Source organism: Dasypus novemcinctus, chromosome 5 (assembly GCF_030445035.2).
Source record: "Dasypus novemcinctus isolate mDasNov1 chromosome 5, mDasNov1.1.hap2, whole genome shotgun sequence".
NCBI classification, from domain to species: domain Eukaryota; kingdom Metazoa; phylum Chordata; class Mammalia; order Cingulata; family Dasypodidae; genus Dasypus; species Dasypus novemcinctus.
Window position 1 is genome coordinate 162483892 of NC_080677.1, and position 556883 is coordinate 163040774.

Here is a 556883-nt window from a genome sequence, read left to right on the forward strand (position 1 = left end):
GTTGACCAGGCCACTTCAGTTAAGGGGTGACCCACTTCGTTCATGATAGACTTTAATCCTGCTACCGGGGTCCTTTTTTTTTTTTTCTTTTTTTTTTTTCCTTTTTTTTTTTTTTAATATTTATTTATTATTATTATTATTTTTTAATTACATTAAAAAAAATATATGAGGTCCCATTCAACCCCACCGCCCCCGCCCCCCACTCCCTCCACAGCAACACTCTCTCCCATCATCGTGATACATCCATTGCACCTGGTAAGTTCATCTCTGAACATCACTGCACCCCATAGTCAATGGTCCACATCATAGCCCAGACTCTCTCACGTTCCATCCAGTGGGCCCTGGGGGGATCTACAGTGTCCCGTAATTGTCCATGAAGCACTATCCAGGACAACTCCACGTCCCGAAAACGCCTCCACATCTCATCTCTTCCTCCCGTTCCCCACACCCAGCAGCCCCCATGGCTACCGTTCCCACACCCATTCCACATTTTCTCTGTGGACATTGGATTGGTTGTGTCCATTGCACACCTATGTCAAGTGAGGGCTTAGATTCCACATGGGTACTGGATGCACTCTTCCCGCTTCTAGTTGTAGACACTCTAGGCTCCATGTTGTGGTGGTTGACCTTCTTCAACTCCATGTTAGCTGAGTGGAGTAAGTCCAATAAGTCAAAGTGTAGGAGCTGAAGTCTGTTGAGGCTCTGGGCCTGGGTGTCATATTATCAGTCCAGAGATTCAAATCCCCTACATATATCTTAAACCCAGCACCAACTACAATTCCAATAAAGTAGCATGCAAGTCTTGTGAAAAGAGATCCCCTCTGAGTCCATTTCCATCACGCAGAAACACCAGCTCCAAAGAAGGGCCATCTGTCATGGCAGTGAACCCCTTCTGCCATGACCATAGAACCCGTGGGTCTCTTTATCCCTCAAAAGAACCAATACCTGGGTTGTATCTACCTTATCTGTCTCTTAGACTCTGTTCAGTTGTACATAGGGGTATTCCTTCTGACAACCTCCAGACTCTTTTTTAGAGACTCACAGCCTTATAATCTCATTTCTCTTTTCCATTTCCCCCTTACATTAGGTCAAACCGCTTCCCGAAGTCATGTTATTATATGTAGATAGGTATATTCTGCTGTTCCGCATTGAATCTTTAATTCAAGGTCATTTTCTAGTTGCTTCTTCAGCTGGTATGTGGTAGTGATCCCTCGGTGCCAGGGAGGCTCATCCCCGGGTGTCGTGTCCCACGCTGGGGGGAATGCATCACATCTACACGCTGAGTTTGGCTGTGAGAGTGGCCACATTTGAGTAACATGAAGGCTGTCAGGAGGAAACCCCCAGGCACAATGCTACTCTAGGCCTTGTTCTTATTGCAGGTGCATAGGCTCAAAAGTATAGCCATTAGTATCAAGAGCCCACTGTTGGGCCCTCCTTCCTTCCTGGTTCTTGCCGTTGCACCTGGAGGATTGCCGCTGCTCTCCCAGGGCCCACAACAGTGACCCCCCGGCCAGGAGCCCAGTACCCCCCCAGCTGTTGTTTTTAATTGTTTCCACTATGAGTATATATAGATATTACCATATACCCTGGGCATATGCCCTGTATAACTCCCTGTCAACCATATATATCCTGTCAATAACATCCCATATCAGTATTCCTCCGCTGCCATTGTTGAACCACTCTGTGATCCAAAACTTCCCGTAAAGTGAATCCCAACATAATGTCAGCTTCAGAAGAGTCTTAGATCACCAAAATTCATATATACAATATACAGTATTTCCCCAGATCCACCATAAAACCTTTTCCCTTCCACAGCAATAATCTTTTAACTTATTCATATCATATTTCCTGAAACTGATGTACAGATTCCGAAACTATAGTTTTCAAACAAGGTAACATTTGTGCTTACTATGTGGTCCATACTTTAGGTTGTACAGTTTTCTAAATTTTTTAGTTATCCTATGTTTTGTCTTATGGTTTTCATTATTAGTCTGTCATCCCCTATATGTTTTTGGTGTAATATTAGCTGTTTTATATTCATCCTCGTGTACTCTCACATAACTCCTCTTTTGCCCCCTTATTTACCTTTGTTCCATCCATTGCACGTCCATTTTCCCCTCCCCTTAGGGCCCACAACGCCTGCCAATCTAATGCCCTGGGAGCCGTCCTTTCTCACGAGAGATACAGTTCTCTCTATTCGACGGCATTAGTCTTCCCCAGGATATGGGTCCACCCCACCCAATGGTAGAACCCACCTTGGCAAAATGAGCCTTCAGCTATTCCCTCCGGAGTCCTCCCGCATCAGACCATACCCCCTGAGCGTCCTAACCAGGTAACCCTCCTACTTATACTTTGATACGTTTTACTCAACATTTAGTTCTCAATGAACTTCTGGCACTCTCCCATGTTTGTATGTTGCCCCTCCCTCCCACCTATTTCTTGGACCATATTTCCCCTCTTCCCATCCCCAGCCCCCCTCAAACCCAGAAAACCCCACCCGAAGGTAACCCCTTGCCCCCATTTTGTCCCTTCTTTGTGCTCATACTTACCCCCAGCTCATCACAGATTCCACCCCTACAGACATTAACTCACATCCTTCCTCCACCCCCCGATTTCCAGTAAGCCACTTTTCCAGACTCTAGCTCTCTGAGGCAGTTAACTTATTTCATATCATTGAGGTCATATAGTATTTGTCCTTCAATGCCTGGGTTGCTTCACTCAACATAAGATTCTCAAGGTTCATCCATGTTATCACGTGCAATTGTAGTGTATTGGTTCTTACAGCTGAGTAGTATTCCATTGTGTGTATATACCACATTTTATTGATCCACTCATCTGTTGATGGACTTTTGGATTGATTCCAACTTTTGGTGATGGTGAACAATGCTGCTATGAACATTGGTGTACATATATCGGTTTGTGTCCTTGTTTTCAGATCTGATGGGTATATACCCAGCAGTGGTATTGCTGGGTCATATGGCAAATCTATGGATAATTTTTTGAGAAACTGCCAAACTGTCCTCCAGAATGGTTGGATCCTTCTGCATTCCCACCAGCAATAGATGAGTGTTCCCCTTTCTTCACATCCTCTCCAGCATTTGTATTCTACTGTTTTTTTCATGGCTGCCAATCTTATGGGAGTAAGATGGTATCTCATTGTAGTTTTGATTTGCATTTCCCTGATAGCTAGGGATTTGGAGCATTTTTTCATGTGCTTTTTAGCCATTTGTATTTCTTCTTTGGAGAAGTGTCTGTTTAAATCTTTTTCCCATTTTTTAAATGGGTTGTTTATCTTTTTGTTTTCGAGATCTATGAGTTCTTTATATATGCAAGTTATAAGTCTCTTATCAGATATATGGTTGCCAAATATTTTCTCCCATTGTGTGGGTTCCCTTTTTACTTTCTTGACAAACTCCTTTGAGGTGCAGAAGGCTTTAATTTTGAGGTAGTCCCATTTATCTATTTGTTCTTTTGCTGCTCGTGCTTTTGGTGTGATATTCATGAAGCCATTTCCTATTACAAGGTCCTGTAGATGTTTCCCTACACTGCTTTCCAAGGTCTTTATGGTCTTGGCTCTTATATTTAGGTCTTTGATCCATCTTGAGTTGATCTTTGTATAAGGTGTGAGATGGTAATCCTCTTTCATTCTTCTACATATAGCTATCCAGTTCTCCAGGCACCATTTGTTGAATAGGCCATTCTCTCCCAGTTGAGAGGGTTTGGTGGCTTTATCGAATATTATATGGCTATATACATGAGGTTCTATATCTGAACTTTCAATTTGATTCCATTGGTCTGTGTGTCTCTCCTTATGCCAGTACCATGCTGTTTTCACTACTGTAGCTTTGTAGTATGTTTTGAAGTCAGGAAGTGTGATTCCTCCTATTTCGTTTTTCTTTTTCAATGTCTTTGGCTATTCGGGGCCTCTTTTTATTCCAAATAAATTTCATAGTTAGTTTTTCTAGTTCCTTAAAGAAGGCTGTGTTGATTTTTATTGGGATTGCATTGAATGTGTAGATCAGTTTTGGTAGGATAGACATCTTAATAATATTCAGTCTTCCTATCCATGAACAGGGAATATTCTTCCATTTATTTAGGTCTTCTTTGATTTCCTTGAACAATCTTGTATAGTTCTCGATGTATAAGTTTTTTACATCTTTAGTTAAATTTATTCCTAAGTATTTGATTTTTTTATTTACTATTGTGAATGGTATTTGTTTCTTGATTTCCTCCTGATCTTGCTCATTATTGGTGTATAGAAATGCTACTGATTTTTGCGCATTGATCTTATAACCTGCGACTTTGCTAAACTCATTTATGAGTTCTAGGAGCTTTGTTGTAGATCTCTCAGGGTTTTCTATATATAGGATCATGTCATCTGCAAATAATGAAATTTTGACTTCTTCCCTTCCAATTTGAATGCCTTTTATATCTGGTTCTTGTCTCAGTGCTCGAGCCAGTACTTCCAAGACAATGTTAAATAGGAGCGGAGACAATGGGCATCCTTGTCTTGTTCCTGAGTTTAGAGGGAAGGATTTCAGGATTTCGCCATTGTAAACAATGTTGGCTTTAGGTTTTTCATATATACTCTTTATCATGTTCAAAAAGTTTCCTTGTATTCCGATCTTTTGGAGTGTTTTTATCAGGAAGGGGTGCTGTATTTTGTCAAATGCCTTTTCTGCATCTATAGATATAATCATGTGGTTTTTTTCTCTCAATCTGTTTATATGGTGTATTACATTGATTGATTTTCTTATGTTGAACCATCCTTGCATACCTGGAATAAATCCCACTTGGTCATGGTGTATAATTCGTTTAATGTGTTGTTGAATACGATTAGCAAGTATTTTGTTAAGTATTTTTGCGTCTAGGTTCATTAGAGAAATTGGTCTGTAATTTTCCTTTCTTGTGGTGTCTTTGTTTGGCTTTGGTACTAGGGTAATGTTGGCATCATAGAAGGAATTAGGCAGTGTTCCTTCTGTTTCGATTTTTTGGAATAGTTTCAACAGGATTGGTGTTAGTTCTTTCCGGAATGTTTTGTAGAATTCACCTGTGAAGCCGTCTGGCCCTGGGCTCTTCTTAGTTGGGAGATTTTTAATGACTGATTCTATCTCTTTGCTTGTGATTGGTTTGTTAAGATCATCAATTTCTTCTTTTGTCAGTATGGGCTGCTTATGTATTTCTAGGAATTTGTCCATTTCCTCTAAATTGTCATTTTTGTTGGAATATAGTTTTTCAAAGTATCCTCTTATGATAGTCTTTATTTCTGTGGGGTCAGTGGTGATTTCACCTTTCTCATTTCTTATTTTGTGTATTTGCATCTTTTCTCTTTTTTTCTTTGTTAGTCTCGCTAAAGGTTTGTCAATTTTGTTGATCTTCTCAAAAAACCAGCTCTTGGTCTTGTTTATTTTTTCAAGTGCTTTCTTATTTTCTATTTCATTTAGTTCTGCTCTTATCTTTGTTATTTCCTTCCTTCTTCTTCCTGTTGGGTTACTTTGTTGTTGTTTTTCTAATTCCTTCAAATGTGCAGTTAATTCTTCAATTTCTGCTCTTTCTTCTTTTTTGATATATGAATTTATGGCTATAAATTTCCCTCTCAGTACCGCTTTTGCTGCGTCCCATAAATTTTGGTATGTTGTGTTATCATTATCATTTGTTTCAAGGTAGTCATTGATTTCTTTTGAGATTTCCTCTTTGACCCACTGTTTTTCTAAGAGTGTGCTGTTTAATTTCCAAATTGTCGTGTGAAGTCTGGGTCTCTGTCCCTTGCAAATTTCCAGCTTGACTCCACTGTGGTCAGAGATATTGTTTTGTATGATTTCAATCTTTCTGAATTCATTAAGCCTTTCTTTGTGGCCTAGCATATGGTCAATCTTGGAGAATGTCCCATGTGCGCTTGAGAAAAATGTATATCCTGCTGTGTTTGGGTGTAATGATCTATATATGTCTATTAGATCCAGCTCTTCTAATATACTGTTCAAATGTTTTGTTTCTTTAGTGATTCTCTTTTGAGATGTTCTGTCCAGAGTTGATAGTGCTGTATTAAAATCCCCCACTATAATTGTAGATGCATCTATTCTTTCACTTAGTTTTTCCAGCATTTGCCTCACATATTTAGAGGCGCCCTTGTTAGGAGCATAAATATTTATGATTGTTCGATCTTCTTGACAAATTGTCCCTTTCACTAAAATATAGTATCCTTCTTTGTCTCTCACAATTGTTTCGCATTTAAAGTCTATTTTGTCTGATATTAATATAGCTACTCCTGCCTTTTTTGGTTGTTGTTTGCTTGTATGATTGTTTTCCAGCCATTCACTTTCAACCTCCATGAGTCTCTGGGTCTAAGATGTGTCTCTTGTAGGCAGCATATAGATGGGTCGTATTTCCTTATCCAGTGTCCCAGTCTGAATCTTTTGATAGGTGAGTTTAATCCATTGACATTCAGTGTTATTACGTTTAGAGAGTTATTTATGGTAGCCATATTTTGGTTGGATTTGTGTTTGTTATATTTTGTTTGTATTATTTTATTTTCCCCTTCTATTTTTGTCTTTCTTGTTGCTTTTACACTCTCCTCCATCTCTGACTGTCCTGTTTTTTCCTTTCTTCCTGCAGAATTCCCTTAAGAATTTCTTGAAGGGGAGGTTTCTTGTTGATATACTCTTTCAGTTTCTGTTTATCTGTGAATATTTTGAACTCTCCATCATTTTTGAATGCTAGTTTAGCTGGATAGAGTATTCTTGGTTGGAAATTTTTTTCCTTTAGTACCTTGACTATATCATACCACTGCCTTCTTGCCTCCATCGTTTCAGATGAGAAATCAGCACTTAATCTTATGGAGTTTCCCTTGTATGTGATGGTTTTCTTTTCTCTTGCTGCTTTTAGAATTTTTTCTTTGTCTTGAGCATTGGATAATTTGACAAGTATATGTCTTGGGGTGGGCCTGTTGGGGTTTATGACCAGTGGAGTGCGCTGTGCTTCTTGGATATGTACATCTGTCTCTTTCAGTAGATTTGGGAAGTTTTCATTCATTATTTCCTGCAACACTCCTTCTGACCCCTTTCCCTTCTCTTCTCCTTCTGGAATGCCTATAATACGTATGTTTGAGCGTTTTGCGTTATCATTCAGGTCCCGAAGTCCTATCTGGATTTTTTCTACCTTTTTATTGACCACTTCTACTATCTGTTTGATTTCCAATGCACTGTCTTCCACATCACTAATTCTCTGCTCTGCCTCTTCTAGTCTGCTGATATTTGCTGCAAGTGTATTTTTTATTTCTTGAATTGTGGTGTTCATTTCCATCATATCTGTTATTTTTTTGCGCATGTCTGCAATTTCCCCTCCGAGTGTTGTCTTCACGCTGTTAACCTCTTTCATTACTTCATCAAATTTGTCGGTGATAAATGTTCTGAGATCTTTCATTGCTTGTGCGAAGTCCTGCCCCCCTTCCTGATTTTCAGTTTGTTGATTGGATTCAGCCATGTTTTCCTGATTACTGGTTTGGTTTGTAGATTTTTGTTGCTGTCTTGTCAACATTTTTTCTTGACGGGTTTAATCAGTTCCTTAGCTTCTTTGTCTAGTCTTGGAGATTAATTAGCTGTTGTTTTTGCGTAAGTGTTATATCTTCTCTTTGTCACTTTGTTCTTCTTATTCCAATTTCTTATTGCTAGTTAAGCTCACTTTAAAGGAAAGTATTAGTGCTGGCGAAAGTCAATTGTGTAAGGAAGGAAAAAGTGTGAAGTAGTATTGGTGATATATGTTTACAAAGCAACAATATGAGTTCTGGGAGGATGGAGGTTAGATCATGTAAATTGTGTAGAGTTATAGTAGTAGGAAAGTACCTATAATGAGGTAGACGACTGAATATGGGAGGAATGTGGTACGTACTAAGAGGCTATTGTTTTCGTGAGAGAGGGAAAGAGAAAAGAAAGGTAATAGTTTCAGGAACGAATACCAGATGGAAAACTAAACAAAGGTATTAGAAATTAAGAGTTAGACACTTTGTGGATCAAAGAAAGGGAGATGGAATATAGGAGAGATAGCAGATGGTGGAGGATATCAAGTTGTAGGGGAAAGGGGATAGTGTAGATAGGCTAAATCTATTCACAGAGAAATGAGGCAGTGGAGGGTGAGGAAACCCAGCAAATGTGAGGTATTTCCTGTAGGACCTATTGTATTGTTAAGGTAAAATAGTATAAGAAGAATATTGGGGACAAGAAAGAGAGGATTGAAAAAAAAAAAAAAAGAACAACAACAACAACAAAAAAAAAAAAAAATAAAAAATAAAAAAAACCCAAAGAACAGAAACCCCGCCGCCAGGCTCGGCTGGGCTCAGCTGGGCTCCGGTCCCCCGCCCGCCGCCCGCCGCGGCTCGGCTGGGCTCGGCTGGGCTCGGCCGGGCTCGGCTTTCCCGCCCGCCGCCCGGCGCGGCACAGCGCGGCTCGGCTCTCCCGCTCGCGGCGCGGCGCGGCTCTCCCGCTCGCCGCCCGGCGTGGCGTGGCTGGGCTCGGCCGAGCTCAGCCGGGCTCCGCCCCCCCCGCCCGCCGCGGCTCAGCCGGGCTCGGCCGGAATCGGCTACCCTGGCCGCCGCCCGCCGGGGCTCCGCGCGGTGCTAGCTGCCTCGGCTCCGCCTACCCAAGGAGGGAATCCTCCACACGTAGCTGGGATCTCCGTGTATATTTCACAGATGGATCCTCTCTGTTACCTTCCCTCCAAATCGATGTCCAGACACCTCCGGACCAGGAAAAATCCCGAAACAGCCAGTCCCAAAGAGTCTCCGACGCCTCCCAACCAATTCCCCCCAGGAGCTAGTAACCGGGAAGTTCACTCAGCCGCCATCTTGCCTCCCCCTCCTGAAAAGTCCCAATTTATATCTTATAGACCAGTCCTTTCCGTTACCTTCCCACCAAATCGATGTCCAGACACTTCCTGCCCTGAAAAAATCCTGAAAAAGCCTGGTCCCGGAGAACCTCCAGCGGTGCCCAGCTGCCTCTTCCCAGGAGAGACGGCAAGGCAAGCTCACTCAGCCACCATCTTGCCGGAAGTCTCTTAATTGACTTTTAATGAGCGTGCCAATTCAATGGGGGAAAGATTAATCTTTTTTAACAAATTGTTTTGGGACAACTAGATAGCCACATGCAAAAGAATTGTTAGACTCCTACCTCACACCATATACAAAATGAACTTAAAATGAATTGAAGACCTAATAAGAGCTAAAACCATAAAACTCTTAGAAGAAAACTTAGGGGTAAATTTTTATGACCTTGAATTTGGCAAAGGAATCCTAGATATAAAACCAAAGACATGTGCAGCAAAAGAAAACATAGATAAATTGGACTCTGTCAATTTTTTTAAAGTTTTGTGCTTCAGAGGACACCAATAGAAAGTAAAAAAACAATCCAGAGAATGGGAGAAAATACTTGCAAATATTTAAATTTACAAATAAGGAACTTGGATCTAGAACATCAAAAGAACTCTTACAATTCAACAACAAAAAGACAAATAGCTCATTTTAAAAATGAGAAAAGGATTTAAACAGATGTTTCTCTAAAAAACATTTCCAAAGGCCAAGAAGTACATGAAAAGATGATCAACATCAATGACCATTAGGGAAATACAAGTCAAAACCACAGTACATTACCATTTCATACCCACTAGGATGGCTATAATAAAAAAGATAATAACAAACTCTGGTGAAGATGTGGAGAAATTTGAACCCTCATATACTGCTGGTGAGAAGGTGAAATGATACAACCACTTTGGAAAACAGTCTGGAAGTTCTTTAAAAATTTGAACACTGACTTATCATGTGACCTAGCAATTCCACTCCTTCTTATCTACCCAAGAGAAATGAGAGCATTTTGTCACCAAAACTTGTACACAAGTGTTCTTCATAGCAGCATTATGTGTAGTAGCCAAAAGGCAGAAACAACCCAAATGTTCCTCAATGGATAAATGAATAAACAAAATGTGGTATATCCATACATGAAGTATTATTAGGCCATAAAAAGGAATGAAGTACTGATTCATAGTACAATATGGATGAGCTTTGAAAACAATATGCTAAGTGTAAAAAGCCTGTCATGAAGGACCACATATTGGTCGTATTGTGAAATGTCCAGAATAGGCAAATCGATAGAGACAGACGTAGATTAGTGGTAGCCTAGGGTTGGGGGTGAGCTGGGGAATGGGTTGGGGGGTTGGAAAATGATGGTAAATGGTACAGTTTCTCTGGGGAAATGAAACTGTTCTAAAATTGAGTGTGGTGATGATTGCACAACTCTGTGAATAACTGTAAATCATTGACTTGTACACTTTACATGAGTGAATTTCCAGTTTGAGAATTATATCTCAGTAATGTTGTTGCCAAAAAGAAAGAGCTAAAACTAGAAAACTCTAAGAAGAAAACATAAGCATAAATCTTCACGGCTTTGGATTAGGCTATGGTTTCTTAGATATGACACCAAAAGAACAATGACAGAAAAAAATAGTTAAACCCTACTTCATGAAAATTAAGAACTTTTGCTTCATAGGGCACTATCAAGAAAGTGAAAAGAGAATGCATCATATGGGGGGAAATAATTATGAATAAGTTTTGGTGAGGATGTAGAGAAACTGGAACCTCACAGATTGCTGGTGGGAAGGTAGAGTGAGGCAGTCGCTGTGGAAAACAGTTTGGCAGTGGTGAGGTGAGCTGAGAGGGGACAGTGGGTGCCACCTGGACGGCACTCAGCGCTGATGGACACCCTGAGTACAAGCCTCCATGAGGCTCCTTTGCTCCCCATGATGGCTGTGGGTCCTGGGCGGCCATTTCTCCCAGAGGAGTGGTGGGGTTGTAGCAGGAGCTCAAGACACATGATGTAAACGTGAATTCTTGACTCAGTGAACTGCTTCCTATTATTCAGAACATGTTTGTTGAGCACATGCCATGTACCCATTAGCGCCATACAAGGTGCTGGAGATACGAAGGCGAACGGACGGACATATGAGCTCCACCTGTCGGTGTGGGATGGGGAGCTACCTGCACCCCGATGATGAGCGTGGAGACTGTCCTTCCCCTCACACCTCACGTACCTGGGACCTGGAGAAGGGGAGTCCTCCTTGCTTCCCAGATGCCACTGCCAGCCCGTTCTCCCATTCTCCTTCCAAAATCAAAGTCCACATCACCTAACCCTCCCCTCCTCTGTTGCCGATCTCCACTGCCCTCACTGCTGGACCTGCCGCTGACGACTCCGCACATGGCTTGCTCTCGCTCACCCTCTGCTCCTGTCTTCATTACTTGAAGAGTGCTTCAACATTCTCATGGATAAACCTCCTGAGATGAGGTGGACCCCCAATTTCTGGTGTGTTCTGTGTACTTCTTCCCTCTTTGCCCTCTCTAGAACCCTGAAGACTGTTTCTCCCCTCTACACACACTGAAGAAGAAACAGAGAAGCCTCTGCTGCAAATCTGAGACAAAGGTTCAGCCACAGGTGAACCTGGCTCCAAAAAAAGGAAAGGGAAGGTCAAGGCGTGCTTCACAAGGAAGAGGAAAGCCCGCAAAGAGCAGAGATCTTGAAAGGGGAAGACAAGGAGGACCCTCTGATGGGCACTGGAGTGGATGGGGCTGGGGGCTGAGTGAGAAGTGCCACCCGCAGTGGGGGCAAGGGCTGTTGAGCTGGGCCTGGACATGGAGCCCTAGGCCTGTTGGTGGGGGGCTCGGCCAGCTTGCAGGGGTGGGGCATGGAGGGGAAATCACACTTGCTTTCCGTGGACACAGCCCACTGCTGCCGTGCACACCTGACCTCCCAGTGCCTTGGCCCCTCTCCTCCCAGGATCTTCTCCTCACCCCACTTGGGATGCCTGTTTGTGGTCGCCCTTCTGAGCCATCCTTAGCAGTGGTCGACCCAAACCAACCCTAACCTCTCCCCTTCCCACCCACATTGGCAAGCCCACCGACATCCTCGTCCTCTCCCCCCACCCCTCCTCTGTTGTTCTCCCTGGCAGAACCCGGGGCCTGATCAGCACCCATCTCTCAGTTCTGTCCTGGTGCCGAGTGGCCGAGGGACGCCCGGGAAGAGTGCACTGCACATGGCTCAGTCTCATTTGAGAACCCAGGATCTCATCTCAAGGGGACCCTCCATTCTGCCCAGCATCCTGTGCTCCCTTCCTGGTGTGCTTGTGTTCCCAACCCCAGAAGCGTCAAATTTCCTGAATGCACTTTCTCTCCCCACCTCCCCCCTCTCTTCATCAGACTGGAGCCCTCCATCCTTCCTGTCCAAAGCCACCAGCCACCCCCTCACCCACCCCTCTCTCTGAACCCCACCACTTTCTTGTTTCAAGGACTGGGATTGAACAGCTCCCCCACTTCCACTAGAGATGACCTGCCAACACCCTAAAATCCAAACACTTCTTCATTGCTGGTGGGAATATGAAATGGTTCTGCAGCTGTGGGAGACAGTTTGGTGGTTCCTCCGAAAGTTAGGTATAGAATTATGACCAGGCAATCCCACACCTAGGTATATCCTCAAAAGAATTGAAAGCAAGGACTTGAACAGATGCTAGCACACCGATGTGCTAAAAGATGGAAGCAACCTCTGCCCATCACCACATGAAGCTGGGTGGACTCAGGAGACCATGTGCTTAGAGCTAATCCATTCCTGTGGGTGTGAACCTATTGTGAACCTTTGATTACATTAGCTCCAGTAAAGCGCCATTTGATTCCATTACACCAGGAAGGCATAGCCCAGGGCGGGTCTTAATCCTTTTACTGGAGACCTTTATCTCAGGAAAGAGGAAACCCCAGAAACAGAGAGAAATGCCCAGAAGCTGAGAGAGGAGCCTTCCACAGAACTCAGGAGCTGAGAAGAACCACTGAAGCCAGAGGCTGAAAGCAACGAGGCCCTGTGCAGAGGGGACAGACGAGCCAAAGCCACGATGTGCTTGAGCGCCCATGGCCAGCTAGGGGAGAAAGTATCTCCTGATGACGCCTTGGTTTGGACACTTTCATGGCCTCAAAATTGTCAGCTCCTAAATTAATAAATCCCCATTATAAAAACCAACCCATTTCTGGCATATTGCCTCGGCAGCATTTAGCAAACTAAAACAAATGGGTAAACAAAATGTGCTATATACATACAATGGAGTATTATTCAGCTGTCAAAAGGAGTGACGTTCTGATACATGCTACAGTATGGATGAACCCTGAAGACATCATGTTGAGTGAAATAAGCCAGAAACAAAATGACAGATACTATGATCTCACCAAAATGAAATAGAATAAGCAAATTCATCGAGTCAGAAACTAGAATACAGGTTGCCAGGGTCCAGGGTGGGGGTAGGGAGTAGAGAGTTAGTGCTTAAATTATTACAGAATTTCTGTTTGGGGGGATGGAAAAGGTTTGGTAACGGGTAGTGGTGATGGTAGCACAACATCATGAATGCAATTAACAGCACTGTATTACATATTTGAATGTGGTTAAAAAGGGGAAAGTTTAGGTTGTATAAATGTTACTAGAATAAAACTTAAGAAAATAACCCATGGGACTGTACAACACAGTGAACCCTAATGTAAACTATGGACTGCAGTTAATAGTACTAATTTTTAAAAAAGATTTATTTATTTATTTATACCCCCACCCCCACCCCATTGTCTGCTCTTTGTGTCAGTTCACTGTGCATTCTTATGTGTCTGCTTTTCTTCTCTTTAGGCAGCACTGGGAACCGATCCTGGGACCTTACAGAGTGGTAGAGAGGTGCTCAATCTCTTGCACCACCTCAGCTCCCTGGTCTGTGTCTCCCATTATTGTCTCTCCTCTGTGTCTCTTTTTGTTGTGTCATCTTGCTGCATCGGCTCTCCACTTGGGCCAGCCTGCTGTGCATGCTGGCACTCCTGCATAGGCCAGGACTCTGCTCAGGCCAGCTTGCTGCCTGGGCCAGCACTCCACGTGGGCCAGCTCTTCGCACAGGCCAGCTCACTGTGCAGGCCAGCTGGCCTTCACCAGAAGGCCCCAGGAATCAAACCCTCGACCTCCCATATGGTAGACAGCAGCCCAATAGCTTGAGCCACATCCACTTCCCAATAGTACAATTGTAATAATATTCTTTCATCAGTTGTAACAAAGGTAACCCACTAATACACGGTGTTAATCATAGGGGGTAAATGTGAACTCTGAACTTTTTGCATGATTTTTCTGTAAACCTACAACTTCTGTAATAATAATAAAAACGGACACAGAGGGAAGTGGTCTTGGCCCAGTGGTTAGGGCGTCCATCTACCACCTGGGAGGTCCACGGTTCAAACCCCGGGCCTCCTTGACCCGTGTGGAGCTGGCCCACGCGCAGTGCTGATGTGCGCAAGGAGTGCCGTGCCACGCAGGGGTATCCCCCACGTAGGGGAGCCCCACGCGCAAGGAGTGTGCCCCATAAGGAGAGCTGTCCAGCGCAAAAGAAAGTCCAGCCTGCCCAGGAATGGTGCCGCACAACGGAGAGCTGACACAACAAGATGACGCAACAAAAAGAAAGAGATTCCCGAGCCACTGACAACAACAGAAGCGGACAAAGAAGAAGATGCAGCAAAACAGACATAGAGAACAGACAACTGGGGCGGGGGGAAGAGGAGAAAAATAAATAAATAAATCTTAAAAAAAAAAAAGGACACAGAAATGAGCTTGAAGGAAGCTCACATTGGCCAAATCAGGGAATGTTTGAGCACCAAAATAAATAATGAGATTATAACACATTAAATAACCAGGAAACCATGAGTCCATAGTGATATAAATAAATAACTAGAAAGTTTAATGAGGAACAGGATATTTACGTAGATTTATGGCACCTCCCCACAAATATTTATAAAACACAAAGGGGGAATGAGTAACTGTACCATGGAGAAGCGGGGCAGACACCGTCTCAATCAAGTGCTACGAGTAAGGCATCACGGGTAATGGGACAATTCAAGATCACATGCTGCCTGATAGGAGAAAATGAGAGGCAAACAGCATTACTTCTGTCATATTCCTGCTGACAATGCTTTGGCCTGAATCTAATCATGAGGAAACAAGCTTAAAATGAAGGACATTCTACAGAGAAACTGCCTGTAATCTTAACATATGTCAAGGTCATGAAAGTCAAGGAAATACTGAGGACTGAAGAAGATTAAGAAACACATAATTCTGAACTGGATTCTTTTGTTGTAAAGGATGTTATTTGGGACAATTGGTAAAGTCTGATGATTAGATAGCAGCAGTGGTTCAATTACTAATTTCTGGAATTTGAGGGTTTTGTAGTGATTATGTAGGAGAATGTCCTTGTTGGCAAGAAAATACTCAAGTTCTTGGGTGATGGAGCATAGTGTTAACAACTCTTAAGTGGGTTGAGAGAGAAAAAGGTTTTGTAAAAGCAAGCTTTTTGTAAGTCTGACAATGTTTTCAAAATTTAATAAAAAACATTAAAAAGTAAATAGACATCAAATGCAATGAATGTGCCACTCTGATGAAAGAGGTTGTTGATGTGGGAGGAGTGGGGGGGGTGGGGAGTGGGATATATGGGAACCTCTTATGTTTTTTATTGTAACATTATGTGTGATCTATGTATCTTTTTTAAAAAGGACAACAAAAAATTTGCTAAAAAATAAAAACAATTGTGAGGAAAATAAAAAGTAAATAGATATATAAAACTCCCTCAATTTTTTTTGTTTTAAGAGGTACCGGGGATTGAACCCAGGACCTTATACATGGAAGCAGTTGCTCAACCACTGAGCTACATCCGCTCTCCAATGAGAGTTGGTTTTTTTGTTTGTTTCATTCTCAGGAGGTACTGGGGATCGAATCTGGGACCTCATACATGGGAAGCAGGTTCTCAACCACTTAAGCTACACCTGCTTCCCGCCCCTCAATTTTTAAATAAGTTTGTAAGGACAATGATTTGACATCAGGGAGAATGGAAATCCACTGAGCTAAATTTTAACAGAAACCTTTGCCTAACAGCTGGGGGGGAGGGGAGCTTAGGACTTAGCGGCAGGGCACCCACCCACTTCTTTCCTTTGGACCGACTTCTCTTTGTGAGGAGCCTTTCTCACTGCCGAGTGCCACCAAAGCTAAGTATCTATCACAGAATGTTAACATCAGATCTCAAACTTGAAGGCATCACCTTTACCCATAATACTCTCGATAAGATGGATATTCTTCATTTTGGAGGGAAATCTTGGTTTAATAAATACTTCATGACGCACTAATTAGAAGTTCTCATGTTAAGAATAGTTTATTAAAGTACTTTATCCACTGCTTAATTTTTTAAAACGGTTTACTTTTCCCTCATTGTGCTGGCATCATCTTCATCCTGAAGGAGGACGTTAAGCCTGCTTATGTCATCTTTAATGGAGACGTCCCCGGGGTCCCAGCACGCTCAGAAGGAAGTCCGGCTCGACGAGGCTTCTGCCTGAGCCCGCGGCGCCAGCCCACCCCATCCTTCTCTTCCCTCAGAGCCCCCCAAGCTCATCCCGCCCTGGGGCTGGCTCCTCCCTCTGCTCCGGAGGCGCTCCACCTGGCTGGCTCCCCTTCCACTCAGGCCTGCACCCCAACCCACCCCATCCGACAGAGCACCCCGGCACCCTCTCACGGCACCACCGTTCACTTCTCGCCACCCTCGCTCCTTCTGCTTCCTTCCTTACTGGTCTCTTGTCTGCCTCTACAACGGGGGGCAGGGACTCGCTGTCCTGCTCACGCCTCCAAACGTGCTGACCCCGTGGCAGGCTGTCGATGAACACTGCGTAAGGAAGTCAGAGAGCCCCTCTCCCATCTGGGGCTAAGAGCCCGCGGTGCCTGTTGTCATCAGGGGCATCAGACAAGCCCACCGAGGGAAGGGGCCGCGTTCAGGCCACGGGAGAGGGCCTGGCTCTCGGGCAGTAAGGACTGTTTCTGTGACGTCCTCCCTGTTTCATCTGCACAACCAAGTGGTCCATGATGAAGGACTTGATACAAATTATGGGTGGCATTCTTGGGTTGCCTGAGAAGTCCTGCGACCCCAGGAACACTGTTTGTAGTTCCTCTGACTCACTGTGGTCAGTAGAAAGGAAACTCTTCATGCCTTTTCAAAGTAAACTGGATTCTAATACAGGGCCAGAATGAATCCTGTGTCCGAAATGTCTTCAGTCACGTAAAAATTATCAGACATCTTGAACAAAGAGAGCTGAGAGATATGCTTTATATTCATGTGCTTGGTTGCAATAGGGAATGCTACAGATAATTACATTATTCTGAAAATTTACCTGGTAAGTTCTAAGCCACTACTTCAACACAGAGTGATGGAAGCTCCAGTAAGACTGAAATATGCAAATGCTACTGTAACTTCTCACACTCACTAGAAAAGGTTTGAAACCAAACCGATTCTTCCATTTAGCACAGGATCGCATCTCACAAATATCACTTTGTTCCATTTGTATTCAAAAGCAAATCTGGTTGGCGGCAGACTTGGCCCAGTGGCTAGGGTGTCCGTCTACCACATGGGAGGTCCACGGTTCAAAGCCCGGGCCTCCTTGACCCGTGTGGAGCTGGCCCATGCGCAGTGCTGATGTGTGCAAGGAGTGCCCTGCCATGCAGGGGTGTCCCCCGCGTAGGGGAGCCCCACGCGCAAGGAGTGCACCCCGTAAGGAGAGCCGCCCAGCGCAAAAGAAAGTGCAGCCTGCCCAGGAATGGCACCGCACACACGGAGAGCTGACACAACAAGATGACGCAACAGAAAGAAACAGATTCCCGTGCCGCTGACAACAACAGAAGCGGACAAAGAAGATGCAGCAAATACACACAGAGAACAGACAACCGGGGTGGGGGGGAAGGGGAGAGAAATAAATAAATAAATAAATAAATCTTTAAAAAAAAAAGCAAACCTAGTTGAGGGTGAATGTGGCTCAAGCAGTTGAATGCCCACCTCCCACATAGGAAGTCCTGGGTTCGGTTCCTGTTGCCTCCTAAAAGAACAAAAATAAAATGAACAGTAAGCAGAAGAAACGAAAAACCAAGTCAGGGAAGCCGATGTGGCTCAGTGGTTGGGCATCAGCTTCCCACGAATGAGGTCCCAGGTTCAATCCCCAGGCCCCTGGTAACTCAAAAAAAAAAAAAGAAAGAAAGAAAGAAAGAAAAGCAAACCTTGTCGGCACCCCAGTCAGTGATACCCTTCATTAGTAATACACTTTCTTCCAGCATGCATCGTTTCACCTGCCAACTCAAAAAGCTGACTAGGAAGCTTGTCTGACTTGGTCTTGGTGCCCACTAGAGTTCAAACGTAAATAAGCATAGAGACATTTTCCAAATACCTTACCTTTATTCAAGCTGCAACAAAATTGGGAACAATCACGTGATTGTGGAAAGTGAAACTATCCAAGTATTTCTATGTCGAAATAATACAGCTTGGGAAGTGGATGTGGCTCAACTGATAGAGCTTCCGCCTACCATATGGGAGGACCTGGGTTCGATTTCTGGGCCTCCTGGAGAAAAAGAAGAGAAAGTGTGCCTGCGCGGCAAGCCAGTACCCACACGAGTGCCCGTGTGGTGAGCCAGTGCCTGCATGAGTGCCCGTGTGAATCCCCACGCAGTAAGTCAGTGCCCCACACAAGTGAGTCACGCAGCAAGATGATGACTCACCAAGAGAAGGACAATGGGAAAGTCAAGGTGAAGCGCAGCAGAAACCAGGAACTGACGTGGTACAATTGACAGGGAACCTCTCTCCCAATCAGAGGTCTCCAGGATCAAATCCTGGTGAATCCTAGAGCAGAGAAAATGAGAAGAAAAGACAACACAGACAGCAAAAACAGCGGGGCAGGAGGAGGGGGAGGAGGGAAAACAAATAAAATAGATCTTTAAAAAAATACATACATATATAGCTTGAGACATCATTATGTCAATACAGCTACAACCTGACATAGAAAAGACACATGCATTTTTTTATACAAATTGTTACTCTGGCTTTCTCCGCTGGCATCTCCACAATCTGCTCAGTCAGTTTGATACCATTGCCTTCCTCTCTTCAGAAACTTCTTTAGACTAGTTAGTTCACCAATGGCACAGTGCCTCTCTTCCCACGATACATGTTTCCTTTTCTTTTTTATTTCCATCATTTCAGTTGGGTTTTGAGATGGAGAAGAGATAAGTGGAATGTTTTAGTTTGTCATCTTGACCTGGATTACGCTGGTTACTTCTCAGTGTAGACTCAATTCTCAAAACAACTCTGTGTGGGAGGAGGACCCAGATCCTTTGGATGCTCTCTCTAAAACATAACCTTCGAGTTATGTTCATTAATAGATCCATTCTACCTACATTAGCCCGTGTTTCCCTCAGTAGCTCAAGGGAAACCTCTTGGGAGCTGTTTTAGTTTGCTAAAAGCTGATGGGGGCAATATACCTGAAATGGGTTGACTTTATAATAGGAATTTATTAGGTTAAAAGCTTACAGTTCTGGGAAGCGGACGTGGCTCAATTGATAGAGCATCTGCCTACCATACGGAGGGTCCAGGGTTCAGTCCCCAGGGCCTCCTGACCTGTGTGGTGAGCTGGCCTACACACAGTGCTGGCACACACAAGGACTGCTGTGCCACATAGAGGCGTCCCCGCATAAGGGAGCTCCATGCACAAGGAGTGTGCCCCACAAGGAGAGCCGCCTCGTGTGAAAAAAATGCAGCCTGCCCAGGAGTGGTGCTGCACACATGGAGAGTTGACGCAGCAAGATGATGCAACAAAAAGAGACACAGATTCCCAGTGCCACCTGTTAATGCAAGCGAACACAGAAGAACACAGGGAATAGACACAGGGAGCAGACAACGGGGGGAAGGGGAGAGAAATAAATAAAATAAATCTTTTTAAAAAAAAAGGTCAGTTCTGAGGCTGTGAAAGTGTCCAGATAAAGGCATCATCAAGCTGCAGCTGTGGGCGATCGGGCACATGGCGGCATCATGTAAAGAGGCTTCCTCTCCAAGCTCAGCTGTGGGCCATCAGGCACGTCAGGGCACACTGCCTGTCCACGTGGCTCTGTCCTCTTCTCCACCCTGTTGCTAGTTCTGCTTCCAGCTGCTCTGTCTGTGGCTTTTCTCTCTCCAGGCTTCCTTCTTTCCATCTCTCTTTTCATGCATCTTTCACTCTTTTAGAAGGACTCCAGTAAGAGGATTATGTCCCACTCTGAGTCATGCCCTACTGAAGTGATCTAACCAAAGGGAAGGGTCCTTAACTGAATCTAACCAAAAGGTCCCATCTGCAGTAGGGTCACAGGCACAGGAATGGACTAACTCTGAGGACATGATCTTCTGGGGTCCAACAGCTTCAACTGTCACGGTAGCCCAGGTGTGTTTCTTAGTCTAACCCTCTTCCCTGACCCAGCGCTGTAGGGTTTTGGTCCACCCAGTCCAGCTCCACACCAAAGTACAGCAGACTGGGGCAGGCCTCCTTGACCGGCTCTATCCGCTTCAGTCCCCGGTTTCCAGATTCCTCCTCCCTCCGGGGCTGAACGTCTGTCAAAAGCTGCGCTGAGAGAGCCGAGCTGTCAGGTGTCAGCGCAGGGGAATAAAATGAGCCAGAATGAAAGTACTGGTCACGCTTTTAGTCACCTACTGCAGGTGCGCAGGAGGCTGAAGTGGAGAAAGTGCCACCGCCCCCGTTTCATTTCCCGCTGGGAGCCACCCCAGCAGCACAGATGGTCATGGGGGTTGTCTCATTGCCAAGGGATCCCCAAACCAAAGGCTCCTGCAGTGTTATGGCCTGGGGGCTGGAGGGAGGGGAGGGAGGCCTAGGGGTGGCAAAGCCCTGAGCACTGAGTCAGAGTGGAGAGCTGTCTTCAGGGCTCCTCCCCGCCCCCTAGCAGGGGAGGGCCTCGGCTAGGCTGCAGGTCTGCCTGAGAGCACCACCGGCCAGGAGAGTCTGGGACCTTGCTGGAACCCCACTGGCTGTCACCGAGTCTGTGTGGGGAGAGTGGCTTCCACCGCCGGGAGAAGCCTTTGTAATCGCCTGTGGCTGGAACTAAAAAACGGCCCCTGGGATGTTGGCCGAGTGCCGGACTTCGCAGCTTCTTGATTTCTCCCAGGACTGCTTTGCAAAGGCGTCCCCGGATTTGTCAACCACTTTGTCTTTCCTCTGTCTTTTCAACTTTTGATCTCCTCTTGCCCTAATCTTTACTGATGCCATTGCCCCGATTTAGACTGAGCCCCTTGTCTTTCTGGTTGCACAGTAGTGGAGGGCACCAGCAGGCTCGTGTGGCTTGTAAGCGTTGATGGTTAAATTTTCAGGAATGGTGAGCTGGTTGTTAAATATACCCATCACTAAAAATTAAGTTATATACAACTTACAATTAAATAAATCATATTGAGGATGAAAGTAATAAATACAGAAAATGCATTATTTTCTCTCTCTTTTTACTGTAACTTATTTTGCTAATTGTATCTATTACCTACAACCTCGAGGCTATTTACATCTGTTTACTTGCACGGTGAAAATATTATGGAATAGCAGGCTTCTGGGCATCAGCTCCCAACTTCTATCATGACATCACATCAGTAACTTGGAATTAGCCATGCTGGGAATATTCACACAGGAACACCGGTAAATGCTACAAATTAGGGCTTTTTATTCTGAAGAGGCAGTTAAATATTTACCATCTGTATCCATCAGGGTTCTCCAGGAAAACAGAACCAACAGGAGACATACATAAAATAGATTTATTATATAAAGAATTGGCTCATGTGCTCACAGGGGTTGACAAGTGCAAACTGCGAACTTTGGGAAGCGCGATGTCAAAGACTTTCGTCCAAATTTTTCCGGGGAATCTGGCTGGCAATTCTGGCAAGAACCAGTACTGAGGTTTGAGTCCAAGCTCCTCTTCTGACCTCTGAAATGCTCAACACTGGCTTTTCAGACCTCAAACTGACTGTAGGTGCAATCAACTGATTATATATGCAATCAATTGGTTGTTAATGCAAGTCCATTAAGAAATACCCTCCCAGTAACAAGCAGTCCAAACAAATGGACACAATAATCTAGCTAAATTGACACACGAAATTCACCACCACACTACACTATCAGATCACTGATCTGATTGCAGAGTACATTTGCTTTCACAAGTACATGCTGTTTCTTTTTTCTCCTAGGGTCAGTGGAAGACAAATATCCTTAAACTATGACTCAGCCTGTGATTCCTTAAAAGCGGCGTGGAGTGATTTAGTCGGGCAGGAGATTCCAAGGTGAGGACTGGAGCAATGCAACAAAGAATGACCAATGCCCGTTCCAGGATGTGTGATGGCCTCGGTTCCCTGGGTGGCTGATCAGCGGCTCCACCGCGGTGGTCCCGTGGTTGTCGGACCATCTGCAGGAGGGCAGAGGGGAGCGTTTCTCCGTCCTGCTCCAGGGCTGCCTCCAGCGCGTGAGGCCTCCCGCCCTCCCGAACTGTGCTTGCTGAGTGCCTAGAATATTTGTCCCCACAGGCCCCCGCGCCCCGGGTGGGAAGCGTGGGGATCGGGGCGGGCGCGGGCCAGGGCTGGCTGAGCGCCTGGAGACGCACACGTGGCCCGGCGGCCTGGCTGCGGCGGGAGCGGCGGGGCGGCGGCGCTGGGGCGCACGCGCCGGGGCGCCTCCCACAGGAGCGCGGCGGGGCTCGTCTTGGAGCCGTCAGGGGTCGGGGGCGGCTCACGGAGGAAGCGGCAGCCGGTTCTGTCCCTTTCCACGGGAACGCATGGGGAGAAAAAGGCAAAGCAGCAAGAGAAACGTAATTTAGGCCTAAATGTCCCTCCCTCCCTAAATGGGGTGGGGCACAAATGTCCCTTAGCACGCCTGCGCGTAAGCCCTCTCCGCTGCCCCTTGGCAACTTCTTTTTCTCCTTCACTGTACTGGCAATATTTTAGTAGGACTTTATCCGGCTAAGAACGCTCTTTAGGTGAACCCGCGGTGGCACCGGGAGCGGCTCCGCTTCCCCGGGCTGCCCGCGGGGCTGGTGGCCGCGGGTCGGGAGGAGGAAGGAAGCAGGTCAGAGGGCGCCAGCGCCGCGGGCGGCTTCGCTCGCTGCAGCCTGTCGTGAGGCTGCGGCGCCTGTATCGGCGATCCTGGGAGACGTGGCCCAGCAGGTGCTCAGGAGCAGGCGGAGGGCAAAGAAAACAAGTCAGGAAGAACCAAATGAGGTTGTTTTCCTATGCCACCTGGTTTTAAAAATTTTGTTTTGCTTTCATTTCCAAAATTCTTACAAATTACAAGTCAAAAATCATCAAATATACAGAAACTTCAGAATACAGGACTCCAGAATGTGGGGCCAAAATTTTGGCCAAATTTTTGGCCAAAGTGATTTTCATTGCCTCTTATTGATAATTTAGTGTATGGCTAATGTTGTGTATTGATTATTTTCACCTGTCACTTCACAAGTGATGGCAAGATCAAAAACACCGTTTGTTAATATCTTTTACTGTTTATAAAATTAACAAATGGCAAGGCATTAATAAAAAAACAGGAGTTAAATCTGATTTTAGTACAAGAATTAATCACACAAAGTTACCAAAAAAAGCAGAGCTGAAGTGCATGCTTAGGAAACTATTGGTCAAAAGACACTCTGTACTAAAAGCAATTTAAATGTCAACCGTAGAGAAAGTCTAGATTAGCATTTCAAAGGTTCAATTCTATGTTTTCTTCCTCGTGTGCAAATAGAAAAAAGAAAAAGAAGGGGTGGGGAATAAAGTTCCTTTAAAGCATCCAAAATTATAGCAAATGGGAGGGCATCTGGTTAATGGTGCCTTGCACGATTTTCTCTAAATAAACATGATTTTTCCTTAATTTTTATTTGTTTAGAATCAGTATCTCTCCCTTTGAAGGTACTGAAATTCTAACTAAAAACAAAAACAAAAAAAACTATGTTCATACGAGATAATTCTTTTAGAACGTTAAAAATATGCATTTCCTATAAAAATGTTCTTTGCCCCCTGGTGGTGAAATTACTATTATTTAAGTTTTTAAAACTTAGAAGGACTTTAATGATGGCATTTTGGCACAAAAGACCTGCGGTAAACACACACACATAGACACAAAACAGAGCATTATAAATCGCAAGACTGCAGGGCGGGGTTGGGGCTGCATAGCTCAGTAAAATGTGGTACCACGTTAATATTTAGGACAAATTTTAAATTTCCCATTTCTTTTCATTTGTAGCTACATTTTCCTTAATCTATCACTATTTATTTCCATGTTGGTCATACTGCTAATTCCATTTTCTGAGAAATGTTGCTTCCTTTTAATAAATTTAATTATAGGTATTTCTGAGGCCTGCAATAGCTACATACCCGAATGGTTTAGTAATGGCCTGTTGATTGGGTGAGCAGCAATGTTATACTGTTTTTCTTTGTATTCCAATTTGGCATCACAAACAAGATTAGGGCTCGCAGCCAAAACCAAGCTGTTCAGCCCGGAAGAAGAGATGATGAAGAGATCTGTTAAATTTTCCTTTCGCAGACTAATTGGCGCCGTTGTATATAAGGAAAATACAACGATTGCTGTGCTCCAGCTGAACTGCAGAGTCGGTAGGAGAGAGTATCTGGCGGGTGAACGAAAATATAATTTTCAAATTATAAAAAGTGATTCAAATGAGTTCCTAGAAACTTTTGAAAAATGAATGATGACCTTGGATCTGTGGAACATGTTAGAATAAATATTAGCATGGATTTTATTGTGAACCTCTAAAGTCTACATAAGCTTTAGAAATGTCATTATTTGAAAACAGCGACTTCATGATAAGACGTGATCAAAGAGTCTAGGGATTAAATAGTTGCATGTGAATACTTTCTCTTCCCTTCGTTCAGCTGGAGAGCATATTCTTAATCAGTATCTGTTGTTTACCCTTATACTGAATTTAGCAGGAAAACCACGAATAATATGTTTTTATGGAGTTGGGATAAGAAAGCAGCCTACCTAGCTTTTGGAACCATGCATCATTCTGTAAGGACAAGATAGTCTCCCACCGTTCTGGACAAGCAGGTGACTGGATCAATTTCTGGTGAAGTTGGCAAGCATAGCCCAAGTTTAAAAACAAATGCCTTCAAAGACAACATCCAAACATTTAAAAATAGGATAGATTTATTTATGGAACCATTAGTAAAATGAAGTTGAAGACTGTACAAAATGGTAAGTTCCACGTTTCAGTATCAATTACTATATACCAGACTTCAGTGATCTCAATCCCCAAAACAACCTTATGATTTTGGTAGAATTACCAAAATCAACAGGGGAGGAAACGAAGACATAGAGATCACCCAGCTAGTGAAATGTAGAGCCAGGATTCAAACCTAGTCAGCCTGGCTCTGGAATCTGTGCTGTTATCCACCATGAAATTATTTGAGTAAATAGAACCTTATGCAGAGAAGTGTCAGTGTGTTCGAAATATGTTTATTGTTTGTAATATGAAGAACATTTGAACTTATTTGAGGAAAATCGAAGTGCTTAAAAATCGCTACTGCAATGCAAAAAGGATTATTTACCAAACACGTTCTTCCCAAACCAGTATTTTTCTAACCTTTGTCAACTGCGTAACTTTGTTGAATGGGTGTTTGGATGAATAAATCACTGAGTGCCAAGCATGTTCCATGAAGGAACAATAGTACTGTCGAATTTCAAGTCCACATATTGGAGAAACACCCCTAAAAGGCTAAAGAGGACATATCAAGCTTTAACAAGAACCAGACATTTCTAAATCATGAGATGAATGGGTCACTAATGCCGATTTTAAGAGAGGTTCAGATTTTAGCTATCAGTTATTAAAGTCAATCCTGTTTGATGTAGTTCATTTTGTTTGACTTTCATGAAAGCGAGGTATAGGCTACCTGATGGCTTAGTGTCTTCATTTCTTGGGGCTGCAGTAACGAAATAACACAAACTAGGTGGTTCCAAATAAAGACATCTCTTGTCATGCTCTGGAGGCCAGAAGTAAGTGTCAGCAGGGCCACACCCTCTCTGAAGTCTGCAGAGAAGAATCCGCTCCACTCTCCTGGCTCCTGGAGGTGGCTGCAATCTTTGGCATCCCTTGGGTTGAAGGCTTAACAATCTTTGCTGCTGTCATCACATAGCCATCTTCTATCTGTCACTCTTCTCTCCTTCTTATTAGGGCACCTGCCTGGTTGGATTGAGGGCCCATTCTACTCCAGGATGACCATCCAAATGAGGTAATGGGGACTGGGGCTTCAACACATCTTTCTGGGGGACACAGTTCAATCCACAACACTTATTTACACCTTAAACCTCGTTATCACCAGACCTGACAAGTTGATGTAATTCTTAAAAAATCCGCTAACTCTATGTGAGCTGATATGGTTTCAGTTCACCTGCTTAAGCACCACATTGAAAACAATTACTTGTTTTCCTTGAGGCCTTCACTCTGGGTTTATTCTGTTGTTATTTGTGTAACTCTTTATGTTGTTTGCATTCAGTACAATAATATTCCACCTTCCTTGTTTAGATATTTAAGGCTACAAATGCTCTTTGAAGTTACAGCTGTCACTACATCCCATGAGCTTTTCTACAATTTGACTGTGATATGCTTAGGTATGATTTCTTTGCATTTATCTAACTTGGGGTTCACTGAGCTTATTGCATCTGGGAGTTTTTCCCCTTTTTTAAAAAACAGCCTTACTGAGATATAATTGATTGGCATGCCTCTTAGTATGTACATACAGGGTTATGCAACATTACCACATTCAAATTTTAGAACATTTTCACACTCACCATAAGACCCCAATATCCATTAGTAATCAATCCCTAATCTCCTTTACTTCTAGTCCTAAACATCACTCATCTAGTCCTAAAAATCACTCATCTATTTTCTCTCTAAAAACCATCTCTTCTGTAAATTTCATATAAATGTAATCATACAATATGTGATTTTTTGTGTGACTGGCTTCTTTTGCTTGGCACAATGTTTTCAAGGTGCATCTATGATGTAGAATGGATCAGTACTTCATTTCTTTTTTTCCATATGTACTAGTCAGCCAAAGGGGTGCTGATACAAAATACCAGAAATTGTTTGACTTTTATAAAGGTATTTATTTGGGGTAGGAGCTTACAGATACCAGGTCATAAAGCGTAAGTTACTTCCTTCACCAAAGTCTATTTGGAGCAAGATGGCTGCCTACACCTGCGAGAGTTCAGGCTCCTGGGTTCCTATGTTCCTGGGGCTTGCTTTTCTCTGGGTTCAAGGTTCCTTTCTTCCTGGGGCTGGCTTCTCTTTCCTCTGCATGCTGCCTTCCTGGGGCTCCAGCTTATGTCTTTGGCATCAAATTCCGACATGAAAACTCCAACATCAGAAACCCCCAACTCTGTCCTTTGCCATGTGTTTTATCTGTGAGTCCCCACCCACCAAAGGGTGTGGACTCAATGCCCTACTGGCACAAGAGGCTTTTATAGTTACTTAATCAAGTAAACTTATGAAACGAATATAATCTAATATGCCCAGAAGAAAAGATCAGTTTACAAACATAATCCAGTATTTCTTTTTGGAATTTATCAATAATATGAAACTGCTACACCATATATTATTTTTATTGAATTTGTTAATGTTACAGAGTTCCTGCACTTCCAAAATCATGACTGAGAAGTTGTAGCAGTTTGATATTATTGATGAATTCCAAAAAGAAATAGTGGATTATGTTTGTAAACTGGTCTTTTCCACTGGGCATATGAGATTATACTGGATATAATTAATCAAGTAAACCTCTTGCGTCAGTAGGGTGTTGAGTCCCTGCCCCTTGGTGGGTGGGGACTCGCAGATAAAAGGCATGGCAAAAACAAAGTTGAAGGTTTTTGATGTTGGAGTTTGATGCTGAAGCCTTAAGCTGGAGTCCCAGGAAGTTAGTTTACAGAGGAAAGAGAAGCAAGCCCCAGGAAGGGAGGAACCTGAGCCTGGAGAGAAGCAAGGCCTGGGAAGGGAGTAACGCAGGAAGCCTGAACCCTCGCAGATGTCGGCAGCCATCTTACTCCAACACGTGGAAATAGGCTTTGGTAAGGGAAGTAACTTATGCTTTATGGCCTGGTATCTGTAAGCTCCTACCCCAAGTAAATGCCCTTTATAAAAACCAACCAGTTCTGGTATTTTGCATCAGCGCCCTTTTAGCTGACTAATACAGAAGTCAAAGAAAGAAATGGTACAAAGGACAGCCTCATCTACTCAACATACGATATATTTAAATTTGATTTGTGTGCATTTTGATAATTTCACCATCTTTTAAAAAGTTGTAACAAGAGTTGGAACACTAAATCTGCTTCAGGGCTTCAGATTTCTAGTACAGTATGCCATTAAATAACATTTCCGCATTCTGTATTCATCTAAGTTCATTCATCAAAAATAACATGCCCAAAAAGATTTTGCTAGAAAAGATGGATACTTTTCAGGGAAAAAAATGTGGCTCAATGTCCAAGAGATTATTTGTTAAAGTTTTTCGTTCCCAAATGAAGTTTTCATTTTAACCAAGAATCCCTTGTGTCTCTTTTAATCATCCCACCTCTCCTTGGTTCAGCTACTCGCCCAAAAAGATCAGAAGGCAGGCATCCTTCTTGCTACCTCAAATTATGACATTTCTTTTTATTGCCAAATAATATTTCATTGTATGGACATGCCACATTTTGTTTACCCATTTATTAGTTGATGGGTATTTGGGTTATTTCATTTTTTTAGTTATTATGAATAATGCTGCTTTGAATATTCATGTACAAGTTTTTTTTTTGTGTGTGTGGGCATAAAATTTCATTTCTTTTGACTACATACCAAGGAGTAGAATTGTTGGGTCAATGGTAACTCTATAATTAACTTTTGGAGGAACTGCCAAACTGTTTTCCAAAGCAGCTATACATTTTACATTCCCACTAAGCAATGTATGAAGGTTCCAGTTTCTCTACATCCTCATTGACACTTGTAAATTTTAAAAAAATAACAGCCATCCAAATGGGTGTGAAATGGTATCTCATAATTTTTATTTGCATTTCCCTAATGACATTGAACATCTTTTCATGTGCTTAATAGCCCTTTGTATATCTTTTTGGAGACATGTCTATTCAAATCATTCGCCCATTTTAAAAAATGGATGATTTGTCTTTTGTTATTGAACTGTAAGAGTTCCTTACATACTCTGGACACAAGTCCCTTATCTGAGATATGATTTTGTAGCAGTTTGATATTATTGATGAATGCCAAAAAGAAATATTGGGTTGTATTTTTAAATGGATATTCTCCTCTGGGCATATTAGATTATATTGGATTCATAGATTTACTTGATTAAAGATTTATGTAAACCTCTTGTGCCAGTAGAGCGTTGAGTCCCTACCCTTTGGTAGGTGGGGACTCACAGATAAAAGACATGGCAAAGGACAGAGTTATGGGTTTTTGATGTTGGAGTTTTGATGTTGGAGTTTGATGCTGAAGCCTTAAGCTGGAGCCCCAGGAAGTAAAGCCCACAGAGGAAAGAGAAGCAAGACTCTAGAAGGGAGGAACCCAGGAAGTCTGAACCCTCGCAGATGTTGGCAGCCATCTTGCTCCAATATGTGAAAATAGACTTTGGTGAGGGAAGTAACTTATGCTTTATGGTCTGGTATCTGTAAGTTCCTACCCTAAATACATACCCTTTATAAAAACCAACCAATTTCTGATATTTTGCATCAGCACCCCTTTGGCTAACTAATACAGACTTTTAAGTATTTTCTCCATTTTTGTCAATTATCTTTTCACTTTCTTGATGGTGTCATTTGTATCATGAAGACTTTAAATTTTGATGAAGTCTAATTTATACATTTTTTGTCACTTATGTTTTTGGTGTTATATCTAAGGAACTACTGGTTAACTCAAGGTCACAAAGATTTACTCTTACTTTTTTAATATAAGGATTTTATAGTTTTGGCTCTTAAGCTGTAGTCTATGATCATTTTGAGTTAAAATTTCACATCTGTGCTTTTATGTCTTTCATTTGTTTTATAAATTCTTTGCTATTATCTCCTCAAATATTGCTTCTGCCTTATTCTCTCTACTCCTTTTCTCAGACTCCAATCACACATATGCTAGATTTATTTACTGTGTCCCACATCCCTTTAAAGCTCTGTTCTGCCCTTCCCAATCTTTTTACTTTCTGTGCTTCAGTTTGGGTATTTTTTTCTTGGCCTGTCCTCAGATTTACTAATCTCTCTTTTTCTGTGTCCAGTCTGCTGTTAAACCCATCTAGTGAGTCTTCATTTCAGATACTGTATTTTTCAGTACTGGATTGTCCATTTGATTCTTTTTTTCTGCATTCCCAGAAATTCTTTTGTTGATTGTTAAAATTCTGTGTCTTTTCATCCATTTTGTCCTTTTTTTCTCCTTAATTTTATGTTAAAGTTCTTTTCTGATTCCAACATCTGGCTTATCTGTGGGTCTGCTATTACCTATTTTCCCTCTTTATTGGTCAAATTTTCCTGCCTCCTCTTATGTCTTATCATTTTTTTTTAATCGCATGCCAGACATTTTAAATTTAAAAGACCATAGTCAATGTAGAGTATGTTATTTTCCTGTAGAGAAGAAAATAGGCAAATAGGGTAAGGTCCTGATTATCTCAGTCCAGTCAGGGATTGAGCTGGGATTGGATTAGGTGGCAGTTTTAGTAAGACTCAGTCCACTTCTGGTTCCTTTCTGTCCCTTGGGTGTGATTCTCCTGGGCTTTTGATTGAGAGCCTGGAAGGTCCCTCTCTCCTCAGCTCTCACAGAATTTGGGAGACTCAGTTCTGCCATTGAGAGGTTTTAAATTTAGAACTTTAGCTTCCTACTCATGCAACTTCAGAGATCTTGTAAAAGTCTTGAGGGGAGAGACTGTCTTGGTGCTTAAGGGAGACTCCTCCTTCCAGGGAGAGTTAGTTTCCTTTGTACTGGTAGAATGTGAGGAGATTTTACTCAGGGAAGTATACTAGGGATGACAACAGCTGGTGATTGTCAGCTCATTTAGTTTAGGCCTCAGCAAAAGAACATTCATTCATTACATCTTCCTTTCAGGAATAGTGACTGACACGTGAATTTGCCAAACCAGAAGTCTAAATATGAACATCATGGTGATTCGCAGGGACCCGGACCAGCAAGAACACCTCAGAGTGGACAAGTGTCATCAGAACTGGGTAGGATGGAGCTTCAAGAGCAATACCTTAACACCTTACCGCGAGAGGCAACAGCAGCGTGGCACTGAATAAACTCCAATTCTGTTTCAGCTTGGTCTCTGAAAGAGAACTGACTCCCTTCAGAACAGGGGTTCTTAACAAAGGGTCTGTGAGCTTGAATTGAAATTCAAAAACACATTCCTGTGGGGACGTATTGGTGAGGGTGTGATATATTCAATAAAATGAAACACCGTATAATGTGGACTTAGTAAAGGGTTCATGGTTTTCACCAGACTGGCAAAGGGGTCTGTGGAACAAAAAGGATTAAGAACCCTTGCTTTACATGGATTAAGTCCCTGGGTTTCCTGGACAGTGTAAGAGTAGAGCTCAAAAGGGAAGTACTAGACTATCTACTAATAGCGCAGGGTAAAATTCCTTGATTTGTAGCAATAGGACACCAGTTTCAAATGTTATATTACCCTTAATCCAATTAACAAGTTAGGAGAAAAATTTAAGATAAAGATGGGAGATTATGTAAAAGTAATGCTTAAATTTATTACTTTCCATATATTTTGATGTTTTACTTATTGAATAAACATTAACCTGATTTAGAGCAAAGCTTCGTACCCATTTTCTGGACATGTTAACAAATAAACTATAGATTGTGGTGGTGGAAAGGCAGGACTGTGGTGGGTGTTTACCTGGGGTTCAATTCAACTAACTGAGTGCTGTCATGTTCCAATGCATTGCCTCAGCATGGGGACACACAGAAAAGGTAATGCTTTTCTTTTGTATCTTTGAAAGGTGAGCTTCATGATGAATTAAAAATGGGATTCATTCAAGCATATATAAAAAGCAAAATATACTTGCATTCATTTATGTCTTTATTTAAAAATATTAAAAAGCATGTCTGTAACACTGGCAGGATTGCTTCAGTAACATTTTCTTCCAAGTGGTTTTCTAATCTTTATCAAGCATAATATATTCTTACTTTGAGAGCAAAAGTAGCTTTATCATTACCTTGTTGAGCTTAATTCAGCTGGCAGGATGCAAGATGAGAAAAGCGCAGGGTTAAACTTTCAAAACTGGGATAGAACCCCGAGTCGTGCAAACACCTTTTGCTCCTTCCTACCTCTTCAAAAAGAGTGGGGAATCAAGGACGACAAATGTGAGAGGGCTAAGAATATAAGGTCACACAGGAGAAAGCAATTGTGGTGGAGGAAAAAAAATTAAAGAAACTGCACCGAAGTCATGTAAAACTAGGCAGTGAGATATTGGCGGGAAGGAGAGAGGTTTTCAGCGTATATGTCTATTAAAACAGACGTTAATTGGGAAAGAAAAGGAACACCAACTGGGGGCTAAGTGGACGATTACACTTCCTGTAAGATTGAGTCACCGTTGTTAATTCTACCAGGGTGGCCTTTTCTTTTTTTAAGCCTTAAAGCTTAATTAAGAACTAGTAGTATACTTTTTGTCTTGGTTCCAATTTCCTTTCCGCTTCACCTCTCCCGAAAAGATTCCCTGGACTTGTGCCTAGATCTGCTCCTTTTAAGCCCTGCGCTCAACTCCTCCTCCGTCTCAGCTGATGGATTAGCGAAACGGAAGGACACAGACAGGACGGACGGCCACCACCAGCAGGTCCGACTCCGGCGGCCGCCAGCTCCGCGCACCCGGGGAGCGCCAGCGGGGCGCCGGGGCACACGTGTCCCGCCCTGCGCGCTCTGCGCCCAGCCGCCCCACTTCCGGCCCGGCCCCCGCCGCGCGTTGCTGGGCGACGTGACGTCAGCGGAAGCGAGGCCCGGGATAGGCTGAGCGGAGGGAAGCTTCCGCCCGTGCAGCGTCGGCGCCGGGCGCGGGCCCAGCTGGTGGCAGGCCCGGGGCCGGGAGGGTCTGCGGAGGCCCGCGGCCGCGCCACCCCGTCCGGCCGCCCGCTGCGAGGCCACGGCCCTTCGGATGTCGGCCCCCTGCCCGCCGCGGCCCCCGCTGCCGCCCGCCCGGCCCGCGCCGGCCCTGGTGCTGGTGCTGGTGCTGGCGGCCGCGGGCCAGGTGCGCGCCTGGGACAGCGGGGACCTGGAGATGTTCGACCTGGTGGAGGAGGTGCAGCTCAACTTCTACCAGTTCCTCGGGGTGCAGCAGGTGAGGCCGCGGCGGGGCGGGCGCCGACTCCGCCACCAGGGCTCCCCTCACCCCGGACCCCACCACCAGGGCTCCCCTCACCCCGGACCCCACCACCAGGGCTCCCCTCACCCCGGACCCCACAACAGGGCTCCCCTCGCTCCGGACCCCACAACAGGGCTCCCCTCACCCCGGACCCCACAACAGGGCTCCCCTCACCCCGGACCCCACAACAGGGCTCCCCTCGCCCCGGACCCCACAACAGGGCTCCCCTCACCCCGGACCCCACAACAGGGCTCCCCTCACCCCGGACCCCACCACCAGGGCTCCCCTCACCCCGGACCCCACAACAGGGCTCCCCTCACCCCCCTCACCCCGGACCCCACAACAGGGCTCCCCTCGCTCCGGACCCCACAACAGGGCTCCCCGGACCCCGGACCCCACAACAGGGCTCCCCTCACCCCGGACCCCACAACAGGGCTCCCCTCGCTCCGGACCCCACAACAGGGCTCCCCTCACTCCCGACCCCACAACAGGGCTCCCCGGACCCCACCACCAGGGCTCCCCGGACCCCGGACCCCACAACAGGGCTCCCCTCACCCCGGACCCCACAACAGGGCTCCCCTCACCCCGGACCCCACAACAGGGCTCCCCTCACCCCGGACCCCACAACAGGGCTCCCCTCACCCCGGACCCCACAACAGGGCTCCCCTCACCCCGGACCCCACAACAGGGCTCCCCTCACCCCGGACCCCACAACAGGGCTCCCCTCGCCCCGGACCCCACAACAGGGCTCCCCTCACCCCGGACCCCACCACCAGGGCTCCCCTCACCCCGGACCCCACAACAGGGCTCCCCTCACCCCGGACCCCACAACAGGGCTCCCCTCGCTCCGGACCCCACAACAGGGCTCCCCGGACCCCACCACCAGGGCTCCCCGGACCCCGGACCCCACAACAGGGCTCCCCTCACCCCGGACCCCACAACAGGGCTCCCCTCACCCCGGACCCCACCACCAGGGCTCCCCTCACCCCGGACCCCACAACAGGGCTCCCCTCACCCCGGACCCCACAACAGGGCTCCTCACACCCCCTACCCCAGACCAGGGCTCCCCTCACTCCGGACCCCACAACAGGGCTCCCCGGACCCCGGACCCCACCACCAGGGCTCCCCGGACCCCGGACCCCACAACAGGGCTCCCCGGACCCCGGACCCCACCACCAGGGCTCCCCGGACCCCGGACCCCACAACAGGCTCCCCTCACCCCGGACCCCACAACAGGGCTCCCCTCACGCCAGGCCCCAGACCCCACCACCAGGGCTCCCCTCACCCCGGACCCCACAACAGCGCTCCCCACACCCCGGACCCCAGACCAGGGCATCCCTCACCCCGGACTCTGGACCCTGGACCCCACCACCAGGGCTCTCCTCTCTCCACACCCCGCACCCCAGACCCCACCACCAGGGCTCCCCGGACCCCACACCTGGGCTTCCCTTACCGTGGACCCCGGGCCCCACCACCAGGGCTCCCTGGACCTCTACCAAGGCTCCCGGGGACCCGGCCCCGCAACCGTTGCTCCCCGCACTCGGCTCCGGTACGCCCCGCCTCCCGGAGCCCGGCTGTGGCTCCCCGAACCCCGGACCCGGATCCTCTTACTTGGGCCCCCCGACCCCGGCCTCCCACCCTGCCGCACCGTCCGGCTGGTTTTCCGAGGGCGCCCCCCCGGGCTGTGCTGGAGGAAGGAGGAAGGAGGAAGGGTGGTGCGGGGAGACCTTTCACACCCTCCCTGGCTTCCCGCCTCCGGAAAGAGTGGCCGGTTTTCACGCTCAGATTTCCAACTCCGGGGGACGCTTTTCCTTGTTTGCGGTGCCCTTTCCCCTCCGGGAGCGCGGCTGCGTTTTGGCCGGTGTCCGCGTGGCCCGTCGTTGGTCCCGGCCTTGGGTAGAGGTTCCGAGCCCGGGCTGGGACGCGAGCGTGCGAAGCCTCTGCGGGTGGTCCTGGCAGAGGGGAACTGCAGGGCGAGCGCCGAGGAGCGGGTTCGTCGTTCTCCTCCCCGCCCGCTTCCTTTCTTTGCTGTCCTTTTTTAGCTTGAGACAACGTGTGGACTCCTTTGCTTTCTTTTTACTTCCAACGGTGCAAGTGGGACGTCCGTATCCGAGTCTCTCTGAAGCCTAGAGCCGAGTTCAGCATTATGGGGGCAAGGCTTACTGTTTCACACCGTCTGATTGAGCTCTTCATAAAACGCTTTGAGTAGTTAAGGGGGTTAAAAAAAAGTTAGGGCTTACTAGCAATTGTCCTAAAGGCATAGTCCACATGCCTGGGTATGAAATGGGCTTTTGGGAAAAAAATCATTATTTGCATGAACTCTTGAACCTGCAGTAAATGGAAATTTAATTTTCAGACGTTACATTTTCATTCCATTATTGCCTATAACATTGCTGTGTTGCCATGGTGCCATGAGTTTAACAGTTTTCATTTTGTTATAAAGTATATGCATTTCACACCTCAGATTCTTATGTGCAATTATGTAATTACTCTATGATCTGTCTCCCAGTGCTGCTTCCTGCTCATACAAGCAAAATATACCTCATTTTCCAAGGAAATGCTTATGCAGTATGTGTAAAAAATAATTAGTGCAACTATGAGTCTAAAGACTACCTTTCAAGAGCCTTTAATATCAGGAATAATTGTTTAGAATTTATTAGTGATCAAATCCTATAGCTAAATAAAGTTATATATAACCTACTTAAAGATATATATATATTTTTAAGATTTATTTATTTACCTATCACCCCATCTCCTCTCTGTGTCCATTCGCTGTGTGTTCTTCTGTGACCGCTTTTATCCTTATCAGTGGCACTGGGAATCTGTATTTCTCTTTGTTGCATCATCTTGTTGTGTCTGCTTTCCATGTGTGCACATTTTCTTTTGCGCTGGGTGGCTCTCCTTACGGGGCGCACTCCTTGCACGTGGGGCTCCCCTACGCGGGGGACACCCTTGCGTGGCACGGCACTCCTTGTGCACATCAGCACTGCGCGGGGGCCAGCTCCACACGGGTCAAGGAGGCCTGGGGTTTGAACCTTGGCCCTCCCATGTGGTAGACGGACGCCCTATCCATTGGGCCAAGACCACTTCCCTACTCAAAGATCTTGAAGATGCTTTCTAAGTTATTCTTGGAAAATTTAAGCCCCTTTAAGAGAATACAGAAATTTAGTAAGTGCAATCATTTAAGTATGTGGGCCTGCAGTAGTTTAAAATTTAGATTATGTCACCTAGCTTTACATGTTAACTCTTGCAGTATTTTCATTTATGATTTTGTGAACTTCATTTGCAGAGTTCACTGGGTAGTGTGGACAAGCAGAGCATTTAAATGTGTGGGCTGTGATGGGAAAATAAAGAAACATAGATAATTGAGAAGATTCTTCGTCAAGGTAGAATTTGAAAAGAAGGATCCAGAAAAATAGTTTTTATCTGTGTTTCTCTACCTGAAAAAGAAAAAAAATCTTTTATCTAACAGAAATAAACAAAAAAAAACCCCAAAAACTAAAAAAAACAAACCCCAAATAAACAGATTAATGGATTATAACTAGTCCTTTACATTGCATTGAATCTTCTTAGAAGACTTTCAGGGGACCAGAGATTCGGTAGAGACAATGCAGCCAGTTTGAGGTCCTTAATGTATGATTTTCAAGCCAGAGCTTCACAGCCCCCTGGTGACTCGCTAGACTCATGAGGGCAGGGCCAAGTAGGTGACCTGGCTCTGTGCTGTAATCACTTTGTTCATTCAGCAGACATTTATGTGGTTCCTACTAGATTTTTAAGCACTGGACAGTATATAGAACAGTGTCTCTAGCCTCGTGGAACTTACATTCCAGTAGTGGGTAAGCTGACTGTAAACAGCCAGACAGTAACTGTAAATGCCAGAAGGTCAGAGAAGGCCTCTGAGGAACCTGAGGGGGTGAACTACGTGAGAACGGGTGGAGGAGCATTCAAGCCCGAGTAGACCCTGACCGCACAGCAGGGGCTTACTCGGTGTTTGAGGAACAGCAAGGCCACAGAGTGGCTCAGCGGAGTGAGCGCAGAGGACTGCAGTTGGTCACAAGGATGTCAGGGACAGATCATATTGGGCATTGTGGACCATTTTAAGGACTTGGACTTTTATTTTTAAGTTGGGAATCCAGTGGGGGGTTCTGAACAGAAGCGGGGAGTGATTTGACTGAAATTTCAAAACCCACTTTGTTGTGTTGAGGATAGTCTGTAACTCATTGGGCTTGGGCCTGGGCGGTAGCAATGGAGATGATACTAAGTAGTTAGGTTTTGGATTTAATTTGAACATGTAGCAGAGAGGATTTGACTGATGGTTTGAATGTGGAATGCAAGAGAAAAAGAGTTGAGGATAATTCTGAAGATTTTGGCCTCTACAGTTGCCCCTTACTGAGCTGGGGAATCCTGGAAGAGGAGCGGATTTGGTGGGAGTAAGTCAGGAACTGAGCTTTGACCATGCTGAATTTGCAGTGGCTTTTAAACATTCAGGTGGAGCTGGCACATGGGCCGTTGGTTATGCAAGTCAGGAGTTACAGGGAGAAAGGTGCAGGCTTGGGCTGTAGGTGTAAATTTGGGAGTCCTTGGTGCTTAGAAGGTCATTGGAAGCCCCCAGACTGGATGAGTTCACCAAGGGAGTGAATGTAAATGGAGACAACACAAGGCCTAGGGACTGGGGACTGGGGACTCCAAACTTAAGAGGTCGAGGAGATAAGGACGAGGTAGGGAAGGGATTGGAGAAGCAGTGGCCAGTGAGGCAGGAGGCAGGCCGAGGAAGAATGGTCTCCTGTAAGTCAAGAGGAGAAGGTATTTCCAAGAGGAGAATGCTGATGATGATTCAGATGAGGTGAGTTCTGAGAAGTGACTGTTAGCCACTTCAGCAAGAGCTGTTTCATCCAAGTGGGGAGATCAATAGTCTGGTTTTAGTGGGTTCAGGGCAGAACAAAGAATTGGAGACTATTAATTTAGAACATTCTTTTGAGATGTCATACCCCAAACTAGAAACCAGGGATGGCAGAGGCTGACTGTGGCATCTCTCTCATACCCTTATTTGACTCTATCGTCAGAAGAAGAGATGACTTTTACAACTTGGATCAGGCTACTTCCTGGCTTTATGAACTTGGGTACCTTAGTGGTCTCAATTCAGGGTCAGATGGCTTCTTCCTTATTTATCTACTTCATCGTTAGGGACATAGTGGACACTCAGATATTTTTGAATGAAAAAATATAACCATTGTATCTAAAATTTAATTGTAATTCCCCAAATGAGTAGTTGCTTAATAACTTTTACTCAGTAGGAAATCTCTCTTTCTCTCTCTCTCTCTCCCCACCCCTTCATAGCCTGCATACAATAAAGGAACTCATTTTCATGTATTCCTGGATTTCAGTGAGTTCTCTTCTAGAATTCTAGGAGGGCATCCCTGAAGGCCCTGGGCAAGGGCATACGGAGTTGCCATGTTGGAGGTTGAGCTTATTTTTAGAATGACTTTAATGGTTCATAGTGCCGTTTGGATATTGCATCTTCTCAGAAGTGATGGGTTGAAAGAGAATGAGCGTGTAGGAAAAAAAGATGTTTTATCAAAATATCTTTCCTTAGTAACAAATTCTAGGATCCTGTGCATTTTCTATTTTACCTAACAGCGCCTTGGACATTTATATTTCTTTTGGGGCAGTGGCAATTCTGTATTCTTTTAATGGTCTTTTGGGCCATGACTTTCCTTATACTTTGTCCAGTATTCTAGCCAATAATAAATAATAATTATTTATTATTAAATAAATAAGTGAATAATTTAATACATTAGAAGGCCTTTGATTATCCACGAGTATCATTAGGAATTAATTAGAAATATAATCTAGAATTTGTGTCCCATCTCCACCCTCCTTAATACTAAACTAAATTAAATAACGAGAGGATTCATTTACTTCTTCAGTATTTCTGCTTACCACCACCCGATACCTGGAACCTGGTACATACTCAGACATGTTACTAAAGCAAGGGCTTGCCACATTCCACATTTCTGATTAAAAAATATATGCTTCATTATTAGACGGATGCCCATGTTATTGGTGAGGCGGTAGGTATAAAGCTCTCTGAAGCTAAATCATCAGCTAATAGAACTTGAGTTGTTAATAGGAAAGTAAGAGTCCAAGAGCAGGGATTAAACAAAAGACATGTAGTATAGGCAGCAGTATTAAAGTGGAAAAGAAGCAGTATTAAAATGCTGCTAAGAGCAAACTCTAGAATTCTAAACGAGATTAATTTCCTTATTAAACAAATTATAGAATTCATGTAACTCCTGGTTATAGAAAGTAGAAGAATTTTTATAAGCAGCATGAGACCCCACTGTGGCATGTATATTTATGAGCGGTGATCAAAATGAGTTAAAACTAGAAGGAAGAAAATTGTTGTTGTCATTTACTGGAAAGATCTGAACAAGAAATAAAGAAATCTTAGGATACATATATATGCCTGCTAAGGAAGGTAGAGACTTCTTATTTCTAGCCAATCCTTAAAGACTTTACTTGTACATAAAAGTGGGAGAGGTTAAGGAAGCTATCCCATGACCAACTGAATTTATACATTACCAAGAAGCCTCTGACTTTGGAGTTTTTTTCCAAAAAGCCAATTTTATTAGCAGTTCTTTTCAGTTACCACACTTTTATGTAATGGATAAAAGATGAGTAGATTCTTTTCTGACTTTAAATGGTGTTTTGTGTATTAGTAAATTTTATTTACAGAAGTTAATAATACATGTATTATATTGTAAGATGACTGGAAATAGTGTCTTTACTTGTTAATTTTACCATATCTTATAGTATGTAAGATCTTTTATCTATGGTCGGAAGTAGATTTCCTTTGTTTAAATAAAGCATTTTAATTTAGACATTTGGTAAAGTTCAAATGACTGCCATCCTGTGCTGTTCTTTATTAGTTATGGTCTTAGTTTGCCAGTGCTGCTATAACAAAAACCACAGACTGGCTGACTTAACAAAAGGAATTTGTTATCTCAAGTTTTGGAGGCTAGAAGTCCAAAATCAACTTGTTGGCAGGACCAGGCTTTCTCCAGAGGCTTTCGCGTCCTGGTGGTGACTTGCTGGCAATCTGTAACTCAGGCTCTGCCTCAGTCTCATGGCCATCTCCCCAATCTGTCTTCTTGTCCCTGGGCCCAAATTTCCTCTGCTTCTGAGTACTTCAGCCGATTGGGCTAAGGCCCACCCTGGTTTAGATTTTCCTCTTCTTGGCTAATAATGTCTTCACATATCCTGTTTACAAATGGGATCATATCCACAGGAACAAGAGTTAGAACTTGACCGCATCTTTGTAGGAGATATGATTCAATCTATGACAGTTATACAAAATTAATGTGTGACTTTGCATGTATCACCCCTTTGGAAGTATAAAGGACTTAAAGTCAATTAGATGGATCTTGAAAGTAGTTATCATGGAAGGCTTCACACTTTTTCAGAATGCTGCCACCACTCTATCATTGGAGCTTCTTGTTTTGAATTGCCTTCAATGCCTGTGGCTTACCCTTATTGATAGCAGCTCTTTAAGGCGGATTGATTTTTGGCTCTAGCTAATATTCATGTGGAGCTCAATTTAGTGGCTAAGGTGGGTTAATAACCTTGGGTAAATATAGTCTGGATCGATAAAGAGATCTGAATATAAATTTTCATATAAGGCACAAAAACTGGCTCTTAATGTTTCTCCAAAAGAAGAGTTTCAGAGAAGTTTTGAGTGATGTCAATGTGAAGTAAAAAATAACCTTTTAACTTTGAGGTTGCTCAGAATTTTGGGTAAAATTATTGAGTAAAATTATTCAACTAAATGACTGTTAGATTACTTGTTACTTCGTAGGTAACAAATTGGTTATTTAAAATGTTTGCTTACAGGAGAAAAAACTAAAAACAGAAAAATTATCTTAATTTTAGAGAGGTGGGAAAATACTGAATCTGAAGAGAACATTCCAATTATCTGCCTGCTTTTTAAATATTAAACACAGTGATCATAAAATATCTATTATATAATATTCCCATATCAAAGCTAGTTGAAGCAAAGTGCAGGGGAACAGAATAAATATTAGGGATTGAGAGTACCACTGAAGGAGAAAGCAAGAAATACACAGGGAGAGGGAAACGTTCACAGAAAAATGCACACTACAATAACAGTGGCAATACAGTAATATCCCCATCTTGTGTCCTTCCTTGGTTATTGCCATTAAGAAATGTTGAGGGGTTGTATTTTCACAACTGTAGGCATAAGTAAGAATAAAATATGGGGAAGTGGATTTGGCTCAATGGATAGAGCATCCACCTACCACATGGGAGGTCCAGGGTTCAAACCCAGGGCCTCCTGACCCGTTTGGTGAGCTGGCCCACGCACAGCGCTGATGCGCACAAGGAGTGCCGTGCCACACAGGGGTGTCCCCCGCATAGGGGAGCTCCATGCTCAAGGAGAGCTGCCTAGTGTGAAAAAAAGCACAGCCTGCCCAGGAGTGGTGCCGCACACACAGAGAGTTCATGCAGCAAGATGACGTAACAAAAAGAGACACACATTCCCGGCGCCGCTGACAAGAATCCAAAGCGTACACAGAAGAACACACACAACAAATAGACACAGAAAGCAGACAACTGGGGAGTTGGGTGGGGGGAGAGAATAAATAAAAATCTTAAAAAAAAAAAATTATGGGTCAGGTGAAAATAAAATTGGGCCAGAGATTTCTTGAAACATTATGCAGGGACCTTTAGATGGAGCTTTGCAGGTGGCACCCTGCAAGCAGGTGTGCTGAGCTGGTGGTGCCCTCCCTGAGCAGCCTGCCAGGTGGATGACGCTGTGCCGGACAAATAGGGATTGCTGTGAGATGCTGTGGCGTGAAAGAGGTTGCAAAGGCTCTGCAAAGGCATGCAGTTCTGATGTTTTCTTCCGGTGGAGATTTGTAAGCTTATATGTATGTAAACATAAAATTGCCCTGTAATGTTAGCCTTATCAAAATCTCTACTAAAGATCCATTTAGCTCTCATAGAAGCACAAGCTTTCTTTAAGGAATCAAGAAGCCTTGAGGAGTCAGCATATTCAGTGACTTGCCTACTTATCTCAGGTTAGAGGGAAGACTGGTACACTTTGCTGGAGATGGCAGTAACTCAGCCTACTTTCATGGGTTCTAACAATCCTCTGTGTGGAGAGTAAACAAATGGTTTTGGAATGTATAAATATATAAATTCTGGGTTGGCTAATGGCATATTTGTGATACTAGGAGATAAGATGATATTGTACTTGCCATTTCTTAACTGATGGGTATTTTGGATTTTTGATGTATGTTTTAGTTTGCTAAAGTTTGCCTACATACCAGAAAGAGCTGGCTTTAGCAGTGGGCTTTGTTAGGTTAAAACTTGACAGTTCTGAGGCTGTGAAAGTGTCTAAGTCAAAGCATCATCAGGAGATGCTTTGGAACCAGGCGGCGGGAGAACACGCGGAGGCCGTGGGTGCGGAAGGTGATGTGGCTGGGGCATCGCCAGCCTCCCTGTGTCTGCTCTTGTCACCTCGTTGGGAATATTTTGGAAGTGTGCCAGAATAGGTGAAGGAAAGATTCCTTCTGTTGCCGTGTGCTGTATAGTGATGGCCTTCAAAGTTTTTTCTTTTAATTTTTAATTTTTGAAATTTTGAGTTTTTGAAGATTTTTTTTTCTACCTTCTCGAACCCAAAGGGCCGTATGGTAGTCTTAAACCCATAGAATATTTAAATATTTCTCCTGTGGTCTTTGTGTTGTGGTGGGGTGCAAAAGAGGGTTAAAGATGACCCTAAGCATCGGACGCACTGCCTCTGTCACGTAGTCCTGTTGCAGAACCGGGCAGTGCCGGGGATTGAACCCAAGACCTTGTGCTTGCAGGGCCCACGCTGAACCCCGGAGCCACACGTGCTCCGTGAGGAGCACTGCTACTTGAGGCTTTGGCAGTTGGTGAAGTCTTCCTGAGTCCTGCATAAGCATAGCCTCTGCACTGACCTTCCAACTCACTTTGAAATTTCTTAGCCATAAAAACTCTGTTTTATTTAGTATGCCTCTCTTTTGATCGAGGTCTTTCTCCAGATACATTGCTGATTCATGCTTGATGGTGGTCCCTTGCTGCCAAGGTTGGGGGTCATCTCTGGGGATTGTGCCCCAAGTTGGGGGAAGGAAGTAAGTTTGTTGCAGAGTTTAGCTTGAGGCCACACTGGATTGGGGGGTGGTGGTTTCAGGGGATAACTCTTAGGCATTAATTGTAATTAGGCTTAGTTTAGTTATTACAGGAATAGGGCTTATAATTGCAAACACTGAGAGCAAGGACTGGGCTTATTAGCCTGTTCCTTTTTATTAGGCAAAGCCAGAGCCTTAGGAAATCTTTGAAAAAGTAGCAGGACTTCCCCAGGAGGGAAGTGTAATATTTTGCTAGCTGCTGTGAGGGCCTCTGTCTATCCAGAAAACATACCTATGGTAACAAGGACACGTTTATATCCTATAGAAGTGTGCAGCTACCCAGCGTTCAAGATATTGAAGAGGCCCTGTCTGTCGAGACCCCTGACCGTGTCCCCCACATTTCCCTTCTTACCAGGGTTATGTTAATTGACAGGAAGAACATAATTTGTACAGCAGCATTCCCATAAAATCACCCCCCATTGTTCACATTTAACATGGGTGTGGTTTCTCCTGTGATTTTTAAGAGTACAGAAAATCATCCTAATTTCTGATTAGTTTCCATGTCTATGGTGTGTAATAAAATAAAATAAAAATTTTTTTAAAAAGATGCTTTCTTCCAGAGCTCCATCTCTGGCCGTGAGGGGGTCCACTCATCCCTCCCCTCTCCTCTGGGCCTTGTTGCTGTTAGCTTCTTGCTCTTGTGGTGGTCTCTCTGTTTAGTGGCTTCCTCTCTGTCTCTGCAGCTTTCTTCTGTGTCTGCACCTTTTTATTCCTCTGTTTATAAAAGATTCCAGAAGGAGGAGTAAGACATCCTGGATCACACAATCTCATCAAAGGCCCTTAACTGAAGTAATTTAGCCAAAAGATCCCACCTACAAAAGGTTTACATGCACAGGAATGGATTTGCTTTAAGAACAGCATTTTCTCATATCCACCCAGCTTCAAATTGTCACAACATATGATGTTTTCAAGCCATTGATTCCTTAGAGTAGCATTTGCAATAGATATTTAATGCAAACAGAGGTAATTTAAAAATTTCTAGAAACCCCATTTAAAAAGTAAAAAAGAAACAGGTAAAATTAATTTTAACAATGTTTTATTTGATCCAGTATTTCAAAAATACTATTTCAACATGTAATCAAATTTAATAAGATATTTTACATTCTAGCTTTTTGTTCTAGTTCTTCAATATTTGGTATGTATTTTATATTTATACATCTGCCACATTTCAATTTGGATGCTGAATTTGGATTAAAAATGCTTGATAGGTATTTAGATTTCATAAAGTATACAGTTCAAAAGTGCATTAACATATCCAAATTGTTCCAGATACACTTAAATGTTTTGCAGTAATCTGAATAGAGTATCAGCTTTTAAGTTTAAACATATACTAATTTAAAAAGTGAGTTTCTTAGTTGTACTAGCTCATTTACTGGACAGCCTAACCTTAGTAAATTAACATTTCTGTGTTGTCTACACAAGAAATTTCATTGAAGTCAGAGAAGTTAAAACTTCTCTATTGAAGGAATAAGCAAGAACAAAAATGAACTCTAATGAACCTATCATGGACCCCTACAGTTGGAAAAGACCTCCCTGGTATCTAACTTACCCCGTGTGCTTCGAGCCGACCCAGCTTGTTGACCTCTGAAACAGCTGGTAAGTTTCTGGATAGCAGTATTCTGTGGGAATTCTGTTCTTAGGTAAAGCTGAGGTCAGAATTCTTAACACCAAACTTCAGCCTCACTGGCAAACTTCCTTCTGGTGGACCCCTAGATATCTCTTCCCTCTAAATTAAATATTTTCCTAAGATACCTTTAAATAAAGCACATAAGGGAAATAATTCTGTGTTTCTTCTTACAGCAGTAGGATTGTTAGGGAAAAAATACAAGCTTTTAGAAGTTTGGCTTATATGACCCCTTATTTAGGACATTTTAGTATAAAAATCCTTGCCACTTCTTTTTCTTTTTTTCTTCCATAAAATGTCAGTGGATATGTTCTTTATATTTATAGATTTGAATATATCAAAATAAGCAGCCCCAAGAGTCGTTGCGTTTTGCTTCTGCCAAGGCACTTGAGAAAGATGATTCTTCTGGGTGTCGGTAGTGAGACAAGCCAAGGGTCCGCCCCAGAGCAGCCCCCATCAGTGCTTAGAGCTGTCTAGGAGCCTCCCAGGGCGTGGGGGAAGGTTCCAGCACTGCTTTCCCTGGGCCCATCCGAGCAGGCAACAGAACATGTCTGGAAGTTGGAGAAACAAAGCAATCTGGGACCTGCAGATTTGATAATGTGCCCTGCTGTGAAAGAAATAGTTTTTCCTTTTAGAATTAAGATATTCTCTTTCTGTATGTGTAGTTTTAATTTGGAGGCCCATCCTGAGTGGGAGTTCCTCTGTGGCCCTTGGCAGTCACCCCTCTCTCCTGACTTTACAGTGGCTTTTGCTCCCTGGCCTTCTGTAGGCAGCTTAGGGCGCCCTCCTGAGGCCGCGCTGGGGCCACTGCAGGCCCCGTCTTGGCAGCGTGGCCGAAACTCACCTCTTCCATGCCATCGGTGGTATTTTATAGGCCGCATCCTCGGCCTTCTCACTCAGTACCCTTTTTCCCCCAGGGTGGAGTCCCACCCCAAGCTCCGGGTCAGGCGTGGAGCCTGCCTCTGACGCCAACTCTTGGAGAGTACCTAGTCCCCACTGCTCCTGGTTTCCCCGCTTGCTTCTGGTCCTGGGTCCCTCTCCACGGCTACAAGTTTCTACTTCTTTTGTGTACGGAGAAAAGTAACTGGTTTTTGATCATGGCATATATTACTAATTTTCTCTCTTTAAATTTTATTATTGCATATTTGGAGCAGGGTTTAAGGAGGAAGTTTCTAGAGTACTTGCTGGGCTACCCTGACCTGTAACATACTCAAAAGCTGCATATCTTTAATAATTACTATTTTTAACACTGGTTTTCCTATTCTCTAAGAACCGTTTTTCGCTTCCCATCCAGAAGCATTAGTTAGGCCAGCTGTTCACACCAATGTGCAGCCGTTACTTCGGCCTTAAAAGGCACAGCCCCTTTCTGCCACTATTCCCAGACTTCATCCAGTTTAACAATGGCAGAACGCTGCTGAGTGTTAAAACTGGAATGTAAAGTTTCTAGAAAAATCTGATCCTACAAGGTTTTAAATATGGTAAAGAATGGTAGGTCCCATTTCCTGGGCTGTGAGTGACTTGCAGTGGCATTTATGGCCATTCACAAATCTCTTAAAAATATTCTTTTTCTGGCCATAAATAATGTTTTGTTCTCTTACATGCAGCCTTCAGAGATTCACAAACAAAACAAAGGACAGCAAGGATTAACCTCACTGAAGCAGTTTTAAGAACTTGATGGACAGTCCTAGAATTATAGGATTTCAATGGCTATTGTCTTCTTACAAATTCAGAGTGATACTTAATTGCAACTTTAAGCAGTTTATGTAATGGCACATTTGGAATGTACTTTAAATGATTTAAGAAAAAGTGTACAGTTCAAATTTATAATAAAAGATAAAGGGCAGTTTCATTTGAATTCATAGGATTTAAAATATGATCCATTTACATACAATTTAAGGAACACGTTCATTTTGTGATTATTATATACTTTTAAAATTGAGTTGTTAATCTAGGAGAAGGTATTAAAATAACATGGAAGAGAACAGTGGTGTAGTGATCTTTTAAAATATTTTTGTGGGGTGGGAATAGGGGATGGGAATCTATGTTAAAAATGTGCAAGATTCTTATTTGGAATGATGGAATGTTTTGGTAATGGATGGTGGTGAAGGTAGCACAGCATTATGAATGTAATCACCAGCATTGATATACATATCTGAATGTGGTTAAAAAGGGAAATGTTAGGTTGCATAATAAAATTTTAAAAAAATCCATGGAACTGCACTACATAAACAGCAAACCCTAAGTTAAACCGTGGACTATAGTTAATAGTACGGTTATAAAGATATGCTGTCATCAGTTGTAACAAATAGCCCACGCCAATGCAGGTGTTACTAATAGGGTGGTAAATGGAAATCTGGTATTTTATGCATGATAGGTAAACCCATAACTTCTCTAATAAAAAAAAATATATAAAACACATTTTTGCTCATAGAGCATCACTGCTGCCTTTTCCCCCATGAGTAACAGCACTGTCTCTTGGTAGGAGCCCTCTTCAGTGAGGTTTCTAACCTTTGTATTTGTGACAAAATAGTATATGTAGTTATCTAGATTACACTGTGAAATTCTGAAACCAAAGCCTCCTTTTCATATATGTTAATTCATTGGCTCTTTTTACAGCATTGCTAATAATAGTAAAGAGTTGGAAATAATACATTTCTAATAGAGAATATCTGAGTAAATTATGCATATTCTCGGTGTGAAATACAATCATGAATAATAAGTGAAAACTACATAGCAACGTGGAAAAATACTTATAAGGGGAAAAAAGCCAAATATCAAATTGTAGTCACATTTGACTACTGCTTTGTAGAAATTACATATGTGTACAGGACTTGATAGATGCACAGGCTTATGAGGGAAGTTTGAGTTGTGTGGTTGGTGCAATCATTTTGTTTAGGACTGACTTATATCAAAGTTCTCTTAATATTACTAATAGTACCATGTAAATTCTATTACTTTTAGAAGAAGGGTGTTATAGATTAAATCACAATTGGACTTCACAAACTAACTACAAGATAAGTTGTTTGATATTTTTAAGTTGCCTTTAACCGATAACCTATTGGAAATTGTATGTGGGAGATTAAATAAAACAAACAACTTTAGACTAAAAAAAACGTATTTCACCTTTACAAGTCATGATATAGAAATATGTTTATTTTGTTACTTAAAATATATTACCAGATAATGTCTAATGATTATGTCAAGGAGTTAGAAAAATCTCATCATAATTTCAGATTCTAGTTACTTGAAAAATTGATAGCCTGGGGCACATGAAGTTCATGGTCTTTGTTGAATACAAGTGGTTGTGAATATATACTTTGTACAAGCTATGTATATAGTTCTACATTCTGGTAAACAAACACAAATGCATCCTGGCCAAGAAAGCCCTGTTAATGAGGTCATAAGGTTGAGACCACAGTCCATTTCTCTAATCTTTGTTACCCTCTGAATGCTTTTTTATGTAGTATAGCTCCTTAATTCAATATCAAACAACCAGTTATGGTATGTGCTATTTATAATCCTTTTTTTTTTTTTTAACAGATTTACTTTATTTTTCTCCCCTTCGCCCCCCATTGTCTGCTCTCTGTATACATTTGCTATGTTCTTCTGTGTCTGCTTGCATTCTTATTATGTGGCACTGGGAAACTGTCACTTTTTGTTGTTGTTGTTGTTGTTGTGTCTTCTTGCTGCATCAGCTCTTTGTGTGCAGTGCCACTCCTGGGAGGGCTGCACTTTTTTCACGCAGGGCAGCTCTCCTTGCGGGGCATACTCCTTGAGCATGAGGCATGCCTACACAGGAGATACCCCTGCGTGGCACGGCACTCCTTGCTCGTAGCAGCATTGCACGTGGGCCAGCTCACCACACAGGTCAGGAGGCCCTGGGTACTGAACCCTGGACCTCCTATATGGTAGGTGGATGCTCTATCAGTTGAGCCACAACCACTTCCCTATTTATAATCTTTTAAATCCTCATAGTGCTTAGAGTTTAAAGTGGCACTGTCCAATGTTCACTAGCCACTTATAACTATGGAGCCCTTGAAACCAGTTTGACTAAGAGCGTGAATTTTAAATTTCATTTAATTTTAATTAATTTAAAAAAGAAGTTGAGCAGTATAAAATATTTTTCTATTAAACACTTTATTGTTCAGGTGGACTGTGCTTCACTTTAACCATCAAAACTTTAGTTTATGAATTGAGATATTCTTTAAGTATAAAATATACACTAGATTTTTGAAGACTTAGTATGAAAAAATAATGTAAAATATCTCAGTATTTTTCAATATTGATTACATGTTGAAAAGATAATATTTTGGATATATTGGTTTAAATTAAATTAATTTATTAAAATTAATTTCACCTGTTTCTTTTTAGTATTTTTTAATATGGCAACTAGAAAATGGAAAACTACACATGTGGCTTGCATTATATTTCTATTAGACAGCATTGATTTAGAGCAGGAGCCGGCAAACTACAACCTGCTTCTGGCTGAGACCCCTGGTTTAGAAGATTGAACTCCAAAAGTGGAGAGCAGGTGCTCATATTGCTCAGGGGTTCAAAGGTAATTGTTGGGTTCAGGAAGAAAATGTTAAAAGTGCTATTCATTTGTATTTTCATCTAATACTTTAAATTTTATATTTTCATACAAATTGTATAATATGGTATATATTAGAACACTAATAAGCTACATCTAAATCAATGAATAAATATATATGTAATATTCAAGTATGAGTTTAAAATTTTTTAAATTATTTTTTTTCCTTATGGGGAGGCATATGACCAAAAAATAATTAGAGGCCACAGGTTAGACGATATTGTGAAAAATAAGAGACAGTACAGTGCAGCAAATTATGTTCCCTAAAAGTAATGTTAAAACTTGATAGAATTGTCAAAAACAAGCATTTCAGGACTCTGGAAATCAATCAAAGGCATACAGGAATTCTCAAAGGAATGTTAAAATTGAGAAGTATTGTGAAAAGAAACTAGGAAAGTTTGAGTAAGATGGGTAGTGGTGGTGGGTGGGGTCTGTGAAGTTTTAGCAGGGACTGCTCCCCTCCTGCTTTGGAGCTCTGTCTGTGAAGGAGCTCCATCAAGGTGGAACAAACTGTAAAACCTGAAAGGGCTGACTTGACTTGATTTTGAGTGAAATGTAGAAAAATCTCATCCCTCTATGTGTGGTAAGGAGTAATATTTATTTCAGTGGCAAGCAAATGGGAAGAGCCAAGATTGCAGCTTGCCTGAGATTTTGATTCTGGATGGGGCAAGCAATAGCCTGGCAAACTAGGCAGAAAATGGAGAGATATCCAGGAAATGAGGTAGTCATAATATGTCCTAATAACATCCCACGTATCTGTAACAATCTGGAAGACTGTGCACATGCTCAAAATTGCAAACAGACTCAGGAGGGACCAGAGAAGGCCCTAGCTCTTCACAGATTCATGGCTGAACTTGACGTCTTACGTACATATGAATGAGACACAAGAGAGTCCTGCAGAAAGTAAAAACCTGGGAAGACTGGCTGTGTTCCCCAACTGATACTCAGAGCCGTCAGTGAAAAGTGGGAGCCTTACTGACTCAAGGTGTTTGAGTACAAGTCTGATGAACAATTGGCCAATCTCTAAGTTTTGCTGACACAGCAGCAATAACCAGAAAGCCAGGCTTAGAAATAAAAACAGGAAAACAAACAAACAAACTGAACAGAAATGCCAGTGGACTCATACACAAGGACAACAGACACCACAGATTAGTCTCACTAAGCAAACAGAAAACCAGCCGAAATCACCCAAAGGAAAGAACCAGAATCTAGAATTCTCCAGTGTAGTATCAAAACATCCAGTTTTCAACAAAAATTATAAAACGTGGAAAGAAACAAAAAAGTGTAAGCTGTAACTTAGGAAAAAAGGTGTCATCAATAGATGGGTCCAAATATTGTGTTTTGTAGGCAAAAACTTCAAAGCTGCTTTTATCAATATGTTCAAAGAAATAAAGGAATCCATGTTTAAAGAAAAAGAAAAGCAATGAAATGACTTGGCAAATAGAGATAGAAAAAAAGAAATAAGAAAAATCTGAATTGAAAAATACAGTAACAGGAATAAGCAATTTACTAGATCAACAATAGATTTTAGATGATAGAAGAATCAGAACTTAAATATATATTAGTGGAAATAATTTGTAACACAAAAAGAAAATGAAGAAGAAAATTAAACAGATTTAAAGACCAGTGGGACATAATCAGACATATGTTTATATGTGTAATGGGTATTCCAGAAGGAAAGGAGAGAAAGAAAAGGGGCATAAAAAATTATTGAAGAAATAACAGCCAAAAATTTTTCAAATTTGATGGAAAAAAATTAATCTTCACATCAAAGAAACTCAACAAACTCCAACTAGGATAAATGCAAAGATAATCACACCTAAACACATCATAGTCAAACTTCAGAAAATCAAAAAGAGAAAATACTGAAAGCAGCAAAAGAAAAATCTCACATAGGGTAACACAATATGATTAATAACTAATGTCTCATTAAAAATAGTGGAGGCCAGAAAACCCTTTCAATCCAAATTCTATATCCTTCAAAATTATCTTTCAAAAATGAAGGTAAAGTAAGACACTCAAATAAACAAGGATTGAGAGAATTCATTGCTAGCAGACCTGACTTACAAGCAATACTATAGGGAGTCCTTCAGCCCAAAAGGAAATGAAACTAGACAGTAATGCAAATCCACATGAAGAAAAAAAGAATAGAAAATAAGTATGTAGATAAATGTAATGGATTTCTATAAATATATTTCCTTTTCTTAAATGATTCAAAGATTAATTATATAAAACAATAACCATAAAACAGTGTTCTTTATAAGGATAACATTTATGCTGATAATAGTACAAAGGAGGGGGAAAGAAATGAAAGGTACTAGAATAGTGTTTCTATATTTTGCCAGAATTAGGTTAGTATTAATCTGAAATGGATCATAATAAATTAGAATACATATTGTAATTCTTAGAGTATCCACTAAGAAAATAATTCAAAAGTTCATATAGTAAAAAAACTAACAAAACAGAACACTAGAAGATAGCTACATAATTCAAAAGAAGGCAGTAAAGGTGGAACCAAAGGGAAAAAAGAATACAAATAGCAAAATGGCAGATATAAATACGACCATATCAATAATTAAATATGAATGGATTAAACACTCCAGTAAAAAGGCACAGAATGTCAAACTGGATAAAAAAACAAGCTCTAATATATGCTTTCTAGAAGAGACACAGATAAGTTGAACACAAAAAGATGTAAAATTAAATACCATATAAACAGTAACCAAAAGAGAGCATATACAATCCTATACATTTAACCACAGAATGCTAAGATACATGAAGCAAAAACTGGCAGAATTGAAAGGAGAAATAGACAGTTGACCCTAATAATTTAATACCTCACTCTTAATAATTAATAGATTATCTAGGCAGGAAATAAGCAAGGATTTAGAAGAAGTGAACAATAGTATCAACCAACTTTACCTGACTGACACTACCCAACAACATTCCACCTAACAATAGCAGAATACACATTTTTTTCCAAGCTCACATAGAACATTCTCAGGATAATCCATATGCTAGGCCATAAAACAGGCCCCAACAAAAAAGGATTGAAATTACACAAAGTATGTTCTACAACCACAATGGAATTAAATTAGAAATCACCAACAGAAACATATTTGGGGAAACTCTAGGCATTTAACAGCACATTTCTAAATAACTCATGAATCAAAGTAAAAAAGTCACAGGGAAAATTAGAAAATATTTTGAACTGAATAAAAAGATAAAGAGAACATATAAATATTTATGGAATGCAGCTAAAGCACTCTTTAGATGGAATTTATGGCTTTAATTACTTCTATTAGAAAAGAAGAAAGATTTCAAATCAGTAATATAAGCTTTCTGCCTTAAGACATTAGGGAGAAAATAAAGGAGAGCATACTAAACCCAAAGCAAGCAAAAGGAAGGAAATAGTAAAGACTAGAGCAGAAACCAATGATATATAGAACATATATCACAATAGGAAAATCAGTGAAACCAAAGTTTGCTCTTTGGAAAGATCAGCAAAATTGACAAACTGTTAGCTAGACTAACTGATCAAGAAAAAGAGCCAGGAAAACATAAATTACCAGTCTCAGGAATGAAAAGGGGTGCATCATTACAGACCCTATAGAGATTAAAAGAATTAAAGAGAAACAACTTTGACCACAAATTACACAATTAAATGGATGAACTTCATTTGTCAAAACGGTCTCAAAAAGTAGAGAATCTATTTAGACCTGTAATATATGTAATGAAATTAAATTAGTTATTAAAAATATTACCATAAAGAAAAGCCTAGGCCCAGAATGGCTTAATTGATGAATTCTATCAAATATTTAAAGGAATAATTATAATCTTTCACAAACTTTTCCAGATAATAAAGGAGGAAGTAATATTTTTTTTTTTTTCGGATTGATTTATTTATTTCTCTCTCCTTACCCGCCCCCCTTCCCGGTTGTCTGTTCTCTGTGTCTATTCACTGCGTGTTCTTCTTTGTCCGCTTCTGTTGTTGTCAGTAGCACGGGAATCTGTGTTTCTTTTTTGTTGCGTCATTTTGCTGTCAGCTCTCTGTGTATGCGGCACCATTCCTGGGCAGGCTGCACTTTTTTTCGCACTGGGTGGCTCTCCTTACAGGGTGCACTCCTTGCGTGTAGGGCTCCCCTGCTCAGGGGACACCCCTGCGTGGCACGGCACTCCTTGCGCGTATTAGCACTGCGCATGGGCCAGCTTCACACGGGTCAAGGAGGCCCTGGGGTTTGAACCGCGGACCTCCCATGTGTTGATGGATACTCTAACCACTGGGCCAAGTCCGCTGCCTGGGAATACTTCTTAGCTCATGCTCTGAGGTCATGCATTACCCTGATATCAAAGCCAGACATAGATGCCATAGAAAAAGAAAACTAAAGACCAATAAACCTCATGATACTTGCAAAAATCTTCAGCAAAAAATATTAGGAAATTGAATCTAGAAATATATAAAAATTGGTTAATCACTATGGTCAAGTGAGATTTATTTCAGGAATCCAAGGTTGGTTTAACATCTGAGAATCAGATAATGACAAAACCACTTGATCATCTCAGTTACAGAAAAATACATTTGAAAGACTCCAACACCTGTTCATGATACAAACTCCAACAAACTAAGAAGATAAGGTAATTTCCTCAAAGGACATCTAAAACATTATCTGAGTACATATCTCACCCAAGAGTATATCCAGATGGCTAATAAGCATATGAAAAGATGTTCAGCATTATTAGTTATTAGGGGAATGAAAATTAAAACCATGAGAAAATACCACTTCATATCTACTTAGAATGGGTATCATCAAAATGACAGAAAATAAAAAGCATTTGTGATGGTGTGGAGAAACTGCAACCCTTATTTATTTATGGTGGGAAAAATAAAATGGTACAGTCACTTTGGAAAAGCATCTACAGGACTTGTGTTAGGAAGTGGTTTCTTAGACTTTACACCCAAAGCACAAACAACAAAAGGAAAATTGGATAAATGGAACCACATCAAAACTCAAAAACAGAACTTTCGAAAATGACATCACAAAATGACTGCCTACACAATAGGAGAAATGATTTGGAAACCACATATTTGATAAAGATTTAATAGCCACAGTATATAAAGAAATGCTTCAACTTAACAACAAAAAGACCAACAACCCAATAAAGATGGGCAAAAGATTTCTCCAAAAGAAGATATACAAATGGTCAGAAGGCATATGAAAAGATTCTCAACTTCATTAGCCATGGAGGGAATGAAAAGCAAAACCACAATGAAATATCATTGAGATACCCATTGTTAAACAAGGAAAAGAACAAGTGTTGGAGAGGATATGGAGAAATAGTAACACTCATCCATTGCTGGTGGCAATGTAAAATGGTGCCATCTCTGAGGCAGACAGTTTGGCAGTTCCTTAGAAAGTAAAGTATAGAGCTACCATGTGACCTGGCAATCTCACTACTAGCGATATACCCCAATGAATTAAAAGCAGGGAATGGAACAGATAATTTGCAAAACAGTGTTTATGGTAGCATTATTTACAATTTCCAAAAGGTGGAAGCCACCCAAGTGTCAGTCAGCTGATGAATGGATAAATGAAATGTGGTATATACATGCAGAGGAAAATTATTCAGCCATAAAAAGATTAAAGTCCTGATAGATGCTAAGACATGGGTGAACCTTGAAGACATTATGTTGAGTGAAGTAAGCCACACACAAAAAGACAAATCTTGTATGTTCTCACTGGTTTGAAACACTTAGAATAAGCAAACTCATGAGAGAATCTAGAATATACAGGGGACAGGGTTGGGATAGGGAATGGGAAGTTGAGACTTAAAATGATGAAAGAATGGGAATGTTTTAGTAGTAGATAGTGGTTATGTAGTACAACATTGTGAATGCAATTAACAGCATTGAAATGTATATATAAATATATCTGTATATGATTAAAAGAGATTGATTGTATATATGGTAATAGAATAAAAATTTAAAAATCCATGGAACTGCATTGTACAAACAGTGGATCCTAAGTTAAAACATAGGCTTTAATTAATAGTACAATTATAAAAAAGTGCTATCATCAATTGTAACAAGTGTTCCACATCAGTGCCAGTTGTTGGTGGGGTGGTATATGAGCATCCTGTATTTTGTGCGTTGTTCTGTAAACCCCCAAATTCTCTAATAAAGGAAAAAGAAAAGAAAGGTTTAGGGACTGACTGATTATATGATCACTGATTTCAAATATTAGAATTAATAAAGATTATTTAAACTACTCAGTAATTTTACATTTTAAAATAATTTTAGACTTAAAAAGTGGCAAAAATAATACAAAGAGTTCCTGTATTCCCCTCACTTAGCTGTCCGAGTGTATTACATAACCATAGTAAGACGACCAACCCAGGAAATTTACACTGACACAATACTGGTAACTAATCTGCAGACCTTACTCAAATTGTGCCAGCTGACCCACTACCATCCTTTTATAAGGCCAGGACCACACATTGCATTTTGTTGCCTTATCTCATTAATTGACATTTCCTTAGTCTTTCTTTGTCGTTCTTGACCTTGAGATGTCCCTGCTTACTACTTAGTATTTATCGCGATTTGGACTCATGGATATTTACTTTATTCTATCTTTTTTTTTTTTTTTTTGCTTATACCGACCAGATTTGGCCATTGGGAACTTCTTCACGTTGGTTCCTGTTTCCTTTCAACTTGCGCCTGTGATTTTTAAGGACTTTTTCGTGCTTTCTAGTATGACAGGATGTTCCAGGCTCATCTTATACTTCACAAGGAGCTGTTGTTCTTTGTATTAGAGCATAATGTTTAGAAACCACAATACAGGCACTAAGTGTGTATGGTGCTTCTACTGTGTGGTTGCAGCTAATCTCTCTCAATGGATGGAGCAGGGAAATATATGAATGTATACTCATATATCTTTATTTCTGTGTCTGTGTATTTATATTAAAAACTAATGTTCTGCTACTCCTTAAAAGTACTTGATACTAGACAGAAGAATTTGAGATGGGCATATATTCAGCCTGTATTTATTGAGTTCTATTCTGTGTCACATACTTTAACTCATGTTATAAGTCATTTAATTATTTAATAATCATTTCAACCTGGTAAGATAAATATTATATTCCCAGATTTTAAATGAGGAAACTGAAGCTTAAGGTTATAAAGCTGTTAAGTATTGAAATCTGGGTATAAATCCAGGTCTCCTGAATTCAAAGCCCTTAGTCAAAAAAGGTGTGCTACATAGCTTCTACATAAAACTCTGAAGATTGTGCAACTCATAGTAACTAAATCCATCATGACTTTAATTCACCCACAATACGTATTTATATTTAAATCATATCCACTCTCATATAACTAAAGAGATATACTGTTTTTAGTCTATATTGATGTGATTCACTCATATTCCGTAATAATTCTCTGGATTTCTTCTGGTTTTATGATGTCTTTCTGGAGATGCAATAGAAAAGTTTGGTTTAAAAAACAAAAACAAAAACTAATGTTCTGGTTCCAAGATACTTTCTTAAAAATTTAAAAACAGACAAATTCAGTTTAGTTTTGGAATGCCAGATTAGAATCTCGCATTATTAAGGAGAACTTGCTGCCCTGGATGATAATTAATTGCCCCTCAACTAGAGATGCTTAAGCAAAAACTTTCCTCTTCATTTATTAACTTAACCCATAATGGGCTTTGTTCAGTTTCTTGAACTCACCATATTCTTTTCTGCCTTAATTAAAACTTACATAGATGCTATTTTCTCTGCCTCGAAATAACTTTTCCCTTCCCTTTCTATTTATCTCCTTCCCTTCCTCTTTCCTTTTTCTCCTTCCTTCCTTATTCTTCTACTTGTTTTTACCTGTTCATGCCTACTCATACTTCAGATTTCCACTTAAAAGTCCCTTTTTCAGTTTCTGATTCTCTATACCTGAATTAGATTGTGTTGTGTATTTCCTTAACATTCTTTTATTTTGTGATCATTTGCATATTTATTATCACATGATTGCATGTAACAGTTTATTTAGTATCTGGATTTTGTGTTTTGTTTATTGCCTTTTCTTAATATCTGACACAGTATTAGCAGTGTGGTCAGTAGATAGTCCTAACTAGTGATAGGAAAGGGATTCCTCACTTAGTGTAAGGTTAGATGAGAGAACCTAGGGACTAAGGACATTCCAATCCTGTAAGTCTCTTATGTTCTGATTCTGAGAAAGAGAAGCTAGGGAACTAGACAAAAAGTGAGCTCTGATAAAGGTACAGAGTAAGAAAATTGCAAAAGCCATGGGGAAAAAAGTTTTGGTTATTATTTAAAAAACAGTACGGAAGTTGAAAGGCCAGAATGAACTTGCTGAGAGTAGGTGAGACATCTAAGTAAGGAGTCAAGAGGCTCCCACTCCAGCGCCGCCCGCTCCAGGTGAGCTGAGCCTTCCAGAGCTCGACTTCCCTACCTAAAAGAGGAGGCTGACAATTGGTCTTTTTTCTCTCTTGGGAAGCTCTGCGATTGTCAGTATGGAAGTTCTTTGAAAAGTCTACGGAAAGATAATAAACACATGAAGAAATTTCTTTCCAAAGTGATAAGGGACCAAAAAACTATGCCAGGGCTATTTTTCTATGTTCTGTCAACTATGTTCTGTCAAACCAACATTTAGAGGATATTTAACTGAAGTTCTTTTTTTTTTTTTTTTTTAATGTTCATGAGGATGTCTACATGTCTACTTTCTATTTAGGAGCATTAGACTTATTTTGTAACTTACGTAAGCTTCCACTGTTTTCTTTCTAAAATTCTTTCTGCACTTCAAAAGTTCTTTAATCTTTTTCTTTCCCCATCAACCAGATATAAATGGATAGAGATAGGTTTTCCAAACAGGTATTAGAATATTCAATAATTATTGAAGAATATAAAATAGAAAAGTTCTCTAGCCATCAGCCAACCAGAGAAGCATATTTCCACTGAGAAATATTAAGAGAGAAAGCATGCAAATTCTATAGGAATTTCCATTACTTCTTGAAGCAAGATTTCATTCAAGAAATATACTGTTCTGAATATATTGATAAAGTAATTTAGAGAATTCAGAAAGCCTTGAACAGCCTGGCTCTGAACCGGGTGAGGCAGGGCTCAGCAGCTGCAGCTTCCGGTTTCTGGGGCAGGGGCAGGGGCAGGAGGAGCAGGCAATGCTGGGGCGCACGGGCAGGCAGCGCATGCACTGTCAGTTGATGACATTTTATATTTTGGCTTGCAGTGCACCCAAAGAACTTCCTGCCTGTAAAGGGCAGGAATAATATCATATACTACTTTTAAGGATTCCGTAAAATCTCCCACAGTGCTGGGGATAATAAAATAGTTGAGGAAACAGAATGAGGAAGAGCTCCATCAGCTCACCTGGAGGGGGCAGCGCTGGAGTGGGAGCCTCCTTACTCCTTACCTAGGTGTCCCATCGGATGGATTCAGATATTATTTTTGTTTTATTTAATGTGAAAAAAAATGGTGGTTGTTGATTATTGACTCCTCTGTGTGTGTGTGTGTTCTGTTTTATTTTATTTTATTTTTTGGTCTTCTGTACTGGGGAGTCTAAACTCAATTCCAAAATGGACTCCAGGGAATATAACTTTTAGAAAAGCCTCTAAGTCAGAATACTTGAGTAGTAATCAATTTATGGTTTAATAAAGGACATGTGTAGTTTGAGTTTCTGGATCACCTCTCTTCATTCGAAAGTGTTCCTTAATTAAAACCAGATGAGTGTAGCAAAGAAGGCATTCAGAACACTAAATAAAATGGATGTACTTTGGAGTTTGCAGAACCTCTCAGTACACCCAGCAGGGATTGACAGTTGCCTTGGACCCCCACCCATCAGGGAGGTGCAGGGGCTGCGAAGGCTGCTTCAGGATGCTGAGGTGAGGGGGTTAATGGGCCCTGGCTCACTCGCTCCCAGCACGTGCTGCCGCCTGAGTCAGCAGTTGCTGAGCAGCTCCCCTCCCAGCTGCCCTCGTACTTACATGCAGGGCTGCCAGGGAGCTTACCAGTGCTTAGGCCTTGTCTTCCTGCCTTCTCAGCCCCCTTCGTGCTACGTCCCCAGCTGTTGCTGCATACTTCCGTATCTTCCTTAAGACTTTGGTCTTCTTTTGCGGCTTCTTTTTTCTCTCTTATTCATTGATTCAAGTGTGATTGGTCTTTATAGTTTCTACTCACCTATACCTCATCCTTTCTCATCTCTACATGCATTTTACCAATTCTTTTATAAAAACTTGCTGCAACCCTTCCAAATAATTTATTAAAAATAGTATTTAAGCATTCTTTAAACATTAAACATTACCTATATATAAAGGCTTCTTTAACCAGTCTTCTCTTCTGAGTATCCCTACCCTGCTGTGAGCTAATATATTAAGATATACATATTCCAGGCCATTTCCATAGTTTTATATATGTACAAATGCATGTATATTCATAAACCTGGTATGGTATTGTTATAAATTTACAGAAATGATAATGTTCTGGAAATTCTGTTTTCCACATTATTATAGTTTTAAGATGTATACGTATTACATAGATTAATTCAAACTTTTAACTGCTTCATAATATTACATTCTTTTACATTTCATTTATTTCCCTATTGATGGACATTTAAGTTATACCCAGTTTTTGCTCTATTTTAAACAGTACCATAGTGAACACTTGTATATACAACATACACACAGCTGTTTTCTTGTACGTATATTGCTACAGTTTTTTAGGGTGGTGGTTCTAAACAGCAGGAAGTGGAATCAATTTAGTAGGTTAGTACCTGCACATAAATAGAATGTAATACAATAAATGCAATAGAAATTGTCAAAGTGCATTGCATGGGACAAGAATACTTATTGTTTCATGAAACACATTCAGTGATGTTCTGAGTTGTGATATAAGATGTATTTCCTACTGTAGGTCTCCAATGGAATGTATATAATGTACTATAAAGTATATTTTTAACTCTATATCTTGTCTCTTCTGGAGTATATACCCAAAAGTGGACTAACTGGGTCATAGGCTACATAATACTGAATCTTCCTAGACACTGCCAAATTACTTTCCAAAGTGGCTAAGCTAATTTACATTCCCAGCACCATAATCAGAATTTAGTATTCTACTCAGACTTTTACATTTTCTGTTCTTGAAGGTGAAGAATATCATCTCATTTTAATTTTCATTTTATTGGTGACTAGTGAGGTTGTGCAGAATTTCCTTATACTAAAAAGAAAAGTGTTAGGGTCTAACTGTTGGTAGGCTGCTATTCTTAAAATCATATTTCAAGTCAGAGAAACATGTGTATCCACAATCATGTTTTTTTTAAGTAGTGACCATAAAACTATTGTGGTCTTAGCAAGTAATTCTAAAAATATATTTTTAACCTTGCCATATTATGTCATATTCAGATTTATCTCAAATTTGTTTTGAAACAGATTTTTTTTCACCCAATATGAGTAAGCTCATATATAATAGTATATTTGAGGAATACTGATATACCTCAGTATATGGAATTAGGTTCATTTGAGCAAAATTTCATAAACTGTGTTCATTTCTTCTGTTGTAGAAGAGAAGCTGGGTCCTGGCCAAGTGTTAGGAAATATTTCATCCCTTTGTTAGTATCATTATAGAATAGTGGAATCTTAGGGTTGAACGGAACGTGAGAAATCATTTTGGTCTGCTTGTTGTCAGTCACCTAGCCTCTGCTTGATTTTCTCTGTGGATAGAGAGAAAAGTTAACCTGATCCCTGATACCTCAGGGTTTAATTCATTGGTGCTATATTTGCCTTCAGGAGTCACATAGAAAAGGCTATGCCACTTTAATTATGACACTTCAAATATTGGAAGCAACAAGATTTCTTCGTTATGGGAATTCTGAGTTTTTCAGAATTGAGAAGTCAGAACAGATGACCAAAAATAGATAACCCTGTTATTTAGGTAATGTATGTCTATACTAATTTCACTCCTGGATTTATTACTTCCTTAAGACCTTTATTCCACAAATTGTCAATTTTTAAGTATTACTCCACTAAGTTAATGATGCAGTTTACGAGTTGTAAACAAATTTGGAAGCTGATTAAAAACACAGTGTCGTATTTTGAAGGGTCTTTCAGCTTGCTTGCTTTTTTTTTTTTTTTTTTTTTTTTTAAGAAAAGACTTTTTAATGGGAATAAATAATGGTATTTAGGTTTCTGGTTCTGTTTTCTGTTTTCAGCATGAAGTTACCTATTTCTAGTTTCTTGTTCCAGAACTTGAAATAGGCCCGATACTTTTCTCCAGTAGAAGTAGGGCAGAAGAGGTTCTGGATGAAAACCAGTGAGAGAGCATCAGGCCACTGGATTCTGATGAAGACAGTAGCCTCCAGACCAGGCATCTAGAAAAACCTGTGTTTTCTCCAGGATGTGCGGGAGTGATTGATAGGACTGCCATGCTTTTTCGAGGGAAAACAGGCAGCATAGCTGGATGGATTTAACTTGTGTCTTTTATTTGCAAGGCCCAATTTTTTTCTCATTTAAATTAATTGCATGCTCAAACATATTTCAGGCTCTGCCCTTGCTTTCAAATGTGATAAAGCTGCTCCTTAATTTTAAAGAGAAAGTTATATTTTAATGCATTTGTTGCAGATTTAAGTTTACACTCTTAGATAGCAAACTAACAATATTTAGCATTTGAATAAAGCTGTAGTCACTAATTGCTATTAATATTTTTTCTGTAATGTTCTTTCCTGCTCTCTAGCTAAGGTAATGCTACACAGAGGATTAGGGACTTTAGACAGGTACTGTGTTGTCTATGGACTCGTTTGCAATGAGTTAACAGAAATTGAGAGTAAGTATTAGGTATTTTTATAGCTATTTGATGGTCATTTTATGTCAGTGAATCTAATAACAAAATTTGGAGTTACATTTTATATGGCTTTGTTTTTTTTTTAAATTTTATTTTTCCCCAGTAACTCAATTATTAATATTTTATAGCTTATAAAAGTATCGGTCCTTGTTGAACTGATAATTTTAAAAACTTTGGTCTTATCACTGCAGCTGGACTGGCCATTTTTTTTAGGTATTGGTCTTTAGGTGTCTTCAGATAGCAAAACTGATTACTAAGGCCTTTATTCAGTCAGAAAAGTGTAGAGCTAATTATAAAGGAAATTACTTTCATTACTAAATTTTAGCACCTAACGACTTTGGAAAACAAATTTATAAGCCTTCCATAGATCATCTTGTACTTTTGTTCCTTAAAAACTGGAGGTTTTCCTGTACCTGAGGGTTTCAAACCAATTTCATATATTCATATGGAATATGGAGATAATTAAGCATTTCTAGGATCCATTGGATATTCTTTTAGAATTATGTATACTTTGTAACAGGTAATTATGACAATTTAAAAATTCTTACACTTCTTTACAAGCTAAATTTTTAAGCAATTGTCAAGTTTGAGAAGGCACTTATTCCTTTTGGTACAGGTGAGATGCAGAGAAAAAGATGAATTTCTTTTTTTCAAATTAGGGTGTTGAGCTATTCTTTTCAAATGGGAAGAAAACAGTAGGACCATTCTAAAACTCAGTCACATGGGAGCGGATGTGACTCAAGCAGTTGGGCGTCCGCCTCCCACATGGGAGGTCCGGGGATTGGTTCCTGCTGCCTCCTAAAGAAGACGAGCAGACAACGAGCAGACAACGAGCTGATCGATGAGGGAGCCATCTGGGGGTGGGGGCGCAATAAAAAAAATCCTTAAAAAAAAAACCCACTAAATCACAAAGTCTCCTGAAAGCAAGACCAAGATGATGTCACACTCCATACCAGTAGACAACTACATACAGCACGGAGAGTACTTAATTGGATGCAGATGTGTATAAAAATAAAGAAGATAAAGGAAAAATGGGGAGAGGGTAGGCTTACATTGTTCTGAGAACAGCAGATTTTTTATATTTGAAATCTTCTGTTTACATAACATAGTCACATTTTCTTGTTCTCTCTTGTTTAATGCCATCCAGTTATTTTCTGCAGTTATAATACTATCCAGGTTGCTGTATAATTTTAAAGTTTAAGAAATGATTGCGGTATCTTTTATGTCATGTGGTTATATTTATGCCATTTGCTTTTTAGTTTTATTGATTAATCTGTGGAAGTAATTTGAATTACAATTTAAGACGCTCAGTTTAGGATATTCTCCAAATAAGTTATTGAAGAATTTCTGACATAAGCAGAAATCAGTTATGTCAAGTTATTTAGAAAAATGTTTATCTTTTGTATCTCAAAGTAAGTAGCTTAAAAAAGTCTATGTTTTTCCTTTATCAGATTTTCTAAGCTCATATTTCTTATTTGAAAGATCCTTCAAATTCCATTTTCAGGTGTTCTTTTCATTTCTCATAAGACTTAAAAACTGCAGTGTGTGTGTTGATCATTATAAATACATAGTTTAAAAAAGACAAGATATTACTCTCAGATGATTTTTGCTTCTAAAGCTGAAATATGTTGTTGTCAAGATAAACAGTTTATTTTTTGACATAAAAGATATCCAAAAAAATTCTTTCACTGTTGTTGTTATTACGTATTTATTTATTTAGTGCTATACATTCTCCTTTGACCCTCACAACAACCCTGTGAGGTAGGCAGCTCAGATATTCTCCTCATTTAACAAATGAGGAAAGTGAGGCTTAGAGCAGTTACCTGATACACCAAGATACTACAATTAGTGTATGGTTTTAATATGTTTTTGTCCTAAAAATTTAGTACCCAGCCTCCCCTTACATGTGTCTACCTAATTCACAGGGATAGTGAAGAGAAAATGAATTCAAGGCTAGAAAAATATTTTGAAGGAGAAAGCACTATGTAATTATTACCCACAAACTATGATCTTCCATGATAAATGGCTCATTCCCCTTCTCATCAGCTAGTGTGTGAATCTGAAATTTTATACTGCCTCTTTTCAGTGCTCAGCTAAGCAGTTTTCAGAAGAGGAAGGCAGGGAGCAGTGTGATCCTGTTTTAAAGTTATATAAATTACAACCAGGGTAACTGCTGTTAGAGCAATTTGAAAAACAACCCAGAAAGGCCAGCGAGCAACTAGGACCCACCGAAGCCCAGAGCAGAGCAAGGTGAGGGTACCGGATGGGGCGTGATTGCCTGGAAGGGAAACGTGTGTCAGGGTCCAGCTGGCCCCACAGCTACCTGAGACAGTGCGGTGGCAGAGAAGAGTTACTCGTTCTGCCCTCTATATAGGAGCAGAGCGTTCGTGGGAACCTGTGCAGAGCGTCTCATGTCACACAGATCTCTCCAGCTGCCTCAGGGAATAGAAACAGCAAAGAATGACCTACCTGTGCACCTATCCTGACTAAACCAAGGAACAGCTCCGTGCTAAACTTTCTTGGCTAAAACACAGCCAGTATCATCATTACTAATCAGATGTCTTTTAAGGTAATGAAAACTATTTAGATGGCTGTTTAGATTTTTTCAGGATTTACTTTGAATTCTCCTGTTTTAAGACCCAAAGAAAGTTATATTGTTTTTATTGGCAATTCTATGTGTTTATAACAATTAAGTTATGATAACTTAACATACTAAGAGTTCTATAGCATCTGTTCAGAAAAAATTATATACTATACAAACTATTCAAATCATACAAAGCCATTTTCAGTGTCTTTTCAACTGAGAAGAATCCTATTCAGCATGTTTCTCCTGAGGTGGTTTATACTGAGAAAGCTTTGTTTTCCATTTTTTTATTTTCTTCTACTATAGCTTCATATTTCTCTTTCATTTCTGCCAATTCCAGGGGAAGTAGTTCTATATATTTCTGGATTTTCTGTGGTAGCAGCTCCTAAGAGATGCTTTAAAAAATCCAAAGCACTATTAGGTGTCTCTGGTTCTTCATAGAAGGCTGTTAACACCCAGCACCGCCGACTTCTCCAAGCACTGCCAAAGCTGCGCACGCCTCGAGTGGCGGCTGTGTAATGGGCCAGAGCGACGACGGCTGCGGGCTAGCTGGTGCCAGAGCCCATGCAGTCGGCCCTCTCTTAGTTATGATTAAATGGATCTGATCTACAATGGGGAACATGCACTGGTAGTGATTGCTTTCCAAGTATCTCTAAGTAAATTAATTAAATGGTATTATGCCACACATATGTTTAAATAGATATTATGTTTTTCTGTGGCCACAGTCATCCCAGGATAAACTAAAATATTTATCCTAATTGGTATGAAATAAAAGCTTAAAAGCTTTATTTCAAAATTTTAATCTGATATAAAAATGTATGTGTGAGATTAGGGATATAGAAAAATTAGGATTTTGTGTTAGGGTTCTCTAGAGAAACAGAATCAACAAGAGGTATCTGTTAATAGTATGCAATTCTGTAAGAGTCTCTCATGCAGCCATGGGGATGCACAAGTCCAGGTTCTGCAGGCAGGCTGCAACCAGGAGCTGCAATGAAAGTCCAGTGAAGGTTCTTGATGAGTTCAGGGAGATGTTGACTGTCCAAAGACAAGCTGAGAAATTCTCCCTCAATGCTGGAATCACTTCCCCTTTTTTAAGGCACTCAATTGATTGGGTTAAGCAGTCACTCACTGCTGATGGCAATCTCCCTAACTGATGTAATTATAACCAGCTATCTATGATTTACCATTACAGTAAAGTCAATGGTGACTAAAGTCCATAAATGCCCTTGTATTACAATTAGCCCAGTGCTTCCTTGACCAAACAACTGGGCATCATTACCTGGCCGAGCTGACAGAATAGCCTAACCATCGCAGATATGATTTGGGAAAAATCGCTAAAAATGTTTAGGATAAGATTCCAAACACTTTGGATGATAATTTTCTCTTTTCTTCCTACCTTAATCAATGTGTATACCTAGCCTGAGCAAATAATTTAAGGTGTACTTTTATGGAAGTAACAGCAGAAATCCAGTCATCTCCATATTCCAGTGTGGTCCATGTTTGAAAATAAATCCTTGGTTGGTCAGTTGAAGATGGACATGCTGATAGTGGGAGTCTGTCAGGGTCTCGTGGGAAAATATTTCCTGATGGGAGGACAGAAAAAGATACTTGACAAGGATTGCAAGTACTTTCTCCTCCTTGAAAAACTTCAAATCTTCTGTTTAACAATGTTTATTAGTCTTTTTGTAACTGAGAATTTCCTGCTTCTGTTTGCTTTCTGATTCCAGTGCCATTTTTAAAAAAATTCTTATATTTTAACATCCGTTGAGAAATGTTGAATTGTGTTAGTTTTTTCTACTGCTCTCCTTTAAACAATTTTAATAAACAGTATTTAAATTTGGAGGGCTACTAAGAAAAGCAAAAATTTGCCTGATTCATCGTGCTCATTCCATTTTTAATTGATAGTAAAAATTACATTAATATAATTTTGAATTACCTTATTTTTCACTTTGTATTTATAATAAAGCTGCACAATCAAGAAAACTCAGAAACAACAAAATGCTGAGTAACAAGACTGCTAATAGAAATCAATGATGGGAAGTGGATGTGGCTCAAGCCACATCCATATAGGAGGTAGGTCCAGGGCCTCCTGATGAAGGCAAGCTGGCCCACACGGTGAAGTGGCCCGTGGGGAGTGCTGCCCGGTGGTCCAGGGGTGCTGGCCCACGCAGGAGTGCTGGCCCACGCAGGAGTGCTGGCCTACATGGAGAGCTGGCCCACGCAGGAGTGCTGGCCCACGCAGGAGTGCTGGCCTACATGGAGAGCTGGCCCACGCAGGAGTGCTGGCCCACGCAGGAGTGCTGGCCCACGCAGGAGTGCTGGCCTACATGGAGAGCTGGCCCACGCAGGAGTGCTGGCCCACGCAGGAGTGCTGGCCTACATGGAGAGCTGGCCCACGCAGGAGTGCTGGCCCACGCAGGAGTGCTGGCCTACATGGAGAGCTGGCCCACGCAGGAGTGCTGGCCTACATGGAGAGCTGGCCCACGCAGGAGTGCTGGCCCACGCAGGAGTGCTGGCCTACATGGAGAGCTGGCCCACGCAGGAGTGCTGGCCCACGCAGGAGTGCTGGCCTACATGGAGTGCTGGCCCACGCAGGAGTGCTGGCCTACATGGAGAGCTGGCCCACGCAGGAGTGCTGGCCCACGCAGGAGTGCTGGCCTACATGGAGAGCTGGCCCACGCAGGAGTGCTGGCCCACGCAGGAGTGCTGGCCTACATGGAGAGCTGGCGCAGCAAGATGATGCAACAAAAAAGAGACATAGATGAGAGATAATAAGAGACACAGAAGACCAGGGAGCTGGCAAGAGAATAATCACTTCTTTCCCACTCCAGAAGGTCACAGGATCAGTTCTTAGAGCCGCTTAATGAGAATATAAACAGGCACAGAACAACACACAGTGAATGGATACAGAGAACAGACAATGGAGGGAGTGGGGAGAGAAATAAATAAATAAATCTTTAAAAAAAGAAATCATTGAAATTGTTAAAAATATTCCTGACGGCAATGACAATTTAAGAAAGTAACCTAAATGCCTGAAATATTTTTGGTTGTTTCCTCCATCCCAGCAAATGATATGTAAGTTCAGGCATAAAGAAATCAGGAACTGAGTAAATTATAAATTCAGCAGAAAAACAGATTCTATGAATCTGGAAAAAAAAAAAAGAGAGAGAGAAAGAGCCTATATGATATGGGTTACACATGAAATTTTGTCCTACATAATACATAAATAAACTCCTGGTCTGGGGGTGGTGTGTTGGAGGGAGGGGATGTGTGTGATTTCATTGATGCCATATCTGAAGCTCAATAATAAGGTGTCCTATAGTAAATTACAGAGTAAGCACTGTTTTTACTGTAATAGCAAGCTACATCATTATTTTATATGCTACTTAAAAGGAAAACATGCTGCCAAAGCTTTTTATCAATTAGAATTTTAATTTTATATTTATCAAAGAGCTCTCAGAATTCATGATATTAATTTCATTATTTATAATGTTTGTACATACCTGACAAGGAAAATATATGGAAAATATATTGGTTAAGTTTTGCGAAAGTTCTTTTACATCCAGAGTCCAACTTTTTTGAATCATTTTTTGGCTCAGTCGTGTTGTGTCTTTCCACATGGAGTCTTTCTCTGTGCAGCGTTTCTAAAAAGAACCAAGAACTGCTGGGAGTGAGTTGTTAATCCAGCTTTGCAATGAGGAGCTAATCTACTTTGTATATCTACTTTGGAAATATTACTAAGTGTTCTGATTTCGCCCACTCTCACCCTCTCCTCACCATTGTTTCGTTCTTAAGAGTTAAAAGAGGGAAACGGATTTGGACCAGTGGTTAGGGCGTCCGCCTACCACATGGGAGGTCTGCGGTTCAAACCCCGGGCCTCCTTGACCCGTGTGGAGCTGGCCCATGCGCAGTGCTGATGCGCGCAAGGAGTGCCCTGCCACGCAGGGGTGTCCCCGGCGTAGGGGAGCCCCACGCGCAAAGAGTGCGCCCATAAGGAGAGCCGCCTGGCCCCAAAGAAAGTGCAGCCTGCCCAGGAATGGCACTGCCCACACTTCCCGTGCCACTGATGACAACAGAAGCGGACAAAAAAGAAACAAGACGCAGCAAATAGACACAGAGAACAGACAACCGGGGGACGGGGGGAATTAAATAAATAAATAAATATTTAAAAAAAAAAAAAAAAGAGTTAAAAGAGTGTTCCAGCATTGCCTCTGGGATTTTCAACCCAAATTGTGCAAGTATTGGTGTTAGTGCTTTGGAGCTGTGGGCATACACAAGAAATGGCAATCACCTCCTCACTGTTAGGAGAGCAGCAGTTGTAAAATGCCAGCAATTTAAAGATGCATCCTGAATTTAGAGAGCTGAAAATGTGTGGGGGTGGGATGTGCAGTTTTTGAAGCACAGTGACTGAGTTGGTTGCTCTACTGTGTACTGATTTGTATGGTCTTGGCGGAGCTGGTATGCTCTCTAGGCCTTGGTTTTTCTCCTGAGTTAGGCAACCCTTACCTAACCAGGTGGTAGTGGGGTTTCAGCTACATAAGGTATGTAAAATATATGCTTAATAAGTGTTAACTGTACTTTATCTTAGTTTTTATGGGGATGTTTACTTTTATTGAGCTACTCGTGTATCCTTTTACTTTAAGTTTGAAGGAAGTAGTAGCATGTAGAGAGAAAATGATGTTGGTAAATTTAAGTAGCAGATGGCTGGGTGAAAATTCTGGGAAATTTTTCTAATTGAACTTTGTTAATGTACCATAAAAATCTTCAAATGCACATTTATAACTTAAGGATGGTGTTATTTATAATAGGTTGTTTAAGAAACTTAATTTTAACCTTTGTTTTAGAAGATAATAAACTATTTTGAAATAATATATTGTGTAACCGTTATGAAAGTGTAAAAGTATTGACATGTTTGGTAACCTGTGTTTAGGGTTTTGATCTGTGACCATGCAGCGAATCATTGTCACCTTACACATTTTTAAAAAGCAGGTAGTGCATATGCTTCAGTGTGGTGGAGTGATGCTGAATAATCCTCCTGATTGAAACAATTAAAATACAGAATGAAATATAAAGAAAAACGACATGTACTGCTGACTTGGCATACAAGTAAACATTCCACAGAATGCCAGAACTTGCCTGTCTGAACCTGGGTGCTTGGTAGAAAGGCAAAAAAATATCTCCCTTGAGATTAAGTAACCGTCAGTGAAGCTTCATGCAAGTTTGTGGTCCTAAATTGTGTTACCTTTATGGAACAAAAACTCAGGTGGGGAATTTAATTTAAGGAGGTCCCAAATTGGTACAAGAGTCTCTTCTCCTAATTATCTGCTAATATATATTCTCACCTTCTCTAATAAAAGAATTCCTGTGTTGTAGCTGGATACATGGCTGCCAAGCTGGCAGTTACATTTACCTGTTTCCCTTGAAGTTTGGCCTCTGATAAGATTTCGACAGTGGATTCTGAGCAAGAGTAATGTGTGCACTTCTGTGGGTTGCCTTAAGTAGGAATGCCTGTGGATTCCTCCCTGCTTTTTCCCTTCTAGCTTACAAGTGGTTGATGAAAACTCAAGTTAGGAGAATATGGACAAAGAGGTTGAAGTATGTGTTGAGCAGCCAGCTCTGGACTGCTTAGTCTGTCACAGGAGAAGGAAATACTCTTCTATTTTATTTAAGCCACTGCAGTTTAGAATCTTTTTGTTATTACAGGTATTTAGAATGTATTCTAAGAAATAGCCTTTAAAGAATAACCAAACAGATTTGAAAAAATACCAATTAATACTTCTAGAAATGAAAAAGGAACTTGAAATAAAAAATCAGTAAATCCAAAGAAATAGGACTACCTGGTGAAATGGTTGACTCCAGGGGTGGGTTGGGATAGAGAAAATAGAAGTTAGTCCTGGAACAACTTGTGGTGCAGGAAAGTGAGGAAGTGTTGAAAAAATGATGAGGCTGGGATACTGCTTAGCAATAAAAGAATTGAGCTTCTGATCCATGTAACAGCATGGATAGACCTCAAAAGCATTATGCCAAAAAAAAAAAAAAAAAAAAAGCATTATGCTAAGTGGAAGAAGCCAGACACTCAAGACATCATATTTGCCTTTCAGCCAGAACCACCATCTTGCAGTAGTTCGCCAAAGTGATGAACAGAAGGGGAAAGAGGAGAGGAACCCACTATATGTTTCCTAGGCCTTTTAGAAAGCATGGAGTTGTTCCTTTGGCCACATATATAAGCATATCTACAAGAGGTGATATCATAGACATAAAGGGAATGGGCACTGTTCAAAAAGGAATGCCCCGTAATGTTACCATGGCAGAACTGGAGGAGTCTGTAGTGTTGCCCAGCATGTTGTTGGTATAGTGGTAAACAAACAGGGTAAGGGCAAGATTTCTGCCGGGAGAACTAATGTGCGTGTTGAGGATATTAAGCACTCTAAGAGCTGAGCTAGCTTTCTGAAACATGAAAGAAAATCATCAGAAAAAGAAGGAAGCCAAAGGAAAAGGTCCCTGGGTCCAGCTGAAGCCTACTCCACCCGGAGAAGCACACTTTGTGAGAACCAATGGGAAAGAGCCTGAGCTACTGGAAGCAACTCCCTATGAATTCATGGCAGAAGAGGTGTAAATAAAAAACCACTGCATTTATGATCCCATTTATATGACCATTCTGGAAAGGGGAAAATAAAGTAAATCAGTGTTTTCCTGGGGCTGGGGATTGGAGCGGGGACTGCCTGCAAATGGACATGAGGGAACTTTTGGGGTAATGGAAATATTCTAAAACTAGATTCTAGTGGGAATTGCTTACCTGAATAAATGTATTAATGAGTCATTAAACTATACATAAAATGGGTGAATTGTAAGGAATGTAAGTTTTGCTTTAATGAGGCTGTTAAAAATATTGGAAAGATACTCTAAAAAAGTAATTATTACAGAAAAGAATTATCATTGAATGCTAAAATTAGTTGGCAAAAGTTTGCTACAAAAGTATCTTTCTATAAGATTCTTATTAAGTAGGGAAAAATGGTAACTTTGTAGTGGAGAAAGCTGGCATATACTATTTTAAACAGGTGATCAGTGTCAGCATCCCCAGAAAGATGACTTATTAACATTCATTTATCCCCTGGTGTGATGCTCAGAGAATGGCAAAATATTACTTACGTGGGATTCTTTCCAAAAAAATGCATACCCCCAATTTAGTCATGAGAAAACATCAGGCAAACCCAAACTGAAGGACGTTCTAACAAAACAGTTCACCAATATTCTTTCAAAGTGTCAAGGTCAAGAAAGACCAAGGAATTGTCATGAATTGGAGGTCTCTACAGTGACGTGAAAACTGAATGTAAGTGTGATCCTGTAACAGAAAAAGTCTGCTAGTGGGATAGTTGGAAAATTTTGTAATAAAGTCTATAGACAATGGTATTTCACCAGTGTTAATTTTCTGCTCTCAATAATTGTACTATTATTAGGCCCCAAAGCTGGGCCTTTGGGGATAACCAGAGAAAAAAACTTTTAACACAACAGTTAGGCAGAACTTATATTTATTATGCCTGCAGATAGGAGCCAAGGTCGGTCTAAAGTGACTCAGACCTGATTCTCCATGCTGTGGATTTATTATTGCTTAAATACCTAAGTTACTACTTAGCATTTGCTTTGATTATGCTGATGAACACACATAGCTAGTTATATATGTATGATTAGTATGTTCAGGAAATCACACTTGCACATACATTGCATTATAAAAAAAAGGGGTGGATAATTCTACCCCTGGGTGGGAATTTTATTATGTTAATTAAGCAAGTTGAAGTGAGGACAGCAAGGGACTTCTGTGCAGGTCTGGCCAACCAATTGAAGCTGGTTTTCATACTTCATTGCTTCAACAGGATATTCTTGACCACCAAAAGTGGAATTTGGCACCTATAGAGGGTTGCAGTCTGATTCATTAATACATATAATTCATTCCTTTGTAGCAGCAGGGAGAGAAGCAAATCACTTTCAGGTATTTGTCATCCTACATCCATCACTAAGATTATGCAAAAAATTAACTGTAGGGAAAGCTGGGCAGGAGTTTATGGGGACTCTAATATTTTTGGAAACTTTCTCTAAATATAAAGTTATTTCAAAATAAAAAGTTGAAAAATAACTCAAAGGATAGAATAGCTGAAGAGAGAATTAATGAAGTGGAAGAGAGAGAAAAGAAAATTCCCTAGAACCCTTCCCAGAGAGACAAAGAGATGGAATCATGAGTGATTGAGACATGGAAAATGTGCAAATTGGAGTTCTAAAAGGTTCTGACTGAGAGAATGAAGAAAAGGCAATATCTAGAGATATTGACTGAGGGTTTTTTGTTTTTTTAGAATTGTTGAAAAATACCAATAATTCCAGGAAGCTCAATGAACTATCAGTAGAAAATTCATAGTGAAAATGCAGGAGAGAGAGAGAAATGTATGAAAGCAGCCAAAAAAAGAAGACACATCAGGAATTACAGTCTGACAAAAGACTTCTCAATAGCATCAATGGAAAAAAGAGTGAAATATTTTAAGAGCACTGAGGAAAATAACAAACTATTGAATTCTATACCTGGTGGTATTATTTTTAGGAAAGATGGCAAAATAAGGAATTTCCTGATAACAAAAACAGTTAAAAAAAAAACACCGTCTGTGAAGGAAATACTAAAGGATATACTTCAGAGATAACAAAAAAGAATATCAGATGGAGGATCCTTAAGATGCAAGATGGAATAGTGAGCAAATGTATTGATAAGTCCTGACAAACATTGACTATATAAGAAAAATATCTAATTTTTGGAGAGGGTAAACAATATAGAACTAATATATTGGGTAACAGCAGTATATAAATTTGAAAGAAGTGATCAGAGTTCAAATGTTCTAAGGGTCTTGTATTTTTCAGGAGGGGAATAAAGATAATTAACTTTAAACCATCCAGTTTAATATGCATTTAAATGAACAAGAGTATCCCCTAAAAGAATAGACAGCATATGAAAACAACTACCACCACTCATTCCAAAAAGACACGATAAATAGGTAGAAATAAATTCAAATGTATCCTTATTATGTTTGTAACAAGGAGTCTGACAGCTGACAGCTTGTAGGTGTCAGCTCCTCGTGCCCCACTTCTGCACAGGCTGGTAAGGACACCTGGGTGTGCCCTCCTCCGTGCTGGTGGGAGGTCCAGTCCAGACAAGCCCCACCCCTAACCAAAACAGAGACCCCGGCCAGTCTCCTTTCCTTGCTTTCTCAAGCCATTTAGGACCTGCTTGAGAGGCCTACCCTGCTCTCCCCAAGACCTTAGTTTTGTATTTTTTCATACCCTCTTGATGTGTGGGGACATCATCAGTTTGGATGTCTTGACCAGCCCTGGGACAGGGGTGTCCTTGCCTCTGCAGGTGACTGTAACAACATTGAATGTCAGCAGGTAACACTCCTTAGTTCTGACTGAAGAAAGTAAATGACAAACCCAGGTATGTATCTCTTTACAAGAAACACACCCAAAATACAAAAACTCAGAAAGACTGGACGTCAAAAGGGGAAGTAAATTAAGGTGATTGGGCGCACAGGGCATTTAAGGTGCAGACGGTGCTGCATAGCAGCCCTTCCTCTCCCAGGGGTGTTGGCAGCTGGAGTTGATGGAGTCTGCGTTTCCACATGCTTCTTGTAAAGCTTATTTGATCGCATGCACGTCTGCCGGTCTCTGTGATGTTTTCTGCCCTCTTTCTCTACGGTAATCAGGAGGAACCAGGAAGAAATGCATTCTCGGGAGCAAGTAGGATGTAGTTTGGATACTTGAACAACACCGAATTGTCTTCCAACTAACTCGTGGTGGTTCTTCATGAAAAACAGTATTAAATTAGGGAACCACTGGTTCTGATTTCCTACAGAGTTTAAGCCCATATTATTTTAGAACAAGAAACCTAAGGAAAAGTTTGACTTTTACTGGGGAGAAAATTGTATTAGAAATTAGAAGTCTTGTTTTACTATTAATCATTATATGATCTTTATCGTTATCTTCGTATTCTCATAGGGAAAATAATTTTATCATGTGTAGGAACAATAAGAATGATTTTTCAATACCTAATTTAACGTAGCAAAAATTGTTCAGTAATAAAGTTATAGGCTTTAATTGCATCTCAGATTAATAGAATAGACTTTAGAATAGAAATTAGTGTCCTCTTCAGTGTTGGGAAGGTTTAAATAAGTCAAGTTTTAATAATTGAGCAGTTCTCTTATATTGGTGTTTAGAAGAGTTTTGTGTAGTTTTACCTTTCGTTTATTCAGCAAATATTTATTGAGTGCTTATTGTGTGCATGGCACTATTTTAAGGATGCAACATTGAACAAAACACAAAATTCCTTCTCTTATAATGTTTACAGTGTAGTGGAAGAGATAGGCAGTAAATAAGTGAAACGTGTATTATACTATATAGCTAAAGTGGTGTGGAGGAAAAGAAAGCAGTGAAGGGAGATAGGCCGTGTTGGGGGAGGGATTTGCAGTCTTGGATAGGGCACTCCAGGAGCCTTCCCTGAGAGGATGTTTGAGCGAGACCTGAGGGAGGAAGCGAGTCCTGCAGGTGCCGGGTGGCTGTTCCGGCAGAGGGGCCAGCAGGTGCACAGCGGCAGAGTTTCCGCAGGTGGAGGTGTGCCGGTGGGGAAGTGATGGTCGCTAGTGACCAGGGGCCAGCAGATGCAAGGCTGGAGTGTCTGTGGGGGGCATGGCCAGACATCAGACCCCAGGCCATTTTAAGGACTTGGGAGGTTTTGAGGAGATTTTGAAGGACTTTTGTGTTTCCATCTGGGTACCCTGAAAAGCTGTTGGAGCTGCTCTGGCCTTCTGGCAGCTGCCTTGGAGGTGGACTGTGCCTGAAGGGCAGCAGGGCTGAATGGGAGACGTGCTGGGGGTGGTGCCGTGGGTTCTGGAGGTGCCTCTAGGATTTGCTAATGAATTGCAAGGGGCCTCTGAGAGGGAGGGAAATCAAGGGAGACCCCAAAACTTTTTGAAGGCTGGAATCCCATGTGGAGATGAAATTCCAAATTTTTGGAGGCCTGTATTAAATGAATTCTTCATCAATACTTTTAAACATATTCTAGAAACTAAAACCTCCCAGCCTGTCCTATGTTCATATGTCAGCTTTATAGTTTTTTTTTTCATTAAACTGTCAGGACAGTTAATGGAGTCATTCTATTTATTTATTATTTTTTGGTAGAGTCAATTTAAATAGGCCCTTTCCTCATGCCTTCTGTCTTGGTTTGCCAAAGGGCTGCCCAGGCAAAGTACCAGAAATGATTTGGCTTTTATAAAGGAGATTTATTTGGGGTAAAACCTTACAGTTCCGAGGCTGTGAAATGTCCAAATCAAGGCATCAGCAGAGATGCTTTCTCATGGTTCTGCCTTGTGGTGAAGGTGGCCGCCGACCTGGCGGAGGCCCCTGCCTTCCCTTCCAGAACCTACCGTGTCCTGGAGCTCGGCTGTGGGCAGCCAGGCACAGGGCTCGACTCTCTCCGTCTCTGGGGGGCATCTGCCCTTTCGCAGCTGTAGGCGATGGAGTCCTTTCTCACATGGTGGGATCAAGACTGTGGCTTCCTGCCGTGTGTGTCTCTCTGTGTCCCCCTTTATGTCAGACCCACCAGGAGGGCAGAGACTCCCCCTGGGTCACGCCCCCCGATGTGGTCCAGTCAAGGGGGCTCACACCCACAGGAATGGATTAGTTCAAGAGCATCATCTTTCTCTTCTGAGGACTCATAAAAAACCTTCAAGCTGTACACCTTCTGTGGAGTATTGTAGTCTGTTGAGAATGGTTGTTAGGCACTCCAGGAGTGCAAACCGTCAGAAAAAGAGAGCAGACGAGGAAGGGAAAGAAAGAAAAAAAAAGAAAAGACACTCACTTATATTCAGACTTCCCTTACCAAATGGGCAAAGCATATTAATAATAATTAGAAATTCAACAGCAAAACCTTTCTGGAAAAAATTTTTTGCTGCTAAATCTGACATTTAATTATATCAGGGAAAAAGCCTCCCTGCTTCCATTTATATGAAATGTCCAGAAAAGGCAACTCTATTTATAGAGAATGCAGATTAGAAGTTTCTTGGGTTGAGGAGTGGGAAAGGGCATTGAATTGAACTGCAAATGGGGAAGAGGGGTCTTTTGGGGTGATAGAAATGCTTTAAAACTGGGCTGTGGTGATGGTTGCACAGCTATTTAAATTTACTAAAAATTGGGAAACGGACTTTGGCCCAGTGGTTAGGGCGTCTGTCTACCACATGGGAGGCCCGCGGTTCAAGCCCCGGGCCTCCTTGACCCGTGTGGAGCTGGCCATGCGCAGTGCTAATGCGCGCAAGGTGTGCCGTGCCACACAGGGGTGTCCCCCGTGTAGGGCAGCCCCATGCGCAAGGAGTGCGCCCATAAGGAGAGCCGCCCAGCGTGAAGGAGGGAGCAGCCTGCCCAGGAATGGCACCGCACACACTTCCCGTGCCGCTGCCGACAACAGAAGTGGACAAAGAAACAAGACGCAGCAAAAAGACACAGAAAACAGACAACCGGGGGAGGGGAGGGGAATTAAATAAATAAAAAATAAATCTTAAAAAAAAAAATTTACTAAAAATCATGGAATTATACACTTAAATCAGGTGATGTTTATGATGTGTAAATTATACTTCATTAAAGCTGTTTAAAAATAAATGTACCAGAAATTTTTTAAAACCGAAAAACCTCAGTTTTCAATCATTCCAGTTACTATTTTAAGTAGTTATATGGAGAATTTTTGAAGACTTTAAAACCCAATTATAACTTTAGGTGTTGTCCCTAATTACATACTTACATGTCAAAATAGTTGTATATTTTTCACAACGGCGTTCTCAATTATTTAGATTTCCAATAATAAGCCAAGTTCTTGGTAAAACTAATGGTAAGCAGGATATCTTGTATAGAATGAATATCACAATAAAGTCCAGCAAAGAAATAACATGAATGGGTGGAAGCATGCAATAGTTATGTGTTTTTTTTTCAGTACAAGGAAACTGCTTTCCTTAATGATAGCATATTATAAAATGGATCATTTCCACCTGTACACATATATGAAAGCATATGCATTAAAATGGAAAGATCTGGAAGTATATGCACCAGACTAACGAGAGTAATTTCCACAGGGGAAGTAGGAGCTGGGGGGGAATGGCTAAAGAGGATATATTATTTAAATTTTATAAGTAGAAGATAGGCATTTATTTATTCATGTATTATTTACCGAATTCATTGAAAGCAAGGGTATGAACAGACTAAACAACGAAAAAGAGAAAGAAAGATTAGAGCATAAATTAAGTCATTGGGTAAAAATGTGAAAAATATTTAGCTGCCAAGTTGATACAGTACAAAACCATCTCCGAGATGAACAAGGAATACTTAAATAGACCAGCTGAAATTAACTCAGTGGAATGTGAGCCTATAAACATTACTTTATTCAATTTATGAAGCAAAATAGAAAATGTTTACATTTATTGACTAAAAGAAGAGGACACAATATAATATGTATAATTTAGTTTATGGTAGTAAAAACAGGAATAGAGGAAAAGAAAGGTTAACAATAAGAGTATGATAAAGTTAATTGAATAGAGGAGTTCTTGTAACTCTACTTTCTTTAGAGAAGTCTGACTAATCAGAAGTAATTGAAAAGGAAACCTTGCTGTAATGGGTATTGGGAAAATGTATATTAAAGTAATTGCGAAGAATTCTAGAAATAAGAATTGTTTGAAGAGTAAAACATCCACTTTTTTATGCATTTTTCAGCTGCACTCTTGTGTCCTGTGATTTATTATTCCATTTGCTGGCTTCCAAACCCGTATGTTGCTGTTTAATTAATGCTTTTAGTCTAATTAGGCACAGTGATTTTTATAATGAATTTATTTTCCTTCATTTTCCTATGCTAGCATGTAAGATAGACCATAACAGGGAAATATAGGTGAGAACCAGTAAAAACAGCTTACTTAATAAGCATAACTGAGATTCTCATGTGAAAACAAAAAAGGTTTTCTCTAAAATTTGATTTAAAAACTTAGTAAAAACAATCTATTGCTTGAAAAATTTTAATACTATAAAAAAATATGTAATGTAAAAGCTGATACTCCCAGAATTTGTCCTGTAGTCTCATTTTCAGAGATAAGAATAAAATGTATGTATCTCCATTATTTTCATGCTTGCCTCTTGTATTATGAGGTTTACCTCTCGTATTATAATTTTAATTATATAATTTGTCACCCCGTAAATAGTAAGACTAAGCACATTGCTATTTTAAACCATCTGTAGGTTTAAGCTTTTCTGGGTTAAGGGTAAATAATTTAGAATTAGAGAAAACTAATTTCAGATAATTTGATCATCATTTGTTTCTGCAGATTAAATTATTTTATTGATGATCCTCACCTGCAGGCGATTTTCTTCCCCACCCTGCACCCAGACATGTAGCAGTCTCAGATATCTTGGGTTCTCAAAACTGGAGGGCGCTACTGGCATCTGGTGGCCGAGGCCAGGGATGCTCAGCGCCCTAGGATGCACAGGACAGCCCCCACAGGGAGAAGGGTCCTGCCCGTGACCCCAAGGCGGAGGCGGGAAACCTGCCTTCTGGGAGGGTGGCGAGGGGCGAGGGTGGGGAAGGCTGTTTGGGGCCACATGCCCGCCCTCCACTGCCTGCATGGCTGCCGGCAGCTGCTGCACCTCTGTGCCTCCGTTTCTTCACCTATGTTATTATGATAATGCCTCTCTCATAGGTTGTTGAGAGGGTATTTAATACAATTAATACATGTGAAAAACTTAGAATAGTGCCTGCCAAAGTAGGAACTCAGTAAATGCCGTCTTCTTTTGTTTTGTTGTTACTAATCTAACATGAAAATTCATACCTACAATCAAAGATACAAATTTTTTTTTTCACTTTTCCTGTGGTTTATAAACACATTTCTCAGTAAAAAATTAATTTTTAGTATTTTAAAACCTAATCAAAAGAATAAAACCACAGCATTCTGAAAATTGGCAAGTTATTATGTATCAGCAGTTTGGGAGAAATTTTGAAACACGATTATGAGACTTACTGTGTTAACTGTATCTCTACGTACTATTACATACGTGAATTATTTCAAAAATAGTTTTAAAATTATGTCGTGAGTGATGGTGCATCTGACTTGTGCATTGTCTCTTGATCTGAGACCTTATTTTGTTGGCCTTTCCCCTAGACCCTGTAGCTGTTGTTTTTGTTTCTTTGAATTTCTAATTCCATTAATGTAACTCAGGAAGTTATGTGTTGATTTTTTTTTAAAAGGAAAGATTTTAAATAATTTTGATTTGACTTCCTGACTTTTGCTCCCTCAGTGTTAAATTCTTTTCTTTTGCTTCCCTCAGTACAGTACGAAATTGTAATTTAATTTTGACCTTTTTCCATTCACAGTTTACATAATAGTCATTTTTGGGAATCAATGTTATGACTTTATCATGAAGCTACAATGAAGGTGTTCAATTTCTTAAAGTCTAGATAATTTTTAGAGATAATAGAAAATCCTTAGTTTAGTCACTTCACTGTTTGATTTCCTCTTTTAAATCCTGCTGTAATGTAGTGTAAAACTCATTAGTCTGAATTCTTTGTTTTTGACTGCTATTCCTATCAGTGAAGGCAACTTTTGAACTGTACATACATTAAAACATATCATTAAGCTAAATAAAGATTTAATTCAAAATATTTTTATGTACCTTTCAAGTATAAAATTCTCATAAAAATTTCAGATTTACAATGTATAGTGCTATTATCTATAAACAAGTGACAATTTTATTTTCTCCATAATTTGACTAAGATAACAAATGAATAGGAGAAAAACGCATACCCATTTCTTGAACAATAACAACAAAAAAAGGTGTGCAATTGGTATAGAATACATACATTAATTTTCTTGCTTTTCCTTGGCTTTATTTCTTTTTTTTTTTAACTTCAGTTTTAGTTTGTTACCACTTGATGGCAGTGATAAAGCTAGAGCTACCTTATGAAGGTTAGGGCAAGAACTCATTATGAATAACAAAAGGGTAGGTCTAAAGGATATTTCTGACATTTTAATATTATTCACATTTCTAGGTGATTTTACTTATATTGCAAGTGACAGTAATAGGGGGAAAAGCCTCTAGATGGAGCTTCAGTACTTTCTAAGGGGGAACATTTTCTGTACCTTTCCAAATGCATGCTTTATATTGTTTCACATAGTATATTGAAATCAGGATGGGTTTTAAAAATAGTATTTATGGATGAATATATGCCATTTCTAATTAGAGAAATTAATTCATCAAGTCGAGTAATGTTTTGAAAAATGGTTAAGCATCTTAAATGTCTATAATTATATTTGTTGAAAAAAGTATATTTAAAAGTATTAGTTAAAACTTTTATCTAGTATTAGAGTGAACTTGCATAGCTACCAAGTTAAAATTAGGAAGACATTTTATTAATAAAAAACTAGGTGCTTAAAATTGATATTACCCACAGATTAAACACTATCATCTATGTTGTTAATTGTTTTGCTTATTTTCATTCAACATTTGATTCCTTAAGAGAACATAAATATTTTTCCAATTTCTGGTAGGATCATAGACTATATTTAGTTAGTAAATATATTATATTTTAACTAGATTCAAATTAAAAATGACAAATCTGTATAAGACCAGTCTTTTAGTTAATACTCTCTAAGGCAATTGGCAGAGGAAAATATTTTATTTAGTGTTATACTAGTTTAGAGGAGTTTTAATTTAGGTTTCAGAAATGACATCTTAACTGTAATAGAATATTGAATAATTACAGCTAAAATAAAAATATTTTTCACATTGACACCATGTAAATATTATGTAGGTTCTGGATATCTACATAGAGTTTTTTCATCAAAGTAAATGCTATGATTTTTCTCATTAGAATTTCTTAGGCATTTCTTTGCACATAGGATTCTTTAAGGTTTTAGAATTTATATAAATATCTAACAAACTAGCCCTTTGTTAAATAAGAGCTATTACTCTAATCTTGTGTCTGTAGCCTTTAAACTGGAAAATCGGGTATTATTAAATCCATTCAAAGTACTTCTATCTAATTTTAGAATGAGCTTGCCTATCTAACACATTAGTAAAAGGTATTTTATTAATAAGAAATTGGGTGCTTAAAATCAGTATTACAACATAGTTAAACAGAACTATCTATGCTGTTAATTGTTATGCTTGTAAATACGTACTTTCCCCATTCAACTCTCCAATTTTAAAAAATATTAACTAAAACCTTTAGGGATTTAATATAAAGTGTATTCTTTTTAAGACCATACATGCTCTTTAAATAGTAAATATTCTTAACTCTCATCAGAAATGTTTTCCTTTTATAGTCAAATGAAGATCCCATTATCACTACATATTGAAGTGAGGATGTCATTTTTATTAGGAGAAAGAGCAGATGTGAATTGTCTCAGTACACTGGTGATTTTATTATCTACTCCTGGGAGTAAAGAAAATGCAAAACAAAAATAATAATAATCTTACCTTTTCACTAGCATACTATTACCTTGGTTAATATTGATGCTGATAAAGCATTTCAACAAGAGTGTGCTATGGTTTATAATTGGTATATTAGGATTCATAATAGTAGAGGGAAACCTTAGGTAATATTTGGTTTGAATTTGACATGAGAATTGTTTTATTTTGGAAGAGATGTGTAACTGGAAAATAAATAATCATGAAAAGTGGTTTTGATTTTTTTCAGTTTCTTGAGTGAAATTCTTATTTATTCTCTATTGAGACACAATGCTTACTGAAATAGTAGTTGCTACTAACTCTTAATAATTACATTTAATAGTAGTGTTCATAGAAATTTATTTTCATTTTGGCTAAGCAAATGTGGCACAAATTTATTTCATGGTATATAAAATTGACTAAACTTGCTGCATAGTTGGCTTGTTAATCACCTCAGTAGTAGAAATCTCTAGAAAGTCATGTGTTGCCTTTTCCTTCCTTGTCTGATTAAGTTTTGTTGACTTTAGTAAGAAGGAAACACTTTTCAGAAACATCTCATAAATTTTCAAGTGTTCATCTTTTAGTATTAATACCGTCTAAAATAGGTTAATTGCATTAAGTTAGTTTTCAATCCTGTAATGAAATTAACTTGAAAAGATATACTTTAGTATTCTCAGGGGTACTGAAAACCCCAAAGCAAGAAACTGTTATACTTCTACAAAGATCTATAATTGGTAACCTTGTAATACTAGTTACTAAGGAAATAAATTAACTTAAAGTGGTTATGGTTAAGTTTCAACTTAAATTGTAACTTGAAGAATCTCCCTTAAACAAAGGAAAACTGAAACATTCTCCATTTCTCTGAAAAACTTGCCCTATGAGGTAGATTATGTATCAAGCTAATTTACATTGTTAAGCCTTTTTTTTTTTTTAATTTAAGGGAAAAGAATACAGCATGTGGTTGTCATTTGCTTCAATTACACAAGTTTAAAATTGTCCTTAATTTGATGGCGCTTCTTGGGTTGCATTTTCTCCTTTTAGCCTTAAAGTTATATTGGCATTACCGAGTATCACCTCTAGTATTTAAAGCTCATTTAGACATCTTTGTTATCTTACTGGCACTGCAAGTAGTGCTAAAACCTGCAGTGATGTATTGCCACTAATACTTCTTGTTATACTAAGCTCATTATACTCATTTTCAGTATTAGTACTACAAACATCATTAACTGTAGACTTTCATTAGTATCAATAAGAAAAATAAATTAGCTAAGTGAAAAGAACAATTAAACTTCTTATATTTCTTATAAACTGAGTTTTAAAATGAATTTTCCTAAAATGTAGTCTAATAAACAGATTTTTAGTAAACTGTATCTTGAAAGTATAATGATAAACAAAAAGGCAATCTGTATAGCAGTTGTTATCATGCTTAATAAAATCTCTCTTGATTTGTCAGAACATTCTGTTACTACAAATATAAAAAGCTACTCATGTAGTTGCTTGAGCAATGCAGGGGATGCTTCCCAATTGTTAAAATGTATCTGGACAGCTCTGCATCTGTTTGTTATAAACATGCTGCAGTGTTGCTTGCCTTTTTACTTTGTGTTTAAGTTGGGATTTTACACTATTATTGTGTAGCTTTCCCTTGGTAACCCTGCACTTTGCTTTCTATTTCTAGAAATTTGCATATTCTAATTATTTCATGTAAGTGGAATCATGCACTATCTGTCCTTTTGTGTCTGACTTATTTCACACAGCGTATGTCTTCAAGGTTCATCCGTGTTGCTGTCTGTATTGGAACTTTGTTTCTTTTCCCAGGTGAACAATGTTCCATTGTGTGTATGTGTGAATGTGTGTGTATCACATTAGGCTTATCCATTCATCTGCTAATGGACAGTGAATAATGCTGCTATGAAAGTGGTGCACAAATATCTGCACAAATTCCTGCTTTCAGTTCTTTGGGGTATATACCTAGAAGAAGAATTGCTGAGTCATATGGTAGTTTAACTTTTAAGTAAATGCTAAACTGTTTTCCACAACAACTGCACCATTTTGCATTTCCACCAACAATGTAGGAAGGTTCCTATTTCATTGCATCCTCACCAGATTTGTTATTTTCTGTTCTTTTGATAATAGCAAGTGTCATGGGTGTGTGGTGATTTCTCATTGTGGCTTTGATTTGTATTTCCTTAATGTCTGATGGTATTAAGCATCTTTTCATGTGGTTATTGGCCATTTGTGTGTCTTCATTGGAGAAATGTCTGTTTATATCATTTGCCCATTTTTAAATTGGGTTGTCTTTGTATATTCTGGATATTAAGTGTTTATCAGATATAGGTTTCTTAATCTTTTCTCCCATTCTGTAGGTTGTCTTCATTTTCTTGATAAAGTCTTTGATGAACAAACATTTAAAATTTTTATGAAGTGTGATTTATTTTTTATTCTTTTGTTGCTCTGCTTTTGGTTTAAAGTCTAATAGTCCATGTCTAATATAGATCCTGAAGATATTTCTCCATTTTCTTATAAGAATTTTATAGTTTTAGTTTTTATATTTAGGTGTTGATCATTTTGAGTTAACTTTGAGGTGGGGGTCCACCTTAATTCTTTTGCATGTGGATATCCAGTTGTCTCAGCACCATTTTTCCATTACTCCGTGACTTTTTAAACTAAAAAAAAAACAAAACACACCAACAAACACTTTGAATTTAGTCTCTTCTGTGTCCTTTTATTTTATTTTATTTTTTGAGGTACCAGGAGCCAGGGATTGAACCCAGGACCGCGTATGTGGGAGCTGGAGCTCAGCCACTGAGCCACATCGCCTTCCCTGTGTTGGTTTTTCCATTTGTTTTGCTTGTTGTTCATTTTAGATATTTTCAGGAGACACCAGGAGCTGAGCCAGGGACCTCCCATATGGGAGGGCAGAGCTCAACTGCTTGAGCCACTTCTGCTCCTTAATTTTTATGAAGGTAAATAACATTAAGTGAAAGGCCATGTAAGTAGTAAATATAGGGTTTTTATAGTTAAAGTATTATTTTATATACTTTTTGATATGAATTTTATGTTTACACTCTTAAGTGGAATAACCTGGATTTATAAAACAAGTTTAATTGGATTCCAGAACAGGCCTAGTAATCAGCACAAATTATAGTTGTGTGTATATATATATTGCAATTCATTGATACTTGAAAAGTTAGCTGATATCAAAGAAAGAAATTTCAACATGAGTTAGTAGTTTATTAATGTAGTTAACTAAATAGTAAAGTCATGTCATTTGATACAAAGTATGTAAAAATGTAGAGTGAATTATACATTATATAAATATAATATGTAGGTCTATAATATATATATTGAGAAAATGCATTGAAAATAATGAAATAAGTTGTATTATGAATAAGAGATAATAGTAATTGTAATTATTAAGAACTATGTTGAAAATGTTCAACTTTAGTATCTATTTCTATAAATGTCAGCTAGGTAATTTTTAAAATTATTATTTAATATTTTGGTAATACTTTTAAGAATCTATCTGATCTCTCTACTTGCAAACATATTAATTGTTTAAATAGTATAAAAGGATAATTAACAAGTAAATCCAGTCAATTTAGGATAATCTAGAAATAGAACATTTCAATATATATAGTGCTATATATATGTTAAACTTCTATATTGTGGACATGTAGACATATGAATTAAATCAACTAATTCTGGATCTTTTAACTATACTTTATGGTTTAAAACTTTGATGCCAAACCTGAAAGATGTCCTAGTTTAACAAAATATTGAAATTGATCTACTTAATTTGTACTTTGAGTGTTCATCTTAGAGTTTATATTTTAGAAAATTGAATTGATAATAGATTTTTTTATGTCTCTTTTAATCCTCTCATATCCTTTTGTTTGTGGTACTCAATTTATTGAGAATGTAGCTTTGTATGTAAAATTTCTACGTTCACTTTGAATGTCATCTATTTCAAAATTAAAAATGTTTATTTTTAAAACTTTCATAGATGTACTTATATTTGCTTAGGATATTTTCTCAATTCTGAAAATATAATTCATGAAGAGGAGGAGTAACACTGTACAGTGTTGAAAGGACATGTCGTATTATGTGTACATGGAGAAACTATGAAATCACTCCTGATCTTAATTTAAAACTAAAACTATGGTTTTTAATGGGAATGAGAGGGTGAGGCTGGTAAATTATGATTAAAAACTGTAAATTGCTCTCTCTGCGAGGCAGATACCAGCACCCATCCCCCACCCCCATTGCAGGCCACAGTGGGGTCCAGTCCCTGGCTAACTGCTGCTGATAGAAAGAGACTTAAAAATCCTCTTCCCCGAGAACAGCGGTGTGCACGGCTGATCTCTGATCACAGCTTTTGATTAGAGAATTTGGATTGCTGGGTCCTGGCTCTGAGGGCAGCTGTTGTTTCATCCCATCCTGTACAAGGGGGTGGCACCCTGGATAGGGTGGAGGGGATGGCGATCTAAAGATGCAGGCATCACTCAGAAATGCAGGGGAAAGTAGCTGAAGCGCTGCATTTGCTGGGTAGGCCTGGAAAGCTAAGCTTGGGGAGCCAACAAAGAAGATTTGGACACCCTTCTGACCCCTTCTCAGGGCATTTTGGAGTTGGTCTGCTCCCGCTTCATGGGTCCCTGGCCCTGTTTTGGCAGGAAAGTTCTCCCCAGGGCGACCCTCCTCCTAGACTTTGCCCTCCACTCAAAAGCAGCAGGAGACAACAAAAGGAGTGTTAAAAACTATAGAGGTGCACAGTCTGGGAAAAGGGTCTGCCAGCTTCAAATACCCAGGAAAGGGAGGTTTGTCCCTTGGGAAACGGGGGACAATCAAACTCTTGTAAATAGGTGAACTCCAAAACAACTAACCAGCAAAAGCCCAGGACACAGCTGAGGCCCAGTAAGACAGAGAAAACCCTGCACAGTGCGTTCACCTTGGGCAGACCTTCCAGAGAGGAGGCTGAAGTTCAAGAAAACCTGTCTTATCACCAGCTGGTTACAAAACCAGGAAACAGATATAGCAGGGCGTAAATACCAGAGTTAACATTTTAAAATATTAAAAAGTACAGTGTGCAACAAAAGAGTAAAAGACAAACAGGAAACAATTTCCCATACAAAGGAAGAGGGCAAAAATCCAGAAAACACCTTTGAAAAAGACCAGAGCGTGTGTATGCTGAGCAAAGCTGTTACAAAATGATCTTAAAAATGCTTACGTAGATAAAGGAAAATACAGAGAAAGAAGTACAGGATAGCAGGAAAACAATGAATGGACAATATGAGAGTATAAGTAAAGAGACAGAAGTTTTTAAAAGGAACCAAACAAATTTCTATAAGGAACCAAATTTTAAAAGGAGTTGAGGACCACAGTAAGTGCAATTAGAAGTTCCCAGAAGGGTTTCAAGAGCAGAATGGTGCATGCAGAAGAAAGAATCAGTGAACTTGGAAATGGGACACTTAAAATGAGACAGGAGCACAAAGCAAAAAGAAATTTGAAAAGCTCAAATAGTCTCAGACAGCTATGGGGCACAGCAGCTGCACCACTGCACTGATGTATGCATTATGGGAGTCCCAAAAGGAGAAGAAAGAAAGGGAAGAAGGAATAGTGTAAGAAATAGTGACAGGAAATTTCCCAAACTTAGCGAAAGGTGTGAATATGCATATTTGAGAAGCTCAGAGAACACCAAATGCATAAACATGAAGCAAAATACACCCCATCATATGGTTTACACTATCAGTTGCAAAGGACATGAAGAGAGTTCTGAAATCTGCAAAAGAAAAGCAATGTGTTACATACAAGGAGCTCCGATTAGATGGAGTGCAGATTTCTCATCAGAAATCATGGAGGCAAGAAGGCATTGAGTTGAAATAAAATGCTGAAGGAAAACAATGGCCAGCCAGAAATTTTTTATCTGGTGAGACTCTTTTTCAAAACTGAGGGGGAGATGAAGACATTCTCAGATAAACAAAACCCGACGGAGTACATCACCACTAGATCTGCTCTACCAGCAATGCTAAAGGGAGTTCTTTCAGACTGAAATGAAAGGACACTAGACACTGGTTCAAAGCAGCATAAAGAAATAAAATCCGGGCTAAAAGTAAACATTCGGGTAATTATAAATGCCAGTATTATTGTAGTGTATTGTTTGGTATGTAACTGCACTTATTACTTCCTACAATTGCTAAAATGCAAATGCATAAAAAGCAATGATAAATCTAGGTTTTTGGATGTAAAAAGAACAAAGATATAACCAGTAAAAAGTACAAAAAAATGATGAGGGTATAGAGGGGTGTAGTAAAAGTCTAGCTGCATGCTAGTTAAGTAGTTTAGGGTGTTAAATTTTAACCCAGTGGTAACCACAAGGAAAACAGATGAAAAATATAGCCAGGTAGGAAACACAGGACACTCACTATGGTACAACACAAGAAAACAAATAAGTATAAAAGTAAGCTTTAAAAGAAGCAAGGTACCAAAAAGTTATAAGGCATACAAGGGCTAAATGGCAAAAGAAAGACCTGTATTATCAGTAGTGACTTTAAATGTAAATGGATTAAATTCCCTAGTCAAAAGGTACAGATGGGCAGAATTGATTTAAAAAGGCATGACCCAACTATATGCTCTCTGCAAGAGACTCACCTTAAAGTCAGAGTTACACATAAGTTGATGGTGAAAAGATGGAAAAAAAGCTACACCACGCAAGTAGTAACCGAAGGAAAGCTCGGTTGGCTATACTAATATCCAATAAAACAGACTTTAAGTTAAAAACAATTATGAGGGACAAATATGGTCATTATATTTGGTAAAGGGGACGATTCAACAGGAAGATTTAGCAGTTAGAAATATAAATGCATCTAACAGCACAGCCCCAAAATATATGAAGCATATATTGACAGATTTGAAGGGAGAAATTGATGGTTCTACATTAGTAGTAGGAAATGTTAACACACCACTCTCAATATTAAGTAGAACAGAACACCTTGTAAGCAAATCAATAAGGAAGTACAGAACTTGAATGATATACTAGACCAACTAGACCTAACAGACATATATAGAATCCTACACCCAATGAAAATAATACACATTCTTCTCAAGTGCACATGGATCATTCTCTAGGATAGGCCATATGCTTGGTTACAAAACAAGTCTCAATAAATTCAAAAATATTGAAATCATACTATATATATTTTTGTATGATTTCATATAATGAAGCTAGAAATCAATAATGGAGTTAGGGGAAATTCACAAATATGTGGAAATTGAACAACAGACTCTTAAACAACCAATGGATTAAAGAGGAAATCAGGGGAAGCGGACATGGCTCAACTGATAAGGCATCTGCCTACCATATGGAGGGTCCAGGGTTCAATCCCCTGCAAGGAGAGCCACCCCATGTGAAAAAAGCACAGCCTGCCCAGGAGTGGCGCCGCACACAGGGAGAGCTGGTGCAGCAAGGTGATGCAACAAAAAAGAGGCGCAGTTTCCCAGTGCCATCTGGTAATGCAAGCAGACACAGAAGAACACACAGTGAATGGACACAGAGAGCAGACAATGAGAGGGGTGGGAGGGGGAAGGGGAGAGAGATAAAAAATAAAATCTTTTAAAAAAGAGGAAATCAGAAGCAAAATTAAGAAATATGTTGAACTGAGTGAAAATGTAGTATACCAAAACTTAGGGATACAGCAGAGACAGGGCTAAGAGGGAAAGTTATAGCTCTAAATGTTTACATTAAAAAAGAAGAAAAGGGAAGCAGATGTGACTCAGCAGATTGAGCTCCCACTTACCACGTGGGAGATCCTGGGTTCAGTTCCCAGTGCTGCCTAAAGAAGATGCGCAAGACAGTGAGCTGATAGCGATGGGCTGAGGTGGCTGAGGTGGCGAGCTGATGTAACAAAATGACACAACAAGAGACACAGCAAGAAAGAAGAGCAAACTAAACCCAAAGCAAGCAGAAGGAAGTGGAGATAAATGAAATAGAAAACAAACAAAAACAATAGAATCAACAAAACCAGAACTTGGTTCCTTGAAAAGATTATAAACCTTTTTGAAAAGTTGACAGACCTTTAGCTAGACTGACAAAGGAAATAAAAATGAAAAAGAGGATGGAAATAATAATGAAGATCAGAAATGAAAGGGGGAACATTACTACCAACTCCACTGAAGTCAAAAGGATTATGAGTGGATACTATAAACAGTTCTTTGCCAGTGAATTAGATAACCTAGAGGAAATGGACAAACTCTTAGGAACACACAAACGACCTACACTGACTCAAGAAGAAATGGATCTCCACAAACCAATTACTAGTAAAGAGATTGAATAAAAAGCCTCCCAACAAAGAAAAGCCATGACCAGATGGTTTCACAGGGGAATTCTACCAAACATTTTAAGAAGAGTTAACTACTCCAGCTCTGCTCAAACTCTTCCAAAAATTTTAAGAGGAAGGCATACTCCCTAACTCAATTAACAAGGCCAAAATCACCTTCATTCCAAGGTCAGATAAAGATTACAAAAAAACAAAACAAAACAAAACAAAAAACACAACACAACAACTACAGACCAATATCTTTTATGACTATAAATGCAAAAACCCTAAATAAAATACTAGCAAACAGAACCCAGCAGCATGTTGAAAGATTGATGCACCATGATCAGGTGGGGTTTATTCCTAGTATGCTAAATGGGTTCAACATTAAGAAAATCAATTAATAAAATATACCATATTGACAAAATTAAGGGAACCACATGATTATCTCAATGCAGAATAGGCATTTTACAAAATCCAGCACCCCTTCTTGAACAAAAACACTTAGGACACTAGGAATAGCAGGACACTTCCTTAACATGATAAAGGGCATATATGAAAAGCCCACAGCTAACATCATACTAAATAGTGAAAAACTGAAAGCTTTCCCTTTAAGATCAGGACAAGAGAAGGATGCTCACTGTCACCACTTTATTATTCAACATTGTACTGGAATTTCTTGCCAGAGGAGTTAGGCGAGAAAAAGAAATAAAAAGGCATCCAAATTGGAAAGGAAGAAGTAAAACTTGCCCTATTTGCAGAGGATATGATCCTATATACTGAAGCTCCTGAAATATTACGACAAAGCTTCTAGAGCTAATAAATGAATTCAGAAAAGTGGCAGGGTACAAGATAAACACTCAAAAGTCAGTATTGCTACTACACATAAGCAATGAACAACTGGAAGAAGAAATCAGGAAAAAAATTCCGTTCACAATAGCAACTAAAAGAATAAAATAGGAATAAATCTAACCAAGGATATAGAGGGCTTGTACACAGATAAGTACAAAACATTGCAAAAAGAAATGAAAGAAAACCTAAAATGATGGAATTATTGAAATGTTTTCATAATGGATGGTAGTGATGGTAGCACAACATTGTGAATGCCATTAACAGCATTGATATGTATATATATATGAATACAATTAAATGAGGAAATGTCAGATTGTATATATGGTAACAGAATATATATTTTTACAAACTTCTGTGAAACTGTTCTACATAGTGAGCCTTACATTAAACCATGAACTCTAACTAATAGGACAATATAAAAATGTGCTGTCATCAGTTGTAACAAATGATGTTTCATACCAATGCAAATAGTTGTTGGTGGGGTGGTATAGGGGAATCCTGTATTTTGTACATAAAACTTATGTTCTTTGATAAAGGAAAAATATAAATTTTATCCTAATGGGTAGGATATTTTGGTATTAAAAATTATAACTTAGTGGAAAGCAGATGTGGCTCAAGTGATAGGGCCTCCACCTACCATATGGGAGGATCTGGGTTCAATCCTTGGTGCCTCCTGGTGAAAAAGAAGGAGAGAAGGCATGCCTGTGCAGCAAGCCATTGCCCGTGTGGAGAGTCGAGTGCCCACGCGGCGGGCTGAGTGCCTGTGCAGTGAGCCGAGTGCCCACGCAAATGCACTCTTATTGAGCCAAGTGCCTGCGCAGTGAGCCAGTGCCCGTGCAAGTGAGTCTCACAGCGAGATGATGATGCAACAAAAGAGATACGAAGGGGAGAGTCAGGGTGAAGCACAGCAGAGACCAGGAACTGAGGTAGCACAATTGACAGGGAACCCCTCTCCACATCAGAGGTCCCCAGGATCAAATACCTGTGAATCCTAGAGGAGAAAGATGAGAATACAAAAAAGAGAAGTAGATATAAAAGATCACACAGCGAATGGACACAGCAAAAACAGCAGGGGGGTGGGGGAATCTGTTTTAAAAAAATAAAAGTCATAACTTAGGGAAGTGGATGTGGCTCAAGCAGTTGAGCACCTGCCTACTACATGGTGGGCACTCAGGTTCAGTTCCTGGTGCCTCCTAAAGAATACAAGCAAGACAGCAAGCTGATGTGACAGGTGGCATAGCGAGCTGATGCAACAAGGTGACTCAGAGAGATGACACAACAAAATGATCAGCAAGGAAACAAGGAGAATCATAGCAGAGAGTGGACATGGCTCAGGGGATTGAGCACCTCCCTCCCACATGGAAGGTCCTGGGTTCAGTTCCCATGCCTCCTAAAAAGGAAGACGAGCAGAGAGCGAGTACAAACAACGAGGATGGAGGACAGTAGTAAATAAATTGAATAAATCTTTTTAAAAAAGTGATAAATCTTTTTATACCTGAAATCTTAATATGTCAGTTTTATCTATGAATTATTAAGGATACTTAAGTGATTACTTGAATATTTCACAACAACCCATAATATATGGTTTTGAACAATAAGAATTTAAACACATAACAGAATTGAAATTGACTAACAAATCTAAGAGTTTGTGCTACTTTGTCTACGATTTAGGACCCTAAGGTTTTGTTCATGGGCTTAAGTGTTGAGGGGGAGGGATCACTTAAATTTGATATCATTGCATTTAATATAGACTAGAAGCCAAATCTTATTGAAACTAAATATATGTAAAGAAAATATTTAATTAAAATATTAAAAAGAAAGCTTGCCTGGTATGCTTTTCTGCATATAAAGTAGTCATGATTGTTAAAAGGCTTTGTAGAGGATTAAGAAAACCTTCTGATTGAAATTCCTTCTTGGTCATGGATACCTTTCTTTGTGTGTGTTATTCTTTTTCTCATTGATTGTATACAAATAATATTCAATACTATCTTGACAGTTTTGAAGGACAGTGTTTTTGTTATGTTACGATTTAACATTTAACTATGATAATTAAAGTTTAATTTGGTTTATTCATTTGGTTCACTTGTAAAATTTTTTATCAAGTTATCCTAATAAAATTCTCTACTAAGCCATGTAGCCTCACAAAATTGCATGCATTAAAATTAGCAAAATAAGACTACATTAATCAGATAAGGAACTGCAAATGTAATTAGAGAATCCTTCACTAATAGTTTTACCAGCTTATAAATGACAGATAATTTTATTTTCATCAATAATAATATCCAAAAGTTTAAGCTGTTCTGTTTTACTCTTAAGCACAAATTTAAGAGTGGTTCTGTGTTTGGATGGATGGAAGAGTTGTCATAACTTTTGAAGACTAGTTTGATTTCCCAGATATCTCTTAATAGCATGGAAATGGGATAAAATAAAATATTAACACTAATTGGTCCTTATTTCCTCACAAACTTCAGTCTTTAATGGTCATGTGTCTGTCAACTATGAACACTTGAAGTTCTGCGTATTAACCATTCTTCAAGGGTGTCAGAAATCATTATACAAAATAATTCTAGGAACAAAACAAATGGCAAAATACTGACTCTAAGAAGCTCTTAGATGTAATATCACAATGATCAGTACTGTTGCAATCAGTGTGGACAATTTTAAATTTCAGGCAGGATGTGTTTAGCAAGTTCAAGTAAAAGAAGCTTAGGTCATGGGAAGAGTGTGCCTTCTTTTTCTTTTTTTAAAGATATATTTATTTCTCTCCTCCACCCCCGTCCCCGCCTCCCCCCCCCCCCCCGGCCCCCCGCTTGTCTGTTCTCTGTGTCTGTTTTGCTGTGTCATCCTCTTTGTCCGCTTCTGTTGTCTGCAGTACGGGAATCTGCGTTTCTCTTTGTTGCGTGATCTTGTTGTGTCAGCTCTCCGTGTGTGCGGCACCATTCCTGGGCAGGCTGCACTCTCTTTCGCGCTGGGTGGCTCTCCTTACGGGGCACACTCCTTGCGCATGGGGCTCCCCCACGCAGGGACACTCCTTGCGTGCATCAGCACTGCGCATGGGCCAGCTCCACACGGGTCAAGGAGGCCCGGGGTTTGAACCTTGGACCTCCCATGTGGTAGGCGGACGCCCTATCTGTTTTTAAATCATTTCCAAGTTTAAAACTCTTATGACCTATTCTTTTATAATATTTTGACGTTTCCATGTTTTAATAGATGATCGGTTTCTAGTGCCTGACTAAGTCAATCCTGTAGACCTTTGGAGGCTACCTTGATAATTAAGGAGATTTAAGGAGAAATGCCATTTTATGGGGTATCTGTAGCATACTCTTAATTTATTTGCATATTTGCATGTTATTTTGAATGACGACCAGTGTTTATAACTGGGTTGATTTTACTTCAATTTCCTTTAGTTTTTGCTTGAAAGAAATATTCCCTGCTGTCAGTGTTCTCGGTACAACTTTCCATATCATATAGTTTTGTCCTTTGGTAGTCTACAAAGGAAAAATTATATATTGATCTACAAGAATAGCTTTTAATTGAGCTTCAGATTTAGTAATTTCTATTGCATACTCTTTATTATAAAGTTACTTTTACTTGAGAACATTGAATTCAGATGATTGCTTATTCTTTAGGTAGAATGGTAGTAAAATTATACTAATTTAACTATTTTGTTAACGTCCGGGTATTGATTTATAATCTCATAGATAAGATAATAACCTACATAACCTCTTTAGGAATTTTCCTGAAACCAGCTGTGTACCAAAATGTATATTTGTATGGTTGTACTAATATATTATTTATAAATAAATATACACATATTGGTAGTACATATTGGTTTAGTTTGCTGAAAGCTGCTGAAAGCAGTACTCTGGAAGGGGGTTGACTTTTACAATGGGGATTTATTAATTTATAAGCTTACTGTTCCAAGGCTGAGTAAAAGGTCCAAATCGAGGCATCAGGCAGCACCCTCCCTGAAGGCCAGCTGCGGGTGATCCTGGCTCCTCGGTCGAATGGGAGGCATATGTCGGCATCTCCCTTCTCCTCCTGGTCTCCTGTGTCTTTCTCTCTCGGCTTCCATAGGTTTCTTTCTGTCTCTGTCTCTCGGTATTCATACTGTTTATAAAGAACTCCAGTAAGAGGATTGAAACCCGCCTCGGGCCACACCCTTCTGAAGTCATCTCAGCAAAAGGTCCCACCTACAATAGGTTCACACCCACAGGAATGAATTAGCTCTAAGAATAGGATCTTCTGGTGTCAGCCCACCTTCATATTGTCATATCTGTTTTAAAATATTTGCTGACCATGGCATTACATCATCTTTGTAAGACTTGGTATACTGACTCCCTACATTGTTCATTGCAACAGCCTTTTTTTTTTAAAGCACTTATTCTCCCCGCCTAGGAATCAGCATTACTAAAGTCTTCAATCTTGGGGCCACTTCTAGTATATGGTTATTTTCCCCTTGTTTCCAGGTCACATCAGACTTCTACTTAAGCCCTTTCTATCTGCTTACTACTGAGGCACTGCCATAATGCATCAAAGGCAACCTACAGAATAGAGAAAGTATTTGGAAAACAAATCTGAGAAGTTTAATACTAAGAATATATAAAGAACTCCTATAACCCAACAACAAGACAGACTACCTAATTAAAAATGGGCAAAAGACTGAATAGATACTTCTCCAAAGATAAACAAATGGCCAATAAGCACATGAAAAGATATACAACATCATTAGCCATTAGGGAAATTCAAATGAATCAAATTCAATTCAACTCTTAGGTCTAGACCTCAAAGAATTGAAAGCAGGGACTTGAACAGATACCTGTACATAACCGTTCATAGCAGAATTATTCACAATAGCCAGAAGATTGAAATAGCCCAGGTGTCCATTGGCAGATGAATGGGTGGAATTCTGATACATGCTGTATAATATGGATAGACCTTAGAAACATTATGCTGAGTGAAGTAAGTCAGACACAAAAGGACAAATATTATATGATTCCGTTACATGAAATATCTAGAATAGGCAAATTTATAGAAACAGAAAATAGATTAGAGGTTGCCAAAGGGAAAGGGAAATGGGGAGTTATTGCTTACCAGTGATAGAGTTTCAGTTTTGAGCAATGAAAACTGTTTGGGTAATGGATGTTGGTTTTGGTAGCATGACATTGTCAATGTAATTGTACACTTTGATCAGTGTTGAAAATGGCCAGTTTTATCTTACCGCAAGAAAATACACGAAAAAAGCAACTAACGTAGTAGAGAAAACAAGTTAAAATGTAAAATTAATTATACTACAGGTATAGAATAGGTAGTTAAAAGAGTACATATGATTTACCAACTCTCTCTCCCTTCTGTCTACATGTCCATTTTTTTCCACCTCTGGTGGAGTCCACAACCACAAGACTTTATTAACTGCGGGCTTGTACCTTCCTTCCTGCGGATTCAAACCAGGAATTCCACTCCCAACTTTTATTAACCATCCCTTTTATATACTGTCAGATTTATACTATTTATACTCAGGGAAGAATGCTTTTGAGTCCTCATGACCAACCGACAGAACTATGCCTGCATCTCCTCTCCGTCCTCCTGCTGGAAGTGTCTCCTCTTTGAAGGGCAGTTTCCCCCCGTACTTTGGATCCTCTCCCTCACTCTGCCCCCACCTGCACAGGAGAACTGTAATGCTGGTGTATTGGTCAGGCAAAGGGGTGCTGATGCAAAGTACCAAAAACCTGTTGACATTTATAAAGGATATTTATTTGGGGTATAAACTTACTGTTACCAGGCCATAAAGAGTAAGTTACTTCTCTCACCAAAGTCTGTTGCCACTTGTTGGAGCAAGATGGCTGCTGATGTCTGCAAAGATTCAGCTTTCCTCTTCCTTCTAAATGTCTTTCTTTCTCTCCAGGGCTCATTTCTTTCCTGGTTCAGCTGCTGCTCTGTTCTCTCCACAAGGTCAGCTATAGACTCTCTGTCTTCCTGAGGCCTCTGCCATGCCTTTGGAGCCATCTCTGTTCGTTCTTCTCCTGTGTGTTTACTTCCCAGGGCTCCAGCTCTTCTCTCTGCCCTGTTGTTTTCTCTGTGAGTCTCCACCCACCAACGGCTGAATCAAAGCCTTAATCATAACTTAAGTAAAAGTGAAACTTCTGAATCTAATACAATCTGATATTAGATCAGACCAGTTTGCAAACATAATCCAATATCTATTTTTGGAATTCATAGGTAATACCTAACTGCTATAGCTGATGATCCTGTCTTTTGCCTGTATATAAATTCTTCCTCTCAGCTGGATCCCTATTATTGATATTTAAATAGCTGTGTGTCTTTAGTAAGAAAATAAAACTCTCAACCCTACATCTCTTCTAGATTTCTTGAAAATCTGTCTCTTTCCTTTCTCCCCGCTTGTGCCTTATGTCCCCCGCCCAGTTCGGTCCTTCTCCCGTTCTCTAACCAAAAGAGCTCCTGCCAAGACCACCACTGGCTTTCTTGATACCACATCCAGCTGGGATAGCTCAGTGCTCAGTTGCTCCTCCTTAGCAGCATCAACAGTGCTAACCATTCCTTTCTTCTTGGAATAAAGCCACATTCTTCTCATTTTCCTACCTCTTTGGTTTAGTCTCAGTTGTCTGTGCCAGCTGAGCTGTTCGCTACCATTCAGTATTGCCATTCTTCAAAGCTGATGCAGGCCTTCGTAGATTACCTCTCTTACCAACCTCTTTAAGAAATCTCATTCATTCCTGTGGTTTGCTTTTCTCCCTGGACCAGTGGCTCCTTAATTTATATGTCTCGCACAAACTGCTGCTTTGAGTGGCGGGCCTGCAGATCCAGGTGCTTAATTGACATATCCACCTGAAAGTTTCAACGGCACCTCCTCATCAGCAAGCTCATAATCTCTGCCCTTGTAACCCTTTTCTGCATTCCTTGTTTTTTTTGAATGGTCCGTGTTTCCTCACTTGTGCAAGTCTAACATGTATAAGTTATCTGCCATTGACAACTTGCCCCAAATCTTATTCATTTACGGTTCTCCTAATAACAATTTTCAGGAAGTCTGGATCTGACTCCTCCACAGATGATCCCTGGGCTGCAATTCTGTGATGGTGTCTCTCCTATGATTACCCTGGACTTATTATCTCTTGCCTGTACCATACTGTGATGGTTACAGTTAGGAGCCTCGTGGCTGGGAACCTGCCGTGCTCAGCAAGCCGCTCCAGCTGCTGCTCCCAGAACCACACTTGCCCGCTGCAGGAGTGCCAGCCCCCACGAAGCCCGTGGGCGGAGCCCAGGTCCTCTGGAACACTGCCAGTGGCCTTGGCTTATTGACGCATTCTATAATTAAAGTGCTTCTGAGTGGCCAGACCTAAATCAATTCTGACTTTTTGCTTTCTAACCTCTGTAGCACTGGAAGGCACTGTAGAAATGCACTGTCCAATATGATAATTAATTAAAATTAAATAGACTCTAAATTCAGCTCCTCTGTTGTTCTAGCCACATCTCAAGTGCTCAGGAGCCGCCTGTAGCCAGTGGTCACTGAGCTAGAGGGCACGCATCCAGAACGTTTCTGTCACTGTACCAAGCTGTCAGTACTGGGTAGGAGGGAGGGGCTGTAAGAGCTGTGACATGGAAAGCAGAGTACACTTTGCAGAAGAATCCCTCGTGTGGGGTGGGCAAGAGTAGGTGGCCTGGACTACAGTCATGGGAGTATTTGGACTGCTGGTGGCAGATGGAAAGGAAATAATTGAGGTTGACTGCTATAATTTTAACCTAGTCTACGGAGTAGATAGTTTACCAAGGGAATACTGGTAAGTTCAAATTTAGAATTTTAAAAAAAATGGAACATTGAAAGAATTGTTCTTAGTTTTCAAGGGATTTATAATCTGTGCTATGAATAATTTAGGAATTTGCTCTGGCAGTCCATGAAGAGAAAGGGAAAATGCAGTAGAATATTATTTTCTTGTCAATTTATATGGTGAGAGAGATTTCACTCTTACAAAGTGAGTTAATTCCAGGGATCAGAAAAGGATGCAATAGCATTCCGTTACACTTCCCGATAAGCACTTTTGGTTTGCACATTTTTCACTCTCTTAGACTGCCATAAAAGTTTGTTTATTAAGACTGGAGGATAATAAGAAAAAACAGACCTTCCACATTGCAAAGACAGTGAGTTGGCTTCAACCTGTGCCCCTTCCTTCTGGTGCACTTTCCTATACTGCAGTGTGGAAAGCTGGTAGCTGACGCGCAGGCGCCTTTGCAGCAAGTATTCGTGTGGTGTAGCTTGGGCCGCTCCTTTGAGCTTCTGCAAGTTTTGGAGGGTGGAGGTGAGGCGACACCGCTGTTGTGCGGCTTTCACTCTTGCTCTTTGCAGGCATGGGTGCCTGTCCCTCGTTTGTTGGAATAGTGTGAGTTGGAAACCGTCCCTGCAGTGACTGTCCACCTTGCCCCTTCCACACCAGGGGGAGGTGGCCACGCGGCGCGAGTGGTTGCAGTCTGAGCGGTTGCAGTCTGAGCGGCCGGCTGTGGTGGTATTCAGGGCGGCTGGTGTGGCCGCCAGGAGCCACAGCAGAGCGGCGTTAGGTGAACGACAGGTTTCACACGTTGCCTGTCGCGCATCTAGAACCTTAGGGGGTTTTCAGATGAGATCCCTTGACCCCGCCCTTGGAAGGAAGGGACCGCAGAAGCGGGCCCTGTTCCAGATAAGGAAACTGAGCGTTCAGTGACTGCGGCGTGTTCCCTGTCCAGTATACATGTTTTTTTTCCCTAATCTTGTTTGCTAAGGTTATTATCTATTTTGTTAAGATTTTCAAAGAACAAGCTTGTTTCCTTTCCTGTTCCATTAATTTCAGCTTTTGTGTTTATCAGTTCATTTTTTCTTCTTTCTTTTGGTATATTTTTTAAAACTTTTAAATTTGAAATAATTTCAAACTTACAGAACTGTTGCAAAAATAATACAAACTGCGTATGGGAAACCCCAGAATACCCCCAAACTCCCAGGTACCTTAATCCACCAGTTTTAATATTTTGCCACCCTTACCGTATTTCCTTCTTCCCTCCTTCCCTCCTCACTCTGCACATTGCTCACGTCATGCTCTTTATTTTTTTTTTTAAGGCTTATTTTATTTATTTCCCTCCCCTTCCCCCCCCCCCGCCCCCCAGTTGTCTCTTCTCTGGGTCCATTTGCTGCGTCGTCTTTGTCCACTTCTGTTGTTGTCAGCGGCATGGGAATCTGTGTTTCTTTTTGTTGTGTCATCTTGCTGCGTCAGCTCTCCGTGTGTACGGCACCATTCCTGGGCAGGCTGCACTTTCCTTGGCCCTGGGTGGCTCTCCTTATGGGGAGCACTCCTTGCATGTGGGGTTCCCCTGCGTGGCACGGCACTCCTTGCACTCATCAGCACTGCGCATGGGCCAGCTCCACACGGGTCAAGGAGGCCCGGGCTTTGAACCGCGGACCTCCCATGTGGTAGACGGACGCCCTAACCACTGGGCCAAGTCCGCTTCCGTCATGCTCTTTAAACACATCTTCCCTGTGAACAAGGATGTTCAGTTGTGTCATCACTGGAAGTGCAATTATCAACTTCAAGAAATTTAACATTGATATGAAGTTTACGTTCTATGATCCTGTTTTCCTTGTGTTCCAGTAATGTCCTTTTGAACCTTTTCTCCTCCATTCTTAGATCCCATTCAGTATCATGTATTACATTTAACTGGCATTGTCTCTTTAGTTTTCCTGTTCTTCTTTGTTTTCAAATTTTAGAAACACATGTACAATGGAAATACTCCCATCCCAACTCCTCCCAAGAATAGCATTCAGTGAGATCAGTCACATTCACTGTGTTGCAGTGCCCCCCCATCATCCTAGACTCCTCCCTTCACCCCAAACAGAAACCCTACGCTCTGATTGTGCTAATGCCCCTCCCCCATGCTCCCTAGTCCTGTGGAAGCTGCACTCGACTTTCTGTCTCTATGAGCTTGCATATGCTTGATATTGTCTTTGTAGTTACCATGGGCTTAAATTTAATATCCTAAATCAATAAACATTTCGTTTGTTTTGATACTAACTTAACTAAATACCATATATAAACAAACTGCTCCTATACCTGTCCAACCCCCACCTTTATGTATTTCTTGTCACAAATTACATATTTATAAATTATAATCTACCATTAAATTTTATACATATGCCTTTTAGAACTCTTAGGATGTAGAAAGTGGAATTACAAATAAAAAATACAGTAGTGCTGGTATTTGTGTTTACGTGTGTCATCGTTGCTGGAGATCTTTATTTCTTCCTGTGGCTTCAGACTATTGCCTAGTGTTCTTTTCTTTCAGTCCGCAGAACTCCCGTTCCCATTTCCTGTAGGGCCAGTCTAGTGGTGACGAAGCCCCTCAGCTTTTGTTTATCTGGGAATGCCTTAGACTTCCCTCATTTTTGAGATAGTTTGCTGGATACAGAATTCTTGGTTGGCCATTTTTTTGTTTTCAGCATTTTAACTATGTCTTCCCACTGGCCTCTTGTCTCCATGGTTTCCAGTGAGAAAATTGGCATTTAATCTTACTGAGGCTCCCTTGCAGCTTTTCTCTTGGAGCTTTCAGAATTTTCCCTTTTGTCTTTGGCCTTTGAGAGTTTGATTATAACGTGGTGTGGTATGGGTCTGTTTGGGTTTATCCTGTTTGTAGTTTGTTGAGCAGCTTCGATGTGTATATTTATGTCTTTTGTTAAATTTGGGGAGTTTTCAGCTGTTATTTCTTTGAATCTTCTTTCTGTTCCTTTCTCTCTCTCTCTCCCTTCTGGGATTCCCACAGTACATATGTAGGTTCACTTGACGCTGTCCCACAGGTACCTCAGGCTCTGTTCATGTCTCCTCATCTTTTAATTCTTTTGCTCCTCAGCCTGGATGATTTCAGTTGTCATATCTTTAAATTCACTGATTCTTTCTTCTGCCAGTGTAATCTGCTGCTGAACCCCTCTAGGGAATTTTAAATTTCTGTTACTATGGTCTTCAGCTCTGTTTAGTTCCTTTTCATAATTTCCATTTTTCTGTTGATAATTCTCTTTGTGCTCATCTATCATTTTTCTAATTTTCTTTAGTTCTTTGTCCATGTTTTTCTTTAGCTTAGTGCTATTTTTAAGTCTTTCTGGGATATCCCAGGTCTGATCCTCATCATTCATGTTTCGTTTTGCTTTTTGTTTGTTTTTTAAACGGTAGAAAATATAATTTTCAAAACAGCACAAAAAAGTGAATGCACTTAATGACACTCATTTGACTCATAGCAGAGCATGTTTCAAGAACCAGTAACAGAGAAAGCCAGTAGAAGGAGGGCAGAGAAACTTTCTTTTCAGGACGAGAACCCAGGGCCTCCATGATAGCTGGCATCCATGCGATATTGTGCCTTTGGTTAGAAATGACATGATAGGAACCCCAGTGATCTTTCGGTTCCAAGTGTCCCTGCTTCCCTAGGAAACTGTTTCCTTTTGGTCTCCAGCACTGCTCTGTATGTCCTCCAGCCAGCAGTCCCTTGTCCTGGGCAGCTCGTTATGACTGCTCCGCACAGCGTTCGGTAGAAGAGCTCGGTGGCCCAGCAAGCCTGGACACAGGCCAGCGTACGTGCTCTCTCGGGAGCTGGGGCCAGGGGTCCACACTGGCAGCACGACTGGCCCCTTGCCAAGCCACGAGGGGTGCACAAGGTCCAGCCAGGACCAGGATGTCTTACAGCTTTTAATTGGCCTTTCTACTGCAGCCCTTCACCTGTTCCCTGGAGCTTTGAGAAAGATGTTTCTGCCAGTTCTTGCTGTGTTTAAAGCTTCTGAGGGGCACAGAGCCCTGATGTGTCTCACTCTGATATCTTGCTCTGGGCCAGCCTCCTCTTTTGTTGTATTTTGTTATTGATTTCCTAGTTTCTTAGGCTGGGCACTTGGTTCATTTATTACAGTTTATCTTAATAATAGCATTTAAAGCAGGGATCCTTAACAAGGGGTCCGTGGGCTTGAGTTGAAATTCACAAAAAACATTATTCTTGTGGGGACATGTTGGTGCGGTGTGAAATATTTATTAAATTAACACACAGTATAGTGTGAACTTAGTACAGTGGTTTTCGCCTGACTGGCTAAGGGGTCCATGGAACAAAAAAGATTAAGAACCCCTGATTTAAAGCTACATTTAAGGAAGCAGATTTGGCTCAACTGATAGAGCATCTGCCTACCATATGGGAAGTCCAGGGTTCAAACCCAGGGCCTCCTGACCCATGTGGTGAGCTGGCCCAGGCACTGTGTTGATGTGCCAAGGAGTGCCATGCCATGGAGGGGTGTCCGCTGTGTAAGGGAGCCCCATGTGCAAGGAGAGCCACCCCATGCGAAAAGCACAGCCTGCCCAGGAGTGGCGCCGCACACTCGGAGAGCTGATGCAGCAAGATGACACAATAAAAAAGAGACACAGATTCCCAGTGCCACTAACAAGAATGCAAGTGGATGCAGAAGAACACACAGCGAATGGACATAGATAACAGACGACCTGGGGGGCGGGAAGGGGAGAGAAATAAATAAAAAATCAATCTAAAAAAAAAAAAAAAAGCTACATATATTTTCCTCTAAGTAGAACTTTATTGCTCATAAATTTTGATATGAAGTATTTTCCTTTTCCTTAATTTCTAGGCAGTTTGTTATTTCAAATTTATTTCTCCTTGGAAATTTAAAAAAAAATTTTGTAAATAGGTGTGATAACTGATAGTTATTTTATTTGATTATTATTTTTAAGTGTATTGACAGAACATACCAGCCTCCCTCTCTCCCTCTCTTGCTTGCTCTCTCACACACACGTGGACACACACACACATTTTTTTGGTATGTTTGTATTTTTAGCTATATAAATATATCATCCCAACATTGTTTTTATAACTGTCCTTATTTTTGGTTTACTTGGTATGTCAAATTCTAAAAAAGTATATTAAAATCTTCTACCATGATCATTTGTATGAAGTGTTGTTATTTTTAGGATTTTTTGCTGTTCTGTACATGGATTTTGGATTGTTTGGAGCACAAAAATTTATGACTTTTAACTTTTCAATGGATGATACCGTTTATCATTGTTTTATTTTCCCTGTTTGTCATATTATTTGCTTTTGACCTGATTTTTCCCTTTTCTGATATTATTATGAACACTCCTGCTTTTATTTTATTTGCATTTGTCTTTGTTCATCTCTTTGTTTTCAGTCTTTTGGGTTTTATTCTTTTTTAACTCGTATTTTGAGACAGGTATTGATTACATGTTTATATTTCTTGAGAAAACTAATATGCTTGTTTTTTCCTTATTTGTAGTATTCATTATACTTTTTTGTTGTTTTCCTTTGTTATTACTTTTGTTGGGTTTAGTAAAATTTCCTATAATTTGGAAATTCTCAAGGGCTTTTCTGTTACACAGAAATGACCTCCTTACCCTTGAAGGTAATAATACAATCTGTATTCTCTGCTAAAGTATCAAAATCAAACAATAACCTTTGCTTCACCACTTATCTTTCCTTGTCTTCTACTTCAAATTTTGTGTTTTTTAAAATTCTTGACTACTGGTAGGTTTTCTCTTATGACATATCTCTTGAACTTCAAGAACACTGACTAAACGTGTTTTACAATTTATCACTCAAGTTACATTTAGATTGGACTTTATATTGCATGATTGATTGTTCACCAACGTTTATTCTTTTTTGGCTTTTTATTATGAAAAATTTAGGGATACACAAAAGTAGAGAATAGTTTAATGAACTCCCTCAAACTTGTGACTCAGATTTAACAGTTATCAACATTTTGCCAGGCTGTCCTTTTTATCTGAAGTATTTAAAAATGATTATTAGACATTATGACATTTTACTCCTGAGTGCTTTACTATTTATCTCTTAGGTAAAGATATTTTCTTAAATAACACTGTTAGCATTATTCCACCCAATGAAATTAGTAATTCCTTACTGTCATCTGGTATGCAAGCCTTACTTGGATGTTCCTAATCATCTCAACAAATGTCATTTATGGTGGTTCTATTTGACTTAGGGACCAAACAAGGTCCATACATTCCATTTGGTTGTACTATCTCTTAAATCCCTTTTCTCCTCCTTTTTACCCCTGCCACTGATATGTTAAAGGTGCCTCCTTTTCAAAATAAGTTAGTTGCAAAATCTAATCTAAAATAATTAACCTGGTCACCAGAAATGGTGATTTTGTTTTGTGAAAAGTATATCCAATGTTCCTGCCAACCAGCCCAGCGTAATTAGATAGCAGAAGCAGCTGTCTCTTGAGACTGCAGTCTTTTGCTATCTACATTTTGGAGAATGCTTACCTTTTTATCTATGGGGAGGGAGGAGGCATATCCAATTCAAATAAATAGGTTATTAATTTAAATTCATTTAGGTAGAAGATAAAAGAGGGCAGAATACATTCCTCTTCTATCCACGGGAATTATTTCATTTGTCAAGAAATCATTCTTACTGACCTTGACTCTTATTTTAGTCTGCCAAAAGTACCAGAAATGTGTTAGCTCTTATAAAGGATATTTATTTAATGTAAAGGCTTATAGTTCCAAATTCATGAAAAGTCCAACTTAAGGCACCATAAGAGGTACCTTTGTACACAGCTACCATGTGTTGAAGCAAGATGGCCGGTGATCTTTGCCTGGTCTCTGCCTTCCCCTCTGGGCTGTGCTGTCTCCTGAAGCTCAGCTAAGGTCAACCAGCTGAAGGACTTGTCTCTCACTGGACCTCTCAGGTTCGGCTACTTTGTTTTCTACCTGATTTGAGCTGCAACCGATCAGGCGATTCGTTCATCTCTCCCCAGAGCCTCATCTCCTTGAGCCTCTCCTTTCTGTCACATGGCAACATCAAATATGGTGGCTTCCTTTTTCTGTATTTGTGTCTCTCTTTGTGTTTCCATTTATATCAGTCCTAGCAAGGGGGTGGATACTCAACCTGAGCCCTAAAGTGATCTTATCAAGTAATCTAACCAAAGGTCCCTCAATTGAATTTAATGCCATCAAAATAGATTAGTTTGCAAACCTAATATTTCTCTTTTTGGGATTCATAAAATAATTTCAAATTGCTACAACTCTCAAAAAGTATTAATAATATGATAAATGTTCTATATGAGGATCAACAACCAGGATTCTGATGTAGCCTAACCTATTGTTGATTCCTATATATAGTTTAAGGCTAAGAGAAGTCAATCAAAACTATAATCTTACATAATTTTCAACAAGTTTCTCCAAAGGCAGTTGACTTTACCAGTGATCTGTGGAGGAACTCAAAGCCCCTGCATGCTTTTTTTTTGTAGCATAGTGGCCTTAGATGTCTAGACTTTAAATTTATCTCAGAATAAACTACTTTATTCTTTTTATTTGCCATGGAAAATTGTTTGTTTTTAAAATTAATTTATAAATTTTATGTTGTAAATTACAAATAAGTTATAAAATTATAGAACTTTTTATTTTCAGTTTAATTTTTTCAAATTTTTTATGTACCTGATCAAAATGCCCTACCTTCTGGTCTATTGACTAGAGGCAACTTCCTTTAAATGTCTCTATTATTTAGCTCTTCTAGTAGTAAATTCCATAAAACGATTTCTTTCTTTAACTTGCATAATGGCTACAAACTCTTCTCCAATATTTGCTATTCACAGTTGGTTTTATTTCTTACATTAATTGCTTTTATAACTTTAAATAATATATACACTCATCTATTTATTGTTTCATAGACTTTGGGCAATCTTTCTGTACTCTACTTGGTAAAATGAGGATATCAGCTCTGCTTCCATCCTTATTCCTTCTAGGTCTAGTTGGTTTTTAGTGTTGTGCCAGTCTTATATTTCCTTGCTGATTTTCTGTCCAGTTCTGTCCATTATTGAAAGTGGAGTGTTGATGTCTTCAGCAACTGTTTATCTCCATTATATTGTCAGTTTTTGCTTTATATAATTTGGAGCTCTGTTAGGTACTTACGTATTTAGAATTATGTCTTCTTGATGGATCAGTTCTTTTTTCATTGTATTAATGTTCTTTTTTGTCTCTTGTAACAATTTTTGTTTTAAAACCTATTTTGTCTGTTAGTATAACCAAGCCTGGTCCCCTTTGGTTACTATTTGCATGATATATCTTTTTCCATCCTTTCGCTTTCAACCTTTTTGTGTGTTTGATTCTAAAGTGAGTCTCTTGTAGATAGCATATAGTTTTATCCATTAATTGGAGGGTTTACTGTGTTTACATTTAGTAGTTACGTGTACTTCTGTCCTATTGCTATTTTCTATACATCTTATATCTCTTTTGTTCCTCATTACCTCCATCACTGTCTTATTTTGTGTTAAATAGATTTTTTTCTTGTGTACTTTTTTATTCCATTTTCATTTCTAAGTTTCATTCTTTTCATGCTTATTTTTAAGATTTTTAAAAATAATTGTGTGCCCTGGGGTTTACAAATATCTTAATTTACAAAATTCTAGTTGGTATAATACACAATTAATTTCCTTCTATATATTTCTGTCCCCCACTCCTGTAAAATTTCTTATCATTCAACTAGGAATGAACTCTTCAGTTTTTGTTAATCTAGATATGTTGTGATTACTCTTTCATTTTTGAAAAATAGCTTTGCCAAGTGTAAAATTCTTAGTTAAAGATTTATTCCTTTCATCACTTTGAGTATTTTATTCCACTGCCTTCCGGACTTCGTGGTTTCTGATGAGAAATTAGCTGATAATCTTATTGAGAGTCCATTGTATGTGATGAGTCATTTCTCTCTTGCTGCTTTCAGAATTCTCTCTTTGTCTCTGACAGTTTGATCATATGAATCTAGGGTATAGATCTCTTTGAGTGTATCCTACTTACAGTTTGTTGCACTTCCCAAATGTGAAGATTCATTTTCCATCAAATTTGGGAAGTTTTCAGCCATTATTTCCTCGCACATCCATATCCTCTAGGACATTTTTAAAAATTCCAGTTACTGTACTTTTGAGCTCCAGTATTCTGTTTGGTACCTTTTAATAATTTCTACCTTTATTGAAATTCATGTTTTGCTCATATTTCAGCTTCCTGAGTTCCTATAGTTCTTTGAGCTTTTATGGACTGTTTTTAAATGTCTAGTATATTCAGTGTCTGGGCTTTCTCAGGGTCAGTTTCCATTAATTTCTTTTTTCCTACATATGGGCCATGCTCTCTTGTTTATTTGTATTCCTAAGTTTTGGTTGCAAACTGCACATTTTGCATTAAGTAATGTGCAGCTCTAGAAACCTGACTCTTCCCTTTTTCTAGGGTTTGTTGAGGTTACTTGTTATGGTGGTGGTGGTTTGGTGACTTTTGTGAACTAATTTTGTTAAGTTTGTGTTCTTTGTTGTGTCTGGCCATTGAAGACTCTCTTTAGTTTACATAGTGGTCATCTAGTGATTCAACAGATTTCCTTAAATGCTTGAACCAAAACAAAAAGCTAAAATGAAAACTCCCAGTGTTTGCCAGTGGTGCTCTATGTATGTGCTGGGGCACGCCTTCAACACTCATCCTTCAGCTTCCTGCCTTTGCAGAGCATGAAGGTTAGTTAGCCAGAGGTGAGGGCTTGGGGCTTTCTTAGGTCTTTTCTGAGATTGTGCCCACCCTGGGCATATATGCGGCCTTCTAGATTTATGGGAATACGTGTGAACTTTCCAAAGCTCTTTGTCTTCAAAGTATCTCACTTCCCAGCCCTTTCTCCCAGGGTTTTCAGTGTGTTTCTTGTTTGCCCCAACTTATTCTATTACTGAACTACCACCAACTAATACATTTGCCTTTAGATGTTTTCCCAAAATATCTCAGGCAGGGGTCTTTTACCTGGGAGAGTTCTAACAGATGAAATAAAGGCGGTCCCTTTGTGCCTTTCCATAAGGGAGCTACCAGACAGTCAAAACAAACAACTGTAGTTCTTTAGGACAAGGGTCCATCCACTCTGCTCATGTGGGCACCAAGAACCCAGCCCTGGAATATGGGTTGCTGTCTTCAAGACTGAGCTGTGAAGTGGACGGTGGGACCAGGATAAACTAAAGCACCCTAAAGCTTTCCTACTGAGACAGCCATCTTTTTCTTGATTAAGCAATCACTTGATTAAGCAAGGGTTAATCTGGTTTTCCAGAGTTCAGATAAAGTTTATTACGACAGTGTTTGCCAGATTATTCATTGTTTCTGTGGGTAGATGAGCCCTTGTAGTTCTCAACTCCACCAGTTTTGCTGACATCTGATCGCATTGCTTTCATTTTGACAAGCTTATTTTACTTTCACAGTTTTTGTTTTTATTTGTTTTAAGGAATGAGCATATGTCTCTTCTTTACAGAATCGCTTCTCTCTTGCCACTTTCAAGATTCTAATAGTGTTCAGATAAAATCACATTCAACTTGCCAAAGAGGACAAGAACCCTGTCAAATGAACCCAGTAGACCTTCTCATGCTGATATTGTTAACATGGCCAGTTCACCCATATCTCTATCAAAAAATTTCCCTACAGATCAGAGAGGTGAAAGGTCTAATCTGCTCAGTATGGGAGACAGAGGATCTAACGTTCAGGTCTCTAGTGGTAAGATGTGCTGGAAAAGCCAACCTGTGCATGCCATCAGGGCAGCCGCCTTTCCCGCTCCGGTGGGCCATGTTCCCTGGGGTTGCCAGCCTGTCCACACAGTGCAGCCTGTCAGGAAATTGGGAGTGGTGGTCGCGGCCTTCCCAAAGCTGAGCTCCTTGTGACCTGGCTCAGCCCAGACCCACTGACTGGAGCTAAAGGGACAGCAGAGAGTGCTCTGGTTCTGAAGCAACACTTTCTGGGCTTGGATCCCATTTTTGTTACTTAACCAGAACTTGAGCCAGTTATTGACCCTCTATCTGTTTCAGTTCCCGGCTAAATAAAATGCACCTGTGTTCACCTCATAGGGCTGTTATGAGGATAAAATAAGTAATGACTCATAAAGTACATAAGTTAAATAAAGAAATCAGCTAGTTTGAGGTAGTGCTTGTCTAGAGCATATCTGATTAAAAGGGAAACCTCCAGGATTTTTCAGCTTTATTCAGTTGGACTGGAGCTTGTTGGAGAAAGAGCCCTACTCCCTGGGAGGATTCTCCAGAGGCAAGGGTCAGGCTGAGTTGGTGTGTGACTGAGAGGCCAGCCCCGTGGTCAGGAGAGAGCTGTCTGTAGCTGGGCACAGCAACAGCAGAGCTGGGGAAGTGTACACTGAGCCTAATGGGGCGGACAGGATGGTGGGAATTTGGGCTGAGAAGTTGGAAAGTACAGATGATGAAGGCAATTGGCAGATACTGGGTGTGGGGGGGTCCTGAAACGGGGAGCTATCTATTCTGTTTACCTGTGGAGTTAATACTCTATCAGAAAAATGAAGAATTGGAGTCAGGATGGCAAGACTGGAAGCAGGCACATGTGTTAGGTGACGTGGTTATTTTTATTTTTCATTGGGTCATGGATGGATGTTCCATAATGAGCATGTTCTCATTTTATAGCAGAAGAAAATACATAAGCCTTATTTTGTAGGAAATCTTTTGGAATAGTTCCTCTATGATGTAGTCCCAATTTAATAAAATCTAAAATGAAAAATCCCAATTAGAGAATGATGATTCATTTGACACTTGACCTCTTTGCTTAACAAAAAAATTCATCGCAGATTTCCATTAAATAACCATCCTTTCTACCACTTGTTACACTTTAATGCCCCAAAATATATCTTACATGCAATTTTTAGGGAACACATCAATTCCGTTAAGCACATTAGAATGAAAATTATAACCATATTGCCTGCCAAACTTAGTCCCCTAATTTTATAGCTCCTCAACCCTCCATAAGTCACAAAAATGTTCACACCAGGTTTGAAACTTGTAAGCAGGGTAATAGCCTGGAGAAATAGGACTCCAGAAAACTGGTCATGACAACAATGGTTTCTAAAGGAAAGACTGGCAGACTAATTAGCGTCCCAGTGGCTCTCAACATTTCCTTAACAGCTATTTAGTCCCAGGGACATAGGGTTTTGTTTCGATTTTTTTCTTTAGTCATTTGAACCTTTTCGTCAAGTAGTTTTAGGAAATTCACTGGACAAATATTCAGCTATAAGACAAGAAATAAAATTTAATAAAGCATTTTGCCACAGCATGAATATGTTAGTTATTGGAATATCTTTTAAATTGAATGGAGATAAAATTTTAAACTCCAACTCAACACTGTGCTGTTATTGTTGTGTATTTTATATTGGCCATGTAAAATGATGTTCTCTCATTTTACCTGTACACACAGATTGCATAAAATGTAATTTTAACATCCACTTAACCTGAAAGTACTCTTACTGAACCATAGTGACCTTTTAAATAGTGGGCAAATTTGTATCTGCAGACTAGACCAGGGAAACTGGACAATGTTCAAAACACCCTTAAGGGAACTAAAAGAATGTTAAGTACAATATGTGCAACTACTTCTGATTGTAATTACTTTGGATAAATGCTGTTGTAACTGCTTTCAAATAGGCATACTTTTTGATGTTTGAAACTGAGATTCTATAGGTTGTTGTCAGATAGAAAATTCAATATAAATAATAATAAAGCACATATGGTAAGCCTGGGATTAAGAAATTGGCTTTAAGATTCTTAAATAAAGACCTTCTTTGAAGGCACACAGATGTATTAATTTTTAATTTGTTTCGTTTTGATCTCTTAAGTACTGAAAAAGATTTATTGGTTAATTTTTGGAAGGCAAGTGTTTGAAAAGTTTTGGCAAATACTGCCTTCTTTAAATGACTGTATGTTACTGAAAGGTTAAGAGGAGAGCCAAATTAGAGTGAATAATTGTTCAGTCATGTGGGTCAGGCTGTTGCACAGCCAGGCTGTTAGACTGATTGCTCAAATTACACTGCCGCAGGTCCTGCCCCGGGTTGGCTGTCTTCTCAGATCCTAACGAGGTTCTGGGAATCTCTTTCTCTGACAAAGTTTGCTTTGTGTTTCCTCCCCCTCCCCCATCTCCAGGATGCTTCCTCTGCAGACATCAGAAAAGCATACCGCAAGCTTTCACTAACCTTACATCCAGACAAGAGTAAAGATGAAAACGCAGAAACTCAATTTAGACAAGTAAGTGAAATATGCTCTTTTTATATATGTCTCATGACAGATACATAAATAAATGCTTATGATAAAATATGAACTTATACATAGACTATATCCAGTTGAAAAGGAGGTAATATTTTTAAAAATATATTGCATGTATACTTTTATTCAGTCTCTCATCAAATAACTTTTCACCAAAACTTTTTGTAGAATATCTAAGTTCTCCAAGAGTCATAATTGCCATAACAATTCTAAATTGTTAATTTTGCTTTTTCAAAAGCACATTTTAAAGTAACTATTCCTTTTGCATCTTTCACAAATATTTATTTTGATATGAAGCATTTTTAACCTCAAGTTACTACTGAAAAAATAAAGTATTATTTATAATCATGATTTTATGTATGCATTGTATAAATGAGCACCTGGGTTTTCTGCATGTATACCACAGTACCGTCACCTTCCTAAGTGATTTCTTGTAGTTGAGAGTATTTTTATTTTAAAGCAATGCTTCTATTTTAGTTGGTGGCCATTTATGAAGTTTTAAAGGATGATGAACGAAGGCAGCGGTGAGTGTTCCCTTTCTGCTTTTGAATTAAGGTGCTATAGTTTCATGCATCAGCTTTTAAAGTCAAGAATTAAGTCTTATTAAATATTGTATTTATTATGTTAGTATGTTATTTCTCATCCTTCCAAGAAATGTAATGTTTTTAAAATCTGCGTTTAGAGCAGAATTAATTCCTATTGAAAATTTCCTCTTGGTTGATTCATTACATACGGGCTTCAGCATCACGAGTCCTGCAGTTAGGAAGTCACAGCTTAATCCCTAAGATTTGCCACCGCATCTTTGCCCTGGGAAGTACAAATGCCATCTGACTTCAAATGGATGCCCCCTCGTTTTCCACTTGCCAGTGAAAGCTTGAAACAGGATAGCCATCTTTTTCTCCCCTCTTCCTTTACTGTTTTGGAATTAGCCCCTTAGTGATACTTAAGTTAGTTACTTTTCTTGATGTTTCTTTAGTTTCAAAATAATAAACCCATTTTGTGAGGGAGAGAATGGACTAGGGTCAGTTTATACAAGACGGGAATGGAAAAATATGCCGGCCTCTTTCTCTAACTTCTTTTGCCCTCCTCCGTTCCCTTCCTCTGCTCCAATGAGTCTGCATTTAGGGTTAAACCTTAGAGTGGTGGCAGCCTGACTCTCAGACCGCCCCGAGCCTCTTCCAAAGAGAGCCTGCGACTCTGCCCCTGCGCAGGCTATACCGCAGATCCACGGCAGAAATAGACTTCACGTCGTGCCGGAGGAGGCATGCACACACGCACATGCATGCACACCCCACACAGTGCACACCCAAACATGCATGCACACATGCAACCCCCACATGTGTGCACCCGTGTGTACACTCACACACATGCACATGTGCACACGTGTGCACACCACACGCACGCATGCATGTGCCATACACATAACTGAAACAGGCTTCACTAAACAGTTCTGTGTTTGAAAGAGGCTGATATTTCTGTTTGCAGTTAGTCTGGTCTACACACACACACACACACACACACACACACCCATCTCTGGTTGTGATCCACTAAATTGACTTCATGAGATACTAGGAGACCACAAACTGCAGTATATCCAAAAAGAACCTTTTAAAAATAATTAGGAATTTGAGATTTTAGGCTAAAGTTCACCTCAATACCTGGCTGCAGGGGCTAAGACATCTTAAAGACAGCCCCCCAAAATGATGCCAGGTGACCTTCTGAATCTTTCTTCAGAAGTATTATCTGGAATTGTTTCATCCTTAGACGTTAGCTCCCACTCCTGGTTCTCATCCTGACTCTTTAATTTGAATACCTCGGTTTGTCAGAATGCCTCTGCATTCTGAAGATGTGAGATGTTCCCTTGAAGTGGCCCTTGCTTTACGCCCAGGGCTGGCGCTGGCCCAGAAGACGCAGCAGACATTCCTGGGGTCTGAGGTAATGAGCGGAGCCTGCGGCTGTGTTGAAAGAGGTGCCGGCCGCTTGCCCGCTCCCCGTCAGCCCCTGGTTTCGTTTCACACGTCAAGAATGTGTCTTTAAAGAGAGCTTCATTCAGGCTCCAGTATCTTTGGTATCAGATTTGTTGTTGTTCTTATCTTGAAAGTCACTAAACTTTGTAACAATTTCTTTTGCTGGTTTCTGTCCTTTCAGAACACATCATTTCTCATGTGTAAAATGTTTCTTCATTAGCATAGACTCATCTAACATACCTTTTCAGGATTAGTGCCCTTTGCATTATATTTGAGAGTCTTGGTAGAAAAACGGATCTGACAGTTACACAGGCCGCTGTGGTGTGTGAAACTGGGTTTCATGAAGCCACAGTCTTACTGATCAAGCTGGGTACCCTCCTCCAAGTTTGTGCCTGCAGCCAAGTGACCTCTGAGTATTTGAACAAGTAGGAGAAAATCACCTCTGCAGACAATTACCTGATGTTTGTAATTCCTTTAGGGGCAAAAATGAGCATAGTCAGTTTTATCTTGTAAAAAAAGACTGTCTCCTGCTGGAACTAAAAATTGCTCTTTGGTATCATAATTATTTAATTGTTGCAAATATTCATTAAATAAATGCTTTTAGATGTGTAACCTTCCAGGTATTTACAGTTTGGAAAATTGCCATGGACAAATTTTCCTGTTTGTTTTCCTTACAGATGGTTGTGTTTTCAGTGAAATTCAGGTGCATTCTTTAAATTTTGGTGGAAAAGGGAATAGCAAGTGAAACAGGTAAAACATAAAATTGGACTTTTTTTAAATAGGCAAAGGCAAGTTTAATTTTTTAAAAATAGCCTATTTAATATCACTTGCATACTATAAAAATCTACTTTTTAAGTGTGCAATTCAATGATTTTTTTTTTTTTTTTGGTAAATTTTCTGAATTGTAGAACCATTACCCCAACCCAGTCTTAGAACATTTCCGTCACTTCAGAAAATTCCCTTGTGCCTATCTGCAGGCAGCCTTTGCGCCAACCTCTGCCCGAGGCCATCACTGACCCATGCCTGTCTCTACGGATGTCTTGTCTGGATTTTTCATGGAAATGGTGTCATGCACTATGTAGGCTTTTGCATCTGGCTTCCTCCTCTTAGCATAAGGCTTTGGGGCTTCATCCATGTTGTAGCATGTACTAGTCTTTTGTTCTCTTTTATTGCTGAATAATACTCCAGTGTTTGGAATTTGTTGTTTCCGCTTTTTGACTGTGATGCACAATGCTGCAGTGAACATGTATGTATGTCCTCATGGGGACATATCTTTTCATTTCTCTTCGGTGGATTCCAAGCAGTGCAATTGTGAATAGACTTTTAAACCTTTTTACTCCTAAAAGGCTAGGCTGTAGCAGGAAAACAAATCGTGTTTTTCTGGTAAGCGTAAGGAAGCCCAGCGTAGTAGCCTTTTTAGAACGCCTGAGCTAACTTGCTTATTTAGGGGAACAGCAGCCCAGCTATGTTTTGACTTAAATTCTGTACCAAGTGCCCTGAGTATTAGCTGAAATAAAGCACTGAGTAGATACCAAACATTGTATATTATGTGTTAGATAGTGGTTTATTAATATTAGCTTATTTTTTCATAAGGTAAAACTTATCTCAGCCTTTGTCTGCTAAACTTCTGCAAATCTATCACCTGGTTATTGTAAATTTCATTTCATGCTTGTTTGAATCAAAATAAATACTGCTCTGCAAATAAGAAATGGCTAGTATCTTCTCTTCCCTAATTAGGATATTTAATATATCCTTTATATACTAGGTATAAATTGCTCTGATCATAATTTTTTGGCATGTTTGTATTTTTTTCTTTTTGAAAGGAGAGTGAGTTCAGTTAACTTAGATTTATATAGTTAATTTTTTTTCTCAAAATATGGCCTAAATGGAAGTTATGTTGTTGTTTGAAATGAAAAATTCGTTTTGTATGATGGGAAATTCACAATTTTAGTAAATGCCTGAATTATTTAAATCTTCATTTTCACAACATACTTTTGATTATATAATAGCTATTTTATATTTCTACATATGCTAATATTTTAATTTTCCATAAACTTTTTCTGCAGGTAAAGAATTTTTCATTTTATTTCTTTTCCAGCATTTATATTCGGCTAGATATATTTGTGGAACTCTCCACTGACTAACCATTATTTTACGTTTGTTGTATACATTTCAATGAAATGCAATGAAGTGAGTACACAGTAGGCTGTATGTTGGCTGTGTGGAGTTGATTGATTAATGCTGCAGTTCCCAAGAGAATGCCTTTACATGTCTCTGTTATTTTTTGTATTAGTGATATTTTATCATAGAGATTTGCTTATGTATGTTCTTACAGCACATTCTTAAAGATTTTCATCTGGTATTAATAAATGCTTAAGAGCAGTTTGACTCAATTACAGAGAATTTGAGCAATATTATGTATTTAAAGAACATCATACAGTGTTTTAAATATTGTGTGGCAGTGCAAAATTTTTTCTTAAGCAACTTATGAAAGTAGTGTTTGTGTGTATTTTAAGAATGTCTTTCTTTTTTTCATTGTTTTATCAGGAAAGCAGTGATTTATCTTTTTACAGCTTATATTCTGGAAAGTGAGCTACAATAGAAGCTATCGTCCCCCTAAAATGGCCAGTCGTGTGAGCCATAATATTCATTGATAGTAAAATCAATAGAGCATTGATTCTTGGCTTAATCCTGGAAGACTGTTGTTTAGAGTAGCAGTCATTGCCTAGCAAATATCTAGTTCTGTTTAATGTGTTCAGTGCATGAGGTTTTGCTATCCTGAATTTGGTTGTGCACTAAATACAATTTTATATTGTGTGGAGTAGAAAATAGTAGCTATTAACAGACATAGCATTTACACCAGTGATTTTGATAAAAATAGTTGATCTGAGATTCTTAGCTATGAATGCAGCTGTGTTTTCTTCTAATACAGATCTACAACAAATTTAATGCTTAGGAATACTATTAGGTAACTGTCACCACTTTCTTAGATGTTCCTTATTAATAGCCATACCTTTTACATGAAGTTATTTCATGGGTTAGACTTGCTAAAAATAATGGTTTTTGTATTTGCCCTTTTCACCCTCAACAAATCTGAAGTAGAATATGGATTTAGAATAAAATCAGGTCTTAACTTTCATTGGACTCTATCCAAATGTTGTAATCTTGTATTATATCACTTGAAACCTTTTTAGCAGTCCATTTCTAGTTTAAAATTAGTTGGTTTTTACTATATAGATTTAAACAAAATTTTTGAGGATAGGAGTGATAGTTTTGATAAATCATATTACTATCTGTTGATAGTAATGTTAAAGACTTGCTATAAATATTGAAAAAGGAGAATGTTTAACATCAAATTTTGTCTGATCCATCTCCTCCTACACAGCCATATTTTAATTTGTTGACTCTTGTAAATGACACAATTTGCCTTTTAGACTCTAGTACTAACTAATGTCCTTTGCTTTGAACATTGCTTATTCCGATCTGATCTATTATTAATAATAGCCTAAGTTGATCTAAAAGCCAGATTTTCTAGACTTGCTAATAAAATATATTTTGTATCTAAAACCATTGTTTTTCTACTGAAAACAAAAAGTTGCCTGTTATAAATCCTCTGCTTTATTTTTTTTAGCATATCTCCAAGGTATCAATTTAATAACTATCAAAGTAGCTACTGCAGTTGTTGCATTTAAATTGATTTACATGTCAAGACTGGCAGTTTAGCAGCTGCGCTATTATTCCTAGATCGGTCAATTTACTTGAGAAAAACCTACTACTGAGTTCTGCTGACCTGCCTGACAATATAGGCCCTATTTCTATTCCTGTAATTAGGCCTGCGACTAACTCAGAATATTTTTAATTAAAATATTTTGGTCAATGTGTTGCACCAAATTAGGCCTTTCAGGGCAGATTTAATTCTGGAAATAGTGTGATTAGAATATTTAATGAGTTGTGTTCAATTGAGATTAACAGGTTGTGTGTTGAACATACAGTATTTGTGTGTGACCATTTTGAATTTCCAATCATAAATATTTTTGCTTATTTCTAACTTTAAAAATATTTGTGACAATAACTGACAGAAATTTACGCACGGTTGAGATTTGTATTGTAAAGTAACTTTTTTACTCTATGAGCACAAAGTAGCTGATTTGAAGTGCATCAGGAGGCCAGCCTTTACTTGCGCTGCTCATCCCTTCCAGGAAAAGCCAGGGTGTGAGTGAGGACCTTGCCCTTTAAATGTTTGCAAATGGTTTTATTGAGAAATCTGATGTGAACATTTGTTCTCTCCACCTCCCTTTCTAATTGGGTTAAAAAAATTTTTTTTTCTAGGCTTTTCCTTCTTGAAAAAAGGTTTCATAAAAGAATGTGTATACATATTTCAGCCCTGAGCAGTATTGGGGTGACTAGACAATGTAGCCCAGGTCTGTGGTTTAACTACCATGTAATTCTGGTCCTGACTTCTCTCCCCGCGAGAGGCCCCGGGGCTGGCCGGGCGGGCAGGCGGTGGGCGGCTCGGGGCGGCTCGGTGGCCCGCTGCTCCCTGCGCCCGGGGCTGGCGCTCGGCAGGTGGCTGGCGCACGCGCCCGGAGGAGCGCCTTTCTCTTGCCTCCGTGTGAGGAGAGGTAGCTGCGAAGGGTGGTGTCGGCACAGACCCGCCTGAAAGCCTGCCCGCGCCCGCAGGTACGACGCTGTGCTGACGCACGGCCTGCCCGACTGGCGCCAGCCCGTCTTCTACTACCGGCGCGTGCGGAAGCTGAGCAACGCCGAGCTGGCGCTGCTGGTGTTCGCGCTGGCCACCGTGACGCACTACGCCGTGGTCTGGTCCATCTACCTGGAGAAGCAGCTGGTGAGCGCCGCGGGCCCGCCCGCCCTGCGAGGCCAGGCCTGCCCTGGACCCGCCAATGGTAGTTTCGTGTTAAGATGAAGGCATGAAGTGGGAAAACCTTTTTAAAATTTGACCTTTGGTTTTGTTGAAGAACTTTGTCAACGCCCACATATCTAGCTGAAAATCAGTAAATAGAAGCTCTGTTTTCCAATTATCACTTTCCAAATAGAAATATTTTTTATGTAAGAATGATTGTAGATTTTTTGTGACATAGTCCTTATCTAATGAATGTTTACTTTGACATTTTTCAACTAGATAAAAAGTTTTAAAATGAGTATTTATGATTTCCAAGATCAGTTTAAAAAGGCTTATACTTTTCTTAGTCTAATATAATATATATAATTTATTCTGCTGTGGGGTTTTACTTATCTAAAGATAATCAAACATATTTATCAGTATTCATGAATTAGCATCTGTTTACTCTTTCTTTTTTGAAGTGACATTATTAAAGTTGAATGAATGAGGAAAAGTAAGTTGAATGCTTTCTCCTCTTAGAAAACTTGGATTGCTATGGAAATACGTGAGTGACAGTGCTGGACTTCATGTGTGTTTAAAGACTGGGTACCATGGCAACAGCGATTGTTAAAAGATTGATGATTTTACTTAATCATGTTGGACCCTACATATATTTGCATAAATGTTCCTCTATAATGTTTACCCTTCACAAAAGAGTCTTGATAACATTTGAAGGGTACATGTTAATGATAACCTGTAACCATAATTCTTTCCACATTAAGGATGAACTGCTTAGTAGAAAAAAGAGAGAGAAGAAGAAAAAGACAGGCGGCAAGAGTGTGGATACATCTAAACTTGGCACTTCAGAAAAAAATGAGAGGTAGGGACATGTGCTAATATTTTATAATATGAAATGGTTTTAAAAATATGTCTTTAATATAATTTAACTTCATAGTTGAGTCAAATTCTCCAGTTCAGATATGCTAACATTTACTTCTGTAGGAGGTTTATAAAACACACAAATAAATGTGCTCTTAGTTTATGAGTACTAATCATAAGCAAAAATTCTACAGGTTTTTTCCCTTATAAAGTGCTAAGATATAGTTAAATAATAAAAACTCCCAAATTCTTGTAGTTTGAAATTTTTTAAGTAACTTTATGAAGTAGTAGTAAAAGAATCTGTCACTTTAGTGTTTAGCTCAGAAATGGTAATATTTAGAGAGGCAGTGATATGCAGTGCACTCCAAAAGACACCCCATTTCTCCTATTGATTCATGGAAGGAAATAAAGGGTTTAAATAGTTCACACAGCAGGGCACGGACTGGACCCATGTGGGATGGAGAGCAGAGACTGTTCGCCGGGCGCCTGTCCTGGTGACGTCAGTGAGCAGTGCTTCGGTGGCTGCAGACCACATTGATTTTTACGTACTGGTTTGTTTTTGCTGCACCCCTCATAGCTGGTTGTCGGCACTTAGGAGACTCTGAGGCTGCTTCATCTGTTACAGCTGAAATAATCGTAATGCTGAAGAATTCACCGTGGCAGAAGTGATGGAAAGTCCAGTTTAGAAAGATAGCTTTTGTTTCTTTTTCTTTCTCATTTGAATAGGGAGCTTCCTTCCCTAAAACCTTAGCCTAGATTCTTTTACTTGCAGTATATATTGCATTTGTAGTAACTACTGTATTTCTAGATCGAATAAGTCAGACTTATTTGATCATGAATAAGTGATAACTGTTATAAATACTTCATTTTCAGTTGAAATAGGCATTTAAAACAAGAATTCATGATTTTTATAAAAATATTTTTCTCAGATGTCTATAGTTTGCTATTTTAGAGGGGTTTTTTTTCTCTTCCCTTTTAGGTTGCTGATGAAACCACAATGGCAGGATTTGCTTCCATGCAAGCTGGGAATTTGGTTTTGTCTTACATTGAAAGCATTGCCTCATCTAATTCAGGTAAAATGTACTTCTTTCATATAATATTAGATGCTTTTGTTTTAATTATCCGTGAAAAAATTTATGCCCAGTGTCTGCTAGCTGAATGTCACTATACAGTAGATGTTTCCTAATGTTGCTTGATTTGAATAGCATCTTTATAAGTATAAACCTAATTTAGGAGACTTGTAAAATTATTTAGGTATCTATTCCCAAGACTGTCCCTCTTAGGTCGCTTTTAAAACGCCTTAAAATTCCAAGACACGAAAAAAAGAAAAATCAGTTTTATCTTTAAGGTAGACATAAAAACAATAAAAATTAAATCCACAGTTATCATTTAAATCATGTCCACTGAGAAAAGAGTAGTACTCAAATAGCTTGTCACCCATTATTTGAATTGCATTTAATTACATAGTATAAGAAACTTTACATGAACATCTGTACAATTATGTAAGAATATATTTTGCTTTCCATTTCATTTGCAAATTTAAGAGGAGTGCAGGATATTGTCTTGTACTGGTAATCAAAGTTTCTGTTTCTGCTTAGTCTGATGATCATGCAGCAAAATGTGGGCACTTATCTTATTTAAATGGCAATTTCTCTTGTTTTTTATATTTAGCATATCAAAGCACATTTTATTAAATTATAGCTTTGCTAATTTTAATTATTTCATCTGGTTAGAAAATTACTACCTCATAAACATAATATTTTAAAAGTACATAAAATACTTTTTGCTGTACAAAGTTTGAGTTGTGTGGTTTTTTTTTAGATTGTAACTTTGGGGGGAAAATGTTTAATTTCAGAAAATAATGTTTGTAAGCTAGAGAGCCAGATAATTTCTTCCCATTTCTACTCACGTTGCATTCGTATATCAAAGTCATTTCTGTAATCATTTAAGGAAGTAAATGCTTACATGTCTGCATTTATTCTCCTTTTTCTTGTCATAATGAAAATTTGAAGGGATAATGAATTTAAAAATCACTAGTGCTTCTTTCTAGCCTCAGAAATTATTTTCCAATTCGTCCATCAAAATAGTTAATCTTAATAGTTAACTGCTTAAAGAAGCTTACATGTTGTTTACAGTTAATAGAAAAAGATTGACGTATTTTGGTGATTTATTAAATTGCTTAGTGTTTTCTATTGTTTATTTGAATAAACCCTCACACGTCTTGTATGGTATAGCTACAAGACTTAAGAGAGAGGGAAAATAGATTTATCATGTCAGTATGTTTAGAGGTGATGTGACAGAAAAAATATTTTTTAGGGCAGACTTTGTTATATTTTAAGTGTGATTATTGCTTGTCAGTTTAAGAATTTATGCAATAGGTAAAGCAGAGTATAGATGAATTTAAAACTACAGTCATAAGGCAGTGTAAATAAGACTACCACATCAAATGCCAATCTTCAACACTTCTTTGTAATTTTCTTCTAAGTAATTTGGAATAAAGTTTTTTTGGTAAAATTAAAATATTCTTGGGTAGCATATGGGATAATTTGCCAAAAATAGAAGTAATAGATTATGATGGCTTAAATTTATAATTTTTATTTTGAATATATAACCGTGATATCTAAACAGAATAGATCAAGTGATTGTTTTACCTCATCCTAAATTTTTAGAAAATATACAAAAGTAAGTTCTATGAAAACCTCTTTTTAGTTTCTTTAGAAACTGTGCTTTCTTAAACTTTTTGGTCAGTTTGATTTTTAAAAGGTTTTATTTACTTGAGAATACCTTTCACTTTTGAGGTTCCAGATATTAGTTTTCAAAACCTTTACAACTAATTTTAAAATTTGTTCTAATTATTTCTTCCTGATAAAACATTCCAAGGACAAAAATAGAATGATTTTTCTTTTTTAAAAACAAATACTTGATTTTTAATTCTCCCTTGAGGGCATAAAATTAGTTGTAGTGCTCATTAACACAATAATGTAACATATAGTGGACTTTTTCTGACACAAAGGTAAGAGTGAAAGTATTTTTGATTGATAAACATACAGATTATTAATGATATCAGCTAAACAGTACCAGAGAGCTGCTGTTAGGATTAGATTTTTGTCTGAAATTGTGTAATGTGACTACATATGCCTTAACTACAACACTGAAGTTTTGTTGTGACACCTCAATAAGTAGGTTTTTTTATATAAAATATTTATGAAATGTAGAGGAAGCCCTCTTAACCTGAAACTTTCTGGGCTGGGAATTGGTACAGTGGTCAAAAAAGAGTCCTAATAGGGAAGCAGACTTGGCCCAGTGGATAGGGCGTCCACCTACCACATGGGAGGTCCCTGGTTCAAACCCCGGGCCTCCTTGACCCGTGTGGAGCTGGCCCATGCGCAGTGCTGATGCGCGCAAGGAGTGCCCTGCCACCCAGGGGTGTCCCTGCATGGGAGAGCCCCACGCGCAACGAGTATACCCTGTATGGAGAGCCTCCCAGAGTGAAAGAAAGTGCAGCCTGCCCAGGAATGGTGCCGCGCACACGGAGAGCTGACACAACAAGATGACACAACAAAGAGAGACACAGATTCCCTTGCCACTGACAACAGAAGCGGACAAAGAAGAACACAGCTAATGGACACAGAGAGCAGACAGCTGAGGGGTGGGGGAGAGGAAAAAAATAAATCTTAAAAAAAAAAAAAAAAGAGTCCTAAACATCTTGAACATGCACTTTATATTTATTCTCCAGTCTTGTGATAGAGGGCCAAAGTTTTATTTTAAATAGGGTTCTACTGATTGGAGTTGCTCGCCCTCTTTCTTATATAAATCATACCATAACGAATTATCTGTCTTGGCTTCTTTAAAGAAGAATCAGACTAGACTCTTGTGTAATTGTATAATCCTTATAGATTCTTATGATCCCCCAAGTCTTTTGTAATTGACTTGTTTCTCTTAACAGCAACTTTAGCAACTCTTTTATTGAGCTTACCAGTGCATTCAACTTGATTTTCATAGAAACAACTCTAGTGTTCTGCTCACATTTAGTCTTTTTAAATTAATATTTATTTGAGTCTTACTTATAATAAGTACCACTGACTGACTTAGTTTGCCTCAGGGTACCAGAAATGGGCTGACTTTTATAATGGGGATTTTATTGGGGGTAGAAGCTTACTATTTCAAGGCTGTGAAATGACCAACTCCAGGCATGGTCAGAAATGCTTTCTCACCAAAGTCAGCCACTGGAGATCCTGGCGTGCTGCCTTGTAGCCCTCAGGCATAAGGCAGGGCTCCTCTCCTCAGCCCTGAGCAGCCCCTCGAGGGCATTTTCCCATGCCTCTGTGCTCTGCTGGTTCCAGGCTTCCGGGCCTCTCTCGGCCTCCGAGCCTCTCTCGGCCTCCGAGCCTGTGTTTTCCTGCAGTCCTCTCTCTCACGTAGCAGGATCAATGTGGCGGCTTCCTTTCTCTCTCTCTCTGTCTCTCTGTGTGTCTCCATTCATGGCAGACCCAGCAAGAGAGTGGAGACCCAGGCTAGCTAACCCTCACTGATGAAAAGCCTTAAAGTAGTCTTATCAGGTAATCTTATCACAGGCCCCTTAACAGAATTTAATGCAATCAAAGGGCCCCACAGGAACGGATTAGTTTAAGAACACCATCTTTTTCTGGGATTTGCAAAATTCAAACTGTCACAGGATATAAGCAGGTTTAAGAGCTAATATAGCCAGTTCTTGATGAGTGTACAGCAAGTTAAGCAGATCTCGGTTAAAGAGAGTTTTATCTTGAAAAGTTCATGTATGCTAAGCTGTGGATATTCTCTGTAAGTATATAGCTATTGAAGAAGAGGCACAGTTCTAACCAGAAGTCAGAGATTCAGAGACTTCCAGCAAGTGTCAGAATCTACCCAAATCTTGCCCTTGTCACATCAATAGTTTTTCGCCCCAACTTCTTTCCTTCCCATTCTTCCTCTAAATACTCATTCCTTACTTCACACACACATGTGGCTATCTGGTTGGATTGGGAAAAGTGACAGTTCTGTATAGCTTCTGCTCCCAAGTTTACCCTTTACCACTTATATACAGTCCCTAAGAAAATTCATTATTGTCTGCTTAGTGTTTATAAATTCTTTTCTGTTCTCCCATTTGTAATTTCAGAATAGTTAATATCAGTATTTGATGCATAAAACTCCTTCTGGTCCTTTGTTTAGAAAAACAAGTCAGCCAGTTTGATAAAATTTATTAACTACATAATCAATACAAGTCACTAACTATAACGGGGTATAGAAATCAATATGCCTTCTAGAACCTCAGAGTCAGATAGAGGCAAGCCACACCTGCCCAGCATAAAGTGACTGGTGCAGATGCTCTTGGGAGTAAGGTTGCCTGTAGATAGGATGACAAAGGGAAAGTAGGTAGAGCTGGGACTTGAACTGAGTCTTAAAAGATGAACAGACACTTAACAGTTTAGTGTCCACTTTGTGTGCTAGATAGTGAAAAAGATAATTTCTAGATAACAGCACTTCCCATTCAATCCTGCCGGTTCAAGCAGAAATAGCCCCAAGGAGCAACATTGTAGAGCTATTTCTTTTAAAAAGAGGCTGTAACCCACCACATCTGCAACTATATGAGTATACCCATTTAGGAATTTATGTTCTAACAAATAAGCCTGTAAGGGAAACTTAGACAAAGTGCAGGTAAGTGATGGATCAGCAATGCATTTTCCTTGCATACATCTGTCAAAAATGTGTGTGCATTGTTTAGGAGTGGAGATTTAAAGTGCACAATGGCTGTGAAATGGGTGGAAAATGCTTGAATGGTTGTGCAAAGGGCAGGGAAGAGGTCTCAGTGTCTCTTTGAGGTCATACCTTGCTTTTGGAGAAGTCCTTATGACCTCCAGCACTGGGTTTGGTTCTTTTCTTTAGCAATCAGAAAGAGATTGGGAGAGTTACAAGAATTGGCAGATTAGAACAAAGCAAAGAATTAAAAGCTGTTGTATTTGAGACCTGTTAAGTATTTGATAATGTAAAATGAAGATCAAACATTTCCCTGATGAGAAAGTATCCAAGGTCAGAGGTCCTTGGATATTGCAATGTTTAGCAAAATGTATGTCCCATGGCATTCATGTACCCACATGAGCAGAAAAGTAAAGTACCAGATGAGAAAGAAAACAATATAGAGTGAGCTCAGGGATTAAAGAGTGACTGGGAGGAGGTTCCCTGGAGAGACGGGAGAGCCCTGGGGGCAGGGGCAGGGAGTACGACAGTACAGGCATGCTGGGGAATTTGAGAATAAGTGCTTGGCCGGAAGCCGAAGGCACCAAGTGTGAATTTGAATTAGACAAGGACTTGGGCCTCTGAAGGCACGGGCTTTTTGCTTTGAGGCTAGAATTCAATCCTGACGTAGCCCCTGACACCTTCACGTCTTCGAGCTGTTTCCCGTTCCCGTGGTGGTTTTGGAGGACATGACGTTCCCGTGGAATCTGACGCAACCAGTCTGCTGTGCTGGCAGTATTCAACCTTTAACCCTAGGAAATTTTTCTAACCTTCAAAATCCCCTTCCTGGATATTTTTTAATTGATCATATATTCTGTAACTCTAAGAGTAGGTGACAATTGATGTAATCTATTAACTGCCATAAGCATGTTTTCAGTTTAACTCTCATAACGTAGTTTATTTTTGTCACTATTTGTGTCTCATAACTTTATTTTTGTCACTATTTGTGTTGAAGACTAGATATTGGGGTCTATGATGATTTAAATTGTTTAGACCATCAAATTCTCATGTAAAATTAGTAAGTGCCGAGCATCCCACGTGGTTACCAATCAATCTAAATCATAGTTCATAGTTTTCTATGTTTTCTGATGTGAAGTGGGTCTTAAGTATCCAGAATTTATTTGCTTCTGTTTGATTTTCTGGAAATTTACCAGAGAGAGTTTCTCTCTGATATGTTACAATTCTCAGTGATATAATTTATGCAATATAAAACACCTTTGTTATACATTGCCTAAAATCGTAGATTTTTCACATTGTGTTAAGTCCCAGTCCCATCTTTTTTCCCTCCCTTACATGAACACATTTAAATTAAAAATCCCTTTAGGATGTTATCAGTGCGTATATTCCCATACCTATCAGGATTTAGTATAGCTCGTCTAGGAGCAGTGGCTGAGAAAATAGAGGAATCTTCTCTGTGTTGCTCTGGCTTTGTTGATGTGTGTTCATATATAAATGATATAAAGATAATAATAATAGGGTTGGTTGGGGGAAAAATACTTTGGTTAGTAGTAATATTTTGACAACACTCTTTAATCATTAATTAAAAAGGTTTAACAACAATGCAAGGGATTGGTGGTGGAGTGAGTTATGAGAGTCCTGTATGATATTATATATGTTTGTTTTGTTAGTTCACAACTATTACTACACACTTATTTTTTATGTATGAGTGATATACATCAAGAAATTAATAAAAAAGAAGAAGAAGAGAGAATGGTTGCCTAAGAGAGTGAAAGGAGGGCTGTGTTTTATGGAACCATCTCTACCTGGAGCGTCCTCCCTCCCAGGAAGCTTCTCCCACGGAGACTCCAGGGGCGCAACACCCGGGCTGGTACTATCAGGGCCTTTCCTTCCCAGCCCCTTAGCTTCTGCTTGCTGGGACTCTGTCAGAAACCAAACAAACAAAACGTTCACAGCTAATTAGCAGGGGGAAAAGCTTCTCGAAGGCGAGGAGGGCTGGGAGCAAGCTGAGCTGCCTGACCTACTCCCAGTTAAACAAAGGTTTCCTGGGGGAACTGGGGACTTACTTTTAGTTTTCTAATGACTTTTTTAAAAAATTGCAGACAAATGTATTTTATTTACAGAATATCTAAACAAATGAAAAGGGTGGAGAAACTCGTCTGAATTTCTCTAAGACTAATACTCTGCTGTTACAGAAGGACAAAGGGACGCAGGAAAATTGGAGAAACCAGATGACACAAGACAAAGATTCTACGCCTGCCACCTTCTGAAAGGAAGGCATCGGGACATGTAATGGGACGTCTGAAGGGAGACTGTATAAGCGAAGTCTATAGGTTATGGCTTGAGATAAAAAAGATAAAACCCCCGAAATGTGTTAGGTGCAATGTTGAGAGATACTGAGTTTCATTGACTCCATATTTTATAGATGAAAAATACATAAGACCCAGATGGGTGATGCAGTTTGCCCAAAGTGACACAACTACTTAGTGGTAAAATAAAACCTAAAGCAGATAAAAGGGAATATTAAATGATAAGAAATATAAAAGCTCAAAAAGCATGAATTTTCCAACAGCTGGGTAACGAGAGCTGTGTAGTGAATGTAATAAGGTGTCTGATCGTAAAGCTTCCTTAAATCAGAGTATCGGGCTGATTGTCAAATTCTTATAAAAGGTTTACAAGCAATCTTGTGTTGAGTTGGGGCTGAATAGATGGCTCTGAAGGTCTCCTCTGACTCAGCCCCATAGGAGAAGGGGCTTTCAGCCTTCCAGTGACTCAGACGGAGGAGGGCACAGCTTTGGGTCTTCTGTTTTTATTACTTCTTATGAATTCAATATTCTTAGAGTTCTGTACAAAAACTTTGACTCTTATTCAAAGAATGCAAATTTAAAGTTTCCCTGTAATTTTGTTCCACATTATATGTAATTCTGAGATTATAGCCTAAGTCATGGGAGGATAAAACTTAATTTAGAGCCACTGGCTTAATGGGTAAATTTTCAGGAAAGTACTTACGATGTTTCCCTGTACTGAAGGTTATTTGTAAGCTGCAGGCGAGTGATTTGTGCCATCCAAGAGCCCATAGGAAGTGGAGGCCCCTTCCCTTTTCCTGTGGCCCTCCTCCCCAGAGCCGTCCATGCCCCCAGGCCAGCCATGCCCCCAGGCCAGCCGGGACAGGGGTATTGTTCCCTGCCCACACCCCTCTAGGCCAAGCTTTCCTTGGAGCACTTCATGTTGTAAAGTTTATATGGGGAAGTAAATAAAGCAAAATAAAGCAGACTGCTAGCTCAGCCTGTCATTTTATCACTTAAAGGAACTACTTCAATAATGTTAAAAGAAGGGTTTTGTGAAGCGAGCCCTGCTCATCTCAGGTCTCACTGACCTTGGTGGTACCTGGAGATCCTCAAGGTGTGGCTAAGTTGTCGTCCTCATGAAGCCTGCCAGGATCAGGCAGGCCTCCTGAAGCATTGCTCCCACACATTCCATGCCCCTCCATAGCCCGCATTGTTTGAACTGGGGCAGACTGATAGACGGTGGGAAGGCACCGATCACCTGAAATTCCAGGGACTTAAAGCTCTTTTCTCACTTATGCCAAGTGTCCATCACTGGTGGCAGGGGAGGGGACCTTATGCTCTAGCCATCCAGGGGCCGAGGGCAGCAGAGGCTCCACCACCGTTCAATAGCTGCCGCCCCCGCTCAGAGCAGAGAGTTGGAGGGCGGCACGCGCTTCTCCGCCTTCTCGTAGTTGCGGCCCCCCAGAGCGTGTGGCCCCCCTGGTCACAGCGCAAGAGCAGAGAGCTGGAGGGCACCACGGCTTTTCTGGGCTTTGGTCTAGAGATGACACCTAATACTGACCCCACCTAATCTCAGGAGGACCAGTGGAGAGCATTACTCTTTCTTTCAGTAAGTCATTGAACAGATGTTGATTGAGATATTACAGGTCCTGGAAATAGACAAATTTAAAAAAAAGAAGAAAAAGACCAAAATCGCTGTTTCCATGGAAACAAATATGGTCTGTATTCCATATTTTAGTTACTATTCATGGTTACTTTTACGTATGCTTTAACTCCTCAACTGCAGTGCAGTCTCTTGAGGGGCGACTGCTGAGTCTTACCTTAAAACCCAGGGTGTCCTAAAGTGCACGGCGCGTAATAGAGCTTCAGTGAGTGAGTGTGGGTGGCAGCTTCCTGGGCAGGACCCCCGTCCCTCCACCAGGTGCAAAGAACCCTGGGACCTATCACTTCTCTGCGTACGCCATTTATAATTCACACTGTGGAGCATTTTCTTTTGGGAACGGTGTAAATGCCATAGCTTTAATACAGCATGATGAAGCTAAATCTTGGCAATCCAGAGCCCTCGTTGACCAAGTAAGCATTCATTCATTCATTCATTTATTCATTCATTGAATATTTATTAAGCTTCTATTACATGCCAAACAGTATACTAGAGCTACAAAATTGGCAAGAAATTTATATCCACAGGAACTCTAACTTCCTGTATAGGTACACTGGCATTTATTCTGGACTCAGAATGGTACTTTGAAGTTTATTTTCTCTCCTGATCTACTGTATTCACATGAATTGGCCCCTTAGGAAGAATGGGAGGGGGGAAAACTTGCGAACAACTGATCTTGAATATTCAGCTCCTTTTGAATGCACGCATGCCCTCTGGAACATACCTCAAAAATAGCCACCTGGTCTCTCCTTGAATTTTACCTCCATGTCAGCTGATTTGATTTGAAGATGATTTTCATTATTAGAAAGCTCTTCCTTGTGTTTTTCCCACAGAAAACTTCTATCTCTGGAACCACCTATAGTAATTTACATCATTCTTTCCTGTAATGAGCCTCAAGATATTCTGTGGTTGTTATCAGACTGGCTGTAATCTTCTCATCTTCAGCCCCTTATAAAATACGGCCTCAAGCTTTCTCACCATTTGTTCACTGTCACTGTGAACCCTTCCAGTTTGTCAGTACTCATCTTAGAAAGCAGTGCCCCAGACCGCACACAGGGATAGTAGGAGCAAGGTAGATTGCAGTAGGTTTGTTTGAGATCTTAGATTTATTAAGGAAGCAATGCCTCCTAGCATGGTCATATTGTAATTCCAGTTTGAAAGTATAAGTAGGATATGAAGAAAAGGCAAAGCATGGGGAACACCTGAAATAAATGCTTAGATTGGAGCAGAAGGAAGATGAGTTCTTTGCCTCGGTCAGAGGTGAGTCAGACGAGGGACTATATGGAACTCTTGGAATCAGGTGGGGCAGGTGAAGAAGACTGGATGCATTGAAATCCTCAGGTGTGTGGTTAGGATCTGATGGGTATCTCACAGAGGAGTCTTTAGTGGGGTCCTTGGGCTGTAGCAGGCAGAACAAACATTTGCAGAGAAATGTTCAAATTTGGTCTGACCTCTAGAAAAAGATTGCTTTTGCCCGGCAGAAGGTGTCAGCATTGTGGTGAGGAGAAGTCCCATAAACAGGGACATAGAGGACTTGGCAGGAGGTGTTTGGCGACGTCCGAGGACTTGGTGGAATGGAGAAGTAATGATAGTCATAGGCAACACACATAAGGCCTAACCCTGTGTGAGGTGCGCTGTTCCCCAGGGTTGGCTGGTGCTCTGCACGCCAGCCCCCAGACGTCGACACGTGTATTGTCCCCATTTTAAGGATGAGAAGCTTATCCATAGAGAAGTGAAATCATCTCCCTAGTGTTCATAGCTAGTAACATGGCAGAGCTGAGATCCTGACCCAGGTAGGCTGACTTTAAAACCTGTGCTCTTCCTCGCAGCTGCCCAGCACTACACTCTACTACGATGCTTGATTTCAACCTACCTCTCACCTCTCAAAGCACTAACCTGGGCCCTTCTTACGACTCTCTGGAAAGAACTGTTACATTCATTCATTTATTCATTCATACCAAACTATCAATGACTGATATGGCTTAATATAAAATAATGCTCTTCCAGGGTTGGCTTTGTGGGGGAGGGGAATGAGCCGATGTTAAGGGGCCGTAAGACGTTAACCCAAAACCGCATTGAAATTTCAACACGTGGGCCTAGGGCAGCATGTGAATTAGTTGGGGACATGAACCCTGTGCTCTTCAAATTATACTAGGATTTAGCTGGCCCAGGGCTTGCAGGAATCCCAGTGGAAACAAGATGGGAGCATAAAAGTAGGAATGGAGAGCAGGAAAGAATGAGAGATACATCTTTGTTATATTGATTCAGTGATTTCAGGAATACCCTATTATTTCCCTGATTGATTATTGAGTGGAAGAGTTCTGACATAACCCCAAGAGACACAGGCTCCAGGGGAAAGATTCAGTTCTTTAACTTGAATATTCCTAGAGGAAAAGAGACTGTTCTCTTTAAGTGAATTTTGGTGTTCTTACATTTATATCTGAATCAGGGAAAGCCAGGGATTGATTTTGTTCCTTTATTTCCTGGCAGAAACAAATGCCTTTCAGATGGGTTGATGATTTCTGTGCTCTTAGACCCTTATAGTCTGAGAATATTACCCTAGAGTTATTCTGTATACTCCTTTGTTAATTATTTCACATTATTTCTTTAAAATGTTTTTATATAAGTCAGTCTAGTTCAGTTCAGTAAATATTTACCAAGTGGCTGCTTTATGTCAGATACTGTGCTCTGGGCATACATATCTTCATTTTCTATGAGAGAATATACCACAATACAAGAGGTTCTAAAAGCGTGTTTAAGTACTGAGTATGATACAGGAGAGAATTGCTTTGCTGTTGGAGGGCAGAAAAGACTTGCAAAGGAGGTAATGCTTGAATGGGGTTTTCAGGGGTAAATAGGAGTTAAATCAGAATAGTGACAGAGAAGTAAAATCCTCTCGCTAGAGAGCAAAGCTTATGCAAAGACCCGGGAGCACAGCACCCTGTGGCCTGGCCGCTGCTCGTGGTACTGCTGTAGAATACGTTTTGAGTGAAGGATGCTGGGAAACTGTTGTTGGTATCTCCATACGCCGTGTCGGAGCGTCACCTTGTGTGTCTCCACGTCTGTGAGTCTCCACGGCTTGGTCTTTCTTTAATACTCTGCTGATGTCTTACCTCTTGTCTTCCTTGGACTCACTCTCTGTGCATTCCTGTAGACATTGGTGACTCTGTTGTGACCCCTAGGTGTGTAAATGCAGTGTGTGTCCTCAACCCTCACCCTCTGTGAGAGGAGCCGTGGGAGCCTGGACTCTAAGGGTGGGGGAGAGAGCTAACAGCTTTCACCTGCATCTTTCTGGTCACACGAGTTTCATAACCAGATTTGTGATTCATCAGCATAACCTTCCATGGACTTTAATTGAGTTCAGCAGGTGTTTATGGAACACCTAACTCATGCCTGGCTAGGTCCTGGGAATATAGTGAACCGATACCTCAAAATCCATACCCTTGAGAAGCTCAAAGCTAGTAGCTGTGTTGGCAGGTCCTAGGGCTGTATTTTTGCTTTTTTTTTTCCTGCAATGAGAAGATCTTTTGGTTGGCTTTGTGAACTTTCTGAAAAGATTCCATCAGTAGAGATAAATCCCCATTTTATGTGATAGATACATCCTCTTTTTGACCTTAAGTATTTTCCTGTAATGACACATTCATTATTTCAAGTGCCTTGGAATTATATATAGGTTGAACTTTCATTAAACTAAATAAACAAAACCAAAAACAAATTTGTATGCTCTGACTTTCTTTAACATATATGCCACCAAAGATGTCACTATGTGCATGTAATGATTTTGAAGATCTGTAGGAATTAAGTAACCAATATGAAAATAGTGTTAATACTTTACTAGACAGTTTGGCCAGTGTATTTTTCTGCTCTAAATTTACACAGTAGCACATACACTATTGAAAAAATATCATATAAAGAAAGAAAACAGGAAGATTACCTCCGTATTTGAGAGAAAAGATTTACTTAAGTTACATTCATGTGATTTCAGGCTTTAATAAGCTCATTAAGAGAGAAAAATTTAAAAATTGTTTTTCAGTTTATTCTGTACATCACAAAATTTGGAACACACCAACCCAAAGACTACAGGGAAGTGGATGTGGCTCAAGCCATTGGGCTCCAGCCTACAAATGGAAGGTCCCAGTTTTGGTTCCCGGTGCCTCCTAAGGAAGATGAGCGAGACAGTGAGTGAGGCAATGGGCTGGCACAGTGAGCTAATGCTATGAGATGATGCGACAAGGTGATGCAACTGGGGAGACACAATGAGGAGACACAAGGAGCAATACAAGAAGCAGAGAGTGGATATGGCTCAAGCAATTAGGTGCCTCCCTCCCACATGGGAGGTGCCGGATTTGGTTCCTGGTAACTCCTAAAAAGAAGATGAGGAGACACAGAGAGCAGACAGTGAGCGCAAATGAGTGGGGAGTGAAATAAATAAATCTTTAAAAAGAAACTGAAAGAAAGACTATTTGTAAAATGAATATACTACGTCAAAATTAGTTTAAATGGACAGGACCCTGTCCCTTTACCGAAGCTTCGAAAACCAGCAAAGACTGGCAGAAACATCTTTCTGAAAGCTCCAGAAAACAGTTAAAGGACGGCAGGAACAGGGTAAGCACCAAATCAAGAGAAAGGTCACTTAGAAACAGTAGGACCTTGTGGTGCCCCTGACTGGCCCCTCCTCCACTCCTCACCACTGCGTGCTGAGCTGCCCATCTTCCCAGCATAGACCTCTGGTCCCGGCTCTGGAGGGAGCAGAGTAACCCGCATGCACACACTGGGAGCACCTATGTCGGGCACAGTCCCTGGGTACTGTCCAAGAAGCTGCTCTGCAAATAGAAAAGGCAGCTCACTGAGCTCTCCTCAGAGTGCTGTGGGAGGGCAGTCAAGGTATGCTACCTGGGCAAGATATTGCAGGCTGTCGGACCATAGTGCATGGGACCGTGACACCATGACGAAACTGTTTCCAAGGGAAGAGGGGACATTTGTGTCCCTATAAACAGGGAATTCTTAGGGCCGCAGGTGCATGCTCAATACCAGGCACTGGAAGAAGGGCCAGGGAGGCCTTTTAGGCCATGCAGTTTGGTCTGGAGCTGTGCTCTGAACTCATTGTATGGGTGAGTCTGAGGGACAGCACTTGCGTAGGTCAATCTGCAAAGACTGGTAAAGGTATTTCCTTTCTTTCTTTCTTTTTTTTTTTTTTTAGGCTAGCATCTGGCATTCAAGGAAAATTCTGTCCTAACACTAGCTGGATTTAAGCTTAAGGGACAGACACCAGAGTCTAAATTCCAGTAATAACACTAACAAACTAAAATTTCAAAATATTCAGGGTTCAGCGGAACATGCAAAACACACAAAGAAATAGGGCGCAGTGGCCCAGGCAAAGAAGAGTCAAGCATTAGAAACCATCAATGAAGAGCACCAGACCTGGGGCATTCCAGTCCAAGACATCGAAAAAATGGTTCCAAATATGCTCCAAGAGCTAAAGGAAAACATGGACAAGGAATAAAAGGAAATCAGGAAAATGATAAATGAGCACAAAGAGGATATCAATAGAGAGATAGAAATTAGGAAAAGGAACCCAACAGAGCTGAAGACCACAGTAGCAGAAATTTTAACTTCCCCAGAGGGTAATGTCCTCCTCTGTATCTTGTAACAGTGTTTTGCTTTAAATCTCTTTTATCTGATATTGATATAGCCACTTCACCTCTCTTGGTTATTATTTACATGGAACATCTTTTTCAAACCATCCACCTTCAAAGTACTGTGTCTACATGGATGAACCTGGAGGACATTATATTGAGTGAAGCAAGCCAGACACGAAAGGACAAATATTGTATGATTGCTCTATTATGAAATAAATATATTGTATAAACTCATGGAGTTTTATAGGTCATCAGAAAATAGAAGGAGGGTAGAGAATGGAAAGCCGATGTGTGCAGAAATGGTAAAAAGGTTGTTTATAAACCTTAGGAAATGAATAGACATGGTTAAAGAGTATCATGGTGTTTGTAACTAGGGGTGCTACTGTATGGGTATGAGAGTGGTTGAAAGGCAGTCTAAGGTCATGTGTATTACTAGAAGGAAAGCTAAAAACTGTAACATGAGACTAAGGTTGTAAAACCTCATGTAAAACAGTTACATATTGCACATATAAGACTTTTTTACAAAATATAACCACAAATATACTAGAGAGAAGGAGAAAGAATAGCAGCTGTGTGTGGCAGGGGAAGCAGAGAGATTGAGAGGGATCAATTTTGGTCTGTTTTTATTATTGGAATAATGAAAATACTCTGAATGATTGACGTGATGAATACACAAATATGTGATTGCAGCGAATAACATCAATCATATATTTTGGATGGATTTATGCTTTATTAATATATATCAATAAAATGGATTTGTTAAAATTTTAAAGCAGCTAGCGACATTTTTTTTTAAAGCAGCTAACTACATATAAAATTTTTTAAAGCAGCTAACTATATATTTACATTTATATAAAATGTAAATATGAATTTATTAAAATGTAAATATAAGTCAACTTATAAAGATTAAATTAGATTAGTGGCTATGTAGGGTTAGGGAAGGACTGCTAAAGGGTGTGGAGTTATTCTTTTCAGAGTAATGAAATTGTTCTAAAATTTTTTTGTGGTGATGAATGCACAGTACTGTGACTAAAAGGCACTGATTATACACTTTGGATTGATCGTATAGTATGTGAATGTATCTCAGTAAAACTGCTTAGTAAACAGCCTGAGGAGCCTGTGGGGCAGCATCAAGCAACAAGGACACTCACTGTGGGAGTCCCAGAAGGAGAAGAGAGAGGAAGTAAACTCCAAACAGGATAAACCCAAGTAGATCCCCCACACTGCGCCATGTTAGAAGCAAACTGTCGAATGCCAAAGATAAAGAGAGAATTCTGAAACCTCTAGAGGAAAAACATGTCACATGCAAGGGAGCTTCAATAAGATTAAGTGCCAGTTTCTCATCAGAAACAATGGAGGCAAGAAGGCAGTGGGAAGACCTACCAAAAGAGATGAAACCAAAATAAAGTGCCACCTAAGAATTCTGTATCTGGCAAAACTCTTTCAAAAACGAGGGGTGAATTAGACATTACTCGATAAAGAAAGCCGAGGGAGGCTGAGATGCTAACGGGAGTTCTGCGGGTTGGAAAGAAAGAACTGACTGAGGCCACATGAGAAAATAAAGATCGCCAGTAAAAATAATGACATGGGCAATATAAATCCAGTACTATTACATTTTTTATTTCTAACTATTTACTTCGTACAGAATCGAATAGGCAAATGCATAAAATATAATGGTAAATTAATGTTTTGGGACTCATAATATACAAATACATAATTTGTGACAAGACCTACATAAATGTGAGGTGTATGGGGGGCAGAGGAACATAGTTTATGTATGCTATTGAAATTGTTAAATTGATATCAAAGCAAACGAGAATTTTATATATTTAGGATGATAAATGTAAGCCCCGTGGGAACCACAAAGACAATATCAGAGAATATGCAAGAGCTCATAGAGACAGAAAGTACAGTACAGCTTACCAGGGATGGAGGGCAGGGGCAATGGGGAGTTAATGCAAAATGAGTATAGGGTTTCTCTTTGGGGTGAGGGAGGAGTTCTAGTAATGGATGGTGGTGAAGAAACTGCAACATTGTGAATGTGATTAATCTTAGTGGTATTCATGAGAAGGGTTAGGATGGAAATATTTGCATTGTATATATGTTCCCACAAATAAGAAAGAAAAAATTTGGAAATAATGACAAATGCAATACATGATGATGCTGGATGGGATCTAAGAATGGGGGAGAAAAGACTCAAAAGGACATTAAAGAGACAACCGGCAAGATGGCGGCAAAGTAAGACGCTCCAAGAGTCAGCTCCTGCTACTGGGCAATTAATAGTCACCCATAGTTATCAAAAGTACCTGTTTGGGGGCTCCTGGAGATAAGAAGAACATCCTGCAGCATTCTTGAAGGAATGGAAGAAAGAGACTGCCCATCTGCAGAGAAGATTTGTAAGTAGAGCGCTCCACGCCCCAGAGGCTGATGTCCATCCTCCACTGGCAGCACAAGACACCTTGGGACCTGTTCCATGACTGGAATTGGAAGCTCCATTTCCCAAAAATGGGGGAGGAAGAGACGGTTAGGCACCAACTTCTTCTACTGATGAGTAAATTTGGCAGGCTAAAGAATAATCCAAAGAACAGCTAAAGTTTGAACCTGTCCAAGTCAGAAAGAGGCCAGTAGCTGCCATTTTAACTCTGCGCCTGGCATGAGGGGAAGTAGGGCAGACTGAAAATCACAGTGCTGGTGAGACCATCTTCTTCCCATCCAGATCAGATTGCAGCTCTAGCATGAGCCCCAGCCATATCTCCAGCAAGGAGGAAGCTGGGGGGCACCTGCACCAGCCTCTCAAGTTACCAGCCAAGCTGCAGAGGCTGGTGATCATCTGACTCTGGTGGCGCAAGCCACCCCAAGAGTTATTCTGTGGCTGGAATTGGGAGCTCCATTTCCCAAAAATGGGAGGAGGAGACAGTTGGCCACCAACTTCAGCTACTGATTAGTAAATTTGACTGGCTGAAGTGTAACCCTAAGAACAGTTAAAGTTTGAACCTATCCAAGTCAGAAAAAAGCCAATAGCCACCATTTTGACTGCCCCTAGCATGAAGGAAAGCTGGGGTGAATGAAAATCACAGTGCTGGTAGGGACCGGTTTCTTTCACTCAGATTGGCTGCAGACCTAGCGTCAGCTTCAGCCCCACCTCTAGTAGGGAGGAGGCTGGTGAGCCCTGCACCAGCCTCTCCGGGTAACAGCAGATACATTTGGTAGGCACAAACTGAATGGTTAGAAGTCTACCAAAGCAACTGCAGTCATTTTGGACCCACATGGCATAGATTGCTGCCCATACCTGCAGCTCCATCCCCACCCAAGGCAGTGGAGAAAGGGATGTGAAGCTTCATCAGTCTCTCTGGGCAACTACAGTCTAGGCCTGCACGACTTGGATTATTACACACAGCTGTGGCTCTGTCCCTACCCCTGGCAAAGGAGAAAGTTGGAAGAAGCTTCATCTGTCCCTGGCTCAATTTGGGCAGCTTAAGCCTCCGCAGCTGACAGCACCAACTACATTCTTGGCTCCTACTACACAACCAGCAAGGGAGAAAGGGCAAGAAAACCCTAAACTAAAGAGAGAAATTGCCCCAGAATATTAATACTCTAGTAAGCCAGATGACAAGACACCAACAAAAAATTACAGTCCACACCAAGAAACCGGAAATATGGTCCAGTTAAAGGAACAAATAAGCCTCCAGATGACATAAAGGAGTTGAGAAAACTAATCATAAATGTTCAAACAAATCTTAATAAATTCAATGAGATGGCTAAAGAGATTAAGGATATTAAGAAGACCTTGGATGAGTACAAAGAAGAATTTGAAAGCATACATAGAAAAATAGCAGATCTTATGGGAATGAAAGGCACAATAAATGAAATTAAAAATACACTGGAATCATATATTAACAGATTTGAGGAGGCAGAAGAAAAGATTAGTGAGTTTAAAAAAATGGCCTCTGAAGGCAAACATACAAAAGAACAGATGAAAAAAAGAATGGAAAAAATTGAACATGGTCTCAGGGAACTAAATGACAGCAAGAGACGTGCAAACACATACATGTCATGGATGTCCCAGAAGGAGAAGAGAAGGGAAAAGGGGCAGAACGAATATTTGAAGAAATAATGATGGGAAATTTCCCAATCCTTTTGAAGGACAGAGATATCTATGTCCAAGAAGCACAATTTATTCCCATCTGAATAAATCCAAATAGACCAACTCTTAAGACACATACTAATTAGGATGTAAAATGCCAAAGACAAAGAGAAAATTCTGAGAGCAGCAAGAGAAAAGCAATGCATAGCATATAAGGGATACCTAATAAGATGAAGTGCTCATTTTTCATCAGAAACCATGGTTGCAAGAAGACAGTGGTATGATGTATTTATATTTAAGATACTGCAAGAGAAAAACTTCCAGCCAAGAATCTTATATCTGGCAAAATTTTCTTTCAGAAATGAGGGCGAGTTTAGAATATTCACAGGTAAACAAAAACTGAGAGAGTTTGTAACCAAGAGACTGGCTTTGCTGGAAATACTAAATGAAGGAAAACATCTTCAAGACCTGGTGGTAAGTGGTGGGTTCTTAAAAGAGATAAGAAAAGGACTGAGATGAACTACTGATATTTAATGTATGTAGAAGTTTTAATTAGTTTACTGTAAAAGTGTGGAAATGTATAGAGTGGATGGCAGTACATTATAGGGAGTACCAGCTGCTTTATAAATGGGGATGTGGCTGAAAATGGTAGTCTAGGTATGTAAGTGCCAATTGACAGACAGAGAACAGTCTAGAGACTGAATAGCACAGTAAACCCAGAGATGGTTGATGGTACAGATGCTAGTGTCCTTGGTGAGCTACAGCAGACATACAACACTATTGCAGGGTGGTGGGAATGTGGAGAATCATGGGAAAAATACAACTAGAGTGACCTATGAACTGGTTAACAGTAATAATGTAATATTCATGCATCTATACCAAAGATGCACTGTTGATAATAGGGGAGTATGGAAAATGTGTGCCAAGTGTATGCTATGGACATGGTAATAATTGGATGATATTATATCTTAATCTGTAACAAATGCTCTGAGGTGGTGTGTTGATAGAAGGGTGTTGTGTGGGAATTCTGCACATGTGCGTGATTTGTAAGTTTACAACTTGTCATAAAAATATATTTAAAAAATAATAATAGGGTGGATTGGAAAAATACACCAAATATAAGAGAAGGATTATAGTAGTAAGATTTTGAAAATATTTTTCGTAATTTGTAACAAATTTCTCACAACAATGCCAGGCGTTGGTGGTGGGTTGATGGATGGGACCCCTGTATGATGCTATGCGTATTTGCTTTGTAAGTTCACAACTTTTACTGTACACTTACTGTTTGTATATGTTCATGTATAAATGATATAAAATAATAATAATAGGGTAGTTGGGGGGAAATACTTGGGTTAGTAGTAATATTTTGAGGATGCCCTTTAATCATTAGTTAAAAATGTTTCACAAGAGTGCAAGGCATCGATGGTGGGGTGAGGTATGAGAGTCCTGTATGATGCTATGTATGTTTGTTTTGTAAATTCAGAAGTATTACCATATACTTATTGTTTATGTATGTTTATATATGAGTGATATAGTGCAATGATTTTAAAAATTAAAAAGGACATTAAAAATATAAAATGTAAGCTTTAAATCAATGTTAAATTTCTTGAATTTGATAACTGTACTTATAGTAATTATGTAAGTAAATATTCTTGTTTATAGGAAATGTACATGGGACTGTTATGTGTTGAAGGAGTATGATATGTACAACCTGCTCTCAAGTGTTCAGAAAAGAGAGAGAGAGGCATGAAAAGGAATAAAGAGTAACATTAGTAAAATGTTAAAATTGGTAGATCTGGGTATCTGGGGGGGATGTTATGTTGGAATTCTCTACATGGGATTTTGTATTATTTTTGCAACTGTCTTTATTTTGAAATTATTTCAAAAGAAAAAGTTAAAATGACCTCATGTTTAAAAAAATGAAGTTAAATGGGAAATACTGTACAAGCAAACAGGTGTTTTGATGTTAATTTATTGTGTTTTCTTTTTTAAGGATGCTGGGCAGTTTTATGCTAAATATAAAGAAACAAAATTGAAGGAAAAGGAAGATGCAATGACTAGAGCGGAACTTGAAACACTTCAAAGTGAGTTTTAAATATTGTCTTACTGTGTTAACAATATCATATAAAACTAATTGTTTGAATTTAGAGTTTTTTCTTAAATTCCACAGTCATTAAATTCTCTATACCTTCTTTACCACTCCCTAAATAGTCCCTTGTACCCAATTTATTAGAAGTAGAAAATATTGCATTACTGAACTACCCACAGTCCAACATCAGAAAATGGGATAAAATCAACATGGGGTGATAGTTCTTCAAGTCTAGGGGCATGCAAAATCTGCGAAGTCCTAAACTGTAGCTATAATTGATATTTACTGCTAACTCTACCCAATTGATCACCCAGCTTGCTGTATATAATAACAGTAGTAAATAGAAAATCTAAAAATATCAGTGATTTTTGTTTTGAATGTCTTTGTTTCATTTGCATTATTATTATGTAATATGAAAAACTTTGAGTAAATTATTAGTATTGTGAATTGAAGTCTTCCACTGGACACTAAAGACAGTATATGTAGTTCTTGCTGATTTTACAAGGAGTTAAACAGAAGGCGTTTTCCGAGCTCTCCTCCTTTTGTCTAATCTTACCATATCTTTTCCCTTCACACCCATACACTTTGTTCCCTTTACCTTGCTTTGCTTTATTTTAAGCATTTGCTTTATTCAAAGCACTTAACAGTATTTAGGGTTAATTTATTTTCTAATTTTGTTGACTGGTTGATTCCCCCAATAAAATATAAGTTCCCTGAGAATAGGGGTTTATTGCTCACTGCCGTGGTTATCCAAGTATCTTCAAGAGTCCCTTACTCAGTAACTGCTCAGTAAATACTTGTTGACTGAATACTTGGAGGTGAAATCTACATTCTAAAAATTCCTCCATGAGTTTTTCTGGTGCAGACTTGATTTGCCTCCACCTCCCTGGCTTCGGAGAGAACTGTGCTGGGCATGGCCCCAGCGCCTTCACAGCCCATGAACATTCACAGAACAAGTCACTTGAGTGGTGAGGGATGCGGGAAAAGCTGTTTCTGCAGCCTTAGAGGAGGTTTAGCCAAATCAAACTGGAGGAGAGCAGCTGTGCTCTTAGTGTAACTGGGCTTCCCACACTCAGTGTGTGGAGAGGCACCACCGCCAGGGGCCTTCATTTTCCTCCCCTACTGACCCCAAACATGGCTTGAGAAGAGGGAAGAAGTAAGTTTTCTCCAAACCCAAGAGTACCTTGCCACTACCTACATGTCTGACGTTGACGATTTGAGTTTTCTTATTTGTCAAAAGCACAGCATTTGTTTTCTGTTGCTTCTGTAACAAATTACCATAAGTTTAGGGGCTTAAACACAACTTTATTATCTAACAGTTCTGGAGGTCAGAAGTCCAACACAGCCTCCCTGGGCTAAAATCAAACTTTATCAAACAGGGCTTTGTTCCTTCTTGGAGGCTGCTGGCCTTTTGCAGCTTCTAGAGCCTGCCCGTCTTCAAAGCCAGCAACGGGGTATCTCCCTGAGCACCTTCCGTGGTCACACTGCCTCTGGCCACAGCCGGTGGAGGCCCCCTGCGGTAATTCAGGGTGCTCTCTCCTTCTCAGGGTCCTTAATCTTAATCACGTCTGCAAAGTCCCTCTTGCCATGTGCTGTCACATGTCCCCAAATTCCAAGGATTAGGATGTGGCCATCTTTGGGGGTATTTCTGCTCCCCCCTCCCTGTTCCATTTTCATCTCTGTGATGCCTGTTGTCCTGGTACGCAGTGGTATCAAGAAATGCATGAGTGGCTGGAAGTAGATGTGAAGGCAGTTCCACGAAGATCAGTCAACCAGTATCAACTGAGCATTTGTCCTGCGAAGGACATGACTTCATTCAAGAAGATCCAACAGTTACACCTATAAAATAATGTCCAGATCAACTATGTAACTTCTTACAGGAGATAAGAGTGAAGAGTGTAGGATAACAGCAGTACATACTAAGATTGACTGTGAGAGTGTTGGGGTATGGCTGGGGGAGTGATTGTTATTGTTCTAGTAAATCTAAGATTGAAAAAGAAGCTGCTGTTACAGCAACTGTTAAATGGTTTTAATTATAGTAAAAGAGCCAATGAGTAAATGAAATTCTGTAATATAATTTTATGTAATTGTAATTTGTAAGTAAAATTGTTGCTTTAAAAATTTCTGAACAATTGAGGCTAGTCAAAGGAGGGGAAAAAATCACATTTATAGAAAAGAGAAAATATCAGACTTACCCACAATTTACCTGTAGAGGCAAAATGAATACCTTCCATTTAGTTGTTCCCATAGACACAGCTTATCATTTTTATGTAGTTTTGGTAACAAAACCACTTAATTGTTATAATTTTGGCATGTGTTAGAATTCTCTAATAGTAATGCATTAAGAATTCACACCACCTCTTTGAAAATAGTTGAACCATAAAGTATGACTCAAAAAAAATTCCTTTTGAAGTTTGTGACTATTTTTTCAAACTTGTTCGAAGATTTTTGTTCTGCCAAAGTTCCATGGCAATTCTCATACAGATTTAATAATTCTCCGCATTTTGTAATTATTGTCTAATAAAGATTATGTAGAGGAGCACAAATTTTTAAAATATGTGTGTATCTGAAAACTTTCCCTGTTCCTCAGAGAAAATGTGTCTTTTAAAAAGTCTGAAGATTCATCACTGGCTTATCAGTTGTTGAAACCCCAAATAGATAAGCAAATACCAGAACGCATGTTAGAGTGGGTCCTCATCTGGGACTCTGAGCAGCAGCCCTGGCTCTCTTGTTTTGGAACTCAGAAAGGGTGACGGAGTTGGCACCCAGAATGAGGGGCAGTCACGCTGTCAGTAATGCCGGAAATGGTCACGGATTTTTAAAATGTGGTCTCCAATGGCTACATGCAAAGAATCTTTTAATTAATTTTGTTAACTTCCTTGCAGCATTCTGCATTGTATAGTTAGAGTGAATTTATAGAGGACCCAAATCCTCCGGGGTGCATTCCATTTGCCCCGTCTGTCTTAATTTTAAAGATGATCGTCGGACCTCTGGGTTCGTAATAGCATTTCCATCTACTTAACTGAGTAAATGTTCTAATGCAGATTAGCAGCAGACGTTTCATAGCCTCACCGATCTGCCCTCACCACTGAGGCTGTGCAGTGCTCCCCAGGGCTACACTAGAACTGTTGTGAATGGGCCTTGTGGGCTCTTAAAATGGTATTTTCAAGGGGGGAAATAGTGAGGAAAGGGTTATTTTGTAAAAATAAATATCATCCTTCTGAGAAATCTCTAGGCAAAAAAATCGTTGCTATCTATTTGTTAATTTGGGGGCACTTATTTGTCATACACTTTTAATCAATTTTATGTTTATGTTTAAATAAATTGAACATTTATAATATATAAGATGTTTCAAGTATTAGTGATATTTTTATACATCCCCTAATTATATGATTTTTCTTCTAAATCAGTAGATGTGACTTCTAAGTACTCAGAATGAAACAGCCCATACCAGCAGAAATAATATTATTTCCAGACATTAGTTGTTTTTCCTTCTTGTTTTGTGGTTCCCGAGCAGGCCCCAGGGATGGATCTGAGCTGGGATGTCTGGGGCTGGCAGCTGATTGGGTGAAGCTCTTAGACGGTGAGGCATAGAAGAGGCTTTTTTATTATAGCAAGAAAGGAAAACATCCACCTCCCTTGAGGTAGAGGAAGACTGTGGTGCTCTCGAACACTCAGGTTCATGAAGAAGGAGATGCTGGTGCTGATTTACGTTGATTCAGGAGTTGGTGAGAAGAGGAAAAAAAGAGATAGGGCAGGAATAGTGTTGAAGTAAGGAAGGACATTTGCCTTTGGTAATACAGAGTATTCACAGATGGGTGAGAACTGTCCGAAATCATTTACAAACTGTGTACAACTCTGTGCTTTAACTTATGAATCATTTTAATAAAACCTGATGGGAACCCTAGTCCCAAAGGGTTTATAGAATAGGCAAAAAATATCTAGTGAATAGTATTTTATCCTAGCTACTTTGCTTTAATAATAATAGAAGTGTGTATTTTTACGATCACACAGCTCAAATATAAATTTACTATTCCTTTATTATTCCACAGCATAATGCTGTATATAACCAAATATAATATAATCTTAGTTTTCCTACTGAAATAATTAAAAAACTTTTATAGTCAATATGAATATATAAATATTTATGGTTATAGATTAAAGAAGTCAGATTTCAACTTTTGCTCTTTTTCTAGTTTCAAATTTTGCTTTTTTTCCCCTAGTTTCTTGAGGTAGAAGCTTAGATTATTGATTTGGGCCATTTCTTCTTTTCTAACATAAATATTTACTGCTATAAATTTTCCTCTTCAGCTCTGCTTTAACTACATCCCATATATTTTGATAGGTTATATATTCATTTTCACTTAGTTCTATATTTTCAAGTTTTCTTTGAGACTTCCTCTTTGACATCACTTATTTAGAAGTATGTTGTGGGAAGCGGACTTGGCCCAATGGATAGGGTGTCTGCCTACCACATGGGAGGTCCACGGTTCATACCCTGGGCCTCCTTGACCCGTGTAGAGCTGGCCCATGTGCAGTGCTGATGCGCGCAAGGAGTGCCCTGCCATGCAGGGGTGTCCCCTGCGTAGGGGAGGCCCATGTGCAAGGAGTGCGCCCCATAAGGAGAGCCGCCCAGCGCGAAAGAAAGTGCAGCCTGCCCAGGAATGGCCCCGCACATGCGGAGAACTGACACAACAAGATGATGCAACAAAAAGAAACACAGATTCCCGGTGCCGCTGATAAGTATAGAAGCGGTCACAGAAGAATACACAGCGAATGGGCACAGAGAGCAGACAGGGGTGGGGGAAGGGGGAAGGGGAGAGAAATAAATTAAAAATCTTTAAAAAAAAAAAAATGAAAGTATGTTCTTTAGTTTCCAGGTATTTTGAGATTTTCTTGTTATCTTCCAGTTATTTATTTCTAGTCTGATTCCATTTTCATTAGAAAATGCAAAATTACAATTTTAGTTATTTTAAGTTTGTTGAGGTTTTGTAGCACAGGGTATGGTATGTTTTGGTATATGTTACATGAGCATTTGGAAAGAGTGTGTATTCTGCTGTTCTTGAGTGTTGTGTTCTATAAATGATAACAACATCCAGTTGGTTGATGGTATTGTTGAGTTCTCTATCCTTGGAGATTTCTGTTGAGTTGTTCTATTTCTTTTAATTGTTGGGGGAAAGGTATTGAAGTCTTTAGCTATAATTGTGAATTTGTCTATTTATCCTTGTAGTTCTCTCAGTTTTTGCCTCACATACTTTGCAACGTTATTGTTTGGTGCATACACGTTAGCGTTGCTAATTCCTGTTTTCTTTTGATTAATGTTTGGATGGCATATCTTTTTAAAATCTGTTTACCTCAACTTACCCATATTTCTATATTTGAAGTAGTTTCTTATGGATAGCATATAGTTAGATCATGATATTTATCCACCTTGCCAATCCCTGCCTTTTATTTGTATTTTTAGAGTATTTACATTTAATAATTAATGATATGTTAGGACCTAAGTATACCATTTTATATTTTGTTTTCTGTTTAGAGAGCTTCTGTAGCCATTATTTTACAATAGTTGTGCTGGTGACAAGCTTTCATACTTTTCCTTTGTCTGAGAATGCTTTAGTTACCCCTTCATTCTGGAAAGTTATTTTTACTGGATAAAAATTATGCATTGATGGGTCTTTTCTTTTAGCATTTGAAAAATGTTATACTACTTCCTTCTGGCCTCTGTGTTTTTGTTGAGAAATCTGCTGTCATTCGAATTGTATTTCCCCTACAGATAAGATCATAAGGTCTTAATGGATGTGTCATGATGATGGGAACGAGTGTTGTTGGGGGGGGGGAGAGGGGGGGTGGGGGGGTGGGGTTGAATGGGACCTCACATATATATTTTTAATGTAATATTATTACAAAGTCAATAAAAAATAAAAAAATAAAAAAAGATCATAAGGTCTTATTTCTTTAGCTGCTTCCAAGATTTTTTAATTTGTCTTTAATTTTCAAAAGTTTAACTATTATGTGTCTTTGTGTGATTTCTTTGGGTTTATCTTGTTTGGGGTTTGTGAAGCTTTTTTTTTTTTTTAAGATTTATTTTATTTATTTCTCTCCCTTTCCCCCCGTTGTTTGCTCTCTGTGTCCATTTGCTGTGTGTTCTTCTTTATCCACTTTCATTCTTGTCATGCAGCACCGGGAAACTGTGTCGTTTCATTTGTTGCGTCATTTTGCTACGTCAGCTTTCCATGTGTGCGGCACCATTCCTGGGTGGGCTGTGCTTTTTTCCACACGGGGTGCCTCTCCTTGCAGGACATACTCCTTAAGCATGGGGCTCCCCTACAGGGGGAACACCCCTGTGTGGCATGGCACTCCTTGCATGTGGCAGCCCTGCGTGTGGACCAGCTCACCACATGGGTTACGAGGCCCTGGGTATCAAACCCTGGACCCTCCTTATGGTAGGCGGATGCTCTATCAGTTGAGCCACAACTGCTTCCTGTGCAGCTTTTTTAATCTCTAGGTTTATGTCTTCTGCCAACTTGGAGAAGTTTTCATTTATACCCTGCAGGACTCTCTCTAGCTTCTCTTCCAGGACTGGTCTAGTGGTGACAAACCTCTCAGCTTTTCTTTATATGGAAATACCTGATTGTCTCCCACAACTTTAGAATTTATTTTTAATTACAGTAAAATATACATAACTTAAAAATCATTTTAGCTATTTCAAGTGGACAGATTTTTCACATTAAATACATTGAAAATACTTAATTAACTTTCACCACTTTCTATTTCTGGCCTATTTTCATCATCCCAAACCAAAACACATACAAGTTTAGCAATAACTCTTAATTTCCCCTACTCCCTACTCCTGATAAATATTATTCTACTTTCAGTTTCTAAGAATTTGCTTTTTCTAAGTATTTCATTTTAAAGAAATCATAGAACATTTGCCCTTTTGTATCTGGCTTATTTCATTCATGTGATATCTTCAAGCTTCATTCACGTAGCAGCATGTACCAATACTTCACCTCTTTTTACATCTGAAAAATATTCCATTGTATGGTGTATTAGTCAGCCAAAGGGGTCCTGATAAAAAATACCAGAAATCTGTTGGCTTTTATAAAGGGTGTTTATTTGAGGTAGAAGCTTACAGTTACCAAGCCATAAAGCATAAGTTACTTCCCTCACCCAAGTCTGTTGCCACATATTGGAACAAAATGGCTACAAGGATTCAGGCTTCCTGGGTTCCCCTCTTCCTGGGGCCTCTGCCATGTCTAATGGAACCTTCTCTCCTTCCTCATATATCTGCTTCTCTGTGTGTTTACTTCTCGGACTCCAGGATCAAAATTCTCACCTCCCTTCTCTGTGGTACAGTTTCTCTGCATGTTCCTGCCCCACCAAGGGGGTGGGAACTCATCATCCTACTGACATGGCCCAGTCAAAGCCTCAGTCATTATTTAATCAAGTGAAAATGAAACCTCTGAATCCAGTATAATCTAGTATACCCAGAGGAACAAACCAGATTATAAATAAAATCCAATATCTATTTTTGGAATTCATAAACAATATCAAACTGCCACATATGGGTATACCATGTTTTTAAAATTCATTTATCTGTTGATGGGCACCAGGGCTACTTCCACCTTTTGGCTATTGTGAATGCTTCAGTGAACATAGGTGTAGAAATATCCATCCCAGTTCCTGCTTACTGTTCTTTTGGGAGTATACCTAAGAGTGGAATTGCCAGTCATATGGTAATTCCATGTTTAATTTTCTGAGGAACCGCCAACCTGTTTTCCACAGTGGCCGCACCATATTAGATTCCCATTCAGCAGTGTACAAAGGTTCCCTTTTCTCTGCATCTTTGCCAACACTTGTTATTTTCAGATTTTTAATATCCATCCTGGAGTGTATGTAGTAGTATCTCGTAGTTTTAATTTGCGTTTCTTTAACGGCTAATGATGTTGAGCATCTTTTTCATGTGTTTATAGGCTATTTGAACATCTTCAAAGAAATGTCTAGTCAAATCCTTGTCCATTTTTACATCGGGTTGTTTGCCTTTTTATTGTTGATTTGTAGGAGTTCTTTATATATTCTAGATAGTAAACCTTTATCAGATAAATTGTTTGAAACTATTTCTGACATTCTGTAGATTGTCTTTTCATTTTAGAAGGAAGGATTTACTTCTGTCATTTGGCTGTTTTCTGTATGTCTTGTATGCTTTTTCTCCCTCAGTTACTCCATTACCGCCTTTTTTGTTTGTTTGTTTTTAGTTGCTTTTTCAGAGTACCATTTTGATTTCCTTCTTTCCTTTTATTTTTATTTCTTAGTAGTTCCCTTTGTAATTACAATTAACAACTTAAACTAGTAGCAACCTAGTTCAACTACTACTTTGTTTCACTAGTATACAAACCCTCTACTCCTTTAGATCTCTATCCCTCCCCTTTGTATTATATTTTTGTCTCAGATTATATCTTTATACATTGTATGACCACTGTATTAGTCAAAGGGGTGCTGATGCAAAACACCAGAAATTGGTTGGTTTTTATAAAGGGTATTTATTTGGGGTAGGAGCTTACAGATACCAGGCCATAAAAGCATAAGTTACTTCCCTTGCCAAAGTCTATTTTCACATTTTGGAGCAAGATGGCTGCCAATGTCTGCCAGGGTTCAGGCTTCCTGGTTCCTCTTTTCCAGAGTCTTGCTTCTCTCTCAGGGTTCCTCTCTTCCCAGGGCTTGCTTGCTTCCTGGGGCTTGCTTCTTTTTCCTTTTGCTCTTAATTCCCGGGGCTTCTGCTTAAGTCTTCAGCATCAAACTCCAACATCAAAACTCCAGCATCAAAAACCCTCAACTCTGTCTTTTGCCATGCCCACTGGTAGGTGGGGACTCAACGCCCTACTGGCGTTAAGTTTACTTGATCAAGTAAACCTCTGAATCCAATATAATCTCATATGCCCAGAGGAAAAGACCAGTGTACAGACATAATCCAATATTTCTTTTTGGAGTTCATCAATATTATCAAACTGCTACAACCATTAGCATAGATTTTAAGTGTTGCTTTGGAGGCACCCCATACTGTGAGGGGTGGGGAACACAAGCGCCTACAGTCTGGGCCTCCTGTGATGTGTGTATTGGCCTGCCTGGTGGTGTCCCAGCGCCTCAGGCTCTGCTCACTTCTATTCGTTCTTCTTCCTGTCTTTGTCTCATCTTCAAGTTCACTGATCCTTCTGCAGCTCCAATCTGTTGTTGAACTCCTCTAGTGAATTTTAAATTTCTTTTACTGGGGTTCCTATTTGGTTCCTTTTGACAGTTTCTCTCTCTCTATTGATACTCCTTTTGTTTTCCTCTATAATTCTTACTGATTTCCTTCAGTTCTTTGTCCATGCTTTCCTTTAGCCCTTGGGGAATGCTTAGGATCATTTTTTTAAAAGTATTTGTCTGGAATGCCCTAAGTCTGTCTTCCTCATCGAAGGTTTCTAATGTTTTAATGCTTCTTTGCCTGGGCCATCACTTCCTATTTCTTTGTACATTCTGTAATCTTTTGTGTACTTGGACATTTTTATATTTCAATGTGTTATTGCTGATACTTAGACTCTGAGGCATGTGTTCCTTAGGTTGGTATCCAGCTAGTTTTGTGGCAGAACTTTCCTCGAATGCCAGGTGCTAACAAAAAAAGAGAGAGAGGGAAGGGGAAGGGAAGAGGGGAGGAGGAAGGGAAGGGAAGGGAGCATCTCTCCACCTTTGCAGGTCTTTGTTGATGCACCTGGGTGAGTGCTCTCCTTCAGAACCTAACCCTACACCTGGTTTAGAGAATAGCTTCAGCCGGAGTATAGGGGCCTCTCTGGTCCTTTCTGCAGCCGCGTCCCTGCTTACACTGGTACAAATGGCCCCTCTTCCCTAGGAAACAGTTTCCTCACTGCACTGCACCTCGGGCAGCCAGCCCGTGCTTCACACAGCAAGACTTAACTGCTGTCCCTCAGAGCTCTGTAGGAGAGCCTGGTGAGCTCCCCTCAACCCACAGGGCAGGTCCTGGGAAGGCGAGGCCCTCAGGCACCAGCAGGCAGGGGGTCAGATGTACACTCCAGAACCGGTGTCTGGGATCCGCTCTGACTGGGGAGGATGGGGGGAGGATGCCTGGGGCTCCAGGAGGTCCGGCTGCTTTAAGGGGCCTCTTCCTTGACTTCGCACTCTCCCTTACTGTCCCCCTTTACTTCTTTTCTGGAGCTTTGACTCAGTGCTCTTCTGGCTGTTAGTGCAGAGCTTAGGGGGCAGAGCCCCGAGCCTGAGGCGGGCCTCAGGGCAGAGAAGCGAGCCTTGCCCGGGCGGGTGGAGGGCGCTGGCAGCATCAGCTGCTCCCGTAGCTGCTGCAGGAACTGCAGAGAGGAGGTGCATAAAGCGAGCCAGGGGCCGGAGCCGCCGCGCAGCACCAGGAGAGGCGCCCGGCTGCGCGAGGAGCAGACCGACGCAGGGGCCCCTTGGCAGGTGTCGCAGTCATCCAGGCCAGAGCTGGTGGGGTCAGGGTGCAGCCTTGAAGGTACAGACAAGTAGTGGGGAGTTTTAATATGTCGTGAAGGCAGAGACGACAGAGTTTCTTACGGATTTCACGCATGGAGTTTGAGAGGAGGAATTGATGGCTCCAGGGTTTCAGGCCTGAGTACCTGCAAAGCATGAGAGCAACCTTGAGAGAAGCAGTTTCCTCAGGGGTTTAGTGTGGGGCCTAGTGCTCCCCTGCTTAGGACACTAGAGCACCCTCATGCGAGCCCAGGGCTCCACCCGAATCACTGTGAGCTGGGTGGGACAGGACGTTCACTTTACAGACTGAGGTTCAGAGAGAGCGGTGGCGGGAGGCGGGTAACAGGTTGCTAAATGGCATTTAAAGAAATAGATCCTCCTTTTTCTGACTTCTTGTTTTCTCTTTTCATATTATGACATGATACCATCCTGACCATTTCTGACATATCCAGTTTTTCTGTTCTTTCTTTCAAGTATAGTGCTCAAAACTGTCTAAACGTACCTTCCTTTTTCCTCTTCTGGGTTATGTTTTATTAGCATCTCTTGCACTAATATCTGCCCGTTTTCCAAAAGGAAATTCCCCGTGCTTGCTGTGAAAACAAGGGCAGCGGGTTTATGGCACTGCGACTGTGGTCAGGCTCCCTTCTCTTGCCCTTGCCTTCTGCCCATCAAGGCACCGTGCTGATTGGACTTGAAGAAAAGGCCTCTGCGTCACGGCCGAAGAGCCAGAACCACTCTGGTGACTGTCTGGGCATCACAGATGCATTTGCTTCATGAGAAAGATAAAATCGCTGACCAAAGTGACCTTGCTCTAGTGTAAGCCTCCGAGTGTGTGAGAAGATGGGCTGCTCCTTGGACCCAGACTCCTTGCTGTTTATTTTTTAAACCACAGAACTACCTTAGGGTGATATGTTGCTCTTTTCATATTCTTTTGACAGTCTTATTGAATGAACTGACTTTTCTTTTGAGAGGAAACCTTTTCATTCACAAGACTCAGTGAATCGTGGGTTTTAATTTTCTTTGATTTGTTTATTGGTTTTTGGTTGTTGTTCGTTTGGTTTGGTTTGTTTGGTTAGTTTTTATGCTTTGCCTTTATCAGGCTTAATTGTTATTAAGAATTGATCTATCTTAACTTGAAGCCTGTAACTTATGATGTTTTAATAAAACTTACTATTTCAGCACCAAATACTCTGTATTTTTCATTTTACTCAAAAGTTTCCCTGTAAAATTCATGATACAAAAAGTTTGAGATTGGTTTTCTGAATGGAACAAATAATGATGTGTTCATAAACCCCAAAATTCACAAAGCCTGAGCCCATCTAAAATATACAGATTTTATTAAAACTAGAAATTGGAGGAAAGAAGAGAGTAATTGGATAACTGGAGTCTTTTATTCACTTATGAAGGTTTTCTAAAATGCATTTAGTTTTGGGAAAACGGCAATTTTTTATATAAGTAAGGTTTATATAATAAGATCCTAGATGGTTTAGTCTTAGTCCTAAGTTATAGAATATTTACTAAGATTGGTTTTATTTTAGAAATCTGAATTTTCAGTATAGCTTTATGTCATAAAGTGTTTTAAATTTTTTTCTGTAATTTTATTTAAAATATGTAAATATCCCTTCATCTGTTTTTTTTACCGTGGTTTTCCTTCTCTTTTCCTTTTTTGTTCCTCTCTACATACCCTCTCTTCCCGTATACTTCATAGGTATTCTTCCATATTTCTCCCCATGCTTATATAACAGCATTCAAACATTTTTGTATGAGTGTATATATATATGAGAGGTATTATTTTGTTTTACAAATATGCAGTGACATTCTTTTTTTTTTTTTTTGAAAAATTTTTCATATTAAAGAAGCTTTAGGGAAGTGGATGTGGCTCAAGTGATTGGGCTCCCATCTACCATATGGGAGGTACAGGGTTTGATTCCTGGGGCCTCTTGGTGAAGGCGAGCTGGCCTGCATGGTTAGCTGGCGCGAGCGTAAAGCTAGCCCATATCGAGTGCTGGCCTATGCAGCAAACTGGCCCAAGTGGAGTGCCAGCCCATGCAGGAGTGCTGGCTCGAGCAGGTGTGCTGGCCTGAGCAGAGAACTGGCACAGCAAGATGATGCAACAAAGAGAGGCACAGAGGAGAGACAATAAGAGACACAGCAGACCAGGGAGCTGATGTGGCACAAGACACTGAGTACCTCTCTCCCACTCTGGAAGGTCCCAGGATCAGTTCCCAGTGCCGCCTGATGAGAATACAAGCAGACACAGAAGAATACACAGCAAATGGACTCAGACAGCAGACAATGGGAAATGGGGAGTGTGGGGATAAAAAAATAAATAAATCTTTAAAAAAAAAAAAATAAAGAAGCTTTAGATTTCATAAATGTTACATGGAAAATATAGGGGATTCCCGTATACCCCACCCTCTACTCTCCCCCTCCCACACTGTCCCCCATTAACACCATCTTTCATTTCTATGGTACATTTGTTACAATTGATGAACACTTTTTTTTTGAGGTACTGGAAGCATGGATTGAACCTGGAACCTCAAATGTGGGAAGCCAGCGCTCAACCACTGAGCTTCATTGGCTCCCCTAGTTTGTTTTCTCATTTGTTAGATTGTTGTTTGTTTTTGTTTTTAGGAGGCACTGGGAACTGAACCCAGAACCTCCCATGTGGGAAACAGGCGCTCAATTGCTCGAGTCACATCCACTCCCATGATGAACACATATTGAAGCATTACTACTAACCATGGTCAGTAGTTTCCGTTATAGTTTACGCTTTGCACCACGCCATTTTATAGGTTTTGACAAAATGTGTAACGGTCTGTACAATGATATGTTTTCTACATCTTTTAATACTCGAATTCGTGAAAATCTCTGTGATTCAGTCAATTGGTATAGCTCTACTTCGATATCTTTTAGTAGAGATTTAATATTTCTTAGTGTGAATATATAACCAATAAATATTCAGTAATTTTTCATATTAATAAGCATTCTTTATGCTAACAGTTCTGTATTATCTGTGGAAATAGTAAATAGTCATATGTATACATGCACATGCATTCACATACACAAACACACATACAAATACATGTTCATTCTTTTATTTCTGGGGGCATTGCTGGGGAAAATGTTATGTATTTTAAATTTAATATATATTCTTAGGTTGCTTTCCAAAAAGGCTGTGATAAAATATTTCACCTTTCCATTAGCATGAAGATATACCACTTTACCAGACAGCAAGCTTTATTCGATTTTTTAATGTCTGTCCAAATGATAGGTATAAAGTTATATCTTATTACTTTAATTTGTGTTTCTATGACTTGGGTGAATATGAACATCTTTTCTTGTTTCTCAGCCATTTGGATTTGTTTCTGGATTGCCCTTTATGTTCTTTGCCTACTTTTTCTCTTATGTCAGTTCATAAGATCTCTTTAGGTATTCTATATATCAGCTTTCTGCTTGTCCTCTGAATTGCAGATATTCTTTCTGGATCTATTACTTGTTTCTTGCTTTGTTTCTTGTGCCTGGGATTTTAGTTCCAATTAAGATTTAGCTTTCCTTTAAATAGTTTAGTAGTTTTTAGATTTCTTTTTTTTTTTCCTTATTTTTTTTAATGTTACATTCAAAATTTAGATTTCTTTTTGCAAGAATTTTTATTGTTTTAATTCTTAAAATTAAATATCCAGCTGGAAATTATTTTTGTATGTGCTGTAGGAGAGTACCAAGTTTTGTTTTAAATGGATATTTGGTTGTGCCAGTATCCTTTATTAACTCCTTTTCCCATTGAATTTAAATATTTCTCCATATTCTATTATCTTCCACAAGTTTGTCTTTTTCTATACCAATACCATATTGATTTTCTTATACTGGCATTAGAGTATACACATTTATGTACCCACACCAGTAGTTGTAGGCTGGGTGAGTTTGACTATAGTAACTTTGAATGGAGTTGTTTCTCAGTGTTGAGTTATCTAATCAAAATAGGATTTTGGTGAAGAGTCCGATACCCAATTAATAGGTATCTATTGCTAACTACCCCTGATACAGCCAGATTCAATGTTGCCTTTGTAAAATATTGAAATGATAAATATATACCATTTATTAAGGGCCTCCTTTGTGCCAGGTAGTATGTTGGGGATATCTATATTCCTCTAATCCTCCCATCAATTTTAGGAGGTAGATTTAGCTCCCTTTTACAGATGTGAAAATTGACACTTGTTCTAAGAATTAAGTTACTTGCCTAATATAATATAACTATTAAATGTTAAAGGTAGGGTTAAAACACTGAAGACCACGTTCTTTTCACTATACCAAAATGAAATAGTTAATGAAAAGTACTTTGAGGAGTGGTGTCGCTCTTTGGTTGAAGGCCTGCTTCCCATGTATGAGGTCCTGAGTTGAATTCCTGTCACCTCCTAAAAAAAAATAATACTTTGAAATCTAAAAATATATACAAACTGATAAAGTGGTTATATTGTGATCATCATCTCATCAACCGTATGTCTGAAATGTATTTTAAAAGGATGCATTGGTTATTGTACAGTAGAACTTAGCATTAGCTATTTATATCCAGGCAATTTTATTTTGATGATAGAACCGTGTTCTTACCTTCTTTCATGATATGATCTATAAATAAAATGTTAGAAATTCTTTTTATTGACAAATATCAATAATTGGTTCTTTTAAACATCTTTTAGAACAGAAGAAAGTTAAAGTAAAAAAACCCAAACCTGAATTTCCTGTATACACGCCTTTAGAAAGTACACATACTCCATCTTATGATCATGGGACTTCTATAGAAGAAATTGAGGAACAAATGGATGATTGGCTGGAAAACAGGAACAGAACACAGAAAAAACAGGTAAACACACTTTAAAGAACTTGTTTTAATTGAGTCAAACATATCCAGAGGAGCATATAAAAACACAGGTGTGTAGCTCAGTGGACTCTCCCAAAGCTCGGTCAACTGTTGTCAGGCTGGAGAAGTGGACTCCTGCCTACGTTCAGAGCCTGCCTCCTGTTTCCTCCTCTCCTGAAAAGGTAACCCCCTTTTCTCCTCTTACACCTTAAACTAGGTGTGTCTACTTTTTCAGGTTTACATAAATAGAATCTGTCCATTTGTATCTGGCTTCTTCTACTGAATATTGTGTTTGTGAGATTTATCCATTGTTTTGTGTGTGTGTGTGTGTAGCAGTAGTTAATTTTCATTGCTACATATAAAAATGCCACCATTTACTTTTCTTTTAAGATTTATGTTTCCAGTTTGAGGCTAAAATGAATAATTTTCCTGTGAACATTCTTCTGTGTATCTTTTAGTAAACGTATGTGTGAAGTTCTATTTTGGGAGTTAAAACGTTGCAGGATTTGGGGATATGCATAGTTCAACTTCAGTAAATAATTCTAACAGGCTTTTAAAATATTCCTATTTAATTACAATTTAGGAGCAGAGTATGAAAATACCCATTTTTCTACATCAAGTCTTTTATATTTTAACCATTCTGGTAGGTATGTAGTGATACCTAATTATGGTATAATTTACAGATGCCTAATAATGAGAAAATTGAGCTTCTTTTCCTACGTTTATTGAACATCAATATTCTCCCATGTAAAGTGTCTTTTCAAATCTGCTTTTTTAAATTGGGTTGTCTTTTGTCTTACTAATTTGTGAAGAGTTCTTTATATATTTCAGAAGTGAGTCTTTTGCACATATTTTTTCCCACTCCGACATGCCTTTCTACTCTCTTAATAGTGTCTTTTGAAGAAGTTACTAAGTTTTTGTGATTTTAATTATCAGTCTTGTCCTTTTTTTGATGTTTTTTGTGTTCCGTTTAAGAAATCTTTTTCTTCCTTGAGGTTATAAAGATCTTCCCATATCCTATTTTCTAGAAGCTTTGATGCTCTACCTTTTACACTTACATCTGTAATCCACCCAGAATTGTTTTTTGTGTTTGGTGTTAAGTAGTGATCAAGTTTCTTTTTTCCTTTTCCTTAAACCTTTCTGAACCACTTGGCCCCTGTACCAGTTAATGAAAAGACTTCTTCCTACCACAGAGCAGACGCCCCCTTGGTCATAAAACAAATGTTTATAACTCAGTGGATCTGTTTCTGCACTTTCCACTTTGTTCCCTCAATCCCTTGTCCGTCCTTGTGCCAGTACCAGGCAAGCTTAATTATGAAGCTTTTTAATGGGTATCTGATACAATAATTCTCCGGCTTTGTTTCCCATCTGTAAGATTATCTTAGCTATTTTTACCACTTTACATTTTCATGTAAATTTTATAGCCATCTTGTCATTTCTACAAATTTTTTATTGTGATTTTACCACATATAGATCAGTTTAGGAAGATTGATATCTTGGCAGTATTGAATCAAAAGTCTATAAATAAATCTATACATGAAGGTCTTTTAAGATTTCTTTCAATAAAAGTGTAGCTTTTTGTGTATAAATATTGTATGTTTTTTCTTAAATTTATTCCTGGGTATTTGGTGTTTTTAGATGGTGTAAATAGTCTCGTTGCTTAAATTTCATTTTCTAATTTTATTTGACATAGAAGTATAATTTATTTTTACATAATCTTTGTATTTGGCAACTTTGCTAAATTTACTTATTAATTCTAATAGTTATACATTTTTCTCCTTTGTTATTATTAGGATCTCCTATACATATCCTTGTTTAATTTCTAATCTCAAAGAAAACTGTCATTATTTCACTTTTAAGCTTTTATCATTTCACTAAACATAATAAACTAGATTTTCCATAACATTTTTATTAAGACATACTTCACTAAACATACAGTTCACCATTTTAAAGTGTATGCTTCCATGGTTTTAAGTATATTAACTATATTGTAAAACATCATGACTATCTAATTTGAGAACATTTGTATCACCCCAAAAAGAAACCCCATACCTATTAGCAATTAGCCCCATTTCTACCCTCCCGCCATCCCCTGGCAACCACTAACCTACTTTTCTTTCTCTATGAATTGCCTCTTCTGACGTTTCGTATAATTGTAAACATATAATGTGTGGCCTTTTGTGTCTGGCTTTTCTAACTTTACATAATGTTTTCAAGGTTCATCCATGTAGTAGCATGCAGCAGTACTTCATTTCTTTTTAAGACTGAATATTATTTCATTGTGCAGGTATACCACATTTTGTTAATCCTTTCATCAGCTGATGGACATTTGGGATATTTCTACATTTTGGCTAGTGTAAATAATGTGCTCCTATGAATATTTGTGTACAGGTTTTTGTTTCAACACATTTTTCAATTCTCTTAGGCATATACATATCAGGAGTAGAATTGCTGGATCATATGGTAATTCTGTGATTAACTTTTTGAGAAACTGTCATACTTTTCCAAAGGAGCTGCACCTTTTTATATTCCCATCAGCAGAGCAGTGTATGAGGGTTGGAATTTCTCCTCATCCTCACCAACACTTGTTATTTTCAGTTTTTGTATGTGTGTTTTTGCCTTGTTTTGGTTGTGGTTTTGGTTTATTTTAGTATTAGAGCCATCCTCATGGGTGTGAAGTGCTTTTTAATTGTTGTTTTGATTTGTATTTTCCTAATGACAAATGATGTCAGGTGTCTTTCCATGTGCTTGTTGGCCTATTTGTATATCTTTGGAAAAATAGTTCTTCAAATCCTTCATCTATTTTTAAATTGTGTTATTTTTCTTTATTGTTGAGTTGTAAGAGTACTTAATGTATTTGGATACTAAACCCTTATCAGATATATGATTTGCAAATATTTTCTCCCATTCTATGGATTGTCTTTTCATTTTCTTGATAATAGTGTACTTTGATGTACAAATATTTTTAAAATATTTATGAAGTCCATCTTATCTCTCTTTCCTTTTTGTGGCTTGTATGTTTGGTATCATATCTAAGAAACCATGGCTCGTCCACGGTGTCTTAGTTTGCTGCAAGGTTGCCAGTGCAAAGTATGAGAAATGGGTTGGCTTTTATAATGGGAAGTATATTTGTGTAAAATCTTACAGTTCCAAGGCCGTGAAATGCCTACATCAAAGTATCATTGGAAATGCTTTCTTATCAAAGGCATCTACTACTAATCCTGGTGTCCTGCCACATGGCAAAGCAAGATGGCAGGCAGTGTATGCTGAGGTCCCTGCCTTCCCCTCAAGGCTCACTGTCTCCTGGCCTTCAGCTGTAGACTATCAGATATATGGCAGGCTTGTCTCCTTAGCCCTAAGCAGCTGCATGAGCCTAGCCCCTTGGGTGCCTTTTTCTGCACCTCTGTGTATTGCAGATTCCAGACTCCGGGACTTCTCTCAGGCCTCCTGGGGCATCTCATTTTTCTGTAGTCCTCTCTCACTCATGGCAGGATGAAAATGGTGGCTTCCTTTCTCTGTGTCTCTCTGTGTAAGACCCAGCAAGAAGGAAAAGACCCAACCTGAGCCATGACTCACTGAAATAGCTCAATCAAAAGCAATCTAATCGAGTGATCTCATGCTGTCAAGGGGCACCACACCCACAGGAAGAAATTAATTTAAGAACATAATCTTTTGGGATTCAAAAAGAACTTCAAACTGTCACAAAAGATCATGTAGATTTACCTCTATACTTTCTTCCTAGAGTTTTGTAGTTTTAGCTCTTAGACTTTTGATCAATTTTGAGTTGGCCTTTTTACAAAAAAAAAAAAAAAATTTTTTTTTATTGCACAAAATTTAAGGAATTCCCAAGCACAGGTAATTTTTTTTTTAAAGTTAACATAGTTTTTAGTTATAGTTCATTGTGCAGTGTGCCGCCTTTCCCTTAAACACGTATCTGAGAACTCCCTTTTAGAAGTAAATTTTTAATAGAAATTAAATAACTCAGAACCACCCAGTTTTTCAGAGCCTCTGTAAAACATTACCCTCAAGGATCATATTATAACCCAAGAGCACCATACAGTGACATTTGCCTGGTACTTTCAATCCATAAACTCATTGCAAGGTTCATGGATTCTCTACATCATAGCATTATTCATATGATAGGCTCCCTAAGGGAAGGCTCCAGGGCATTGTTTTTTCAAATATACTGATCACTGTCATTTCTAGAAACCTTTACTTATAGCATTAGATTTTTATTTTTAAAAATTCATGGAAGTAGGGACATACACCATGGTGACTTTGCAGGCCTTGTGCTTTTGATAACAGTCTAACAAGAAAAGAGAAGTTTTTAAACTTTAAACTGTGTCCAAATTCATTCTTTTGCCTCTGGATATCTGGTTTTCTGAGCATTGTTTGTTTGAAAAACTGTTCTTTCCCTCATTGAAACATCTTGACACCCTTGTTATCAAGCTGTCAGCATTCTGCTCATGGTGTCAAATTGTGGGTCAGAAAGAGAATCACCCATTACCACCTCCAAGGGTCCCCCCTCACTTCCATGCTTTTGAGGTGTTGAGGTCATCAGGAAATCCACAGGCATTGGGTAGAACAATGTTCTCTCAATAGAGAAGAGAGCGAGGTCTCTGAAACTAAAAACTAGTGGGTTTTGGTCCCCCGTGGCCAGAGGGTCTCAATCTGTGGCTCACAAAGGCAGATGGTCTGTGTACACCTTCTTCTGCCATAGTGGAATGATTTCTCTCCCTCTCTGCAGCAGTGTTGGGCCAGGTGCCATAGAATTTACAGACTTAATCTGGGGGTGTTTATGTGTGCTGAGGGCAAAAGAGGAAGGCATACACAGGCAGACCACTACCTGAGATGCCCCAAGAGGGTGTCAGCCAACATTGATTATCCCATCCTTTATTTGTTATTTTGTTTTTGTCTTCATTTTTGTTTTGTTTTTAGTTATCACATCCTAGCAGCCAGGCTGACACATTTGGTCCTGAGCACAGAATTTGTGGGTCTCAGGGAAAGGTCCCAGGGAAAGGTGGCAGGCTACACTCAGTTTCCATACTTAGAGAAAATTTAATTGATCATGAATGTATGTGTTTATTTCTAGATTCTTAGTGCTATTCCATTTGTCTGTCTGACCTTATACCAAAGCTACACTGTCTTAATTACTGTAGCTTTGTAGTGAGTTTTGAAATCAGGAAATGTAAGACCTCCAAATTTGTTCTTTTTCAAGATTGTTGTGGTTTTTCAGGATTCTTTGCATTTCCATATGAATGTTAGGGCCATATTTTCCATTTCAGGAAAAAAAATAAGGCAGTTGGAATTTTAATAGGAGCTACATTGACTATGTAGATCAATTTAAGGTGTATTACCATTGTAACAATATTAAGTCTCCTAGTCCATGAACATGGGCTATCTTTCCATTTAATTTGATGTTCTTTAGTTTCTTTCAATAGTGTTTTGAGTTTTCTATATACAAGTTTCACCCTCCTTTCATTAAATTTATTCCTAAGTATTTTATTCCTTTTGCTATTATTATAAATGGAATTTTCTTAATTTCATTTTCAGATTGTTAATTGCTAGTGTTTATGTGTGAAACTTTGTATATTACATATCTTGTATATTGATCTTGTATCCTAAAATTGTTTACTATTAGTTTTTTTGTGAATTCTTTAGGATTTTTTCTATATACAGGAAAGATCACATCATCTGCAAATAGAGATAGTTTTATCTCTTCCTTTCCAATCTGGATACCCTTTATTTATTTTTCCTATTTAATTGTTGTGGCTACATCTTCCAGTACAGTGTTGACTAGAAGTGTCAAGAGCACACATCCTTGTTTTGTTCCCAACCTAAGGGGGAACATACTTTCACCATTAAATATGATGTTAAATGTGGGCCTTTCATAGATGCCTTTTATTGGATGGCAGCTCTTCTTTTCGTAGTTTGTTGAGTTTATCTGTCTTGAAAGTGTATTCAATTTTCTGCATCTATTGAGAATTTCATGTATATTTTTTCTTTTTTTATTAGTATAGTATATTACGTTTATTGATTTTCATGTATTGAACCAACCTTGAATTACTGAGGTAAATCATACTTGGTTATGGTGAATAATCCTTTTAATATGCTGCCAGGTTCAGTCTTCTAGTATTTTGTTGAGAATTTTTATATTTATATTCAAAAGAGATAAGGGTTTGAAGTTATCTTTTCTTGTGATGGCTTTGCCTGGCTTTGGCATCAGGGTAATACTGATCTCATAGAGTGAGTTAGTGGTTGTTACCTCCTCTCCTGTTTTTTGAAGAGTTTGAGAAGAAATTATGCTAACTCTTTCAGTATTTTATAGAATTCATCTGGAAGCCATGTGGTCCTGGGCTTTTCTTTGTTGATAGTTTTTTTATTACTTACTCAATCTTGTTACTTGTTACAGGTCTATTCAGATTTTGTTTCTTCTTGAGTCAGCTTTAGTAGTTCATGTGTTTCTATGAGTTTGTCCCTTTCATGTAAGTAATCTAATATGTTGGCATAATATTCCCTTTTAATCCTTCTTATTTTTGTAAGGTCTGTTGTAATGTCTACTATTTCAGTCCTGATTTTAGTATTAATGATTTATCTCTATATGTGTTCTTGGTCAGTCTAGCTTAAATTTTGTCAATTTTGCTGATCTTTTTCAGAGAACCGGGTTTTTGTTTTGTGATTGTCTCAATTATTTTCTTTATTCTCTTATCTTCTTTCTAATCTTTAAAAAAAATTTTCCTTCTTCTGATTGCCTTCAGTTTAGTTTGTTCCTTTTCTAGTTTCTTGAGATAGAAAATTAGGTCATTGATATGAGCTCTTCCTTTTTTTAAGGTAGGCATTTGCAGCTGTTAAGTTTTCTTCTGAGCACTGCTTTGATTGCATCCTATAAGATTTGGTATGGTGTGTTTCCTTTTTATCTTAGACATTAAGTCTTTATATCATCTGTCCTTCTTCCTGTCTTTTTGTATTTTAATTCTACATACATATTAAACCCTACACACTATTATCATTGTTTTATATAATCAGTATGCCTTTTATTGTGATCTTTAAGAAACCATTGCCTAATACCAGGTAATGTAGATTTACATCTATTTTCACTTTTGTTCTGCATAACTTATTTTTCATATTAGATTATTAAAATAATAATGTAATCTTAAGCTACCCTAGAAGAAACATAGCATGCAGATAAAGACAGATAACATACCTATTATCTATAAGGGCTTTCTGGCCATATTTGGATCATTTTGTTGAGAACTGGACAGAACACTGTAAGAGAGTGACCAAGAGTGTGAAAGTGACGATGGCTGGGTTTAGAACCAAATCTCAGTAGATTTCCATCCACCAGGAATGCCAGGGATCTGCTGTCTTCCCAGTTTCCATATTAACATACCTCAGAAACATTAATTTCAGAAGATATTTTTATATGCAATCTATTTGTCAATATGTAACACGTAGCATTTGTGCAGTTTAATACTTTAAAACTCTTGTGACCTACTTAAATGTATAAATAAGGAAGAAGTATCACCACTTGTGTGATGCCAAGGTGGCTGTGAGGTCACTGTGCTCATCTGTCTCAGCTCCTGTCCGCTGGTCGTTCACCACCTGGCAGGTTAGACCCAGCCACCTGCTGCTCATTATATTGCCTCTTTCTTCAGTCTGATGCAGGAGGATTTTAAAAATAGATTATTATTTTAAACTTAGTTCGAAATAGTTGTTGGGGTTTCTAGTAGTTAGATTGCTAGATCAAAGATATTCTATATGTGAAAATTGTTTTATGAAACATAGTCTTGATAAACCATCTATTTTTTTTTCTTTATTCTTATCTTTACCTTTCAAATCATATCTGTCTTTCAAGAATCAGCTTTAACTTTCAAAATCTCTCCCTTCTTTAACTACTTTCTGTATTCACACTCAGTGCACTCATTTGTTCTTTATGTTTTGTGTTAGTGTCTACTCCGGAAATGTCTATTCTATATATGCTTTGAAGGCAGATGTAGGGTTGTATGTGTGTGTTTGTTTCATTTTTATTGCTGCTTCTGAAAATTTAGGATCTAGTACTTTGTAAGTAAGTGTTTTATTATCTAGCTAATCTTGGAATAGAGATTTTGAAGCCTACTTTGGTGTAAACTGTTTGGTTTTTCAGTCATTTTTACCTTAAAAAACTTTTTTCTGTATATAACTAAATTCTCATTGCTGATATTTATTTTCTCTTATTCTTCTAGAGAAGAGCTTCTCTCAAATCTTTATGATCAGCTATCATGTATATAATTGGTCCTTTTGATTTTTTATATACGTCAAACAACCCAAAACCTCCTTTAATCATTTTTGGGATCCCTTTTAAGGGTACAGAGATCACAGAGGAATTCAGCAATCCAATATGGAACTAATTGAGGCCCAGAAAAGTCTTCTTTCTCTTTATATCCAACTGCTGTTATTCTTTCAATAATTGTCTTATCATGGTTCATATCCATTTTGTGATGCACACTAACTTTTCAGCCTTCATCTGAATTGTGGCACAGTTACATTATATGGGGCCTCATCTTTGCTGTCTTGTCTGCAGAGGGTGTTTCTGGGTCTTAGCACTTTTGATTTGGATTTTGACCTATTGAACTAATATTCCATCTTATTTTCTTCTGGAACCCATACTAGCATGATTTTAATTGCTTTATTTGCAGTCACTGCTAAAAGTGTCCATTCTCATACTGGTTCCTGGAGAACTCCCATTTACAAACACCCCCACCCCACAATTTGATTCCGGTTTATCACCAGCTGCTGTATGATCATTCTACAGCTGGAGGGCATATTGTAAGATGCTTTTTATTGAACCACTCTAGTTCATAGATTAGAAACTTTCAGATGCATAAATGTGTAATTGCAAAATGTTGGAAACAATCTAAATGTGGAAACATGGAGATTGCACACTGGTTGGATAAGCTACAATGTATACAAGCTACAATGTATACAAGAAATACTAAGTAGCTATAAAAAAGGAAAAATGATAATCTCTTCACTGTTAGGGAGTGATTTCAAAGAAGCATATTACTAAGTGATTTTATCTAAATAATAAGGTAGAAATGAATATATATAACTTTCTACTTTTTATGTAAGAAAGGGAAATAAGCATGCAAACATGTATTTGCTTATTTTTTTTAAATAAAGCAGTAACTTGCTTTTTTAAAAAAAAAAGATTTCTTTTATTATTTATTTATTTCCTCCCCCTTGCAGCTTTTTTTGCTGTCTGCTCTCTGTATCCATTTATTGAGTGTTCTTCTGTGTCTGTTTGTCTCCCTTTTTTGTGTCATCTTGCTGCGCCAGCTTTCCGTGGGGCACGGGCCAGCCTGCCTTCACAAGGAGGCCCTGGGACAATAACCCAGGGCCTCCCATATGATAGATGGGAGTCCAGTTGATTGAGCCGCAGCTGCTTCCCTGTTTGCTTATTTTTGCAAAGAGAAATATGGATAAGTGAGTATATGTTTGCATGCTTATTTCCTTTTATGTATGTGCTTATTTTTGCAAAAAGAAATAGGGGGAAGCAGTTGTGGCTCAAGTGATAGAGCCTCCACTTACCATGTGGGAGGACCTAGGTTTGATCCCTGGGGCCTCCTGGTGAAAAAGAAGAGAAAGAGTGCCTGCTTAATGAGCCATTGCCCCACGCAAGTGAGTCATGCGGCAAGATAATGACACATCAAAAGAGAGACAAGGGGAGAGTCAAGGTGAAGTGCAGGGTGGCAGACTTGACCCAGTGGTTAGGGCGTCCGTCTACCACATGGGAGGTCCACGGTTCAAACCCTGGGCCTCCTTTACCCATGTGGAGCTGGCCCATGTGCAGTGCTGATGCACGCAAGGAGTGCCGTGCCACGCAGGGGTGTCCCCGCATAGGGGAACCCCACGTTCAAGGAGTGCACCCTGTAAGGAGAGCCGCCCAGCGCGAAAGAAAGTGCAGCCTGCCTAAGAATGGTGCCGCATACATGGAGAAATGACACAGGATGACACAGCAAAAAGAAACACAGATTCCCGTGCCGCTGACAACAACAGAAGTGGACAAAGAAACAAGACGCAGCAAATAGACACAGAGAACAGACAACTGGGGTGGGGGGGGAAAGGGAGAGAAATTAAAAAAAAGGTGAAGTGCAGCAGAGACCAGGAACTGAGATGGCGCAATCAACAGGGCGTCTCTCTCCACATCAGGGGTCTCCAGGATCGAATCCAGGATCAAATCCCAGTGAATCCTGGAGGAGAGAAAATGAGAAGAGAAGACAACACAGACAGCAAAAACAGCAGGGTGGGAGGGAGGGAAGGGGGGAAATGACTAAATAAATTAATATTTTTTTAAAATAAAAGAAATACGGGATGTATAAAACAAAGTAATGAAATTTTGTTACCTACAAGAGGCAGGGGCAGGGATTAAAGGGTGTGGGAGGCAATGGGGGGACACTTCTCTGATTTTACCAGTATTGTAGCTTATAAATGCAACCTAGAGCTGTGAGGAAATGGCAGAGAAACAAAATGGAGGGGCATCCCATAAAATAACAGGTACGTATTCTTCAAAATGATTAATGTCAAAAAAAATCAGTGCCTAAGAAATTATTTCAGGTTTACGGGGACTAAAGAGACATGACAACTACATTTAATACTTGGTACTGAATGAAGGAGAAAAAGATAGTATGAGGACCTTTTGGGGGGCAGTTTACACAAAATGAAATGTGGAGTGTAGATTAGATTGTGGTATAGTGTCAATGGTAACTTTCTCAATTTGTTACCTCTGCTTTGGCTTATTTAAGAGTATGGAGGCTTGAAGCTATGTATACCCAGAAAAACCTTCTTAAATCCAACCCACTCCTGTAGGTGTGCACCCACTGTAAGTAGGACCTCTTGATGAGGCTACTTCATCAAAGTGTCGTCCAGGTAGGTCTGAATTATCTTACTGGAGTCCTTTACAAGAGAATGAAATTCAGACAGATACCTAGAAAGACACAGGAGGCAAGAGGCTAGACACAAACAGGACCGGGATGAGAAGGGAGAGCCCAGGAGGTGCTACCATGGGCCCTGCCCGTGGCAGAGGAGCCCAGGATCGCTGGCAGCCGCCCCAAAACACCGTGGTCTTCTGCAGGAAGCCTCATCTTGATGACACCTTGATCGTGAATGAACAAATTCCCATCGTTTCACCCAACCCATTTCAGAGTATTTGTTTGAGCAGTCTAGGAAGCTAAATCAAAGAGAATGCCTTGGCATAGTGAAAATCACACAGAATTATTAAGAGGTAAAAAGGCGTGCTGAGGCACCTGTTCCAAATGGTTCAGAAAAAATAATTGTGCATATGGGTGTGGGCATGGAGAGAGTGGGGGCAGAAAATGGTAAAGCAGATGTGGTAAAATACTTAAAATTGGTGCACCAGTTCTCTTATTTATGCAATTTCATGTTAGTTTGGAATTGTTTCACAATAAAAAGTTAGACATTCAATTAGGTTTATCAGATAAATATATTTCACATTAAACTTTTTGTTTTGAAGTAGTTTGGAACTTACAGAATTATCCTACATGGTCACATTTTCTCCGCTACAGTCCTGTAGCCTGGCCCTCTGTACAGAGTCCACTTCCCGCCTGTGATTATGAGGTCATCTCCCAACCATTCTTGTTACCTCAGTTTCATCTTTGAGTACTGAGCCTGCTTTTTACTTTTTGTGACTTTCCTTTTTGCTTTTTTGGTTCTCCATAGGGTTCAATGAAGGGGGTACATTATAATGGAGCTGTTCCTGAAAAGATGTATTTATTTGGTAATGACCCTTGAATTCCACTTGTACTAAAAATTACACTTGAATATTTCTGACATATGCTAAAAGATGCAGTGTATCTCAGCTAATATGCAAAATATAAATTCTCATTTGTGTTTCAAAAATGAGGCAAGAAGTTAGTTGAATAGATGAAAGCACTCCTGCCGTTGATCTTAAATGTGGAAATTTCAAAGTGTGTCACGTCAGCAGAGCTTCACCGAGCGCTCCCACCGCCTCCGCGATCGAGAGTGAGCAGCCGCGGCCTGGGCTGGGCCTCTGGATGCTCGCTGAACACTTGGGAATGAGTAAAGCTATGTAGTTGCTCCTTCAGGTGCTTGTACAAAGTACACACTTCTCACCAGTAGTGAGCATCATGCCCTCCCTGTGGGCTGGCTCTCCACAGGGCTGCGGACAGCCCTGAAACATGTTGCTCTGCCAAGACTTGCAACCGCAGCTCTGCACCAGAAGTGCTTAATGCGTCTAAAACAAGGTTCACAGATTTTCCCCTGGTTTACTGTAAATTAGGAGGAGTTATTTGACATAAAAATTTCCTTTTTTTACAAAAGACCCACCATAGGATATTCTGAATGTAATAGACTGCCTCCCCTTTAAAACATTTTGATTTTCAAAGTTCAGTTTACACTCAGCTCTTCGGGAATATGCCACAAAAGGTGAGGTGGTGCACTCAGAACAGAGCACATTCGTTGATGCTCTCTTCCCTCTTCAGTTCTTCTTTTGTCCTGGTTTCATTTCACTTGCGTCTGTAGGACTGTGTGACTAATTGCCAGGAGAATTTCTGTCTATGGTTTCTGTGGTCGAACTGACCATAGATTGTGAACACATTAGACTCAATAAGTACTTGTTAAATTAAACTGCTGCCCAAGTAATTTATCATCATGACTGCTGCTCCAAGAGCACCGTGGTAGGGCAAGGGCGAGAGAAAACACTGTGGACTGGAAGGTCGTGACACCTGAATTCTTGTTTTAGCATCACCGCTTAGTACCTACATGATCTGGGTTTTTATTTCCTCACCATTTAACATTTTACAAAAAGGGTTAAGTTTTCTCCTTTGTAGATAAGAGAGAAAATTATGTTAAAACATTTTTTTAAAACAGTGCAACCCTGAACATAGTCTCTTATTCTAGCCTTCTTTAGAATCCTGCTGTCATTTTCAAAATTTTTACCTGCATTTAAATTTTCCTTTTGTCCTTTTGACAAGTAGAAACCATAGGAAAGTAAATGCATGTCCTAGTTGACCTCTCAGCTCTTTGTGCTAAGAAGCTGGCTTTCTCCAGAAGCTTCTCTAACATTCTCACTCACTAGTTTCTGTTCAGGCCAGTATATATCCAGGAAGGTTTTTAATACCATGTCTATGAGCTGTCATGCACAAAGTGCGTTGTGAAACGATGGGACCTAGAGGCAAGCATTAAGGACCGGGTGCCCTGGGTTCTGACACGCGGCGAATGGCCAGGGGCAGAGGCCAGTGTACCTGTCACCGCTCACACAGACCGGGCGCTTCTGGGGAGTGCTGGCGCAGAAAAGGCCCTCTCCTTGCCGAGCGTCCTGTGGGAGCCAGGGGAAGCGGGACTCGCTCGTTTCATTGCCATTGCTACCATCACGCCTGGCAGATACTGTCCTACGTGCTGTGTAGAGTGGCTGCTCCTCACAAGGGGTGGTCCTCCCTCGGTTCCACAGGAGCCATTTGAATATCAGGGCGAGTGGGGTGCATTGAGTTGAAGCATAGCATCGCTGTTTTTGAGGTCTAAAACATTCAAATACCAGGAATTTCATGTGACTCAACAATATAAGTAAACTATGCATTAATCCTTTATTCCTATGCTGTTAAGCTCTTGGAAGGGTCACACCCAGGTAATTTCTCCCAGAATTTGCCCACTCTTACCTATAAAGTAGGCAGTGTGACCATGTCTGCATTTCTCTCCAGCAAAAGAGAAAAACACAAATAGCCAAATAGTGGGAAGATTAGGTGGAAAGTGAAATGTAAAAAGTTACTTCTGATTGTTTTATAATTATCTGAGATTTTTGTAAATTAAGTTGGTGGTAGTGGTAGTGGTATGTTTTTGTTTTTTTAATTTTCTGGAACAATATAGTTAAATGATTTAAAACCCATAAGCAGATGTTAAATAATTTTTTGTGAAAAACCATTTACATTTATGATTAATAAAAGTAGCTTTTGATGACTCATTGGGTAAGCCAAACCAAGCAATTTTCCACCATAAATATTATAATAAACTCCTTTAGAATAAAATCTTGTGACAGTTACCTGGGTCCCTGAAAAGCTCACACATACAGGAGCCCGGGGCTCTATCCCAATCCTAAGGCCCCACCCCAACAAGATGGCAGAGTGAGATGCTTCGGGGCTCTGTCCCCATCCAGTAGCTTTGAAGAACCAGCAAGAACTTCCAAAAACATTTTTCCCAAAGTGCCGAGAAACTGTAAAAGGACTGCAGTAACAAGGCATGTGCTGAATAAAGAAAAAGGTCACTTAAAAGTGGTAGGATGTCGTGGCGCCCTGGCTGGCATCCCTCCAACCCCTCACTGGCTCTGCACGGATCCTTGGCCCTGATTCTGGAGAGAGCAGAATGACCCTGGTGCACTTTCTGGGAGTGAGTTTGTCTGATCCAACCCAGTGGTGGCCCTAGTGGCTCACTGTCCTAGGACCTGTCCTGCATATAGAAGGCAAGCTCACCAAGGTCTTCTGTGGAACACTGTGGGAGGGCACTCAAGTGGCTGCCTGGGACAGGACTGCTGGCTGCAAGATACATGGTAAATGTCCTGGGCCAACTGGAAACTCTTTCCTGGGGAAAGGGGAGATATTTCGGGAAATTCCCAGGGCCGCACACATAAACTTAATGAAAGACGTGTGCAGAAAGGACCAGGGGGCCTCTACACTTGGGCTTGGAGCTATTCTCTAAACTTAATGTGGAGAAAAGCCCCAAAGGAGAGTGCTTGCACAGGTCAGTCTGCACAGACTGAGAAGGTAGTGCTTTCATCGTGTGCATGTGAGAGAGCACGTGAGCTCTGGGTAGTCAAGGAGAGCTCTGTCATAACACTAGTTAGATACAAGCTCAGGGTCTGATTACAGTGATAACATTAAAACTTTAAAATATCAAGGTTTCACCAAAAGATTACAAAACATGCGAAGAAATAGGAACCAAAGGCCCAGCCACAGGAGAAGATTCAGACGTTTATTTTTTTAAGAATTATTTTATTTATTTATTTATTTATTTCTCTCCCCTCCCCTCCCACCCCAGTTGTCTGTTCTTTGTGTCTATTTGCTGTGTCTTGTTTCTTTGTCCGCTTCTGTTGTTGTCTGTAGCATGGGAATCTGTGTTTCTTCTTGTTATGTCATTTGTTGTGTCAGCTCTCCATGTGTGCAGCACCATTCCTGGGCAGGCTGCACTTTCTTTCATGCTGGGCGGCTCTCCTTATGGGGCGCACTCGTTGCGCGTGGGGCTCCCCTACGCGGGGGACACCCCTGCGTGGCACGGCACTCCTTGCGCGCATCAGCACTGTGCATGGGCCAGCTCCACACGGGTCAAGGAAGCCCGGGGTTTGAACCACGGACCTCCCATGTGGTAGACGGACGCCCTAACCACTGGGCCAAGTCCGTTTCCCGATTCAGACGTTTAAAGTCATCAATGAGGACCAAGCCTGAGACATTCCAGACAAAGACTTTAAAGAAATCAGCCTAACTATGCTCCAAGAAGTAAAAGAAAACATGGACAAAGAACTAAAGAAAATCATGAAAATTATAGATGAGCACAAAGAGAATATCAGTAGACAGATGGAAATTATGAAAAGGAACCAAACAGAGTTAACCACAGTAACAAATGAAAGATTCCCTACAGGGGTTTAACAGCAGATTGGAACTAGCAGAAGAAAGTCAGTGAACTTGAAGACAGGACAATCAGAATGGTTCAGTCTGAGGAGCAGAAAGAGAAAAGAATGAAAAGTGAACAGAGCCCAAGGAATTTGTGGGGTACCATCAAGCATACCAATATACACATGAGAGTCTCCGAAGGAGAAGACAGAGTACTTAAAGAAATAATGGCTGAAAACTTCCCAGTTTTAATGAAAAATGTGAATACACATATCCAGGATGCTCAATGAACTCCCAACAGGATAAAACCAAATAGATGCACACTACAGCATATTAAAATCAAACTGTCAGATGCTAAAGATAAAGATAAAATTCTGAAAGCTGCGAGAGAGAAGCAACATATCACAGATAAGAGACCCTCAAGAAGATAAAGTCCCAGTTTCTCATTGGCAACCATGGAGGCAAGATGGCAGTGGGCTGACACATTTAAAGTACTGAAAGCAAAAAACTGCCAAGCAAGAATTCTATGTCTAGCAAAACTGACTTTCAAAATTAAGGCAGTGATTAAGACATTCCCTATTAAAGAACTAGACCAGCCTTATAAGAGAAGCTAAATGAAATTCTGCAGGTTGAATGGAAAAGACAATAGACAATAAATCGAAGATGCATGAAGAAATAAAGATGAGGGTAGCAATATGGGTAAATATAAATGCCGTACTATTGTCTTTTATTTGTAACTCTGCTTTTCACTTCCTTCAGAATCTAAAAAGAAAAGCATAAAATAAGTGATAATTCAATGATTTTGGACTCATAATGTGTAAATATGTAATTTGTTACAAGAACTACATAAACGGGGGAGAGATGGATATATGAACATAGTTTATGTATGCTGTTGAAATTGTTAAGTTGCTATCAATGCAAACAAGAATGGTATAGATTTAGGATGTTAAATTAAAGCCCCACAGTAACTACAAAGAAAATATCAGAGAATTTACAAACTCATAGAGATGGAATTTAGGCTAGAGGTTGCCAGGGCAGGGAGCCATGGACAAGGGGGGTTAACGTACAACGGGTGTAGCATTTCTCCTGGGGATGGTAAAGTTTAGCAGTGAAGGTGGCAAGGACACTGCATCATTGTGCATATGATTAATGCTCGGGAGCGGTGAGGTGGGGAAGTGTGTGTTGTATGTTTCCACCATGGAATATAAGAAATGATAAGATAAAGCAATTAAAAAGACAATGACAGGGAAGTGGACATGACTCAGCTGATAGAGCGTCCACCTACCACATGGGAAGTCCAAGGTTCAAACCCAGGGCCTCCTGACCCATGTGATGAGCTGGCCCACTCCCAGAGCTGCTGCACAAGGAGTGCTGTGCCACGTGCAAGGAATGCACCCTGCAAGGAGAGCCACCCCACATGAAAAAAACACAGCCTGCGCAGGCGTGGTGCTGCACACAGGGAGAACTGACGCAAGATGGCATAAGAAAAAAAGAGAGACAATTTCCTGGGGCCGCTGAAGGTGGAAGCAGGCACAGAAGAACACACAGCGAGTTGACACAGAGAGGAGACAATGGGGAGGGGGAGGCGAGGGGAGAAATCAATAAATCTTAAAAAAAAAAAAAGACAATTACAGTTAAAGGTAACAATAATCCTGGATGGGATCTAATAAGGGAAGAAAGAAGGCTCAAAAGGACTTGTTGGGACATTTGAGTAAACTTAGAACATCGACTGTAAGCTTTGTATCAATGTTAAATTCCCTGAACTTGCTAAGTGTACTTAAGGTGGATACGTAAGTGAATATCCTCCTTAGGAAACACACAGGCCAGTTTTAAGCATTCAAGGAGCATGATGCATACAGCATACACTCAAACTGTTCAGGAAATGGATTGGTAAGTAGACACATGGACAGATGAATTGATAGTTTGATGGATAAATAACTAGAATGATACAGCAAATGTGACAAAATGTTAAAATTGATAGACCTGGGTATCTGAGGGGAAGAGGATATATGGGAGTCCTTTGTATGGGGTTTATATTATTTTTCATACCTGTGCTGTAAGTTTGAAAGTATTTCAGAAAAAAAGATTAAGAAACAGAACCAAACAAAACATCAACAAAATCCTTCCTCCCCCAGCCCCTCCTGGGCACTAGTGTGAATGTAGGAGCACTGGATCTCCTTCTGTTCTCATTCTCTCTCCCCGGGGCTTGCAGTGAATAAAATTAGAAATAAAATCACTGTCCAGTGCCCTTCTTGCCATGGCCAAGCCCTGGCCAGAGTTGGTGAGCTAACTTGAGGGCCTCGGTAGGTCAGGAGGGGTGGCCCCAGAGGAGGGCGTGGCACCCTCGCTGCAGCCGGGAAGCTTGTCTGAGGCCATCACTGCCCTTTGCACTTGACCATGTGACTGGTCTGTAGGGGAAGAAAGTCCTTAGAAGTAAATGCGCTTCTATTCATTAAATCAAGGCATTTATGGATTTCCCCTTTGCAAATCTAAAAGACTAGTTTGGGAGGGGTCTGGTTAAATTCTTGCAGAGGTAGTCTTCCCACCAGAAAGGCTCACCAAGATGTCCCTTCCCGCCATGCGCGTAAATGCAGGTGAGTGCCCTCACAGGCAGAAACGGCTGGCACTTACCACCTTTGGTTTTAGTGTGCTTCCATTCACTGCAAGTTTATGTAATTGAGTTACACTGGTGGGTTTGTCTCACAACGCTTTTGAGCTGGGTGGAGTGGGCTCCGGCACACTGCTCTTTGGGAAAATGTGATTTCTTTATGCTTTTTTCTTTTAACTCTTGAGATAAATTTCTACCTTGAGGAAAGTGTAACATTCTCACTGTGACTCTAATTCAAGCATCCCTCAGTCTCTGTACCTATCTAGGGTTTGCTGTGTAAAAAGATAGAGTTTTTGCTGCTGGTGTTTAGGGGATATTTGGAGGATAGAAATTCCAGCCAGTTTCCTGCTTTATCAGTTACATCTCTGCCTATGTTAAGTCATCTCTCATATAATTCTGTAGTCATTTAACCTTTTGACTTCCAGTTACTTGTCTAACGAGATGACTTTAAGTCTACCAAAATGAGTGTCTCTTCCATGTCTTAACAAAGAAAAGAAACTAGCCCCGAATACCTTAGGGTATTGGTGAGACATTTTTGTTGCTAGATCTTCGACTACCTAACACTACCTAGATTGAATTGTTTCATCGTTAAGAACAGGATTTTCTTTTTTAAAGCGTTTTGTTGTGATTAGTGTGACAAGAGCTGAGGTCTGCATCAGACCTCTGTTTGTTACTCTAGGAATCAATATGTGTATTCATTGTTGATAATATTAGTTTGCCACTGAATATTTCCATCATTCATTAGTTTGCCCTTTAATAAAATTGTTTTACATAAACTTTCTACAGCATTTTTATGTTTTCAATATAATTCATCTATGGCAATATTAGATCCAGAATATCTGCCGACCCCATAAATGTACATTTAAACTTTGCCTAGCAGAAAATCCTCTGTTTAGCAGAGTTGGCCTTTGTAGTAAAGGCATTTATTCCATTAAGTAAAGCTTCAGGAAGAAATTGAAATTTTCTCTGACCATAATAGTCTCTTACTCTTGTTTGTAAGAGAGTACACCCCAATGAGTGAATTATTGTATAAAGCTATTAAAAATACCCTTCAGGGCTCCTTAGAGCATCGTGAGAAAGAGGACCAGGGATTCGAGAGCTCAGTAAAGTAGGGTCTTTGTTCACTGTTTATGTGTGTGGTATTCTTGCTTTATTAAAATCTTAGTTCTAAGTGTGTTAAAAATTGCCTGCTACAAATATTGACTACCAATGTTTTGCTAGATCCCACTAGAGGTATAAGTTGTTTTATAGCACTGGAGTAAAATAGAGTACAAAAATGTCAAATCTCTAGGTTTTCCCAACAATTTCTGGCTCTAAGCCGTCGCCCAGCATTGTCTATGGTTCTTCGGGACACAGTACCCAGGGCTCCTCCCAAACCCCAGCTGCCCGGCGGTGCCGCTGCTGCCGGCCCTCCTGCGGGGCTGGCGCTGGCCCGCTGGCGCCTGCCCTTGGGCTCAGGCCGGCCTGCCCGCACGGCACCGGGCTCCCCTCGCCCGCCTCGTCCCCGGTCAGGAGCTCTAGGGCCTCCCTGATCAGCGTGCGGTGCCCGTCAGCATTTGCACTTCCACCGCTGCTCTTGCCCACGCTGCTGCTTCAAGCTCAGTGGAAACTGGTGGCTGCGGTGAGCACGGTCTAGTTCCCAGCGAGGACACGCTCCTTTTAAGCAGTTAAAGTTTCCATGTCCTGCTGTATTCCGTTCTCTGTAACTCATCTGGTCATAGTGGCTTTCTCTGAGTGGGGAGAGAGAATGATGGCAGCTTGGCTTCAGAGCTTAACACACTAAGGTAAAGTCACAGCACAAGATGAGAAAAGTATCTTTGTGTTGACTGAAATATATACACAGATTCATATGCCAGTTTATATACACGACAAATCAAGGAACATAGACAATATACTGTGAAAATTAAATGAAATACATATGTAAAAGTGGCAGACACATAGTAGTCTAACTCTAAACTTACCTTTAGTTCTATGTCATTCAAAGATGGCTGAGAAAGTTTTATTTCTCTTGTGATGGCTGTTTGACTTCAACTTTTAAATGACAAATTTTATTTCTCCTTAGAAACCTTCTACAATGGAAACTCTTTAAAATCAGTTTTAAGAATGCCAGGATAATATTGATAATTAAAAATTTTAAGTGGGTCTTTTGTTAAGCCTGCATGTTTTATAATTAACGACTGCTGCCACACCACCTGCTCTCTCCTGCCTGGGATCTCACCACATCTCTGTTGCTTTGAAATGTGAGAGTGCTTTCTGCTTCCTCACAGCTAATATGCTGCTCATTCTGGTCAGACAGCATATTACTGAAGAGCTGAATACTATTTCCTTTGTTGTTTCCTGTATCTCTAAATGAACCACTTCTGTCTTAGTAGGATTATGATGCTGAATAAGCAGATAGTTAATAAATTAGGTTTATTTTTTGGCAGAGGGAAGGTGGTCATTGAAAGACAAATCATAGTCTACTAAATGCTTCCCAAAAGTAAATTAATTATTTTTATTAGAGCAGTTGTAGGTTTACAGGACCGTCATTCAGAATGTACAGAGTTCCCACGTTATCACCCCACATACATGCAGTTTTCCCTATCATTCACTTTTTGCATTAATATGGTAACCTTGTTACAACTGATGAAGCAACATTATTTTAACTGTGTTATTACCTGCAGTCCAGAGTATACTTAAGGGCTCACTCTTCTTGTACAGTTCCATGGATTTTTTTTTTAAAGTTTGTTCTGGTAACATATATATATATATATAAAACCCAAAATTTCTCTTTTAACCACTTGCAAGTATTCAATTCAGTGGTGATGTTTCGTCACAATGCCATGCTGCCATCAGCACAGACAGCACAGACAGGAGCTCTGCACCCATGAAGCCCTGACTCCCCTGCCCGGCCCCGCCCCTTCCCCTGGCACCCTCTATTCTAAATTCTGACTCTGGATTTGCATATGCTAATTATTTCATGTCAGCGAGATCGTGCAATATCTGTCCTTTTGTCTCTGGCTTATTTCATGCAACATGATGTCTTCGAGGTTTATCCTTGAAGCATGTATCAGAATTTCATTCATTCCTTTTTATGACTGAATAGTATTCCAGTGAACATTTTATTCATCTGTTCTTCATTGTTGGATATTTGGTTTACTTTCGTCTTTCGGCAGTTGTGAATAATGCTGTCAGGAATAGTGGTGTGCTAGCACCTGTTTGAATCCCTGCTTTCAGTTTCCAAAAGTAAGTTTTTTATAATATTAAAATATAACTAGGTATTCCTGTGGAGAGTTAAAAAAAAAATGGCAAACATTCTTACTTGCATCTTCCACTTTTAATGTAAGGATTTTTTTCTTGTATTCTGCATTTTACTTTTCATGTTTTATGTGGTTTCCCTTTGTGCACTCTTTCATTAGTAACATAAATAACTATTTGTTGGCAAGGAGCTGAGATATAATTCTTGTATTATAATTAGTTGGTCACTTACCTCCCACCTTATTCTCCTATACACAGCTCAGTGGATGGTTTGTGCTCTTTGTGTCTTTATGTATACTGCTGTATCTGTCCATAGAGTAAGTGGAAATTGGTTGAATTGGGTTGCTGAATTAAACTACTCCCATCAGTTTGCCTCACTCAGTCACTAATGAGGGAAAGAGGCATTTGGGAAAAGAACTGAAAAAAACAGGAAAGGAAAAGGGATGATGCAGAGGAGATTTTAGGTGAAGAGTGGAGACAGCGCCATCACCTTTTTTGAAAGGTTTCCTTTTTTTCCAACAAGCCATGACTGCATTCTAACTCCATGATACTTTTGTGCTGCCTTGCTAGTCGTGCCCTGAAGTTTACCATCAACCAGTGACAGTACTGAGGCATGGCATGGAATTACATGGACCCACATGTGCAGAGGGGTAGCGAGGGGGAGACTCAGTGGCACTCGAGCTGACCTTGAGGACGAGGCGTCAGCCAAGCAGCTAGAAGAAAGGGCCTCGGCGCAGCGCCTACTGGCTTCTGGCCATCACATCTTGCAGAGAAACCTTGTATATGTTTGACCTGCACACCTGCATGCAGCAGTACCTCTCCTTGACAGCAGTTCAAGAAAATCATGATCCAGTTGTTTATCATCTCTAATATGGACTTTTTCATTTTTGAAATTAAAATGGGGCTCATAGTAATCCATTGTTTTGTTGTAAATGGGGATAATAGCAGGAGCATCATGAGGAGGACTTGCGCTCATGCATGTGAAGCACTTTAGTGGTTGGCACGTGATGGTGTTCAAGATGATAATTGTTACTATACTCTTTACATATAACTGAGTCCTAACCTCCAAGATAAGATTAGGAGAACTCTAACCAGAAATTTAAGCTTGGTAATAGCAAAACTCTCTCATAAACGATCATTAAACAAATCTTTCATGTAAGAATCAGGATTCCTTTTTGTTTCTCCATTTCCACTTGTGTTCAACTACTAAATGCTAAATGAATAATGACTGAAATTTTAAAAGATAACATGGAAGGATGAACTCAATTAAAATAGAATATAAAGGCGGCGGACTTGGCCCAGTGGTTAGGGCGTCCGTCTACCACATGGGAGGTCTGCAGTTCAAACCCCGGGCCTCCCTGACCAGTGTGGAGCTGACCCATGCGCAGTGCTGATGTGCGCAAGGAGTGCCCTGCCACGCAGGGGTGTCCCGGCGTAGGGGAGCCCCACGCGCAAGGAGTGCACCCCGTAAGGAGAGCCTCCCAGTGCGAAAGAAAGTGCAGGCAGCCCAGGACTGGTGCCGCACGCACGGAGAGCTGACACAACAAGATGACGCAACAAAAAGAAACACAGATTCCCGTGCCCCTGACAACAACAGAAGCGGACAAAGAAGACGCAGCAAATAGACACAGAGAACAGACAACCGGGGTGGAGGGGGGAGGGGAGAGAAATAAATAAATAAATCTTTTAAAAAAAAAAAGTATGCAACATACACCAACAACTGATCAAGTATTAGGCCTCAAAGAAAGCATCGTGCTATATTCTAAGATCCGAAATCATCTATGCCACAATCTGACTATAGAGCAACCAAAAAGATACTAACAGCAAAAGGATAGCCACCAGCTGTAAAGAACTAACCATTTCACACCTGGGAGGTAGTGCTGCAGAGGGCCGAACCGTTGCCCAGTTTGTGGCTAATATGAGGCATGGCTGCGACCTAGCCACATCACTGCTTTTGAACTCACGCTCTCTTTTTTTGTTTTCTCTCTATTTTTGTTTAAATGTTACATTGAAAAAATACAAGAGGTCCTCACATACCCCCCATCTCCCCTACCCAACTCCTCCCAAATCAACCACCTCTTCACCACTGCCAGGTGGTCGTGTGGTTCGGGAGGTGGCACGGAGGCCCCAGCCAGCAGGAGTGAGGTACCCTCAGAGCCGTGAGAGGCTTAGGTGAAGGACTGCAGCATCTCAGCAGGAAAACTTCTTGGAGGATTTGGAAGTGAATTGGGGGGGAAATCCCAGAGGGGAATTTTTGTGCTATAAAGCACTGTCACAACTGACCAGAATGTTCCAAGCATCTTACCAGCAAGAGGGAGTAATTCACGGAGCTGTCAGCGGCCCTTGCAGTGGGGAGGGAAAGCCCACTTGTCAAAGCAGGTGCGGGCTGAAGAGAGAAGCCCTTGGAGGTGAGGGGAAGACGTTTTGACGAGTGGCCAGTGGAATGGTAGTTTACGTCAGTGGTTTAGAAATGTTGAGTGCAGTGGGGTATAATGCGATATGATGGAAGAGACCAGTTAGGTTATTGCAATAGTCTGAGTAAGAGTTAATGAAGGCCTGAATTCAGTAGCCAGCAGGGAAGTGGAGACCAGAGACTGGACTTTCCCGAGGTCAGTCCTCTAGGTTGGGGCCTGGGAGAGGCAGGCTGCGTCAACAGAAGTGGGAGCACAGCCAGGACGCCCTGGTCTGGCCCGCGTGAGCGCGCACTGCCAGGGGCACTGACGGAGTCCCCGTCCGGGAGGCTGCCCATGCTAGGGAGTTGATGAGATCGCAGGTAAATGTGTAGGAGACAGGTGCAGGAATGGGGCCAGAAAAGGATATTCCCTGCATAAGAGAGCCCGAGTTCAGTGGGCGGAGGTGGGAAGTGAGCGCTGGAGTGCAGGGCAGTGGGGACTCGGCAGGGCCTGCAGGGGCCAGTTCCCATGCACAGGCCTGACAGCCAGGCCTGGCTTGGGGGAAGCAGCAAGGCAGCAGCCCCTCCACGGAGCTGATTGGGGTGGTTCTTTCACATACTGCTGTGTTTTTCACAACTGACCTGCAAGCTCTTCAAGAATTAAAGTGAAACGACCACCTTCTTGTCTTCTACTTTTTGTTTCGGTTTTATTTTGTTTATCAAAAACCATGTTTGGTATTTAGAAGCTACTTATGATTATATAGTCATAGTACCTTAGAATTGGAATGAAGGGATCTTTTCTTTTACATATGGGAACCAGAAAGGTTAAAGCAATGACCTGAGGTCATTTAACCAGTTAGTAGCAAGACTTGGAAAGACCTCCGCCTTTCTGAGAAATCAGAAGGCTGCTTCCCAGATCACCTGAATCGTAGATCTGGCCTTTTCTTGCTATAGCAGCAAGCTGTTGGCTGGAGTGTCAGTAGTCACATATCACTTCGTAGTTTACAAAATGCAAAATTGTGTACAGGGGAAAGATGAAAAAACAGTCCCTTAAAAAATATCTACAGTTTTAAGAGGAAGAAGGATAACAAGTAATGTTTGTTATCTCATTTGATTTTTACCTCTTCTCTGTGAAATAGAGAATTTATTACTCACATTCTGCAAGTGGGTATAGTGAGACCCGAAGAGGTTAAGTAACTCGCTGAGGTCATACAGTGAAGCCTAATGCTCAGCCTCACAGCTCCGCACTCAGATTGCATTCTTTTCACACCACCTGACAAAGATTCATAAGATGAAACTCACCAGAAACGCTTCAAAGGTCCCAGCCTCTGACCTCAGGGGGAGCTGTTTTCTTTGGGGGTAGTATAGCAAATTGCTCCACTCCTAATGGAACCATCTCAACTGGTATTTTCATGTGCATATGAATTTTTCTAAGGACTGGATTGGAGTTAGATTCTTAGAAGTGAGCCACTAAACGAACTCTCCAGAGGCAAAGCCCACCCCCCCCCCCAGAAGGGTGCTGCACCCAGAGGCGCTGGGTTGGTGGACCCAGGAGACCTGCTGGAGCTCCACGCACCTGCTGGCGAGGAGAGGGGGTGTGGCCAGCTGCCTCCTGCACCGCACTTGGTGTTCACTAAAGCGTCCGACTCCTGGAGGGAGATCCTCTAAGTGTGAACAAAATAATTGGCCTCAACATAGCAAAGGTAGGAGAAGCAATAGTTGGAAGCTTATATGAAGAAAAAGACGCTCTTTCTCCCTAAGGAAGGAAGTAATAAATACTTGAGATTGTTGTAGGGCTTTATTTATTTATCTGTTGCCATTTGGGCTGCATTTCAATTCCTTAGAAATGATTTCTTTCTGGACAGGACCAAATTATTTCTGGGGAGCTTAGAGACTTCATAGATTTTTGTTGTGTCTGTTAAAGAGCAAAATAATCCTTAAAATATGTTTACTTCTCATGATATTTTAAAATTGAAGTCCAGAATATTTATGGTAGGCTGTACTTACTAAAATGCTGTTAATGTACATTATAGCACTCTAACAAAGATGTTCCAATCCCAGTGTTCCCTGAAATCTTCAAAGTAAAATCTGTGAGAAGACCCAAAAATAAACTCATTCATATTAAAGATGTAACTAAAATAATTTTCAATACGAACAGTTGGGTTAAAAAACATGATGGTAGCTGTATGAAAAAACAAGTTTGAATTTTTGGGCTCATCAATAAATCTTATCATTTAGCAGTAGCATAAATTTTGGTGCCTTGAAATTAGTATTTCTTTAACTAAATTTGAGTCATTTGTTTTATATGTCTATGTTTTATAAGATGATGGATAATAATAAATTACCACAGTTGACAAGGCTCTTCACCAGTTAGGATTAGATTTGTCAGTGCCTGAAAAGTCCAATAGTGACCTTAAAAAGAGGGGAGCTGGTTTCTGAGGGCACCAGGAGCTGCCCCGCCCTCTGCCTCGCAGGCAGGTCTGGCCTCACACCTCACTTCTGCTTGCGCCCCATCGAGCAGGACTTGGGCACGCTGTGAGGCCCCAGTCCTTCCAGGCAGCCAGGCACCCCCGAAAAGCGAGGGGCCGTGGCTGGGCTGGAGGGGTCAGATCCAGCACCTGGCCTGGAGGCTGCAGTTAATGTGGCAGGACTCGGTTTTTTTTGTCTTTAAAAAAATAACCCGTACCATTTCCAACCTACCGAAAAAGTACAGGTAATGTAAATTCTTCTGTCTCACAGCCTAGATTCCATCAGTGCTGATGTTTTGCTTATTTGCTTTAGACATTTTCTCTTCCCACTTGCAGAGCCCCTTTTCTCTTCCCCTTCCACAGATGACCTGTTTTTGAGGTTGGTGTGTGTCTTTCAAATCCATGTTTATGATTTAATTACGCATATAGTATCCACTGGCAATATTGTTTTGTAGGTTTTAAAATGTAAATAGATGCTATTCTACTCCAGTGTGCACTCTCTCTTTATATAACAAATAGTAGTTTCGGTGGTATATTTTTTGGCCTAAAGTTTCCTCCTCCTGGGAGGTTAAAACATAAATTCTGTAACCTAAGCCCTGGTCCCAGCCATGAAGCCCTCTACACAGCTCACGTGAAACAGGGTGTGCAGTTATAAGTGGTGGTGATTGCAAGAAAAGGGAACAGCTGAGGAAACCTACTTCTGCCACTGTGTCTTGCTGTTGGATTGTAGTAGATTTAGTTGTCATCTTGTGTTCTTCTGAGTGAGCCTGTGACATCATTCACCAGCTTCCCCTCCACATCCTCATACTTTCTCTTCAAATATACACCAGCTGTGTCTGCACCTGCTCCCAGAACCCTGGTTTTCACTCATCAGTTCCCCAGCTAGTGCCCAGTTATCTTTCTTTGAAGCTTGAAAATCCCATCCTCAATTTTGAATGTGATTCGTTTCTGTGAGGAGAGTCAGGTTGTAATTTACTTTTTCAGCAGCTGTCATTAGGTTACGTTTGATTCCCAGACTTGTGTTTTCCCTCTTAGGGATTTTATGCGATGAGTTTGATGCCATCCTCACCCATATATGTGCTGTTTCATTCCTTTCCTGTAGATTTTTAAGTATTTATTTGCTTTCTCTTGTTGGCTCTTCTATTTTCTAGTACTGTATCTCCAAAATTGGTTCTAGGTTCCTTCATAGCACCTGGAAACCATAGATTACCTGTGGTGCCCACACATATTGTATAGCTAGGGATAGAGTGAACGTTATGTTTTAGACATAAGAGTACATGTCGATACTCCTTGGGAAGGTCTCCTTGGGAGCTGTCTAACCCTGTGACAAGCTGAGCTAATGTGAGTGAGCCCTGACCTTCCAAAGTAGATTAAATATTAAGGGGGAAAAGTCATCATCTTAATGAAGAGAACAAAAAGAACATCTGGCTTTGTTTTGGTGCCCACAACAAAAGCACAAAGCCAGAGTCCTAAGCAGGACCTGACAACATAGACGGTAAGCCTCTGTGCCTGTGCTTTTAACCTGCTTGGGGCAAAGGTTGTCCCCTTGGGCCCATAGCTGGGTGGACCTGAGCCTCCTTCAAAGATCTGCCTAGTCTCAAAGATCTGCTCTTCTGTGAAAGAATGAGAAAAATTTCTGCTCCAGAACCATTAAAACCCTAAGGGCCATGGCAGAAGCCAATGCAGAAACTGTTTTCTAGGCTTACCCCAAACTCCGGGTATTTGGGACTCTCATGGGGGTGAAGGTGGGGGTCCCCAATGAAGTGTGCTCAGAGTGAAAAATCATGAATTTGAGGGCAGTCAACAGCCACAACAGAGATAAGAGAACTAACATGAAAGAGACAATAAAATTACTTGTATAATAAAAGAGAGAAGGGATAAAAGCATAGTGAGAGAACAAGACAGGATTGGAAAGAAGAGGAACTTCTAGAAATGAAGGGTTCATTGGGATTTTTAAAAAAATTGTTGACACTTAAACTACTGAAGCAAGAATTACTGAAATAGAGGGTGATCCAGTCAAATCATACAAAATGCAGAGCCAAGAAGTAAGGTTGGAAAATATAAGAATGGCTAGGAGACACAAAAGGTAGAATGGGGAAGTACAACATAAAACTCTACAGTTGCAGCAGGAAAGAATGGGAAGACTGAGCATCATAATAAAATAATCAGTGAGAATTTTCAAGAGGCAAGAGATATAAGTCCTTATATTTGAAAAAATACAGTGTCCAAACAGGATGAATAAAAACAAATGAAGGAGAAACTGTTGAGTATTAAAGCAAATAGAAAATGTTAAAAAGCTATTACAGGGAAGCGGATTTGGCCCAACAGATAGGGCGTCTGCCTACCACATGGGAATTCCAAGTTTCAAACCCAGGGCCTCCTGACCCGTGTGATGAGTTGGCCCACGCACAGTACTGATGCACGCAAGGAGTGCTGTGCCCCGTAAGGAGAACTGCCCAGCACGAAAAAAGTGCAGCCTGCCCAGGAGTGGCATCACACACACGGAGAGCTGACACAGCAAGAGGATGCAACAAAAAGAGAGACAGATTCCCGATACAAGAATACAAGCAGACACAGAAGAACACACAGCAAATGGACACAGAGAACAGACAACTGGGAGGGGGGGGGGCAGGGAAGGAGAGAGAAATAAATAAATAATAAATCTTTTTTTTTTAAAAACAATTACAGATTGAAAAAGGCTCATCAGTTTAAATACCAGGAACGGTCTTTTCATCTACAGCAAAAGATATCAGAAGAAAGTAGGAAAAGATCCTCAAAATGCCAAGAGAATATAATTGTCTATTTAACATTTTATGCCCTGTTAAAGAATTATTTGAGAATAAAAATAAAGGTATTTTAAGATAAACTAAGACTTAAAATTTACCACCCATAGACCTTTACTATGAAAGCTACAAAAAGATGTGCTTCAGCAAGAAGAAAATTAAATGTAGAAGTAAGAAGATGGCAACAGGAAAAGAGTAAACATCTTGAAAAAACTAAAATATTGACTGAAAGAAATTATTGTAATGGTGATGACTAATTTGGAGGGGGTTTAAAAACAAAATGGAACTGGGAAGCAGACATGGCCCAACTGATAAGAGCATCCGCCTACCATATGGAGGGCCCAGGGTTCGATCCCCAGGACCTCCTGATCCTTGTGGCTAGCTGGCCCATGCACAGTGCTGCCACACGCAAGGAATTCCGTGCCACACAGGGGCACCCCCCGTATGGGTTCCCCATGCACAAGGAGTGCACCCCTTAAGGAGAGCCACCCTGTGTGAAAAAAGTGCAGCCCACCCTGGAGTGGTGCCCCACACACGGAGAGCTGATGCAGCAAGATGACGCAACAACAAAAAAGACACAGTTTCCCAGTGCCGCCAGATAATGCAGGTGGACGCAGAGGAACACATAGCAGAGAGACGCAGAGAGCAGACAGTGGGGGGAAGGGGAGAGAAATAAATAAATCTTTTTAAAAAGCCACAACAACAAGATGGAGCTGAAATACATGATGGAAACACTTGGAAGATGGGAGAAGGAAATCAGAGAGAAACATGTTAGCAGCCTGGTATTGAAAGGATGAAGATAGATTGACATAAGAATTTGTTAATGATTGTGTTAAAATATATAAGGCTATTCACTAATAAAACTAGAATTTGCAATTTTCAAACCAATAGAAGGGAGAGTAGGGAGGGAATCCAATAAAGGAAACTTGTTCAGTCCAGTAGAATGTAGGAAAGAGAAAGAATAAAAGCCATCCCAGAGATAGTGATATGTGCATCTCAACAAGATCACATTGACAGCCAAAGTAGATACTAGCCCAAATAGCAAAGCTCCTCAGGATATGGAGACATCCAGACACTATAGTCAGGGCAGATAACTCAGGAATTTGGCCCCTTGCCAGTGGGTTCTGATCTGGTATTGATGCTCCTCAGTGTGACAGAGTTAGATTCAGCAGTGGTTTCCCTATGCATGACACTTCTGTCCTTCTATTTGAACCTATAGTTAGTACTAGAGTTGGTAGGTGTAATTCCAAGAGACTTAAATCTTTGGCTGTCCATGTGCCAGCTGAACCCTGAATCCCAACGGAGTTGCAACACCTCCTCTCCAGTTCAGTGGAATTACCCAGGACAATAAGTGGGGAGGAGATGATGAACAAACAACATACCGAGGAACCAAGAGTGCCTACAACTTCAAGCAAGACAGTTCCATCCATCGGATGTGTGGGATCAAAGCCCCCCTCAGTTAGTGGTAGAGTGGGCATCACCATCCCAGTGTCCTCAGGTCTGGGAAACAAACTATGGACTAAAATAAACTTACTAGTGTCCTACTATAGACTTACTGTGATTCTAGCATTGTAAGAAATACCGTTGTTGTGGAGGCAGTGACCCATGGATGTTCTGGGGTTAGTGAGAGGGAAAAACAGGTATAATAGCGGGGCATTTTCAGGTTTTGGGAATCATCCTGAATGATATTACAATGACAGATACAGGCCATTATATATCCAGCCATAACCTACAGAGTCAAATGGGAGAGAGTATAAACTACAATGTAAACTGTAATCCATGCTCCAAATGTGTTTATCACTTGCAATGAATGTACCACACAGATGAAAGATGTTGCTAATGTGGAAAATGCAGGAGGTGTGGGGAGTGGGGCATATGAGAATCTCTGTAACATTTATGTAATTGATGTATCTTTTAAAAAATAAAAAAAAAAAGTGAACCCACACACACACAAAAAGAAGACAGTTAGTAAATAGAAAGCATAAATTTAGATAGAGAATATTTCCAAATATTTCTATAATCACAATAAATGAAAACAGACTAAAATTGATAGTTAAATAACAAAGGCTATCAAGTTGAAAAATAAAGTGCAGCCGTATGTTATTAAAAGGGAGACATTTAAAACTTAATGTCACTGATAGGCTGAAAGTAACAGGATAGGAAAAATAATAATCCTGACCTTAATAATCTTAATGCATCTAACAATTTAGCCCCAGGTTTATATATGGCAAAACAATATACATTATTCCCAGAACTTTAAGGACCAGTTATCTCTGATGATATAGATTATTCTAATATATAGGGAGGGAAAGCTCCCAAACTCCTTTTTTGAAGCTAATTCTAAAATCTAAATTCTAAAATCAATTAAGAGTAGTATGGAAGAGGAAAAGGAAAGGTCAATTTTGTGGATGAATATATATGCAGAAATCCTTTTTCTTTTAATTAAAAAAAATTTTTTTATTGTAGGGCCAGTCTTGAAGGGCCGTTTTAGTGGTGACAAAAGTCCCTCAGCTTTTGTTTATTGGGGAATGACTTAATTCCTCCCTCATCTTGAAAGACAGTTTTACTGGATACAGAATTCTTAGTTGACAGTTTTTTGCTTTCAGCCCTTTGAATGTATCTCCCAGTTGCCTCCTTGCCTCTTGGTTTCCAATGAGAAATCAGCACTTAATCTTAACGAGGCTTCCTTGTGGCTTTCAGCATTCTCTCTTCATCTTTGTCATTTGATAGATTGATTATAATGCAGGACAGTGTGGTCTGTTTGTATTTATCCTCTTTGGAGTTCATTGAGCATCTTAGATGTGTATATTCATATTGCTCATTAAATTTGTGAAGTTTTCAGCCATTATTTCTTTGAATATTCTGTCAGCCCCTTTCTCTCCCTTCTCCTCCTGGGATTCCCATGAAGTGTGTACTGGTGTGCTTCATGGTGCCCACAGGCTTTTCAGACTGGGTGATTCCTGTTGTCTTATCTTCAGGTTCACTGATTCTTTCTTCTGCCAGCTCCAATCTGCTGTTGAGCCTCTCTAGGAATTTTTAATTTCTGTTACTATGGTCCTCAGCTCTGTTTGGTTCATTTTCATAATTTCTGTATTAGTCAGACAGAAGGGGTGCAAAGTCCCAGAAATCTGTTGGCTTTTATAAAGAGTATTTATTTGGGGTAAAAGCTTACAGTTACAAGACCCTAAAGAGTTCAACTCAAGGTTAGTTCCTCACCCAAATCCATTACCAGGTGTTGAAGCAAGATGGTGAGCGACATCTACAAGGGTTCATCCTTCCTCTTTCCTCATAAGGCTTCATGGGCCCAGCTCCTTCCGTCTCAGCTGTAGGCTGGAGGGCTTGTTCCTTTCTGGGCCTGCCTGGCTGCTCAGGGCTCTAGTCTCTTCAGCTGTAAACTATCAGGGGTAGCTCCCTTCCTGCGGTCTCTGCCATGTCTGTGGAGCGCTTGCTGTTCCTGTGTATCTGCTTCTCTGTGTGTCTCCTTGATTGAGTGTCCATTTATATAGCCCACAAAGGGGGCAGAGACTCAAACTAAGTTACACTCTCCTGATGTGGTCAAGTCAAAGCCCTAATCTTAACATAATTTAATCGCAGACATCTCGGCTGAATCTAATACCATCAAAGGGGTCACACCCAGAGGAACAGACCAGTGTACAAACCTAATCAATATCTCTTTTCGGAATTCATAAATAATATCAAACTGCCACAATTTCCATCTCTCTATCGATATTTTCTTGGTGGTCATCTTTTCGTTTTCCTGATTTCCTTTAGTCCTTTGTTTTCCGTTAGCTCTTTTTTTTTTTTTTTTTTTTAAAAGATTTATTTATTTATTTAATCCGGCCCCCCCCCCCCCCCCCCCCCCCCCGTTGTCTGTTCTCTGTGTCTATTTGCTGCGTCTTGTTTCTTTGTCCGCTTCTGTTGTCGTCAGTGGCATGGGAAGTGTGGGCAGCGCCATTCCTGGGCAGGCTGCACTTTCTTTCGCGCTGGGCGGCTCTCCTTACGGGGTGCACTCCTTGCATGTGGGGCTCCCCTACGCGGGGGACACCCCTGCATGGCAGGGCACTCCTTGCGCGCATCAGCACTGCACATGGGCCAGCTCCACACGGGTCAGGGAGGCCCGGGGTTTGAACGGCGGACCTCCCATGTGGTAGACGGACGCCTAACCACTGGGCCAAGTCCGCTTCCCTGTTTTCCGTTAGCTCTTGGGGCACATTTAGAACCATTTTTTAAAAGTCTTTGTCTGCAATGTCCCAGGTGTGGCCATCATCATCAATGGTTTCTACCGCTTGTATCTTCTCCTTTGCTTGGGCTGTCACTTCCTGTTTCTTGTTATGTTTTGTAATCTTTTGTGAGACCTGGACATTTTGATATTTTAATGTGTTAGGTGAGCTGGATGAGCCGCCTTCTTCACGCAGGGCAGGTTCTGGGACAGCGAGTCCCTCAGGCACCACGAGACCTGTGCGCCAGATACCCATGCTCCCAGAGTGTGCACGGGGGATGCTCTGCTGCCTTTGGAGCTGGGACCAGAAGTCTGCATTGGAAGTGCGGGTGGCTCCACACCAAGTCTTTGAGTGGGATAGGGGAGGGTTCCTGCCAGGGTGCCAGGAGACCCTCCTGCTCTGAAGTGGCCTTTCTCTTGATTCACATTTGCCCTTTTACTGCAGTCTTTTAACTGTTTCCTGGACCTTTGAGAATAATGCTCTGCCAGTTCTTGCTGGTTGTCCAAAGGTCCTGTTGGGGATGCGGAGCCCTGAAGCTCCTCGCTCTGCTCTGTTGATGAGGTCAGGGTCTAGATGTTGCGTTTCAAAAGTTGTTTTATGATGCCTTTGGTTGGCTTCAAAGTAACCCAGGAGTGGGAATGGATTATGTGGCTGTCGAACCCAATTGGTCATGCGTTAATAACTGCTGAGGCTGGTAATGGGTATGTGAAGATTCATTATAGTGTGAGTTCTGTTTCTATATATGCTTACATTTCTTCATTTAGAATGTTTTTTTAATGTATGTTATAATCAAATACACAGTTAATAAAAAGTCAACATCTCCAACACCCAACTGCCAATTTGCAAAGTCTATACATTTGCTAGTATACAGAGGTTCCCTTCAGAAGCATGACCATGAAAAGCGTGCTTGCGTCTTCCATTGACATTGGAGATCTGATTTGTAAGTGTCTACTCATTTGCTATGAGACATTGGGAATGCACCACTCTCAGCTTTAAGCTTCTCATCTGTTAACCGAGGCTGATCCCAGTGCCTGCCTAGGAGGTGGGATAGATCCAGCCAGGCCAGCTGGCTGCCCCCACCCAGCCAGCCCACCTCCCAGCTCCACTGACTTGAGACTTATGAATGAAATGAAAGCTGTTGTTTCATAGACTGAAATTTTGTAGCAGTACAAACCGATACATCTGGTGAAGTGAAAATTGATATGTTGGCAAGTATGTGGGGAGGGGCAAGAACTCTGAGTAGCAGTTTATGGAAAAGTGAATTAATACAATTACTATGAAGAACAGTTTGGCAATATGTGATTATAGAATTTGATACCACTATCCAGTGGACCAGGAATTCCACTTGTAAAATATATGTACTAGAGAAATTCACACACACATTTAGGTAGAATCAAAAGATGTTCATTGTAGCAGTCCAGTACTGAAATATTGGAAACAGTGTAAATGCCCATCAGTAAGGGGAATGAAAGGATAAATAATAGCAAAGTTACACAATGGAATCCTATTTAGAACTGGAGTGAATGAACTAGACTTTTCTAACCTTGGCCTCCCTCCAGAAGATTATTTAGAAGTTCAGGAACCTAGGAATAAAATTTTATCAAATATTATACTTTTCTAAGGCTTAATATATGTCCTTAATTTATAAGCTGATTTCATGTGTTCCAAAGTATTTCCACCATCCTATGATGCCAAGCCTTTCCTCAGTTCTGAGTCCGGCGCTCTTGTGTGAGAATTCAAGGCAGCTTCTGTTCCTGCGCTTCTCATTCATGGACCTTGAACACTCGAGCTGCAGTTAGCATGGAGAGCAAAGTCCACCTCTCCTCTCTCCTGTCTGAAATCCTTGTCCCAAACTCTGCTCCTCCATCTTCCTTCCTGCCTCGTCTAGTTTGGGGCTTGGGGTTGTGATGCTGCCCTTACTCTTTTATCCTTTTTGAGTGCAGGCGCCACTCTTCCCTTGGGAAAACAAGGGAACGCCTGCGTGGCTGTGCAGCGGCCACTCCGTGCCCCCTTCCTGCCCCCTCAGTGTACCCCAGTCCTTCTGCTTCTTTCCATCGTGCATGCTGCCAGCCAGCCAGCATTCTTCCAGGTAGCAGGTGCAGTGATACAGATAACCAAGGAATTTGTCTGTACAGTTTTGTCTGTTGATACATTTATTATCTCTAATTTTTATTCTCAAGGATTGAAGCACATGAGAGTATAGCAGAAGACTTCAGTTTTTTTCTTAGACTTTTTAGTTTGAAATAATTTGAAGCTTACAGGACAATTGCAAAAAACAACACAAAACCCATATAGGGAGCTTCAGCATGAGCTCTCCTCCCCCACCAGTTCCCGGGTCCACTGATTTTAACATGTTGCCACAGTTGCCATATCATTCTATCTATCTGTCCATCTATCTATCAGTCCAGGAAAGGACTTTGTTTTAAACTAAAAGAACTGTTGATTTAGGGAAGCAGATTTGGCTCAACTGACAGAGTGTCCACCTACCACATGGGAGGTCCGCGGTTCAAACCCTGGGCCTCCTTGACCCATGTGGAGCTGGCCCATGCGCAGTGCTGATGCGCGCAAGGAGTGCCGTGCCACGCAGGGGTGTCCCCCGCGAAGGGGAGCCCCACGCGCAAGGAGAACTGCCCCTCGTGAAAAAAGTGCAGCCTGCCCAGGAATGGCGCCACACTCACGGAGAACTGAAATAGCAAAATGACGCGACAAAAAGAGACACAGATACAGATTACCGGTGCCGCTGACAAGAATACAAGTGGACACAGAAGAACACACCGAGAATGGACACAGAGAGCAGACAACTGGCAGGGGAAAGGGAGAAAAATAAATAAAAATAAATCTTTAAAAAAAAAACCTGTTGATTGGTAGTGTTTATATCTAAGTGGAAAGCCTAGCAGAAGTCAGAAATTTTAGGAGCTAGGAAGGAAAAAAATAAAATGACAGTTGAATAGCTTTTTGTGAGGATAAGAAAGAAAATTCAATGAGGAAAATCAAAACAAATGTGAAATTAGGACAAAACTAAGCTATCTTGTCAAAAATGCAGTTAAGTTCTTGGTGGCAGACGTACGCGTCCTTGAAGGCAGCAGCCTGTGGTGTGAGCCTGAGCGAGGCGAGTTTTCATGCCTTACACAGCCACTGCCCTCATGGAGAAAACACTAGATGCATAGACCTCGTGTAAACCGGTCCTGAGGATGCTGCAGAAATGTGAAAATGCGACGCTTCTCCAGGAAGCTGCTCTTACACACACGCTTAAGTTGTGTTTTCGCTGAAAAGCCTCAAGTGGGTTTTGATTGTGCTTTTTCAGATTTTGGCCTGAGTCTCTGAACTTGCAGAGTTCAGTGAAGAGCTAATAAAACACAGACTTTAAGAACTGATCATGATTTTATGATTATTCCTCCTTACAGTGTTTTCCATGGAGCGGTCCTCCTCTTACCCCGTTTCTGTCCACTGCACAGCCCTTGCCTCACTGACGTTTATCACCTGAGACTGCCACGGTTGTCTTCAGTCCATCCAGGATGTGTTTTCTGATCACCTACTATGTGCTTGGGGATTTTCTGTCTGATTATATAACAGAACTGGAAGGAAAATTATGACATTTTTCCTGATGTGAAGAGTTTACAAGTTTTGTCATGCTGTGATGCTATCTAAAATTATAACCCTACTGTAATTTTGCAGAAATACTCAAAAGATTTTTCTCTTTATCAGTTTCCCTAGAGATACGTTTTATTCCGTTTCATGACACAACATGTATACCAGGTGACAACTTAACACTCTTATTGGTAACCAAAGAAAACCAGCAACAGAAAGAAGCAGATGTGGCTCAAGTGATAGCTTCTGCCTACCATATGAGAGGACCTGGGTTCAATCCGCGGGGCCTCCTGGTGAAAAGGAAGAAGAGAAAGTGTGCCTGCATGGTGAGTCAGTGCCCGCACGGTGAGCCAAGTGCCACACAAGTGAGTCACGCAGCAAGATGATGAACAACAGACAAGAGAGATGAAGGGGAGAGTCAAGGTGAAGCACAGCAGAGACCAGGAACTGAAGTGTCGCATCTGACAGGGAACCTCTCTCCACATCATAGGCCCCCAGGATTGAATCCCAGTGAATCCTAGGGGAGAAAAAATGTGAAGAGAAGACAAAGAGAAATAGACACAGAAGATCACATAGTGAATGGACAGAGCAAAGACAGCAGGGCGGGGAAGGCGGGGGCCAGAATAAATAAATCTTTAAAAAAATAAAGTAAAAAAATAAAAACCTGCAGGCTTTCTCTGAGCAGCTGCGGATTGTCCAGTGACCTTGGGAAGCTTTCTCAACCTTTGGAGGTCTCAGTTTCTTCTGTCTTAAAAGTGGGTGGGGCTTGATTGCCTCTGTGATCCCTCTTGATTTTAAAATCTTAATAAATACCATGGCATATAAATAAACCATCGACATGAAGCTGTTCTAAGAGAATATAGCTCCTAAAATAAACATTACCCTTCAAACTTTAAGAAAGCTAATTATGTTCCAGCATTTGTACATGGTTCCAGTCACTGAACTTGAATTCACTACCATTCTGTTGAATAATATGACCCTTGATAAATGCTGATGCACCACAGCTGAATATAATGGAAGGAAGACTGCAGATTTCTAATTTCTCCTGTACTGATCATATGTCCTGAGGTTTTTTTTAATCCCTTTAATTTCTTTTGGTTTCTACTGTTTTGTCTCCAATAAGATATTACAGAAAATTTTATGTCTGAATCCAGAACAGTTGATCCTTTGAGGTCGCTATAAACCTATAAATAAAAATGTCCCCCCCCCCCAAAAAAAAAAGAAATAAAAATGTTCCTTGAGGCATGAAAAGGTCCCTTTGGTAGACTTCTAATTTTGCTAAGCAAGAGTTTCTGCATTTGGAGCTTCACTCATCCTGCGAGTAATGTGTGATTCTTGTCATTTCTCACTTATGTATGAGTTATCCACATCCATTAATGCAGCTAGCATTTATTTTTCCATCTCAAAGGGCCTGTTAAGCTCCTCGGCCTCTTTCTTCTATGGGTTCTTCTTTTTACCAAAATAATCATTCAGCCGTTACCTGTTGACTTTATTATATGCCTGAGGCATTAATAAAATATAAATGAAAGGCATACCTAACCTTTAGGAGATTACAGTCTATATACAGAGAAGTCGACCTAAGGAGATCATAAAATAATGGAGTTATGTACACATATAATGGAGTGGGGGGAGCATAGCACAAGGAGCAGTTAAGCATCCCAGTGAACTAAGGAAACTTACTCTTCCTGGGGGAGAAAGTGTTACTAGGTAGACTGTGCAGAGCAGTGCATTCTGGACAGAGGAGAGCCTGCAGACAGGCACAGAGGTGTGACCAGCTGGCCGTCCAGCCAGGCGTTGGGTACCTGGAGCCTAGGGCAGGAGAACTTGAGAGGTAGGCATGGCCCACCTCCTTACATGCCGTGCATAAGAACTTGGATTTTTTTCCTGTAAACAAAGGGAACATTGATGGATTTTCAGTAGTGGAATAATTGTGATCCAATATGTGAGATCTTGGGTAAGTTACATAACCTCTCAATGCCTCTGAAAACCAGGGCAGTTGTGACCTATAGACTGTCAGGAGAAGGACCTGAAGGAGTACAGGGAAGGCCTCCAAGCAGTGCCGGACACAGAGTAAATGTCCAGGGGGCCTGCCGAGCCCTGGGTGAGTAATCCTTGCATCTTAGAAGCCTCATTTCTCAAAATCCTGCTGAACCTGCTGGGGCCCCAAGATTCAGATGCATTGTGATGTCGCTTTGCATTTCCTTGATGGCTAATGACCATCTTTTCATGTGCTTATTGGCCATTTATATGTCTTCTTTGGAGAAATGTCTATTCAGATCCTTTGCCCATTTTTAAACTGAGTTATTTGTGGTCTGTTGTTGCTGAGTACGAGTTCTGTAAATAATCCGGATGTTAGACCTTTACTTTTATCATATGTGTTTCCAGAATATATATTTTGCCTCAGGGAAAAGCAAATCAAAACCACATTGAGATTCCATTCACACCCACAGGTTGGCTATTATCCAAAAAACAAGTGTTAATAAAAACAAGTGTCATGACAAGGATGTGGAGAAATTGGACCTGCATACAGTGCTGGTCAGAATATAAAATATGTACTTCTTTGGAAAACAGGCTGGTGATTCCTCAAAAAGTTAAACAGAATTGCCAGATAACCCAGCAATTCTACTCCTAGATACATACTTGTATTAGTCAGAGTTCTCCAAGGAAACAGAACTGCCAGGATAGACAGTAAATATATATTTACAGTGTGTGTACATATACTGTAAAGATCTTGAGATTTATTACAGGATTTGTATCATGTGCCCATGGGGATTAGCAAGTCCAAATTCTGTAGGGCAGGCTGCAAGCTGGAACTCCAGTGACAGTTTCTATGAATTTCCCAGGAGCAGCTGACTGGCTGAAGTAGAGATGCACATTCTAAAATCATCAGTTCTCCCTTGAAGGCAGGGGTTCTTCACCTTTCTTGTTCCAAGGACGCCTTTGCCAGTCAGATGAAAACCATGGGCCCCTTACTAAGTCCACACTGTATGTATTTTTTTTTCTTCATTTATTTTTTTAATATTATATTCAAGAAATAGGAAGTCCCCGTATACCCCCCCTCACTCCACTCCTCCGCCCATAACAACAACCTCCTCCATCATCATGAGACATTCATTGCACTTGGTGAATACATCTCTGAGCACCGCTGTAACTCATGGTCAGTGGTCCACATCATAGCCCACACTTTCCCACAGTCCACCCAGTGGGCCATGGGAGGACACACAGTGTCTGGTAACTGTCCCTGCAGCACCACCCAGGACAACTCCAAGTCCCGAAAATGCCCCCACACCTCATCTCTTCCTCTCATTCCCTACCCCCAGTAGCCACCATGGCCGCTTTCTCCACACCAATGCCACATTTTCTTCGATTACTATGTATGTATTATTTATTGTTTTGGTTTTTTTTTTTAAAGATTTATTTTTATTTATTTATTTCCCCTCCCCTCCCCCGGTTGTCTGTTTTCTGTGTCTTTTTGCTGCGTCTTGTTTCTTGTTTCTTTGTCCGCTTCTGTTGTCGGCAGCGGCACGGGAAGTGTGGGCGGCGCCATTCCTGGGCAGGCTGCTCCCTCCTTCGCGCTGGGCGGCTCTCCTTATGGGTGCACTCCTTGCGCGTGGGGCTCCCTCACGCGGGGGACACCCCTGCGTGGTGCGGCACTCCTTGCGCGCATCAGCACTGCGCATGGGCCAGCTCCACACGGGTCAAGGAGGCCCGGGGCTTGAACCGCGGGCCTCCCATGTGGTAGACGGACGCCCTAACCACTGGGCCAAAGTCCGTTTCCCTGTATGTATTATTTAATAAAAATATCACACCTGCACCAACACGTCCCCACAAAAATTATGGTTTTTTTTTCATTTCAGCTCAAGCTCATGGACCCCTTGTTAAGAACCCCTGATTTAAGGCCTTCACCTGTTGGGATGTGACTCCTCTCATTTCTGATGGCAGTCTCCTCAGTTGATTGTAGATGTAATCAGTCTATATGCAATCAACTGATTCTTTAAATCCACGAAATATCCTCATTGGCAACCTTCAGGCCAATACTTGCTTGACCAAACAACTGAACACCATCATCTGCCCAAGTTGACACGTGAACTTAATCATCACAGTCCCCAAGGGAACTGAGAGTATATGTCCACGAAAAACTTGGACTTGAATGTTCATAGCGGCATTATTCACTATAACCAAAAAGTGCACACAACCCAACTGTCAGTTGATGAATTAGATAAACAAAATGCAGTACTTTCATGCAATAGAATCCAGTTCAGCAGTGAAGAGAATAAAGTACTGATACTTTAGCCAATATGGAGGAACCTTGAAAGCATTATGCTGAGTGAAAGCAGACACACGCAAAAAGCCACTTATTGCATGAGTCCATTTATATGAAAGGCCCATACAAACAAATATCTAGAGACAAAAAGTAGATTTGTGGTTGCTGCAGGTGCTGGGAGAAGTGGAGAGTAACTGTATGGGGTTTCTTTTTGGGGTGATTAAAATGTTCTAAAATTGATCATGGTGATGCTTGTACAACTTATGCATATACTTAAAAAAATACTGAATTGTTAGCTTTAAGTATTTGAATTTAAGGTATGTGAATTGTATCTCAATAAAAAATAAATATTTAAAAAACTCAGTATTTGAATGTAGTAGGTTTGGCCATATCCTAAATTTTGGGATCAAACTAAATAACTTAAAGGCCACCTCCCATGTACCATGATTCTGAGCTTCTGTAATTTAAAATTATGTCAGTGGTAAATCAGTGTATTTAAAGCCTGAATTTCAAAGCATGACTGACAAGCAGGTAGGCTAATACATGTTCTCCAAAACTTTTTTTTATTGATTTTCCTTTTTCTTTTTCATGAGGTCTTAAATCAAAACCAGTGTCATGTTCTAAAAATTTTCTAACATCATGTTAGTCTTAATATGATTTTACTAATCTTAAGAAAGGTAATAGTGATTCATCTAACTTTGATTTTCTACAATTTATTATTCTGTATTTTGCTAAAAATAATAAGATGTAAGACAGTGAGTAGTAATATCCCTTATAAGACTTTTTACTACCTTTCAGCATTTAACAAGCAGAAAAAAATAAATACTAATGACTGCACAGATATTTTCTAATTTACTTGTGTTGGTTTTCAAAGAGAATCTTCCTCTTTGAATAATATAGTAAAAGTAAGATCTTAATCATTTATTTATTCTGGTATCTTTATCTAGAATATGTTTATCTGTTTTTCTTTTCAATAAGAACCTTGAATTCTAATTTAACTTCTTATATTGACTTCCCAGGAGGCCCTAGTGAAATTACATCTTCCTTTTTCTTTTTTTTTTGGCCAGTTTCCTAACCTAAAAAATAATGATAGTATTATTATTTCTAGAAAAGCAAGACAATATGTAGCTTTTATAGAGCATTGGAGAGATACAGCTGAAAAATGAAGTGGGAAGAATAAAGACTATAACCAAGACTATAAGGCATGATTTTGGTCCTTTGCATGCATGATGCATTATTTTAAAAGCAGGCATAGGATATACACAGATTAAACATTTATTTGTAATGTAAAATAATTTCTTCACTAAAAAATGCTTTGATAAACATCTTAAACAAATTAAACACATCACAATTTCCTTATCTGTATAATGGAAATCATATGGCTTCAAATAGATCAGTGGAACAGAAACTTCTGAAGTAGACACACCCACTTCAGCCAATTGATTTTTGACGGTGGCATCAAAAAAAAAAAACACAGCAGTTCAATGAGGGAAGAGACTGTCTTTTCAACAGTAGCATTGATACAGCTGGGTGGATATCCACGTGAGCTAGAAAGTGAACCGTGATTCTTATCTCATCCTCGATGGAGGCAAAGATTTCTTAGAACACTTAAATCACTAAACATTAAAAAAAAAAAAATAGATAAATTGGACTTCGTTAAAAGTAAGAACTTTTGCTCCTCAAAAGACACCAATAAGAAAATAAAAAGGTACATACTGTCAAGGACTGTGAAGGGCCTGAGATTTAACCTTATTTGTAACCTGAGTCAGAGATCAAAGAGTCTTTTCCTCCGGGCAGTGGCGGTAGCCGAGCACCAGTGTGTAGGTCCGTTCTGGATGCATTCTTTATTGCATGGATTCTGCCTGGCCTGCCAGGAGGACACACAGCCTGGGACTCAAGGAACAGCCTCCCATGCTGAGATGGTGTCTTTGATGGTCTCAATAAAGCCCGGGACACATTTTGTACCATCTTTTCTAACTGTACGTTTCCCACTGTAGGAGCTTGCCTCGCCGTGTGTGTAAGTAAGTTAGCTCTCCCTCTGGGTGGTCAAGGGTGGTCTCATTTGGAGAGACTTCCTCAGTCACTTGAGGGCTACATCACCCACTGATGGTGTTTGCTAGGTGCAAGCCCCTGTGTTTTCAGGAAGGACGCAGGTTAAGTCTGGCTTCCACGTGACAGTATAGTCCTGGAGGTGTGTGTGATGTCCTGGGAAGAAAGCTTCGTCGTAGTTGTCAGGGCACGTAGTTGTCAGGGCACTTACAGGGCAGAACCACAGATCCCTCTCCTCTAAGCAGCCTTTCTGCGAGGGTGGCAAGTGGCCTGACCCAACTCGAGGCAGCAGCAGGGCAGCCAGGGCAGAGCGTTCTCCGTTCTCGGCGCCCTTCCCGTTGGTCTCATCCAGGAAGAAAGCCCTTGCCAGGGCCATCAGCCCAAGACGCTCGGACAGCTGGAGCGGTGGCCACCATCCATAGCCTTCCAAGGCAGTCTTTAATACGCCAGCAAATAGTCTCCCAAGGGGCAGAGCAGACGGTGGCAAACTGCTGGCTCGTGGGCACCACAGCATCTGCAGCAGAGGGGTTGCTGGGGACTGTAGTTCCGCAGTTTGGACAGATTGTAGAGCCTTTCCTTGGAGGACCCCTGATCACAGGGATCCAGTTTGCAAATATCAGCATAGATGGGCTTAAGTAAAAATTTTTGTAATATATTTTTATTGAAGTATATCATTCATACGTGAACATGCATAAACAATAAGTGTATAGTAAAGATAGTGAACTTACAAAATAAACATGCATAACATCATACAGGAGTCCTATACATCACCCTTCTACCAACACTATGCATTGTTGTGAAACATTTGCTATGAGCTGTGCAAAAGCATTGTCAAAATATTACTTCTAAACTATAGTCCATATCTTATATTTGGTATATTTTCCCCCAACACACCCTGTTTTTTTAAAATATTTTTTTATTACATAGGTTGTGAACTTACAAAACAATTATACACTTGTAGAATTCCCATACAGCACCCCTTCCCCAACACCACACTGTGGTGGAATATTTGTTACAGATCATGAGATGATATTACCAGACTATTACCACCACCTGTGTCTCTAGCATACATTTGACACACTTTTTCCATTAACCTCCATTATCAACACAGTATATCTTTGGCATTAATACAAGAATATTATAGTATTGATGTTAACCACAGTGTATATGTCATGCTAATTGTATTTATCCCATGCTTCTCCACATTCCCACCACCCTGCATTAGTGATGTATATCCGCTCTAGCTCACAGAAGGACACTCTTGCATCCATACCATCAACCACAATTTTCATCCATCTCTTGAGTTCACTATTTTATTCAGTCCCTAGATTATTTTTTAGCTTTCTTTCAATTGACATTTACTTCCTCAGGTTACCCTTTTCAGCCACAATCCCTTTTATAAAACAGCTGCTACTCATTATAATGTGTTACCATCAACTCTATTCATTTCCACACTTTTACAGTCAAGTTAATTTAAACTTCTACATACATTAAGCATCAGTAGTTATTCTCAACCCTCCTCTTGTTTCTTAATAACCTATACTCTAGGTTTTAACTCCATGTGTTTATACCTCATATTTAGTTCATATTAATGAGACCATGCAGTATTTGTCCTTTTGTATCTGGCTTACTTTGCTTTAGTATAATGTCTTCAAAATTCATCCATGTTATCATATGTGTGCCAATTTCATTTCTTCTTATGGCAACATATTATTCCATCATGTGTATAAACCTTTTGTTTATCCATTCATTGATTGATGAGCACTTGGATTATTTCCACCTTTTAGCACTTGTGAGTAATGCCACTATGAACATCGGTGTTCAGATGTCTGTTCGTGTCATAGGTTTTAGTTCTTCTGAATATATTCCTGGTAGAGAAATTGCTGGATCATATGGCAGTTCTATATTTCACTTCCTGAGGAACCACCAAACTGTCTGCCACAGAGGCTGCACCATTTTACACTCAAACCAATAGTGAAGGAATGTTCCTATTTCTCCACATCCTCTCCAGCATTTATTGTTATCTGGTTTTTTTTTAGTAATGGCCATTCTATGCGGTGTTAGATGATATCTCATTGTCATTTTGAGTTGCATTTCCCTAATAGCTAGTGATAGAGAACATTTTTTCATGTGCTTTTTCGCCATTTGTATTTCCTCTTTGGAGAAATACCTATTTAAATCTTTTGCCCAGGGAAGTAGATGTGGCTCAAGGGATAAGACCTCTGCCTATCATATGGGAGGATCCAGGTTCGATCCTTGGGGCCTCCTAGTGAAAAAAGAAGAAGAGAAAGCATGCCTGCACTGTGAGCCAGTGCCCGCATGGCAAGCCAAGTGCCAATGCGGCAAGCCTAACCCACAAGTGGCCGCGTGGTGAGCCGAGTGCCCGCACGGCGAGCCATTGCCCACACAAGTCAGTCACACATCAAGATGATGACACAACAAAAGAGAAACAAAGGGGAGAGTCAAGGTGGAGCACAGCAGAGACCAGGAATCTGAGGTGGCACAATTGACAGGGAACCTCTCTCCACATGAGAGGTCCCAGGATTGAATGCCAGTGAATCCTAGAGGAGAAAGACAAGAAGAGAAGACAAAAAGAGAAATAGATACAGGAGATCACACAGTGAATGGACAGATAGCAAAAACAACAGGGCAGGAGAGGGAGAGGGGAAGAAAAAAAATTTTTTAAAATAATTTTTTAAGTGTCTTTTGCCCATTTTTGCATTGGATTGCTTGCCTTTTATTGTTGAGTTATATTGCTCTCTTTATATGGAGTGGAAATCAAACCATTATCGAATATGTGGTTTCCAAATATTTTCTCCTATTGAGTAGGCTATCTTTTCACCGTCTTGGTGAAGTCTTTTGAATCACAGAAGTGTTTATGTTTGAGGAGGTCCCATTTATCCATGTTTTCTTTCGTTGCTTGTGCTTTCTGTGTAAGATTTAAGAATCTACCACCTACCACCAGGTCTATAAGATGTTTCCCTACATTTTCTTCTAGGAGCCTTATGGTACTTGGTTTTAGATTAATATTTAGATCTTTGATCCATTTTGAGTTAGTTTTTGTATAAGATGTGAGATAGAGGTTTTCTTTTTTTCTTTTGGCTGTGAATATTCAGTTCTCCGAGCAGCATTTGTTGAATAGTCTGTTTTGTCCCACCTGGGTGAGTTTGACAGGCTTGTTAAAAATCACTTGGCCATAGATGAGAGGGTCTGTTTCTGAACCATCAATTTCGTTCCCTTGGTCTATAGTGTCTATCTTTATGCCAGTACCGTGTTGTTTTTCTACCACTGTAGCTAGGTAATATGATTTAAAGTCTGCAAGTGAGAGTCCTCTAACTTCACTCTTCCTTTTTAAGATGTTTCTGGCTATTCAGGGCCTGTTACCCTTCCAGATAAATTTGATGATGTGTTTTCAATTAGTTTGAAAAATGCTAGTGGAATTTTTATTAGGATTGCATTGAATCTTTATATGTCAGTTTGGGTAGAATTGACATGTTAATGATATTTGGTCTTCCAATCCATAAGCATCAAATGTTCTTCCAACATTTGATTAAATTTCTTTTAGCAATGCATTATTTACCAATGAATAAAAGTGCTTACATCCTTGGTTAAGTTTATTCCTAAATATGTGATTCTTTTAATTGCTATTACAAATGGAATTTTTTTCCTGACTTCCTCCTCAGATTATGCATTACAATTGTATAGAAACATCAAAGATTTTTGCATATTGATCTTATATCCTGACACTCTACTGAAATTGTTTATTAGCTCTAGCAGCTTTATTGTAGATTTTTTGGGACTTTCTAGATAAAGGATCATATCTGCAAATAGTGAAAGTTTTACTTATTCTTTTCCAATTCAGATGCCTTTTATTTCTTTTTCTTGCCTAATTGCTCTAGCTAGAATCTCTAACACTATATTGAACAACAGTGTGACAGTGGGCATCCTTGTCCCTGATCTCAGCAGGAAAGCTTTCAGTTTTTCACCACTGAGTACAGTGTCAGCTGTGGAATTTTCATATATGACCTTTGTCATGTTGAGAAAATTTCCTTCAATTCCTATCTTTTATCAAGAAAGGATGTTGAATTTTGTCAAACGCCTTTCCTGCATCAGTCGATAATGTCATGTGATTTTTCCTCTTTGATTTAGTAATGTGGTGTATTATGCTGATTGATTTTCTTTCGTGTTGAACCACCCTTGTATGCCTGGAATAAAACCCACTTGATCTTGATGAATAATTCTTTTAATGTGTTGTTAGATTCAATTAGTAAGTATTTTATTGAGGGTCTTTGCATCTATATTCATTAGAGAAATGGGTCTTTAATTTTCTTTTTTCATAATATCTTTATCTGGCTTTGATATTAGGGTGATACTGGCTTCATAAAATAAGTTTGATAGCATTCCTTCTTGTTCAGTTTTTTGGAAGATCTTGAGTGAGATTGGTATTAAATCTTCTTTGAATGCTTGGTAGAACTCACCTGTAAAAATGTGTGGTCCTGGACTTTTCATTTTGGGGAGCTGTTTGATGCCTGTAAATCTTTGAATTCTTGATAGAACTCACTGTGAAACCATCTGGTCCTGGGCTTTTCATTTTGGGGAGTTGTTTGATGACTGTTTCAATCTCCTTACTTGTGATTGGTTTGTTGAGGTCATCTATTTCTTCTAGGGTCAGTGTAGATTGTTTCTATGTTTTTAGGAATTTTTCCATTCCATCTACATTGTTTAGGTTTTTGGTATAAATTGTTCACAATATCTTCTTATGATCTCTCTTATTTCTCTGGGGTTAGTAGTAATGTTCCCATTTTCATTTTTTATTTAATTTATTTGTATCTTCTCCCTTTTTTTCTTAGTCTAGCTAAGGGGTTGTTGATTTTGTTAATCTTCTCAAAGAACCAACTTTTGGTTTTCTTAATTCTCTCTATTGTTTTTCTGTTCTCAGTTTCATTGGTTTCTGTTCTGATTGTTGTTATCTCATTCGTTCTACTTTATTTGGGATTAGTTTGCTGTTCTTTTTCTAGTTTCTCCATCTATGTAGTTAGGTTATTGATTTTAACTCTGTCTTCTTTTTTAATGTAAGCATTGAGGGCTATAAATTTTCCTCTCAATATTGCCTTTGCTGCATCCTATAGGTTCTGATATGTTGTGTTCTCATTGTCATTTGTCTCAAGATATTTATTGATTTCCCTTGAAATTTCTTCTTTGACCCACTGATTATTTAAGAATGTGTTGTTTAATCTCCATGCGAATTTTCCTTTTTCTGCCACTTGTTGGTTTCCAACTTTATTCCATTATCATCAGAGAAAATGCTTTGTATAATTTTGGTTTTGTTGAATTTATTGAGATCTGCTTTGTGACCCTTTATATGGTCTATCCTGAAGAAAGATCTGTGAGCACTTGAAAAGAATATATATCCTGCTGTTTTGGGTTGCAGTGTTCTATATATGTCTATTAGGTATAGTCCATTTATTATATTATTTAAGCTCTCTGTTTCCTTATTGATCCTTTGCCCAGATGTTCTATCCAATGCTGAGAGTGGTACATTGAAGTCTCCAGCTATTATTGTAGAGACATCAGTTTCTCCCTTCAGTTTTGCCAGTGTTTTCCTCATGTATCTTGGAGCATCCTGGTTAGGTGCATATACATTTATGATTTTTATTTCTTCCTGGTGAATCATCTCTTTTATTAATATGTAATGTCTTTCCTTGTCTCTAATAACAGTTTTGCTTTTAAAGTGTATATCATCTAATGTAAGTATAGCTACCCCATCTTTTTTTTTTTTTTGTTACTGCATGCATGGAATAGCTTTTTCCAACCTTTCACTTTCAGTCTATTGGTATCCTTGGGTTTAAGGTGTATCTCTTGCAGATAGCATATAGATGGCTCTTATTTTCTTATCCATTCCACCAGTCTCTGTCTTTTGATTGGGGCGTTTAATCCATTAACATGCAATGTTACTACTGTAAAGGCAGTTCTTATTTCATCCATTTTGATCTTTGTGTTTTATCTCTCATTTTATTTTCACCACTTTTGACACTTTTACTTACTGTTGCTGATACAGTTGTCATTTCTGGACTCTCTTCCAAGCCTCTTTCTCATGTCCTTTCTTTTCAGGCTATAACATTCGCTTTAATATTTTCTGCAAAGCCAGGCTTTTTGTTATAAACTCTCAGTTTCTGTTTATCTGTGAATATTGTAATCTCACCCTGATTTTTGAAAAATAATCTTGCCAGATATGAAATTCTTGACTGGCAGTTTTTCTCTTGCAGTATCTTAAATATGTCATACCACTGCTTATTGCTTCCATGTTTTCTGACGAGATATTGGCACTTAATCTTATTGGGTATCCCTTATATGTTATGCATTGCTTTTCTCTTGCTGCTTTCAGAATTCTGTCTTTATCTTTGGCATTTGACATTCTGATTAGTGTGTGTCTCAGAATTGGTCTATTCGGCTTTATTTGGATGGGAGTATGTTGTGCTTTTTGAACACCAATATCTATGTCCTTCAGTAGTGTTGGGAAATTTTCCACCATTATTTCTTCCAATATTCCTTCTGCCCCTTTCTCCGCCTCTTCCCCTTCTGGGACACCCATGACACATCTGCATGTCTCTTGGTGTCATTTAGTTCCCTGAGACCCTGTTCAGTTTTTTCCATTCTTTTTTCCATCTGTTCTTTTGTGTGTTTGCTTTCAGAGGCCATGTCTTCGAGCTCACCGGTCCTTTCTTCTGCTTCCTCAAATCTGCTGTTATGTCTCCAGTGTATTTTAAATTTTATTTATTGCACCTTTCATTCCCATAAGGTCTGCTATTTTTGTATGTATGCTTTCAAATTCTTCTTTTTGCTTCCCAGTATCTTCTTAATATCCTTAATCTCTTTAGCCATCTCATTGAATTTATTGAGGAGATTTGTTTGATCATCTGTGATTAGTTGTCTCAACTCCTTTATGTCATCTACAGGCTTATGTTGTTCCTTTAACTGAGCCATATCTTCCTGTTTTTTGGTTTAGATTGTAATTTTTGTTGGTTTTTTCACATCTGGCTTGCTACATGTATTTATTCTGGGTGCAGTTTCTCCCTTCAGTTATGGCTTTCTTGTCTTTTCTCCCTTGCTGGTTGTGTAATGAGAGCTGAGGATGTAGCTGGTGCTGTCAGCTGTGGAGACTGAAGCTGCCCATGTAGCCCCAGGAGTTGATGAAGCTTCTCCTGTCTTCCTCCTCTGTCAGGGGTAGGGACAGAGCTGCAGCCATGTGTAATTATCCACATTGGACAGGACAAGACTGTCAGTAGTTGCCCAGAGAGACTGATGAAGCTTTACACCCCTTCCTCCCCTACCTTGGGCAGGGATGGAGCTATAGTTGTGGGCAGCATTCTAGGCCATGTGGGTCCAAAATGACCACGGTTGCACAGGTAAACTGACGTAGCACCCGACCTCCTCCCTGCTGGGTGTGGGAATGGACCGTCTCGAGTGCCCAACAGTGTAATCCATGTGGGCCAAACACTCCTGCAGTTGCCCTTAGAGGATGAGGGAGTACCGTCCCTTCTGCCCTTTAGGGGGTAGAGACTGAACCACCAACACCCAACAGTTAATTCTCTGTAAGCCAAGTACCCACTGTTGCCCGGAGAGGCTGAGGAAACACCAGCCCCCTCCTGTCCTATTGGGTGGTGGGTGGTTCTACAGCTGCCCAACTGTTCAGTCCCTTTAGGCTGAGAATACCTGCTATTGCCAAGAGAGGCTAAGGAAACAGCCCCCTCATATCCTATGAGGGCATGGAGTTGGAGCCACAGGTACCCAACAGTTCAGTCCCAGTAGGCCAAAAGTACCCACCATTGTCTGGAGAGGCTGTGGAGACACCAGGCCCCTCCTGTTCTACTGGGGGCTGAGATCCAGTCCAGGCTGTGTGGGCCGGAAGCACCTGCAGTTGCCCAGAGAGGCTGGGCAAACAACAGTCTGTCTCTTGTCCTGTCAGCGATGGGGGTGGAGCTACAGGTGCTCAAAGGTCGGGCTTGTGCAGGCCAAAGTGCCTGCAGTTGCCCCGAGAGGCCAAGGGAACACCAGCCCCCACCTATCCTACGAGGCAGAGGGACAGATGGACTCAAAGGCACTCAGCACACCAGCCCGTGTGGGCTGCAAATGCCTGCCGTGGCCTGGAGAGGCCAAGGATACGCAGCGCCCTCCTGTGCTATTGGGGTGGGGGGATGCAGCCCCAGCTGACCAACTATTGAGTCTGTGCCAGCAGAGAGCACCTGGAGCTGCCTGGAGAGCCTGGTGCAGGCCCCCAGCTTCCTCTCTCTGGAGTGGGGCTGGAGCCTCGGCCAGGGCTGCAGTCCCACCTTGGTGGAAAGAAGCCCGTCCCTAACGTCCCTGGATTTCAGTCAGCCAGGCCCCCTCCTGCCGGGGACGGAGTCAACATGGCGGCCACCAGCCTCCTGGCCTGGACAGGCTCAAGGTGTAGCTGCTCCTAGGATTGCACTTTAGCCCACCAGATTTCCTGATCGGTAGCTGAGGTCGGTGCCACACCGTGGCTTCCTCCCGCTTTTTGGGAAGCGGAGCTTCCAACACCAGCACGAAATAGCTCGAGGGGCTGCACCACAGGCACCGATGTCGGCGGCATGGAGCGCTCTGCTCCGGGCCCTCTCTGCAGGTGGGCGTCTCTCCTTCCTCACTTCACGGTCAGGGATGCGGCAGGAAGCTCCTCTGGGCTCCTGGGGCCCCCAGCAGGCGCTCAGGTAGCCCTGGGTGATCCTAGCTGCCCTGATGGGCCGAGTCCAGGAGCGCCTCACTCTGCGCCCTCTTGGCTTCCCTCACTCCCCGAAAGTACAATTTTTAAAAAGATACGTGTTTCCCTTCAGAATCCAGAGGACCCGAGAAGAAGCAGTGGGCGCTGAGGGGGTCGAAACAGTTTCTGTCAGGTTTGGTTGGGTCAGGCTAGGGCTTCTGTTGGAGTTGCGTCTTTTCTCTATTTCCTCCCCTGCATCCAGCCGCTCTTTTCTGTTTTTTGATTTGGCCTCTTGGTTCTGCAGGTGCTTGGGGTGGGTCCTGTGCCCTGCTCATGCTCGTGCGCCTCGAGCTGGTTGTCAGGAGGGCCTCCAGTGCTCTGGCCCGGGCTGTGCGCAGGGGTGTGGCGGGTGGTCCCTTCCCCGAGGCATCGTGCAGGGCTTGCGCAGTGGGCAGGCGTCGCCATCCTTTGGCCTTCACGGCCCCAGTGTGCCCCAGCAGGCGAGGCTTCCCCCGAGCCTGGTCTCGGCAGGCATCAGGCCAGAATTGAGACCCACAGTTCACCCACAGACGCGCTCTGGGGGGGGCCAGCCCCCCCAAACTTCCAGCTTAGGTCGGTTCCCGGTACCCCGAGACTCCAGGAGGCGCACGTCCGCCCAAAGCGGCCAAGCCGGCAGGAGCAGAGCGAGCGCAGAGACCCCTGCGGGCCACACACCTGCCCACAGCGCTGCGGTGGCCCCCGCCTGGATTTAGCTTGGTGGTCCAGACTGCAGGTGCCCACAGGCCTCAAGGCCACGGAAAGGTTCCTTGCTCACACAATGGGGCCTTTCTGGGGAGAGCAGGACACGCCTCCCAAGCGAGTCCCAGAGAAAGCAGGGCCGGGAGACAGGCTGGGGCGCTCACAGTGCCGTGGGGCGGGCGTGCTTTGGCTCTTCGAGGGGTGCAGAGGAGAGCCTGGGGCTGCCGTCAGCCCCAGAATGGGTCCGAGGGGAGCGGGGAGGCCTGAGGGGCCGCAGGCATCGAGGGACTGGTCCATTCTTGAGGACAGCACTGAATTTCCTGAGTAGAAGACTCAAGTACACACTAGCTAGGTCGGGATTTGAGGAATGTAACGTGTGTATTGCAGTTTTAAAGAAATTAGACTTGCCAAAAGCATATTCTTCTGGGTGAGTATAGCCCCGCGATCACGCTTATTTGTCATTTCTCCTTCCCAAATCTTCCCGAAAGGATTATAAACCCCAGCACAGAGCAAGCCGAAGAACCCCGATACCGAGTGGGAATGTCTGTGGACGCTTCAAAGGGGTACAGCAGTGGACACGTAGTGGCCCCCGGGCCTTCGCATCGTCCACCTGGTTGAGTGCGTGCGGGGGAAGGAGCCGAGCGGGAGGAGCAGGAGCAGCCAGCCCCGCAGTGCCGGGACGGGCAGAGCCCGTGTGAGCAGACACCCCTCCAGGCAGGCCCCCCACCTGCCCGGGAAGTTATTTATCAGTGTCCTAAGGAAAGGAGTGAAAATGGGCCAAAAGCTTTGGTGAAAAGGAGCTTGACGAACGCCAGGCTAAGGCTTCCGTGATGCGGACCTGGAGCTGCCCTCCACCGGCCTCGGCACACAGCACTTCAAGACCACCCGACACCCTGCCCTGAGGGCCTGGGTGCCCGCTGGCTAGAGCAAGCAACACTGGGACTGGTGCCGCGGGGTGCCGTCCTGGAGACTTGAGGACAGGGCACAGTGGGGACGCCCCGCTGGGGAGGGACACCAGTCACAGCCACATGGAGGCGTGCAGTGTCCCCACGGCAGGGAGTCCTCTCTTCCCAGGCGACCCAGGCTGCCTGCCTGTGGCCCAGTGCAGTCACCCCAAACTTAGAAAGGAGTGCTCGCCCCAGCCGTGGTCCTGGATGCGCTATGGTGGGCCGCCGGGCCCTCGCCAGCTTTCGGGTCTCCAGACTCGCCCCGTCCCGGTGCTGGCGACCAGCAGCTGCCAGCACCTGCCTGCCCCCCTGCCCTTACTCCCCCCTGCCCTTCCCTCCCCCTTCCCCCTCCTCCTCAACTATCAAAGCAGAGCACAACCACCTGGCCTCTGGCCTACAGCAGCCTGCACAGGCCCGAAGTGGCTTACACCAGAGCCGCCCACCCTAATCTCAGGCCCCTCTCCCGCCTGCCCTTCCCGGCTCCAGTCCCCCTGGTGGCCTTGCTCTCCATGTGTCTGAGTGTCTGCCTGGATTGGCTTTTGCTGTGTAACGAGTCACCACAGCATGGAATGATGTAAAACACTTTTTAAAGGAATGGCTCATACCTTTTTGTGCCCATTTCTCAAGGGGATCCATTTACTGTTGTCCCCAAAAAGGGGGTAAGGAGGGGCTCACACTGTCGTCACTGTCTCCAGCATCCGTCACTGTCTCCAGCATCCGTCGCGCTGCTGCGGTGAAGGAGCAGGTGGTAGCACTTCCCTGCTCAGGCCTGGGCCGCAGCTGTGGCCGAGCACGCGCCTCGCAGGCAGGCAGCAGCCGCAGGGGCCAGGTCCAGGGCGGCCGGGTGTCCGGATGAGGGGAGCTGCCCGGGTACAGCCTCAGGTCGGAGTCTGTATGGAATTAGAGGCAGCAGGTGGTTCCGTTCCGGGCGCAGCTCCAGGTTACTTGATGGACATCTGGCATTTCATGTAATCGCGATGCTCAGTGAAGATAGAACTTTCCTGGGTAAGATTTCTGAGGACTTTGAGTTAAGCTGGACATATTAAAAATAGTTAAATCCAAAACTGTAACTTCTGTAATTATATAATGTTTTTCAATAGGAATATTTTTCATTTGAGAGTTTCAGGGTTATTTCTTTTGTGAGATAGAAATACCTTTTGACATTAGAGCAGGGGTTCTTAACCTTTTTGTCCCATGGACTCCTTTGCCAGTCAGGTGAAAACCACAGACCCCTTACTAAGGCCACACTGTGTATTAATAAATATATCACACCTACATCAACATGTCCCCACAAGAATAATGTGTTTTTGAATTTCAGTTCATGCTCATGGACCCCTTGTTAAGAACCCCTGCATTAAAGAAGGAAAGTACTTTAAAATTTGCTTCTAACTTGGCCTGAACTTTTCAATACCAAATAAAATTGCACGATAACTTCTTAACCTTTTATGGGCTAACATGAGGGGGAAAGTGCGGGCTCACTACTTAGAGTGTACCCCTCCCCGCCATCTCCATCCCACCACCAAGAATGTGAAGGATTTTTAAAAGTCCCAAATCTTTGAAAATAGCTGCTATTATAACAAAAATCCAACCCAAAGGGACATTATTTGGGAAGATAAGTTCAAATTTTGAGTCAGTTCCTATTTTAGTAGATGTGTTTTTGTTATTACATACAAATTTTGAGTGCTTTGGAAGCTGCCCACTCTTTATTTGGTATCCAGTGTGGGGATTTGCTCCCGGAGCAGGACTTTCCGGATGCAAAGCTGGAATGCTCGTGGAGGCCCAGCGGCGGTGCCATGCCACGTGAAGGGGAAGGTGTGGCCCGGGGTTTCCACGCATCACACGCGGGGCCTCTGTGCCAGGCAGGCTGGTGCGCTCACAGGGCTTTGCCCCGGGACCACCCTCCTGCTGCCCCCAGGACCCCCAGCTGCCCTCCGATGCGCACACAGTGGAGCGCTAACCGGGTGCCCCAGAGGTTTCAGATGATGGCTCTGGGTGGTATCTGTCTAGGTTGTTTTTTAAGTATTAGGAATAAAATCGTGACCATGAGATAACTCTGAAACCACAAAGAGCCAACAACATAGCAGTAGGTGGTTTTTCAGAATGTCACTCAAACATTTGATTCAAATTTTTTTCTTTATAAGAAAAAGGTGATACTGTACTTTTAGACTAGTATAATGAGTAATGCGTTAAAGCCAGATTGGTTTTTAATGCCCTTTAATCCTATATTCAGCATATTTGGAAAGCCAGTCTATTAAAAAGAGAGATTACTTTCAAGAATTAGTTCACTATGTGAGAAAATGTTTTATATTTTTGACGTTTAGATAATGCTGGTTGCCCCAAAAATATTTGTTATAATTGATTTTAATTAATGCAGAAATAAGATGATTTATTTGTGTGAAATTGTATCGATATTGTTTGAATACTGTATCAGTGTTTATTCATTTTCAACTTCATGCCATTCACGGTATGATTTTTATATTGCAACCGTGTATTTAAATTCTATTTCAAACTTAATTGTTTGCATTTCTGCAACCAATTGATATATTTTTTCAAGGTCAGCTTTTCAGCAATAAAAATGATTTCCTTGAGAATCAAATTATGTTGCTTTTACTAGACTTTTGATTATGCCTCTAAACAATATCCGGATAAGAAAAAATAACTTTTCCCCGTAAAAAACAGAAATACAGAAAGAAGGGAAAAGAGGAGAGACCTCTGTAAATTTTCAAATCATTTGACGTGAAGAATTAGATTTCTTATATTCATTAAATAATCAAAGAAACTGCGGCCAAACCCAGCGTAGGCTGCCTGTTCATGGCGCATTGATGCGCGAACCAGGCAGGCGCCACGCCCGAGTGTGCTGGGCTGTCAGCTTTTTGTGGCCCTGAACTGGGTGGCTGCCGGTGCCCTCCCTGCTCCCGACCATCAGTCACCGACTCCTAAGTGGCAGGTTGTATTTATGCCAATTTATCTGCTTCAGGGAACATTCTTGATAGCAGAACAAAGTGGGTGAAAGTAGTTTGCTTTGCAAATGAATGCAAATGAGAGCATTTCGGAGAGCCTGGGGCAGGGGCGCACTTCAGGGTGAGGCTGCAGCGTTTGGGAGGGCGGGAAGAGCACGCTGCACCCTAGAGCTGAGACCCTGAGGAGCAGGGCAGGGCTGGGAGGCGTGAGGGGAGGCCAGTGGGGGGCCGTTGTGGGTGCTGGAAGGCCGGGATGCGCGCGGAGCTCTGCCAGCGCCCCCTGGGCCACCCACCTCGCCTGGGGCTTAGTGCCGCGGGCTACCGGGGCCTGCAGTTGTCGAGGTGGCCCTGGGAGGGGCTGGGCCCGGGCTCCCCACACTGACCGCCCCTCCCTGCCAACGAGAGTTGCTCAGCCTCCGGCAGCTGCTGCCCTGGAAGGGCCAAGTGAAATGCAGTGTTCGGGGTCAGATTTTTGCTTTTGAGGTTTTGTCATCTTCAGGGTATTTTATTATTCAGTTTAATTTGGTCAACTTTCAGAAGCGATTTACCTTCTCAAAAATGAAATGTTGCTTTGCACGGACTTGGTGGTAGACGTCTTGGTCACAGCAGTTCCCAGTTATATCTCTATTCCTGAGTGTTATAAAAGATGGTAGCTTTTGGCTGTCAGCTACTACCACCAAGTTAAACTCTGTGAAAACACGTGGTTTTTAAAATGGATTACAAACTGAGAAAAATAAGAAAATAAAATAATATAAAATGGATTACATAGAGTGAACAAGACCATATCTTCGTCTTTATTATTCTACATCAGTACATTTACTTGTTCCCATTATAGTTCATACTTGTAAAGTTTTTTTGCTCCCTTAGAAGTATAGCTTTTCTTGAAACCTCTGGACGTTTGATGTCAGCGTTACAGGGTGAGGCACGCGTGCAGCAGGGGGTAACACGCAGTGCCTCCAGGGGCCTTGAGAATAGGCCCTCAGATTTGCAAAGCTGGCCTGTCTCCTTTTAAAGGGTCTTCCGAGACCTGCTCTGGCAATTCTTCTCCTTACCTGGTATACCTGGGAAGAATTTAAAAGCGGCTGGAGCTTTGCATTCTAGTGTTACGTGGGACACTGTCTTTATGCGAACTAGTTGATAGTTTGATCCTCCAGTGATCTGTTTACAGGCTCCTGAGGTGCCTTAGCCACTGTTCTCCTCATTGCCTCTTTCTAACGTGTTGCAGGCCCCTGAGTGGACAGAAGAGGACCTCGGTCAGCTGACCAGGAGCATGCTCAAGTTCCCAGGAGGGGCCCCAGGTCGCTGGGAGAAGATTGCCCACGAGTTGGGCCGGTCCGTGGCAGACGTGAGTTCCCTGCGCTTCGCGTGCTGTGGGGAGGAGCAGCCTGGGACAAGCAGCGTCTGGGGAGGGCGAGCTGAGAGGGGTCCCCCCTCACCTTTGGAGAAGGGCTGCGATCCTTATAGACCTGGAACTGAGCCACGAGGGAGACAAGCAAGAAGCAGGTGTCGGCCAGGCCCCGTCCACACTTACAGCATGGGGGGCTTCTGGTGCCTAGGCACTTAGGCTCCTGTCACCTAAGGGCCAGTTTTTGTGCTGGTCCTGGCCCTTGTCACTGTGGACAGGGGTGTTCTCAGCTACTCGGAGTTGGAGCTAATGCAGGTTAAACTTCACACTGAAGTACAGGCGGCTCTTGGTACTTAGGTAGTGTGCGTGGCTTCAGTGAGCAATATTCGTATAATGCAGGTAGAAGGTTTGCATTTTTATTTCAAGGTTGATACCTACCATCCATTTTGAAAAGCTGTTCAACTAGGAGAAACAAAATAGGTAATGATGAGTGACCATACCTAACATTTGAAGGACGGGATGTTTGCCTGGAAAGTTTTGCCTTAATACTCTGCATGTGTTCATTCAGGAAATTTAGGGCAGAAGAATCTTACCAAAATCCCCTGGCACAGTGCCTCACCTACACTAAATATCCAGTTACTGTTTAATTGAGATCAACATAGATCTTTTTTTCATCAACATGCTTAGTAAGTTATATTTAGTAAAGAAGCACAAATATTCTTTATTAAATTTACTTTAATAAATCCTAGAGATTTGAAGATGTTTAAGGATTACTGAAAGCCAAGATTCAGTTGTCCCTTACGGTTCTTTTCCTATGTCTTCTGGCCTTTCTGATAAGGAACAATAAAAATCCTGCAAAATGATTAATTAACACAGCTACAAGAAAGCAGCTTGTGACATAAGTTTTTACTACCATGTGGGTCTTTTTTAAAACCACTTTTGGGGAGCAGGTGTGGCTCAAGCAGTTGAGCACCTGCTTCCCACATGAGAGGTTCTGGGTTCAATCCTCAGTACCTCCTAAAAATAAAACAAACAACAACTTGGGGGAACCGATGAGGCTCAGTGTTTGAGCTCCTGCTTCCCATGTGTGGTCCTGGTTTCAATCTCCAGGCCCCAGCGCCTTAGGGAAAAAAAACAAAACTCTGAATCTTACAAGATGTTTTGCATTATTTTGGCTTCAAAGGTAAAATCTGATCATGTGGGAAAACAACTATTGTATCATGTAACAATTTTTTTTTTCCTGTTTCATGAAGAGAAACTAGTTACCTTGGGTAACTAGAGAACTCTACCGATATATTTTTCCTTTCTTTTTTTTTTTTTTTTTTTTTTTAGTTTTTTTGTTTCATTTATTTTATTTTTTATTTTTTGTTGGTTTGTTTTCTTTTTGTCTATGGATGCTTTTTCTTCTACTAAGAATATAATTGGGATGTGTGTTTTATTTTATAAATATGGCTTATGGTAAATACCTGACCAAATTCAAGACAGCCCATGGTTACTGATATAACATGCTGACCACACAGCAACTGTTCATATGGTGATTGGCAAAACTGCTCCTAAAATTTTTAGAACATTACAAGACATTGATTTCTAAGGGCCCCAAACTTTTAGCCCAATAATGAAAAAGAATACTTTGCTAATTTAGCGTCTCCTATGAAGACTGCCCCCACCCCCGCCTTTAACTTTTTAAAGAATATTTCAGTGCAGCCTTACAGTTAATAAGACTATAAGCAGGTAGGAAATCATGTACAGCAATATTTTTAATTAATTCGTTGTCATTAAACCTGCCTAACTTTTTATGGGTATTTTTACGAGGAGAGCATCCTCAGAGCAGACGTGCTCTGACCGCTGTGCCGCCGCAGCACCTTGGATGGCTGGCCTGCATATGGCCGGGGCGCCAACGCCTCCTTCCCAGAGCTGTCTGGGTGCAGGCTGAGAGCATCTTTCCAATTTTTGCGAGTTTGCTTCATATGTTTCCATTTATTTTTCTCCTTTTCTCATAGAAGTGGTAAAAATAAAAGACTTTTTTGAGATTCTTTTTTTCCCCAAGTATTAATTCTGTTTTTGTAATCTTCAAAGTACCATGGAAATCAAACAACTGATAAAACCTAAATTGTCACGGCACAAAAATATATATGCCATTGTAATTTTGATTAGTTTTCTTCTATCAGCTGTAGATATAGATTCACCGTTTGTTTTCATTCTGTGAGCATCCTCTTCAAAGCTGGACTGCACGTTTCATTTCAGTAGCTACGCACAAACCCCCTTTCAGGCACGTGGACACTCACCCAGCTTGCAGGGCCATGAAGGCTGGGGGTCTGCAGTAAATGCTGGGTGAAGGCTGGGGGTCTGCAGTGAATGCGGGGTGAAGGCTAGGGGTCTGCAGTGAATGCAGGTTGAGGCTGGGGGTCTGCAGTGAATGCGGGTTGAGGCTGGGGGTCTGCAATGAATGCGGGGTGAAGGCTGGGGGTCTGCAGTAAATGCGGGGTGAAGGCTGGGGGTCTGAAGTGAATGCGGGTTGAGGCTGGGGGTCTGCAGTGAATGCGGGGTGAAGGCTGGGGGTCTGCAGGGAATGCGGGGTGAAGGCTGGGGGTCTGCAGTGAATGCGGGGTGAAGGCTGGGGGTCTGCAGTGAATGCGGGGTGAGGCTGGGGGTCTGCAGTGAATGCGGGGTGAAGGCTGGGGGTCTGCAGTGAATGTGGGGTGAGGCTGGGGTGTGCAGTGAATGTGGGATGAAGGCTTGAGGTCTACAGTGAATGCTGGGTGAGTCTGGGGGTCTGCAGTGAAGTTGGGGTGAGTCTGGGGGTCTGCAGTGAAGTTGGGGTGAGGCTGGGGTACCATGAATGCGGGGTGAGGCTGGGGGTCTGCAGTGAATGCGGGGTGATTGTGAATTGTGTCCAAGCACACTTCCTCTGGCAAAATGTTAAGGTAACGTTAACAACACCTAAAAGATCACTGGCACTTCTTATTGGGTTATGGTGTTAATTCAATTTGTTCTCGTCGAGTATTTGAGTATGAAACAAAAACCAGGTTCCTTTCGCTGTAAGGGCCTCTGCCTGCCCACCTGTGCACCTGCTCACCTGCCCAGCCCCAGGGCCTTGGCTCCTCTGCTCTCAGCCTCCTGGCAGGAGGTGTAGCTGCAGGCTCAGTGCTTCTTAGAGAAACAGTCGACTTTGGGGGACTGGGTGAGAGGGTGGCAAGGGTGGGGCCTATACATTCTTTACTTGGGTTGACAGATTATAGTGGAAAACCCATTTCATTCCTCAGTGAGGAAAGGAGTTATAAGTGCATTAATCCTCATAATTAACAAAGATGGTTGAATTGTACTTGGGTAAGTACAAACAATGTTGTTGGCTTTTAAAAGAATTAATACAAAGTATAGTTTAAATCAAACAGACCTAAACTGTAAGGCCTACTTTATTATGAATTAAATGTTTTAAATGTCAGTGTATGCTTTTCAGCAAATAATTTTGGTAACCACAAAAAGGACACTCCAACTGAAGAAACAACAGAGGAAACAAAACTGGCATGGAAAACTACTCTTAATGTGAACCGCAGCCTTTCTAAATTAAGGTCAGGGAGTGCTCAGATGTCTTGCCTGTGAAGTAATATTCTATTGCCTGAATGGGTGTCAGCTGACTCTGCTTCTCTCCTGGTCACTAATCTCTTGCATTCTGTTGTGATGGGAGATTTTCTGCCTGCTGGAAAATGGCCCAGGTAGGCAGGGAAACAAAAGACAGGTGGATGGATTTAAACAGACGTATTAATTAGCCTATATGAGGTCAGAGGCCTGTCGGTGGGCAAGCGTCCCCATGTGTGAGGAAGGCAAGAAAAACCCCCGTTTTGTTTTATGTAGCTACAACTAGAGGGGGTAGAGGAGATACTTATGGGGGGTGCGGATTTATATATTATGGCAGTTATTTCTAAAATGTGTGAAATGGATTGTTCGATTGAAAAGACTCTTTCTGGATTATCAGTGAATTAAATATGCGGTATTTATTTTGGCAGCTTTATTTTTAGGGTCAGTCCAGCCCCAGGCAAAGTGGCCGAGATGGCAGGATTGTCCTCCGGACCACCTGCCGGCGCCCTCCTGCCGGCGCCCTCCTGCCCCGCTCCAGGTGGGAGCCTGACCTCAGCCGCCTCTCCCTCCCCTCTCTTCTCCCTCGCAGCCTTGAAAGATCAGTATCAAATGTTTTAAAAGAGTGGGTCCTTGATTCCATTCTCCTGGCGTGATGAGTCATTTAGCTATTCTGACAACCACTCTTCAATGTGATATTAGTAGGTAATAATTTAATGTGTTAACAGAAAACACATAGTACTTCCATGTTAGTAGGTGCCTTCCAGTTCTTATGAATAGGATATGAATAGTTGGTGTAAGAATTTCTGGCAACTTGCTTGCCAGTGTGAAAGAGAGAAGGCAGAGAGTTCTTTGAGGAAGTAAGACCTTTTGTATACATCAGATAAAATGACATAATTAATTGCTTTGTCTCTCCCTTGGCCTGGTTAGAATTTTGCTCTAGTCTTTGATTTCTGGCCCAGAAATTTATAGATTTGCATTCCATGTTACCATTTCTGTCCCAGCATTGAGCAAAATCACAGACATGATCATAAATTATATATTCACTACATGAGAATTGAGTTCATGTAACATCACAAAAATCAGAGATCAAATCCATGTTTTTCTTTTTAACTGCTTTCATGATAATGTCGATTATGCCATCATTTATTTTTATAGTATTTTACATTTCTTCAAATCATTTCAGTGTACATTATTTTGTTTGATTGCCACAACAACATTGTGAGGTAGATAAACGACCATTATTTTTCCCATTTTACAGCTGAGTAAACTACTACTAAGCTATTTTTTCAAGGTGACACAGGTATTAGTGGTATTGGGGCAAGAACCACATATTTTGAATTCTCATCTGGTATGATCTCACCTGCTCTAATGCCGCTTTATTGCTGTGGGTATGGAAGACAGTTTAAATTTATCTAGAGACTTTTATCATCAGACTTTTATTGTAAAATACAAGTTCTCCATGTTCAGAGCAAAAATAACCTCAAAATACAGTAAAATACAATTTTTTAAAATCAGCTATAATAAAAATGACCTATATAAACATTTTGTTGTATATCATTCTAAACATTAGTCTTCCTACAGGAATACGAATATGCATAATTTTAACTGTACTATGAGTAGCCTGCCCTTTTCATTCACTAAGAAACAAGAGCATCTTTCTGTGACAGTAAATGCAATCCATATCATCTTTCTAGACAGCTACATAATATTCCATATTACCACGATATAATTAAGTAGCATCCTACTGACTGATGTTTAAATTGCTTCATCTTTTGCTGTTTTACTGAGATGGACATCCTTGGTTTGTTTGTTTTTTTCCATTCATCTTTCTACTTACACCCAATTGTAATTCATTCTCATTATTCACAGATTCTGTATTTGCAAATTCACCTACTTGCTAAAATTTATTTCTGATCCCAAAAGTGGTGCTTTCACAGCCATTCATGACATGCACAGAGTGGAGAAAGTTTTGAGTCCTGTGATGCACACGTTCCCAGCTCAGGCTGTACAAGATGACACTCTGCCTTGCTTTGGTTCTCAAGCTGTAAATAATAGTCCTTTTTGTAGTATATTTAGTATCATGTTTTCCACATTTTTGTGCTTTTTGTTGGTGCTTCACAAGCATAGAGCCCACATATGCTCTAATGTTCCTAAGCCCAGAAAGACTGGTATGTACCTTATGGAGAAAAGTGTGTGTGAGATTAACTAGCTTCATTGAGGTATCAGCTATAATGCCATTGGCCTTTGAGTGCAATGCTAGTTAACCAGCAATATCTATTAAATAAGTTGTCTTTAAACAGAAACCCACACAAAACAGTTATGTATTGACCAGTTGATGGCAATGTTGTGACCAGAGGCTCACAGGAACCTAGTGTTTATTTAGTGTTCATGCTACAGAGCATAACTACCGCAGACAAGGAAAATTGACAGTTTTCTTAGCCTCTATTCCTAGAAGCAGAGCTGCTTGGTTCAAGAATTTGCCTATCTGAAGACTCTAAAATTGTCTTCAGAGAGGTTATAGCAGCGCAATCCCCTGGTGGTATATGAGAGGCCAATTCCTCATACTCTCATAAATACTAAACATCATTTTTTGTTTTTCGTCATTGCCAGTTAAGTAAAATAGGGTATGTGGCAGCTTGAGGTTATTTATGATTTCCAAAAAGATATTTGTAAATAGGTCTGTTCCTCTGGGCGTGATACCTTTTGATTGTATTAGATTCACCTGAGATGTCTTTAATTAACTATGTTAAGATTATGTCTTTGAATCCACTACATCAGTAGGGTGTAACTCAGTCACCTTGCCTTGGTGGGCTACAAAGATGGACACTCACTCAAGAAAACACACAGAAGAAGTTACAGGAAGGAGAGCTCCATAGACACAGAAGAGGAGAGGACTTTCTCAGCTTTGATCCTGGAGCCCAGGGATGGAAGAGCCATTTGCCTGATAGTTTACAGGTGACCTTGTGAAGAGACCTGAGCAACTGAGAAGCCCTGAGAGATGAGTCCTTTGCCAGCCTATAGCTGAGATGGAGGAAGCTGGGCCCACGGAGACTTAAGAGGAAGAAAAGAGAGACCAGGAAAGATCACCCACCATCTTGCTTCAACACATGGCAACAGACTTGGGTGAAAAATCAACCTTGAGTTGGTCTCTTTAGGGCCTTGTAACTTTAAACTTTTACCCCAAATAAATACCCTTCATAAAAAACAACAGATTTCTTGTACTTTGTGTCAGCACCCCTTTTCACTGACTAATACTGGGATATCACTTATTTTTGTAAATTGTCTCTTTAATTATTTCTAATAAGAGTTTGTGTCAGTTCCCTGGGATTTTAAGGTAGACAGTCATATATTCTGCAAATAATACTTTACTAATTTCTTTATATCTTATTTTGTTCTCTAATTGCATTGGCTAGCAGTTACAGAGAAATATTACATTATAGTAGTGCAAACATTTTTACACTTTCCCCATTTTCATTTTCTTTTTTTATACTTTAATGTTTGGCCATTAATTTTAATATGTCATTGTTGGGGATTGAATCATGTCCTGCGAAAAAGGCATGTTCAGGTGCCTGCTCCCAGTCCTATGGGTATGAACCCATTTGTATATAGGGCTTCTGGGGATGTTATTAAAGTGTGCCCAGACTGAATGCGGGTGGGTCTTAATCCAATATGGCTGAAGTCCTTTCAAGCAGAGGAAATTGGACACAGAGAGGAAGCCATGCAGAGCGGCCAGAAGCCTAGAAGTCAGCAAGACCCGGAAGAGAAAGAAGGTGATGCCATCATTTGCATTGCCATGTGACAGAAAAACCCAGGAGCAAGGATCGCTGGCAGCCAGCCTCAGAATGCTACAGTCTTTGGGGAGAAAGCATCACCTTGCTGACCTCTAAATTTTGGACTTCAGCCCCAAATCATGAGCCAATAAATTTCCCATTGTTTAAGCTAACCCATCATATGGTGTTTGTTTTAGCAGCAGGGAAACTAAAATAGTCATTGATATGAGCTATGTATTATTTTTTAAGATTTATTTTATTTATTTCTCCCCACCCCCTCGTTATTTGCATTTGCTGTATCCATTAGTTGTTTGCTGGTCTTTGCATTTGCTGTATCCATTTGTTGTGTGCTAGTCTTCTCTTTCTTAGTGGCACTGGGAACTGAACCCAGGGACCTCCCATGTTGGAGGGAGGCGCTAGTCACCTGAGCCACCTCTGCTCCCTGCTTTGTCGCATCTCTCATGTTTCCTCACTTTGTCTTGGTTGCGCCATCCCACTGTGTCACCTTGTCACATCAGCTCACTGCACCAGCCCAGTGCCATCAGCTCGCCATCTTGCGTATCGTCTCCAGGAAGCACTAGGAACCAAACCCGGACCTCCCCTGTGGTGGGCGGAAGCTCAGTTGCCTGAGCCACATCTGCTTCCCTGAGCTCTGCATTATTATGCTAAGGTTAGTTTGTCTTCCTGTTTTGAGAGCCCCCATCCATGTCTTTGGACCCATTTTTGGAATCACCCATGTTAGAAGTCCCATTTTATTTGGCGAATAAGGAAATGTCTTTAGAAGACTTGTGTGAGGGAAAATGCTGAAGCCAGCAATCTAATGCTTTAATCATGTGCTCATTCTGAGGGTCTGCTAGTAAAACAAACTTTTTTGGCCTTCCCTTCTTTTACCTTCATGGGCTGAAGATTCCTCATCTCTACTGTACTTTACTGTCTGTTCAGTCTGCTTTTTTTTTCTGGAAAAAATTTTTAAATATTTATTTATTTACTATGCCCTCCCCCCATTGTTTTCACTTGCTGTCTGTTCTCTGTGTCCATTTGCTGTCTGCTCATCTTTTCATTAGGAGGCAGAGGGAACTGAACCTGGGGCCGCCCACATGGGAGAGAGGCACTCAATCACTTGAGCCACCTCAACTCCCTGCTTTGTTGTGTCTCTCATTGTCGTTCCTCTTTGTATCTCCTTGTGTGTCATCTTGTTGCATCCACTCACTGTGCCTGCTTGTCATGCCAGCTCACTGTCTTGCTCATCATGTCTAGGAGGTACTGTGAACCAAACCCAGGACCTCTCATGTGGTAGGCGGGAGTTCAGTTGCTTGAGCCACATCTACTTCCCTCTGAAATTTTGATCTAATATTTGTATCATTGACTCGTTTCCAGCACTGTTGCAGATTTACTTGTATTTTATATCTCTTCTGTTATTTCAGTGGGATTTGGGAAGAAGAAGGCAGGTGAAACTTAACTTCAGTCAACCATCTTTAATCAAAAATTGATGTTTTCTCTTTTTAAATTGGTGTGGTCTGAACCTTTTATCATCAAAAAGTGATGCTTCTCAACTTTTTTTCACTATCGCCCCCCTAAGGAAAAAATTTTAACGATTCATTTAATTAATCAATTTTGTTTGATTAATAATAGTTTAATTTAATTATTTTAGTATGTTGCCTTTCAGTAATTTTTTTGTTATATTTCATAAATGTATTACTTGCTTAGGCATTAACTTCACATTTTAGTTACTTTGCTCATCATTATTTCTTTTAAATTATTTATGTATGTATTTTTAAAGTCAACTTCTAGATTCTTCGTGTGCATGTTTCTGTGTGTGTTTTTCAAAAAATGTTGTGCATTGTTTAATTTAGGAATTTTTGTATGTCTTTGACTATTAGTTGCCTTAAGATATCAAAACTAGCATAGATGAGTATATCTGACTTCAGTTCTCAGAGCTTATCACCCTTAGATCGGGAGAATGAATGTTTTCTAAGTATTTAGTTTAGGGGAAGATAGAGATGCTCCCATCCTGCTTTCGTTTTCTCTTTGCTGGCACCTTTTTTCCCCCACCTGGATCCTTATCCTTGAGATTCATTGAATTTATTACGCTGCGTCTAACTGACTCATTTGACGTGCAGTCTGTTGCATCTCTTAAACTGACTTTCAAGTCTTTCTAAGTTTGGAGAACTAGTTAAAGCCTTACCTCTTGATTTTTAGTTCAGCTCTGCTACTTACTAACTCTTGAATCTTGCATAATTGATCAGTTTATTCATCCTATAAAATATGACTAAGAAGATCTGTTTCTAAGGTGGTCGTGGAGCATCGATGTGATGATGCATGAGTCGTACCTGGCAGGGGACCTGTCGCTCTGGAAGCACAGCAGGATAGTAAATACTGTTATTTTTGTACTCTTTTAACTCACATACATTGATGTAGCTCTCTCCTTCATTTATCATCTCTTTGCTCATTATTCTTTCTCTGAATTTTGGAAAAATGGCATGAGCTGATTTCCTAAATTATGGCTTTAGTTTTCTCTAACAGTGAATCTGCTGTTCGCTGCCTTCATAACATTTTTTAATGTTAATCATATTTTCTGTTTAAAATCATATTTTCTGTTTAAAATTAACTTTTCCTGATATTTAATTGTTCCATTTTGATAAAAGCTCTATACTCCTTAATCTTTTTGAAAATTAAAATTAGGATTTTCCCAACTTTTTATTTTTAAAACTTTCAAGCATGTAGAAATTGAAAAGTTGAAACAGTAATACAATCAATAGCTGTCTCTATGCCCTAGACCTAAACCCAACAATTAGCATTTTCCCACATCAGTTTCAACTGCTTACCTATCTTTACATTTTTGCTGAGTCATCTGTGCACTGTGCCCTTAAATTCTTCAGCTGTGTTTCCTAAGAATAATATGTAATCACAATGCCATTGGCATACTTAGGAAAAGGAACAATTTCATAAAATCATCCAATGTTCAGTCCACATTCCATTTTTCCCAGTTGTTCCCAAAATGTCTTTTACAGCCATTTTATTTTTTTAATCCAAGATCCAGTTAAGTTTCATACTTTGTACTTGGATGCCGTGCTTCTTTCCTATTTTAATTCATAGCAAAGTCCCCTTTTCATGACATTTAACCTTATAAAGTATCCAGACCAGATGTCTTACAGAACGTTACATTTCCCAGATTTATTTGTTTCCTCAAGATGTTATATAAGCAGTTACTTTATCACTTTAATTTCCTATAAACTGGAACATAAATCTCCTGACTTGACTAATGTTAAACAATTTTGGCAAGAATACTACACACATAGCATTGTCAAACGTGTGATGTGATAGTTAATTAAAAATTCTCCTGGGAGCAGATGTGGCTCAAGCAGTTAGGTGCCTGCCTCCCACTTGGAAGGTCCCAGGTTCACTTCCTGGTGCCTCCTAAAGAAGACAAACAAACAAGCAGACAGTGATTAGACAATGAACAAAAAAACCAACCAGCCAGACAACCAGAAAAAACAATGAGCAGACAATGAGCAAAAATGACAAGCAGACAACCAGAAAGAAAAACAATGAGCAAGACTACAAGCAGACAAGCAAGGAGCAGATGTGGCTCAAGCAGCTGAGTGCTTCCCTCCCACACCAGGTTCGGTTCTCAGTGCCTCCTAAAGAAAAAACAGACCATAAGCAGACAAGGAGCAAAAACACCCAGAGAGACAAGGAGCAAAAAAAAAAACACCCAAACAATAAGCAGACAACAAGTGCAAACAATGAGCAAACAGACAAGGGCACCATCTCAGGGGGCAGGTGGGTTCTTCTAACTGTCCTGATATTTCTTAGTCATTAGTGGCCAGAGTCATTGTCACATACCTGCCCCTGCCGTGGTCCCTTTTTCTTGTTTGCACTTAGGATGTCACCAGGTTAAAAAATTAGCTAATTACAGACTTTGTCAAATGCTTAAGAGCCAACCATTGGCAGATTCCTTCACTCATCTCCTTTCTCCCAAGAGTTGAGGCGCATGTCCTGACTGGTCAGTGAGGGAGGCGTCCTGTTGCAGTTGGCAGCACCTGGTCCCATTGTCCCTCCCTTCCTGGTTAATGTTGACTCATCTCTGTTGTGAAGGTTATTTTTCCCTCTGCCATTAGTAAATAACTTATGGGGTTATACTTTGGCACCCTCACCACAACTTTTTCAGAAAAATTTAGAATATTTTTAAAGCTGTCTCCTGTACTATCAAATGAGGCTCTCATTTTCTGGTCCTTGTCCCGGAGAGGTACTCTTCTTCCAGATTGATCTCTTCCTAACAAATCATCTTTGTCTTTTCTGCAGAGAGAGGATAAATTGGCAGTTTTAAATGGGTTTTCTCAGAAATTATTTGGGTTTGCTTTCAGTGTTTCGTTCCTGACAAAAGGGAAAAACAATGTTTATATTTTTTCTGGTTTGATTTAGCTGGATTGGATTTCAGTTGACCATGAGCTCACCAGGAAGATTGCCCACTAAGCAGTTTCTTTTTAGCCTCTGAGCACAGAAACTAGAGGGCCATCTCCTCACCACCAGGCTGAGGCCTGCTGCCCACCACCTGTTCCGCAGCCGGCCCGCTTCTGTGCTCCGCTTCTTGAGCTCAGCTGGGCCTGCGCCAGGTCGCAGCCGCAGATGCTAGTGCAGGGGACTGGGAAGCAGCCGTCAGTTACCCTGTGGGTGAGGCGGGAGCTGTTTATGGGGAGGAGGGCACCCAGGCGGTGTCCTCTGCTTGCATTCTGTGCAGCCCACAGAGTGTTCGTGCATCATATCCTTTTTGCAGCATGGTCTGATGTGGTCACTGCTCCTGCCTCCCCGTCTTTATGTGCCTCCACAGGAAGACCAGGGCTTCGGCCCTGCAGCCTGTCGCAGGGTCGGTCGGCATGCGGGGCCTGGGGCACCCGCCTCCACGAGTCGCCCCCCACCCGCCCTGATCCAGCCGTGTTGCTTGGACTCGAGGCTTTCCAGAGTTCTGCTAGGAAGACTCACGCCCCCCAGGCGAGCTTCTGCTTTTCTTACGTTGGATTGTGAGCCGAGAGCCACATTCTGCACTCTCCTTAATTCAGTCCTATTTGCAACTTCCTTTTGTTCCACATTCCTCTAGCCATAATACATTTTTTTTCTTATTTTTCTGTATTTGAGCATTCAAATGATATTTATGTAGGGATGGAAGGTGTCTGGGTAGGTGGAAATTCCTGTCTTTAAATCAGAAGCTCACGATTAGATCTGGAATGAATTTCCAGGAGACGCTCGTAGATGGGAAATCTGGAGGCGCACAAAAGTTAAATGACAGACCTGACTGTACACGGTAGACAGTTGAACTACCATCTGGAATTGCTGCTCTCCCGTCCTCTTCATGCTCTTACCGCCCAGATGTCGGGTGAGTCCAGTCCCCTCACCCTCAAAGATCTAAGAGTCCACGGCCTGGGAACACCTGCAAGTCTTCCTCCAGCACCTGCCCCTTGGCGTGGCCTCTCTGTCCTGCACTATGTCGAGGTCCTCAAAAGGAAAAGCAAGAGCAGAACCCGAAGCCTGCACAGTGCTCGCATCCCCCGTGATTTTGTAAGGAAAATGCTGGACGCCCCGTGACAGCAGCTTCGAATCTGCCGGCATGCCTGTTAACCACTGCGCTTCCTGCCAGGCCGCCAGTAGTCGTTTTTCTCCCCTTTCTGGCTTTTAACCCCTCTGTGCCATCCTCCTTCCTTGACTTCCTCTCTTCCAGATGCACCCTTGCCCCCTGCTCCACGCGTTTTCCTGTTCTGCGGCAGGGGCCATCTCTTCCTCTAAAGTCGAGGTGGCAGCAGGCCTCGGCCAGGAGGGCATCGGACTTTCTGCTTCCACTCAGCACTTCCTCCTCAGAGGTAGCTTTATGCTCAGTGGGATCGAGAGCCACCTGTTAATGCTTTTGCTTATAGGAAAAAAATTGGAAAATGCACAAATATATGGAAATTAACTAGTACACTCCTGAATAACCAATGAGTCAGACAAAAAATCACCAAGAAGTCAGAAAATACTTTGAGTTCAATGCAAATGAAGATACAACATACCAAAACTTATGGAATACAGCTAGCTAAAGCAGTGCATAAAGGGAAAACTACTTCCCACCTTAAGATACTGGAAAAAGAAGAACAAACTAAGCCTAAAGCAAGCAGAAGGAAATAATAAAAAATTATAGCTAATATTAATGAAATAGTGAGAAAAACAAAAAAAATCAACAAAATGAAAAGTTGGCTATTTGAAAAGATAAGCAAAAGTAACAAACCTTTAGTTAGATTGACCAAGAGAAAAAGAAGAATCTAATTATTAGATTCAGAAATGGAAGATGGGCCATTATTCCTGGCCTTACAGATAGGAAAAGGATTATAATAGAATACTGTATGAACCAGTTGTACATCAATAAATTAGATAACTTAGGTAAAATGAACAAATAACTACAAGAGTACAAATTACCAAAGCTGACTCATGAATTAATAGAAAATATGAACAAACCTTTAACAAATTAGGAGATTGGATTAGTAATGAAAATACTACCCAAAAGCAAAGCACATGTGGCTTTACCAATTAATTCTACCAAAAATTTAAAGTAGAATTAATACCAATTCTTTATAAACCCTTTCAAAAAATAGAAAAGAGAGAACACTTCCCAATTCATTCTTTGAAGCTGGTTTTACCCTGATGTCAGAATCACACAAAGACATTACACAAAAAGAACACTACAGACCAGTATCACTTATGAATATTGTTTTAGTTTGCTAAGGGCTGCCTCTGCAAAATACCAGAAATGGGTTTGTTCTTATAGTGGGAACTCATTTGAGTAAAAAATGTCCACATCAAGGCGGAGCTGCTGTCTCAATACAGGTCGGATGCTGGCGATCCTGGACTCCTGCCCCGGGGCACGGCACAGTGGCAGCCAGTCTCTGCCTTGCCCTCCAGGCTCACTTCCTCCCTGGCCTTATCCATGGATGGTCAGGCACGTGGCTCTTCTCTCCCCCAGGCCTCATCTCTTCAGCTTTGGGCTGCTCTTTGACTCCAGCCTCCAGCCTTCTCTCCCCTCTCGAGGCTCTTCTGCTTCTCTGTGGCTGTGGGCCATCCTGATGTCCTCTCTCACACAGCAGGATAAAAGCAGCTGCCCTCCCCTCCGTCTGTACAGCGCTCCATCCTGGGTCCTGCAGTCTAATCAGAGGCCCTTAACTGAAGTGATCAATCCATGGTGGTCCAATCAAAAAGTCCCCTAACTGAGTCTAACTAAAAGATCCCACCAACAGTAGGCTTACATGCACAGGAATGAGTTACTTAAAAACATAGTTTGAACTCAAACTGGGATAAATATTTATGCAAAAATCCTCAGTAGGATACTAGCAAATTGCATCTAGCAACATATAAAAAGAATTGTGCAGCATGGCCAAGTGGAATTTATCTAATTAACTTGCAAGGTGCTTTAACATCCAAAAGTCAATTAATGTAATACATCCTGTTGATGGAATAGAAAGCAAAAACCACATTATTATCTCAATAGGTACAGAGAAAGCATTTGCCAAAACCCACACCTTTTCCTGATAAAAATACTCAACAAGCTAGGAATAGAAAGGAACTTAACTCTCCTTGTTAAAGGACTTCTTCAAGAAACCCACAGCTAATATCATAGTTAATTTTAAATGATTGAATGCTTACCTCTTAAGATCAGGACAAGAGTAAGACAAGGATGTGTACTCTTCCTACTTCTATTCAACATTGTACTGGAGGTTCTAGCCAGGGCAATTAGGCCAGGTAAAGAAATGAAAAGTACCTTGGTTGGAATCTCTGCACAGGTGACATAATCTTATATACAGAAAATACTAAGGAATCCACAAAAAACTACTACTCAGACTAATAAATCCAACAAGGATGGAAGATACAAGCAATATACAAAGATTTAATTGTATTTTTATATACTTGAAATATCTGAATTGAAATGAAGAAAACAGTTCCACTTACAGTAGCATCAAAAAATTAAAATACTTAGGAGTAACTAATAAAAGAAGTGTAAGACCTGCACACTGAAAATGATTAAATTGTTGAAAGAAATCAAAGAGTATCTAATTAAACAATACGTCCCAGGTTCATGGATTGGGACATTTAACCTTGTTGGGATGGCAGTACTCACCAAATTGATCTATAGATTCAGTGCTATCCCTAGCAGAATCCCAACTGACTTGTTTGGCAGAATTGGCAAACTGATTTTAAAATTCATATAGAATTGCAAGGGAAGTGGATTTGGCTCAACAGATAGAGCATCCGCCTACCATATGGAAGGTCCAGAGTTCAAACCCAGGGCCTCCTGACCCACGTGGAGCTGGCCCATGCGCAGTGCTGATGTGCACAAGGAGTGCCCTGCCATTCAGGGGTGTCCCCCACGTAGGGGAGCCCCATGCTCAAGGAGTGCGCCCCATATGGAGAGCCGCCCTGCACAAAAAAAGTGCAGCCTGCCCAGGAGTGACACCACACACACGGGGAGCTGACGCAGCAAGATGACACAACAAAAAGAGACACAGATTCCCAGTGCTGCTGACAAGAATACAAGTGGTCAATATAATATTTAGCCCTTTTGTCAGATTAATTCACAAGGTCCTTATAGGTAATTTGATATTAAGTAGAAATTTACTTTAAAAAAAAATACAAGCAGACACAGAAGAAAACAAAAAGCAAATGGACACAGAGCAGACAACTGTGGGGTAGGGGCAGGAATGGGAGAGAAATAAATAAAAAATAAATCTTAAAAAAAAAAAATTGCAAGGGACCGAGAATAGCCAAAACAATCCTGAAAAAAGAACAACGTTGGAGGGCTCACCCTTCGCAATTTCAAAATGTATTACAAAGCCATAGTAATCAAGACAGTATAACACTGATACAATGATAGACATATAGATCAATAGACTAGAATTGAGAGTCCATAAATAAACTGATAGATATGATCAACTGAATTTTGGCAAGAGTGCCAAGACCAATCAGTGGGGAGGGAATAATCTCAACAAATGGCACTGGGACAACTGGATAACCACATACAAATGTGTACCCTTACTTCACACCATATAAAAATTAACTTAATATGGATCAAAGACCCAAATGTAAGAGCTAAAACTATAAAACTCTTAGAAGAAAACATAGGGATAAGTTTTCGTGATCTTGGGTTTGGAAGTATTCATATATGACACCAAAAGCATGAGCAACAAAGAATAAGAAAAGATGGACTTCCATCAAAATTAAAAACCATTGTGTTCCAAAGTAAAAATGCAGCATACATAATGGGAGAAAATAATTGCAAATCATATCTCTAATAAAGGATTTTTATCTAAAACACATAAACTCTTACAACTCATTCATAAAAAAGACAATAAAAAGACAAATAGCCAAATTTTTTAAATAGGGAAAAGATCTAAATAGAAATTTCTCCAAGGAAAATGTACAAATGACCAATAAGCACATAAAAAGATGCTCTGTATCATTAGCCATCAGGAAAATGTAATCAAAATTACAATGAGATACCATTTCACACTCTCTAGAATGGCTAGAATCAAAAAGTCAGATTTTAACAAGTGGTAGAGAGGATAGGGAGATATTGAAACTCTCATATACTACTGTAGGAAAGTGAAACGGTACAGCCACTTTGATAAATCTGGCATTTCCTCAAATGATTAAACAGATTTACCATATGTCCCAGCCATTCCAGTCCCAGATATTTACCCAAGGGACGTGAAAACGTGTGGTACAGTATAACTTGTACAAATGTTTATAGCAACATCATTCATAATGGTGAAAAGGTAGACGCAATCCAGATGTCCTTCAGCTAACTAATGGATAAACAAATGTGGTACATACATACAATGGAATAATACTCAGCCATTAAAAAGAATAAGTACTGATACATACTACGGCATGGATGAGCTTTGAAAACAAAGTGAAACAAACCAGTGCCAATAGCTATCTATCTATCTGTCTGTCTACCTATCTATCTATCTATCTATCTATCTATCTATGGCATAGAAATATCTATAGAAAAAGCAGATTACTGGTTTCTTAGGGCTGGAGCAAGAATGGAAGAATATGAGAATAATGGTCCTCTTCAGTGGAAAACTGAAAAGTGTAGCCCAGGGAACCAGAAACTACTGGGGAGATACTGGATAGTTCAGGACAGTAGCCACATAAAGTAGTTTGAACTCCTGGCTGGCTGTGATCTGCACACGTGTGGATCTGATAATTCTAATTAGTATATCAGGGACTTGAGGGTGGACCTCTACCCTGTCCCAGACTCACCACTCCATGGGGACAGATCCAGATAGCATTGCAAAAGGTTTGAAAACTGAACTGACACTGAAGCATGGTCCACAGAGGACTGAGACAAAAACAGCAACATTCTACATAGGATAGAAACAAGACCCAAAGTCCCATAAAGTATTACTATTAAAAATAATAATTACTTGGCATTTGAAGAACTAAAATAAAATCTCAGATTATGTGAGAAAAGAAAATCAACAGACACCAACAAGATGACACTGATGACAGAATTATCTGATAAGGACTTTAAAACATCTATATAAAAATGCCTGAAAAAATCATAAATATACTTGAAGTAAATATTAAAAATTATCAGCAAGAAATAACCACATAAAAATTTTATAGCTGAAAGATACAATAATTTTTAAAATCTCTAAGAATGGACTCAATGACAAATTAAAGATGATAAAGGCAAGAGTCAGTGAACTTGAAGATAAATCAACAAAAATTATCCAATCTGGACAATCAAGAGAAAAAATGTTTTTAAATGAACGGAGCATGATAGACTTGTATAGTAAGAAAGTGTCACTTGAGCCCTGGAAAGAGAAGAAAAAGAGTGTAGAGCTAAAAAAATATTTGAATAAATAATAACTGAAAATTCCTAAGATTGGTGAATGACATAAACCTACAGATTCAAGAATCTGTACCTAGATATATCATAATCAATTACTGAAAACAAAGACACACAAAGTCTTGAAAGCAACTAAAAAAAAAACAATAATTCTTATAGGAGAGCAATGATCACATGACACAGTTTCTTACTAAGTGCTGAAAGAATTTTATATATCCAGTGAAAATGTTGTTCAGGAATGAAGATGAAGAGAATCAGTAGGTAACAGGCATGCTGTAAAAGATTTACTAAGGAAATCATTCAGACAAAAGGGAAATGATAACCAGAAGGAAACCCTAATCATCAAGAATGATGGAAGAAGAAACAAGAAAATAAGTTAAATTTTAAAAACTCTAAATTTAAAAAAAAAATTTTTTTAAAGAATGAGGGAAGAGCAACAGGAATAATTAATATCTGGGTCTAAATATAGTTTAAATATAATCCAAACATAATATACTATCCTTTTCTTGTTCTTTAAACATACAATATTGTATTGGTCAGCCAAAGGGGTGCTGATGTAAAGTATCAGAAGTCTGTTGGCTTTTATAAAGGGTATTTATTTGGTTTAGAAGCTTACAGTCACAAGGCCCTAAAGAGTCCAACTCAGGGTACCATAAGAGGTACTTTCTCACCCAAAATCATCGGCCACCTGTTGGAGCAAGCTCGTAACTGATGTCTGTGAGGGTTCAGCCTTCCTCCTTCCACTTAAGACTCCATGGTCCCAGCTTCTTCTGATCTCTGCTATAGGATGGCATAAAGCTCATCTCTCTCACTGTGGCTTGTTTCTTTCTGGGCTCAGCTGCTCTGGTCTCTCCACAAGGTCAGCTGTGGACGCTGAGGCTCATGGCTCTTCTGAAGGCTGTGTCTATGGAGCGCTCTCTCTTCCTGCATATCTGCTTCCTTGTGAGAGTCTGTTTTATCAGCCCAAGGGAACTGGGACTCGATGCTGAGTCTAATGATGTGGTTGGATCAGAGCCTAATCTTAACATAATTTAATAAAGAAAAAGTGAAACCTCTGAATCTAATACAATCTAATACACCCAGAGGAACAGACCAGTTTAAAAACACAATCCAATATCTAGTTTTGGAATTCATAAACAATACCAAACTGCCACAAATATATACATAAATAACATGTATAAATATATATATGTGACCTCTGCACATGCCTTTCCTGTCACTTTTACTGAACCTATGGTTGGTGCTGGGGCTGGTGTATACTCTGCATACTTGAATCTCTGGACTCTTCATGTGCCAGCTGGGCCCTGAGCTTCAGCAGAGTTGCATTACCAACTTTCTGGTTTGTTGAACTTACCTAGGTCAGCTAACAGGGAGGTGAGGATGGTCAGCCACCACACCAGGGAACCAAGAGGGTCTACAACTGCAAGCAGAAGAATTCCATCCATCAGCCATATGGGATCTAAGCCCCCTCTCGATTTAGAGGTGGAGTGAACATCACCATCCCAGGGTCCTCAGGATGGAGGAATAAAATATGGATTAGAGTGGACTTACAGTATTCTACTAATTGTGAATACTAGCATTGGAAGAAACTATCATTGATGTGCAAACAGTGGCCATGGAAGTTGCTGAGGGCAGGGAGAAGGAAGAAGAGGTGTGATATGGGGGCATTTTCGGGACTTGGAGTTGTCCTGAATGATATTGCAGGGACAGATGCTGGACATTATCTATCCTGCCATAACCCACTGAATGGAGTGGGAGAGAGTGTAAACTACAATGTAAACTATAATCCATGCTGTGTAGCAGAGCTCCAAAATGTATTCATCAAATGCAATGAATTAATGTACCACAGTGATGAAAGAGATTGTTGATGTGGGAGGAGTGGGGACAGGGTGGGGAGTGCGGGTATATGGGAACCTCTTATATTTTTAAATGTAACTTTTGTGTGATCTATGTATCATTTTTTAAAAAGTTAAAAAATATGTAGATGTAATATATAAAATTACTATAGCATAACAAGAGTAAAATAATGGACCTTACACAACAGTTAGGTTTCTATATTCCAATTGAAGTGATAAGACATTGATTCTAAATAGACTGTAAAGTATGTATTTTGTTATTCTCTAGAGCAGCCATTAAAAAGTATAGAAAGTGATTATTTTTTGCAAATCAAAATAAATAAAATAGAATACCAACAGTTGTTCAAATAACACACCAAAATGCAAGGCAAACAGAGGAATAAAGAACAGGGAAATACACAAATAATAAAATGGTACTCCTAAACCCAAATGTATCAATAACTACGTTAAATGTAAATGGTCTAAACACAAAAGAAGAGACAGAAATAGATTGAATTTAGAAAACATGACCCAACTATGTACTGTTTGAAAGAAACTCATGTCAAATATAACAGTATCAATAGAATGAAAGTAAAGGATTAGGGGGAAAAAACTGTGCTATAAGAACTGTAATAGAAAGAGTAGCTATGATGATATCAGGCAAAGGAGACTTGAAAACAAATAAAATTATCAGGGATAAAGAAAGATATTACATACTGATAAAAGAGTCAATTCAGAGAATACATAACAATTTTAAATGTATATGCACTTAACAATGGAGGTTCAAGATACATGAAGCAAAACTGACAGAACTGAAAGGAGACAGACAAATCCACAGTCACAGAAACTTCAAAACTACTCTCTCAACAATATATATAACAAACAAAATCAGAAAAGGTGTACAAAAGTGAACAGTATCAACCAACTGGATCTAGTTGACATTTATAGAAGAACACTCCACACAGTATAGCAAAATATGCATACTTCTCAAGTATACATGGATCATTCAACAAGGTAGACCATATTTTGGGCCATAAATCTTAATAAAGTTAAGATAATTTAACTAAAAACCAATAATAGATAGCAGGAAAATCTCCAATTAGAAATTAATTAGAAATTAAACAACATACCCCTAAATAATCAGTGGGTCAAATAGAAAGTTTCAAGGGAAATTTAAAAATAATTTGAACTGAACATCCCCGAAAATGAAAATCCAACATATCAAAATTTGTGGAATGGAAATGACCGTACGACATAATGAAATTAGAGGGAAATGAATGGAATAAAATACAAAAGAAGAAAGTTCTCAAATCAATAATCTGAGCTCCCACTTCAAGATAGAAAAAGCAAAATAAACCCAGGTCAAAGCAGAAGGAGAAAATAATAAAGAGCAGAAATCAATTAAATTGAAAACCAAAACTCAATCAAGAAAATCAATGAAACTAAAAGCTGCTGCTTTGGAAAGATAAAAATTGATTAACTTCTAAGAAGAATGACAAAACAGAGAAGACATAAATTACCAGTATCAGAAATGAAAGAAGGGGTATGACTACAGACCCTGCACAAGTTAAAAAATTAATAAGGAAATAATATGTACTGTACAGCTGTACTCACCTAACTCAAACAACTTAAAGGAAATGCACCAATTATTTTTTTTTTTAATTTTCTCTCCCCTCCCCACCCCCGTCTGCTCTCTGTTTCCATTTGCTGTGTGTTCTTCTGTGTCTGCTTGCATTCTCAGCGGTACCGAGAATCTGTGTCTCTTTTTTTGTTGCGTCATCTTGCTGCATCAGCTCTCCATGTATGCAGCGCCACTCCTGGGCAGGCTGCACTTTTTTTTGCGTGGGGTAGCTCAATATGGGGCGCACTCCTTGCGCTTGGGGCTCCCCTACATGGGCGACACCCCTGCGTGGCACAGCACTCCTTGCGCACTGCGGCACCACGCATGGGTCAGCTCACCACATGAGCCAGGAGGCCCTGGGTTTGAACCCTGGACCTCCCATGTGGTAGGCAGACGCTCTACCAGTTGAGCCACATCTGCTTCCCTGCACCAATTCTTGAAAAGTACAAAACCCCAAAACTTGCTCAAGGGAAAGTAGATAACCTGGGTGGCCTTCTAACTATTAAATTGAATTCATTGTTTTTTTGTTTGTTTTTAATATATTTTTTATTTTAAATCTATTTTATTTCTTTCATTAGCTTTGTACATTGTTTGCAATTGATGAACACATTTTGGAGCAGTGCCACACAGCATGGATTATAGTTTACATTGAGTTTACACTCTCTCCCACTCCATACTGTAGGTTATGGCTGGATATATAATGTCCTATATCTATCTTTGCAATTTCATTCAGGACAATTCCAAGTCCCGAAAATGGCCCCATGTTACACCTCTTTTCCCTCTCCCTGCCTTCAGCAACTCCAGTGGCCACTGTTTCTGTCAATGATGTAATTTCTTCCATTACTAGAATCATCATTGTTAAACATCTTCAGAAAAGAAATCTTCAAGTCCACATGGTTTCACTGATGAATTTTACCAAATAGTTAAAGAAGTAACACCAGTTCTTCACAGTCTCTTCCAGAAATTAGAAGGAACACTTTTTTTTTCATGAGGCCATCATTACCCTGATACCAAAACCAAACAAAGACAGCACACAAACAAAACCTATGTAACAAAATTCCTCATGATCATAGATGCGAAAATCCTTAACAAAATATTAGCCACGATCAAGTGGTGCTTATCCTGGGAATGCAAAGCTGGTTCAATACTTGAAAATCTCATCTACCATATTAAAAGGCTAATAAAGAAAATCTAGTTGGTTATAGCAACTGATGTTGAAAAAGCATTTGAAAAAGTTCAGCATCCAATTCTGAGAACAACTCTTATCAAAGTAGGAAAAGAAGGCAATTTCCTCAGCCCAATAAAAGTGTATCTTAAAAAAAAAAGTGTACAACTGACATACTTAATGGGGACAGACTGAATATATTTGCCCTGTAAGCAGGAATAAGGCAAGGAAGTCCGTCCTCGCCACACCTGTCCAGCGTACTGGAAGTCTTAGCCAGGGCAGACTCAAGAAAAAGAAAAGTAAGACATACAGATTGGAAAGGAAGAAATAAAACAGTCTCTTTAGGCAGACATGATTGTCTAGGTAGAAAATCTCAAGGAATCTAGCAAAGGGGGGAGGGGAGAACCTTTCTAGGAGTAAAAAGTGAGTTTAGCAAGGTTGCAGTCATATTTATTTACAAGCAATGAACAATGTACATGGAATTTTTAAAATACCATTTTCAATCACTTCTCCCCAAAATGAATTTCCTAGGTATAAATCTAATAAAATAAATGTAAAACCTATTTGTTTAAAACTACAAGATGCTGGGGTTTAAAAATCAAACACCCTAAATAAGTGCAGAGGCTTGTCATCTCCACAGATGGGAGCACTGCCGTAGAAAAGAAGCCATTTCTCCTCAAAGTACTCTATAGATTTATTTATTTCTCTCCCACCCCCTCCCCCAGTTGTCTGCTCTCTGTGTCCATTTGCTGTGTGTCCTTCTGTGTCCACTTGCATTCTTGTCAGCAGCACCGGGAAACTGTCTCTTTTTGATGCGTCATCTTGCTGTGTCAGCTCTCCGTGTGTGTGGCACCACTCCTGGGCAGGCTGCACTTTTTTCACACAGGGCAGCTTTCCTTATGGGGTGCACTCCTTATGTGTGGGGCTCCCCTATGCAGGGGACAGCCCTGTGGGGCAGGGCACTCTTCATGGGCCAGCTCATCAAACGGATTAGGAGGCCCTGGTTTGAACCCTGGACCTCCCATGTGGTAGGCAATGCTCTATCCATTGAGCAAAATTTGCTTCCCAGTACACTATAGATTTAAACATGATGTCAGTCATAATCCCAGCAGGATTTTTGTAGCTAGGAAGGCTGATAGTGAAATTTATATGGAAGGGCAAAGGAACTAGAATAGCTAAAACAATTTGGCAAAAGAAGAACGAAATTGGAAAAATTTCACTATACCATATATATATATATATATATATATATATTTTTTTTTTTTTTTTTTTTTTTTTTTTTTTTTTAAATAATTGACCCCTTACCATTTTGCTTTTATTTTTTTCCCTTCTGGTTCCCTTCATTGTCTTTTTGGTGCGTTGCTTCACCACATGGGGGCCTGCACCTCTCCATGCTGCACCTGTCTGGGATGCCTTTTTTCTTTTTTTACTAGGAAGTCCTGGGGATCGAACCTGGGTCCTCCATATGGTAAATGGGAGCTCAATTGCTTGAGCCACAGTCTCTTCCCTTACTAACTGATATTAAAACTTACTATAGGGGTAGTGGATGTGGCTCAAGCAGTTGGGTGCCCACCTCCCACATGGGAGGTCCCGGGTTCGGTTCCCTGTACCTCCTAAAGAAGATGAGCAGATGCAACAAGCTGACACAGTGAGCTGACAAACTGGCAGACACAAAGAGCAGGGAGCAGTGTAGCTGAACTGCTTGGGCACCCACCGCCTACATGGAAAGTCCCAGGTTCGGTTCCCAGTGCCTCCTAAAGAAGATGAGCAGACAACAAGCAGAGACAACTGTGTAATCAAGACAGTGTGGTCTTTTTTTTTTTTTTCTGTGTGAGAAAGGATGATTTTGAGCCTGCGGGGAGCAAGCGGGCTCCAGACTTCTCCAAGTCCACATCTTTTTGCCTCCAATTCTTACGTGTCCAAGGACAGACAGTGTGGTCTTGATAAAGGGATAGACACAGAGGCCATCCCTGAAACAGAACAGAGAGTCCAGAAACAGACCCGCATAAATACGGCCATTTGATCTTTGACAGAGGTACAAAAACAATTTGATGGAAAAAGGAGTTTTCAACAAATGATATTGGACAAATTGAACATCCAAAATTGAATATACAAAAGCATGAGACTCTCCCCAAGGTTCACCCTTTATGCAAAGTTAACTAAAAATGAATCGTGGATCTCAACATAAGATTAAAGCTCATAGGAAAAACATAGGGGGAAATTTCGTAACACAATGTATTAGTCAGCCAAGGGGTGCTAATGCAAAATACCAGAACTCTGTTGGCTTTTGTAAAGGGTATTTATTTGGGGTAGGAGCTTACAGTTACCAAGCCATAAAGTGAAAGTTACTTCCTCACCAAAGTCTGTTGCCACATGTTGGAGCAAGATGGCTGCCGACGTCTGCAGGGCTCAGGCTTCCTCTCCCTCCTCTCAGGTTCCGTGTCCCAGCTTCTTCCAGCTGTGGGCTGGGATAAGTCTCATCTCTCTCTCAGGGCTTGTTTCTCTCCAGGCGCAGTTGCTCTGCTCTCTCCACAAGGTCAGCTATAGACTACCAGGCTCACTCTCTTCCCAGGGCCTCTGCCGCGCCTGTGGAGCCGTCTCTTTCCTCTTTGTTCTTCTCCTCTGTGTTTACATCCTAGGGCTCCAGCATCGCAACTCAAAGCTCCACTCTCTGCTCTGCCATGAGGTTCTCTCTGTGAGTCAATCAAAACCTTAATCATAATTTAATGAAGTAAAAGTGAAACCTCTGAATCCAGTACCATCTAATATGCCCAGAGGAACAGACCAGTTTAGAAACATAATCTAATATCTATTTTTGGAATTCATAAACAATACCAAACTGCTACACACATGATTGTGCAAATACTTTTAGAAATGACACCAATGGTATGAGTCCGTAAAGAAAACTAGATAAATTGGACTTTATCAAAAATTAAGAACCATTATTCTGCCAGAGGCACTCTCAAGAGAATTAAAAGACAAAGAGGCAAAGTATTTGCAAGTCATATGTTGAACAAAGGACTTATGTCCATAAATATAAAGAACTCTTCAATATGAGAAAGAGACATCCAGTTAAAAAATGAGCATCTGATAAGGATTTAATAGCCAGAATATATAAAATCTACAACTTAACAACAAATGACAACCAACCAAATAGGCAAAGGACTTGAATAGATAATAGATACTTATTTTTAAATTTCATTAAAGCAGTGAAATATTTCAGGAATATGCAAGAATTAATGGGACAACATAAAGTATAGGAAAACAACACATACAAAATGAAATGAAATGTTAATAAAGTTAACATTTTAAATGTAGAAAAGAACGGATTGTTTGATAAATGCATTGAGCAATTATCCATTTATTTAAAAATTTAATTTTTACCCCATATTTTAAAGGATTAATAATAGAAATCAGAACATTGATTGCCTATGGCAAGTAGAAATTAACTTAGGGGCACAAGGGAACTTTCTGAGGTAATAGGAATGTTCTATAATTTGATGGAGGTGTTGGAACCATGGTTATATGGTTCGTGGTTATTTGTCAAAACTCATCAAATTGTACGTTTAAAATCTGAACATCCCGCTATATGAAAATTTTATCACAATTTAAAAAGGGAAATCTCTATGTAGATCTCCAAGATATTAAGAGAAAATGGGGAAATGGATTTGGCTCAACTGATAAGAGTGTCCACCTATCACATGGGAGCTCCAGGGTTCAAACCCCGGGCCTCCATGACCCGTGTGGAGCTGGCCCACGTGCAGTGCTGATGTGCGCAAGGAGTGCGTCCCGTACGGAGAGCCGCCCAGCATGAAAAAAGTGCAACCTGCCCAGGAATGGTGCCGCACACATGGAGAGCTGACGCAACAAAAAGAGACACAGATTCCCAGTGCCGCTGACAAGAATCCAAGTGGACACAGAAGAACACACAGCGAATGGCCCCAGAGAGCAGACACCTGAGGGGGGTGGGGAGGAAGGGGAGAGAAACAAACTTTAAAAATTAAAAAAAAGGGAAAATGAAACAAGCTGTAGAATGAGATGTACAATATGACACCATTAATGTAAAAAACAATTGCCACCGAACAAACTCTTTCTGCGGATCAGTACGCTGCCTGTAGGAGCACCCTGGTAGTTCGGTCCAACCCTGCTCCACCAAGCAGTTTGGCTAGTGACCATCTCAGGTGCTCTTAGGGTTTTTTGTTGTTTCTTTAATCTCTGTGAATTTGCTATTTCTAGTAATCTCTTATAGGTGATATCATACCATTTCTGTCATGTGTCTTGCTTGTTTCACTGAGCATCTTTTCAAGGTTCTTCCATGTTGCAGCATGTCTCATAACTTCATTTACTCTTCGGACTGAATAATATTCTATTGTGTATGTGTGTGTACCACATTTTGTTTATCTATTCTGTTTATGGGCACTTGGGTTGCTTCCACCTTTTGGCTGCCAATAACAATGCTGCTATGAGCATTGGTATACACATATCTGTTTAAGACCCTGTTTTCTCTCTCTTTGGGCATATATTAATACTTAGAAGTGGGATTGCCAGATCAAATGGTAATTTTAGGTGTAACTTGTAAAAATTATAATTCTAATAAAGTATAAAAACATAAAAATCATTTAACTTAAAATGTGGACAGTTCCTTAACATTCAGTAGATTGACAAGACTTTGTAACTTTCACCACTATTTCCAGACTGTTTTCATCATTGGAAACCAAAACTCATACTCATTCAGTGATAACTCCCTGTTCTCCATTCCCACCAGCTGTGGTAACCACTATTCTTTCTGTCTCTATGAATTTGCTTATTCTAAATATTTCATATGGGAGAAATCATACTCTATTTGTATGGGTGCACTTTAAGGTACATCCATGTTGTAGTATGTACTCACTTCACTTATTATGGCTGACTAACACTCCATTGTATGGCTGTGCCATACTGTGTTTATCCATTCATCTGTTGATGGGCACTTGGGTTCCTTCTACATTTTAGCTATTGTGAATAATGCAGTGATGAACATTCCTGTATGTATATATGTCGGAATAACTATTTTCAGTTCTTTGGGGTATATAACTAAGAGTGGAATTGCTGGGTCATATTTTAATTTTATGATCAATTTTCTGAAGAACCGCCAAACTGTTTTCCACAATAGCAGCACCATTTTACATTGCCACCAACAGTGTACGAGCATTTGTGTTTTTCTTTATCCTGGCCAATACCTTTTATTTTATTGTTGTTGTTTTCAGTAGCCATCTTGCTGATATCTTATTGTGGCTTTAATTTGCATTTCTCTTGATGTTGAGCATCTTCTTATATACTTACTGACCATTTGAATATCTTTGGAGAAATGTCTATTCAAGTCCTTTCCTCATTTTTTAGAGCACATTTTTATTCAAGTATATCATTCATACATGAGCATACATAAACAATAAATGTATAGTAAAATTTGTGAGCTTACAAAATAAACACTCATAACATCGTACAGGGGTCCCACACATCACCCCTCCTCGAGTACGTTGCATTGTTGTGAAACATTTCTTACAAACTATGCCAGAGCATCATCAAATATTACTGACTATAGCCATATCTTATATTTGGTATATTTTCCCCCAGCCCACCCTATTTTTTAAAATATATTTTTATTACAAAGGTTGTGAACTTACAAAATAATCATGGAGACATTCGTGTAGAATCCCCATACAATACCCCTTCACCAACACATCACACCATGGTGGAATATATGTTAGATTATGAGATAATATCATCAGGCTGTTACCACCAACCATGATCCATAATGTACAATTGGCACACTTTTTCTATACCCCCCACCCCCATTATCAACACAGTGCATCGTTGGCATTGATGCAAGAGTATTAGAGTATTGCTGCTAACCACAGTCCCTAGGTCTCATCACTTGTCTTTCTTCCATGCTTGTCCACATTCCCCCCACCCTGCTATAGTGATGTAGCTCTAGCTCACAGAAGGGCACTCTTGCATCTGTACCATCAACCACAATTCTCATCCACTTCTAGGTTCACTGTGTTATTCAGTCCCTAGATTTCACTGTAACTTGCTTTCAATTGACATTTACATCCTTAGACTACCCTTTTCAGCCACAATCCCATTTATAAACCAGCTGCTGCTTGCTGTAATGTGTTACCATCAACTTTATCCATTTCCACACTTTTAGTCAAGTTAATTAACACTTCTACATGCATTAAGCATCAGTGGTTCTTTCTCAACCCTCCTCTTATCTCCTAATAACCTATACTCTAGGTTTTATCTCCATGCATTTATTCTTCATATTTAGCTCATCTTAATAAGACCATGCAATAATTGTCCTTTTGTGTCTGGCTTCCTTCACTTAACATAATGTCTTCATCCGTGTTATCATGTGTGTCCCAATTGCATTTCTTCTTACTGAAGCATTGTATTCCATTGTATGTATAAACCATGTTTAGCTTATCCATTCCTTGGTTAATGTACTCTTGGGTTGTTTCCATCTTTCGGCAGTTGCGAATAATGTCACTATGACCATCAGTGTGGAGATGTCTGTTCATGTCACAGTTGTCAGTTCTTCTGGATATATTCCTAGTAGAGGTATTGCTGGATCCTGTGGCAGTTCTATATTTAGCTCCCTGAGGAACTGCCAAACTGTTTTCCATAGAGGCTGCACCATTTTACAATCCCACGAATAGTGAAGGAATGTTCTTATTTCTCCACAGCCTCTCTAGCATTTACTGTTTTCTGTTTTTTAAATAATGGCCATTCTGTGTGGGGTTAGGTAATATTGCATTGTCATTTTGAGTTGCATTTCCCTAATAGCTAGTGATATTGAACATTTTTTCATGTTCTTTTTGACCATTTTTATTACCTTTAAGAAATGTCTATTTAAGGTCTTTTGCCCATTTTTTAATTGAATTGCTTGCTCTTTTATTTTGAGTTGTATGATCTATTTATATAGAATGGAAATCAAGCCCTTATCAGATATGTGGTTTCCAAATATTTTCTCCCATTGAGTAGGCTGCCTTTTCAGCTTCTTGATGAAGTCCTTTGAATAACAAATGTGTTTAAGTTTGAGAAGGTCCCATTTATCCATGTTTTCTTTCATTGTTCATGCTTTTGATGTAGGGTCCAAGAAACCACCACCTACCACCATGTCTTGAAGATATTTTCCTACGTTTTCTTCTAGGGGCTTTATGGTTCTCACTTTTATATTTAGTTCTTTGATCCATTTTGAGTTAAATTTTGTATAAGATGTGAGATAGGAGTCCTCTTTCTTTCTTTTGGCTATGGATATCCAGTTCTCCCAGCACCATTTTTTTAAGAGACTCTTCTGCCCCATCTGGGTGGGTTTGACAGGCCTGTCAGAAATCACAACCACAGATGTGAGGGTCTGTTTCTGAACCATCATTTCTGTTCCATTGGTCTATGTGTCTTTCTTTATGCCAATATCATGCTGTTTTTAACCACTGTAGCTGGGTAGTATGATTTAAAGTCTGTGAGACTCCTTCAGCTTTGTTTTTCCTTTTTAAGATGTTTCTAGCTATTTGAGGCCTCTTACCCTTCCAGATAAATTTGATAGTTGTTTTCCATTTGTTTAAAAAATGCTGGTGGAGTTTTTATTAGGATTGCATTGAATCTGTATGTCAATTTCGGTAGAATTGACATTTTAATGATATTCAGTCTTCCAATCCATGAGCATTAAATGTTCTTCCAATTATTTGTCTTTTTTACTTTCTTTCAGCAATACATTGTAGTGTTCTGTATGCAAGTGCTTTACATCCTTAGTTAAGTTTCTTCCTAAATATTTGGTTCTTTTAGTTGCTAGTGTAAATGGAATTTTTTTCTTGACTTCCTCCTCAGATTGTGTATTACAATTGTATATAGAAACACCACTGGTTTTTGTGTATTGATCTTATATTCTGACACTCTACTGAAATTGTTTATTAGCTCCAGCAGCTTTGTTGTAGATTTTCGAGAGTTTCTAGATACAGGATCATATCTGGAAATAGTGAAAATTTTGCTTCTTCCTTTCCAATTTGGATGTCTTTTTATTTCTTTTTCTTGCCTGATTGCTCTAGCTAGAACCTCTAGCACTATATTGAACAACAGTGATGACAATGGGCATTCTTGTCTTGTCCCTGATCTCAGTGGGAAAGCTTTCAGTCTTTCTCCATTGAGTACAATGATAACTATGGGTTTTTCATATATGGCCTTTGTCATGTTGAGAAAGTTTCCTTTGATTCCTATCTTTTGTAGTATTTTTATCAAGAAAGGATGCTGTGTTTTGTCAAATGCCTTTTCTGTGTCAATTGATAAAAGATCATGTGATTTTTCTTCTTTGATTTATTAATGTGGTGTATTATGCTGATTGATTTTCTTGTGTTGAACTACCCTTGCATGCCTGGAATAAAACCCACTTGATCATGATGAATAATTCTTTTAATGTGTTGTGGGGTTCAATTAGCAAGTATTTTTATTGAGGCTCTTGCTGTATTAGAGAAATGGGTCTTTAATTTTCTTTTTTCATAATATCTTTATCTGGCTTTGGTATTAGGGTGATACTGGCTTCATAGAATGAGTTTGATAGCATTCCTTCTTGTTCAATTTTTTGGACGATCTTGAGTGAGATTGGTATTAAATCTTCTTTGAATACTTGGTCAAACTCACCTGTGAAAATGTCTGGTCCTGGACTTTTCATTTTAGGGAGCTGTTTGATGCCTCTAAATCTTCTTTGAATGCCTCATAGAACTCACTGTGAAATCATCTGGTCCTGGGCTTTTCATTTTGGGGAGTTGTTTGATGACTGTTTCAATCTCTTTACCTGTGATTGGTTTGTTCATGTCTTCTGTTATTTCTTCTAAGGTCAGTGTAGGTTGCTTGTACGTTCCTAGGAATTTTTCCATTTCATTTGCATTGTCTAGTTTTTTGGCATACAATACACTGTTTTGTAATATCCCTTATGAACTCTTTTATTTATGATGGGGTCCGTAGTAATATCCCCATTTTTATTTTATATTTCTTTTATTTGCATCTTCTCTTTTTTTTTGTCAATCCAGCTAAGGCTTTTTTGGTTTTGTTAATTCACTCTATTTTTTTTGTTCTTAATTTAATTGATTTCTACTCTGATCTTTGTTATTTCATTCCTTCTACTTGCTTTGGGATTAATTTGCTGTTCTTTTTCTAGTTCCTCCAGCTGTGCAGTTAGGTCATTGATTTTAGCTCTTACCTCTTTTTTAAAGTAAGCTTTGAGAGCTATAAATTTCTCAGTACTGCCTTTGCTGTATCCTATAGATTCTGATATGTTGTGTTATCATTGTCATTTGTCTTGAGGTATTTATTGATTTCTCTCGAAATTTCTTCTTTAACCTATTGGTTATTTAAGAGTGTGTTATTTAAAAAAAAAAAAAAGATTTATTTCTCTCCCCTCCCCCCCCAGCCCGGTTGTCTGTTCTCTGTGTCTATTTGCTATGTCTTCTTTGTCCACTTCTGTTGTTGTCAGCAGCATGGGAATCTGTGTTTCTTTTAGTTGCGTCATCTTGTGTCGGCTCTCCGTGTGGGCAGCGCCATTCTTAGGCAGGCTCCACTTTCTTTCACGCTGGGCGGCTCTCCTTATGGGCGCACTCCTTGCGCGCGGGGCTCTCCTACGCGGGGACACCCCTGTGTGGCACGGCACTCCTTGCGCGCATCAGCACTGCACATGGGCCAGCTCCACATGGGTCAAGGAGGCCGGGGGTTTGAACCGCGGACCTCCCATGTGGTAGACGGACGCCCTAACCACTGGGCCAAGTCCGCCGCCCAAGAGTGTGTTATTTAATCTCCATATATATGTGCGTTTTCTCTTTTTCCGCCTCTTGTTGATTTCCATCTTTATTCCATTATGATCAGAGAAAGTGCTTTGTAAAATTTCAATCTTGGTGAGTTGATTGAGATCTGTTTTGTGACCCAACATATGGTCTGTCCTGGAGAAAGATCAATGGGTACTTGAGAAGAATATATATCCTGCTGTTTTGGGTTGCAGTGCTCTGTGTATGTCTATTAGTTTTAGTCTATTTATTGTATTATTCAAGCTTTCTGTTTCTTTTTTGATCCTCTTCCCAGACATTCTACCCAATTCTGAGAGTGGTGTATTGAAGTCTCCAACTATTATTGTAGAGACATCTATTTTCTCCCTTCAGTTTTGCCAGTGTGTTCCTTATATAGGGCATCCTGGTTACGTGTATATACCTTTATGATTGTTATTTCTTCCTGGCGAATCTCCCCCTTTTTAATATGTAACGTCCTTCCTTGTTTCTAATAGCAGTTTTGCTTTTAAAGTCTATTTCATCCAACATAAGTATAGCTACCCCAGGTTTTTTGTTTGTTTCGTTACTCACGCGTGGAATATCTCTTGCCTTTCACTTTCAGTCTTTTGATATCCTTGGATCTAAGGCAGGGGTTCTTAACCTTTTTTGTTCCACAGATCCCTTTGCCAGTCAGGTGAAAATCACAGACCCCTTCTCAGAAGGTAGCAGCAGATAGTTTTGACACTCAACATCAGCATGACTTTAAATTAATTTTCAGCATTATTCAAAATTACATTTTACAATTTTCCCACAATTTCAATGCCTGATAACCTAACACAGTTCAACATTTGTTCAAAGGGTCATTTTTGGCAAACATTTAGAAATTCAAGTTTTCCCACAGCATCATAAAACCATCTCTGCCATCCTTACCAACTCTTTTGCAGGCAGTTCACTGCACTCAGAACACGCTACATCAAAGTAAAAATTATGCTAATCCACACTATGCTGTATATTATTTAATAAATATATCACACACATACCAACACATCCCCCCAAGAATGTTTTTAAATGCATAAATAAAATTACAAAGGAAATCCATTACATATATTGAATATAGTTACTAAAATAAAAAATATGTAATACTATACATGTGTGCTTCTTTCTTAACACATTAAATAATAATCCAACACATCAAAAATATAGGAAAGCTGAAGTTAAATTTTATTTTTTAAAGACATGTCAATGTGCAGGATGTTGTTGTTTATCTTGAATAAGAACATTAAACTGTGGTGTACTGTTTGACAAGGCAACATGCATATCATGTTGGACATCTAATTGAGTTGATTTTTTAAAATTCATGTTCACAGGCCCCCTGAAATTTTCCCATGGACCACTTAGGAGTCTATGGACCCCTGGTTAAGAACCCTGGTCCAAGGTCAGTCTCTTGTAGACAGCATATAGATGGCTCTTATTTTCTTATCCATTCCACAAGTCTGTATCTTTTGATTGGGGAGTTTAATCCATTAACATTCAATGGTATTACTATAAAGGCAGTTCTTATTTCACCCATTTTGACCTTTGGGTTTTTTCTGTCAGAAACTGATACAGTCATCGTTTCTAGACTCTCTTCCAAGTCTGTCTCTCCTGTCTTTTATTTTCAGGCTGTAACACCACATTTAGTATTTTCTGCAAAGCTTGTCTCTTTATTATAAACTCTATGTTTCTGTTAATCTGTGAATATTCTAAACTAGCCCTCATTTTTGAAAGTCTTGCCAGATATAAGATCCTTGGCTGGCAATTTTTCTCTTGCAGTATCTTAAATACATCATACCACTGCCGCCTTGTCTCCATGGTTTCTGATGAGAAATCGGCACTTAATCTTATTGGGTATCCTTTATATGTCATGCATTGCTTTCTCTTGTTGCTCTCAGAATTCTCTCTTTGTCTTTAGCATTTGACATTCTGTATGTGTCTCGGAGTTGGTCTATTCATCTTTATTCAGATGGGAGTACATTGTGCTTCTTGGACACAAATATCTACATCCTTCATTAGGGTTGGGAAATTTTCTACCATTATCTCTTCAAATATTCCTTCTGCCCTTTTTCCTTCTCTTCTCCTTCTGGGACATCCATGACACATGTATTTGCACATCTCTTGCTGTCATTTAGTTCCCTGAGACCCTGTTCAATTTTTCTCATTCTTTTCTTTATCTGTTCTTTTATATGTTCAGTTTTGGAGGCCATGTCTTCAAGCTTTCTTCTGCCTCCTCAAATCTCCTATTATATGCCTCCACTGTATTTTTAATTTCACTTACTGCACTTTGTCCATTTTTTTAACTGGGTTGTTCATCTTTTTTTAAAGTTGAGTTATAGGAGTTCTGTATAGATTCTGGATATTAAACCCTTATCTGATATATATAGTTTGAAATTATTTTCAGCCATTCTGAAGGTTGTCTTTTCACTTTCTTGATAATTTTTTTGATGCACAAATTTATTTTTATGAATTCAAATTTATCTATTGTTTCTTTCATTGCTCATGCTTTTGTTGTCATATATAAGAATCCATTATTGAATTCCACATTGAAGACTACTCCTATGCTATCTTCTACGAGTTTTATAGTTTTAGCTCTTAAATTTAGGTCCTTGGTCCATTTTGAGTTGGCTTTGTATATGGTGTGAGGTAGGGTTCTAAGGTCATTCTTCTGCAGGTGGATATCACATTTTCCCAACACCATTTATTGAATTGACTGTTCTTTCCCCACTGCATGTACTTAGCACCCTTGTTAAAATGCAGTTGATTGTAAATGTGTGGGACTATTTCTGGACTTTCAGTTCTGTTCCAGTGATCTATTTGTCTACCTTCTTGACAGTACCACACTGTTTGGATTACTGTCTCTTTGTAATGCAATTTGAAATCAGGAAATGTGAGTCCTCGAATCCTGTTCTTACTTTTCAAGATTTTTTTCTTGGCTATTCAGGGCCTCTTACAATTCCATATAAATTTGAGGATCAGTTTTTCCATTTCTGCAAAAAAAAGCTACTGGAATTTTGATAGGGATTGCATTGAATTTGTGTATTGCTTTGGGCTAAATTGTTATATTAACAATGTTAAATCTTCCAATTCATGAATAAGAAGTCTTGTCATTTATTTAGATTTTTAATTTCTTTCAGTAGTATTTTGTAATTATAGTACAGAAGTCTTTCATATCCTTAAATTTATTCCTATATTATTATTTTAGATACTATTGTAAATGAAATTGTTTTCTTAATTTTCTATTTAGGTTGTTCATTGCTAGTGTATAGGAACATAGTTGTTTTCTGTGTGTCAATCTAGTATCCTGCCACTTTGCTAAATTGATTTTATTAGCTCTAGTAGTTTTCTTGTGGGTTCATTTTGGGTTTTAATCTATAAGTTTATGTTATTTACAAATAGAGATAGTTTTACTTCTTCCTCTCCAATTTGGATACCTTTTATTTATTTTTCTTACCTACTTGCATTAGCAAGAACCTCTGGTACATTATTGAACAGTAAGGGTGAAATTGGTCATCCTTATTCCATTTCTGATCTTAGGAGAAAAGCTGTACGTCTTTCACCATAAATATGACATTAGTGGGAAGCAGACTTGGCCCAGTGGTTAGGGCGTCCGCCTACCACATGAGAGGTCCGTGGTTCAAACCCCGGGCCTCCTTAACCCGTGTGGAGCTGGCCCATGCGCAGCGCTGATGTGCGCAAGGAGTACTCTGCCATGCAGGGGTGCCCTCCACGTAGGGGTGTCCCACGCACAAAGAGTGCACTCCATAAGGAGAGCTGCCCTGCACAAAAAAAGCACAGCCTGCCAAGGAGTGGCACCACACACACACAGAGCTGACACAGCAAGATGATGCAACAAAAAGAGACACAGATTCCCAGTGCCGCTGACAAGAATCCAAGTGGACACAGAAGAACACACAGCGAATGGACACAGAGAGCAGACAACTGGGGGTGGCGGGGCGGGAAGAGGAGAGAAATTTTTTTTAAAAAGATACTAGCTGTGAATTTTTCATAAATGGTCTTTAACATATTGAGAAAGTTCCCTTCTTTTCCTACTTTTCTGAATGTTTTTCACAAGAAATAGTGCTGGGTTTTGTCACATGCCTTTTCTGCGTATACTGAAATAATCTTTTGGGAGGGGCTCCTTCATGCTGTTTATGCAGTGTACTTTACACTGCTTGATTTTCATATGTTGGGCCACTGTTGCTTTCTTAGGATGAATCCCCCGTGGTCGTGGTGTATAGTCTTTTTAATATGGCTTTGGATTTCATTTGTTAGTATTTTGTTTAAGGATTTTTGCATCTAGAGTCATAAGGGAAATTGGTCTGTAATTTTATTTTCTTGTGATGTCGTTACCAGGCTTTGGAATCAAAGTAAAGACTGACCTCACAGAATGAATTAGTAAATGCTCCCTCCTCTTGAATTCTTTAGAAGAGTTTAAGGAGGGCTGGTAGGAATTCTTCTTTAAATGTTTGGTAGTATTTAGCTTTTTTTTCCCCCTCCCCCTGCTGTTTTTGTTCTCTGTGTCCATTCACTGTGTGATCTTCTGTATCTATTTCTCTCTTTCTTTTCTCTTCTCTTCTCCTTTTTTTGTTTCTTTTTTTCCCTCCTCTAGGATTCACCAGGATTTGATTCTGGGGACCTCTGATGTGGAGAGAGGTCCCCTGTCAATTGTACTACCTCAGTTCCTGGTTTCTGCTGCACTTCACCTTGACTCTCCCCTTCGTCTCTCTTTTGTTGTGTCATCATCTTGCTGTGACTCACTTGTGCAGGCACTCTGCTCACCACACAGGCACACTTTCTCTTTTTCTTTTTAACCAGGAGGACCCAGGGATCGAACCTGGGTCCTCCCATATGGTAGGCAGAAGCCCTATCTCTTGAGCCACATCTGCTTCCCTCTATTTCTTTTTGAGTCAGATTAGGTAATTGATGTATTTCCAGGAATTTTTCACTAGATAAATTTTGCAGGAATTTTTCACTGCAATCTTATATGTTATTGAGTTTGTTGGTATATAATTGTTAATAGTATTCTCTTATAATCCTTTTTATTTCCGTAAAGCCAATAGGGATACCACCATTTTTCCTTCTAATTTTAGTTATTTGCACTTTTTCTCTTTTTTTCTTTGTCAGTCCAGCTAAAAGTTTGTTAGTTTTATTGAATTTTTTTCCCAAGAACCAACTTATTTTTATTCTCTCAATTTTTTCCTATTCGCTATTCCATTTATCTTCACTCTAATTATTTCCTTTCTTCTGCTTCAGTTTACTTTGCTTTTGTTTTTCTACTTTCTCAAGATGTAAAGATTTGTTATTAACTTGAGATCTTTTCTAATATAGGCATTCGTAGATTGAAATTTTCTGCTGCCTTCACTGCATCCCATAACTTTTGATATGTTGTGTCTTTGTTTTCATTTGTCTCTAAATATTTTCCAATTTACCTTATAATTTCTTCCTTAACTCATTGGTTGCTTAAGAGTCCCCTGTTTAATTTCCACATATTTGTAAGTTTTCCAATTTTCCTTCTCTCTCTCTTTTTTTTAAAAGATTTATTTATTTATTTATTTCTCTCCCCTTCCCCCCACACCCCCCACCCCACCCTCGTTGTCTGTTCTCTGTGTCTATTTGCTGCATCATCTTCTTTGTCTGCTTCTGTTGTTGTCAGCGGCACAGGAATCTGTTTCTTTTTGTTGCATCATCTTGTTGTGTCAGCTCTCCATGTGGGTGGCGCCATTCTTAGGCAGGCTGCACTTTGTCGCGCTGGGCGGCTCTCCTTACGGGGCGCACTCCTTGCGCAAGGGGATCCCCTACATGGGGGACACCCCTGCGCGGCCCGGCACTCCTTGCACGCATCAGCACTGCATGTGGGCCAGCTCCACATGGGTCAAGGAGGCCCAGGGTTTGAACCATGGACCTCCCATGTGGTAGACGGACACCCTATCCACTGGGCCACGTCTGCTTCCCAGTTTTCCTCCTCTTATTGATTTCTAGCTACATTCCATCATGGCCAGAGAGGTTACTTTTTATTATTTCAATATTTTAAATATATTTAGACTTCTCTTGTGCCCTAACATATGGTTTATCCAAGGATGATCCATGTGCACTTCTAAAAAATGTGTATTCCCCCAGTGTTGGGGTCTATATAAGACTATTAGATCTAGTTCGCTTATAGTGTTGTCAGGTCTTCTCTTTAGATATTTAATATTTTTAGATTGTCCTGTGTTGAAAGTGGTGTATTGAAATCTCCAACTTTTATTGCAGAAATATCTATTTCTCCTTTCAATAATACATATATTTTGGTGATCTGTTGTTGTGTGTATATATGTTTATTGTTGTTAAATTGTCTTGTTGAATTGACCCTTTTATTAATATATAATGTCCTTTGTTTCTTGTAATAGTTTTTGACTTAAAGTCTCTTTTGTCTGATATTAATATAGCCTCCCCTGCTCTCTTTTGATTAGTAATTGCATGAAATGTTTTCAACTTGTTTGTGTCTATGGATTTAAGATGAGTCTCTTGTCAATAGCATATAATTTGGTTGTGTTTCATCTATTCTGCCAATCACTGCCTTTTGATTGGAGGGTTTAAACCATTTACATTTAGGGGAGTTACTAATTAGGAAAGATATACTTCCATTTCCTTAATTGATTTTTATATGCCTTATACCTTTTTTGTCTGTCCTTCCTCCATTACTGCCTTCCTTTTAGTTTAGATGATCTTCTATAATAAGCCACTTTGAATCACTTATCCTTTCCTTTTGCGTAGATTTTAAAGATACTTTCTTTACGGTTACCATGGGTATTAAATTTAGCACATTAAGTTTCGTACAATTTAGTTTGTGTGTTTCCAGTGTGGCCTCAGAAGCCTACACATACACAGTGCCTGTGACCCTCCTCCCTCCCTTTTATGTTGTTCATATTACACATAACATCTTGATGCATCATATGTCCCCAGTAACAGAGGTTTATCCTTCTTTATGCAGTTCATTTTAATTGAGCCCTAATAGATGTAAAAGACAGTGCTACAAATGAAAAAATGAAATGACTGGCATTTATATTTGCCCACATTGTTACTTACACTGGAGATATTTATTTTTTCATCCAGCATCAAGATATTGCCTTTTGTTCTTTTCTTTCAACACGGAGGACTCCCTTTAGCATTTCCTATAAGGCAGGTCTAGTGGTAATGAACTCCCTCAATTTCTGTTTGTCTGGAAATGTCCTAATTCATTCCTCATTTTCGAAGGACAACTTTGCCAGTTATATTATTCTCGGGTGAGAGTTTTGAGAGGTGTTTTTTTGTTTTTTTCTCTAAGCACTTTAAATATGTCTTTCCATTGCCTTCTGGCCTCCATGGTTTCTACTGAAAAAATCAGATGTTCATTTTTTTAAGGATCCCTTTTATGAAACATGCTTCTCTCTTTCTATTTTTAAGATTATGTCTTTGCCCTCACATTGGACCATTTGGTCTTTACGTGTTATAATATGTTTGGGTTCATCCTACTTTGCATTTTTGAGCATCTTGGATTTATCTAGTCACATCTTTCATCAAAGTTGGTAAGTTTTCTGCCATTATTTCTTCAAGTATTTTTTTACCCTTTTTGCTATTTCTGGGGCACCTTTGATGTGTATGTTGATCTACTGGATAGTGTAGTGTCCTACAGGTTCCTCAAGCTTTTTTTTCCCATTCCTTTTTCTTTCTTCTCCTCAGCCTGGACAATTGCTGTCTTTGAGTTCACTGATCCTTTCTTCTGCACCCTCTGATGTGTTCTTGATCTCCTTACTGAATTTTTCACTTCAGTTATTGCACTTTTGCATTCCAGAATTTCCATTGGGTTCTTTATTGTTTCTGTCTCATTATTAAAATTCTCATGTGCGCATATATTGTTTTTCCAATTTATTTTAGTTCTTTGGTCATGTTTTCATTTAGTTCATTGATCCTATTTATGAGAGCTTTGATTAGTAATTCCAGGGCCTGCGCTGCCTCTGGAATATTTTCCATTGAATTAGTTTTTCCTGTGAATGGGCTGTTCTTTATTTACTCTCCCGTGTCGGGGGTTGAATCATGTCGCCACAGCCCCTGGTCCTGTGGATGTGAGCCCATTTGTAAATAGGACCTTAGAAGATGTTCTGAGTTAAGGTGAGGCCAAGACTGAATGAGGGGAAGCAGATTTGGCTCAACTGATAGAGCGTCCACCTACCACATAGGAGGTCCAAGGTTCAAACCCAGGGCCTCTTGACCCGTGTGGAGCTGGCCCACGTGCAGTGCTGATGCACGCAAAGAGTGCCCTGCCACACAGGGGTGTCCCCGCGTAGGGGAGCCCCACGTGCAAGGAGTGCACCCCATAAGGAGAGCCGCCCAGCATGAATAAAGAGTGGCCTGCCCAGGAGTGGCGCCGCCCACATGGAGAGCTGACGCAGCCAGAGGATGCAACAAAAAGAAACACAGGTTCCCAATGCTGCTGACAAGAATGCAAGTGGACACAGAAGAACACAGCAAATGGCACAGAGAGCAGACAGTGGGGGGAGGTGGGGAAGGGGAGAAAAATACATAAAAAATAAATCTTTTAAAAAGAAAAAGAAAAGACTGAATGAGGGTGGGTGTTAATCCAGTGGGGCTGATGTCCTTATAAGCAAATGAAATTGGACACACAGAGAGAAGCCAGAAGCTGGAAGTCAACAAAATCCAGAAGAGAAAGGAGAGAACATTGCCAAGTGGCAGAAAAGCCAAAGAGCCCCTGGGCCCTGCAGCCGGCGCAGAACACCAGTCTCCAGGGAGAAGGCGTCACCTGTCGCCACGAGCCAGCAAGTCCCCGCTGCTTCAGCCAACCCGGTGTATGGTGTTTTGTTTCAGCAGCTGGAAACCTACTATAGCTTGTACGTTTTGTAATTTTTTCTTGTGATTGGACATTCTAAGTATTATGTTTTGGAATATGTCTCTGGAAATCTGGTTCTACCATTCTTCTCCCAAACTAAGAGCAAGAAGGGAGTGGAATAAAAGGGAGAGAGAGAAAGAAAAGAAAAAAAACCAAGGGACAAAGCACCTACCAAGAAAAAACCAAGAACAAACAAATAACTGCACTGCCTCTCTAAGTCTCTTGATATTTGCCTGTGGGAAGCCAGACATTGCTGTGCGAGCCTCCCTCATGTATCTGTCACACCCAAAAATATAACAGAGATAGAAACAAAGCAGCCAACACACACCCGCAAAAAAAAGAAAAGAGAAAGAGGTGCACTGGCCCCGAGGATGCTGGCGTGAGGCCAGCACGCTGCTTCTGAGAGAAACCGAGGCGCGTCGCTGCCAGGCCCCGAGGCTCCGCCAAACTAAACGCAAGAACGAGAAAGAAGAAACCCGACCGGCGGCAACGGGCCCGGCCTTACGTCGTCTAAGTCCTGGTCTCCAACCCAGGCCAGGGTCTCTGCCGGGCCCCGGGCGAGCCAGACCCAGAGTCCCCCATGCAGAGGAGAGCGCCTGCCCCCAGGGGGTGCTGTGAGGGCTGGAGACGCGGAGGCCAGCTCCCGCACTGTCCTCGGGGACCCCCCACTGCCAGGACCCCACCCAGCTTTCCGAGGCGGCTCCTGCCTGTCAGCCGGGCAGCCCCTCCGGGCCCCGGGCCGGCCGCGCCGCCTCGCCATCGCCGCGCCGCTGGCTCCTGCCTTCACGCACAAAACCCGAACTCGCGGCCTCTCGCCTGCCCTGGCCTCCTGTCGTGGTTCCGAGGGTCCGTTCTGTCCCAGGCCTCTCTCATTACTTCAGCCCTTCCGTTTTCCCGGAGGAGGGAGCGACTGCTGAGATTTCTTCCTCGGGCGTTTTGCACCCGCGCTCTCCCCCAGGTTTCTTTCTACAGTAGGAAAGAGTGAGACGCTGACTCACAGCGTCTCTCACGGCAGGTGTGGTGATGTTCAGAAGTGAGGAGAGGCGTCACTTTCTGGAAGGTTCCACTGAGACAAGGGACCTGTATGCTGGTCGTTCTGAAACTGCCCTGAAGGGGTGGCCTGCCCGTGGCTCTGGTGGGAGCTGGCAGTCGCCAGGGGGCTGAGCCTTGCCCCGACTGTGTGCTGAAGAGAAGTGCAGCGCGGAGCAGGTCGTTCACGCTGCCTGCTGGGCCTCAGTTTCTATGTTGTTTAAAAGAATGGGCTGGGGGATGGGATGTGGCTCACAGGTGAGCACCTGCCTCCCATACGGAAGGTCCCAGGTTTGGTTCCCGGTGCCTCCTGAAAACAAGCAAAACAAGTGAAGAAACCGCCTCCGGGGAGCGGCGTGGCTCAGTCCCCAGTTCCCAGAAAAAAACATGGAAAGGGTGGGTAGGGCTGGTGCCTGAAGGTCCTTGCAGGGCAAAGCATCCCTGAGCCCTGGCAGTCTCAGGGACCGGACACCGGCCGCTCAGCACCCCAGACGCGCGCGGGCGGGCCCGCCGGGGGTGACTTCAAAGTCTACCGTTTAAGCTCAGTGACCTAAGTTTAAGGTTTCTGCTTTTATATTTTGAAACAGGTGACAACGAAAGCCAAGCAGCTGAAGGACTCAGTCACCTGCTCCCCAGGTGAGTTGGCACCTGCCCCACAGCCCGGCCAGACCCTTCCTGGGGCAGCCCCTCCCCAGAGGCTGCCTTGGCGGCGGCGCGCGGCCCTGTCTGCTGGCTGTGCCCTAGGACTGTGGACGTGTAAGTGGGTCTCTAGACTGTGCTAAGAGGCGCTGGGGACTGACCCAGGGGCGTGTGCGTGGGGAGCAGGCGCCCAGCCTCTGGGCTCCACGCGCTCCCTGGACGTGGAGTTTTAATCACCCCACACAGTGAGAAAGGAGTGACACTCCACCTCTTGTCAGAGCGCTGAGGCCAGCAGCCCACACCCCTCCCGCCACCCGAGACCCGAAGGGAGCGGGGGTCCACAGGGCCAGCCTCCCAGGGCCCGGGCTCCTTCTGGAAGGAGAGCCGGTCACAGATGCATCCTGGTGTTTCCACAGAGTGCTTCCGAAGAGTAGCTGAATTACAACAAATATTCTAAATTACTGGCCGGTACCAAAATAAGTTCTGTTTCTTCAAAATAAAGAATACTTTTAACAATGAATGTTAAATTAGTTGCTTTGGAAAGGTATTTATGCTGGAGAAAACATTTTGAAAACATGTTTGAGGAAGCATTTCCATTATTACGTACTGATTTATGGCCAAAATGATGTGAGACACTTGCTTTAGAAATGTTGAAAATAGAAATTTAACAGTTGAAAAGTATTTCAAACAAATGAACTCATTTGTTAAAAATATAAAAAGCACTATACCTTCCATTCTGTTTGCAAGAACAGCTGATGGGCTTAGGGACGATTTCTATGAAACCGTTTTATAATCAGTGCTGCGAACTGGGTTACCAGAGGTCAGCGAGCCCGGCCAGCAGCACGCTCCGTTCCCAGGTGTGTGTCCTGGTGAGTTTGCTTCCAGCTCTGACAGCCTTTAAAAGTCCAGTGCCAACAGCAGATGGAGCTCAGTGGCTGAGCACCTGCTTCCCATGTACAAAGTCCCAGGTCCAATCCCCAGAACCTCCTAAAAACAAACAAACGAGAAAACAAACAACTGTCATTGGGAAGTGGCTGTAGCTCAGTGGTTGGGCGCCTGCTTCCCATGTACTAGGTCCCAGGTTCAATCCCTCGTACCTCCTAAAAAAATCAAGTGCCAAAACCAACTGATATTTCAGACAAGCCCTTTAATTTAGCGTTTCACCTGGAATTAACAGTTCTGAAGTATCTTCAATCTCATTTGTAACATTATTGATAGCCTCATGGGAACAAGTGTTTTGTTTCATTTAATAATTAAAAGGTTATTGTGAGATTGTTTTTATCCTTCTAGTTGACTTTTAATTCCATCCCCATCCCCCACTCCCACAAATGGCCCCCTCCCCTGTCTGCTCATCTTCTTTAGGAGGCACCGGGGACTGGACCCAGGACCCGCGTGGGAGGCGGGCACCCAACCGCTTGAACCACACCTCCCTAATTTCTTTTTTATATGTGCTGTATTGCTTGACTGATATCCTAGGAGGGCGCCAGCTGGATGTCACTCACAGATAAGTGAGTCTGCACATTACAGCTGTGTGCTCAAAAATGTTTTCTTCAGTGAGGTGCGCAGCCAGAAGCAGAGGTGGCGCCTATTGAAACGCTGCCCGTTTGTGACAGCAAAAGCGGGGACCCGCGGGGGTGGGGGGCTGCTGGACAGGTCAGGCGCACGCCCGTGGGCGGGCCTGACGCCCTGGGTCGGGGGCGCCCACGTGCCCAAGAAGCACAGCTCCTGGCCGGGAGGGAGGGGTGTCCTGGAAGGTGCGAGTTCACCCAGCCCGCAGGGGACGCGGGGAGCCAGCCGAGGGGCCGCCCTTCACTGCGGTCCATCTTGTACCGTTTGAGTTTTTTATTATGTGCAGGATTTACTTTATAATAAAAAGGAAATAGCCCTTCACAAGGGGAAGTGAAAGAGGGCGCCGTCGCAGCCCCCGTCTGCGCATCTGCAGCCAAAGGAGAGACCCTCGGTGACTAGACCTTGGCATTGTTTTCCAGAAAAGTTAGAGCCGCGCGGCCCAGCGCACAGGCCCTGGGTGGCCGCTTACGTCGCAGTTTACGTGTGAACAGGTGCAGCCGCAGTCCGTGCCGCGTGGCCCCTGGCGCTGCCCGCGCCGCCCTCGCCCTGGGGAGGCCCGCCCGCGCCGCCCTGCTGGCCCCGCGCTCTGCCCGCGTGCTGGCCGAGGGCGCGGGCTGCTGGCCCCAGGGGAGCGTCCTGCTCCGTGCTTGTGACTTGCCTGCGGCCTGTGTCCCCTGCCGCGCTAAAAGGTTGCCGTTTCTTATAGAATTTTCCCTTCTGCCTTTACTCGCTCGGTCGGTCTCCTGTCCCCTGCGCGCTGCGGCCGGGCAGCTCGGGGCCGCGGGGCCCTCCCGGCCGCGGTGGCCGCGGTGGCGGGGCTCAGCGCGCAGGCCGGGCCACCCCGCTCGTGGGTAAACTGAGGCCGCGCCGCTGACCTGCCGTGGCCTTCCCTGCAGGACTGGCGAGGCTCGCGGAGCTCCGGGCCACGTCGCCGCCGCCCCGGCCCCCCCAGCGGGCGGGCGCCGAGGCCGAGGGCGCGGAGGACGCGCAGGAGGCGGCGGGACCCGGCGGCCGCAGGCGGAGGCCGGCCAGGGCGCCCGAGGCCCAGGGCGCGGCCGGGCCCGAGGAGCGGCCGCGGGGGCGGCGGCAGCGCGACTTCGAGGCCCCGGCCCCGCGCGAGTCCAGCGACGAGGAGAGCCATAAGGGGGAGGGCGCCCGCGCCGCCGCGGAGCCCTGGACGCAGAGCCAGCAGAAGCTGCTGGAGTCGGCGCTGCAGCAGTTCCCGCGCGGCTCCGCGGACCGCTGGGAGCACATCGCCAAGTGCGTGCCCAGCAGGAGCAAGGTGGGTGCGGGCGCGCGCTGCGGGCTGGTGCGGGCCTCAGGCGCGTGCGCGGCCCCGCACCCCGCCTGTGGCCTGTCTGCCCCCCGGGGGAGGGTCGCCCTGGCGGGGAAGACCCCGGGGGCCAGCACGTGGGCCCGAGACGCCGCCCGGCAGCCCCGCTGCCCCGCTGCCCCGCTGCCCCGCTGCCCCGCTGCCCCGCTGCCCCGCTGCCCCGTCGCCATCCGCCGCCGCCACTCTGGGCTCGCGCTCGGGGGCAGAGCCGGCTCCGGGGGCACCTGGCGGCCCCTCGGCACGATGCCCCCGACCCCAAGCTGGCAGGGCCGCGGGCGGGGTGGCGGTGCCCAGGAGGGGGCATGGGGGGACAGGGCCCGCCGCGCTCACCTGCACCTGCTCTTCCCGCAGGAGGACTGCATCACCAGGTACAAGGTGCTGGTTGAACTCGTCCAAAGGAAAAAACAAGCTCAAAGTTGAACATTCTGGAAGACAGTGTTTGTTCATCCTCATTTTCCAAAATGAATTTTTAAAATATCTTATACAGAAACTTGCCTTTTGTACCTCAGTATCTCTATACGTCATGTGCCTTAGCAAAAATAAATTAAGTGAACATGTGCTAACTCGCTTAGAGCGGCACTGAGCTGAGCTGGGGCGGGCCGCGGTGTCTGCACGTTATTCTCGCTTGTCTCTGCTACTTCCCGGGAGTGTGGTAACATCAGAAAAGTTGTTTTTCTGTTTCTTTCTTAAATGTTTTATTTTGAAATGCTTTTAAACTTAGAGGACAGTTACAAAAATATCCTACACCTGGCTGAGGGGGGCAGCTGGCCCCTGGACGCCCCGGCTGGTGCTGCACTCGTGCCACTTCTGCCTGTCGTTGGGCCCCTGGAGAGCAGGTGCGCTCCCCCCGCCCACCCTCTACCCCGGGCACTGCCCGCAACGCGGACACGCGCAGAGCGCCCCTGGGCGGAGAAGGCGGGCGGCACATGGGCTGCGGCTCCCCCGTGCCACCCAGCCCGGGGCAGCGCTGCCTGCTCGTCTCCTTAGTTGCCTTTGCCTTTTTAAATTTTGGAAACACCTTCTCACAAGAAGGCGAGCTGGGGCTGGAGTGCAGGGCACCGGGGCGTCACCCAGGCAGGGTGGCAGGGCCCTGGGGACCCACTGCCGCGTCTCCAGGGGCGAGTGGCCCTGCCCCAATGGGTGCCTCCTGGAGGCCCTGGCAGCGCCGAGCTCAGGCCACCCCCGGCTGCGGTGGCGAGGGAGACACAGGCACCCGGGGCCTCGTACGGGGCGTGGGGAGCTGCCCTCTCCCCGGGGGCGTCCTTTTCTGGGAGAGGGTGCCCAGGGTGGGTCCGGCAGGGAGACACAGGCCCTCCCCTGCCGCCGCCAGCCTGGAACTGGCCCGGAAAGGCAGGAGTTAGCGCCAGGGGTGCCCAGCGGGCGCCGGGGCCAGCGGCCAGCGGGCTTTGACCCCCTAGCGGGCTTCACTGGTATCCCCGGTGCCGCTTCCCAGAGCAGCTCCCGGGACCTCGCTCTGCCCGCGGCCCGGTGGCAGGGGCGCCGAGGGCCAGCCGCACTCACCCGGGGGCGCTGCCGCGCAGGGCCTGGGGGCGAGGGCCCTGCCCGCTCGGGGGCCTGGGGGCGAGGGCCCTGCCCGCTCGGGGGCCTGGGGGCGAGGGCCCTGCCGCTCGGGGGCCTGGGGGCGAGGACGCCGCCGCTCGGGGGCCTGGGGGCGGGGGCGCCGCCGCTCGGGGGCCTGGGGGCCTGGGGGCCTGGGGGCCGGGGCGCTGCCGCTCGGGGGCCTGGGGGCCGGGGCGCTGCCGCTCGGGGGCCTGGGGGCCTGGGGGCCTGGGGGCGGCGGCGCCGCCGCTCGGGGGCCTGGGGGCCTGGGGGCCTGGGGGCGGGGGCGCCGCCGCTCGGGGGCCTGGGGGCCTGGGGGCCTGGTGGCGGGGGTGCTGCCGCTCGGGGGCCTGGGGGCCGGGGCGCTGCCGCTCGGGGGCCTGGGGGCCTGGGGGCCTGGGGGCCGGGGCGCTGCCGCTCGGGGGCCTGGGGGCCTGGGGGCCTGGGGGCCGGGGCGCTGCCGCTCGGGGGCCTGGGGGCCGGGGCGCTGCCGCTCGGGCGCTGGAGCTCTGCACTGCTGCTTCAAAAACGCTTGCTGGCCACAAATGTGACAGGAAATCGGAAAAGTGTTGGTCTTTGTCGTCCTGGCTGCAGTGTTGGGCAGATCCGACCCCGCTGCGGGGTGAGGCCCGAGCAGCGCCCGCAGCCCCCTCCCCCGCAGGGCGATGCCCGGCGGGCTCCCCCGTTCCCGCTGCGATTCTAGATAAACGCACGACAGGCTTCCCACTGGATGTTTCGGGAGGTTTTAAAAATGCCACTTGCTGCCCATGGTGCCCCCAGCCCAAGTCCATCCGCCCTTGCGAAGGGGAGCCTGGAGCACCCCCGGCCACCCCTCCCGAGGCCGCAGGGCGCTTCTGGAGCTGCTGCCACTCGAGGCTTTGGCTTTTCCCCCTAAAACCTGAACGGCACGGGGGAGGCCCGTGCTCGGTGGTGACGCCCACCGGAGGCCTCGCTTCGCCCCGTCAGGACCCAAAGGGGTGGCTGGAAGCTGGCCCCGCCCAGAAGCCCGCCGCCCCGTGGGGCTCGGGGGGCCCCTGGGCGCAGGGCACAGCCCTGGAGGGCCCCGAAAGGGGGGACGGCAGGCCTGAGCAGGCGCTCCCGGCAGCCCCCGCTGGGCCCTGGGACAGCCGCAGTCCGCAGCCCCCACGCCCAGGCCTCGGCAGCGGTCGCAGCGACTGGCCCACTTCAGGAACTTGGGGAGCCCAGATTTGAGGATCTTACGCTGAATTTTAAAGGCCTTTGAATTAAGGCTCCTCAAAGCAAGCCAGCTCCCCAGATGGGAGGCCGGGCAGCTGGAGGGGGCTCAGGCCAGCGCTGCCCCCGAGCCCCGCTGTGGGCGGGGGGCAGCATTGGCGTCGTGGTCGCCCCTGGCCCAATCCTGGGCCACCGCGCAGTCTGACTGGGCGTCACCCCACTTGTGGTTTGGGAACACCCCGGTCTCCTGTTGGAACCCCTCCTTGGCCGTGAGGTTCGAGTGCACTCACTTGCAAACTAAATGTGGTCTGGACAAAAAAAAAAAGAAATGCCTTTTGTGTGTACACCAGAAAGAAAGAAACCACGTGACAGTTTGGATTTGATGAATCCCCAAAGATTATGTTCTTGAAGCAGCCTTGCTGCGGGCGTCGCCCTGCGGTCGCTTAGTCCCCGTAGCTCACGCCCCCAGCTTGCTTCCGCCTGGACACGTCAGCGAGGCTCCAGCAGCTTCACCCGCACCCTCCGCGGGGTCTGACACAAATGCAGACACGAGAAGGAAGCCACCACCGCTGTGCCACCCGTGAGAGGGAGGGAAGCCCGAGCGCCGGAGGAGCCCAGGCCCGGGGCCGGTGCCCAGTGGGCCACAGCTGAGCTGCAGGAGAGCAGGGCCCGCATGGGCAGCGGCTGGCCGTGGTGAGAAAGGGCCTCCCGTGGCGCCTGCACCTGCCGTCGCGTGGCCTGACGGTGAGCATGGACCCGGGTAAGCGCCACCGGGAAAGCCAGCCCGGTTCCGGTACTTTGCTCAGGCAGCCCTGTGGCAACCGCCATGGTAAAAGTCCGAGTCCAAGGGAAGCAGCAGCGTCACAGAAGGCTGGGGCGCTGGCAAGGTCCCCACAAGAAAAAATGCTTTTATCCTTACTCAAAAATTTTTAATTTAAGACACAGACTGTTCTGACCCAAATCTCCTGGTACCAAATCTGTTTCGCCTGCCCAGGCCAGCACTGCGGAGGGAGAACAGGGACCTACCCGTTTCTCCTCCCACATTTCTTTTTCTAAGAGGTCTCGCCTGTTTCACGGAAATTGGAATTAGTGACTCCACGCAGAGCCTGAGGCTGGGGCCTGCTGAGACCCACTACTCTTCTTCTGTCATTTCTACCCGCTCCCTCCTTTGGCCACGGGGAGGGGGACCAGCCTGGGGGCCGAGCCGGCTGCCTCAGGTTCCTGGAGGCCTGAGTGTGGCCTCTGCCCGCTCCGGTGTCCCCCGGCTGCTGCTGACCCAGGGGCGCACCATCGGCCACGTGCCCCACTCCCAGCAGCGCCCCCCGGGCCAAGTGCGGCCTCCCCAGCACCCGGCGGGAGAAGGGCTGACCTGGTGAAGGAGTCGGTCGGTCACAAACCAGAAGGAAGGGGGTAAAACTGCCCGAACCCCGAAGGTGCAAGGCTGAGGGCGCCGGGCCACCAAGTGCCAGCAGGCCTGGGGGGACGTCAGAGCCACGGGAGGCGGTGCACGGGGGCGAGGCGCGGGCCCGGCGAGGATGGCCGGGGGCCCCAGGGGGCATCTGGACCCCGCGCTGGTCCTCGGGCGAGCACCTCCGAGCAGCCCCGCTCCCAAAGGCCGGGCCTGGCGTGGGCCACCCAGGGGGCCCGGGAAGTAAGGTGGCCCTGGGGGGCGGGAGACAGCAGGCCCGGCCACAACGGCGCTGCCTGCCTCCCCTGCCGGCTAGAGTGCCCTGGGGGCTGCGGGGCTGCAGGCAGGCAGGGGCCCCTCCCGGCCCCGGCGCCCCCTGCGTTCACGGGCGAGGACCCACCTTCCCTGCCTTGGTGGCACAGGTCCGGGGGCCCCGCTGGCCTCGACCTTGGACAATGAGCTTTTCCTAAAATCCACCTTCCAGACGCTTCCCCGGGGTGGCCCCCATTGGGCTCTGAAAGGCCCGCGGGGTTCTCGACAATCGCGGCCGTCATCGCTGGGCGTTTCCCATTCACTAAGTCCAGCCAGGATTAGTGGGTTTTCTCAGGGCAATTTTTAAATTTCAAAACAAAAGTGCCCCCCAAAAGTCCCCAGCCCCTGCCCAGCCTGGGGCCCAGGTGAGACCACCGCCACCAGCAGCTGCCCGAAAGCACCCAGGGCACAAGGCCCACAGGACGACACTGCCGGGAGCCCCCCGGCCAGGCCAGCGCCACGACGCCCCCGGCCAGCACCACGGCCCTGTCCACGCCGCGGTGGACCCACCTGCACAGCCCGGGGTGCTCCGTTCTCCTGGCGACTACAGGTCTGCAGAGCGGGCAGCGTGGATGGATGTCCTGCCGTCACCCTGGGGAGGACATCCCTTGGCCCTTCCACGGTCACTTGCCCTTGGCTGGTGTACGTAAAAGTCCCTCCTGAGCCAGGCTGAAGCCGGGCCCCAGCCTGCCTGGCTCCGTCCCCCACTACTGGGAGCAAAGCCCCCCCCTCGCCCGGGGGAGGTCTGACCGCCCTGGAGCCTGAGGCGCCCACAAGCACGAGGACCCACGAGGACCCACGAGGACCCGGCAGCAGCAGCCGCAGGCCTCTCCTCCCCGAATCCTCTCCCTGTGCCCCACTGCACCCCACTCCCGCCTCTGCGCCTTACGGTCATTTCCAGAAGGCCTCTCTCACCAGGTGCCCACAGCAGCTCTTGACCCCTCACCCCTCCAAACAAGCATGGCACAGAGTTGTAAACATTATTAAATTTTATTAACAAAAACTTTGTACATTTTCTTTAATACATGTGGAATTTTACATCTAGGTAAAATAACAACACATTCGAAATTTACCATTTATACAAATTGTTACAGAATAACCACCAGTGGGTTACATAAGCAAAATAAACCACACTGGCTTTTTAAATTATCTACAAAAGATTTGACTTTCTTTAAAATTCCCCTGAACATATAAAAATAAATTAATTTTACTTTTCAATTAAATCTACCAATTAGAAATATTACAAATCAAAATATCAATGTTATCTTATGAATTTTTCACAATACAAAACAGATTCACAAAACCTTATTTACAGAAATGAGGTAAGAACTGTGCAATGTTTCACCAAGAGACGTACTGCAGAATTGACATGTTCTTCCAGCTGAGCACACAGTGGAGGTCTCCCTACAGCTGGGTCTTTCCCACTAATAATCCACGCGTCTCTGACAGCCCAGTGACCCCATCCCGTGGGGCCTCGGCCGCACGGCCGCGCCAGGAGCGGAGCTGCCCAGTGGGGAAGGCGCCCGCGCTCAGGGGCCCTCGTCACCGGCAGCGGAGGTGGCACAGAGAAGCACATGCCTTTTCTTGAGGCTCATTAGTGGGAAACACCCGGTCATAGCTTTGCCTGAGCTCTACAGCGGCATAGACGGGTTTTCAGGAAGGCAGGACGCCGGGAGGCCCCGGAGCAGCTCGGCCACCCGGGGCTCCAGGCAGCGGGGACCGGCGCCACTGCCAACAGGCACTTGATAAGGCCAGAGCCACCAGAGCTCCCGAGCGGCGCCGCCTCGAGAAGGCTTTCCCTCCGGTTGATCCCGTTCCCCCAAGCAGCCTTAGAACTCCCTTAAATCAAGGTTTCTTTAAAATATGAGGTCTTAACACTAAAGGAAAAGCATTTAGCAAAAGAAAATTACTTTTAGCGAAGCAGATATTAACCATCCTAAATTGATGACCCAAACTGGCCAAATCCCATTTAGAAAGGAAATTTCTATCACAAAGATCACCAGGTCCCAGGTGATGGCCAATTTGTATGCAATATTTAATCAATAAAACTCCAGTATAAGAAAAGAAGTTGGACAGTTCCTCGAAATTAGTTTTAAGATCTGACTCACATGGCAAGCATACTGTAACCTAAACAAAAGATATTTCTTTTTCCAATTTGTACAAAATCAAGTAGTTTGTAAATGGAACAAGTCTTCAAGTTTACAATTCATATCTTCAATTTATAACAAATTATCTGTGTACTGAGTATATAATTTCTCTCAGGTTGGTAAGCTCATTGCATGTACATTGTTCTCTTGACAAAAATTGGTTATTGAACTTTCGAAGCTCAAAAAATCTGGGTGAGGGGTTGGGGACATGGGAGTTCCAATTCAGTGCAATAAAGCAACAAGAAAATTAATCAACGCCTTACAAGAACGTCTGACGGCAACTAACCCTTAGCTGTGCAGTGAGTTTCTTGTTGTATTTCTTCATAGCTGTAGAAAGAGGACTGCATCAGCAGCCAGATGAAGTGCTAGAACAGCAGGATAAGTAATTTCTAGATGTTTCTCAAGTGTCAACTTTTCTCTTGAGCTACAGGCCCAGTTTTATCACTAAGTCTCTGCAGTTAAAGACAAAAAAAATCAGCTGTATTAGCTAAATCAATTTTTGGCCAACACTCAAGACTATATCCTACTAAGTGAAATTGTTACTGAGGGAAAATGAAGTGTGTACAGTTATTGTGTCCAACAAGTTTGCAAGGCTACTTTGCAGCATGATATAAAGACAGACTTGAATGTACTAAAAATGCTTTAGAAACACTAAATTCAGCAGCCTACAAAGAAAAGAGGTAGTGTGCCCATCTCAGGGAGGGAATGCATACGGAATGAAGAAAGGAAACGTTCTCCAAAATGATGTTTTTCAGGACGCTGTACGTGGTATCATGCAAACTGGATGTTCTAAGGACCAAGAAAGCCATGGGTTCTGATCCCACCTTGGCTGTTTATTCGCTAATAGACCTTAGAGTATTTCTCTGAGTCTCCATTTACTAATCTATTAAAAAAAAGGGGGGGAGGTAGGGAGGGAAGTGTGGCTCAAGCAGTTGAGTGCCCACCTCCCACCTGGGAGGTCTGGGGTTTGCATCCAGGTGCCTTCTGATAAAACAAAAACAAAACAAGCAAAACAAAAAAGAAAACCACTGAGCCACATCAGGTTCCCACATACACATGGGTCCTAGTTCAATCCCCGTACCTCAAAAAAAAAAAAAAAAAAAGGGGGGGGGCACCCATGAGCTTAATCGCAGATGCCCCTGCATCTAAGAAAAGCAGCTGGCACCCAGCAGGGCACTCACCAAACACTATCCCTCAGCTCTGCGCCTTTGGCTAGTGAGTATTCTGTCTATGCTACATTACATTAAATCAAAATTTACATTTCATATCATATGACTCGGGAAAAGTTAGCTTGTGATTAATTTGCTTTTAAATCCAAGGGGGAAAAAACTAGGAAATGGGAAACAATACAAAAAATTACTAAATTATTTAATAGAGAATCACTGGCATTCCCCAGTTCTCCAAAGACAGTTAACAACCAGGAAGAAACAAGGGGGCAAACAAAAACAATGAAAACCAATAACCTACATTTTGGATCAACTGTTACTAAAAGCAAACTAAAGTTCCTGGAGACTAAAAGCACAATACCAGGAAGTTTCCAAAATAATGGGAAATAGCCCAAACCATGACCTCTGCCCTTCCCCTTCTCCTGCTGCCCAGTCTCACCCCGCGTCCCCAGACCCTTCCTCCAATAGGGCTGTGCCCTGACCTTGACTCCAGAGGGGCACTTACACCCAGCACCGAGCGGCCAGAAGTGGGGAGGCGGCAGGAAGCCAGTCTCGAGCCTGCCCCTGCCTGTGCCGGGCCCTGGGTCCAGTCTTGTCTCCACTTTTACACCAAACATCTAAGACACTGTCACTTACAGGAAGTCAGTAAAATAGAAAATTCAAAGCTTAAATCCCATTACAAATGTGACTGTGATTTACTTTCTTTAAAGAGTATTCTGGCAGAATGTCTGGCAGTCCTGACATTTATATGGTATTACAAATATAATTCAGTTTAAAAAAATACTCTGGAGCAAAATACTAAAAATATCCCCAAATTATTTAGTCTGGGTCTAAAATTGAACAAATTAATGAAACAAAGCTTCTGGAAAGCACCAACTATTCTTCTGATTGGACTGTTAGGTACAACTTTTTAACTAAAATCTATTTTGATTTTGAAAATTGCTGAATTATGAAACAGTCTTCAAACTGTAGGGGCAAATTCAAAACTGATCTACTTAGAGGAGATAAAACTTGGCTTCGGTCCCTTTATGTTTAGAATATCCGCTGCTGAAACAACTTTTTAAGGAGAAATTATTCAGGGAATAATACATTTAATAAACAAACAGAAAAAGAGGCTGGAGAGAAGGCCTTGTCTGGGCGCGTCCACGTACCGTTACTTTCTGGCCGTCCCCGTGGATGGTGAGGAAGGGGTTGGTGGCAGCAGCGTGCAGGGGCGGGGCCGGGGCGCCGGCCGCCAGGAGGCTGTTGAGGGGGATGTGCGCGGGCGCCGGGAGCTGCAGCTGCTGCAGCTCGGGCTGGTGGTGCTGGTGCGGCTGCATGAGCTGGTACAGGAGGGCCTGGTGCTGCTCCTAGGAGAGAGCGGAGGGTGAGCGCCGTGCGGCCACTGCAGCCGCCGAGGCCGCCCAGGAGGCATTTTCTTGGCCCTGGTAGTGGGTGTTGATGTTAAGTCACATCAGTTACTGTGAAGGGAAACAGGCACCAGGCCTGGAACACCCGGCTGTGTGCTGGGCCACAACCGTTTCCTGGAGGACGTCACCGCCACCAGAGGACCTCTATTCAAACCAGGTTGTCCCCAGAGATCAAGGGGGACGCGCCCTGGGGCCGAATGCTCGGGCCCCACGGCCGTGAGGTCCTCCTCCCTTCGTACCCAGCTCTACTGCCCCCGCCTCCGTGAGTGCCAGCCTGGACCAGGCACTGTTCCACTTCGGCAGTGGAGACCCCACACCATGGAGGAGGGACAAGGAAACACGTGGTAGGAGAGAGCCAGGCATGCGGGGACCGGGAGGTGTGAGGGGCACCAGGTCAAGTGGGGTCCTCAGAGGAGGGGGTTAGCTGAGGGGAGTCGAGGGCCTCGGCAACAGGGACGTGGGGCTGCAGTGGGGCAGAAAGAGCAAGGTGGGATCAGGATGGCGGCCAGGAGCACGTGGCCTTGACTTAAAAGACAGAAAACTAAATGAAAATGCTTAACACCCTAAATGGGAGAGCTACAACTATATAAGGAAAAGAAAACTATGGAAATGCCTTCAGGACCTTGTAGTAGGCAATGATTTCTTAGACTTTATACAAAAAGCACAAAAAAGAAAAAAGATAAAATTGACTTTGTCAAAATTAAGTGATGTGCATCAAAGGATATTATCAAGGGAAGCAGATGTGACTCGAGCAATCAGGCTCCCGTCTATCACATAGAAGGTCCAGGGTTCGATGCCCAGGGCCTCCTTGTGAAGCTGTGAAGCTGGCACACACGGAGTGCTGGCCCACATGGAGAGCTGGTGCAGCAAGATGACACAGCAAAAAGAGACACAGCAGACCAAGGAGCTGAGGTGGCCCAACAAAATGATCACGATCTCTCCTACAAAAAAATGGCTGAGTGGGGGCAAAATCTTGCCTGAGTGAGCTGTTTTGGGAACCCACAGCAGGAGGCTACTTAACATTGATCCAGAGAGAACACAACAAAAAAAGTGACAGCTCAAGGTAACCTGGCCAGTCACACAGCCAGGGGAGAAAAACTCTTGAGAGGGAGAAGGGTTCTGGTGAAGGGTGGAGAGGAGTCCCACAAGTACAGGATCAATTATCTGGACCCCCTTTTTGAGCTTTTTAGGAGCACACCAGCTGGCTTGAGAAGAAAACAGAAAGAGGGGAGAAGCGAATCTGCTGGGGCAGCCTGATCTACCTAACCTCTGTGGGTTACGTCTGGGAGAAGGTGGAGCCAGGCGAGTAACTGATCCTGGGCAGCACACCTAAGGGAGGGGGACAGTAGGAAGTGCTTGCTAGGCTTCCAAGAGCATATTCAGGGTTCCCGGCAAGGTGTGGGTGCTCTCTCTCAGGGTGCTCTCTCTCAAAGACACTGAGAGTCATTGTTTTCTGTGGAGATTTGGTTCCCGAGGTCCCATTTGACTCTCGGAGGGGAGCTCACATCGGCTTCCTGCTGCCTGGGAGAGGGGAGTAAAGGAGAGGGAAGGGGAAGGGCGGATTCCCAATCAGTTTATTCAGTTGTGAAGAGTCTCTCCTGCCCCTGGAAGGGGACATTTTGGGGAGCAGGGTGACCCTGAAGGAGGTTTGTTCCAGTGGAGGAGTTCCAGCCTTGAATGCGCAAGGTCGCTGGCTCAGCCCACAGCTCCTCTTAGAGGAGGGACCCCTGGGATATTAGCTGACCCTCTGAGACAGGGAGAACACAGGCATTATCCTTGCATTAGCTTCCCTAGGTCTCTTACTTTCCCTAAGTAAGAGTTTAAGAGGGAAGTCTGGTTTTTTTATTGTTTGGTTGACTCCTTGCTTGAGGGCTTGTCTGTGTTTGTTTTTTTTCTTGTTATCTTGTCTTTCCTTCCTCCTCTTTATCCCCCCATCCCTTTTCTTTTTCTTTCTCCAATTAGGTGGTGCCCGCTTGTTTCTTGTTTGCTGTGCTTCCTTGTCCTGGATTTCCTCTTTTCTGTGTGTACTGATTTTGGCTACCAAGACTATATCTCCTTTCCTTCCCGCATCTTTCTACTTTCCATCTTCTGTTGCTGACCTTACATTTCACCTCTTTTTGTTTAGCCCCCAATTTTTCTGGCTTTTTAATTTCTAACACTTCCATTCTGTTTTCTATCTTTTATTAACTTTTTATGTTACTGTCCTTTTCTCTTTCCCTCTCTCCTAATCCTGCTAGCCTTCTAATTCATACCATACTCTTCTCCATATTCAGTTTCCCATTTCATTGTAGGTCCTCCACTTCCATAACTATACACTGCTTACCTGAGTTTAATATTTATTCTCCTAGGTCTTTTTTTTTTTTAAAGATTTATTTATTTATTTAATTTCCCCCCTCCCCTGGTTGTCTGTTCTTGGTGTCTATTTGCTGCGTCTTGTTTCTTTGTCCGCTTCTGTTGTCGTCAGCGGCACAGGAAGTGTGGGCGGCGCCATTCCTGGGCAGGCTGCTCTTTCTTTTCACGCTGGGCGGCTTTCCTCACGGGCGCACTCCTTGCGTGTGGGGCTCCCCCACGCGGGGGACACCGTTGCACTCCTTGCGCGCATCAGCACTGCGCATGGCCAGCTCCACACGGGTCAAGGAGGCCCGGGGTTTGAACCCGTGGACCTCCCATATGGTAGACGGACACCCTAACCACTGGGCCAAAGTCCGTTTCCCTCTCCTAGGTCTTATACGGTTCTTCTGCTAACATTTACTATCAATACTACTATTATACTTTTTCTTTTCATACCGCTTTTGATATCCCTAGCCCTAATCTTTTTCCAAGAAGAACAACAAAGCGTCAAAGAAAAAACTTAACACACACAAACAAACAGCAGCTGCAAAAACCCAAGACTAGAGGGAGAAGCTAATCAACTGAACAAACCCACCATGATAAAATGATGCCCAAACAGCAATAAAAAATTACAAACCATACCAATAATCAGGAAAACATGGCCCTGTCCAATGAACAAGTTAAAAACTAAGAAGAGGAGCAGAACATCAAACAACTAATCAGGGCTCTCCAAACAAATATCGTGGACGAACTTAATGAAGTGAATGAGGATATTAAGGTTATTAAGAAAACACTTGGAGAGCATACTGAAGAAACTGTAAATATTCACAAAAAGATAACGGATATGATGGTGATGAATGGAACAGTTCAAGAAATCAAAAATACACTCTCAGCAAATAACAGCAGATTTGAAGAAGCAGAGGAAAGAATTAGTGATGTGGAAGACAAAGACAGTACATCTGAAATCAAACAGACTGTAGAATTAATACACAAAAAGACAGAAAAAAGCCAGCAGGAACTTAGGGATTTGAATGACAACACAAAATGCACAAATATATACATTATAGGCATCCCAGAAAGAGAAGAGAAGGGAAGGGGGACAAAAGGAGCATTGGAGGAAATAATGGCAGAAAAACTTGCCAAACTTATTGAAAGAGATAGATGTACATGGCCAGGAAACACCACACACCCCAAACAGCACAAATCCCAACAGGCCCACCCCAAGACATATACTTGTCAAATTATCCAATGCTCAAGACAAAGAGAAAATACTGAAGGCAGCAAGAGAAAAGAGAACCATCATATACAAGGGAAGCTCAGTAAGATTAACTGCTGATTTCTCATTGGAAACCATGGAGGCAAGAAGGCAGTTGTATGACATAGTCAGGGTACTAAAAGAAAAGAATTTCCAGCCAAGAATACTCTATCCAGCAAAGCTGGCATTCAAATATGATGGAGAATTCAAAATATTCACAGATAAACAGAAACCAAGAGAATATGTCAATAAGATACCTGCCCTTCAGGAAATAATAAAGAGTTTTGCAGGAGGAAAGAAAAAAACCAGAGAGACAGACTTGGAGGAGAGTATAAGAACAACCAAAAAGACAAAAAGAAATAAAAACAACATATGACATACACAAATCCAAAGAAAATATGGCTGATGCAAGTAATTCCTTAAGAGTAACAACACTGAATGTTAATGGATTAAACTTACCTGTCAAGAGATGCAGATTGGCAGAATGGATAAGGAAATAAGACCCATCTATATGCTGTCTACAAGAAACCCACCTTAGACCCAATGATTCAAGGAGGTTCAAAGTGAATGGCTAGAAAACAATCTTACAAGCAAACAATAACCAAAAAAGGACAGGACTGGCTACATTAATATCAGACGAAATAGACTTTAAATGCAAAACTATTTTGAGAGACAAAGATGGACACTACCTATTAGTAAAAAGGATAATCTTTCAGGAAGAAAGAACAATCATAAACATGTATGCACGTAACCAAGGTGCCTCAAAATACATGAGGCAAACACTGGAAAAACTAAGTGGAGGAGTAGATACCTCTACAATTATAGTGGGGGACTTTAATGCAACATTATCACCATTAGACAGAACATCTCAACAGAGAATCAATAAACAAATACTTTGAGTAATATATTAGAGGATCTGGACTTAATAGACATATACAGAACACTACACTCACAAACAGTAGGATATACATTCTTCTCGAGTGCACAGGGATCATTCTCAAATATAGAGCACATGCTAGGCCACAGAGAAAGTCTCAGTGAATTCAGAAAGATTGAAATCATACAGAGTAATTTCTCTGACCACAGTGGAATGAAGCTGGAAATCTGCGAGGGCCGAGAACCAGATTAGGCACCAAGATATGGAAGTTAAGCAACACACTCTCAGACAAACAGTGGGTCAAGGAGGACAGCTCAAAAGAAATCAGTAATTACAGTGAAACTAATGAAAAAGACAACACAACCTATCAAAACTTACTGGATGCAGAAAAAGCTGTACTGAGAAGGAAATTCACGGCCATAAATTTATACATGAAAAAAGAAGAAAAGGCTGAAATTGAACACCTAACTGCACACTTGAAGGAATTAGTAAAAAAAAACAATAAACTAACCCCTAAGGAAGAAGAAAGAAATATCAAAGATCAGAGCAGAACTAAATGAAACAGAAAATAAGCACTAGAGAAAAATAAACAAAACAAAGAGCCGGTTCGTTGAGAAGATCAATAAAATTGACAAACCCTTCACTAGACTAACAGACAAAAAAAAGAGAAGATGCAAATATACAAAATAAGAAATGAGAAAGGGGATATCACCACTGACCCCTCAGAAATAAAGACTATCATAAGAGGATACTTTGAAAACCTATATGCCAACAAGAAGGACAATTTAGACTAAATGGACAAGTTCCTCTAAATGTAGCAATATAGGACATAAGCAGCCTACACTGACAAAATAAGAAATTGATCAGAGATATATTCACCAAATGCAATGAATGTCTCATGATGATGGAGGAGAATGTTGCTATGGGGGGAGTAGTGGGGTGAGGGGGTGGAGGGTATATGGGGACCTCATATTTTTCTAATGTAATATCAAAAAAATGAATAAAGACAAAAAAATGTGAAGGAAAAAAAAAAGAAATTGAAGCTCTCAACAAACCAATCACAAGAGATAGAATCAGTGATTAAAAACCTCCCAACTAAGAAGGGCCCCGGGCCAGATGGATTCATGGGTGAATTCTACCAAATATTCTGGAAAGAACTAACACCAATCTTGCTTAAACTCTTCCAAAAAATCTAAATAGAAGGAACATTGCCTAACTTATTCTATAATGCCAATATTACCCTAATACCAAAGCCAAACAAAGACAACACAAGAAAGGAAAATTACACACCAGTCTTTCTAATGAACCTAGATGCTAAAATCCTCAATAAAACATTTGCTAATCATATTCAATAACACATTTCAATATGTCTTTGGCTATTTGGGACCAGTATACACCATGACCAGGTAGGTCCATCCCTGGTATGCAAGGTTGGTTCAAAATAAGGAAATCAATCAATGTAATACACCACATAAACAGATTGAAAGATAAAAGCCGCACAATCATATCTATAGATGCAGAAAAATTATTTGGCAAAATACAGCACCCTTTCCTGATAAAAACATTGCAAAAGATAGGAATAGAAGCAAACTTTCTGAACATGATCAAGGGTATATGTGAAAAACCTACAGGTACCATCATTTACAAAGGTGAAATCCTAAAATCGTTCCCTCTAAGATCAGGAACGAGATAAGGATGCCCACTATCACCCATCCTATTTAACAGTGTGTTAGAAGTACTTGCTCAAGCACTGAGGCAAGAACTAGACATAAAAGGCATCCAAATTGGAAAAGAAGAAGTCAAAATTTCACTATTTGCAGATGACATGATCCTATACATAGAAAACCCTGAGAAATCTACAACAAAGCTTCTAAAACTTGTAAGTTCAGTAAAGTCATAGGTTATAAGATCAATGGGCAAAAATCAGTAGCATTTCTGTATACCAATAATGAGCAATCCGAGGAGGAAATCAAGAAAAAAACACCATTTACAACAGTAAATAAAAAAATCAAACACCTAGGAATAAATTTAACTAAAGATGTAAAAGACTTATACACAGAAAACTACACAACCCTGTTCAAGGAAATCAAAAAAGACTTAAATAAATGGAAAAATATTCCCTGTTCATGCATAGGAAGACTAAATATCATTAAGATGTCTATCCTACCAAAACTGAACTACAGATTTAATGCATTCCCAATAAAAATCAACATAGCATTTTTTACTGAATTGGAAAAACGATGAAATGTATTTGGAAGGGAAAGAAGCCCCAAATACCCAGACATATTGAAAAAGAAAAATGAAATCAGAGGAATCACACTACCTGACTTTAAAACATATTACAAAGCTATAGTGATCAAAATGGCATGGTATTAGCACAAGGACTGAAATATTGACCAATGGAACCAAGAGAGTTTGGATCCAGATCCTCGCATATACAGTCACCTTATATTCAACAAAGCCCACAAAGCCCACTCAACTGGGAGAGAATGGCCTCTTCAACAAATGATGCTTGGAGAACTGGATATCCATATGCAAAAGAATGAGAGAGGATCACCATCTCACACCTTATACAAAAATCAACTCAAGATAGATCAAAGATCTAAATATAAGCACCAAAACCATAAAGACTTTGGAAGATAATGTAGGGAAGCATCTACAGGACCTTGTACTAGGACATGGCTTCATGAACTTCACATCCAAAGCATGAGCAGCAAAAGAAATGATAAATGGGACCCCTCAAAATTAAAGCCTTTTGCATCTCAAAGGAGTTTGTCAAGGAAGTGAAGAAACAGCCTACCAATGAGAAAAAATACTTGGGCTTTTTACCAATATCCAGCACATATAAAGAAATCCTATACCTTGAAAATAAAAAGACAAACCATTTAAAAAATAAGCAAGAGATTTGAACAGATGCTTATCCAAAGAAGAAATACAAATGGCTAAAAAGCATATGAAAAGACACTTACCATCACTAGCTATATCAGGAAATGCAAATCAAAACTACAATGAGACACCATCTTACACCCATTAGACTGGTGGCTATTAAAAAAAACAGAGGACTGCAAGTGCTGGAGAGGATGTGGAGGAATGGGAGCCCTTATCCACTGCTGGTGGGAATGCAGAAAGATCCAGTCACTGTGGAGGAAAGTTTGGCAGTTCCTCAGAAAACTAGCTATAGATTTGCCACATGACCAGCAATCCCACTGCTGGGTATATATCCAGAAGAACTGAAAACAAGGACACAAACCAATATATGCACACTAATGTTCACAGCAGCAGCATTACACTATTGCCAAAGTTGGAATCAACCCAAATGCCCATTAACAGGTGAATGGATAAACAAAATGTGGTAAATACATACAATGGTATACTACTCAGCTGTAAGAAGGAATACAGAACTAACACATGGGATAACATGAATGAATCTTGAGGACCTTATGTTGAGAGAAACAAGCCACGCATTGAAGGACAAATCCTACATGACCTCTCTGATATCAATTAAGTAAATCAAGCTCTCTCAGAGAACCAGAGACTGGAAGACAAGCTTACATGAAAGGGGCAGGGCGGGGGTGGAGGAAGGATATGAACCATTGCCCACACAGGCAAAATCTATGATGAAGGGGAGGTTTAGTTGTGCAGTGAAGGGATAATAAGACGGGGCATAGGGATACTACTGGGTGAGGCTTTGCAGGCTTGAGGGGGGCCAGGGTTCGAGGACGGGTCAGATGGTCCACAGAATTGGGGGGAGGGTTTGGGGGGAGCAGGTGAACACTGGGAAACTGTTGGGTATGTGGGTGAAAGTATAATTCTGAGAAAACTCTTTAGAAAATATAATAAGGAAGGGTTACTGGTTTAAGGTGTTTGACGGGGGGGGGGGATCCAGCTCACGGTGCACCTGGGGCAGACTTTAGGGAGTGTGTGAGTGCTCATCTTGTTGAAGTGTGTTGTCATCAGTGGGTGGAGACCCATACAATGAGCGGGAAGGTGTTATACCCGCATCCTGGGCAGGCCTGATATTCTCAAACAGAGGGGAGGGGTCTCTGGAGAGCGTGGGTGGCTCCCAATGGGGGAGGACAGATTAGTGTGTCAAGCCCTCAGCATTGTTGCAAGTATCTAGGAATCTTGTCCTTCAAGCAGTGAAGCTTGGTGTCACTGTGGGTCCTGAGGGGAGGGGTGAGAGGAATTAATAGTTGGAAGGGGGGGTAACTGGGGGACCATGGAGGTTTCTACATGATCCTGCAATATTGGATGCAGGCCATGTTAAACTTCACCAAAAATTTATAAAAGTATATAGTCTAAAATGTAACCAAAAATTTGTAAAAGTGTACAATCTAAAACGTACACTATAATGGAACTATGGTTGGTAGCTATGTTTCAATATCTGTGTATCAGTTGCACGCAGCAAATGTTAACATCCACATGTAAAAAGATCGTTGTCAGGGAAGGGGGGAAAGGGTTTGATGTTGAGTATGTGGGAGTCCCCTCTACTCTATATGTGACTTTACTGTGACCTAAAACTTTTTGAGGACATTAAAAAAAAAAAAAAGGAATGTAGACACTGAGGAATAAATGGAAGAGATTTCCTTGCCACTGTACACACAGTGCAACACCTATTACAGTGATGAAAGGCAAAACATCCAAAAAAATTTTTACAGTATTTTTCATTTTTTTACTATCCCAATTTATTTTTTACTTTACCTTACTTTTCTAAATTATTATGTATTCTATTTCTAATCTTTAAATCTATCATTACTATTTCATTTTCCTATTAGCTGAATTTGGCAATATATTAGACTTCATTTTTGAAGTTTTGGATCACAGAGGGGTTCAACTATGGCAGAGGAAGAGCCTTGATGGGGGATGCATGGGTGGGAGGGCATTCTTCAGGGCATGCATATAGGGTATATAGAGATGTTCGGATGTTCATTGTGTATTAACATAATGGTTAGAGTTTTACACGACAACTGAGGGAGTGCTGAGTTCCCATTCCGGGAAACTCTGTCACACTATCCAATGGAGCAGCAACAATCCCCCAAGTGCAAGGGCAAAGACCAGTGAAGAAGGGTGGTCCAATGATAGGCCCTTGATACTGATTACTGTGTTAGGAACCTGTGTGCTTGAAATTTCAACTAGGCCTAGAGCTGCAGGGTACCTAAGAATTACCTCCTGAGAGCCTCCATGGGGCTCAAATGTGGCTACTTTCTAAGCCAAACTCAGCATGTAAATGCATTACCTTCCCCCTAGCATGGGATATGACTCCCAGCGATGAGCTTCTCTGGCGCCAAGGGATTTCTATCAAGCACCAGTGATGCAACTAGAAAAAGACATTGAATAAAAGGGGTAAACGGTAAAGACAAATGAGTTTATATGGCTAAGAGACTTCAAAGTGAGTCAGGAGGTCATCAGAGGGGCTGTGCTTATGCACATTTGGTGAGGAGGCAGAGAAGCTAGTACAGTGTCAGTGGGAACACAGCATGGCACAGCTGCTGCAGAAAACTGCTCAGCAGTCCCTAAAAAAAGTAATAGAATTACCATATGACCAGCAGTCCAGCTTCAAGGTATGTACACAAAAAAACTGAAAGCCAGGACTTGAACAGATATTTGCACACCAATGTTCACTGCAGCATTATTCACAATTGCCAATAAAGTGGAAGCTACCAAGTATCCATCAGGTTACTGGTTTAACAAAATGTGGTCTATAAAGACAGTGGATTATTATTCAGCTGGAAGAAGAAATGAAGTTATGAAAAATATTACATAACATGGATGAACCCTGAAGACATCAGGCTGAGTGAAATACATCAGACACAAAGGGACAGATATTCTGTGATTCCACTTATACAGGATACTTGGAATATGCAAACACTAGCAAGGGAAAGTCCAGTACAGGTTACTGAGGTCAGGATGGGAGGCATAATGAGAGCAGGGTTTCTGTCTGAGGTGATATGAAAGTTCTGGTAAGGGAAGGTGATGAGGGTAGTACAACAATGCAAATGTGATTAATCCCACTGAATGGAACGCTTGGGAGGGGTTGAGCTGGGAAAGTTTATGTTGTATAGGTTTCTATAATTTTAAAAAAAAGCAACTAAAGAAAAACTGGCAATTTAATGCAATATATGATTCTGAACTGAATATATTGAGGGAGGAGAAAAGGCCCCAAAGACATGAAAAACCTGGACTATAGACACTAAGCTCTATATCAGTGTGTTTCTTTTAAAGATTTATTTTATTTTAATTTATTTCTCTCCCCTTCCCTGTCCCCCCCCCCGCCAGCCACCCCAGTTGTCTGTTCTGTGTCCATTTGCTGCGTCGTCTTTGTCCGCTTCTGTTGTTGTCAGCGGCACGGGAATCTGTGTTTCTTTTTGTTGCGTTGTCTTGTTGTGTCAGCTCTCCGTGTGGGCAGCGCCATTCCTGGGCAGGCTGCACTTTCTTTCGTGCTGGGCGGCTCTCCTTAGGGGTACACTCCTTGCGCATGGGGCTCCCCTCCGCGGGGGACACCCCTGCATGGCAGGGCACTCCTTGCACGCATCAGCACTGTGCATGGGCCAGCTCCACACGGGTCAAGGAGGCCTGGAGTTTGAACCGTGGACCTCCCATGTGGTAGGCGGACACCCTATCCACTGGGCCAGGTCCGCTTCCCTATTTCAGTGTTAAACTACTTGAACTTGATTAACTGCACTTTAGGTGACTATAAGTGAATATCCTTCTTAGGAAATATACATGGAAGTATTATGTGTTCAATGAGCATGACGTCTGCAACCTATACGCAAACTGTTTAGAAAACTGATAGAAAGAGACTGACAAGATGGATAAAGAATGTTATGGCAAATGTGGCAAAATATTAAAAGTTGGTGGATCTGGGTATCGAGGGGGGAGGGGAATGATGGAGTTCTTTGGTTGGGTTTTGTATTATTTATTTCAAAATAAAATGTTAGGGGAAGAAAAGAAAGTGGGAGCCACTGGGAGACTGGGAGCAGAGGGTTATCAGCTCCGTTATCAGCATTTCTCCAGGTCTCAAAGTGGGCGGCAGAGGACAGCCAGCCCCCAGTGAGGAGCAGAGGCGAACCCACTTGACTCTCTAACCACATCTGGACTCAGACTCACAGTACACCACTACCTTGTCTCTATTTCCTTGAACATAAAAAAAACACCTCAAAACTTACTGTGTTCACAGGGTTCCTGTTTTCTCTCCAAAACCTGCTATCCCCTGTTCTTTTAAATCTCAGTAAAAGGCAATATCCAATTGCTCGTATGTACAACAAACAAGTCTTACTGGTTCTATCTTCAAAATATACCTCAATTCCAAACAGTCCTCAGTGACGTCAAAAATCTCCCCGTCACCACTCCCAAAACACAAGGACACAACAACAGCCAGATTACGCTTTTGAAAATGTGTATTATGTCACTACTCTACACACACACATACCCATTTAAAATAATCTTCAAAAATAAAAGTGGGGATAGAGGAAATAAGATAAACAAAACAGGAATGACAATAAAGCTAGGTGACAGAATGAAAGCTCATGGTACTTTAGTACTCTAAGCTTTCTACCTTTGGTATGCCTGAAAGTTTCCACAATAAAAAGATCTAAAGAAAAAAAAAAAAAAAACATACCAGTAGCTTTCCACCACACTTAGAACTCACTTTAAACACATAAACCCTATCTAAAATGGCCTTCCCACTGCCCATCCCTCCAGCCACAGTGCCCATGTATTCATAATCCCTCCCTCCCACCACAATGAAGCTCCATTAAAATAACTTTTTTGTCTTTTTCACTGCTTCACCCATCCCCAGAGTCAGCGACACGGCCATGGGCCTCGTAGCAGCATTGGAGAAAAAAGGAATGAAGGAATGAGACTGTGCCAAATGTCAAGAAAAACTATTTTTTGATTAGGCATTCAATATTGTTATTTCACAAAGGAGTAATCTATACCCACACTGAATATCTATAGCAACTTAGATCACTTGCTCTTCCTAATAACAATCAATCAATAAATAATAAAAATCAAATTTTTATCAAAAGGATGAACTTACTGGTGTGAGCTGCTGCGAGTTTAACAACTGCTGAAATTGCTGTTGATGAAGAAGTATTTGTCTTTGCTGGTCAGAAAGTAATCCTAGTCCTGAGGCACTGCAAAATGATTGAAATTCTTACTTTCTACTATATTCCTTTCAGGACATGTTTTTTTTTTTTTAAATATAAAATGATGGGCGACTTTTCAATTTGATGTTTAATAAATTAGCAAGTTTTTAATCATAACACTTTTTGAAAGCAATGATGTACAGAAATTTTTCCTTATTTCTACATATGTATTAGTTTATCTAAGAGAATTCACATTGTAAAGAAATGTTTTTTTCTTTTCTATTAAAAATGTACATGCGTTTTCAACAACTACAGGTGATAATTTATTTTTAGTTATTCTAGGATAACTTAAAAGCACACTAAACAGCACATTTAAAAAGGGAGAAAAAACACAAATATGCTACTAACTGATTTGACCTAACCTTTAGTAATGGTCCCAATGATCAGTAAAATGAAGCTCCAATAAAAAGCAAGCCAGAAGAAATAGCTTGCAGTTGTCTACTGCATATCCATTCAAAATTACATACTTTCAAAAAGTATGTTTAATAGCAACATGGCTTTAGTTCCTTAATTTTGAGCACATATTCAAATGAATTCTAGTACAATCAAATAGTTTAAGTTTCACTTCCTAGAAACTCAAGGTAAATACCTGACCTTCTTCTATATCAAAATCTTTAAATATAAAGTTAAATTTAAACAGCTGAATTTTAAGAAATCAATATTCAGATGTCATCTCCATTACAATTATTACCTTTCTTTAGAATGTCTGACACACAAATGCAATATATAAGCAAATAAGAAAAATTCATATAATAAAATATACATCCCAGACCTGGACTGAAATTTTCAGCACAGAACATATACTGTAAAAAAAACTGATCTAACTTTTTAAAATATGAATTCCCTATGTTAAAAAAATAAATGACTCTGGGCATGATATACTTAGTTTTAAGTTTGGGTGGGTTGTTTTCCCTTAGAGTACATCACAAGGAACATATTAAAAATCCCAATAGCAAAAGAAGAACGCAGTCTACCAGAGCACAGACAACACAGGTGCTACGTCACCTTACGAAACCTGAAAGCTCTTCAAGGAAGGTCCTCACCTGCTCGTCAGTGTGGCCGGCACTGGGTGTGTGGCATTAGGTGGCACAGTGGTATGGGTGAGGGGGGCCGGGTTCTGCGACATTGAGACCGGGGTATGAATAACACCATTTAAAGCTCCCACAATGCCATTGATTGCCAGCTGGCTCCCTGGCAAAGCCCCAATGATGCTGCCCACGCCGGGCACAGTGGGCAGGGAGGGGGGCACAGTCTGCAACCCGCCAGCCAGTGCCCCCACAGCCACACCGTTGACTTGCTGGACTCCACCCACCCCTGAACCTTGCTGAGCAGGGCTCTGGCCTGCAGGGGGTGGGGTGGACAGGGCTGAGGAGCTGCTGGTACTCTGTCCACTGGAGGTCAAGTCCTGGTGAGAGAGAAGAAAGAGACTTGAACTATAAAGAACAAAGCAACACTGCTTAAAAAATTTACACTAATGCAACACAGTCTGTTCACACTTAAGACACACAGAAGCAAATAAGCATATCCAATTTACCTGATTTAATACAGGAAGAGAGTTATCAGGTAAAAAGCTGTTTCCCAGATGAGGGCTCTTACTGCTGTTTAAGGAATCAGTAGTAGGAGCTAGAATAATAAAAGAGAAAAATTAACCCATTTACCTTGTTAAATTACATGTTTTTGCAAGATTAAAAGTTTATTTAAAAGCTTATGCTGAAGCCCATATTAAAAATATTTAAATATCAATCTTGCTATTCCTAAAACCACTTAAAGGGAAAAATTTCTAGATCACTGAAAATTTAAATAATTTCTGCTGTTAAATTATGCACTAAAGAAGCTAGAACAAATTGGAGTTGATCACTTAACAGGATTCTTTATGCCTTTCAAAAATAACCTATCAGTTTTCCACATCTTCATCTAATTGGTGACCAGCTGTTCCTCACATATCATGAAAAGAGCCCTGAAAATCCTTCCTATTTTCCTCTGATTCACATACTTACCGGTCTGTGCTGGGAATGCATGTATCTGATGAGACGGGCTAGGGTTTGTTGTTATTGTTGGAAAAGGCACTGAGAGCTGAGCATTCAATAACTGAAGGCGCTCCTTTTTGGCAGTCAAGTTTTTAATCTGTTCCTCTAATCTTCGATTTTCAACTTGAAGTTGATGTAATGACTTCAGCATTCCTAAAACTGGCAAACATTTGGATGGTTTTGAATAAAGATAAGTACACATGTAGTACTAAGTGTTTTAAAGACATGTCATTAACTTTGGAAATAAGCCAAAATAGAAGAGCAGAAAGACTGTGAAATGTGTCTAAACGATTAGGCTTTTTCCTAAATTTGTATGTACACACACACCTATCATAAGGTATTTATATTTACATGAACATAAGCTTGGAGGGAGACTGCTCCTGGATGTTCCGTCTGGAGACCCTGTTGCCACATACCAAAGGAAAACACCCTCCTGGCTCAAGCAATTTCCACTTTTAATGAGGAATGAAGAGAATCTTTTGTTTTCATCAAAATAAATGCCGAATTAAAAATTCAGAGAGGCTGGCAGTACTTTCCATTAAAATCATACTGAAAACGGGAAAAGGTCTCAACAATGAAAATCCTTTACCACAATAAAGAGCGCAAGTTTTGTCTATAGCTGGTTTTAAACTAATTAGTACTTTCTAGAAACACGAAGAGAAACCCCCAGTTCGCACATGGATCCAGATCCAGGGTCCGTCAGCAGAGAGTGCTGGGCACGCGCCCCGACGTCTCGGCCCGGCCTCGGGCAGGCCCCGCCCCCGCGGGCTCCTCCCCAGCCTGTGCCGTGCAGGCCCCGCCCCCGCGGGCTCCTCCCCAGCCTGTGCCGTGCAGGCCCCGCCCCCGCGGGCTCCTCCCAGCCTGTGCCGTGCAGGCCCCGCCCCCACGGGCTCCTCCCCAGCCTGTGCCGTGCAGGCCCCGCCCCCGCGGGCTCCTCCCCAGCCTGTGCCGTGCAGGCCCCGCCCCCGCGGGCTCCTCCCAGCCTGTGCCGTGCAGGCCCCGCCCCCGCGGGCTCCTCCCCAGCCTGTGCCGTGCAGGCCCCGCCCCCACAGGCTCCTCCCCAGCCTGTGCCGTGCAGGCCCCGCCCCCGCGGGCTCCTCCCCAGCCTGTGCCGTGCAGGCCCCGCCCCCGCGGGCTCCTCCCCAGCCTGTGCCATGCAGGCCCCGCCCCCGCGGGCTCCTCCCCAGCCTGTGCCATGCAGGCCCCGCCCCCGCGGGCTCCTCCCCCGCATTGCAGGCCCCGCCCCCACGGGCTCCTCGGCTCTCTGCCCCACCCCGCCAGCAGGATCCCTCCTGGCCCCAACCCCCACACCTCGCCACCTCCTGACAACATAGAATACGGCTGTTAATGCCACCGGGTGGACACTTGAAAATTCCTCTGGGTTTAAGCTGCTTTTCTTAAGCAGACCTCTGGGCCTCCCCTCCCGGGCTCACTGACCCCACCGAGAGGCCCTTGGCCAGCCCCAAGGAGGAGCAATCAGCCTCCCAAACCTGTCCTCCAGCTCTCAATTAGCATTTTTTGTCAAGGCACCACCCATAAAAATACCAGCTCGTGGGCTTGGCTCACTAACGATGATCAAAATGGTTTCGTTTGTTTTAAATTAAAAAAAGAAGCAAAAGCTTTTATCCCAAAATGATGAGAACCATCTATTTTTTTCCCTAAAAACATACATCCTTAACACTAGGCCACTTCCTGCAGCTAACCACCACCTGTAGTAACTGGTGGGTTTTTTTTGGCATTTTCTACTATAGCCCTAATACTTAAAATTGTAATGACAATAAATATGTATACAGAATATATACATTGTAACACATAATATAGTAAATAAATACACATTATATATAACAATAATAATTCTTCCAACTCCAAAATGTAAATTCAAGGACGGCTGGCCATAGTAGACTGTATGTGTATATATATATATTAATAAATTCTCCAGAGGTGAGTAAGTTTTCTTCAAAAAATTAAGCCAAGATGAACCTCATGTATTTTAGTAAAATTTAAAAATTAAGAAGAACACAGTACAATGGAAAAGCAGAAAAACCAAAAGTATAAATAGGGAAGGAGAGAAACAATGACCAGCTGACATGTGGGTGCTGGGCAGAGTTCCTTGCAATTTTTCTATTTCATTTAATCCTTCAAACAACCCTAAGATATAGGAACATGGTTATTCCCATTCTATAAATGGGAAGACTATACATATAAAGATTAAGGAACGTGCCCAAATTCATACTGCTAATAAAAGGTAACATGGTTATTCCCATTCTATAAATGGAAAGACTATACATATAAAGATTAAGGAACGTGCCCAAATTCATACTCCTAATAAAAGGTAAAGACAGGATTAAAACTAAACTGTAGGGAAGTGGACTTGGCCCAGTGGTTGGGGCGTTTGCCTACCAAATGGGAGGTCCGCGGTTCAAACCCCGGGCCTCCTTGACTCATGTGATGAGCTGGCCCATGTGCAGCGCTGATTGCGCAACGAGTGCCCTGCCATGCAAGGGTATCCCCTGTGTAGGGGAGCCCCATGCGCAGGAGTGCACCCCATAAGGAGAGATGCCCAGCACGAAAGAAAGCGCAGCCTGCCCAGGAATGGCGCTGCACACACAGAGAGCGGACACAACAAGATGACACAACAAAAAGAGACACAGATTCCTGGTGCCACTGATAAGGATAGAAGCAGTCACAAAAGAACACAAGCAAATGGACACAGAGAGCAGACAACTGGGGGGGGGGGGGGGTGGGGAGTGGGAAGGGGAGAGAAATAAATAAAAAATCTTTAAAAAAACAAACAAACAAAAAAACACCTAAACTGTAGGCAGTAAACTGTAGAGTCTGTTATCCTAAACCATATGTTATAGTTTCTCACGGTATCATATAACAAAATGCATATCATAATTTCATTGCTATTCTGGGTGAAGTGTGTCTTCTACATCCATCTGCCTGTCTGTCCATCTTTCTGACTATTCATCTGTCCGTCCATCCATCTATCCATCCATCATCTTTATTTAAAGACAAGAAAAAGAATACTTACTGTCACTAGGGGTACCCTGTTCTAGTAAAAATTGCTGTCCTTCACTCCACTGCCTCTCCAAAAGCTGTTCTATGCTGGCTGCTACTGGAGGCAGATTTTCCAAACTGCTGTTGCCTGGTTGATCATAGCGAATCTGTAAGCTGCTTACAGGGGATCTGTTGAAAACAGTAATTCTCAAGTTAAAAAGAGGAGCAACATTTTAAGGGGGGTGGCATTAAACTTTCTTACCTTATGGTAACCCCTTTATCCTTTATACGTTTTCTAACACTAGGCTGCCTATTCTGGAAGTATCCATCAGCTTCTTGACTTCATAAACCTACCCTCAAATTAAGTAAGTATTCTTTCTCCCAAAACTGTAAAATCAAGAGGTTAACTGGCCATACTAAACAACCAGAAACCACTAAAAAATATAAACAAACCACCAATCTCTGAAACAGGCTATAGAAAGAATTTGATATAGCTTTATAAGAAGAAGACCGGGTTAAAGAGACTTAAAATATTTAGCCAGAAGAGAATATAGTTTCACCATTCTGCCTTAAAATATAAACTATCAGAACAACAACGTACAATTATAAAAGTGTGGAAAACATTTTAATTGGCAAACATAATCTCAAATATCAGTAAAAACATTTTAACAACTGCGATGCATCCTTTTGTTTTAAACCCAAAAACACTTATTTTCAAATATTTTCACTATTAAAGAACATTATTAAGACCAAGGCTATTTTTATTTGAGCCCTTATTTATACAAATATTTCTAAAATGTCTTAGATCTATTTTCAAATGAGGATCACTTAATCCACCTTTCCCAAACAACTACTTACATTAAGCTGACCATGTAAATGGTCTGGCATTCATTTTTGTTTTAAGTTAGTAAATTGTGCTATTTCTGGTCTCCTACCCATCAATTCATAAGCAAACAGCTTTATAGTTTCCAAAATGCTTCCACAGAGTTATTGCCTAGGATCTTCACAACCACCCAGTGAAAAGCCAACACCTATTTCTCAACTCCATCTCCAGGTGAGGAGACAGAGACGGGGCATGGGCTCCTTGCCCCTGACAGTGCTGGCCAATGACGGACAGGCTGCACTGCAGCCCTCCAGCCACCACCAGTGCGCTGGCCGCCACCCAATCACAAGCCAAACAAATGCAAACATCATGTGTACATACGGCTGGCCATCCTTCTCCAAACAGGATTACGCCAGGAAAATTAAGGCTACTACATTTGAGGCTGATTTTAAAGGGTAATATAGAGTTGGAAATACATGTCAAAAATCGTACAGTATCATTTATTGGGTTAAATCCATGTAGCTAATTAAAAAAAAAAATGACAACTCTCAGCTAGCTGACAGTAAGGGATCCTGGCTAACTTCTGGGTGGGCTTGTGTGTGTGCGCACTTTACGTTTAAACAGGGCTCAGAAACACTTCCTCCACCAACCGTATGCACAACAGCCATCAACCTTCTTCACTGAAAGTAACACAAAAATCAGAGGCAGATAATTTTATCATTGTGTACTTCAGGATTCCTGGTTTCCAAAGAAAGACTATTTAACTTTCAGCCGAGTTCACTTAGTAAAGTCAAGCCTACTTCTAGCTCCCCCAGGAAGGTGCTATGAACAAGGCACTCCTGGGGGTGCTATGAGAATCTGCATGCCAAAGGTGTCCCTAACCAACACTCCCATGACATGCGCGTGGCACAGCAAGGCTCATGCCCAGGCTTCCTCATCACATACACACGTTAATTCTTTACAGAGCTTTTCCCAGCCTTGAGAAAAGGATCCGGAATGGGCTTCTGCTCCTCCTCCTGCTTGCCACCTCACCCACTCTAACACACAATCAGAAGACAGCAAGAAGCCAAACCAGAAGAATTTGGAGACACTGCAAATGGACTAAAATTAATAGAGAGAGCGCGATTTCTGAAAGCTCTATCCTCCATAGCCAGACACAGTGCCTCCCTGTCGCCACCATGCTCCTCTGCGACAGCGGGACGCGGGGCACTGAGTCGGGCTTAAAGAAATCCAACCCTTCCAGTTTAACTTAGGTGAAAAGTGGGCTGCTAGTGGGGCACCCAGCTTGACAACTTCGCAGGGGACCCGAATTCTTGGGTGCTGATATCTGAGATAATTTCACAAAATGATGTCATACATCTGTTATACTCTGATTTAAACAATTTAAGAACGAGAGGGATTTTAGAGATTACAAGAGCTTCATTCACTGAATCAGGAACTAGGCACTATTTTATAAAGGGTTTAAGTGGATTTCCCACAACAGAGCTAAAACTTGAATCTGCTGAAAGCCTTAAGTCTGTAGCTTCAAGAGATTTTAAGACTCTTTTATGAGCAAACTCAATGACCAAAAGTAATACATTACCAGTATCAGCAGCTAAATATGTACAAGTGATAAAAACAAGAGTTCAAAATTGATTGGAAACCCACGAAATGGTAGTCCTTTTAGCTTAGTTGCCTAATCATATATTTAAATTAATATTCAAAATAATTCAGAATCATTTTTCTAGAGAGGTCTCTCTTTATACTCTATTAATAAGAGAAAAAGAAGATTCCAAATCTCAGCCTGGTCCCTCTGCTCTCCTGTGCAGCGTCAGCGATGCTTACCGTGGGGAGAGACTTCCTCTGGGCGAGCTTCCCCTGCCAGCCAGGCTGCGGCTACTGTCTCCAAGGTCTTGATCTGCAGTGTAAATATTTCATAGCTGATAAAGTGACTCTCACTAGATAAGAGGTTGTAAGCTCTTGCCCTGATTTTTCCTAAAACATACATCAAACCTTTACCACTATCTTGCAGTTAGTATGAAAGGAGATTTAGGATGTTGCTAGTTTAGAACTGCTGAACTGTGGCATGTAAGGCTGTCCCGACACGTTCTTGTGGGTGTAGAAGGCCATGGATTATGTTCCCTTCTTTCATTCCTTTCAATTTTACAGCACAGAAGCGTGGTTTGCATTTGCAGCACCCTCCCCTCAGCCACTTTTAATTTCTACGGTTAAAGTAATGAATCACAGCTGTGGACAGCTCATCTGTATGCTTATCACAGCAAACCCTTAAGCGTTGTATGTTTAACACTTTATATCCCAAGACAAGTCCTAAAATACATAATGTATCACATAGATCCGTAATACCAAGACTAAAATTACATGTTTTACACCAAGACTAAATTTGTATATATTTCACAGATCCTCACATCCAAAGTAAAATTGCATAATTATGCTTAATTTCCAAATTGACAAGTAGGAATACAGAATTCTGTATTTTAAAAGAAAAAAAAAATTTAATCTCTTCAAAACAATCCTTAAATAACATCAAACTTTTCTGCTTAAAAAGTAACTTGTATTTCCCTTACATTTAGCTCCCATATGAAACCACCCTCACTGGTCTCTTCCAAGGCTGTCCTCCTTTATTTGGAGACAGGAAAACTTCTGACCTTTATAGGGTAAAGACAAGACTGGGCCATTCTTGGTAAACTGCTCAATACTTCCCTTCCCCACAAACAGGCACAACTACTTGAACATGTCAACATATCCTTAAGGATGGGTGGAAACTAGGCAAATCCAGTGGCTTGTTAACACAGCACAAGAGGCAAATGCTACAAAATGTCGACAGGTGAAAATTCATAGGATACTAAACACTCTAGAAATTCTCTAACAGGATTTTCTGTTAACCAAATTTGGGTAATGCAATTTCCTGGATTATGCAAATCAGGGTTTCGGCTATGGCAGGAAACCCAGTCTTGTGTTACTTTCACTGCACAGAACTGAGAACTGAACCATCAGTCACAAAAGTCCCAGGAGACACAGGGCAGCCATGCCCACCATGGCTCTGAGTGGCCACCATGGCTCCACCCAGCAACAGAAGCACAGCACCGTTTTGCAGCACTGCATGCTATTTACTCCCAACTGTGACTCTTTTGGTTAAAAGAAGGAAAAAAGAAAAAAAGGTTCAATCAGATATTAACCACACCCCTAAGACTTCAAACAAAATGAGCCAATCTTAAGAACAAATTATGAGGGAGAGGAGTTTAGGTGCTAATATTCTTGAGCACTTACCTGTCTGACTGTTTTCTGACTGTGCTACCAGAGCTGCCATTGACGAACTGGGGTTTAACCTGCTGCCATACATCTGAGGTGGGGCTTGGCTCAGAGAGGATCCAGACAGGGCGTTTGCCTACAGGGAAGGAGTCAAAAAACAAGTCAAGTCCAGCTGAAAATATTTTTCCTAGTAACGAGCTGTTCCCACCACCTAAGAACATAAAAAAAGAATTTCTGATTTTCTAAAAGGCAGATGTCATTCTCACTTATTCTACCATTCCAATATGTCAATGTTATAAAAGTTACTCCAAATTTTAAAAGTGGAAGAGGAAGAAGAAGAAATAAATGGCAGGTACATTTCAAAGTAGACTACTCCTACTTTTGAATTTCAAGGCACCTATAGTGCCAACATGGCAGCTGTGTAAATAAATGTGCGACAGGCATTTCATATCATCAAACCATGTATAAAACATGGGCAGGTAGACAACAGGTGTCTCACAAATGCTTCTGTCTCCGGCATCACCAGCTGTTTTAGGAGGTCAAAAGGTCCAATTCCTAGTTTCAGCATTTTGACTACCCAGAGCCTTCTTTCTATGGCTTACCCTGTCATTAGTAAATCCTGCACACTATTTTGTTACTTCCTATTTTGATAGACTTGGAAGCCTGCTGCTTTTTCTATTCTGTTTTGTTTTGATTTGATTTTAAAAGATAAAGCAAACAGGCATCCCAAGTATGTTTTCTATACAATGCAGGGCCCAGGGAACTCCAGCTTTTCCCTGACCCCATATAAGGCACTGTCTTTTTGGCAGGAAGCCAGCCCCACTAACTGAAGAGCTCCTCCAAAGTTTGTAATTCATTCATGTTGCTAACCACAATTCTGAAGGCCTCTACTGGGACTTGTGCCAAACAAGCGAAAATGAACTCTCAAAGGGATGAAGCCACGGAGGCTGGCCAAAGTCTTGCATAATCCAATGTAATAAAAATGTCTTTTTTGAGGTGCACATTTTCCCCCACTTTCCAAGAATACTGCAATTTTAAAAAGTAGCATTTTGGAGCACATATCTCCTGCACAAAATACTGATGTTCAAAGAAGGCTATTACAGGCTTAGATACTTTTCAGGTTTAACAGAATCACAATTTTTAAGGTAGACTTACCCTTCTTTTTTATGAATGAAATACAACTTAAGCTTTTATAAAATGAAGTCAATGCAGTTATTTTAGAGTAAGATTGTTGGGAATAACTTCAAAGAAGTGAAGAACAAAACAGGTGGGACATTTGGACATATGAAACAGCACACGATGGCAAACAAAATATTACAGAGGATCAACTGTGTCTGGAAAGACTCACACCCTGCCACTGCATTCTGCTTAGTGGGCATGGGACGTGGGCTTTCACAATCCACAGAAAACAGCCCAGGGATGTGGAAGCTGTCCTTGCTTCCCATTATTTCAAAGGGTATATTGTCTAGCTCACACTTGAATGTCCACACTCAATCTGTAAATTACTGCATTTCATCTGTGGTCATAAAAAAGACATGTACACAAAGCCAGTAAGTTTAAACGATGAAGTTCTGTTTCACAATCAATTAGCTCTCAGCAAAATGGAAGTCATAATTCCCACCTAAGAGCACACTGGACACCTAACAGGTATCTGACATTTGGCAGTACAGAGTACATAAAACACACAAGTCACAAACCAAGGCATCCTAACATTTTTACCTCTCCAAAAGTCAACTATTTGGGAACCTTAGTTACTCATAAAATAACTTACAACAAGGGAAAGTGAAGCCAAGACAAAAGTGAGATGTCACCAACACAATGTCCTCAAGACTGGGGTCCTCCATCACGAGGAACTGATGCCCTTCCTCAGAGTCATTTTGCCCTTACTCTAGTCACAATCCTAAAAAGGCAAACTAGGCAATTAACAGATCAGAAACAGGTAATTAGAACGAGGAAGAGAATGCTATCTTGAAACTTTCTGCTGGCAGCCGGCAGTTGGGCTGAGGGCAAGGGAGGAGGAGCGTCCTGCAGGGTGCACGCCCGGGCCCTGAGGGGCAAGGACACAGTCCTGGACACTGACCCCCCTCCCGTGTAGCCCTCTGTGCTGTGGACTGGATGAATCACAACTCGTACTATACCAGTGGGACTGCTTTTTTAGTTCCAATGGCCCGTTTTATGAACAACAGTCTCTCTTGATGAGAAACAAAAGAGCTGGCTCTTATCAGAAATACATTCTTATCTGGCAAAGGCTTCATATTTATCCTTATTAGCTTCAAATTTCAGAGAGTGCCATTTTCTCAATCTAGTCTCCAAATTATCTTAGTTTCCCAATCACCTACTATACACTAAATAAAGAGCAGTACAGCTTAATAACTGATTTGCATATGTAATTATCAGGACGAAGATAAACTGTCTTTGGTGTATTCCCAAGCAGGGAAGTATGTATTTTATAAAGATGGCTGGCAAAAGTTAACATTCTTCTTCTTCTTCTTCTTCTTCATCATCATCATCATCATCATCATCCAGTCAGGATATCTGCTTCACTCTCCTGAATGACTACATTTTCTGGATGGCTAAAATTTCATTTAAAGAAGTATCTGGTGGGTTTTGGGGCTTTGTGTTTTAAATTATTTTATTTCTCTAAACAATTAATTTTCCAAAGAGAAATAAATTCAACTTATTAATTTTAACAGGCAGGCTGTTTTGGAGATTAAAGCATCTAAACCAATCAATATTATTAATTCCTCCTGGAGCAGTCCAGTCATTACTGTCATTTCAAGTGGGTGACATGAGTATGAAGGCCTCATAAATCCCTGTCATTGCTTGGCTAGTATTTCTAAAACAGTGTTTGGAATGGTTGGTGCTGAGAACCCTTTAACCCCTGTTCAGTGAGAAGATTCTACAGTGTGGGAGCAAAGATGGGGAAGAAAGGGCCTGAGCTGCAGAGACCACACATTCAGTGCTTTGTAGATTCAATACCCTTCATTGTCATTCATGACCAAAAGCACCAAGATTTGGGGGGGGGGGGGGGGGGGATAAAAGGAAGCTCCAGTTCACCTACAGAAACAGGGATCATGAAACAAAAAGAGCTGATAGCTTTTACATGAAATAAACCTGGAACAAGGAATAAAGAGCATTAACAGAAACACATGTCTCTACAGCATACTCGGGGTTCTTAAAAAGTGCAGATTTGAAAGCAAATTACTAATGTATCTTAAGCTTGCTTCAGAAGATCTGAGAGGAAGCCTGGCTTCCGTTCTGGAGGCTAGGACCTCCCGTGTCTCCCCCAGGAGGAGAATGGTGTTGTGGGCGGGTGCTCTCCCTGGCCCCACTGGCCATGGGTGGATGGGGTCAGAGGCGGGCTGCCAACAGGACCCTTCATCACACACTGTGCTCATCAGGCAGCTGAATGAAGGCCGCCTACAGCACACACCAACACTCTGCGTGACTTTTCCAACTTTTCTACAAGCCTAAAATATTTTCAAAGTAAAAAGTAAAGGTTGTTTGGCCTTACAGTGTCCTGCCGAAATCAGGCCATTTACTCAAGAAGTGAAAACAGGCATTAGATCAAGATAAAATATGTGCCATAATAAATTTCTGCTTTAATTTCCAATATCTGATATCTTTGACGGCTTTGTATATCCCCCAAGATTAATAAATAAAAGAAACCACTTCTACTAAGGCTAGATGTTATATTACACTGATTCTAATACTCCAGTAAAAGCCTCATTAAAGGAGTATGAATGAGTATTTGACAAGGTTGGACCCAGTGTCTGGTAAAGTAAGAATAAATTGAACTATTATTGAGGTACATCTAGGAAATAGTTTTTTCCCTTCTAGAAACACTTTAAAAATACGTATTTATGTCTAGATGATGGCACCCTCTGTGGCTAGCAAGTACTGTACCAAACTTTTAAGTACAAAGAAGTGGCACATTTTTTAACCAAAATATCTAGATGTATCTCCAGTAATCTGTAAATATATTTGGCAGATTTTAGTTTTACATTTTAATCAACTTAGAATTGATTGTGAAACTTCCTTCCCTCAAAAGTGCCTTTGGCATGTATTGGGTAAAGGAGACAGTTTCTTTAATGCCTGAAGTTACTTTTAAACAAAATATGTTTACGGTATCAGAACCAAAGAAAACCTTTAGCAAATTTAGAATAATTTAATAAATTAAACATCTAGAAAGATATGCAAGTCTCTATACCAAAGCAGTATTCAAACTCAAAATAAATAAAAAATACATTTCCTAAGTAGACTGACATACCATATCAAAATATATGTTTCAGCTCAAAATGCCCTTTTTTTAAAATTTTCTTGTTTGTTTGGTCATATTCTTGCTTCAGGTCATATATTCCAATGACTGCATAAGCCCATGTATGTGTCTGAGCAGAGGCCTTGCCGTAAAGTGAAGCCCCCTCCCACCCCCCAGTCCCCCAGCCCCAGGACGGGTGCTTATGCTGGAGGACAGTGGGAAAGCGACAGGCTAAGTCTAACTACTTATCTCTATGCAAGACTGATAAGTGGGTATTGTTTGGTAGACATTTTTTTCTCCCTAATATTGATAAGGGCATAACAGTAAAGAGTAAATAATGGGGATAATAATAGAACTCTACTACCTCACAAGAATACTGTAAGAATTAAATGAGTTAATTTATACAAAGGGCTTAGAAGACTCCTGAGCCCTGGGGTAAGCTTTCTCGCATTTTAGCCATTTTAAAAATTATTTTCATAAGTAATTATGATTTGCATCTTTTCCATGAAGTTCATTAGAGAATATAATTGATAATTAACTGTGGCTATACTTCAAAGATTGAAATCTATTTGCTGAAGAAAAATGGTATAAATGTCCCATTATAGAAAAATGCTTTAATCTAACATTCTACAATAATATAGAAAAATACTGAAAAATAATGTAAGCACTCAAATGTTTAATCACAATTTATACTTTTTTATTTGCAAACACAATTTGTATGACTAGAAGTGTTTTCAGGAAAAATATGAATGCACATTAGGCAGGGACTGGAGCGCCATGGACCACTTCATCTATTCTGGAAGCCAACTGACATTTCACACTAGGAAGCCTATTCTGCTAAAAGGCTCCATTTGTGCTGACTTCAGCCCTCGGCATGAGCGGGCTTAGGTCCAGTGGGCCCACCGACTGCGTGGGCTCTCACAGCATCCAACGCCCCACACTGCCCCAGCTGTCAAGAATGTATCACAAGCAAAACCACTGTGCAGGCTGATGCTGACCTGCCCCATGGCAGAGTTGCCATAAAAACATGGGATTAGATGGTAGCTGAGTCACCAATGTATGCTCATGATTGCACAGCAGGCCTTGGGTAGGACAACCAACCAGTTCTAGGTGGGTTTCTTCATCAGTTAATAGCTAATCAGTACAGCTCTTATCTTTTGGGGGGAGGAGGGGAATTTAAGTCCCTAGAACTAAGAAGGCTACTGAAAGAATTTTAGAACTGGAAAGGACCTTATTCCACAGCTAAACCTAAAATGGTTAGAAGTCATGTATCTACATTAGCATGGAATTATGAACTTTAATAAAAAATGTTAATACTATTTATAGTAAGGGAAATACTTCTGTACAATTTCTTTCCTTGCAAGTAATCAGGCTGCTTTTTCTAACAGGTAAAATTAATGATGCCCCCTCCAGTATTTACACTGCTGGTATAATAACCATTCAATTGTAAAGGACTTTATAGCCTGCAGAGTCTATCATCTCATTTGACTTTCTAAGGTACCTGTATAGCAGGCAGGATGGGTATTTCAAGTACCCCTATTTCATATGGGAAAAACCTACGGCTCACAGAAATTACAAGACATGCCCAAGGTTCCACTGGAGAGTAGCAAAGCTCCTGGAACACAGAGTTCTGGCTCAAATTTCTGCAGCTTTATGTTATGTCAGACAAACGGACACAGTACAATTCCTGACAAAGTTTCTTAGAAAGATACCTCCTTACATATTCTCACTGTCACTGACCCTTGCTGTCACCCACGCTCACTGACATTCCAAAGGCCTTGGAGAGACTAGCATCTACTCTCTCTTTCTCACACACACACACACATATATATATATAAAAGAAAGAAAAGAATGACCCTTGAACACATGCACACAAACACACACCCCCCAAAGTTATCCTACTGAAAAAAATATTCAAAGCTTATTGAAGTAAAAGTCTCAAAGAAATCTGCAAAACCCTAGTCATTAAATTATTACCTTAAAAGCACTGGCATTTATTTTTTAAAATATATGTTTACTAAATATCACATAAATAAAACTTGGGTGTTCCTTCATTTGATGGGTTTTTAAACCTACATTCTTTCTTATAACAGTAACACTAGTTACAAAAGTAGCCTTGTTATCTAAATGAAGGCTGTATCCAAAAGCAAAACCAAGAATGCAAGATATTAAAAAAATGCAATTATTTTTCAGCACATCTAGTCTTAAATTCTTCAATTAAAGAAATCATCCTTCAAACAAAAGCATTTTCATTTGCAACCCCTTTAAGAAAGAATGGAATGCATGTACAACTGGGAAACACACGGGGTTCTGAAAGGCAAAATGAAAACTTCATCGCATACCAGCAGAAACGAGCTTCTCCCTCAACTGGCAGCACCATGAGACCAGGGCACACCACGCAGCTTCCCGAGAGACCAGCTCAACTGTCCAACCAAACAGGGAACTGTAATCCTCACTCCATTACCATGCCCTGTAGACTCTATACTAATATGTTGTAAAGTATAGCAAATGTAACAAAAGGATTTAACACCAAAGAATATAAAATTGGACGCTCAAACAGGTTTTTTCAAGGTGTTTGACGTTCCTTTTGACTGTTCCAAGTTAGGCATTAGATTCTCCCCTCACAGTTTTACAAGAGCCTCCTTTTCGTGCCCCTTAACAGCACACATCAAGCTGTTCTCGTTAAATGTCGCCTTGCCTGTTCCTATCTCACCTCCCTGATCCCTTTCCAGGGAGTGGTTCTGGAGACAGCAAATAAACCAAACAAGAGCCTGCCTGTCTTTCTTACAACCAAGGCCAGAAAGATGGAGAAAGACTCTGTGTTTTTATCCAACTAGCACCAAGTCAGTCACTAAAAATTACTACTTTCACTAAGCTTTTTTGAAGGGAGATGGATAATAAAGCATTATTTAAATTTAACACTTTTTCTCAATTTAATTAATGTTTTTGTAAAGTTTTTACTGGCGTGATGATTTTAATAACTGTAATTTTTTAAATTATAAAAGAAAATTTCTAACTTAAAGACATAAGTTTGAAATTCACTCATACTTGGAGAGTCTTTTTCCCAAGAAAGATTATAATAAGAGCATCCCCACATCATTATTTTATGTCATTAGAATAAAATTAGACACCCAGAAATTGAAAAGAATCCACTGGTGCTCACATAGTCATTTGACTCTCTTGTGAGTCTCCTGTAAAAATGTCTATAATAGCAACTAAGATGTCAATGCAAATTGTGTTATTTCACAAATTCCTAAAAGGAGTTCTGTCATGTTTGCCTCCTCCAACCAAACTTACTTTAAAAAAAAAATGAAGAAGCCCATCTACTCATGCTCCTTCATATCATTATAATGATTTACCTGAGTTGTAGCAATAGCAGTGGCTGCAGATGACGTAGTGGAGGGAGAAAGAGCTCCCACTTGCTGCAAATGGCTAGGAGGCTGCTGAGGTAAATGAGAACTGGAGACAGGGGTGCTAGATCCTGAGCCAGATATTACATTTGGAAATGACACTGCTACATCATTGCTGTTATAAATACCTGAAAGAAAAGAGAGTTTATTTAAATATTTTATAACTTAGTAGTCAAATTTGTCATACACACGTAACAGTCATCGTTGAGTTAAAATATCCACATTTTATCCTTCTTCCTCCCTCAAGTATGAATTTTGTTAGTGGTGGTTTGAAAAAAAAATCAGTAACTAAATGGATAAACTGACTTTTCATAAAGCACTGGTTGTAAAAGGACCCAGGTCATTTTTAATACAGCAAAAATGCCTTTGTTAACAAAGAGGGACCACATCAGGAAGAGCTTTGTAAAAATACTACCAAGGTCATAGAAGAGTTCCTAAGAGTTCTTGTTAAACAGGAGAATAAAACATATTTATATTAATTATTTATAAAAATTACATAAAATTAATTTATAAAAATAAATTAGAGTTGCTTTTTAAAAATCATCTGGTAAGCCTTTCAAAATGCATAGAGGTCTGAGAGGTGGGGCAAAGAAACCTGGTTTGAGAAAGGCTAAGCCCAATGTAAAAAATGTAGTGTGACAGGACTAGAATTGAGATGCAGAGGCCAATAAGGAGCCAAGGACACAGGTAGGTCCTGCAGCAGAAAGTGAGCTCCAGGGTCAGCAGGTGAGTGCAGGAAGGAGAGTGGTGTGACAACCTGGGCTACCAAGTGGGGGCATATAATCTATTTCAGAACAAAAGAGAGACACATACAAGGACAGGAGGCTGGATAGAAAGAGTTTTCAGTGGCACCATGGAGGAAGAAGAGAGAGAGAAAGGGCAGAAACCAGAAGAAACAAGGAAATAGAAGCAATACATTCTAGAAATGCAGATGGAAAGAGAAGGAAGAGAAAATGACCAAAAGTTAATGTGCAGCAAGGAGTTACTGGGGAAAAACAGTGCTTGGCTTGTTTTTTAAAGATAAGAGATCATGCTCATCTGCAGAGGAGGAGGAAAGAGCCGCTAGAACCCAGTGGCTCTCACCTGGGGGTGGTTTTGCCTCTCAGGGGACATCCGATACTATCTTCAGGCACTGTTGCTTGTCACAACTGAAGAGAACTCCTGGCATCTGGCAGCCAGAGTAGAGTCCAGGGATGCTCCTGAACTTCCCACCAAACACAGGACAGACTGCCCAGCACAGAATCACCTGGCCTAAAATGCTCTATTGCCATGGCCCTTAAGAAGGTGGGAGGGATAAGATTCTGAGAACATGATAACCTGACAGTGTAGCAGGAAGAAAGCTAGAAAGAAACAAAATAAACGGGATGCAAGCCAAAAAAAAAAAAAAAAAAAAAAATTAAGAAACTAGAGCCCTAGAAGACAATAATTATAATTTATCCCAATAGTACAATTTCCTTTGTTCTGAAGAATGTAACTATCACCGACTCATAATAAATAAGAGCACTTATAATCTTCAGAGGAGGGGAATAAAAGAATTGCAACATTTTCAAAGGCCTTGCAACTAAATTAAGGCTCCCATATTCTTTTTTATCTACAGTTTCGTCAGAAAAGAGATAATTTAATCACTCAACAAATATGTTTGTTCCACCAACATCTAAGCGCTCACTGTTTGCCAGTTTTCTAAGCTCTGGAGTTGCAAAGACATGTGGCCATCTTCAAGAAGCTTAGTGGGAAAGACAATTGCAAAAGGCTGTGAAGAGGACTATAACAGAGACATTCTCAGGGGGCTATGGAGTGCAGAAAAAGGCTACCTAACCCTGACCGAGAATGAGAGAAAGCGGGAGTCAAGAAACTTGCTAATCTCTGCTATTAAGCTAATTTCTGAAGGAGCTGCAGAATAGAGGTGAAGGTTTGAAGAAGAAACTTCATGAGAGAGTTGGGCAAATTCCAAGAACTTTTAAGTACCTTCAATTTAGCTTACGCTTAGAATGTAAATGGGAATGGGATGAAAAATTAGGCTAAAAAATAAGCAGGGACCAGATCAAGAAGAACACTACTTCTTAAAAGATAAAAGACAATGAGTGGTCACTGAAGAATTTTAGACAGAAGCTTGGTGTAATCTGATTGTTTAAGCAAAACAAAGCACTGGCAGCCAGCTGGGACTACATTGGGGAGGGGATTTAAATAGAGGCTGGGAAAACTGTTAAGAGGCCACTGCATTAATACTGTTGAGCAAAATTACAAGGGATTACTAGTGTAACAGGATGTCTTCAGGACTGCATACACTCTGCCCAGGTCTGCAAGGAGGAAATTCAGGGCAAGTCTATCAATCCATGACAACTGAGCCCAGCCCAGTGGCTTGAGGCTAACCCTCACGCAAATGCCTTCCAGGGCTCAAGGTCGTGGCACTGGCTGGACCCTTCAGCTAAAGTCAGAGGTAAGTTTTGCACCAGCTTTTCTAACTGAATGACTTCCCTTTTAGGGTAACTGTCTACAGGTTGCACATGAATAATGAGTCTGTTATCCACTCCAGGAAGCTCCCCCCAGTAGCCAAGGGCACCCTCCTTGTAGAGAGATCTCCACAGTGATCAGAAGGCTGAGTAATCTACCGGCAATTGTGTAATCTACTGGCAGTGTTTGCCTAAACACTTGAAGGTCCCTCCTGGTATGTTTAAAAAAAAAAACAAGTTATTAAACTAAGGTAAAAGACAAAGGCAAATTTGAAAGGAAGGGATGACTAATTAGGTCTGAAGAATAAAAGCAGAGGAAGAGTCAAGCGTGACCCTTCAGCATGGGAGGGTGGTCCCAGAGCAGAGCCAGGAAGTATTCAGAAACTAATGTGACATGAGGGAGAAATGCCAGGTACCCTAAGAGGGCATCTAGGGAATAGAGGGCTATTCAGTTCACAGAAAGGAAAAGACTGGGCAGGAGGAGCCCAGGGAGAAGTCCTTGAACTCAGCTTCTTTCAAAGCACCTTAATATTAAAATGTTGATTGCCCAGCTATTTCAACAGGGAGAAAGCATACTACACGTGGAATCTCCAACTTCTCAAACTAAAAGACAGAAGTTAGCTGGAAGCAGCATGCAAAAAGGGAACAGAACAAGCTGTGGACTATTGGCTATAACATGGGTGAACTCTGAAGAAATCATGTTGAGTGAAAAAAGCCAGAAACAAAGGACAGCTATTGTATGCTCTCACTTACATAAAAGAATTCAAATACACAAATTCATAAAGTCAGAAACTAGAATACAGGTTACCAGGCACAAGGGTAGGGATAGGGAATGAGGAGCTAATGATTAATTGTTACAGAGTTGCCGTTTGTGGTAATGGAAAAGGTCTGGCAAAGGATGGTGGTGATGCAGGCACAATTTTGGAAATGTAATTAAACTCTACTGAATTGTATATATGAAAGCGGATAAAAATGGAAGATTTTAGTTTATATGTTATGTCACCAGAAAAAAAATTTTTTTTTAACTATAGACAGTGAGCACTAATAATACTGTTTCATCAGCTGAAACAAAGGTACCACACTGTTTCAAAGCATTAATAACAGAAAAAAACGGGGAAAGAGTGGAGGTGGGGGTGATATAGGCATGTGAACTTCCTACATGATTTTTCTGTAAATACGAAACTTCTATTTTTTTTTTAAAGGGGGAGAGGGTTTAGAATCCTGGCTTTCCCAACTATGAGTTCTTAAGCAAATCCCTTAAGCTTTCTGAGCCTCCAAGTTGCTCTTACCTATAAAATAAAGATAACAGTGATAGTAAAGTCCTGTTCGTGTGTTAATTTGGGAACATACAAGTAGTAAAGGATCTAACAATGCCTAATACACAGTAAGTTTCTCTAATTGGCAGCTAGACGTAGTTTTTTAGCATTACTGCTCCAACAAACGGCAGCTAGAGGTAGTCTAGCATTACTCAGGGAAGAGCAGTTATCAGCTCTCAGGCGCTGATGCCCCTTGTACACTGTAATGGCCATCACCAGCACCTGGATACATCATGAAAGCATAATACTAAGAAGCAAAGTTGTGGTGCCTGAGAGCCTTCAACCTCTTAACTTAAACTCTTTTTAATGTTGCACTAGCATGTATTTAAACGTGGAGCTGAACAGCTACGTGTGCAATCCAGTGATCACACGCTGAAACTCTAATTTCTGCTCAGGCAACTGCTATAAAAGACAAATCAAATGTTTTCTTTCCTATCAAGGAAGGAAAGCTTAAAATCCTAAATCCTTTTTGAAAAGGAGGATCACTGATTTCCCTCAGCCCCACACACCTTAGGTAAAGTAGGTATAGCAACAAATTTACTAAGACTTCTAAGTCTTACTTCACAAGGCAAATCTCCTCAGTTGTTCTGTCCCTGCTTTCTATTTATAACTTCACTGTACTTCCAGTTTTTATAAGTCGCATGCTATTTTAATCCACATCAAGGTTGACACTCACTGAGTTAAATAGAACCGAATACTGCAAGGCACAAAGCTCATTTCCTGAAATGCATCTGTTCAGGAAAGAAAGTAGAAACAAAGATACACAATGGCACAGAGGGTGGCAATGACATATTCAGTCATTTGTTTGGTTGGTCATTCACCTATCAAATATTTATTGAGTTTCCACAAGGCAACAAGGGCTATCCTAGGACCTGGGAGTAGAGTAGGGAACAAGACAGACAAGATCTCGGCTCTCCAGGGACTGACCATCTAATTAATTAGTGTGACAAACATTCAAACACAAAGTACCAGGAGAGGGAAATGAAAGATTAGGAAGCAACAGAGATCTTCCTGAAGAAACGACACTTAAGCCAAGGTGCAAAGGTGTAATAGGCGTTGAATGACAAAGAGTGAGGGAGAAGAACTTGTTCAAAACTTGGTATATCCAAAGAAGAGATAATAATTAATATGGCTGAAAGCACAGTGGAGAGATTGGGAGAAGGCTAGAGAGAGACAGGAGCAGACCCACAGGCCCTTGTAAGCAGGCAGTAGTGCACAGAGTTTTTTTTTTTGTACAGAGATCAATAGGAAGACACCAAAGCTAAAGAGCATGACTTATTAAAAAGATCATCTTTCTGACTACTATGTCTCAAAGGAATTGAAGGAAAGAATTTAGAGGAGGTAGAGCAGACAGAAAAAGAGCACTCAGAAGGTCAAGGTGATAATGGTATCAAACATGGACAAAGATGTATTAGAAGTATACCTCTAAGTTAAAATCATTTAGCCCTGATGACAAACTAGATTTGGTAAGTAGGGTAGAAGTTCCTGGTTTCTGGCTAGTGATTTAGGGATCCATTTATTCAAGTGGTTAAAACTGGAGCAGAAGGAGTGGAGTTTTGTTTCTAAAGAGAAAAAAGCCAGTTTAGGACTAAGTACTGAGGACCTCCAGCACTTCAAGGATATTTGGTGGAGGGGACTTCTTGTGGGGAACTGCAAAGAGATCAGTGATGTAAAAAGGAAATCAGAAATGTGGAGTCACTGAAACCAAGGAAAGAGAGTCTAAAAAGAAAGGAGGAGCATCAACTGCATGAATGCTGCTGAGAAGACAGTCAAGACCCAGACTGAGCATGCCTGCTAGACTCAGAAACACAGAGACAGATGTTCAGGAAGAACAGCACAGTGAGGGCAAAGCCAGATTAAGTGGAGTCAAGAACACAGAGCAATTAGTGTGTCCAATGCAATTACACAAAAGGGGCATGTAAGACAGAAACACTGGTGTTCTCCAGCCAGAGCTCTTGCTCTCCAGTTTCAAACTGCCTTGGAGGCCAAATCAGTACCACCTGCAATTGGTTGTTCAGCAAGGAATCAGAGCAAAGGGATGGGAATCATGAGGAATATTTAACCAACAAAATGGCTAGGCCTGATAAACGATCCTTACTCCATATCCCACGAGACCGAATATTCTTTTCTAGAGGTTAACATGGTATGAAAGCAGTTAAGAGTCCAAATCTTGCTACCTCATGCAAATAATGTCTCTGAATCTCTCTGAATCTCCTGGGCTTCATCTATAAACTAAGGGTGGTACTAATGATTTCACAGGTGGTTCAAGCATTAGCCAATATATGCAGAACATATATTAACAATGATGTACTGTCTACCACAGAGCGAACATTTGATAACTAGTGGCCATATGATTAATTATAAGGGAGGCAGAGTAGCTACTAACGTTAAGAAAATTGAATAGGATAATACATATATTAATAGAAAGCTTCCACTGTTAATGTTCCCTTTATGTCCCTTCTCCTGGACACTGATAAACACTTAGAACATTCTTCATCTCTGGCACTCCCTTTCTAAATCATTTAATATGTCTCCATATGGTTTAACACATTCTTCACTGAGAGACAGCAAAACAAGATTTAAGTGAGAGCACTCTTTGCTAACAGTATTCTCTGGGCCATTTTGATAGGTCATAGGTGTAACTAAATCTCTTTAAGCAAGCCTTAGCCTTTTTGCAAGTTACTCTATTTTTACACAGAAATGGACAATTTACTTATTAGGTATTGCTTCTTTTGACTTTATAAAAAAAGAAACAACACATACTCATTTATCAAAAATTTGGAATATATGGAAAAGTAGGGGAAATACCCACAAACAGTTGATATTTTGGTATACTTTCAAACATTTTGGTGTACAGTCTCTGGTTTTGTTTCCATAGCTGACTAAATATACACATATGAATTTTTAATCCTTTTCTCACTCAATATACATGTTTTCCTATGCCATATAAAATTTTTAAAATTTTTTACCTTTTCTTTTTGCTAAATCAATTGGATATGGCATACTTGGTTTCATTTTAAAAATATTTACATGCCTATTTTGCCCAGACACAGTGTTAGGTGTTAAGGATACCACCACAGAACCCCACCATCCTTGCATTCCTGGAGCTTCAAGTAAAGTAAAGGCACCACACATGAAGTCAGCAATCACAAAGACATCAGTGTCATGATGAAAAAAGCAGAATGTGCTGGGAGGGAATAAAGAGGTAGCTTTTACTGACATTAGCAGTTCAGGGAGTGCCTCTTTGAGCAGGTGATAGACTATTTCTGTTGGTTTTACCTGCCCAGAATGCTTCCTCCTTTCCTTTCCAAAGAGCACTCTATTATTCTGTTGGATCAGTGCCCCTCCCCAACAGTCATGGCTGAGGGGTAACCATGTGACCCAATCAAACTGTCTTCTCTGGCTTTAAATCTTGAATGGATACTCACAACGACAGAAAATGGTAGGACCTGAATCAGTCTAATGCAGGTAATATTAGGATTCTATTGACTAAAATAACCAACGATACATATTCAATAAATTTTTTTTTTTTTTTTTTTTTTTTGCTTAAGTTGAACAGAATCCATTTCTATGGCTTACATACCAAGAATTCTAACTGAACAAGCTAGGAAGGTAAAATAAACAGAGAAATAAGATGCTCAAAGATGAAGCTAGAGCCCTAATAGCCATTAAGGATTTCTTAAACCCATCCAAATGGAAAGTCATTATAGAGTTCTAACCAGGGAGCATATAGCTGTAAAAAATCACTTTGGCTATAGTGCAGACAATGCCCTGAGAGATTATGGAAAAGTAGGGCCAGATCCACGCACAGTGCTGATGAGCACAAGGAGTACCGTGCCACGCAGGAGTGTTCCCCGTGTAGGGGAGACCCACCTGCAAGGAGTGCGCCCTGGAAGGAGAGCTGCCCAGCGTGAAATAAAGTGCAGCCTGCCCAGGAATGGCGCTGCACGCATGGAGAGATGACTCAACAAAAAGAAACACAGATTCCCGGTGCCGCTGATAAGGACAGAAGTGGTCACAGAAGAACAGACAGCAAATGGACACAGAGAGCAGACTACTGGGGGAGGGGGGAAAGGGAAGAGAAAGAAATAAAAATAATAAAATCAAAAATTTTTAAAAAAAGAAAAGTAGGGCCAGGGAGATCACTTAAGTGGCTATTGCAATATTTTAAGTAGCCTAAATTAGGCAAGAATTATGGAGAAAAAAGCAGAAGCTTGAGGACTGAGCCCCAAGGAATTCCAACACTCCACCAGGATAAAGGAGAAGCATAGATGACTTTAAAAAAATGGCCAAAGAGACAGGATAATCAACTATATATAATGTTACCAAAAAAAAAAATTATAACTTTTAAATGTTATTTCCAAGTAGAAGTCCTTGACAATAACAAATACGCTAAAAGATCATCTAAGATGAAGACTGGAAAATATCCACTGGACTTGGCAACATGAAAGCTACTCCTGACCTGTGTAAAGAGTAGTTCCAGATGTTGGAGTGAAGTGGTTTGAAAACTCCATGGAGAATTTCTGTTGATGGCAATATGGCAGACTAGACAACCTAAAGCCCTCCTGCTATGCACTGAAGCACATCCACCATAAAAACACATTTGGGTCCTAACCTCCAGTCCTGTGAGTGTGACCCCATTTGTGAAAAAGGACCCTTAAAGATGAGGCCAAACTGAATCAGGGTGGACCTTGATCCAATATGAAATAGGAGGCGGGAGAGAGATGGCCACATGGCAGAGGAGTCACAGATTGCCATCAAGTCACCTCACCACCAGAACACTTACAGGCTTCAGAGAAAGCACAACCCTGCTGACAAGTTGGACATGTAGCCTCCAAAAGTAGGAGCCAATAAATCCTTGTTGTTTAAGCCAACTAGTCTGTGTTACTTTATTAGAGCAGCACTGGCAAACTATTAGAACTGTGTAACAATGAATAGCTGATCAACGATAAAAAGCCAAGCAACCCAGTCAAATAACAGGCAAAAGACCTGAAAAGACATTTTTCCAGAGAGGAAATACAAATGGGCAAAAAGCATATGAGATGTTCAAAATCACTAGATATTAGGGAAATGCAGATCAAAACTGCAGTGAGTATATCATTTCACACCTGATAGAATGGTCATTATTTTTAAAATAAAATAAAATAAAAAAATACAAGTGCTGGAGAAGACAGGGAGAAAATGAAACACTCATTCACTGCTGGTAGCATGTAAAATGGTACAGCCTCTGTGGAGGACAGTTTGGCGGTTCCTCGGGCAGCTAATTATAGAACTGCCATATGATCCGGCAATCTTGATACTAAGAAAATATCCAGAAGAACTGAAAGCAGGTACACAAACAGACCTAGGCACACCGATGTTAACGACTGCTAAAAGATGGAAACAACCCAAATGTCCATTCAACAAATGAATGGATAAACAAAACATGGTATATACATACAGGAGAATACTTTCAGCTGAAAGAAGCAATGAAATCAGGATGCATACAACAACATGGATGAACCTTGAGGACGTTATGTTGAGTGAAATAAGCCAGATACAAAAGGACAAATATTACATGGTTTCAATAATAGGAATTATATACATTAAGTAAACATAATGGAGTTAAACTCTAGAGTATAAGTTACTAAGAGATAGACTGAGGGCTGAGAATGGGGAGCTGATGCTTAATGTATGTAGAAGTTTTAATAAGGTTGATTGTAACTGTGGAAACAGAGGCTCGATGGTAATACATCACAGCAAGTATAACTAACCTTGCTGGTGTATAAAGGTGATGGTGGTTAAATGGGGTAGTCTAGGATATAAATGTCAATAGAAAGAAAGCTAGAGGATAATCTAGGGCAGGAAACCAGGGGTCTGTGGAAAGACTTCAGGGGGTCCGTGAGCTTGAATTGAAACTTAAAAAAAAAAACCAATATTCTTGTGAGGATGTGTTGGTGCGGTTGTGATTTATTTAGTAATACACAGTTTGGTGTGGACTTAGCAAGGGGTCTATGGTTTTCACCTGACTGGCAAAAGGGTCTCTGGAGCAAAAAGGGTGAAGGAACCTCTGCCTTAAAAGCAGAAGAGGAAGGCAAGAGAGTCCAACAGAGATGAGGTGGAAGAGAAAGCAATGAAGCAGAAGGGAAGTCAGAGGTTCTAAGGGCAAGGAGGAGACCGAATGCCTCTGTTGCCTCTGAGATGTAGGGCGCAGTCAAAGACTGCAGGCAGGCAGGAGCACAGGGGGTCCCCAGCTTATAGACAATTAGGAAATGAACGTACTTGACTCTGAACGAACTTGAAAGTGAATTCCTTCCCCAAAGCCTCTAGGTGGGAGCCCAGCCACCTACACCTTGATTTTGGCCTTGTGAGATTCTAAGAAACCAACAACCTAATCCAGACTTCTGACCTACCAAACTATGAGCTCAAAAACATGTGCAGTTTTATGATGCTAATTTTATGGTAATTTATTATGGCAGCAATAAAAAGCCAATACACTTGCTGAGCCAAAAATAATGGGGTCATGTCAAAAGGACACAGAGCCAGTTTGAAGAGGCTCCCCCTGACTGAACTGTGAACACTGTGAATATCCTAATAAATAATGAGCAACGGGTTATAATGGATACGAATCCACGAATCCAAACAGATATAAGCTGAAAGTCTGATAAGGAATGGGGTGTTTTTGCAAAGTCACACAGTTTTTTCCAGAAAATACTTCCTGATAATGAAGGGAAAAAGAAAACCGTTATAGTGGAAAAACCCAATCATGGACCCTCTCTGACAAAATGCAATGCAAGGATCACCTCTATGATATTTCTGCCCAAAATGAAACCTGAATCATACTTCAAAAAAAAGAGAGATTTAAAAAATAAGGATTCTGTAACCTTCAAAGATCAAATGGCAAGAGTAAATGGCTTCTGAAGACTAGACAGTAACAATACAGCAATGTTAATTCCCTAATCTTGATAGGCACATTGTGGCTTTGTAGAAAAATGCCCTTGTTTGTAGGAAAACTGGTATTCGGGGATGACTGAACGCGATGTCTGCAAATTACTCTCAGTTTAGGAAAGAAGCCGTTCTTTGTACTATACTTGCAACTTTTCTCTAAGTTCAAAGTTGTTTCAAAATAAAAAAATTTTAAATGTGGGAAAAGAACTATACACTATTAAAGAAAAAGAAAACTAGGTCTATTTTTTAAAAGACAATAAAGAATTCCTAAAATTGAAAACAATGATCACTAAAATTATTAACTAAGAGTTAGGCTAAAGGATAAATTAACACAGCTAAAGAGATGACTAGTGAACCAAAAGATCTAAAGAAAATAGAAAACACCCAGAAAACAGCAAAAAGAGAGAGAGAGAGAGAGAGAGAGAAAAGGAAGAAACTATAAAAGAGGTTAAAGGGCATAAAGGGGTGGAATAAAAGTCCAAGTGTGCCTGATAAAAAATTTCAGGAAAGAACCAAAGTATGGGGAAGAAACAAAATTATAAAATAAAATGGCTGACTGTATCCCAAACTGATAAAGGACATGATTTCTCTCAATCAAAAAGCTCAAGAAAGGAAGCAAACTTGGCCCAGTGGTTAGGGCGTCTGTCTACCATATGGGAGGTCTGTGGTTCAAACCCCGGGCCTCCTTGACCCATGTGGAGCTGGCCCATGCGCAGTGCTGATGTGTACAAGGAGTGCCGCAGGGGTGTCCTCCTTGTAGGGGAGACCCACACACAAGGAGAGCCGCCCAGCGCTAAAGAAAGTGCAGCCTGCCCAGGAATGGTGCTGCACCTTGAAGAGCTGACACAGCAAGATGACTCAACAAAAAGAAACACAGATTCCCGTGCCCCTGACAACAACAGAAAAAGACAAAAATAAGAACATGCAGCAAATGGACACAGAGAACAGATAACTGGAGTGGGGGCGGGGGGGGGGGGGAATAAATAAATCTTAAAAAAAGAAAAAAAAAAGCTCAAGAAGACCCAAAGAGAATAAATAAAAATAAAGTGACACGGAGAGACATCATAACAAAACTAGAACACCAGGGAAAAAAAAAAAGAGAGATTTTAATGCGTGAGAAGGAATAGGACATTTTGAGGGTAGGCGCACAAATAGGAGTGTAGAATGAGCAGAGAGTTTAGGATTGTCAAGAGGAGAGATGCTTGAGCTTGCTTGTATGTGGATGGAAGAAGAGAAGGGATAATGAAAGTGAAGGTGAAGCCACATTGACGCTGCAGTCTCTGGGAAGGTAGAAGGGGGAAAGGCAGAGAACAAGGGAAGGAGTTGCCGGCCACTGCAAGCAGCCAGGAGGGGAGGAAAAAAGGATGGATGCAAATCGGGTAGGTTTGCAGAACTGGGGCATAAGAAAATAAAGAAGTCTCTTCCTGGGAGTAAGAGTCAAAGACATCTGATGAAGTGGGGTCAGGCACGGGAAAAGAGTAAAGGGAGTTACAAAATATATGAAATAATCATGGCAAAAAGGAGAATTTCCTCAAGAACGGTATTAACATTGCCCAGAAATGTAAATGTTAGCTGAGGTTGGTATCATAAGTCTATAATAACGTAAATTTGTACATGGTGTGATTTTATTCTCTAGTAACACTTTGCTCAAAGAGAATTAAAAATCTGGGTTGTCAGGGTAATAAAAGCAAGGATTCCAGCTAAGATGACTTCTCTCAATCTAGCAACAGCCATTTTTAAAAGCAATATTAATTCCCTATAGTCTTCTGTTTCTTGGGGGTCAAGAAGGTGAAGTGTGGGAAACGGACTTTGGCCCAGTGGTTAGGGCGTCCGTCTACCATATGGGAGGTCCGCGGTTCAAACCCCGGGCCTCCTTGACCCGTGTGGAGCTGGCCATGCGCAGTGCTGATGCGCGCAAGGAGTGCCGTGCCACGCAAGGGTGTCCCCGGCGTGGGGGAGCCCCACGCGCAAGGAGTGCGCCCGTGAGGAGAGCCGCCCAGCGTGAAAAGAAAGAGCAGCCTGCCCAGGAATGGCGCCGCCCACATTTCCCGTGCAGCTGACGACAACAAAAGCGGACAAAGAAACAAGACGCAGCAAATAGACACCAAGAACAGACAACCAGGGGAGGGGGGGGGAATTAAAATAAATAAATAAATCTTTAAAAAAAAAAAAAAAAAAAAAAAAAGAAGGTGAAGTGTGGGTGGGTAAGGTTCTAATATGTGCCGAGCGTCTATGTGCCACTGCACATCATGATCCCAATGAGATAAACCTCAACTAATATCAATCCTAACCCTAGAGGAGAAGCAGCATGAAATGTGTTACTATAAGTCATGTTTTGTTCTCACCCTTTACCATAGGAAATTAAAAGAAAGAATTAGAAAGGGAGAAAAAAAAAAGATGCCAACTAAAATGAAGAAAATCATTTTATTAGATATGACAACTATTAAACAATTTGCCATTCTTCATGAATGTTTTTCTATATTTTAAGTAATAACATAAAAGTCATGACCACATTCAACTTTAGAAAATAGAGACAAGGAAAAATTGCTCTCCAATCTGTAATGTTAACATAATCTGTGATAATTTTGTCTACTCTCTTTTATTTTGTGTTCATTTATATTTCCAACTGAGCACTTGGAAAGCAAGAGTCATGTCACAAAGAAGTAACAGTCTTTGCCATGTATATATGATCTGATGCATAATGTAAAAACAATGTGGTGTGCTGGGTTTGGTGTTTAGGAAATACATTACAGAAATAGACAGACTTCCTAAATATCACTTGATAATCAAATCCAGGAGATGCTACAAGAAATACATGTACATTCAGAGTATTTCCAGTATTTTGCTATCATAAATCTCCCTGTCATAGACTTGCCTTTTCACATTTGTATCATTTCCTTAGGACAGAAGTCACCTCTCGCATTAAGTCCTTTTGGATCCCTCCCCAAGAGGCACTTCATAAGAATCATCCGCGTTTATCTGTATTTCACCATGCAGCTATCTTTCACTAGAATTACTTACTCATTATTTTTGTCCTCAACATTTTAAGCTTTTTTGTTTAAAACAGGGCCACACGTTCTCTAATAGCAACACTTAAGGAGGTGGACTTGACCCAATGGATAGGGTGTCCGCCTACCACATGGGAGTCCGCGGTTCAAACCCGGGCCTCCTTGACCCATGTGGAGCTAGACCATGCGCAACACTGATGCACGCAATGAGTGCCCTGCCACACAGGGGTGTCCCCCGCACAGGGGAGCCCCACGCGCAAGGAGTACACCCTGTAAGGAGAGCCACCCAGGGTGAAAGTGCAGCCTGCCTAAGAATGGCGCCGCACACACAGAGAGCGGACATAAAAAGATGATGCAACAAAAAGAAACAGATTCCCAGTGCCTTTGATAAGGATAGAAGCGGTCACAGAACACACAGCGAATGGATGCAGAGAGCAGACAACTGGGGGCGGGGGGGTTAAATAAAAAATAAATCTTAAAAAAATAACACTTAATAAACAAAAGTTAATGTTGAATTTTCATGTATTTCTCCTAACAGGTGCATTTTTGTTGAGTTATAACTTGTTTGTTCATGCCCTTAGTCTATCTACTTACCAACTTCTATGAGCTCTTTATGTGACTGACATAAAGTACTTCATATTTACAGCATGTAATTTCCTAAGTTTGTTTGCCTTTTTCTGCCTTTTTCTTTTTTTAGACATTACAGATAAAACAGTATATATTCGGGGTTTTTATATAAACCTTTGTCTTTTAACAAGTGAGTTTTGGTTCATTTACATTAATTTAAATTATTGAAAAATGTGGACCTATTAATACTTCATTCATGCTAATGTATTATTTAAATTTGTCCCACTTTTCTGTTTTTAATGTTTTTCTTTTGGCATGCCTTCACATATCTCTTGGTCTCCTATAATCCCTTACTTCCCACCCCAACCCACACCTACAAATAATACACACCATGCCAATCTAGTTACTGAGGCTTTCCACTCTGGATTATAATGGATGTATTTTCTCTTTCCCTTTTAACTTTTTTCTTTTAAGGTAACAACAAACTTTAACCAAGTATTTAACCTCCACTGTCATATATCCCTTGTAGCATCTCCTGATTTTGAGTCCTCTCTGATTAAAGTCCTTCATCCAAAACTGTTTTCAATGTGAGTGTCAGGGGACAGACCATCTTTAGTTTTGCACGTCTGAGAACCGTTTTTTATCGTGCCCTCATAATGTGCATGACAAGTGCTGAAAATAAAATTAAAGGTTGTCTTACATGCAGATTTGCTAGATTATAACAAGAACCTAACTGGTTTCTGATCCAGCAGTAGCTCCTTTCAATCCTCTTATGTGCTACTTGCCAGGTCAATAATCTTCCTAAAGATTAGTTTTTAACAGCTTTTTTCACAACTCAAATACCAACTACTTCCAACTCCTTGGCCTAACATGTAAGGCTATTATTTTTCATATATTTCATATCAAATAGCAACATCACCGTCATTTTACACAGCCAGTGTATTCTCATTTCTGTGCCACTGCTTGTGCTATTTGTGTGTATGCCTCATCCCTATTTTCACAGATCTAAATTCTACATGTTCTACATCAGGTCAAAGGTTACCTTCTCTGAACATCTCATTCCCTCAGTTGAAAGTAATTTTCCCAACCTCTTGTACTAAAGATCATTAAGGAAGTTATAGCTAAATACTTGATATTGTTATTTATATATATTTATCTTCCTTTTAGATTTTATATTCCCTGAAGGAATATACTTACTTCCCCAAAGCAGGATCTTACTTATGTATAGAAAGAATTTAACATATACTTTTCAAATGAAAAAAACAGCTAAGAAAATCTTCAGAGGAAAAGTTCCACATTGCCTGCAAAATTAGTTTCATTAGCACGTGAATCTGGGGTTTTTAGGGGAGGAAAGGGGTGAAGTGAAAGCATACATTAAATAGGTAAGAGTAGTAAATCCCATTCTCTAGTTCAGAATACACATGCTTATTCTCAACTGATCCAGAAGTACTTGAGAGGTATATTAAAGAATTACAGAATTATTTTAAACAACTATGGTCTCAGTCTTTCAGAAACTAAACCCATGAGAGAGAAGGGTTAGAGGTTCAGAGAGGAGTCTTAAAAATCAAAGACCTAGGTACCCAGACCCTGACAGGTGAACAGTTACAGGAATCCTAAACACATTCACCAAGTCTTAAGCAATGTGACAAAATCCAAATAAGTACAACAATAAGAAAATAACACAGTTTGTCCTACCTAAAATCCAAGATGATATATATAAATAATTCTTCTCAGTCATCATTTTTTTGTCACTACAAATTCCCATTATTTCTTTATGTGGGAAGTTGTCCAAGCTACATTAGGATTAACTGAATACTGTTACATTTAAAGCCATGCTTCGGTTTGGTACATACCTACAAATTTAAATCCTGCTTTGTTAAAGTAGGTCTATCATATATGTCTAAAGAAAAGACCCATTTTTAATTTCTAAATTGACATCACCAGTTCCTTAAAACTACCATGACACATTAAGTTAAGGAACTTTTTGACATTTTGAGGGGGAAGATCAGGAAGATTAAAGTCCAAAAGAAAAACTATGGAAACTTAAAAAGTCATGAATTTATTTTATATTCACTACAATAAAAAAAGAAGCACTCTAAATAAGGAAGAGTGTTAATGGAATTACCACTTTAACTAAAAAGTAGTTATTATACAATTCATTTCCCTCACTCCACAGGAATTTTTCAGGTTCTGCTTCTCTTGCAGTTTCAATGAGACACTTATATATTCACTTGGCTCTACAGCAGTTAACAAGCACACTGGAAATTCCTTTTCATCCCCAGTGACTGATTCACCATCCAAATGTTAACAGTTTTCTGTTTTTGTCACGTAAGAGTAGTCGAAGTCTAGCTTCTTGGAACCTATAGTGACGCAAGAGACAAAGTAGCTAGAGATGGAAAGATGGAAAGTATTTGTTTTACACTCCTCTGCACGGCTGTGTAATATTGGTCAAAGACCCTCCAACCCCACGCACACCGTTCTTCAAACACACTTTGGCTTCCCAACTTTTCTCTGATTTAAGAAACGATTCTGAGGTCTGGGTTGACTTTCTTTCAGCTGCTATTCTCATCCCCTACCAATGTGCTCTGCAAGTCTTTTACTAGTCCCAAAACCTAGCTGCCTACAGTTTTTTCTAATTACTTTAACCAAAGTGATTCATGGTTTGTATATATTGGAACAAATTTCTCACACTTGCAAAAAGGGCAGAAAATACATGAGGAAAGATACTTTGTGCACAAAAAATTAAGAGATGCATTTGCTATATCCTGGGATGTGACAATTTACTGTATAAGGAATACTCCAACTAAGAAATTAAGAAGGACATGTCTTTTGTGATTAAAAATATATTAGAGAGGAAGCGGACTTGTCCCAATGGATAGGGGATCCACTTACCACATGGGAGGTCCAAGATTCAAAGCCTGGACCCGTGTGGAGCTGGCCCATGTGCAGTGCTGATGCGCCCAAGGAGTGCCCTGCCACGCAGGGGTGTCCCCGCGTAGGGGAGCCCCACGTGCAAGGAGTGTGCCCCGTAAGGAGAGCCACCCAGGGCGAAAGAAAGTGCAGCCTGCCCAGGAGTGGTGCCGCACACACGGAGAGCTGACACAGCAAGATGACGCAACAACAACAACATTTTTTTTTTTGAAGGAAGCAGATATGGCTCAATCAATTGGGCTCCTGTCTACCATACAGGAGGTCCAGGGTTTGATGCCCAGAGCTCCTGGTGAAGGCAAGCTGGCCCATGTGGCGAGCTGGCCCACGCAGAGTGCTGGTCTATGGTGTAGTGCTGCCCCATGCAGGAGTGCTGGCCCATGCAGAGAGTTAGCACAGCAAGATGATGTAATATAAAGAGACAGAGAGAAGAGAGAATAAGAGATGCAGCAGATAGGGACCTGAGGTGGCACAAGAGAATGATCACCTCTCTCCCACTCCGAAAGGTCCCAGGATCGGTTCCCAGAGCTGCCTAGCAAGAATACAAGCAGACACAGAAGAAGACACAGCAAATGGCAACTGGACAGAGAGACCAGGAGGGGGGTGGGGATAAATAAATAAATAAGTCTTTTCTAAAAAATCTGGAGTGATCTAGACCAAGTATTCTCAACCTCTTTTTGTTGATAGTGTTTCCTCCTCCCACCAATATCTTATTACACACAGCAACTCTCAAATGACACACACTGTGGAGCAGCGACCTGCAAGAGGATTACTCATCTCTTCCCCATTAATGTTTCCCTGAAATAAAAAGAGGACACATGTGAAGAATAGAGATCCGGTTTCCTACACACTAGTTTGACAGACCTGAGAAGGAACCTGTCATAGAGGGAGCAACTCACCTCTAAATCAATTAGCATTCACCCTCATCCTCATCCTCTGCTGTGTATCTGTGTATATGGAGAGGAATGCTACCTTACCTTCTCCATCAAATGAGGTATGTTTAATAAGCACAGCTGTGACAAACCATAAGCATAATAATTAAGTTGAATTTAAAAGTACAGTAAGTGGGGAAGCGGACTTGGCCCAGTGGTTAGGGCGTCCGTCTACCACATGGGAGGTCTGCGGTTCAAACCCCCGGCCTCCTTGACCCGTGTGGAGCTGGCCATGCACAGTGCTGATGCGCGCAAGGAGTGCCCTGCCACGCAGGGGTGTCCCCCGCGTAGGGGAGCCCCACGCACAAGGAGTGCGCCCCGTAAGGAGAGCCGCCCAGCGCAAAAGAAAGTGCAGCCTGCCCAGGAATGGCAACAAAAAGAAACACAGATTCCTGTGCCGCTGACAACAACAGAAGTGGACAAAGACGATGCAGCAAATAGACACAGAAAACAGACAACCGGGGTGGGGGGGAGGGGAAATAAATAAATAAATAAACCTTTTAAAAAAGGAAAGAAAAGGAGAGGGAAAAGCTTCAGGGAACGCATTAGCGTAATGCTGATTGAGGCTCTGGTTTAGGCAGCTGAGTGCTGCACTGTTAAAAGGAAGGCGAGAAAAGCAGGCTCAATGGGAATGAAGTGCTAAGATTTATTAGGATGCTGGGATAGCCCAAATTAGAGGTGTCGCACGCTGCGTTTGGGAATCTAATGAGTATAGGTGAGAGCTGACATGCACGTAGAAAATATTTTTGCATGGAATATGTGTAAGATAAGTTAAAAAGATACAGGAACTCATAAAAGAAACTGAGTGTTATAAGAAGGTAATTTGTAGTTGTAAATGCCTACATTAAAAAGGAAGAAAAACCTCCCCCTCATTAACTTAAAACCTTCCAACTTAATAAACTAGAAAAAGGAAGCTAAACCCAAAGCAAGCAGAAAGAAGGAAATAACAAACATCAGAGCAGAGGCCAAAGCCGAGAAAGGAAAATGAGAAAACACTGAAAAGATCGACAAAACTGACAAATATTTAAGCAGACTGAGTAAGAAAAAAAGGAGAAAAGACTCAAATTACTAAAATCAGGAATGAGAATGGGGACATTACTACTGACCTTACAGAAATAAAAAGCTTATAAAATAGTACTACAAACAATTGTATGGCAATACATTATACTAGAATTTCTAGCCAGGGCAACTGAAAGAGAGAAAAGGGAGGGAGGGAGTAATGGAGGGAAAACAGACTTACAGATGGAAAAGAAGTGAAACTATCTATATTCATAAAAAGGATGTCTAAATAGAGAAAACAATATTATCAATAGTTTTTGTTTTGTTTTTTTTCCTCTTCCCTTCTCTGCCTTCCCCCGCCCCCAGTTGTCTGCTCTCTGTGTCCATTTGCTATGTGTTCTTTTGTGTCCGCTTGTGTGAGAAGCACCCGGAATCTGTGTCTCTTTTTATTGCATCATCTTGCTGCGTCAGCTTTCTGTGTGTGTGGTGTCATTCCTGGGCAGGCTGCACTTTGTTTCGTGCTGGGCGGCTCTCCTTACAGGGCGCACTCCTTGCATGTGGGGCTCCCCTACACGGGGGACACCCCTGCGTGGCACGGCACTCCTTGCGCGCATCAGCACTGAGCGTGTGCTAGCTCATCACACGGGTCAGGCGGCCCTGGGTTTGAACTGTGAACCTCGCATGTGGTAGGCAGACGTCCTATCCATTGGGTCAAATCTGCTTCTCAGCGATAATTTTTTAACTATGACCTCAAAAGCATGAACAACAAAAGAAAAACTGTAAAGTTTTACTTCATTAAAAAAATAAAACACACACCAAAAAAAAAAAAATTAAAAGAAAAAAAAATCTTTGTACTTCTAAGGACATGATCAAGAAAGTAAAAAGACAATCCAAGGAATAGGAAGCAATTATTTGCAAACTCTAGATTTGGTAAGGGTCTATGTAAATAAGTAAATATTTTTAAATGGGCAAAGGACATGAGTAGACATTTCTCCAAAGAAAATATACAAATGACCGATAAGTATATAGATGCTCATCATTAGCTATTATGAAAATGTAAATCAAAACCACAATGAGGGGAGTGGATGTGGCTCGAGCAGTTAAGAACCCACTTTCCACATGGGAGGTCCCAGGTTCTGTTTCTGGTACCTCCTAAAAACACACAAAAACAAGCAACAAGCAAAACAAACAAAAAAACTAACTCAGGGGAACTGATGTGGCTCAGTGGTTGAGCGCCAGTTTCCCACATATGACCTATGACCTCCCAAGTTTATTCCCTGGCCCACTACCTCAAAAAAAAAAAAAAAAAAAAAAAAAACAACAGAAATAAAACCACAATGAGATACCACTTCACACCCACTAGAATGGCTCTAATACAAACAACAACAAAACAAACAAACAAACAAACAAGGGTTGATGAGAGTTTGGAAAAAATGGAGACTCACACTTAGTTGGTAGGAATATAAAATGCTATATGGACTTTAGAAAACAGTTTGGCAGTTCCTGTGGTGGTTTGAAACAGTTATGTACCCAAGAAAAACATGTTCTTAAATTGAATCCATTTGCCATTCCTGTGGATTGTAAACCCATTGTAAGTAGAATCTTTTGATGAGGCTACTTCAGTTAAGGTATGGCCTCCCTCACTGCGAATGGGACTTAATGGAGTAGGGGCGGGTGGAGAGAAGAAGCTGAGAACAAGGAAACCCGCACAAGAAGGACGAGACCAGCAGGCAGAACCATGCGCCTTGTGACATGGCAGAGACGTCAAAGACCAGCAGTAGCCAGTCTCCAGGAAGAAAGCATCGCCTTGATTTGGACATTTTTCTGGCCTCAGCCATAAGCAAATAGATTCCCATTTTTTTTTAACCTGACCAATTTCCCAAAATTGCTTTAAGCAGCCTAGGAAGCTAAAACAGTTCCTCACTAGCTAAGAAATGTGGGCAGCTCCAGAAGTTGGAAAAGGCAGGGAAAGGGATTCTATCCTAGAGTGGCCACAAGGACCAGCACTCTGCCCACACCCTGACTGTTGCTCAGCAAGACCCATGTCAGATTTCTGACCCAAAGGACTGTAAGATGATAAACTGGCATTGTTCTAAGCCACTGAATTTGAGGTAATCTGTTACAGTTACCACAGAAAACTAATACAAGACAATAATACTAAATCTAAATGCTTTTTCTTTCCTCCCCTACTGGCAAGTCTCAACTCCCTCTTTATTGCTCCATGCTCAAAATAAAGATCAAAATTTAAAGCTGACAATTAAGGAAGAGGAAACATACAGATTTTTCCAAGTTCAAGAGAAATTCTCCAGGCTCTCTCAGTCCCCCACAGGCTAAAAATGACCACTTGGCTTTGCAATTAAAATTATAATTCTCCTAAAACAAGTATTTGACAACTGTAACTCTTTCTCAAACAAAATCTTGCAAAGTCCAAAATTTCAAAGAAAATCATATAACATTAATTTGACTCACCCTCAGAGAAACATAACAATTGCCCCATCAAATTAACACAATCCAGGACTTTCTAATTAATAATATCAAGGGCTTTATATAGCAGTTCATTCACCATTACTTTCCATAATGTCTACTTTTCTTTTTACTAAGTATACTTTTATAAGCTTTCAGCATGCCTCCAAATTCTCATATTCCAAGAATTAATGAACCAGTCTAAATTTACCTATGCAAACTGAAAAAGCTGATTACCCCTTCAGCTTTGATTCTTCTTTACTGAAGAATGGTAAGGTTCAATTTACTTTCAAGAATACCCTCAATCTATTTTTCCTTTAGATATCTAATATTTAGGGGTTCCTTGTTACCTGAAGTATTATCTAAGCCTCTGCAGTTACAGGTTGCATGGGGGAAGCAAGAATTATAAACAAACATATTCATCAATGAAATATTCACTTATAAAATGTGTTTTCCCACCCCAACCACCCATTACCCTCTGGTCACACTAGTATCTATGCCATTAGTCTTTTGCTGGCTGTAGACGTGGAGACATCTGACAATACAATCCAAACTCAATGTCAATCCACTGCAAATGAAACTCCATTAGCAAAATATACAGGACTTCACAAAGTTAATGAAAATGTGAAGGAAAATTGCTCAGAATCACATGCACAATCTTAAATAAGGGTTAGATCAGTTAATGAGTCAACAAGACAAAGTCCACAAAGATGACACTGGATTCAAACGTTTTTGATTATCAAAAGATTAAAGACAGTCCTTGAGGATGCTGAAGAAGCCCTCCGACACCTTTCCAAAAATGACCTTATGATTATATTGCAAAAGGAAAAAATTAAAGGATTTGCCTTACATGCTGATTTTAGAAGCCAACTCTGCAGAACATGCAACTCCACTGTAAAAGCCTGGTGCCCAACAAGACACCATTTAAAGACTATCTTCCATTTATTCACAAAGGAGGTAAAATAATAAAAATCTTCTAAACATTAATAAGCCAAAAGCCTAAAAATAAAATTTCACATTCCAAGTTGTGGTAAAATTCACATTCCAAATTCCAGATGTAGGTGCCAATTACTAACTGCATTGGCAAGAGAGAGCTCAAAAGAAGCAGGAAATCTATTCCCAAAATTAAAGAGACCGCTTTCAGAAAGTTAGAACAACACTAGCATCATTTGGCCTTACAAAGAGACAATAAAAGCCAAACTGAGGAACTACTGACCTATCCTCCTCCTGTAGGCAAGCTACAAAGTTTTCACTAACATGCTGAACAAATGACTCACTGTGGTGCTGGATTTCATCCAATCAATAGAACATGCAGGCTTTCAATCAGGATTCCCTACAAAAGGCAACCTTTGTGATAAATGAACCACCAAAGAAGATTCTAATATAACTTACCATTGTGTATTGCATTCAGCAACTCTGAGAAAGCTTTTAAGTAAGGAAAAAAGGACTTCAGGTTAAGATCATTCTCAAACACACAAAAGAAATACATAGCATAGACTGAAATCAGTATAAAATCTCAATAAGTCTATCATGTATCATTTCTTGAATCATTAAAACTGGAAGGTCAGCTTGGTTTTTACAGGATATAAATGTCGTACTATTATATTTCACTTGCCAATACAATACCTACTATATATTTAGATTAAATACTGATGAAAATAATGTATTTAGTAATAAACGTATTTTTAAAATCACTTAAAATACTTTTAGTAACCATATTGTAATGTCTTACTAAAAGAGTTTTAATAGGATGCAATTCTGATTGGTAATTCCACTTAGTTCACACTCAACAACACTCAATCATAAAGAAAACCTTCATTATGTCAGCTAACCCTACCAAACATTCTTATTTCCTAGATTGCAGTGTAACAAAAACTCATCTTAAGTAGAGGCCTAAGCAAAAAAAAGCTACCTAAAATCAATATACAAACCTTGAAAATTTATATAAAATATCAGAACTAGTGGAAAACAAAATATGGAAAATATCAGGGAAAAGAAGCTATAGTTCTACTAATGGAAGCACCCTACCAAAAGGCCAACAATGGTTAAAATTTGCCTACATTTAGGGAGTAATATGGATACTGAACACAAGATAAAACAGTATGTTACCTTCGTAGGAAAAAGAAATCTCTTCAATTAACCAATTGCATTTTGAAAAATTAAAACACGGAGGTTCAGAGATGACATAACATAATACTAGGATAAAGAACTAGCAAAGGAGTCAAAAACCTGGGCTACCAACCCAGTTGGACAACTTACTAGTTGTTGGACAAGCTCCATCATGCCGATACTGCATGGAAATTTCTGTTGGGAGGGAGGAGAAAGGCAATCAGCAAAGAAGTTGCTAGTGACTCAAGGGTAGAAAAAAGAAACAGATTAGGAAAACAGGAAATCATTCACCTAAAGTCTGGCTGAGTAGGTCAAACAGAACAGGGTGAATAGAAATTATAAGCCAGTAACTGGGACATGAGGCATGAAAGACCAATGAAAATGGAATTCTTCAAATCTTAATGGGACATTGTGGGGATATGCACATGTGCTTGCATTGGCAAGGGTGAGGAAAAGACTTAAGGACTAACAAATGACTGCAAAATCTAGGTCTACGAGGAAAGGGTATCCCTAGTAAAAGGGGGTTTAACTAGGCAATGTGACAAGCTAAAGGACTCCAAAGAACATGTGAGATGGAAATGGCTTAGCAAAAAACATCTGAATGCTATATGTGGTCAGTTAGAAATTACATATAAATAAGACAATCATTTAGTATATGTATGAGCAGAAATTCACTATGACTTACATAACAGCATAAAACTCATTAAACTACACTCAGCTTACGTTTTTTTTTGTACCTTCGATTTTTGAGGGAAATAACGAATAAGATATCTACTCTTATTACTCTCTCTTATTTCACCCTAATGAGGAAAACAAGCAGAGGGCGACTTGAGGCAATAAAACACTGCAAACATCAAAAGCTGCTCAGAAAATGGGAGATAAATTTCTCTACAGCCTTCCAAGGGAAGAAATAATTTATAAAACCAGGACCAAGGAAATGACACGAAGGACTAGGGCTGCTTATCCTGGCTAACACGGTGTGGCTAACGCTTTATAAAAAAATTACAAAATAAAAAAATCCCAGCAGCATAGATGGGATTACCCTGGATATTACTTTACCAAAAACATGGCTCCTGAGAACTATGTGCACTCACAGTGTCCCAGGAAACCATCACTCATACATCTGCCCAGACCTATACCTCACAAATCTAGTGTCAACATGGGCCCACGCCGAGTAACCTGAATTGAGAAGAGAGACCAGGCAAGGCAGACAAGCCAGCACTCACTTGCTACTGATATAATTTTGAAAGAATTTAACACTAGATGCTCTTAAACATCAAACATTTAGACTATCATCTAGTAATAATGTAGGTTTTGGTTTAAGTCCTCTCCAGAGGAAGCTAAAAAATTAGACATGGTAGGGAATTCTCCACCTTAATGTCTCATCAGCTCTACCTAACACAAGTGAGATTAAAAGGGAGTGGGGGGCCTACTAAAGAGATTGACAGGGACCATTACAGAAAACAGTGCTGGGAAAAAATCAAAGGACACACATAAAAGCACGAGGATTTTCTCAATGGGATAAAAAAAAAAAAGGAATACCACTATTCTGGCCTTTGATCTAGCACTTCTGCAGAAAGGCAGCCAAAATATAGGGCCAGCAAATCTTCCTATAACCACAGACCAAAATAAATTAGAGTATTTTCCAAGAAAGCAAATTTCATTGCACTCAGCAATGTCCAATGACCTTCAGTTATGACCAAAAATATTTAAATGTATTTAATTTATAACCCAATAATCAAATTTATATAAAGTCATGAACCTGTAAGATAGGGCTGAATCATGTATGCTCAGCAGCTACACCTCCTGCTCTGTTTAAAACACCTTATTAGTAACTCTACTGTTGAGAGTCTACTGAACTAATACTGTGCTTACAAAACCACTGCCTATTCCTAATTAAATATTTTACCAGGCATAGACATCTCAGTTTCAATTCACAGAAAATGAAATGTGATACAAGTAAATGTGATACAAATAGGGATTCATATAGTAAGAACTCCATAATAGTTATGAAGGGCCCAAGTTCAAATTTCCTAACTTTCACATTTCAGAAGCCAGATCTTCTCTTGAAATTATCTTTTCATATTAACAACATGCCTCTGAAACCTTTAAGATTGAAGATTACAACCTAAGGAGTGCCTTTCCAGAATTGTCTTTGGTGGCCCTTAACCACCACTAAAATATCAAGTGCCTGTTTTAAAAAGGTACAGCAGCATTATATTAAAAAGGTTGGGGATAAAATTTTAAGACACAGACAACTATACATTTTAAAAAGGCATGGTGGGCCCCTCATCCCTAAAACAATGTGATGAAAAGAAGTTAAAAATTAAACCATCAAATCCTTATCATTTAAGAAAAAACATGATGCTGTTTCTGTGAATAAAAAAGTTGAGCACAACTTTCACTTTAGTAAATCAGCAATTCTTACATTGTGGGTCAGATAAACTGGGAAGAGGAAGAAGAGCACATCAGCTCTTCCAAAAGGTGCACTAATTCTGAATGTTTCAAAAGCCTAGGTGTGCAGATGTTCAGATGACCAAAATCTCAAAAGAATATACATATATACATCAAAGAACTCAATCAAAAGCTTAATAGAATCTACAAGCCCAAAAGTCAAAATTCCTAGTAGTCATTTAAAACAACGCAATAGTTTTCCATTTTGTTTAAGTCGCTGTAAAATAGTAAACCATTAATCAGGAAGTTTCAATTTATATAAAAATCTTACAATTCAATCCCTGGATCAAAAGGAGTTTGCAGGTTGCTTCTGGGTGTCTATTCTGATTTGATCTAGCGTTCCTAGAATAAATATCTTGCTATATTGTAATCTAGTATAATTTGAACATATCATAAGAGAATTTGTTATTGTTAAAATTGATGCTATTAACAAATAATTTCAAGAGAGAATCATATCTTTAGGACCTGATTCTACTACTTCATTATGCCCAGCTACGGTAAAACAGGAGGAAAATAATAATTGCCCTATTTCACAATGTTGTTCCAAGGACCAAATGAAAGAGTAATTAAGGAGTTCTTTAAAAACTCTTAAGTGCTCTGAAATTTAAAAAAAAAAAAATTATACTATTATATGTTAACTGAGGCAACACTTTGTTTTCAAGTAATGAAATTCTTTAATAATGGTATAATGCTGGAATTAAGTAAATTACTTATTCTAGAAGGATAAGTAATCTATTCGTCTGACTTCTTTAGTCTGGCATTCAACTCCCCATAAACCCATCCTACACTATCTAACCAACATTACCTCCAATTTCCCTCAAATGTACCTTTACCTTCTGTCCTAGTAATATCATCAGCCTTCTTTTTCTGCCTGTTCCCAAGTACAATTCAAAACCCATTTTCTCCATGGTCTTTTCCAACTCAGTAATACTTCTCACCCTAAACCACCCTGCAATGCCACAAGAAAAGTTTTACATTCTAGACCATTTCAGGTTATCATGGCTGTAAGCACTTGGCAGGGGAGGAGAAAATTGCACATGCTATGCCCTCAGGGATCCTAACAGTTATCACTGTTCTCTTAAAAGACGGTAAGTATTTCTAACGTGCGATGCAGTTTGCACAGGGAAGGCACAGCCTTAGTGGAACTAACACTGCCATGGGAGTTGTGGTCTAATACTGTGGACAACAAGTACTTACAAAGGTCACCTTCACCAGTATTAAACTATCAAGCTGTCCTTAAAGCAAATAAATCTTTTAAAGGGGGCATCATGAAAAACAATTCTTGACAATGTAGTATTTAGTCTACATTTTCTCCTTACTACTTAGGTAAAGGTGGGGAGCGGGGGGTGACTGCTTTTACTATTACTAAATGACTTCTCAATTTAAGGTTAGTACAAAGGAGAAATTATTGTACAAAGTTAAATACTGGTTCAGTAGTCTCTCATGGATCCCCTTGCTTATGGCTTACATTACACTAGCGTGATTTTTAGACTCTCATCAACAAACACTCCTGGAATTTTTAATTAGATAGCTCTGGAATGATGGGAACTGTGTAGCTCCACCGATTAGGGCTGTGAGAATTCTCTGTTCCAGTTTCTTCTTCTATAAAGTTAAGTAATAATACGTCATGCTTGTCAAGTGCTTAACACCATGTGGCACATGCTATGTGCAGTTAGCAATATTCTTATAATGGTCAGAAGGGGAGAACGGTGAAATATTTGTGCTATTAGGCAGCTTCTTCTAGTACTGATGGACTTTAGTACTTAGTTAGTCAGTAAGAAAATGTTCTCCTCTAACATAAACTTTTATTAAAATGTATAAAATTTAAACAATATATCATTTTAAATGAATAATCATACTCCATAATTGTAGCTTTAACTTTAACAGGGCATATTCAATCCTCAGAATGATTTTTAAACACATGTCTAAAACAAAATATCCTGGCAAGCCCTAAATCTGCTGTCATTAATTTTTGTGAAATAACAATATTTAGGAGACTCTCCCCCCTCAAAATTACTATGTTTACCTAATAGTGAAGTAAAAGGAATACAAAACTATAATTTTTTGCCACAGATGTGCTACAAACACCACTCTCTAAAAGTAATGATTGTGTAGAGAACACTACTTTTTACAGCTAAAATCTCTTAAATCTAAAACACGTAGGAAAATCCTTCTGGTGTAGTCAGGAATATAAATCAATATTAACTCCATTAATCTGAAGATGTGTGTTTCAAACAACATTCAAATGTGCTTTCTGAAAATCAGGAATTTTCAGATTATGCTTCTAACCGTATATGAAATCTGTGCGGCTCTCTCTCCACAAAGGCAAATTGAAATCGAGGCTTACCTCTCTCAGCAAGGTTTCTGATTGATGGGGCACTAGCTAAAAATAAATAAGAACTCAATTTTTCTAAGTAAATTAGTCTAAATTCACTTTTTGTGACAGGGGTAAAGAGTAACTACAAGGCTTCTTGCCTCCAAGGAAAAATATTATATAAATATACATTTATATTTATACTAATAGCATGCAGTATATTTAAATGTTTTCAATGAACTTATTTCTCACTGCAATTTTTATATTCCCCATAAGCAGTGGTTCTCAATGAGGGGCAATTTTGCCCCACCTGGGGATTTTTTGATAGTCACGATGGGGGAAGGAGGTGCTAATGGGTTGGGGCTAGGGGTTCTGCTAAACTGTCTACAAAGTACAAGACAGCTCCACACAACAATGAAACACCCCGTCCAAAAAGGCAACAGTGCAGAGACTGAGAAACTCTATTCTAGAACTACTCTTAATGCTGCAGATGAAAACAGTCCTTCCACAGTTTCTACCCATTTATGAAAAAGGCTTTGCAAGCAGATCCACCCACAGGAACTGTAAAACAGAAAGAAGTCTGGGGCTGTGCTGGCGACCTGCACAGGTCTTGCTGTGATCAGCCATGCAACAGTGCCATTAACAGTCTTACTTCAGATCACGTTATGAGAGTAAAGGACAAAACAAAGGAAGAGAACCCTTAGCACGCAGCACAGAACAAACTTGAGCTTGATGCATGCTCCTTTCTCTCCTGGAATGCTTTCCCTTCTATTTTCCAAGTGAAAAAGACCAGGTAAATGTCATTAAAAACTAATCTGTTTACTATTAGTCTCTACACAACTATAAAAGTAATCCAAAATTCTAGATGTCTAAACATACATGAACACTCTTTATTCTAATTCCATTTATTATTTCTCCATCCTGATTCCTGCCTACTCTCCCCACCAACTAATAGCTGATAAAATTCATAATCGTTTGTTTATATTAGAGAAAAAATTTCATTACCTATACAAGCAGGAATCTAAAATCATGTGATGGGTGAGGTTTACAATCAGTACTTATTTAAAACTATTTATCTCAAACTTAAGATGCAATTTAGAATAAAATACTGACCTTGAGCTAATATCTACAGTTAGTTTTCTGTCTAAAACATCCAATTTCAAGAATAAAAAAAATTTCAAACTAAAATCTGTAATACAAATTGCAGTCTGCAGAAGCATCCCAAGAGTGTGAATAACAAACTATGCGAGGTCACTGATATTTACATGATGAATTCTTCAGAAAATAAAGACTGAATGAAGTTTAGAGAAAGGGAACTCAAAAATAAACATTAATCAAAAACATAGTACAAAATTCTCAAACCTGTGTAATGTGAATTTTGGGTTGGTTTTTCAAACACTGTATAGGTGAAGCCAAACAAAATGGGAACTGAATTCCAGGTGTTTCCTAGGAATGGGTGACCACCAAACTGCTTAGCCTGCGTTAGTTCAATGGTATCAGGTTAGTGCCAAGCATCTTTTCCAAACACATTTTCTTTGCAAGATTAGAAGACATTTTTATTCTTTTTATCAACTAAGATATTTCAAACTATTTCCATAATAACAGGTTAAAATGTACAATCCTTTACATCTGACAGCAGAGGACAGGTGGTGATAGTGTGAGTGAGGGAGGAAAATAACAGACAAAACTCCCTACCTGAACCAACTGGAGACGAGCCAACACTAAGACTTTGTAAACTTCCATTCCTGAGCAATGTCGGAGACTTCTGAAGACTACAGCTCGTTACACTTCCTGCAGCTGAAGCTACAGATGATGTTGGAGAAGCAGAAGAAACTGAGAGGTGAGAAATATTCTCTTGATTTTTGTTTCCTTTAGGTCTACCAGGCCCATGCTTACTTTGTTTATTTCCTTTCCTTTTCTTTTCCTTTACAGTCTCTTCTTCTATGCCAGAAGTCTGAGCCCGCTTATATCCTGCTGTAGGAAGGCCGGAATTACCCAAATCTCCAGGTGAATTTTCAAAGCTTTTAGGCTGTGAGATCACAGAGGAGGTTGAAGGGAGACCAATTAAGGAACTAAAACTATTTACCGCCCCCTCCTGGCTCCCAGGCTCTCCTTTATGAACATCTTTGGTTGAAGAGGACTGCTGGGGGTGTGTATAACTGTCACTGCGCAGATCTGTGTCTGTAAAGCTCAAGAAATCCTGGGGTGACTGGACTGAACTTCCAGAAGATGATTTTACACTGCCTGGAGTTCCTGAAAAACTGCCTGTAGTAAAAAAATAAAATAAAATAAATATGGGGTAGGAAAAGAAAAAAATTGGATGCAAAAGTTCCCATGAGCTGTAGACATGATATAATCATCAACAAAGAAAGGGTGAAAATAAGCACTAAGTACATGAACTGTAGGACAGGACTATGTCACAAAGCTACATTTGCAAAATATTATTACTAAAGTCAAGTTTATCCAGAAAATAATCTTAAACACTTGTTATAGTTAGTATTTAATACATAGTTGATCTTAAATTGCCAGCTATTCTTGTATAATTACTATGGTGTAAGCTGTGCTTTATTTAACCGACCTTTTTCCATAGCACTGTTCCTCAGTTCTCCCCCCAAACATCTTGTGAGTGCTTGAGGAAGAACTGAAGAACAGCAGTCTCCTTTTGACAGTCTTGCAAAGAGATATGACAAGAGTATGATTTGAGTCGGTGTGGTTGGGGAACTCTTTTTCAAATACTGAACACAGGATCATATAAATGTTTCCAACACACAGTAAGAACCAAAAGCTGTTTTTTTGAGTAAGAGTTTGGAGTTTTAACTTCAAAGACATTGGTGACTGTTACTTTACCTTTGAATCTACCCACCAAAACATGGATTTGGTACAAGAATATGGTCAGAGTGAACCTAACCTGCACCTTAAGTTCTCCTAGTCCACTTCTCCTGGTGCTGCATAAACAAGGACATTAGCCACTAACATTTTACTATTGCTTTTATGAAAGTAAAATCATGGGAGAGGAAGCCTTCAGGAACCTCAAGGTTCTTAATTTCCCAGTAGAAAATTAATATGGCTGGGATAAAACAATAATTTGGTCCACTATCCCATTTTGCCTTACCCTCTTCGTACTTTCCAAATGAAGTAACAAGTATTAACACTCACATATCTGTTTCACAAAATGAAACTATTATTATATTTTAACTAATTTGTTTAGAAATAAAAGCTCAAAATAATGTGTTTTACTGGAGTGGAAGGTTAAATTTTAAGCTAAGTCTTAAATTTTGGCATAAAGCATGTTTGCAAACAGTTACACATAAAGCCGCCTAAATATTTACGAAGCTTGTCTTTTTTCTTTGCACGCAATTTTTAAAATCTAGAGTCTTCGGGTTTTGATTTGTAAGTTTTAAGCTCCTCTGAAAAGGCAATAATAGTTCTAAAACTTATGTATAAATAAAGTAATAAATGTTTCAATTATGATTATTTTATTCGTAAATTAATAAAATTAATGTGGGCATTTTAGGCTGTGTCTATATAGAAAAACATAATATTAACAAGCCATTTACATTTTATAATTTACATAACATCAATCATTTAATGATAACTCCAGCTTGTCACTTAATTAGCAGCTAAAAGGACGTTCTTTATCATCCATTTTCATCTGTCACCATCTGTCTTCTACACTTTTTTGTTTTTACAGCTGGTGCTAAGAGCTGATTACAGTATATCAAATACTTTAAAATATTTATTATGTATTATACTTTAAATGTATATTGCTTATAACTGATATATTTCCTGCTATGAAAAAAATAAAACCAAAAATCTTAAACTCCCTACCATTAGTTTCAACACTTACTATATAGATTCACGACATGAAAACATAACACATTCTCTACCATGTCTTAATGGAGATGAGAAGATTCTTTAATATTATGAAGTTCAAGAAAATGAGAAAGTAAACAAATTTAAAAATGAGAAATTTCTTTTTTAAATGGACTAGTACTTTCTCCATAGATTAAAAACTCAAAATTGCATTTTAATTGTGGAAAAGAGAGTCTTAATTATGGAGGAAGAGTTGTGCTTAAAAATGCAAATGAAATTAATTAAAAAGTAATTGAGATTTTACTATTTATTTTCCAAAATGGTATAATAAAAAAATGTAAACTTTATTTATTTTCTATTTGTATAATTTCTTGTAATATAAGGCAAAAATATCTAGGACCTGAAATGCTTCAAGCCAAAAATAACTGCTTGTATAAAATATGCATGTACTTTTTAATGGAAGATCAGCAAACTAAAAAATCTCTCTGCATAGTCAAATTATAATCTGCTAGGTTTTAAGTTCAATTTTTGTAACAGAAGTTTCAACATGGCTAAAGGACAAATTTTCCCCTATTTACTCCTAAGGGTCAAAGGGTAAAAAATAACAATAGGCGTTTATTGTATACCACTTATAAATTTTCCTCCAACAGGTTTTGCTTTCATATTTCTGAAAATATTCATGTTCGTGTTAAAACACTACATAAAGTGGAAATGGATAGAATTGAAGGTAAAATATTATATTGAGTAGCAGCTGGTTTATAAATGGGATTGTGGCTGAAAACGTAGTCTAGGGATGTAAATGTCAAGTGAAAGAAAGTTAGAAAATGATCTGGGGATTGAATAACACAGTGAACCCAGAAGAGGATGAGAACTGTGGTTAATAGCATAAATGCAAGAGCGTCCTTCTGTGAACTAGAATGGATACACATCACTATTGCAGGGTAGTGGAAGTGTGGACAAGCATGGGAAAAATACAATTAATGTAACCTATGGACTAGAGTTAACAGTAATTCTGTAATGTTCTTGCATCAATCCCAAAGACGTACTGTGTTAATAATAGGGGGTATGGAAAAAATATGCCAAATGTATGCTATGGAATATAGTTGGTGGTAGTAGTCTGATGATGTTATCTCACGATCTCTAACAAATGTCGCACAACAGTGTGGTGTTTTGGTGAAGGGGTGTTGTATGGGATTTCTCCACATGTGCATTTCTGTAATAAAAACATATTTTTAACAAATACTACCCAAAGTAAAAAAGCTAAAACATAGGACTAACACATTCAAAGATTTACCTAAATTATTCTGTTCTTCGTAAAACAAGGCTGCCATATAAAACATAGCATGTCCAAATTATGATTGCAGTTTAAAAAAAAAACAAATTTTTCAGTGTAAGTATGTCCCAAATTATTTAAAAATATTATGTTGCTCATCTGAAATTCAAATTTAACTGGACATCCTATATTTTATCTGCTATTATCTGGCAACCTTCTATAAAAGATACACGTGCTTAGCAAAATTCTACTTTAAGCTGGGAGTTTTATTTTAGGTGCATTATTAATCAACAACTGTTACTTACTAAAACCTACTGAGATCCCTTAGGAATTACCCAGCATTGCTTAACAACTTAAAATGCAAACCATAACTGTTTTAATGTTTAATTAGGAGATGTAAATAAAAACAAAAACAAAACTATTCTCTGAAGAAATCTTACCACAACAACTAATCATAGGGAAACGGACTTTGGCCCAGTGGTTAGGGCGTCCGTCTACCATATGGGAGGTCCGCGGTTCAAACCCCGGGCCTCCTTGACCCGTGTGGAGCTGGCCATGCGCAGTGCTGATGCGCGCAAGGAGTGCCGTGCCACGCAAGGGTGACCCCCGCGTAGGGGAGCCCCACGCGCAAGGAGTGCGCCCGTGAGGAAAGCCGCCCAGCGTGAAAAGAAAGTGCAGCCTGCCCAGGAATGGCACCGCCCACACTTCCCGTGCCGCTGACGACAACAGAAGCGGACAAAGAAACAAGACGCAGCAAATAGACACCAAGAACAGACAACCAGGGGAGGGGGGGAAATTAAATAAATAAATAAATCTTTAAAAAAAAAAAAAAAAAAAAAAAAAAAAAAAAAAACAACTAATCATATAATAATTTCCAATAATCTGTTACTTAGAACTAAAAGATGAATTCTTTCACAAAGCTCAATTTACTGGTCATCAGAGGAGCAAGTTCAGATATGACATCATAATGAATACCTTGCTGAAATGGACTGGCTGCTGACACAGTTGTTCCTGGGTTTCTGCCACCACCAGGCTTTCTTCCCCTCTGACCTGAGCTGTGAGCTGAAGATTTCTTCCCTTTGCCCTCCGGCCCTCTAGCTTCTGAAACATCTTTTCCACTGGAGGTATGTGCAGAGACTTCTTGGAAATTTGCATTTGTAAATCGTGCTGCAGTATCTTCCAAGCGCTTCAATGATCCTGACATAGAGTTGCTGCTAGTGCTTGTGTAAGTCTAACATTTTGATTCAGAAAAGGAAGTAAAAGGAAAAAGAACTAATTACGTTTTGACAAAAGGAAAATAAATGGCACTTTGATAAAAACATAAAAATTACTGTTTGTTTTTAACAGCTTTATTGAGGTATATTTTACATACCATAAAATTCGTGCATATTAAGTATACAATACAATGGTTCTTAGAAAGTTTACAGAGTTGTGCAACCCTCATCACTGCAAAAAAAGAACCCCTGTGCCTGCCCACTGCATTCATTCTCTAACATATAGGGTTTTTCAAAAATTGTGGTAACATGTATATAACATACAATTTGCCATTTTAATCATTATTATGAGTACATTTCAAGTTAGGTTAATTGCATTCACAATGTTGTGGCATCATCACAACCATCCATTACCAAGATTTTTCTTGTCATTGCCTAATGAGGTATAACAGAAACTATATCCATTAAGAAATAACTCCCCATTTCTCCCTCCCTCCACCCCCAGTCCCTGGGAACCTGTAATCTACTTTCTGTCTCTATGAATTTTTATTCTAGATATTTCCTATAACTGAAATCATACCATATTTTTCCTTATGTGCCTTGCATAATGTTTTCATTTCAATATGTTTTCAAGTTTCACCTATATTTTAACATGTATCAGAACTTTCTTTTTTATGGCCCAATAATTTTCCATTATTGGTATATACCACATTTTTAAAAATCTGTTCATCTGTTGATGGTCATAAGTTGTTCCTACCTTTTGGCTAGTATTAAGAATTTTGCTATTAAGATTGGTATACAGGGAAACGGACTTTGGCCCAGTGGTTAGGGCGTCCGTCTACCACATGGGAGGTCCGCGGTTCAAACCCCGGGCCTCCTTGACCCATGTGGAGCTGGCCCATGCGCAGTGCTGATGCGCGCAAGGAGTGCCCTGCCACTCAGGGGTGACCCCCGCGTAGGGGAGCCCCACGCGCAAGGAGTGCACCCATAAGGAGAGCCGCCCAGCGCGAAGGAGGGAGCAGCCTGCTGAGGAATGGCGCCGCCCACACTTCCCGTGCCGCTGACGACAACAGAAGCGGACAAAGAAACAAGACGCAACAAAACAAAAAAAAAGACACAGAAAACAGACAACCGGGGGAGGGGAGGGAAATTAAATAAATAAATAATAAATCTTTTTAAAAAAAAAAAAAAAAAGATTGGTATACAAGTGTCAGTTTGAGTCCATGTTTTCAATCCCTTTGGGTTTATACCTATGAGTGTAATTGCTTGGCCAAATGATAATAATAGAATTTTGTATGTGTTTCTAAAAGTACAGTGATTGAAACCCCTGAGTCAGATCACCTGGGACAAAGAGTCAGAATCTCTAAGAGCAGTGTGCAGATCTGGCATTTAACACATGAACCAAGTGATTACAAAATACAACAGCGTTTGAGAACAGCTGCTATCAAACTGATTTGCTGGTATTTTTAGAACATCAGTGTCTAAATCTGTAGGCTCCAAATGAAAGTTTGCAAGATGATCCGTTGGGACGTGGGAAGAAAATTTTTAAAAATAAAATAAAGAGCTTCTATTTACAATTCATTTTCACCTCCAAAATTAAAACAATAAATCTCCCTAATTGGGAAGCGGCTGTGGCTCAATCAGTTGGGCTCCCAACTACCACATGGGCCCTGGGTTTGCGTCCCAGGGCCTCCTCGTGAAGGCAAGCTGGCCCGTGCGCCGCGGAGAGCTGGCACAGCAAGATGACCCAACAAAGGGAAACGAGCAGATACAAAAAAAATTTTAAATGCACAGCGAATGGACACAGAGAAGAGACAGCAAAGAAAGGAACAAGCTGCGGGGGTGTGTGTGTGTGTGTGTGTGTGTGTGTGTAAATAAAATAAATAAATCATTTAAACATAAAATAAAATAAATCTCCCTAATAGTTAGCACTGGATTGACCCTGGGGACACTCCTTTGATAAGCAGTGATATGTATTTCTTGAGGAAGATGTTGGAATTCTACTATTGCATATTTTCAGAGTGTTTAAATGTATACTGCAGTTTAAGTGTGTCCAGGTGACTGACTGTAAGGACACTATTTGATGAGGCCCATGCGCAGTGCTGATGTGCACAGGGAGTGCCCTGACACGCAGAGGTGTCCCCTGCGTAGGGGAGCCCCACATGCAAGGAGTGCGCCCCATAAGGAAAGCCGCCCAGCGCGAAGAAAGTGCAGCCTGCCCAGGAATGGTGCCACACACACAGAGAGCTGACACAGCAAGATGATGCAACAGAAAGAAACACAGATTCCCGTGCCGCTGACAACAACAGAAGCGGACAAAGACGACGCAGCAAAAAGACACAGAGAACAGACATCCAGGGTGGGTGGGGGGAGGGGAGAGAAATAAATAAATCTTTAAATAAATAAAAAAAAAAAGAGCACAGGTAGCTTTAAAACATTCCTGCAGGAAAAAATATTATTAATACAAACCCAAGTACACAAAAACAGTCAAAACATTGACCACGGCAGGCTAAGCAGATAGGACGATTCCTCACCTCACCATAACCCAACTTATTTATTTACGTAGTACCTTTCTAAAAATTGAGATAAATTCACCCTTTTAAAGTATACAATTCAACAGTTTATAGTATATTCACAAAGGTGTCCAACCATCACTACTATGCAACTTCAGAACATTTTCATCACCCCAAAAAGCTTCTAGTCCTCCATTCCCTACCCCAGCACCAAGCCACCAGCAATCTGCTTTCTGTCTCGATGAATCTGCCTCTCATGAATGAATCAAATAATATGTGGGTTTCCATGATTGGCTCTTTCACTCAGCACCATGTTTTCAAATTTCATCTCTGTTATAGCATATATCAGCACTATAATACCCTTTATTGCTAAACAACAAGGATGATTTGAATCGTAAATTTCAGTCTACAATCCTCAGCGACCCTTACCCTGAGTATAGGGTGTCCTTTAATGTATTAACTAATTTTGTGGAAAATGTTGTGTATGTGTGGTTGTTTTTTTTTTTCATTTTCATCACATTTAAAAATTTTAAATGTTGTTGTTTTATGAAGCACAGTAGTATACATTCGATTACATAAATAAACTAGTTTACAGAGAAGAGGATACTGGAAATTTTTTTCATGTTTATGTGATCAAAACCCTGTTTTTGTGATCAAAATATTAAGACAACTGGTTTATACTACTTAGAATATGCAGCAGTCTAATAGTATTTTGTCTCTAACATTGTTTTAGCAATTGCTGTTATATTTAGAATTTTTTTTACATTAATTCATGTTTTTCTTCCCCATACACCAAGCAACCAGCTTTTTATATTTTGTAGGTATTAAATAAATAAACATTAACAAATATTTACTATTCATCCTAAGAACCAGAAATGATTATAGGGAAAGTAATTTCAATGACTTAATTTTTTCAGTTTTGCTAAACCATAGCCTATTTCTTGTTATTGTGTAGGCTATAAGTTTCCACACCAATAATTACCTTTGCCAAGACAACACATGGAGGTATTCCACTACCATTGCAAAGATAAATAACCAATGAACATAAATTTTTAAAAGAACTAGAAAGGAAAAAGGAGAATGGAAGAGAGAAAACAAATCATGTATGAACAGATAGGCAAAAGATCAGGGAAGGAGCACCTCACCAGAATGGGTGTTGGTTTCATCAAAAATCAACAAGCGGCTCATTTTTCAGTTTCATTTTAACAATGGTTTCACCTCATTGGCAGCCATTACCTTTGGTTGCCCTCTTCAGCGTTCCATTTTTCTCAATTAGAAAAGATGTGGGTTTACAGAACAATGATGCATAAAAAACAGGATTCACATATACCATACTACTATTAACACCATGCACTGGTGTAGAACATTTGTTAAAACTGCTGATGGAACATTTTTATAATTGTACTGTTAACAATAACTATAGTCCATGGTTAACTTACGGTTCACTGTTTGTGTTGTGTTCATGGATTTTTATTTAATTTTTATTCTAGTACCATATATACAACCTAACATTTCTCTTTTTAACCACATTCATATATTCTATATTATATACTAATTATATTACATATATGCTATTAATTATGTTCACAGTGATGTATGTACCATCAAGACCATCCATTACCAAAACATTTCGCTTGTTGCAAATTGAAACTCTGTACATTTTAGGACTTAAGAGCCTATTCTGGGAAATGGATGTGGCTCAAGCAATTGGGCTCCTGTCTACCATATACAAGGGCCAGGGTTCCCAGGGCCTCCTGGTGAAGGCAGCTGGCCCATATGGCAAGCTGGTCCATGCAGAGTGTTGGCCTGTGCAGAGTACTGTCCCGTGCAGGAGTACCGTCCCGTGCAGGAGTGCTGTCCCGTGCAGGAGTGCTGCCCTGTGCAGGAGTGCTGTCCCGTGCAGGAGTGTTGGCCTACGTGGAGAGTTGGCGCAGCAAGATGACACAACAAAAAGAGACACAGAGGAGAGATAATAAGAGACACAGCAGACCAGGGAGCTGAGGAGGCACAAGAGAATGATCACCTCTCTCCCACTCTGGAAGTCCCAGGATCAGTTCCCAGAGTCACCTAATGAGAAGACAAGCAGACACAGAAGAACACACAGTGAATGGACAGAGAGAGCAGACAATGGAGGGAGGGGGAGAAATAAATAAATAAAATCTTTTTTAAAAAAGAGCCTATTCCCTTCAGGTGCCTCCAGGAGAAGACAAGCAGGACAGCAAGCTGGCACAATGGGCTGGGGTGGCAAGCTGACAAAACAAGATGATACAACAAGAAGATACAAAGAAGAAAGACAATGAGAAACACAACAAAGTAGGGAGCGGGCGTGACTCAAGCAACTGAGCACATCTCTCCCACATGGGAGGTCCCAAGTTTGGTTCCTGATGCCTCCTAAAGAGAAGACAAGTGGACACAGAGAGCACACAATAAATGGACACAGGGCAGACAGCATGCACAAATAAGTAGGGGGGAGCAATAAATAAATAAATCCTTAAAAAAGAAAAGGGCCTATTCCCTAAACTCACCATGTCCCATAGTAACCTGACTTATGAGTTTGCTTTTCTATTATTTCACAACCATGAAATCAAAACAGAATTTGTCCTATTGTATCTGGCTTATTTAATTCAACATGATATCTTCAACGTTCATCTATGTTGTTGCATGCACCAGGACTCCATTCCTTTTTACAGCTAAATAATACTCCTGGAACATATATATACCACCACATTTTGTCATCTGTCAGTTGATGGACACTTGGGTTGCTTCCATTTTTTGGTAACTATGAACAATGTTACTATGAACACTGGTGTGCAAACATCTGTTCGAGTCCCTGTTTTCAATTCTTCCAGGTATATACATAGATATGGGATTGCCAGGTCATGTGGTAATTCTATACTTTCTGAGGTACTGACAAACTATCTTCCACAGTGGCTGCACCATTTTCCTTCCAAATAGCAACAATGAATAAGGTTCCTATTTTTCCACATCTTCTCTCCAACAGTTACAATTTTGTATTTTGCTTTTTTTTTTTACTAGTAGCCCTTCTAATGGGTGTAAAATGGTATCTCATTGTGGTTTTGATTTGCATTTCCCTGTTGAGCATCTATCTTTTGATGTACTTTTTGGGTATTTGTATATCTTCTTTGGAGAGATGTCTGTGGATGTCTTTGGCACAGTTTTTAATTGGGTTGTTTGTCTTTTTTGTTGTTACGTTGAAGGATTCCTTTATATATTATGGGTATAAACCTTTTATCAGATGTGTGGTTTCCAAGTATTTTCTCCTATTGTACAAGTTGTCATTTTGCTTTCTTGAAAAAGTCCTTTGATGATCAAAAGTTTTTCATTTTGATGAGGTCCCATTTATCTATCTATTCTTTTGCTGCTTGTGCTTTGGGTGTAAATCTAAGAAAACACTGTCTAACACAAGGTCCTGAAGATGCTACCCAACTTTTTTCCCTAGGAATTTGAAGGATCTGTCTCTATTATATATTTGAGTCTCTGGCCCATTTTGAGTTAATTTTTGCATTTTGTATAAGGTTGGGGTCCACCTTCACTCTTTTACAAAAGGAGACCCAATTTTCCTGGCAACATTTGTTGAAGAGATTAATCTTTACCAAATGAGTGGTCTTTGCCACCCTGTCAAAAATCAGTTGGCCATAAATGTGAAGGTTTGGTTTCTGAGCTCTCAATTTGATTCCACTGGTCTATATGTTTGTCCTTGTGCCATACCATGCTGTTAAGATTACTGTGACTTTGTAATAAATTTTAGCATCTGAAAATGTGACTCCTACAGCTTTGGTTTTCTTTTTAAGGGTGCCTTTGATTTTGGGGAGCCCCTTCCCCTTCTATATAAATTTGATGACTGACTTTTACATTTCTTCAAAGGTTGTTGAAATTTTGACTGGGAATGTACAGAATCTGTTTCTCACTTTTTATAGGACTGACACCTTAACAATATTTTTAGTATTCCAGTCCATGAACACAGAATGTCCTTCCATTTATTTAGGCCTTCTTAACTTTCTTTTAGCAATGTTTTATCATATTCTGTGTACTTTCTATCCTCAGTTCAATTTATTCCTAGATGATTATTTTAGTTGCTATTGTAAATGGAATATTTTTCTTGATTTCTTCTTCTGATTGTTTACTGCCTGTATACAGAAACACTACTGGTTTTGGGGTGTTGATCTGATACCATGCCACTGTGTGAATTCTTTTATTAGCTCTAGGAGCTTTGTTGTGAATTTTTCAGGATTTTCTGATTTCAGGATAATGATATCTGCAAACAGGGGAAAGCTGTACTTTTTCCTTTCTAATTTCGATGCTTTTTTCTTTTTCTTACCTAACCACTCTGGCTAGAACTTTCAATGCAATTTTGAATGACAGTAGTAATATGGGTACCTTTGTCTTATTCTTGATCTTAGAGGGAAAGCTGTCAGTCTTTTACCATTAAGTATGATGTTAGCTGTGGGTTTTTCCATGGACACTCTATCATTTTGAGGAAGTACTCTTCTATTCCTACTTTCATAGGTAGTTTTATGAAGAAAGGGTACTGGATTTTGTAACATGACTTTTATGCGCGAACTGAGATGATTAGGTGGGATTTTCCCTTCATTCTGTTACTGTAGTGAATTACATTAATTGATTTTCAACCACCCTTAATCACCTGGGATAAATTCCACTAGTTCATGGTGTATAATTATTTTAATTTGCTGTTGGACTTGGTTTGTGTGTATTTTGTTGAGGACTTTTACACCTGTAATTTTCTTTTCGTGTAGTATCTTTATCTGGCTGTGGTATGCGTATGATGTTGGCCTCGTAGACTGAATTAGGACATGTTCCCGCCTCTTCTATTTTTTGGAAGAGTATGAGCAAGATTGGGGTTATGTCTTCTGAGAATGTTTGGTAAAATTCCTCTATAAAGCCATCTGACCCTGAGCTTTTCTTTGTTGGAAGGTTTTGATTACAGATTCAATCTTTTTATTATTGTTTTTTTGAGATCTTCTAGTTCTTCTTGAGTCAATATAAACAACCAGATGAATTTGTAAATTTCATCTGGTTATCTAATATGTTGCCACATAATTGTTCACAGTTTCCTCTTACGGTCCTTTATTTCAGGGTAGGGTCAATAGTAATACCTCCATTTCATTTCTTTTTCTTTTTTATTTATTTCTCTCCCCACCCCCACTTGTCCACTCTCTGTGTCCACCTGCTGTGCATTCCCATGAACGCTTCCATCCTTATCAGCCGCATCAGGAATCTGTGTCTCCTTTTGTAGCATCATCTTGCTGCATCAACTCTCCCTGTGTGTGGCACCACTCCTGGGCAGGCTGCACCTTATTTCACACTGGCGGCTCCCCTTACAGGGCGCACTCCCTGCGCATGGGCTCCCCTACGCGGGGGACACCCCTGCGTGGCAGGGCACTCCTTGCGCGCATCAGCACTGCGCATGGGCCAGCTCCACACGGGTCAAGGAGGCCCAGGGTTTGAACCACGGACCTCCCATGTAGTAGGCAGACCCCATCCATTGGGCCAAGTCATCTTCCCCATTTCATTTCTGATTTCAGCTCTTTTTATCATCTTTTTTTCTTACTCACTCTAGCTAAAGATTTGTAAGTTTTGTTGATCTTTTCAAAGAAACAACTTTTGGTTTTGTTGATTCCATTAGTTTTTTATTTTCAGTTTCATTTATCTCTACTCTAAACTTTATTTCCTTCATTCTCCTCGCATTCTAGTTCTTCCAGTTTTGAGGTTAGGTCTCTGATTTGAAATCTTTCTTCTTATTTAATGTAAGCATTTAGAGTTATAAATTTCCCTCTCAGCACTGCATTTGCTGCATATCTTTGATATGCTGTATTTTCATTTCCATTCACCTGAATATATTTCCTGTTTTTCTTTGTGATTTCCTCTTTAACCCACTGAAAGAAAACCAGAGAAAAATCTAAGGAATATATAAGATAGTGATTTCGGTGGTGGATGAAGATTGTGGATAATAGTATAAATATAAGAATGCTCTCACAAAGTGCTAAGAATATGGTGATACATGGAAAATTTACAATGAATATAATTTATGGATGGTAGCTAACAGTAATGGTGTAATATTTTTGCAGTAATGGCAAAAATATATTATTTCAATACTAAGGGTCAATACTAAGGGGGCTATAAGGAAGTAATGGGATTTTTCCTTTTAGAGTAATGAAAACATTCTAAAATTGATTGAGGTGATGACAGCACAACTCTGTGATGAAAATGAGAGCCAATTAGTATACACATGGAATGGACTGTACAAGGCTTGGGACAGTTTAGCACAGGAAACCTAGTGGTGGATGATGGACTGTGGTTGACAGAAAAATATGAGAATATTTTCTCCTGAACAATAACAAATACTACTATACATATACTATACATATACTATACATATAACATACTACTATATGGGATTAGTAATTGGATGGGTTGGAGAAAAAGCACATCTAATATAAGATATGGGCTATAGTTAGAAGTAATATTTCGATGATGCTCTTGCATAGTTTGTGACAAATATTTCACAACAAAACAAGGTACTGGTGATGCGGAGATGTATGGGAGCCCTGCATGATGATATGGATGTTTATTTTGTAAATTCACAGATTTTACTATATATTGTTTATGTACATTCATGTATGAATGGTATCCTTCAATAAAATTTTCTTTTAAAAAAAGTACATTGTTTAACTTCCATATATCTGTGAATTTTCCATTTTTCCCTGTTATTGATTTCTAGCTTCATTCCATTGTAGTCTGAGATTATGCTGCATGATTTCAAAAATTTTTTAATGTATTGAGACTTTTTTTTTTTACCTACAACATGGTCTATACTGGGGAATGATCCATGTGCAATTGAGAAGAATATGTATTCTGCTGTTGTTGGCTGAAGCATTCTAGATATGTATAGGGTTTAAAGCATCATTCAAGTCTTGTATTTCCTTATTAACAGTCTAGATGGTCTATCCATTATTTAAAGTGATAAATTAAAGTTCCTACTATTAAGATAGAGCTGTCTATTTCTCCCTTTAAATTTGCCAGTATTTGCTTCCTATATTTTGGAGATCTGCCACTGGGTGCATATACACTATAACTGTTACGTCTTCTTGTTAAACTGACACCTTTACTGTCTATAATGACCATCTCTGTTCCTTGCAACTGTTTTTGACTTAAAGTCTATTTCATCTGATATTAGTATAGATACCCCAGCTCTCTATCAGTTACTACTTGCATGGTATATTATTTTTCCATCCTTTCTCTTTCAACTTACTTATGTCTTCAAATTTAAGGTGAGTCTCTTACAGACAGCATATAGTTGGGTATGCTGTTTTATCTATCTTGTCAATCTCTGCCTTTTGAATGGAGAAGTTTAATCCATTTATATTTTTTGTCTTTATTTTTTTTAATGTTACATTAAAAAATATGAGGTCCCCATATACCCCCCCTCACTACACTCCTCCCCCCATAACAACAACCTCCTCCATCATCATGAGACATTCAATGCATGTGGTGAACACATCTCTGAGCACCGCTGCGCCTCATGGTCAATGGTCCACACCATAGCCCACACTCTCCCACAGTCCACCCAGTGGGCCATGAGAGGACATACAATGTCCGGTAACTGTCCGTGCAGCACGACCCAGGACAACCCCAACCCCCCAAAATGCCCCCACATCACATCTCTTCCTCCCACTCCCTAACCCCAGCAGCCACCATGGCCACTTTCTCCACACCAATGCCACATTTTCTTCGATTACTAATCACAATAGTTCATGAATAGAATATCAGTAAGTCCACTCTAATCCATATTCTATTCTTCCATCCTGTGGACCTTGGAATGGTTGTGTCCACTCCACATCTATATCAAGAGGGGGCTTAGATTCCACTTGGATGCTGGATGCAATTCTCCTGCTTTCAGCTGTAGGCACTCTTGGCTCCCTGGTGTGGTGGTTGACCTTCTTCACCTCCATGTTAGCTGAGTGGGGTAAGTCCAATAAACCAAAGTGTATGAGTTGCAAGTCTGCTGAGGCTCAGGGCCTGGCTATCACATGGTCAGTCCAGAGATTCAGGTCCCCTAGGTATACACTAAACCCCAGCACCAACTACAGATCCAGTAAAAGTAACAGGAGAGGCTTGTGTACAAAGTTCACATCTGAGTCCAGCTCCATCACACAGAAACACAAACTCCAAAGTAGGGCCAACTGACATGGCACTGAACTCCATCTGCCATGACCACAGAACCTGTGGGTCTCTGTAGCCCTCAGAAGAACCAATACCTGAGGTTCTATCTACTTTATCTGTCTCTGGGACTCTGCTGAGGTGTGCATAAGGGCGACCCCTCTGATAACCTCCCAGCTCTTTTTAGAGACTCACAGCCATATACACTCATTTGTCCTTTCCATTTCCCCCTTTGATTCAGGTCAAAAAGCATTTTTAACTCCTGGTATTATATGTAGATTGAGATATGCTGCTAGTCCGAGTTGACCCTTTTATTCAAGGTCATTTTCTACTTATATCATCAGCCGGTACTTGGTAGTAATCCCTCGGTGCCAGGGAGACTCATCCCTGGGAGTCATGTCCCACACTGGGTGGGAAGGCAACGCATTTACATGCTGAGTTTGGCTTCGAGACTGGCCACATTTGAGCAACATGGAGCCTTTCAGGAGGTAACTCTTAGGCACCCTGCAGCTCTAGGCCTTGTTCTTATTTCAGGTGCACAGACTCACAAGCATAGTCATTAGTATCAAGGGCTCATTGTTGGATCTTCCTTTTTTTTTTTTTTTGTCTTTGCCGTTGCACTTGGGGGAAATTCATTTATATTTAATGTCATTACTGGGAGGCCTTTCTTCTTCCATCTTGCTATTTAGTTTTTGTAAATCTTACACTTTTTTTGCCACTCAATTCTTTCATTAATGCTTACTTTTATATTTATTTGATTTTTACATTTTGGACCATATTAAGTCCCTTTTCATTTTTAGCTAGACTACTTTTACTATTTCAAAAATGTAGGTAACAGTATAATATGGCTCTTTCAGTATCAAAATACAGAAATTAGTAAAAGTACACATTAGTCATATTTTTAAAATGAAAAACAGTAATAATGAAGGCATTCGATTCTCAAGCAACACCACTTTCAATAAGAGCATACTACTTACTAGAAATGAAACTAAAATAAATTTTGGGGTTCAGGATAGGACAGGGGCAAGTGGAGAAAACCAGAGTGCTACTAATCCATTAAAGAACTATAGCAAGGATATTATAAGAATCTAGTGTAGGACAGAGCAAGACTTTTTAAACTATGAGGTGAGGGCTATTTTTAAAGAACAGAAAGATTAAAGTCTTGATAGGGAAACCCATTTATTCAAGCATTAAGTTAAGATTTTAAAAAATTACAAGTATTACTATACCCTAAAACTGATTCTCAATTTTCCCCTTGATCTAGGTATGTTAGGAAGAAAAGCAAAGATAAATTTTGTTTAAATGATTAACTTCCAGTTTTAATAAGCATGTTTAATACTCATTTAATTTACCATTATTTGGATACAAGTGTGAAAATGTGTTAGACCAAGTGAACATTAGTCAACATAATTCAAATACAAGGTCTATAAAGGTCTTCAAGGTCAGGGGTTTTTGTTTTTGGTGGTAAGTTCACAAAAGTATTTGGAACACGTATAACACGAATATAACAGGCACTATTTTATTTTTGTTGAATAAGTGAATGAATGGAAATTTTCCTAATACATGTATCTGAAAACTCTGGTGTGATACAAATGAAAAATAGGAAAACACACAGAACTAAAATTTCCAACATACACCCACAATCCTAATATATTCTGTCAGATAAATCTGAAAACAAGTAGGTGAAAATAAAAGTAGTTTTCAAAATGATTGTTTTTTTTTTTTTAACAAAAGTAACTTTGAAAGGGAAGAATATGATTAGATGGCAGGGAGCAGATGTGGCTCAAGAGGCTGAGTGCCCACCTCCCACATGGGAGGTCTCAGGTTCAGATCCTGGGGCCTCCTGAAAAAAAAAAAAGGGTGAACAAGAAGCAAAACGAGCAAAATAAAAGCAACTCAGGGGAGCTGATGTGGCTCAGCGGTTGAGCGCTGGTTTCCCATGAGGTCCAGGGTTCAATCCCCATTCCCAATAAATAAATTAATAAACAAACAAAACAGAACAAAAATGCATGCCAACATTTGGGTGGCAGAGTCTGGAGACAGTGCATAGAAATGGCACCTTGCAAAGGAAAGGAAAAGAAGGAAGAACAGGTCATCAGCCTTGGGCCTCAGGTGGCAGAAAGAGAGAATGTATTTGATGTCTGTCACATTTCTGCATCCTTTAATGACACTTTTGTCCATGTCACTGATCTCTCTGGCAAGGAAACCATCTGCCGTGTGACTGGTGGAATGAAGGTGAAGGCTGACCGAGATGAGTCCTCGCCTTATGCTGCCATGTTGGCTGCCCAAGATGTGGCCCAAAGGTGCGAGGAGCTGGGTATCACTGCCTTACACATCAAACTCCGGGCCACAGGAGGAAAAAGGACCAAGACCCCTGGACCTGGGGCCCAGCCGGCCCTCAGAGCCCTTGCACATTCAGAGATAAAGATTGGACAGATTGAGGATGTCACCCCCAACCCCTCTGATTGCACCAGCAGGAAGGGGGATCGCCGTAGTCATCATCTGTGAACAGGACTCCACAATAATTCTGTTAATAAATTCCCTTCACATTAAAAAAAAAGAAAAAGGTTGCCAAGAGCTTAGAATCAAGGGGAAAAAAGAAGATGCACCATGGAAGCAGATGTGGCTCAAGCAGTTGAGTGCCTGCCTCCTAAAAGCAAACAAAAAAATCCAAACAATGAGCAAACAAATGAAAAAACTAACTCAGGGGAGCCAATGTGGCTCAGTAGTTGAGTGCCAGCTTCTCACATTTGAGGCCTGGGTTCAATCCCCAGCCCTGAAACCTCAAAAAGAAAAACAAAAGATGCAACTCCAGTATGCCTTTTAATAGTATTAATTGGGGAACACAAATATTTCCAACTTCACATAAGCATTTTAAATTAGGTTTAGAATTCAATAAGGTTCTATAATAGGTAACCAAAAAAATCAGTTATGATTTTAAAAAAAAAAAGCATAGTTGCTACAGATTATTCCACAAGGCCCAGTCATCTACACTGGAGGGAAGGGTGCATACGGAGGAAGAACAGTGAGTAGCAGTTCTCTGATGACCACAATGAAATGTAAAATTATGTACTATTCAAGTCAACTTAACCTAATTGACACTTCAGGTGACACTCCACAGACCAGCAGCAGAATGAATATACAGTCTTTGAAGAGCATGCAGAACATTTAAGATAGTCCATATTCTTTGCCACAAAACAAAAAAATTCAATAAATTTCAAATGATTCATATAAAACAAAGATCGTATTAGAAATCAAGAACAAAAAGATGCATGGAAAATTCCACGAATATTTCACAACTAAATAATACATTTCAACATAACCCGTGGGTCAAAAAAGAGATCAAAAGGGAAACCAGAGGCAATTCTTGAACTATATAAAATGAAAACACAAGGTGAAATTTGTAAAGCAGTATTTAGAGAGAAACTTATAATGCTAAATACCTATATTACAGGCAGAAAAAAGGGTCAAATAAATTTCATCAGTTAAACAAGCAGTAGAAATAAACAATAAAGGTCATATAGTGGGAGCTCATAAAATATAAAACATAAAAAGAGAAAAATGAATGAACCCAGGGAAGCAGATATGGCTCAACTGATAGAGCGTCAACATACCATAGAGGAGGTCTAGGGTTCGAACCCAGGGCCTCCCAGCCTGTGTGGTGAGCTGGCCCGCGCGCAATGCTGCCACACGCAAGGAGTGCCATGCCACGCAGGGGTGTACCCCACATAGGGGAGCCCCACACACAAAAAGTGTGCCCTGCAAGGAAAGCTGCCCCATGAAAAAATAAAAGCACAGCCTGTCCAGGAGTGGCGCCGCACACATGGAGAGCTGACGCAGCAAGATGACGCAACAAAAAGAGACACAGATTCCTGGTACCGCCAAGAATGCAAGCGGACACAGAAGAACACAAAGCGAATGGACACAAGAGAGCAGACAACTGGGGAGGGGGGGGGAGAGAAATAAATAAAATAGATCTTTAAAAAAATAATGTAAAATAAATGAACCCAAAAGCTGATTATTTTAAAAGATCAACAAAATTCAGACTGATTAGAAAAAAGAAATGATATAAATTATCAATATAAGAAATGAAAGAGGGAATATTAGTAAGGATTATATAGATATCAAGCATATCATAAAGGAATATTATGAGCTTTATGCCAATAAACTCATGAATGTAGATGAAACATTCCTTAAGACCCAAAGCTCACTCAAGAAGAAATAGATATACTGAATAACCCTGTATCAAGTAAAGAAATTGCAGTTTTAAAGCCTTTCACCAAGAAAACTCGTTGTCCAGACGGCTTTACAAATGATTTCTACCAAATGTAAAGAAATACCAAAACTACACAAACTTCCAGAAAACTGAACAAGTAAGAATACTTTATTTAATGAGGTTAGCATTACTCTGACACCAAAACTAATCAAAGATACTATAAGAAAATTAAACAATAGGCCAATATCTCTTGGGGACACAGATGCAAAAATTCCATTAATATATTAAAAAACTTAATTCAACAATATATAAAACTGATAATACATCATGTTCCAGTGGCATTTATCCCAGGAATGCAAGGTTGATTTAACATTTAAGAATTAATCAGAGGGGAGCAAATGTAGCTCAAGCGGTTGAGCACTTCCTTCTCATGCAAAAGACCCTGGGTTCAATCTCTGATATCACCTAAAAACCAACTCTCACTGGGGAGCAGATGTAGCTTAGTGGTTGAGTGCCTGCTTCCTATGTATGAGGTTCTGGGTTCAATCCCCAGTACCTCCTAAGAAAAAAAAAAATTAACCAGAGTAATTTATCATATTAAGTAGACTGAAAAATTAAATAAACCCATAATTTTAGCAATGCATCTATTAAAATACACAGAAAAATGATGTGGCAAAATCCAACATCCATGAATAACAAAACTCTGGACAAAGCTAGAATAAAAGGGAATTTTCTCAATATCATGCTTAATGACAAAAGACTGAATATTTTGCTCCTAAGATCAGGAACAAAGAAAAGATGCCCATTCTCACCCCTTCTACTCTAAGGTGCAGTACAGGTTTGAGCCAGTGTAATAAGGCAAGAAAAGAAAAGGCATCCAGATTGGAAAGGAAAAAGTTAAACAATCTTATTTGTAAAAGACATAACCATTCATGAAGAAAACCTTATGGAATCAACAAGCTACTAAAACTAGTAAAAGATTTTTAGGAAAATTTACAAGAAAAACATTAAACAAAAATCAACTGCATGTCTACATGCTAGCAAAGAATTTCATTTCTAATATATTGAAAGTTTTAAAAATACTACTTACAAGATCATATAATGTCAAGTACTTAGGAATAAAACTGAAATAAGATGTGCAAGACATATATGCTAATTGCTGAGATAATCTAAAGACCTAAATAAATGGAGAGCTATCCAGTGGTCAAAGATTAGAAGACTCGGAAACGGACTTTGGCCCAGTGGTTAGGGCGTCCGTCTACCATATGGGAGGTCCGCGGTTCAAACCCTGGGCCTCCTTGACCCGTGTGGAGCTGGCCATGCGCAGTGCTGATGCGCGCAAGAGTGCCGTGCCACGCAAGGGTGTCCCCCGCGTCGGGGAGCCCCACACGCAAGGAGTGCGCCCATGAGGAGAGCCGCCCAGCGTGAAAAGAAAGAGCAGCCTGCCCAGGAATGGCGCCGCCCACACTTCCCGTGCCGCTGACAACAACAGAAGTGGACAAAGAAACAAGACAAATAAAGCCACAGTAATCAAGTAATCAAGTAATCACAGTAATCAAGACAATACAGGTGAAAAGATAAACAGATCACTGGAACACAAGAATCCAGAAATAGAATCATAAATATATAGTCAATGGATTTTCAACAAAGGAGTAAAGTCAATTCAATGAAGAAAAGTTTGTTCCACAAAGTCTGTTCCACAATGGCTCACAATGGCTCTGCAAAAAATGAATATCTATATTCAAATAAATAGATTTTCATCTATAAGTCATACCATAGGCAAAAATTAAGTCAAAATGGATCATATACCTAAAATGAAAACCTAGGGAAACGGACTTGGCCCAGTGGTTAGGGCGTCTGTCTGCCACATGGGAGGTCTGCGGTTCAAACCCCGGGCCTCCTTGACCCGTGTGGAGCTGGCCCATGCGCAGTGCTAATGCGCGCAAGGTGTGCCGTGCCACGCAGGGGTGTCCCCCGCATAGGGGAGCCCCACGTGCAAGGAGTGCGCCCCGTAAGGAGAGCCACCCAGCACGAGAGAAAGTGCAGCCTGCCCAGGAATGGCGCCGCACACACTTCCCGTGCCGCTGACAACAGAAGCGGACAAAGAAACAAGACGGCAGCAAATAGACACAGAGAACAGACAACAGGGGGGTGGGGGTGGGGGGGATTAAATAAATAAATAATCTTTTTAAAGAACATGTTTTCATTACAAATTAGACATATAAAATGAACAAATTTTAAAAAACTTAAAAAAAAAAAAAGAAAACCTAAAAAAAAAACTTCTAAAGAAAACATAGGGAAAAAATTGATCATTTTTTTATTTAAAAAATTTCACCAAAATTAAGAACTTCTGCTCATTAAAAAATTAAGAAAATGAAGAGGCAAGCTACACAGTTGGAGAAAATATCTGCAAATAACATATCTGATAAAGCACTTGTATCCAGAATATGCACAATCTTACAAAATCCAGTAATAAGAAAAAAAACAAGCCGAAATAAAAAGTAGGATGGGGGAATCTGAACTGACATTTCACAAAAATATATATATACAAATGGCAAATAACCACATATAGAAGGAAAAGAATGAACACCAAGAGAATGTGAAGGAAGAAGAACTCTTGGACATTGCTGGTAGGAACGTTAAGTGGTACAACCACTTAGGAAAAGGGTTTGACTGTTTCTTTAAAAATTGAGCCTACCATGTCACATGTCAATGGCTATTCAAATCCTTGGTATTTATGCAAGAGAAATGAAAGTATATATCTGTACAAAGACAAAAAAATATTTAGAGGAGCTATTTACTTTTAATAGCCAAAACTGGAAACAACCCAAATATCCCTTAACCATAGAATAGATAAACAAATTACAGTCTATCCATAAAATAAAATAGTACTCAGCAATAAAAAGAAATAACCAATTGATACATATAACACTAATGAACAAGAAAATTATCATGCTGAATGCAAGAAATGACAAGGAAGTGTGCATACTGTACATTCCCATCTTTTAACATTTTAGGAAATTCAAACTCATTTACAGCAACAGAAAGAAGATCCCCTGGGCAGGGATCTCATGACAGGGAGAAGGCGATTACAGTGGGTCAAAAAGAAACTTTTGCCAGTGACTGTGCTGTTTTCAACAGCGGCTAAGAAAGAACAAGGTGAACACTCTCCCTAAAAAAGACATCAAAACCCAAGCTGTCCCACTGTCTCTATGACTCAAAGCTTCCGCTTCCATCGCGGGGTCAGGAAGAAGTCCTTACTAACACCACCCCACCCTACCCCTTCAAACTCGCAAGTCCTCAGCACCACTATTTGCCTTAAGTCAATACCAAGGCTAATCTGATTATGAGTGTATTTCTACTTACATCAGACACCAAAAGAAGCCCCCTCATCCCCATCAGCTGTGAACATCTCCTACTATGCAGGCACCTGCCATCCCTCGCCAACAAGAGCAACTCTTCCACTGTGTCCTCTGCCACTCAGCCTCACCAGGAAAAGCTGTAAAATCCTCAACCTTTACTCTGACCATCCTTTGCAGAAGGCCCTGCTGACCCTGGAGCTACCTCCAGTAAGCGATGGCCACTCTACCCCACCGAGCTTTGACAAAAAAGGTAGGCAGAGGGGGAGGTGCCCTGCTCCTCAGTGCTGGCTCCAAACCACTCTTCTCTAAAACCCTCCAGCAACGGAGTCAGGGCACCTGGCCGCATCACCCCCACCCCCCACCCCAACCCCACCGTCACCCTCACCCTCACCCTCACCACAACAGCAGTTATCAATCCCTGAGGGAAGGATATGGCAAAGCACAAGTCCTCCAACCACCCGTTTTTTCTCTAGAGCAAAGAATGATTTTTATATTTTGAAATGGTGGGGGGAAATGTCACAAGAACATTTTATGACATGAAAATTACTTGAAATTAAAAATTCAGTGTCCATAAATAAAGCTGTATTTGTTTATATATTGTCTGTTCCAGTTTCTGTACTCCAGCAGCACGGTTGAATAAAAGAGTCAGGAGGGTCCACAACAGCTAAACTCTTTCTTATCCAGCCCCCAAAAGAAAAACTGTGCCATCCTGTGCCACAGTATCCTGCTCCAACACTATGCCCATCTTACCTCTAAGGGATTTCAATATGCATCTAGAAAGGCTTTTGTAACCCATCCTCCAATCTCTCAGCTCCCTAATATCCTCCTGCACGACAATCTTGTCTCTGGCCTCCATCAGCCCCTTTCTCCCTTGGGCATATCCTAGATTTCTGACACTAAAGAACTGCAACCCCTCAGTCATTTCCATTACATACATTCTACTCTCACCACCACCTCAAACTTACTCCAGCAATCTTTCCCTTTCACCTGGATCTGCAATCTGTTAATCATTATTCACTATTCCTCACCCTCAACTGTCCTCCCTTCCCAACCTACTGAAGTTAAATATCATCTGGCCCATGCACAGTGCTGATGCGCGCAAGGAGTGCCGTGCCACGCAGGGCTGTCCCCGCGTAGGGGAGCCCCACGCGCAAGGAGTGCACCCCATAAGGAGAGCGGCCCAGCACGAAACAGAGTGCAGCCTGCCCAGGAGTGGTGCCGCACTCACAGAGAGCTGACACAAGATGACACAACCAAAAAAGAAACACAGATTCCCAGTGCCACTGATAAGGATAGAAGCGGTCACAGAAGATCACACAGTGAATGGAGGGGGGGGTGGAGGGGGGATAAATGAATAAATAAATCTTAAAAATATATATATATCATCTATCATTATAAACCCCCTTGCATACACCTTCACTGTGCTCATATGGCAAAATTGTAACCTGATTAAATCCTACTCTACACCCACACCCACAGAGGTGGGCATAACTGCAGAAAAATTAAAAGCTGTGCAGCTGGTCTCTCACTTTAAATTCTTAACCATGGGGAAGCAGACTTGGCCCAGTGGATAGGGCTTCCATCTACCACATGGGAGGTCTGCGGTTCAAATCCCGGGCCTCCTTGACCCATGTGGAGCTGGCCCATGTGCAGTGCTGATGCGCGCAAGGAGTGCCCTGCCACACAGGGGTGTCCCCCGCGTAGGGGAGACCCACGCGTAAGGAGAGCCACCCAGTGCGAAAGTGCAGCCTACCCAAGAATGGCGCCGCACACACGGAGAGGTGGCGCAGCAAGATGATGCAACAAAAAGAAACACAGATTCCCGTGCCACTGAAAACAACAGAAGCGGACAAAGAACACACAGCAAAGAGACACAGAGAACAGACAACCGGGGCGGGGCGGGAGAATAAATAAATAAATAAATCTTTTAAAAAAAAAATCTTAACCATAAACCTCAAGTAGACCCTTGTGCTATCTCAGTAATCATACGTTTCCCTCATTAACTTTCCCATTCTTGTAGGTAACTATTTCATACCGTTTATTCTTTGCTCAAATATCTACTAACACTTTGCTATATCATCCTCACAAATGAAAATTGCATTTACTTCAATGAGAAAATCTGAAGCTAGCAGATGGGATTTCCCACAAATTCCAACAACCACATCTGTACCACTTGTATAACCCTATGTCTTCTGCTTTCTCTGTTACTAAAGACAGATGTGGCAGAAGAGACCCCATCCCTTTTCATATTCATGAAAACATCATCGCTCTAGCAATTGTCCTGTCTTCCAGATCATTATTTCCCCATCTCTAATGGGTCATTCCTAGTAGCACCCACATATTATTATTTCTCTTGTTTTAAAAAATAGCCTTTCACATCTCCACTTCCCTGAGCAGTTACCAACCTATTTGTCTGCTCCTCTTTAGCAAATCATCCCCAAGCAATCATTTGTCTGACGTTCTCCTCCCATTCTCTAGTAAACGCACTCCAACCAGGTTTTTGTCTCCACCATCCATGAAAACTAGTCAGTCATTAATGAATTAATGGCTAAACCAGATGACCAGGTCTCATGCGATCAGCAGCATATCATATAGCTGACTTCTCTCCTTTCTTTAACTTGGCTCCCAGAATATCCCATTCTCTTTGTTTTCTTCAATCTCTGGCTACTTCTTACCAGTCTCCTTTACTGGTTTACTTCTATTCCCCCAGACCTTTCAACCCCAGAGGCCTGCAGGCCTCCTAAGGCCTCTTCTACATGTACACACTCTCCCCCGTGGTGATTTCATCCAGTCTCATGGCTTTAAATACCATCCATCTGCCTACAACTTGCAAATTTATATCCGAAGTCTGAACCTCTTTCCTGAATGTCAGACTAAGTATCCAAATGGCTACTCAATATCTCCACGTGGGTGTCTAACAGATATCTCAACCTCAATTTACCTGCAGTAGAAAGAACGGTCCCCCCAAAGACATCTACATCCTAATCCCTGGAACCAGTGAATGAGTTGTTACTTGGCAGAAGGAACTTTGCAGGTGCCATTAAGGTTACACACCTTAAAACACAGAGCTTATCCTAGATTACCTAGTTGGCCGCCCAATCTAATCACACAAACCCTCAAAAAGAGAGAATTTTATCTGGCCAGAAGCAGAAAATATGCAGCAGAGGGAATGTTGTAGAGATTCCTCCAAAGGTGAGAAGGATTCCATATGCAATTGGTGGCTCTGAGGTGGAAAGGACCATGGGATGAAGGACACCAAAGGACAGTCCCACAGCTGACAACCAGCAAGGAAATGCTAATCCCTGCCCTACAACATAGGACCAGAATTCCTATAAGGAACTGAATTCTGACAACAACCTGAATGTGCTGGGAAACGCAGTCTTCCAGGTAAGAGCACACATCAAAATAAAGAAAGAAAGAGCATGATTTTAATGGGACTTTTCAAATGCAATTAACTCTGTAATATGAGACTTGCCTAAATATCCAGGGCATTACTCTTAAGTAGAATTTGCTTGTAAGGAGATTTGTGAATGTGGCACAACTTGTCAAAAGTGTATCTAGGAAAGCGGATGTGGCTCAAGCAGTTGGGTGCCTGCTTCCCACATGGGAGGTCCCGGGTTCAGTCCCCGGTGCCTCCTAAAAACAGAACAAAACAAAACAAAAAGCAAACAAACAATAAGCAAACAAACAAAAAAACCAACTCAGAGAAGCTGACATGACTCAGTGGTTGAGCACCAGCTTCTCACATGAGGTAGGTCCCAGGTTCAATCTCCAACCCCAGTGCTTCTAAAACAAAAATAAAAAAACAAAACAAAAACACAAACAAAAAAGTGTATCTATACTTTAAATACGGCTTTTCCATATAATTTGACTATACAAAGTAATTTTTATATGTTCAAACTAAAATTCTATTACTGCTACCTTTGAGACCTTTTCTAAACTATCCCTGCCTCCATTTATTTTCACATTACCCACATGACAATAATCCTAATAATATTTAACAGTTACTAAATAATATTATGAACCAGATACTATTCTAATTGTTTTAAATACATTATCTCATTCAACTGCAAGCACTTTTCCCCCCACTTTACAGATGATGAAACTGATACAGAGAGGTTAATTAATCTAAGGGCCAAGTCAGGAAGTGGTACAAACAGAATTTAAAATCATATATGGAAGAAATCCACTCCATTGCCCAAGTTCTATATTTCAAGAGGCCTCCCTCCCATTTGTTACCCTCATTTAAAATTCTTTAGAAGTGAATGTACAATAAACAAAAGGCAGAATACAGAACTGGGAAGTGGGAATCCTAAATGGACAGGTGGGAACATTGAGAGGGAATCACAGTACTGGAATGAAAATACTTTCTTAGAGTTAAAATAGAGCAATCAGCATTTAACTTTTTATTATTAAAAATAAATATGATACTTCACACTTACTTTTTCTGTAGTAACAGTCAAGGATGGAACCAATGCAGGTGATGGTTCTGATTGTTTCTTATGTTTTTGTTTGTGTTTGTCTTTTTCTTTATATTTCTAAAAATGGATAGAAGTAAAATCCAACTTAAATTTAAATCATTAACCCACATGTATGCAATAAAGATGATTCTTTTATAATTGTGTTTAATAATTTAAAATGTTAAAAAATAACTGTCAAAACATAATTTAAAAAATCACTTCCTTTGATCAGAGTGCTATTTTATAAATAAACAAGTCATATTAGTATAGTTATTTTAACATGACATCAGCTCCCTTTTCCTGCATCAAAGTACAATAATCCTAATAAGCAACTGAAGTCCATGGATTATTTGCTATCTCTACATTTGGCAAAACATACATTTTTCCTGTTAACATTCTTTTGTGTTTATATAGCACTGTCACACACAATATTACATCTGAATAGTGCCAGATTCCCCATTACCGTTCACTGACTCCCATAAGAGAAATAAGATATCAGGGCATGTAAACTGAGGTAAGAAATTCCTTGCAGGTTTACTCAGAAAATGGATGAATTGGTTATCTCTACCGAAAGAATGAGACAATGTCAAGGTATACTATTATGCTCTAATGTAGTAAAACTGATGAACTAAATATAAATATAAAATGGAATTTTCAATTAAATAAGAAATTACATATTGGGAGTCCAACTTTAGTTTCTGTATAACTTTTACCAAAATGTTCTCAATTTGTTGAATCAGTAGGTTAAGAATAGGTAGTAGGAATGACATTTACTACTACTACTATTAAAGAGTTCATTCAATTTATTTATTTCTCGTAGTACGTAAATTTAACCATTCACAGCACTTAATCTGCTTGAGGCATGAGAGAAGAGATTGGAGAAACACTGTTAGGAAGATTGATATCACGACCCCTGCCCTAAGATATTACATACCAGGAGAAAAAAGAGCATAAACATTAAGGATAAATGTTTCATTGTAATAACCCAGCACTGCCTCTTCTGCTTTTAATTCCTTATCTAACTACACAATGAGACCTTTCTGACTGCAACATTGCTATTTTAACAACAGAAAATGTAAAAGAACACAGTAAGAGTTTTTATCTATATCTGTTAGGAAACTTTCCTATCCTAAAGTTCTTTGACTTGTGGCGGATTCTAAAAGTGACAGCTCCACAAACCACACTTGCTCTACCCAGGACTCTGTCACGGGATACCATGTACTGGCCACCCTACGAGAGTATTCTGCTGGCCAACAGGAGGTGGTAGGAGTGACAGTGGGCAAACTCACAAGCCCAGAGCATGAGGGGGTCTGGAGTGGCCCCTACCTTGGCCCTCTTGGGTCCCAAGTTCTCCTCAGAAAGAAGCCATGGGGAGAATGCAGCCACATGGAGGAGAAAAGAGATGTCTCAGCTGACAGCCAGCAGCACCTAGACCCAGACATGTGATGTGACAACCTTCTCAGACCAGCCTGCCCTGCCACCAGCTCAATGTAGCCTCATTAGGAACCCCAGCTGACACCACAGGAACAAAGTAGACTGTTCCTATGGAGCACTGCCAGGGCTGGTTTATCATACAACACCAGCCACTAAGACCACACCCTAATACACAAGTGGATCATGGGTGCTAAGCAAAGTACAAACTGACAGTGTAATATGCATTAGATGTTTTTCCCCCCTACACAGCAACAACAAAGTTAATTACATAATCTAATTTATAAATATGGATTTCAAATGATCCTGGCCTATGAATATCGGATTTTCCCCCGATATAGATAATAAAGGAGCCTTTCCAAAATACTTCCTTCATTGTCCATGTTCTATTTTCCCTACTGCAACAGGGAATAAATTTTGGGACACAAAATCTGGGATAACTTAATACTGAGTAAGCCAGAAGAGCAAAAAGGTAAATAAACTCTTATAACTTCAAAAAGCACAAGAGTAAAGGGAAAAAAGTGTACCATATGCACATGTAGAAATGTTGTGTACAGAGGAACATGAAAACTATTTAGGCAAATCATGGAACAATAAAGAGCTCTGGTCCTATGTGATACATCAAGAAATGTATGCAGAAATGAAGACCCTGTGTTCACTGGAATTTTAATACATTTAATACATCAAGAGAACAAAAGGAAAGTCTACGAAAAGACTCAAATATATGTGACTGCTGAGCCTAAGGAAGGGATTCTAATCAGGAGGGAAAGACTGGAAATATTTAATAAAGGCACCACAAGCAGTGACAGTTTGGGGAAAAGTCATCAATCTTAGTCAAAATAAAACAAAATACAATGAATTCTTTTAAAGCATTAGATTAAAAAAACTTGTATCTTTAAGGAGTATAACACTTTTGTAAGCACAAAAACAAAGTAAACATTGGAAAGGAAAAAGGCAGATTTACCGATACAAATTTAAAATAACTCCAAATCTATTAAAAGAAATAAAGGAAAAAAGGAAAACAAAAAACACTGAAAATCAGAAATCAGAAATGAGAAAGGTTAATAAGACCTGTATTTTAAGACTGGTTAAACTGTCTATAAATCAATAAGGGGAAAAAAACTATATATGTCATAGCACAATATACAAAGGGCACAATTAAAAGAAATACTGCTAGGGGAAAGTAAATATATGAAGGACATTTTTAACTTTAAGTGATTTCAAACTTACAGGACAATTGAAAAACGCATACAGAGAAATCCAACACAACCCCACACAGACTCATCCAGATCCCAGATCCACCAATTTTAACATTTTGCCACATCTGCCATATCATTCGCTTGAGCTGTCTGCCCATCCACCTACTTTCTACATATTTGAGAGTACGTTGTATACACTGTGCTCCTTGAACACAATATTTCAATTTATATTTCCTAAGAACAAGGATATTCACTTACGTAATCATCTTAAGCACAACTATCAAGTTCAACCAATTTAACACTGATATAAGCCTTATAGTCTATATTCCAATTTTTTGTGTGTGCTCCAGTCATTATTGGGCATTTTCCTTATTACTGAATAAGTATTGAATTTAATTGTCATTGTCTCTTTCTTTAAACTGTGAAACACATGCAACATAAAATTTCCCTTCAACTACTCCCAAGACTAAAATTCAGTGGCATTAGTCACATTCACAATGTGCCATCATGCAATATCTGTCCCTTTGTGTCTAATGTATTTTAGCCAATTCATCAAGATCTATCTGGGTCTTGAGTAGAATGTTATCAGAATTTCATTCTTTTAAAGAACTGTCCCATTGTTCATATATATCACATTTTGTTTAACCATTATGAAGGACAGTTTCATAAGTAAGACTTTGAAATCCTAAAAATGTTCATACCATCTGGTCTAGTAATTTCTCTTCTAGCAGGTAAAACAAAGGTTTAGATACAATTTATCACACTACTCTCTACAACAGGAAAAAACTGAAAACAACATGAATATCCAACAACAGAGGTGTGGTTGAAAATTTCCTACACGGTCATACAACAGGATAATAGGAGCCATTAAAATAAGCATATTCTTAAAGAATATTTAGAGAGTTAGAAAAATGGTGAATATGGTATGAATACTGCTTCACAATTTTATACAATCAGAAGGAAATAAACCAATACTGAATATTATTATGTAAAGACTGAGGTCAAAACAACCAATTCCCAAATGCATCAGTGTTTATAATGAACTGTAATAGGGAAGTGGATATGACTCAAGCAATTGTGTTCCCATCTACCATATAGGAGGTCCAGGGTTCAATACCCAGGGCCTCCCAGTGAAGGCAAGCTGGCCCGTGTGGCGAGCTGGCCCACATAGAGTGCTGCCTCGTGCAGGAGTGCTGCCCCACGTGGAGAGCTGGCACAGCAGGTTGGTGAAACAAAGAGACACAGCAGACCAGGAAGCTGAGATGGCGCAAGAGAATTATCACCTCTCTCCCACTCCGGAACTTCCCAGGATCGGTTCCAAGAGCCGCCTAATGATTATGCAAGCAGACACAGAAGAACACACGGCAAATGGACACAGAGAGCAGACAATGGACGGAGGGAGTAGAGATAAACAAAATCTTAAAAAAAAAAAAAAAAGAACAATAGCACTTTGTAATTTACAAAGCAGATTCACATATATTAATTACCTCATTAATTCCTTAATCAGTCCTATAAGGAAAATTTTATTTTTAATTTTACAGATCAGAAAGGTGTGACTTAAATATGCACAGAGTAAGTTCTGCTACCTATACCTGCCCCCATCATTAAAATAAAAATTTTTTAAATGCCTAAAACCTTAGATACCCATGGCAAGAAATTCTAAAATAGAAATTCAAAAGGGTGGAAGAAGGAAAAGAAGAAAAAAGGAAGGAAAGGAAAAGTTTAAACTAGAAAGATAACTACATAGCATCAATAAGGAAACCGAGGCGGCAGCATTTGGATCTCTGTAATGAGCCTAAATTAAGGTAGGTTTAATTCCAGAATGAACCGTTTTCCATGTAAAGCAGTTAAGCAGGGGGTCTCTGCCAAGCTCTTGGATTCAGCTCCTTCATTCCCAACATAGAAGAAACTTACATCAGTTCCTTGGACCCTGAAAAGCTATTACAATGCCCCTATGATAAAAGCCACCAGATTAGGGCCTAAAGTTTTCCTTATCCATCTTATTATAAGTGCAGTATCATCCTAATGCCCCAAATTGACACTTGTCTCCTCAATGCTCGCTACCAGTTTCCTTAGCAAAAATCAGCCATCATAACTCAGTTGTGGTGACAATGCTGTATTGAGCAGGGCACTGTCAACCAGACCAGGAACCTTGGCCAATACAATGGCTGGCAAGACAGGGCAGTGTCTCCCTGGGATAAAGTCTAAGATGAAGATTTGTGGGGACAGACCAATATCAGTCTTCTCTGGACACAGCCAACCACTGTGGCATGAACAGCCTACAATCAGCATAGCAATGGTAGCCACATTTAGGCTAGCAAGGTTCCAAGTCTATGTTGCCCTCTGCCAGGGAAAAGCAACGGAAACACACAGTGACTGAGCAGCTATCTCATCAAATGCCAGACCCGAGGAGGCTCGTCCTTTCTGCTACTGCTATCAGTGGGCCCTCCACTGTTTTCCTAACCCAAACAGAGAGATAAACTGTCAATGACTTTCAAACTTTTTTTATATCCCCATCATTTGAGTCCTAACTTGCCTAATGCAAGAACCTTCATATTTTCAATAACTATTCCAAATAAATTGATACAGCTTTAAAAAAAAAAAAAAAAAAAAAGCTGTAACAGCTAAGGACAATTATATAAAAGTTTTCACCTGAGTTTTAAAATACTTTTAGAGAGTCTGAGAGCAGATGAACAGCCAAAGGTCAGGTCCAATGCTTCCCATCTTCAAACTGGAAGGGGTAAAGAAATTGGTAGTGGAGAATAAGGTAAAAGACAGTAAAGATAATACTTAACATATGTTCATGTCTTCAGCCCCAAGGTTTAAGATAACTCCAAGATTTGAAAAGAACACACACTGAACCACAGGCAGAAATGTGTGGAGCAAATCAGAAGGTGAATTCTAGAAAGAATACAATATTGAGCTTGAGGTTACTTCCCGGAAATATTCTAGAGTAAATTATTAAACAAAGTTTTGCTAGCATGTAGGAAAGAATTTTATCATTACTAAAATGCCATGAAGGAAGCCTAATATTAGAAGTTAATATTTAGGCATAAGAAAGAAAGACTACATGAATTATTTAAAGAAAACTCAATTCTTCAAGTTAAAAGTTAGTGAATTTCTAGCAAGGAATGAATGTTATATTTTAATAACATGAAATATCATTACAAAAATAAAAAGCAAACAAATTTCAAGTAAAACATTAACTGTACAGTGCCTAAAAAGGTAGTGTGAAATCAACATAGAATTACTCTATGTTAGCAAGCAAAAAACAAACAAAAATCAATAAAAACCACCAATCAAAAAAAAAAAACAAATTCAACAACAACCAAAATGGGGGGATGGAGTGTAGGAGTTGGAGTGGGGGAGAATGTATTAAACAAAAACTGGCAGCCAGGGACTGAAAGAAAAGATTCTAGAAATAAGTAGAAACTGTCCTAAATTTAGCTATAGGATTCAGCTTTTAATGCTACCTCTGATTCCCCAGAATTCTGAGAATCACCCAAACTCTCAAATACAGAAAGAAACAATCTTATCTTTTTGTTTTCCTGTCTACTTAATACTTTCTTTTTCAGTCAAAAGAGTAGTACTATCTCCAGGTGAGAAGTAGGAAAAATGGATAGAGTGAAGAGGGGCTACAACTCTGAAAATAAAGGGTCCCAGGTAAAGGTGAATTTGATAAAGTCCTAGCGTTTTCCCCAATAGGAATCGGACACACTAACAGGAGAGAGATTAAAACCTGACACAAGACATTTAAACGAGTATTAGAAAAGAGCTGAACCTGGAGTTCTACCAAAAATTGCATACTGCCTATCTCAGTATGTCCAGGGCTGCTATAACAAACACTACAGACTGATTAGCTCAAAGAGCAACAATGTATCAGGTCACAGTTTCAAAGGCTAGAACTCCAGAACCAAGGTTTTGGCAGGATCACGCTTTCTCTGAAGTCTGTAGTATTCTGGTGGTGGCTCACCAGCCACCCCTAAGTAGTATCTCTGCCTCTGTCACACAGCTGTCTCTCTCCCCATCTGTCTTCTACTCTGCCCAAATTTTCTCTGCTTATAAGGACTCTAATCCCATTGGATTAAGGCCCACCCTCACTCGGTATGGCCACACCTTCACTAATAGCATCTTCAAAGACCCTTTAACAAATGGGTCAGGGAGTGGCTGTGGCTCATGCAGTTGGGTGCCTGCCTCCCACTTGGGAGGTCCAGGGTTTGGTTCCCAGTACCTCCTAAAAAGAAAAGCAGACACAGCTGGCACAGCAAGCAAACAGTGGAGCAGAGAGATGAGGGGGCCATGCCGGGGGGGGGGCGGGGGGACGGACTTTTTTAAAAAGTAAAGATACAATCTCAAAATAAAACATAAATATGAAAAAAGGCTCACATCTACAGGATGGGGGGTGTTGGGACTTGTCTTTGTGGGGAACACACTTCAATTCATAATATTGCCCTGGCTAAGATTTTATATTGCATCCCTGCCATTCCCTCTGACTTCAGAATAAGGTAAAATGTTTACACCTCAAACCATGACCTCAAAAATGGTAGGAAGAGATTCAAGAAATTACCTAAATTATAAGGGATCAAATGTCTAAAAAGAGTCTCCTGAGCATGAGTAAGATAAAAAGAAGTGTCAGAGCAAAGAGTCTACAGTCAAAAAATAAAGAACACATAGGGCATGACAAGCATCAAAGCAAATCCCAACCTAGGAGCAAATACAACCTAGGAGCAAGCATGAAGTTATTTCTCAAAACTGCCCCTTTCTACTAAAAACTAACATAAGTTCAAAGCTCAGGAAAAAATGATAAAACAAAAAGGGTCAAAGGGGATCGCAGAACCTAAGTAACAAACTGAAGACTAAAACATTACCACTAAATAAAATAGAAACTTTTCATTTCCTGGCTGCTAAAACAAATACCATTCAGTGGGTTAAACATTAGGCATTTATTGACTCACAATTTTGAGGAGAGAGGAAATCCAAAATCAAAGCAAATCAAAGCAAATCAAAAGAAAGTGATGCTTTCTCTCAGAACACTGGCCTTCTAGGGCTGGCTACTGGCAATCCTTGGTCCTTGACTTTTCTGTCACATGGCAATGTACATGGCGGCTTCTCCTGGCTTCCATGGATTCTGTTGGCTTCTGGCTCCTTCCTATTGCTTTTAGTGTGTCTGAATTTAGTTCAGCTTATAAAGGACTCGAGTAATAGGATTACAACCTATCTTGATTCAGTTAGGCCACATCTTTAACTGGCATCACCTCATCAAAAAGTCCTACTTGGGAAACGGACTTTGGCCCAGTGGTTAGGGCGTCCGTCTACCACATGGGAGGTCCGCGGTTCAAACCCTGGGCCTCCTTGACCCGTGTGGAGCTGGCCATGCGCAGTGCTGATGTGCGCAAGGAGTGCCGTGCCACGCAAGGGTGTCCCCCGCGTGGGGGAGCCCCACGCGCAAGGAGTGCGCCCCGTGAGGAAAGCCGCCCAGCGTGAAAAGAAAAGAGCAGCCTGCCCAGGAATGGCGCCGCCCACACTTCCCGTGCCGCTGACAACAACAGAAGCGGACAAAGAAACAAGACACAGCAAATAGACACCAAGAACAGACAACCAGGGGAGGGGGGGAAATTAAATAAATAAATAAATCTTTTAAAAAAAAAAAAAAAAAGTCCTACTTACACTGGATTTGCACCCACAGGAATAAAGATTAAGAACACGATTTTCTGGGAAGCAGACATGGCTCAACTGATAGAGCGTCCATCCACCATATGGAGAGTCCAAGGTTCCATCCCCAGGGCCTCCTGATCCATGTGGTGAGCTGGCCCACGTGCAGTGATGCCGCATGCAAGAAGTGCCATGCCATGCAGGAGTGCCCCCGCGTAGGGGAGTCCCACAGGCAAGGAGTGCACCCTGCAAGGAGAGCAGGCCCACGTGAAAAAAGCATAGCCCGCCCAGTAGTGGCGCCACACACAGAGAACTGATGCAGCAAGATGATGCAACAAAAAAGAGACAGTTTCCCAGTGCCGGTAGATAACACAAGTGGACGCAGAAGAACACACAGCAAATGGACACAGAAAGCAGACAACTTGGGGGGCGGGGGGGGCGGGGAGGAAGAGAAATAAATTAAAAAATAAATAAATCTTTAAAAAAAAATGTTTAAGTCAGGGTTTACCTCACTAAGTTAGCTAAACACTGAATGGGGAAGGCGGGCTATCCTCAGTCACCTCCACAGCAATATTACAGGCCCATTGCCTAAGTTATTAGGGCAAAGAACATGGAACCCAATATAACTACACATAGCTTAAATCTGGCTAAAAAATTAAGGCAAGAAACATTCTTCATCATGAAGGAACTAAAACAATAAAATCTTAAGAAAGTATTCTTGAAAAAAGCCAGTTGACAATAAAATCCAGCCAATTTTAGAGTCAACATGAAGAAATACACAGGTGAAGCTAAGGTAGAAAGGACTGGGAGGAAGACCTAATGAATTTAAACACAGAAGAAACACCACAACTGCTCTGAGCACCAAGTTTCCTACCCTGACCATGATGGTATGTGAGGAGTGTCAGGGTTTCACGCCCCATAGACCCTGTGACAACCAGTAAGACTTGCAGAAACGTTTCTCAAAGGTCCAAAAAACAGTTAAAGGACTGCAGGTTTGAGGAAAAGACCACTTAAAAGCAGGAGGAGGGAAGCAGATGTGGCTCAACCAACTGGGCTCCCGTCTACCATATGGGAGGTCCAGGGTTCAATGCCCAGGGCCTCCTGGCGAGGGCAGGCTGGCCCACATGGTGAGATGATCCACACAGAGCGCTGGCCCATGCGGGAATGTCATTCTATACAGGAATGCCACCCTGCGTGGAAATGCCATCTGCAAGGGAGAGCTGCCCCATGCAGGAGTGTCAGCTGACAGGGAGAAGTGGCGCGGCAGGATGGCACAATGGGAGACACAGAGGAGAGAAGGTGAGAGGACATAGCAGAACAGGGAACAGAGGTGGTGCAAGAGAGTGATTGCCTCTCTCCCACTCCGGAGTGGGATTGGTTCCCAGAGCCGCCTAGTGAGAATGCAAGCAGACACAGAAGAGCACACAGCAGGTGGACACAGAAAGCAGACAGCAGGGGTGGGGGGAATAAATTTTAAAAAATAAAAAAATAAAAAGCAGCAGGACTACCTGGTACCCCAGCTAGACCCTCCATCCTCTCACCAGCTCGAGGCAGAGCTGGCCCATGCTCCCAGTGCAAACTGCTGGTCCTGATTCCAGAGGCAGCAAAGTAACCAGGGTGCACATACTGGGAGCATGGATGTCTGGCGCATCTGTCTGGTACTGCCAGAGGGACTCACTGTTCCAGACTTGTCCTAAGTGTAGAAGGCAGTTCACTAAGCTCTCCTACAGAACGCTGTGGGAGGGCCACTAAGTGGCTCCCTGGGGCACAGGATTGCTGGCCATAGCATATAAAGGGCATTCGGAACAGTGTAAATGAATAAATGAAAGAATAAAGAAAGAAAAGGGGCAAAGGAGCCAACATGTTAAAAATTGGTGGAAATGGCATGGGGGGGGGTGTTAAAAAAAATGTCTTTAAACTACTCTAAGGTCTTTCATAGCAGGGACTTAATAAAGAACTTTTTTCAACAAATCTATTTATTGATACATATTATAAAGCATAAACCCACCCAAAGCGTACAATCAATGGTATTCGTTATAATCACAGAGTTGGCCATTTGCTACTTCAGTCATTATTATAGCATTTTCATTATTCCAATAGTAATAGAAACAAAAAACCCATCACCTTTCAATCTCTCTATACTTCCCAAGTCATACATAGCTACTACTCTGTTTCCATGTCTCTGGTTTATTTGTATTTATATTTTATAAAAAGTCTTGTATATACAATTGTAGCAGTTTTATATTATTGATGAATTCCAAAAAGAAATATTGGATTATGTTTGTAAACTGATCTGTACCTGAGACTGATTAAGTTATGATTAGGGTGTTGAGTCCCCGCCCCTTGGTGGGTGGGGACTCACAGATAAAAGACATGGCAAAGGACAGAGTTGAGGGTTTCTGATGTTGGAGTTTTGATGTTGGAGTTTGATGCTAAAGACTTAAGCTGGAGCTCTTGCAAGTAAGCTCACAGAGGAAAGAGAAGCCACCCCAGGAAGAAAAGAACCTTGAACCCAGAGAAAAGCCAGCCGCAGGAATGTAGGAACGTAGGAACCCAGGAAGCTCAAACTCTCACAGACATCGGCAGCCATCTTGCTCCAAATAGACTTTGGTGAGGGAAGTAACTTATGCTTTATGACCTGGTATCTGTAAGCTCCTACCCCAAATAAATACGCTTTATAAAAACCAACCAATTTCTGGTATTTTGCAACAGCACCCCTTTAGCTAATACAGCAATATTACCCATATTCATATGTTGCATTAGGTTTCATTGTTATACAGTCCCATGCTACATTTTTAACCTTTCTTTTAGTAATATACATGTCCTTACACTTTCCCTTTCAACCACTATCATATCCATATAATAGGTCTGCTAGTTCCAAACACTGTGATGTACTTTCACCAGTATTATTCATTTCCAAAGATTTACAAACAAACTTTATACCAATTCTGCACATAATAATCCTCAACTGTCCATTCCCTATCCTCATTCTATTTTCTGATGACCTATATTCTAATTATTAATTCCATGTGTTTAAGCAATATTAGTTCATAATTGCACAATCATTCAGGATTTGTTCTTTTGTGTATGGCTTGCTTCACTCAATATAATGCCCTACAGGTTCATCCATCTTGTCAAATGCTTCATGATTTCATTTCTTCTTACTGCTATGTAATATTCCATTGTCTGTATACACAATTTGTTTATCCCTTCATTGGTTGATGGATACCAGGGTTGTTTCCATCTTTTGGCAATTGTGAATAAGGTGCTATGAACACTGATGTGGAGATGTCTGTTAGTGTTAATGCCCTCATTTCTCCGGGTATATACCCAGTAGTGCTACTGAAGTCACATCACTAGTCTTTATTCAACTTCCTTAGAAAATGCCAGAGAGTCCACCACAGTGACTGCACCATTCTACACTTTCACCAACAATAAATAAGTGTTCCCATCTCTCCACATCCTCACCAACATCTGCAGTTTTCTAACTTCTTAATAGTAGCAATTCTAATAAATGTAAAATAATAAATCATTGTACTTTTGATTTGCATTTCCCTAATTGCTAGTGATTTTGAACATTTTTTCATTTGCTTTTTTACCATTTGTATTTCTTCTTTGGATCAAATGAGAATCTGAAGCATAAGGTTAAAACAAAACATACTAGCTTCCCAACAAACTATTTGCAAATATATCCCCCTCTGGTGGACAGAGCCCCATAGATTTTCTTTGGATATTCACCTCCCATGTCCTGAGAAAGTAGCATTCTTCATTTCCCAGACTCAAAGGTGATTAAGGATGAGTCTAAGCCACTTAGGACAATGTTATGCTTAGCAACTGACTACTTTTCTTTCCCCTACTTTTGGGGCCCCACAACCCTCGTGACTTTTGTAACTGATGACTCTGCCAATTGGAATGTCTGTCAAAGAGAGGCAGTCTCCATCCAGAGGCGCTTGATGAGGCTTTGGACTCATCACTCCCACCCAACATGGATACCAAGCGTGCCCCTTTTGAAAAGCACGCTATGGGCTCTTGTCAAAACTGAATGACTGACCCACAGGAGACCAGTGACTCTCAGGCCTAAGACACCTAATGTGGGAAAAGCCCCCAACTCCTCACTTGTCAAATGGAAATGATATATTCAAGAACCCAACTGGCCTGGCCCCAGCAGTCTATCTCAGCTGTACACTGAGAGTGGCAGCTGCTGGCTCAATGGGGGCCATAATTCACAGAAGCCAACCCTTGGCTCACTGCTGGTTCAGCTCAGCAAAAGTCTGAAGGCATCCACTGGGCTGCTGCAGTTACTCCACTCCCTGTGCCTGTTATGCAGACCCACCAAAAAAACCCCCACAGGCCCTATTCATAAGCACACCAGAGAGTACTTCTGTCCACATCCTTATTCCCAAAACCTGTGTTGGGCTTTATGTGGCAAAGGGACTTTGCAGATATAAGTTAAGGACCTTGAGATGAGGAGACATATGCACTATGTTCAAGAACATTTTACATGTATAAGCTCAGTTACCATTCACAACAGCCCTATGAGGTAAGCACTAACTTTATCCCCTTGATGCAGATGAGGAGATTGAGGCACAATATATTATCCCATTCTACAGGTATGTCAAAACTTTTCATCTATTTAAGTCATTTCTAAATTTAGCAACTATAAATAGCTAAAGAGTGATAAATAACCATATATTTAAGTCTTTCATTTTATATCCAAAAATTATTAGATAAAAGAATGAGCTTGAAGTTTCTTGGCCTGCCGTATTTAATATTCTAAAACATTTTTTCAAATCTCTGAAATAGTGGCATCTATATCCCTATTTCTTCATCTATGAAAAAGAAATTAAACTAGATAGTTTGTCATAGATAATAAATATACAAATATTTGTACTACTACTAGAAAGTAGTATTACAATGGCTATGATCCCTTGATTTCCATGATTACTGTATGAATCTAGAGAGCAGGACTACAATTCCAAACACCAAACTGAATTGCATGCAGTTTCAACCTTACAAGAAAGAACTCTATTATATAAAGATGTGAACCCTCAGCTGATTCAGTTATCCACAGAATTCCATTTTATGCACATGCCATTTAACTGCCTGCACACTGAATGTTTATCCTCTTTTGACAAGATCACTCTCTCTTCTAAACCCCAAGCTCTTTACAAATCTCTTCTCACCAATACTAATCTGCCTAAATAAGGAGTCATAAGATAGTTTGGATAAGCATTCTTTTCAGATTATGTCAAAATATCCCCATTAATGCTAATATTAAAAATTAAGTTGAATTTGTAATACATCTGATTCCTCTAACTTTCTAAATAAATATAATTATCACCTCCAAATAAAGGGCAGAGTGAAGCATGAAAAAAATACCCCACAAAGTGGGGAGTCCAGGCATTCACGGTTGTAAAGCCTGGTTCTGTTCATTGTTAATACGTATCTCTTTTTCTCCTTTTTTGCCTTCCCGTTATTTTCCTTTAGGTAACCTGAGAAGATCTTCAACGACAAAAACCCCACCCCACACCACAAGGGTAGCTGTATGACCCAGACCCGGCCAATCCTAGGAAGACACCCCACACAGTTTCTGAACATTCTCACCTCCAAAGCTTACACTCCAGCTTTTCTTTAAGGTGCCTATGACCACACCTTGGTATCAAAAATTATGAAGCATCTGGGATTTTACCTTATTCGCAAGCTAACAAGTTAATTCACCACAGTTTCAATGATGCTGAAAGTAGACATGAAACTCCTGGGCTGGACAAAAGTATAGTTTATTACTCCCTGTAATAGCAGTAGCTACAGTATCAGGATTTGTGTCAATTCCTGGAGTCCCAATTCTGACAGGGTGACCCCAAAGAGGGCCAGGGAGCATTTGTACACACAGTAGCTTGCGCTACAGGGGAGGAATCCTGAGCTTCGGGAACCCAATTCTGGATAGTAAACATACCTGCCTCTTATTCCAGAAGGAGGTCTTCCCTCTCATCTTCTACAGCTATAAGCAAACCCCTCTGCTCTGGAGGACAGTGTATCCGTTGGCTAAGGCTGTATGCTACAGGAAAGAGAGTCTGGAACAAAGGCAGCAGCAGCGAGGGCCTCTGCTCACCAGATGTGCACAAACATGAGAGACTCAGAAGTTATCTCCCAACACCTGGATGCTGTCAAGATTTCCTCTCTCTCCATAATGTGGCAATCCATTCGCACTCCTCCCTCTGGGGCACTTGTGCTTGGGCCTCACTCCAGATACTTGCTCCTACATTCCTTCCAAATCTGGATGCCCCCTTCCCTAGATTCACTACATCTATTACCCAACCTAGATCCCGCGGTCCATTACTTTAAGCACTTTAGAAAACAACATTCCTGCCCTGCCTACACATCCTGACACCCAATCTTCCTAGTATTAATACCACACACTGGATTCTGCCCAAACCTACTTTCTCTGCCCTATTATCCAGGTGACCCTGTTCTTCACCTACATGCTTCCTTCTTCTTTCCATACTAAACAAAGCTGGACAGTATTGTTCCTCTTGTCTGCCACTGGACCTGAATCTCACACTTCCTCCAGCTACAGTCCTATTTCTCTCCCCTTCTTCATAAAAGAGATTCTTAGAAGACTTAGCACTCTCGCTATCCACTTCCACTATTCTACCAACTCGTTTGCTCACCTACCAAATTCAATTAGCTTCTGCCCTCACCACTACCAGAAAACCCCTTGTCCCAAAGGCCATCAACAACTTTCTTAGGACTAAATCCAAAGGACATATATTTAGCCTCAAATGACTTGACCTTTCATATGCACCTAACACTGATGAGCACTACCCCTCCTTTTTGAAATGGTCATTTCCCCTGGCTTCCAAACACCAATCTCATCCAGCTTTCCTCCTACATCTACAGCTACTTCTTAATTTCCTCTGTAGACTCTTCCTGACTACTGAAGAAATGAGGGAAGGAGGCTGAGGAGAGAGAAGGAAGGGGAGGAAGCACTTACTTACAGTAGAATGCCAACTAACAGCTGTAGAAGGAACGGTGGAATTAGAAAATCACCATTTGTCAACCTCTACTTATTTCAGGCTAAAATCATCAATGGGCTAGTGGGTGAAAATTTGATGAGAAACAGGATACTTGCCCAATTCCCAGGGTGTGGTAGCTAAGCTTCAAGGGGCCACTATGGAGTCCCCACCCACAATAAAGAGGGCTGACCCGTATGGCAGCACAACGCTGCAAAAGTGATTATGCATGACTTCTGCTTAAGAGAGAAATAAGCTAAAGAAAGTACTATTGATAAAAAAGGAACTAAGAGGAAAGCAGCTGTGGCTCAAGCAACTGAGCTCCCATTTACCATATGGAACACCCAGATTCAATCCCCAGGACCTCCTGATAAAAACAGAAAAACAGCATCCCAGACCTGCGTGGACAGGCGCAGGCCCCCGCGCAGCAAGGCACGGTGCTTGGCAAAGCAACACACCAAAAAGACGATGACACAACCAGATTAAAAAAAAAAAAAGGAACCAAGAATTGCTGGTTTTGAAAATTCCCAGTCTCTGCAGACAGCAAATAATGCAAAAATTAAGAAATGGCTCCCAGACAAAGAAGAAATCCAGGCCATGGTCAGAAAAACACTATGAAGATTAAGACAAGAGTATGGCTGTAAAATTCACTGTTAAAACCACAGAAAGATCTAATACCACGCCTTGGAGAACCTGCTAAACAACAAGGCTTCAGAGATGTCAAGATCAAGAAAGACAAAAAAAGAATAAGGCATGATTCCAGACACAGAAGACTAAAGAAAGAAAACTAAATGCAATGTGTGATCCTGGATTAGATCCTGGACCAGAAAAAAAACCCCAAAAACTTTCTTTTGGTATAGAGGACATAGTGGACAAAACTTGAATGGGATCAGGAGATTAGATAATAGTTCTTTTTTTTTTAAGTCTCACCTTTTATTTTATTTTTTTTTAAGATTTTTTATTTTTTATTTCTCTCTCTCCCCTTCTCCGCCCCCCCCCCCAGTTGTCTGCTCTCTGTGTCCATTCACAGTGTGTTCTTCTGTGATCACTTCTAGCCTTATCAGTGGCACCAGGAATGTGTGTTTCTTTTTTTGTTGCGTCATCTTGTTATTGTGTCAGCTCTCCGTATGTGCGGCGCCATTCTTGGGCAGACTGCACTTTCTTTCACACTGGGTGGCTCTCCTTACAAGGCGCAGTCCTTGCGTGTGGGGCTCCCCTATGTGGAGGACACCCCTGCATGGCACCGCACTCCTTGCGCGCATCAGCACTGCACATGGGCCAGCTCCACAAGGGTCAAGGAGGCCCGGGGTTTGAACTGCGGACCTTCCATGTGGTAGGCGGACGCCCTATCCACTGGGTCAAGTCCACTTCCCGATAATAGTTCTTTAACAATCAATTTACTGATTTTGATCACTGTACTCCAATTATGTAGAAAACTGCACTTTTTATTAAAACTACATATTTAGTATTTAGGCTAAAGGAGCATTATATTTGCAATTGACTCCAATGGTTTAGAAAAAGTGCCAGAGATAGAGAGGAAGAAAGAAAGTGGGGAAAAAGAGGCGACATGATAAAGCAAACATGGTAAAATGTTAACATTCTGGAAATCTGGGTGCATGGTGTAGAGAATTATTTATAGTACCATTGCAACTTTTCTTATTACAAAATCAGAAGTTTAAAAAAAAGTTAGTCCTTCCATATGCCTGCTAGCCACAATAAGGTCTGAGGAACTGGTCTGGTATTCACTGCATACCACTGTTCAGTTCCAGCCTGCACCCTGGCATTCTAAACTGCTATTCCTGATACTGTACTCTGTTAAATCTTTTTCAGCTTCACCCTGAGTGCAAGATTTCCAAGATGAAAGTATACAAAAATGGGAAAGGGGTGCCAAGAGAGTCTCATTGTCAAAAACTTTTATTAAGTTATGAAAGTTCTTTGAGAGTTTTATTCTTCTGCGGCACATAGAGGAATGGAACACAATTCTGTTTAAAGAGGTGGCGAGCCCTGAACAAAAGGGAAGTCCAGTCGACTCCAGGGGTTCATAAAACACTAACCAAAAAGCCTGCCTCCCACAAGTCTCAGGCCACTCTAACAGCCCTGATATGGGCAACAGCTCCTACATCTGTTGCCAGCTGTTAACAACAGCCTGAAATCAGGGGCAGGTAAGAGGAGGGGACCCCACTCCCTATAGTAGGGCAGAGGGCTTGCTGGCATCAAAAAGTGGAATTAACTGCATTTCTATATAATACAAAATGATAAGCCCTATACAAGACAGATAATGGTCCCTTGACTGTAAGTTTTTTGCAAGTAGCATATTTGTGGTACATTACAAATTAACACTGATGGGAATTAACACTGAGTGGGAAACAGCTGGGTCAGAGGAGCAAATGAACTGGTATAAGATCATCTCAATAGAATAAATATCCAATGACTTCCAAATAATGACCTGCAATTTATCCTTTGGAAAAGAATCCTTTCTGAAGTTGGAAGCCTCCCAAAACAATCACAGGTTACCAGGTCTACACTGCCTCTCCCTACCCCCGCCACCTTATGTGGGGCAACGTTTCTGTAAATAAATGGACACTAGACTTAAAAGTCAATATAACTCCCTTTTCACCTCACCACCATCAGTTACAATGAGCTATTGACCTTGGATAAATCACTTAAACTCTCCATGGAAAGACAACTTCACAACTCTGAAGAATATTTTCCTAAAGCCTTCAAATTGGAGTGAGGCATAAAGGAAGTTGGTCCTTTCTAAACTTTCTAACAGGTATGAAAAGAGGGGAAAAAAATGAACAGAGACCTTTGAAAACAGAGATGACATCCTTATTAGAGAACACACTAAAAGCACATTCCCAGTGGTTTCAATGGCAGTCATATCAACTGTTCTTCACGTTACTGTTACTTAAGGAAAATAAAATTCTACTTTAGAATGAAGATTAACACTAATAATCTTAAAAGATATCCTTCATAAACAATAATTCATAAATCCAAACTATACTGTGAATGAATTAAACTCTCAACAAGTTAAGAGCTCACATAGATTTAATTCATTTCAAATATGTACTTTGGTTCCTTTTAAATTTTTCAATTTCTATAGAAACATTCCCCAATTCAAAGTCATATCTTAGCATTAACTTTTCTTCTTTTATTTCTTACATTTCGCAGTTAATACCTAACCAGTGTTAAACATATCTTGAGCCATGCAGAAATTCTCTGAAAAGCAAAAGCTATATATTTTTAATTGTATTAGAATATATCTCATAAATTATTTCTTTTTAAATAATTTGGATAGCACAATACACAGTATTAAATATTCTTGATCAACACTATTTATAATTTAAAATATGATTATTTTTAAATATAAAGAGAAAAATAAGCACCAAAATAGAGGCAAATGAAAGAATTTAGAGAATGGGTCAAACTCTGAAGAACAAAATCACCAAAATTTAGCTTATAACATACAGTATTTTGACATACAAAAACCTGAATACAGGAGTGTGACCTTTCAATAAACATTTTATAAACACACTAAGCATATTTACATCAAGACAATCCTACTGGGTGTGAAAACCATCAGAGAGATTGGGGGGGGCGCGGGGAGCTCTGTATCACCTCACCTTTTAGTCTCCACCAAATCACTTAATAACATACCATAATAAAAGTCCCTTCCAAAATATTCCCAAGGCAAGCAAACAAGTCTAACAAAAATAGTACTAAAAAATTTATGTTATGTTTACCTCACATCTTTTATAGGTTATCAGTAGACCTCATTTATAAATACAGGCTAAAAGAATATCCAAATAGTATTTACCTACTAATGAAAATACCAAATTCTAACACTTAAAGCTAAATAAGTCTGACTAAATCCAATGTTTTTAAATCTAATATCCAACAATCAAAAAAAAAAAATCATAAAATACAAAATCTAATTCATTCCTAAAGCAAAAAACATATTATTAACAACTAAATACAGTCATCAGTACTATACCTATGCAACACTGTACTACATTTAATAATTGACCTCTGAATATCATGACAGGAAAAATGTTAAAAATAAAAATACCATCATCCAGTAAACACCTTCTTTAAACAAGACAAGTTTCAAGAAAGGGCAGAAGAAAAGACCATCAATGGTAAGACTTCGCTCTGCACAATTTACAATGAGCCCTACATAAAAATCCCTAGGTCTTGGTTTTAAAAGCCTCAATAAAAACTCCTACTTCTTGCTGAAATCACAAATTAAAATAACCGAGCTTTTATGTTAAATTCCTTGAGCTGGATAACTACGTAGGGTGATTATGTAAGTGAATATCCATGGTCACAGAAAATGTTCATGTAAGTATTATGTTTTCAAGGAGAATGTGTGCAACCTATTTGCAAATGTTCAGATGGGAGGGAGGGAGGTGGGAAGGAAAGAAAGAAAACAGAATGGCAAAGGTGGCAAAGTGTTAAAAACTGGTAGATCAGGGTACGGGGGCTAATGTTAGAGTTCTCTATATGGATTTGTCTTACTTTTACAATTATCCTCTAAGTTCAAAATTGAAAGTTAAAAAAAAAAAAAACACTCTTCCATTTTTCTATTTAGCAATCCAAATAATAGACTGCAAGATATAATCCCACCATTATCACTTAATCACAGACACCAAGATGAATATGCATACTTGCTACTTGAAATCTAATAACAGAAAAACATAAACCCAAAAAGGTGCCCTAAAGTTGAACATAAAGTTATAATCAATATTTCACCCATAATCAGAATATTTAATCTCAAAACTAAATATTTAAGTTTTAAAAAGGTTTACCTTGAAAAAAGGGGGAAATATAAATCCAAATTGAGTATGATTTAAAATGACTATACATTAGCTTTTCAATCACCTTCCCAAATCCCAAGCATTCACAAAAGTGGAAATGTTAAATGATCTACTGTTTAAAGAAGATACACAGAAATATTTTCAAAAGTAGTTTATATTTTCAAAACTGTTTAAGAATAACATTCCATTCTACTCCAAGATGTCCTTTGCATCCTCACTTCTTTAAAAACAAATCATAGCAGCATTCTTTTCCTATACTGGAAATATAATCTTCAAGAATGATATACTAATTATGAGATTCAACAGTACTTAATTTTAGCTTATTAAAAATTAATTATATCCCTGAGAGTAAATTTAAAAATGTAAACAGAAAACAGGTTAGTCAGAAGAAAACAGATTAGTATTTAGGCAAGCTTTTAGCGTTTTTAATGAAAGACAAAACATTCTCAAACAAATGGCATAACATTTGGCCATAAGAAACAATAAACCATTATTAGCTACACTGATAAAAACAGCCTAGAAGAGACAGAACTTCAAATTATTCTATTATAGAATAAAAAAGTTCATGAGGTACTTACTTACTTGTGAAGGGACACTGAGTTAACAACATACATCAACAAACTATTCTTGCTAAAGGTTTTTCAAGATGGGCACAGTGGCAACATGCTTCCAATCAAGCTGTATTTCAGATTTTCAGATGAAATGGATAGAACCATATTCACAAATATGGCATTATTTTTCACCTATTCCTTAATATCCTTTATTGTAAAAAATTTTCTGTATTTCATGTCTCCATTGAGCTACTAAGAACTAAATTTCAACTAAAAAAGAAAAAAAAATGTATTAAGTAGATGTGCTACATATTTAGCAACAACAAATCCACTTACTTTTTTCTCTTTCTCATGATGTTTATCCTGAGAGTGAGAGGAAGAATCACTTAAACTTTGATCATATGACCTATTAGATCCCCGTTTGCTCTTTTTCTAAAAAAGAAAATATATATACATATATGTATATGTATATAAAATTTTTTAAAAGAATCTTTATGTTAGGTTTAAACCAATTAAATGTGACATATATAAAAATGTCTACTAAGGGGGGAAAAAAATCCCACTATTTCAAACTATATAATCTAATTTAGACACCATTCAAATATTACCCAATGCATTATAAAATTAGAAAATCTAACCCTACATTTAACATTAATGCCATATTTTTGTACATTTATTAAAATGTGTGAAAAGGGACTTTCTATTTTCAAATAAATGACAACATGGTTGCAATATCTGCTTTAAAAACAAGTTTTAACCAAAAGAGAGAATGCCATCTTAAAGAAGGATGCCAAGATTAGAAGTATAGAAAAGTAAATATTTGAAGAGTTACTTCATGCCACTAGGAAAAGCAAGAAGCCTTTCAATCTCATACTTTCAGTATTACAGCATACAGTTTTCTAAAAACTGGTATGTCTGCACTTCATTAAGAAAAAAATTACAGGAAATGTCAGTATTAGACCCGTGCATTTTACAAAGCATTATTAAAAAGCCTTATGCATATTTGTGTTTAAAATGATTACACTGTTGCCTGATAAAGTATGAATATGACAGTTACTTGGAGTGCATAAATGTTGGCGTACCATACCCAATTGGTTTAAACTAGACAAAAACGATAATGCATTCAAATTTCCTTGCATGTGTAGTACTTATACAATCTTATTAAACTATTAAACTTTTTCTCCAAAATCAGCAAATGGGAAAAGAACATGTCAATATCTAGCAATTTGCACGAACTTCAAATTTCATTTCAATGTTTCTATATTTAATCTATATCACCTCTCATTTAGAAAATGAAGACTCCAGTATGCTTTTAACATCCAGGAAGCAAACTCCCAATTTTAAAACCTCAAAATTTTAAACTATTTCAATAGTTGTTGTTAGTCACTAAAATATATCAAAGCCTTAAACATCAAATTGTATATACATACTCCAAAGTATTTCATATGCATGGACCAGAATATTGGAGGTCCCTAATGATATTATTTATTTAAAAAGATAAAAAAGATCCACAAGGCAAAGGTAACAATTAAAAAAATAAAACTGTGAAGAAAAACAAGCCTAAAACCTTCTTGATCAAATCCATATCATTTACAACTGAGAAGAAATCCTAGGGATATTAAAGAAATATTGATTGTTCAAAGGAACATGGACAAAGATATGCAACAGTCAATCAAAGCTACTACCGCAATCATCCACGTTTGTGTGTGACAGTCAAAACCCATCAAACCAAAAGAAATTCCTCAGTTAATTTTTTTTTAATATATTTTTTCAAGGTCTTTAAACAAGAAGCTACAAAACAGCCCTATTTCAATTTTGCTGTTTCCTAGTGAGTAAACATGAAAATAAATAAGTGAAAAATAAAATAGATAATAGTAATGAAGCAGAAAAGTTAAGATGAGAAACAACTGACAGAAGAATCACAAAATGTATAATCAGATATCAAAAGTCAAATTAACTGAAAGTCATTACAGTCTGAAGAGTTCTTTACAAATCTATTTTATCCATTAAAGTATATCAGCATACAATATTTACTACTATTAAGTATATATTATACGTATTTTAGAAGTCACCTTTATAAAATGAATTCAAGCAATTTAAAATCTTGTAGATCATAATTAATATCTAATAAAGACCATGCTAAGCAAACTTAATTTCAAGCAAAAATCAAGGGAAAAAGGATTTGTAATTTTGCCTTTTTTACGAAACAGGATCATTCTATAGTCTAAACTAATTATTATCATTTTCATATTAAATTCAAGACAAGGCCTTACCAGCTTACTAAAATGGTATTTACAGTAACCACAGTATTGGACATTATCGGCACCATTCCCTTCTTCTTCACAAAGGAGTCCGGCAAACTGAGCACTGAAAATAAAAGCCGAGTGTACAATAAAAATTCAAACCATACTATATATAAACAAAGTTCACTTCCAAACTTAAGATTTGTAATAAACTCTATTCCTAAAACCAAAAGAAAAAGAGCTTTGTTCTAGCTGTGACTAAGTACATTTCACCCCACCCTGCAACTGATGTCTTTTTTTTTTTTTTAAGATTTTTAAAAAATTTATTTATTTCTCCCCCTCTTCCCTCCATTATCTGCTCTCTCTGTCCATTCGCTGTGTGTTCTTCTGTGCCTGCCTGTATTCTCATTAGGTGGCTCCAGGAACCGATCCTGGGACCTTCTGGAGTGGGAAAAGAGGCAGTCATTCTCTTGTGCCACCTCAACTCCCTGATCTGCTGTGTCTTTTATTCTCTGTGTCTCTTTTTGTTGTGTCATCTTACTGTGCCAGCTCTTCACATGGGCCAGCACTCCTGCACAGGGCAGTTCTCCACACAGGCCAGCACTCCGCACAGGCTAGCACTCTGTGTGGGCCACCTTGACACACAGGCCAGCTTGCCTTCACCAGGAGGCCCTGGACATCGAACCCTGGACCTCCTATATGGTAGACAGGAGCCCAACTGCTTGAAGCAAATTCGCTTCCCTGATATCTTTTTTTTTCATTCCTGCCTCCTTGTGGCTTGCTTACTGTCTGCTCTCTGTGTCTATTTGCTGTGCATTCTTCTGTGTATCTGTATTTATTTTTATTTATTCCCCCCCCCCTTGCGGCTTCCTTGTTGTCTGTTCTCTGTGTCCATTCGCTGCGCACTCTTCTGTGTTTTTACTTGTCTCCCTTTTTGTTGCATCACCTTGCTGATTCGGCTCTCAGCGGCATGCAAGCCGGGCACTCCATGGCACTTGTGGGCCAGCGGCTCTCCATCACACGCGGGCAAGCCTGTCTTCAGAAGGAGACCTCGGGACATGAACCCAGGGTCTCCCATAGGGTAGACAGGAGCCCAACTGATTGAGCCACTTCCCCCTGATATCTTTTTAATACTATCTTACATTTATGGCTTAAAATCAACTCTTGGGGAGTGGGTGTAGATCACTGGTTAAGGGCCTGCTGACCATGTATGAGTTCCCAGGTTCAATCCTCAGTACCTCCTAAAATGAACTTTAATTCATCTCTTTCAAGAATGAATAATCATGCACATTTACATCACCAAATAGACATTAAGGTTTCTTTAAGATAAATTCTTGTTTCTTCATAACTAACACTGGATTTTATTTTTTCAATCTGTCTCACAAGTGCACCTAGAAAGGCCATACCTAACGTCTCCACAGGGCTGAAATGACATGATGATATTTACCCCATGAATGAAGACTACACACTGTTTAGAGGAAAAACAAATTCATCCAGAACTAAATTTGCAACTTCATATCATAGCACAGTAGGCAAGACAAAATAAGTTGTGCTTTTCAGTGGAAGAAATGGAATTGACACTTAAAGTTATGATTTTCATATTTTAAAAAAAGATGGAAAGTATACTCATCATCTTGTCAACTTGACCTTTCATTTTTTAACATTTCAGAAATACAGAATTAGCATAATGTAATATTTTTTAAATGAATTAAAAAAATAAAAATAAAATAAAAGAAGTTAAAGTTAAAAAAAAAAGAATTAGCATATATCTTCGTACCCAAAAAAAAGGAAAATGAAATACAGCATGAAGAATTTATAAAAATTTTGATTTTTCCATTCCTCAGAAATACTCTAAAACGTACTTTAAAAAGCCAAACACTAAAAGCTCAGAAAATGAGGATGCACCTGGATTAGTCGCTAGTTACAGCCTGATTCTTAAAATTAGTAAGTGCATGGATTTTTTCCAAACTTTTAGTTTTTAACTGTTTTCTATTAAATAGATGATTTTCTTGTTTAATTTTCTGCCCTTGAAATTGTAAGGGGAAAAATATTCTAAATGTTTGAGAAGCAGTCACTATGATACTCAAAGTGACTATGACTGCTTTTTTCCCAGAGACACAGAAGGTGAACTAGTGTTATTATTCATCTGAATGCTGATTCCCATTCTATGTTTACTTACATCCACTCACTTAATAGTAATAACAAATCAAAAGATAGGTAAGCAATATATATTTGACATAAAACTAAAGTTTACAGAGAACAAGAGATTTGAACTGGGCCCAAAGATTGCAATTCACTTTGGTGACTTAATAGATCATTTTTATTACAGAAAAGTAAATCTTTACATAAACACTAGCCCAATACAATTTATGGTAAGGCACATCTCCTCCCTGGACCATGCCCACACCCATGTCCTGGGTGTGTACTCTTTTCTTGTTTCATAGTAAACTCTTTACTTGCTTGACCATACAAAAAAAAATCACAAGTAATATTTGGGTACTTATGTCTTCAACTCACATTGTTACCCAGGTATGCGTCAATCGCATTTCTGTAGAATGTTGGAAGCACACTTACCATGTCACATGGAAAGCCTGTCGACATCCATGCTTGTTACATGTCATGCAAGCACCAGTTGCTGCTTTGCTTTCTCTTCCTTGTTCATCGCAAATGTAGCAAGTCTTAGGACAGAGAAATAAAACAAAAACTAAACAAACACCATGCAAGGGCTTAATATGAATCTGAATTTATAATCACTTTCAGAAATCAATTCAGGCTCATGATCTTACCTACTTTGGTTCAAAAAATGAATTCCTTTTTTCTGTCAGTAATCTAATTTTTGCAAACAATACAAAACTGAACAAACAAGGAACACACAGGTAATAGTCCTAAGTAACAATTCTTGAAGGCACTGGCCTTAAACTGAAAAACCCTGCAAGTTAGACTCTTCATAGATACTGAGGCCAAGCAGGATTCTGTCTACTGCACCTCTTTCCTCAAACCTCCTCCCCAAGATGGCGGCCAACTCCTCTAAGAAGAGCATGAAAGAGAAGTTTGTCTGCTCAAGGGGTTCTGAAACAGGGAATCCTGCTTATGCATCCAGGACAGCCCTACGTGAGTGAGCAAAGTACAGACCACACAAACTGTCTACAGTCACTGGGCCCCACAACCCTGAAAAGCTAGGGGTGGGAGAGAGGGGGTGGGGAGAGGGAGAGAGAGAGAGAGGGAGAGGGAAAGAGAGAGAAGCCCTGAGAAATTTCAGGAAGTATACAAAGTCAATCGGATATTAGGACATTTAACAAGTGAAAAATAATCCCTGGGAAGCAGCTGTGGATCAATCAGATGAGCTCCTGTCTACCACATGAGAGGCCCTGGTTCGTGTCCCGGGGCCTCCATGTACAGACAGGCTCGCCTGCACGCTGCGGAGAGCCGCCCAGCCCAAGTGCCACAGACAGCAGACTCAGCAAGGTGATGTGACAAAAAGAAGGGAGACAAGCGAGAACACAAAAGAGCCCGCAGGGAATGGATGCAGAGAGCAGACAGCAAGCAAGCCACAAGGGGGGAAGGGAAATAAAAAATACAAACACAGAAGAACATACAGCGAATGGACACAGAGAGCAGACAGCACACAAAAAAAACTGCAAAGGGGAGGATTAAAAAAAATAAATTAAAAAAAAAATCTCTAAAGACTCTGGAAATTGTCTCAAGGACATACAGTCAATGAAGAAAAATTTACTTGCAAAAACCTACTAAATCTCAGTTTTAAAAACAGTGAGAACAAGGAGCAGATGTGGTTTATGCAACTGAGCACCTGCCTCCAACAAAGGAGGTCCTGGGCTTGGCTTCTGGTGCCTCCTAAAGCCAAACAACAAACAGACAATGAGCAGAAATCAAGCATAAACAATGAGTAGACAACAACGGGCGAAGACGAGCAGAAAAACAAGGAAAAGCAAAAAACAAGTAGGGAGTAGATATGGCTCAAGCAGTTGAATATCCACCTCCCACATGAGAGGTCCGCAGGCTCAGTTCCTGATGCCTCCTGGAGAAAAAACAACCAAAAACAATGAGCAAAACAGAAGAGGAAGCCATCTTGGGGGAGGGGACTGTTAAAACAAACAATAAGAGCACGCAGCATCTGAGCCACGACTTGCTTCCGTCTCCCCATGCCCTCGGCTCCACGTGATGGCAGTCTAACTCTGGGTGAGTACAGCCAAGAGAATGAGGGCTCTCTGTCCTGCCACCACCCCCTGCCCAGCCACATTCCTAGTCCAGAGCAAAAATTTTGCCCCTGGAAGGACAGGCCACCAGTGTCTCTCATTACCTACAGTCCTATTACTGCAAATATTCCAGGCAGGCATGGCCAAGAGGACTTTATTAATTTAAAAAGCAATCACATAAAACAACAGTATAAAATTACATAGTTGGGACTATAATACAGGAATAAAGTATCATTTACAATAACTATACAATGGAAGAGGGTAGGAATAAAGCTAGATTGTAGCAAGGAAAAAACTAGGTAAACCAAACCCCTAGAGAGAAATGAAGAGGAACAAAAATGGTAAACAGAAGTGTGCGCATGCACACACACAACTCCATAAATATATTTGTGATCTCCTCTTAGCTTCTTTAAAAGACATAGGATTTGGGAAGCGGACATGACTCAACTGATAGAGTGTGTCCGTCTAACATATGGAGGGTCCAGGGTTCCATCCCCAGGGCCTCCTACCCATGAGGTGAGCTGGCCCACACACAGTGCTGCAGCACGCAAGGAGGGCGATGCCACGCAGGGGTGTCCCTCGCGTAGGGGTGCCCCATGTGCAAGGTGTGCGCCCCACAAGGAGAGCCACCCCACGTGGAAAAAGCGCAGCCCGCCCACACCCAGAGAGCTGATGCAGCAAGATGACAAAACAAAAGAGGCGCAGTTTCCCTGTGCCACTGGATAATACAAGCAGACTCAGAAGATCGCACAGTGAATGGACACAGAGAGCAGACAACGGAAGGAAGGAGAGTGAAATAAATAAAATAAATATTTTTTTAAAAAAGAGCATTATATAAAGCATTTTACAATGCTTATTTTAACATATATAGACATATTATTTTAACATATATAGTATTTTAACATATATAGACATATTATGTATAACAAAAATAACACAAAAAAATAACACAAAAATAACACAAAAAAAGTATTTTAACATATATAGACATATTATGTATAACAAAAATAACACAAAAAAGGGGACATGGAATGGATCTATGTTAGCAAATTTTCCATTACCTTATGGGAATTAGGTTGATTCTGAAAACATAATTTGTATATTGTAAGCCATAGCGCAACCATTAAGATAGTCCCCCCCTAAAAAAAGTTTAAAATTCATGCAAGAAATGAAAATATTACACTAGACAACATCCACTTAAGATAAAAGTAGGTGGTATAAAAGAGGAATAGAGGAACAAAGTAGTCATGAGACTGAGGGAACAGAAAAAGTAGAAAGACAAGCATAATGCAACCATATCAATGAAAATATCAAATGTGAATAGATTAAGCAATCCATTCAAAAGGCATAAGCTGTCAACCTGGACTAAAAAAGAAAAATTCCAAGTATATGCTGACTACCGAAGGACACTTTAAAGTTAAACATAGAAACAGGCTGAAAGTAAATGGATGAAAGAGATATACCAAGCAAACAGCAAAAATAAGAAAGCTGGAATGGCAACCATTATATAAGATAAAATAAACTTTAAAACAAATCTGTTACTGGAAATAAAGGACATTTTATAATAAAAAGGTCAATCCATCAAGAAGACATAACAATTACAAACATATATGCACCTAACAACAGAGCCCCAAAACACATGAAGCCAAAAAGAAGAAAACAAAAAGTTATGTGGTATTTTTTAAACTCTTGCTAAATAGCTATTGGATCAAGAAGAAAAGGTTTAAACTGAGGATTTTTTTAAAGATTATTTCTTTATTATTTTTATATTATTATATTTTTTATATATATTATATATATTTTTTATATATTATATTTTTATATTATTATATTTATTTATTATTTTTAAAGATTATTTCTTTTTTTTTATTTATTTATTTTTATTTATTTAATTCCCCTCCCCTCCCCCAGTTGTCTGTTTTCTGTGTCTTTTTGCTGCATCTTTCTTTGTCCGCTTCTGTTGTCGTCAGCGGCACAGGAAGTGTGGGCAGCACCATTCCTCGGCAGGCTGCTCCCTCCTTCGCGCTGGGCGGCTCTCCTTATGGGTGCACTCCTTGCGCGTGGGGCTCCCCTACACAGGGGACACCCCTGTGTAGCACGGCACTCCTTGCGTGCATCAGCTGCGCATGGGCCAGCTCCACGCGGGTCAAGGAGACCCGGGGCTTGAACCGTGGACCTCCCATGTGGTAGACGGACGCCCTAACCACTGGGCCAAAGTCCGTTTCCCTATTATTTCTTTATTACCCACCCACCCCCCTCGTTGTTTTGCACTCGCTGTCTGCTCTGTGTCCATTCATTGCATGCTCATCTTCTTTTTAGGAGATACCAGGAACCAAACCTGGAACCTTCCATGTGGGAGGGAGGCACCTATTGACTTGAGCCACCTCCGCTTCCCACTTGTGTTTCTCATCGTGTCTCTTCATTGCATTATCCTGCTGTATCAGCTCGTTGTCTTGCTCTTCTTTAGGATGCACTGGGAACTAAACCCCGAACTCCTGTGCGGTAGGTGGGCACCCAACTGCTTGAGCCACATATGCTTCCCCTAACTGAGGATTTTTAAGAAAATACCCCAAACAACAAAACACACCTAAATAAAATGTCAAATGAATGGATAAAGTTATACTCAGAGGCAAACTGATAGACTGAAAAGTTGTCACTTTTTAAAGAACAAAAAAAAGAAGACTACTTTGTTGTAATTTTTTAACAAAAGAAACAATGTATTAGTCATATCAGAAGGATTCTGGGGTAGAAAGCTGGAAAAAGCATTTCTCCAAAACTAACAAGAAAAGCCATTTAAAGTACAAAATCACAATGCTTCTTCAAACTTTCAAAGATCTGAGGTTGTAGAACAACAAAGTAGCCTGAAATCCTGAGACACATTCACCCTGTACCCCCAACAAAGAGCAGTAAGACATACAGACTACCCACCAATGGCACAACATAGGAGGAAGACAAAGTTCCCACACAGCAGCCAAGAGAAAAGCTGAAATTTAACAAATCTCAAGGCTGACTGTGGGCTAGTCTGACAACAAAACCACTGAGAATCACAACAGAAGACTTTGCATTTAGTTCACTGGCTCCTTTCAAAAGACTTTCACAAGGAGCTCATGGGAAAGATTGGATATAGTGACTAGAAAGAACTTAGCTTAGAGGTGGAGGGATAAGGGAGGGGATCAGGCACTGTGGAGGGAAAACTGCAATTCCACCCTCTGCCCAGAGCATTCTTTCAAAAGCCTTAAGTATGTAAGGACCCAGGGCCCCCTTTCCCCCAAGTTCAGGTCCTCAGCATGAAGCCACTGTGTGACCTAGACATAAGTTAAAAGTTAACAACCCTCCCCAGAGGGGAGAGAATGCATAGATGGTATCATAAACTGTAATCTTCCCAAATCAGTAAACATCTTTGGTAAACATCCTCCCTATAAGAGTACCAAAAACATCACCACATCCCAATATGCTTCACGTGACACTACCAGAAACTCTGTCCTCATACCCTGTGGAAGGTCCTTATTCTGACACCCTTACATCACCCCTCATTTTCTGTCTCTTTGTGGAGCACTACTTTCATTCTCTGAACCGCTGTGGTCAGTCCCAATAAAGCTTATGCCTGACTAAATGCCAGGTATGTTCTTTGGTCCTATGGCCATACCAAGTCATGCCCTTCAGGAGCTGGGTTGTATCAACGCCTCTGGGGGACTATGTAGCAAACCCTGTCACCCCTGTCACTCACAAGGCCCAGGTAACTAACCACTGTGGTTAAAGGAAGGACAAAGGGAAAATAATTATATTACTCTGGAGAAGGCACAGGAGAAATCCCAGAATCTAGGATCTGTAACAATATCATCAAAGGTCTTCCAGTGGTGGGAGAAGGCAGGAAGTCTTCTCCCTCCAAAGACCTTCCAGAGATTAAAAAAAAAAAAAAGTCTGCCATAAGGAGGAGAGGAGAAAAAGCTGTGATCTCAGATACACTGTGCTTATCAAAGACCTTGAGGCTGGATCTGAACAACAGAGAAACTCCCAAGCTCTTACCATCTATTAAAAACAAAGCAGTTTAACACTGTGGAAGGAGCAAAATATAGTAAAAGCATAAATAGAAACACCTGTCTGTGGCATAGGTGAACAGGTATAGTTAAAAGCTGAGGGCTGAATAAGAACACTGTGAACAACCCTCAAACATTTCAGCCCCACCCAAAGTACAGGCATCATTAAAGGAAATTTGAAAGCTGTTGTGCAAGGAAAGCATTCAGCCCAACAACAAAACCCAAACCCAGCTCATCTCCTGGCTAGAATAACTCAATTCCCCAAGTTTAACTGCCTGAGTAGAGAGAGGCATGCCCATTTCCAAGAGTAACTACTACGTGTCAGTATAGGGTGTGTAACCATCCTGGTTAAGCCAGGGCTGTCCCAACTCATGGCCCACCTAAAGGGGTTGTCACTGCCCAAAGTTGGGGCAATTTAATAATCAATAATAAGAGTAACTGCAATAGACTTAAACACAACAAATGTGTCTAAATCCATGTGTTCATAATGATATTTTAAAAACAACTAATTGGTCTACACTAGAGGATCCTAGTGAACAAACTCATTTTGAAAATTAGAACATAAAGGTAAAGAGTGTTTTATCCTGCCTTTCCTCTAGGAAAAGAGCATAAAAAAAGAAAACATTTCTCTACACAGAAGTAGTTGGCCAATAATGAAAAAGGAATGATAGAAGAGAAGCATTTTGCAACCCCTAACGAAATAATGGATTGGGCACTGAGGACTTCACATCACAAAAAGAGTGTAATCAGGCATTATATGCCTTTTGACGAAAAAATATAACACCATTTATAAAATGGCCTAGCTTTAAAAATAAATAAACAGGGGAGTGGACTTGGCCCCGTAGTTAGGGCATCTGTCTACCACATGGGAGGTCCGCGGTTCAAACCCCAGGCCTCCTTGACCCAAGTGGAGCTGGCCCACGCACAGTGCTGATGCACGCAAGGAGTGCCCTGCCACGCAGGGGTGTCCCTCGCATAGGGGAGCCCCACGCGCAAGGAGTGCGCCCCGTGAGGAGAGCCGCTCAACACGAAAGAAAGTGCTGCCTGCCCAGGAACGGGGCCACACACACGGAGAGCTGACACAGCAAGATGACGCAACAAAAAGAAACACAGATTCCCGTGCTGATGACAACAACAGAAGTGGACAAAAGACGCAGCAAATGGACACAGAGAACAGACAACCGGGGTGGGGAAGGGGGAGGGGGAATAAATAAATAAATAAATCTTTAAAATAAATAAATAGGCAAACAAACAAACAAAGCTAAATCTGAAATCCTATAGACCAGAGATCAACAAACTACAGACTGACAGGCCTAATAATTGTTGCTGTAAATATGGTATTCTTGGAAAACAGACACTCATTTATTTACTGTCTAGATTGCTTTCACACTACAACAGCAGGTTTGGGTAGGGTGGACCCAGACCTTCTGGCCCTCAAGCCTAAAATATTTACAAACTGGTCCTTTAAGAAAAAGTTGGCCAATGACTACATTAAATATCTACCAACTGACAAAAATACAAAGCATAGAAAAACATGTTAAACCACAACAGAGAGATAAATGAAGCAAAACCAGTACTGTAAGATAATCTACAAGACCAATATGAAGAAAATTTTGCATACAAGAAAACAAAATGGCAAGACAAAAATAGAGACAGAACAATAGAGGGATCAGAGAAATGGACAAGAACTTTTAAGCTAAAGAGTGAAGAAATATGGCATTAATGATGTGTGGGCTACTCACAACAAGCAAAAAAAATCTATGAGCTAATTTTGAATATTAATAGATATCTGATGCCACTAAGGAGTTGGAATATATTTATGTTTGTGATTACATCCAAGTGAGATTGAGTGTGCATGTGTGTGCTTTCAGGGTGATAATGGTATTGTGGCTATTAAAGAAAAACATCCTTCTCTTTTAGAGATACATATTAAACTATGTACAAATTAAATGATATGAAATCTGGGATTTACTTCAAAATAATAGAAAGGAAAAGAATCAAGAGGGGGTAAGAAGACTAGCTATGAGTAATATTTTGGAGCTAGGTGAGGAAGATGAACGGTATATTGTATTACTGTTTTTATAAAATAAAGATTTGAAATTTTCCAAGAGTAAAAAAAGAATGCTATATTATAAAATTTTAACTTTACGAAAACAGAATTGGAAAACATTTAAATAAAATTAGAAATAAACTCAAGAGCTATTTTTATATAAGGCATAAAAGAGATCAATCAAGAGATAATAAAAACCCCAAACGCTACTGAAACACAAACAATAAAAAAGAGATACAAAAAATATTTAATACTTTCAATACTTAGTTTATATTTGAAAATTAACTCAAAACCAATTTGTAAAAAACTTACCAATTACTTTTATACTCTTAAAGGAAAAAGTTTTCACCTCTAACGGGAAAAAAGGGGCAGGGGCAAATTGTGTATTCTGCAACTTTATAGACTGGGGAAAAATGACATGTGTAGTAGTCTGTTCAAAATTGGAAACTGTGGCTGAATGCTCTGCTAATCTCTGCTTGACACTATTCCAGGCCTTTGTATTACCTGGCCTATTGGGCCTTGCTGCTGGGGGTAAAAGCTCTTTAGCCCAAGTTCAGAAGGAGATGCAGCCTAAGCATTTGCTACTTACATTTCTTCTTTTTCCTTCTATCTGGCACCTCAGGTCATCCTATTACAGCCTCTCTTTGGAATTACAAAATATTGACATGATGTTTTTATGACCCTGTGAATTTATCTCACTTTTAAAATACTATGTACATAGATAATCTGATTACCACCTACTTAAACCCTCCATTTCCACATCCTCTGTAAATGTGCACATTCCAGTCACCTTGTATTTTAGTCTGCCAGGCTGCCTAAAGCAATATACCAGAAGTGAGTTGGCTTTTACAATGGGAATTTATTACCTTACAGACAGACTTACAGTTTTAAGGCCATGAAAAATTTCAAATCAAGGCATCACCAGGCAATGCTTTCTCTCAAAGACCTAGCTGCCAGCTATGCTAGAATCCACTGTCACACAGCAAGGCACAGGACTGCATCTGCTGGTCTCTCCCTTCTCCTCTGGGTTTTGTCACTGTCAGTTTCCTCTTCCTTGGCTTTCTGTCTCTCTCTGCATTCATCCCATTTATAAAGGACTCCAGTGAAAGCATTAAGACCCGCGCTGGGCCACTTCTAGCTGAAGTCACCTAATCAAAAGGCCCCACCTACAGTAGGCTGACCCCCACAGGGAGGTACGAGCTTTAAGAACATTATTTTCTGGGGTCCATCCAGCTCCAAACCATCACAGCTTGTCATGTCCCTTTCTACCATGTTAATAAATTTAGGACTCAAGATGCATACATCGAAGAAAAAATAACTGGGTAAGGAGGGAGCAAATGTGGCTCAAGCAGTTAAGCACCTGCTTCCCACATGGGAGGTCCCAGGTGCGGTTCTGCAAATAAACAAAACAAAACAATAAAACCAACAACAAGCAAACAAATGAAAAAACCAACTCAGGGGAGCCAATGTGGCTCGATGGCTGAGCACCAGCTTCCCAGATACAAGGTCCCTGGTTCAATCTCCAGCTCTAGTACCTCAAAAAAAAACTGGGGGGTGAGGAGAACACCTAATCCAGCAGCATGGAAGGTGACCATGAAGGAACCTCCATGCCACAGAATGGATGCAAGGCAGAGATCTAACGTGCTCTGACATGCTGTTGGAAAACTCCTCCAGCTGCAAGCAAAACCATTCTGTCAACATTTCAAGGTATAGGATCCTCCACAGACTTATACAGAACACTGCGCCCCAAATCAGCAGGTCATACATTCTTCAAGTGCTCATTGATCTTGCTTCATACAGACCACATATTGGGCCACAACACAGTTGTGAATAAATTTAACAAGATTAAATTATACAAAACACCTTCCCTGCTCATTATGGAATAAAGTTGGAAATAGGCGGGAAAGGGAAATTTTGCAAATATATGAAGTTGAAACACACTCCTAAATAATCAGTGGTTCAAAGAAAAATTGCAAGAGAAATTAGTACATATCTCAAGACAAATTACAATGAGAACACAACTTATCAAAACCTATGGGATACAGAAAAGACACTGATGAGACAGAAATTTATAGCCCTAAATGCATATATTAAAAAAGAAAAATGAGCTAAAATCCAAGGACTAACTGAACAACTGGAGAAACTAGAAAAAGAACAGCAAACCAATGCCAAAGCAAGCAAAAGGAAGGAAATAATAAAGATTACAGCAGAAATAAATGAAATTGAGAACAAAAGAGAATATAAATAAAACAAAACCTGATTCTTTGAGAAAATCAGTAAGACTGGCAAACCCTTAGCAAAGACTAACAAAGAAAAAATCAGAGAAGATGGAAATAAAAGAATCAAGAATGAATGAGGGAATACTACGTCTCCCCCACAAAAGAAAAAAAAAAGAACATAAGAGGATATTACAAGAAACTATATGCCAACAAATTAGACAAGCTAGATCAAATGGACAAACTCCTAGAAATGTACAAACACCTTGCACTGACTCTTCAAGAAATACAGGAACTCATCAGACCAAATCACAAGCAAAGAGATTGAATGAGTCATCAAAAATCTTCCAACAAAGAAAAGCCCGGGTACCAGAGAGCGTCACAGTTGAATTTTACCAAACATTTTGAGAAGAATTAATACCAATCCTGTTTAAACTCTTCCAAAAAACTGAGGAGAAAAAAATCACCATAATACCAAAGCCAGATAAAGATACTACAAGAAAATTACAGACTAACCTCTCCCCAATGAACACAGATGCAAAAATTCTCAACAAAATACTTACAAATCAAATCCAACAGCATATAAAAACAATTACACATCAAGACCAATGGATTTTATTCCTGGTATGCAAGGGTGATTCAACATAAGAAAATCAATTAGCATAATACAAAGAAAAAAACCACATGATCATCTTGATTGATACAGAAAGGGCATTTGACAAAATCCACATCCTTTCTTGATAAAAACACTTCAAAAGACAGGTATAGAAGAAAAGTTCCTCAACATAATAAAGAACACATGTGACAGTTCCACAGTCAAGACCGTACTCAATTGGGAAAAGTTCAAAGTTTTCCCTCTAAGATCTAGAATAAGACAGGTATGCCATGCCCACTGCCATCAGTATTATTCAACATTGCACTGGAAGTTCCAGCTAGGGCAAATAGGAAAGAAAAATAAATAAAAGGCATCCAAATTGGAAAGGAAGAAGTAAAACTCTTCAGTATTCACAGATGACATGATCACATATTTAGAAAATACCAAAATATCGACAACAAAGCTATAAGAGCTAATAAATGAAGCCAACAAAGTGGCAGGGTACAACACCAACACACAAAAATCAGTAGCATTTCTATACACAAGTTATGGGAAAGCTAAGGAAAAACCTAGAAAAAATATTCCATTTACAATAGCAACAATAAGTCTCAAATATCTAGGAACTAATTTAGCCAGGAATATAAAGGATCTATACTCAGAAAACTACAAAAAAATGCTAAAGGAAATCAAAGTAGTCCTAAACAAATGGAAGGACATTCTGTGTTCATGGATTGGATGACTAAACATCATGACGACATCAATGCTACCCAAATCAATTTATTGCTCAATGCAATACCAATCAAAATTCCAAAAGCCTACTTTACAGAAATGGAAAAGTTAACGACCAAATTTATTTGAAGGAAAAGGAAATAGCCAAAACCATCCTAAAAAAAGAAGAGCAAAGCCAGAGGATTCATGCTTTCTGAACTTGACGTGTATTATAAAGCCATAGTGGTCAAAACAGCATGTTATTGGCATAAGGGAAGAAACATTGATCAATGGAATCTAACTGAGAGGTCAGAAAAAGACTCTCACCTCCATGGTCAACTGACTGTCGGTAAGCCTACCAAGTCCACTTTTTTGAGACAGAACAGGCTCTTCAACAAATGGTGCTGGGAGAACTGGCTAGCCATAAGCAAAAGAATGACAGAGGACCCCTATCTCACTTCCACACAAGAATCAGCTCAAAATGGAGCAAAGACCTAAACATAAAAGCCAGGACCAAAACAAAAACAAAACAAAACAAATACCTCCTTGAAGATAATGGAAGGGAACATCTATAAGACCTTATGGGGGAGGGGGGGCGGGGCAAGTTTCTTAAGCCTTACACCCAAAGTAGAACAAAAGAAAACACAGACGAATGGGACCTCCTCAAAATTAAACACTTCTGCACCTCAAAGGACTCTGTGAAGAGGCTAAAAGGGCAGCCTACTCAATATCTGGAAATCACACATGGGACAAGGATCTAATATCTATGATCTACAAAGAGATCCTACAAGTCAACAATAAAAAGACCAATGACCCAATTAAGAAATGGGCAAAAGATCTTAAGAGACATTTTTCTAATGAAGAAATAAAAATGGTGAAAAAAGCACAGGAAGGAAGCGAATGTGGCTCAGGCAACTGGGCTCCCACTTACAATGGGAGGTGACTGGTTCTGATCCTGGGGCCTCCTAAAGAAGAGTGCAACGGGAAAGTGTGACAAGCTGATACAAAAAGAGACACAAGGAGAAAAAACATAATGAGAGACACAACAAAGCAGGAAGCAGAGGTTCCTGATGCCTCCTAAAGAAAACAGCAAGCTGATCTGATGAGCTGATGTGACGAGCTGACTCAACAGGCATGTGCAGCAAGCAGACACAAGATGACGCAAAAGAGACACAGAGAGGAAAAAACATAATGAGAGATACAACAAAGCAAGAAGTGGAGGTGGCTCAAGTGATTAGGCACCTCCCTACCACATCAGAGGTCCCAAGCTCGGCTCCCAATGCATCCTAAAGAAAAAAGGAAGACAAACAGACACAGCAAGTGAAAACAACAAGGGGGTGGGGAGAAATAAATAAACTTAAAAAAAAAAAAATGAAAAAACGTTCAACATCACTGGCTATTAGAGAAACGCAAATCAAACTTACAATGAGATACTCTTTCAACCTACGAGAATGGCCACTGTTAACAAAACAGAAAACTACAAGTGTTAGAGAGGATATGGAGAGATAAGAATGCTTACTTACAAAAAAAAATAGGGTGGTTTGGGGGGGAAAATACACCAAATGTTAAGATATGGACTAGAGTTAGTATTAATATTTTGACCATGCTTTTTCATAATGCGTTACAAATGTTTCACAACAATGCAAGGTATTTATGGTGAGGTGAGCCTTGTATGATGTTATGCATATCTGTTTTGTATGTCCACAACTTTTACTATAACACTTACCGTTTCATGTATGTTCACGTATGAATGATATACTTCAATAAATTGTTGTGAAAATGGAAAAAATGAGGCTAACACTTTTGATTATCAAATGATAAAATCTCAGTAGGCTCAATTTAGGCCATGGTGTGATAAAAACCACATTTCAGTAGACAGCTATATAAATTTAGGAAAAAAGGTAGTCTTACCAGAGCTTTAAAAATAGGTATAGGCTATACTATAGTTAATTGTAATTCTAGATTTCTAACCAAAGGAAATAATCCAAAACACAGAAAAAAATGGCTTTGTGAAGCAATATTTCTATCATGCTTTTATTTAAAATAGTAAAATACCTTTATGAAACCTCAATTTCCAAAAATATGGGAATGGTTACAGAAATTATAACACAAATATTAGATGAATTCTAGTCATCCAAAATTAACAGCCAGGGATAAAACCTATACATTCAGCATACTACAACTTTTTTCTCATTTACAGATCAAAAAAAATTTAAAGAAAATATATCAAAATATTAAAAATATTTTGTTACATTATGATTATGTGAATAATTAAATCAATTAATTATTTGAAGAAACCCAAAATTTAGTAATCCTTGCTATGACTACAAAGCACAGTCTGAAGGTCTACAGGATATTCCATGATTTTCCAGAAAATTTAAGTAAAATGTATGATATTCACTGTATATATAATTCTGAGGACAGTCTCCTTGTTTTATCACTCTAAGCAAATCAATTTTATTGATACATATTAATAAAGCATACAATCCATCCAAAGTATACAAAATAATCACATAGTTGTGCATTCATCACTTAAATCATTATTTGAACATTTTCATTATTTCAATACTAATAAATTTTTATTTTAAATAACAGGCAAAAAAACAAAAGATTCATCATTTCTCAATCTCACTATGCTTCCCCTGTTATACTTAACTGCTATTTCTGGCTATTCTTGCTTATTTATTTATTTTAAAGCAGTTTTATTGAGATCTTCACATACCATACAATCTATCCAAAGTGTATAATCAATGGCTTTTAGTATAATCAAAATGTTGTATATTCATCTCAACAAAAAAATTGAAACCGATTTCATCACTTCAAATAGGAAAACTCCATACCCCTTAGCAGTCACCTCTCAATCCCTCTACATAACCTTACATAACCACTAGTATAATTTCATCTCAATAAATAAATTTATATTTATATTTTATATAAATGGAATCATACAATATGTTCTTTGTGCTGGTTTCTTTCACTAAGCATAATGTTCATTTGTTTTTTTGCCTGGTATTAACATCTTTTAAATTTAACATACATTTGTTCAGCTTCAAAGTGAAACAGTCTTATATATGAATATTACCCATATTCATATTTTGCATAAGGTATTTACTATGCTATACAGTCCCAAGTTACATTTTTTTAGGTTTCCTTCTAGTAATATACATGACTGTTGACTTTCCCTTTCAACCACTCTTATACCCAGTTACAGAGTTGTGCTTTAACCCTGTCTGTTTGTTTCCAAAGATAAACACACACCTTTTTTACCAATTCTGCACAAGTTAACCCTCAGCTTTCCATTATCAAACACTTGAACCCTAAAAAGTTTAAGACCACTAGATTAGAAAAATCTGACATGACTTCAAAATACAACACGTTGGGAACCTAATACACTTTGCTACTTACTGTCTTAAAATGAAGCAATTCACATAAACCACAACCTACACAACTTTGTGAAAATTTATTCCAAGCTGAAACAGAGTAGATAAAGAATCTATGCTCTAATTTAAACTTGCTAGTATTGTATAATGAGAAAAAAGGAAGTCCAGGTACAGGATTATGCCTTGATCAATTTCCCAGTCATTAAGTGACCTTACACCTTCTCTTAAAAAAAAGTTGACAAAATCTCTTTTGTGAATTACTAAATACACTTTTAATTTATTGTAAATAATTAAGGCAGGCATTCTTGAGAAGTTTACATAGAACAATGAACTATTTATCACTAAACAAAATTAAAGAAATCAGCATGTTATTATACATATGTGTATCAGAAAGCAGGCCTTTTAACAGTTCCTCAGATACGACATTTATGGGCTATAAAACTAAGGAAGGCACACTTTAAAGTACCTGGATAACCCACACCTCTTCCTTAGATATCGCACTCTATACTCAATTTCTAATGATGAAATGAATGGTGCTTGGGCACTGAGACAGTTTGAATTGGTGAATCCCAAAAAGAGAAGATTCCTATGGGTGTGTTTAAAGATTGCATTAAATTTGGTTGAGAGTACTTTGATTAGATTATCTGATAAGATCAGTTTAGGGTTTTCAATTGGATTACATGAGAGAGGCATGAGGGAACTTGGGTCCCTACCTTCTGGCTGGGTCTGATATAAAGGAGACAGAGAGAGAAAGAAAGGAAGCAGCCAAATCTGATCCTGCCATGTGAGAGAAAGGATTCCAGTTTTGCCCACAGCTGAGCTACAAGGAGAGAAGCAGGAGAGACTCAAAGACATACCTAGGGAGAGATGAGCCCGATAGCTTGCAGTTGAACTCGGGAAGAAAGCGGAGCAACTGAGACTGATGGAGGAGGCCCAGAAAGAGCCAATCCCTAGGCCTGGCTGCCCACAGTCCAGCTATGAGAGATGGCAGATTCTGGAGGGGAAGGAAGAGACCTCACACAGATCAGAGGTCATCCTGCTTCACCACGTGGCAGCTGACTTTGGCGAGAAAGCATCTCTGCTGGTGTCTTAATGTGGACATTTCACAGCCTCCAAACTGTAAGTTTTTACCCTAAATAAATCCCCACTATAAAAGCCAACCCATTTCTGGTACTTTGCATTGCAGCCTTTTGGCAAACTAAAACAGGCACCTACACCTTGTAAGTGAACATAGATTCTAAGCTCAGATGCCTCGAGCAGGGTTGCTCCGTTGGAAATTAAAGAACTGGGACAGAATCAGTTACCTGCGGGGAACGTAGCTAACACGGCAAGCAAAAGGAGAGTTCACAGAGCAAGTACATGAACAAGCAGAAACAGACCCTAGAGAGTCAAAAGAGAAAAAGAGACTTGGAGGACCCTCATCAAAGGCAGCCTCTCTCTGAGCCTAGGTCCACTCTCAGGCAGTTGTGAGAAGCCTTCCGGCCACTCCGTTTGTGCTTTAGTTTTACTAAATTTAATGCGTCTAGAACAAAGTCTTTGATCTTAAATCTAAACCAATGTTGTAATATTGCTTTTATAGAAAAAGCAAATTTGTCAAATTTGACTTACCTTGGTTTTTATTGGAGTTTTCTTGTTCACTCTTATTTGAAATAATTTCAAGCTCATAAGACCATTGCAAAAATAATATAAAACCCATACCGAGGACTCCAACATACCCCCCTCCCAAGATACCCAGATGCACCAACACTTAACACTTGGCCCCATGTGCCATGTCATTCTATCTGTTTTGTCCATCTATCAATCTATTTTCTAAGTATTTGAGAGTAGGCTGTATAACGTCACCCTCCTTGAACACATTATACTGCCATGAACATTTCCAAAAAACAAGGATATTCACTATATAACCACCTTAAGTAGTTATCAAGATCAAGAAATTTAACATCAATACAAAAAAGTTTATAGTCTACATTCCATATTTTTTCATATATCCCAATAATCTCTCTTTGACTTGCCTAGTTGTAGTATTATTTTGCGCAGCAACACAATCCCCCTGGTTATCTTTTAAACAGTTACACATAACAGATTATATATATAATGATCTATAATCTAGGAGTATCCAAGAAATCAAATGAACATGAAAAAAACTGTTACTGGCAATTTCTATGTTGTTGGATTACAGCATTTTAATTCCATAAATAATTTCAAGTAACTATTGTGTATTTCCATTTCCAGAAGTTTAGACTGGAACGTAATGTTCTCTTTGGAACTAAAAGGAGCAAAGAAATGACACTGTGAAGGAAATATATTGCCTTTAGTAAACCCTGTTTAATAAAATCAATCTCTGAGCCTTAGAATTGTAAAGGGAAAGAAGGCAACTAAAAGTGAAATTGAACTCAGAAGCACAAAACACACAATGAACAAATATAATGAACAGAATTTACTATTGCCTGAGAAAAGAGAAACAAAACAACAGAATGTGTGTGCCTGTGTATGTGTGTGTAGGAGGGGCAGGTGGAAACAAAGAGGCAAGAGAGAAGCCGGAAAAAAAATTCAAAGAATCAGGGGAGTATCAAAAAGAGCAAAAGAATTTTTAGATAGAACTGCAAGACTGTCTCAAACTACCAATTAGTAAATTCTACATTATCTTATACCATAATTGTTCTGGCTCACAATATGGACAGGTTCTATGAAACTCTGATTGAAAGTAATCAGTTACTTTTTCTTTCTCTCATATATATATAAACATACAGGTTTTGCTTTTCCAAATGGCTGTATTCTCTAGAAAACAAAAAAGTATTTAAATGCTTGAGGAGTTAATATAAAATGTCAAGCAAAACCAAAGATTTAACAGAGATACGCAAAGGCAAATATTTAAGACTTGAGTAGGAATGTGAATTTATAAGCAACTTGTAGACACAAGATTTTATAAACAAGGTAATAACAAGTCTTACAATTATGGCCAAAAATTAATCAATGTAGTGTCTTTGTTCTAAGAAACACTTCAGTTAACTCTTAATTCCCATGTATACAGATTCTTACCTGAGCTGGTATTGATGTGCCTGGTACTTATCTCCTTAAATCTGATTTTTCTTCCTCCCTCATCTCCCTCATCACAACAAACTGGTCAACTCTTACCTATCACCTAGTGGAACCGGTGCCCTCTGCTTCAGCCCCATTGCTCTCCTCCTTCAGACCTACACTGCCATCCCTTTGAGGAAAACTGGGACAGCCTACAGTGTCTCTATGCACCTGCTTTTGCCTCTTCTATCCTCCCTCTCCCACTCCTTCTTCCTCCATCCACTGGAATGACAGATCTGAGTGTTATCCCTCCCACGTATAAAAACCTTTTGACAGGGGACACAAGCCCATGAAAGGCTGGCTCGTGGCAAACCCTTGGGGTATACCATATCATATTCACAGGCATGGCAATACTGCCCTTCTACCTCACCACCACCCCTTCCCTCCTCTCTCACCCTCACCACTATTTCCCACATGGGGCCAACACTGACAAAATTGACAGGAGAAACAGACATCTCTCCAATAATGATGGGAGACTTCAATACACCATTCTCAGCAACAGATGGAACATTTAGACAGCGGATCAATAAGGAAAAAGAGAACTTGAATAATATGATAAATGACCTAGACCTAACAAACATATACAGAACAATGCACCCCAAAACAGCAGGATACAATTTTTCTCAAGTGTTCATGGATCATTCTCTAGGACAGACCACATATTAGGTCATAGATCAAGTCTCAATGAATTTATAAATATTGAAATTATAAAAAGCACTTACTCTGACCACAAAGGAATGAAGCTGGAAATCAATAATGAGTGGGGAATAGGAAAATTCACAAATATATGGATGTTAACACAATCAGTGGGTCAAAGAAATTCCAAGAGAAATCAGTAACTACCTCGAGAGGAATGAAAATGAGAGTACAACATATCAAAATTAATGAGATGCAGCAAAGGCAGTGCAGAGAGGGGGACATTTATAGACCTAAATGCCTACACTAAAAAAAGAAGAGCTAAAATCAAACACCTAACTACACACCTGGGAGAACTAGAAAAAGAACAGAAAACTAATCCCAAAGAAAGCAGAAGGAAAATAATATTAAATACATGATCAAGTGGGTTTTATGCCAGGTATGCAGGGGTGGTCCAAAACAAGAAATCTAATTAATGTAACACACTACATTAACAAATCAAAGGGGAATAGTAACAGCCAATCATGGGCTCCCCTTGCTGACAGCCAGTACCGAGGATTCAGACAAGCTGTAACCTTTTCTAAGACACTTTCCCACTCTTTCCACAGCCCTGATAGACTACTTAGATGTACCTGTTCAGCAGTTCTAAAATACCTACACATACTGCACTGTTTAAAAATCACTGTTTCATGCAGCATTCTCCTACCAAACAGGAGCACTTCCGATGCCTAACACCTCTAATGCTGTCTGGCACCTGTAACAGGGAATCCCACAAATGATGAGACCAATGGAGGATGGCTGGATGACATGTTTAGCTCCACTATCTTTCTGAAACCTAATTTTTAAAATGACATAAACAGGAGTCCTAAAAATCAGAGAGAATATTTAGTGTTTTCAAACATTTCTTTAATCCGGACATTAAATTTGTTGAACAAAAATTCTCTTGAATAGAGTAGGCATAGCTCAGTGGATGAGCATCTGCTTCATGTGTACAAGGTCCGGGGTTCAATCCCAAGTACCTCCTAAAAAAAAACAAAAGTAAAAAAAATTCTCTTGATAATTATCTACTACTATTCCTTTTGAAAAAAATGAAGATAGGTTTGCAATTTCTAAAATTTCCTCTAACTTTAAACTTTTACGGTTCAATGACACCATATTTTTTCCTGTGTTTTGTTTGTTTATCGTTTTGTGCTATTATGATCCTCCCATACTTGTAAAGTCTTCCCTTTAGGACCATCCAATAACTACTGGGTTAAAAAGATGTCTACATCATCTGCCAACTACTACTCTCTATGGAAACTCTATCTTTCTATAACGAATGTTTCCTTGCCTCCAAAGAGCACAAGCCCCACCCATTAAAAAAAAAAGCTCATAAACCTCTATGTTGCACCAATCTTCACATTTCTGAAAAACTGTTAAAAGGTAATGTAAAGGTAACATAACATATACCACTTACGTCTGTTAAAATGTATATGTTGGGAAACAGACATGGTTCAAGCGATTGAGCTGCATACCACATGGGAGGTCCCAGGTTCAGTCCCTGGTGCCTTCTGGAGAAGACAAGCAAGAGAGCAAGCTAGAGTAATGGGCTGGCATCACTGGCTGGTGTGGCAAGCTGACTCAACATGATGACACAATAAGGAGACACAAAAAGGAAACACAATGAGAGATAAAAAAGCAGGGAGCAGAGGTGGCACAAGTGATTGAGCACCTCTTTTCCACAAAGGAGGTCCCAGGTTCAGTTCCTGGTACCTCCTAAAGAGAAGAGAAGCAGATAGAGAAAGCACACAATGAACAGACACAGAGAGGAAACAGCGAGCACAAACAATGAGGAAAGGGAATAAAAAATAAATAAATCTTTTTAAAAAAGAGGGGTATATGCTAGTAAAAGGAGGAACTGATACATGTAGCAGAAGAAAACATTAGTGGTAAAAAAAATAAAATGGTATAAACAATGACCATTATATATTTAATGCCATGTAGAAAATTTAACAACGAGCAAGTCAATAGAGTGAATTCTCTGCAATTTAAGTATATTATACAGATACTATAGAAAATCTACTTTCCGATTATTCCCAAAATTTCAGGCAATGCAGGATTGTTCATTATTCTCGGAAGATACCTACCCCCTCCTCTTTGCTCTTGCTACCCTAGTTTAGGTTACTCTGCTTGCAATTACCATTTGATCCTCTTCTTAATAACTTACTCTTCCAAACTTGACCATCTCTTTATGATACCTTATTCGATTCTGGGGAAGGGAGCAGTCCAATGCTAGTGTCAGATTGGAATAGAGTTGGCCCCTGAGGTGTCAGCCATGGAGGTAGGAGGGGACAGTGTTAGACTGAAACTCGGTGTCAAATCCCAAGAAGGGTGACATGGGCATCCAGACAGGAAGCAGCAGCAACCCGGCGCAGGGTGTGGAGCTTAAACGAGGTAAGGATGGCATCTGCATTGGGGAGGCAGCAACAGGAGCACTGTTACATATAGGAGGGATGGACTTAAAATATACAAACACACTGAGGATAATGAGAGTCAGATTTCTCAATACCTGAGAGGAGAGTCATAAATATGGAAAGGGTAAAACTAGGAGGAAACTTGTGTTTTTGGATTAGATTCAAAGAAATCACTTGGAGCTTATGGTTTTCAACACAGGTGGATGGATGGATGGATGGATGGATGGATGGATGGATGGATGGATGGATGGATGGATGCAGATGTGTTGTGTATGTCCATATGTAGATCACTGGTATCACTGTGACCTCACAGTTTTCAATAGATACAGATAAATATAGAAAATTAATAAAATTAAAATGTGAGTATATGTCTCTTTCTGTACATATACACAAACACATATAAAGAGCATACCTAGCACCCAAGTTGGTTTCTAAATAACATTCTCTAATAAAAGGAATTAGGGTTCCTTGAAGAAATGGTGATTCTGGGGCCTGAGCAGGAAAGGTATAGGATGAGCCTGAAACATACAGTTATGTCTGAAGGAAGGAAGTGCTCCCAGAATGATGTCAACATGTCAGAAAACAAGAAGCTTAAAAGGGAGGATCTCACCAGCCAAACCTGAGACAATCTGAGAATCAGAATTAAGGATAGTAATGGAAATGTGTCCCATCAAAATGAAAGTACTCCATATATCCATGCTATTTTAATAATTGGGGAGCAGAGAAAGCTTTTTCTTACAGTAGAATACCAGCTGTAAAAGAAATCATGGAGGGAAGCAGACATGGCTCAACTGATAAGAGTATTCACCTACCACATGGAGGGTCCAGGGTTCAATCCCCAGGGCCTCCTGACCCATGTGGTGAGCTGGCCCATGCACAGTGCTGATGTGCACAAGGAGTACCATGCCATGCAGGGACGCCCCCACATAGGAGAGCCCCACGCACAAGGTGTGCACCCCGCAAGGAGAGCCACCCTGCGTGAAAAAGTGCAGCCCGCCACGAGTGGCACTACACACACAGAGAGCTGACACAGCAAGATGATGCAACAACACTACCAAAAAGCAACAGTTCCCAGTGCCACATGACAAGCATGCAAGCAGACAGAGAAGAACACACCGTGAATGGACACAGGAGCAGACACTGGGGGAGGGGGAAAGGGGAGGGGTAGAAATAAAATAAATCTCTAAAAAATAAAAAGAAATCCTGGAATTAGAAAACCATGCTTTGCCATTAATCATAGTAATAAATTAATGCAGCCAAGAAACTTCAATGAATATTATAACCAGTGGTTAAAAATCTAATGAGGAATAGAGTATGCACAAAGTAAGTACTTTTCCACAAAATGCTTTTTAATTATGAAGAAGAAAAAAAAGATTAACCTCACGGTGGAGAAACTTGACAGTATCACCTGAACCAAGTGATCAAGGCAGCATCACCACTCATGGGAAAAACAGAAACCATGCTAGGGTGCACGGAGGAGAACACAGCTTTACTTCTGTGGGAGGCCTGCCCAAAACACATCTACACATTTAATCACAAGAAAAGCATCAGACAAGTCCAAATTAAGGGACATTCTACCAAATAATTGGCCTGTAGTTGCAGAAGTATCAAAGTCTGGAAAATCAAGGAAAGTCTGAGTTACTCTTGAAGATTAAGATTAAAGGAGACTAAAGAGACATAAATACACCTTTGTGATCTTTCTGCTATGAAGGATATTACTGGGGAAACTGGAAACAGGAATGAGGTCCATGGATTACATGGCAATTATGTATCAATATTGATTCCTGGTGCTGGTGGCTGTATTCCACTTATGTAGGAGAATGTCCTTTTTGAAAGGAAAGGCACATTTAAGTTTTAAGTGATAAAAATTGGCAAAGTACTCTCAAATTGTATAAAGGAGGAAGACCTCTATTATTCCTATAACTTTTCTATAAATTAGAAATTATTTCAATATTAAAAGGAAAAACTAGTATTTCAAAAAATGAACTTAGAAAGTACTAACAAAAGATCAATGTATTAGGATAGAGATTTTCTATGCATGGCATCAAAAGCAGAAACAGTAATGATAAAGAGGAGCCATGTAAATTACATAACAATTCAAACTTCTATCCTAGAGAGCACTAACCTGCCAGAATACCAACAACGAAAACCAAAGACACATGATGGAAGTTAAAAAGCAGTTTAAATTATACAGCAAAAACATATACAGCAAGAATATAGAAAAAAAATATATATATACAGTTATTTTAAAAATAATAAAAATAAAATTACAATATGAAAAAAATAAACAGAAATGCAAAGTCAATTAAACCTAAATAACATTATTATTTTTGGATTTCATATGCATGAATGAACTCTGTGCAAGGCTTATACTTAGCCTTGAATACAGCATACAGACAGTTAGCAGTGCGATCTATCTCCCAGCTTTTATGCCCCTATTTTTATTCAACTGGTATTAATGTTTTTCTGCTGAAACTACTTTTTTTAACGAGGTAGACAGGAGATTTCAAGTGCTGGCTTTTGCTATTTGCATAATGAATTGAAAAATGAGTAGGTGAAGGTCGTGCTGATGGGTTTACTTTCCAAGGCCAGATTAAAACAATTATTTCATATAAAAATCTTGGAGCAAAGAATGAAAAGCTACCAATTCATGTATTTTTATTAATAAAATAATGCAATGAAAATGTAATGTCTTTATAAAGAAACTTTAAATAGACAATTACATTTAAAAAATCATAAAAGATATTTTACTTTACTAGCACTCAAAAAAAAAAAATCACTCCAATACTGTACATAATATTTATCACTAAAAAAGAATAGAAGGGACAATCAGCAAGATGGCAGCGGAGTAAGGAGCTCCTAGAGTCAGCTCCTGCTACAGAGCAGTTAGTAAACATCCAGAACTATTTGGAGCTAGCTGAAGCACCTGCTTGGGGCTTCAGGAGGCCAGAAGAGCATCCTACCACATCCTTGAAGGAATGGAAGGAGGAGGCTGCCTATCTGCAGAGAAGACTCATAAGTAGAGTGTTCCATGCCCCAGAGGCCAGTGCAATCCTCCACTGGAGGCACAAGCCACCTCGGGAGCTTGTTCCATGGCTGGAATTGAAAGCTCACTTCCCAAAACCAGGGGAGGAAGAGCCAGTTGGGCACCAACTTCGGCTACTGATGAGCAAATTCAGAGGGCTAAAGTATAATCCTCAGAACAGCTAAAGTTTGAGCCTCTCCAAGTAAGAAAGAGGCTGGGAGCCACTATCTTAACTCCATGCCTGGCACAAGGAAAAGCGGGGCAGACTGAGGATCCCAGTGCTGGTAGAGACCAGCTTCTTTCCATCCAGATCAAATTTCAGGTCTAGCTTGGGCCCCAGTCCCACTTCCAGCAGGGAGGAAGCTGTGGGGACCTGTGCCAGTCTCTCCAGGAAATTACCAGCCAAGCATGGAGGCCAGTGATTATCCTACTCTGGTGGCACAAGCTGCCTCAGGAGCTATTCTGTGGCTGGAATTGGAAGCTTCATTTCCCAAAAACAGGGGAGAAGGAGACGGTGGGCAACCGATTTTACCTATTGATTAGTAGATTTGGCTGGCTAAGGTATAACTCTAGGAACAGCTGGGGTATGAATCTGTCCAAGTCAGAAAGAGGCCAGTGGCCGCCATTTTTACTCCACCCCCAGCCTGAGGGAAAGCAGGGCTGACCGAAAATCACAGTGACAGGAGGAACAGATTTCTTTCACCCAGACTGGCTTGGAGCCCTAGCCTAGGCTTCAGCCCCACCTCTGACAGGGAGGAGGCCAGCAGGCCCTGCACCAGCCTATCCAGGTAACTGCAGGTACCTTTGGCTGGCACAGACTGAATAGACAGAAGTCTACCGGAGCAACTGCATTTATCTTGGACCTGCACTGCGTAGACTGCTGCCCACACCTGCAGCTCCATCCTGGCCCCAGGCAGGGGAGAAAGGGGCATAAACCTTCATCAATCTTTCTGGGCAACTAGAGTCTAGGCTTCCACAACTTGGATTATTCCACACAGCTGTGGCTCTATCCCTAGCCCTGGCAAAGCAGAAAGTTGGGAGAAGCTTTATCAGTCCCTGGGGCAATGAGGGCAGCTTGAGCCTCAACAGCTTACAGCACCAACTACACCCTTGGTTCCTACTGCACAACCAGCAAGGAAGAAAGGGCAGGAAGCCCTAAACTAAAGAGAGAAACTGCACCCAGAATAAATACTTTAATAAGCCAGATGCAAAGACACCTACAAAAAATAACAATCCATTCCAAGAAACAGGAAGACATGGCCCAGTTAAAGGAACAAGATAAGCCTCCAGATGACATAAAGGAGTTCAAACAACTAATCACAGATGTTCAAACAAATCTTCTTAATACATTCAATGAGATGGCAAAAGAGAGTACAGATATTAAGACGACATTAGATGAGCATATCTATGAAAGCATACATAGAAAAATAGCAGATCTTATGGAAATGAAAGGTGCAATAAATGAAATTTAAAAAATAATGGAGGGAAACAGATGTGGCTCAACCAACTGGCCTCCCGTCTACCATACAGGAGGTCCAGGGTTCAATGCCAGGGCTACCTGTTGAGAGCAGGCTGGCCAACGTGGAGTGCCAGCCCATGCAGGAATGCTGCCCCTTGCAGGAGTGCTGCCCTGCATGGGAATGCTGCCCAGCGCGGAAAAGTTGCCCTGCGCAGGAGTGCCAGCCGACATGGAGAGCTGGTGCAGCAAGATGATACAACAAAAGACAAGAAACACAGAGGAGAGAAAATAACAAGGAACAGAACAGGGAGTTGAAGTGGCACAGGAGAGTAATCGCCTCTCTCCCACTCCAGAAGGTCCCAGGATCGGTTCCCAGAGCCGCCTAATGAGACTACAAGCAGAAACAGAAGGAACATAGAGTAAATAGATACAAGAGCAGACAACAGGGGGAATGGGGATGGGGAATAAATAAAAAATACATCTTCAAAAAAAAACAACAATGGAATCATATAATAGCAGATTTGAGGAGGCAGAAGAAAGGATTGGTGAGCTTGAAGAAGTGGCCTCTGAAAGTGAACATACAAAAGAAAAGATGAAGAATTGAAAAAATTTAACAAGGTCTCAGAAAACTAAATGAAAGCAAAAGGTGTGCAAACATACGTGTCATGGGTATCCCAGGAGGAGAAGAGAAGGGAAAAGGGGCAGAAGGAATATCTGAAGACTAATAGAAGAAAATTTCCCAACCCTATTGAAGGAAATAGATATGCATGTCCAAGAAGCACAACGTACCCCCATCCAAAAAAATCCAAATAGACCAACTCCGAGACACATACTAATCAGAATGCCAAATGCCAAAGACAAAGAAAATTCTGAGAACAGCAAGAAAAAAGCAATGTATAACACGTAAGGAATACCCAAGAAGATTAAGTACTGGTTTCTCACCAGAAACCACGGAGGCAAGAAGATAGTGGTCTGATATATTTAAGATACTACAAGAGAAAAACTTCCTGCCAAGAATCTTATATCCAGCAAGACTGTCTTTCAAAAATGAGGGCGCAATTAGAATATTCACCAATAAACAGAAACGGAGAGAATTTCTAAGCAAGAGATCAGATTTTTAGGAAATACTAAAGGGCATGCTACAGCCCGAAAAGACGAGAGAGAGGCCTGGAAAAGAGTTTAGAAATGAAGATTAGATCAATAAAAATAAGTAAAAGTATCAAAAGAGTGGTAAAAATAAAATATAACAGATAAAACTCACTCAGGAATAAACTTAACCAACAATATAAAACACGTGTACTCAGAAAACTGCAACTCAGTGTTAAAGTAAAACAAAAAAGGCCTAAATAGCTGGAAGAACACTCCATGCTCACGGATTGGATTGGAAGACTAAATATCATTAAGATATGAATTCTACTCAAACTGATATACAGATTCAATGCAAAGCTGATAAAAATTCCACCAGCATTAAAAAAAAAATTGAAAACACAATTATCAAATATATTTGGAAGGGTAAGGGGTCCTGAATAGCCAGAAACATGAAAAGGAAAAGCAAAAACCCTCATCTCCAGACTTTAAATCGTATTACCTAGCTATAGAGGTAAAAACAGCATGGTACTGCCATAAAGACAGACACACAGGCCAATGAAACCAAACTGATGGTTCAGAAACAGACCCTCACGTGTATGGTGAAGTGATTTTTGACTAGCCTGTCAAACCCACACAGCTCGGGCAGAACAGTCCATTCAACAAATGGGGCTGAAAGACTGGATGTCCATACTCAAAAGAAAGAAAGAGGACTCCTATCTCGCACCTTATCCAAAAATTAACTCAAAATGGAGCAAAAACCTAAAAATAAAAGCAAGAACCATAAAGCTTCAAGAACAAATTGTTGGAAAATACCTTCAAAACCTGGTGGTACTCCTACACTCTGATTTATTGGACTTACTCCACTCAGCTAACACAGAGTTGAAGAAGGTCAACCACCACACCATGGAGCCTAGAGTGCCTACAACTGAAAGCAGGAGGATTGCATCCAAGTATCCATGTCTAAAGCCCCTCTTGACATAGATGTGGAATGGACACAACCAAGCCAAGGTCCACAGGAAGGAGGAATACAGTAAGGATCAGGGTGGACTTAATGATATTCTATTCATGAACTATTGTGGTCAATAATCGAGAAAATGTGGCATTGATGTGGGAAAAGTGGCCATGGTGGCTGCTGGGTGCGGGGAAGAGGAGGAAGAGAAGAGATGTGGAGGCATTCTCAGGACTTGGAGTTGTGCTGGGTGGTGCCCCAGGGACAACTGCCAGATGTTCTATGTCCTCCCATGGCCCACTAGATGGAACGTGGGAAAGTGTGGGCTATGGTGTGGAACACGGGACATGGGGTGCAGCGATGCCCAGACATGTACTCACCAGATGCAATGGATGTGACATGATGATGGGGGAGAGTGTTATTGGGGGGCGGAGTGATGGGGTGGGGGCGGTGGGGGCGAATGGGGACCTCATATTTTTTTTAATGTAATATCTTTTTAAAAAATGAATAAATTGAGTAGAATTTAAAAAAAAAAAAAAAACCTGGTGGTAGGTGGTGGATTCTTAAAAGTAGATAAGAGGAGAACTGAGATGGACTATTGATGTTTAATGTATGTATAAGTTTTAATTTACTGTAGAAGTGTGGAAATGTATCGAGTGGATGGTAAATAGTGATTAACAGCTATTTATAAATGGGGATGTGGCTGAAAATGGTAGTCTAGGTATGTAAATGCCAAATGACAGAATGCTAGAGAATAATCTAAGAACTGAAAAGCGCAGTAAACCAAGAGGTGGATGAGAATGTGGTTGATGGTACAGATGCAAGACTGTCCTTTGTGACCTAGAGCAAATGTATATCACTACTGTACAGTGTGGGAATGTGGAGAAGCATGAGAAAAATACAACTGAAGTGACCTATGGGCTGTGGTTAGCAGTAATAATATAATATTCTATCATCTATGCCAAAGACATACTGTGTTGATAATGGGGCAGTATGGGAAATGTAAGCTACATATACACTAATGGACGTGGTAACAATTATCTTATCTGTAACAAGTGTTCCACCACAGTATGGTGTGTTGATAGAGGGGTGTTGTTTGGGAATTCTGGACATGTGCATGATTGTTTTATAAGTTTACAATTTCTGTCATAAAAAATATATTTTAAAAATAATAATAGGATAGGTTGGGGAAAAACACACCAAATGTAAGATAAGGACTCTGATTAGTAGTAAGATTTTGACAATATTCTTTCATAATCTGTAACATACATCTCATGACAATGCAAGGTATTGGTGGAGGGTTGATGTATGGGACCCTTGTTATCATGTTATGCATGTTGCTTTGTAAGTTCACAACTTTTACTATACACTTAATTGTTTATGTATGTTCATATATAAATGATATAAAGATAATAATAGGATTGATTGGGGGGAAATACTTTGGTTAGTAGCAATATTTTGACAATGCTCTTTAATCATTAGTTAAAAAGGTTTAACAACAATGCAAGTTATTGGTGGTAGGGTGAGTTATGAGAGTCCTGTATGATGTTATATATGATTGTTTTGTAAAAAAAAAAATTAAAATTAAAAAAATTAAAAATTAAAAAAAGAATAGCAAGCTTTCTTTTAATGGAAACACACAGTACACTTAACAGGATACACAGTAATGAGCAATCATAGTTATTATTAATATAAACTGGAAACTGCTTTTTTTTTAAAGCATATAATATTTATTAAATTATTTAATCCTGAGAAAGTCCCAAGAGATAGATACTACTAACATCCCCATTTTATAGATATGGATTGGAAACTGCATTGTAGAGGACAACTTGACATTACATATATATTCAACTTTTCAAAATGTTCCCATCCTTTTCAAAGAAATTCAGCTGGTCCTATGGAAATGATTATACAAATCTAGTGGAGATACTACATGCCAGACACCAAGCTAGACTCTTCAGCATCAAAGGGTTCCCTTAATTAAATTACAATTTATTCATATTACTAATACTATGAATCCTTTAAAAATAATGGCAACACAATTTACTGATACAAAAAGAAGTCCAGGGTTAAGTATTAAACATGAATAAAACAGAATAAGCAATATGATGCCAATTTTTTAAACGTATATATTTTTAAGCAAAACAGCACAGAAAAAAAATCTGGAAGGGTATTAATAGTAAGATTTCAGATTATCTTTATCTTAAATGTTTCTATTTTCTATACTTTCAACTTCTAAAAACACCTATTAATCTACATAATCAAAAGAATTTTAAATACAAAAATATCTGAAAACCTTAAAATTCACTGCAGTCACACTTTCATCCAGATGGGATAAAGCAACAAAGACACACTGCATAATGGAAAAATCTACATGCCAGAAAATAAGAAACTATAATATATATTTAGAGGAGCGGATATGACTCAAGCAGTTGAGTGCCCGCCCTGTGAGAGATCCTGGGTTCAGTTACCAATGCCTCCCAAAGAAGATAAACAAACAATAGACAGACATCAAGCAAAAACAATGAGAGAGAAAAAAGAACAAGCAGACCACACCCAAAAACAACAAGCAAAAACAAAATGAGCAGGGAACAGATGTGGCTCAAGCACCAGTCTTCCACATGGGAGGTCCCGGGTTCAGTTCCCAGTGCCTCCTAAAGAAAAACAAACTTTGGATGAATTGTATATTTTGTTGACATGTATCAATAAAACTGACTTGTTGGAAAAAAAAAAAAAAAGACACACAAAGACACAAAGGAGAAAAAAACAGAAGACAGACACAAAGGATAAAAATCATAGCAGCATGTAGAAGTGCAAGGAAACGTATTTCAAAAATATCAGCACTTATCTATTAAAAGTAAAGTATCTCTATGTCACACCCACTAGAATGATGATAATTACTTTCTCTGGAAGTAAATGTCAATTGAAAATAAATTAGGAGAATAATCCAGGAATGTATAAGATAGTGATTTGGGTGGTGGATGAAGATTGCAGTTAATAGTGTAACTATAAGAATGTTCTTTTACAAAGTGCTAAGAATATGGTGATACACGGGAAAGTACAACTAATGTAACTTATGGACAACAGTTACAAAATATTGTAATATTTTGCAGGTTTGGCAAGAAGATAAATTTTTCAATACTAAGAGTCAACAATAGTGGGTATATATAGGTACAGAATTTTTCCTTTGGAGTAATCAAAATGTTTTAAAATTGATTAAGGTAAAGACAGCACAACTCTGTGATGAAAATGAGAGCCACTGAGTGTATGCTTTGAATGGACTGTACAAAGCGTGGGACTGTATAACACAGGGAATCCAGTGGTGGATGATGGACTACGGTTAACAGGACAAATATAAGAATGTTTTCTCCTGAACAGTAACAAATATATAATACTAAATAGGGTGTTAATAATTAGGTAGGTAGGGGGGAAAATAAACGAAATGTAAGATATGGGCTATAGTTAGTAGTAGTCATATTTTGACAATGCGTTTTCATAGTTTGTAACAAATTTTTCACAACAATGCAAGACGTTGGTGATGGGGAGATGTATGGGGCGTTCTATGCTGATAAGCATGTTTGTTTTGTAAATTCACAAATTTTATAATACATTTATTATTTATGTATGTTCATGTATAAATGATATACTTCAATAAAATTTTATTTTAAAAAAAGAAAAAACACAATGAGTAAAAATCAATAAGCAAACAGACAAGGGAGCCATCTTGGGGTGAGAGAGGGAAAAAAAAGGAATGGAAAAATACATATATTTACTAAACCAAGACAAAGACACAGAGAAAGTCACATATTAATGAAAAATTTTTTAAAGCCAACAATACAAATATTGTTTTGTGACAAAAAATACTACTAAAACTTTTTGCAGAAAAATTCCTAATTAAAAAATAAAAAGAATAGGATGGGTTGGGGGAAAAAACATACCATGTAAGATACAGACGATAGTTAATAATAATACTTTAAGGATGCTCTTTCATAATTTGTAACAAATGTTTCCAAACAATGTAAGGTATTGGTGATGGGGTAATGTATGGGAGCCCTGTATGATGTTATACATGCTTGTTTGGTAAGTTCACAACTTTTACTAAACACTTTTATTAAATATTTCAGGTAGGAATGAAATAATTCAATAAATTTTTTAAATGAAAAAAGAAGACCGTATAACTTCATAAATATTATACCAAATACTCAATTCAAATTTCAGAAAAATTTGATACTTGAAAGGGAAACAGATATCAGTAACACTTAAAGAACAAATCTATAAGGATTAAGCTTCTAAGTATCATAGTACTGAATACCTAGATTAGTATAAAAAGGTTATAGAGGTTTTTAGTTTTTGTACCCTTGCAACCTCGGTAACATAGTATTTAATAAACGTAGTCTAATATAGTAATTACATTGTTTTCCAAACCTCTAAATTTGTTTTTAATGGAGTACTATAATAAACATACAAAGAAAAATTCCTTTAAATGTCCTAGTTTTGAAACAAAAAATATCATATTCAAACAGCAAAACAATAACCACTGTACCTTATTATAACGATCATGTGGAACAGACTGTAAAACAATTGGTTCCATTGTAGAAACATTGGCAAACTGCACCTCTGGAATATACAGGGCACAAACCACATGAGCCCAACCTAAAAATAAATAAAAATAATGTCGTTAAATTTTCAATAAAATTTTTTCAAAGAAAAAGAGATCCCTTAAACAACTTTTTAGGCGGCGGACTTGGCCCAGTGGTTAGGGCGTCCATCTACCACATGGGAGGTCCGCGGTTCAAACCCAGGGCCTCCCTGACCCCTGTGGAGCTGGCCCAGGCGCAATGCTGATGCACGCAAGGAGTGCCCCCCCACACAGGGGTGTGTCCGCGTAGGGGAGCCCACGCGCAAGGAGTGCACCCCGTAAGAAGAGCCACCCAGCGCGAAAGAAAGTGCAGCCTGCCCAGGAATGGTGCCACCCACACAGAGAGCTGACACAACAAGATGACACAACAAGAAAAAAGACACAGATTCCCATGCCGCTGACAACAACAGAAGCGGACAAAGAAACAAGGTGCAGCAAGTGGACACAGAGAACAGACGACCGGCGGCGGGGGGAAGGGGGGGATAAAAATCTTTAAAAAGAAAAAAAAACTATTTAAGCAAATGAACAACGAAGCAATTAAGAAATTCTCATTTTTAGCTAACTTTCACTATTTCAGAAAAGTGAAAGAACTACTGAAAAAAGCACTTTTGAGTCATTTCTCCATTTTTTATGTACAGTAGCATAAATATAGGGAAACATTTTTAAGTTTGAATGCTGAGACTTGCACTAAGTGGAGCAGTAGATTAAATAATTAGGACCAATATTACTTCTGGAAACCACTATATAATTATTTAACAGTATTTAAGTAGTTTAATACTTAAATGTTTTAACACTTCAATCTTAATATTTCAAGTGTCAATAAATTTTAATTTCTAGTTTACTGTTAATGTCTTGGTTATCATTACTGCTTATTTTACTACTAAAAATTTTTCACCTAAAATATTTTAATAATATTAATTTTAATATTTGTCTTAATTTTTAAAATGTGACTGAAGTGGTATGAAAGAGCTGATGTGAACAATTACTGGGCCCAAACTGGAAAAGAATGGAAGTCCAAGGAGGTGGGTACAGCTTTGGCCACATCTGCCCAGGGGACAGTTGCAGACTCAGAGGAAGCAGCTGGGAAGATAAGAGGACTCAGAAGACTACTGGTACAGGGAGAAGAGGTCACAAACAACCGAAAGAGAAACGAGCAAGCTCTTCCTCTCTTGGCTGAAAGCCAGAAGGAAGAGTGAACTAAAAGCACACAAAGAGCTGGAATTTGATCTTCTCAAACTCTAAAATTTCACCACGTTTATCCTAAGGAACAAATGCCCCTAGGCACCAGATGGAAGTAAATTTAAATTCTTTCTGGAGGGGGAAGTAGATGTGGCTCAAGCAATTGGGCTCCTTTCTACCATGTAGGAGGCCTAGAGTTTGATACCCAGGGCCTCCTGGTGAAGGCAAGCTGGCCTGCACAGCAAGGTGGCCCACGCCAAGTGCTGGCCCATGCGGAGTACCGCCCTGTGCAGGAGTGCCGCCCTGTGCAGGAGTGCCGGCCAACAGAGAGAAATGACGCAGCAAGATGACGCAACAAAAAGAGACACAGGGAAGAGTCAATAAGAGATGCAGCACATCAGGGAGCTGATGTGGTACAAGAGAATGATCGTTTCTCTCCCACCCCGAAGGTCTCAGGATCAGTTCCCAGAGCCATCTAAAGAGAATACAAGCAGGGAAGCAGATTTGGCTCAAATGATAGAGCGTCTGCCTACCATATGGAAGGTCCAGGGTTCAAGCTCAGGGCCTCCTGACCTATGTGGTGAGCTGGCCCACACGCAGAGCTGATGCACGCAAGGAGTGCTGTGCCACGCAGGAGTGTCCCCCACATAGGGGAGCCCACGTGCAAGGAGTACGCCCAGTAAGAGAGCCACCACATGGAAAGAAGCGTGGCCTGCCCAGGAGTGGCGCCACACACATGGAGAGCTGACGCAGCAAGACGACACAACAAAAAGAGATACAGATTCCCAGTGCCGCTGACAAGAATGCAAACAGACACAGAAGAAAACACAGCGAATGGACAGAGAGCAGACAATAGAGGGAAGGGGGAGAAATAAATAAATCTTTAAAACAAAAAGAAAATCCTTTAAAAAAATTCTTTCTGGAGGAAAACAATATCATCTTGTGCACAAATAATTTCTATAATTTGGTACAGTATCAGCACAATTAAACTAAACAAAACACCAAGCATGTGACAGACAAGAAAATGTGAATGAAAATAGCAGGAAAAAAAAGAAAAAGAAAAATCAAAACATTTAAATTTTGGGGTTATCAGATAAGCACATCAAAATATCAATGTTATTATTTTCAAATACAAACAATACAAAATTTAAAACATGGGGTGTGTGGGGAGTGGGGTATATGGGAACCTCTTCTATTTTTTAATATAACATTTTATGTGATCTACATATCCTTAAAAGAATTTTAAAATTTTAAAATGTAAAATGTATACAGAGAACTCAAAACTAACAAAATAAATATAAACTTCAGAACAAAAATTGATGGAATTAACAGTGGTTTAGACATGGATGAAAAGAGAATTAGTGAGCAACACAACAGGCCAAAAGAAAGTATCCAGAATATAGCACAAAGACACAAAAGGTTGAAAATAGAGAAAGCAGGCAAGAGACCTCAAGTATATAGTAAGCAGGGAAGCGGCTGTGGCTCAGTCTATCATATGGACTCCCGTCTATCATATGGGCTCCCGTCTATCATATGGGAGGTAGGCTAGCCCACACATTGTGGAGCGCCGCCCAGCCCAGAGATGCTACGGAGAGCCAGCTCAGCAAGGTGACACAACAAAAAAGAAGGGAGACAAGCAAGAACACAGAAAAGCCCGCAGCAAATGGACACAGAGAGCAGACAGCAAGCAAGCCACAAGAGGGAAGGGGAAATAAAAACAAATAAAATAAAGACACAGAAGAACGTACAGTGAATGGACACAGAGAGCATAGAGCAGGCAAAAAGCTGCAAGGGGAGGGGGGCTTAAAAAAGAAAAAAAAGAATATAGTAAGCAGATCTAGCACACATGTAAGTGGACTCCCAGAGGAACAAAAGGAAGATGAAACAAAAGCAATATTTGAAATGATGGTAACTAAAACCATTCCAGAACTGATGAAAGACAGCAAGCCATATACCAGATCCACTATAAAACCCCAAGGGAAATAAAATAACAATATCTCTACAATAACAGTTGGAGGCTTCAACATGTCACATCATTAGATACAAAAAGTAGAAAGAAGACCAACCAGGAAACAGAGAACTTGAACAATATGATAAACAAATTATACCTAACAGACATAAGCAGAACTTAATACCCCAAATCAGCAGGTGATACGTTCTTATCATGTGTTCATGAATCTTTCTCCAAGGTAGACCACATGCTGGGTCACAAGATAGTTCTCAATAAATTTAAAATGACTGAAATTATACAAAGCACCTTCTCTGATCATAATGGAATTAAGCTAGAAATCAATAACAGGCAAGAAAAGGGAAAACATGAAAATATACAGAGGCTAAACAACACACTCCTAAAGAATCAGTGGGTCAAAGAAAAAATTGCAAGAGAAATTAGTAGATATCTCAAGACAATTGAAAATGAGAACATACATATGGATGATTACCTTTTATAAAGTTATTCATTGCAGTACTGTTATTTAAAAAAAAAAGGCTGATAAACTGCCCATCAATAAAAGACCAATTAAATTATGGTTATTTATACAAATAACTATTATGCAGATATATGAGAGAGAGAGAAGAGAGGGTACAGGCAAGATGTTTATTTTTATATGCAATAATCTCCAAGTACATTAAAAGAAGAAGCAAAGCATAAAATAATATAATCTACAAATATGTAAAAAATTATTTATGTATGCAGAAAATAGCTCTAGAGAAATACTAATAAAGTGGGAGCCTCCAAAAAAGAAGTTACATGGTAAGAGCAGGAGTGGACACTTTTGTACTTTTTGAAAGTAAACAGACAGGGACACTAGTACCATCTAGAAAGGAATGTAATACTCATAATGAGAGATTAAATAAAAATCTATATTGTCAAACAGCAAGAATGACCTGCCTATGAGAATACTAGCAACCAAGTTGGTGGGGGCATGGAAGATTTATCTCTAGGGAAGATAAAAAGACAAAGAAAAAAGATCTACAGATATCCTCAGCGAATCCCAATATTCAACAAGCCCTATCCATTTCAGAGGTAGGTATTTCTACTGAGTTTCTTTTGTGTTTCACTCTCAAATTTGGACAGCAATATTCACTTTTAAAAATTGGCAGTCTATGTAAATGAGAGCCAGTACAGACAAAAGGAAAAACAGTAACTCAAAAGAAATGAGTCCTGGACAGTGCTTCACGAACAATTACGGGACACTGTAGATCCCCCCAGGGCCCACTGGATGGAACGTGAGAGAGTCTGGGCTATGATGTGGACCATTGACTATGGGGTGCAGTGATGCTCAGAGATGAACTTACCAGGTGCAATAGATGTATCATGATGATGGGAGAGAGTGTTGCTGTGGGGGGAGTGGGGGGCGGGGGCGGTGGGGTTGAATGGGACCTCATATATTTTTTTTAATGTAATTAAAAATAATAATAATAAATAAATATTAAAAAAAAAAAAAAGAAATGACATGAAGAGAGAGGAAAACTAAAAACAAAACAAAACTGTAATCCATACCCTGTGAAAGAAGAAAAGATAGCATCCAAGAAGTAAAAGTAGGAGTCTCTAAACAAAGAAATCTGTTTCAAAAAGTTTCTTTAAATAAAAACTATGATAGCAGAAATAAATTCACAGAAGATTTGAAGATAAAATTGAAGAAATCTTTTTTAAAAAGTAAAACATAAAGACCACCAAAAAGATGAGAATGGAAAAGAGAAAATATAAGAAAACCAAGAACAACTATCCAAAAATCCAACATCTGACCAATAAAAGTTCCAAAGAGAGCACTGAGAAATTAGGAGGGAAGCTATAGCAAAGGAAAATTCCAAGAAATTTTCAGATTGAGAGGGGGTTTAGAAATTTTCTTAAAACTGAGAAATGTTAAGTTTCCACAATGAAAGACCCCGCTGAGTGGCCAACATTTTGAAAAAGAAGAATTCACATCAAAGCACATCACTTTGAAATTTTAGACCACGGAAAAAGAAGGTTTAAACACTTCCAGAAAGAAAAACAAAAAAAGTTATATGCAAAGCCTCACATATCAGAATAGCATTGGACTTTTAAACAGCAGCATTAAAAAGCAAAACAGCAATGGAGAAAGCCTTCAAAGTTCTGAAGGGGAATTATTCCCTACCTAGAATTTTGTACCTAACCAAATTATAAATCAAGGGAGAGTAGAGAATCAAGGAATTTTCTTAAAGGCAAAGTCTCAAAAAATGTACCTCCTAGTCACCAAAAAAGACGTAAGATTCAAGAAATAGAGGATCAGGAAAAAAAAAGACTAAGAGGAGACTGCACGGGCTGGTTGTGAAAGAAGAATTCTAGAGGACAGCTATATCACTTCCACCTGGAGCTAAGGAGGGCTCCCAAAGCAATGTCTGCAAGTACAAAATGCAACTCAAAGACGTTCACCTGATCTGAATGCACTCAAAGTTTTATAGCTTTTTAGCAAGAATTATCTGGTAACATTCATTTTAAAAATTAAGCATAGAAGAAAATTAAGTAATTATTTACAGCAGAAAAATTAAAAGTTGTACAGAAAAGGAAATACAATGGTATACTAGATGAGCAATATTTATAAGGCTGGGAAGAAGAAAAATGTGTATGTATGTACTGGCATTTAGGCATGGCAATAAAAGTCACCTTTTTCACAAAACAAAGTTCCCACATAAGATATAAAAGGTTGATGACACACAACACCTATCCCAAAAAAACAGAGTATCTACAACTGCAAGCTCGACAGTTCCACCCATCTGCCCCACGGGATCTAAGCCCCCTCTCAATTTGAAGCAGAGCCAGGTATCACCATCCCAAAATCTTCAAAATTAAGGAGCAAACAAACATAAGGGGGCAGAATGCAACTAAGAACTAAAGTAAACTTCTAGTAATGGAAGAACTTGTAATATTGATATAGAGTGATCACCAGAGGTTCTGAGGGGAGGGAGAGGGAAGAATAGGTTCTTATTTTCTCTCCTCTCTGTCTCTTGTCTACATGGCACAGCACTCCTTGCACACATCAGCACTGTGCATGGGCCGGCTCATCACATGGGTCAGGAGGCCCAGGGTTTGAACCCTGGACCTTCCACGTGGTAGGTAGGTGGACGCTCTATCCATTGAGCCAAAAACACTTTCCCTGACATTTTTTAAAAATACATTCCCTACCACCCTAATTTGGAAAGTATCCCAATGCCTAGCCTTTTAGTGTAGATACGAACTTACACTTATATTTTAAATGTGCACTTGACATAAAGTTTGTAATATGATTATCAGGCTCCCAACAAATTTACAAATTATATACATATTCATAGGTATATATGTATGTTTATTCTTCCTTAGAATGCTTTAATTCTAATAAGTCTTCATTTTATGTAATTTTATTTATAACAACTAGATCATCACTATTGTTTCATAAAACCATTTATATTTACATAAATATTTAACTTCTCTGCTTACCAGTTCTTCTTGCATCTTACTCTCTTACTGGTTTCAGTTCCCTTCTTACTAAACTTAATAGTCATTAGTTCAGAAAAGGTGTATTTTAAAGTCAAATTTTCTCAAATTTTGCTTGAATGATAATGTCTACTTTGCCTTCACTCCTGAAGCATAGTTTAGCTGGGCGAAAAATTACAGGTTGAGTTATTTTACCTCATCAATCTGAACATTATTACATTATTATATTATTGTATTACATTATTAGGTATTATACTGTCTTCTGGTTTCTGCTGGTCAGATATGGCTGTTCATCTGTTTCTCTGTACCTACTCAATTTTCTTTTTTCCTTTCCGTGGCTACTTTTATGATTTTGGTGCCCTCCCTGGAGTATAGAAGTATTGCTATTATAATGCATCGAGGTGTGGATTTATTTACGTTTATCCCTGCTCATGACATACTGTGTTTGCTGAATCTGAGGTTTTATTTCTTCCATCAGTTCTGAACATTTGCCTTTTAAAATATTTGCTCCCCCAAACTCTACTCTCTCTATCCATTGACTTTTTAATTTCAATAACTACTTTTCCTTATAGAAGTTCTAGCTGGGTATTTTTTAATCTTCCTAGACATTTTTAATGCCGTTTCATTCTTTTCTCTATTTCTTCTTCACTTTCAGCCACTTGAAAGAGGTTCAAGTAGTAATTCTATTCAGTAATTCTATTATGTGAATTCAGTAATTCTATTATCTGTAATTCATCTGAAGTTCTTGGGATTCTAATAAAGCCAACTTTTGAACACGTTTCATAATTTTTACTTTCTGAGCTCATTTTCAGAGATACTGTACCTGTTGGAACTAGGTTCAAAGTCTGTCTGCCCAAAACAGTCATGAGCTTGTTAGAGGCACTGTAGAAATCACCACCTATTACTTTGATGAAGATTTCTAGGCGTGCAGGAAAACCAAATCATGTAGGTAGTTTAAATTCAAGTCCCAATTCCATATGAGGACATGTATTCTCAAGAAAGATTCCCATTGTATACCCATTCCACCCAGAAATTAATCCAAAAGAAAAAAACTCCCTTGTTATATTGCTATAGCCAACAAATTTTTTCTAGTCTTAGTTTTATGAAATCTCATTTCCAACACACTTTTTTTTTATTGGCCAAAAGATTCCTTTCCTGTCACTATCATGGTTAAGTTTTTTTCATGGGTTGCTTTCATAGCTTCAATTTACGTAAGTCCCTTGGTTATATCAATTGGCAATATTCATCCACAATACCACCTACAGAATAGCCACAGTTCACGGCAAACTGAGCTGGCTCTCAGTTCCCTCTGATTTATAAGGTCAGCTATGTATTTTAAAAGATCTGACACAAAAACTGTAGAAAATTAACCAAAAACAGTCTCAAAAAACAAACCAAAATAAACACTGGCATATTTCTACAGACATGAAAAACTTGAAAATAACAACATATAAAATTAAAACATAGAAAACTGTTAAGTATTCTATAAATTTCATTAAGTCACACAGAAGTAAAAATTTTAAAACTGTTCATACCACTTCCACACCTTCAATTAATTCATGGACTCTCAGAAATCAAATTTCTGCGTTTGGCACCACATATAAAAATTGAGCTGACATGTCATACTAATAATCTAATCACTAAAATATTATACCGTTTAGTCCTCACCTTGCTTGATTTCCCTCTCTAAAACATCTGACATTAATGACCAAATGCCACTTTTTAAAAAAATATTTCTTCCTTGTCATAACAATTCATGTATAATTTATTATACACATTCATCAAAAAATACATAAGAAAAGAAAAAGAATTGTAACCTTACAACCAAAAATTAACCACTGTTCAATATTTTTATATAGAGTCTCTCCTACTCTATAAGAAATAAATCATAGTGAAAAGTTTTTCAGGCTGCTTTTTAAACTTACATTGTAAGCATTTTCTTGGGTAATCAAACGCCCTTTTTGCAAGAGAGTGTATGTATATATATATAAAATATATATAAGGGATTTCCATATGCCCCACTCCCTCCCCCTCTCACAGATGTTCTTTTAATGTCCATTAAAGTTCTTTTCTTTTCTTTACATTTCTTGTATATTTTTCTTAGGTTTATTCCTAATATTTTATATTCTCTGCTACGCTTCTTTTTTTTGGGGGGGGGGGTGGAGAAATAGGAAAAGTTGGAGCACCACTGGTTACAGAAATAATTGAACAATAAATTTTGTTTATTATTTTCAATTAATTCTGATGGACAATCCATCAACTGACACTAATGATTAATGCTTCCTGTTCAAGTTTCAATTACAGCACTATTGAGAACCTCTAGACAAACATTAAATAATAAGTGATCTTATTTCTGCATTCTCCTGACTTTAATGTTTTCTCGGTGTACTTTTCATTTTCATGTCATAACTCTTTCCTGATTTTCTCTGTACACTCAGTTCAGTCTCCTATGCAAGCCACTCTTATTTTGTTTTTGGTTTTGTTTTTTCTTATTTTTGAATGTTAAATCTTCACAATGGCTCTGGTCTTGATCTCTATTCTTTTGCCATAACCCGTGAATGATTTAGATGACTCTAATGGCTTGTAATACTATTCATATGTCGATAGTCTTCACATTCATCTCCAGCCCAATCCACTTCCTTGAATGAACACCTGGTATTATACCCAATTTCATAATAACAGCTCCATTCAGATAACCAGTGTCTTAAATGCAACTCATAAAAAAATCATCTCAACATTCTTTACCCCAAAACAATTCTCTCACAGATATTCTCTATCTCAGTTAAGACCATCAACATTCAAATGTCCAAAGAGATCTGAAATCATCCTTTAGCTCTGCCCACATCCAGAAGGTCATTTAACCCTACTGTATATTATATATGGCTGTGGATTTAGTATGCTCAGTATCGAATTTCTCTGCTCACTGTCAACACGACCTTTGAAAAGATTATATTAGTTTCTCGTTCTAGTGAATCCAAAATGGAAGCTGTTGCCTTTCTCTTTCTATTCCATGAGTTATGCCACTCAGTTTCAGAGATTCTTTTTTGCTAAAGTTATACAGAATCTACTTCTGTTACCAGCAAACAAATAATATACCTGCATTTTGAAAACTGAAATAAAGGTTAAGTGTGAAGCTTCTGCCCACTATCACCACTGTTACTCAACATTGTACCAGAAGTTGTAGTCAGAGCAATTAAGTAACAAAAAGAAATAAAAGACATCCAAAAATTGAAAACAAAAAAATAAAACTTTCCCTGTTTGTAGATGACATGATCCTAAATACAGAAAAACCAGAAAATCCCATAACAAATCCCCTGGAGCTAATAAATGAATTCAGCAAAGTCGCAGTGCACAAAACCAACACCCAAAATCATTAGTGTTTCCATACACTAGCAATGAAAAATCAGAAAAAGAAATCAAGGAAAAAATTTCACTTACAAAAGCAACTAAAATAATCAAATATCTACAAATAAATATAACCAAGGATTAAATGGACTTGTACACAGAAAACTAGAAAACACTGCTAAAAAAATCAAAGACCTAAGTAAGTGGAAGGATATTACATGTTCACGGATTAGAAGACTAAACATTGAAAAGATGTCAATTCTACTTAAATATTACTTCACACTAATCAAAATGGCCACTATTAAAACGACATAAAAAGGAGACTGTGGGGGGAAGCGGACTTTGGCCCAGTGGTTAGGGTGTCCGTCTACCATATGGGAGGCCCGCGGTTCGGACCCCGGGCCTCCTTGACCCATGTGGAGCTGGCCATGTGCAGCGCTGATGCGCGCAAGGGGTGCCGTGCCACGCAAGGGTGTCCCCAGCGTGGGGGAGCCCCACGCGCAAGGAGTGCGCCCATGAGGAGAGCCGCCCAGCGTGAAAGGAGAGAGCAGCCTGCCCGGGAATGGCGCCGCCCACACTTCCCGTGCCGCTGACGACAAAAGGAGACTGTGGGAAGATGGTGTCAGATCAGGCAAATAACACTCAGATCTCTCACAAAAACAATGGAGAAAAGGCCAAAAGCTGCCAAAGGAACCTGCTTCAGGGGTCAGCAGACAAGACAGTGCTTCACAATTCTCAGGAGAGTGAGGAACAGAGAGACAAAGATGCTGAAACAAACTGAGTTATTAAACCTCCTGGCTGCCAAGAAGGTCTCCCATCCCCCACACCACAGATATTCAGCAGGGGTAAAATCCCTGGCTCATTTCAGCTGACTGAGAGGAAAGCAAATGTCTTCCTCCCCACCAGCTGTTTGTTACAAGGGAAAAGGGAAAGGGAGTAGGGGGGCTTTGCTACAGTGAATTCGGCTAGCAGAGCCCCCTTTGAATCTTGGTTCTAGCCAGATGAAAACATAGGAAAACAAGAGAGAGATACCAACCAGCACCATCTGCTAGCCAGTCAGGAAATTACATGGACAAAAATTGCCTTTAGAGCTCTCTTTATCGCACTCCTAGGAGAAAGTCTGCGCCCCATCAGTGAGTCCCTGGCACGATTTTGATAACTTAAGCTGGGCAATTTTAAAGACTCTGGATAAGTTAAGCCAAATATCAAAGGTGAGTTGTGAAAAAAATAATAAAAACAGGCAAGAGAGATATTGTCCATCAGCAAAAAATAACAAGCCATAGTAGGAAACAGAAAGAGATGGCCCAGCCAAAAGGACAAATCAAATATCCTGAAGAGATTCAGGATTTAAGACAAATAATCAATGATAATCACACAACTCTCCTACATCAAAAGAATAGAAAGAAAATATGACTCAAGAGATAAAGGGTATTAAGAAGATGCAGGATAAGCATAAAGAACAGTTTGAAAGTCCAAAAAGAAAAGTAAAAGACTTTTTATGGGAATGGAAGAGATTAAAAATACTTTAGGGGGAAAAGTGGATGTGGCTAAACTGAAAGGGCATCTGCCTACCATACAGGAGGTCCAGAGTTCGAACCCAGGGCCTCCTGGTCCATGTAGTGAGCTGGCCCACATGCAAGGACTGTCATGCGCGCAGGGGTATCCCCCACATAGGAGAGCTCCACGCGCAAGGAGTGTGCCCCACAAGGAGAGCCACCCTGTGAAAAAAAACACAGACTGCCCAGAAGTGGCACTGCGCACACAGAGAGCTGACACAGCAAGATGACACAACAAAAAAGAGACAGATTCCCAGTGCTGCCAAGAATGCATGCGGACACAGAACAACACACAGTGAATGGACACGAGAGTAGACAACGGGGGGTGGGGGCTAATAAATAAATAAATCTTTTTTAAAAAATACATTAGAGGTACACAGAAGATTTGAATTGCTCAAAAACAGAATTAATGATTTCAAAGACTGAACATGTGAAATGGAAAAGACAGGAGAACAGAAAAAGAAGAGAATGTGGAAAGAATGCAACAGGGTCTCAGGGAATTCAATGACAATGTGAAACGCGAAAACATGCATTATCAGTGTCCCAAAAAGAGAAGAATATGGAAAAGAGGCAGAAAGAATATTTGAAGAAATAATGACTGAAACCTTCCTACCCTTATGAAAGACATAAGTATCAATATCCAAGAAGTACAATATACTTCAAACAGAATAAACACAAATAGACCTACCCCAATACACCTACTATTCAGAATAATAAATATTAGAGATAAAGATTTTGAAAGCAGCAAAAGAAAAGAAAAGCATCACATACAAGGGAAATTTGAGATTAAGTGCCAACCTCTCATCAGCAACAATGGAGAAGAAAATGGTATGACGTACTTAAGTTACTAAAAAAAGAAAAACTATCAGCCAAGAACTCTGTATCTGGTCTGTTTTTACCCCAACCCAAACACACCAAATGTAAGATAAGGACTATAATTAGTAGTAAGATTTTGATAATATCCTGTCCTAATTTGTAACAAAGATCTCACCACAATGCAAGGTGATGGTGGAGGGTTGATGTATGGGACCCCAATATGACTGTATGCAAGTTTGCTTTGTAAGTTCACAACTTTTACTATACACTTATTATTTATGTATGTTCATATATAAATGATACAAAGATAACAATAATAATAGGGTGGGTTGGGGGGGAAATACTTTGGTTTGTCCATCTTGGGAGAGAATACAAACAAAATACAATGTTTTGACAATGCTCTTTAATCATTAGTTAAAGAGGTTTAACAACAATGCAAGGTATTGGTGGTAGGGTGAGTTATGAAGAGTCGTGTATGATGTTACATATGTTTGTTTTGTACATTCTCAACTATTACTATACACTTACTGTTTATGCATATTTCTGTATGAGTGATATGTCAATAAATATTTTTTAAAAAAGAATTCTGTATCCAGCAAAGCTAACCGTCAAAAATGAAGAGTTCAAAGTCTTCAAAGATATTTTACCAAAAAAACAGAATTACAAGAAATACTAAAGGGAATGCTGCAGTTTGAAAGGAAAAAACAAGGACAAGAGACTTGGACAAGAGTGCAAAAATGAAGATTATTAGAAACAATAAAAAAAGATAGACAATACTATGATATGACAACAGAAAGCTAAAGGACAAAATGGAAGAAGTAATACCTTTATAGTTATAGCATTGAATGTTAATGTCTTCCAAGCCACAATCAAAAGACAAAGACTGACAAAACAGATTAAAAAAATATGAGCCAACTATATGTTCTCTACAAGAGATTAGAGACTCACCTCAGACATAAGGACACAGCCAGGTTAAAAGTGAACGGTTGGGAAAAAAACATTCCATGTAAACAGTAACCAAAAAAAGAGCTGGAGTAGCAATACTAATATTGGACAAAATAGATTTTAAATGTAAAACCTGTTGTAACAGATGAAGACGGTCATTATATATTAATAAAAAGAGTAATTCAACATGAAGAAATAACTATTCTAAATATTTATGCACCTAACCTCCATGTACCAAGATACATGAGGTATACACTGGCAAAGCTCAAGGGAGAAATAGATATCTCTACAATAATAGTTGGAGACTTCAGTACACCACTCTCAGTACTGGATAGAACATCTGGACAGAGGCTAAATAATAAAGCAGAGAGCTTGAATAATATGATAAATGAACTACACCCAAGAGACATCTATAGAGCACTACACCCCAAAACAGCAAGATATACATTCTTTTCAAATGCTGATGGATCCTTCTCCAAGACAGACCATATTTGGGTCACAAGACAAGTCTCAATAAACTTAAAAAGAGTGAAATTATACAAAACACTTTCTCTGATCATAACAGAATTAAGCTGGAAATGAATAATGGATGGAAAAAGGGAAAATTCATAATATATGGAGATCAAACAACATACTCAAAACAATCAGTGCTAGATCAAAAAACACACTCAAACAATCAATGGATCAAAGAATAAATTGCAAGAGAATTCAGCAAATATCTTGAGATGAATGAAAACAAGAACACAACATAGCAAAATTGATGGGATACCACAAAGGCAGTGCTGAGAGGGAAATTTATAGCCCTCGATGCTTAGATTTTAAAAAAAGAAAGGGAAGCAGATGTGGCTCAAGTGACTGGGCTCTCACCCACCACATGGGAGGTCTGGGTTTGATTCCCAATGCCACCTAAAGAAGACGAGCAATACAGGAAGCTAACGCTACGGACTGGCACATCAAGCTGACGTAACAAGATGTCATAACAAGACACATGGAAGAAAACATAATGAGAGGCACAACAAAAGCAGAGAGCGGAGTGGCTCAAGGGATTAGGTGCCTTTCTCCCATATGGGAGGTCCCTGGTTCAGTTCCCGGTGTCTCCTGAAAGAAAATAGACTTCAGTGCACAACAGACACAGCAAATGCAAAAAACGAAGGGGTGGGGAGAAATAAATAAATAAAATAAATCTTAAAAAAAAAGAAAAGCTAAAATTGATGATCTAACTGCACATCTGGAAGAACTAGAAAAAGTGCAAGCTAGAGAGAATCAACAAAATCAAAAGTTGGTTCTTTGAGAAGATCAACAAAATTGACAAACCTTTAGCTAAACTGACCAAAAAAAAAAAGACGTAAGTAAATAAAATCAAAAATGAGAGGGGGGACATTATAATCCCTGACCCCACAGAAATAAAAGAGATCATAAAAGGATACTATGAACAACTGTATACAAAATAAAAACTAGAAAAGGTAGACAAGATGGACAAATTCCTAGAAAACCATGAAGCACCTACACTGACTTTAGAAGAAAGATAAGACCTTAACAACCCAATCACAAGTGAGAAACTGAAAGAGTCATGAAAAAGCTCCCAAAGATGAAAAGCCCAGGACCAAATAGCTTCACAGGTGAATTGTACCCATCATTCAAAGATGACCTAATATCGATCTTGCTTAAGCTCTAACTGAACAGGAAAAAATGCTACAAAACCCATTCTATGAAGCCAATATCACCCTAATACCAAAGCCAGATAAACATACTACAAAAAAAGAAAATTACAGACAAATATCTTTAATCAATAGAGATGCAAAAATCCTCAGAATACTTGCAAACAGATTCTAAAAGCACATTAAAAGAATGTACAGGGAAGCAGATTTGGCCCAACGGATAGGGCATCCGCGTACCACATGGGGGGTCCAAGGTTCAAACCCAGGGCCTCCTGATCCATGTGATGAGCTGGCCCACGTGCAGCACTCATGCGTGCAAAGAGTGCTGTGCCTCACAGGGGTGTCTCCCACGTAGGGGAGCCCCATGTGCAAGGAGTGCGCCCTGTATATAGGAGGTCCAAGGTTTGATGTCCAGGGCCTCCTGGTGAGTGCAAGCTGACCCATGTGAAATGCCGGTCCACGCTGTAATGCTGCCCTGTGCAGAAGTGCCCCCCTGTGTGGGAATGCTGCCCAGCGTGGAAAGCCGCCCCATATAGGAACACCAGCCAACACTGAGAGCTGGCACAGCAAGATGACAAAACAAGAGACACAGAGGACAGAAAATAAAAAGATGTGGCAGAGCAGGGAGTTGAGGTGGCACTAGAGAATAACTGCCTCTCTCCCACTCCAGAAGGTCCCAGGATCAGTCCCAGCCTCCTAATGAGAATATAAGCAGAATATAGAAGAACACACAGTGAATGGACACAGAGAGCAGACAACAGGGGGAATGGGTGGGAGGTTGAAATAAATAAATCTTTAAGGAAAAAAAAAAGAATAATATACACCACCATCAAGTGGCTTTTAGCCCAGGTACACAAGAGTGGTACAGCACAAGAAAATCAATTAGCATAATAAACCACAGTGATAAATTGAAGAAAAATCACATGATCCTCTCAATTGATGCAGAAAAGTCATTTGCAAAATAGCATCCTTTCTTATTAAAAACACTCCAAAAGGTAAGAATAGAAGGAAGCTTTCTCAATTTGGTAAAGTGAATATATGTAAAACCTACAGCCAGCATTGTACTCAACTCTAAAAGACTGAAAACTTTCCTGTTGAGATCAGGAACAAGACAATGATGCCTACTGTCATGATTATTATTCGGTATTGTGATAGAAGTTCTAGCTAGAGCAATTAGGATAGACAAAGAAATCAAAGGTACCCAAATAGGAAAGGAAGTAATACTTTCACTATTCACTGATGACATGATCCTGTATCTAGAAAATCCTGAAAAATCCACAACAAACAAAGCTACTAGAATCAATAGACAAGTTCAGCAAAGTGGCAGGATACAAGGTTAATACACAAAAATCAACAGCATTTCTGTACACTAGTGATGTACAATCTGCGGGGGAAATCAGAAAAAAAATTCATTTCTAATAGCAACTAAAACAATCAAATACTTAGGAATAAACCTAACCAAGAACATAAAGAACTTGTATTCAGAAAACTACAAAGCATTACTAAAAGAAACTGAAGAAGACTTAAGTAAATGGAAGGACATTCCATGTACATGGATTGGAAGACTAAATATCGTTAAGATGTTAATTCTACCCAATAAAAATCCCAACAGCCTATTTAGCAGAAATCGAAAAGCCAATAATCAAATTTATTTGAAAGAGAGAAAGGGGCCCCCAATAGCCAAAATGTCTTTAAAAAAGAACAAAGTTGGAGGACTCTCACTCCCTGACTTTAAAGCATATTACTTACCTACAGTGGTAAAAACAGCATGATACTGGCATAAGAACAGGTAGACTGACCAATGCAACCGAACAAGAAGTCAGCAACTGACCCCCCATATTGACAGCTTTTCACAAAGCTGTTAAGCCCACCCAGCTGGGCCAGAACAGTCTATTCAACACACGGTGTTGGGAGAACTAGATTGTCATATCCAAAAGAAGGAAAGAGGACCCCCATCTTTCATCTTATACAAAAATTAACTAAAAATTGAGCAAGGACCTAAATATAAAAGCAAGAACCATAAAACTTCTAAAAGAAAATGTAGGAAAACATCTTTACGATCTAGTGGTAGCATGGGAGGTCCGCAGTTCAAACCCCGGGCCTCCTTGACCCATGTGGAGCTGGCCCATGCGCAGTGCTGATGCGCGCAAGGACTGCTGTGCCATGCAGGGGTGCCCCCCACATAGGGGAGCCCCACGCACAAGGAGTGCACCCCGTAAGGAGAGCCGCCCAGAGCGAAAGAAAGTGCAGCTTGCCCAGGAATGGCACCGCACACATGGAGAGCTGACACAACGAGATGGCCCAACAAAAAGAAGCACAGATTCCCGGTGCCGCGGACAAGAGGCGGACAAAAAGAAGAACATGCAGCATATAGACACAGAGAACAGACAACTGGGGTAGGGGGGAAGAGGGGAGAAATAAATGAAAAATAAATGTTAAAAAAAAAATAGAATCACTTAAAAAAAAAAAGATCTAGTGGTAGGCGGTAGTTTCTTAACCCTTACACCCAAAGCACAAGCAACAAAAGAAAAAACAGATAAATGGGACTTCCTCAAAATTAAACTTTTGTACCTCACAAGACTTTGTCAAAAGGGTGAAAAGGCAGCCAGCTCAATGGGAGAAAGTATTTGGCAATCACATATCTGATAAGGGTTTAATATATAAGGAGATAACACAACTCAACAATAAAAAGGCAGAGTATACAATTAAAAAATGGGCGAAAGACTTGAAAAGACAACTGTCCAAAGAAAAAATAAAAATGGCAAAGAAACATGAAAAAATGTCTAACATGACTAATGATTAGGGAAATGCAAATCAAAAAACTACAGTGAGATACCATTTTGCACCTATTATACCGGCTGCTATTAAAAAGCCAATAAACGGTAAATGTTGAAGAGGATGTGGAGAGATAGGAACGCTTATTCACTGTTGGTGGGAACGTAGAATGGTACAGTCACTGTGGAGGACAGTTTGGCAGTTCCTAAGGAAGTTGAATAAAGACATGCCGTGGGAACCAGCAATACCATTGTTAGTAATATACCCAGAAAAACCGAGAGCAATAACACAAATAGACATCTGCACACCGATGTTCATAGCAGCATTACTCATGATAGCCAAAGTTGGAAACAACCTGGAAGTTCATCAACTGACGAATGGATAAACAAATTGTGGACTATACACACACTGGAATATTAAGCAGCGGTAAGAAGATAAGGAGTCATGAAAACATATGACAACATGGATGAACCTGGAGGACATTATGTTGAAGGAAGCAAACCAGACATAAACGGAAAAATACCGTATGATTGCCCTATTATGAACTAAATATATTACGTGAAATATGAATATGGGTAGAATTGCATATATACGGTAATTTTTCTTTGAAACTAAACAAATTTAATAGCATAAAATGTTACTATCAGACAAAAAATAACATTATACTAAGTGAAGGAGACCAGACACAGAGTACTACATATTACATGATTCCATTTATATAAAATATAAATATAATTCAAATTATAAAGATGAAATGAGATTAGTGACTATGTAGATCGGAGGAAGGAATGCCCTCTTTTTGGAGTAATGAAATTGTTATAAAAGTTTTGAGATGATGAATGTACAACATTATATGAAAAGTCACTGACTATACTCTTCGGATCGAATAGCCAGAAAGAGCAGCTACGTACAGTGGGGGAAGCAAACAGAGATTGAGAGGTGAGGAATTTTCTTGTTTGTTCCTTATTATTATTGAAATAATGAAAATGTTCTGGGAAACGGACTTTGACCCAGTGGTTAGGGCGTCCGTCTACCATATGGGAGGTCCGTGGTTCAAACCCCGGGCCTCCTTGACTCGTGTGGAGCTGGCCATGCTCAGTGTTGATGCGCGCAAGGAGTGCCGTGCCACGCAGGGGTGTCCCCCGTGTGGGGGAGCCCCACGCGCAAGGAGTGCACCCGTGAGGAAAGCCGCCCAGCGTGAAAAGAAAGAGCAGCCTGCCCAGGAATGGCACCGCCCACACTTCCCGTGCCGCTGACGACAACAGAAGCGGACAAAGAAACAAGAGGCAGCAAATAGACACCAAGAACAAACAACCAGGGGAGGGGGGAGCGTTAAATAAATAAATAAATTAATTAATTAATTAAAAAAAAAAAAAAAGAAAATGTTCTAATAATGATTAAAGTGATGAACACACAACTATGTGATTATAATAAATACCACTGACTATTCACTTTGGATGAATTGTATGCTTTATTAATATGTATCAATAAAACTGATTTGTTTAAAAAAAGAAAAATCAGCATGGTACTGGCACCAGGACAGACATATAGACCAACAGAATCAAAGTGCAAGCTCAGATCTCAACCCTCACATTTATGGCCAACCAATTTTTGACAAGCAGGCAAAAATCACTCCATCTGTCCCTTTTACTTGAACCCACAGATGGAGCTGGAGTTGGCAGGTATATTTCCATGAGACTCGAATCTCTGGGCTGTCCAAAAGCCAGCTGGGCCCTGAGCCACAGTGCAGTTCCAACACCTACTCCCAGTTCACTGGACTCACCAAGGACAACTAACAAGGAGGTGAGGATGGACAACCACCACACCAAGGAACCAAGAGAGTCTACAACTGCAAGCAGGAGAGTCCCATCCATCAGCCATATGGGGTCAAAGCCTCCTCTCAATTAGAGATGAAAAGGGCATCACTATCCCAGAATCCTCAGGATTGGGGAATAAAATATGGATTAGAGTGGACTTATCAGTACTCCACTATAGACTTACTGTGATTCTAGGAATAGAAGAAATTATATCACTGATGTGGAGACAGTGGCTACAGGAGGTGCCGAAGTCAGGGAGAGGGAAAAAGAGGTATAATATGTGGCATTTTTGGAACTTGGAATTGTCCTGAATAACAGTGCAAAGATAGATACAGGCCATTATATATCCTGTCATAACCTACAGAATGGAACGGGAGAGCACCTAAACTAACATTTAAACTATAATCCGGAAGGTCCTAGGATTGGTTCCCAGAGCCTCCTTATAAGAATACAAGTAGACGCAGAACACACAGTTGAATGGAGACAGAGAGCAGACAAGGGGAGTGAGGTGGATGAATACAAATAAATAAAATAGAAAAGAAAAAACTATAATCCATGCTGTGTGGCAGTGCTCCAAAATGTGTTCATAAATTGCAATGAATGTACCAAACTAATGAAAGTTGTTAATGTGGGAAAAGTGGGAGGTGTGGGGAATGGGACATGGGAATCCCTTATATTTTTTATGTAAGATTTTATGTAATCTAAGTATGTTTTAAAAATAAATCAGGGAAACAGACTTTGGCCCAGTGGTTAGGGCGTCCGTCTACCACATGGGAGGTCCGCGGTTCAAGCCCCAGGCCTCCTTGACCCGTGTGGAGCTGGCCCATGCGCAGTGCTGATGCGCGCAAGGAGTGCCCTGCCACGCAGGGGTGTCCCCCGCGTAGGGGAGCCCCACGCGCAAGGAGTGCACCCATAAGGAGAGCCGCCCAGCGCGAAGGAGGGAGCAGCCTGCCGAGGAATGGCGCCGCCCACACTTCCCATGCCACTGACGACAACAGAAGCGGACAAAGAAACAAGACGCAGCAAAAAGACACAGAAAACAGACAACCAGGGGAGGGGAGGGGAATTAAATAAATAAAATTAATCTTTAAAAAAAATAAAATAAAATAAAATAAATTTAAAATATATTTTAAAAAAGATCACTCAACTGGTAAAGAATAGTATCGTCAACAAATGGTGCTAGAAAAACTGGAATGAAGGTAGACCCCTATCTCACATCATAGACAGAAAAAAGGGCAAAAAAACTTAGATAGACATTTCTCGAAAGAAAATATATAGTCAAACCACCTGAAAATATGGTCAACATCATTAGCCTTTAAGGAAATGCAAATCAAAACCACAATGAGATACCATTTCACACCCACTAGAACGGATACTATTTTAGCCATGATGCAACAAAAAGGAGACACAGAGGAAAGACACAAAGAGGAGAGACACAACCAACCAGGGAGCTGAGGTGGTTAAACCAATATAGTGCCTCTCTCCAAAGTTGGAGGGCCCAGGATTGGTTTCCTGTGCCTCCAAAAAGAGGGACAGAGAGAGCAGAGAGCAAGCAGAGGCAGCAAAGGGGTGGCTGAGAATAAATAAAATAAAACAAATCTTTTAAAAAGAATGTACAGAGATGCTACTTGGGAAATAGAAAAGTTTTGGTAATGGATGATGGTGAAGGTAGCACAATATTGTAAGCGTAATAGCACTCAATCACATATTTGCATATGGTTAAAAGAAGCAATCTTAGGTTGCATATATGGTACTAGAATAAAAGGAATTTTTTTTAGTCCATGGAACTACAAAAAAAAAAAAAAATGAGGCACCTGCAGTGACAATAGCAAAAATGATGGAGGAGGTAGCTCCAAGGGCCCATCCTTCCACAGAAATAGCAAAAAAAAAAAAAAGTAAAAACTGTCAAAATCAACTATGTCGGAATTCTGAAAAATAGTTGAAGGTTACAGCAACCAAGCAAACACTGAATCAAGAAAGAAGTCAAATAAAAGCAGGAAGAAACCTTTGTTTTCCACTTCGATTTTAAGATATTTCTTTTCCGCAAAAAAATACCTATGGGGGAAGTGGATATGGCTCAAGTAACTGCGCTCTCGTCTACCATATGGGAGGTACTGGGTTTGGTTCCCGGGGCCTCCTAGTGAAGGTGAGCTGGATCACATGGAGAGCTGATGCAACAAAAAAAGAGACACAGGAAAAACAATGAGACACAAAACCAGAGAGCTGAGGTCGCTCAAGCAATTGAGTGCCTCTCTGCCATATCAGAAGGTCTGATATCACCCAGTGATTCCTGAAGAGAAGACAAGCAGTCACAGAGAGCAGACAGTGAGCTCAAGTGGCAGGGGTGGGAAGAATAAGTAAATAAGATAAAATAAAATAAAAATACCTTTGCAATTTAGACAGAAATTGGACTGAATCTATAGAAGTAAAACTATGCCTACTTTCAGATGACATAATCTTATATATAGGAAACCCTAAAGAATACACACAAAAACTACTCTAATAAGAAAAATTAGCAAATTAACAAGGCACACAAACAATACACAATAATCAGTTGTTATATTTCCATACACCCACAATGAACAATCTGAAATTGAAACTTACAAAATAAATTCCAATACCATCCTAAAGAATAAATATATAATACAAAGTTAGTCAAGAAGAATGCTTCAATATTTATTCATCAATTATAACAAATATACCACACTACTGTAAGATGTTATTAAGAGGGGAAGATGTAGGAGGGGGGGAGGATGGGGTATATGGGAATCCCTTTTAATTTTTTTTTTTAAGATTTATTTTATTTATTTCTCTCCCCTTCCCTCCCTGCCTCTGCTCTCTGCGTCCATTCACTGTGTGTTCTTCTGTGTCCACTTGTATTCTTGTCAGTGGCACCAGGAATCTATGTCTCTTTTTGTTGCATCATCTTGCTGCATCAGCTCTCCATGTATGCAGCACCACTCCTGGATGGGCTGTGCTTTATTCGCGCAGGGAGCACTCCTTGCACGTGGAGCTCCCCTACATGGGAGACACCCCTGTGTAGCATGGCACTCCTTGTGCGTGGCACTGCTACACATGGGCCACTCACCACACGGGCCAGGAGGCCCTGGGTTCAAACCCTGGACCTCCCATATGGTAGGTGGACGCTCTATCATTTGAACCATGTCCACTTCCCTCCCTTACACTTTTGATGTAACTTTTCTGTCATCTAAAAACTCCTTAAAAATAGAGTTCATTATATGGGGAAAAAATTATCCTTGACGAGAAGAGAGGTAGCTCAGTGGCTGAGCACCTGCTCCCCATGTACAAGATCCTGGGTTCAATCTCCGGTACCTCCTAAAAATAAAAAAATTTGTAAAATAAATTATCCTTGAAAATTTCCCTAAATTCCAATAGAAAGATTACACTGCATCATATGATTTTGAATATACACCAGTTAGATTTAATCAGTTCTCATTCCTCTGTCATATAGTGTTTATCAATGGCCCTCAATTCATTATTAAATTTCTTACTCAAATATAAGGGAAGCCACTGACACCCTTTTACCTCAATACCACCTTTCACTTTTTTGTCAATGATAATTAAGAAATCCTCAAAATCATTAACAAGAGATTTCTTTACAGGGATTTACCTAGAGCATATGTTCAGTGAGTAAAATGACAGAATGAATTACCGGTACACTTTAAATTCTTATTTTCTCTATGTCTCACCACATCCCTCAAGCCAGATACCTTTTTCCAAGTTAGTTAATGCACCTATAACCTAGCTCCACTAGCTTTCATCGTAGTTGATCTGGTCACACACCCTTTCAATCTATTCACCACAATGCTGGCAGAGTGATCTTACGAAATGGAAATCTCATTAAAGTGCTCATAATTAATAGCTCCTCACAATCAACATGATCAAGTTATTATTATGACACAAGAATGAAGGGGGGGGGAGAGAGAAAGAACAAGAGAGAAAAAGAGGGAGAGAGAAAAAGGAAGGAAGAATAGGAGGGAGGGCGGGACAGAGAGAGGAAAGAAAAGGAAGGAAGAAGGAAAGGGGAGAAGGGCAGGAGAAGGGAGGGAGGGAAAACTTGCCTATATCATCTCTTAATCGTATGGTCCGATTCCAGATCAATCTCAATTCCCCAATTTGATTCTTTATCCTTTGCTTCTCCTTCTGCCTATAATGACCTATTTCTTTTACACTAACTTATATTAAAACACTTACTTTTAAAGACTAGGACCTGTAGAATAGTTGGGATTGAAGAAAATTAAAACGTGAACAGAACTTCCTAAACCTTATTGCCAGGAAAAGAAAAATACCATAAACTAAAACTTGGAACTTATTTTCCAACATGATAAATGGGGGTTAGATAGTAATGAATGGTATTATCGATATTATACATCAGGTACACTGTGGAATTTTAACTATCCTAGAAATATAATTAGTACTTCTGCAGGAAAATTCATCCCAGTTTCTAAAATAACTTATAACAAATCCATTTTGGAACACAATGGAATCAGAATTTTAAAATAAAAATTAAACTTAGAATATAACAAAGGTGTCATTTCAATCAATGAGGAAATATGAACTGTTAATATAATGGTGATGGGACAAATGGTAATATATTAGAATCTAGGAAAAAACAAATTCTATCTATACCTCACCTTGTATTACCTGGATATATTCCAAATGTATTAAAAATTAATCTGTTGAAAAGAAAAAGAAAAACCATAAAAATAATAGAGAAAAACATGAGCAAATTCCTTTGTAAGTTTGGAATAGGGAAAGCCTTTCTAAGATGATTGAAAATATAGAAGTCATGAAAGACAAATTCAACTAAAAAAAAAAATCAAACACTTCCACAACTGTAAAAACAAACAAAAACACCATAAACAAAGACTAGCTAGATAAAAAAATTCCAAGTCACATCAGAAAAGCCTGATCTAAGGGGATCCTAAGAAAGATCCAATAAATCAAAAAGAAAAGTGCCAAATGTCAAATAGAAGAAGCATAAGAGCAGATATTTCACAGAAAAGAAAATATAAATAGCACTTAAAAATATCAAGTATGCCCAACCTCACTTATAATAAGAGAAACGCAAAATACCGGTTCCGAAATACCAGTTTTCAGCTATCGCATTACCAAGGCAATGGAAGAAAAGCTTTCTCGTTGAATGCTGCTGGGAACATAAACTGGCATAACCACTAGAGAGATTAATTTGGGAATACCTATCAAAATTACAACTCCAAAATTCTTTGACCCAGTAGTTCCTACTTCTGGGAATTAATAATCCTACCAGCATATAGGCAAGTATCAAAGATTATACAAGGTCATTCACGTAAGAGTAGTCATAAAAGCAAAAGATTAGGAACCACACTAAAGTCCACCAACAGGTGACTGATTAACATGATAAAAAAGAATGCCCTCTACCTATCCTGGAAAGATAATTAGTAGAGTAAAAATAATGATGCAGAAGAAAATGTACGACAATCACCCATTTGTTTAAATACGGGGTGAGAAAAATATATAGTTATCTACTCATATATGCTTGTAAATGAAAAGAAACCTAGATGGATATACAAGAAACTAACAATAGCAATCACTTTGGTGTCAGGAAAGTTGTTGCAGGTGGGGAATAGGAGTAGAAAGGAGGTTTCCATTTTTTTAAATTTTGCGCAATGTGTCTGTAAAACACTCTCTAAACATCAAAATTTAAAAATATATATAGCTAGCCAAAGAGACTGTCATCTTCCCTTCCATTTACACATGCCCAAACTCTATTCTCTGCAAAAAATAGTTTAGAATTGACTTGCCTAAAATGGAAAAAGAGTATGCTAATAGTTTTACTTTTGCTTTTTTAAATTTCCTTACCAGTTTAATTTTGATGGTATGGTTTAGGAAATTCACCTCTATATACTCTATATATATAAGAATGGTACTGAGTTGTAAAGAAATAGGTATTTCTCAGAGGAAGGTAAGTAAAAGTGGAGATGAAAGTAAGAAATTCACAGGGTCCTCAGAAAAGCACTTCAAAATTTAGACAGGAGTCAGCATTTCTTTGTAGTCAAACAATTCAAAAAACAAAGATCCTGGGGATGTTAAAATTAACATTCAATGGAAGTATCTGTTGAGAGAAAGGTAAGAGGGGGAGAAAAAAGCAGCTGAAAAAATAGATTTTAGCTCAAATAAAGAAAACTGGCTTACTTTTCCAAAATAATTTCTAGTATCAGCAAGAAATTGTACCCATAAAAAAATTAAGATTATTTAATTAGAAGTATATAGATTATTCTGCATAAAATAACCAACACTTCAGTTTGCCCACAAAGTGGAAAATTTATGTTACAATACAAGGTTTCATAAATTATGGCTACTACTGTCAAAAAATATTTAAGCTGTAAACTCTATTTAATTTTGTAAAATAATATGGACTACCAGATATTTTTTAATTCTCACCCCCCCATCCCCAGTTTTCAATTTAAAAAAAATTTTTAAATATCACTGCACTTACCCCCATTATCAGTTCTTTTTAAAGCTCCATCCTTATGGGGACACAGCTCACATCTCTATAAAAAAAAGAAAAAAAAGAAAAAAGAAAGAAAAGAAAAAGAAAACAAAATTAAAGAGATTTTTCAGATCATCAAAAATATGAAATCTTCCCTTGAGACTTTAAAACTATTAACAAGTATGGGAACAGCATTTGCGCTAGTTGCCAAAAAGAATATTCCTCCCAAAATAATTCCTCTGATATGTGATCTTCTTCAGAGTACCAGATAATTTTAAAAGGTAAGTTTTATTGAAGTTTTAAATTCCAGTCACAAATCTTTTTTTTTTTAACATTTCCATAATGAAAACAAAATGATTCTCTCACATAGAACTGGGGCAAGGTTTTCAACATTATGTCTATATCCCTTTAGGCTCTATCTAAAGATCAGCTAGGAATATTGTAGTCAGTTGGGTCTGTTTTCTCCTTAAAAATTAAGAGCCAAACTCAAAATTCTAAATTTTGATTGAAGGAGAAGGCATGATGATCTCACTCGTGCTGACCAACTTTCTAGAAGGAATGAACTGGTCTAATTCCTAGTTACACTTCTCATTCACACATTTTTTCCACTTTTTTTCAACTGCAGACACCTCTTCTTACCACCCCTACAATTTAAAACCAGAAATAAACATAGAGCCAATACTGCCATTTCTCTTCACTGCTGGACAGGAGGTCCAGAGTCATCACATAAACAGGGGACATTCAGTTTCAGTAAGGCCCAGGAAGTCACATCTGAGTATTTATCACCTATGCCTCGCTTTGTTCAAAAAAGGATTTTTGCAGCATATAATGCAGTAATATAAATAAGTTACAAAGGAAAAGCAAGAGTAGGAAAATAAGATGAAATCATGACTAAGTACACAAAACAAGCCATATGATCCTTTCTTTCTTATCGTCCAGGACTTCGCTCTCCTGATTTTCTGCTTTCCACTTTGGCAATACCCTAGCAAACATCTTACCAAATTTTTTAATGTTTCCCCAGGTCTCTAGCCTTGGAGGCTTTCCCATTTCATGTTAAACTTTAGGTATGCACATTCATGTCTGGATCTTCTACTGACTCCTGTTTAGATCTGTCCTCAGCATTTCAGACTCTGATACAAAACTTCTTAACTACATAGAAAGACACCTTTCAACAGGGCCTCCCCTTAGGTAACCTTCTAAATAGTCTCTCCATATTCACTCTTAACACCACCAATCTACTTTTCACAACAGAACGAACCTCGAAAGTGCCCCACTTAACGCTTCAGCAGTTTCCCTACATGGTCTAGCTCCCACTTGTCTTTAAAACTTTCTCTCTCCTTTCTCCATTCTCTGCTGAGCCATAGTGACTTTTTTCCTTTCAGTTCTATAAATACCTCAAAGCCCATTCCTGCTTCAAAGCCTTTAAATGTATTGTTTTTATTCTAACTGTCCTTTACCTGGACCCTCCCTCAGCTGACTAACTTCTATGCATCGTGAGGTAGGTCTTTGCTTAAAGTCACTTCCTCAGGAAAGTGTTCTCTGAATCCTCAGATTAGGTTAGGTGTCAAATTATGGTACCCTGGGCGCCGGACTTGGCCCAGTGGTTAGGGCGTCCGTCTACCACATGGGAGGTCCGTGGTTCAAACCCCGGGCCTCCTGACCCGTGTGGAGCTGGCCCATGCGCAGTGCTGATGCGCGCAAGGAGTGCCCTGCCACGCAGGGGTGCCCCCGCATAGGGGAGCCCCACATGCAAGGAGTGTGCCCGTGAGGAGAGCCGCCCAGCGTGAAAGAAAGTGCAGCCTGCCCAGGAATGGCGCCACCCACACGGAGAGCTGACACAACAAGATGACGCAACAAAAAGAAACACAGATTTCCGTGCCGCTGATAAGGATAGAAGCGGACAAAGAAGACGCAGCAAACAGATACAGAGAACAGACAACCGGGGTGGGGAGGAAAGGGGAAGAAAGAAATAAATAAATAAACCTTTAAAAAAAAAAATTATGGTACCCTGTACTCTCCTTCTTGGCATTTATCACAAGCACAATTAATGATTTAAGGATTTCTGTTCATCTCCTCCACTGGCTCTCTTCCAAGGCTGATACCCCTGCATCTAGATGGTCCGTTTCAGTGCCATTGCCTCAGCATCTAGACCATAAGCTCCACCCCATGGCCACTGGTCACTGTGTAGGCTATAAGCGCCATTCCATGGCCGCTGGTCAGCATCAAAAGTATAAACTCCATTCCATGGCTGTTGCCCAGCATCAGCACAGTCTCCAGGCATGGTCACTTAAAAAGCACCAATGGACAGAAGGAAGGAAAACATACCCACACTTGCTAAAGGCAGGGAACAACTTGGTTCTAAGCTACAAAGCAACCTCCCTCACCAGGAAAAACATTATTAGTTGTGTGATTTACTTTGTAGCAAGGGGCAGAAAAACAGTTGATCATAAAAATATAACTAAATCTAATACCAAATCTAAGACCAGAGATAGATGTCCCTGGGAATCATTAGGTACAAGAATCATTGCTGAGCAATTAGGAAAGAGAAAATCCATGTTTGACTCAAATTCTACTGATAATTAATATAAATTTAAAATGTCTGAAAAACAATTTCAATATAAGAATTAAAGGCAAAAATAATAAGCCTAAGAAATTAGAAACTTCTAGAAAAGGAAAACGCTAGAATAGATCATTTAAAAGAACAGTTAAAAAAAACTTCTTTAACACAAAGATTGAATGCAACAAATATATGAGAAAACATTTAACCTCACTTATATCCAAAGAAATGTGAATATAAAAATCACAAAGAAACGGGACATCTTTACCTATTAACATTAGCAAAACTTTTTATAAAAAAAGATAATCCTCACAGTCAGGGTGCAGTGAGCATCTAACTGCATATATTGTTGATGGCACTAAAATCCAATTACTCTAGAAACCAACTTAACAATATGAATCAAAATAAATACTGACTCAATTACTTCACTTCTGAAGAGCCAAAAGAAATAATTTAATTGAAATAAACACTTAAGTACCTATGTGTCATTTTTACATTGCTTATATACTTCAAAACAAGAAAAATTATGCTTACAAAAATATTTTATACAGCTATATAAAACTATACATATTTTATAAAATCCAACTGTACAACAATGAGGAAATTGTTATATCCCTGAGGATTTTAACTACATTAAAAAATAATGCTGGAAAATGTAATGGTTTTCCTTTACGCCTTCCTCAGAAAATTTTATATTTCAATAAACTACCATTTTAAATATCAAAGTAATAATAATAATAATGCTGGGAAGCAGATGTGGCTCAACTGATAAGAGCATCTGCCTACCATACAGGAGGTTCAGGGTTCAAACCCAGGGCCTCCTGACCCGTGTGATGAGCTGGCCCATGTGCAGTGCTGCCACACGCAAGGAGTACCATGCCACACAGGGGTATCCCCCACATAGGGAGCCCCATGCGCAAGGAGCGCGCCCCGCAAGGAAAGACGTTCTGCATGAACAAAAGTGTAGCCTGCCTAGGAGTGGCACCGCACATACAGAGAGCTGATGCAGCAAGATGACGCAACAAAACGAGACACAGATCCCCAGTGCCACTGACAAGAATGCAAGCAGACACACAAGAACACACAGCGAATAGACACAGAGAGCAGACGGGAGGGGGGAAGAGAAATAAATAAAAAATAAATCTTTAAAAATAAATAAATAATGCATAGAAGAAAAGGCCAAAACCAAAAACTGTAACATGATATGAATATGAATTTATTTTGTTACTCTATTCCCAAATATTTCTTTTATAATTAAAATGTTATAGAAATACATCATTAAATGGTAACTAAAGTAATATGAATGAGCCTCCTCACAAAAAACAAAAACAGGTATATAGGAGGCTTAAGAGAAAAATGATTATTGGAAATGGAAAAGTTTAGGTTAGAGTTGGAAGGCTATGTCCTAAGCCTGGATAAGAAGGAAAAGGAAGGACCCTGGTAGAGAGTAAACCATCTCACCTGAAACATTTCATAGGGCAGGCTCCACCTAAACACGTGACTCTAGGAATTCCCCAGATCTGTTCTAAAGTAAGTGAGAGAGGTAGTGCTAGAGGGTATATAGAATATAAGGAGTCAAAAAAGACCACATTAAAGATCTCACCAACTTTTATCACAAGAAAAAAATGCTGTTAATTGGAATGCTGCACAACAAATATACAGTATATACTATTTTCCATCTTTATAATGTATACATCAATTTCCAAATACTTTTTACAACTTTAAAAACTAAGATTCTGGGGAGTAGATGTGGTTCAAGCAGTTGGGTACCTGCCTCCCCACATGGGAGGTCCCAGGTTCAGTTCCCAGTGCCTCCTAAAGAACACAGACAAACATCGAGCAGACAATGAGCAGACATCAAGAAAAATAAAAAACAGACAATGAACAAAAACAAAACAAGCAGGGAGCAGATGTGGCTCAAGCAGCCGAGTACCCGCCTCCCACATGGGAGGTCCCGGGTTTGGTTCCCAGCACCTCCTAAAGAAAAAGTAGACAGGGAGCACACAACGAGTGCAAACAACAAGCAGGAACAGTGAGCAAACAGACGAGGGAGTCATCGGGGGGTGGGAGGACTACAAAATAATTAAAATAAAAATTAAGATTCTTTTGCCAAGGAATAAAACTCAAAATACTTCAATAAATCAAGCTCACCTAAATACTGACTCTGAGGAGGAACGGCTGTACTCAGCATACTATATTCACCTTGAATATAGTATTTTATTTATTTATAGTATTATTTATAGTATTTTTATTTATTTATAGAATATACTATTTTATTCAGTCTGTGACTACCATTACAACACAATAAGAAATAATTTCAGGGAAGTGGATGTGGCTCAAGCAGTTGGGCTCCCATCTACCATATGGGAGGCCCAAGGTTCAACTGCCGTAAACTCCTGGTGAAGGCAAACTGTCCCACGCAGTGAGCTGGGCTACAAGGAGTGCTGGCCTGTGCAGAGTGCTGCCCCAAGTGGAGAGCTGGTGCAGAAAGATGACGCAACAAGAAGAGACACAGAGGAGAGACAATAAGAGATGCGGCAGACCAGGGAGTTGAGGTGGCTCAAGAGATTGAGCACCTCTCTCCCACTCTGGAAGCTCCCAGGATCATTTCCCAGTGCTGCCTAAAGAGAAGACAAGCACATACAGAACACACAGCGAATGGACACAGAGAGCAGACAATGGGGTGGGGGGGAGAGGGGAAGAATAAATAAATAAAAATCCTAAGGAAAAAAAAAGAAAAAGAATTACAAAGATTTTATAGGTGAAGAAGAAGGATAAATTCAAAATTTAAGGGAAGCAGACTTGGCCCAATGGATAGGGCATCCACCTACCACGTGGGACGTCCACGGTTCAAACCCCAGGCCTCCTTGACCCGTGTAGAGCTGGCCCATGTGCAGTGCTGATGCGCGCAAGGAGTGCCCTGCCACGCAGGGGTGTCCCCTGCGTAGGGGAGCCCCACGCGCAAGGAGTGCACCCCGTAAGGAGAGCCGCCCAGCACGAAAGAAAGTGCAGCCTGCTTAGGAATAGTGCCACCCACACAGGGAGCTGACACAACAAGATGACACAACAAAAATAAACACAGATTCCCGGTGCTGCTGATAAGGATAGAAGCGGTCACAGAAGAACACACAATGAATGGACACAGAGAGCAGACAACGGGGGGGGGGGGGGGGGGGGGAAAGGGTGTTGGGGGGAAAGGGGAGAGAAATAAATCATTTTTAAAAATTTAAGTCTGATCTTCTTCATATTATTAAAAACTACTACAATCACATAAAGCATTTACCATTATTTCCTACTTGTTTTAAACAAAAGATAAAAATAAATATAAAACTTTTTAAAAGACACATGACTACCACAATAGAAATGAGTAATCCCAGTGCCATCCCTGTGGTCTCCAAAGGTTTCACCAAGAAACCAAACTCCTGGGAGAAGTGGAAGATGTCAGGTCTGGAGTCAGGACCATCTTTCTCCCATCTATCAGCAAGCCATGAAAGACTACTAAAGTCAAAAAAGATATATGCCAACCTAAAAAGGTTCTTGCTGGCCAATGATGAAATAATTTAAAGTCAATAAAAATCATTGCAATGAATAGAAACACATCAAATAGTTGTAAATTCATGATAAGTTTCCACTTCCAACACAGTGGAGTACATGGAAACAAACCTTAGGCAGATAACGTCTACAAATTCTGGACAAAATATAAACTGATGGTTACATAAGGACAATTATGCAATGAACAAAAACAGGCAGATCTGGTAGCAAGGCAAAACTGGCAAAGACCAGCACAGGTTGAGTTCATAATCTTCACGAACTCTGACATGATGAAAGGCTGCAACTAACCCATAGCAGCTCTGGTCTTAATATATGAAGACTCAAAGGAAGCAGCTCAAGGCAATCTTAGCTCCTCTACTGGAAAGTGAAGTCTGAATGCCAAAAGGGAGAGAACCATCAGGAGACTCCCCAATTTTCTTTGACTCTGCCAAAATCTAAAGCTGCCCATAAATGATACATGAACAAGGCAGGCTAGCAGCCCAACTAAGGAAAAACAGAACTGAAATAAGAACCAAGTTATGAGCAGTCACCTAAAACACAGAATAGGCAATTTGAGGCAAACCAAATAAAATTCTTGATAAAGCAAAATGTCCTAATTTTCTTCAGTTGAGTATAATGCAGAGTATCCACAAATAACACATGCAATATCTGGAAAACAACCAAGTTACTCAACCTAAATAAAACAGGAAAACGTTAATCATTCAAAAGATAAAAGACAATCAATGAATGTCAATCACAAGATAAAACATGGTAGAATTAGCAAAAGAAAAAAAAAGACTTTAAAACAGCTAAGTGCTTTTAGATTAGTGAAAATGGGACTTTAATGAATGAAATAGGTAATCTGAAGGGGGGGCACTAAGAAAAAAATTAACATTCTTGAACTGAAAAATACAATAAGTAAAGTGAAAATATCACAGGACAGGCGTAACAAAAGAATCAGGGTGAAAAATGAACCAGTGAGCCTAAAGATACATCAATACATAGTGTCTAATCTTAAAAAGAGAAAACTGGGAAACGGACTTTGGCCCAGTGGTTAGGGAGTCCGTCTACCACATGGGAGGTCCGCGGTTCAAACCCCGGGCCTCCTTGACCCGTGTGGAGCTGGCCATGTGCAGTGCTGATGCGCGCAAGGAGTGCCGTGCCACGCAAGGGTGTCCCCCGCGTAGGGGAGCCCCACGCACAAGGAGTGCACCCGTGAGGAAAGCCGCCCAGCATGAAAAGAAAGAGCAGCCTGCCCAGGAATGGCGCCGCCCACACTTCCCGTGCCGCTGACGACAACAGAAGCGGACAAAGAAACAAGACGCAGCAAATAGACACCAAGAACAGACAACCTGGGGAGGGGGGGAAATTAAATAATAAATAAATAAATCTTTAAAAAAAAAAAAAAAAGAGAAAACTAAGTCCCCAAAATGCATGAGGGAGCGGATGTGGCTCAAACAACTGAGCACCTGCCTCTCACATGGGAGGTCCTGGATTTGGTTCCAGTGCCTCCTAAAGGGGGGGGAAAAAATGAGCAGACAATGAGCAAATAGAAGAGGGAGAAATAAAATGAAAATTTTTTAAATTTAAAATTAAAAATATGCATAATTTCTGGAAACTACCAGACAGTAAACAGTCAAACAAATATGTATTGGAGGCCAAAAAAAGGAAGAAAGGGGGAGAAAATGAGGCATGAAAGAAAAAAATCATGGCCCAAAGTTCTGTCAACTTGTTGAAAGACTAAGTTTACACATTCAAAAATCTCAACAAACACCAAGTAGTCAAATGACCAAAGCCAAACATAAAATGGAAAATCTTGAAGCAGTAAAAAGAAAATGACACACTGCATACAGGGAAAAAGTGAATGGATTAATGGTTGATTTCTAATGCTAAACTATGAAAGCCAAAAGATTCGGTTCCCTCAAAGAATCTGAACAACTAGTAAAAAACTGGCAGAGCCATCTTACTCAAAACTTCAAAGAACACTTAAAAGTACCATTATCTGGGAGAGTGCTGAATCAAGAAAACACAAATTAAAAACCACTAAAAGTTCGTGGGCCCCTTGCTAGCGCCTCCACCAACTTCCTCCTGCGAGCAGCGTGGAGCAGTCTAAACTCCCACTATGCCTCTCTGGCCCTGTTCCAGAGGGAAAAGTAACCCATACGCATTTACTGGCTATGATACATGTATGTCAACACAAATACATCAGATGGCAGCAAAGAAGGACTGAACCAGGCCATTCTCCTATGGTTCATCCTCTCAGAACTTGCCAAGCAGGCAGAAGCAACTTGCAGACAACTAAAGCAATGTAAGAAACAATTAAACAAAGCTGACTAAAGCAAAGGATTACCGGGCTTTAGAACATCAGGGGAGGCAGCGGACTTGGCCCAGTGGTTAGGGCGTCTGTCTACCACTTGGGAGGTCGCGGTTCAAACCCAGGCCTCCTTGACCCGTGTGGAGCTGGCCCATGAGCACTGCTGATGCGCACAAGGAGTGCCGTGCCACACAGGGGTGCCCCTCGCGTAGGGAAGACCCACGCGCAAGGAGGGCGCCCCGTAAGGAGAGCCGCCCAGTGCAAAAGAAGTGCAGCCTGCCTAGGAATAGTGCCACACATACGGAGAACTGATACAACAAGATGACGCAACAAAAAAAGAAACACAGATTCCCGTGCCGCTGACAACAACAGACGTGGATAAACACGACGAAGCAAACAGACACAGAGAACAGACAAAGGAGGGGAGGGAAGGGGAGAGAAATAAATAAATCTTAAAAAAAAAAAAAGAACACCAGGGAAGGGGACAAATTTATTTCATGGGAATAGACTGGGCATTCAGATGGATAAGGCCACTGGGGCAAGTGCAAAACAAGACTCAGTCTCAAAAAAGATTGAGAGGACCTCACATTTTCACCTTAACTGATCTTCCCGGGAGAGCTAAACTCCAAAAAAGAATATCAGTTGACTAAGAGCCAATTTGCAAAGCCTATGAAAAGTGATTTTTGCCTTGATTTCTTGGTTTTTGTTAGCTCCTGGCACTCAGGGAAATTTCTATCACTACCTAGATACAAACTTAAGGACAGAAAGCTTGAGATCTAAATCCCAGAGTTAACAAATTAATATATTTAAGATACTTCGAGTTACTGAATAATTAAATGTTTGGAAAAACTTGAAAATTATTACAAACAATAAAAGAAGAATGTTAAAATGCAAAAAAAAAGATATAGTGTGCAACAAAAGCTTACAAGACAAAGACAAAAAATGATGTTCCAACCAAAGGAAAAAGAAAAATATGAAAAATAATTAACAAGGAATAACAGATTCTTCACAAAGCAGACTTTATAAAATGTTCTTCCATATTAACAACGAGATAAAGGAAAACAAAAAAAAACAAAGGATGTCAGGAAACCAATGCATAAACACAATTAATACTTCAATAATGAGAGAGAAACTTTTTAAAAGGACTAACTGGAAAATACTGGAACTGAAGAAAAAACTAACTGAAATGATAAATTCTGTAGAGGGGTTCATCAGCAGATTAGAACTAGCAGAAAAAAGGATCAGTGAACTTAAAGATGAGAAAATTGAATGCATTCAGTCTTGGAAGAAGGAAGAATAAAAGAAAGAAAAAAATTGAGCAGAACCTAAGAAACCTGTGAGACAACATCAGGCAAACCAATATACGTATGATGGGAGTCCCAGAAGAAGAGAAAAAAGGGGCAGAAAGAATATTTAAAGAAATAATGACAGAAAACTTCCAAATTTTACAAAAGCATGAATATGCATTCAAAAAGTATAACTAATGTGAAATAGGATAAATTCAAAGAACCCAATGTCCAGGCATACAATAATCAAATTGTCCAATGCCAAGGGCAAGGAGCAAGTTCTGAAGACTAAAAGAGAAAAATAAAGTGTTACATACAGGGGGGCAGATGGAGCTCAGTGGTTGAGCGCATGCTTCCCATGTACGAGGTCACAGGTTCAATCCCCAATACCTCAAAAAGAAAAAAAAAAGACATTGAGTGAACACAAAGAAAAATTTGAAAGCTTGGATAGACAAATAACAGAGCTTATGGGAATGAAAGATACAATAAATGAGGTTAAAAATACAATAGAGGTACTGCCAGCAAAATGGCAGACAAAAAGGCACAGGACTCTCCTCTCTTCCAGAAAAATAACTAGTGGACAGTCTGAAACAGCCTAGAAAAGTATCTTCTATGGCTTAGGACACCAGGCGAAGGCTGGACACCACCCAGTGGAAAGGGACAAAGGAGGGAACTAGTGACAACAGAACTGGGAGTTGTAACCAGCAGCTGCTGCTGCCAGCACCATACCCAACACTAAAGACACTTTAGAATTCTCAGGCCTCTGGGTCTGTGACTACAGACAAAGGGGGATCCAGGGATCTACCACCCCAGGAAAGGGGAGGGAGAGGGACACAATCTAAGGTTGACTCTGCTTCTGACCGAAAATTTGGTCTGCTATGTGCCACCAACCCTTTGAGGCCAGGTGGGACCACATGGTGGACTGCCCTGGGAGCCTGTGAAGAACTGGAGAAATCCGACCCTTGCAATCTCCCTCTCTTCTAGCTGGGAATGATTGTTGAAGACACCCGAGGAAAGGAAGAGTGAGGGACACGGCCTAAGGCTGACTCAGCTTCTGGCCCACAAGTTTGGTCTGCTGTGTCCAGGAGCCCTTCCAGGCCGGGTGAGGCTGCGCCATTGTTGGCCTTGGAGCCCAAAAACGACTAAAGATACACGACCTCCGATCTCCTCCTCTACTAACAGGGACTGAATGTTGAGGACTCAGAGGGAAGTGGAAATATTTCCAACCTGGGAAAAGGGAGGGGACTGCCAGAGAAGGCTGGAGAACTGTCTCAGAGAAAGTTTGAATCACAAGGCTCCTAGCCTCCAGACAGGAAGCTCTATGCAACAACACACTTCAACCAAGCATGGAACTGAGAGCTGCAAAAGAGCGCCATCTGCTGGCAGACCAAGAAAGTGCATGCAAGAAAATTCAAAATAAATAGGAGAGGCTTTTTCCCACCTCTATAACTGTCCCTTTCAAGGCCTTAGGAAGTGAATCTACAACCAAGTACTGGGTCCAGTGCCCAGTTTTGAGCAGCCAGCATGGGCAATCCTAACAATCCAGGTTGAGCCAAGAATCAAAAAGCAGTGGTAGGGAAGCAGATTTGGCCCAACAGATAGGGCGTCTGCCTACCATATGGGAGGTTAAGGTTCAAACCCCAGGCCTCCTGACCCATGTGATGAGCTGGCCCACGCGCAGTGCTGATGCACACAAGGAGTGCCATGCCATGCAGGGATGTCCCCCATGTAGGGGAGCCCCACACGCAAGAAATGCACCTCGTAAGGAGAGCCACCCAGTGCGAAAAAAAGTGCAGCCTGACCAGGAGTTGCGCCGCACACACAGAGAGCTGACACAGCACAATGATGCAACAAAAAGGAGACACAGATTCTGGGTGCCACTGACAAGAATATAAGCAGACACAGACAAACACACAGCGAATGGACACAGACAGCAGACAACCGGGGGGCAGGTAAAGGGAAGGGAAGAGAAATAAATAAATCTTTAAAAAAAAAAAAAAGCAGTGGTAACACACAACCTCCTGGCACTAAATCCCTATAAAAGAAAAAGAAACTGAACATCTGAGTAAGCTACATCCTAATCAGATGCCCAGGCATAAAAAAAGCTACAGACCATAATAAGAAAATAGAACACTTGGCCCAAGAAAACGAATATATCGAAACCCCCGAAGAGATGCAGAATTTGAGACAACTAATCAGAGAGAGGTGTAGATTTCCAAAATCAGTCTGATGAGTTGAAAAACAGTATGGTTAAAGAGATAAATGACATCAAGAAGACACTGAGTGAGTGCAAAGAAGCACCTGAAATTCTGAACACAAAAGTAACAGAGCTCATAGGAATGAAAGACACAATGGGGAGATAAAAAACAAACTGGAGGCCTACAACAGCAGACTTGAAATGAAAGAATAAAAAATAAGTGATACAGAAGACAGAACAGATAAAACTGGAGAGAAAAAAGAACAGAAAATATTGAGCAGGGGCTCAGAGAGTTGAAGGACAACACAAAACGCAACAATATGTGTGTCACAGGAGTTTCAGAAGGAGAAGAGAAAAGGGGCAGAAAGAGTATTTGAGGAAATAGCTGAAAATGTCCCAACTCACATGAAAGAGAAGAACTTATACACCTTATAAGGGCACCGTAACCCCATTAAAATAAACCCGAACAGACCTACTCCAAGACATACACTATTCAGAATGTCAAATGTCGAAGATAAAGAGAAAAATTCTCAGAGCAGCAAGGAGAAACAAACCATCATGTACAAGGAACATCCAATAAGACTTAGCACAGATTTCTCTTCAGAAACAATGGAGGCAAGAAGACAGTGGTATGATACAATTAGGATAATAAAAGAGAAAAACTGCCAACCGAGAATTCGTTATCCAGAGAAACTGTCCTTCAAATATGAGTATAAAATATTCGCAAACAAAAAGAAACTAAGAGAAACTACAAAAAAGAATCCACCTTTGCAAGAAATATTAAAGAAAGCCTCAGAACCTGAAAGAAAAAGTCAGGAGAGACAGGCTTGGAGGAGGGTACAGAAGAAAGAAAGCAGAAAGGATAACCAAAAAAGTAAAAAGACAGACAAAAATATATGACATATGAAAACCAAAGTATAAAGTGGTGGAAGTAAACAGTGCATTCCAGTAATATAGAATATGAACGCATTAAACTCCCCAATCAAAAGATACAGGCTGAGAGAATGGATTAAAAAAAACACGAGCCATCCATATGCTGCTTACACAAACTCACCTTAGACCCAGGGATACAAAACAGCTGAAAGTGAAAGGTTAGAAAAATATACTCCACACAAATAGTAATCAAAAAAGAGCAGGGGTAGCTTTATTAATTTCAGACAAAACGAACTTTAAAAGCAAAAAAGTTATTAGAGATACAGAAAGCCATTATATATCAATAAAAGGGACAATCCAAGAGGAAAGAGTAATAGTCATAAATATCTATGTACCTAACCATGCTGCACCAAAATACATGAGACAAACTCTGGCAAAACTGAAAGGAGAAGTGTCTCTAGTAACAGTTGTAGAATTCAACATGCCACTCAAATACATACATAAAACTAGACAAAAGATCAAGAGGAAACAGAGAACTTGAACAATATGATAAATGAGTTATACCTAACATACATATATATTAAGAACAAATATACTACAAACACACATGATAACATGGATGAATCTTGAGAACCTTATGTTGACTGAAGCAACCCAGGCATTGAAGGACAAATACTACATGACCTCAATGATATGAAATAAGAAAGCTGCCTCAGAGAGCTAGAGACTGGAAGATAGGCTTACAGGAAATCGGGGGGTAGAGGAAGGATGTAAGCTGACATCTACATGGGTGAAATCTACGATAAGCTGGAGGTAAGTATGTGTACAAGAAAGGGATAAAATGGGGGCATAGGGTTACCTTTGGCTGGGGCTTTGGGGGTTTGAGGGGGGCTAGGGATGGGCGGATGGGTAATACTGCCCAAGAAATTGGGGGGAGGGGGGAGCAACACACAAACATAGGAGATTGTCGGGTGTTGGTTGAGAGTATAATGCTGAGAAAACCTTTTCAAAATATAATTAGGAAAGTTACCTGTTTAAGATACTCAAAAGGGATAATCTGACGCAGGACAGACTCCTAGGGAATATCTGAATGCTCATTTTGCCAGAGTGGGCTATGCCACTGGGTAGAGACCCATATAATGAGAGTGAAGGTAGACCCACATCCTGGGGAGGACTAATGCCATCAAATAGAGGGAACTGTATCTCTCAAGAGAAAGGGTGGCTCCCAGGGCATTAGGGCAGTTGAGCATGTCAAGCCCTCAACACTGTTGCAAGTGTCTCTGAACATGGCTCCTCAAGAAATGAAGATTGACTGTCACTGTGGGCCCCAAAGGGAGGGGGAAATAGATATTGAATAGATGGAACCAAAGTAAATGTGAGGACAAAAGAACTGTTTCACAAGAGTACACAAGGATGGATATAAAACATGTAATATTACACCAAAAACATATAGAGGGCGACAGACTAATAATGTAAACCATAATGTAAAACATAGGATTACTAAAAAACTTAGGAAACTGTATAGCCTAAAGTATAAACCACAATGTAAATACAAATGTTACCTTGTTTGAAAGCTATTGTCTCAATATCTGTACATCAGTTTCAGTAAATATGATATGAATAAGTTAAAAGATTATGGCTGTGGAAGGGAAAAGGTTTTATAATGGATATGTGGGAGTACTGTATATTGTATATATGAATTACTGTGATCTAAGGCTCTTGTGAAGAGAAGCTCAATAATTAGGGAAAAAAGAAAAAGATAGGATGTAGAATTTTCCAAATCAATATGTACTCTATATCTAACCTTTAAACTCATCGCTATATTCCATTTTACTATTAAGGGAACCTGATATTATATTGGGTTTCACTTTTCAGGAAGTTTTGGATCACAGAGTGGTTCAACAATGGCAGCGGAGGAATACTGGTATGGGATGTTATTGACAGGGGACATATGGTTGACAGGGAGTTATACAGGGCATGTGTCCAGGGTGCATGGAAATGTTTGGATATACTCATAGTGGAAACAATTAAAAACAACAGCTGGGGGGGGTACTGGGTTCCTGGCCGGGGGGGCTCTGTTGTGGTCCCTAGGGGAGCAGCGGCAGTCCCCCAGGTGCAACGGCAAGGACCAGGAAGGAATGAGGGTCCAACAGTTAATCTTGATACTAATGACTATGCTTGTGAGCCTGTGCACCTGAAATAAGAACAAGGCCTAGAGCAGCACTGTGCCTAAGAGTTCTCTCCTGACAGCCTCCGTGTTACTCAAATGTGGCCAGTCTCGAAGCCAAACTCAGCACGTAAATGCATTGCCTTCCCCCCCGCGTGGGACATGACACCCAGGGATGAGCCTCCCTGCCACCGAGGGATCACTACCAAGTACCAGCTGATGACGTAACTAGAAAATGACCTTGAATTAAAGGTTCAAAGCTGACCACCAGAATATCCCTGTCTACATATAATAACAGGAGTTAAAAATGCTGTTTGACCTAAAGTAAGGGGGAAATGGAAAGGACAAATGAGTTTATATGACTATGAGTCTCTAAAAAAGAGTCTGGAGGTTGTCAGAAGGATTGCCCTTATGCACATGTGAGCAGAGTCTCAGAGACAGATAAAGTAGATACAACCCCAGGTATTGGTTCTTTTGAGGGCTAAAGAGACCCACAGGTTCTATGGTCATGGCAGATGGAGTTCACTGCCAAGTCAGTTGGCCCTTCTTTGGAGCTGGTGTTTCTGCATGATGGAGCTGGACTCAAATGTGATCTCTTTTCACGAGCCTTTCATGCTACTTTACTGGAATTGTAGTTGGTGCGGGGGGTTAAGATATATCTAGGGGATTTGAATCTCTGGACTGACAATATGATAGCCAGGCCCTGAGCCTCAACAGACTTCAGTTCCTACACTGGTTATTGGACTTACCCCACTCAGCTAACATGGAGTTGAAGAATGTCAACCACCACACCACGGAGCCCAGAGTACCTACAACTGAAAGCAGGAGGATTGCATCCAGTATCCATGTGGAATCTAAGCCCCCTCTTGACATAGATGTGGAATGGACACAACCAAGCCAAGGTCCACAGGAAGGAGGAATACAGTAAGGATTAGAGTGGACTTAATGATATTCTATTCACGAACTTCTGTGGTTAATAATCGAGAAAATGTGGCACTGGTGTGGAAAAAGTGGCCACGGTGGCTGCTGGGTGCGGGGAATGGGAGGAAGAGATGAGATGTGGAGGCATTTTCGGGACTTGGAGTTGTCCTGAGTGGTGCTGCAGGGACAACTGCCGGACATTGTATGTCCTCCCATGGCCCACTGGATGGAACGTGGGAGAGTGTGGGCTATGGTGTGGACCACAGGCCATGGGGTGCAGCGATGCCCAGAGATGTACTCACCAGATGCAACGGATGTGTCATGATGATGGGGGAGAGTGTTACTGTGGGGGGAGTGGTGGGGTGGGGGCGGTGGGGGTGAATGGTGACCTCATATTTTTTTAATGTAATATTTTTTTTAAAATGAATAAAATAAAATTTTTTTAAAAAAATACATATATAGAACTCTGTACCCCAAAACTGCAGGTTAGGCATTCTTCTCAAGTGCTCATGGACCATTCTCCAGGAAAGACCCCATGTTGGACCAGAAGATAGCACTCAATAATTAAAGAGGATGGAAAATATACAAAGCACCATCTCTGATCATAATGGAATGAAGCTGGAAATCAGTAATAAGTGGGAAAAGGGAAATTTTGCAAATATATGGCAGCTAAATAACACACTCCTAAACCATCAGTGGATCAAAGAAAAAATTGCAAGAGTAATTAGTAATATCTCAAGACAAATTACAAGAACACAACTTATCAAAACTAATGGGGGAAGCAGATTTGGCTCAACAGAGCGTCCGCCTACCACATGGGAGATTCAGGGTTCAAACCCAGGGCCTCCTGACCCGTGTGGTGAGCCGGCCCACGTGCACTGCTGATACGTGCAAGGAGTGCCATGCCACGCAGAGGTGTCCCCCACGTACGGGAGCCCCACACACAAGGAGTGTGCCCCATAAAGACAGTCGCCCCACACAAAAAAAGTACAGCCTGCCCAGGAGTGGCACCGAATACACGGAGAGCTGACATAGCAAGAGGATGCAACAAAAAGAGACACAGATTCCTGGTGCTGCTGACAAGAATACAAGCAGACACAGAAGAACACACAGCGAATGGACACAGTGAGCAGACAACTGGGGGTTGGGGAAAGGGGAAGAAATACTTAATAAATCTTTAAAGAAAAAAAAAAAACAATGGGATACAGCAAAGGCAGTGCTGAGAGAGAGACATTTATAGCCTTAAATGCCTAAACCCTAACCCTAGCCCTAACCCTAAAGGGCTAAAATCAAAGATCTAACTGAACAACTATAAAAATTAAGACCCAAAGCAAGCAGAAAGAAAGAAATAATAAAGATTACAGCAGAAATAAATGAAATTGAGAAAAAAAAAGAAGAAAATATCAACAAAACCAAAAGAAAGTTCTTTGAGAAAAATCAATAAAATCAACAAACCCTTAGCAAAGGCTAACAAAGAGAGAAGATGCAAATAAATAAAATCAGGAATGAATGGGCGGACTTACATCTAACCCCACAAAAATACAAAGGATCATAAGAGGATATTATGAGAAACTATGCCAACAAATTAGACAACTTAGATTAAATGGACAAATACCTAGAAATGAACAAACCTGCATTGACTCTATAAGAAATACAGGTACTCAAAAAACAAATCACAAGCAAAAACATTCAATCAGTCATCAAAAATCTTCCAAAAAAAGTCCAGTACCAAGATGGCATTAGTGGTGAATAAATACCAACCCTGTTTAAACTATTCCAAAAAATTGAAGAAGGAACATCACCCAACACATTTTATGAGGCTAACATCTTCCTAATATCAAAGCCCGACAATGATACTACAAGAAAAGAGTATTATAGACCAATCTCTAATGAACATAGATGCAAAAGTTCTCAAAATACCTGCAAACCGAATCCAACTGCATATAAACACATTTACACCATCATGATCAAGTAGGTTTTATTCTGGTATGTAAGGGTCGTTCAACATAAAATCAATTAACATAATACATAAACAAATTGAAGGAAAAACTCACGTGATCATTACGATTAATGCAGAAAAGGCATTTGACATAATCTAACATCCTGTCTTGATAAAAACACTTCAAAAAAATAGGTATACAGAAGTGGATGTGACTCTAGAGGTTGGGCGCCCACACAGGAGATCCCAAGTTTGGTTCCTGGTGCCACCTAAAGAAGACCAGCAGATGAAACAAGACTATACAACGAGATGACACAATAAGCACAGAGCTGATGCAGCTCGAGTGGCTGAGCTTCCATCTTCCATCTGGGAGGTACCAGGTTTGGTTTCTGGTACCTCCTAAAGACAAACAAGCAATGAGCAGACATCAAGAAAAAACAATGAGCAGACAATGAACAAAAATGAAATGAGCAGGGAGCAGATGTGGCTCAAGAAGTTGGGTGCCCACCTCCCACATGGGAGGTCTCAGGCTCCACTCCCAGGGCCTCCTAAAGAAAAAATAGGTAACAAGCAATGAGCAAAGAACAGCAAAAACAACAAGCAAACAGACAAGGGAGCCATCTTGGGGTTAAAAGTAAAGTAAATAAAAGAACAGAAAGGAGAAGCAGGATGTGGTTCAAGGGATTAGGCACCCGCCTACCCCATGGGAGGTCTCAGGTTCAGTTCCCAGTGTTTCCTAAAGATAACAAGTGGGAAGCAGATGTGGCTCAACTGATAAGAGCATAGGCCTACCATACAGAAGGTCCAGGGTTCAGTACCTAGGGCCTCCTGCCCCTTGTGGTGAGCTGGCCCACGTGCAGTGCTGCCACATGCAAGGAATGCCGTGTCATGCAGGGGTGCCCCCCATGTAGGGAAGCCCCGTGTGCAAGGAGTGCACCCTGTACGACAAAAGTGCAGCCCACCCACAAGTGGCACTGCACACAGAGAGGTGACGCAGCAAATGACCCAACAAAAAGAGACACAGATTCCCGGTGCCATCTGACAAGAATGCAAGTGCACACAGAAGAACACACAGCAAATGAACACCACATAGAGCAGATAATGGGGGGGGGGGGTGAAAGGGAGAGAAATAAATAAAAACAAATCTGAAAAAAAAAAAGAAGATGAGCAAGATAGCAAGCTGACACAACAAGAGACACAAGGAGGAAAACATAAGAGATACACCAAAGCAGGGAGCCAGAGGTGGTTCAAGCGATTAGGTGCCTCCCTCCTACAAAGAAACACTTGGGTTCAGCTACCAGTGCCTCCTAAGTGGAAAGCAAGCACACAATGAACAGATACATAAAATGCAAACAATGAGGGGGTAATAAACAAATAAACCTTTTTTTTTAATTGAAAGCAGGTAATCAAATAGATATTTGTATACCAATTTTCATAGCAGCACTGTTCACAATCAAAAAGTGGAATCAATTCAAATGTCCATCAACAGATAAAAGGATAAACAAAATGTGGTGCATATGTACAATGAAATATTATTTAGCTGTGAAAATGAAGTTTTTATACAGGTGACAAAATGGATGAACCTTGAAGATATCACGTTGAGAGAAAGAAACCAACAAAGTGACACATACTATATAATTCCACCTATATGAACTAACTAGAATATGCAAACTCATAGTGACAGAAAAGTGGAGTACAGATTATCAATGTTTGGGGTGGGGGAATGGAGATTTCATGCACAATGGGTGCAGGGTTTCTGTTTGGGGTGAGAGGAAAGTTCTGGTAACGAATTGTGATGAAGGTGGCACAACACTGAGAAAGTGGGAAACGGACTTTGGCCCAGTGGTTAGGGCATCCGTCTACCATATGGGAGGTCCGCGGTTCAAACCCCGGGCCTCCTTGACCCATGTGGAGCTGGCCATGCGCAGTGCTGATGCGCGCAAGGAGTGTCGTGCCACGCAAGGGTGTCCCCCGCGTGGGGGAGCCCCACCCGCAAGGAGTGCACCCGTGAGGAAAGCCGCCCAGCGTGAAAAGAAAGAGCAGCCTGCCCAGGAATGGCGCCGCCCACACTTCCCGTGCCGCTGACGACAACAGAAGCGGACAAAGAAACAAGATGCAGCAAATAGACACCAAGAACAGACAACCAGGGGAGGGGGGGGAATTAAATAAATAAATAAATCTTTAAAAAAAAAAAACACTGAGAAAGTGATTAGTCCCACCAAATTGTATGCTTGGAAGTGGCTGATGGGAAAACTTATGTTGCATACATGTTTACACATTTAAGAAAGGAAAAGAAACTAAATAGACAATTATAAATGCAATACATGATTCTGGGCTGAATCTAATAACAAAGGGGAAAAGGCCCAAATAGAACATAATTGGGACATATGAAAAATTGGAAAATACACTGTAAGCTTTCTTTCAACATTAAATTTCTTCAACTTATTAACTGTATTTAAGGTGACTAAAGAAGTGAATATCCTTGAGAGTGTATGTAGCTCAAGTGGTTGAGCGCCTGTTTCCCATGTATGAAGTCCCAGGTTGGATCACCAGTACCTCCTAAATACAAGACAAACTCTCATGGGGGAGCAGATGTAGCTAAGTGGTTGAGCACCTGCTTCCCATTCCCAGGTACAAGGGTCCTGGTTTCAACCCCCAGTCCCTCCTTATTTAAAAAAAAAAAATGTAACATAGGGAGCCATTGTGGCTCAATGGTTGAACACTGGCTTCCCACATATGATGTCCCAGGGTCAATCCCCGGCTCTGGTACCTCAAAAAAAAAAAGAAGAAGAAGAAAGAGAAGTAGTAGGAAAAAAATGTAATGTACACAGGATGAAAGTAAAGACTGGAAAAAAATATATCGTGTAAGCATAAAGAAAAGCAGGAATGATCATTGTGACATTTGATAGTATTTATGAAATCCAAAAAGAGATACTTTGTTTATAAACTGATCTGTTTCTCTGGGCATGACCGCCTTTCATTGCATTAAATTCAAAGGTTTTATGTTTACTTCATAACGTTAGGATTAGGGCTTTGATTCGACCACGTCATTAGAACATGCAGGGCTGAGTTCCCACCTGCTTGGTGGGCTATATAAATAGGCACTCACTCAAGCACAACACAGAAGATACACAGAGGAATAGAGAGAGTCCACAGACAAGGCAGAGGAGAAAAAGCTTTGATTTTGGAGCCCCCGGGAGAGATGAGTCATTCATCTGATAGTTTACAGCTAACCCTGTGAAGAGACCAGAGCAGCTGAGCCTTATGCCAGCCTACAGCTGAGATCAGAAGCTGGACCCACAGAGTCTTAAGAGGAAGAAGGAAGGAGAGTTCAGACAGACACGACCCACCATCTTGCTTCAACATGTGGCAAACAACCTTGGGCAGGGCAAGAAATCAACCTTGAGTTGGTCTCTCTAGGGCCTTATTACCATAAGCTTCTACCCCGATAAATACCCTTTATAAAAGCCCACAGATTTCTGGTACATTGCATCGAGCACCCCTTTGGCAGACTAATACAATCATCTTAATACCAGCTACAGTAGAGTTTAGAGCAAAGAAAATAACCAGAGACTGAGGAGCTCAATATATAATTACAAAAGGGTCAAGCCATCAAAAATATATAATCCCAAATGTGTATGCACCAAAAAGGAGGGATGCAAATATGATAGATGGGAAACAAAAACTTCGGGAACTGAAAGGTAAAATGTACAATCTACTTTTGTATCTGGAGACTTTCATAATCCTCTCTCAAAAATTGATAAAAAACAACTAGACAGAAAATCAGAAATACTATAAAACTCAATAACATCAATCAATTGGATATATCAGACAGTCCACTCAACCACACCCTAATATACATTCTCTTCAAGCCCCTACAGAATAAGCACTAAGATAGACCATAGCCTAGTCCATAAAACAAACCTAAACAAACTTTAAAGTTGAAAACATACACTGAGAGTTCTTCATCCACAATGGAATCAATATTGAAATCAGTAACTGCAAAGTAAGAAAATCTCAGAGAAAATCTTGGAAACTAAATAACTCACTTTTAAAGAATCTATGGATGAAAGGTAAGCCTCAAGGAAGTGAAAAAAATATATAATGGGGAAGCAGATTTGGCCAAGGGATAGAGCGTCTGCCTACCACATGGGAGGTCTAAGGTTCAAGCCCCGGGGCCTCCTGACCTGTGTGGAGCTAGCCCACGTGCAGTGCTGACGCGTGCAAGGGTGCCAGGCCATGCAGGGGTGTACCCTGCATAGGGGAGCCCACGAGCAAGGAGTGCACCCCTAAGGAGAGCTGCCCCGTGCGAAAAAAGTTATAGCCTGCCCAGGAGTGGCACCGCACACACAGAGAGCTGACACAACAAGATGACACAACAAAAAGAGACAAAGATTTCCGGTGCCGCTGATAAGGATAGAAGCAGTCACAGAAGAACACACAGTGAATGAACACAGAGAGCAGACAACTGAGGGGAGGGGGGAAATAAATAAAAAAATAAATCTTTAAAAATATATATATATAAAATGAACAATGAAAATACATCAAACCAAATTTTGTGGGACACAACAAAATCAGTACAAGAAGTTTATAGCATTAAATGCATAGAAAATTAGAAAAGATTTAAATCAATGTCAACGCCAACCTCAAGAAAATTATTTTTAAAAAAGCAAAATAAAACACATGAGATAAAATATAACAGTAGAAATCAATGAAACTTAAAATATGAATAGAAAAAATCGATGAAACAAAGAGCTAGTCTTTGAAAAGAACATTAAAACTGACAAACCTCTACCAGGATTGAACAAATAGAGACAAGACAAATTACCAACATCAGAATGATATAGGATATCCAAACCCTGTAAAACATCAAAAGGAAAACAAGGTAATACTATGAACAGGTCTACACACATAAATTTTACAACTTAGACAAAATGGATTACTACCTGGAAAAACAAACTATTCCAACTCACCCAATATGAAATCGATAAATTGAATAACCCCATAAATATTTTAAAAATTGAACCTGGAATTTTAAAATTCCCAATAAAAATCTCAAGGCCCAAATTATTTCACTGAAGAACTGTAGGAAACATACAGAGAACAATTTACACCAATTCTGTACGACTTCTTCCAGAATACAGAAGAGGGAGCACTTCCCAATTCACTTTGATGCTAGCATTACCCTATACAAATAAAGAACCTACAGGGAGCAAGTGGCTCAAGTAGTCGAGCCCAGTTCAATTCCTGGTGCCTTCTGAGAAAAACAAAAACAACAAGCAAAACGATCAAAAAAAACAATTCGGGGAGTCAATGTAGCTCAGTGGTTGAGCGCCAGGTTCCCACAAACGAAGTTCCCGGCGGGCAGGGGGAGCAGATGTGGCTCAAGCAGTTGAGCGCCTGCCTCCTACATGGGAGGTTCCAGGTTTGGTTCCTGGTGCCTCCTAAAGAACAAAAAAAAAAAAACAGACAGTGAGCAAAGACAACTAGCAAACAAACAAGGGAGCCATGGGGGGGGAATGGTTTTTTTAAAAAGCAAACTTAAAAAAATAAAAATCTACAGATCAATATCCCTAATGAATATAGGCACAACAGCCTGTAAAACATTAACAAATAGTATTCAACAATATACTTTTTAAAAAGTTTTTTCCAAGGCTAGTTCAATATTAAAAATCAATGAACGTAATCTACCTAATTAGCAGGATAAAGAAGAAAAATCACATAATCATATCAATTGATGCAAAAAAATAACATCTGACAAGATTTAATATGCATTCCATGATTAAAATTCTAAGAAAAAAATGGGACTAGAATAGAGGGAAACTTCCTGAACTTCATCTAGTACACCAACTAAAAACTTGACAGCTAACATCTGAATGCTTTTCTACCTAAGTTCTGGAACAAGACAAGGATATCCATTCTCACTATTCTTAGTTCTAGGGAATACAATTAGGCAAAAATAGGAGGTACTCAGGTCAGAAAAGAAGAAATAAATATAGCCGTTTTTGCAGATGACATGATTATCCATATACACAATCCCAAGAAATCTACAAACAAAAACACAAAAACTCTAGAATAAGTACATTCAATAAATTTGCAGAATACAAGATTAAAAAGTCAATTGTATTTGCATATACACAATGAAAATGTGGGCACCAAAATTCACTATTTACAATTGTTTCCAAAAAATCAAATACTGGGAGCAGATGTGGCTCAAGCAGTTGGGCGCCTACCTCCCACACACCCAGATTCAGTTCCCAGTGTCTCCCAAAGAAAATGAGCAAGAAAGACAGTGAGCTGACGCAACAGGCTGGCGCAGTAAGCTGACACAGAGATGATGCAACAAGGAGATACAACAAACAGGGAGCGGGTATGGCTCAAGTAGTTGAGTGCCTCCCTCCCACATGGGAGAGGTCCCAGGTTTGGTTCCCAGTGCCTCCTAAAAGAAGACAAGCAGACACAAAGAGTTACACAACGAATAGGCCCAGAGAGCAGACAATAAGTGCAAATAACGGGCCGGGGGTGGAAGGAGGGATAAGAAATAAATCTTTTTAAAAATCAAACTCTTAGGTATAAATCTAATAAAACTGCTGAAAACAACACAATGATGATAGAAGAAATCAAAGATCTAAATCAAATGGAAAACAAAACATTCATGGATTATAAGACTTAAAATAAAGGTAATTCTCCCCAAAATAGTATACAGGTTTAATGGTATTCCAATCAAAATCCCACCAATATTTTTTAACAGATATATACAACATTAACCTGAAATGCATATAAAACAAACAGACTAGATAACTAAAACAATTTTGAGAAGAAAGAATAAAGCGAGATGAGTCACTACTGGCTTTCAAGCATCGTAATACAGCTCCAGTAATCCAGGGAGTGATCCTGTCAGGGTGACAGACACATAAACGAGCAACACAGAGCCAAAAATTGATCCACACAAGTAATTTTATTGTGATAACATACATGCCACACAAAATTTTACATTTTTCCCACTTTTGTGTACAATTCAGCGATACCAAATACATTCACAACACGGTGCCAAAATCACCACCATCCACCACTAGTCCTTTTTCCTTCTGCCAATATTATTAATTCTGGTTAAATCATCTGTTTATGATAGGAGCAAGTAAACATGATTCACAGCACAGTTAAGGAGTTTCTCTATTTCTTTTCTTGTCTAACATTCTATTTCTACAGGAGTGATAGCTGCTTCACTTAAGCCAAAATGAGGTATCATTAGAACAGCTTAAATAAAAGACAGTGGCAATCCCAAATGCAGACAAAAGTATGCAGTAGAACTGGATTTCTCTCTTACACATTGCTGCTGTAACATAAAATAATAGAGTCACTCTGGGAAACAGTTTAGCAGCTTCTTTTAAAAAAACTAAACATCCAGGTATTACATGAATGACCCAGCAATCATATTCCAGAATATTTATCCCAAAGGAATGAAAACTCTTGTCCTTAATACCTACTTACACATCAATGTTCATAACAGCTTTATTTCCAACAGCCAAAATTTGAAAAACAATCCAAATATACTTCAGTGGGTGAATGGCTAAACAAATTGTGATTATGTCCGTACTATGCAATACTGCTCAGCAACAAAAAGGAATTATCAACATATACAATAACTTGGAATTTTGCTCAGGGAAAGAACGTCCTCACAAGGGGCAGAGCGGACCTGGAGTCCTGTAAACAGGAGTATTCCTAAGGCCACAAGCCCAAGTGGAAGACAACAGGCAGGCTAAGACAACAGCCTCAGGCTGACCTTTTGGTAGACAGACTAAATTCTCAAGAACACCACCAGCCAAACCAGAGTCAATTTGCAAAGACTATGAGAGATGTTTGTTGAGTGGTTTCTTGTCTGGTTTTATTTTTCTTACCTCTTGGCACTCAAAGAATTCTGTTATTTCAACAGCTAGATAGAACATTAATGAACACACAGCTCAGGAACTAATTCCCACAGTTAACACTTGAAAACATTAACACGTACAGTGTGCTAAATTAGATTATAGGATAAACAAAGAAAGAAGATGAAGGTCAATCCAAGAAACAAAATAAAAATCCACACACCATCAATGAAGAAGACCAGACTTTGGATGTACCAAAGACATTAACAAAATGATCTTCAAGAGATTAAGGGGAGATGGAGGAGTAGAGCGCGCCAGGACACAGTCTCTCGGCCAGAACAAAAAGACGCAAGAACAGGGAAGCGGACCTGGCCCAGTGGATAGGGCGTCCACCTACCACATGGGAGGTCCAAGGTTCAAACCCCGGGCCTCCTAGACCCGTGTGGAGCTGGCCCACGCGCAGTGCTGATGTGCGCAAGGAGTGCCATGCCCACACAGGGGTGTCACCCGTGTAGGGGAGCCCCACGCACAAGGAGTGAGCCCCGTAAGGAGAGCTGCCCAGCGTGAAAGAAAGTGCAGCCTGCCCAGGAGTGGCGCCTCACACACGGAGAGCTGACAAAGTAAGATGACCCAACAAAAAGAAACACAGATTCCTGGTGCCACTGATAAGGATAGAAGCAGTCACAGAAGAACACACAGTGAATGGACACAGAGCAGACAATGGCGGGGGGAGGATAAATAAAAAAAAATAAATCTTTAAAAAAAAAAAAAGAGGCAAGAACAACCTGAAACAACTAGGAGGAGCACTTATCATTGCTGGTGGCAATGTAAAATGGTGCAACCACTGTGGACAACAGTTTGGAAGTGCCTCAGAAATCTCAATATAGAACTATCAGGGAAGCAGATGTGGCTCAAGCACTTGGGCTCCCGTCTACCACATAGGAGGTCCAGGGTTCAATATCCAGGGCCTCCTGGTGAAGGCAAGCTGGCCTTTGTGGTGAGCTGGCCCACATGGAGTGCTGCTGTGCAAGAGTGCCAGCCCACGCGGAATGTTCCCCCGCGGAGGAGTGCTGGCCCACGCGGAGAGCTGACACAGCAAGATGACATAACCAAAAGAGACACAGAGGAGAGACAATAGAAGATGCAGCAGGGAGCTGAGGTGACGCAAGAGAATGATTGCCTCTCTCCCACAACGGAAGGTACCAGGATCAGTTCCTGGAGCCACCTATTGAGAATACGAGCAGACATAGGAGAACAGACAGCGAATGGACACAGAGAACAGACAATGGAGGGAGGGGGGGAGAATAAATAAATCTTCAGGGGGAGGGGAGGAAGAACCAACTTAAAAAAATATATATATCATATGACCTGATAATCCCACTACTAGATATGTACCCAAAAGAACTGAAAGCAGGGACTCAAACAGATATTTGCATACCAATCCTCATAGCAGCATATCTCACAATTGCCAAAAGATGGAATCAACCCAAGAATCCATCAACTAATGAATAGGTAAATAAAAAGTTGTGATACACACACATATATACACACACACAATGGAATACTATTCAGCCATCAAAAGGAATGAAGTTCTGATACATGTTATAACATGGATGAACCTTGATGACATCATGTTGAGTAAAACAAGCCAGATACAAAAGGACAAACATTGCATGATTTCACTGATTTGAAACAATTAGAAAATGCAAACTCAGAGAAGTCAGAATCTAGAATACAAGTTATCCAGGGACAGGGAATGGGAAGTTGAGGCTTAAAATGTACAGGGATCCTATTTGGAATGATGGAAATGTTTTGGTAATGGCTGGTGGCGACAGTAGCAAAAAATGGTGAATGTAATTAATAGCACTGCAATATATGTATCTGAATGAAACTAAATAGGAAAATGTTAGATTGTATATATTTTAACAGACTACAAATGTTTTTAAAAATCCATAGAACTTACCTACCCAAACAGTGAACCCTAAAGTTAAACCATGGACTAAACATGGACTACAGTTCATAGTGTAATTATAAAACTGTGCCTTCATCAATTCTAACAAATGTTCCATACCAAGGCAAGTGTTAATAGGGTGGTATGTGGGAGCCCTGTATTTTAGGCCTGACTGTTGTGTAAACTACAACTTCTCTAATGTGGGGGGGGGGGGGTGGAAACAGAATTGAGCACATTGTCAAAAATTATCAGTTTTTTTTACATTTTTCCATAACTTAAGTTTACACATTGAAAGGGCCACTGTGCACTCAGTACAAAGAATGAAAGTACACCATCATGAAAAATACCAGAAATACCTGGGATAAAGGGAAAAAAACCTAAAAGCTTCCCAAAAAGAATAATTCCATACCAGCGAGAAAGAAAAAGCGAGAAGGAAAAAGATTAGTATCTTCACAATTCTGAAGGAAAATGTCTTCCTGCCAAGAATTCCATATTTAGCCGAACTATCAGATCAAGATGATAAAACTACCAATTTTATCAAACATGCAAAACTTCAAAAAAATTTATTTCTCCCACACCTTTTCCTACAAAGCTGCTGGATTTGCCTATAAAGTTGCTGGGTGTGTCCCCAAAACAAGAATATTAAAAATTAAAAATGAAGAAATCGGGTATGGGGATGGAGGAAACAAAATCCACCATAAGAAAGTAAAGAAATTTCCCAAGATGAAAGTAAAGGGAAGGTCCAAGTCAATACCCATGAATGTATTAAACACATTTTACAACAATTTTTAATTATTTGGATAAAGGTAAATCTCCAAGTGGCAGAAATAAAAAAGAACCTAAAAGCTAAAAGAGGAAAGCAGACTTGGCCCAATGGATAGGGCGTCCACCTACCACATGGGAGGTCCAAGGTTCAAACCCCGGGCCTCCTTGACCCGTGTGGAGCTGGCCCACACGCACTGCTGATGCGCGCAAGGAGTGCCCTGCCACGCAGGGGTGTCCCCCGCGTAGGGGAGCCCCACGTGCAAGGAGTGCACCCCGTAAGGAGAGCCGCCCGGCACGAAAGTGCAGCCTGCCCAGGTGTGGCACCACACACATGGAGAGCTGACACAACAAGATGACAAAAAGAAACAGGGATTCCCAGTGCCACTGATAAGGATAGAAGCCGTCACAGAGGAACACACAGCACATAGACATAGAGAACAGAAAACTGGGAGGTGGGGGGAAGAGAAGAGAAATAAAAAAAATAAATAAATAAAAAAATAAAAAGGCTAAAAGAATGAGCATTAGTAGGCTGAAGTAGACCCGCTAACGCCCTAGAGGGTGCAGTGGACAATGACAACAGTATGGACACCGGGTGCATGCAAGACCTCTAAGTGGGCTCCACACATAAGGACACTGACAGGGAATCTAGAAAAACATGACCTGGCCCACTAAGATTAGGGAGGCTGCAGAAGTGAGAAGCTAGATGTGCACCCTACATTGGGAAGAACAGAAATCAGGAAGCTGAAGCCTGTGCTGAGAGAGTGTGCAGCCCCAAATTCATTTTCTAAAGCAGGGCTTCTTAGCCTTATTTGTTCCATGGACCCCTTTGCCAGTCAGGTGAAAACCACAGACCCCTTCCTAAGTTTACACTATACCATGTATTATTTAATAAATACATCACACCACACCAACACATCCCTACAACAATTTTTTTTTTTAAGATTTACTTTATTTTTATTTATCCCCTACACTGAAGTGTTCCCTCATCTGTCTGTTCATTGTTTCCTCACCTTCTCCAGGAAGCACCTGGAACTAAACCCAGGACCCCCCACATGAGAAGCGAGTGCCCAATGGCCTGATTCATATCCACTCCCCACGGGCTGTAGCATCTGCTCATTGCAGTGGGGGCATCATCTGCTGGTCTTTTTTTTTTTAAGAGGAACCAGGAGCAAACCAGGACCTCCCATGTGATAGGAAGCACACAACTGGTTGAGCCACATCCACTTTCCAAAGATAACGTTTTCTGAATTTCAGCTCAAGCTCCCAGATCCCCTGTTTTTTGTTTTTGTTTTAAAGATTTATTTTTTATTTCTCTCCCCTTCCAAGGTTGTTTGCTCGCTGTGCTCTTCTGTGACCACTTCTATCCTTATCAGCGGCACCAGGAATCGGTGTTTCTTTTTGTTGCATCATCTTGTTGTGTCAGCTCTCTGTGTGCGCGGCGCCACTCCTGGGCAGGCTGCATTTCTTTCACGCTGGGCGGCTCTCCTTACGGGGCACATTCCTTGCACGTGGGGCTCCCCTACACCGGGGCCACCCCTGCGTGGCACGGCACTCCCTGCGCGCATCAGCACTGCACATGGGTCAGCTCCACACGAGTCAAGGAGGCCCAGGGTTTGAACCGTGGACCTCCCATGTGGTAGGTGGATGCCCTATCCATTGGGCCAAGTCTGCGTCCCCCAGATCCCCTGTTAAGAACCCCTGTTCTGGGAAACAGATGCGGCTTAAGTGATTGGGCTCCCATCTACCACATGGAAGGTTCAGGGTTCGATTCCCAGGGTCTCCTGGTGAAGGAGAGCTGGGCTGAGCTGAGAGCAGGCCCGAGCAGAGAGCTAGCCCACATAGAGAGCTGGCAGAGCAAGATGATGCAACAATAAGAGAACCAGCAGACCAGAGAGTTGAGGTGGTGCAAGAGATTGAGTGCTTCTCTCCCACTCCAGAAAGTCCCAGGATCGGTTCCCAGGGCCGCCTATAGAGAAGACAAGCATTCACAGAAGAACACACAGCAAATGGACAGAGAGAGCAGACAATGGGAGGTGTGGGCGGAATCTTAAAGAAGAAAAGAACCCTTGTTCTAAAGGGTGCAAAAATCTAAGCCAAGAAATAAACTTTAAGCCTGGTCTGAAACAAAATTTATAATATAAACATAATGGAATACTATTTAGTTGCAAAAAGGAATGAAGATACATGCTACAATATCAGTGAAACTTAAAGATATATTGAGTGAAATAAGTTAGACACAAAGGGTCAGATACTGTATGATCTAACTGATATGAATAATTAAGAGTAAGCAAACTCACAGAGTCAGAATCTAGAATGTAGGTTACCAGGTACAGGGGTGGGGTAAGGAATGAGAAATTAATGTTTAATTGGTACAATTTCTGTTTGGGGAGATAGAAAAGCTATGGTAATGGATGGAGTTCATGGTAGTACAACAGAAATCATAAATGCAAATTACACCTACCAGTAAATTGTATATCTGAAAGTTTTCAAAATGGGATATTTACGTTGCACATATGTTACAATAAAATAAAAAAACTAATCTGAAGCAATGGCTCCCATCAGGTAAACTGTGACACGGTCTGTTGATTACCAACCTCTTCTTCCTTACTACCAGAAACTTAAGATTTAATCCAAATAGTTCGTCAAGAGGCTCAACTTTAAGATCACGTTTTGCAGGCTCCCTAAAACTTAACTATGAGTCAGTAAGACAAAGCATAAGCTGTGGAGTGGGGCTTCTGGGTAAGCTTGTTTAAGGGAACATTCTCAGCTGGGAGAGGAACCACCGTTGCACCTTACCCTTCCCTTTTTTTCTGCCTGAACTTAGCCAATGACTGCAGTCCTAGATGAGATACTGAAGCCATGGGACAAATCTGAAAATAAAAACCGTGTGAATCAGTATCTACTGATGGTAAAGTAGCAAGACGGAAAAGCCTAATCCAGAATGACTTCCTGGAGCAGTCATTAAATGCTCTAAAATGCCTCTCTAAACTTCTTTTAAGTAAAAGAAAAGCCTCGCAATTTGTAGAAGCCACTATAACCTGGTCTATGTTACTAACAGCCAAATACAATTCTTAACAGACACAGAGCAAATGCAAACACTTCCCACAGTGACATCATCTCAACTCAAGTTGAGGAACAGACATTCCAAGGAAGACAACTACTCCTGAAGACTAGTTCACAGGCAAAAATTATAAAGGATTATATAAAACATCTACCACCAGAGTAAACAAAACAGGAGAGGATGTAGCTCAAGCAACTGGGAGCCCATCTCCCACACGGGAGGTCCCAGGTTTGCTTCCTGGTGCCTCCTAAAGAAAATGAGCAGACAACTAGTGGACAGTTGAAGGAGTCATCTCTGGGGGATGGTTGGGGGGGGCGGGTAAAGGATAAAAAAAAAAATTTTTAAGTCTATTTAAAAATAAAGAAAAATAAAATAAAGCAAATGGGAGAACTCCAAAATTTCCCGAGAGCTTTAAAACACATATTTTAAACGATCAAATAAAAGAAGGAATATAATCCTTAAGGCAATAACAAAACTTTTGGGGGGGGGGAACAGGCAGATTGAAAAATAAAAACACCCAGAAATCCTAGATATGGCTTACTCTGAAAAAAATTCACTCCTTGGATTAACAGTAAGCATAAATTTGAAATCAAAGCCAAAGAAATTATCCCTAATGCAAAGATAAAAAGACAGAGGGGAGGGGTGTGAATGTGGCTCAAGCGGTTGAGGGCTTCCTGGAAAAAAAAAAAAAAAAAAACCTCAGGGAAGCCAGTGTACTCAGTGGTTGAGCACCAGCTTCCCACATACAAGGTCCGGGGTTCAATTCCCAGCCCCAGTACCTAAACTAAAAAAAAAAAAAGATGGAAAGTATGAATGAAAAAATTAAGACACGAAGGAACAGAATGAGAACCCCAAACATACACCTAATTAACAATTGCAGGAAAATATAATATAAGTGAGAAAGTGACAATATTTGAGGAGATAGAGCAGATAGAGAAATGTCTTCCAAAACAGAAGACACTGAGTCCTCAGAATAAAAGAATAGGCCAAATCTCAAGTAGGACAAGCAGACCACCTTCATTTTTCCTATTAGTATAAGAAGAAAAACTAGAGTAGAGTCTTTAGTTATAGGAAAAACAACTATAATCCTAGAATTCCATATCCAACTGCTATTTATATAAGAAAGCAAATAATGACATTCTTAGACATAAAAAGACTAATAGTTTAGTGGCCATAAACTATGGGGGTGAACCCCAAGAGATATACTTCAAAGAGTAGGTAAATGAACCCAGAGAGCTGCAAGGGAAACAAAAAGATGTGGTGAGCAAAAGCATCAGTCTAAATTATAAATGACTATGTAAGAAAAACAACTAATTTGGGAGGTGGAAAAAAAATAGAAATACAGATTTTGCAAGAAGAGTTCAAAGGGACTACAAGGTACTCTAAGGTCCCTGGCTTTATTTATAAGGAAAGCAGATATTAATTTGACTCATAGAAAAACACAAAATATGCACATTAAAAATTTAAGAGCAGGGAGCAGATGTGGCTCAAGCAGTTGGGCACCCGTCTCCCACATGGGAGGTCCTGGGTTGGGTTCCCAGCGCCAAATAAAGAAGACGAGTAAGATAGTGAGCTGACGTGACAGAATGGGGCAGTGAGCTGAGGCAATAAGATGATGCAACAGAGAGACACAACGAGGAAACACAATGAGAGACACAATAAGTGGGAGCAGAGGTGGCTCAAGCCATTGGGCACCTCCCTGCCACCTCCCCCAGGTTTGGTTCCCAGTGCCTACTAAAAAGAAGTTGAGCAGGCACAGAGAGAACACAACAAAGAGACACAGAGAGCAGACAGTGTGTGTAAACAATGAGAGGGGGTTGAGAAATAAATAAATCTTTAAGAAAAAAAAAAAGATAAGAATATGCCACAATCAGCCCATGCCACAACCAGCAGGGAGCAGATGTGGCTCAAGCAACTGGGCACTCGCCTCCCACACGGGAGGTGCTGGTTTCGGTTCCCAAAGCCTCCTAAAAATGAGCAGACAATGAGCAGACAACAAGCAGACAGACATGGGAGCCATCTCACAGTAGAAGGGTGGGGGATAAAAATTTTTAAAAATTTAAGGGCCGGAAGCGGACTTGGCCCAGTGGTGAGGGCATCCGTCTACCACATGGGAGGTCCATGGTTCAAGCCCCGGGCCTCCCTGATCCGTATGGAGCTGGCCCATGCACAATGCTGATGCATGCAAGGAGTGCCGTGCCACGCAGGGGTGTCCCCGCGTAGGGGAGCCCCACGCGCAAGGAGTGCGCCCCGTAAGGAGAGCCGCCCAGCGCGAAAGAAAGTGCAGCCTGCCCAGGAATGGTGCAGCACACACAGGGCACATGGAGAGCTGACACAAAGATGACACAACAAAAAGAAACACAGATTCCCGTGCCGCTGACGACAACATAAGCAGACAAAGAAGAACATGCAGCAAATAGACACAGAGAACAGGCAACTGGGACGGGACAGGGTGGGGGGAGAAAAATAAATAAATAATTTATTTTTTTTTTTTTTTAATTTTAAGGGCAATCACAAAAAGAAAAGAAGTAGAGCAAATAACCTCCAAATAAGCAGAGGATTATAAAAAACAGAGAATTCTCAATCCAACAGAAGGAAAAAGGGAAATGATAAAACAGATAACACAAAATAAGTTTTTACAAGTCCTAATGTATTCGCCATTACTACAAATGTAAATAAGTAAAACCTACCTAGTAAGACAGTCTCAGACTTATTAAAAAAAAATCAAGCTTCATGATGTTCACAAGGATGTTCACTGAAATACTATGTGTGACTGCAAAAAAATGGAAATTTAATCAAGGAATTAAATAAATTTGTGGTAACTTCATGTCACAGAATACTAAAAAGCAGATAGAATGTATGAAACAGATCTGTATGCAGAATAGCACATAATCTGCATGGTGATAGATGCAGACAAATAGACAGATGGATGGATGAAGTACTAAAACAAAGATGGGCACAAGAGAAACTAAAGACACTAAGGATAATGGCTAGGGAAGCAGATGTGGCTAAAGCAATTGGGCTCCCACCTACCAACTGAGAGGTCCGTGGTTCAGTTCCCAGTGCCTCCTAAAGAAAACAGCGAGCTGGCACAATGGACAGGCGCAGCAAGCTAACACAGCAAGATGATGCAACAAGGGAGGCAGGTTTGGCTCAACGGATAGAGCATCCACCTACTACATGGGAGGTCCAGGGTTCAAACCCAGGGTCTCCTGAACCGTGTGATGAGCTGGTCCACGAGCTGTGCTGATGCACCCAAGGAATGCCATGACACACAGGGGTGTCCCCCGCATAGGAGAACCCCACACGCAAGGAGTACGCCCTGTAAGAGCCACCCCGCGCAAAAAAAGTGCAGCCTGCCCGGGGTGGCACCAACACACAGAGCTGACACAGCAAGATGACGCAACAAGAAGAGACACAGATTCCTTGTGCCACTGACAAGAATACAAGCAGACAAAGAAGTACACACAGCTAATGGACACAGAGAGCAGACAATGGGTGGGGGGAGAAATAAATTTTTAAAAAATAAATCTTTAAAAAAAAATGATGCAACAAGAGACACAAGAAGAAAAACATAACAAGAGACACAACAAAGCAGGCAACGGAGCTGGCTTAAGCAATTAGGCACCTCCCTCCCACATGGGAGGTCCTGGGTTCAGTTCCCAGTGCCTCCTAAAGAACACAGAAGACCAACCGTCATTGCAAACAATGAGGGGGTGGGAAGAGATAAATAAAACCTTAAAAATAAAAAAGGATAATGGCTGATCTTAACTGGGGAGAACACAAAAAGAACTTCAACTGAATTTTTTAATGTACTACTAGGCTTGAGCAGAAGAGAAGATCTGAAGTAAATATGAATTGACATTTGTTCATTCCGGGCGAGAAATTCATTGTATGTGCTACACATACAAAGTTCAGAACTACTTCTAACAAATATGCATTAATCTTCCTTAAACAAAAATTATAAAAATAAAATAATGCAATCCTAGATCAATCCCTAAAACCTTGGTTCTGAACCCACCTAGCAGTTCCTTTCTGACAAAGTTAGAAGCCAGGAAGAACTACAATAGAAAGAGCCAGAATAGTACGAAAAGGTTACAGTTTATTTAGAGCTACAATAGTAATACCTTAATAATGCAAAATTTTAATGGGCTTTTTGTCCCTTTTTTTTGCACAATCCACTCTCAACATGTTTTCAAAAGTAGATTATTTAAATTCTAACATATCCTCTCCATAGTTCATTAAAACTCTACATGTATAGCAGACAAATTTCAAATAAATCACGTCAGAACAAATATACATTAAATACAGAAATATTCATCAGTAAGTATCATAATCCCTAACCACTGTAATAATTCTAACCAAAAACTGTGCTAAATTCACTTGAGTTGAATAAAGCATCTCAAGGGCTTTTTCTGAATAATGAATGCCCATCTGCAAAGAACTTCCCTTTATTATAAACCATCGACATTTTCTCTTGACACCCATGTAACTACTTCTTATGTCTTCTTCCCTTCTATTCTATTTTAGCATACAGCAACATAGAGTCTAAGCTACGACCTCCACTGTCCCCAGCAACCAGACTTCTGTCCAAACCAATGAACTAAAACTGCTGTCTCAAGAGGTTTTCTTTGCCCTTCAGCATCCTTGGCTGCATTGTCACTACCAACCATTCATTCATGAAAACCAGTGTCTGTTGCTATTGTACACTGCAGAGTCTCCTTTCCTAAGTCATTACCCATCCTTGGCAACTTCTTCTCTTATACTCCCAAATGTGCATATTTATTCACCAGAGTTCTAGCTTCCCATTTTCTTCTCTCCAGCAGAAATTTCACTTGGTTCCCAGTCTTCCTTCTATGTAGCTCCAACCCTACCCTGATTCCAAACTTTAATCCTAAATTTCCAGCGAAAATCCCAGCAGCATCGAATTCAAAAGATACTCCCTTTGCTCTTCAAATCTGCTGTCCTCCTCCATTCCCATTCCTCTATTACTATGAAAGGTGTCACCATTCCAGAGTGAGGCTTGATATCTCAAAATCACTTTGATTAGTCCCTTTTCTTTACTCAACACCCACTACTTTCATTTCATCGTTCAAAATGCTCCCTTCCTTTCTATTCCCACATTTTACAGGATAAGCATCCTACATTTTTAAGTTCCTAACATCTATTTTCAAATCAATTCTGTATTTATCAACCTAATTTTCTGAATACACTGCTTTATTGTTCAGGATCTCTACTTGAGCATCTTCTTAGGTACTGTCAACTCTCAATTTCCCCTTCCCTGAAAAATGAGTGATCCCCAAACCCCAGGGATCTCCCTAACTGCATCTGAACAACTTAACCCTATTGCCTGACTCTGGCTAACTGGTCCATAGGTAGGTACTCATCCAAGCCAAGCCAGTATTTTGTTTTGTTTGAAACATGAGATTTCAGCCCTCAGTCTGGGCTAGTCTGTTAAAACAGGAGCTGGGTACTGCCATCTTTCACCACAGTAGGTGGTAAAAAACATGGTGGTTCAGAACCTGGGCTCTGCATTCAAGACTAACCTGGGTTCTAATCACAGCCCACACTCCAAACAGATATGTATTTATTCTTTTAAAACTATTGTCCTTATCCATAAAATAACAGATCTACCTCACAGGCTTGATAGGATTAAAGAGATAATTGGTACAATGTACTTAGTATACATGGCATACAGTAAACACTGGAAAAAGTTAGATACTGCTTATTGGTATGAGTAGCAGAGAAAATAGAAAAAGAGAAAAATGAAACTGACACACACAGAAAAGAAGAAACAAGGGAAGCGGACTTGGCCCAACGGATAGGGTGTCCACCTACCACATGGGAGGTCCGCGGTTCAAACCCCAGGCCTCCTTGACCTGTGTGGAGCTGGCCCATGCTCAGTGCTGATGTGCCCAAGGAGTGCCATGCCACATAGGGGTGTCCCCCGTGTTGGGGAGCCCCATGCGCAAGGAGTGCGCCCTGCAAGGAGAGCCGCCCAGTGCGAAAGAAAGTGCAGCCTGCCCAAGAACTGTGCCTCACACATGGAGAACTGACACAACAAGATGACACAACAAACAGAAACACAGATTTCCAGTGCCTCTGATAAGGATAGAAGCAGTCACAGAAGAACACAGAGCTAATGGACACAGAGAGCAGACAACTGGGGGCAAGAATGGGAGAGAAGTAAAAAATAAATAAATAAAATACATCTTTTAAAAAAAAAGCAGTAATATCAGCTTTTAAAAAAGAAAAGAAGAAACAAGATTAAGACTAATTCAATTCCCTTTCTGAGTCACAAATATATTTCTTTCTTTTTTCCTTCAGGAGGTACATGGGAAGCAGGTGCTCAACCACTGATCTACATCAGCTACCCACAAACACATCTCTAATTTTGAGTTCTTAGTTCCTGTATCTTTGTTTATATGTTAGGCATTAGGTGGGGTTTTTTTCTTACAAAGGGCTCAACCTTTTATGACTATACAGTATAGAAGATTGTGCCTCTTTTTTATAACTTTTAATGGACTCTATATATCACCTAACAAAGTTGAAATGTGTCCCCCCAAGATACCTTCTAAAAACAGGCATATTGGGGGGACACGTTTTACCTTACTTGGTAAACCATCCACCCCAAACCATACACAAAACAAAAGATATCAACATAACCACAAAATCAAAATCCTAGAGGCCACTCAGCCATTATGTGATGACCAAAAACTGCCCAAGCAAAAAGTAGGCTTCCGCTTGTGCGATAGACCTAGATAGAGAAACTGAAATGTTGGTTTCCTCTCTCTGTTAAAGTCTATAATCAATGATAAAAGAAAATATTACATTGCAAATAGGAACACTTTTATATGATTAATGAAGATTAAATCTATCTCTCCTTGATACTGCCAGAAGTTCAACTGGAAAAAATACTTCTGGTTACAAAGAATAAACATACCTCCCTCACTCTTGCAGTTTACAAAAAGAAAGAAGATAGTCAGACAAGTGAAAAAGGAAGATTTTTATCTTCCTTTGCCAATGAGACCAAATGCCTATAAACACTGCATGTTCAAAGTTACTTGGAAATTATGCATGTGAAGATACAGGAAAAAGAACATGTTAGAGTCTGCTAACATTATTTGCTTAATAAAACACAATCTAGTAAAATTATCATATAGCTTATGTTCTACTGCCATTATAGTCTAACTATGATTAGCTACTTTAACCTTCAAACCCATTTAAAGCTTTCCTATAGAAACACCTAATAAAGTCAAAATTTAGCCTCACAGTTTTATTTTTTCTAAGTATTTATCAACACATACTTATTTGGATCAATTTGTTTTTCATAATTTACAAAGTGTGTTTTAAACTGCAAGTCACTATTTGTCCCAAATTCTTTCTTAAATTACATTTCAAGGGAAGACTGACAGCTCTTCCCATTGCACACGGGCTGTGAGGGCAGCCTTGGCCTCAGTGCCTCGCGGAAGGATTTTAAAGTCTCTGACAAGCAGTCCTTACCACTCTGGCTGCTCTCTCCTGAGATTCACATTTCCTGCAAAACCATGGTCCAGTAGGTACTTGAACAATGCCATAGCAAGCTGTTGGGAAATAAAATGTTTTAAAATGTTAAGATTTAAGGATTTACAAAAAATCAAATATCCTTTCAAAACCCTATCAAACGAATTCCTCTCAAACTAGTCAAGTAAACTTCCTATTTATAGAGAATTAAAACCTTTTATATTCTATTCATCATATACAAACTTAGTTATAAATTTTAATTGTATGACATTTTCACAAAAATGTTAAGAGATTTATCTTTGTTATTTCATTTAACTATCAAAAGCAACATGTTACAGATGTAAAATTTAATACATAGATTTCACATAGAATAACTCAAACTCATTTGTTTCATTCATTTCCATATCCTACAGTTTAAATACCAAGCATTTTAGATAAGTCTAATGAAAATATTTTTAAATAGCCTTTAAAAATAAGCACTGACACTGGAGAAAACAAAATGTAACATTAAAAGTGAAATGCTTCTATTTATGTGAAAATGTACAGAATAGGCAAATCCATTGAGATAGAAAGTAGATTTGTGGTAGCCTAAGACTGGGGGGAAATAGGTTTCATGATCCAGTGATGAAAATGTTTAAAACTGATTGTGAAAACGGTTACACAATTCTGTGAATATATGAATATATTAAAATCCATTAAGAAGTACACTTCAAATTGGCGAACTGTATAACATGTCACTTATATCTCAATAAAACTGTGATTAAAAAGAATGAAATGTATGTTTATTTCTAAATATTTCATGTGAATGCTCTAACAATAGATCTAAATCATACCCAGGTTGTCTGAAATACACATAAAATATACAATCAACAGAAATGTTTAAAACTCCAACAGTTGCAAGTATGTCAGAGTAAAACTATTCTATCAACCAAGAAACACAGCATCCATGTCAAAAAAAAAGTTTGCCCTTAAAAGACTAATTTAATTTTCTCTTTTCTTACCTATAAATAAAAACATGGTTACATTTTAATTTGGAGTACTTCTAAAAAGAAAAATTTAAGATTAAATACATATTTCCTAAAATATTTTCATAAGCCAGTGAAAACTAATGGAAACCTTATAATCAATAATCTCGGTTTATACACATTATTTCTACACCTTTAAAAAAGAAAAGGGTGCAAATTTACTTGTTTTTAAAAGAAAGTGAAGATAACTGCACTCTGGGATTAACTTCCTATCTCAGAATCATAACCACTGCATCTAAGTCTCCTCTCCCAGGTCTGAGATTGCATTCCAAAAAGAATGCACGTTAGCACCCAATGTTCTCGTTTTCCACCCCTCTCACGTGGTAGTGCTCTTTCCAGTACACCACCAAAGAACTGCCTCACTCAGTGTCAGAATGGGAAAAGGGAAAAGGGGACAGGATGGTGTGTGAACAGATAAGAACCACCAATGCATTATCTAGGTTGTTTCAGCCCTCAATTCCTTACCACTTCAAATGGAAAACGCCACGCCACAAACTTCAAAGGTCAGAAAACTCTAAATGTCCTCAGCTTCTGTATACAGCCAAAAAACTCTCCGAATTTTGTAAAACACCAGAAATAAACTAAGGAGCTCCCCAGATCATGGCACACACCCCTTCCTCTTCCCTTGAGGAAAGGGGCCTGGGGCAGCCACACCACTCGCCCCCACAGCCTCATCCACCAACCCAGAGCAGGGGTGCGCGGCCGGCTGGACACCCCTGCAGCAGCAGCTGTTCTGCGGCGGCCGCCTCCGCGGTCCTCGCCGGGGGAGCACCAGTCTGCAGGACCAGGATTCCACCCACCCACCGCTCTGCCGGCCCTCCCGGGTGCGTCCCCGCACCCCAGAAGTCCCCAGCCCAAAGCTGCACGCCGGAGGCGGCCGTCCGGGGCAGGGCAGGGGTCTTCCCGTGCAGCCCCGAGCCAGCCAAGACGACAGGGGAGGGGCGCCCGCTCCCCACCGCCGGCCCAGGGCCCCGTGACACCTGAGGGCGTGCGCCTGGGGCGCCCAGTGAGCGCAGCAGGCCCGGCGGGGCTCCCGGACATTCGGGCTCTAGGGTCCGGTGCCCCCGGGCGCCCGGCCCCCGGGCGGGCGGCGGGCGGCGGGCGGGGGAGGGGCGGCGGCGGCGGTTGGCGCCCGCGGCGGCGGTTGGCGGCGGGCGGCGGGCGTTGGGTGTTTACCTTGATGCACCGCGACGCTGCAGCCGTGCCCGTCGCAGTACACCAGCGGGTTCTCGGCCCAGCCTCTCTCGTCTGAGCAAACGCAACAGCCTCCAATCATCTCCTTCATACTATGGGACACCTCGTCCTCCAGTGACACGGGCCGGTCGCTAGAGACCATCTAAGAGGGAGTTGGGGCACCATTAAAAACACATGCAGGCCGGAGCGCGCCCGCCCGCCGCCCGCCGCCCGCGCCCGCGCCCGGCCCCCCGCCGCCGCCGCCGCTCGCTCACTCGGGCTCCGCGGCTGGGTCACTCACGTTCCGCACAGGAGTCAGGAGCCATGTCCTTGCCGATGCCCCCGCCTCCCCGCCCTCCGCCCCCTCAGCCCGGCCGCTAGCGCCGGAGCCCGGCGAGGGCGCACATCGCCGAGTAGGCCTCCGCACAGGCGCACTGGGCCGCGGGCCGGCAGCCGCACAGGGCAAGGGCAGCGGGGCCGCGCTTCCCCGGAGAGCGTCACTCGGCGTGCGCGCCGCCCACCGCCGGCCAACAGGAGGCCCAGCGGAGGCGCGGCCGTCTGCGTGCGTGCGCGCCTCCGAGGCCGCCGGCGCCCCACCCACCGCCGGCGCGTCCCTCCCTCGCTGGCCTGCAGCCTTCCGCCGCGGTGTGGGCGGGAGAGGCGGGGTCGGCGGCGCCCCGAGGCCGGAAAGAGCCAACGTAGGGGGGCGTGACGCGCGCACGTGGGCGGGGACGTTGACCGCCTCCTGCGGCGCGGGCAGAGTGGGCAAGTCGCGGCGTGCGTGCGGGTGAGCGAGATCTGTTCCGCGCTCCAGGAACCCACCTGCCCGCGCAGGGCCGCTGTCGCAGGGCCTGCGCCGCCGGCCGCGTGGACCCACGCGCTGCAGCAGCCCCGCCGCGCAGGCAATGCTCCTCGCGGACTGTACCCCGAGGCCGCCGGGCGTGGTTCCCGCAGACTGCATCCCTGTGCACGCCCTTGCGCAGACCCGCGGTCCACGCCTGTGTCGCTCCGCAAGTGGGACTGGGAACCCCGCGGCGACCCCCGGCCCGCGCGTGGGGATGCCGGGAGAATGGGATGGCCTAGTCCACGCGGTCACACAGTGCTGGAGGGTGAAGGAGCCCGAGTCCTGCTAGGCAGTCCCCAAAAGAGGCTGGGCACTGAAACACTGAGGTCCACTTCCCATCGAGGCTCTTGAAAGTTGGAGGTCATTTAGGTGGCAGAAGGATGAGCTCTCCGTCCGCACATCACAAATAGAAAATGGATTAGGCCTATCTGAATAGGTTAATGAACATACCTGGAGCAGTTTTGGGCTGTAAAATCGTCCACTGGCTCCCCACCCCCTATGTAGCCAGTTAAGCCCATTATTGATGTTAAGCAAAAATAGCGTCTAATTATGAAAGTTTAGCATGAAATCGGTATGTATGGATAGATTGTTTAAATGACAGGCATAGTTAGAAGGCGAATTCATGGTTTCGGTTAATACCTTGCACGTACAAAATGTTTGTTGATCAGGAATCAGCAATAGAATAGGATGATCTGGAAATGTAGTCATACAATGCTGAACGGTAAAGGATTCCAAGTTCTCCTAGTCAGTGACCAAAAGATATTGCTTTCAGTTTTGCAAGCATTCCTAGTGTTCTTATAAAGAAAAATTTTTACTCTTTCAAATAATTACCTAAAAATCTATTTTACAATTATAACATATAATCCAATGTAAATATATATTAACAAAGATATTCAAATGAATTAAAAGCTAAGTGACAAATACATAGTATTGGAAATCTTATTAAAGCATAAGACGGGGAAAATGTACACTAGAGAAACTCAAAAATGACAATTCTCTTTTAGCTCTCCCGATGCATAGAGAAAAGCTTATTACAAGATTGTACACTAATAAAATGTAAATTGTTTTGGGGAAGATGGCAACAATAAGTTTCTGAAGATATAATAATGTACTTAAATGATTTTAATATAAACAAAACTAAAAACTGCATTCAAGCAATACTATAGTGTTCTGTGTATCATAACTGTATTTTATCTGTACCCTTATATAAAGAATGCCAGTTCAAATAATCAATTCCTGTTCAGAATCTTAAAGTACAGGAGTAATTTTGAGTTAAGATCAATTTGAAACTTCCCTTCTCAAAAACTGCAGCCCAAACCTTAATGCAGTAAATTACTTTTAAATGTTTTTGTTCTCTTTTTAATGTATTTGAACTTAGTTCTTCTGTTGAAATTTATATGTGGGTACCTTATCCTACTCTGTGATACTTAAATGTAGGTAAACACTTGCTATTTTTTTTTTATTATTTGTAAGAGATTTTTAAAATAGAAAAGAATATACTATTTTATAACATGCCTGTGTATATTAATAGAGATATCTGAAGCATTAAGGATGCACATGTAAATGTTGACAAAATATGTCAAAGCATTATTATATTTGAGCTCTGAAAATTAGAAGGAAAGAACATGATAAGTGTAAATAGTAATTGTCATTTTAACTCATGTATGAGTTTTTTTCTTGTAAGGTATACATCAGAAGTATAATATGTATATATTTCTGTAAAATATTAGATGAAAAGGAAGAAAGCAGACATTATAAAATAGTACGTTTATTTATTCATCCAGTAAATATATACTGAGCATTTACTGCAGGCCAGGGACTGTTTGGATGCAGGGAATATAGCAGCAAGCAACTTATATTTGTCCTTTGTGTGACAGATTATATAAATATATATAAATATATGTGTGAATTTATATAGTGGCCAATTTTTTTTTGTAATACACTCATTCTCATACCTCAGATATAACATAATGAAATTTCCATAAAATACATGGTAATATTTTTTTAAATGACCATGGAATTTATAGAGGAACGTCATAAAAAAGGACAATTTAATCTCCTAAAATAATGTTAGCCTTTAAGTCTGATTCCACATTTTCAAAATACCCTTTGAAAAAGGGTGTCTGGTACCTATAGAATAAAACAAAATCTGGTTGTTTCTCGTTTCCTTCTTCAAGTTAACAGCAGTCAACTTAGTATTGGCTCATCTATTAGTATTGGCTCATCTATTTCTCTGAACTAATCATCTGAGGTGAACCAGAAAAACTCAAGTGAAGTATTTTATGATGTAACCTTTAACCCTACTATAATGGGAAACTATTTTTTTCTTTATGGGCAATATATCTTCTTATAATTTTCTTTATTCCTTGATTTGGGCACCAAATTTATTTGCTTTTCCATAATCATTTACATAAGTAGATACTATGAAAGAAATATTTTAAACCACATTTGATTCCTAAGTTATTATTGTTCATATTTACTCCTCTTTTAAGTTAGTTTCATTTACCTTCTGTTTTTGCATATATAAAATATAGTCTATTTTACCCATTGTCGAGGTCTATTTGTATAATGCTAATACTAGATACATTTTCCTTAACTCAGGTTCTTGACCCCCAGAAAGTGGTCAAAATTTTATATTGGCTCTAATCTTAAGTGGTTTTTTGTTTTTTGTGTGTTTTTTTTAAACAAAAAGCAATTATTAAAATCCATGTATCTACTAAACCTTATTGGAAACTATAATCTTGTTTCTAACTGAATTAGTTGGGAAACTCAAAAAGGTAATCCTCTTGTACAAAGAATTTCCAAATAAAATTTTATTTTGCTTCTTTGGTGCTCCCAGCTTTACCTTTTACCTAGAAAGTTTATTATGAGTAATATATATATGCTACTATGATTAAAATACTGTTATATCTGAAACTAGTTTTGTTATTATCACACCATAAGTGAATATTGTTGCTATATATATACAAATCCACACGCAGTACCTTTATTATGGAGTACTGTTCACAATTTCATTAAAAATTATTAGTTTCAGTTATGTTTTAAATTGAGCTTCTGTTCATAGCTTCTGGAAAATTCCATCTAATGAAGTAGGTTAATCTCACTTCGTAGTTTTTATTTGCTCACCATAGCACCTAGCAAATATCTTGCGCAGAGTAGACCTTCTATAAATGCTCATTTAACAGATAGTTTTGGTGTTAAAAACAAAGCTAATTGCAGTCTGAGCTTCATTCTTTAAAGACTTTATTTTGCATGTATAATTGAACTAAAACTTCTGAGTAACACAATTAATAGAAAATTTCAGATAAGAAATTGGTTTCCTTAAAATTTTTCAATAGTTTAAATTAATATAGGAGAAGAAACTTTATTTTCCAGGTAGTTTAGAACTATCTATATATTTAAATAGTCCTCAAATGTTAACTACCTTTTCATGGAAAAGGAATCATCTTATTACAAAATAGACTCTAACTTACAATCAATCATAATTGATATTGTTAAATACAGTTAAGTTTTGGCAAGTTCAGTTAGGTAAATGTGAAATACAGATTTGAGTTATCTAAATTAAAAATCTTTTTAAGAGTCAAAGACTAATATTTACTTTAAAGGGTTTGGTTAATCTTGTTTGGCTTTAGAGCTACTCCTTTTGCTATTAAATTCATATTTATTAGCTGTATTTACATTTTGGGATAAAACACCATGTAACCTGCCAATGGAAAGACAGTATCTAAAAGCTGCCTTCAGATATTCTGGGTGTTACAGAAACCCTGGTAACCCATCAGAGTTGGGCGACTTTTTTCCATGAAGTAACAATGCTTAAAGGTGTTATATACTTCGACTTTTCAGGGTATCATCAATATAAGTGTAGGATTGTCAGGTCCATGTTGCCATTTTTTTCACTGATGCTTAAGATTTGCATTTCTGCTACAATTAAAGTGTGATTAAAGTGACATATTTAAGTGTTTATAGGATACAACAAAATTGTCTAAGTGAAAAGACTCGGGACATGGAAAAGAGGAAAATCGGTTCTTGAAATGAAGAGAACCTTGAAAGAAATGAAAAATATCTTGAACTGAAAAAAATATAAAGGAATTAAACTGACTTGCTAAATACTATTTGGACAACAAAAGGTCACTTTTTAAAATTTAAATGTTTACCTCTCCAAATGGGGCCCACTGCTTACCAAATCCAGAAACAAGCTCAAGAATATGTTAATTAACTGTATTGTGTCCCAGAATGAATGAGGTTGACAAATTCAATTTTTTTATTCCTTCTATTAATGAACTGTTTGCTAGCATATCTTCGATTTTTAAAACTATAATGTGTATATTTACCCCTTGAAATTGTACAGTAACAGTGCCAAGGACCAACATGACCCCATAGGGTGAATCTTATGAAGCTTAACATTCCTGGTGAATTAAACACACAAGCCTCCGATCACTGTTTGTCAGTGTTATTTTACTGTGGCACTTTACAGGCAGAATGGAGGCAATTTTTATATCGTGGCACTTTACCCCAATTAAAAAAGCAATGATCCTTGGTGCAAGTAGGAGTGGAAAATATGACATAAATATAAAGAAAGGTATCACAAAGAATGAGCAGGAATGCTCCATGTCCCTCTCCATCCCCACCCCCAATCATACCCTCTTTGCTGCCCTGTTGTTGTTTTCCTCACTAGTATATCATGGCTTGTAACATATATATTTTTTAATTTAAATGAAACAAAAATGCCTGAAGCAGTAAAAGAAGACTTAAAAGGAGTCACCTTCTACTATCAAGTCATTGAGGGGATAAACCTGTAAAGCTATCGGAAATATTCGAAGACTTTTAAATAAAAATGTAAATTGAATCCAAGTAGTTGGGGGGAGGGGTACTAAGAGAGGATGAGTGTGGAATGCAATGAACAGATTGAGAATACCTAATTTTCGACACCAACTTTTTTTCTGGTCAAAGCTTTCCAGTTACGCTTCAAATGATTTATTATATAAGAATTTCTCCCGTATAGAAAAAACTGAACTATTTCCATGAAAAAATTCAGGTTTACAAAGACCAACGAAATGATAATGTTATTAAATGCAAACAAGTTCTACAGCATTTCAAATGCAAAATCAAAACCACCACTACCTTTAAATGACATTTAAGACAAACAAAGGTTATTTATGCACGTCTGTGAACTTCTTTCTTGTAATTCAAAACTCTTGTCAAATGTTTTCATGATGACATGTAAATATAATATTCCATTAGAGATCAATTCTAATCGGTTTTTAAAAATCCACCTTGGGAAACCATGCTGCATAAGACACAGATTAGTAATGGGTATTTTAGAAAGAATTTCCTCAAAGTCAATTATAAATCTAAGTCGAAATTACTCTCTTGTCCCAGAAAGGTTTGGGCCAAGAATAATGATTTCTTCATGAGCTTTATCGCACGATGACTTTGGTCTGTCGACAAGACTCGCGAGCACTTGTAGGAAATCTTTTTTTTTTTTAAATATACTGTGACGTCTTGCCAATAATTTTTCTACCTGCCTCACAAAGGAGAACAAGCACAGTTTCATAGGTGGGTTGCAATTATTTGTTCACAAAACGTACTTTAAAAGCATATTAAATGTTTTTCCCGTTTGAAGATAACTGTTTAATTTCGAAAACGCATTTCACGTTACTCAGAAATCAAGCCTCTTTTTGTTGGGGCTAGGTCAGCCCTTCCTTTTAAAATCAGACTTATACAACAAAGATCAGTCCCAAACAGGGACAGCGAAACGTGCTTTTCCGCACGCCTTCGAACTCCGGCATTCATTTTCGAATCCATACATTGAAAGCTATTGAAAACACTGTAAATTGCACTAGCTTTGCTAGGTCCCTATGCGTCCCCATGTCTTTATCGTTGTATAAACCATCTAGGCCGTTTCCCCTCGTCTCTTAGAGCGCGGGTCAGGCTCGACGAGCCTCCCGGACCAGCGGCCCGTTCTCCAGCCGCCTCTCCGCTCAGCGCGGCCGAGCAGCCCGGGACCTATGCGCACCAGGGAAGGCCGGCGGGGGCCGGGCCGGAGACCCCTCCCCGGGAAGGGCCCCAGCCGCCCGTCTTCCCCGGCACGGCCGGGCTTCCCCGCCGCCCGCCTGCCCCAGGCCCGGCCTCCACGACTCGCTCTCGCCGCGGCCGCCTGCCCAGGCCCGGCCTCCCCGCCGCCCGCCTGCCCCAGGCGCGGCCTCCCGGCCACCCGCCTCCCCTGGACTCGCTGCAGCCGCAAACAGCCGCCTCCCAACTCTTAACATCTTTTCAGAAATTGTCTCCATTTCCCGAACTGGCAGGGACGTCTCGCTTCCGCCTTTCCCTCAGGAAACTAAAAAGCTGGAAGGGCCTATCGGCCGCCCTAGACGCCTCTCGCGTCTACCGCACTTCTGAGAAGCGCACTGATGGCGTCCGAGAGCGGCTGAAGAGCTCGCGGCCCTCGTCCTATCGCCTCCTTCGGACCCTGTCATTTTGAACTCCCCTCGCGCGCGGCGGAAGGCCGAGGCCGTGACGGAGGCACGCGGCAGCCCGAGGACTTTCAGCCCACGTCTTGCGGGCCGAGGAAAAGGGGGCGCACGGGGAGCTCCGGGGGGCTCGGCCGACTTCGGGGAAATGGTGGGGCAGCGGGGACTGTTCTGCTTCCTCATCCCCCGGAAAAAATTTAAAGTGGAGGGAGGCTGGAGGAGGCCGGGCATCCTCCTCCCTCCCCTCGGCGCTCGGGGGACCGGACGCAGGGGCAGGGAGAGGGCGCGGGGCGCGGCGGCCAATGGCGGCGGCGGGGGGACGGCCGGGGGCCCGCGCCGCCCTTCCCCCCGCGCCCGCGCCCCCACAGGCCCCGCCGGGGAGGCCCCGCCCCGCGCCCCAGGCCCTCCCGCCAGCGCGGGGCTCTCGGGGCGGGGCGGGGGTTCCCCGCCGGAGAGCCCTCCGGGCCGGCGTGAGGGCGGGCACCGCGGAAGCGGGGACCCGACCGACTCGGGCTCGGCACGAGCGCCGCCGCGCGAGGGATCCTGGGTAAAGGCGGCCGCGGCGCCGGGAGAGCGCGGTGGGGTCAGAGGTCAGGCCGAGCCCGCGAGCGGAGCCGGGTGACTGCCGGCCCCGGACCCCCACCCCCCCTCCCTCTGCCCGGGCCGGCCCCTGCACCCCCCCCGCCCCCGCCCCGCCGGCGCCCCCCACTCGGGCTCCCGCCCCGCCCCCACCCGGGCGGCTTCACCCCTCCCCCACCCGGCCCCCGCCCCCTCCTCCGGCTCCCGCCCCGCCCCCACCCGGCCGGCGATCACGCAGTAAATTTGCTTTAACAACAAGTGGGGGTGGTTGCGCTCCCTCCTTGCTCCCTTCCCTCCTCCCTTCCCCCGGCGGCGGCTCTTGACGCTGCTCCCGACCGGGACTATAAACATAAACATGTGTCACTGTGGCGGGGCAGGTAATGTACGCGTGGGGGGGGGGGGGCTGCAAAACCCGGACTTCCGGTGCCCACGGCCCTGCGCTCCCACACGCACGTCCACAGGATGCCCACGGCTCTGGACCGACACCCACCGTCTATAGGATGCCCAGGGCCCTGCGCCCCCACACCCAAGTCCGTCGGATGCCCAGGGCCCTGCGCCCCCACACCCAAGTCTGTAAGATGCCCAAGGCCCTGCACCCCCACACTCCCATCGATAGGAGGCCCACGGCCCTGCGCCCCCACAGCCACGAGGCCCAAGGCTCTGCGCCCCCACACCCACGTCCTAGGATGCCCAAGCTCCTGCGCCCCCACAGCCACGTACGTCGAATGCCCACGGCCCTGCGCCCCCATACCCACGTCAGTAGGATGCCCACGGCCCCGCGCCCCCACACCCACGTCAGTAGGATGCCCACGGCCCTGCGCCCCTATAGCCACGTACGTCCAATGCCCACGGCCCTGCGCCCCCACACCCTAGGATGCCCACGGCCCTGCGCCCCTACAGCCACGAGGCCCAAGCCTCTGCGCCCCCACACCCACGTCCATAGGCGGCCCACGGCCCTGCACCCCCACACCCACGTCTTAGGATGCCCACGGCCCTGAGCCCCCACAGCCACGAGGCCCAAGCCTCTGCGCCCCCACACCCACGTCCTAGGGTGCCCAAGCTCCTGCGCCCCCACACCCACGTCTTAGGATGCCCACGGCCCTGCGCCCCCACACCCACGACGGTAGGCGGCCCACGGCTCCGCGCCCCCACAGCCACGTCCGTAGGCAGCCCACGGCCCCGCGCCCCCACTCCCACGTCGGTAAGATGCCCACGGCCCTGCGCCCCACAGCCACGAGGCCCAGGATCTGCGCCCCCACACCCAAGACCGTAGGCAGCCCACGGCCCCGCGCGCCCACACCCACGTCCGTAGGCGGCGCCCGGCCGCCGGCTCCCTCACCCTCAGACCCCCAGGAGCAGCTCTGCTCGGGCCCGCGCGCCCCGAAGCGAGCGCACGGCAGCACGACCCCCGTCCCCGCCGCCGCCGCCACGGCCCGCCGGAGCCCCCTTTCCTCTCCAGGCCCGCTAAGGCAGCCGAGGTCGTTCACGCCCTGAGCACACGCCCCTCTTCTCCCGGGCAGAAGCCTCGGGTCTGTGGAGAGAAAGCCCCGGCGCAGCCGCGGAGCCGCCGGGACGAGCGAGCCGGGGGGCTGCGCCACGGCGCCGCCGGCTGGGCCCCCGCGCCTTCGGCAACTTGTGCTGCGCGTGGCGGGGCCGGCGCGGCGGAGCCTCGCCACGGCGAGCCTGCAGGCCGGTCGTCCAGTCCACGTTCACGCCGCCGCTCCACTCGTCCTCCTCGGGTCCCGCCGGCCGAGCCGCAGCTCCGAGGCCGGAGTGAGGCGAGCCCCCTCGCCGGCGCCCTGCCCGGAGGCCGAGGAGATAGAGGAAGCGCCGCGCTGGAGGAGCGGTGCCCTTTGTTCTTCCATTGTTTCTGTGCCGGCTGGCGGGTACAGGGACAAACACTTACCTTCTCTTCTTTTGGCTCCAGACACCAGGCGTTCCCATCAGCCTCAAAATACACCATCCACCTTGAGAGGGCCTAGGGCAGCCGGTGGAGTTGGGATTCCATTCTCTTTCGCTCTCTGCCCTCTTTCAGCGTAGGATTAAGTTGCCGAGCACGTTGCTGCTAGCTGCAGCCCCCCGCCCTAGCGAATCGGTCACGTTTAGGACCCTCTAAGACCACCCTAATTCTGCCAGAAGAATTGCGGGCATTGGAGCTCTAAACTTTCAAAAGGAGAGGGGCCTGCAGCCACCCAGGAAACTTACAAATACCCCCGAAATTTTCTTTTTCTGTATTTTTGTACCGTATCACCAAATGGAATTTGCCAAGAAATACTGAATAGTTCTTCCGCGAAAGTTTTTTTTTTTTTAAGTTTATACTTAGCAAGGCGCTGTTTAGACAGATGGAGTGAAAGGCAGGTCTGTGCCGGCATTTAACCCAACGAGTGCGCTCCCCATAACGTTTGTTGTGCCATGTGTTTAAAAAAAAAAAAAAAATACGAGAGCCGAAAAAGGCAGGAAATAGAAGTTTGAATTATAATGTTGTGGAACGACTTAAAGAGAGGCGTTCATTTGAAATTTATTAGTGTAAAATTTGGCCTCGGGAGTGAAAAGTAAGCTTTTCAAAGTTGAGACTTAATTTTCACTCAAAGTTTCCAAAATAAAAAAGCGAAGGCTCTGGTTAGCGTATGCCCAGCCTGACGGGCTCTGCTGCCCGAACCTTGTTTAAGTCTGATGATGATGTGCTTTGCTGAAGTCATGAATATGAAATGATACTTGTGTATCCATAAATGAGAACTTGCGAGTGTTTTGATCTCCCGCTTTTTGTGTGTGCTCCCGGGAGGGGGCTGCAGCAGTGGAAGCCAGTGATTGGCTCCGGAGTTCCAAGAAGGATTTGGGCTGGGGCCAGGGGAACAGAACCAGAGGATTCCCTTTCCAGAGACCGCCAGGAGCCCCGGGTCTTGTCTTTCCCTCTCCGCTCCTGGGCGCTCAGAATTTCAAATGGTTTCAGCAGCCCTAGGTAGGCCTCAACAGCTAACATCCTGACTTTAGTGTCTACACGTTTGGCCCTTGTGTAAAACAAACAACAACTTGGGCAACCCAAATAAATTGTGGTTTGGGGTATTTGTGTATTATTTAATAGATCAACTTTGAACCCTACTTTCTCAGATTTTTTTTTTTTTTTTGCCTACATTCCGGATCAATTGTGAAAGGCCCTTGTGTCTCATAGGAAAATACTGCAACAAAACAAGATAATTGGGGGGAAAGGCGGTTGCAGTCAGAAAAGTGGCTTTTCTTTGATAGCATTTAATTGGAATTAAAAGATTCTTGAGCTGTAAACATTCTTTATTTATTCAGTACACACAAGCAGGCATTGTCTTATCACCATCATAATTATGGTGTCCTTTAAACTGGCTGATAGCAGGAAAGATAAGGGACTGTGCCTGTAGCTTCAGATCAGGTCTCAAGCCTTTCTTTCTCCTTGCCTTCCTAGCTCCCTTCCCTTTCTCTCTTCTACCCTCCCCACCCCCCATTCCTTCCTTGCTCACCAGGGTCCCCCACGGTCCTTGGAGATGAGGAGAGCAGGAAGACTGTGGCCTAACCATTTCTCCCATCAGGAAAGTGATTTGCACCACACCCTCATTTAATGCAACCCAACGCCCTCTTGTCTCCTCTGTTTGGAACTGATTTTTAGCTTCCACATGTGTTATCCGAAGAGTCGCTTATTGCACACCTGTATAAAATCTTATCTGAGAGGGTTTGTTGCTTTACTTTTGTCTAATTTAGAAAGCACGCTCTTAAGCCCTTTTCAGAACAAAGCCTCACAAAAACCCCTTTACCTCCAAGGATTTGCAAATTTATAAAGGCTGCATTGAATTCAAGATGGGTCAGGGGGGCAAAAGAAGGGTAGGAGGTCACTGCATTTCGATTATGGGTCAGTAGGCAACATGGCATATATTCTGTGTCCCAAACTTCTGTTGAAAACAGGATTTTAAAATGCCTCCGAACAGAAGGATGGGCCCTTTTGGAGACTTACCCTGATTTGTTTGGATGAGACAAAAAGAAAAAAAAAAATTTTCAGGAAAGCATACTGAGTTATAATTTGTTGTTCCTTCATTTAGCTATTCCTTCCTCCTCCATTCCCATTTTCCCCTCCCAAAAAAACAGAAGTGTAATAGCAGATAAATTTAGCTAAGGAACTTTTGACTGCCACACAGGATTTTATTGTCCCATATCCTCAACTAATTCAGTCATGCAAGATTTTTAAAATTATTTGAGACTCTGCAATGTCCTAAGTGTTAGAAGTTGGTTAACAGTCTAAGGGGCTCCTTTTATTCTTCTACGTGGTATACTTATATTGTTGAGGCCTTCCTAATGTCCCTTACTCTTTTCTGTCTGAATTCACTTTGAACAAAATCTGCCCAGCAAGCACTAAAACAAATGTAGACGGTAAAGAGTTAGGTGGTGGTGGGGAGGGGAGGGGGTGGTCCGCATTTAAATTATGTATGTATGGGTGAAAGCTTGGAAGGAAAAGGATTATTTTAATGCTCTTCAATACTTTAATTATATGACAGTTGCAGTGTAGAAATGCAAAAGTACTCTTCGGTTTTCCTTCAGGTTTTCAAAAGAACTTTCCCCATTAGTAAACTACTCCTGCAAATTGCTATTGCATTTCCCAGCTAACCATTTAAAAGACTGTAAATGCCGTGTGCATTACTTCGCTCTAGAAGAAAGAGGTCAGGCTGAATTGCAATGGTATTTAAACATAGGATACAGGAAAAATAAATCAAAATAGAGCATCAGGTAAATTTAGCATATTCATATAGGAAGACAAATACGTTGGTATCTTCACAGCCCATCCCTTTAAAAACCGAAAGTGCTGATTTTTTTTAAACAATAAATGTGGAAGTGGACATTAAGAATATATTTCTATCTGTATTTGCTAGAGAGGACTTTTCCTTTAGCAAGCAGCTTTGTTTTCAAAGCCAAAATACATTTTACTGTGGAATTTGGATTACATGTCCCTCACTGAGTAGCATCATTTAATCAACGAACTCAGTGCATATCATATCATATATGCCTAATATCATATATGCCTAAAACCACAGCAGGACTTCCTGGACCCATAGAGGTGGCCATATACATAAATGTGAATTTGGGTGTAGCCACCCACATGTGCCACACGGATTTGAGAACACAGAAGTTAATATTTTTTTCTTAAAAAAAATTCAAATTCAGTCCATCATCTGAATTGGGTTCATCTTTGATTGCAGAGGCGGCTGACATGGTCAACAAATTTATCAAAGAAATCCCCTGGCTTCTGAGGAATAGTACTTTATACATCTGGATCTGCACATCCAGGCAAAGTAAGTAAATTATTGCATAACTTTAAGCATAATTGATAACAGACACCTTTAATTTTTCATCCCCATTCTTTCGGCCAGCCTTCGCATTAATAATCTAAGCCATAAATGTTGGTAGCTATTGATCGAAATCCCCTGTGTGCATGCAAATCCATCTTAAAGTCCCCTGCCTTTCATGTGTGAGCGCTCAGGGGCCTCTGCTAGATCTTTTTATCGGGATCGACCCCCAATGTGCCTGGAGAAGACCTCGGATATGCACCGTGCGCGGATGGCGACAAGAAAGCTGTCTGTCACATTCTATGTGTGTGTGTGAGCGCGCGTGCCCGTGTCCGCACACTCACACTCACACACACACAATGATGGGGAAGTTAAAGGAACAAAAGAATGTATTAGACTAGAGGAAAGAAGCCTAGCAGGAGTATTAACAATGTTTCACTGTAAAGGTGTCTAACTACAGGCACAGAAGGCACTCGCATGTAGAGTACAAAGAGACATTTCCCAGATCACCTGGTCTTTATTTTCCTCTATTTGACCCAACGTATTTTTACCTTTATTTAAAAAAAAAATACATAATATAGCCTTCTACTAGTTTTCCAAAATCATCTATATTGCCTATATTTTAAAGGTGGAAAAGGAGAAAGGAAGAGAAGGTGATTTTGAAATGGTTACTAAATCACCGTTGCCATGTGCAGGAGGAGTGGGGTGTGAGTTGTGTGTGTGTGTGTAAATCTAAATAGGAATCCAGAATAACAAACTACCTGGCAATAAAAGGACGCTGTAGCCAACCTTTTGTAATGTCTCCTCAAAAGCTTTTTCTGGGTTTACTATTTCTTGGCTGTTGGACTCTCTAAATCTTCAAGCTGGGGGAGGGGAACTGGGGAGGTGGGCGCGGGAGGGCGGGGGGCTGGCAGTATATAAGTGCATCAGGAGGAATTTTTAAACATTATTGTCGCAAGCAGTAGGCAGACTCCAGCCGTTCTACTTTAAAAAACAAACACCAGCATCTGCTTTTCCTCGAAACTTTGCCTTCTGCCTAAAGCTTTTGCATTTTGCCTCCTGCGAAAGTGAAAGAAAAAACGCGGTGTGATAGCTCCAGATGCAAAAGAAAGCCAACTGGGCGGACGGTATTAGCTGTGACGAGGCATTGTTCACTGCTGCCTCTCGGTTACGTTGAAAGCCTGAAATATCACGAGAGCCATTCAATGATCCTGCTCTCATTCAAGGGACAAAAATGTAATGTGCTGTAGCTCTGACTTCTTGGATGGAAATGCTAGCCTTAGATTTCAAAGGCAAGAACTAGACATCGCGGTTTATACACACATTGATTAAGTTGAAGCGCGACGATTACATCTGTGCTGAGTGCAACAGTAGTCCCGGGCTGACTTTTCAAATCCCAGCCTCCTGAGTTACAGACTCGCTTAAATAGACTTCCTTAATTTCCGGATGCACTTCTTGAAATTCCCAATTCTCTGCAGAATTCCTGGGAAATGGCAAGGGGGATGAGAGTGGGGGTGGGGTGGGGGACGGTGGCCGCGATTTCATCTTGTCAAGCAAACTCCCTTTTTGTATGTGAGTCCTCGGTTCTCTCGTTAAGCCATACCTGCTCGTGGTAGCCAGGCCAGAGCAGGAAAAGCTGGAACTTCTGAATGAGGAGGAAGAAATTATTGTACTTTTTTCTTTTTGCCTTGCAGCCTCAGAAATATCCGTTTATTCTTTTAACCACACGGATGTGTCTATTTTGGGAGGAACACGGAAATATATAAATGCCCGGGTCGCGTTTATGCTGTAGTTGCAAACACCGGACAGTTAAGAAGATTTTTTGCCGAAATTTGCAAAGCAGCCAACCAACCGCCTTGGGATCGCGTCCGTCCAACTGGGAAGACCCCTGCTCTCATTTGGCACTAGTTTGGATATCCTTGAAAATGACACCAAAATATGTTCTAATTTGACTAAGAGGAGGTTACACCATCTTGATATTCAACCAAAGTGATATTTTCTGAAAGCACTTTCTCGGCTCTCATGGAAAAAACGGGAGTTGCGGAGGATTCACTTCCACTCCCCACCAAAAGCCTCACAGAGTCCTGAAACGGTCTGCATCGTACATCAGCACTTTTTTTTTCCCTCGTCGTTATTACGTAAAACCGCTGGAAGCACCTCGGGTGTTTCACGTTTTCTTTTCTTTGCTGCAGAAGCGATTTGCTCCCTGGAATTCGGACCTATCGAGTCTAAGACCCGGGCAAAGGCGGTGCTGGGGACTCCGGGGCGCTCGCGCCTGCCATCCGCCCGGTTAATTGTGAAAAGTGCACACATTTCTGGCTTATCTATGCCTTGTTGTGGTTCTGACGTGAAACTACCTCCTCCCCCCCACCGCAGAGAACCGAAATCCAGTTGAATTGTTACAGTATTTCGGAGCTGGAACCTTGAACTGCTTCCTTGGCCAAATAACTTTGTTTCTGGTTGTAAAAAGGCATTTCAGAAAAAAAGGAAAATCGGGAGAAATTCGAAACGTAAGTCTGTGTCGGGGAGGTTCACGGCGCGGGTTTAACTTTGGAGCTCCCAGCCGGTCTCCTTTCCCACTCCCATAAGGGAAATACCAGGCTATTCTGCACATTTTCGCTTGAGCTCCATTTTCCAAAGGAAAAGGGGGGCGGGGTATATCTATTTAGGCTTGATAATGTTTTTAAAATCCCTTTCCTTTGAAATGGTAATGACTGTATCGGTAAAATGCAAATAAAGCAAAAAAAAAAAAAAGGCAATATTCCTTTAAAGGCGAATGTACGGCGGTGTGTGTGTATATATATATTTTAAGCGCACACACACTGCTTCTGATGAAGTCTGTGAGTCGGGCTGTTTCTGAGCTCCGAGAGTTTAATGGAAAGATTTATATACCGACTGTATTATTTACTTTGGGAGGGGAGGTGGCAGTATAAGGGTATGCTAATTAGTGGGAGATTTTGGGGGGAAGGGGTGGAATATCAATTTTTATTGCATCACCTGTCAGGAGTGTCCAATCAGCGCTGGCTTTAGGGGAATTAATTGATGAAGGTGTCTCCGGACGAGCTCACTTCACTCTGTCATTTTATTTGTAGCTAAAGCAGCGGCGGGAATAGCAGCTGCATTTCTTTTCTCTTTCTGCCTTCACATTCCATTATCATAGTGCTCCAATGGAGAAGGAGGGCAGAGAGCGGGCCAGGTACTGATCCGCATCGTGGACTTAGAGCAACACGCTGGCAGATCAGAAACCGGATGGTTTTTCCCCTCTTTTTCAAAAAAACGAAAACCAAAAAAAAAGCCAGACTCAAGTCAGTGTAATTTCATGGTTTTTTCTCCCTCCCCCCCCCCCCCGACCCCCCCAAATTTCGCCTAGAGTTCGGCACTCCCTTCTCCGGGAATAACAGTCTTTGTTATTTTATTAGCAGGATGCCTTGAGACACACGCAGCATCTGGCGGAGGATTAACATACTTCCATGTGTATGTCTGCGTCACGTATATATTTGCTGCAAATGGTGGGGATCATTTAGTGCCCGAGATGGGAGACCTGAAGTCAGGGTTTGAAGAGGTGGATGGCGTGAGGCTCGGCTACCTCGTCATTAAGGGGAAGCAGATGTTTGCCCTCTCCCAAGTCTTCACGGATCTGCTGAAAAACATCCCGAGGACGACCGTGCACAAGCGCATGGATCATCTCAAAGTGCAGAAGCATCACTGCGACCTGGAGGAGTTGCGGAAACTCAAGGCGATCAACAGCATCGCCTTCCACGCCGCCAAATGCACGCTCATCTCCCGGGAAGACGTGGAGGCGCTCTACACCTCCTGCAAGACGGAGCGCGTGCTGCGCACCAAGCGCCGGCGGGCCGCGCGGGCCCCGGCCAGCCCCGCCGCGCCGCCGCCGCCGCCGCCCGCGCCCCCCGCCGCCGCCGCCCGCCCGGGCCCCGGCCGGGACCCGCGGCAACTTTGGCGCGGCCTGAGCGGGGCGGCGCGGGCGCTGCCAATCAGCGCGCAGTCCCCGCGCCCCGCCGCCGCCGCCGCGCGCCTCCCGCCCGCCTTCTGCAAGCTCCCGGGCGCGCCCGCCCCCGGCCCGCCGCGCTCGCCCGGCAAAGCCCCGCTCCGCTACGACGCCGCGCCGCTGCAGGCCGGCTACGTCGCCTTCCACTCGGACCCCGCGTACTGGCGCAGCCTGCTGTGCGGCAAGCACCCGGCCGCCACCGCCGCCGCCGCCGCCGCCGCCGCCGCCGCCGCTGCCGCCGCCGCCGCCGCCGCCGCCGCCGCCGCCGCCGCCGCCTACTACCAGGCTTCGGCGGCCGGGCCCCCGCCCAAGGCGGCGGCGGCGGCGGCGGCGGCGGGGGGCGCGGGCGGCCTGGGCCCCCGGGGCCGGCGCCGGCGCGGGCCCGCCAAGGACGGCCCGCTCGCGCCCCACGCCGCGCGCCGCCTGCTGCTGCTGCCCAGGGCCTACCGCGCCAAGGCGGCGGCGGCGGCGGCGGCGGCGGCGGCGGCCGGGGCCACGTGCCTGGAGCGCTTCCACCTGGTGGGCGGCTTCTGCGCGCCCCCCCAGCACCACCACCACCACCACCATCACCACCACCACCGCCGCCGCCGCCGCCGGGCCCGGCCGCCGCCGCCGCCCTCCCGCCGGCCCGCCGCGCTGCGCCGGCCGCAGCCCCACCCCGGCGCCTGCCCGGAGAGCTGCAGCAGCGACTCCGAGTCCAGCTCCTACTCGGACCATGCGGCCCACGACTCGGACTGCGGCTCCAGCGCGTCCAGCTCCAGCAACTCGGCGTCCTCGGAGGAAGAGGAGGAGGAGGAGGAGGGCGAGGAGGAGGAGGAAGAGGAGGAGGAGGAGGGGGGCAGCGGGGCCTCGGACTCGAGCGAAGCCAGCTCCGAGGAGGAGGACTCGTCCTCGGAGTCGGTCTCCAGCTCGGGCTCCAGCCGAGCGTCGCTGCAGAGCATCCGCTTCAGGCGCACCAGCTTCTGCAAGCCGCCCAGCGTGCAGGCGCAGGCCAGCTTCCTGTACCACCTGGCCTCGGCCGCCGCGGCCACCAGGCCCGCCGCCCGCGAGGACGCCGGCCGCCTGCCCGAGCTCAAGGGCGGCGGCGTCAAAGCCGAGGCGCCCGGGGAGTGGAGCCTGCAGAGCTGGGCCCCCCGGGCGCCCGCTGGCTGCTGCCCGGCCAGCCTGGGCAGTTGCTTCGCGGAGATAAGGAACGATCGGGTGGCTGAGATCGCCTTTCCGCGCTCGGAAATTTCCAGCACGCTGAAGAGAACTGACCTGGCCAGGAGCTGCCCGGCGGAGGGGGCCTCTCCACCTAGCCCAAAGACAAACAATGCATTTCCACAACAAAGGGTGCTCCGAGAGGCTCGGAGAGGCCTGCCCGCGGCTCCGCTGGCCCTGAGCGCCGAGAGCACCACCCTAGCTGCCAGGTTCTTAAAGAGTGACTCCCCCGGAGCGGCAGCGGCCTCCGAGAGAGAGTCCAAAATCCCTCCTGGGACTGCGTTTGCCACGGCTTTGCCCTCCTCGCCAGCGGGTCCTGGGGCGGCTGCAGCAGCCACCAAAGCCGAGACCCCGGGCCCTGACCCCGGCCACGAGGCCCTGCCGTTTCTGCACAATATTAAAATCAAAGTGGAGGACAGCAGCGCTAACGAAGACTATGAACCTGACCTTATCACGACCGAGCTGAAGTGCGAGTGCAATGACGCGAAGGGCGGCTGTTACGGCGTGCTCGAGAGCAAGGAGGACGCCGTGCTGGCCTCAGTCAAGGAAGGGCTCGCGTGCCCCGAGGAAGACGCCCCTTCCTTCAGCCCCCTGGCGCGCTGTCAGGGCCTGACATGCACTTTAGGTCCTCCGAAACCCGAGGGCGGGGAGTATAAATTTGGTGCCAGGGTGAGAAAAAACTACCGGACGCTGGTCCTGGGAAAGCGGCCGGGGCTTCAGACACCTCCAGTCAAACCAAATTTGAAATCAGCTAGAAGCCCTCGTCCCACAGGTAAAACTGAGACACATGAAGGAACACTGGATGATTTTACAGTTATAAACAGACGCAAAAAGGTAGCCAGCAATGTAGCATCCGCGGTGAAAAGGCCGTTCAATTTCATGGCAAATTTTCCTTGTCCACCATCACTCATTATCGGGAAGAATGGGGATCTGTGGCCGGCGTATTCCTTAAACACCACCAAGGATCCCCAGCCTCCTCACAAGGCCCATCCTATCTGGAAATGGCAGCTGGGCGGTTCTGCAATACCTCTTCCACCTAGTCACAAATTCAGGAAATTTAATTCATAAAAAAATGTTTTGGAAGATATTTTCTCGAGACACACACATTACCTTCCTTTTGTTGTGCACTGCACAGGATGGTTTGTACAAGTCCATTAATGTGTTACACCCCTTTTGGAGTCCTGGTTTATCACATTTTGAAGACAGAAATCGGATTACTTTTTTTTTTCCTCCCTCATTGCGGTTTTTTTTTTTTTTTTTTTTTTGGTGGAGTAGGGTGGGGGCGGGGCGGGAGACGGCTTGGTTTACATTCCGCAGACGACTTCAGGCTAAAGACTCATGTAAAACTCAGTTATGACGGTAGAGCTGGAACACTTTACTGTTTCAATGCTAATAATGCACCGGGTACCTCAATTCAACTGCTACAAATAAATGTCAAAAGGTTGAATAATAAATATTACAATGAGCCATTAAGTTTATGCACTAGATTGCAGACCTGAAAGTGTAACTGTTAATTCAGTGAAAGTTTGTTAAGTTCCATGGTTACACGGTGAAGTAGCAAGAAGTTTCCATGAGCCCCAAATCTTCTTTCCTTGAGCTCTTGCTTGTGGGGTAGCTTTTTCTTTTTACTCCCCTCATCCCCTTTCCAAGAGTAGTTGCACTTAACTTTTTTTTTTTTTTTTTCCTGAGTGGAAAGATTGGGATGTGAGTCCTGCTTGAATGCTGGTAAAAGCTGCCTCATACATTTTGAGTAAAATAAATATGGATTTTTAAAAGGGTGTGATTTTACTTTTACAGCCACTCCTTGCAATTGGAAAAGCCCTTTTTAGGTTCTCACCCAAAGGTTTGTTTTTTTTTTTTTTTTTAATAAGGTGACTTACTATTGTCCTGCTTGCCTTGTGGTCTGAACCTGATTCCTCAAACTTCCAAAACAATTAAATGTTTCTTTTAATAGCAAGATGTTTTCTGGTCTAACTCTCCATAGTAGCAAAGCAGTAAATACAATCAGGAAAAATAAGAGTCAGAGTAGTGAAGAATACCCTACATGAAAAAAGAAAATAAGCTATTTCAGGACTTTATGGTATCAGAACTCAGGCATTTGGAATTTATGACCTTTTGTGTTTTTTTCTGCATCTCTCTAAACTTCTGTTTTCAGACCATCCTGTGTATACAGCAGGAAAGTTTCTACTGCAAGTGACAATCAGAGGGGACTACCTATATTTGCACTTGAAATCGACATAGTTCCACGTGCAGATGGCTAGGCCCAGCCCGAGATAGGGCCCATGCTGGTGTACGATGTTGTGATGATGGAAGCAGTAAATCAAAATTATGGAAATTTGCACTGTTGAAAAGCATGCTTTAGCTTTATTTTCAATTAAAAACACTGTTTAAAATTCCTGGTTCCACACATTTCTACTTCTTCCAGATTGAAAAACGGTTAACAGGAATGAATGGTTTTGTTGACATTTTCATTTGTAATGTTTTTGCCTGAAAGAAATGCATTTATGGGGTGAGTGTTTTGTTGTAATACTATGTGATGAGGCCAGTCAGGCTCTGTGCAAAACACTGGTGGGTTTCTTCCTCAACCTCAACACCAAAACTTTACAAACTTGTTACAAATCAAGTGCAAAAAAAAAAAAACTTGCGGGTTTCAGAAAGTCAAGCAGGGATCTATTGTTATTTTAATGAAACTTGAATCTAATAATTGTTGGTCCAACTCCCTTAGGCTGACAAATTATGTATCTCAGGTCCTTGCCATCTCAAATCTGAGAAGTTGCATTTCTAGATCATAAATCAAAAAACAAAACACCAATGAAATGTTTACTGTGTGAATTTAAGTCACTATTTCTCATGGAAAGTCTGTGTGGTTTTTTTCCCCTTAACCTTTTAATTCCTACTCCCTTTGAAACTTTCCTTTTGTCTATAAATGTTTCAGATAGATCTGGATGGTCTCAGCCCTAATTGCTATCTAGGCTTTGTGATTTTCCTTTCATTGTAGAGGACAGAGGCTGAGAATACCTGCATCCAAACTCATAGTATGGAGTAAACAGATGCTCTGAACTGCCTGCCTTCCTTTCCTCCTCCTTGAATGCTGCCAAGTGTAGGTTCCCAAGATTTTCTTATATGAATGGTAGTTAGGGTCAGAGCAAAAATTGGGGATGTTAACAGTAAATTCATGTTGTGTGTAATTCCAAAGACCCATACATGTTGCAGTTAAAGCCCCAGAAGGCAGAGCAGTTGTCTTCTCAGTTCTTTCCTCCTTGGAAAGCACTACAGAGTTAGGGTGCAGTGAGTTGTCCTGCAAAAAGCGTGTCTGTAAAAAGTGTGACATCCACACATTGGAAATCTGTAATTCCTACTCTTTGATTACCGCTAAGTCAAGAAAGTTCAAAATATGGTGGCTACTGCATTTAGACAAGTACTTTTGGGGGGAGGGGATATGGAATCATCCTAAAGTATAAATGGAGAATATTATTGAAGTTTACAGATCATAGGTGTGGGAGACAGAGAGCTGGAATAAACACAGTCTAAAACAAATTTACCCTATGGAATTTCTGACATAAAATATGGGCCTCCAGCTTTGACACTTGGTCTCCAGCCCTCAGAGAATCAATAGTTTCCGTTTATAGGAGCTGGAGAATGAGCAGCAAGGGGGGCTAGGCATTCCAGAGTGATACCATCAAAAAGAAAGAAATTAAATAGTCAACACAAAGTTCACCCCCACAGTATTAGGACAAGTCAGCCAACCACAGCAAAACGGGAGTTGGGGCTTCTGTTAGGAAAGTGTCCCGAATAGGAGGCAGTAACTGGCAAATACAAGGTATTCTTTCAATTCCTGGTAGCCCCTTAGCTGTTTCCCCATTCTGCTGTGGGAATTATTCTCAGTACAATTTATTTGGGTTGTTTTATGATTAATGACAATATCTAGATTTTCTAAGCTTTATAAATGTCCCATTTGTTAAAAAAAAAAAAGTTAAGCCTTATTGAGAGAAAGAAAAGGTTAGCTCCATTGCTAGACTGGCATTTAACACATATTTTTCAGGGAATAGAATTTAAAAAAAAGAAAAAATAAGCCTGTGCCATAGGTGCCAGGAGCACCCACAGCCCAACATTCACAGACTTGAGGGAAATTCAGGAAAGGGCTCTTTCTCTGACTTTTGGTGAAAACAAACATATTCTTGGTCTCCCATAAAAGTAATTTCCTGGTAAAACTATGAGATGATTTTTTTAAAAAAGAGATGTGTATATTCTGTCTTCCCCACTTGCATTGTCTGCCTTTCTAGAAAATGCAGCTTGCTCTTTTTCAACTATTTACTTTTAAAAAGTGGGTGTTCTTGTCGACTGACTTACTTGATTACAGTGTAGTAATCTCAATAATGGTTGTTTATTTTAAAATCAACAACAAGGAGCCTCCACTAAACAGCAATAACCCTAAGTAGATGGGGCTGGCGTGTGGATTTTTATCTTATCCTTGTCTAGGTGGCTTTCAGTGGTCTAGAAATCCCTCAGAGTTCTAGTCCACCAAAATTGGAAGTTTCTGCAAATATGAAAATGACAGTTTTGTTTGCAGGCAGGAAGAGATGCAGGAACTAATTCCTCAAAAGCATTTGTTTTCTTTAAAAAAAAAATGTTTAAACCCTCCATGGTAAAAAAAAAATATATATATATATATATGTTTAATAAAGCTCTAGCATCTACAGAACACAGAAAATGTGGTGAGCCTTGCTTCACCTTGAATATAACTTCCTGCTGAAAAGAAGGTGAAGGGTTCTCAGAGCCAAGAAGGCATCACCTCCAAACTAGGGGGACATTTTCTAAAAGCCCCTCATCAAGGAGCCTCAGGAAATTGGCAAGAAGGAACAGGGCTTCCACCTAGGGAGTCCACGGCTAGCCCCAGCCGGCCCAGACTTCCCCCTTCCCAGTAAGGAAGGACTACGTTTAGTGCTAGCTTTGGTTTTGCTTTGCTCCCTAGGCCAAAGGGCATTTTGCAAACTGTCCTAGGGTGGGAGTGGGGACGAGGGCCCATCCAGGAGTGGGGGAGGGCTGCATTTTACCTGTTTGGCAGACCCTCTTTTTTTTTTTTGCTTAAAAAAAAAAAAAGAAAAGAAAAAGCCAAAGAGGTGGGGGTGGGGGGAGCAGCTATCATTCTTTGCCCTGCCCTAGGCCCCCACTCCCCTCTCGCTCCTTTTCAATCTGCCGCGGCCTCACAAGCTCCTACTTTAAAAGGCCTGAGATGTTTTGCATGAAGCCCTCACAATGGGGGTTGAGGGAATTGACAGTTTCAAAAACAAGGCGTTCAGTCCTTTCCAGCTGCCGGGCCGGCTCCCTCCGCCGGGCCCTCGTCCTCTCTGCTGGTGGCGTTCCCGGGGCGCGCAGCCTCCCGCCCGCGGCCCGGCTCCGGCCGCCCCGCTCCGCCCCCGGGCCGTGTTTGTAAACAGGGTCAGCGGCCCGGGCTGCGACCTGGGGCAGGCCCGGCGCGGCCGAGCAGGCCAGGGCCGCGGGCCAAGGGCCGGCCGGGGGCCGGGGGCCTGCGGGGCGGCTTCCCTCCGCGCGCCCTCGCCCGCCGCGCCCGGGCCGCGCTGACCCCCGGCCGGGGCCCGTCCGCCCCCGAGACGGCCAGGGGCCGCCATTTTGCCCGGTGCCAGGCGCACTCCTTTGTGCCTCTTTTCCCGCCAGTCGCGCTCCCCTGGGGGTGTGGGGCGACCCCTCGGGGGCCTCCCTCCCCGGGCGCCCCTTGTGTCTTGCCGGGTCAGGCTCAGCCCTGCACTCGCACACGCCGCCTCGCCCTTTCTCGGCCTCCCGCCCGGGCCTCGGCCGCGCTCGTCCCCAGGCGACGCGTCCCGCAGGGCCGGCCGCGGCCTCCACGCCACGCGCGTGGCCCCGAGCCGCGGGCGCCCTGCGGAGGGCCCGAGACCGGAGGCTGGAGGCGAGGGGGAGGCCGCGGGACCGGCGAGGTCGGGAGGCCTCCCCGAGTGCGCCCAGGGCGCGGTGGCGCGGCCTGCCCGCCCAGCGCGTGGCTGCGCGCCCCTCGGAGCCGCCGGGGGCCTCTGGAAGGGGAAGCGGGGCCCGGAGAGGCGGCCTGGAGCCCTGGAGGCCGGGGAGCGAGCTGCGCCGCGGCCGGGTCGCGGGGAAAGTGCAAGCGGCTTGTTTTCCCGGGCGCTTAAAACGCAGCCCCAGTGGTAAAGTGTGTGAAATTACGCACTGGTCTCTTAAAGAGTGCCTAATTTATAGTAAATAGCGAGGTCTTTGTAAATGGCTTTATTATGTTGTTTCTTGTTAATTGTTGAGAAAATCCCCATTGTTGAGTGTGAAAGGCTTTATGAGCTGACCTGGTCCTCGGCGCACTCGGAGGCCGGTGAATGGCCGCCCGGCCCGCCAGGCCCAGCCCGGCCGCGCCGGCCCACGGCGCCGCGGGCACCTCGGCGGGCGTCGCGGGGCCCGGGAGCGCGCCGAGGGCTTCCCGCCTCCGCTGGCGGGGAAGGCGGGCGTCCCCCCGCTGGCCGCCAGGGCCGGGGCACCGGGCGGCGTCCCCCCCGGGCCCCGGCGCGCCGCCGCCGCCTCGGCTCCCGGGCTTTGTCTCCGGCTCTCGGCCGCCTGGGGCGCGGGCTCAGGCCGCTTCGGCCCTTCCGGCGGACCCCGAGAAGGCCGGGCCGGGGACCGGAGGGGTCGGCAGGCCGAGCGGACGCGGAGGGAGAGCTCCAGGCCCTGCCCGCGCCTCCTGGTCTTTTGTTTAAAGCTCTCCATCTCTTTCCCCTTCTCTCTCGCCCTCTCTCGCTCTGTCTCTCTCTCCCTTGGAAACCTGAAATGCACTCGGAAGAGAGGAGAGATGAGCGGAAAGGCTCTTGTTCTTGTTCTTATTTTTTACAAGGAAAAGAGCGTCTCTTTCGGCCTAGGAAACAACATCCTTGTCTCCTTTTCCCATCTCCCCCATTCCTCTCTTTCCAGCCAGTTGGGACCAGGGCGGGCAGGGGGTAGCGAGGCCGGGTGGGAGGGGTCCATCTGGTGGGCCTGAAGGACAGGACGGGGCAGCCTGGGGGCGCAGGCCGCAGAGGCCAGCGGCAAGCGCGGCCCTGCCCGGGGCTCCGGCCCCGCCGGGTCGGGGAAAAGCAGCCGCCGCCGCCTGCAGCCGCTGAGGGCCGGCGAGAGGGAAGAGCATTTCTTCCTGCAATGGGGGAAGGAAACCCGGGTTAGGTGGACTGCGTGTGAAGCTCTGGACCCTCGGCAAATGCAAATCAGAAGGAAATGTTCATTCCAGTCAGAAAAACCTATATTCAGCTATCACGCTTCCCTCTGCTTGCGCACTCCTGCTCTCTCACCAAATTAGCTATTACGTGAAATCCCTCTGGATCTACAGCACTTGTTCCGCGGATCCCGTACAACCCATATTAACTATGCACTTTCCGCTAGTCCTCCTGTGACTGCCCTGCCTCTTCTTTGCGGACAGTGTGATGCATTTTATTTTAGCCCAATCGATGCGTGCAAATACTGGGATAACACAACCCACACTTCTGCGATGGAGGCTGTTTTCAAAATTGAGTTTAGGGATCAATACTGAGTCGAAATGCTCCAAATTGCACGAATTCGCCGAATTCAAAGCCTTGGGCTCCCCTGGCCAGGGAACGCACCAGCAGGAGATAAACGCTTGCACGTTCCTGCCTCTCCAAACAGGATGTTTGCATCCTGGGTGTTTGGTTTTCCCTAAAGGCCACTCCGGTTTGCTTGGAAAAACACGCTCCCAAATGGGCGGTGTTGGACCCCTGCGGATGGCCTCCCGGCCGCCCTGCTCTCCCTCTTCTCACTGGCTGCCATTCCACTTGCCTTATTTTCCCAGGACCTGACAGCAGCGCCAAAAAGTGCCGTGACGGGTGCTGGGAAAAGGTGCGGACCCGAGTGGACGTCCTGCTGGGGCAGTCTCCCCTGGGCCGCTGCCTGGCTCCCACGGCTTTTCCTTCCCCCGGGGCTGAGTGGTCTGGGCCCCAACCCAGGGAGCTCTCTATTCTTCTGTGGCTGTGGCCAGAGCTGCGGCCGACCGGTGCCTTCCTGGGGGAAGGGCAGTGGTCGTCCCCTTACAAGGGACAGGCCAGAGAGCGGGAGAGGCAGAGAATTTGAAGGGCCTGCAGGTGTGTGTGTGTGGGGGGGTGAGTCTGCAAAGATCATTTCCAGGAGAGGCAGCCCAAGCTCTAGGGCACTCAGTGTTCCCCAGTCCTTAGCTCCTGCTGCCTGCCTCTCCCTTCAGGTTAGACAGAGGAGCAAGGCCAAAAGAGGTGGAGGGAGCCAGTGACAGGCTGCCCCGCGGCTCTCAGGAAGACCCAGTTATGCATCTAATCACTGGCATCGATATTTTGTGCTTGACCCTTTTGGGTGGAAAAGGCTTAGCAGTCAATAGACTCCCAGATCCTAAAGTCTCTACAATATTATCGTCAGTCTGGGGGAGAGCAACAGCTCACAGCCCGGATGCCAGGAAGGAAGGGAGGGAGGCAGAAGGGAAGCCAGCAGAGTGGCTGCCCGCCCCCTTCCCCAAGCCACCAAGAACAACAAACAAACAAACTCAGAATGCTCCTGGAGACGGGGCAATGGAGAAGCCCGTGGAGGGCACCGGAAGGCAGGAGCAGAATTTCCATTGTTCCTGCCTGCCCTCGGAAAGATCAGTTTAAGTTAGCTCCAGGAAAAACACAGTGCTTGTGATAAATGATGAGCAGTAGAGAGGAAAAACAGTATAGGAGAGAGAAGGCACTGAGCTGAAAGTTGTATCGACACCCATGTGTGAGACATCTTGAGGCGGCCACCGGTGGGGAGGCAGGACTTTCCATCTCTAAAATGACTGGAGAGGGTCTAGAGTTCTTGGATCTCCCAGGAGTAAAGGCACATTTTACACCCATTCTCCCTCATGCCCCTCTTTCTCTTTTCCCCTCCCTTTCAAATGAATCCCCTGATTTGCAGCAGTGCAAGTGTCAAAGATTAATTTTCTTTCTCTGCACTGGGTCCAAATACGCGTTAAGCTTTCAGATGCCTAGCTATTACACCCATTCAGAAAAAACCTGCACGGTATGCAAGGGACTGCCATGAACAGGCTCATGCCCCTTCCACCCCCTTTGCTTTATCTTCTCTTTTTCTCTCCTCCCACCCTCCTGCCTCCCTCTTCTTCCCCTTCTCCTCCTGAGCCCTGGCACCTATGTGGAGGCTTCATGGGGAAATACCAATATGCAGTAATACTTTCTCCAGAGGTGGAGAGAGGGAGGGCTTGGGGCTCAGAGCAAAGCTCATGGGGCAGCCTGGGAGCCAGAGGGGACCCCGGGCCTCCTCACTGGGGTCCAGGGCCACGGCTTCCCAGCCTCTTGCCCCGAATGTGCTGTGAATGTGCTCTGCTATTCCAGGTCGGCTGTAAAATCAGTGTATCTCAAGACCCGGGGAGCGCAACCCCATAAACACGCAGCTATGTTCTAACATGGAGTACATTGCCAGACGCAGATGCCAAGAGACGCTTTTAATTTTGTTCCAAGTGTTATACTTCATGTGGCAAATTGGTCTTCAGAAAGACAATTTTTATTTTTTTCTGTTAATAATAGAGACATTTTAAAAACAACTTCTAACATTTATGTTGAGAATTGAAAGGGTTTACATCACCACTACCAGAGTACATCTTCTTTGAATTTAAAAGGCGCGGGGGGATTTACATTTTATCTCCAGGAAAAGGAAAAATTTTGAGTGGATCATCTGGGCTAATTTTGAATTGCTCAATTCAATTTTCTACCCATATAATTTTATGAACATGATTTTAAAAATTAATCCAAGTGTTTATCTGTTTACATCTTTATGTAAAGTAAATTTTAAAATACATTAGGAAATTAATTAACACACCCCTGCCATCTTCTTTAGAAAAACAACCTCTGAACATCTACTTTCTCTACAATATCAGCATTTCATATTATCTTACACATTTCAGTCTGTGGTTTGTGATTAAAGATTGCTATTAAATAAGAGGAAAATACCACTTATCTTTGCAGAAATTAAATGGAAGGGAAAATAGCTTATTTTATAGACTTTGCAAATCTTGTAATTTGTACCAATCTCCAGTTGGTTTATCTGAACAGGGCCCAATGCTACCTAACATGTGAGCTACGTATAATATCCTGGCACAATGGAAGGATTTCTAGATGAATTGTAAGCATCCTACTCGAGAGTTTCCCATCTCTTCTTGTTTTGAACCAATACTTTAGTGTGACACGCCTTAGGCAGATTTTAAATGTGAAATGACTCTTTTTCTCCTTCAAGAAACAAAAGTGCAGGCATGATTATTAACGGAAAGAAAAGAAAGCGGGAAATCATATATAAATACTGTTGGGACCACTGATCCTCACTACCGGCTGTAGGAGGAATCGACTGGTTAAGGCTGCCCCACTGGCAGGGCTTCTTCATTCAGGATCCTGGCCAAAGGAAGGGCACGTCAGTGTGTGGAACTCTGGCCAAAGATAAGCCGTTACAATGGAAATCGCCATGTGCAAAGTCTCACTGAAGCCAAGGAAATTGAGTGTCGTATCCATACTGCATTCTCATCACCGTCTTGCTCCGGGATTTAGTATGCAGCTCTGCGTTGAAATGAGATGACGCATATAAAATGCCAATATAGACGACAAAGCCCAATAAAGCAGGAGAGAAGCAACTTAAAGCCACAGACATGGGCTTTACTTAAATCTGAACTTCACGTGCCAAATAAACCACGGCACCATCGTAACGGGAAATCTGCAAAACAGCCCCGCTCTGGGTTTTCTTTCGGCAGGACCCCCTCACCCTCCTATCCAAACACGGTTCTTTTAAGGGCACTCTTCAAATCATCTAACAATCCCCAAAGGGGCTTCCCGGAGTCTCTTAAAGTGTCTTTCTCAATTAAAAGGCCCCAAACAATTTAAGTGCATTTTTAACCAAAAAAATCAGAAGGTGTTTGGACTTGCAAACCTATGGGTGTGTAAAAAGAAGAAAGGGACCAAAAAGAAAACGCCTCCACCGTGGATTACAAGGTTATGGGACAGGTCACTAGAAAAGGGAAATAAAACTGAGTGTTAGGTTGGGCTTATAAATTATGCACCTTCCAGGGAAAGCGGTTTAAGATCTCTTCACTGGAGGGATTTTTCCCATCCATTTTGCGATTAATTCTTAACTCTTGGTCGGCAGGTCCTTAATGAGGTTGTTTGTGGCAGGTTAATTTTCTCCCATCTACCAGCTCCTCCTTTTCCCTTTTAAGTGCAGTGCTGCCTGGAGCTTCCAGCGTTTTCCATACCAGAAGAGAACAGAATAAAGGTGAAGTTGGGAGGCTGAAAATGAAAGGTGTTAAATGGACAGATAAACAGAAGGGCAGGGCAGATGGAAGTGGGAGGCTAGACGCCAGGCCAGAGTCGAGGGCAACAGGGAGAGAGAGTTTGGTCTTAGGAAAGCGATGACCCTGAGAGTGTAATATATTAAATATTGCAGCGATCGATTTCAATACCCCAAGTGGACACGGGAATAAAAATTCACCAACAAGCTGAAGTGCTTAGGAAAGCTTTGCTGTGAGGGAAGAAACTGTGATTTTCTGCAGATCCTTTTTGTTCGGGTTAGAAGAGGCCTACACAATCTGAGCCTAAGCCCTGAGTCCCAGTTTGGGATATAACCCTGAAGATTAGTCATATCTCAGTGGTGCTTCTGGGTTGTGAAAAGAGGGCCCTTTGTACCGGGGAGGATTAAATATCAACCTCACTTTTGGGCTGGTCACTATAGGAGTTTCCCTCCCCCGATCAGAAGAGTGTACATTTTGGAGAGGCTGCCCCTTTCCTGTGTTTCAGCTCTGGGAAAGAGCAGGTACTTCTGCTCAATTCTTCTTTCCTTAAAATCTGGGGGGAAAGGCACAATATGGTTTACAGAGGTTGGTTCCTAAAAATAGACTTGCCTTGGCAAAATTTTTTGAAATGTCATTCTGGGGCCAAAAAATATGAAACCATCAGGTACCAATACCCACCACCGCACGTGATTTTACTGGGGATCTCGGAATTGACTGGGATTTTCTGTTTTTTTCCCCCTACCGGATCCATCTCTCAGGCCTTCATGCTCTGAACTGTTTCTCTTAGTCCATGGATCTGCTTAAGGATTTGGGGGCAGTCGCCGTTGGGGGCTGCGGGGAGGGGGGAGGCCGTTTTCAGGCTCAGCCTAATGGGCAAAGCGGGGCCCTTCGGAGACTGGGGGCGCCAGGCCGTGGCCGGGACACACTGCTGGACGCGCACATTGTCCACAGCCGCTGCCCCCCCTTTCGTGTGGCCGCTGCGAGTCTGGGAAAGAAATGCAGCATCATACAAAGGATTTCTTTAATGAGGACGAGCCCCTCAGAGTGACAGAGGGCTGGGACTGCTGCTCAGGCCTCTCTTTCCCTCGGCCAGCTCTTTTCCCACCCATCGTATTCTTCCTTATTCATTGGAGTGGGGCTGCAAAGGGCACCCCCCACTGCTCCTCAGGCTAACCCACGGGCTGGTTCCTCTTTCACCGGGTGCAGAGTGAGGATGGAATCCGAGGGTCTGAGTCAGTGTGGAATCCCAGAGTCAGGCCAAAGCAAGCCCTCCTGCATATGTCCAGGGTGGTGAGCCCCAGCTCCCTGTGTGAGTGTGTGTCTAGGTACCTACCTGTCTATCTATCTACCTATCTACCTTATCTACCTGTCTGTCTATCTGTTCTCCATATGTATATCCCTCCATATATACAGGGTGGCTGGCACCAGCTCCCTCTTGCTCTGTGTGTGTATATGTGTATGTATATATATATGCCTTCTCCATATATATTATATATATATATATATATTTACTTCCATATATATCCTTCATTCTCCATATATATATAGCCTAAATCAGCTCCCTCCTCTTTCTGTGTGTGTATATATTTATGTATATCTATTTATCTATCTACCATCTCCAGATATATATCCCTCTGTATATATATATATATCCTTCATATATATGGCCTGAATCAGCTACTCCTGTGTGTGTTTATATATATACATGTTACCATATATATAGCTCTCCTCCATATATATATGTATGCATAGATGTATATTTTTATACAGTGGCATCAGCTGCGTCCTCCTCTCCTCTGTGTGTGTGGATAGCGGCCCACATCAGCTCCCTCCTCTGCATGTGTGTGTGTATCGTGGCCCACGTCAGCTCCCTGCTCTGTGTGTGTGTTTAGTGGCCTGCATTAGCTCCCCCCTCTGAGTGTGTGTGTATAGTGGCCTGCGTCAGCTCCCTCCTGTGTGTGTGTATCGTGGCCTGCACCAGCTCCCTCCTCGGTGTGTGTGTGTGTATAGTGGCCCGCATTAGCTCCCTCCTCTGCATGTGTGTGTGTATCGTGGCCCGCATCAGCTCCCTGCTCTGTGTGTGTGTGTATCGTGGCCCACGTCAGCTCCCTGCTCTGTGTGTGTGTTTAGTGGCCTGCATTAGCTCCCCCCTCTGAGTGTGTGTGTATAGTGGCCTGCGTCAGCTCCCTCCTCTGCGTGTGTGTGTGTGTGTATCGTGGCCCGCGCCAGCTCCCTCCTCTGCGTGTGTGTGTATCATGGCCCGCGCCAGCTCCCTCTTCTGCGTGTGTGTGTGTGTGTGTATCGTGGCCCACGCCAGCTCCCTCCTCTGCGTGTGTGTTATCGTGGCCCGCGCCAGCTCCCTCCTCTGCGTGTGTATGTGTGTATCGTGGCCCGCGCCAGCTCCCTCCTCTGCGTGTGTGTGTGTATCGTGGCCCGCGCCAGCTCCCTCCTCTGCATGTGTGTGTGTATCGTGGCCCGCGCCAGCTCCCTCCTCTGCGTGTGTGTGTATCGTGGCCCGCGCCAGCTCCCTCCTCTGCGTGTGTGTATCGTGGCCCGCGCCAGCTCCCTCCTCTGCGTGTGTGTGTGTGTTTCGTGGCCCGCGTCAGCTCCCTCCTCTGCGTGTGTGTGTGTGTGTATCGTGGCCCGCGCCAGCTCCCTCCTCTGCGTGTGTGTGTGTATCGTGGCCCGCGCCAGCTCCCTCCTCTGCGTGTGTGTGTATCGTGGCCCGCGCCAGCTCCCTCCTCTGCGTGTGTGTGTGTATCGTGGCCCGCGCCAGCTCCCTCCTCTGCGTGCGTGTGTGTGTGTGTGTATAGTGGCCTGCGTCAGCTCCCTCCTCTGCGTGTGTGTGCATATTGTGGCCTGCGTCAGTTCCCTCCTCTGCGTGTGTGTGTGTGTGTATCGTGGCCCACGCCAGCTCCCTCCTCTGTGTGTGTGTGTATATTTGGCCCGCGCCAGCTCCCTCCTCTGCGTGTGTGTGTATCGTGGCCCGCGCCAGCTCCCTTCTCTGCGTGTGTGTGTGTGTATCGTGGCCCGCGCCAGCTCCCTCCTCTGCGTGTGTGTGTATCGTGGCCCGCGCCAGCTCCCTCCTCTGTGTGTGTGTGTGTGTGTATCGTGGCCCGCGTCAGCTCCCTCCTCTGCGTGTGTGTGTATCGTGGCCTGCGCCAGCTCCCTCCTCTGCGCGTGTATCGTGACCCACGCCAGCTCCCTCCTCTGCGTGTGTGTGTGTCTATCGTGGCCCGCGTCAGCTCCCTCCTCTGCGTGTGTGTGTGTGTGTATCGTGGCCCGCGTCAGCTCCCTCCTCTGCGTGTGTGTGTGTATCGTGGCCCGCGCCAGCTCCCTCCTCTGCGTGTGTGTGTGTGTGTATCGTGGCCCGCGCCAGCTCCCTCCTCTGCGTGCGTGTGTGTGTGTGTGTATAGTGGCCTGCGTCAGCTCCCTCCTCTGCGTGTGTGTGCATATTGTGGCCTGCGTCAGCTCCCTCCTCTGCGTGTGTGTGTGTGTGTATCGTGGCCCACGCCAGCTCCCTCCTCTGCGTGTGTGTGTATATTTGGCCCGCGCCAGCTCCCTCCTCTGCGTGTGTGTGTATCGTGGCCCGCGCCAGCTCCCTTCTCTGCGTGTGTGTGTGTGTATCGTGGCCCGCGCCAGCTCCCTCCTCTGCGTGTGTGTGTATCGTGGCCCGCGCCAGCTCCCTCCTCTGTGTGTGTGTGTGTATCGTGGCCCGCGTCAGCTCCCTCCTCTGCATGTGTGTGTATCGTGGCCTGCGCCAGCTCCCTCCTCTGCGCGTGTGTGTATCGTGACCCACGCCAGCTCCCTCCTCTGCGTGTGTGTGTGTGTGTATCGTGGCCCGCGCCAGCTCCCTCCTCTGCGTGTGTGTGTGTGTGCGTATCGTGGCCCGCGTCAGCTCCCTCCTCTGCGTGTGTGTGTGTATCGTGGCCCGTGTCAGCTCCCTCCTCTGCGTGTGTGTGTGTGTGTGTATCGTGGCCCGCGCCAGCTCCCTCCTCTGCGTGTGTGTGTGTCTATCGTGGCCCGCGTCAGCTCCCTCCTCTGCGTGTGTGTGTGTGTGTGCGTATCGTGGCCCGCGTCAGCTCCCTCCTCTGCGTGTGTGTGTGTATCATGGCCCGCGTCAGCTCCCTCCTCTGCGTGTGTGTGTGTCTATCGTGGCCCGCGCCAGCTCCCTCCTCTGCGTGTGTGTGTGTGTCTATCGTGGCCCGCGTCAGCTCCCTCCTCTGCGTGTGTGTGTGTGTGCGTATCGTGGCCCGCGTCAGCTCCCTCCTCTGTGTGTGTGTGCGTATCGTGGCCCGCGCCAGCTCCCTCCTCTGCGTGTGTGTGTATCGTGGCCCGTGCCAGCTCCCTCCTCTGCGTGTGTGTGTGTGTGTGTATCGTGGCCCGCGCCAGCTCCCTCCTCTGCGTGTGTGTGTATCGTGGCCCGCGCCAGCTCCCTCCTCTGCGTGTGTGTGTGTATCGTGGCCCGCGCCAGCTCCCTCCTCTGCGTGTGTGTGTGTATCGTGGCCCGCGCCAGCTCCCTCCTCTGCGCGTGTGTGTATCGTGGCCCGCGCCAGCTCCCTCCTCTGCGTGTGTGTGTGTGTATCGTGGCCCACGTCAGCTCCCTCCTCTGCGCGTGTGTGTATCGTGGCCCACGCCAGCTCCCTCCTCTGCGCGTGTGTGTGTATCATGGCCCGCGCCAGCTCCCTCCTCTGCGTGTGTGTATATCGTGGTCCGCACCAGCTCCCTCCTCTGCGTGTGTGTGTGTGTATCGTGGCCCGCGCCAGCTCCCTCCTCTGCGTGTGTGTGTATCGTGGCCCGCGCCAGCTCCCTCCTCTGTGTGTGTGTGTATCGTGGCCCACGCCAGCTCCCTCCTCTGCGTGTGTGTGTATATCGTGGCCCGCGCCAGCTCCCTTCTCTGCGTGTCTATCGTGGCCCGCGTCAGCTCCCTCCTCTGCGTGTGTGTGTATCGTGGCCCGCGTCAACTCCCTCCTCTGTGTGTGTGTGTATCGTGGCCCGCGTCAGCTCCCTCCTCTGCGTGCATGTGTGTGTATCGTGGCCCGCGTCAGCTCCCTCCTCTGCGTGCGTGTGTGTGTATCGTGGCCCGCGTCAGCTCCCTCCTCTGCGTGCGTGTGTGTGTATCGTGGCCCGCGTCAGCTCCCTCCTCTGCGTGCGTGTGTGTGTATCGTGGCCCGCGTCAGCTCCCTCCTCTGCGTGCGTGTGTGTGTATCGTGGCCCGCGCCAGCTCCCTCCTCTGCGTGTGTGTGTATCGTGGCCCGCGTCAGCTCCCTCCTCTGCGTGCGTGTGTGTATTGTGGCCCGCGTCAGCTCCCTCCTCTGCGTGTGTGTGTGTGTATTGTGGCCCGCGCCAGCTCCCTCTCTGCGTGTGTGTGTGTGTGTGTGTGTTTCGTGGCCTGCACCAGCCCCCTCCTCTGCGTGTGGGGATGTCTGTGTCACTCCCTCCTCCCTCCTGCCGTCGCCTGCTCCATGCTTGCTTCCGTTAGCCATCCAGCTCTCCCTTAGAGTTTGGTCCTAGGGCCCGAGACACACTTCTGGGGGAGGATTTCCTTAGCAGGGAAGGGCCAAAGCAGGAGAAGGCCCCTGGGCCTCCCCATCTCCTCTGAGTCCAGTTTGGGCTGATCGTGGCAGGGTTGAGGCTGCGGGTGATTGTGCACCAGAGCACACAGGTTCGTGGGGCCCGAAACCCCCAGACTTCTCAGGGAAGGAGGGTTGGCTCCTGGGAGGGTGCTGTGCCCAGGAAACTGTTGATCTCCCCAAAGATAGATGGCTCCTTCCTCCTTCAAGTTGAGAAGTGGGCTGGGCCCATTCAGACCCAGGAAAAAAACTATCCCTCCAAAGGTTTCCATGAGAAGGGAGAGTTACTGAAACCAGCTCTGCGTGCAGAGGAGGGGAGGTGGGGGCTGTTTCCTCAGCTCTCCCTGGCCTTCCTTTACTCCTACTGTTGTTATTTTCAGTGGTGCCAGGAAGAACAAGCAGGGGGGATGTGCTGTGCACTTACCCCTGGAGGCCCGGTGGTGTCTGGACAGGGGTTGGGAGGCCGGAGGGATTCGTTTCGAGGGGGGATTTAGGGGATGGGATCCCCTGGAGGGGGGCTGGGCGTCCCTGACCAGGTCAGCCAGGAGGTTCAGGGCCTAAGCTGTGGGGTCCAGAGAGGCTGCCGGGGCTGGAGGACCTGTTTCCCGAAGCCTCGGGGAGCCTTTGCCCCCCGCCCCCCATTATGAGCCCTGGGCGTTAGGCCGGCCTTCCCGCGGGCTGCTGCGTTCACCTGTCATTCCGCTCACTGCTCAGGGCCCCTGACAAACCTCCACAACGTCGGTCTGAAAAAGGGCGCTTGAGGTTCACGGATCTGCGCCTGGAACTTTGCACAACTGCAAATAAGCGAGAAAATGTGTCTATTCTTTTGAAGGGAAATACAAGTTTGCATGTAAATTGGAAGCATGAGAAAACCGGAGGGAGAGAGCGACAAGAAGCCTCTCCTGGCCCAAAGCCCCACTGTAATCTCCAGAACAATTTCATTTCCTCTGCAGCGCCCTGGCTACCCCGGCCCAGGCCTCGGAAAGGTCAGGGCCCCGACAGGGCCGGAGAAGCGGGGGCGGGGAAGCGGGGACGGTGTTGAGGCCCTGGGCGAGGTGGCCGCGCCGGCGCGGAGGGCGCCCGGGGGTGGGCGCGGAGGCTGCCGGCGGGCGAGCGGGCCGAGCCCGGGCTGGGGCAGGCTGGCACCCGGAGGGGCTCGGGGCGGGCCCCGCAGCGCTCCTCGGCCCGGCGCGCGGGCGCTCCTCGCGGCTCGGGCCGGCGTGCGCTCGGGCCTTCCCGCTTGCTGCGAAAGGGAAAAGCGGCGCGCCGGCGTGCCTGCGGCGCGCGGGGGGCGTGCGGGCCGCGGCGCCGCGTCCTCCGGCCGGCGGCGTCCCGGGAAGCGGCTCCTGCGGCGGCGGCGGCGCGTCCCCGGGTCGGCGCGGCGGCGGGAACCGGCGGGAAGCCGAGGGCTGCGGAGACGAGCAGGCCACGAGGAGGCTTCTCCTCTCCCCGGCCGAGGGGAGGTGGGAACTTTTGAACCTTGCCTTTCGAGTGATTGATCGGGTCCCAACCGGAGAGCAGCTCCTCCCCTGTCCCCACCCCCGTCGCCTACCGGGTCGCCCCGGCTCTCAGGGCGCGTTTGGAGAGGAGGATGGCGAGAGCGTGCGTTTGGGGGCTGCGGCGAGCTGGGGTGGATCCGGACGGGAGACCCCTGCCCCGGAGTGCTGGTTCGTGCCTCCTTCTCTGCAGCCTCTCGGTGAAAGATGCAATCGGCAGCTTTCCGGGGACGCGGTCCCTGCCCGCCTGGCCCGTGTCCTCGCGGGAGCCGGCTCCGTCCCGGAGCCTCGGGCCTCGGGAGGAGGGCGCAGAGCCCCCCGAGCTAAGCCGAGCGTCCACCTGGGCTGGTGGGGGCGAGCCCCATGCCCGGTGCCTTCGGCTTTGGGAATCGTCTGGGAGCTGGGGCGGGGGCATCGGGGACCCACGGCTGCGACTGGCTCCCGGACGCGGCTGAGTGGGCTGGGGGTGCTTCCTGGGCAAAGGACGGCCCCTGCTCGTCCCCAAATAAATTCTTGGTTAACCGATACAGACTAAACACATCAGTATTAAACGGAGTAAAAAAAAAAAAAAAAAAGACGGGGGTTGAAAGTGGAAACATGTCAATTGGACGCAGACCTGGCCATACTTCTCCTCCGATGACAAATCAGGGTGTTTCCGACACGAAAATAGAAATGTAGCATTCAACTGGACGAGTTAATTTTTGACAGATTTACGGTATGATTTTCTTTCACGAGGTATTCATTGGTGCTTTCCATCCGTAATGCGCTCCAAACACAGAAATATAAACAAGCACTTTCTGCTTTGCGGAAACCCCTTAACAGTATCACCCAAAGAAAGATCAAGACACTTTGTGAATTTCCCCCCAGATAATGCCTCATATTCCGAATGACTGATCAGAGAACCCCGGTATTGTTAAATAAAACGAGAGGAAGGCGAGTGACGTGGCAGGCGAACAAAGGCATTTCTGAATCAGTTTGCTTGATTGACATTTGGGAGCTTCGGCGACCCCAGGGAACGGGACTCATTACGCTGCAGACACCAAAACATCAACCGAGATTAGAACTCCAGATCCTGTGTTAATCCCATTTCAACCTAAATTATAGTGGGAAAATATAAAATCCAAGAGGAGAGAATGACTCCATAGACTGACCTCGAGTTTTAATTGTGCTAAGAGGGAACTTGAAAGTGGAAAGCCGAGATACTTTTTTTATCACTTTAGGAATAGCACTGAAAAGTGAAATGTGTGGATTTGGAAGGGTAGGTACAAAGGATATTTGTGTGGCCTTAAATATTTTATGCTTATTTGGGGAAGCATTTTACGGGAGAAATATGTACGGAGCTTTATTTTCTTTAATGTTTGAGACAAATATCGTCATCCCCCTCCACTGGATAAAATTTTTTGCAAGGATCATTAGCAAATTGATGCTGAGAAATAATTAGATATCTTAAACCTAGGGTTCAAATTTCCATTATTATTCAGAAGACTTCTCTATTTCTTGGGAGAGGGATTTTGTTTTAAATGTCAAAAGTTGTGTTAACATGTAAATTTAACACAGGAAATTGTGAGCGCTGATCTTCAGTTCATGCGGGTATGTGTTTGAGCAAAATCTATTTTTCACAAAAGTGTGAAGTAATGTGGCCTGTGTGTTAGATGGGAGTATAATCTATGGCAACTTCTTTTAACAAAAACTTTTGATTCTTCAATGGAACTTTGTCTCCCAATCTTAGGAAGATGAAAAAACTGCAAGTCTTAGGTATTATATATTAAACTCAACCAATAGATCACAAGAAAGACAAAGCTGTGGTAAAAGATTTTATAATTATATCCTCCCACTTCTTAGCAGGTAAATTTCAGCAAGGGGGAATGTAACAGGAAGATAGGAACATGGAGCAAATATGCTATAAAATAATGGGACAGAAAGATTCTGCACCCTATAGCTTCACCACCTTCTATTTTGAGGGGTAGATTTTAATGAGAAGCCTCTGTGTTGCACAGGAACTGGGAGCCACAGGAATTATTTATGCAGCAAGAAGGAACAAAAATTAATTATTAGGAGCTCAGTAATCACCAAATAAACTCTGTTTGAGCTTTGAGGTTAAAAATAGACGGCTATCCTCATGTTCAATTACACAGTATCAATTGCTAATACAACTGATGTTTCAGCCCGACCAGATACCATCTTCTGTGGAGATATCTTGGTATTAATTAATGACTGCTTTATTCTCATTATTCACAAGGAAAAATAGGGGTCGTGTCACATTAAAATTAAGATTATCTTAGTTTATCTGGGCTCTTAAACAAAGATCACTCAAAGCAATTATAATTTTTTGAATTAACAAAGGTAGGCAATCAATCTCGTTATTTTGTGCTCAAAGACAGGGTGGATCAGAAATAAGCAAAGTTTCATTTCGAAGACAGAAAGAACCAGACAAACATGTGTTGACTTTTGCAATATTTCCCTTACTAAAGGAGGAATGAAGGCACCGTAAAAGACGTGACTTTGCAAAGTCAAGTCCTTTTTAAACGACTCGGATCGAAATTCTTGCTATGCAACAAGGATTCAGGTTTGATTAATTTTCTGCAAGCGACGTGACAGCGGTGTTTTAAAAGATTAATTAAAATTGAAGTGATACCGAGCAGGAATTCAACCTGCAGAGGCGTCCCTGGCGCCTGGGGCGGGGGGGGTGTGCTTTGCAAGCGAGTCCCAAACCCGACTGCGGGCTTTCCCGAGCCTGGGACTCCAGTCCCCGTCTCCTGGAGAGGAACGCGGAATTTGGCAGGGCGCCCGCCTGGCATCCCGTGCTGGCCGCCGGCTCCGGGGGTGGGGACAGGGTGTGTCCCGGGGAACCCGCGGCCGAGAGAGCGCGGGCGCGCCTCCCGACCAGCCAGCCAGCGCCAGGGCCACGAGGGCGGCCGGCGGGGCCCGGGCAGCCCCCGCCCCTCCCGCGGCCGCGGGGCCGGACGCCGCTCCCGCCCGGGCGCGAGCGTGCAGGGGTGCCGGGAGCCGGGGGGCGCGCGCCGCGCGCGGGGTGGAGGGCCGGGGCCCCACGAGCCCCAGGCCGCGCCGCCTCCCGCCCGGGCCTCCGCCCGCCTTCCCGCCCGCGCTCCCCTCCCCGCACCCCCGTCGCCTCGCCGCTCCGCGACTCCTTCACCCGAGCGAGGCACGAGGCGGAACGCGGTGGGGACCTGGCGCGGAGGACCCCGCCGCGGGAGCCCCCGGGGTCGGCCGGCGGGGAGGCGAGGCGCGCGGGGCGAGGGGGCCTTCCCGCCAGCGGGGCTCGGGGTCCCGGCGGGCCTGGGCCGACGACCTCGCCTCTGGGGCGGGCTCCGACCCCCGGCGGCGCGGGAGCCTCCTCCCCGCGGCGGGCCCAGGGCTCTCTCGGCGCCCGTGCCGGGACGCGGCGGCGGAAGGGAGCGCGGGGCCGGGCCCGGGAGGCCGGAGGGGCGCGCGCTCGGAGCCGGCGGGGAAGGGGTGCCGCGTGGAGGGCGCGGCGGGGGCGCTGGGGGGCCGCGGTGCCCTCCGGGCGGCCCGGGCCCGCTTCCCCGGGGCGCCCCAGCCGCCCGCGCCCGAGCGCGAGAACAAAGGGTGCGGGCCGCGCGGCCGGGGGCGGGCGGAAGGGGCGGGGGCGCGCGGGCCCGGGCCGCCGGACCCCGCTCGGGCCCCCCGCGCCGCCGCCTCCCCGCCCCCTCCCGGCCGCCGCGGAGCGCGCGGGGGAACCGCGGGCCGGCAGCGCCCCCTGCAGGCTCCCGCGCCCCGCCCCGCGGCTGCGCCCGCCGCGTCGGCGCGCTCCGCTCGCCGCAGGCCCCCTCGCCCGGGGTCCCGGCCGTCCCCGGCTGCGGGGCCCTCGGCTCGGGCCCGGGGCCCTCGGGCCCGCACGCGGCCGACGCCCGCTCCCCCCTCACCACCGGCAAGTCGCGCGTCGGGACGAAACGGCCGAAGCGGCCTTTCCTCAGGCGGGAAGCAAACTTTTATCCCAGTGTTTGGGGGGCGGAAGGCCGCGGGAGGGTCGCCGGGGTCCATCTCGCCACGCGGGTTTCGGTGGCCAGGGTCCAGGCGGAGACTGCGGGGCCCGGGGGGCCCGGTCGGCGCTCACGCCCCGCTCCCCCGCGGCGCCCCGGCGGGGCCTTCCTCGTCTCTACGTGACGCTGGCGGGGACGCCCGGCGAGCGCCTCTGCGCGGGGAGCCGCCGCGCCGGAAGCGAGAGCGCGGCCCGGGTTCCGGGCCCGGCCGCAGGCATTTCCTTCCTCCGCCGCCTCCAGGAGAGGGGCCCCCGCCCGCCCGGGGCCCGCGGCGCCCAGGAGGCCAGGCAGGCGGCTCAGGGCTCCCCGCGCGGCTCCCGGGCCCCGGGGGACCCCCCAGCCCCGCCCCAAACGCGGCTCAGCGGCCCCGGGGCACCCCCCAGCCTCGCCCCGGGCGCGACTCCCGGGCCCCGGGGGACCCCCCAGCTCCGCCCCAAGCGCGGCTCAGCGGCCCCGGGGCACCCCCCAGCCTCGCCCCGGGCGCGACTCCCGGGCCCCGGGGGACCCCCCCCAGCTCCGCCCCAAGCGCGGCTCAGCGGCCCCAGGGGACCCTCCAGCCCCGTCCCGGGCGCGGCTCTCGGGTCCCGGAGGGATCCCCCCCAACCCCGCCCCAAGCGTGGTTCAGCGGCTCCGGGGAACCCCCCTATCCCCGTCCCGGGAGCGGCTCAGCGGCCCCGGAAGACCCCCAGTCCCGCCTCGGCGCGGGTCAGCGGCCCGGGACACCCCCAGCCCCTCCCCGGGCGCGGCTCCCGGGCCCCGGGGGAACCCCCCCAGGCCTGCCCCAAGCGCGGTTCAGCGGCCCCGGGGTCCCTCCCAGCCCCGTCCCAGGAACGGCTCAGCGGCCCCGGGGGACCCCCGCCCGGCGCCCGGCCCCGCGCCCCCCAGGGCCCGCCCGGGGAAGCGCGCCTGGGTAGGTGCCGCGAGGTCAGACCCGCCCCGGGGGCTGCAAACCGCAAGCGAAAGTCACGCGCGGCCGGAGCTTTCCGCTAATCCGTTTTACACCGTGAAAACCGCAGGGCTGTCGCCTGGGCGGCCACTTTTTAATTGCGAGGCAAACAGGCGAAACCCAAGCCAGCGCGCCGGGGACTCGCTCCCGCCCGCGCCGCCGGCAGCCCCGGGGGCCCCGCACGCCCGCCCCGTGCCCCGGGCGCGCCCCGCCCCGCTTCGCGCTGGGCCGCTAAGCAGAGGTGACGCCTGGGTTGGGGGCCCCGGCGCGCTGAGTCAGCACAGACCCGGGTCCCCGGGGGCCGGGGCGGGAAGGCCTGGGCGGAGGTGTGCGTCGCGGGGCCAGGGGCTCGGACCCCAACGCACCCCCAGAAGAAGCCTGCAGACCTGGAGACACGCAGAAGTGGCCAGAGGCCCCTCGCGGCGTGTGAGCAAATCCTCACCCTACCCCTCGCCCCTGCCGGGCTGCTGAGCCCTCGTGGAACCCCCGGGGAAGCCAGGAGGGGCGCCGGCTGGGGACGCCAGGGTCAGGTGGGCGGCGTCCAGGGAGAGCGGCTGTCCCCTTCCCACCTGATCTCTCCAGGGTCCCACGAAGAAGCATATTCTGTTGAACTTGCGGTTGTGGAGATAGAACTAAAACAGGGAGAAAGAGCCCTTCACTGAAAAAAAGAAAGACTGGGAAAAGGTGCGTGGTCATATCGTGGAGGAGGATGAAGGTTTTTCTTTGTTCTTGAGAAGAAAAAGCCCAAGCACTTTGCTGAAAACCAAAACAGTCTGGGAGCATGTTTATGCAATCGAGAACTACTGCCATGGCTCCACTTTTCCAGCGTTTGCTGGGTTGAGCCAGGTTTTGAGAAGCTTCTTTCTCACCTAGCTGCTGTTTGAAGTTCCACTCTTGATTTAAAACATCTGAGAATAAGACATTTCAGAAGAGAAAACGAGTGTGCACACCCGTCCACGTCTGTGCATCCCGCAGTGTTGGTAGACCCTTCGGCCTATTTCTAAGATGAGATTCTACGTAAATTATATATGGTGGCTGAGGTGGTCCTAGTATTGTTGCCAGAGAGAATACATTGATAAATTTATTGTCACCCCAGTAACTAAGGGAGATGGCTCCTGTTGTGTGATTACGGCCTCCTTCCCTCTCTCTTTCCCACACGTGGACGCTCACTGCGTAAGTGTCCTGCACAGACTTTCCCCCAGTTAGCCTGTCTAATATGTGGTCCGTGAGTCCAAACCCGTGTTGAAAGTTTGCAGGAGAATTGGGAGTGCGTGTTGAGGACCCGCTTTGGTCTGCACGCCGGCTGTACTTCATCATGGCAACCCAACGAGATGAGCGTCTTTGCTCTGAATTTATTTCTTTGTGATTAAGTGGAAAAGAACATGAACGAATTGTTTAAATAGCATTTTATATCAAAATATCAACTAACAATGAAAAATGAGCCACAGTTGTTCCAAATGGCTTTCCATTTGCAGTCATATTTTGGCAAGATGATTTCACATTAATTGGAAACGACTAAGGCAGTACGTGCGTTTCATAGAGAGACGGGCCTGTTCACTAAGCTTTACCACCAACAACTTAAAGTATCTGGTTCAAATTACTTAAGTACTGCCTACTCAAGAAGGGGTTGGAAAATTAGAAGCTGGAATAATTTGTGTGTGTGGCCTTTTCATGAATTTTTAGTTTAAATTTGAGTTTTTTGAAAAGCAAAACCAAAACAACACAAACATCCCTACCCTTGAGTGGTCTTGTAAAATATGCAATTGTTAGTTCAAAACATGTGTACTAGAAAGATATTTTAATGAAACTAGATGAGTACAGTTATAAAGTTTTTTTCTCTCTCCAGTGTTAAGACATACAGGACTCTAGAACACGCATTTTAATTTGTTCTGAAAACAGGAAAGCCTTGCTGTGCTTCTCCAGGGGCAGGCCAAAATCGCTGGATAAGCATTATCTCTCCTTTCACATCATGGTCTGATGAAATTCCAGCGTAGGAAATACACAAGAGTGTTATATTTCTTTCAGAAGCTGGAAAACAATGGAATTTTAAGTATTGAAAATATGATTCCTGGTTGACATATCTTAGAAGTTGCAGAGGTATCTCTTTTTGAGATGTCTTTAATAATGACTGACTTTAATAATGTTAGAAAGTAGGGACAGGGAAGCAGACTTGGCCCAGTGGTTAGGGCGTCCACCTACCACATGGGAGGTCCGCGGTTCAAACCCCGGGCCTCCTGACCTGTGTGGTGAGCTGGCCCAGGCGCAGTGCTGATGTGCGCAAGGAGTGCCCTGCCACGCAGGGGTGTCCCCATGTAGGGGAGCCCCACACGCGAGGAGAGCTGCCTAGCTCGAAAAAAGTGCAGCCTGCCCAGGAGTGGTGCCACACACACGGAGAGCTGATGCAGCAAGATGATGCAACGAAAAGAGACACAGATTCCTGGTGCTGCTGATAAGAATACAGGCGGACACAGAAGAACACACAGTGAATGGACGCACAGAATAGACAACTGGGGGGGGGGGCGCGGGGGGATGAGGGGAGAGACATAAATCTTAAAAAGTAATGACAGATTTCAATAGGAGGTAAGATGTGATGAATGGGCAGAAGGAACACTAAGTTTTTGACAAAACATGCTTACTTTTAGAATTCTATCTAAATTATTATTTTTCTTCCTAGTACAGAGGACGACACCTGAATGCATCAATGTTTATCAGATGCAGGGTAATAAAAATGTGAGTAATCCTCAATGACTTGTGACAACGTTTCTTGTGTAGGTGGGTAACGGTGTTGAAGCATTTGTTCCATTTAAAGAAGATCCACTGTCAAAATAGGTGAAGTTTGCAGAAAATTGAGGCCATGAAGGAGAAGAGGGAAGGGATGTTAAAAAAAGAATGAAGCAAATTCAGTAATTCAAAAATTATTTGTTTTCTCATTTAGATTTGACTTTAGTCAAGAGTTGTTCCTGCTAGCTATTTGGATGAAATAAGTGGAATATAGCTTAATAGGCAGATGCTCTGATTCAATTTCCTTTTAAAGTATCTGATTCCTGGCATCCAAAGGAAACTGGAATTCAAGTTAGTATTAGAACTTGAATTTGTTCTGCCAGAGTGAAAATTGGTTCCATTAGGCATCCATCACACAACGCTTTGGACCTGGCTAGAGCTGTAGAGATGCTATGTCCAACGAGCTGAAATAATAAAGTCTTAAGTAATGCTCAATGAGTTTTGGAAAACCAGCCAGGGGGGCTTGCTTTTTTTTTTTTTTTTTTAATGAATGTTTCCTAATTTTACAGTCCTCATAAATCTGGAACAAGTCTAATTAAGGTCATCGGGGCGAATGAAAGCCTAATGCATGCTCCTTTGGAGATAACATAATAAGAGTTAATTAAAATGGGAAATATTCAGTTCTGTGCAATCTTTAGCACAGATTGTTTCATGAGCATTTTTTTTACTCACTAGCCCATAGTTCCTTCTCAGTGCAGATTTATAGTGCTGTGTGTGGGGGTACTCCTGATAGTGATATATGAAACAGCTATACCACCCAAAGCTTTAACTTTAGAGTCTGACTTTCTAAGTGAAAATCTAAACAACAATAGCAATGAAAAAAAATCAACTTTATTTTTGATGAACAATTATGTCCAATATATTAAGGGGAATGGGAAAATATGCATGTCATCCAAAAATTTATACTTTATTAAATATAGGAGGATTTCAAATAAATCTGATTTGTAATACTCATGTGGATTTCTGTTCATAAACAAAATAAATTGATTGGAAACAGTGGCATGTTCTTTATATAAAAATATTTGATAGCTTTCATTAAATAGTTTTAAAAATTTATTTATTTACCCCCCCTTGCCACCTGCACTCACTGTCTGCTCTCTGTGTCCGTTTGCTGCACGTTCTTCTGTGTCTGCTCGTCTTTTCTTCTCATCTTCTTTTTGGGAGGCACACGGGAACTGATCCCAGGGCCTTCTGACGTGGGAGAGAGGCACTCAAATCACTTGAGCCACCTCAGCTCCCTGGTTTGCTGTGTCTCTCATTGTCTTTTCCTCTGTGCCTCTTTTTTCTTGTGTCATCTTATTGTGTCAGCTCTATATGCAGGCCAGCTCTCCACATGGGCCATCTTGCCTTCACCAGCAGGCCCTGGGAACCAAACCTGGGACCTCCCATATGGTAGATGGGAGCCCAAGCGCTTGAACCACATCTGCTTCCCGTCATTAAATAGTTTATTGGGGGAGTGGGTGTAGCTCAGTGTTTGAGTGCTGGTTTCCCAATCCCTGGCCCCGGTGCCTGCAAACAAACAAACAAAAATTAATTGGGCATTATTACACATTACTAATGTGTAAGATCAACACATTACTAATGATAAATAGAATATTAGACAATAGAAAAATTAAAATAAATTTAAATTCTCCTTCCTTTACCATATAATTTTGGCACCAATCTTTCCTTGTGTGTGTTTTATTTCCTTGTGAACAAATGTTATTAGCTAAGTGAAAAGTACCAAATACAGGAATCTGAGTGTCAGAGGTAATGTTTTGGCATGGATAGTAATTCAAGTTTAGAGTTATGGGTAACTCAGAAAGCTTACTTACTTTAGTTAATTATTTTCTTTTTCTGGACTTACTTTGCCAGATTTTTAACTTCTTTTGTCTACAATGGTAGGCATTGTTATTTTCAAGACACGTAAAAACAAATACCAGTGTTGGGATTGAATCATGTCGCCCACAAAAGGCAGGGTCACCTCCCAACTCTGGGGCCTGTGGGTGTAGACCCACGGTGAATAGGATCTCTTCAAGATGTTCCTTTGGTTAAGGTGTGGCCCAACTGAGTCAGGTTGTTTTTTTTTTTACAGATTTATTTTGTTTATTTCTCTCCCCACCCCCCCATTGTCTGCTCTCTGTGTCTGTTCGCTGTGTGTTCTTCTGTGTCCGCTTGCACCCCCAGTGGCACTGGGAAACCGCGTCATCTTGCTGCATCAGCTCTCTGTGTGTGCGGTGCCACTCCTAGGCGGGCTGCACTTTTCTCAGGCGGGGCGGCTCTCCTTGCACGTGGGGCACAGCGCTCCTTGTGCGCGGCAGCTCTGTGCGTGGGCCAGCTCACCACACGGGCTTGAACCCTGGACCTCTCATATGGTAGGCAGACGCTCTATCAGTTGAGCCACATCCGCTTCCCTCAGGTTGGGTTTTAAACTGGGTTACCAGAGTCCTTTAAAAGCAAGGTGACGGTCAGACGAGAGAGAAACCACAGAGATCATCTAGAAGCCGGAAGTCCATGGAAAATAAGAGAAAGGAGAAGACATCACCATGTCCATTGCCATGTGACCGGAAAGCCAAGGAACCCCAAGGTGCCAGCCAGCCGGAAGATTCCAGCCCTGGGAGGAAGTCAGCCTTTTAGCCTCTGAAACTGGGAACCAATAAATTCTTGTTCTGAAGCCAGCTCATTGTAAAGCAGTTGTTTTAGCAGCTAGGAAGCTAAAACAGCCATCTTCAACGATTTTTGTAATTTGGGAATTGAACTGAGTCTGCCTAGTAAACTAGTTTTATTTAACAAAGGTCAAAAGTAGGTGAAGGGAGGTAGTTAGTATTTCTTTTGCCGATTAAAAAATTTGAGGACTATTCCTCAGAACAAATTTAGTTTTTTTTTTTTTAGTCCTTATGAAATAACCTGTTGGCTTCAAAAACAATTGAGCAACCAAAAAAGGTACCTTTAAGCATTAATGCCTACCCAAGCATTTAGAAGAACACTTTGCCAGAAGCTGTACGTCAGTGTCCAGTCCTTCTCGGGTTTTTTTTTTTTTTTTTGGTCCACTCCCACATGCAAAGGAGATTGCTTTGCCCTGTGGGAGTCTTGCTTTTCCCAACAAGCATGAAAAAAATGCACTACACAGTCCCAGGAGTGTTGCCTTTGACAGCATGTCTTACTATTCTAGGTGGCAGTCGGCCAAAATAAGGAGGGAAGAAAAACCGCTAAGCTACACTACTTAGGGAAGTACTGCTATGCTAGAGAGCAGAAGGGAAGCTTTCACACTAAAAAGAACCAGAAGTGCTCTGGCCAGTGCGGAGGGAGATCTCCTCACTGGGTGTGTATGTGTAGGGGAAAAGATAAACATTTGCATGTTTTTATAGCAATACTTTGAAAATAGCTTTATTTGAGTATTGTTTTCCTTCGTGCTTTAGGAATAATAAATATATTGTTAGTACTAATTAACCTTTGTCTGACCTATAAAAAAAATGTAAGGGGCCCTTATTAGACTGTAAGCCTGTGTTCAGTTGGAGGACGGATCTCTTCCCTTCTGGACGGTGCACCCCTTGGCTGCGCGTCCCGGGCCGAAGGGCAGTCTCTTCTCCACCCCGTGGGCAAGGGCTGGCGTTGTGCCTTGCTTCGACTAATGGAATGAGGTGGAAGTGATACTGGACACGTTCTGGAGCTCTGGCCTCAAGAAACTTTACAGCTTCCACTTTTCTCTCTTTTTTTGAGGTACCAGGGGCTGGGGATTGAACTCAGAGCTTTGTATGTGGGAAGCGGACCGTGGAGCCATATCAGCTCCCCCGAGTTGGCCTTTTCGTTTGTTCTGCTTGTTGCTTGTTTGTTTTGAGGCGGCACCGGGACCCGAGCCTGGGACCGCCCGTGTGGGAAGCAGGCGCTCAACAGGTTGAGCCACATCCGCTCCCTTCCACTCTTTTGTCCTTTTGGGACTCTCTGCTGTAGAGAGGCCTGAAGTGAAAGACCACCAGAAGAGCGAGGCCAGGGTCTCAGCAGCCCAGCGGCTGCTCTGTGAACGAGCACAGGGCAAACCAGGAGAAGTCCCACACGGCCGGCAGAATTGTGCAAAAAGGTGATGATAGTGACATGCAAAACACACAATATCTCATTTTAGCACATAGATGTGTATGACTCAGCGATACCAACTGCACTCACAATATTGTGCTACCATCACCACCAGCCATTACCACACTTTTCATCACCCATTAAGCTGTAGCTCCCCTGTCTCCTTCCCTACCCCAGCCTCTACTCTACTTTCTGTCTCTATGTATTTGCTTATTCTAGGTATTTCGTACAAGTGGAATCACACAACATTTGTCCTTTTATGTCTGACTTATTTGACTCAACATGATGTCTTCCAGGTTCATCCATTCCTTTTTGTGACTGGATAATATTCCATTGTTTGTTCATACCACATTTTGATTATCCACTGATCTATTGGTGGACATGGGGTTGTTTCCTTTTGGCTTTTGTGAGTAATGCTGCTGCGAACATTGGCGTACAGTGTTCCTGTTTTCAAATCCTTTGGGTATATACATAGAAGTGGGATTGCCAGGCATATGGTAGTTCTATATCTAACTTCCTGAAGAACTGCTAAATTGACTTTCTTAATTTTTTTGTTGTTAGACTTTTTTCCCCTATTTTTTGAGGTACTGGGGCTGGGGATTGAACCTGGGGACCTCGTAAGCGGGAAGCCAGCGCTCACCCTCGGAGCCACATTGGCTACCCTGAGTTGGCTTTTTCTTTTGTTTGTTGTGGTTGTTTTTTAGGAGGCACTGGGAACTGAACTGGTATCTCCCATGTTGGAGGCAGGTGCTCAACTGCTTGAGCCCCATCTGCTCCCTTGTCTCACTTTTAAAAAAATGTTTTCGAACTTACAGGTCAGTTGCAAAAATAATACAAAGCCAATGCAGAGGGGAGACAATGTGGCTAAGCAGTTGAGCACCTGCTTCCCACATGGGAGGTCCTGGGTTCGGTCCTGGTGACCTCCTTGTGGCAGTCTGAGATTATTTATGATTTCCAAAAAGAGAGATTATGTTTGTAAACTGGTCTGTTCCTCTGGGTGTGACGACCCTTTGATTATATTTGATTCAGCTGAGACTCTGATGAAAGTATGTTAAGATTAGGGCTTTGATTCAACCACGTCATTAGAGTGCAAACCAGCGTGGAGTCCCAGCCCCTTGGTGGGCTGATGAAACAGACTCTCATGTGGAAGGACATACCCAGAGAAGGTACACAGAAGACCTTGTGGCCCAGGAAGAGTGATGCAGCTGGCAGTCGACCTTGTGAAGAGAACAGAGCAGCTGAGCCTGGAAAGAGATGAGCCCTGGGCAGAGACACGAGCCTTACGCCAGCCTACAGCTGAGAGCAGAAGAAACTGGGACCATGGAGCCCTAAGAGGAAGAGGGAAGGTTGAACACTTGCGCACATCACCTGCCATATTGCTCAACACCTGGCGAATGACTTTGGGTGAGAAAGTACCTCTTATGGTATGTTGAGTTGGACTCTTTAGGGCCTTGTGACTGTAAGCTTCTACCCCAAATAAATACCCTTTGTAAAAGCCAACAGAGGGAAGCGGACATGGCTCAACTGATAGGGCATCCACCTACCATATGGAACGTCCAGGGTTCAGTACCCAGGGCCTGCTGCAATGTGGTGAGCTGGCTCATGCAGTGCTGCTGCGCAAGGAGTGCTGCGCAAGGAGCGCACCCCCCAAGGAGATCCACCAAGTGTGAAAAATGCAGCCCACCCGGGGGTGCCGCCACACACACGGAGAGTTGATGCAGCAAGATGATGCAACAAAAAGAGACAGATTCCTGGTGCCGTCTGACAAGAATGCAAGTGGACACACAGTGAATGGACAGAATAGGCAGACAACGGTGGTGGGGGCTGGGGGAAGAAGAGAGAAATAAATGAAATAAATCTTAAAAAAAAAAAAGCCAACAGCATTCTGATATTTTGCATCAGCACCCCTTTGGCTGACTAATACACTTCTAAACAACAAAAAAACAAAAAGCGAACCAATGAAAATACAACTCAGGGGAACTGAGGTGGCTTAATGGTTGAACAACAGCTTCCCATATACTATGAGGTCCTGGGTTCAGTCCCCGGCACTGGTACCTAAAGAAAGTAACAAAACAAAACAAAACAAAAAATTAAAACCCAGTACAGACTTCTGGGAAAATGGCAGACTAGAAAGACATGGGACTCTCTTCTCCTCCAGAAAAAGAGCTAGAGGATAGGCTGAAACAGGCTAGAAAAAGATCTTCTAGGATTTAGGATACCAGGTGAAGGCTGGACACTGCCCAGAGGAGAAAGGGACAAAGGAGGGGAATTGTGACAACAAAACTGTGAGTTGAAACCAGCAGCAACTGCTGCCAGCATCCCCCCCCCACAAAGACACTTTAGAATTCTCCAGCCTCTGGGCCTGCGGCTACAGACAAGGGGGCTCCAGGGTTCCATCACCCCAGGAAAGGGGAGAGAGGGACACGGCCTAAGGCTGACTCAGCTTCTGACCCACAGATCTGGTCTGCTGTGTTCAGGAGCCCTTCCAGGCCGGGGGAGGCCACACCATTTTTTGCCTTGGGAGCCAGCAAGGGACTAAGGATATACCACCTTCCCAATCTCGTCCTCTACTAACCCAGACTGATTGCTGAGGACTCAGAGGGGAGTGGAAATACTTCCTACCTGGGAAAAGGGATGGGCTAGAGAACTGTCTCTGAGAAAGTGAGAAGTACAAGGCTCTTAGCCTCCAGGCAGGAAGTGCTATCACATTGATCTAGTCAGTGTTGCAACAGACACACTCTGACCAGGTCCTAAAAGGCGAACTGCTAAAGAGTGCCATCTGCTGGCAGACCAAGGAAGTGCAGGTGAGAAAATTAAAAATAATGAAGAGAAGCTTTTCCCAGCCCTTATAGTTTTCCTCCATAAGGCACTAGGAAGCAGGTCTGCAATCAATTACTGGGTCAAGAGCCCAGTATTGAGCAACTAGCAGAGACAGTCCTAATAATCCAGGTCGAACAAAGAATCAAAGAGCAGTGGTAATACACACCCTCCCACCACTAAATCCCTACAAAAGAGAAAGAAATTGAGCATCTGAGTTAAATACATCCTAATCAGATGCCTAGACATCAGCCAAAAATTACGAGCCTTACTAAGAAAATGGAAGACAGGGTCCAAGGAAAGGAATATATCAAAGACCCAGAAGAGATGCAGGATTTGAGAGAACTAATTAGTGAGTTGTGTACAGATTTTCCAAAATCAAATTAATGAGTTGAGAGACAATATAGTTAAAGAGTTAAGTGACATCAAGAAGGCATGAGCTCAAAGAAGAATTTAAAATCCTGAAAAGGAAATAACAGAACTTGTGGGAATGAAAGATAAAATAGGTGAGATAAAAAACACATTAGAGGGAAGCGGGCTTGGCCCAATGGATAGGGCATTCATCTACCACATGGGAGGTTTGTGGTTCAAATCCCGGGCCTCCTTGACCCGTGTGGAGCTGGCCCACGTGCAGTGCTGATGCGTGCAAGGAGTACTGGGCCATGCAGGGGTGCCCCCCATGTAGGGGAGCCCCACGTGCAAGGAGTGTGCCCTATAAGGAGAGCCGCCCAGCGTGAAAGAAAGTTCAGCCTGCCCAGGAATGGCGCCGCACACATGGATAGCTGATGTCAGCAAGATGACGCAAAAAAAGAGACACAGATTCCCGTGCCACTGACAACAAAAGAAGCAGACAAAGAAGAACATGTAACAAATGGACACAGAGAACAAACAACTGGGGTGGGGGGCGGGGAAGGGGAGAGAAATAAATAAAATAAATCTTAAAAAAAAACACATTAGAGGCATACAACAGCAGACTCGAAGTGATAGAAGAAAGAATAAGTGATACAGAAGACAGAACAGCTGAAATTGAAGAGAGAAAAGAATGGAAAAATTGAGCATGGGCTCAGAGAGCTGAATAATAACACAAAATGCAACAACATACATATCATGGGAGCTCCAGAAGAAGAGAAGGGAAATGGGGCAGAAAGAATATTTTAGGAAATAATAGCTGAAAATTTCCCAACACTCACAAAAGAAATGATCTTACATGTCTAAGAAGGGCACTGTACCCCAGTCAGAATAAATCCAAATAAACCTATTCCAAGACACATACTACTCAGAATGTCACATGTCAAAGATAAAGAGAAAGTTCTCAGAACAGCAAGGGAGAAGCAAACCAGCTCATACAAGGGATGCCCAGTAAGACTTAGCACAGCTTTCTCTTCAGAAACCATGGAGGTGAGAAGACAGTGGTATGATAAAATTAGGATACTGAAAGAGAAGAAGTGCCAGCTGAGAATTCTTTATCCAGCAAAATTGTCCTTCAGATGTGAAGATGAGTATGAAATATTCACAAACAAACAGAAACTAAGAGAGTTTGCAAAAAAGAATCCACCTTTACAGGAAATATTAAAGGAAGCCTTAGAACCTAAAATAAAAAGACAGGGGAGAGAGGCCTGGAGGAGAATATAGGAGAAAGAATAGAGAGAGGATAACCAAAAGAGTAAAAAGACAAATATATGATACAACACATGAAAACCAAAGAATAAAATGGTGGAAGTAACTAATGCATTTACAGTAATATCATTGACTGTGAATGGATTAAACTTGCCAATCAAAAGATACAGGCTGACAGAATGGATAAAAAAAAAACACGAGCCATCCCTATGCTGCCTACAAGAAACTTACCTTTCACCCAGGGATACAAACCAACTGAAAGTGACAGGTTGGAAAAAGATATGCCATGCAAATAGTAACCAAAAAAGAGCAAGGTTAGCTATACTAATATTGGACAAAACAGACTTTAAATGCAAAAAGGTATAAGAAATACAGAAGGCTATTATATATTAATAAAAGGGACAATCCACCAGGAAAATATCACAGTCATAAATATCTATGTACCTAACCAGGGTGCATGAGACAAACTCTGGGAAAACTGAAGGGAGAAATAGACGTCTCTACAATAATCACTGGAGACTTCAACATATCACTCATGTCATTGGATAGAACAATTAGAAGATCAACAAGGAAACAGAGAACTTGAACAATATGATAAGTGCATTAGACCTAACAGACATATATGGAACATTGCCTCCAAACTCAGGGGATTATACATTCTTTTCAAGTGCCCATGGATCTTCCTCCAGGATGGACTACATGTTAGGGCACAACGTAGTTCTCAATAAATACAAAAAGACTGAAGTTATACAAAGCACCTTCTCCAATCACAATGGAATGAAACTGGAAATCAATAATAGATAAGAAAAAAGTAAATTCACAAATGTGTAGAGGCCAAACAAGACACTCCTAAGTAATCAGTGAGTCAAAGAAGAAATTACAATGAAACCAGTAAGTTTATTGAGACAAATGACATGAACGCAACTTATCAAAACTTATGGGATACAGTGAAGGCAGTCTTGAGAAAGAAATTTATAGCCCTAAATGCCTATATTAAAAAGGCAGAAAAAGCAAAACACAAAGAATTAATTGAACAAATAGAGAAGCCAAAAAAGAACAACTAACCAATCCCAAAGCAAGCAGAAGGAAAGAAATAATAAAGATTAGAGCAGAAATAAATGAAATTGAGAGCAAAAACACACAAAACAAACAAAGAAAATCAACAAAACCAAACTTGTTCTTTCAGAAGATCAATAAAATTGACAAACCCCTAGCTAGACTAACAGAAAAAAAGAGAGAAGATGCAAATAAGTACAATCAGAAATGAAAGGGGGGCAGTTATGACTGACCCCACAGAAATAAAAAGGACCCTAAGAGGATACTCTGAGAAACTATATGCCAACAAACTAGACAGCCTAGATGAAATGGGCAAATTCCTGGAATGCACAAACAACCTACACAGATGCTAAAAGAAAAAGAAGAACTTAACAAACCAATTACATTTAAAGAGATTGAATTCATCATCAAAAATCTCCCAGCAAAGAAAGAAGGATTCATAGGTGAATTCTACCAAGTATTTTGAAAAGAATTAACATTAATCCTATTTAAACACTTTCAAAAAATTGAAGAGGGAAAATTACCCAACACATTCTATGAAGCCAACACTACCCTAATACTAAAGCCAGATAAAAATACTACAAGAAAAGAAAATTACAGACCAATTTCTCTAGTGAACTTAGATGCAAAAATTCTCAACAAAATACTTGCAAATCAAATCCAACAGCATATCAAAAGACTAATAGGGAAGCGGACTTGGCCCAATGGATAGGGCGTCTGCCTACCACATGGGAGGTCTGTGGTTCAAACCCCGGGCCTCTTTGACTCTTGTGGAGCTGGCCCATGTGCAGTGCTGATGAGCGCAAGGAGTGCCACGGGGTGTCCCCGCGTAGGGGAGCTCCATGCGCAAGGAGTGCACTCCATAAGGAGAGCTGCCCAGCGATAAAGAAAGTGCAGCCTGCCCAGGAATGGTGCCGCACACACGGAGACCTGACACAACAAGATGACACAACAAAAAGAGACACAGATTCCTGGTGCCACTGATAAGTATAGAAGTGGTCACAGAAGAATACACAGCAAATGGGCACAGAGAGCAGACAACTGGGGCAGGAGGAGGAAGGAGAGAGAAATAAATAAAAAATAAATCTTAAAAAAATAAAAAAGACATGCATCATGACCAAGTGGGATTTATTCCTGGTATGTAAGCCTGGTTCAGCATAAGAAAATCAATCAATGTAACACACCACATTAACAAATTGAAGGGAAAAAAACCCACATGATCATCTCAATCAATACAGAAAAGGCATTCAACAAAACCCAGCATCTTTTTTTTTTTGTTAAAAACACTTCAAAAGATAGGAATAGAAGGAAAATTCCTCAATGTGATAATAGGCATGTATGAAAAACCCACAGCCAACACCGTACTCAATGGGGAAATGTCAAATCTTTCCCTATAAGATCCAGAACAAGATAAGGATGCCCACTGTTACCATTGTTATTCAGTATTGTACTAGAAGTTCTAGCTAGGGCAATTAGAAAAAAATTAAAGGCATCCAGATAGGAAAAGAGGAAGTAAAACTCTCGCTGTTTGCAGAGGATGTGTATTTAGAAAATTCTGAAGTATCCATGATGAAGCTATTTGAGCCAATAAATGAGTTCAGCAAAGTGACAGGATACAAGATCAACATGCAAAAGTCAGTAATGTTTTTGTGCACTAGTGTTGAACAATCTGAGGAGGAAATCAGGGGAAAAACTCCATTTACAATTGCAATAAAAAGACTCAAATATCTAGGAATCAATGTAACCAAAGAAACATAGGACCTATATGCAGAAAACTACAAAACAAGGCTAAGAGAAATTTAAAAAGACCTAAACAAATAGAAAGACAGTGCATGTTCATGGACTGGAAGAATAAATATTGTGAAGATATCACTTTTACCCAAACTGATTTATAGATTCAATGCAATACCAATAAAAATTCCAACAACCTACTTTACAGAATTAGAAAAGGTAACTACCAAATTCGTTTGGAAGGGAGAGTGCATCTGAATAGCCAAAAGCATTCTAAAAAAGAAGAGTGACATGGGAGGAATTTCACTGCTTGACCATGAAACATATTACCAAATTACAGTGGTCAAAACAGCATGGTACTGGCATAAAGATAGACACATCGATCAGTGGAATAGAAATGAGAATCCAGAAATCCTCACCTCTATGGTTGACAGGTTTTTGAGAAACTCACCAAGTCCATGTTAACAGGATAAAATAGTCTCTTCAACAAATGGTGCTGGGATAACTGGGTATCTATAACTGAAGGAAAGAAAGAGGACCCCTATCTCATTCCTTATACAGGAATCAACTTCTATTGGATCGAAGACCTAAAATAAAAGCCAGGACCATAAAACTACTAGACGAAAATGTAGGGAAACATCTTCAAGACCTTGTTGTAGGTGGTGCTTTCTTGGACCTTACAACCAAAGCACATGCAACAAAAGAAAAAATAAATGGTACTTCCTCAAAATTAAACACTTTTGTACCTCATGGACTTTGTCAAAAGTGTGAAAAAGCAGCCGACTCAATGGGAAAAAATATTTGGAAAGCACATGTTAGATAAGGGTTTACTATCCCAGGATACCTAAAGAGATGTTACAACTTAACAATAAAAAGACACGACCCAGGGAAACGGACTTTGGCCCAGTGGTTAGGGCGTCCGTCTACCATATGGGAGGTCCGCGGTTCAAACCCCGGGCCTCCTTGACCCGTGTGGAGCTGGCCATGTGCAGCGCTGATGCACGCAAGGAGTGCCCTGCCACGCAAGGGTGTCCCCCGTGTGGGGGAGCCCCATGCACAAGGAGTGCGCCCATGAGGAAAGCCGCCCAGCGCGAAAAGAAAGTGCAGCCTGCCCAGGAATGGCGCCGCCCACACTTCCCGTGCCGCTGACGACAACAGAAGCGGACAAAGAAACAAGACACAGCAAACAGACACCAAGAACAGACAACCAGGGGAGGGGGGAAATTAAATAAATAAATAAATCTTAAAAAAAAAAAAAAAAAGACACGACCCAATTAAAAATGGACAAAAGAACTGAATAGACATTTGTCCAAAGAAGAAGTACAAATGGCAAAAAACAACAACAACGCATGAACAAAGCTCAACATCGCTAATGATTAGGGAAATGCAAATCAAAACTACAATGAGATAGTTTCACACCTCTCAGAATGGCTGTTATTAAAAAGAATGTGAACTACAAGTGTTGGAGAGGATGTGGAGAAATAGGAACACTTATTCACTGTTGGTGGCGATGCAGAGTGGTACAGCCACTGTGCAGGACTGTTTGGCACTTCCTAAAGAAGCTGAATATAGGCTTGCCCCGTGACCCTGCAATACCCAGAAGAACTGAGAGCAGTGACAGGAGCAGACATCTGCACACCGATGTTCATAGTGGCATTATTCACGATTGCCAGAAGGTGGAAACAACCCAGGTGTCCATCAACTGAAGAATGGGTAAACAGAATGTGGTGCATTCACAGGATGGAATATCATGCAGCTGTAAGAAGAAATGAGGTCGTGAAGCATGGGACAACATGGGTGAGCCTGGAGGACATTATGTTGAGCAAAGCAAGCCAGACACCAAAGGGCAAATACTGTATTATTGCAATACTATGAGCTAAATATATTGTATGATTCAAGAAATTTGTATCCAGAACAATTAATTAGAGATGTATGTTTTTATTCAACAGTGTTTTCTTTTTCTTTTAAAATTATTGTTTATATTTTCAATTATTAAATATGTAAAATAAAGTTAAAAAAAATAAAGGAGACAATATCTAATTAAAAAAAAACAATACAAAGAATTCCAATATACCCCTTACAAGATATCCAGATTTACCAACTGTATTAGTCAGCCAAAGGGGTGCTGATGCAAAATGCCAGAAATTGGTTGGTTTTTATTTTTATTTTATTTTATTAAAAAAAAAATTTTTTTTTTTAATAAAGAGTATTTATTTGGAGTAGGAGCTTACAGATACCAGGCCATAAATCATAGGCTATTTCCCTCACCAAACACTATTTGCACATGTTGGAGCAGGATGGCTGCCAAGGTCTGCGAGGGTTCAGGCTTCCTGGGTTCCTCCTTTCCTGGGTCTTGCTTCTCTCCAGGCTCAGGTTCCTCTCTTCCTGGGGCTGGCTTCTCTTTCCTCTGTGTGCTTACTTCCTGGGGCTCCAGCTTAAGGCTTCAGCATTAAACTCCAACATCAAAAACCCTCAACTCTGTCCTTTGCCATGCCTCAGTCATGCCTAGGTACAGACCAGATTACAAACATAATCCAGTATCTACTTTTGGAATTCATAACCATATCAAACTGCTACACCAACTTTTAACATTTTGCCATTTTTCTTCCTTCTCTCCCTTCCTATCTATCTTAATCTGCCAAAGAGGTGCCGAACAGAAATCTGTTGGCTTTTATAAAGGGTATTATTTGGGGATAAAAGCTTACAGTTAAAGAGTCCCAACTCAAAGTACCATTAGAGGTACTTTCTCACCAAAGTCTGTTGCCACGTGTTGAAGCAAGATGGTTGATCTCTGTGAGGATCTAGCCTTCCTGTGTCTCTCAGCATCAGGCTGGCATAAGGCTTGATTCTTTCTGGACTTTCTCAGCACTGCAAACTGTCAGGTGAATGGCTCATCTCTCTTCCTGGGGCTGCAGGATCAAAGTTTTCTCCTCTGTCGTGTCTGTGGAGCTCTCGTTCCCTTCTTCTGTGTATCTTCTGCGTGTCTTCCTGAGTAAGCCTCTGTTTCTATCAGCCCACCAAGGGACTCAGCCCTGAGTCACACCTTACTGATATGGTCAAATCAAAGCCCCAACCTTGGTTTAGTCAAGTAAATGTAAAACCTTTGCATTTAATACAATCAAAGGGTATCATGCCCAGAGGAACAGACCAGTTGACAAACATAATATCTTTTTTGGAATTCATAAATAATATCACACTGCTACACTATCTATTTTTTAAACCTTTTAGAGTAGGTTTCATATATCAGGCTCCTCTTTTATTTATACTTTCATGTAGATTTCCTAAGAACAAGAATATTCATTTATGCAGCCCCATTAAGTACAATGATCAAATTCAATAACTTTAACATTGACATAAAGCATACAGTCTATATTCCAATTTTTTAAATTTCCTGATAATGACCTTTTGGCCATTTTATCCTCCATTATTAATTCCAGTCCAGGGTAATGTACTGCATTTAATTGACATTGTCTCTTTAGTCTCTCTTAAATTGTTGGAAACATATATACAACATAAACTTTCCCATCTCAACCACTCCCTTTACAATTCAGTGGGATTAATCACATTCACAATGTTGTACTACCTTCACCACCATTCATTTCTGAAACTTTCCTATCACCCTAAATGGAAACCCTGTAGCCATTATACATTAACTCTCTGTTCTCCCTTTCCTGCCTCTGGCCCCTGGTAACCTATATTTGACTTTCTATCTCTATGAATTTACACATTCTAGTTACATCGTATACATGGACTCATACATCATGTGTCTCTTTATGTCTAACTTCTTTCATTCAACATGATGTCTCCAAGGTTCATTCATGTTGTCACATTTCAGAACATCGTTCCTTTTATGGCTAAATACCACTCCCTTGTATGTATATTCCACGCTTTAGTTATCCATTTATCTGTTGATGGACATTTGGGTTGCTTCTACCAGTGAAATGCTGGTATGAACATTGAGGTATGAATATCTTTTCAAGTCCCTGCTTTCAATTCTTTTTGGTGAATACCTGGTAGTGGGATTGCCAGGTCATATGGTAATTCTATGTTAAACTTTTTATTTTGAAAAACTTTCAAATTACTGACACAATTACAGAGATAATACAAACCCCATACAGAGAACTTCAACATACTCCAGCACCCCCACCCAAGATCCACCAGTTTTAACATTTCACCACATTTGCTGTATCATTCCATCTATTTATCTATCTACCCACCCACCTACTTACCTATCCATTTTCTGAACATTTGAGTGTAGATTGTGTGAATCATGCTCCTTGAACATATTACTTCCATGCACATTTCCTAAGAACAAGGATATTCACTTACATAATCATGTTAAGTACAATGATCAAGTTCAGAAAAGTTAACATTGATATAAAGTTTGTAGTCTATATACCAATTTTTTCTTCACATAATTTGAATAAATAATGTTCGTTTGGGACTTTTCTCCTCCCTAGTTAGACTCCGCCTGTATTAGTTTCCCAGCTGCTAAGCAAATGCCGTTCGATGGGTTGGCTTAATAACAGGAGTTTCCCGGCTCACAGCTTTACGGGCAGGGGAGGCCCCAGATCGAGGCAGCAGCAGGGCGGTGCTCTCTCCCTGAGGACCGTGGCGCTCTGGGGCTGGCTGCTGGTGACCCTCGGGTCTCCTTGGCTTTTCTGCCACGTGACAGTGCACATGGCCTTGTCTTTTTTCACTTCCAGGTTCTGTCGACTTCTGGCTCCTTTCTCTGTGGCCTTCTCTATGAGGTGTCCGGAGAAAGGATTAAGACCCATCTTGATTCAGGTGGCCACTTCTTTACTAAAAGTAACCTTGTCAAAAGGTCCTTTTTACAGTGGGTTCAGATAAAAAATATGTTTTTCTGGGGTACATAATTCAATATGCCATACCATCCAGGATCATGCATTGCATTTAGATGTCATTGTCTTTTTCCTTCCTTCCTTCCTTCCTTCCTTCCTTCCTTCCTTCCTTCCTTCCTTCCTTCCTTCCTTCCACTCCCTTCCTTCCTTTCTTCCTTCCTGTAGCAGTTTAAGTTTATGAATTCCAAAAATAGATATTGAATTATGCTTATAATCTGGTCTGTACCTGGGCCTGAATGAGTTATGATTACGGCTTTGATTGGGCCACGTCATTAGGGCATTGAGTCCCTGCCCCTTGGTGGGTGGGGACTCACTGATAAAAGGCATGGCAGAGGACAGAGTTGAGGGCTTTCAATGTTGGAGTTTTTTTTTTTTTGAAACAAATAAATTGTATTGGTACATATTAATAAAGTATTCAATTCAACCAAAGTACAAACAATGGCATTTGGAGTAATTGCCTAGTTGTGCATTCATCATTTCAATAATTATTAGAACATTTTTGTTATTTCAGTGATAATAATGAACGTAAACTGACAAAAACACAGACAAGAAATTATTCACCTCCCAATTGATCTATGTTTCCCCTGGTGCACATAGCTGGTATTTCTGGTTATTCTTGCACAATTATTTTTTTTATCTATCTATCTACCTACCTATCTATCAATCTTGATATACATTCACATACCACACGATCTATCCAAAGTGTATAATCAATGTCTTTTAGTATAATCACAGTCTTGTTCATCCATCAATACAAAAAATTTAGAACAATTTCATTATTCTGAAAATAAAAACTCTACATCCCTTAGCATTCCTGTCTCAGCCTTGAATGACCAATAATCTAACTTCATCTTTGTAGGTTGATTTAAATTTCCAATTAAATAAATGGAATCATATAATATGTAGTATATTGTGCCTGGTATCTTCTAATTGTCATAATGATTTTTGCCTTTTATTAACATTTTGTAGTATTAAAATACGTTTATTCAGCTCAAAGAAAAAGGTCTAATAATGGGATTTTGCCCATATTCATATTTCACATGCAGTTTTACTATCCTATAGTTTCTTTTTTTATTTTATTTATTTCATAATGTTGGAGTTTTGATATTGGAGTTTGATGCTGAAGCCTTAAGCTTCAGGGAAGTCAGCATGCAGAGGAAAGAGAAACCAGCCCCGGGAAGAGAGGAACCTTGAACCCAGAGAAAAGCCAGCCCCAGGAACATAGGAACCCAGGAAGCCTGAGCCCTCACAGGTGTCGGCAGCCATCTTGCTCCAAATAGACTTTGGTGAGGGAAGTACCTTATGCTTTATGGCCTGGTATCTGTAAGCTCCTACCCCAAATAACTATCCTTTATAAAAACCAACCCATTTCTGGTATTTTGCATCAGCACCCCTTCCTTCTTTTTTTTTTTTTTTAATTTATTTCTCCCCCAGTCCTTCCTCCCATTGTCTGCTCTCTGTGTCCATTCGCTGTGTGTGCTTCTGTGTCTGCTTGTATTCTCATTAGGCTGCTCTAGACTGATCCTGGGACCTTCCAGAGTGGGAGACAGGTGATTACTCTCTTGTGCCACCTCAGCTCCCAGTTCTGCTGTGTCTTTTATTTTCTCTTCTCTGTGTCTCTTGTTGCATCATCTTGCTGCGCCACCTCTCCGCGTCAGTCACCACTCCTGCGCAGGGCGGCTTTTTCCTGTGTGGGGTGGTATTCCCACAGAGGGTGGCACTCCTGTGCAGGTGGCATTCCTGCATGGGCTGGCACTCTGCGTGGGCCAGCCTGCCCTCACCAGGAGGCCCTGGGCATCGAACCCTGGGCCTCCTATATGGTAGACAGGAGCCAAATTAGTTGAGCCACATCCATTTCCCCTTCCTTTCTTTTTAAAATACGGAATGTATATGCAACATAAACTTTTCCAGCTCAGCCACTCCCAAGTGTATCATTCAGTGAGGTTACTCGTATTTACAATGCTGTACCCTCACCACCTTCCATTACTAAAACTTCCCATCTCCCCAAACAAAAAACCTACACCCATGACAAATGAACATTCCATTCCCTCTGCCTTCTGCCCCCAGCAATCTGTATTCTAATTTCTGTCCCTGCGAGTTTGCATATTCTCTGATATTTTCTTTGTAGTTATCATGGGGCTTAAATTTAATGTCCTAAATCTATAGCATTCTTGTTTGCTGAGATACAAACTTAATTTCTTTTTTTATAATATGCTTTTTACTTTTTAAAAAAGATATTTAAAGGGAAATGGATGTGGCTCTAGCAGTTGGGCTCCCGTTTACCACATAGGAGGTCCAGGGTTCAATGCCCAGGGCCTCCTGGTGAAGGCAAGCCGGCCCACATGGTGCGCTGGCCCATGCGGGAGTGCTGCCCCATGTAGGAATGCTGCCCCACATGGGAGTGCCCCCCCCATGCGGGAGTGCCGCCACGTGCAGAAGTGCTGGCTGATGCAGAGAGCTGGTGCAGCAAGATGACACAACAAGAGACACAGAGGAGAGACATAAGAGATGTAGCAGAACAGGGAGCTGAGGTGGCGCAAGAGAATGATCAACTCTGTCCCACTCTGGAAGGTCCCAGGATCGGTTCCTGGAGCTGACTAATGAGAATGCAAGCTGACACAGAAGAACACATAGTGAGTGGTCACGGAGAGCAGACAACAAGGAGGTGAGGGAGGGGGAGAAATAAATAAATAAATCTTAAAAAAAAAGATATTTAGATTACCAAACTTAATTTCAATGGTTTACACAAACTGTGTTCCTATATCCCTCATCCCTTCATCTTTGTGTAGTTCTTATCACAAATTACCTGCTTATATGTTGAGTCCAAAGCCACAGATTTCTCATTACAATTTGTGCATTTACTTTTAGATCCTGTAGGAAGAAAAAAGTAGAATTACAAAACTGAAACCAGTTCTGGTATTTATATTTCCCCAGGCCATTACCATCATTAGAGGTCTTTATTTCTTCATGTAGCTTTGATCTATTGTCTAGAGTTTTTCCTTTCAACCTGCAGGATTCTTGCAGTGGTCACAAACTCCCTCAGCTTTTAAGTTTATCAGGGAATGGCTTAATTTCTCCCTTAGTTTGGAAAGACGATTTTCCCAGATACAGAATTCTTGGTTGGCAATTTTTGCTTTCAGCACTTTAAATATGTCATCCCACTGCCTTCTTTTTTTTTTTTTTAAGATTTATTTTTTATTTATTTCTCTCCCCTTCCTGTTGTCTGCTCTTTGTGTCTATTTGCTGTGTATTCTTCTGCATCTGCTTGCATTATCAGGTGGCGCTGGGAAACTGTGTCTCTTTTTGTTGCATCATCTTGCTGCCTCACCTCTCTGTGTGTGCAGTGCCACTCCTGGGCAGGCTGCGCTTTTTCATGCAAGGCAGCTCTCCTCGTGGGGCACACTCTTTGTGCGTGGGGCACCCCTATGCAGGGGCGCCCCTGTGTGGCACGGCACTTCCTGCGCAGCAGCACTGCGCGTGGGCCAGCTCACCACATGTGTCAGGAGGCCCTGGGTATTGAACCCTGGACCCTCCATATGGTAGGTGGAAGCTCTATCAGGTGAGTCACGTCCACTTCCTGCCACTGCTTTCTTGCTTCCATGGTTTCTGATGAGAAATCAATACTTAATCTTATTGAAGCTCCCTTGTACATACGTGACACAGTGCTTCTCTCTTGTGGTTTTCAGAATTTTCTCTTTAGCTCTGGCATTTGACAGCTTGATTATAATATTCTGGGTCTATTTGCGCTTATCCTGTTTGGAGTTCATTGAGTGTCTTGGATGTGTATATTAATGTAATATGTAAGATTTGGGGAGTTTCCAGGCATTATTTCTTTGAATATTCTCTCTGCCCTTTCTTTCTTCTCCTTGTGGGACTCTCACAATGCATATATATGTATACTTAATGGTGTCCCACAGCTTCCTCAGGCTCTGTTCACTTTTCTTCATTCTTTCTTCTTTCTGCTCCTCACACAGAATGATTTCAATTGTCTTATCCTCAAGTTCCCTAATTCTTTCTTCTACCAGCTCTACTCTGCTATTGAACACCTCAAGGGAATTTTTCAAAACTCTTTAAAAAGAAGTTTTAAATTTACATTTATGGAAAAATTACTCCAAACATGTAGGGGATTACCACATAACCCACCCCACACCCACATATAATTTTCCCTATTATTGACATCTTAGTCTAGTGTGGTACATTAGTTACAATTGATGAGCCAATATTGACGCATTGCTGCTAACTAAAATCTAGAGTTTACATTATGGTTTATACTTTGTGCTATGTAGTTCCATAGGCCTTGACAAATGCATAATGTTGTGTGTTTGTCATTGCAGCATCATTTAGAAGAATCTCAGTGCCCCAAATATGTCCTGTGTTCCACTCTTCCAGGGAATTTTTCATTTTTGTTACTGTGATATTTAACTCTGTTTGGTTCTTTTTCATAATTTCCTTCTTTCTGTTGATATTCTCTTTATATTTATCTAATGTTTTCCTGATTTCCTTTTGTTCTTTGCTCATGTTCTCTTTGACCATATGTAGGGTAATTTTTAAAAATCTCTCTTTTTTTTAAAAAAAAGATTTATTTATTTATTTATTGTTTGCATTCACTCTCTGCTCTCTGTGTCTGCTTGCCTTCTTTTTTTTTTTAGGAGGCACCGGTTGCTGAATCCAGGACCTCCCATGTGGGAGGGAGGTGCTCAGATGCTTGAGCCACATCTGCTCCTTGCTTGTTGTGTCTCCTCATTGTGCTTCCTCATTGTGTCTCCTTGTTGTATCATCTCGTGTTGGTTCGCTGTGCTAGCCCTTTGCCCAGCTTGCTGTCTTGCTTGTCTTCTTTAGGAGGCATTGGGAACCGAACCCGGGACCTCCCATGAGGGAGGCGGGTGCCCAACTATTTGAGCCACATCCCGTCCGTTCCCCCCTACCAAAAAGTCTTTGTCTGATACGTCCCAGCTCTGGTCCTCCTCACTGATGTTTTCTAATAATTTAATCTTCTCCTTTGCCTGGTCCATCACTTCCTCTTTCTTTGTATATTTTGTAACTTTCTGTTGAAACCTGGACATTTTGATATTTTAATATATTATTGCTGGAATTTATGCTCTGAGACATCTGTTCCTTAAACTTGTATCCAGCTAGTGTTATGACAGAGCTTTCCTTGATTGCTGGGAACTAACAAGACAAAAACAAAACAAAACCCCATTCCCACTCTGTGCAAGTGCCTTCCTACAGGGCTTATCCATCCATTGGGTTCAGAGAACAGCTCCAGGCCAAAATCCTTTCTGCACTCATCTCTAGTCTGGGGCATGTGCGTGTGACCCCAGGGATTACCCCAAAGGTCCCCCCTTTCCATCAGAAACAGCCTCCTCATGGTTCCAGGCACTCCCTCTGCATCCTCCAGCGAGCCACCCCTTGCCCCAGGCGGCCACGCGGCTGCCCTCCCACAGCGCTCTGTGGATCCGGAGCTGCTGTCGGCAGGCAGCGGAGGTTCTGGGTCGGTGAGACCCTCGGGCCACCCCCAGTCTCACTGGGCCTGGCATCAGGTCTGTGCACGAGGGTTACTCTGCTGCCTCCAGAACCAGCAGCTGGGATCCACACTGGCGGCTGGGCCAGTGCCACGCCACGCTGGCGAGGGGCTGGGGAAGGGCCGGCCTGGCCACGAGACCCCGCTGCTCTACGTGCTGCTTTTCTTTGGTGCCCGCCCGGTCGCTGCAGTCCTTGAACTGTTTCTGGAACTTTGAGAAGGGCGCATCTCTTCCCAGCTCTGTGCCTTGCTGGTTTGGCATTGACCGCGGTGGGGTATTTACCCCACAGACGTCAGCCAGTGCTGCTAAGTCGGTCTCCTTTCTCCAGGAAGCTGATCGCCAGCCCTTCAGGGCCCACGCTGCTCTGTCCTGCTCCTCACGCCCTGGCTAACGCCCCGCCACGTGGATGGCTGAGCATCGCGTCTTTCATTTTGGGTTAGGGTCTCCCTTTAGGCCCACTTTCTCACTTACCTTCTGGCATCACGTGGCTGTCTCATAAGCCTCTCGTATTTTCACTTAAGGCTGCTCTCTTTATTTTATAATTTTCTCTCTCTCTGAATGGGGTCATCCTCTCTTGATCCCCCCTGCTCCGCATTCAAGCAATCCGCAAATATGTTCAGTGACTGCGCCAACTCTTTCTAGAACCCACCCAGTCCCCTACCCACCTGCGGTACACCTGCAGCACGAGGTCTCTCCTGGATGACCCCCACGACCTCCTAACTGACCTCCCTCCTTTAGCACTTTCTCCTTGCACCTGCGACGCACACTTTGGCCAGGACAATCGTTCAGAGCCACGACTCTGGTGGTGTTTTTATCGAAACCCCTTGTTGGCCCTGCAGGGGCTCTCCCCGCTCTCGGGATGAAGGTCCGGTTTTGTGTTTGGTGCTAACTGGCCGCCCTCCCCAGCCTCGTGCCATCGAGACGCCCGCTAGCACTTTTCACACGCTTCGGGTTTCTCGGGCGGTCCCTGTCCCCCCTCCGCCCTCACTCGTGCTCACCCTTTAACTTAGGGACCACCTCTCTGCGTGGCAGAGGCAAGGCGGAGTGCTTGCCGGGTCACTCCGTTTTCTTCCTGGGACCCGGGACACCTCCGTGGCCCAACTCTGGACTGGGGCCGCAGGCCCACCCTGGCTGGCGGAGCGCAATGAACTTGACGAAGCCGAGCACCGGGCGCTGCTCCTGGTGCTCCGTCATCCCCCCACGCACACACCTGCCCCTCGCGCCAGCTGAACGACTGGCGTGGGCCCCAGGTGGACCAGCCGCCGGCCAGGTCCTGGGAGGAGAGTGCCGGGAAGTTTGCCCGGTACGACATCTCAGCCTTGCGTTGATGTGTGAAACCGCCGGCACTGGAGGGTTGTTCGTTTTCCCAGCTAGTGGCAAATGTCTTGATTAATGAAGGTGGGAGATCCTTTCCTCCATCGCCTTTGAGACTTGGCTGGGGACCCCTCCCTCTGTTCCTGTAGCACTCTGTACTTATTCCCGGAAAAGAGCTCGTCTCTGTGTGATGTAAGCACCAGTTTTCTTGCCATAAGCTTTGGGGCCAGGGGTCGCGTCTTGCTCACCGCTGCCTAACTGCCTCTGGCACAGCTGGAACCCGCTGGCCAGCCTGCTGTGCTCAACCTAGGTGCCTCTCGCTCTTCCTTTCCTTTAACCTGTTGGGACCTCAGCTTTGTAGACGTCCAGAATCTCCCTCTTGAAGCTGTCCGTCTCTCCTCAATCGCCCGAGGATGGCAAGGTCTCGTTCAACACAAAGGGATGCGTTCCGCTCCTGAACGTCGGGCAGGGAGCAGAGAGGGTGGGCGCCGCGTGTCCATGGCTCTGGCGCGGGGCTGCTGCTCCTTATAGATGTTTGCCAGGTGGTATCAGTGCCGAAGAGGGGTTCCACCCAGCCCTGGCCCCGTGGCCGGACGATGGCCCTGCTGGTCCAGACCCCTGCGGGGGCCCCCCCTGGGGTCCCCAGGAGCAGCGCCTCCAGTTGCCGTTGGCTTGCGGTCGCTTTTCCTGAGGCCTGAGCCCCGGGACAAGCTGGCCCCCCCCAGCCGCACACCCTGTGGGGCCTTCTGGGCCCTGCTGGGGGCCTGGGCCAGCTGTCCAGAACACTGGCCCCTGCTGTGAGCTCCCCTTTGGAGCCTTGGGCATCCCTCGAGCCACCACCAGGTCTCAAGCAGGCAGGGAGGATCCAACAGAACAGCTCCCAGAGGGGAGGCATCAGGGGTCGATGCTCTCTCCCCTCCCACGAGATGCTTTTTCATAACCAGTGGCCACGTCTGCGGAGGAATCTTCGAGGCCAGGCCTCCTCGGCCCCACGTTCGCCCCGAGCAGCAGGTGCCTGCTCGTGCTGTTACATAACTAGGAGAGGCCCTCCGTTGTATCTTCCTGAACAAAAAGTAGATCCGATTCTAAAAAGTGATTTTCTCTGTTCACTTAGACCAGCAGTTCTCAAAAGTTTACTGTTGAAAGTGACTGAGCTGGGAGCAGGTGCGGCTCAAGCAGTTGAGCACCTGCCTCCCACACAGGAGGCCCCGGGACAGGTTCCTGGTGCCTCCTGAAAAAAAAACAACAGACAATGAAAAGACAATGAGCAAAAAAAAAAAAAAAAGAACCCCAAAAATCCCACACTCAAAACCCCCCACAACAACAAAGAGCAGACAACAAGCACAAACAATGAGGAAAATCAACGAGCAAACAGATGAGAGAGCCATCTCAGGGGGGCGGGGAAGTGAGTGAACATTTGTTTGGTGGGTTCTATCCATCTGTATTCACTGGATTAGAAATTAAACCTAGGGAAATGGGTGTGGCTCAGGCAGCTGGGCTCCTGCCTATCACATGGGGGGTCGCTGGTTCAGATCCCAGTGCCTCCTAAAGAAACGAGGAAAATGAACAGGCACAGCAAGTGAAAAGCAATAAGGGGGTGGGGAGAAAGCAATAAACCTTTAAAAAAGAAATTAAACCTGAGAAATGTTTTTAAAAAGATGTATTTATTAATTCATTTAAAAACGACAATAATAAACTTTATGAAAAAAAAACTTCATGCATGTTAGCATAAATAACAGACATTTTATGAAAATAGCCATGCTTTTTTTTTTAAAAAAGGATTTGGTGAGAAGAGTGGTGGTGTTTTGTCGTTTGGCGAATCTGGCTAATGGGAGACCCTGGGTCCTCACGTTTGCTTCTGCACTTGCTCTGTTGTGAAATCTGTTTTGGTTGTGGAGTTGAAAAACACTGAGCCTCATATAGATAGACATGCAGCTGGGGAACGGAGGAGTCTTTCAGTGGCCTTTTTAGACAATAATGGATGTTATTTTTTTTTTTAAAGATTTATTTATTTATTTATTTATTTCTCTCCTCTCCCACCACCCCCGGTTGTCTGCTCTTTGTGTCTACCCGCTGCGTCCCCTCTGTCCGTTTCTGTTGTTGTCAGTGGCACGGGGATCTGTGTTTCTTTTTGTTGCATCATCTTGCTGTGTCAGCTCTCTGTGTGTGCCACACCACTCCTGGGCAGGCTGCACTTTCTTTCACGCTGGGCGGCGCGTGGGGCTCCCCTATGCAGGGACACCCCTGCGTGGCACGGCACTCCTTGCGTGCATCAGCACTGCGCGTGGGCCAGCTCCACACGGGTCAAGGAGGCCCGGGGCTTGAACCACGGACCTCCCATGTGGTAGGCGGACGCCCTAACCACTGGGCCAAGTCTGCTTCCCTGGATGTTATTCTTTGATAACACACCAAAACTCTACAAGTGGCAGATTTTAGAAGTATACTTGAAGTGTAGAATCTGAAATCATATCAATGAACTCCTTGTACTCTGTTAGAACCTGATCACTGATTTTGCACTTTGAACAGATGTTTTATCTTACATGACTTTGTAACATCATGCATTGGTCATTTGGAAAATACTAGTTCACCAAATTATGCAAATCTTCTGAGTACTGACACATTTCATTAAACACTGTTAAAAGAATCTTACTTGTTACTGTCACCTTTGAGCTCATGAGAAAATCTTAAGTATTGGAAAGCTGTTAAGCACCCAGTGGCAGATATGAGTTTTCCAAAATTCATATTTTTGTTTGAAAGCTTGAATTTTACCAGTAGCAAACAACACCAGTGATATTTACCCCCTGAAGTGACAGGCTTACTTCATTTATGTTTGAGAAAGTGTGCCAAATATCCAAGTCCAAATAGTTATAGTTTACCTGTTAGCTTTCTTTCAAGAAAAAATGATTTCCCATGAAAAACTGACTAGTTCAGCTAAGAACTCAAACGATGGCTCAGGAGCTTTTCCTCGCCAGCCTCGTGCCTGGTGTGCAGCAGGAGTGCTTTATGAGAATTCCCATTTCGTCACACAGAACGGTAAAACGGTGCACACTCAAGTGTTGAGATCTAACACAACGAATGACTTGGGGTAAAAGTGGCTTTATTTTATTTTCATGATGATTTCATGATAGCACAGGATACGATGACGCCTCTGCAAACTGGTGCTGCTGACTTGAAGTGTGCTAAGGCGCCAGAAGTTTCACTGGCCATTACTTTTGTACTTTCGATGCAAACATAAGTAAAGAAAAGGGCCGATGATACTGTAGTAATATTATGAAAATAGTTTTGACCCTTGCAGATCCCCTGAAAGGGGATTAAGAATTGCTCAGACAGTCCTCCTCCTCCTTTTTCTAAAGATTTTTATTTATTTTTTTCTCTCTGCCCCCTTGTTGTTTGCAATTGCTGTTCCTGTTTGTCTTCCTTGTTTCTTTAGGAGGCACTGGGAGCTGAACCCGGGACCTCTGATGTGGGAGGGAGGTGCCTAATTGCTTGAGCCACCTCCGCTCCCTGCTTTGCTGCGTCTCGCATTGTTTTCCCTCTCTGCATCTCTTGTTGCGGCATCTTCTCGTGTCAGCTTGCTGCGCCTGCTCAAGGCGCCAACTCACTGTCTTCTTTAGGAGGTACCAGGAGCCTCTGCTCCCTGCTTTGTTGTGTCTCTCATTATGTTCCCTCTTCTTGTGTCTCGCTGTGTCAGCTTGCCGTGCTTGCCCGTCGTGCCAGCCAGCTGTCTTTTTAGGAGGCACAAGGATCCTAACCAATGACCTCCCATGTGGTAGGCAGGAGCCCAGTTGCCTGAGCCACATCCATTTCCCTCCTCTTACCCTTAATTTCTTGTTCAGCCTTTAGCAGGCACACAACACAGGGTGGCACTTACCCAGACTTACCATGCTTCCCTGCCTCCAGCCTGGAATTGCTATCCCCAAGTAGCCCTGCCTCCGTTTTCTCAGGAACGGCATTTAGATGACAAAATCTGGGTAGGTGTGCTCCTTGGCACTGGTTTAAGATTTTTCTAGATCCTTTCGGTGGTTAGAATTAGGAAATAAATCCATTTAAAAAATTGAGCTCATATTAATATTTTAGATTCAAATTTAACAAGTCCAGAATATTTATTTACTTCTTTCATTTTATTCCTCTCTAGTTTATCTTATGCTGAAAATCTTGGCACTGAACCATGGTAACATAACTACTTATTTTCTTTATCCTACAATACATGTAAAATAGCTTGTGAACATTCTCATCTGATTACATCACATTCTCAGTGACATATGAGTTAAAGTAATCAGGTGAGAAGGCGGGGCTCAGGGGGCTGGAGGCGTGAGTAAGAGGAGAGGGTGAAGCAGGCCTTTCCAGGAACGGGCAGGTGGATACGCTCGGAGCTGTGGTGGGATCATCTGGCACAGACAGTGCCTGTTGGGGTTTGTGGTCTTGTATTTAATGTGGCAACAATCATCACGGTTGTGTGATTTTCTGCAGTCATGGAAGGTGATCCTGTGCAGTAATGGGTTATATATATATATATATATATATGATCTAACAGGGATTGGGGTTTTCCAGGGGCGATGGCTTGAAGCTGAAAGGTAATCACTCCTGTGGCTGTAGTAAGAGGATCTTATGGCACATAGGATCTTTTATTTTGAAGATTTATTTTTTATTTATTTCTCTCCCCTTCCCCACCACCCCAGTTGTCTGCTCTCTGTGTCCATTCGCTGTGTGCTCTTCTGTGTCCACTTGCATTCTTGTCAGCGGCACTGGAATCTGTGTTTCTTTCTGCTGCATCATCTTGCTGTGTCAGCTCTCCGTGTGTGCGGCGCCATTCCTGGGCAGGCTGCACTTTCCTTCGCGCTGGGCAGCTCTCCTTACGGGCGCACTCCTTGCGCGTGGGGCTCCCCTACGCGGGGGACACCCCTGCATGGCACGGCACTCCTTGCGCGCATTAGCACTGCGCATGGGCCAGCTCCACACGGGTCAAGGAGGCCCGGGGTTTGAACCGCGGACCTCCCATACGTTAGACGGACGCCCTAACCACTGGGCCAAGCCCGCTTCCCCACATAGGCTCTTGACTTAAGAGGTGCCCCACATCCTTCAGGGGTCTTATTCCCTGTGGTGGAGTCCTTTATAAACAGGGGACTAAAAAGCCACAGGCAGACAAACCCCCCGGGGCCAGAGGCTGAACTCAGCGGAGCCCAGGGCACGGAAGGAGGCCCTGGGAGGGAGGCCCACGGCGCGGCTGGAAGCTGAGGCAGGCCTGGAGGGAGGGGAGAGGCAGGCCCGCCGGGCGCCCGCACGTGCCTGACGGCGCAGCCGCAGCCCTGTGAGACCGCAGCTGTCGGCGACGCCCTGCTGTGGACGCCTTCGTGGCCTCAGAACCGTGGCTTTCAACCTACTAAATTCCCGTGGTAAAAGCCAACGCATCTCTGGTACGTTGCATCGGCAGCCTTGCACATGCAGGACAGAAAGAGAGGGGCGAGGGGCTTGGCAGAGGAGTAGCGCGGGGTCTCAGAGCCCGGGCGGGAGGCCGGAACACGAAGGGCGTGGCGGAGAGTGAAGTGGATCAGAGATTCTCATGCGGTCACAGAGAGCAGGGCAACTAGAGTTAGGAAGCTTGAGGGATCAGAGTAAAAGGAAGCAGTCAGGGAGCAGATGTGGCTCAAGCGGTTGAGTGCCCATTTCCCACCGGGGAGGTCCAGGGTTTGGTTCCCGGTGCCTCCTGAAACCAAAAAAAAAAACGAACACCAAGCCAATAAACAAAAAACCAACCCAGCGAGCCAGGGGCTCAGTGGTTGAGCGCCGGCTTCCACCTATGAGGTCCTGGGTTCAGTCCCAGCCCTGGTTCAGAGGGCCAGATGACTTGAGAACTGCAGGTGGAAAAGGTACCCGAGGTGGCCCGTGAGAGGGACTGAGGACTCGGCAGACGCAAGACGCCAGACCAAGAAAGGAGGAGAAATAGAAGCCTTTCTCTGGAATCCCGGGAGACACTGGGGGAGGGTCCGGGGTGCCTGTGGTACACGGGATGGTGTTTGAGGCATGGGGTGTAAGTAGCACGGTGTGCGCCACACTCACGGGCGCGAGGCCTGGGGCACTTCCAGCTGGTGGCTTCTGGGTTACATTTTGGGGTAGCAAAAAATGGTTACATCGTGGAGCAGCTTTGACTCTGGTGCCAGACCAGCTGCGCTTTGCACACAGTCATTGCCCTAGGACAGAGCCGTGCGGCCTGGCCTGGAGGGGGCGGGTGGGCAGGGGCGCGGCCTGGCCGGGAGGGGGGGCGGTGCATCCTCCCCAGGACGAGCCGGGCCGTCCTCACGGGGACGCCCGCCCTGTTAACTGCACCTTGCTGATAAATGCAGCTGTGTGATCTGGTTCTCGGACTGAGGCTTCAAAGCCAGAGAGTTACTGAGACAACGCGAGAGGGTGCTTGGAGCTTTGGGGGTATCCTTACAGGGAGCCTTTAGGCGGGAGGGAGAATTCGTGAGCTTCCTAGAGTGACCAAGACCAATTGGCTTCAAAAATAGCAAGTGAGACAAGAGCGCCTACGACTGCCAGCAGAGGAACTGCATCCCTCTTCCATGCAGAATCTAAGCCCCCCTTTTATTTTTTTTTAAAGATTTATTTTTTGAAAATTTATTCCGCCCCCCTCCCCAGGTTGTCTGCTCTTTGTGTCCCATTTGCTGCACGTTCCTCTGTATCTGCTCCTATTCTTGTCAGTGGCACGGGAATCTGTGTCTCTTTTTGTTGCGTGATCTTGTTGTGTCAGCTCTCCATGTGGGCGGCGCCATTCCTGGGCAGGCTGCACTCTCTTTCGGCTGGGCGGCTCTCCTTACGGGCGCACTCCTTGCGCGTGGGGCTCCCCTACGTGGGGGGCAACCCTGCGTGGCAGGGCACTCCTTGTGCGCATCAACACTGCGCATGGCCAGCTCCACACGGGTCCAGGAGGCCCGGGGTTTGAACCGTGGACCTCCCATGTGGTAGGCGGATGCTCTATTCGTTGAGCCGAGTTCGCTTTCCTAAGCCTCCTCTTGATCTAGAGGTGGAGAGGACGTCACCATCCCAGGGTCCACAGGATGGAGGAGTAAAATATGGACTGGAGTGGACTTACTAATATCTACTATAAAACTATTGTGACGAGTAATGGAAGAAATTTTAGCATTGAGGTGGAGAAAGTGGCCACAGTAGTTGCTGAGGGCAGGGAGAGGGTAGAAGAGATGTGATGTGGGGACATTTTTGGGATTTTGAGTTTCCTTAATGATATGGCAGGGTCAGATGCTGGACTTTATATATCCTGCCATAACCCACTGAATGCACTGGGGGAGAGTGCGAACTGCA

General features: G+C 41.6%; 4 protein-coding genes, 1 long non-coding RNA gene and 1 pseudogene across 18 annotated transcripts; 4 read left to right on the forward strand and 2 right to left on the reverse strand.

The window, feature by feature from the left end:
* The first annotated feature begins 22038 nt into the window (after positions 1 to 22038).
* Positions 22039 to 31798, forward strand: LOC131278629 (uncharacterized). Of its 3 annotated transcripts, none has more exons than XR_009186010.2 (4): positions 22039 to 22188; positions 26079 to 26136; positions 26430 to 26515; positions 30975 to 31798. It is a non-coding gene; the product is annotated as an uncharacterized lncRNA (long non-coding RNA). The 3 variants fall into 3 exon arrangements; XR_011648932.1 differs by lacking the exon at positions 22039 to 22188 and adding an exon at positions 22588 to 22709; XR_009186011.2 differs by lacking the exon at positions 22039 to 22188 and adding an exon at positions 22732 to 23118.
* A 1101-nt stretch (positions 31799 to 32899) lies between these two features.
* DNAJC1 (DnaJ heat shock protein family (Hsp40) member C1) lies at positions 32900 to 261965 on the forward strand. The gene is made up of 12 exons (XM_058297878.2): positions 32900 to 33208; positions 112753 to 112854; positions 113350 to 113396; positions 119520 to 119685; positions 120462 to 120559; positions 121538 to 121631; positions 141932 to 142022; positions 157216 to 157379; positions 215183 to 215302; positions 258449 to 258497; positions 260966 to 261351; positions 261754 to 261965. Exons 1-12 carry the CDS (start codon positions 33026 to 33028, stop codon positions 261820 to 261822), a joined length of 1569 nt encoding a protein of 522 aa, XP_058153861.1. The 5' UTR covers positions 32900 to 33025; the 3' UTR covers positions 261823 to 261965.
* Positions 239972 to 240096, reverse strand: LOC111759368 (small nucleolar RNA SNORA38; annotated as a pseudogene).
* Positions 261966 to 266847: 4882 nt separating the features above from the next.
* MLLT10 (MLLT10 histone lysine methyltransferase DOT1L cofactor) lies at positions 266848 to 482635 on the reverse strand. 12 transcript variants are annotated; one of them, XM_071215499.1, is made up of 24 exons: positions 482371 to 482635; positions 482073 to 482232; positions 479872 to 479951; positions 440948 to 441002; positions 414828 to 414937; positions 382970 to 383073; positions 380426 to 380519; positions 378489 to 378584; positions 357475 to 357570; positions 334504 to 334759; positions 330339 to 330707; positions 330138 to 330245; positions 323825 to 323869; positions 322958 to 322990; positions 299925 to 300103; positions 292326 to 292443; positions 290883 to 290955; positions 288270 to 288424; positions 285206 to 285394; positions 284743 to 284831; positions 284252 to 284613; positions 283100 to 283196; positions 270341 to 270538; positions 266848 to 268475 (listed from the first exon to the last, which is right to left on the reverse strand). In XM_071215499.1, exons 2-24 carry the CDS (start codon positions 482230 to 482232, stop codon positions 268431 to 268433), a joined length of 3111 nt encoding a protein of 1036 aa, XP_071071600.1. In that variant the 5' UTR covers positions 482371 to 482635; the 3' UTR covers positions 266848 to 268430. The 12 variants fall into 12 exon arrangements, with proteins under 12 accessions (XP_071071600.1, XP_058153859.1, XP_058153848.1 ...); XM_058297876.2 differs by lacking the exon at positions 378489 to 378584; XM_058297865.2 differs by having other exon boundaries at positions 330138 to 330707.
* Positions 347498 to 347962, forward strand: LOC105747688 (small ribosomal subunit protein uS11-like). Its single transcript, XM_058297879.1, has one exon. It carries the CDS (start codon positions 347507 to 347509, stop codon positions 347960 to 347962), a length of 456 nt encoding a protein of 151 aa, XP_058153862.1. The 5' UTR covers positions 347498 to 347506.
* Positions 482636 to 496848: 14213 nt separating the features above from the next.
* Positions 496849 to 501734, forward strand: SKIDA1 (SKI/DACH domain containing 1). Its single transcript, XM_058297881.2, has 2 exons — positions 496849 to 497772; positions 498682 to 501734. The coding sequence occupies exon 2, from the start codon at positions 498795 to 498797 to the stop codon at positions 501534 to 501536; it is 2742 nt and encodes a 913-aa protein (XP_058153864.1). The 5' UTR covers positions 496849 to 497772; positions 498682 to 498794; the 3' UTR covers positions 501537 to 501734.
* Positions 501735 to 556883: the final 55149 nt, after the last annotated feature.

Excerpts from the sequence above, each read along its gene's own strand:
- LOC105747688 (XM_058297879.1), top strand. The coding sequence starts at position 347,507 with ATGGCACCTTGCAAAGGAAAGGAAAAGAAGGAAGAACAGGTCATCAGC.
- DNAJC1 (XM_058297878.2), top strand. The coding sequence starts at position 33,026 with ATGTCGGCCCCCTGCCCGCCGCGGCCCCCGCTGCCGCCCGCCCGGCCC. Across the intron at positions 112,855-113,349 it reads CAGAAACTCAATTTAGACAA|TTGGTGGCCATTTATGAAGT; the intron begins GTAAGTGAAATA and ends CTTCTATTTTAG. Across the intron at positions 142,023-157,215 it reads GGAACTTGAAACACTTCAAA|AACAGAAGAAAGTTAAAGTA; the intron begins GTGAGTTTTAAA and ends AACATCTTTTAG.
- SKIDA1 (XM_058297881.2), top strand. The coding sequence starts at position 498,795 with ATGGGAGACCTGAAGTCAGGGTTTGAAGAGGTGGATGGCGTGAGGCTC.
- MLLT10 (XM_058297865.2), bottom strand. The coding sequence starts at position 482,232 with ATGGTCTCTAGCGACCGGCCCGTGTCACTGGAGGACGAGGTGTCCCAT. Across the intron at positions 334,760-357,474 it reads TGACTGTTACTACAGAAAAA|ACTTACACAAGCACTAGCAG; the intron begins GTAAGTGTGAAG and ends TCAAAATGTTAG. Across the intron at positions 284,832-285,205 it reads TGCATTCCCAGCACAGACCG|CTCCTACTACTGATTCCTTA; the intron begins GTAAGTATGTGA and ends TTATTATTCTAG.